The following is a 566486-nucleotide window of genomic DNA, read 5'->3' on the forward strand; positions in this document are numbered from 1 at the left end:
GTGGAATAAAGGACTGCGGGGCGCGGGCGTGGAGATTGAGATATCCCGAAAGTCGAAGAGTCGGGGCCAATAAAACAGCCGGACGACGACTGCCTTTAATTAATGGAAATGCAATGACTCGGAGGTGTCGCCGCACTATCCGTGTTTGGGATCTTCAAGGAGTCATCGAGGATGGCAGCTGGGCGATGGTTGACAAATTTATAACAAATATTCACGCGTGCTTTGGCAGCCAGTCCTTTGTCCAATTATTGCCTTACAATTGCCACCGAAGGATCTGTTTTTGCCGCTTTGATTTCCGAATCTGAAGGAGGGTGCCTCTTTGTGTGATTCCCTGAAAACGAAAAAAATAAACGAAATATAGGATTGGCGGTTTAGCACATTTTGTGCCAAGTCAACAGTCGAACAATGAAATGCTCAATAAGGCAGAAAAATCGTAGACAATAAAGCGAAAACACAAGGACAATTAAATCGAAATTTTCAAATTCAATTGGTTCGGCATTGTCACTTTTCGAGGGTTGTTTCCCCGGATTGTTCTACGGAATTTAAAGCGTCAAATGCACTCAGTCATAACAAGCCAATAGAAAATAAAAAGGGATTTACCCCAGAAGCGAGCAACATTGTTCCAAAAAAATTGATTTGCACGCCTTGGCAAGCGAACATGGAATAATGGAAAAAACGGAGGAATGGCTAAGTAAGTGCTGCTAAAACTGCCGGCCGAAGCGTTAATTTCATTTGGCCAGCTCAACTGGTTTGCACTCCCCGAAGTCCCCCGCCGAATCCCTCGGCAATCTGCTGGAAATTCAGCGAAATCTCGCGATAAAATGCATAACAACTTCATTCACAGCGGGCGATGCCATAAAAGTGTTTTAAATCGTGTTAATAATTTTGTGCAGCATTTGCCTTCAACTGCGAGCCCCGAATTGAGAAAAGTCCTGCTGTGCCTGGCACGTCATCCACATCCATTCAGCTGCAGATACATTTACACGCAGAAAAACCTCGAAATTATTCGAATCTGAACAATTTGCAAAATATTGAAAAAAATCATTGACTATTTTTTCATAGGGTGATGGTTTTTTGGTTTGAAAAAGAGAATTAAGGACTTATGGCAAAAACAGGAAGTTTTTTATGTTTTGCTGTTAATTTGGCTTATAGTGCCTCAGCCAAAAGAATGATGGTTTTAAACAGCCAAGAACACAAACTAATGATTCTTATCACTTTGGGGTATATTTAGAGAAATTCATATTTCGGAAATTTTGTTGAATCTTTCATGAGGGGTTACATTACAATTTTTGGATGGTCGAAAATAAGATTGTTAGGTTTAAATGCTAGTCGATTGGTAATTTCATTACCATCTACATTTGGATTATTATTTCAATTGTTTCGGTCAAAATACTGTATTTCTTTTTAAAGAAAAATAAATATCTGAGGTTTTGGCAAAAATATAAATTTGTATACGGTTTTTTAAAAGGTCTTTTATAACTAAAAAAGTATCTTTGAAAAAAATAGAATTAAACAAATTTTATAAGTAGTTTTTACAGAGTCAACTACGTTTTTAAGCGCCATACAACATTTAAAATTTTTTTTTTACTAAACTAATACAAAATCCAATATTGTTTCAGTGTAGAGCTCCAGCTTCTCTTGATTCCCAATCCCATTCCGCTTTGCATGTCTGGGCATATTGCACTTTGGATTTCCAGAAATTTGTGTGCAAATTTCTTTTAATTTTTTTTTTTTGCTGACTTGAGGGCCTGAGTTGGAACCCAGGACCTTGGCGTGGCCTATTCACACCTGCAGCCCAAAAATAAATTGGGCCTGCTGAAATGTATCTGCAGGCTGCTCGATCTCCATCACGTGAGCGATGCAATTAATTATAATTTGTCGTTAATAAACAGCTAAAAAAAAGTTTGGCCTGAGAAATGTTTTCAATATGCAAAGATTCGAAGACATTGCGTGATATCACCGGCAAATATCGGTAAATATATTTTTGGGGCCTTATAACGATGGGTTTTTTACTCAGGGTGCGGACATCTTGATGGACAATAATTTGACTTGATAAGTGGTTATTTTGCAATTTTGAAAACTGTTTGACTGACTGATTTAAATTTTAAGGGCTAAACTTGAACAGGTAAAAAAAGAATAAGTTCGTTCTAAATTTTGTATACCTACTTAGTTGTGATTGAGCACAGCACCTTCACCGAATTATAAACGAATCTATCCATTGATCTCTCTATTTATTCGCAGTACCCGTGACCCAGCAATAAACCCATCTCTCTGCCAATTTGTGGTCATGCCCACTGATCCATTCTCTCACCCACCCAGTCATTCATCTTGGCTTCTCGCCACCCCAACAATTTGCTTAAATTCGAGCCGAAACTCCCCATCCTTCTGCAATAAAAAGTGCAATAACTCGGCTTCGGGTTTGAGTTCCTCGGCTTTGGCTCTCTGAATTGGGCTGTCCATCGGCCAATGCACACAGCCCGATAAATATATTTCCCCATAATGAATGCCTGGGACTGGGGCCTGACTAGGAATATTTATGAGCACATAATGTGATAATAAGCATGCGCTGATATCCTGCGGAACTCTGCGATCGGACTTCAAGTTCAAAAGTTAAGGCGCTTTTCGTGTTCCAGCTCAATTGCTCAATTATTAGGTGAGGCGAAGTCGAAAATTATATAGCCGGGCATTAGGCGAGTGAAATAAAAGTCCATTACAAATGAAATCAACAACTCATTGCTCATCGGTTCGGGGTGGGGAAAACACAGAGAAAGAGAGTCCCAATGGAGGCAGCACTATTATCAAGACCCCTCCTCCAAAAATGAGAACTCCTCCTAACAATATCTGCCCGATAAGCGGCAACTCTCGGCCCCGATTCCTCGAGTGGAGCCCATTAAAATATGATAAATTGCGTCGATTCTGTGCAGTTGATTCTAACAAGACAATTTAACAAGCGTAATTTAATATTTGACAGAGTGAAGAGTGCCGCTGCCCAAATCGCTCGCTATCTCCCTTCAACCGCAGCGGCAAAATGGAAAAACGACCATGAAAATGATGTAAAGTCGATGGGTTGTTTGGCTGGAAATCTATCTCACCCTGGGGAACACTTAATGCCAACCGAAAAATTGCTCGGGTCGGACTTCAAGTGAGGCGCTGACTTCATCCGTTAATCTCGGTGGTGGATATGGATGTGGATGGGCATGAGGTATATGTATATATTTGTAAAGTGGGCACCCGTACCCGTACCCATACCCAAAACCCAAACCAGAAACAGAAACATCGACTGAACCACAAGAACAAACACACTCTTTCTGGGGGTTGATGTTAAACATTATAAATTAAATGGGTCGCCGGCGATAAGGTAATTGGGGTGAAATGTGAACATGGTACTCAGACAGTTTTTGAGGATGGGGATGGGAATCAAGAACGAGAACGAGAACAAGATCGAGGCAATGTCTCCCAGGCGAATGCTCCCTAATCGAATGATTTATTCGCCTATTGCATGACTTATGTTACCAACAACTCGGCCAGCTCGCTTAGCCAAATTAAGCAATTACCGCGCTCAATCGCCGTCTCAAAAATCAAATGCCCATCAAATTGATTGTTTATTTTTAGAGTTAATTACAGTTCGAACCGGCTAATTAACCTGATCCACATAAAGCCAAATCGGCCGGCGGCATTGAAATGGGGGGAAAAAACGGCCAAAACGAAACCCAAGACTAATTGGCCACAAATCGAGATTGACTTTAATTAATTAAGCCCGTTCGAAGTTAGTCGCAGCATTTGATTGAGTTGAGTAAATAAATCTCGTTGGAAACTTGATCGGAGAGGGAAGGTTAAATCTGAGGAATCTTAGCCAACACATAGAGAAAATAATTTGCAATATTAAAGTATATTTCTTTTAATTTTGAAAATATATAAAATATAAATATAACGGAGATTTAAGTTTGTTTAAAAACATATAATGATAATACAGTAAATAAATATTTATAATTATCCTAGCAACTACAAAATATTGTTCCTAACATATTTGAGAAACTAGAGTGGTAAAAATATTTTGCTTTAAAATACAAGTATAAAATATGATTACTTGTTTCCCTTTAAATATTCAAAAAATAACTTTCGTTTGCTTAGAAATTTTAGATAATATTTAACATTTTATTTTTGTTTTTACTTGCGTTTTCTTTCTGTGCATGCATGTATATATTCCCCTAATTAAATCTAAAAAGCCAATCAACAACTCCGCTGCCAGCCGAAAACAAACAAATCACTTGAAACAATGTCCGCAATTAGCAGAGCATTTCGAGTATTAAGCGAAGGAAACCGCAGCCATTTCTGGGTCTAGACCTTAGACCGAAGACCCCACACCACGAGGGGGTCTTGAAAATGGGGGGAATTTTGGTCTCATTGGACCACTTGGCACAAACGTTGACAGATAAAAGTTCAGCGAACCCCGAACAATTGAGAATGCTTTAGAAATTACCAGCCAATGAGCAGACTCCGCTTAATGGCCGCCGTATCAGGCAATTATTTTCAAATTGTCTCGTTAGTTTCGAGGCAGCGCCGCAATTACTATGGCCCGCAAGATATACACGCAGTATACATATATATATTTTGTATTTTATGCCAGGGAGTTACGCCTCAACTCACACGCACTCGGCGAATATAGAGCGTTTCCACGGAACGCAGAGCACAGGAAGTGCGCACTTAAGTAGACTTTGAATAGTTTCTAATTAACGGCGACAAACGGCGTAACGGGGTTGACGGATCGCTCGGATATGGATGGGATGGATGGGATGGCGGTGATGGTCTCAGCTATTCACCGATGGCCTCAGTGGCCAACTAACTGACTAACTGACAATACGCACAAAGGCAGTTAATGGCTGCGAAAGAGGGGTTGCAGTTTGTCCAGGTCGAGGGATAGGATATGAGATCTGGGAAAAGGAAGAGAAGTGCTTTTGAAAGGGTTCGGGAAATATTTCCGCTATGGTTTCGTTGGTCTAGCTATGTCAACTATTAATGCATTTTGTTATCCACAATCAAAATATGTTTTACAGCAAGTCAACCAATAAAAGTACATGAACATTTTAAGAGTTGATCTTTAAACTGCCGAATTAATTTATTTAGATAATGTATTTAAACAAAATATATAAAGAAATAAAGTGTATATTTATTTAGGTTAATTTATTTCATGTTAATTAATAAGTTTGTAATATTCCAAAAATGGTCAGCAATATTTTTGAAGTGAGTTCGTTAAAAACAAACTGGATTTGCTTTTATTGTTCTAAATTTAGCCACCTAGCGTGACACTAACAAATGACCGTATCAAAGCCACAATAAACAGACCTCCACTCTTCCAATACATACTTCATATCATCCGATTAATAACATTTAATAATACCAAAATATACAAGCCTTATTAGCCGGTGATATGGTTTCATAAAGGGAAGAAAGGCACTCGTGACTTATGCAAATTGCTTCTGGAATTTGTGCGTTTAAAAAACCCTTTGCTAGCTGGGTGGTTTGGTGATTCGGAGATCGTACAATCTTCAAATCTTCGGACCCATAAAAGCACCCCACACGACGACGGTGGCCGTAAGCCAGAGACCCCGGAGGAAATTCTTTAAAAAGCCATTATCGGAGCTTAACTATTTGGGCGACATTTTCCCCCGAACCAAATAATAGGCTACTGTTGGCCAGGGAATCTGCATTCGAATTGAAGTGGAACTGTGGAACTGGCGACCAAGCCCATAAATTTCGACTGCTTAATGAAAGTGTTAGAAATGGGCAGTCTGTCCGGGGTAGGGATATAATAATACGAAGCCGAAAAATCCAATTCAGACACCCAGCAGCAGGTTGCGTTCGCGGCGGCTCGTCATAAGCCGGTCGTGTGATTTATAGCGAAATTATAACGCATTAAAATCAAAATATATATCACGCCAACAGACCGGGACAACTCGGGCGGCGGAGGCTAAGGAAACTAGTTTCTGACATTTTAATAAATCGATTGGCGGACAACGAAGCGGATCGGCGACAATGTCTTAAGCCGATAATATTATTAACTCTGCGAGTTAAATCGAACGTTTTGTATGTTTTGAAGTCGTTTATCAGGCGCTTAAGTCGCTCCGATTTTTTCTTTATTTTCCAGCCCGTCCGGTGTACCGCTTCCGACTTTATTTTCAACCAAAGCTGGATATCTCTTTTAAAGCTATGTTGGTGAACAAGACAATTTTGAAAACAAGTGTGAATATTTATTTTAATATTACTAAATTAATAAGAAACTATTTTTGAATTAGATTTAAAATATTATTTAACAGGGTATTTTCTTTAACTAACATTGAAATTCATATTTAAAATTAAATAAGAATGATTAAAGTTAGCCAACCAAATTTTAAATTTATTTCTATCTTTATTAAGTTGTTTATTTTAAATATGAGTTCCTTGCCTTGAAACCTTCTCGTTTTGTTCCATTTTGAGCTGTGATTTCGGTTAATTACCCACTCATTAAATGTGGACTGGACTTGAGGCTGGTGGGTTGGTGAGTGGGTTGCTGGATCGTCCTTCGTAATGAGACCTCCAGGCCTCGTGCAATTATTAAATGAGCGCCAAAGCGAGCACTTGCCTCACATAAATTAGAAGCTGGCAGTTTTTGTTGTTTTTCAGTGCGGTTGCGACACAATTATCTAAACGCTTGCATAATAAAACAGATAAACAGCTTCCTTCCAGTGCCCCCGAATGTGGAAATGCTCAGATATCCAGATTGGTCGACGCCCACTGGGGCCTGTGGATTGCGAGTTACCCGTATTACTCGTATTTGTATCTAAGCCCACGGACTGGAAGCTCAGATAATCGGTTTACTCTCAGCTTGGGAGACTGCGCAATGGAAGGAAAGAGACAGCAGCAGATAAGCCCCATATACCGACCTTATATACCATTTATGTATGTAGTATGTGGTAACAGCCTTTAAATATGTACTTATTTCAGCTGATAATGGAATAAAACTAAATCGTTTTTGCTGCTAGTCGAAGCGGTTAACTAATGAACTAACTAGTAGGGCAAAAATCACGAGGGGAAAACATTTTAATTGGGTAATTTCGTATAAATAGGGGATTTACCTTTATATTTCCCAAAATATAATAATTTTAAAACCGCTCTCAATATTAAAAAAAAGGTATTTAATAATAACAACGCAAATAACACCTAATCAAGTTTAATTATAAATAAATACATATATAAATATATAATAAATATAATTGACCAGTAATAATTTTATTTTAATAGGCACTTTCCTGTTAGGATGATCAATTAATGTAGAACTTGTTTTTAACTGAAGAATTAATTGGTTAATTAAAAAGTATTAAATTTAGACATCAAAAATTTAATTCCTTTAATCTCTACCACTCCAACCGATTTCAAATGTTTTTTCTCAAACAAATAAAAGAACACATTAAGTAAATTGCTTTATGCTACATCGCAATCCATTTCGTAGCGTAATCTACAAGTACTACTTGAACCTTATCAATAATGCCTATATTTCCTCACTTACCAGCAGTCGTAAAAGGAAAACCCTAAGCAATCCCAATTTGGAACGCTATCGATGCTCGGATTTATGAACCTTGAAATTGTATTTTTAATTGGGCATAAAATTTAAATATCCTTTCAAGTGCTCGAAGGACACACAGGCTGCGTGCCACTTGTGTCGTATTACCATTTCCATTTCCATCTCGGTTTGATTGGCATGACAAAGGATGCATAATTACATAAGAACAGCGACTTGGGATCAGGGAATCCGGAATCTAGATGGTTACATGTGTTTTCGAGCTACTTGTTTTTTCGTTTTCAACAGGAGGATGGGAGTGTGGCACTTGAGGTCCGTGGACCACCCAGTAATCCATGAAGTGATAAACCAAATTGGTCCAGAGCTCGTAAAATAGTCATGTATGTAGAGTGGCAGATCTCGGGGGCCTCGACAATGGCATTTTCTCATGTCAAGTCATTGATTTTAATGGCACATTAAGCATACGCCTCGTTGCCGCTGGCTTGGAATTTGCCCAACTTTTATGATATGTGCCGTGGACATCTAATTTACATAACTTTTGAAGGGGTAAAACAATAAACATTTCCAATATAAAACTCGGGGACCAGAACAATGGAAACACCAGGGTGAGAGCTGTGGAGTAATGAAGTTCGTTTTCGGACAAGTTTTTATATATTTTTGTGGATTTTGGAACGCGTTTCGGAGCTGTCAACTTGGCGGAACCAATTTTGTTAATGACGGGCCATATAAACCGAAATTAACTAAAATTGTTATAAAACTCAGTTTTATTGCCTAGCGATCTTTTTTGTTTGAACTGCGATTTGGAATCGCCTTGGTCCGCATTTTGTGTAACTCTTTCAGTGGATTTTCTGACTTTGATATTTGGGGTTTTTTGTCTTATTGGAAATCCGATCTGCAGTCTGCCGATCACAATGCCCCGCCTAATGACAGGAAATTAATTCCGAAGGCTTCTCCTTTGAGGCGCTCTATTGTGCAGATCTGCCACATAAATCAATATAATAATATTTTCATATAGCATTTAGCTAAACGCTTTTGGGCGTGGGCGCTGGCATTCGGCTGGCATTGTTTCGAGTCGCGGCACTCGTGTGGTTTCCATAAATCATCATAATTATGCTTCAACGGCTTCGGTAGACCGTATAAAATTACCCGAATGGGTGGGGCCGCTGTCGAAATCGCGCTAAAATTAGCACAAAGCAAGAGTTTATTTGGGGTAAGAGAAATGTTCTTACTGAGAAAGATTTTAAAAGATTTTCTCTTTTTTTATGTTAAACATAGCATGTTTAGGGTTCCTCAAATACCACTGGGGAATTATTACCACAATACATTCTTTACTTGTTTTTTTTTTTAATTGGCGAATTTTTTCTTGAATCTAGATTTACATATTTTTAAATTTTTATGGGAAAGTGATCAATAATCGTCCATGTTAAGCAAAATACTGTTAAAGTTGTTATATTAAATATCGACAGAAAGTATGATTTTCTTTAAGATATTGTTTTAATTTTTTGATACCATTTTAAAGAATAATAATTTTTTTTAGTCTATCTTTCGATTTAACACCCATTCTCAAACGTTACTCCCAAAAACCTTACCTTACCAACCCTTCAATTATCTCACCACCCAACTCCCAAAAGTGCTGCAAATGCCCAACGACAGCTAAACAAACATTAGTCACAAAATTGCCTGCCAACAGCGAAATGAACAATATCTATATGCCATAAATATCCTTGGGGTGCCACAGCCACTTCCCCGCTATAAAGCTTAGGCCGTCCTGGATTCTACCCCATCTCGTGGAATATCGGGGACCCATGACGACCCGGCTGTTTACTTTCAAAACCGTTTGCCATGCGTAAATGACAAACGATTTTGTGAAATTATTATTGCCTTTGTCATCATCGCTCGGCAGCCGCATCCACTCAACCCCCAGGACTTGGTCCTCCATTCCCATCATCGTCATCATCCTCGTGGCCCAACCACTCCCAACTCCCAATCCGATTCCGAATCCTGTTAGCCAGCCTCCCCCTCGCACTTTGCGCTGCTCAATTTGGCAAACAGTCAGCCGTTGACATTATCCTTCCGCCGGCATGGCACTGAAAACCAATAAGCCACCAGCAGCCAGAGAAATCCTCATCCACCACCGGCACAGTGGGGCAAATAAAAGAGGATTATTTTAGAAATCTCTAGGAAAGATGATTCATATTTTTTGTTCAATCAAATTTTATGTAATATTTTAACCTGAATATTATAGTTTTAATATTCTATTTTATAAGACTGAACTCATTCCTGAAAAATATTGAATACTTCTTAAGTTTAGATAAGTTTTAATAAATATTTTATTTTGCAAGTGTAATTTTTCCTCTTTTTAACAATAATGAGGAAGATAAAATTAATTTGAATATTATTAAAAATTGTAATTAAATTTCTAAGCATTTTTTTTAAACATATTACCTAAATTCTCCTTAAATCTTCACTAAAACCACTGTGTTTTTGTTCGGGCGACTAAATCCCGCAGCAATTGCTGCTAGCAATGCGCACTAATCCGGGGGCGAACCCACTCGCCCACTTACCCACTGAGCCACCGCACCACCCCAAAAATTTTGCAGAGTTACACGAGTTTCCGGAAAGTGCCCCGCCCACCGCCACCGCCCTCGTAGTGTATTTATTTTATAACATTGCCAATCAAGATGGCTGCGCAAACATAATCGCTGTGGGGCGACGCAGACAGAGACGGGTAGCTGGGCAAAGAGAGAGATGGCGGGAGACAGGGGGAACAGAGACAGGACCTTTATCCCGGCCACATAACGTGCCTTTTTTGCATGGAGCTCCCTGCCAGCTTCCTGGTTAAGGATCAATAACACTTTTGCCTCAATTCCGGCTGCCAGGATGCGCTCACATTTCCCATCCTTGTTGTTTATTTGTTTTGCAAGCAATTTCAGCATTTTGCCTCTCTCTTCTTTTCATCCCGTGTGTGCGAGTGAGCATTATCCTGTGGATATACACATGCATGCTGGTATGTCCTTTTCAATTTGTTCAATGATTCGCAAGCAAATTGATTCCCATTCAATTCCGCGCCGTTTCGTATCCGACAATTTCGATTTTTATTGGTTTTCTTGCTCACTCATCGTTCTTTCCCTCTCTGATTGCATCCCTCCCTCTCCCTCTCGCACTCTGCCATTTTGTCGGTAGGATCCCGACTGGATCCTTGATACGTGTGCGAAAATATAATAAAATTGTAAATTGGTTTTCGTTCGTTTATTGTTGTGTATATTGTTACTGATATTGTTATTGGCTTTGGGGTTTTATAGGCCCCTCAAACTTGCTTTCCCAAATATTTTGGGTTCCATTTGCTGGTCCTTTTTCGTCCGTTTGGCCATTTCGCAATTGGCTTGGGTCGGATGTGAGGTTGACATGAAATAAATTAATTGGAAACTCAATTCGAGTGTTATGTATGTAAATTTATTAAATTGAAATCAATTTGTTTTCTGATTTCAGATGGTTAGGGTAATGTGATGGGGGGAATTGTTTGGAAATTGTATGGAAGTGAAATGAATGAACAATTTTAATAAGAAGATAGCGACCATAGTCGTGAAACCTAAACAAATTAAGCTAAAAAATCTTTTTTATGTTTGTAAAATATTCTTGAATTTGTTGTAAATGTTTTGAATGATAATTTCTCAAAACTAGAGTACTTTAACCCAATATTATAGGATTACAATTATGTACGAGGTATTTTTCTAGAAAGTAAGATGTAATGGTTTAAGATCTATGCTTTCTGCCACAATTTCTCAGCTATCCTCCAAATTGGAACTACCAGTTTAGTATGCTCGTAAACATCCACATAAAACTCTTTACAACTCGACCGCTCGGGTACTATAGTCAGAACCCAATGAGAAATCCACTTCCTTCCAACAGTAGACGGATAAAACGAGGGGCCGGGCCAAGAATGTTTGTCACAATACATCAAATGGCCGCGAAATGACACAAAACATGAACGCGTCACTTTCCATCACTATCACTCCAAAGTGCCAGGCCGACTGGTTGGGATAACAAGCAAAGTCTTAGCCTCGATTTCAGACGATTTCAGCCAGGCCAGACAGCCTGACGCAGCTCGAGATTCAGAAAACTTGGGCCTCTGGCTCTGCTCCGTTTCAGCCTGGAGAATCGGCCTCAGATTAACTGCGCGCATGCGCAACTATTTGCGCACATTTTAAATGGGCCGTCTTTCGCACAATGGTCTCTGGTCTTTGGTCTCCGGGCTGCGGGGACAATGCACCTTTGGAGATCCAGTTAAAGGAATGGTGGATGGGGAGCAGGGGAGGGGCACGCCACTCTGGTGACACTCTGTGGACGATCTGGAGTCGTCGCTGGGTCTGGCCCGACTGCCTTAATCCGCCAAGAAATGCGACAACAGCAACAACAGCCATGGAGATGACGATCATGGCGATTATTTGTACCTCTTCTTGTTGGCTTTTCGAGCTGAAGATGGCAGCGTGACTCACGGTGGAAACTTTATTATTTTAGCTACCCAATTGAAAATTCTTTCGACCTTATAGAATAAATAAATCGACAGGACTAACAGGATTGCGTTGTTCTTCATCCTAAGATTTAACATTTTATAATTTTTCTTAATTCACACTTCAAGTACAAATTTTTAATACCCTGAAAAAATAAGGAGCTAACTAAAAACTGCTTAATTTGTCTATAATAAGTTGTACCTAATTTTGCATTTTTTACTAGCCTACAGAATTTCAAAGAAAATATTTTATTATATTTTTGCATAATTTTTACATTTATATTTTAGATAATTTGAATTCCAAACATTGTGATGTGTAAAATGTTAAATTTCCATTCATTGTTATAGTTTTTCCAATTAAAGACTCAATTATTAGTAACCTCACATTGTCATCTCCAGCTGAAAGTGCTGCGCCCTCAGATACGAAACTTATACAAAGATTGTTTTATTTTTTCTCTCCACCCTTTTTCAGTTTTTGTCGCAGCAATCTCGTTTGACCAAAAACGACTAACGAGCTGGGACTGGAGCTGAATCCGAGTCCCAGTCCGAAGTGGAATGATGAGGGGGGCTTTTGGGGGGCGGGATGTTTTGGAGCTGCCGCTGAGCGACTGCCAGACTTGATATTCAGCGACAACGACATCGGATCGGAGATACAACGATTGGGGAATGGGGATGGGGATTGGGGATGAGGAAGCTGTGGCATCATTAATCCTTTGCATTGGCAACGCCTTGTATTGCAAAGCCGCCGCGTAAGTTGTCATGTTTTTGTCGCTTTATGGACTTCTAATCGTTCAATTCTATCAAAAAGCTTACGCACTAACAAACGTGTCCCAAAAACTTGGGTCCTCGGACCGAAACCCATACCCATACCCATTCCCAAACCGAAACCGAACCGAATCGGGCAGCCAATTTTCAGGCAGTCCCCCAGATTAAGATATTTAGATTGGCCCACGACGACACGAGGGAGACGAGAGTGGTTCCGCGAGCAACTTATTTAGCACCTTTCGGGCCAAGACGTCCAGGCCCACGGGTCCAGGTCCAGATCCACAGTCCACATTGGCCACAATGGCGATGGAGATGGAAATGGCAGCATCGGAATTGCCATCGGAATCGGAATTGGATTTGGAGTTGGAGTTTGGAGTGTGCAGTTTGGCATCGAGTTAAGGCTGGAGGTGACAATAAGCCGGTGGCTGACTGGACCGTGAAATTTGGTTCAATCTGTTGCCTTTTTTGTGCGAACCGTGTGCCACTGATAGAGTCTTTGTGGCATTTGATGGGCGAATTTGTTATTTAGCCAGGGAAACACTCTGCCGATAATCCACTGGGAGAGGAAAGGTGCGAAGATGTGCATAAATTGAGCGAGAGATACCGGGCAGATACTGGATACCGGTGGCATACTAACGATATTAAATGATAGCTTAATGTGTGAGAAGTGATACTATCGTTTGTATTATTTGTATTCTGAATATTTTATAAATAGGTTTTCCAACAAATTAAAATCATCAAGTTTCAAGTTTTCTATAATTTGTACTTTAATGCTTATTGAAAAGTTGAAGAATATTCAAAAAATAATATAACGAATTTAAGATAATTAAAAAGTATAAATGATGATTTATCCCTTGGTAAGTAATTCCAAATTACACAAAAGTGATACAGAGACATCACATGGAATTTTCAGACTGTAAAAGTATGACCTTAAATTATTTAAATCATACCATTGACATTTAGCCACCTCTAATTCGTTCTCATTCGACGGATTCAATTGGAAAGTAGATACGAATTGAATTGAATGCTTTATACAGCTACGTTGAACGGTATTATCCGACTTGTGAAGGGCCTAAAAGGTCGGGCTAATTTGCATCTGAGTGCTGGACTTTCGATCGGGCCCCTTGAGTTATTGTAATTAATGCCAAATTGGCCATAAAACACAACATTTGCATGTCAAACAGCGGAGTCTCCGGATTTTCAGCATAAATTTATCACACATATTATTCATATTTTGACCTTTGCCGGAAGTGTCCATTGTGCGATCGACTGAAATAATTAAATATTAAATATGATTAAATTTTTTGTGTATTTGCTGCTCTAAGCTGGCACACTGAAAGCCCACGCAGAGCCATAAAATATCGACTTATAGAGCCGCTCGAATGCTAAACGCCATTCAAATATAAATAAATGTCAATTTGTGCACGCTTGGCCATAATCTCCAGCGACTTGTATGTCGGTCTTGTGTGTTTATAAAGTCTAGAAGTTTTTGTTCTCAGACTCTCGGCGAACTGAGTCTGCGACTCGAGCTAAATGCAAATTAAAGCTCATTAATCCGCGAAGAGATATTTTGAAAAAGCAGCGGGGCATTAATGGGCTTCGCACTTTGCCGAACATATTGCCAACTCGTTTTGCATAGAAAGTGGCCCGGGGTTTTTGTGGGAGGGGTTTTCGAGCTGCTCCGTTGGCGAGGTGATCGTAAAACATGCCATGATTACTTTATTAAGCCAAATGTTTCATAAACAATCGTCATGTCGTACATAAAACTCGAATCTCGGACCCAATCTGAATGCGATACTTTGAGATCTCAGCGCGGGCGTTTTTTTTCTTCACCCCCTACCATTCTCCTAAAAACCATCTTGTATAATCAAGCGTTTTGCTTAGATAAGTCTCTTGAGATAAATCTCTTTGTGCGTTCAAAATTATGGGTTTCAGATATTGAAACTGAGATACAGATGGGCCAAAACCACTTCTCATTGCCTCAGTTTAGAAATTCAAATTTCCGAACGACCTGCAGAGAGTTTAACTAATTTTATTAAATTGAACATTAGTTAAATTTCGCCAGACTTGAAATATTTTTTTTGAGATGTGGTTTCTACGATAAGGTGGTGCTTGCAATTAAGCTGAAATTTTAACATAATTAATTTGGTGATCGATTAATGAGAAGCGGCGTTCAAAGTGAACAAAGAAATCGGTGGGAACTAGAAAACTTGAAGATACATCCATCGATAAGTAGGATTTATTGCAAGCTACTTCATCGACACTGCACCATATTGGATTACGCTTGGATCTCGCTTGACTTCCTACTAGAGTACATATAAAACTCGGACATTAGCCAGGCATAAATGTCTAACAATGATTCACGATCCATTGGCTTGCTTATTCAATTAGCGCTTTTATGCGTTTTGCCCAACTTGGGAGAGAAGGTCTTAATTTTATGTCTTTTGGCCATAAACATCGCAGACATTTTTGCCAGATTCCGTGGGCCATATATCAGCGCACCCACACTGGTAAGTGGATACTACAGAAAGTGGGAGAAGAAAAAGAGGCTCGAATGTCTTCATTGGCCTGGCCAATTGTCACTTCCTTCCTCAATGGAGAAGCAACTACTACTATATACTACTGGCTGCATGAGCTGCCTCGCCGTCTGCTTAATTTTATTATCCAGTTCCGCCATCAGCTGGCGGGGATTGTCGCCATTGTGGCCAACATGGTCGTGTCTAGCGACAAATTTAATGACTTACTTAACCCCATTTGGGGGGCGAGGGAGAAGGGACAAGAGACCAAGACTTTGTATACCAGTACACTTGGGCGACAAAGTCTCCGCCTCGTTTTCGCCACGACCCAGTCGAAGTTTCCCCCCTCCGAACTCCTCGTAACTTAGCATTTTTTAATGACTTAATTTACGTTCGCAATAGGTTCCACCTTCCACGTTTATTGTTTTGACTAAGTACAGATATATCGGGGTTGCTGCTTTGGCAGCGGGACAGAGTCTCAGAGTCTCCGATCGTCTGGCTGTATATGATGGCTTTATAGCCAGAGTCGCAGAGCGCTAGCGACGCCCTCGAGTTTGCTCCTTATCGCACCGCTCTCATCGTCTCTTCTTGGCCAGGCTTCCTGTTCTGATCCAACGTGGGCTGGCTAAATATAAATTGTGGGCCCAGGCACTTGGTTGGGTCCACATGTGATGGTGATGAGGAGGATGGGGCATGGTATGGGGGTTCCCGAGCGTAGGTGTTGTACAGGGGATGCCGAGTTTATTGTTAATTTAATTGGCCAATTTCGTGAAAGTGTTTGCTTTGCCTTTTGTAGCTGCTCGCCTAAATTAGGTGGACAGTGGGACAGGGACTTTTGGGTTACTATATCAGCACTAAATAAATCAAAAAGAATGATTATTATGAACTATATTAAAATCAAAACGAGAACTCATAACATTTTGAAATATATTAATGCACAGTGTGTTGTAAAATAACGAAAAAAATAAATATATTATTTTATTAATAAATGTAAATATATTTAATAGGTATTTATTATTATTTATTTAAATTAAGTTTAAAGAAAAACACTAATAGCAATATTATTACTGGAGTAAAACACTGAATTCAAGGTATTTGTTTTTCGCAGTCTATTTTCTTTTTTGAAATTATTTATTTGCCATTTGTTAGCTGTTCTGGCAAAACCTCAAGTTTTACTGACACTCAAAGTTTAGCCGCCAGCGCGGCGTATGAGTTATGGCTGCTCACTTGGCGCAATATATACGAGAATTCGGACCGGCGACACTTGCTGACCAGGCGGCTTACTTTGAAATGCATTTCGCCAAAATTAACACACAATGTTGCCCACAAATTGACAGCCAACACGGTGCTAAATTAGATGATCCGAGTCAAACGAAACCAAACAAAATCGGCAATCAGCGAGTGGGAATGCTGCTTTCGCCTGACATTTCAAGTTCAATGTCGCCTAACACGACAAGCGGGAAATTAGCGAAACACGCTTATTAAATTCCAATGGAGATGGGCTCGAGATGCGGCTCCCCACCCAAAAAGCGTGTCCGTGTCCATGTAAACCGATCTAAATAAGAACCTTGGTTGCTTTATTGGGCCAGTCAGACAAACAAAATGCATTTAAAAGCTACAAAACTACATTTCACATACGCCCTAGGGCCAAAAGGGGACACAGAGATACAAACACGAGTTGACAACTCATCGAACATTGAACACGTTGTAATGTGATACTTAAATGCCTGATTGGCTCGTAAATATTTTCACTCTGAGCACAACTCTTTGGCTGAGGCCGTGGCTGTCGTTTCTGTTGTTAACAATAATTTCTACAAAGTATCGCCCGTACCTTTGGCCGCTCTGTTTGAGCAGCGGGCTCTCCACCAATAACCAACCAGATACCAACAAAAAACAAAGCGGCCAGCGAAAAGTGAACAAAAAAGCGCCAAATCTTGCACTAAAAACACACCAAATACGACATCAAAGCTATCGCAGCGATCGATCGGAATCGAAGGGATAAAATTGTAATTGTTTGGCCCCAGTCTGCTCAGCTCAGCTCTTTTCAGCTCTGCTCTGGACTTTATTCTGGCCACACAGAGGGATCCCAAGCCGAAGCACCGATCCACTCCGATCCGGCACTCTCAAGGCCCGTCCTCATCATAATGTTAATGTAAATGCATTTTAAATGGACTTGCGTACAACATTTTTTGCTCTTTGTCTCGCGGCTGTTGTCGCGCTTTGTGTGGACAGTTCGGACAAGAACAAGCTGTTTGCAACACGATGCGGGCCTAGCGAAAAATCATAAAAAATGCAGACCATCTTCTAGGAGGTGAAGAACGAACGGGGGATACTCTTTCGGGTCTACTTAGCAAACCAGATATATTTTTGATAAACTGTTAAATATAAAACACTATTTAAATTAAATATTGTTAGGATGTTATAATAATAATATTTTATTTAAATGTGGGATCAATAATGGAGCCTATTAAAGAGGTACTATCTTAAGTATGATATTATTTTCCCAAAAAAACAAAATTATTAATATTTTTGATTTTTTTTTTTTAATTCTACACTTTTATCTTAATAATATGGTATATATATTGTAAAATATACCCCCCTTATAAAGAGTACAGCCACACATCTACCCATATACATACATTTGTGATCTCTTGTCTGTTTGAGGCTGCAAGAGCAAAACGTTTTTAGTGTCTTACAAATGAAATCTGACAGTTGGCGAGTTAAAAATAACAAAACGCACAAAAACCCAATCCAATAAGCACAATGCACGTAAGAAAAAGAAGAAGAGGTGTAGATGGGTAAAAATTAACATAATTTAATCAACACTAATTCGCGCTTTCAGCCTGACAGATCTTGAGACCAGAAAAAAAAGAGAAGTGAAAGAGTGAGATGTGGGCGCCTCAATTCCCAGTTCCAATTGTCACTTGGCTACGGGTTCGGATGGTTGGATGGTGTTTCCGCCCTGCTAATTGCTTTCTTTTTCAGGCCTCATTAATATGCCAGGCACAGTGATCGTTGGTGATCGGTGATCAGTGATCACGAGGAAACAGGATGCTGCTTATCTATATCAATCAGGGGATGCTGCAGTTGCACTCGATGTATCTCTCGCCATGAATGAATCCAAATCGTTTGGGAGCCGGGGAACGGGAATGTCAACTGGAAACAAGTTCATTAAGAATCGTTCTGCACAGCCTACAAAAAAGAGAGACCAAGCATTGATTGTAATCGACATTTCTCTGTAAAGACAAAAACGAAAATCAGTATGAAGAAAAGTGTGAATTAAGGCAATTACTGGTTGTAAGGAAAAATACTTTCATTGGAAGATGCTAGCTGTTGGTCAGGGGCGGCTAAAAAAGGGGTTCTAAAATACAAAAACTTTAAAATTAATATTAACTTACTGATTAGGTTGGTTATAGGTGTAGAAACCTAAACTTGATGAACATAACCAGAAAAACATAAATATATTAATGTTGAGATTATAAATTTTAATACTTATATTCCGTTGATATAATAAAGTACTAACTTTTGGAAAAAAACTTTGAAAAAATAATTACATTTTTAATTTTTTTGCAGCTTTTTTAAAACTTAAAAAATATATTTAAAAGTAGCAGGTTCGGGACTATTTTCACATCTGTAACCCTCTGGATTAATAACCCCCCTAACCTACACCACTGCATTCAATAACACGATAAACACGTCGTTTTCATTTAAGAGCACAGCACATCACGTACGCACGAGATTCTGTTTAAATATAGCCACATGCCCAACATATTAAGCAGGCACGAGAGCAGCGCCATTCGGGATCGGGGAAAAGGGCCAAGAGAGGGGCCCAGGGTCCAGGCGCTGCACCACATTGGTTTATGACTTCCTTCTAAGTCCAAAACGAAGAACGGGGTTACGGGCTCCTCTAATGGCTGATTTAAGGCCCAAACCAACATAAATTACATGGCGTAATATATATCAGGGGACGATAAGATCGATTATGCTAAGTTGCTTGGCGTTAAAATTATGTTGACGCATGTTTCTAAAATGTTCCAACATAGGAACTGAACTCTGCGGGTATATATCTTGATTTGACCATATATACAAGCCAAACAATCCCCACCAAATTATGCAAATCTCTTGACAATCATTTAAGACCTTTAAAGCGTATTAAGTATGCCAAGACAGAGAGAGGGCGAGTGCGTTGCGGCCAGTGCAAAAGAGATAGACAGATGGATAAGACATTGTGATCGGAACGCACCTCTAACCCAATTTATAACGACTTATCGACAGTAATAAAAACAAAATACAAAATACGTTTCTACACATGTTGCGATCGATAACGCCAACGCCTCATTTGCATGTTAAGGGAGGGTGTTCGGATTCGGGGGATTGGCTTTTGGTAAACTTGTCTTTGCGGATGCACAGAGAAATAAATTTATACTTTATCAATTTAAACAAAGAGTTCTAATTTGTGACTGCAATTCAACTAATTCAGACAAGTATTCCAATCAAAAAACTATAATTTATTCAAGATAGATCAAAAATCTTTTTTATTAGTAAAGGATTAATATATGTATGCCATAAAAATTTAATCATCTCCTTATTGAAGGAATTTCCTTATGAAATTAATAAATATATTTTAATATTTTATTTTTAAGTGCTTATCTCCAGAAAATAATCATTTTAACTGCTGAAAATAGTAAATAGGTTTTTCGCAGTGTGCTCTTGAGAGATCGCCCCCTTGCTGTGGCCGGACACTTGACATTGTCAAATCGCGGCTTAATTAAGCAATCGATCTTCTCCCCCCGAAAGAGCTGGCCAATATCGAAAATGTTGCTAATTTGCAAACAGACAAAGAGTCGGTGGGAAAGTCGAAATGTGTGTGTCTTCCTGGGGACCGTTATAGGGCCTAATGAGTGCCCACTTATCTGATGTGATCCGGGCAAAAAGAAAAAAAAGCGCATTGGAAACGATTTAAAAAGAAATTAAAAATTCATTCAGCACGGCGACTGATTCACCACATTTGTTCAGAGCAGCGAGCCCATAAATCATGCCGACTCTTGTGACACTATCGAGCTAATCAAATCGCCAGGCTTTATAAAGGGATCCAGACCCACAGCACAACAACCGAACAACGAAAAACCAACCAAAGAAAAAAGAAACACCCAAACAACGGACAACTCGAAGAAATGACAGCCAACAAATGATGTTCGACGCTTTTGTGGACATTAATATTTGACATTAATTGAAATTAATATTAATTTCATATTTATTGTAATGCCCGTTAATACCAGACTGGAGTGCGGGGGCGTCTGGGCGTCCCAGTACCCAGTCTCCCCAGTTCCCCCGATGAATTGGCATTTTTTTGGACGACTAGGGAGCCCGCTGTGACCAACTGGTTGGGAATCAGCCCGAGATTCCGATTCCTACGGAGATTCCTCGGCTCAGCACGATAATTCGCGTCACTGTTAGAGGCAACAACTTAATTTTTGTAGTCGCAGGGTATTAGAATTTAAGTAAGGCGTAATTAATGCTGTCTGGCGGGGTGAGATTCTTTTTTCATTTGTTTTTGGAGGCAAGTCATGCCACGTATGCGAGGCTTATTTATGGGGATCTAAGTGATTTCCGATGAGATTGTAAAGACCGTCCAGCGATTGAGGCATCATCTCTCGCCGCAGGGGGCGGTTGGTTAGAAGGGGGAGTGGCAATGGCAAGGGGCACCTCGACTTGTCCGATCTCCTGTTGCGTGTTTTTTTTTCTTCTGAGCACTGAACACTGACCACTGCCCGCAGTGCATCAGGTGAAGGTGAGAGAAGTCGAAATGGGTTTCACTTTCCATCTTGTATCCCCCGATATTTCGGATTTTGGGTGTGATATCATTAGCTCCCCTCGTTTCGAGAAAACCCGTTTCTACCTGGCTCCTCCGGACAATGAATATTATTAGCGTGAATAAAAATTGTTGCTGCCGATATTTGCGCATCATTAAAATCATCAAATGAAGCCAATTAAAAGTAAATAAATAATACATTTTATGAAAGCAATCAAATGGCCCCTTCAACGGGGCTAAGTTATGCACGGCGAAAATTATAAGATTTTGTTAAAACTTAATTAGGCATCGCAGACGAGACAAAAGATCCCCAAAAGCGAAATCGAAAACCTAAACTTCGGAGTCTTAAGCTCAGGGGGCTCATTAATAAATTAAGAAGAGCACACATAAAAAAGTCAGAGTGGAAGAGGGTATAGACAGCGAGATCTGGGAAAAAGGCAGCCATAAAAAAGGGTTAAGGAATTTTGGGGTAAATCTGCTCGGAATGAGATTGGCAAGCGTTTTAAAATCAATAAAATGCGATTAGCGTTCTTTCGACAAGGGAGCCTAATTGAATAGCATTTATCAAAAATTTCAAACCATAAGGAATACAATCTTAGAGGCTTAAAGTTTGGGAAAGACAATGTATTGATGTTCTCTTAGAAATGTACACTTTAAAAACTATATTCTTCAGATTTATAAAATCTTAAACAGACACTTATCATAAGGTGTTTTTTGTTGATAAACTTTTTTATTGTTATTTAGTAAACTTGAATTTAAATATCGTTTAAAAAATAAATAAATATATATAGTTGAAAGAAGCTATAACCCATGTATTGGAATCTTGTACGAATAAAATACTTTATAATTTATCTTTTGTGCTTGATTTAATTTGCTTCTCCGAAATGATATCCCGTTTGGTCATATTTCTTCCTTTTCCTCCACTTTCCCCGTTAAGTTCCCCCACCTCCTTTTAAAGGCCATGCCAAATCGCACCCGCTGCGTTATTTAAGTGCCACATTTCACATAAGCAACTTTTAAAATTATTTACATGCACCACACGGACACGAACACCTTCTGACCGGCTCGTTTGGATAATTAATTGATTAAAATGTTTTCCTTTTTCTTCTCTTTTATTTCCTTTTTTTTGCGTATTATGGCGGGTATCATATTTCACATAAATGAGCGCATTCAACACGCTAAAGTGCCAAAGATGGTCCAGGAGACCAGGCTTCGCAGGGCGGTTGTTCGGGGGGAGGCTGGTGTGGCAGGCAGACACTTGTTGCCACAACTTACCACCTAGGGTAAGGTAAACCCCGGCCACAGCCCGGGCTCACAATCATGATCATGATGAGGCCCAAGTCGAGGCTGCAGATGCCCCCAAAGAGTTTGTCTATCCAAGCGCCGCATGTTGCCACATGAGGCAAGCTAAGAAGAAGAGGGGGCTCAGAAATCAGAAATATTTCCAGGTGAGAGGTGAGGGCCGAATCTCGATGCGACTCCAAACACGGAACAGGGTGTTTATGGTGATTTAGTCAGTTATGTGGATCGTAAACATTTTTGATAGCTAAATTTAAATAAACGACAGATATTTGTGGCTCTCGCTGGCCCGCTTTATGGGATCTCGAGCCCAAGATGGAGGCGCTTACTCATTCGCCGTGGGCTTTGCGGCTGTGGGGAGAAGAGTTTAAATTAATTTTATTACATTCCAGTTTTTGTGTAGTTGGCGCGCGAGTGAAAATATCAAATTACTCTCGGTAATATATTTGGAATTAATGGCGCGTCTCTGGGCCAAGAGATTTTGTTACGTTTTACTTTTATTTAGTTGGTAAATTGGCCATTAAAGCCTGGCCAGCATAAGCACGGGCCTTCGATCTTCCGGCCGATAGGGCTGACTTTTCCCCTACGTCTACGAAGAAAGCGGGAAGAGTAGAGAAATTCCAATGAAACTGTGTTTTTTTCGTTGGGTGCATAAACAAAATAAATATTTAGTTTATATTTAACCGTTGACAAGCGTTTCAAATGTCAGTCCAAAGGCATAATTGGCTCACATTTATCTCTCTCGGTCCTGTCAACATTTTTGTTTATTTATTTTGGAAATTGCTGCCAGCGATTTACCTGAGCCGAGAGAGTCACTGGGATTTTCCCAGCTCCCTTTTCCCCGGGCCCTCGATTTCCCCTTCGGCTGGATTAGTTGCGAGCCGCTAGCTGCAGGCACTTGTGGCTTAACTTTTGTCAAATCCTGTTAGAGATCGTCGATCCTTTTGGCTTCATCCGCAGGATCCTGGCCTGAATGAATGTCGGCGCAATTTAATCCTCGACTCGAGTCGACTCCTTGGACTCGGTTTGCTGACACGCCCCTCTGGAATTTGCATGCCGCATTGACTTATGCCTTTTGTCACAAGTCAGGACGAGGTACGACTGGATTTCGGACTCACAATTCATATTTAATAAGCCCATAATGGCAATAATCATGATTTTACAGCGAACTTGGTCCATTGCGACTGCGTGACAGCGGGATGCCGTTAAAGGGTTCCTTTTGGCAGAAGAAACCCATCCTAACTGACACAATGAGTCGGGAATGGGAACGGGCATGGAAACAGGAATGGGAGGAACTATGTAGCTTGAAATCTGGGAGGCGTTGCGCACATTTAATTAATACGTTTGCTTGTTTTCCAGCTTGGCCTTTGGGCCTTTGGCCACGAAGAAGATCGGTGGTCGGTGGGCGTGCCAACAGATGATTAGATTTTCTTCAAAAATTCCAGCCACCGATGGCTGTATGTCATTTGAGGCTCTCTCGCCATTGTTCCAAATTTGTGCGATGCCTGCAAAGCTTCGTTTAGTCCGGCAATCCTTTCGAGCCCTTCGCTCAGCGGGGCGGGGGGTTATTATTATTCCGATTCGGAGCTCCGACTAACGTTTCAACGGAAGCCCGGGGCTGTTTTGGCAGGCAACTGTTTATAACAATCGCGGCTAAAAAGGGATTGCGAGGGGAACTAAAACAAAAGACTTAGGCAACGAACTTGCTGCCTTGCTGAGTGAAACAAACGAGTATGAAATGTTTATGGGCCGATTATGCAGCGGGGGGTGTAAAAAGATATTATGCCAAAGTTGTGTATTTTCAGGTGCTTCTTGTGTTGGGTTGGTATTAAACATTTAAAAGATATAAGAATGAAAATTCTGTGTAGTTAGGATGATTAACGTTTCATTGTCAGTTTTTATTTAAAGATATTTTTATAAAAAAAGGTTTTGATTAATATGTAGAGTTTAGAGATGTAAAACTTTGAGGACTTAACACTATATAAATTTTTATACCCTTGCAGAGGGTATTATGATTTCAGTCAGAAGTTTGCAACGCAGTGAAGGAGGCGTTTCCGACCCCATAAAGTATATATATTCTTGATCAGCATCACTAGACGAGTCGATCTAGCCATGTCCGTCTGTCCGTCTGTCCGTCTGTCCGTCTGTCCGTCTGTCCGTCTGTCTGTTTCTACGCAAACTAGTCTCTCAGTTTTTGAGCTATCGGGATGAAACTTTCCCAAAAGTCTTCTTTCTATTGCAGGTAGTATATATGTCGGAGCCGACCGGATCGGACAACTATATCTTATAGCTCCCATAGGAACAATCGGAAAAAAAAACTTTAAAAAATTCTAGCTTCGGTGTTTTTTGAAATATTACCTTCTACTTTTGGGGATGTTATTTTTTAAATATTTCTGAATTTCGAATTAATAATTTAAAAAATCGGACTACTATATCATATAGCTGCCATAGGAACGATCGGAAAATTAATGGAAAAGAAATAGGAAATAAATTCTAGCTTCTTTGGTTTTTATTGTATTATCTTCTACTCTAGGATATGACTCTTTTTAAATATTTCCGAATTTCAATTTTAATTTAATCAAAATCGGACGACTATATCATATAGCTGCCATAGGAATGATCGGAAAATTAATGGAAAAGTAATAGGAAATAAATTCTAGCTTCTTTGGTTTTTATTGTATTGTCTTCTACTCTAGGATAAGACTCTTTTTAAATATTTCCGAATTTCAATTTTAATTTAATCAAAATCGGACGACTATATCATATAACTGCCATAGGAACGATCGGAAAATTAATGAGAAATATTAGAAAATTGAACATTTTTGCGATTTGTTAATTAATAGGAATGATCTGCAAGGGTATATAAGCTTCGGCTGGCCGAAGCTAGCTTCCTTTCTTGTTTATTATATTTTCTATAATTTTATGTACGTTTTTTTTTATTTTCTAAAATTTCTATGTAGTTTTATCCTAATAAAAATGTATAATTATGTACTTTAGCTAGTAAATATTGCTATCTTTTCACCATCATTATCCCAAACATTTCTTGGTAATTAGATTGATTTTCTGGCTGATTTTCATTGTTCCCACCGTAAAAAGGACAATACGGACACAGAATCACTAGCCCACAACAATGGCTATCTTTATGTGCTAACGGTTTTCTGCTCGTAAAGAAATCAAGCGAACAATCGGTCCAGGGACCGCAACAATTGCTCGGCTCAAGTGCCCCCCGTCCGGGCCAAAATCACGCAAAACCGTTGGCCGAACAATAAGTCTCGACCCCGGGCATTTGTTTAATTTCCAATTAAAAAGAGCAAACACTAAAAGAAGTCGAGATGCAGCGATACAAACGCCCACGCACAGCAGGTTAAATAGCCTGGCATTATCTTCATTGACATCGCAACAAGGGATTCTTGACAACTGTTTTAGGTTTGGTCAGAGGGAAAAAAACGAAAGGCCAAAAGGATCGGCTGGCCAGTTGTGCGACGACCCCTGTTGAAATGTCCAGGGCAACCGAGTGAGGTTTTCCTTCTCCTCTGCGTTTTGTGTTTAGTGCGTTTCCCGGAAAATGCCACTTGTCAATAAGGACCCTATGCTGCATGTTACCTGTTATCTAAATTACGCCAGGCAAAACAAAAACAGCAGTTGCCGTAACGGGGATAAATAGAAGCCAAGTGGCCAAAACGAAGGGAACCCAAAACCCAATGGTCAGGGGTGGGCCCTGTCTAATGTTTTAATTTGATTTTAAAACGATGTTAATCTAATATCCGTGGAAAATGTCAAAATAAAGCAGCACTCTCTCACCCACTGCGTCTGATTAATTAGAATTGGTAATAGAACCCGGTCCCCGGGCGACACAGGGCTAATTGAAATGCACTTGCCGTTGCCTTCGATTTCAATGAATTTTCCACTTTATTACGAAATACGCTGTCAAAATTGTATTGGGAATCGTTTTGGGTGTGCTCACCATCAGTGGATAATCTACGAGCATTATGCTGCCGATAATATTTTCCAAAGAATTTGAATTTTCAGCCACAACAGCAGCAGTAGATTGAAAGGAATGCCATCGCACATCAACATCGTCATCAACTTTGGGGACGCACTCATTTGTTTTGTTCGATGCTTTTTCTCTTCTTCGGTTTGGGGCGTGAATACCACAAATTTATATTTAATTGTTTGATTGCCTTGGCTGTATAATTTTTCAATATTTTCATCGTCTGTTTGCGTGTGTGTGACAAATGCCAGTTCATTAATATTTGGGCATTCGACAGGCCCGACCTAACCCCAAGTGTGAATAGATGGGACCTCGAGTGTGGGTGTGTGTGGATATTCAGTGCCAGTAGCAAACTGTGTGACGAATTACCAGTTTATACATAAAAGTCTCTTTAGCACAGGTAGGATATTAACTGCAGAAAATAAGAGATAATTATTGGTCAAACAAATTTTTAATTTTTAAATAAAGCTATATATTAACAATGTTGCCCACAATTGTATTTAAGGCGTGTTAATGTTTTTGTTTACCTAAAAAACAGATAATAGGAAAACCTAACCCTGTAATAAGCTTCCCGTGCTCGTAATTGTTTCGCAGGAAGTACCTGATTCAATTATAGAAAACCACCAACTACTAGACAGCAGTGACAGAGCAGCGTAGATTCCCCTTTGGGAGGTTCTCATGGCTGCTTCTCAACTAGATGGAAATCGGTGGAGCGACCTGTAATTTAAACGAATTCACATCGTTTCAATTATGCACATTTGTTGAGCAATTTTCATAATAAATATTCTAATTGGCTTTTAATTATACGAAAAGCGTTTCGTGTTCGAGTCTGGCAAATTGACTAATTGCCGCTTGTAATTGCAATATATTAGATGACGCCTCATTGGCCCGGACCACCGGGCCCGTTCTACTCCGATAAGCTACACTATACTGCAAAGCCATACATTGAGCCACAAAGTGTAGAAGTATAAGTAGATGTATAGCCCATATGCAGGCCCCAAATGGCAAACCCATAATTACCTTGACCAACTCGAGGCTGGCACGCAATCCGAGCATTTGTTGGCCTGTCAGGGCGGGGTTATATTTTGGGGAGGAGCAGGCCAATGGGTCCTATATATACATACATTCATATGTGGGCCCTACGATAGCTTCGCCCCGAGTATAATTCAATAACGGCATCAGCGATTCAGTTGCGGTCGTCACTAATTGATTGTTTAACCAGCTAAATGTCCAAGGCGGGATTTTCTCCAGCGTTTGAATAATGCATTGCACTGCGGGCAGTGTGGAATGGCATTTATTTCGAGAGCCAATCGTTGCACAGTGGGCCAGGATATAAAAATAGGGGTTATGCTTCTTAAAGGAAAACATTTAAGCAAAAATGTTAATGTTTAATTTTTTAAGTAAATCTAAAAACAAATTCAAAAGATTATAGTTTTTCATTTAGTCTAGAAACTATAAAGATTTTATATTATTTAAGGTAAGGGTTTAATATGGTTATATTTGAAATTAAAAATTAATATATAAAGTGAATTTTAGATTCCGTACTTTTAGATCCCATCTAACCACTGTGCTTCGCCAGTGAAATGCTAACAATCATACGCAGCGTGGGCGCTCCAGCTCAGCGAGCATAAAACAGTAACAACAGACATCAGGTTGTCATAAAGAGTGCATATTTATGTGGCTAATTCGAAATAAAACATAAAACTCACCAAATAATATTAAGAGTCTCTCGGCAGACCCAATAACCGAGTGACTGAACGGCAGAGAAACCGAGATGCATATCAACAATTAGGACGCCCCATGGTGTTGGCCACGAAATCGGGAATTGGTAATGGGCAACTGAGAATTGAGAATTGAGAAATTTGACGCTTTTACGAGCCGGAGGATGGAGACTGGCATCAACATCAGCAGCAGCATAATGTCTCTCTTTGATATACCAAATTAAAGCATTCGATATTTGATCGCCGGAGCACTTTGCATATGAAAGAGACGGCGTCTGGCGCCAGAGATTCGTGATGAGGCTGGCGATCTAACAGTCCAACAACAGTCGAAAAAACACCCGGAGAGCCAAACATAATTGAGGCAATTAGAAAACATCAAAATATTGTGGACCCTGGCCGCAGAAAATTGTTAAATAAATAAAAGCCCAAACGAGACGTTGTTGCGGCTCTTAATTAAGCACTTGAGGGCCCAAAGTCGAGTCAAATGTTTATTCTGTTTACCCTGGGACAAGTCGAGCAGTTGGCAATGACACAGCGGATCTGGAGTGTGTGTATATAGTAGGTTATGTGGCTAAGGAGCGGGAGACGCCCACCGTCGGATCATTCAATTAAAACGCTTACCGAGTTATTATTACGACAAACAAATGTCGAGGGCCTGGAAAAGTGATGCCAATCTAGTTGGACCGCAGGAAGTGGCCCAAGAGAACGAGAACAATCGCCAGTAAATTACAAGCAATTGAAGTCGGCTGATCGAAATCTTAACCCCAAAAACGATGACGGAAGTGGGGTTAACAAGCGTGGCGGCGGCCAAAGGAAAAAGTTCGTCGCCTAAGTCTTTCGTTAGACAAACGGAGGGAACATGGACTTTAAAATTAATTACTTAATTTAACACAACAAGCGGCCGGCGACACCTTCGATGAGGTCTGATGTCTCTCGAACGACAACGGAAAGCACTAAACAGTCGTTTCGGGCCAGAAAAAAAATAAGAAAACCTGTTGGCTCGGATGGGCCAACATCTTGCCAACGATCCTGGGCCGGAATGAGCGGGCTTAACAGATTAGTTAGCATATCCCATATCAGGGTAATTATTGTTAAATGCGATAACGATCTTGTACAGCGCTGACATTTATTTATTTTCCTTAATTTCGCCGTATTAATCTTCCAGGAAACACACATTAAACAGAACACCGAGATATGGCACGTCCCGATCTTGAACCCTGCGCTCAGCTATCTGGGATCCCGAGGATGGCCATTAAGGGGTTAGGGGCCTCGATCTTGGCTTGACAATTTGCATTATGCCGGCGATCGATCAGCGATCGGTGAAATTCAACATTCGACAATAATGAGCAAGGGAGGGTAAAGAGAAACCCAAACTCAATTAAAATCCAAAATAACTCGCAGACGAGAGACACAGCTAATTTAACCAAATTGGATTACTTAATAAACTTTATGGGATATATAACAATAACAACGGGCAGCAAGTTGTGCGTGGTGCTGGCCATAAAGTGAATGCGGCGTTATTATATTATTTCTATATCGCTCTTTTTTTGGGGCGCGCCGCATAACAAACCTTTTGAGGCATTCAAAAATCAAAACAGAAAAAACCGAGAAAAAACTCAGTCAGCCACGAGGCAAAACAAGTTGTACAAACATATGTATGCCTGATATATGTATAACATCATCAACAGCAACAACTTACCAAATTGTGTTTTAATTTCCGAGAATTATCAGCAAGGGATTTCATTCCGATTTCGGTTTTCGTTACGTTTTCGTTGTTCGCTCCCTTCGTCAGTTCATTTTCATTTTTTCACTTTTTTCTGCCTCGTTCTACGGAAACATTTGAAGAGTGATATTGAAAAGCAGGCCAGCCGATAAGCCCCCGAATCCAATATGCAAGGGGCGTGCCCCAGCCCCATTATTAATTACAGTTGCCCCTCTGGTTGGGCAAATGTATCTCTGAACTCGAATCGGGAATCTCCATTCTCCATTCTCGAATCTCGAAGTTTCCATCAAATGTGCGTGCCCGCTAAGCAAACAAGACTCGCCATTAGCTTGTGGGGTTTATATAGGTAAAGTCGGCGATTCCAATCGCCGATGGAACATATAATTTGCCCGCTCTGATTTATGACTGTTGCAATTGTAAACTTTGTGATTGCGAAGGCCCCTCCGAAAAACCCCCCTGATTTTACTTAGAGGGACCTTTGACAGAGTGCCACAATTTAGTGCTGTTAACAGCTAGTAATTAGACTCGTTATGTCCGTTAATTAGCCATATCAGCTAGGCCAATCGAGTTTGCAGTTTGCCCATTGCAATTAGCCACTGCATATTCATTAGGCCCCACTCGATAGCCGATAGCTGATAGGTGATCACTGATAGCTGATTTGCCGATAACGATAAACGACCCCCCTCCTAGTCTCTCCGCAATTGTCGCATAAATTTGTGGTCCAATAATCATAAATTTGGCTTTTAAATCATTAGCACACCTCGAGTGGCTCATTAACCAGTTTTCATATGGAGCTCCTGGCCAACCGAACCCCCTTTCCACAGCCACCCCCGCCCCTTTGATCTCGCACGAACTGCGCTCAATTAAATTCTACAATAAAACACGATTTGCATTTTAAATTGTGCAATTAAAATGCTTATGAAATCTATAAGAAGTAACGATCGCTAAATGCATTTTATAGCCGCCTCCTTCGGCTATCCCTCTCTGTGTTTCTTTCAGCCCCCTCTCAATCCCCTTCTCCACCGCACCTGTCACCATTCGAGTGGACAGAAACAGCAACAACAATGTTAAATGTCACACGCTAATTAATTGACGGCGCATAATTTTCAGCTCTGTCACACAGTGGGACGAACTCAATTAAAAGGGGGTGGAGATGCAGAAATTGAAACGCGAAAAAATAAAATATTGTTTTAGGAAAGTTGAACTAGAGAAAAACGAATAAAAGCGACTTACAGAAATGGCAATAGTATTGCTTCTTATGTAAACAAATTATTATTAACCAGAATTATTTAAATACGTGTAATAATGACATCAATTCGAATAAAGTAATCTTTTAATTAAATGTATCTCCATTTAAATGGCAAGTCAATTTGATTTTTGTTGTAATTACAATCAAGTCCGAAAGAAAATGTTCTGAAAATAAATAAGTACCTCAACCCAGTTCCCAAAATAAATCCAACAAACATTTCTTTTTTTTAGATTTCTTTTCATAATGAATATTTTATATTTTATATGATAATATTTTTGTGTATTTCTTACAATGTTGTCTTGGCTTAGAAAGTAGTTACTAGACACTAGGGCTTTATGCTAAGGGGGTTTAAATAATATCCAGCTGCAGTTGAGCGACTCTAGAGGTTCGTGCTTAAGACTAAACATAAATAAATGCTAGATCGTCATACAATAAACAGGAATTATACATTAGGTAGTGGATTGAGTACGATTTCTTCAGGAGGAATTCACTAATTAAAAGTAATGCTTGTCATGAATATTTACACGCTTAAACCATTAAATTTGTACAGTTATAGTTTGTGTCTAGCCTAAGCATCTTTTTTAGGTTTTTCTTTTTTACTTGTTCATTAGATATTTTCGTAAAGAGAGGAAACAACTTGCGTTCATTTGAGCTCTACTCAACCTCGGTTCATCGCAAGGATTTGGCACGGATCTTGAGAGATGGTTGTGGATGAAGGACAGAGGGGGGTCTCTAATACTTTCCTATGTACAGTGGTTAGCCTAACACGCCTTAAGAACGCTCTAAGAATATATCACAACAAAACAAACTATGTTACTTCCGCTGGAGTTCGACTGGGAACCCCCGAAAACTGGAACTGCTGGACTCTGCTGGCCAGGCTAAGGAACTCACGGACCGCCGCAGGAGGATCTCTTCCCCTGGCTTCTGACTTTAGTGACTGGCGTCCAGGTCGTGCTCCTCGTCGCTGGGGCATTCGTCCATCTCCATGTCGATAAGTTCGTCGTCGTCCTCATCGCCACTGCCGTTGTGCATATTCCTCTGCGATCCATCGCCGCCGCCCTTCTCGTCCTCCTGCTGCATCCGCTTGTGCTTGGTGCGGCGGTTCTGGAACCACACCTTCACCTGCGTCTCGGAGAGATTGAGGGTCTGGGCGAGGGCCTTGCGCTCCGCTCCCACCACGTACTGGTTGCTCTCGAAGGCGTGCTCCAGCTTCAGGAGCTGCGATGGCGAAAAGGCGGTGCGAATGCGCTTCGGTTTGCGGAACGGGGGCACCAGAAAGCCTTGAAGAAAAGAAGAGAGGGTTTTGGTTAGTCAACGGATTTTAAAAATATATTTTACTAACTATATATAAATAATTTCAAATGAGTTTATCTATTACAAAGTGTAATATTACATTTATGATATATCTTCAAAATGTTTTAAAACGTTAGGATATCAAACTTATTAGTGAGTTAAGTCCCAAAAAAATTCTTTAAATAATTTAGAAAATATTTTTAATCTTTTTATATCTCAATAATTTTTTTTTATATTTTAAAGACACTTACTTCCAGGGAACCGGTGCGGGAAGATCCTTCCGTGGCGGCTGAGCAGCCAGGGGTACAGCTGGTAGCTATCCCTGGCCATGCCCGGATTGGGCATAAACTGGGCGGCGTGGGGCGGCAGTCCGGCGGCAGCAGCGGCGGCGGCAGCGGGACCCAGGACATGTCCCGCCTGCAGGGCGGCGGCCATTTGGAACTGGGCGGCGGCGATGAGGTGCGGATTGTGCTGGGGCGGCAGTTCCGGCGGAGCGTTGATGTAGGGCGGCAGGGCCTTGATGTCCGGCATGCCCGGCTGTCCCTGCGGCATCGGTGGTCCTCCGGGTCCCATGGGAAAGGGTCGCACTAGACCAGCCGGCGGCATGCCCGGCATCATCATGGGTGCTCCTCCAGCTCCGGGATGCATCATGGCGGGCTTTGGATAGTTGGAAGGCTGCTGCTGGGGGGGCGTGGCATGCGGACTGCTGATGAGCAGCGTGGGCGACGAAGAGGGCTGTGAGGACTGGGGGCTCACGGATTTGGGAGGCGTGTGCGGTGGCTGGATGCGCTGGGCGGGATTCTCCGCCTGCTCGTGGGCAGGTGGTGCAGGTGATCGCTCGCGCTTCAGGGAGACGGGAATCTGGGGCTGCTCCGAGTCCGGCGAGAGGCGTGTCTGCAGCGGACTCAATCCGCTGGCCATGGCGGCATTGTGATGCAGTCGCTGGAGCAGCTCCTGGATGTCCTGGTGGCTCTTGGGAGTGCCAGGATGTTGCTGCTGCTGGTGTTGCTGTTGCATGAGGAGGTGCTGGTGCAGCACATGCTGCTGGGCGGGCGAGAGATGCGGATGCGGATGGGCGGCCATTTGCTGCTGCTGCTGCTGGGCATGGGGATGTGGATAGGGCAGGCCGTGGGCAGGAGGAGCCATCAGATGGTGCGGAGGTGAGCCGGGAATCAGGGTGAGCGTGGCTGGCGGCGTCTGGGGCGGCGAACCGGGCCCGTTCCTCTCGCCGGGCGGCGGACTCTGGCTGCCCGTTAGCTCCGGCGTGGAATTGCCGCCGGCAGTGCTGACATCATTGCCCACAATGGACTCGATGCTGAAACCGATCTTCTGCTTGGGCGTGGGCATCATGACGGCTGCGGCGGCGGTGGGAACCGGCGGAATCATCTTAGTCATAAATACGGCGGTTAGTTCGGCTATGTTGGCGGTTGGCGGTTTTCTCCAGTGGGGGTTAAACACGAGTTTTTTGATTTTTGTAATCCTTGTGTTCTTTTAATAACTCTTTATATATTTTCTGGAATATTTCTCACACTAAGCGACGCATTGGAAACGCTTGTTGTATTTCTCTACCATATAAATCACACACGAATCACAATCGAAACTGGAACTTTAACTCTACAGCGATCGACGCGCTCGTTTCGTTGCGGAAGACGAGGAATATGGACGTGTGCTCTCGACGACGTTCGATGTCTGAATAAATCCGGAGAGCTCTGCTACACCACCAAGTGTGCGCTGCTCGAATGCCGCCGAGAGTTGAGAAACGAGAGCTGAGAAAAGTAATGGGAAATCGCCCTCTCTCGGCGGAGTGGCAGGCCAAACCAGTTTACCGGGCCAGAACGGGAGGCACTGTGCCCTCCGCTCTATAGCCATCTTGTTCACCCCTGCCTTGTGGACTTTATCTACCCCGGAGATATGGTATATCCCCCTGCGAGTGAGTGAAATGGCTGCGTTTCTAGATGGGCGGGTCCTATTTAATGCGCTGCTCTTACCGCTGCCCCAGACTTTTCTGCATATGGCTTCCGTTCGCATTGAAACAGCCACCAAAAACCACCATCGGTTGTTGTTGCTCTTGGCCTTTGTGTAATTTGGCTTAAACTGCCATTCATAGTTTTTGTTTTTGCGGCTGCATTTCTGGGCCGGAACGAGCGCTAAATGAAAATCTAATGCCAGGTGGAAAATGTCTCTGTTTGCGGACTCTGGACAAATTTGCAGGAACTTCGAAAGGGTTTCGGCTGGCTTACTGGGATTCCTTTTTTAAATATTTCCCTTGGTTAGAGGATTTAGTTAAGGATTTTCGTTGTGCAAATTTATAGATGGCAAGGATTTGAAGGAAGTTTTAAAATAACTGTTTGTTAGTAGACATTTTTTAAAGACAATTTCAATTGATTGTAAAACCTTGTCTTCGTGAACAGTCATAGTTTAAATTTAGGTTTTAAAAAAAATGTGATACTTGGTGTTTTGGAATTTTGTTTATTTAATTTAACTAGAAATTTCTATGAAAATTAAAGACTTATGGCAAAGAGAGGAACTTTTCCTTAAGGTTTTTTTTTTGTTAATTTAGATAAATAGCTAATAGTTATAGTTTTTACCAATTAATACACATCAATCGACTGGGAACTATCTATACATAACACTCAATATTGGTACAATTTGTTGAAATTCAATGCATTGTTTCATTAAAAATACGCCACTGCTTGTACTGGTGGAAGTCACCTAATCTTAAAACGCCTGAATAGTTTTTGGTTACCTTACAGGATCTTCAGTTGTTCAATCCAATCCAAACCACATTAGCGATTCCACACCATGGATGCACTTCAAGTGCTGTCCCAATAAATCATCCTTGAATTTCTATGGGGACAGTTTTATGACATGTGCTACCGCGTTATTTTTCGCTACAATTTAAATGTTAATTTTCGGACATTACCTTTATTTTTGGCACACGACAACGTTCGCATAATTTATGTAGTGTCCGAATCGCAATTCCAAAACTAAATCAGAGCAGGTTCATCAATAGTCGCGACGTGCTAAAAGTCTCACTTCGTCCCCTCGGCCAACATTATAATTATTCCTCCTATCGAATTTTCTAAACACATTCGGCGGCGAGCAAATAATATTTGGTAGTGCTACATTCACACTCTGTTATCAGTTTGGGGCCTTCGAAACCGTCGCCGGACTTCGAAGATTTATGGGGCTAGAAATCGCAACAACAACTTGTGTGTTAGATTAAAATCTATCAAATTTTTATGGCCGCTAATTAAGCCACGCATATTTACACAACGCTTTCGTTTCGATTCGATTCGACGCGAGGCATAAACAACTTTCGAGTCCATTAAAGCGTAATTATGTTGACTAATGGATTTTGATTACAAGGCGAAATGTTGTCGAAAGTTCAACGATTTTTGCTGAGTCGGTTTGATTTGCGGTCTAATGTGCAAAACGTGTGTGTAGCTAATTTCGATTTGATTTCGATTTTCGGCCTTTGAGATTTAGTTTTGGTTTTGTGAAAGTCTTACAAAAATAATTGGGAAAAATATATTTATGGTAATTTTTAAAATTATTTTTATTTATTGGATATAAAAAAGTTATTTGTATACAAGATTTTTAGTTAATTTAGTGATAGTGTATCATATTTAAAATGGAAAATAAAATTCCCATAAATATATCATGATTTTAAAATAGTCAATTTTAATTACAAAATTCCTCGTAAGTGAACCTAGGGGAACATTTCGAGGAACTTATCATAATTGAGTTGGCGAAAAACGCAATTTACCTTTTATTTTTGGTAATTTCACACGCCCACTCACTCAAGGACCTCGCCGCAGGAGCCCCAGGTCTTTTAGGACCTGAAGCCAGCACAATCGTGCTGCTAATGAGCGAATAAAGATATCCCGATGCCGCAGGACCAGCGGCAGTCAAGTGGCCAGCCGGAGGATTCGACAGTTGACCCCCCGCCTGGGTTCGCAAAACGAACTGAAAACCATAAAAAATGCAACACAGCCTCGGGGGAAAACAAAAAGGCACAAATGCATTTATTAGATGAAAATAAAGAGGAGTACAATGCAGCAGCCCGAAAGGTGTCAAAATCAACAATTTCCAGCCTGCAAACAATTCCACAGAAACCGAGGCACAGCGTGATGCAATTTCACCTATTCGAAGATCAAACCTCCCTCCATCCAAAATCCACTCTCTACAATCCAATTCCAATCCCGAGCCCAGTTCAGCTGAAAATTGGAGAGAGAAAAAACAGCAGTTTCACTTTTTGTCTTTTCGTTTTTTGTTTCTCGCTGGGAAAACAATGAAAAACGTGGCAAATTTCCCTTTGTTCAATTCGATGGCCAGAAATTGTTGAGTAGCAACAAAACAAGACAACAGAAGACGAGAAAAATTGACTTTAATGATGATGAGTTGGCGTTTAGAGTGTGCGTTTTGGATTCATTTGAATTGAGTGTGTTTCCAGACCCATTTTATCGGTTTTTTCCTCTGTTTTTTTTTTTTTTTGTTTTTGGCACAAACACGGGGAAATCTCTCTGGGGGAGCCAAGCGTTTAAATGTAATTAATTTCTGGCAACTCAAATGAGGGACAAGCGCCATCGCTAACTGCGGTTCCCAGAATACCCAGAGAACCATCGATCGATTTCACAGTTCCTCGTTATTTTCATATATTTCCCAAAACGATCTACCGATAATTTGGGCGCTTGTAAATCCACGCGACCCAGGAATTATGATGGATCGACATCGACTTTTGTGGCTGCATTTTCACGCGTTTGTTTGATGGAAAATTCGACTTGGTAGCCGACTGACAGCCGTTTTTCGGGGGCAGGGGGGCGTGTCAGGCCTAAGAACATCAAACAACTGGACTGTGATGAGCCTGCCGTTTTCCAGGAAACAAATTCAAGAGGAGCCCAAATCCCTTTTGGAGAGAATGCGCCACAAAAGGGGTGCATCGGACCGAAGGATCGGATAATTTGGAATTTCAGGCACGACATATCGGAGCCAATCAAGTTGGGAATATTTCGAGCTACCACAAAGCCGTAAAATCATATTAAAACACAATTTCTGGTCCACAACTGCGGTAGCGGGCCAACATCATAAAACATTTATATCTAATCCTTGACAATCATAAAAATTACACAAACGACACGATACAGCGCAGGGAAAATCAGACAAAGGCCAAGTGCCAGCGGCAAAAGAAATGTTTAAAATGTCGGAAAAGTGCTCGAGAAAAATGGGAAAGGGCGGGCACCGTGGAGAAAGCGAATAAACAGTAGTCAGGGAAAATGTCATAAAAATGTCTGACTCCCTCCTATAACCATTCCACTTACCAAACTATGCAGTGAGAAAAACTTTTTATACAAATTTTAATTTAATCCAAACTGTAGATTCAAACTAAAACTGTCATTAAAATAATGTAACTGTTAAATAAAATTTAAAATGGATTTATGTACCGTTTAAGAAAATTATTATTAACTCTAAATTTAGACAGTATTTTTTTTTTGAGAATCTGCAAAAAATTGTCTTATATGGAAAGTAAGATTTTTATACAATCTACAAATATTTTTCACTCTGCATCACCTCCGCTTAGTACGTGTGTGCAAAACAGTGGAAAATAGTGGAAAACCATCCCAGATTCGAGGCATTTTTATGACACTTTCCGTAACGGGCATTCGAGCGTGGCCAGCAGAAGGACAGAGAGACAATCCTTTGACTCAGCTCGCAGCGGGCATAAAAATATAGTAGTTGCCTTGCCGAAATAAAATCAACGTAATGTTTATGGCTTTTCACCGGTACACCTCCCCTGCTCCCGATTACACTCCTCCTTTGACCTGGCTGGTTGACACTTTCGTTTTGGTAATATTTTGGCTGACAGGCACTTTTGTTCGTGTGTCATTATCGTTTCGCCCAGATCCGGACAGTCGAGGTGGATTTATAATGGTACGATTAGATCGGACCGATATGAGAACCTTTGTACAGTAAGGTCCTTAGATTTAGTTGGAGTTGATAAAAATAGTTGAGAAAATGGAGAAAACTATTTTATAACATGTATTTATTGTAGGTCTTAAAATGATCCACTTCCAAATAATAACAGAAACATAACTAAAGAGAAAATAATTATAATTAACACATAAAATATAAGAATGTTATAGGGAATGTATTATTATAAAATAATCCTTTTGCAAATCAATTCAAAGGTAATTATTTAAATCACAAGTTTGGAATTTTCTAAGTACCCTATATCGTAAATGATTCCACCGCTAAGTACATTCCCAAGCTAAAATTCCTTAGGACCAGCTAAACAAATTCGAAATTACCCAGATCATCTTATAACCGCTTGAGTAACCCCCAGAGACCTTTGGGCAGCCTTCAGCGAGTACCGCCCTCTTGGTATTCCACACCTCGCCATCCATATCACACATATGCCTCCCCTATCAACTTGATGGCCAAACCAATTACTCTTCTCGTCCTTATCGCAGATCTTTCCCCTCTCCACACTGACAAACGAAAATATACATAAATATACTCCCCCGAAATTTTCCCCCTGGCAAACACTTTATAAATTACACGCCCACACTTGTCGACTGCCCCATTCCTCGATCCCCAACCCCTGGCCATATCGAAACTAATGATGACAGCCAATAAAAAATTCCAACAAATGTGTAAATTTGTAAAAATGCATGAAAAACAAAAAACGGAAAATTTCATAAAAATGTAAATTTCCGAAAAGCGCGGAATGGTGAAGGGAATATGGGATACAGGGATATGCGGACATGCTCGAATGACTGGCAAAGTAGGGAAAGGGAAATGGAAAGGGAGGTTTGGGAACAAGAAACGAAATAAATTTGTGCATGTTACTTGAAAATGTCGCTGCCAAGCAGAAAAACAAAAAAACAGAAAGTGGAAATGGTTATGGATCTGGGGAAGGGGAATGGGAATGCGAATGGCAATGGCAATTGACAGGGGGTTGCTGTGAGGAGGGGATGGACGGGTTTCGGGCGGAGGACTTGGCGGGGTGCCCTGGCAGATGACTCAATTTACACGCAACGAGCTCTGTAAATTGCGCCTCATTTCGCTCGCGATTCTTCCTCTGGCAGTTGTGCAAACGTCAAATGTAAAAATGAAATGTATATCCCAGATTTCCTTCCTCCAAAAAGCATCCATCCATTCAGCATCCCTGCCCTCCGAAAAAGTACCCGGCTACAAATTGCCAAACCTAATAAAAGCGAAATTAGCTAGAGAAAGGAAAGGTAAAGAGGGTTGATTTGTGAGTTGTGCTTTGTGGAAAGTGGATTCCGAGGGGTAGCTTAATTTTGCGGATGTGTGCCATAAATTAAAATAAATTAATTGGCCGTGACTCCTGAGAAGATATTGCTTAGAAGTTGTTCAGGTTCCAGAATGTTCTATACTTTTGCTCCTACTCGCTTCAGACAAACGGTTTTTTAAAGAATTCTTTTTACTTAACGTCGGTATCAGGTTTAACTAATATCGAAGTTAGAAATATAATAAATATCATAACGTTAAAATAATTATACTTTTAGGCTTAGTAAGGTCTAAATCATAAATAAATTGTTTAAGAAAAATATCATAAAAATGTCGTATCATAACATCATTCATTGTAAAACATTTTTTACCTTAATTTCTCAGGAGTTTTAATGCAAACCCTGAGATTTTTGAAAATTAGATGCTATACTCTGTGAAATTCTGAATTACCTTGGAGGCCATCCCCCTTCCGACTACCCCTAATTGTGATGAGGTTGTGTCGCCATTTATCCCAGCCCCTTTCTGTTTGCCCGACAACCCAGATAGAAAAAGTCTGGGCCTCGAGCGTTGGTCGGTCGTTAAACAAATGAATTGCCATAAGCGCCGGCTGATTGCGATGTCGTCCAAGTCCTAGATGGGCTGCCATAATAATCTGCGGCTGGGTGGCGCATCCTGATTGGACTGCCAGCTGTCGGCGGGGCAACTGCGATTATTATACAATATAGCGCTTGCCAAAGTTCCCGTTTTCCCGCTCCAGCGGACTTTGCATCATTACGGGCCGCTCTGTCCTGCAGTGCGGAGTCTGCCATTATTATACGCCATTTAAATAATATTCGCCTTCATGCTGCGACGATGTCGCCTGGCACGTTTTCGAGACCCCCACCCCCAGCGCGCAATGGGAAAAACCACCCCGTATTCTCTGGCCTCATTGTTTGCCGTCGTCTATGCCATTTTTCACAGGCATTTGCTGCTCATAATCAAGGCACATCATCAGCATTTGATTGCGACAAATAATGCCGCCACTTTGTGTTTGTCCCGCGAGCGTCTGCCGGCACTTAAGGGGTGCTTCAACCCCCTATTCTCCTCCCCTTTCCACACTCCATAACTCTGTGACTCTGTAACCCCCGGCAGAAAAATGGCGGACAGACTGAAAGGATTATGGCAGGCGCGAATGCAAACGAGCGCGTGTTAAATTAAAAGGATTTGTGTGTTGATTAAGTGCACGCACAGCATTCAAGTGCATCGCGGAATAAAAGAAAAATAGTGGTGGTTACGGGGTTAGTTTTTAATGGACTTCTGAAAGGGGTTCAGAATTAATACAAATAGAAAACCGGAACAGCGAAGCTGGGAAGATAAACAGACACATAGCTAAAATTCACATAAATACATTTAATTATTTTTGAAATTTTCAACTGTAGTCATCGTACAAGATTATGTTTCTAGAAACGTTAAAATAAATAGGAACATAGATTTAATTTAAAAAATGTTAGATTTAAATATTTAATAATCTGAATTGATTTCGTTTGTTTTTATATATGTTAAAGATTTTTTATATTTTTCTTACCTATACCAAAATCACATGTCCTTTAATTAGATTTCTTACGCAAACCTAATCCCAAACAACTGCAAACATTGCAACATAATGGTGTGCAAATGGAACCCAGGAAAGAATCCAAAACTACCTAGATTACTTCAGTGGGCTGTCATACGGTAGCCGTCTATCAGATCAGCGAATCTTAACTGATCCAACAATGCGATAATGGAACATATATGAACTTCGGGGCCCAAACAAGCCGACAAACGGCAACGGGATCAACGAAGGAATCAATCCTAAGGAACCTATGAACCCAGAGCCGAAAAGACAATGCCAGCTGATTTCTGCTACTGGCTTGCCGATTCTGGCCAGATTGCCGATCTCAACATGTTGATCTTGTTACAAAAGTCAGAAGAGGTCCGAAATCTGGAACCCCGCAACGTGCGGGTGTTCTTCGGGAGATTTTCCAGTTTCCAGTTTCTATTCTTCTCGACGCTGCAGAAGCGGAAAGAGCCAAAAAGTTAAGCCACAAACATACAAGAGGATCAGAACGGATTTAAATACAAAGTGGGAAATAATGAAGTGCATGGGGTAGAAGTGGAAAGGTGCAAGATTTCCCAAAAACCAGGGTTGCTTCGGATGGTTCTCTTCTCTTCGCCATCGAGTGCGTGTTGCGTTGGGCTTATTAAAGTTATAATTAAAATATGTCGGCCTTGATGCGTTGATCTTGGGTGAGTTCCAGTTCTTCAACTGCATTATGTTTCTATGAATTTAATTATAAAAATTCCTGATAATTGTTTTTGTATTTAGATTTTAATGGGTTCACACTATTCTCTTCGGTCTGGCTGCTTAACGAGAACTCTTGGGTAAGGGGTTGAATTTACCTAAAAAGTCTACAATTAGTTGTTTGCCTTCAAGTGGGAATTAATGCAGAGGCGGTGTAAAATGTTAGAGTAAAGGGACGTATGTGATTTCTGAAGTCTATGAAATTTTAAAGATATTTTTTTCTTTTATTTTAAATTTATTTATTTTAAAATTAATCAAATTTCCGAGTAAGGATTTTGTATTTTCGAATTTTTTTAATTAAAGTAAATTATACGGTTTATTTTAATTGTAGAATTTGTTTGTAAGATTTATGTTTGATTGACTTTTTAAGAAAATAACCTAATATAAAACTCTGCCAAAACAAACCAACTAGATGATCCCCTTTTCATTTGACACCCCTGTTCAAGTACCCTTTTCAACGGATTCGTGTGAGGAGACCTTCGTGTACACATTGCACGTCATTTAAATTTATTAGGATTACGAAACAAAAAGTCAACAATATGACAAGAATCGAAGTGAACGACTTGAGAACGAACCCCTTGAAGTACCAGAGCTACTGGGTCATTGTTCAGTCGAAAGAATAACCCCAAACAGGCAGGGAAAAATGAGGATAATACAACTCATATGCGTCCATTATTATTAGATGAGATGAAAGGAGCATAGCCATGGAAAATGGAATATAGGGAGGTTTCGGCCTGATGGCCTCACATACTTGACTTAATTTAAGCCAATTTAATGCCCATTGACCGGACGAGGATCACAGACAAGTGATTCTCATCTGTGAGTCCGTGATTCCTGATCCGCAATTGTTTTGGGAAAAATCATTGCACACGCACAGGGACTTTCTCGAATGCACACACTCACATGTGGCATTATCCGGGGCTTAGCTGTGGGAAAATTGGAACACCCGCAAGTCGCTGACTTTTCAGACCCGCCACTTGAACCCATGTACCCATATAGCCATATACCATTCCGTAATCCCGGAGTGCTCCTGTTTTTCGAGTATTTTCGAAAGTGAACAGTAGCTTCGTTACGGACATTCTGCGCATGCCATTATCTAATTTGCCCAGCATGTGCAGGCGGCCTCTTTCTTCCCGGCGGCTTCTTTATGTTGGTTTCTTTTCAAAGTCATTACATTTTTGTTGTTGAGCCACTTGTCCGTGTAATTAGATTTGTGCTACTTTCCACCGCGGTCCCTCAGATCTGACCGATCCCCAGGCTTATCAATGCAAATGCCCTCCACGATTATGATGTCTTCTTCGGCACTGTCAACATTATTTATTGAAATACTTTTTATTAAAGCTAATTGGCCGACAAAAGACGCGGCCCGTGCCGCCGCTCTGTCTTGGAAGTTTGAACTGAGACAATCAAAATGCCTCCGCATAAAATCGAACAATTCCGGGCCATTCAGTTCGGGGCAATTCGAATCAATTCGATGTCACTCGATTGCATGCAATGGGTGTCAATGCACGTTCGGGTATTTTTATGCACTTTGGGAAACTGTCGTGGAGATAAGAAAGCTCTAGCTAAGGGGTTTTGAGGCGATTCTTTGCGACTAATATTTCATATATATTTACTTAAAATATAGTTTCAATTGAAATAAATTTTTAATTAAATCTGTGTGATTTTAGAGAACTAAACAAATGGTTCTTCCTGTGAAGGGCACAGGATCAAATCACATATCGGGCAATATTTTATTTTTCGTTTTAGGTTATTACTCATTAAACTATTATTATTAAATCGCGCAATAAATACTATTAATTACCAAGATTAAAATATAGAATAATAACAACCATGCCCCTGTAAAAATTAAGTAAAAAAATCAGATGATCAAATCATTATTAGTTACATAAAAGGATATTTTTAAATTTTAGTAAATAAAACTAATAATAATTATAATAAATAATAATAATACAAATACTAATTTGAATTAAAAAGTTTTAAAAAAATTGTATTGGCTAATTTTGTTGTTTCTAGATAAGAAAAAATGTTATGCTATCTCTTTCTAATTCTGCATTAATTCTGAATATTTGATTGCAAAATTTTTTCTATCTATCTATCTATTTTATTCTCGCAGTGTACATTAGAGAGCAGAGCTAGTCATGTGTTTAAAGCGATTTAAGCATAGCCAGCGCACAGTTTGTGTTTTTAATCAGCTGCCACTTGCCAGCAGACTCCGGCGGAGAGTTCAGATCGGAACATACCATACAATACGATGCCATAGCAGACCGAATGGGAGATTCAGACCCCACACACGAGACGAGAGACCGACGAGAGTGCCTAATTAAAATTGATTTGATTTCTCTGACACTTTTCAGCCCGAGTTTTGTTTTCGAGCCGAACTTCAGTGGTGCTGGCATCGGATTCCGAATTCCGAATACCGAATGGGAATCAAAGCCGCATTGTTCGTCACGCCACTCGAACTGGGATGACTGACAGTTGGTCGCTCAGTGAGCCAATCATTTGCCCAATCGTTTCAATTTCACATTTTGATTGATATTTCTGCTGAAACCGATACAACCCCTGATTTTTTACCGCTCCGCATGGAGCATAGAGCTAATTAAGGTGATCCGTGCCCGGCGCTAAGCTCATAATTATACGCAAGTCCAGAGATTGGATGCGAAGAATCCGATGCTGCGATACATAACGATGCCCCGATGCCGATGGGTTGTCATCTGGGCCATATATCTTGTTATGGCCACGGCGCATGCGCGTCTCGTCAATTAGTTTGGCTGTCAAAAAGATGATGAACTCGTTGCTTGATGAGGGTTTTTTTCCTTAACTGAACTCTGGAGACCTGGAGAGGATCGCCCCGACTGTCCAGTGACTTATCACAGTTTCGAGCGAATTACGACGCGTCGCAGTTATTTTTTAATAGTTTTGCCAGCTTGGCATTTGTGGTTTTCCATCATCCACCTCCCTCCGGCATTCCAGAAATATGAGTAACTCGACCCGATGTCTTGTGATTTTTGGGTTAGTTCGAGGTCGGCGATAGCATCCGATAGACGTGTTTATAGGCCGGCCTAAGTGGCTTCTTGCCCGGTGGTCCGCCTTCGGCGTCATGTCGTTGACATTTGCGACAAATGGCCAGACGCACGTCAAGTAGCCGAGCCGTGTGTGTGGTCCACTTTAGGGGGTGTACACGTTACAGGGCACCGCGTAATGGAGCCGGAGCTTGTAAGTGACTCAGATGATAAGTGATCAGGCTCGAAGTCACACAAAGTCATCGCTATGTTGGGATGCTGGGATTTAATCAACTCATTAAGGTCAGCACATAATTTTAATTGTTTTTTCATAATTTTTCGTTTTTGTGAGGCGGCCGGCATCAAAGGCTCTCGTCGATTCCGCGGAAATCGGAGGACAGATAAGCCGGGCAAAACACTTTGGCATAATTGGCGGCTAGTTAGCTTTTTAGTTGGTAAATTTCAGCGTTAGTCGGTTTATTTTGTAATCGCTGGGTTTCGTTTGGGAGGTCATCTGCATGCCATTATAAATATATGCTATACTAAACTCCCTCCCCTCTTCTACCCCAATAAAACTGTGGGAAAACTCAGCCATCGCTCGCTGCATGATTAATTTTAGTTTATTTTTAGGCACGAACGCTCCACTTTGTGGCTGCATGATCCCCCCAAAAAATATATATTTATTTGTTTGCTGTGTGTTTTTCATTTCCATTGCAGGCCGCAATTAATTACAATTTTTATTGCGCCGACCTGAGGTTTTCCATTGTGATTTATATGGGAGAATAGCCAGGGCTTCGATCTCCACGCGTTGAAAGTGCCATAAAATGCAAGAGCTATTCGATGAGTTTTGATGAAATGTGAAAGGCAATTACTCAATTGCATTTTATTAACTGAGAACATTTTTAGGCTCCCTTTCTTCGAAAATGATTTGGAGCATTTGTTTTGGGTTTATAATGGGCAGGGATTTTTGGGTTTTGGGGGATTAAGCATGTGAGAAATGCTGAACCTTCCTGAAGTTTTTAATTTGATTTAATGGAAATAAATTCGTGTTGGTTTTCTGTGAAAGGTGGTAATAAATTGTTGAGCAATTTGTGGTTGCTATTGAAGTTATGAAACTTTCTAGGGTTTCGAATATTTAGTTTTTGTTTAATTGTTTATTTACAAATAGGTACAAAATTTTTTTAAACTTTTTAAGCCTTTAAGCTGGGAAAATAATTTGTTAACAAAATTTTGATAATCTAAAAAATTAGCTTTATTGTCTGTTAAAAAGTTCTTCATTCCCCTTGACCTGTGTAAAGTCTTCGTTAATTGTGCGAAGCAAACAGCTCATTGACACCTGGGCTTGAACTCCCGGCCTCGCATGTCAACACCGTCATCACCATCGCCATCACCATCAGCACTTCCACCTGTCCACCGTCTTCATCATGGCAACAAATGCCAGAGTAGCTGGGCAGTTTGTGGCAATTTGGTAAAGATTTTGCCGGCAACTAAAGTGCAAAACACATGCAACGTTTTGGCTAATTAAGCTGGCTGCATTTGAATGCGGCCTCGCCTGTGCATCTGTGGGTTATTTTCTTTATTTTGCTGTATTTTCTTTTTATTTTGTTGTACTTTTGCACCTCGGATGCCACGGTAGCCAAGCTCCACAGTAGCCCCTCGCACTAACGGAAGCCATACCTCAGCTGCGTCGCTGGGGAATCTGACAAGTGAAATCTAAGAGATGTGCGAACGGCGAAAAAAGGTCGGAGGAAGTCCACATCGCTGATACGCCCTGTGGGCTGCAATAAAAATTAATTTTCCCCCCGTTAGCAGCGCAATCAAAGCAAAGTTGACAAGCGTTTACCAGCGCGTCGTCTGCACGAATATTTCATCTGCGGGATAAGCATCATCGCCAGGGCCAAAATGCAGCCCCCGAAAAAATATAAAAATTAAAATGAAAATAAAAATGAGAAAGAAGAGGCAGTCAGCCACTTTGTCATAGCATTTCCGCTGAATAACTTCCCCCCTTTTTCCCCCCAACCCGTCGACATATGGTGGCTAATTAGCTGCCCGAATGGAATTGAAACTCAACGCGGCTCACACCTTGCTGACCATGGAAATGTACCTTTAGGATGTGGATGTGGATGCGAGTGTGGCTGAAGATGCGGATGCGGCTCTTTGTAGTGCGAAATTTTTAATGGTTCGCATTTCCAAGTTGACCAAGCCACGAAGCCAGATGTTAATCAGTTTTTAGGTTTTTTTTCGTCTGTATATTTCTTATGCTTTATGATTGTCCAAGGGATTACCGCGAAGTCCGCTTCTTGTGGCTTTAATTGAAATTCGTTATGTCGCCGGCTGGGACAGGTGAGTAAGTCGGTGAGTAAGTTGTGGAAAGTTGAAGAAATTGGCTTAAGGTGTGCGGAATGCTCTCCACTTTAAGTTCGGCAAGTAGTTAAACCCAATTCGTCACTCTCTTGGGGTGGACAGCTTTCTATAAACTGTGATGAATAATGCAAAATTCACAGTAATATTATTTGGGCTTGCAATAATAAAATTCTGTGCCAAAAGTTCAAGTTTCAAGAATCCGGCATCCACCACATGTGCATATTAATCGTGCTAGCATTCCTTTAGCACCCAATTAAAAATCTATTTAATGGAAACAAGTACCCTCTGAACTCTCCACCGCCTTCGCCGTGACTTCCATCACCTTGGAGACTTAAGGAAAATGCGCTTTTAATTGCAGTTCATCAATCAAGTTTTCCCTCCCCAACGGCCCCCTCCAGTTTTCCATAATGCACAGAGTGTTAATAAATGCGAATGCGATTTGGAATTTTGAACTCGAGTTCCGATGGCCAACGGGATGCATAAATCAATGGATGGCTCTGTTCTCGATTCATTCGGTAGTCAATACTGGAAAAAATACTTATTTTTTCAATAACTTTTTTTTTATTTTGATTTGTATTTCCAAATATTTTTTATTTTATTTTGCATTCAATAAAAAATAATAATGATTTTGTGTACCATGTGAAAAAATTTACAAAATTAAATATTAAAATGTAAACTGTATTTTTTTGAGTATTTAAAAAGCATTTCTCTTCAATTTTGTAATTTGATTTTTTCATATTTCGTTCGCCTCGTAAAGTTGCAACTGGCGGCCATTTTGCAAATCTGCAGCGTTATTAATTGCCGCCGCATGCTTTTTAGCCTTTATTTATGGCCGCCGACTTCGATTCCGATTCCGATATGAGTTTCGAATATGGGCGCAAGTTGCGAGTTTCGAGCGACGCCATTCAATTGACACGCATTCAATTACGTTCGCTGCAGCTGCCCATGGTTAGTGACTCATGACCATGGTCAAAAGGGGTGTGGCAAAAGTGGAGAGGGAGAAGGGGCGGGGGAGCGGAGCGGGTGCGGTCAGTCAACGGACCGCTGGAATGCAATCAGCTTCAATCACTTGGGCTCTGTTATATTTATCGCCTTAAACGAGCATAAATTGTGGCTTAAAAAGTTTCCTAGAATCGAAAGCCAATGCAACAGGGGAAAAATGTGTTCAACAGAGACAAAGATGTGGGTGGGTGGGGTTCGTTGACTGTTAATGGGAATCAAAGGACACTGAAAAAAATATTAGTTTTAAGATTTAATATTATTTCGTTTGATTTAATATTTCCAAAAATGTTTAAAATATTACAATACTTGTTAATAATACTACGAATGGTTTTAATCTGATACCGATGGGATAATCTCACAATAAGTTATCATAGCTTATAAATATTGTGTTCTTCAAGGTGATATTAAATCAATTTCTATTTAAGGTACTTCATCACAATTATTTGCCAGAAGACCACTACTTTTTCCCCAGTGTATGCTTACACAAATCGAATGGAATGGGAGGAGATAAAGTATCAATACCAGTGGCGTTTAATTAAAATTGTACAAGTGCGAGTGTCAATCGGCTGGCATCATGCGTTCAAGTCCCCGCCGATCCCTCCGATCCCTCGGATAGCCTTCCCCGCCCCACCTCATCGATGGGAGTCACAGTACCCCCATCCCGTGGACCCATCGATCGGTCACCGAAACACGTTAACAGCCCAAACGTGACAACAGAAACGCCGAGGGGGAAGCCCCCTGGCCCAACCCACCCGGTGTTGTCTCAATTGTCAATTCATAAACGAACCGAGAGGTTTCTTCGATGGTTTTTGATTTATGCCCATGAATCCCCAGCCAAATGTCACCGAGGGGCAGCAATGGCCGCTTCAAATTGAATGTTAATGTATGCAGTTAATAAGTTTTTTACCCGCCGATACCGATATTATATGGTAGCCAACGGGCTGTCAAAACTCGCATAGTCGACTGTCAGCAGCCCACGCTTTTGGATTGGATCTGGTGTGGCATATTAATGGGTTAACTGGGGATGGTGTGGGGTTAGGCTGTCGTCAGGGGGTGGGTGGGTTGTTTCGTGGATCAGGAGTAAAGAGAGGTGCAGTGGTGTGGAGTGAAGCAGACAAGGTGACGCTGCCGCCATGTTGATCGCTCTGCTCAACTGACAAGCTAATTTGTGCGATAATTATGCGAATTCTGACAGCTCCAATGAGATCGCTATCGGTCGAAAAAGGGTTGCACTTTAACCCATTGGGTACTATAGAAAATATGGTAAAAGTTCAGATTATAATTCGAAGAAATTTTCTTTAAAATAATTCTATAAAAATTGAGTTTAATTTTTAGAAGATTTATTCTGGTTGAAAATTTTGCTTGAATGTAAAGTAGATTTTTTGTTAATTAAGAAGAAGTAGTACTTGTCTTTAAGTCTTGTTTCTTGCACTTCGTTGCCTTTCAATAATTTATGCTTTCAAAGGGTACTGCCAGTCAGTGGGTTAAGGAGGGGAAAAATACTGAAGCTCGGACACGGGGACAGATAGTTGGACAGCTCACTGTAACAGGCACCGGGCGAGACAGATTGACATTAAACAAGTTGTAATTCGATACTTAATTGACGCCCGGCTCGTAAATTTGCAATTGCAGCGGGTTAATGGCAGCGCGAGTCCCGTGATGTTGGGATGTTAAGATGTGGGGATTGGCAAGGGAAGGCTTGGGGTCTTCGGTTCCGAGCGATCCAATTAAAGTTGCCCAAGGGGCCGCCGCCATGTCTGTCGAATTGAGGTAATGTAAAAGACGGAGAGTCGAGATGTGTTGCCCACACAGCTGGACTTTTGAACACCACCAAAGTCATGTACAGATGTCAGTTGGCCGGAACGGAACCCCCCACTGCCCATCCCCATCCCCGTAACCTGAAAATAACCCCCACTCTACCCCCCACCATTTTGACCTTTTGCGTGTGCGAAATCCAAGACGGTCCAGTTTTTATTTACTTTCGTCGCATTTGTTTTAAAATACGATGGCTTGACAGTTTCATTGGGTGGACGCCCCTCCTCCCGCCTTCCACCACCCGGAGACATATTGCACTTTTGGCCATAAATTTTGACCCCGTTTTCGGGTGGATCTGTAACTGTAACTGGGCGCATCATTTGTCGAGGGGTTGAGACTCGAACAAAGTGTGTATTTTTTTAGTTTATGACCCACTGGCAAAAGGCATTAGCACTTGGGCTTTGAGCACTCCCCAGAGAAGGACTTCAACGTCGCTGCTGGCCGGCTTTCTATTGCGAAAGTGTAACTTTTACTCCGCGCCGATTTTAAAGCCATAAAAAATGTTTTATGTGCGGCGCTAAAACGAAAATTGTCTTACACCTCTCGTTTGTAGTTCAAAACTGAGTCTGGGAATTCCTCAGCCAACATTGTAGGTGTCTAAGTTTCTTTCTTCGTTTTTATACCCTTGCAGAGGGTATTATGATTTCAGTCAGAAGTTTGCAACGCAGTGAAGGAGACGTTTCCGACCCCATAAAGTATATATATTCTTGATCAGCATCACTAGACGAGTCGATCTAGCCATGTCCGTCTGTCCGTCTGTCCGTCTGACCGTCTGTCCGTCTGTCCGTCTGTCCGTCTGTCTGTTTCTACGCAAACTAGTCTCTCAGTTTTTGAGCTATCGGGATGAAACTTTCCCAAAAGTCTTCTTTCTATTGCAGGTAGTATATATGTCGGAGCCGACCGGATCGGACAACTATATCTTATAGCTCCCATAGGAACAATCGGAAAAAAAAACTTTAAAAAATTCTAACTTCGGTGTTTTTTTAAATATTACCTTCTACTTTTGGGGATGTTATTTTTTTAATATTTCTGAATTTCGAATTAATTATTTAAAAAATCGGACTACTATATCATATAGCTGCCATAGGAACGATCGGAAAATTAATGGAAAAGTAATAGGAAATAAATTCTAGCTTCTTTGGTTTTTGTTGTATTATCTTCTACTCTAGAATATGACTCTTTTTAAATATTTCCGAATTTCAATTTTAATTTTATCGAAATCGGACGACTATATCATATAGCTGCCATAGGAACGATCGGAAAATTAATGGAAAAGTAATAGGAAATAAATTCTAGCTTCTTTGGTTTTTATTGTATTATCTTCTACTCTAGGATATGACTCTTTTTAAATATTTCCGAATTTCAATTTTAATTTAATCAAAATCGGACGACTATATCATATAGCTGCCATAGGAACGATCGGAAAATTAATGGAAAAGTAATAGGAAATAAATTCTAGCTTCTTTGGTTTTTATTGTATTATCTTCTACTCTAGGATATGACTCTTTTTAAATAATTCCGAATTTCAATTTTAATTTGATCAAAATCGGACGACTATATCATATAGCTGTCATAGGAACCATCGGAAAATTAATGATAAATATTAGAAAATTGAACATTTTTGCGATTTGTTAATTAATAGGAATGATCTGCAAGGGTATATAAGCTTCGGCTGGCCGAAGCTAGCTTCCTTTCTTGTTTTTTTTGTATTTTGTATTTGCTGTTATTGGCGGCAATTTATTTTATTGCAAATTTTATCGACCCTCGCCGGTTTGATTGGACTTTTTCGGCAAATCGTTTTTGGTTTTCCGCTGGCAATCCAGCGAAAATATCGAATTACCAATGAGTTTAGCTGTTTGATTTTTATGGCCGTTCTGATCAAGGGAACTCGGCTTACTACCGTGATTTCAGCTCAGCCATATGGTGCCTTTTGGGGCTTAAAGAGTGTGTAGGCTACTTTATGGGAATTGAGATATCTTGATTCTAAGGTTATCAAGCGATTGGATTGGATTGTTTTATTCTCAAGGCAAGGTTTTTCTTGGTAGTAAAATGATTTGGGATAGAAATTTGAGATAAGAAATATAACAGGGTATAGTAAGATTTTTAGTATATACCTAAATTTAAAATAATACAATTTCATCATAATATAAGTATTTATAATTAAAATGTAGATAATAAATGGAATACTTATACTTTAAAATTCCCTGAAAATTCCACCTTACCCCATCAATTATGTCATTCACCTATCCTCATCGTATAGAATCGATCTTGACTTTTGTCTACCTGATTGCAGTCACGAATCCCAAAAATTCCCCAAGAACCCACTCGACAATTGTCTCGCTTGAAATTGGAAATAATTAAAATATTTCTTATGCCACGCACTGAATTTATAATCAAGAGTTGTTTACAATATTGAACACCTCGGTGAGTTTTTGTGCCCCGGGGGGACAATTACTTTATGAGCGCGTCGAATATGGCGACGATCATAATTACGGATCGAAAGTGACAGCCGAACTTCCGCCGAATATCGATGGACTGGCGGATAGACCCCAAAGGTAATCGATAACTCCGGAGTGACAATTATTGTTGCCGGAGAGGAAGGTGTAATTGCGGCACAAGCCCAAAGTTCAAGTGCCGGGCTTTAATGGCCGGAAAGTGGTCGACAATAAGCGGCAGGCTGGCGACACGTGGGCGCTGATAAGCGGCCAGCACCTCCAATTTGGCCAAGGTGGGCGGATGTCAGCGATTTGGGCCGGGCTTCCATTTTCGAGAGGCTTTTCTTCGCCACTGATCTCTGGCTTGATTGCCGGGAAATCAGTCTGCAGGCATTGGTTAATGTCTTAATTAACTGCCAAGGGCTTTCCGTAGTTCCAGATTCCCCATCCTCATAATTCTCCTCCTTCGACTCGTATTTATCCTCAGCTGTTATCGCTAATTTGTAATCAGCAATTAAGTCACAGCGCACGCGCTCAACGTTTGAGTTTGAGTTTGTCTTTGGCCCTCAGTTCTGGTTTGATGTTGATGATTTTGCTTTGGACTGGCATAGGGTACACAGGAAAAAATATTCTAGTTCCCAAAATAAAGATAATTTTTGTAATATTTATTTTATTCGATACTAAACCATTTCATTTTATCTATGTTAAACAAGAGAATAAATCTTTAAGTTATGAATTTTTTTAGAACTAAATTCTTTTCATTAAAATCTATAGTATTTTTCCCAGTGCAGTTAATCAAGCTGCAGCATCAAGCATTAAGTTATTATGTGTTGATTTACATGCCTACACTTCTCATAAACGGAGAAAAGGGAATATTGTAAGGGCAGCCTTTAACTGATTGAGCCACTGAGATAGCCGATTGCATATGAACGATAAAAAAGAAGTCAAATAGCTGGGGATGAGAATGAAGGGCAGCTGGAGGTGACAGTAGTTCTTATAAAAAGATTTCATAGAAAGCAGAGACAGATATTAATAGTAATAAAATTGGGAAAATGTTACTTTATAATGAACAAGCCTATTAAAATATTTTAATCAAACCCAGACTATATCACTTATTAGGTCAACTCCCTTGGATCCTAAACCAAAGTTATTACTTCATAGATAGCTCAGTCATCAGCATCGGCTCCAAGCCCCCTTAAACAATTACAGAGCTGAAATCATTTTTGCTTTTGAGCGATCTCATTTAAGATTAAACACGCCTCTTCAGCTGTTGCCCAATGCCAAAGCAAATCAAAGCAAAACCTTTCAGCTGTTATCCAACCAACTAACCGCCCGAAAAAAAGGATTGCATAATATCCAAAGCGTTTTATTGCAACTTTTTCGCCAGCCTTTGCCTTTGTGTTCAGCTTAAACAGAAATTTAAATTTTTTACGACTTGAAAATTGCAACATTTAGCCAAGCAGAAAGGGACGGCAGCTAATTTTCGCACTGGCAAAAACCAAGAGCAGCCGACAAAAAAACGAGACTACTAAAAATAAACGCTCACAATTACAAACCGCAGCGACGTAACAAAGGCAGCAGAGGGTTAAGAGTCTAGAGAGAGGGAAAATCAGGCATAAAATTAAAGCGCAAAATGCAAATAAACGAAACCTAATAAAAGCAATTTGGAAAATTAGCCAAAACGCTCGCTCACCTCAGAGTCAGATGCCGAAATTGGACTCGGGGTCGCACTTAAGTCCGGGCTTCGATTGGGCCCGTAAACAAGCAAAAGCTGTGCTAATTTTTTGTAAATAAAACTACCGATCTACCACCTCGGCTCAGTTCAGCTTAGCCCGGCTCGGTCCGGGTAAATCAACTGTGAAAACTCCCCGGCAGCCCCAAAACAAAGTAACAGCAAAACGGTTCCAAATTGCCAAGCTGCAGATCTGCACATTTTCAGATTCCAGATCCTAAGATCGTGAGAGGCGCAAGGCGCAAAACAACAGTTGCAATCCGCAACGGAATGCAAATTACCCAGCACCGAAAAAAGCTGGGCCAGCACTCAGCATTAGAATCTCTGGGCTCCCCTCACTCCTTTCTGATTTCAAATTAAACTACACTAGGAAAAAATTCAAAAGAAGCATAGTTTGCTTGTACAGTTTAAGTTTTAGGTATCGAAAACCAAACCAGACTAAGGATCTTAAATATTTTTGAATCATAATAGCATTTAAAATCTATGGTTATCGATTTTGGGGTTAACTGATTCCCATTAAAAATTGAGTGAATTTTACATCTCTTTTAAATAATAAAATACATCTTAAAAATAGGTGAAAAGTGAAATTTTATTGAAGGTTTTTTATCTTAATTTTTAAGTCTTGCCCAAGTGTATTTTAAATATTTATCAAGCATCTTTTATAAACCAAAAATATCACAAGCAAGACCTAAATGTTATATTGTTAAGCAATTAATTTTTTAGATTTTCTAAAGCTACCAATTAAATTATCTCCCTATTTTTCACAGTATACTTGCCTAATGCTGGCGCTGGCATTTGCATGTGGCTCCAACTTTGGCTGCTTATTTCGGCTAGCAGCATCAAGAACCACACTTGTCTGCAATTTGTGATGTGTCTGCCTGCAAGTCACGCGTTGACCCGCCCCCTCCCCATTGCAGCAGCCCCCCTCCTCGTAGACGCCCCTGTTCTTTTCGACTGGCAAGTTGCACTGATTATTTGCTTAAATTGCTGCTAATAACATGACAAGAAAGAGAGCGAGCGATCCGAGCGAAAGAGAGATCGCCCCCCAGTTTGCATTTGCATGCAGGTTACTCGTCTCGTCTCGACTCGAATGTCTGTCCATCACTCGTTAATTTCTGCATGTGCCACAGAAGGATTCCGGGGGCTTCAGGGGGTTAAGAGCGGCATGCCTGCCACCGTTTATCCATTCCGCATGGATTTCCCAAGCACAAATTGCCGCAAAATTAGTTGGCTTGACTCTATTACACATGCAGATTGCAACTGCAACTGCAATTGCCGCTCCAATTTGGACCAGATGAGATGGATCTGGGATGGGAGATGGAAGATGGGAGATCTGATTTCTGAGATCAGAGATGTTGCATGGCCAAACCAAACCGAACCAATCCCCAACCAGTGGCTATGAAAACGCTACAGTTTAACCTGCGCATAACTGGAGGGTATATGATGTGGCAAACGAATCCACTTGCCGCAATTATGGCAGCAATTACTGCCGTTGCACCTGATCTATAATTTGCATTCGCATTGCTCCAGACCGAGAGATCGAGATACTTTTCACAGCTCGCGGCTCTGCTGTCAGGAGAAATGAGGTCTGCAAGTCGGGTCATATATATATATATGTGGATATATATGCAAATGCAAATTCCCAGTCCGAATTCGAGTGTCGGCCAGTTGCAACAACTCGCAGCCTAATGAAAGAATAATACCAGCCGGTGACGGTGACATTGACACGGCAGCAAAAAGTCGGTAGGAAAACATATCAAATACCCGAGTCAAAGATCAGCCCGAGGCCCATGACAAAGAAACTGTCCAGGTAATGTCGGAAATCTAGGATACAATGATCGCTGGCAAAATGACTTCAAAAAGAATTTAGCTTGCTTTTGCAAAATGCGAAAAGGGAACTCTGAATAGCGATCAGTCATTTGTTTACTCAGGGAATTGCCCTAAAATGTCCATTAAAGAGTATGAGTTTTAAAAAGTATTATTTTTTAAAATTTGAATAAAATTTCAAATTAAAATTAATATTAATCTCCATTATTATTTTCTTACTTAAAATAATTTTAAGCATTGTAGAACTTATTTTATAATCCCTTTTGTGAAAGAGTTGGGTGCTATCAGGAAAACCATTCGATCTAATATAAAAACGGTTACCACACCCACCCAACTGAAACCCTCATCATTTGAGAACCAAAACAGTTCGGCTTGATTGCCTGGTCCGCCCCCAAAGATTTAAGCACCACCATTCAAGACCACTGAACCCAACCACTTGCTCGAACCACACTCATTTTCTGCCAGTGAGTTTCCCCCTGTATAAATTCCCCCCCTCAGTTAAGCCCGACTAATGAGCGACAAGCCCTGAAAACTGTCAAGAAACACCCACAAATCGACCACTTCTCCCCGTCAAACAAACGAACCCCAAAAAACACAAAACAAATTAAGCAAAACATTTTGTAAATGTCGAAGACACGAAAATGAATTAATTGTATCTGTATCTCAGCTTTTTTCTGCTTTTTTTTTTGGGGATGCACGCACAGCCACGAGATACATGTGCGTAAATAAATCATGGGAAAAAGTTAAACTGCGATGGCGCCAAAGAGCTTAACCGTTTTGGATAGCCAGAGATACAATGGGGCCCAGATACAGATACAATTGACTAACCAAATCGGACTGACAGACAGTCTGACACTTTCTTTTGGGGAAAAGCGGCCCCGTTACACGTTCTTCGGTGTCGATAATCGCTGCGAGATCAGCGTGGATCGGAGATCGGTGGATCATTGGCTCACTGGATCGGTGGATCGATGTTCGGTGGATCGATGATCAGCATGGCGCCTCGACGGGATTATGATGCCGGCCTCACGATGTCGTGCCTCTGATTTTCAGCTGAGGCCTGGGATTTGTGGCTGCTTGCTTGTTGCTCGTCGGTTGTTGGTTGTTGGTTGTTCCTCGTTGGTTGTTGCATTCGTGAGCCATTCCAAGTGCAACTAATTGCCGCACGTTCGCACCCAATTAGCCGCGAACGAGTTGAATCCGCCGGCTAAGTGCAGCTATCAACACTTTCAACCGGCAGATGTACACTCAAATGCAGATGCAGATACAGATGCATCAATGTCTGGACACTGAAAAAAACCAAATCTTAAATAGAAATTTGTATATTGAATAAATGATCAAATGTACAAAAGATAAAAACTTATTATTTAAATTATATATTTACTTAATCAATGAAAATCGTATGCTAATTTGGTTTATGATGGAAAAATTATAATATTTAATCCGTAAATCGAATAAAATAGAATCTTTTCAAATATGTAAAATAAATAAATTTTACCTTTTTAGAAAATTTTTTAATTTTTTTTCTCTCTGCACCCACTGACCCACGAGTTATGATTTACATGCCAAGGCAAAAAGAACATTTTCCTTTTTTTTTGAGATTGAACTTCATGCGTCAAAATATTGAACTGGTTGGGAATGCCACCATGTCGGGGGGGAGTTGCCTCCTTAAGTGGGGGGTGTTGACAAATGTCTTTTGTGCAGTGGTCTCGGTTGCTTTCCCTTTCTCCTTTCTCCCCTCTTCTTGACACGCTTGTTTTTCTGAGTGTCCCTTCGCCCTGCGACAGCTGCTTGTAATTTTCACGCAACATTTACCACTCCTCGAAGGCGTTTCCCCGAAGAAAACCAAGCGGGGAGGTGGAAATCCGAGGTTAGGGGCTTGAATCCAGAAAATATTGGGGAGCGCGTTTTGTATCTATCAGCGCCGTCAAAGTGCAATTGCAATTATGACTTGTGCATTTGCGGGCGATGATGAGTGAATATATTAATGAGCAGCGATTTGTCTAAGGATTCGTCTAAGGGGTAATGGAATCGGGTGATACGGGGGAAATATACTCCCCCGCTTTCACATGTGCTGCCCATTTATCTAATGGCAATTCTAAAGTGCCCGGTCTAATGTGGAAAATCTGTTTATCATTTCATTAATTACGAAAAATATTCCCTCAATCAAAATCAATGGAATTTATGACGCCTCCGAAAATAACTCTGAGAATCATGCAACCAAAATTGATCTCGGTTAAATCATTTCAAAAAGTCTATTTTAAAATTCTGTTAAGAACGAAAAAAAATTACAAAAATATCATGAAATATCACATTAATAGCTATTTGAAATTGTACAATAAATGAACTCCTTTATGGATTTAAATTGTTCTTAAGTACCCAACTGTTTATATTATTCCGTATTAGTTCTATATCCTTTCGTTTTGATCCATCTGATGTTTTGGTGCGATTGCCCCCATTAAGTGCAACTAAATATTTTGGATTTGTAAGTTCGGAGATCAGGGAGAAGTTAGTCTACCAGCCGGGATTGCCAACGAAAAGGACTGATCGCTGGGGGATCAGGATCCTGAGCTCTGATCCTGAGATCCTGCTCTTTTCCGGGGAACCAAGGCGACAATAGAACACATATGATCAGCGCGTGTTTAGTCCGGCAAATCCATAAACTTAACTCGGAATTTGTGCGCCTCAAAGCCACATTGGAAATCCAAAGATCAGCGCGGGACTAGCGCGAAATCTTCGTGGCCCGCGGCGATTTAATCCAATTATCGATGCTGCTTAGAGCGCGCGACAGGAACAGGACGAATCCTTTCGCATCCTTTCGGGCCGGCCAACAATTAGGGGCTGGTTCGCGGGGATTAGGGGGCGGAAAGGGTCGAAGGTCGGGCGGTCAAAAACAGATTATCGGCATTACCGCAATTATCGAACTCGGGCAGGTCCATGCGTAATTTCAATGCGGTTTTCCGGCGGCCGGCGTATCTAATTGAGGACAGTCCTACCTGGCCACATATATGTATGTGCCTACTTATGTATATTCCGCTGATCCGTCTTCCGCTCACTTGCCCCCCGCTGATCGCCTCCTCATCGGCGAGAGCCATTCGCATTTGCATAATGAGGCAATAAAATATTTCGCTTGCATCCCACGAACCGCACAAATTTGCGATAATTTGCGGCAGTTGTCGCGCCTCGATCGGCTATATCCCCACCATTCCATATATTGCCACACCCACTTGGCTACACGGAGCGAAAAACTTAAAGCCCATAATAATAAGATAATAATAATTCAAGAAAATAATTCTAAATAAATACCCATAATAATCAGAAAATGCAACACAACGAATATTAAGTTATATTTAAATTAATTTGTATTACGATTTTAATTATATTCCATACAAAATTTTACATTTTAAGTTTTAATGACTCTTTGAAACAAGTTCTTCAAAGCTTATAAAACTAAATATGTTTAACCTTTTTTTCTCCGTGCATATAAACCACATGCCACACCTGACATCTCATAAAAAACTCATTAAATAATGGCCCTCGTTTGCGAGCTGATCAAAATTTTAATTAATCAACGGACCGCTCTGGCTTTCTTCCCTCTCTCTCTTCCTCGCTCCTTCCTTGTCTGTCCCTCTCGCACTTTCTGGGAACGGGAGAATTACCCCGGCTAAGCCACGCCACCCGCCCACAATTCCTCGACTAAATAGCCGTTTCCCAAGGCATTTTCGAGCCATCGATAATTGGATTAAATGCGACGATCCTTCGGCCAAAATGCACAGCCATTTTCACCAACAGATCCCGCGGATTTCCAAAGGCTTTTCCTTGGTTTAAGTTCGGGGATTTGCGTGATCTTCTGCTGCCGATCTTCTGATCGCTATTGATCCCTGATCCACGATTTTAAACTGATCTGCGACTAAGCATTCCAAATAGTTGCAAAATATTTATTGGCATTTAATTAAGTCCAGTGCTTAGCCCGAACGGAAGTCTGTATCTTTTTCGTCTGGATTAAATAAGTTAAAATTATTTAAAAAAAATAAATTAAGAACATTTTATATCCCAAGAAATATCAGACTGATTCATTTTTTTTAATATTTATATGTACACATAAAAATGCCGCCAACTTAATCCGCGTTATTAAAATTCAATTTAAGCTTCCTTTTCGGCCAGACAAACACAAAGTGTCACGAAGGAAACCCTTTCGATTGCCTGTGGAAATTTTTAATTAAATCAGTGCCCATGGCTGGAGCCGAAAATGCTCAATTATTAAAACAAATAAAGCCAATTAGCTGTGTCAACACGAAGCGCTGGTCGTCGGTGGAAACTTCTGGATGGCCAACCCTTGTGGCAATTATGCTTTCGCTAAACATCCATCCATCCAACCCTCAGCTGCCATTTATATTATGTATAAATCCCCCATCCCCTCGATCATCACGAAATCCACGCAGACTAGAAGCTGTTTTAATTGACACTGAAAAGCCGTCACCATCATCGCACTCCAGACTTCCCAGGCAGCGGAATATCGGAATCATCAGCATCCGTGGGCTTCCATTTGCGGGTCTAATAAAAAAGCTAACGAGACGAGGGCCCATTGAGATACACTGCATACAAATATCTCAGATACTGTATCTGTGTCAGTGCTGCCATTTTGTCCTCTTTCCGGACAGATCTGTCCTTTTTTTAACGGGTTTATCCGGAAAAAATTTCAAACATCCCCTATCCGGAAATCTGTCCTTTTTTCAAAAAAAAAAACTTGAGTGTTATTTTTGCCAGTCGAAAGTGTGTAAACCTGTTTTTATATGCTAAAACGCCTTTTTAACCATCAATCTTACAGTTCGGCACTTAAAAAATAATTATTTTTACAAATTATCAAAGAGACGTAAAGCAGTCGATGGATTTTCTATATAGTACGATTTTTTCTATAGCAAAAAAAGAGGAAAACACTTTAAAAATTTCTCAATTTTTACTCTCTGCTTTTTTGTCAGAAAAAAATTTCAGATTTTAACGACTCTTAAGGCCGGTTTCTCGAGTCCCTGTCAAAGTCCCTGATAGCTATCTGTTCGAAAAACTTAAATACCAGATAAACTGTTCGTAAAAGCAAATCCGCTTTCTCGACTGCTTTAATTTATCTGAACGAGAAACAATTACAGAGTGCTGTTAACGCACAGAATTGTGCTGTGAAGCGCAAAAAATGGCATGCTTCGATTATTTTATCAGCTGTTTGGGTATAATTTTAAGGAAAAGTCAGCTGTGATTTCGTTTCTTCTTCTTAGTTGGCTTTGGGAAATCAGCTGTCATTCTATCGAGTCGAAAACGCTTAACAGGGACTCCGAGTCCCTGTCAAAGTTAGCTCTCACATTTATGCTCGAGAAAGCCAAAATGCCTTAGCAGGGACTTTATCTGTTCGAGAAATGTTAGCCGGCACTCGAGAAACCGGCCCTTATTCGGGTTTGACGCAGATATGGCATTTTTTTGTATTACCATTATAGTTACTTGAAATGCTTTTATTATTTTAATAATTTTAGATTATTACGTATACGCACAAAAATTAACCATGGTAAAATGATCAAACAAAGAAGGATGTGAGTCGGGCGCAGTAGGTCATTACATAATTGAATTTAATATAAAATCCATTTAAATTAAGTAATTATATAACCCATTGGTAAAACAGAAAAATGGAGGCGCATTTACTTTTGTCCCTTTTTTTGTCCTTTTTTAAAATTTTTTGTCCTTTTTTTCCCTGTTTTTTTTTGGCTTATCTGTCCTGTTTTTCAAGCTGAGTGATGGCAGCACTGATCTGTGTATCTGGCAGATGGGTAAAAGAAGACAAAGGATATGGGGATAAACAAAATTTTAAAAAAATTATTACTATCACCACACGACGTTAACAGTAAAAAATATTCTACAATATAATAAATCTTTGTATTAAATCTTAAATCTCTGAAACCTCAATATTTTGCTGTATAACATAAAGTATTTGTTTTAAATACGATCTATAATGTTATACTCTCGTTAAAACCCAAGAAACCAGGATACTAAGTATATTCTGAGTCGACTTATTCTACAGGATAATGGAAAGTATTTTTAAAAAATAATTTTCTTCACAAAAATTTTTGTTGATGGTATAAGTAGAGATATACTTCGACTGTGTAAAGAATAAGAGGTGCCAACCATATAGAGTACAGCCTGCCCACAGAGAACCCCCTTGTTAAGACCCCCCCCTCCTGCGAAATCCCCCTAGCTGGAAACTGGCAAAGCCGTGCAAAGTACTCGTGATAATGAGCTCCATCTCGTTGGCAATTATTAAATGAATTGGATTTATACGCTGTGGCACCCTCTCCCCTCCCTCAACACATCCCCTGCCCACCTCTCATCCTGCCTCCCGCTCACTCCAACGGCAAAAGAGTGTGCAACCCCTTGTTAGCAGCTGTCGCCTACTGTTGTCCCGCTCTAGCCCACGCAGATACTGCGGGCAGCCAATCAACGACAGCTGTCGGTTTATCTGGCTCGCCAACTGTGGAACATGGAAACTGCTTGTGGATTGCATTTCCCATATGCAGAGAGACCGGGACGGACTAATGGCAGTATGGAACGGGTGCTTCCACTGGAAGAACCTAATTTTAGGCGACTTTAATTAGTTTGCATTAATGCTAAAGAACTCTTATTTCAAGAATATTATAATAGTTACTGGGGAGTAATTAGAAGATGAACTGATCCGGAATATTAAGGCTAATCCTTTAATTCGTTTGGAAAAGATTAAAGCATTTAGGTATTGTTCATATTATTAAAAAATTATTTATTTAAATAAGTATTAATACAAAGATTAAATTCTTAACTGTCTGATATTTTTATTTCAGTAAAAAAAGTTTGAGTTTTAGAGACTATTTTTGTCTAAAAATTTAGTTAAGGTAGTTAGTTAGTTTTTATAATCTTAAAAAGAAAATTTCAAAATATATTATGATAAACAAAATATTTCGGTGTTAAAAAGGTTTATATTAATTTAAATTCCTAGAAAATGTCATTTATCCAAAGTTTAAATATCGCTTTAAATATATTCCCACTCACCAAAGCCGAAAGTTCCCTCGCGTTTTGTGAGCTGATAAACCAGGTATTTGCAGCATTTTATCTCTTTCGGGCCCACCTTCTGGTCATATATCAAGTGCGGTAAATGCCAAAAAATACGCCCCGAAAATCATTGATTGGCGATCGATAACCTTTCGCAGTGATGGAGCATCCCATAAAGTTCTCGTCCCAGCTCATTGTCTGACTAATTAAATGATTTATCCCGAAACGTGAGGCGGTGGGGCCGAAAGGAGAGGAAAAAGAGTAAAAACCAATTACAATTACCGCACCCAGAGGTGCCACACACTCACGGATACAGAGAATCGTACATATAGATATAGATACTCGGTTGCATCTGCGGCAGCCAAACTGCTGGCCCATCGACAACCAACGGCCTTATCTAGATGCATACAAATCCAGCCAAGCGCACGTCAATTTATTTGCCAACCTCTCGGCCCTCCTGGCTCCTTTGGGCCAGCACACATCCACATCCACAGCCATTCATGGCCAAAAGGAGAAGAACTGAGGAACAGGGGGTCCGAATCGCATGTATTTACCTATGAGAAGGCTGCGAAGTTGGCGCTGCATGTTTTATGCCTCCTCCTGCATCTTTAACGAGGTGTTTATTTTCACAACTCACAGCCAGCGGATGAGAACTGCGGATGGGGGGTACAGATACAGATACAGACACTCGGATGACCAGATACAGATACATTCCCAGCCCATGCCCGCTGTATCTGTGAGATTCGCGCTGCGAGTGTGCGCCGGCAGTTGCAGCTCGCCGAAGGTGTAGAAACCAAGTTACCGCCCATTTTCATGTCCAAATGCTTTCGGCCAACATGATGCAGATGCCAATTCGAGCCAATTCAGAATGGTGGAAAGGCCAGGAGGAGGACGAGGACGAGGGTGAGGGAGTGGGGGATGTGGCAGAGGGCCATAAAGTGGAAGAGGGGGCGGTGGTTATAGGCAGCACTGACGACGGGGCGTCTAAGCTATATAAGCGATGACGTTGATGCCGGTGTACAGTGGAATCGGAGAAAACCTTCTTCGATAAAAACGATTTATTAAAATTAAGTTTTTTAATTCGATTACAATTTCAATCTGCTCAGTTTATCTTGTATTATGTGTTAATTAAGGTTCAGTAACTTAATAATCAGCAAATTAGTAATTTATTAATAACTCAGTAAATCACTTATTTTAAATATTTTGCCGTTATTATAATCAATTTAGCAATTGTAATATGAATTTATTTTTCATTAGGTTAAAACAAGCCTAAAATGAACACTTTCTACATTAGTTTAAATATTTTAAGTTAATATATAGCAAGGCTAAATTTGTTATAATTTATTATAATTTTGAGCTTACTTTAAATATTAAAATCGAAATTTTGTGCTCAATTCCAAAAATATTTCTACATCAATATGCAATGTTTTAAATAAAGTTTAATTAGAAAAGACTTTTCAAAAGACTTTCACTATATATTATATTATTTTGAGACCCCTCTCCAAAATTTGTTTTTTACCACTGTTTAGAGTCCCTCCCCACGCCCCCTCCACCACCATCAAACTTGGCACTAAAACCACAAACGCTTTAATGATGCTGTTTTGTTTAGCGCAAATTGTTTGTTTCGCTGTCATAAACTGGTGCGAAAAATGGCAAAGAGAGCGAAAGAGAGGTGCAGAGAGAGGCCCCCGCTCACTCACACAAACTCAGAGCACGGAGAGCGAGCGAGAGAGGAGGTGGCTCCACTTTGGAGCAGAGCAGGTTTTTTTTTCCAAATCCACTGGACTATTGCTGCACTGCTTTGGCGCAGGCGCAGTGCGCAGGGTGTGCGAGTGAGATGCCAGCTATACACATAGCTCCCACTGGAAGCAGAAGAAGAAGAAGAAGCACGAGTACTGGCCCCACAAACTTTTTGCGGCTTTTTCCTTTCCATCGCGACACTCGAGCCAAAACGCTCAGCGTGAGAGCCACGCAGCGATTCGCCGACGCCCCCGCTAAAAAAGCAAGAAAGAGAGAGAGAGGGAGTGGAGCGAGCGAGAGAGACGGAGGCGGAGAGGAGCGAAGCCAACAATTAGACGCCTTTAGAAGCTCCATAATGCTAATGGCGTTGACAGTGCTCATCATCATCGCAGCGCGGCCACCGCAATCGTTTCGTTACCGGGCACCGATAACCGTTAACCGTACCGCCACCGGAGTCAATCATCAATCGTCCATCGCCGCCGCCGCCGCCGTCAATCGTCCATCGAAGCGGTACGGTCACGCTCCAATCGCCGCGTTGCCGCCGCTCCAGTTTATCAATGTCACGCCGACGGATGCCAACCGCTGGAGCATCGCAGATACAACCTATAGCTACATATAGCCTATAGCTATCTGATCTGAAAAACAGTGCGTGTGTGCTTATCTGATATCTGGAAACCAGTAACAAATAACAAATAACCGACGAACGCGATCGTGTTTCCTAAAAACCCCCACCCGAATATTAGGAATATCGATCAATACACCCCTTTTCCGTTTCCGATTCTGATCAATTTTTACTGTGTTGCCATTGATATTAGGGAAAGCTTACTTACATAAATAAAAAATTAAATAAATTAAAATTTAAAAAAAATTAAATAAAATGAGTTAAAAATTCAAAAAATGTTTGACTTAATGATTTGTTTTGTACATACCCCTATTAACCAACCAGTTTTCAAACAAACTATTTTTTCTTGAATTAAAATATTACGTTGCGATTTAAATAAATATTGGATAAATATGATTTCTAAGTTATTTCAAGTTCCAATATTTCGCAGATAGAAATCTAAAAAAAGGATTAAATTTGTAAGAAACACAATATTACCAATTGGGGCACAGCCAAAATTAATCAGATTAGAAAACGGAAAAAAAGTTTATTCGTGTACTTACAATCTACTTTGACTTGCAGTTCGAGTTTGAGAAGTTGGACAGTGTTTTATTTATTTGTTCAATCAACTAAACCCCAACCAAATGGTCACCTGCGGCCGGCAAACGTTCAACATGCTGCCCATGGCGCCGACGAGTCCTTTTGTGAGCAGCAGCTCCTCGATGGCCGCATCCACGACTTCCGTTTCCGCCAGCACAGCCTCCGTTTCGGCCTCGGCGGGCAGTAAGCCCAAGCTGGCCTTCAGCATCGACTCGATTGTGGGCGAATCCTCGACGAGATCGGCTCCCCTGAGGGTCAGTGTGATATCCTCGCCGCCGCCGCGCAGCGAAAGTCCCGCCTCGCCGACGAACACGAACAACAGTGGCCGGCGGACGCCGAGGGGATATATCTACTGCCGGAGGAGGGATTCCCTCGACCGATCGCGTAGTCCGCCAAGATCACCGGCCAGCCGATCGCCAACGCCTCCGAATGCAGGAGGGAATGGAAATGCGAATACTGCCCCTCAAAAATCAGGAGATCCCCTACCAGCGGGAGCGGGAAATCCAGCCAACCCAACACTCATCCGTCCGATGCCTTTGCCGGCGCCAAATCTAGCTTTAATCCAGAACCGCACCTCCCCGAACGCCATGGCGGTGCGCATGTCGGGTCCGCCCCACCCCCACCCTCCGCCGCCCCCGTTCCTTGCCGCCCAGTTCCAAATGGCTGCCGCACTGGCCCATCATCACCAGCAGCAACAGCAGCAGCAGCAGCAGCAGCAACAACAGCAGCAACTTCCGCCCGTGCCAACTGGACCGCCACATGGTCCGCATCCGCATCTGCCGCCTGGTCAAATTCCAATGGGAATCTTTCCGGGCGGTCCGCATCCAGGACATCCTCCGCCCCACGGACATCACCCCTTCGGGAGCGCTCCTCATCTGATCCGCGATAGCTATCCGCTGTATCCATGGCTGCTCAGTAGACATGGACGCATTTTTCCACGATTTCCAGGCAGTAAGTATTCTTACCTTTGAAGTACTCCCTTTGTATTACAAAAATAATTAATTTTTTTGTATATTAGCTAAATATTTTATTTTAATAATATTTTTATATATTATAATTTTATATAATATTTTATACTCTCTTCATACATTTATTTATTATGATTATATAAATTAAACCCTCTTTAACCACGTGCCTTTCGTTTTATATTTGAAATTTTTTAAAAAACCTAACCGGTTCAAAGATATCAACCGGTTTAGTAGGCAAAACATATATTTAATAGTTTTACATTTTTCAAATTTGGTAAATGTATTTTTATGCATAAATAGCCAATAAGAATAAATTGATATATAAAGGAATAGATTAAAGGCTGTATTTAATACACTTTAATTTGATTATTATGCATATTTATTAATTGAATATGAGCACGATTCCTATTTTAAACTCTATTTTTTGAAAGAGCTTATCATTATCATAACATTTAAGATACTGAAAATAGGTATTTTAATAGCTAAGTTGAAATTTGTTTATTAAATGTAATTTAAATAATAGTTGAGAAATGCCACCACTAACTTTTTGAATATTTATTTTACTTAAACGAGTTTTTCCTAGTCATTATAGCCGTTTCAAATGGCCGTTGAGTGCCATGAACCAAAGAGGGAAAGAAACCACACCTAAAAGTCATATTCGAGCCACACCGCCATTACAGTGGAGAGAACCTCAATCAAGCAATTATTTAGTTATCGCTGTTGTTGCCGCGCAGCTCCATATAATTAAAGTTAAATAAGCAAATGGCAAACATTTATTACAAGTTAATTAGACGTGTATCGGGCTCATCATCATCAGAGGGAGAGGGAGAGAGTGAGAGGGAGATGGAGAAAGGCAGAGAGGGAACCAAACCCATTTTGATAACTATTTCCAAACAAATTACATTTTAATTAAATTGTTTAAACAACATTACACACATCGTTAGGTCAAGCAGCGTACCTAAATGGCCAGCCAAGTGTGTGAGTGTGTGTGCTTTTTATATATGTATTTATTTTCTTTTTTCTCGAAATGAAATTACCATTAATGGCCAACAGACGGCGCCAGTTGCTCGTATGGCGGGCCCATGCGGCGTATGTGTAACGTACGAAAAGTGCAACCAGTGAAATGTTAATGCGTTTTTAATTGAGGTTTTGGGGCAACCAAGCAAAGAACCGAGCCGAAGAACGAAAAAAACTGAGAGATAGAAACGAAGAGCCACCGCAAAGCGCATCTCAAAAAACATTGTCATTTATTACGCTTTAACCGCGTTTTTTTCATTCGCTGCTCTCATAATTACCATTTGAATTTCCAGGCCATGTTGCTTTTCTCGTTTTTTTTTTGGTTTTTCGGGCTGGTTAAATATAAAAATAATTTTCGGCACACTCACACGCCTTTCACCTGCCCAAGTGTATATATATCTTCGTTACGCCTTAATTATGTTGTACGCCGTTTCATTATTTTCTCCCTTTTTCCCATTTCCCGCTCGCCTTCCCCTTCCCCCTCCCTTTTCTCACTTTCCACCGCTCCTACTGTAATTTTCGCTTGATTTATGAACGTGAAATGTCAATGTTTCGCATAACGATTTCATTAATTGTAAATGTTTTTCGTCTTCGTTTGTTTTGTAACCCGTGTGAGTAATACCAGGTTACATGGTGTTGTATTTTTTTGGAGTGGGTTTGGTATACAAGATAATGGGGATCATCGCGATAGCGGCGGTGATGATACGTCAGTAACTCAATTCAGGTTGCACGTGCTGCAATTTCTGGGTGTTGCCCTCTAATGCAGATGATTAAGTTCTAGGAAAAGGGTAACATTAAGCAGGTAAAGATCCCTAACATAACAGATCATTATAATTAAACAAGCTGCATTATGAATCTTACAAATCCTTTAAGACCAAGAAATACTTGATATTACTTTTAATAAGTTATTTTATAAAATATACTTACTAAACCTTACTGACATTGGAAAAAAAAAACAGTAAATAACTTATACAATTTAAATATTTAATTATCCAAGTCCTTAATTGTTCTCCGGGGCTAAATGACATAAAGACTTGCTTAAATTCCTTGAAGTGAAACTTGTTTAACGGCAAAATTACCCTTATTTTGTAAACATTTCATTAGTGGTAAGAAAAAATAAATTCCTTTACTACATGTGATTGCTAAACTGGTTCAATAGCAGGCCTTATACGTCGAGTGGCTATACTTCACAGTCATTAATTTGATAACTGCTACGATTTGATACGTGATTTAGTTTCTAAGCTCATTAAAACAGACTATAAAACTTATATTACTTAAGTTAGTGAAACTATACATTTATTTTTCTTAAAATCCCCTATATATTTACAGTAAGCAATTTATAAACCTATATTTAGTTTTTTCAGAATATAAAAGTAATAACTGAGCGTAAAGGTAAAAAAAGTAATTTCTTATTTGAAAAGCATTTTTTTTTCTTTCAAAATTGAAAAAACTTTAATTTTAAGAGGTGTGAATTTGTTAAAATTATTTTCATCTCATCAAAAAGATGATCGTCCAAAGAGCGGTATACAAAACTTTTATTTTACCCCCATTGAAAACTATTATCCCAAAAAAAAACCCACAAAATCCCATTCATATCCCGAACTGCAAATGGCCATTGCCGTCAAATCGATCATCACAACATCATCCCCGACTGTCATTCGATTTGATTTCAATTATCGATTTCGAGTCAATGTCCTCGGACGCGGGACACCCGAGAAATGCAATAAATTAATGAAAAAATCATGAGAGCATAAAAATTAAGCCCTAACTCGATAAAAAAGAAAGCAAATACAATTGCACATAAGTGATAAATAATAAGGCGAACAAAAAGGCCAGGACAGTCGTACAAACGAAAACGAAACGAACCGAACCCAATCCCCGTCCCATTCCATCATCGGCTAAAAAAGTGAGGTATATATATAAAAAAATGACAGCTGACAAGGGTGTGAGCCACTGCCACTGCAAATCCAACAACATGGCCAGCAGAGCGGACACATCAATTAATTGTCAATTGCGCGTATTTTCGCACGGCGGTTTCCTTTGTGTCCGCGAGCCTACAGAAAAAATCGAAAAAAAAACGCACACACTTCATTGAGAGCTGCTGCAGAGCTAGAAAAAAATGCAGAGAAAAAATAATTAAGTGGCCATTGTGAGCGGCGGCATTATCAATTATACAGCCTCTTCTAAGGCGCTGGGCAGTCGTGTATCTTGTATACTGTATCTTGTAGCTACATTGTTAGCTGTCAAATGTAACAAATGTCAAGCGATCGTGGAGTCTAAAAAAAACGACCAAAACTAGATCACTCGGGAGGCTGCGGATGATGCTACCTCCTGGCAATCGTTTGTCAAGTTCATAGCAAAAACCAAGCACGCAGTCAGTCGGCAGTTCAGTCAGTTGCATCTGTCAGATACACAGATACATGGCCATCAATGGTTCGAGGCTGCATTTATGAAGTGTCGAATTGACAAGTTCCCCTTGTTTATTTCCGAACCCTCCGCTTCCCTTCTTACTCATTGTTAGGTATTGTTTTTCCAGCCAGGCAGCGCTAACAAGATACTTTTCTGGGGTTGCATCTTGTATCTAATGGCTTCGCGCCCTTTCGCCAGCCCTTCTCCATTAGCTGTTTATTTTCCCAATGGCTTAGCTTCTGTTGAACAGACTTCCTGCCTCCGAAACCAATTCGATTCTGCTAGGACAATATTGATTTTGTAATTGGCACACCTTCAGCTTAGGCTTGCTCACTAAATTATATCACAACACGCTGGTTAAGGTAGAATGTTTGCTTTGTGAGATCAGGATCGCAGTTGATCTTAAGATGACAGTTTTTGGGGCTACTAAAATAATAATCAGGATTATTGGTCCAAGAAAGTCATTTCGCAGGCCAAAATATTGGATAACCGCAGAATTTGCTTTAGCTGTTTGGTTCAGGAAATAAATCCCTACAAAAATGATCCCTATTCTCTTAATAATAAATAAATTCATCTGCATGCCGATCGTTAACTAAATCAATCTTCATTAGATTTAAAAACAAGAGAGAACGCTATTGTCGGGTTGTTGTCCCGACTATCTAATACCCGTCACTCAGCTAAAGGGAGTGCGAACGCTGTGTCGGGTTGGTGTCCCGACTAATAATCGTAACTCAGCTAAAGGGAGTGCGAGGGAGATAGATATATAATTTTTGATTGCGTATAACTTTTTAATGAATGGTCCGATTTGAAAAATGTCTTCTACATTTCGATAGGTATAAATATACACAACAAAATTGCATTTATACTTCTCGGAAATCTTTAAAGATGTGGGCGCAGGACCCATTTTAAAATCGTTAGTTGGCGATTGTGGGCGTTAGAGGGGGCGTGGCGCTCGGCTAAAATAAACTTGCGCTGCGTAGGAAGCCAAATAATATGTGTGGGAAATCTCAACCTTCTACCTTTTGTAGTTTCTGAGATCTCAGCGTTCATACAGACGGACAGACGGACAGACAGACAGACGGACAGACGGACAGACGGACAGACGGACATGGCTAGATCGACTCGGCTAGTGACCCTGATCAAGAATATATATACTTTATGGGGTCGGAAACGCTTCCTTCTAGCTGTTACATACTTTTGCACGAATCTAGTATACCCTTTTACTCTACGAGTAACGGGTATAAAAATATTTAACACTGAAATTATTTTTTTTTAAAATTCTGTAGTATTTTTAATTCTGGGACGAAATGTTTAAATGAAAGATTTTCATATTTCAAATTGATTATTTATTTTTCCCCTTATTAAGTCAAATTTCATTTTTCCAAGTTGCACTGTGCTTTATAATTTTTTGCCAAGCAAATTCCTCTGCACCGTCAGAAATCTCAGCTGCATCTCGCACAGTAGCCCCTGCCCCATATCAATATTCAAATTGTGGCTCAATTGAAATTTGTTAACTCGCAGGCGCAAAAGCGGCAGTGAACTTGGCTCGGAGGTGAGGATGGGGATCTGGGCTTCCAGAAATCGTGATAAACGTCAAAATATCACGTTGTGCCGGCTGAAGAAAGAAGAACAATGGGTCCTCCGTCCTCGGTCCTCCAAAGAGGCGTCGTTGGCGGCTTTTAGGCGCGCTAAAGTGTTCGTCTTGGCGTCCAGGCAGAAGAAAGCCAGCTCAGCTCAGCTCAGTTGGCCAGCTTGGCTCGGCCAATTGTTTTGGCCTTATCAGCGATTCTGGGACATGGCAAAAAACACACAGCGCCGACAGCGGCACGAACCAGAAGCCTTTTGTGCCTTTGTGTTTGCTGGCCCATGTCTGGAAATTTGTTTATTGTTTTGTAATGAGCGTGTGCAACATGTGAGTGGCCAGTGTGCGGCATCTTTGCTCGCGGCATTCGCGGAATTCATAATCAACAATTTGAGGCACAACGTCATCTAATTGGCAGAGCCACCGGCGAAGGTTCAAGTCTTCCTCTGGCCAGATGCACTAAATAAATATATTTTTATTGTAAGGATATTAGTTACCTTGTAAATTACTAAAATCTACAAAATAAATGTTTTAATTTATGAGTTATCTGATAAAGAGTTTAATTTTAGCTTAATAAAAATAAATATATTTTCATAAAATTGTAATTCAATCAGTTAGGTATAAATTCCTCCTTAATGAAAATCATGATTTACTTCCAAACATAATATATTTAATTAAGACATTTTAATGGCTCCTAGAGTTCATTAACTTAGTAATTTAATACTTTTTTATGGATAATCCTAATACTAAATTTGATCACAAACATCATTATTAAACTAAAACGAGACGTGAATTTCATGCGTTAACATTAAACATTTTCCTGATGTTAATGAAAGACGCAAAGTTGATAAAAGGATATAAAGACTACTAATAATACTACTACATAATTTATTATATTTATTAATAAGAAATTAGCCGAAACTCGCACTCAGGGAAAAAATTGTTCTGATTGTGTCTAAAAACGTGTCTGTTTGAGTCTCAAAAATAGCTTTATACCGTTTTGTATCATTATAAGAATTTATGGTATTATTTCACCCAGAAAAAAAAATGACCTAAAATGTCAAAAAATGGCCTAGAATTTAGGTAAAATTGGCCTAAAACTGGAGCTAAGTCCTTGAATGGCCTAAAATTTAGGATTGTATGACCTAAAATCTTAGGCCATTAATGGCCTAAAATGGGGTAATTTTTGGCCTAGATTTTAGGTAATTGGCTGCCTTAAAATATGAGAAAACCCTATCCAAAATTTTAGGCTTTCTTTGGCCTAAAAATTTGTACTGAAAAATGTTTCATATTATAAAGTATATACAGAGAAATTTATAGCTAACTCGAGGTCAATGTCGGCTTAGTCTTCAAGAAGTCGTCATTATTCCAACACACAAAAACGAGCGAAGAGGCTTCACTGTTCAGCAGTGAAATCGCTGTTTTATTCAACGATCGAAGTGGGTTACCATGCAAGCCGCGCTATAACTGGTTGGGAATTATAGCGTCGCTAGAACGGTATCAGAGTTCCGTGCAAATTTATTTAGGTAATATGCATTAATTTTAAGGCCCACGATGACCTAAAATATTAGGCTATACGGAACCTAAATAGTAGGGAAAATATACCAAAAATTTAAATTTTTAGGCAATACATGACCTAAAAAGGAACTTTTAGTCCATTTAAAATGTTTTAGGCTATGCATGACCTAAAATGTTGTCCATCATTTTTCTGGGTGTTTAAGAACGGATTTTTAAGACCGCTGTTTTTACTTTAAGAACGAAACGTACTTAAATTTATATTTATTTTTAGTAAGAAAATAAATTTTTTTGAATGCTCCTGTAAGCATTCTGCCATGGAAGGAAATAAGAGGGCCATGGCCTAGGGGCCAAGATACTGGATTCTGGTATTATTTTGTGTTTGGGGGTACGAGGTTCAATTCCCGCTCACAACACAACTTTTTTTTTTTTGCAATTAGTAAATTAACAACTTAACTTTTTTAATACATTTTTGTTCTTAAAGTTATAAAGGAAATGTTAATTGAAATAAGTTTGAAAAACTTTTTACTTACTTTGACTTATTCGGTTTCAGAGGCAGACGCCTTACCAACTGGGCCATCGCACCATGTTACGCGCGCGTGCATAAGTTCAACTTAAATCTAAATTTACTGGTCTTAAATCAATACCCTTTGGTATTAATATAAGAATATGGTCTTAAAAAAGTAAAAGAACAAAACGGTATACATTACTACCGTCTAAGATTTTTTCGGTCTTTTTTTTCTGGGTGCGTTAATTGTTTGGTTGCGGTAATATTATAAAATTTGTCTTATATTTGTTCTCATCAATGAGATTATTAGATTATCCCCATGTGCACCACCACCACCCATTACAACTTTTCCTTTCCCGATCTCTTGCAGATTTCCTGTTCCAGCCATTCCGCAAGCCGAAACGCGTTCGCACCGCCTTCTCGCCGACGCAGCTGCTCAAATTGGAGCACGCCTTCGAGGGGAATCACTACGTGGTGGGGGCGGAGCGCAAGCAGTTGGCCCAAGGACTCAGTCTGACCGAAACCCAGGTGAGATGGAGATGGAGATGGGCCTTGCCGGGTGGCAGCCCTTAATGCGCATCAAATTCAATAAGCACCCCCAGTTCAACCCCTTCGGTTAGGGGCTAAGTGATTGCATGTCGTCTGGTCGTTAGCCCAAGAAGTGCCGGAGTTACTGAGTTATTAGCGCTTCGAGAGGGGGAGGGCGAGAGGCAGGGGAGCAGGTTAAAATTCCCGAAAGGGGGTCGTCTAGCACTTGACTCCGCACCCTCGGGGGCATAGCTGGGAAGCAGGCCGTAAATAGAATTAAAAGACTCGTTAAATTTATTTACGACTTGCCAAAAAAAAGGAGAAAACAAAAGCCAACTGCAAGGGTTAAAGACCCTCCCCCGAAAGGGCTACCCCAAGCTCAATTGCTTCCTGTAAGTGCACTAAAGAAAATATTTGTGCTTAATAGGGGTTAAAATCGAAGGGAATGGCGATAAGGTTGATTTGGTAGCTATTAAAATGAAAGGCTTTATAACAACTTAGTAAATAATTTGAAGTTATAACCAAATCTGGAATTATGTAATAATATTTTACTGAAAAATCAAATTAATATTTATTTTTAATAGACAATAAATAATTTGTGAAAAGTATTTTTAGTACCAAATTAAAGAATTTAAATTTTCCTTACTATTTATGATCGCAGTTCACTTTAAATAGAAATATAAAATCAGAAACTAATTAATTGGCAATTAATGGCAAGAAAAACAGTAGACATATTAAATGTTGATCAACTGGCTAGACATTCGTATATATTATTTGTATTTAAAGACAAAATAAACAGCATTTTAGAATGATGTGTTTTACAAAGAATTTAAGATTTTATCTTTTTAATATCAGACGAAGATGAACAGAAAATTCCGTAAACTATTGATTCACGTTGTATAATATTGCATCTCAATATTTTCCTTGACAGGTGAAAGTGTGGTTCCAGAACCGCCGCACCAAGCACAAGCGGATGCAGCAGGAGGGCGGCGATGGGAGCGACACCAAGAGCAACAAGGGCAGCTCCTCCGGTGGCGGAGGGGGTGGTGATGGGGAGGACGACGGCAAGCACGATGGATCGCAGCACAGCTACGAGGATGCCGAGGATCCCGAGGACGACGAGGAGATCGAGGAGGACGACGAGGACGAGGTGATCGACATGGATGACTATGGCAGCGAAATGGACGCGGAGGAGCACCAGCGACTGCGGGAGCAGTTCCAGCAGCAACTGGCCCAGCACCAGCAGCAGTTCCTCCAGCAGAATCCCGGCGATGCGGCGGCCGCCCTCAGTCCCCAGCAGCAGCATCAGTTGCTGCAGCAGCACCAGCAACACCTGCAGCAGCAACACCAGCAGCAGCAGCAACACTTCATCCAGCAGCAGCAACTCTATCTGCGGGAAAGGGAGAGGGAGCGGGATAGGGAAAAATCCCGGGAGCGGGAAAGGGAGAGGGAGCGGGAAAAGTAGTAACTTACTGCTTTCTCGGCTATTTTGTGTTCCTTTAATTTCTTGTAAATTATTTGTCAACTGTATAGCTTAATTTAAATTGTTTACTACTTAAAGAATAAATAACAAAGCCAATAAATAAAATAGAAACCTGCTTTTGAAAATCGGTTAACAGTGAAATATCAACATAGACATTTATCAAGCGATTATAGCCTGTACAGGAGTCATGCAAATCCACATATGATGGCCATTTATTGGAAACCTTCTGCCATCGCATGATAGACTCATTACAAAGGCACAACAACTATCGATCAGCTGCCAAAATATAACCAATCAAAGGGCCAAAAAAAAATACATACTGCTAACAAGGCCTTTCATTTATTGAGTTGTTGATGGAAACCCTCACTCCCTCCGAAAATTGACAGTAAAAAGTGCAATCAACAATTACGAGTTACGGTCTCATAAGGCGGCCGAAAAATAAATGTCAGTAACTAAAGGCCGAAATTGATGGCCAAAATTGATATTCAAAATGCAAATGATGGCCTATAAAGAATATTTACTATACAGAAATTGCTCCGAGGTTACATATAAATAGGTAGCCCGGGGCTAATGGGCCGGCAATTTGGCTTCATTTAAAGCGAAACGCGAGCTAAACCAAAAATTAAACTGACAAAACGGGAGGAGATCTCAAAGTGGCCCAAAATATATGAGCCCGCTGGCAATCGCGAAAACATAAATATACAGAAAATATAAATATATTCTCTGCGTTATTTTTTGATATGGCAGGTTAAGCCCTGGCGATCCGGCGAAAAGTTCAAGGTAATTGCCGTTGTCAAAGCAGCGCAACGAAAAGTGGGCGGGCACCGTGAAAACTTGGCCAACAATTTATGGCCCACTTGACTACAAGCAAAGGGTGTTGAGGTTGCACGCGAGCAATCACCAGAACCTCGGAACTCGAGAACTCCAGAGCAGCGAGCTTCCTCCACCAGAATGCCTGGAAAATTCTCGTATTTTGCATAAACGATGTGAGAATTACTTAATTGCACGAGGAATGGGCCCATGCCCACATATGCAATTATATATATCGGTTTGGTCTGCGTTTCCTCTGTGGGCGGCGAATTTATGAGTCTTTCGGCTCGACCCACAAAATGAAGTTGTCTACGGCGAAAAGCAGGTGTCTCAGCTGCTCGGGATTCGGGTGGTTACCTCATAGCAATGGAGGGTTGGGGTCACCACCTCACTTTACTTTGTTTGCCCTTCTGATAGCCAAACTATTTTGCAAATATGTGCCTCCATTAAATATACAGCTTTAGTGGATTTTCGTCCACATGTTCTTGGTCATGTTGGCCATCAGTTCTTAAGGTAAGAACAACTAATTAAATCAATTTTAGAAATTAATGTAAACTAAACTATACTTCTACTTACAATATTTGATTATAATTTATTAAGATACTTGCATCTTTAAACGCTTTTAATTGAAAGTGTTAACCTGACAGGTGTATCTGATTAGTTAATAGTAACATTAAATGCAGTTTTACTGTTTTTTGAGTTGCCATATTTAAATAATTAAATAGAATTTATTACCTATAAGCAAATCATATGAGGTCGTAATTTTTAAGTGTTTTCCACTTCCTTCTATTTTTGCAATCAAAGCTTTATGTTTTCACCTAACTTTGATCGACTTTTCCACTGTAGTTTCGTGGGTTTTCCGTTGGCAAACCCTTTCGTTTGATTTTGGCGTGTCTGCCAGCCGCGATGACGAAGACAAAGACGATGGCGATGACTTTGAAAACAAAGCGAAAGGGAAATGGCTTTCAGCCAAGGCACTTGGAGCATATTAAGGGCGTCATTAGTTCCCCAGGCAGTGCAAATTTGACAGGTGAAAGGAGAGAGGGGAGACTGAAGCGATTGAAGGGCCTGACACTTGCTGCAGTGCAGCAACAGCACGGCAGCAGTTGCAACACCAATAGCACAGCAGCAACATTAACCCTTTGAGGTAGCTAAGTTTTGAGTTGGAATATATGCGAATTTACATAAATTTCTTAGAAGCTTTCATTTGAAATGTTATTAAATAAATACTTTAAAAATCCCAAGAATGGAGCTAATCATTATTTTAATAGCTAAATATTAACAAATATACATTTTCTTATTGTACCTAACTCGACATAGGAAAGACTCAACTTGAAAAAATATATTTTTATTCTTTAGCGATCAATTATCTTGTGTGTACAAATTCCAAGCCAAAAGGGTTATTATTCGCCCAACGACTAACTAAGGGTTAAGCGAAAGCGAACGTGCTGGCAACGGCGTAGGCGTCCGGGTTGTTATTGTTGTGTCAGGTTTCAGCTATTTAGCGGCAATTTGTATGGGAAAAGTTTGCCAAATGTAAACGGAATTGCAGTTTAAACCTCATTTGGCGCACATCGTGGGCGGTCGATAGAAAAAAGGAGGGAAAAAATCAAATGCAATACCTGGAACAGCCATAAAAATAGTACGTTTAATAATTGCAAAGTGTTTTCTATTCGCCTTCGTTTCCAGGTCGTAAATCAGCGATTGTTCAGTCAGTCTCGGCTGGCGCCTCCTGCTCGAACATAAATTTAATTGAAAGACTGAAAGCCAGAAAGCCAAAGTCTTCGCCAAAGATGCCCGCTGGAGGTTGAGGCGTCAATTGGCAAATTGGTTTCCATGTCAGCCAGCAGGAAAAGTTAATTTTCTCGCCGCCATAAATAACACCCTGATCGACTGGAACTAAGGCATGGTCCTCCATGGATCTCCATCTCGCGAATGGGAATAGGAATCCGCATCGGCAGGTGAGCATGGGTGCTGTCCGTTTCGATTCCGATTGCAATTCCCTCACAGGCCATAAGCAACGTTTTTTAATGCTTTTTTAATTGGAAATGCACACCGGCAGGCTGATGATGCTCCGACCTGTCGGTTCTGCCATTACGTAATTGCAATTTAATGATCGAGTCGGCTAAAAAGTCAACAAATAATTTTGAACAAACACTAGTGGATAATGGACGGCCTCAGGCCGCCAGCCAATTTAATTATTGTTTACAATAATTTAAATACATATTTACAATAATTTCTTTTTAAGTATTTATTGAAAACAATATATATAAATTTTAACTTTTAAGTCTAGTATAAATAAATAAATAGAGTATCAAACATTCTCTATACCATTTTACGAAGTGCTTTTAATTGACTCTGTTAATTAAACACTTTAATAAATTGCCAATTAGGTAGAAATTGCACGGCACCTATAAGCGAATACGAATACTTTGGGGCCCAGCCATTGTAAAAGTTTTCCTGCACATAAAGGAAGTATAAATTACGGTCGTGGAAAATCTTTGACAGATTGCCGCACAAATGATTTGTTAATTTCGTATAATTTTGGATTTATCGGAGTGGAAAATTTATGTGGCTGCCCTGATGAAAATTAACATTAATTAGGCACGAAAAAGCGGCAACAAATTCAATTTGATGCATTCCGCTTTTTTTGAAATTTCTCTCTCATTTTGTGGAAATTAATGAGCGCCCATTTGGCGCACTCCTCGGCCACGCCCACAAGGAGCACGCAAGCTTTATTTCTCTGGATTTTTTCGTTTTCGTTTCATTCCGTGCTTTTTTATAGAATCTGCCTTAGTTATATTTATAAATTAATGGCCCAAGATAAATGGCAAGTGATTTGTATTATGAAACGCTTTTGGGAACCGAATTGGGCGCCGGGACACGTTGAATGTCTTCGCTCTACTTTCTGGGAGGCCCCGAATTTTTTGAAGCGAGTTCGGAGGGTGTGCTTGCCATGAATCTTTCGTATTTCCATTCCAAATACCCCTTTTTTCGGGGGTGTGGCATTTGGAGCAAGTTTGAGTTTATGTATGTGAAGCAAATTAAGGGAGCGATTTGAAATCGGCTGGGCCATAATGATGATGAGTTCTGATGAGTTGCTCGGGTATGACTCAGAAGTTTGATCACCTGGCGAAAGACTTTCAGTAAGGAAAAAAAAAAAAAACAAAAAAAGTAGTATCTAAAATATTTAGTTTAAATTTAATAATGTGTAGGTACCTACTTATACATATTTTTAAATTAAATTAAGAAACTAATATTCTTTATAAGGAAGAGTAGGAAATATTATAGAAAAATTAAAAAACTAAGTTTAAAGATTTTTATTGATAAATCATATTAATTAACTTCAATAAAAACGCCCCAGAGAATCTGGAAAAAAATCCACTTATTACATTTTGTACTAATATTTCCTAGATATCAATTTTGAAAGCATTTTTCAAGATTTTCCTCCCACCACAACTTGCTCCGCCCACCAACTTTCCTGCTTTTCCACAGCCAAGTACCTTCTGAAGTTCACCTGACCAGCCAATTAACTAATTAACCTTTGACCCAATCTAAGCCAGCCCCCTGTAACAAAATCAATAAGTGCATGTGGGCGCACGACACGCCCCCGAACATAAGTGAAGCTCAATTTAAAAGCCATTTCGCTTTGTCGCCGCCGACAAATTGCCGACATTTGCTATTAAAACCTTTTTGAAGACCCCCTTCAGAAGTCGGGGGATACGATCCGCTGTTTGTTGTAGGTATGCTAAAAGTTTTTGTGGCACAGCCGATAAATCTGCTGCCTCCAACAACTGCAACAACCACTTCGCGTCGGCCAACTACTTTAAAATAATTAATGGGTGCGGCCCAGCAACCGAAGTTAGCCAAGTTTCGACGCTGACAATTGGCTAAATTATGGGGTCGCAATGCAATTCTCATCGCTACGGGAGGGGGACTTAAGGGGAATTACACAAGGAGCGGGGTGCAAGAGCCTAGGATCGCTGACACCTGTCCCCCGGCCACTGTATCGAAGTGGCACTGTGAATGCCGTTCGCTGAGCCCGAATCAAAACAACAACAGCTGCCACATTGAGCCAGTTAATTAACACATTTCTGTGTGCAGCCGCTCATTAGGGGAAATCTGGCAAATTGCCAAAGAAGTGGGGATTAGAAGGGGTCACAAGACACCTGCATCGATTTAGTAGGTTCGCTATGGAGTTATAGTTTTCTAAAGGCATAAATAAACATCAAAATCGCGATATATAAATATCACTTTTTAATTAAATATAACAGCTCCTTAAAGAAGTGGTTACTTTAGCTTAAATTTAAATTAAGATTATTATAATATCTTTATTATGAATGTGATATTATGATATTAGAAAGATACGAATTTTAAAATGTATTCCATTAATACTACAAAGTTTAGAACAAGACCTAGTTGAAATAAATTATTCACATATTTATGTTAGTTTACATGACTTACCTAAACATGTTGCAATATAAACCCTATAATTAAATGCAATTCAGTGTACTTCATGTAATCAATCTTTAATAATGACCCGAAGAAAATGCAATTGTTTTAAGTTATGGAAATGGTTTCTAATCGCTTCCAAGTCCTAATTATTAACCCCACTAAAATGCGAAATAGCTTGGCTGTGCAAATGATGAGTGTGCCCCTAAGCAAAAGCCGTGCAAATAAACTTAAGTTAATTAACTTCTGGTTACACTCAAAATAAAATTAACCCTAAAGTCAAGGAAATCGCCCTACTTTTGTCTTCAAGACAAGCTCGCCCTAAATTTTAGGGTCAAATTTTTCTATATTTTTGATTTTTTTTGACGTCATATTTCTAAATTTTAGGGTAATTTTACTAAATTTAAGGGCAAAAATTTCTAAAAAGTAGGAAATTTTCCTAAAAAATAGAAATTAAAAACAAAACAAAACGAGGACGGAAGCTAACTTCGGCAAGCCGAAGTTTTAATACCCTTGCAGATTTCACTAATGAAAACTTGACTAAAATAGCAAATTGAATTAATAAACAGCAAAATATTCTATAATTGAAAAAAATACAAATTTTATATTTTTCACCCTATTGTTCCTATGGGAGCTATATGATATAGACGTCCGATCGGCACGCGCTTTTACCCTGATCAAGGTACGCACAAAAAAATACGATTTGGAAAGTTTCATGGGAATAGCTTATATTTTGCGCGAAATATCCTGAAAAACGTCAAATTTTGACCGATTTCACCCTATTGTTCCTATGGGAGCTATAAGATATAGACGTCCGATCGGCACGCGCTTTTACCCTGATCAAGGTATGCGTAAAAGAATAAGATTCATGTCAAAAGCTTTTACACTGAGCGAAATATCTTCATTTTGTGAAAGCTATATCCGATTGTTCCTATGGGAGCTATAGGATATAGACGTCCGATCGGGTCGGCTTTCAAACTTGATCTGCGTACACATGTTTTAGGACGACTGTGAAAGTTTCAAGGCGCTAGCTTTTAAACTGAGCTCGCAAACGGTATTGAAACAGACGGACAGACGGACAGACGGTCAGACGGACAGACGGACAGACGGACAGACGGACAGACGGACAGACGGACATGGCTATATCGACTCCCCTATTGATCCTGATCAAGAATATATATACTTTATGGGGTCGGAAACGTCTCCTTCACTGCGTTACAAACTTCTGACCAAAATTATAATACCCTCTGCAAGGGTATAAAAACATGTTCAATCATGATTTTTTTTTTGTATATACGTTTATATTATGTACTCCTCCCTATATACATATGCAGGCGTTGTGTGTCTTGTATATTGTGAATGTTAAAGGTTATGTATTTATTATTATGTATTTGCGCTTGGATTTCTTATCTAACCAAAGCCAAATGTGGTTGTAAATGTGGACTACGGGACTGCGGAAGATTGGGAATGTAGAAATTATGATTAGTTAATATTTTATGTTCATGAAAAAAACGTACAATTTTTTACTTGTCCGTCGTGAGAATCGAACCCGGGTCTCCCGCGCGAGGAGCGAATGGCCTACATACTGGGCCATTGTAGCACTTAAACTTGCTGTGGCAAACCGAGCATTGTATGTAAAGGGTCAAGCGGAGAATACATTTGAAAACTAATTGCATAATTTTGACCATTCGCGTTTTACTTATTTACATACATATATACTTATGTATATATTTATGCTATCGCAATTTATATTTTGTGTAGTATATGGGCACTTCCAAAAAAAAGTCCACCAAGCCAAAAACCTTGAAACTTGAATAAAACATATTTCCACATGATTTTGCCCCGATATTACTTTCTAATTAGTTGGATACTGAGCTTAACTACAAATTTGGAGTATAGTTTGATTATTTTTATGACAAACTCCACCAATATACGCAAAAATCAGTTTTTGGCTATTTTTTTGTTATTTTTTGGACCTGTCTTCTGTTGTTAATTTATCCTATAGGAATGCTAATATGTAACATTTTTCTGTACTGAATGCTTCATTCACATGCTAAACTATTAAGTTAAAAGCAAAACATCCAGCAATTGAGAGATAGAGGTAAAGAAATCCGCTTCACAAAACAGTCGGAAAAAATGTCCCGAGCGACATGTCCCGAGCGAATGTGGTTGAAACTGCATAAAAAAAAAATGGCAAAGAATTTTTGAGTAAAACCAAAAGTATTTCACAGCGACATGTTTGAACAACATTCTAAAAAAAATCGCATTCAAATATTCCATCAGAATTTGCTAATTTCTGGTGTTGTATGAACTTCCTCGAAATCCACTTCTATTTTTGTCCCGAGCGAATACGGCAGTTTTTTACCGATATCTTAAAAACTAAAAGTGGTACAAAAATAAGATTTTTACCAAAAATAGAGCTTGGGAAGAGTGAAAAGAAAAGCCCATAATTAAAATTAAAATCCATTGTTTTACAATTTATTTTCAACTTTAAAGGTGTGCAAATGTCCCGAGCGACATTTTGGAAGTGCCCATATAGTAAATAGCTAAATATAAACCAAATTAATTTCGGTTTACCGCTTGCCATCAATAAAAAAAGGAATAAAAAAAAGTAAAAAAATAAATAAAAATAAAATAAAATAAATTAAAAAAAATAAAATAACATTAAAAAAAAAAGTTAAAAAATTTTGCTCTGGGACTCGAACCCGCGTCGATTCGATTGCTAACCAAGTGCTTTAACGGTCTGCGCCACGAGTACAGCTGGCCGGCAGCTGACAAGTTCTGGCATTGAACATTTTGGTGTGCCAGAGCATGTGAAAACAACTATTTCTATTTTTTAGAAAAACTTTCTACTTTTTAGGAAATGTTTCTATTATTTAGGGTTAGCTTAATTTTAGGGTTAGGACACTCATTTTTAGAAAAGGTGTTGCCAATATATTTTATTATTTTCGTTTGCCTTTCTATTTTTCAGAAAATAATTTCTAATTTTAAGGGCATTTTTTCTAGATTTTAGGGTGATTTTAGTTCATGGAAACCATTTTCTACATTTAAGAAAAACTTCCTGGATTTAAGGAAAACTTTCTTGACTTAAGAAAAATTTCCTTAGATTTAGAAATAACTTTCTTGTATTAAGAAAAAAGAAATTTTAATGGCGATTTTCTAAAATTTAGGGTTAAATTTATTTTGAGTGTACATTAATTTATGCGGCATGATTAATTACCCCGAAAACGAGCTGCCTGCCATGTTGTTCTCGCAGTCTCGCGAGAAGTCTGGCCGAGAAACCCGGCCGAAATGGAGGCCCAGAACTGGCGAGGAGTGAGGGATGCGGGATCGGAATCGAGCAAGTGGCCAATGGTTGATGGTCAGTGGACAGTGGTTGGCACGTCAGCCGGCGGCCTGTCAGCGTTGCCTGCTACCGGGAGGCAAGAGCTGAGACGTCTCGGCTGCCACAACTAAGGCTGCCTGCCACACGGAGAAAAATAAAAGAAAAATTTATAAAAAACTTGTATTTAAATAGCCAGTAATTAGGTCCTTTTCAAAGTACTTCTTAAAGCCAAAAATAGAACTTAAATGACAACTTAACGATTTAATTCCGTAAGTATTTTTAGTACAGTTTTTAAATCTTAACAATTTTTATTTCCCTCCACAATGATTTCTAAAAATGTTTTAAAATTTAATAAATAATTTTCAACTCTTTTAAGCAGAAGTATTAATATTAAATATTTAAGCTTTTAAATGTATATTCTAATAAGTTAGAAATTTCTCTCAGTGCCGGCGATTCGCATCGCTGCTGCAATTTCGCACGCAGTTCCGTTTGGTGTGGGGTGGCGATCGCCGGTGAAGGAGAGAGGGCGCTTTCTTGGGAGGGGGATTGTGTGTACAGCTGCAGCAGCAACCAGTTGAAAACGCCATTGGTCATTTGCAGCAGCAGCAGAAAGAGCCAAACAGCAACAGCAGCGCCGGCCATTAAAATGACATAGAGCCCAAAGACGGGGCACGAAGCTCCAGAAAGGAGTCAGTTGGTCAGCAAGGAGAAGGAGGGATTGCGGGGTAGCAGCCAAGTCGTGGCCACTGCTGGCACACAATTTTTAACCCAAACACATTGCTCCGGGACCTGGGCGCCCCGGCCAGCATGTGTTAATGCCCGCCAATGACTTTGGAACCGGAGACCCGGGACTGGCCAACAATTAAATTCGAATTAGTACCAACACTGACGCAGAAGGACTCAAACTTCTAGCCGAGAGCTAGTCAAATGGATTTATTTGCTTACGAAGAGACAGCAGCTGCCCAATGGTATGAAAATAAATATTTGCTCTAAATTAGCTTAATTTTGCATAATTTTATTAAAGTGCTTGGGGTAGCAGAATTATTAAAAATGTATTTATTAAGAATAGAATTAGGTGTTAAGCTGTCACTATCAACAACTATGAAAACCTACGAAAAGAAATATTTTAGTGATTCCACAGATAATATAGTTTTACTAAAATAATATTCTTATAAAAGTTTTATTATTAAAAAAAAACAATAATAATTAAAAACGTTAGTCAAATAAAAAAAAGCAAAAAAACATGAAGAACAATTTAACCTTTATAAACATATATAAGGAGGTAGCATAAAACATATAATTTGATTCCTTGTTTTATAGTTACTATTCGTTGTGATAGCTAAATTATTAAACCTAACAAATATATTAAAGAAATTAATTACTACCCCCACCGAGGCAATAATACTTGACTTTGTTATGTATACTTTGTTTTCGGCTCAAGGACAAAATTAGGGCTAAATCTGCAGATTCAGTTCTCACTTCGACACGAAGTCCGCATGTCTGGTGCAGCATTTTGCAAATGAGTTTATCTCCAACCGCCGATTTCAACAATTCTGAACTCAGGCAAAAGCCTTTTAACTGCTTGCAAATTTATGTCCCAGCTTAAGAAAACACTAAATGAGTGCCATGCATTTTTTTTATCGCACGCAGCAGCAGCAGAACAACAAAAGCAGCAAGAACACGGCTGACCAACACAACAACTAATTAGACATGTTAAAGAACTTGTTCGGACTCTTCGGACTCCTCTGATTTCTGTGCTGCTCTTCGCCGTTCTGTTGTCGGGCATTAAAATGGTAACAGGCCAAAAAGTCAGCCAGCACACACATTTAAAAATGCTCAACTTAATTAATTGCCCAGCAAATGGCGGATAAGGGACCTCAGCTTGTTGGCTGGCCATGGGTTAAGTGTGACTAAAGCCAATGACTTGATATTTGCCGCCCGATAGGAAGAGCTCAAGGATCCCGAGGGTCTCTTCGGGGGTTTCTTCTCTCGTTTCGCTTTTCATTAAACAAATATCCAAACACTTTTGCCGCTGATCCGGCGACACAGATTGCGACCCGGCTGGAGTTCGAGAAACCGGGACCGGGGCACATTTTCAATTTCAATTTCGTACCTCTGGCTGGCGACAAAAGGTCTGCCAAAGTCTTGGCCAACTTGTTAATGAAGTTTTATACTCTGTCCCTCCTCGCAGTTTTTTTTTTTTTTTGCCGTTGCGCGTGCTGGGCAAACGCATTTTAATCGAATTCGAAGGGCTCGCGATTTGACACCAAGTAATTTGGGACTAACTAAAAAATTCCGGAGCTTATATATAAGTTATTTATTCACTTGGTTTGCAAGCGATTTTAATTAATTATCTGAAAAATTCTGTGATCGATAATAATAATTATTTTTGTTTTTTATCATTCTTTTACAATGAAATAATTTTACTAACCATTTGGTTACAATTTTTTTAACAGTTTAAATAATTCCTAATTGCTTATAATTGTAATATTTTATAAATAAATGTAACACATTTTATAAGTAAATATTCTGTAGGTATCACTTGAAACGGTTTATATTTTTACTTGTGGATTTCTTTTTAAAAGGTTTTTTATTCAATCAGCTTTAGAATCCTCCTTTCGCCAGATTCTCCGACAAGCCAGCTCATCTTTCATCATCGCTCTTCGCATTAGCCAGGTTCATTAAGGCTAACACGCCCCCAACAACCACAAGAACGATCAATGAGCAATGATTAATTGACGACTCGACTGCATAGAAACATTTGACGGCACAATCAAATTAAGGCAGCAAATAAATGTGAGCCAATTATTAAAACCTAATTTTGATGTAGACACCAGACATGAGACGCGTATTCGATAACCGATTTCACAGCTCCCTCCCGCCGCTTCCATCGCCTCTAGATTTCCAGTTGCTCATCAGTGGAGAAGCCTAATGAGCCGACATGCACTTGGGATGCCGGGATGCTGATACTGCGGTTGTACAACTAATCAAGCTGTTCAAGCTGCCAACTTTGATGCATTTCCCAAATTGATGCCCTCGGGATTGATGGCTACGAGCGCCCCGAGTGCCTCTGACATATGCAAAACACTTTGTTTATACACATTTCCAACCTGACAATGGATCGGCGGCAAGGGCAAGGGGGCAAACGGACAGGCACAAATACCAGAGTCTACAAATAAATGAGCTGAAAATGCAGACAAATCACGGCGCAGAAGGTGAAAAAGCTGCCAGCTGAGCTGAGATGAAAAGAGATGAAGGCAGCTGACCAGAAGGTAAATATATGCGAATAATCAGTGAGCTATAAGGAAAATCAAAAATTACAAATATTTGTCTCTTTAAAAAATATTTTTAGAAAGCTATTAAATTTCACTGAAATCTTTAAAAATGTAACAAAATATTAAATTAAATTGTTAGATGTCAAACAAGTATTATTTTCAATTGGTTATTTCTTAAAATAATATAGGTTTAAAAAAATATGTTTAAAATATATACCTACAAAAAATTTCAAGAGATATAGTTTACAAACTGATACCCTAACCGACTCCTCCTACCCGAAAACCCTTAATAATCAAAAGGTAAACAAATCTATTACAATTTCTGTAGCTGCGCCAAATTAACCGCAGGCATTCTGTTTTGTTTTTTTTTTGGGTTTTTTCTTTTTGAAGAATCGAATCGCAGTTTGAAGTCAATCTTGTTTGCTTTGTTTTTGCCTTTGATGAGTATTGATGAGTTTTAATAAATTGCTGATGAGTTGGCCGGCCTGGAAACCAAAAAGAGGAGAATCAACGCCTCGGCTAAAAGAGCCGCAGAATGCAGCCGTGCGGATGAGAAGCAGATGAGCATTTGACTGATGCGTTTTTGAAAGTGGCGTCGAATTTCTCAACCGTGAAGCGCCATGCAGAGCAGCGGTAATTGAGATGCTGCCCGAGATCGGGCTCCATCGCATCACCAATATGTGTAGAGAACGCGGTGTATCCATTTAATTGCCGCCATTATTAAACCCATTTATCGTGTTTTCGTTTCAAAGTGTTCGGTGTTCGGTGTTCAGGTGTCCGTGGGGATCTGGAATGGGATCGGGTTTGGGTTCGCTATAGGCATCGGGATCCCAGATGCAGATGCCTCGGCGCAATTAGCCCGAGCAGCTGCCCATGATGTGATGCTGATGCAGCGCTTTACATGGGAATTAAGTTGTTTTGCTTAATTAATAAAAGTGGTTTTTAATAGAACGCCATTAGGCCGAACCGAACGAAGGAAGCACCCACCCGGAGCTTTATGCTCTTCGGGGCAGAAAAGTTTCCATATTACCCAGACATTAAGCAATCCGCCGGCTTGTCACACTTTCGAGTTCATCAATGTCAGCCGCGACAATCGTTGTGATCATAATGACGATGATGACAGGGCAACCGGAATGGGAATGGGAATGCTTCCCTGTTTTCACCATCACATAAAGTCGTATAATTAACATAATCATAATCAACAAAGTATAAACATTAAATTGAGGCTAATTACTTTATAACCGACACTCAACTGCGAAACATCTGACAGTGTTGTATGCTGAATTACCCAAAAAAAAAACAAAAAAACAAAACCAACATGTTCACTTGTGGCAAACTCGTTTCAATTACGAAGAATCGAGCGGTTGCCGCCAGCAACAACAAGAAATACTTAACCGGATGGAGCACAAAAAATATAAAAAACGCACACAAAACAGCCACAAATTATGCGAGTACGCGACAGTTTCACACATGCCAATGAAATTTGATTTAATTTTCGTCTAAATGGAGGCTATGATCACGTTTCTGATGTCTGCCGGCATAAAGTTGAAGTTTTTCCAATTTTCTTGCAGTGCATGAGCAGTAGCTCACAGCCGTAAACTATTGCAACCGCTAGCAGCTGCCACACGATTGAAATTCGAGCAAGATTAAAAGCCAAAGCTAACTCAAAACTCCGCTTCAGATTTTTATAACAAGCGCATGAATCCGTGTGCAATTGTAAGTGCGCCATATAATTTACAGATAATTATTATAATTACAGGTTATATTCAGTTAACATGTTTGCAGTGGCCGTTGTTCTTGTTGCTGCTCGACTGGCCTCCGCTGCGAATTGTTGTAGCCGGCCAATTAGCCGGCTCTTTTCGAGCTCCAAATATATATTTGTGCAATAATAATTAAGTTGTTTTATGCGATTTAATTCCATTTTGGCTCACTAATTAGTTTGCTTAAGATTAGTTAAATGAGTAAGTACGTCGAATGTAATTCGAGCGAAGCGAAAGACTTAGGCAACGAACTCGACCGAAACGAAAGACTTAGGCAACGAACTTGAGCCTGCCAGCAGTGACATTCGGCTAGTAAAAAATTTTAAAAATCTTATCGCCCGGGATGTTTGGTACCGTTTGTCGGGAACAAGATAGAAATGGGTTTTATGCGATTCGGGAAGTGATAAGAAGAGGATCAAAGATTTTACGACTTCATAAAGTTGACCCGGGGATGCTGTACCCTTGGACGAATTTCATTCAACTTAATTAGGGAAAAGTCTCGAGTACCTGAGTCATCTCCCCCACTCATAACTCTTTGGCCAATTATGCGTTATGGCCGAAACCGAAAACTGAAACTAAAAATACTGTATCTCTCGGCCGTTGGTCATAAATAAATTTGCCAGTTCAGAAAAGCACGAGTGAGCATAAGGAAAACAATCTATGGGCAGGGCCGAACAGGACAGGAAAGAGTCTGGTCGGGTTGGGCTGCTTTTGCTGGTCGGTTGTGGGCTTGGAGCGCGATAAAAATCGCTGGCAATTTGTTAAATTTAACGATTTCGAACCGCCAGCTAACGAAAACTGTGCCGAAAGTTGGCCAGTTCGCCCCCGAACCGGCCCCTCCCTCGACTTCGACTGTTTTATGGCCAAATAAATAATTAAAATGATGCGTGGTGTTAAGTGCTGCCACGTCGAAATGTTCGCTGGAGAGCAACCAGCACAAAAGCCCCCAGGAACACCACCACCACTGCGGCGATATCCGAACCACACACAGTCTCTGAGCAGACCATTTCTTTTGAAAATTTGTCATAAATTTATCGCTTTCGCGACCGGGTTCACTAAACCCCCAGCTTGAACACGTACTTTGTCGCAGTCCGAGCTTAATTGCTTGTCATGTGGCACACATATTCGCCGCAAATTGGTCGCCAGATATGCGACCATCTGAGACGTGACCCTCGGCACGCGGACCACACAGCGCTCAAAGTTCTAGGGCCGCCAAAAAAGGTTACGATTTAACCGTCTGCCCATCATCATCATAAAATGATACTGGTTGGATCACTTAGAAATTCTAAGTTAGAATAGTCAATTCCCTACAATAAAGTCATCATATTTTCACCCTTTAAATTAAATCATATTTAAAATAATTATTTATTAAATTAGCCAAAGTTATTTAGATAACTATATTTATCATTTAGGGTGTTCAATTGCGTTGCAAACTTTGTAAAGTGTAAAAGTGTAAATCAATTCCAACAACAATTTCTATACAAAATAGTTTTAAAGGCCTACTTTTGAAAACTTTTTTGTATAGAAATTGTTGTTGGAATTGATTTACACTTTTACACTTTACAAAGTTTGCAACGCAATTGAACACCCTAATTATGATTTCTAATTTAAAGAATAAAGGAAATATAAATGTAACCCTTTGTTCTTATTATTCAACAACAATAATTTACTAAATTGTGAAAGGTAAAGACACTCATTTCTTATACTGTTTGAAGCCCTTTTCGTTTAGAGTTGGTTTAACCTTCATGGTATAAAAAAAGAACTAAAAACAGGCCTCATTAAAGGCGGCCACAGCACAAACAGAGTTAGAATCAAAATTACACTATGCGTTCAGTTTAATTTCGGTTTCTAATGAAGTAATATGCTTTATGAGTGCTCGACTTCTTGCGCACAAAATGTCACTTGTCGCAGCTTCTTGTCTTTGAAGATCTGCTTTTTTATGGGTGTACGCGATCGTAAAAGACAACGAACGCATAAAATAATAAGGGTAGACCCTTATCTTAACTGATCTTGAACGGTGTTTATCAAAAACGAGGAAAATGGGAAATGGAAAATTAAGTAGCAAGTGCCTCATCCAGGCCTTTCTTAGTAAATGCTGTCAGAGGAAATTTTCAAGTGCTGAGATTATAAGGAAAACTGTTTTAATTGGCAGGCAATACGGAATGGGATGTTTGTGTTTGAGAAAGGCCACTGCACATCCCTCAGTGCCACCAGACGTTATGCACACGCTAAAGAAGAAAACAGCACGTAAGTGATGATCCTAATAAATCTAAAAATCTTTATTTCTAATATTTTATATTCAGTAAGTCGCAGTCAGATAAAATATCTATACATCCGCTTCAATCAGTTTTCGGGAGGAGGCAAAGATCCCCCGAGTCAACTGCACAAATACAATTTTTATTCGGGACTCTTGCAATTAAACCCTCTATTGCCCACCATCTTGAACTCCATGTTCGGGGATAAAGTCACAATCAGCTTTTTGGATTTCGCCCTCTTCCTGAGCACCTTTCAGGCCCACTCGCTAAAAACATCCAAAGGGCTGAAAAACGAAATCAAGGATAAGAAGTTACAGAGTAAGATTTTAAATATAAAATTTTATTTTTAAAGTTATACGATTTTCTAATAAATAAATTATTACTTTTACCATGTATTTTAAATTAAAATTTTTAACGCCTATATCAAATGTTTTTATTTACTTACAGTACTATTCAATATGTACGATCATAACAAAGATGGTCGTATCACCAAGTATGATTTGGTTATAGTCGTGCACAAACTGTTCTCAAATCTACTGGATCATGTGCAAATAATGCGTATAGTCGAGACAATGATGAAGGAAATGGACCAGTCGGACTCAAATCAGATACTATTCGACGATTTCTGCAAGGCGTTGGACGTATTTGACATGACCGAAATGATGGTCACCTGGATACCCGAATTCCATGCACCCAAAAAAAAATCGACTGAAATCGCCCTTGGTTTTAGAAAATCGCCTATGAATTTGCTTTACTGGCGATTTTGTCTAAATTAAAGAAAGTAGGTTTTTAAAATCAAAGACGTTTTTTCTAAAAATCAAAAAAAATATACTGCAATTTAGAAATATTTTGTTAGAAAGTAAAATTATTATTTCTTAGAATTTAGAAATAAAGGTTTTCTAAAAAATAGAAATACGTTTTTTTTTAAATATGGACAAATATTTTTTAAATAACAAAAAAAAATTCTCAAATTTAGAAAATACAAAAATCTATTTTCGGGCTTCGGAATTATACCCGGTTGTTTCTGTGACGCCACGGCCTTTTGTGTTGCTCTTTTTTTTCGTTCTTGTTTGACACCTTATATGAATTTCCTTTAATTGAGCACTTGGGCGGTTTCAAATTGGAACTGTAATAATAACTGAAATGAGTGTTACAAATTAAAACCCAATAACTTACTATTTTGAGAAAAACATCTTGGTCGCCGCACGCGGGATTCGAACCGCTAACCGCTCGCGCCTCACAGTTTGCAGTCAAGCACTCTACTAGCTACGCCACGGAAGCATCACGTGAGGCGCTGTACAAAGTCTATTCACATTTTGTTCTCCTATTTTTACTCAAATTGATCTGGCTTTCTTCTGGTTATTCCTTTTAGTTGATCATTTAATTTTACTTTTAAATATTTATTGATTAATATTAATATTTATATATTTATTATGGTTCAATAGTAACAGTAATTGAATGTTTCAAATTTGAAAAACTTAAACATCATTTTTATCAAAATATAACTATTCATGAGCTAAAAAAATGCAATACATTTTTTTTATTAATATGTAACTATTAGTGTTAAAAAAAACAAAAAGACACCACGAGTTTTTCGTCTCGACGTGGGTTTGAACTCACTCTTGCAGCCGCAAGCTTGAATAACATATGCACGCACGCACGCGTTACACCCCTAGGCTACCAATCCCGGAAATTTTCTTCGATTAATAGCGATTTTTTCTTAGGCTAAAAAAACTTTTCTAAAAAGTGTATAAGAAGGGAAATCGATCAAATACGGTTAAATTTTTTATTTTCTAGAAAAATATTTCTTAATATCACACATTTTTTTCTAAATGTTAGGAAAATTTTCAAAAAAATTTTCTGTTATTAGAAAAACAATATTTCTATTATGTAGAAATATTTATAATTTTGATGGCAATTTTTTTTTAGTTTTAGAAAAGTTCAGTCTTTTTTTTCTAAAATCAATGGCGATTTTAACCCTCAAAAAAAGAAAGGAAGATTAGAAAAATAAACCTTATAATTTAGAAAAAAATTGATTTTTCTGTATTTCAGAAAATGTTTCCTAAAAAAACTCGTTCAATTCAGAATTTTTTTGAAGATTAGAAAATTTTTCTGAAGATTAGAAAATTTTTCCTCTTTATAGAATACTTTTTTTAAGCACAGAAAATTTTTATTTTTCTATATTTAAGAAAAAATAATTTTTTGGGTGTGGACGAACCACCAGTGATTTGCACTGAATAATCGTTTTATAATGCTCAAATTTATTTATTTCTCTTGAGGAAACATTTTACTTCAATGTACAGATTTTAGCCACTTATGGTTGTAAAAATGGGTAAGAAAAGTTGAAGAGCTGCTAGTAGAGTCGGGTATTTAGATTCCAACGAACTAAGGTCTCCGGGGGTTAGACTCGAAAAGGCCTTTGATAATCCTGATAAAAGGGAAGTATTCAAACATGAAACACCCGACGACGAGGTAGCCGAAGTTATAGAATCGAATAGTCCAGCAGCATCAGAAGTTGGCATTAATTGCAGGAAAAGGATCTATAAAGTACCAAAATTTTAAGAAGTGCAACAAAAATATGTTTAAAACCAAGCTCACGGTTATGACAAAGATCCTTGGGATCCAGACTCGATTTAAGGTCACCAACATATTGCAAAACTGACTCTTGCCGTACTATGAAACTTAAGCAAATGCCATACGTTTATATAGAACTATTTTAGAATTTTAACCCATCACGATTGTTTTTCCGAAAGATTGGGTATATCGCGGCAATACAGTTCGTGAGTGGGTTTGATTGGGTTCAGGTCGTTAGTTAGCTAACAGAATCACATCAATTTGCGGCCGTCGAATGGCGAATTTTATGACTCTATTAGGGCGAAATTCATATGGGGCGACGGGGAAATAAGGTAAGCCAACAAAATGCCAACCGAAAGCTCATAAACTTTACTACCTTTGACTCCGGCTGATTGTCCATATACGCGGATATGCCTCTATATAGTCATCGTCGTTATACTCCCTTTGCGCCGATCTTTCGGGCGCGTTGAAGGAATTTTGTGGGTCCGCCTGTTGTATTTTTCGCTTAGCAACATAAATAACATTTTATTGGCAATTTGGTTGGGAAATTAATGTGCATACAGTTGGCAACTTTGGTAATTTATGCAAATAAAACGATCGTAAATTTGGCATTAAAACGCTTATTAAATGATCGTTTATTAACCCACCGTTCGGTTCTGTTCGTTTGGTTCGCTTCGGTTAGGATCGGTTAGTTTCCCGAAATGGATAAGCCCCTCGCTGGTGCAACAAGGTTGCGATTTGTAGCACTTGCATAAATTAAGTGATTAACAGAATTGTTCCTAAATGCTGGCAGCTACTTACAAGATTGATATAATTTACGACTCGACCGCAACGAAATTTCAGTGTGTGTCTATAACTTCTGGGAAAGTGGAGGCATCTTCGACGGCTTAGCAATATCTCCTTTTCCCCCATATTGTTTAATGTATTAGCCGGCGCATTGTGTGTTAATTTGACATTCCTTGGGAATGGGATGCGGATTGGCCTCGGCAATGGGGAATGGGGAATGGGAATGGTCAGATCCAACACTCTGCAGAACGACAAACGAGGCTTGTTGCTGTCAAAAGCAAGAATTATAACCATATAAAATCAGTCGGCATGGCCACTGATTCTGTGGCTGTTGCTGCTGACCTGTCCCGGTCTTTATCTCCCGTCTTCTGTCCTCCTGTCTGCTGTCCTCCCATCATCATCGTCAGCCCCATCATCATCGTCTCGGGCAGGATTAGCAAAATTAATGCGGCAAGCTGGATGCTGAGAATCCCGAGCTGTCAGCGCTTCGAGTCCTCACTTTATCAAAAAAAAACTCCGTGATGGCGGCATCGGGGTAAATCTGAGAAGCGGAAACTTTCAATGAAATCTTCGAATATGTTTGGATATGAATGTATTTTCAAAATCATCATTTTTTATTTAAATATATTTTGGCTATTTTATTTTAGGACCTTTCATTTCAAAAAGTAAGTAAATATAAAAAAAAAATAATTACCAATCCTTACCAAAATAATTATTTAATTCTTAAAAATGTAAATTACATTTATATAACTTTCCAATACCTTCCGAAATTCCGAAAGAACATAAATGTACGTATTACGGGCTTACATATTTTTGGAATAATAATCCCCGAAAATCATCGCATTAATCAATGATCGGTCTGAAACGACAAAGCTCATTTCATTCATCCGAAACCCTTGTCAAAGGTGACACTGTTGCTCATTCCCCTAACCTCAGTATTATTGTTTCCATTTTTATCATCTTTCTCTCTCTTGACAAAAGAAAAAAAGCACAAATATTGATTGATATCCCCAACGGTTTGGAAAATATTTTAAAAGCGCTCAGCGATTGGCAAGTGTCTTTACACAGTGTTATTTTTTGTGTTCTTGTCCCCTATAAATGTTGATTCAGTCATAGGCCCCAAGGAGGAAGTGAAACTCGTATTCATTCATGGACGAGGTAAATAAAGAGGTTCGGATTCATTCAGAGAGCACTCTTTGTCCGATCTGCCCACAGGCCAAGGGCCTAGAGCATGATAATGATGGCTTAATAATTGAAATTTATCAAAATAAATTAGACAAATCGTCTCTAAATCAAAATATCACATTAATTACAGAGGGCATTTGAAATGGTGGGGACTAATGGGTCAAAAGAAGATGTCGAGCACCGTAAAAAATACTTTTTTAATGATATATATTATTTAATAAAAATATTACATTTTTTTATGAGTTTATGCGAATCTAAAAAGTTGTTTTCCTCTTTTATAAGTTATTAAAGGAGAGTTTAATATTAAAGATATATTTCTTTCTGTGCTGTGCACACTCAAAATAAATTTAACCCTAAATTTTAGAAAATCGCCCTAAAAATTTCTTTTTTCTAAATACAAGAAAGTTATTTCTAAATCTAAGGAAATTTTTCTTAAGTCAAGAAAGTTTTTCTGAAATCTAGGAAGTTTTTCTTAAATGTAGAAAATGGTTACCATGAACTAAAATCACCCTAAAATCTAGAAAAAATGTCCTAAACTTTAGAAATTATTTTCTGAAAAATAGAAAGGCAAACGAAAATAATAAAATATTTTGGCAACACCTTTTCTAAAAATTAGTGCCCTAACCCTAAAATGAAACCAACCCTAAATAATAGAAACATTTTCTAAAAAGTAGAAATTTTTTCTAAAAAATAGAAATATTTGTTTTCACATGCTCTGGCACACCAAAATGTTCAATGCCAGAACTTGTCAACTGCCGGCCGGCTGTACCCGTGGCGCAGACGGTTAAAGCACTTGGTTAGCAATCGAATCGACGCGGGTTCGAGTGCCAGAGCAAATTTTTTTTACCTTTTTTTTTAATTCTTTTTTTTAATGTTATTTTATTTTTCTTTTTATTTATTTATTTACTTTTATTTTATTCCTTTTTTTATTGATGGCAAGCAGTAAACTAAAAATAATTAGGTTTATATTCAGCTATTTACTATATACTACACATAATATAAATTGCGTTAGCATAAATATATACATATGTATATACGTATGTAAATAAGTAAAACGCGAATGGTCAAAATTATGCAATTAGTATTCAAATGTGTTGTCCGCTTCACCCTTTACATACAATGCTCGGTTTGCCACAACAAATTTATGTGCTACAATGGCCCAGTATGTAGGCCGTTCGCTCCTCGCGCGGGAGACCCGGGTTCGATTCTCACGACGGACAAGTAAAAATTGTAAGTTTTTTTCATGAACATAAAATATTAACTAATCATAATTTCTACATTTCCAATCTTCCGCAGTCCCGTAGTCCACATTTACAACCACATTTGGCTTTGGTTAGATAAGAAATCCAAGTGCAAATACATAATAATAAATACATAACCTTTAACATTCACAATATACAAGACACACAACGCCTGCATATGTACATAGGGAGGAGTATATAATATAAACGTATATACAAAAAAAATCATGATTGAACATGTTTTTTTGTTTTGTTTTTAATTTCTATTTTTAGGAAAATTTCCTACTTTTTAGAAATTGTTGCCCTTAAATTTAGTAAAATTACCCTAAAATTTAGAAATATGACGTCAAAAAAAATCAAAAATATAGAAAAATGTGACCCTAAAATTTAGGGCTAGCTTGTCTTGAAGACAAAAGTAGGGCGATTTCCTTGACTTTAGGGTTAATTTTATTTTGAGTGCAAGCTCAACTTAGCCAAGACCTGGTTAAATAAACCATTTCAATGACAGAGAACTGAGTCCCATAAATTCGGACGGCAATTTACAACGATCAATTCATAAATTTATTAATGAATTAAGTTATAAGGTAATTTCGCGGCATCCTCCTCTCCAGTTCGCCAGTTCTTCAGGCTCCTCCGTTCCCAGCGAACGAAATGCAATCTGCTCAAAACAAAATGATGATCGCTGATGATCGTTGGCAATATATCAACGGCGGACACGGCCTCCGCCGCCCGGCGACCTAATCGAATATTGTGGGCCCAACGACTGCGAGTCCGCGAATTCTCGGAAACTGGCCGAAAAGGGAAGGCCAACAGCGCAGAAGGAGGGAATTTAAATGAAGCTGTGGCAGAAATGCAAGAGTAGCAATGGGCCAGCGCGGGAAGATCGGGTTGGGGATCGGGATCGGATCGGCTTAGTTCTATGCCTCGGACATGATTAGCAAACACGACTGGGATCCTGCTTTGGGTACTTCCATAATCGTTATCAATGCCGCACCATCATCATCAGCAACAGCAACGGCAACACCATCGAACGAACAACAGGCAACAACTTTTGCATTTCTTGTTTATAAATTGGAATTTAAAATTAATTAAGTTGTCGTTTTGCGCTTTTATCCAATTTATAACTAATATGACACCGATTATACGAAATATGTTCACTAATTAACGAACAAACACCGCAACTCTCCAGACACCCCCTCCATTTTCATTTCCATTTCCATCCGAGCTCCCCCGCTCTCTGTGTCCTCCGATCTCTCTAAATAACCAAAGTCCAGGCAGACAGTCAGGCAACATTCAGTGTCGCCGCTGGTTTTTCTCTACTTGGTTTTAATACCCTTAAGGAAGGTATTATTAACACACGCGGTCGCATTGCAAAAGGTTTTAAAAAATAATTTAATTAATTAAAGTAAATTAATAAAATAAATTAAATAAAAAAAGAATTGTCATAATAATACCTGAAAGAAAGGAAATGTGGTATTCAAAAAAGGTTGTTTTAAATATATAATGGGGTTTTAAAAAACCTACTATAAAATCTTGTATGTCTCCCATGGTTTTGGTATTATTACGTCCGAATGTCTTCATCTATTGTAAGTATTATCATTTCGTTATTACGCTGATCTTAACTTTTCACAAACAGTAATAATAATAAATATGGTTTTTAGTATATTTCATAATTTAAGAACAAATATTTTTTTGCGAGAGTATTTAATACTTCGGCTTCCATAATTTAATTTACCTTCTTGTTAGTAACCCCGCTGATTTTTGTTGCTCTGTCCGCTGCCGTGTTGTTGTTAGTTTCTCAGTCCGCTGCTGATGATGCTGCTTTTGCTTCTTGCTTTCTGCTTTTTGCTTTCTTGCTGGCAGTTGGATCGTGTCCGCGTGCTCGTAATCTGCTCGCTGAAGACGCGTTGTAAATTGTCTGACAAAGCTTATTTTATTAATTTAAGCCATAAACGCTGGCCTCTCTGGATGCCTGCTTGCACCTCCTTTTTAGCTTTGCATACCCATACCCATTCCCCTACCCCCGAAGCCCGAATCCCGATCCTCGATCTCGGATCGCAAAAACCCCCACTCCGCTCCTGAAAAACCGCTTCAGGTTCAGAATCAGTTCCATACCCGGCACCAATTTATTGCCATCGTAAAAAGCCGTTTTGCGTTTTAATAAGCCATGTTTGGCTCTTTCGTTTCGGTTGTTAACAGAAGGCGTCGACCATTTCTCTGTCTTTGGTTATTTTTCAGTCCCCTGCATTCTTCGGGCATAACTGAGAAATTGGACTTGTGTTTTGGTGTCCAGCGAATTGAAAGTGTCAAGAAATTGGCCAATTGAATGGCACTGGTTTATGGAGTACCAAAGAAAAGATCAGTTCTGAAATTATCAGGGAGTTCGGGAATGGTTTTGAATGGATAAGGAACTTTTTTTAATACCAATTTTAATACTATAAATAGTAAAAATAATAAGTTTTGAACAATTATTTACCTTTTGTTTCTTTTCATCTCTTAAACAATTCAATTAAATTTGCACCTGTTCCAACTAATTTTAAAATTTTTAATAGATTTTCCACTTCGGTTGTTTAAATGGCAGAAATAAAGAAAAAGAAAACCCTTTCCTCGCTTGCAAACCCATTATCCAAACTGACCCCAACTTGACCCCCACAATCCCACTTTATCGCGAGTGTGGGTTGCTCAGGACTAAAAAAAAGGAAAGGGGAAACCCACTCCCACCGCCAGTATGCAGCACATAATAAAAATAAATATGTCAAAATTAAGTAAGCAGCAACAATTTCCAAAGAGATAAGAAACGCACACAAGAAGTAATAAAAGTGCGAGGGGCGGTGGAGGCGAACATGGCGAACCCTTTGCTGGCCATAAAACAAGGCGTTGAAATCAGTAAAAAATTGGCAAGAACCAACTGAGATTCTGCTGAGCAAACAACCTGGCCAGCCCATCAAGATGCCAGCCAAAGTCCGACTGCAAGTCCTGGTGCCCATCCTCATGCTCATTCTCATTCTCATCTCGGGCCACATCCACATTCAAGTCCACTTCCACATCCACGTCCATGGGCGATGGGCATGAAAATCGTTTACAAATAAATCAGAAAGCGATAAATAAGGATTTTGTCTCGTAATAACTCAGCGGGAGCCATTTAACATGCAATCATAACGAATCGATGCTGAACGCTTTAGCAGACGGACAGAATCCAGACAGACCCGAATCCAGGCCCAAACTCGGACCCATCTCCAAAGGCATGCGAATTGCAGGCACTTGCAGAAAAACAGAGTTTTTCATTATTTAATATTTATTAAAATAGTATTTATATAAAAATTCAAACTAATATTTTAAAATTATAATTTAGGCATTAAGCCAATAATTGTAGTAATTACCAATTATTGCCGCAGATAAATTAAAAAAATAGGTATATAAAAATAAATAAAAATATGAGATAAATAACAATATTTCTTTAAAATTTTTTTAAGATAGAAATGTATATAATTTCTTAGTTCGAATTTCGTTTTAAGACTACGAAACAGAGTCCCATATATTTACATTTCAATATTGTTGATTAACTTTGTCTTTATAGATAATTGCAAATAAAACTTAATTAATTGTAAAATAGTTTTTAAAATTGTTAAAAACACATGATTAACTAGAATTATTATTTAATCACTGTTACAAAATATTTTCCGATTAGCTAAATATTTTTTGAGCAGTGCTGTGAGTGTCGAATGGAATCGGAATCTGGACCGGAGGATGGCAACACGCTTTAACACCAGGCAGTCGCCAAGTGGCCAAGTGACTGGGACTTTTGGCCAGAATGGCAAGTGGCAAGTGTGTATCGAATTGTTGTTGACTTGCTGCAGCTGTCGCTGTTGGTTGTTGTTGCTTCTCCCAGTTGTTGTTCCTGCACGCCCGGGGCATGGAAATAAAGTTGCAACATGGTCCGCTCGGTTCTCACCTCCTCGCCAAAGGAGTTAGCACAATGACAGGGGCGTTGGTGAGTGACGTTTTTTATGCCTGCCCCTATCGCCGAGTACAGCGAAGAAATAAAAAAATGGAGGACTAAAACAACGCACTACATGCACTTGACTGCACTTCATAATTCGCACCGACGCCAACAACAATGCTGCTTAATTATGTTGTAAAACAATCTGGCGAGCCGTCACTTCGGAGGAGCAGGTCCTTCGGCGACTCACCCACCCACTCCTGGCCAATAACTCAGCCAGCCATCAAGGGGAAGTAATTAAAATTACAAAAGCCCAGCGTTGACGTTGAGGCCTTTTGCCATAAAATGGCTGCCAGACACGCAGGGCGTATACGTGATTCCCATGACTAATTGCCAGAACTGTGTCACAGGAAACGAGTCGGCTCGATGGCTAGGAGGCTCCAGCTCCACTCGGGGATCTCGGCTTATGGGGTCAGGCACGCAGGTCTTATCGCGATGCAGTTGCAGTTAGCTGCGGCTAACAAGAAATTAAATTCCATTAAGCCTGCTCACAAAGGCGCACACTGGTAGAATATCACATATTTCAGCTGTTGATATTGTATAAGGATTGAAATCTATAACGAAATGGGATTTATTTAGTATTTCTTTTTAATAAAATAATACAAAGTTAAGTTTTAAGAATAAAAACAATTTCAATTGCCCATTAAAATTTCCATAAGCATTTGTTTAATCGACTATATTCTAACTATTATATCCTTACTATATTTTTAGTTTATTAGTAAACAGTATTGTATAGTATATATATTTTGCAGGGAACGTAACTGTTATAAGTTTTATTTTAAAAATCACACTTTAACAGTTATTTTCTGATTTGTAAAGTAAAACTCAAAGAATAACTGTTATTTTTTGAGTTTTATAATAAAAGTTGACCAATAACAGTTATTCGTCGTGATCAAAAATAAAACTCAAACTTGATTTATGGCGATTTTGTGGGTAAACAAAATTTTAAAAAAATATTGGTATAAAATATGCGCGGTTGCCTTTTTTAACAAATTTTTAGTAAGTTATAAAAAGCACGGGTATCATGTTTTTTTTAATTATTTCATTTTTTCAAAAATGTCAAGGGAATAACTGTTATTCATAAAAATCAAAAAATAACAGTTATTTTTTGAGTTTTATTATAAAAATCAAAAAATAAAAATCATTACGGATTTGTAAACTACAATGGCTAATAAAAATTGTGGTGTATTTAAAAAATTTTTAGGACCCTTCTAAGTGCGTGATTTTTTTGTATGAAAAATTTACAATAACAGTTATTTTCGTTCCCTGATATTTTGACTTGAGTCTTCAAACAAAGTTTGAGTATTAAATTATTGTCTGGCCTAAGAAACCTGCGTATGATAAACCTTCCGGAAAGTAAACACCTTTATTGACCTTTGCCCCACTGTTCTGAGCTCTCCGTACGCCCGACTAATGAAGAGGTGGTAATTTATGTGAACATCTTCACCTGCTCCTAGACACGTTTTAATATGCCAGCCGAGAGAGTCATGAATGAGGCGAAAGAGTCAAGCCGGGCTCTGAATGAAGATGTGGGCCTGGACTTGGGCAACCTGCTAGTCGCTGTCTAGTTAGCCGGGCCAACTAAGTTTTGAAGCGGAGCTGGAGTGCAGGATTAATTAATTGCCGCTGCCTCGTCAGCGGAGCGGCCGACATGACGTATACGTGACATTTGAGATATGTTCAGCCGCTTAATGTGCGACATTTTGTTTGTTTTGCAGTCCGTGCTGCTGCTCTTCTGCTAACAACTTTCGACAATCATCAGTAGCTGCTTTGCATATTTGTGCATATTTGAGCCTGGCAGTCGGCTGCATAATGATGCAGCAGTTGCAGCGTTGTCAAATGACTTGCGTAAATTTATCGTAAATGCCATCAGCTGAAGTTGAAGCCGAGCTGAGCTGAGCTGAGATGGGCTCCTCCGCGGATGTTCGTCCGTCTGTCATTTAGCCATTCAGTCACTCTGTCAGTCAGTCAGTCATCCAGTCGGTCAGTTCGTCAGCCAGGTCGAGCTGGCCAATTGTGCGCGGTTGCCAAGGCTACTAATCCTCGTTAATCCCTTCAACTGCCTTGCTGCACTGGCAAAAACTGTCCTTTTCACTTTTTAGAAATTTCTATTTAGTATTAAATATGCCTTATTTTTTAATATTTTAAATTAAGACACAACTCGATAAACACTCCATACTTAAAAGGTGTAAGCAGGTATGCTGATATTTTTTTAAGAAGTGTTAGGGCTACAAAAAAATATATTATGTAGTATTTTTGCTAATTAATACGAATAATAAACATTTTGTTAATCTTAAATTTTTAAAACTAACTTAGACTGTTCTTAACAATATTAAAATAATTTTTAAAAAACAGCTTAAAAATTAAAAAAATATGAATACAAATTTTGAAGATTTTTCTATTTTTGGATCTAATTTTTAAAGTGTTCTAGCGAAACTCTGGTAGCTGCACATAAATTTGGCTCTGATTATGGTCTTTGTTGCAGTAGCTCCTTTCAGCCGCTTCGCTTGGATGATATGCTAATGAAATTCAGGCCGAGAACCATCCGATGTTTCTTGCCGGGATCGGCCGAGCTAGTCGACACAACTATGGACTTGGCGTGTTAACGGTCTATGTCGTTTGACACATTTAATTGGAAGTCAATTGGCCGGGCCAAGAGTGATTGCTGAGGTGGCAATTGACGCTGCCACAAAGGTGTCGCCTAATGCTCCGGGTATCTGGGAAATGCAAAACCAGTTAATCACTGAATCGATCAAGGAAGTCGATGCGACTATCACATCAACGCATTTGAATTGCAAATGGAGAAGTAGAGCAAAGAAATCGACCAGCTTTGAATTAATTTAAGATTATCATTTAAGAAAAAGAAAGCTTTACTTGCTCTATTCTTTTATAACAATTTTTTTATTAATTATATTTGTTCTAAAGAAAACATTACATTCCAATAAAATTATATAACCCTTTCTCAACATTTTAAAAAAATATTCAAACACTTCATAATTAAAGTCCTGGGGCAAATACATGTTTAAATGCCGTAGCCAATAAAATAAATTGCAATTTTTGTGCAGATAACTCCGAATACTTTTTACCAAAAAATGCCAATATCGAGGTGCTCGCATAACACCCAAAGGACCTAAAAGGCGGCGACAAACGGCGCTACACTCGCCGAAAGAATCGGAGACAAAGACACACATTTGCGACATTCAATGGAGAGTTGGGAGCCCGAGAAAGAGCCCGGGTCTCTGTCTCATTGTCATGCCCGGCTTATTGATTGGAATACAATGGATCCTTAAAGTGTGCTTACAAGCGCCGTAACTCAAACAAATTGCAGCGCCCAAACGCCTGACTCAAATGGACGGCGGCAACAGCAACAGCAACAACACGGCAGCAACATCAGCAACGGCAACAGAAACAGCTACAACAGCAACATCCAAGACGACAACGACACTGATCAACAGGCGCGGCGACGTGGATGTGGATGCGTCGAATATTCGAACAAGCACAGTGGTGTGGGCGAGGGGGGCCAAGTGAATGCGTTTTACATGATGCCTACACGACAGGACAGGAGCGGCCAGTCCTAACAAGATAAGCCCCAGACCCACAGCACAGTGGTACAAAATTACAGAAATATATTATCCAACAAAATGTATTTAATTTAAACATTTAGTATTGCTTAAACCATATAAAACTAAGGAATTTTTATATAGGAATATCAATTATGATAATAAAAACTACTAACTACTAACTAGAAACTAATATAAAGAAGAGATGAGTTTAAATATTATTTATTGTCATTTATATTAATTAAAGCTCTAAATATGTTTACAAACTTTTTTGCTTAGTTTTATTAATAGTATGTTCGCTTGGCAATATTTCGGAATTTATCTGTTGTTTATTGAAAACCGCCTTTCGTTTTTGAGGTTTCCCGAAGAATTATTCAAATCAACAAAAAATATATATTTATATGTAAATATTTTGTATTTTCCATAACATGGATCCTCCCCCATAAACTGTTCAAATTTCCGCAGTTTGTAAGCCACTGTGCCGTCGACTGATTGTTTGGTTCTGTGGCCGCCTCTTGGCCTCCTTAAATTATTCCAAGCTCGCCGCGGAAAGCCAAAGCCACACGGACAGAGAAAACCAGACACGGACCAGAGGCGCTACTGACGCGCTTATGTTAAATTTACCAAACAACCGATTTGTATGCAATTTTGCGATCGAGATGACTCCGAGGGCGGTGGGGCGCGATCCGGCTGAAATCCAAATCCCAGCGAGACATCATGACGTCGCGGATTTGCAGGGTCGGTGGCCAGGTCCCAGTTCCTCCTGCTCCTCCTGCTCCTCCTCCTCCTCCTGATCCCTCCTCCCAGAGCCCAGAACACAGTCCCCATCCCATTCCCAATCCCAGTTGCATTGCCATTGTCTGAGTCTGCGCCGCCGTCGCGAAGTCTAGTTTATTGGCGCGACTTTTTATTTGCATTCGAAATGTTTGCCTTTTTTCTGCTGCTTTTTTGTTCAGGCTTTGTTTTTGTTCGCTGCTGCTGCTGGCTGCACGTGATGTATGCGACGTGAACTGCCCCGCTGGATAGGCCAGTTTACACTGGGAAAAAATGTTGCACAAATAAGCAATTATTAAAATATTTAATTCTTTTTCTAAAATTTGAATAGAGCAATTAATCATTATCTAAATAAATGTATAAATTTAATTTCAGTGAAGTATTGTTTAGGTAATATTTATCAAATGTGTAGTTCTTGTTTTAAAACTTAATGTGAAAAATTCACTTTTTGAATAAATCAATTAAATTAACAATTTTTTTATGATAAACTCAAATAGTTATCCCCCATTTTAAATAATATTTTGCCAGAAATAAATAATGCTGTATAGATCTGAAGCAATATTTTCTTTGAGTGTACCTTGAATGCCCGGTCGGCCACACAATCGCCATAAGTTTTGGACGCTCTGCAATTATTTGCGGAATTCCTTTTGGAATATATATTGACTCGGACTGGAGTGCCCGGCCCAGACTGACCAGGAAACTCTCCTCGTGGCGTGTCTTCTCCCAGAGCTGGACTCTTTACTTCGACTAGCTGTGACAGGCCATACAAGGAAGCCTAACCAGCAATCTTAAATGTTGCCTGGTTCTGTTGCTCGTGTTGCTGTTGTCGCTCTTTTGAATGCGACTTTGACTGCTCTCTGGATCGGAATCTGAATACGACCCGGCGTTTTTGGTTTCTGGACTGGCATTCCCTTTATTTCCTTGCTAATTTGTCAGGAAATCTCAAGATCAAGAAAATGTATTATAAAGTAAATTTACTCAAATTAAATTAAGTTTGTAATAAACTAAATTGCCAATCTTTACCATTTATTTCCAATTTTAAAGAGCTTTTTATTTCATTATTTATTTTTATTAACCTCCCACCTTTAATATAATGCTGCTCATTAAAAATAATTATCCAGTTGGCATTTAAGCTAACAAGCATTGAAGCCAACAATCTCAATCAAGATTAGAATGCCACTCATAATTCCGGCAACAAGTTGAATCAATCGTACACACAAGATGGCCAATTCGAGACAAAACCCAGCATTAGCACCCATTGCCAGAGCCAATCTTTGAGTACGGAAAGCTAACAAAGCCCCGCACCCACATACTGTATATTTGTGGGTAGATTCGTTCTACCCACCTACTTATAAGGCCAATTGCACAACAGCCCCAAGTGTCAAATTAGGCAAACAGCAGACCAGAGACCCAATGCAAACTCGGAAACCAGCGAACTCGAATCAAATCAAATCAAATCAAATGCTCGTTGCAAATTGCATTGCGCTCACTCGCTGTCGGGCTGCTAATTTTCTGCGAATCGCGCTCTCGTTGAATAAAACCCCCCGGAAAGGGATCGAAGATATATGGTGGTTCTGTTCGGTTGGCGGTGGATTTGCATGTGGGTGGTCAGCAAATTGCCAGAACGTGAGCACAATTTTTAAATTAACGGCCCAAAAGTGGTTAGAACGGCAGCAGCAACGGTTCAGAATGGCTTGGCGATGGGGAACGGAGGAAGTGGAGCCTCCGGGGCGCATTCCTGGCACAAAACTGTTGCAATTAATTGCATAAAAGTTCTAAATTGTCAGCCAGCCCCCGCACCAACCCGCTCCCACCCACTCGGCAGTACTTCCAATGGCGTCTTGGACAAACTTTGCAACTGCAACCACAAAGCGCCGCATTATCGAAGACGCATCGCACAGTGGTAGGAGGTCTTTTAAAATATATAAACCAGGGAACGAAAATAACTGTTATTGTAAATTTTTCATACAAAAAAATCGCGCACTTAGAAGGGTCCTAAAAATTTTTTAAATACACCACAATTTTTATTAGCCATTGTAATTTACAAATCCGTAAAGATTTTTATTTTTTGATTTTTATAATAAAACTCAAAAAATAACTGTTATTTTTTGATTTTTATGAATAACAGTTATTCCCTTGACATTTTTGAAAAAATGAAATAATTAAAAAAAACATGATACCAGTGCTTTTTATAAATTACTAAAAATTTGTTAAAAAAGGCAACCGCGCATATTTTATACCCATATTTTTTTAAAAATGTTGTTTACCCACAAAATCGCCATAAATCAAGTTTGAGTTTTATTTTTGATCACGACGATTAACTGTTATTTGTCAACTTTTATTATAAAACTCAAAAAATAACAGTTATTCTTTGAGTTTTACTTTACAAATCAGAAAATAACTGTTAAAGTGTGATTTTTAAAATAAAACTTATCAAATAAAAACACCTCTTAACGAGGTAAAAAACTAGTGACGACCGCACCTTCAACATACAAAAGTTCTGATATCAACATTTGTGACGAAAAATTATTACACTCGTCATTAAATAGACTTTCTAATCTTTTCTCATTCGGCCCGCCCTAGCAAACTATTCCAGCCTTTTTCCCTTTACAGGCATTTTCTATTGCAGCGTGACGAATGAGAAAAGATTAGAAAGTCTATTTAATGACGAGTGTAATAATTTTTCGTCACAAATGTTGATATCAGAACTTTTGTATGTTGAAGGTGCGGTCGTCACTAGTTTTTTACCTCGTTAAGAGGTGTTTTTATTTGATATCAGAAGTTTTTGTTTGTTTACATTTGCTCTCATAGGAGCTAATATATACATTTAAATTTAAATTGGTCAATCATAATTTTTAAACTATTGTATTTTAACAAATTAAGTTAAAAAGGCGTTGAAGTATTTCAAAATACCTTTTAAACGAGGTATAGCACATGTCTGTACCTTTAGTAGTGTAGAACTTACAAACTAACGAAATTTAGCTATTTTTAGCTTTTTCCCGCTAAAGTAGCGGCTTTTTCCAAAAGTCGTAGAACAAAAGATTCCTATATAGAACTCTTAAGTGCAAATTTACTGATTCCATGACCCTAAAATACAGCTCGGATACCCTCCCACAAAATTCAATACTCAGGGAGCGTTAGTTGTTCTGAGCTGGCAAAAGTGGCTATTTTCGTATAAAAATAACTTTTAAACGTCACTTTTTACAGTAATGTGTTATATACCAAAATTTAAGGAATCTCAAGGGCTATACAGTTTAAGGTTTTAAAGAAAATCGTTAGAGCCGTTTTCGAGAAAAATAAAAAAAAGCTAAAAAAAAAGTTTTAAAAAATTGTCTTTTGTTCATATTTTTTTAACTATTACATTTACACAAATTGCATATAGAAGGCGTTTATAGCATTTCAAAATACCTTTCAAACGAGATGCAGCACAAGTCTGTAGCTTTAGTAGTATAGAAGTTACGGCTTTCCAAATTTTAGCTATTTATAGCTGTTTTCCCGCTAAACTAGCGGGTTTTTCCAAAAGTGGTAGAACAAAAGTTTTTTATATCGATGTGATGAACGTCATATCAAATTTTCAGAACTTAAAAAACATATTTTGGACAAGTGGACAAGTGGACAAGTGGACAAGTGGACAAACAGAATTATATTTTCATTTTGGGAAGAAGAAGAAAATCTTATTTTGGCTATAACTTTTGAACGGAACGTCGGATTTTGACAAATGACACTTCATTCGACGGGTATTTTCAAAAGGAATACAACTAAAACATTGCGAGGGGGCATTTATCCCCACCGGCCCCAACAGCTCCAAATTTCGAAATTTGCACTTTTTCACTTTCACCGCTCTCTCTCCCAAGCCAATTGATTTTCTTAAAGTCTTGGTATGCAATCCCTTAAGTTTTTGCAATACCTTTCGATTGGTGTATTACTCATTACGATCGGACTATCACAGCAGATTTTCATTTCTTCGTGTATATATAGTAGTCGCCTTCGCACACTCTCCTGGTGCGCTTCGTCACTACATGGACTGCCGTCCATAGTGATAACAGTTACGTTCCCTGATATAAACAGATTTAAGAAGGAAAATTTAACAGATTTAAGAAATTTAACAACCTACATTTTTAACTTGGAAACCGTTTGAATATTTGTAATTTAAAGCTTACTTTTGGCTTAGCTTGCAGTTGATAAATCACGTTAACATAAATTACTAAAAATTTTGTATAATCCGTTTTTATTATTTTATAAATATTTATTTTTCATGTGGGTGTTCCTTAGACTATTTATTTCACCCCTTAATTTAAAATTACAATTATTTTTAATTTTAACAGAAATATTTTTAATTTTATTTTAAATTTATTTACTAATTTACCTTAATGAATTGGTATAAAAAGTTTTATTTTTGAAACATGTGATTATTGGATTATACTTAATGATCATATGGTTATTTTTAATCTGAAGAATGAAAAATATATTTATAAAAAAAAACATTTAAAACTTAACCAACTCCATTAGTTTCCCTTCACCACTGTGCAGAGTCGGCGGATTCGTCGTCATGGTCGTGCCTTTCAGTTCGAAACGTGATCGATAGACGGACTACCACTGGCAGTCCGTCGAGAACTGCAAATTGGCCTCTCGCCGTTTGCCGTTTGCTGTTGCCTTTGCTATTGCTGTTGCCAAATGTTTGGTCTTAGTCAAATTATGTTCTTTGGCCCGTTTGATAATGAAACTGCAAATTGAAGCTGGGTTTTCTGGCTTCGGGACTGGCCCTCTGTGGCCCCTCAAATTGTTTGCTCACACCGTCCCCGAGCAACGCTAATGATTACGTGTTATCGTGTTGTAATTTTACACAGGGCCCTAATGATGAGTCTCGGATCGGATCGTATGGGTTTGTAGAGGATAGGATAGCATAGGATAGGATAGGGCGATCTGCTCAGCCGCCACATTCACATCCATCTCCATCTTCGAGCGAACGGATCGAATCGATCTGGCTCCGGGTTAGACACTAACTGGGCTCATCATGGAGCGTTAACAAGCTCATTTTTCTAAACTTGACGTGCTGAGTCCACCAGCCATCCAACTAGAGATCCACTTAGGCAAAAGATCTTTGCAGATTATCGGACGCAGCGAGTTGGCCAATTTACTTGGCCACTTTCGGAGGTTCCCAACGGTGAACGGTGGGATCATAAATTGTTTATAATGGCATTGAGTGCGTTATGTCCTGGCACTTGGCCAAAACCGATATATGATGGGTTTAATATGGGTAATATGCAAAGTATGTAAGCAAAGAAGAATTTCAAATCATCAGATTAAAGATTTATTGCTTGACATGATTAAATGTGGATGGAATTACCTGAACCTATCTAAATTTTGGAGTTTAATATCTAACTATAAACTTAAGTATTCTGTAAGTAAAACCAAGGTAGTATTTTGATTATTTATTTGTATTAAATAAAATATTAATCTTAATATAATGGTTTAATAATAGTTCTAGTCATGACACTAATACAATACCTAATTGGAATTCTGAATTGCAGAATTCTCATTTGAAAAATACTCTTCAATGGGTTTTCCGAAAAGTATGCAATAATAAGTACACCGATTTGAATCGCATTTTATGGCGTGCTCAGATTGGAATCTATATAACCATAATTATGGACAAAACGATCCCACAAACAAACACCCACGACAAATTCAGATGGGCTGACATAACCGGCATTGATTGCATATGGGCCACAATAGTAAACAGAGTTTCATTGAATGCCGGCCAAAGACAAAACGCTTTCCAGCTAAATCCGATGGGTATAAAGATCTTGGGGAGCATATTAAATTGAATTTTTATGTTCTCACAGGCCGGGAAAATCATGTGCCAGGCCATAAAAGTCAAGGATCGCCGCGGTTCAGTGCTGCAGTGAAGTTCGGATCCGTTGAGTGTGTGGGTTAATAAATAGCCCCAGAAGCAGTGGAGTAAAGGGGCAGAAGCGGGTTAAGAGCGGCCCTGGATCTGCGGATGGTGCGCTAAATTATGGTTATTTAAATAAACAGCACACGATTTGATTTGGAGGCCCAAAAGTGTTGCCAGCGCGCCTCCGAAATTGGAAGAGCGACGCGTCGACGTCTGGAAATTATGTTGTAGTTGGGCTCGATCAGGATAGTTGCTGTTGCTCCGCTCCTCCGATGATGATGATGGTGATGTGATGATAATGATGATGATGCTCCGCCGGACGGAAAGGGGGTTGTGCCATCAACTCTTGATTGAGTAACGCCCCAGAACTGGCGTCTAATTACGAGTTCCAGGAGTTGGCGGCCTGGCAGCCCCGATCTCAGCAGCATCATTAGCTGATGTGCGGTATTGACCCGGCCTAATCGGCGATAAGACTCGTGATAAGCAAACACGCATAAAGCCAAATGTGCTTGGATGCTTCGCAGTAATCTTTTGCCAAAAAAAATAATACTAACCATTTGGGAATTTGCTTTTATTCAAAATAGTTTTTTTAAGTATTTCCATATTTTTTATTTAAGAGAGTTTTAGGAACTCTACGATTTAATTTAATAAATATATGTATATATAAATATTTTTTATAAATTTATAACAGATAGTTTAATTTTAAAGCAAGTTTGTTTTATTTAAATTACTTAAAGCGATACAAAATAATTCACATTATATTTCTTAATATTTAAATTTTACCATTTCCACAAGTAAGGATCGCAAGGAAGATATTTATATAAATCAGATCAAAATCTCAGATTCAAAATCTTGGTTGAAAATTTAATATTTTACTATAAATGCAATTGTAATAAATTCATTTTTCTGCGTGTGTCTGTTGGTGTGACCTTTTGCCGACTGCTGAACTGTTCTGTTCTCTTCTTTAAAATAAAGTGAACTGACCATCGCGTCCAGCGATTCTCGTTGGCGTTGCGGTGTTTTGTTTATTTTGAGGCTATAATTTAAGCGGGTAATTGCACGCTGGCGGCCAGAATTTGTAACTAAACTGCAAATTAGCAGCCAATTCCCAGGCCGATTAATAACCATAATTATTGGCTCAAGCGCTGACGAGCGAACGTCTCGAGTCTCGAGGATCGAGTTTCGAGTCTCCCGTCTGGACTGCAACTCTCGATCTCCTCGCGAGGATGGCGATGAGGATGCGGATCTCGATGCGGAGGCTGCTGCCCTACCCGCAAATTGCACTTGGCCAAGGCCCGGGCTTTCGGGCAATTCGGCTGGCCCTCAATTGCCAATTCGTGATACACCCAGGCGCATATGGGGTGCACTCTGAAAAATTTAGTAACTAATCAACTGAATTTTAACATTTAATATTACATTTAACTGGTTTCTTTATAAAAAAAATATTTATTTATAAATTAATAAACGTTAAAACGTTTTGTGGACCTCTAACTTTTGAAAAGATTTTTAAAATAGTTTAAATTTAAACATTCAAGGAACAAGGAAGCTTTAAACTTTGATTTCTCAAAGTTTTTCAAGGTTTAAACCCTACTTTAAATTTAACTAAGGGATGAGAAAATGGCCGTACGTTTACAAAACCACTTAACTTAAATATAATGAACTTATTTTTCTACTTATTTTTTAGAACGAATTAAAATTTAATTAATTATTAAATTAACTTTAAAATACATTTTTTAACTGCCTGAATCCCGAGCTCTTTCTCAGTTTCAGTGTCGCTCCTGGACTTCCCCGCGCCACCCGGCAGCAATTTAAATAGTGAACGCCTGGCTTAATTACATAAAACAGGCAACACGAGAGGCAGCCGAGTTGTGATCGGGATATATACGTATATATATTACCTCGCCGGCGGCTCAGTCGTCAAGTCTGGATCTCGGCTCTGGACCACGACTCGACCCAAACCCAAACCTGGACCTGGGCCACTTTTGATGGACATGTGTCTAATGAACCGGCCTAATTAATGTGCATAGCTGACGCGAGAGTCTCCTTCCCTTTGAGCATGCAAATGAAATGGCCTGAAAAAAAGGGAAACCCAGCGGATGGGGAGTGTTGAAAGCCTTGAGTGGTCAAATTCGGATGAAACAACAAATTACCGGCATTATACTAAAGCAGGCCGGGAAAATTAATAAATGTCGATACCCAATTAAACTGTCCGAATATAATGCACGCTATAAATTTGTGCGGGAAGCCCAGAACGAATAGAGACATCCACTATCCAATTATCGATGCGAATGATTAACTGCGCGAGGTCAACGGCAAAGAAACGAAGAAAAATGCGGCATCGGAAATAATTGCACGGCCATCGAGCAGAAGAGCCGAAAAGCGGGGAGCAACCAGTGGGATTCTGTAATACTTTCATAGGTTTTAGCAAACGGAGCAGAACTCAGGAAAATCATACATCAAAAAGGAGTTTAAGCTGTAACGGTCATTACTCATCGTCAATCGATAACCGCATTCCTATCGATTGGTTCAAAATTTTTTTAAAATGATAAAAATCATAGGGTAATACTTTTTTTTTAAAGGAAATATCGTATAATAAAAATTTTGTTATGTTAAAATGTTAACATGTTTGTCTTATTATTATTGTCTTGTTTGTATTTGCATTATTATTGTCTTGAATGTTAAGCCAAGTTGTTACTTAAATTTCGCGCGCACTTTTCTGATCGATCAGTGGAAACACAATATTTTTCAAAAATACCATTTCTGTTATTTTTTGGAAAATACCGATTTCCCAAGCTGGTCACATAGTTTGGCGGGAAAACCATAAAAATTAATTACACTATGCAGCATCAAAAATTAACCTCGATGAATGCTATATTTTTGGATTCGTTACGAATTCCCAAGTTAAACTGCGTTTTCCAAAGAGTTCCCCGACGCAAGGATTCTTAGCAAAAGGACCTCAAAGTTCGAAAAATGCTGAAATTGACCAACTTTGCGGAGCTCTCAGAGGCAAATGGATGCATGGCTTGGTTCGAAGTTAAAGTTTTTTAAAAGATACACCCTTTATCTTACAAACCCCATACATAAAATAATTTTAGGATTTTTTTTAAGGCAGAAATAAATTCCAAAAAACATAGTCAAAAAACTGAAAAACATACAGCTGCGGTCAAAATAGTAGCAGTGTTGCCGCCTTGTGTTTTTAAAAGTTTGATGTTGTAATTTTTTCTTATCCAATTAGTCCAATAGTAAAATTATAATCAATACAATATCACCAGAAGAAGATGAATTACAACAACAAACTTTTAAAAACACAGGGCGGCAACACTACTACTATTTTGACCGCAGCTGTATGTTTTTAAGTTTTTTGACTATGTTTTCTAGAATTTGTTTCTGCCTTAAAAAAAATCTTAAAAATTTTTTAAGTATGGGGTTTAAAAGATAAAGGGCGTATCTTTAAAAAAACTTTAACATCGAATCAAACCATGCATCCATTTGCCTCTGAGAGCTCCGCAAAGTTGGCCAATTTCAGCGTTTTTCGAACTTTGAGGTCCTTTTGCTAAGAATCCTTGCGTCGGGGAACTTTTTGAAAAACGCAGTTTAACTTGGGAATTCGTAACGAATCCAAAAATATAGCATCCATCGAGGTAAATTTAAAAAGCACTAAAAATGCTGCACAGTGTTATTTTCTACAAATATATTCTATGCATTCCCTAGACGGTTCCCTGTTACGTAATCTTGCTAAAATAATACTTTCTAATTTGATTTGAAAGTATATAATTTGTATTTTGAATTTCAACAATTCAGGGAATTCCCTAATAAATGTAGGGTAATCGATGAATCACCTGTTAACACTTAACAGTTAAGAACAGAACCACTTTCTGTTAAAGCAGCTGATCGTGCGGACGTGAGAAGAAATTGGCAATTTCACTAGGCAAAAGAAAATTAGAAAATTCTACTGAAAAAGTCAATTTTTCAAGTTAAAGCAGAAGAAACACGTTGTCCAATATGGTCGACAGCACCCTTCTTAACCTCGATGAGCGAGTGGAGTTCGTGGGTTCTCTCATTAAGACGATTGGTAATTTCTTTTTCGCCGATGATGTTTGCCCGCAGGAAATTGCAAGTCGAACCGTCAATTTCACAAGGGACGAGCTGCGCCAATTGGTTTTGAGGGAAGTGTATATTGCAGCCAGTCTCCGAAGAGAAGTCACCTGTTCTCCCGACGAGGATCAGCGCATCAAGCAGGTTGATTTTCTGACTGCCCTCCAGGCCATTAAACCACGATTCGGGGTGCAGGAGGAGGCTCTCCAAGAGACCATGTCCCATGGATACATACAAACGGATCAGGATCTCCCCCGGTATGAACATTTCGAGGGATTGTCTTGCCAGTTGATCGAGGGTGATGCCAAGTCGGGATTATCCACCGTTGCCGTTCAAATCGCTCTGGAAGGTGACTTCCCCTATATAAATATCATCAAGCCAGCGGATCTTTTGGGGAAAGACGAAGAAGAAACGTGTCGGCACATAGAAAACATTCTCAAGGATGCCTGTGTTTCCCCACAAAGCTGCGTCATCGTCGACGATTTTGAGCGAGTCCTCCACTTTCGTGCCGTGGGAAAGCGCTACTCTGAAAAGATATTGCAAACGCTGATGGTTCTCCTGAGGAAACAACCGCCCAGGGGTCACGGCCTGCTCATCCTCTGCACCTCCAATCGCCGTGATGTCCTGGAGGAGCTGGGCTTGCTGTCGGTCTTCACTGCCGTTCGCCATGTGCCCAATCTCTCCAGGCCTGACCACATTATGGCCGTGATGGAAGCCTTAAAACGATTTGAGCCCGAGGAGATGCGTCACATTGAGGCCGCCATGGAGGGCCGGAACATCTCCATGGGCATCAAGCGGCTGCTGGAGCTGATTACCTTTGTGAATCCTCTAAGGCCGGATCGCCGGGCCGCCAAGTTCCTGGAGAAAATGGGCGAGGCCATGGGCTGGGAGGATCTTCGAGCCTAATTCCACCGTTTGAAGTACTTTATTTGCTTTAAAACCCACCTTCAATTTCACAAATGCAATCTTGTATCCATAATTTTTAATTTTAACACCTTAATTATGTGTAATGCCATATTGTAAGCTTCACTAAGAGTGATTTTGAAGGTCCACATTGTATTCGAAGGTAGCTTACTACTACTACTACTACTAATACTACTATATCACAATCAGATTTTTATACCATTATATTTTATATATTTGTAATGCCATATTGTAAGCTTCACAAAGAGTGATTTTGAAGGTCCTATGTATCTGATTCTTTGTCATTCCATACATACTTTACAGGAATTTAAACTATTTAAACTTTTATATGAGAAGTCACACCTTATCTCTATGTCCTATGATAAAAGACTCTAGGTTTGGTCGTATAAGCTTCAATTCCATTAAGCTTTTTAAATGTATCTCCAGTCGAACAGCCCACTACTGTGATTAGCAAAGCCAATATGTGTATAAGAGGGTTTTACTAACTCAATGTGTATTTTATGCAAAAATAAAAATTATATAATTTTAAAATGTCGCCCATTGTACAATTATTTTATTTGCAGGTGCAGTAAAATTATGACTCAAAATTGGTACTTCCCCTTTTGTTTTTAGATAAGGGGCTTTCTTATCAAACTTGATGATACCGTAAAGTATGGACAGCCGCTAAATGTATATAATAAAATAATTGATTGGTAAATCTCTTATTAATATTAGTATAATATTGCTGGAATAAATTAAATATTCCATTAAAATTCATTCAAAATATTTGAATATTTACTAAAAAAGCGCGCTCTTGTATTCAAATAACCGTTTTGCAATGTCGTAGCAGGCAGCATTTGCTGGCATGCACAGTGAATACACACACACAGCGCCAGGGCTGCGTTAAAACAGCTGATTGCTTAGTCAATTTTGGGGACTGTTGTTAAATTCTGCTGAAAAATCTTAGTTTTACATTTGGAAAATGTCTGTTGAAATGAGGGTGATGAGGGCGATCAAATGCCCCACGGACGAACTGTCGCTGACGAACAAAGCAATTGTGAATGCATCCGATTTCACGGAGGAGGTCAAGTAAGTGTCCCGGGGTCTTGTTTTTTTCCACTGACTACGTGGGCGTCTCTTTTCTTTCTTTCCACTAATTACCCCGCCAATTCCCCCCAGATATGCGGACATCTCGCCGGGCCCGGGGCTGCACTTCATCTTCGCGCTGGAGAAGATCAGCGGGGCGGAACTGCCGCTCGGCCACGTCGGATTCTCGCTCGTCCAACGGAAGTGGGCCACGCTCTCCATCAACCAGGAAATCGACGTGCGACCCTACCGATTCGACGCCAGCGCCGATATCATCACACTCGTGTCCTTCGAGACGGACTTCCTGCAGAAGAAGACCACCACGCAGGAGCCCTACGACTCGGACGAGATGGCCAAGGAGTTCCTCATGCAGTTCGCCGGGATGCCCCTGACCGTCGGACAAACCCTGGTCTTCCAGGTAGGATTTAGGGATAATTCTTTTTTAATAGGCTTTCAGAAGGATTAAATATGATATAATATTTTTTTGTAATATGATAGGTCCTTTAGTTGGTTAGTCCCTAAATTAGGATGTTATTTAAAGAAAAAAATTTAGATAATATTCCTTACTTGTCCCTTGTCAGCTCCCACACCCCCAAAAAACATTTATCAATAACTTTTATTTGGGGATTACCTAAAATTATATTCGTACGCATAGCTGCACCTTTTTACTATTTCACCAGTTTTTATTGTGATAATAAGTAACTTAGTCATTTTCATGACGAAATTACATTCTGAAAATCAAAAAATATTTTAGTAATTATTACTAGTTATCTGTTATTATTAAGTTATTATACCTACTATATAGTATACATACTATACCCGTTTGTCTAGAATCCAGACTCTCGATAAACTGGATGCTGATTCATATTTTGTATTTTAAACAATGACCTTATTGACACCATGATGCAAACTTCTGCGTTGTACCTTTCACAAATTTGAATGCATATACATTTGATGACCCACGATATATAATGTGTGCGCTGTGTACGCTGAGAAAGCAATTGGCTTTATGCCATAAATGTTTTTTAAGAGTCTTTTAAACCTGCATAATACCATATTATATTAGGTACCTATTATTAGAATGTAAAAGCATTATTAGGTTGTGGTTCCTCCAAATCATTTAAGCTTTTTCCTAGGCAAGTTTTCATATCGGCATCTGCTTACTCCCTTTCAGTTCAAAGACAAGAAATTCCTCGGCCTCGCTGTGAAAACCCTGGAGGCAGTGGATCCCCGAACAGTGGGAGATGCTCTGCCAAAAACCAGGAACGTTCGTTTCGGTCGCATCCTCGGCAACACGGTGGTGCAGTTCGAGAAGGCCGAGAACTCCGTCCTCAATCTGCAGGGTCGCTCCAAGGGTAAGATTGTGCGCCAGTCGATCATCAATCCGGACTGGGACTTTGGTAAGATGGGCATTGGTGGCCTGGACAAGGAGTTCAATGCGATCTTCCGACGCGCCTTCGCCTCTCGCGTTTTCCCGCCCGAATTGGTCGAGCAGCTGGGCATCAAGCACGTGAAGGGTATCCTTTTATATGGACCACCTGGCACGGGCAAAACCCTGATGGCCCGGCAAATTGGAACCATGCTGAATGCCCGCGAGCCCAAGATTGTGAATGGCCCGCAGATCCTGGACAAGTACGTGGGCGAGTCGGAGGCCAATATCCGGCGATTGTTCGCCGAGGCCGAGGAGGAGGAGAAGCGCCTGGGGCCGAACAGTGGTCTGCACATCATCATCTTCGACGAGATCGATGCCATTTGCAAGGCCCGTGGCTCGGTGGCCGGCAACAGCGGGGTCCACGACACGGTCGTCAATCAACTGCTGGCCAAGATCGACGGCGTGGAGCAGCTGAACAATATCCTGGTGATTGGGATGACCAACAGGCGGGACATGATCGATGAGGCGCTGCTGCGACCCGGCCGCTTGGAAGTCCAAATGGAGATCAGCCTGCCCAACGAGCAGGGACGCGTTCAGATCCTCAACATTCACACGAAACGGATGCGGGACTACAACAAGATAGCCAGCGATGTGGACAACAATGAGATTGCGGCCAGGACAAAGAACTTCAGTGGCGCGGAGCTGGAGGGATTGGTTAGAGCGGCTCAGTCCACGGCCATGAACCGCCTAATCAAGGCGGATTCTAAGGTAGGATTTCTTAGGCACAGAAAAAAAAACCGATATGAAATAGGGTTATTTCTACCTTATTTCATATCAATAAAAAATGATTTGTGTCAATTTTAAGATTTAATTATATCAACATGATATTCTATCATATCATAAAAAATACCAAATTTAGTATTTTTTAGCAAATAATATAAAAAAAAGATTAACATAATCTTTAATCATATTAAAATGATATGAAAAACTTGTTCTTTAAAAAATATCAAATTGACCATTACCATTTTTCTGTGTAATTTCGGAGGTTAAGGTTTTAAAAAGTTTGGTGTTTGATATCAATGCGTTATTTTATTTTAAAATTTACTAAACCGGTTATTTATTAGGTTTATATATTCATTTCAGTTCTTTCTCCTTCGAATACGGTTTCGGTTCTCGCGTTTAATTAATTTCGGTTGCGGTAAGACGGTTATTATTCGGTCGGATACGATGTAAAAAAAATTATAATTGTTAAACTAAACGTTTATCTATATATTAGCAATCCATATTCTCCGGATTAATATATTAATACACTTTAAAATACCCCTAGGTTCATGTGGATCCTGAGGCTATGGAGAAGTTGCGAGTAACCCGCGCCGATTTTGTGCACGCCTTGGATAACGACATCAAGCCCGCCTTTGGAGCCGCGCAGGAAATGTTGGAGAATCTACTGGCGCGCGGAATTATAAACTGGGGTCCACCGGTCACTGGTCTCCTGGAGGATGGAATGCTGTCCGTGCAGCAAGCGAAGGCCACCGAGAGCTCCGGTTTGGTGTCCGTTCTTATCGAGGGAGCCCCCAACTCTGGCAAATCAGCGCTGGCCGCTAATCTGGCCAAGATGAGCGACTTCCCGTTTGTCAAGGTCTGCTCCCCAGAGGATATGGTGGGCTTCACGGAGTCCGCCAAGTGCCTGCACATCCGCAAGATCTTCGACGACGCCTATCGCTCCACCTTGAGCTGCATTGTGGTGGACAATGTGGAGAGATTGCTTGACTACGGGCCCATTGGGCCGAGGTACTCCAATCTGACGCTGCAGGCCCTTCTGGTGCTGCTGAAGAAACAGCCGCCCAAGGGCCGAAAACTGCTGATCCTGTGCACTTCCAGCCGGCGAGATGTTCTCGAAGAGATGGAAATGCTACCGGCTTTTACGTCCGTACTGCACGTGTCCAATCTCTCAACCGCCGAGCATGTGCTCGCCGTCCTGGATGACTCGGATTTTTTCAGCCCCGAGGAGCTGCAGAATATTGCCAGGAATATGGCCGGCAAGCGAGTGTGCATCGGCATCAAGAAGCTGCTGGCCCTCAACGACATGATACGGCAATCGGAGCCCCACCAGCGGGTTATCAAGTTCCTCAGCAAAATGGAGGAGGAGGGCGGACTGGATATGGTCGCCAGATCGAACTAGCTAGCGCCCACCGCCGAGCTGCGGCTATCCATTGTGGAGCTGAACGACGCCTTCTAATTAATTTACATTCCATTTACAAATATCCAGGGTGGGTCGATTTGATTTATGGGAAATTAAAGGGCGGATACCTCATTTCCATGAGGAAACTTTGTAATATTATAGCCAATGCAATTTTTAAATCGATGTTATTTTTATTTCGAGGATCTGATAACGCTCTTTGCTCAACGTATTTGATATATTGTGACAAAACGGAATGGAAAAAAAAATCATTAGATGGTTTTCTATGTAATTTTCAGTAATGAGCTTGGATAAAATTCTATACTCCCAGGGAACTTTTAAATTGATTGGTTTCAAACTTATTTTACTGAATCGTGGATTTACTGAAGTTTGGTCTGAAATCAATCAATTGTATTGTTTTTTTGCGAGTGTCTAATTTTATTTCGATTGCTTCTGCATAATTTTTTCATAGGTTTTTGACAAGATTTAAGTGGCTATGATGGAACATCATAATAAAATATCTTGTCCGAACAATTCTTCCAAACAAATCGACCCATCCTAGAGAATCTGTTTTAATAATATGTAAGAAAATGTTTTTCAGCTTTGAAATGAGAATCACAATGGGAGAAGATTTAGCTGGAGTTCCGTCTTTAATGCAGATAGCACTGGTGTATGCATTGCTTTAACGCTTTATTTAACCGTAACAAATGTTTTACTACAACTAAATAAACCGCACAACCTTTTCGTAAGTGAAGACCAATTTGTAATATATAATCAGATAATTTGATAGGTTTTTAACTTTAAATGAACCAACGAACTTATAAAACTCGCATTAGCGATTAAGAATGAATTCAACAATTTCGACATGAAAAGCGCAATATGTACGCACAGATTTATACGAAAAATATGTATTTTATAAGTTTTTTAAACGGTATTGCATTTGCCATGCTAAGAGAATGAAAGATCAACTTCAAAATAGGAACTGAAACATTTTAAATTAAAAGTTCAGAAAAATAAGTACAGCAGGCGTAGACAATTATAAACGCACAATTTATAACCAATGGACCTGTAAAATCGGTCCATAAAGAAGCTCAACAATTAACAGCAAACTAGCAAGAGGAATAATTGTTTATGCCGATTCAAAATGTGTATGTAAATTGTAACAAATCGTTGTATTTCAAGTTGTGTGAGAGTGAACAGCACAGTTCGCCTTTAAAACAAAACAAAGTAAGAATCCCAAACAATTTTAAAACAAATTTTATATGTCATATGTATTTTACATGATAAAATAAGATCACTTTAGGTTTCAAAACTAGCTTAAGAAGGTTTGTGTCTCGACTGAGAAATGTGGAATCTGATCAAAGCTATTTTTGAATAACGATCCACTAAACCCAAAATACGAGAAATTGTGGATTACTTGTAAATGTCATTCTATGAATAAATGTGGTGTATTTCAATAAAATACTAACGAACACAATGATGTATTTAACCCAGAATTTACAAATAAATGGAGTTTACAAAGTATAAGACTTCAGGTTTTTTAATAATCTCGTTTAAGGGGGAATTGTACCAAAAATGTGTATTTATTTATTTATTTTTCTTTTTCAGGAATAAGTTGGGTAATTTAGCTTTTTTTTTTGTGCATGTATTTTATGACATCTAAATACAAATTTTTCCCAAAAATAATTTGAGGGATTTGTTCTAAATAATTTAGAGAATCTCCCTTGCTGCTCCTCACCTCATTATCAATAGTGGTCTTAATTTGCTCACAACTTAAATAAAATTCTTTGAAAATTCCCATTAATTTGAATATTGTTTATGCTAGACATTTTTGTTTTTAAGGAATAAGTTGGGAAATTTTTTTTATCCATGTATTTTATGACATCCTTATAAAAATTTTTACCAAAAATAATTTGAGAAATTTGTTCTAAATAATTTAGAGAATCTGCCTTGCTGCTCCTCACCTTATTATCAATAGTGGTTGTCTTAATTTGCTCACAACTTAAATACAATTCTTTGAAAATTCCCATTAATTTGAATATTGTTTATGCTAGACATTCGCTGCCAGACAGCTGTCCGCTCGGGGAGGCGTCAAGTGGTTATCACTGCCCGCCGTTACCATATGCATATATATATTCCATCGCATCGATCAGCTGTTGAATTGACGCCGGAACCCAATCGGAGTAGCGCCGAGGTGCTGACCACAACCAGTCGCTCTAATATGCAATTTGAATAAATGATTTATAATGAAAACACTTTGGCCGCGCGTCGCCTGCGTATACGTAATGTGGAGTGGAGCACTGCTCGGTAATTGATATATGGCGCTAATTGCGCTCGACGCCCATTTGTGGTCCAGTCCAGCTTTATCAGCGTCGTCTGAGGAATCCTGGGTAGCCATGCCATAGACCATAGCCAATAACCCATAGCCAGTAGCCACGGTAACTACCAAAGCCATGGCCATGTCGCGACGGTGTCAGCTGCGAGCCAGCGCCCCTTATTAACTAATTAAAGCTGCATATTTCTTGAGATCTCAAAATTGATTTGCATTGCCAATTGCCCCTGGAATTGCTAAGCCCGCAATCACGGTTGGTGAGGGAAATTCTGGACATGATGTTTTCAAAAGATTTTCGCAACATGTAAAATTTACAGTGGAAATGTGACTATTATTAAATAATCAACAACATCTAGGTATTTACTATTTAAATACTTAAATATTACACTAGTTTACAACTTAAAATTTTTTTTCGAGATAAACGCAGAGACCAATTTTTTTTGATTAGTTTTGAGTGGCTGATCACGCTGAACAAATTAAAAAAAATTCCCAAAGAACCGTTCTGAAGATATTCGCAAAAATCCAGATTTTCGGCACTTCTTTTATAAAACCTTACAGATCTCAAAAACCCTCAAACCAATAAACTTGTAACTTACACTATTTAAAAAGCAATAGATGCACCTTTCCGAAAAGCTATTACTGGTTGTGATCGGGTTGCTATTAATGTAGGTACAACCTGTGAAAGTTCAAAAAAAGTTTAATTTCTGGCGTTTTTTTGTTATAGATAGTTTTCATTTACTTAAAAAAAATACAAGTAAAAATGTATAAATTATTTTGTATATATACACTTGCATATACGTATAGTATACCCGTTCAGCCCCGATTCTCTGATTCCGATTTCGACTGCGACTCCAGCGACAATCGGCTATGCGCCATGCACTTAATCAAAAAGTACGACAAAATCAAGAGTAAACATAACTGCAGCGCAGAACTCGACTTGAGAACCGGCAGCGATTCACAGCGAACTTCACCCGGGATTCGGCCACAAAACAAAAATTTAAATCTCATTTACTCACTTTATGTGTTACAATGCACTGGAAAAATAGTGACCTCCCGCTTGTAGAATCGAAGAAAAATGTATGAGTAACTCCCTAGTTACAAAACTTCTAGTTTTTTGAATTTAAAAACAATTTATAAAGCAACCTTAGGATTCGTCTGTCAAACCTTTCGAACCCATATACCCCTGTGTTTCCGTTTTTGAATCATTATTATTTGTCCTTTCGGCCTGAACACATCTAAATTTGTTGTGTAGTCTCAAATTATTTCTTTTTGTTTGGTTCAAAGTGAGTGAAAAAGTAAAAAAAAATTATAAGAACAAATTGTATGAAACTTCGGAATGGTTTTTTATTTTCTTTAGAAACTTTACGGATTAATCATGTGTTGCAGACCTTGTGGACCTTGCTGTGGACCCTGCTGTGGGCCCTGCGGACCGTGCTGTGGACCCTGCGGCGGAGGATGTGGTCCCTGCTTTGGACCCAATGTCTGCGGACCATGCTATGCCTGTGGACCCTGTGGCGGCTGCTACTGTGGATATCCTTGCTGTTAGAGTCGGACAATTGGGGATCCCTTAAAAGTCTTGACTCCTACTCCTAGCAACTATCATATATTCCTCACCAAATACCGGCGATGCTGTTCCGAGGAGCAGCTTATGCGCAGGGATGAGCCGCTGAGCCGATGAGCCCACCAGGAATTCACAGTCCGCCCATTTACGCGAGCGGAGCAGCTCCTGCCCGCCGCTCTGGCGCACGGTTAAGTGGCTTTGCCAGTTCATTGTCCTTTTCCGTTTCCGTTTCCGATTTTTTTTTGTGAACCACAAAAAAATAATTTGAGACAAAATACAAAAAAAAATAAAATAATGCATATCTCATAGAGTTTGCTCTCCATTTGCAAATATATGGCCTTAACTTGTTAGCAACAAAAGAGCCTGAAAGCTCAAAATAATTTATACATTTTTACTTGTATTTTTTTTAAGTAAATGAAAACTAGCTATAACAAAAAAACGCCAGAAATTAAACTTTTTTTGAACTTTCACAGGTTGTACCTACATTAATAGCAACCCGATCACAACGAGTAATAGCTTTTCGGAAAGGTGCATCTATTGCCTTTTAAATAGTGTAAGTTACAAGTTTATTGGTTTGAGGGTTTTTGAGATCTGTAAGGTTTTATAAAAGAAGTGCCGAAAATCTGGATTTTTGCGAATATCTTCAGAACGGTTCTTTGGGAATTTTTTTTAATTTGTTCAGCGTGATCAGCCACTCAAAACTAATCAAAAAAAATTGGTCTCTGCGTTTATCTTTTTTTGCTGTAAACTAGTGTTATTTATAAATCAATGAACATTTTTATGATAAATGGGAGCTAAATACTTAGTTAAAATTATTCATTGTATTTTTGAAAATATTATTTTAGAATCATATACGCAATCCGAGATATTTTTGGGGATACAATGAACTTTAATTAAAACAAACGAAATCGAAACCTGGATTATGACCGAGTTAAGACGCTGTCCAAAATTAGCCTGAAATACGTCTGATTCGGAGGAAAAGCCGAAAAGCCCACCCACCCGGCAATTGATGGGTAATTATATTTATTAGGGCCCGGCCAACGCGTCATCGGCGGTCGCTCACGTATGCGCAAATTTTCATGACGAAAGTCCAGTCGGACAAAGTTCAGTGACCGGGCCAAAAACCAAAGCTGCGGTGCCTGCGAGGAGCCAAAATTAACACCGAAACGGATTTTCATTCACCGTATGTAAAAATAAATGCGAAACTTTTACAAATTCGTATTTTTGTTATTATTAATTGAAGCCAACAGCGCCGCTCGCCGCACTCTCTTCACTTGTCCAAAACTGAATCTCCGGCTCACAGTGCTTCATGATTTATTATTATTAAGCAAAATCTGGTTTATTAAGGTACACAAATAATGCTTATAATTATCTTTAAATTTATAGAAATAAATTAGGAAACGATTTATATACATATATAACAATATCAGAAATATAAAGAATACTCTTAAGTATGAGTTTTAACATTATAATAATTAATTAGTCCTGAAAAAAAATAAAATATATTAAAATTAGCATTGTCTCAAACTTAATTTTGTCTGCCAGTATTTATGAGAGTAATGAAAACTTTATGAGTGAAATAAGCGGCTTATGTTGCAACTATCTGCATTGTCATTTAATTTCATAAAAGTTTGATATTTATACCCGTTACTCGTAGAGTAAAAGGGTATATTAGATTCGTGCAAAAGTATGTAACAGGTAGAAGGAAGCGTTTCCGACCCTATAAACTATATATATTCTTGATCAGGATCACTAGCCGAGTCGATCTAGCCATGTCCGTCTGTCTGTCCGTCCGTCTGTCTGTCTGTCTGTCTGTCTGTCCGTATGAACGCTGAGATCTCGGAAACTATAAAAGCTAGAGGATTGACATTTTGCATGCAGATTCTAGGAGTTCCTACGCAGCGCAAGTTTGTTTCAAAAGGGTGCCACGCCCCCTCTAACGCCCACAATCGCTTATATACGATTTTAAAAATTTCAATATATTGGAAAAGTAAAAATGCAGTTTTGTTGTGTATATCAATACCTATCGAAATGTAGAAGAAATTTTTTAAATCGGACCATTCGTTAAAAAGTTACGGCGGATCAAAGTTTCTCCTTCGCATTCCCTTTAGCTGAGTAACGGGTATCTGATAGTCGGGGCACCCGACTATAGCGTTCTCTCTTGTTTTCTTATAAAGTTAATGTGTTGGTTTTAATAAAAACTCTTCTGTTTGCAAGTAGGGCAATAATTTTTTAACAGGGATGTACTTTTTGGTTTTCAGTAACATTTTCTGGACTTTGAAACACTGTGCGCCGCAGTCGCGCCCCTTGTAAACTTTGAAACCGGCCTGGCTTCGTTGTTTTTGTTGCTGCCTAAAAGCGCAAAACGCCGGCAGCGAAGGTTCGATTTCACTTTCGCACGCTGTCCCCTCCCCCTTTCGCCCACCTCCCCCTTTCCCACACCCTCCACCTTCTCCCAAGGAGCGGGCGCATCTGGGGTGTCATGTGTTGAGCTCTTTACGAGCGAACGCCGCTCTCACCTGCTTTCTTCCAAGCGGAGCTTGTGCTTTTGCTCTCGGATCTTCGATCTCCCATCCGTTTGATCGCTCGTTCCAAGAGAAATTAATATAATCGATTTAGCGCCATTTTCCAGCGGTTTCGACCAGTCGATTCTTTCGGATCATCCAGGGTATCCACAATTAATTCGGCGTCATATGCAAATCTCACGGTAAATTGTCAGCTTGCCTTAAATGCACTGAAAAAACAATACAACTAAAAGTCACTGGGTAAAAAAGCCTTAAAATGGCGATAAGGTTGTAATAGTTTCAAATATTACCTTTAGATTTTTCGAGGTGACAATTTCTTGTTTTATTTTTGTGATTAACATTTTGTACCTTTTCAACAATATTTTAAATTTATTTATTTAACTGTAACAAAAAAAAACTAAAGAAAAATTATAGTATTTTTCCAAGTTTTTAATTCTAATTTACAATACAAAAATCTATATGTTGCTAGAAAAAATTCAACAAGTTGTTCAAAAGTGTTTGTTCATGGGTTTCCTTTAATAATTATTATGATAAACCAAATTTTTCGAAGTGAACATCAGTGTGATCAATGTACTAAACTATCATCCATATATGTTGGTATATACATATGTATATATCTGTGGCAGCAGTCCGGGAAAATGTAAAGCGAATACAAAAGCAAACATCATGCAAAATCTTCCTGCATTACACAAACGCGGAAGATTTTCCTCGTATTCGCACATTTCTTGGATTTTCCAGAGCTCTACTGCATTTTCATGGCATTTCCATTGATGTTTTTCAGCCATCGTTTGTGTGTGTGTGTGCTAGCATGCGAAACTAGCAGTTAAATTAGCAGTTTTTGCCGCTGCCTAAGCTACAATTTTACACTGCGACTCTTTTGGGCTTTTTCTTGGCTTTGGTTTCGAATTCGCTTTTCGGTTGCTTCGCCTCTTATTTTTTATTTTCCTCTTTGCAATTTATAATTGAGTTGCAATTTGGCAGGCAACTATTTGTGGAATGCAAAGGGGGCCCGGGGGTGGCCTTTTTCGCGGAACTTGCATGCGTATTAGTCATCAACCGACTGGGGGAAAAAACATGAAAAATAATCACATTGGTAAAAATATTTGGCAACAAAAATGAGGAATAACCCTACAAATCTCAGTAATCTGTGTATTTTTTTTAAGAATTTTACTTCATAATTAGTGATTACTTAATAACTTAATTCTGAAAGGAAAAATAAATAAAATTTAAAGAATAAATTTTAATTTTAATTTCAAAAATTAGGGCAGCTAATTGAATTAACAACAACTAAATGGCAAAAATTACTATACTTTCAAAATATACAAAAAAAATTCTTCATCTTAAACTATTCTTTATAAATAACATTAGGTTGTCCCATAAATGGCAAATATACGATTTTATTTTATCAACCCCTCTAGCAGTCAAGGGTTAAACATAAAAAGTGTATTAATATGCCATTTATAGCCTAAACAGAAGATACAACCCCCGATATTACACACAAACAGGTAACAGAAAAAAGCACCGATCAAAGAAGGCACAAATCAAAACGCAGAATCAGAATCAGAAATCGAGGGCAAAAAGCTCAAAACTCGAAATCTGAAATCTGTGAAAATGTTGCCGCACGCGATCGAGACATTCGGATTCGCATTTAATTTTATTTCATTTCGATTCATTGATACCGAGGTCCAGAAAAACGGGAACAAAAAAGGACGGCCCAGTTCCAAATTAAATAATACGAGCTCTCGGCTGCCTTGCTCCTTATTATTATTATATTGTATTCCACCCTTTTTTTGCGTGCTGCGTTTTTTGTGTGTGTGCCATTTTCTTAGGAATTCCCGGCAGCCTTATCCGCACATCCCGTGTCGCACGATCAATCAGAATCTCAGACCTCCACTCCTCTGATTTTGATCTGAATTTGGATCGCAATCGGGCCACGTAGCGATCACTTTCCTTTTCAGAGACAGCTGAATCCTTTTCGGGGGCGGCACGTGCCTAGAACTCGCGATTTCTTCACTTTCCTCGGTTACTCAGGTTCCGTTCATTCGTTTTTTACCCTTTTAACCCATTGAGATCCTAAATTGGAACGCCTACAAGTCATCATGGCGCACTTAAACGCCACACGGTTATGTATTTCATTGAATCTCATTGATCCATTAGTTTGTTTTTTTAAATTTTCCAACTTGGTTCAAGTTTAATACAAGAATAATCGAATTTTAAGAAAGTTATTCCTTTTAATCCTTGGTTGTATAGTTCGATTCTTGTTATTATGCGCTTTACTTTTCCTTTTCAAGGATTCAGCTGCCCCTTTTAAAGGGGTCTAGGGGGCGGCACATGCTTTCTTCACTTTCGTCGGCTGCTCGGGTTACCTGAATACACCTTTAACCCCTTTTGTTGAGTGCCACGCCCCAAGTCATTAGGGCGCACACTTACGGCAGGCGGATATTGATTTCCTTGGGATATTCGACGGCACTATTCAGCGCTTTCCAGCCGATGATGATGACATCTGTGTGTGCCCATTGTGTTTCACTTTTCATCAAACTTATATTAATAAGTTGCGCGAGGGGCCATAATTAAAGCGAATTCGATATTTCCGGCCGGAGAAAAGACATTTGGTTCACTGAACCCAATAAAAATCCTTGAACTCTCGTCGCCAGACGAAATACAAATATTTGTATACATATGTATTGCCAATAATCTATTTCAAACAAAGACCATCAAAGACCAAATATGAAAAAAACTAAGTTAGAGCAGCGTCTGCTGCCCTTTTGGCGGCACCCTCACAAAATTATTGACCAGAGTTCCATCCATCACGGGCTAAAAAAAAAGCAGAAACCCACACAGTAAGAAATTAAACCAAAGTCGGCATTATTCCGGATTTCTAATCAAATTTTCTAAAATTATATATCAAAATTAATTTGTCTTTTTTCGGTGGTTATTGTAATTTTTGATTGATTTTCATTGATTTTTATTTCAGTATAATATCGTCTACATTTTAAAAAAAAATGTTACTAGAGACTTTACAAAATAGTATACAAATTGTTATTAAGATTTATGTGGGGCTGAAAATAAAAAACGCTTTTTCTCCGTGCTGAAAAAGAACAAGCAGACCGACTTTGAGTTGGACCTGTCCGTCTCATCGGATGCGAGATGCTACCAAAAATATTTCTGCTAGAAGGGAGAGGACTTCTGTGCGGCTTGTCGACGGGGTTTTTGCTGCTGCTCGCTCGACCCTCCACTCTCACACACATATTTCATTCTAATCAACATGCTGCAAAACATATAATTCGAATTTTTGATATTTCGCCCGGACCATTTTGCCGAGAAAATTGCATTTAAACGCCTATTATGCGCTTTTTATTTGCAACCCATACTTTTCTGCCCGAATGCTCCGGTCGAGTCAGTCATGCACAAAGACAAATCATTGTATAAGAGCATATACTTTGGCTAGGAAGGGTACACTGTGTGTGTGAGTGTGGTTTCATTTGGGGACTGGAACTCCGGTAAACTCTGTCAGCTAGTTGGCTTCCTGCTTTTTGGGGAGTAGAGTTAATTAACCGAAATCGTAGTGTCGTAAAATCGTTAGCAAATAAAATAAATTGCACTCAATTACCCCAGTGACATCCAAGGCGCAATCGCGACGCTGGTGATTGACCTCTTTCAATGCGACATTCTTGGCTCGAAAACAACACACGGCTCTTCGGTTCGGTCAGATAATGAACTCTATATACACTTGCATATACGTATAGTATACCCGTTCAGCCCCGATTCTCTGATTCCGATTTCGACTGCGACTCCAGCGACAATCGGCTATGCGCCATGCACTTAATCAAAAAGTACGACAAAATCAAGAGTAAACAAAACTGCAGCGCAGAACTCGACTTGAGAACCGGCAGCGATTCACAGCGAACTTCACCCGGGATTCGGGTGCAATGAACACATGATCCGGCCACAAAACAAAAATTTAAATCTCATTTACTCACTTTATGTGTTACAATGCACTGGAAAAATAGTGACCTCCCGCTTGTAGAATCGAAGAAAAATGTATGAGTAACTCCCTAGTTACAAAACTTCTAGTTTTTTGAATTTAAAAACAATTTATAAAGCAACCTTAGGATTCGTCTGTCAAACCTTTCGAACCCATATACCCCTGTGTTTCCGTTTTTGAATCATTATTATTTGTCCTTTCGGCCTGAACACATCTAAATTTGTTGTGTAGTCTCAAATTATTTCTTTTTGTTTGGTTCAAAGTGAGTGAAAAAGTAAAAAAAAATTATAAGAACAAATTGTATGAAACTTCGGAAACGTTTTTTATTTTCTTTAGAAACTTTACGGATTAATCATGTGTTGCGGACCTTGTGGACCTTGCTGTGGACCCTGCTGTGGGCCCTGCGGACCGTGCTGTGGACCCTGCGGCGGAGGATGTGGTCCCTGCTTTGGACCCAATGTCTGCGGACCATGCTATGCCTGTGGACCCTGTGGCGGCTGCTACTGTGGATATCCTTGCTGTTAGAGTCGGACAATTGGGGATCCCTTAAAAGCTTATGCGCTGGGATGAGCCGCTGAGCCGATCGGCTGAGCGGCTCATCCCTGCGCATAAGCTGCTCCTCGGAACAGCATCGCCGGTATTTGCTGAGGAATATACGATAGTTGCTAGGAGTAGGAGTAGTATTTATGGCTTTATCGTTCTGATCTGCGTCCTGCCGTGAACCACAAAAAAATAATTTGAGACAAAATACAAAAAAAAATAAAATAATGTATTCTTTTATTTTATGACGTGTGGTCAGATTTTAAATTTCGATACATAAAGAAATCTAAATTAATTTAAAATACTTAGAAAATTAATAAAATTTAATTGTAAATTTGAGTTAAAATGAAATGCTTTTTCGCATTGCTGTGATTATTTATGACCGCCCAGTTGAGATGATCAGTTGTCAATTCTTGTGCAATTTGCATACCCAAAACAATCGAGTTGAACCGAATTTAGAATCGAAATACAGATGTCTAAAGCGACCCGAATAAGAATCGATCGCAGTCTTCTAATGCGATGCGGTTGACCTTGACGCTTTGCCGAGAGTTTATTGTCCTTTCAATAGAACACGCTAAATAAAGCTCATTTTAGTAGTACATACATATTTATCTCTCACACAGGCGTGCATATTTTTATACAATTCTTTTTTTTTTTGTATATTTACTGCACTAATTCTGCGACGAACTAGTTTCGAGACGGCGGATTCCGATTCCGATTCCTGAATTCCGAGCAATATTAAACAACAAAGTGCATATAAAAAATGTATTCAAATTTACCCGACTGCCGGCTCCAGTTGCTGCTGATCCCCCTCCCCCGTTGCCACCCCTTTTTGGCCATATTTTTTCCCAATCCAACTCCAGCCAATCCGAACCCATCATCAGCTGACTGGATCTACGCGCGCGCCTTTTTAATTGCATCGTTTTTATTTGTGCGACTTTATGCAAATTAAACGAGTTCCCTGCCAAAATATTGCTGGCCGCGTTGATTTGCTGCTGCTGTATTTGCCTTTAATTATTTATTTGCATTCATGTGTGTTGTGTGGGACTTGGCGGAGTCAGTCGGTGTAAGTAGTTTGGCTAGTCGAGGCGCTTTGTTTTGGCGAACTGACCAAACTAAAGTAGAAAACCTAAATATAAACCCAAACTTAAACCAAACATGTTTCATGTTTTTTGGGCGTTTGCCGCTCGGTATGATTTTTCTATTTGTGTGCGCTCGCTGGCTGTTATTATTGATTAGCTAAATTGCTGATAATTAGTTTGACTTTGAACTTGATTTAGAGCTTGTTTGAAGCCCGACCAGCCAATGTGTCAATAGTCGGCCGTTTTGGGGTTCATATCATCGCCAGGCGATCGGGGCAAAGAACGAAAACGTAGCCCACTGTCACGTGTCGGGCATCGAATGTCGGTTTGGGAACTCAACGCAGTCAATCAAATAAGATTTAGGTTCGTTAGCTTCTGTCAAGTCATTGTCGCGGTAAAACATTCGCATTAAATTAAGTTTAGAGCCATTTGTGTCATCCCTTGTAGTGTTTCTAAAATGATAAAGCCTTATTGGAATTTACGTAATAAATTCAATTAAAAACTTAGAATTTTCTCATAATCTTCTAGTAATATAAATAGCATTTTTAAGCTATTATAATATTTTAGAATTTTGCTTTCAATTGATTCTTCTGCTGAGATACTTTGGGTACAATTGAAATTCATCTCCCACAATCACCCCAATCTCCTGCTCTTGTTATCCAATTTTCAGCCCCTTTTTCCACTGGGTAACTGGCACTGAGTTTCCCCATTCATGCCCTAATTGCAGTGAGCATTTCATGATCATGACTAAGGTCAGATTCATAAAAACCGCATAAACTAGACCCAATTTAGTTGACAAACACACACGAAAAACGCTGCGCGAAGAAATTAAAAGCGAAATGGAATTGTTTGTGCAAAAGCCGCCACAATTCGATGGTGAGGGGATACCAGGTGTTGGGGGTGCCGCATTTGCATAGACATTTGCACGTCGAGGTTTGCGGTTTTGGGTGTCCAGAGGCGTATCGGGTGGATGATGGAGGCCCCCTACACGGTGGGAAATGGGAACAGTTTTGCAAATTGACTACTCTTTAAGAAATTTTAGGATACTATGTACTTTACGTTCAAACAACAGTCTTTTAAATGGAAACTTTAGTAGAAAACCAAGTGAAATTAAATTTAAAAAATATTTGCTTTGTTTTAAAATCTATATTTATTGAATGCCAAAGTTTTAAATTGTATTTTATTTTTAAATACTTTTTTTGTTGATTTATTTAAGTGTTGTCATAAATAAATCACCGTTAAGAAGGAATTAAAATACTTTGTTTAATTTTCCATATACTTATATAAGGTAGCTATAGTTTAAAAGTGTTTTCTCTCTGCATTAGATGGCGATTGAGGCGCTTCCATTTTCAAGGGTTCGCCTTGTCTGGCGGCTCGGATTAGTCGCTTCCACATTGAACTTGAGCTCCTCCATCTGCCGGGGCGGCGGTGGTGCATAATCCAAGACAATCCAATCAGGTTCTGGGCTTCTGGACTGTTGTTGCCGGATCTGGTGCAGTTGCGCATAAATCATGCGCGTCCGATGATATCACGTGTTATAATTAGACCGATGCAATTTCACTTTCCAGACCAAACGAAACCAAACGAAACCATACCAAATGTCCGCATCCGCATCTAAGACAACTCAGGGTGACAGCTGAAAATCGTGATATTTGATGTTTGTATCTGTAGCTGTATCTGCGATTTGATTCCATTTGATTTGACCGGGAACGGAACCCCATTGAGCCATCAATGGAACTACAGCGGATTGCCCGTAAAGTGTCGTTCATTATGACCTCCTGTTGTTGTTGTTGGTTCTTAACTATTGGCTCTTGGCTACAATGTAATCGCTGCGGCTCTTTAAAATATGCAGCGGGGCGATACTCCAGCACTCGGATGGAATCCACTTGGCACTCCAGAGCAGCCAGAGCACCCAGAACAGCAGGTTGACCATGAGAACATGTTATTAAATTACTGTAATAATGTATTAAGTATGTAAGAATGCTACAAATGTTAATATGTAATAATAATTGTAATGGCCAGGCGGCTATATATGCCAATGTGTCAGAGAGACCGATCTACTCGACTTTGGTCAAAAGTCGACAGTCGGCACTCGGCAGTCTATTATTTCTACGCACTCTGTATATCCAGCGCCCATTTGACATTTCCATTTTCAGTTCCATGAAAGCGCTAATAATGCACTTATGTATATGTATTGGCCGGGGGTCGATATCGATCGATATAGGTGATCGGTGATATATATATAATTTATGGTGCCTTCATTTGCGTCAGTTGAAACGCGAATGGGTTGGGTTTTTGATTTTTCGCTTGAACCGCCCATAAGCTGTTTCAAACACATATACAAATCTGGAGGGGCGAAACCAGAACTTTCGGAAAGTGTGCCGAATCTTTTCGCAAAAGATTTAATTTTTTTTTACTGAGTAATTTTAAGGTTTGTGCCAAGTCTTTAAACGTGTTGATACTTATTAAATTTAAAGAGTGAACAAGGTAAGTAAATTGATCAATCTTAATTTTAAGAATTTTAAGCTTCGTTTAATCATTCATTCTATATCCATTAAAATTTATTCGTGTTTATACGTGAAAGTTAACTTAAAAATGTTTTAAAATTATAATAACATTTTAAAACGGAGAAAGAAATCTTTTGATCAAAAAGATATTCAGAGAACAATCTTTTTTATTTTCCCAAATATGTAATAATGTTAAAACTTATACCGTTTCCACAACAATACTTTTGTTTACAAAATCTTTATTAAAACCTTACGTTACCTTAGTTAAACTTTTCTAAGAACCATGACGTTTCTTCCCAATTTATTTCTTTATTTAAATAGACACTGTTATTATCTGCGAATCTTAATGCTGTTGCGTACATAAATCCCTTAATTATATGCAAACGCTTGGATGGCTTTCGTCAAGACAAGTTAATATAAAAATATGTTAATTAATTTTTTCCCCTTTATTATTCCTTTTTTTTCCAAATCGTTCCCGGCTGCGCATTTGTTTTCTTCTTCTTCTGGCTGATGATTTGGGTGTTATGCAATCAATACGATAATTTCAGCATTTCTACAATAATAAAATTGATATTGAAAAAAGTTAAGGATATGCATATCCAGTTTTAATCGCACGGTTTTCTGGATTTGCGAATTTCATGGGTTTTATTTATGTGATTTGGTTTTTGCTTTTTGTTTGTCGGTTGCCAACAAGTTAGACTTGTAAATAAATCTAATTATTGTGTCGGCGTTTGTTCAATTAATAAATATCACCTATTTATAAATTGCCTGATTTTATGTTGAACAATTCTTGCGTCCGGTGCATAAAGTATTATAATTTATGGCAGCAAATGTCACAAGAGCGATTCGTATTATGATATCTGCATTAGCATGTTCTTTTTCGCTTTGTATATTTGTGTATTTGCACAATTGCAAATGGTAAACAATCTGCGTCTGGGCCTGGTCACCCGCCGATCATTAAACATTTATAAACAAATTATGTCAATTTGTATGTAAACACGAAATCGAATCGATTCATCGAATGCAGACGTGTTTAGGAGTCGCCTTTCGGCCAGCCAGCTCGCACATAGCAAATATTGGATGGCAGTTCCCAGTCGATTCGGCTTACAGATAGCAGACGGGAAAAAATAATATGGTGTAAATCGATTTTTGCTAGAGATAAAGTAAATAAAGTCAAAGTGATAATGATAATAACATACATTTATTTTTAAGGAGCATTATATATGCTTTAAAGTAATTTGAGAAAATAATAACATTATTGGGATACAAACGATAAGTACAATAAAGATATTTATCAATAGCATTTTGGTACAAATTAGAGATTGAATTTTTAATAAACGAATACAAAAGGATACATTCATTTAAAAAAATAAGAAATAAGAATTCTAACCGCATATTTCACACCTATTTATATTTTATCTTTGAAGAGTATTCCAACGGAAATCTAGAAGATCTTTAATCTTCATTCTTCTGCAATTCGCTGTCTAACTTCTAGAAAGAAATTGTAAATTTAAAAAATATCCAGTTAATAATTTCAAAAGCATATACATTTTAGTTTTACTGACTTGAAATTTTCGAGAATATAACTATTATGATCTCAGTAATTCCCAAACGAATCGAACTGGACTTTGAACCCATTTTTTCTCTCTGTGCAATTGTCCGATCTCAGCTTAAAGTTTCAGCGTCGTGTCGCGTCACCGTCAACATTTAGTTTGGCTTTGCATTTTGTTACTTGAGCTAAATTACAGCGCATGAAATACGGAAGTTGTTATTGCTGTTGTTGCTATTACGGCATTGATTGCAACCTGCACTTACAGATAGACGGGGATACATTTGGAGGGGGTGGTGAAGGGGGGAATGATCGAGAAGGGGGTTTTGGCCGCGGCCAAAGGGCGTGTGTTTTGGCCCAAAGTTGTATGCTGCTAATTTTGATTTATTGCAAATCGGCTTTTATGGCGTTTTTATCTCCGTAATGCTTCCTGTTCTCCATCAGATCTCGTGTGCGAGTGTGTGTGTTTGTGACTATGACTAGGCGTCTTTTCCCAGTCGATCCCATACGATGCGATACGGTATGATCCGATCATTGAGCTGCCTGATCTCAAGCTCGAGCATAGCGCGTGTTATTTGATATTGAACTTGGCTTTGAGTCGAGTGCGAGTGTGGCACGAGTTCTGTCGCGTAAACTGGCTCATGTGCCCGGTGTTCCTCGTCTTATTCTAATTTATTAATTATTTATTTATGTTGTCAGCGAGCGGCGTTGTTCGCTGTAGGTGGTAATTGGACTGGTGGGGGTGTATTTCGAGTTCGGGGCTGTGGCGCATTTTGTGCATTAAACGCCTTAGAGCCATTTGCATGGTTATTGATCTGATTTATGCAAAAGCCAAACTTTTAATGCGACACATGCCATAAATGGGGTGATTGCCATTCTATATTTTCGTGCAGTCGTCGCGATCGTGACCTTTTGTAATTTAAATTTAGTGACTTCTGTAGAGGAAGTAATAAATATTAATGCTGTAAGTATTAGCTGCTGAATTACGCAGGGAAAAAATATTCCTTAAAATTTAAATTCTAACAGCTAACATGAGCTAAAAGATAATTTCAAATAATTTCTCAATTATGTTCAAAAAAATAACAATATAATAAAAAAAAATTAAACTTTTTGTTTGTAATTGAACAAGAAATAAATTTATTATTTGCATAAGCCGATTTAAAAATTTATGTAATAATTAAAACAAATTATTCTGATATGCTAATTACTGATAAATATTTATTGGTATTTTATTTTAATTTGCTCGCCTTTGATCGCTAACTAGATCATTCAGCTCCAAAATATTCCCATGTAATTGGCTCCAACTCCCCGACTAACGTCATATTCCGGTTTTTGGGGTGTATTTCTTCCCAAAAAAGAATTCAGAGAGAAATAACAATAAACAAAGTGAAATACTTGTTTCGCTTAAAATACGATAAAGTAATTAATTGGTGCTAATCTGTGCAACAAAGAAATATAATAACAATAAGACTAATGTGCCGACGATCGTCTGGCATAGTCCCAAGACTATTGGGATACTGACGGGGTTAAAAAAAGCAAACAATCGAAACAAAAATGTATCTGAAATTGAGTTAATTAAGTGCATTCTGTTTGCCAGCAAGCAGACGAGTTTTGCTCTGTTTAATGTGTGATAGGAATACTTCCAATCGTAATTTTCGCCGGTGTATTGTTCGAGATTTAATTTAAATTTCAATTTATACAGACAGAGGACTTGCTTTTAATGGGCTTCGCTTCTCACCTGTTCAGCCCAAGGTCGCACCCCTTTTTTTACGGCGAATTAAATGTTGCGACTAAAGTGCGGACTGCAAGTAATGGGTTAATCGGGGCTGGGTTTTCGGGCATTCCTGGCTGGACAATGACTGGGCTGAAAATATGCAAAGCAAAAAGGGCCAACTTCCCATGCCGCTTATGATTAATCACAATTGTGCGTTGCTATCAATTTTAATTTCATTATAAAAGTTTACATTACCATCGAACGCCGGCAAACAAAGGCCGAAATCCAAGACCCAAAAGAAGCACATGACACCTCAAACAAAATAAAGTGAAAAAGAAAAAATGGACAAGAAGAAGCAGACGGAAACCTTTCGAAGAAGAAGCTATGTGCTATGATACCATAATCCACGAATAAAACTAAAGAAACACAGATACACACCTTTACAGACGCACACACCGAAAAGCTCACAAATAGTTCAATGAACTTATTTTTGTTGTATGTTGCTATGCTGGCTCTCTCTCTCTAGCCGTCTCTCTCCCCCTCCCAGTTTATTTATGTTTTATTTTTACTTGTTTCGTCTATTTGAATTCATTTTTTATGTGGCCACAAGGTGGGAAATATCTTTGGTCAAAGCCAAGCGAACTGCATTGAAAGCTCACTCGAGTATCTCTCGAGTGGCTCTTAGCTTCGAAATATCTTACAGATATTTATCTGTATCCCAAAATCTATTTATAAAGATCGAACATTTACATTTACAACGACTCTTCTTTCGTCTTCTTTGATCTGCATTTAATTTTCTCCACTGGTGTGTGTCAAAAAATATTGTCACGTAGTCCACCGTCTCTCGTTCTTCTGGATTTTAAATTTTGAATGAATTCTGATAGCTCCGTGCAGGTTGTGGATATACATTTTCACATGCCTCTAATCAAGTGTGAATAATCCCATTTTGGGGCCAGTCAGTATTACTGACTCAGTAAGCAAAAAGTATTTAAGCTTAATTGTTATGCTGATAGAGGAGGCGCTAGATGGATTGGTTTCAGCTTCAGGCCCAAAAAAATTAAAGGGAAAAACAAAGAGCATACAAGAGTCTCACCTGACAGGTGTACAAACACACAGGTAGCCAGCTTTTGGTAAGCGTGTGTGTGTTTTGGCCAGCTCACGTTTCGTTTGCCGTCTGGGGAGCTCCAAACTTGAGAGCTCTTTCTGTCTGTTTTGGCCAAATACTTTGATACTTTTACATATAAAACAAGAGAGAACGCTATAGTCGGGTGCCCCGACTATCAGATACCCGTTACTCAGCTAAAGGGAGTGCGAAAGAGATGGAGAAAAACTTTGATCCGCCGTAACTTTTTAACGAATGGTCCGATTTAAAAAATTGCTTCTACATTTCGATAGGTATTGATAAACACAATAAAACTGCATTTTTACTTTTCCAAAATATTGAAATTTTTAAAATCGTATATAAGCGATTGTGGGCGTTAGAGGGGGCGTGGCACCCTTTTGAAATAAACTTGCGCTGCGTAGGAACTCCTAGAATCTGCATGCAAAATGTCAATCTTCTAGCTTTTATAGTTTCCGAGATCTCAGCGTTCATACAGACAGACAGACAGACAGACAGACAGACAGACAGACAGACAGACAGACGGACAGACAGACGGACAGACAGACGGACAGACGGACATGGCTAGATCGACTCGGCTAGTGATCCCGATCAAGAATATATATAGTTTATAGGGTCGGAAACGCTTCCTTCTACCTGTTACATACTTTTGCACGAATCTAATATACCCTTTTACTCTACGAGTAACGGGTATAACAATTATGAATATTCCAACACCTTCAGCACGTCGAATTGGTATTGCTCTTAGGGCTTGTAACAGTGTTAATTGGGGAAAATTAATACAATTTTTTATAAAAATATTTCTGATGGAAAAGTTTATACAAAGTAATCATATAAGATATAACAATATCTCAAAAATTGTAGCTCTTGGATACAAATAACTTTCTAGTTACAAGGAACACTATTATAATTTCTAAATACTAAACTGATATTAATCATTTATTATACTTTAAATATATGTAAAATATTTTTTGTTAAATACAAATAAATATACAAATATTTTAATAAACTTATGTTAGAAGATATTTTTATTTCAAGTTTAAAAAAGTATTTATACTCCTGAAAAAAATAAAGTTTCCATACTTTTTATTTTACAAACTCATTATATTAAAAATATAATTATATTAAAATTCTACAAAATACATTTTGACTGTAGGTATTTTAAACCTCACACATTAAATTATACTTTTATTTGTGTGTGCCCAGCTGAAATTCGATATACCCCATTCAAGGGCTTTGCGTTGCCAAAAACAATGTGTAATAGGTTTTTAATTGAATTGTCGCAAAAACGGCGAACTTGGCTGCTTTCGAAGTTATTTTCGTTTGATTTGGCGGGCTGTAGGCGCGTGCGTTCGGGTTTGGGTGCTATTAATTAATTGTCATGTGCTTATTACACAATCTAGCTGCTAGTGGGCGGTTCGGTTGGCGTGAGTAGAGATGCTGAAACTGAAAACTAAAACTGAAACTGAGGCTGAGGAACAGGGACTGACTGGCGCGACTTACGCAATACATTTATTAAGTCGCCGAGTTTGCACAGGTGCTGCTGCTGCCTCCCCCTGCTGACGTCACTGATAGTGGCTGCAAACAAGCGAGCGAGCGAAACAAATAGCAACTAAGTACACAAAACGATATTAGATATTAGATATTTTCGCGAAACGGCCAAGTGGCTGCGCAATTGGTTAACTTGGACTTGGCCAACAAGCCTAAAGTCAGTGCCAAGCAATGAAAATTGCAACGTGTTTTGGCATTAGACGTGAAAGTGGCTAAGTGAGTGGGTGAGTTTTGCAGGGGGAATGCGAATGCGAATGGAAATGGGAATGGGTGGGGGAATGGGTAGGGGAATGGGCTTTGAAAAGGAGAGGGTAAAACGGCCCACACCAAACGTCAGTTCGGTTGGCTTTTATGGCACGTAATTTGCAATTGGCAAAACCAAGTCCAAGACACTCAACATTCAACGCGACTGCCTCCTTAGCTGCTGACAAACTTTTCACTTTTCATTCTGCGCTTTTCCACCTTTTCCCATTTTTCATTTTTGCTTTTTTCTAGCCTTTTTATTTTTCTGCCATCCAACGTACGTGCTTCATGGTGCATATTTTGGCCTGTTGGCCTATTAAGTCCTGGGTTCTGGTTGGCCATGGGCCAAAGTCTGCGTTGAGTACTGGGGAAAACCAAAACCCCCCTTCGCACAAATGCTTCATGTTGTTTTCAAAGACATGCGACCCATTTTGCCTGCATATTGCGCATACGCCCTGTGGTGAATCAAAACCAATCCACTGCATGACTAATGCCAGATTAAGCCGAAATGTAAGATTTGACACGTGAATCGTCTTAAAACTATGCGAAAACAAGTTCAAAAGTATTTTAAATATTTTCTTCTCTCTTTTTAGCGTGTGTGCTGGCTTTGCCAAAACAAAAATAGGCAGGGAAAGAAAGAGATATTTGCAAATTAGGAGAAACTCTCATATTTTTTTAAGGTACCCAGAGAGATGAAACTGAAACTGAATATATAACAAAAGGCACTTGTCTGGGTGAAATTTTCACCAGATATTCAAATGAACCAGCAACAACAAATGTGGCTGCTGGCTGAACAAACAAACAACAACCAACACACAAAAAACGGAAACCGTTAAAGGCGAAAAAGACAACAACATCAAACGTTAGTTTTGGAGTCGCTTTCAAATGGTGCACTGAAATAAATTGTAGTCAAAATTGTGTGGATTGAAAATTCCGTTCTCTAAGAGAAGCACCTTGATATAAACATTAATTAGGATAATCATATATTTTTTATTTTTTTAGGAAGAATACCTAATAAGTTAGTAGAATAAATAAAGATGAATAGTAATATGGGAATTTATTTCTTTATTTTTATTTTATTTTGTCATATTAAAGCTAGTATACAACACTAAAATTAATTTAAAGAAACAATGGCCCTGGAAACTGAAGTCCTTCGGCCAGAAAATTTATTTCTTAAGTATTAAGATTTATCAGAAGGAGGCTTCAGAAAAGGTTAGTATGAAAGTATCATTTAAGTCGATGACCCTTATTTCTATTTCTAAAATTAAAATCAAATACAACAGGTTTTTCTTCGGTGTACCTACAGTTGTCGTAGATGTTGCTCCTGTTGATGAGGCGTGCTCCGTTGTTTACCCCACTTGAAAGCGACTGAAGATCAATGGATTGTATGACCAAGACCAAAACCAAAACCAAGACCAAAGTTGCTGGTGTTGGTCTACCACTTTCGTTGTTACTGTTGTTGATATTTTGTGTGTTTTTTTCCAAGACGCCGCTAGAGCTTTGAGCGATTTTTCATTGGAATAGAAAGTGAATTGAATTTGTTTTCGCTGGCGGACTGCGCGATTCATTGCTCTTGACGTTGTCGTCTTCATTGGGGTGCCGTTGTTTACACTGAAAACAACGCACGACCGAACGGAAAGCAGATGCTCTGCCCGCTGAGACGGAGACAATCTTCTGGAAATTGGACCATGTCATTGACCTTTTCGCTTCGACTTGCCCCAAAAGCAGTGAGAGTGCTGTTTGTTGTTTATCTTTCGGTTTCAGTTGTTGTTTGGCCTGGGGAAAAACGCCAGTGAAAGAGTAGCTTTTAACGATCTGTTCGTGGACTTTACTCGAATGCAATTATTGGTGGTGATCTGGAGACTTAAGGAGTTTCCAGATGGTGACATGAAAGCTGCAGTCATAAAACTAATACTAATTCATTCCTAACAAAAACGATTGGTATTTTAATTACAGCTAAATTAAAATGTATTTCTTGTTGAAAATTGAATACTAATTTAAAAACTTTATTACGACAACCACAAAGTATATAGCCATATCCAGATGATTTTAGAAAGATCAATTTCTTTCGAAAAATTTACAGTAATTACATCATACGTATTTTCAGATTTAGCCACAATAAAATATAGATTTTTCAGTAAAGCTTCCAGTATATTCCGGGATCAAGGTGGTATAGATTTTCATGGATTATAAATAGATTTATTGTAGGTATAGAAATTTTATAATTTAAAAATTTAATTAAAGTCATTCAGACTTTTTAAGCTTTGATCTTCATATATAATAGAAATGCCTTTAACCTGAATTTCTTTTGCACTTAATTGACAAATTCTAAAACTACTATAATAAAAAATTTATAATGAAGACCTAGATGCCCAGCCAAAGCAATCAAGTCATCCGGAGAGTTGTTTTTGTCCCAGATTGATTTGACATCCACTGTCGCTTTCTATTTGTGGTGTCTTCTAGCGTTTTCCAATGCGGAACCGCCGAGCCACGGGCTGCAGTCTGCTGACTCGATTTCTTTTACCAAAATACCAAAATGTGTAAATTGAACGCGTAGCAGCGGCATCGAGCCAATGGGTTTATTCACCTTTCGCCTAATTATCAAAATACATAAGCGGAGTGTACCAGAAAGCGATATACATACATATGTAGGAGTATGTATGTGCAAAAGCTTCGACCAAACCAATCCGATGACGAAGACGGGCAACGGCAACGGCGACTCGACAACTTCAATGAAATCAATTTTACGATAATAATATTTTCAAAAAAAGCCCAGAGAGAGGGGGCCTGTGATTCGGAATACGAATCCGATTCCGAAGCCCTGTCGATTCATATATAAACATTGAATCAGACCCGGCCAGCAGCTCATGTACCGTTGGAAATTTCTTGCCTTTTCTTTTTTCTTTTCTCACAGCGCTGTGTATAAATTTTGTTTTGTATGGGTATTTTGTTGCTTTTTTTCGTTGTTATTGTCTTGCACAAATGTAGGTCAAGTTATACGTCCGCCAGTGTGTGAGTGAGCGGGTATCTGTGTGTGGGTCTCGTGGGACGGAGTTGCGTACTGGGGTGGATGTGGGGGATCTGGGGGATCCGGGGGCGGGACTGAAGGGGGCTGTCATCCCGTCGCACTCTGAATGACTGACTAAAAGTCGGGCGAAGAGTCAAAAGCACTGACAGTATTTTCTAGTAGCTCCATCCCCGGCCAACTTTCACTTAGAAAGTTCTGCTTGCGGTTATGCGGAATCGCTTTTCGGCCTCTCGGTTTTGTTTGGATACCCTTTTGGAGTATTTATTCCCGGAATTCGCACCTTACGCGGAAGAAAGTATGAACAAAGGAAAGATCAAACACCAATTTTGCTTTAATATCTTCTTCAAGAATTATTATAGCGAATATTATGACAAATCTAGAGTTGAATAAATTGTTATAAATTACAAAACATTTTTCCCGTTTTTAAATTATTTAAATAATTTTGTATAATTTATGTTTATTTGTAAATGTATGTATATATTTTAATATTAATAGGTTATTTGATTTACCATTTTCTTAGTCATAGATCTAAACTGGATCTTAGTCACTCATGTTACATTACAACCAACAATATTTATGCTTGAACAGCTTTCATCAGCCAGTCTAATACTATTTTATTAGTCATACATAAGTCATGACTTTTTAAAATCAGCAAAAATAGATCAAGTAAAGATGTAATAAGTTTAAAATAAGTATTAACTACTTTGTATTGAAATTAAAATGTAGGTTAATAAAGAAAATCTCCTAAATTCCATTTATTTTATAAACGTTTGAGGCTTTTCTAATTCACATTAAGTTATAAGAACTTTCCCACTATTTTTTTGAAGGGTACGTAGATCTTCGCCTCACTTTCTTTAAAACCGCCTTGGCTTGGCTGTTTTTTCGGGGCGTTATGAGTTGGCTTATAGTCGTCTGTGGCTGAAAGCGATATTCATTCATATCACCGACAGCAAGTTAACTGGGTCAGCGCGTGTGTGGGTTCCTGGGAAGATCTGATTGCACTCGGATCTGAGCGGATCGGATCGAATTGGATCCCTACCCTCCGATATGATCGCTTAATTGCATTTTCAATGCGAATCGCTGATCGGCGATCGCTGAATGTCTGGGAAAGCTTTCCGTTAGGCGACGTCATCAGCGCCGGCGGCGCAGCAACCTTGGCGATCGGCGATCAGCTGTTCGCTCCGAGTGGATTTCCCTGAACTTCATACTGAAAAGCTAATGTGCGCGCGTGTCTATTAATAGACTCTCTTTTTCTCGCAGTTTTCCGCTCTCTGCGCGTGCGAAGCTCTCTGTCTCCGGGGGACTTGACTTCCTGCTGGAAAAACCTGCTGGCGGAGAGAGCGCGTGAAAAGCTCGGTGCGCCTCTCTTAAGTGGAAATGCCCTCTCTCTGAGAATCTCTGAGTTCTCGACTGCAGCTGCTGTTGTTGTTGTTATTGTTGTTGCGGCTGCTGGTGTGCTATTATTGACCTAATCACTTGTGGAGCACAAACGAACATTGAACTTTTACTTCCGCATAAGCAGCGCCTGTTCGAGATTTTCTCTTTTGATTGTCTGGATAATATATTTTTTTCGCATTGGGAAAATGCGTTTTCCCCCTCGCACAAAGGGGGTTTTCAATTTTTATTGATCATTTCCAGGCCGCTTGGCCATCGGCGACCGCCCAGTGACATTAATTGATGCCCACAGATTCATCAAATATGCGCTGGCCGTTTGGAAAATCATATTTTATGCTCCCCCGGCAGCAATTTGTCCGCGGCAGAGCCCCAGAGTTTTCTGCGTGAGTGTGTGTCGGCGGCATCTGTGTATCTGGAAAATCTTGTAATTTAATGCGACAATTTTGTGCTGGTCGCTGGACCCTCCGTTTGCCCATCGATGAGCTAGAAAACCCAGTGGATCCGGCAAAGAGAAGAAAATGCACTCGAATTTTCAGTTTTAAATATGATTTTCTTTTAATATTATATTTTTATGGGTGTGAGGGTGTGTGTATGGGGTGTCTGGATGTCGGTCGAAGGTGTAGACATATAAATAGCTTAATGCGCTTAAGATCTAAACAAAATTTCTCGCTCCGAATGATTTTCCTGGCTCTCAACGAGAGAAAAAAAACATTACAAATCGTTGGCAATAAATAAAATTATAATTTAAACAAACGAAGATTTGCTCGGGAAATATGACACTAAACGTAATACTCTTTGCGTAATCCTTTCCAATTTGAAGAAGCAATTACAAGTGTATATGGATATATATATATATAACATATATGGTGTATGTGTGATACAATATAGGATATAGGATATGTGTGTGTGCGTTTCCGTGTGTTTTGTGAACAGCAATGAACAATATTTAATTTAAATAGTATGATAATAATAAATAATTAATATAATAGGTATTGGTAGGCTACGCAAAAACTACATAAATACAAAAGTTCGCATCGGGGGCTGGGGAATCCCCAGCTTTCTCCTTCGCCGGCAGCTGGAAGTCTCCTCGCGGCCGCGAACGCGCAACCAGCGCGCTCCCCCAATCATGCCCAGAATTTTTGGATAAGGCAAGGGCGTTATGGGGCTGTGGTGATATGGGGTTCCCCGTGTTCAGTACTGCCCGGTGGGATCCAGACAGTCCTGTCGCCTCTTTTGGCGGGTGTCTTGCGAGTCGCGGGGTCGCCGATAGGTTCCAGTGGGATCCAGCATTTTGTAGGCTTGTGTTTGTTTTGGGGGTTTTTGAAGTTGGGATAGCTTCTTTTTCTTGGCGATATTTAGCCCTGCTTGCTTGGCTAAATGGGGTTCTTCGGGCGCGACCTTAGTAGGTGCCAGTGGGGTCCAAATCGAGAGACATTTTGATATTGTTTTCGATAACTTTCAGATGGGAACTCAAGATATATGTACTTCTGCTGGCTGCTCCTTCTTCTTCAGTACTGACCAGTGGGATCCAGATAGGCGGCCATGGTTAAGATATTTGATTTATCGAGAATCTTTTGGTAATCTTTAAATAGCTTTATAATAGCTTATTTAGTACTGGCCAGTGGGGTCCAAGTAGGCTGCCATTTCGTATGCCGTGTATTAACCAAAAATACTTGAATGACAAAACCGAGTTGGCTTTTTGTTGCTGCTGCTGCTGCTGTCGATTCTCCTTTGTTTAATTTGAATCAACGCGATATTGAACTTTATACTGGTTCTCGTCGCTGTTGTTGTAAGTTCTTTTATTATCACCACCAGTTGTTGGGTTTCTTGGCTGATTATACAGTCACGATTGGGTGTGTGTTTGCTTTTTGTTCTTTTTCAGTTTTTTGTGTGTTCAAGAGTCACTGACACTTAAAATTCGTTAAATACTTTTATTGTTTATTAACAAACGTATGTTTTGTTTGGGTTTTTGGAAAACGACACGAAAATCTTGAAGGGTTTGCGTGAAAATCTGCGGACTTTGCGAGTTGGTTCTCTGGGTTTTTCTGATATTTCAGATGCTTGAGCTGTTGAGCTGGTGATCTGCACTCGTCGAATGTTGTCGATCTTTTGATTTGATTTTCGTCAAGTCGTAAGCTTAAATGCTCGGCCGGCTCGACGGCGCTGCCGGCGTCGCAGCCGAGAGCTCCGAGAGCGGGAGCGAGTGCAAAAGAGCGCGATAGACGGCAGGTGCGCCGCTCTTAATGGGCACAGCTCTCTTAGTCGAGTGCGCGAGAGCGAGTGGGGAGATGATCGTATTTTCATTCATTTCCAGGTAGGTCTCGCGCTCTCTCGCTCTCTCCCTCTCTCGCCCGACTCAGCCGCTCTCGCTCTGCTCACACCCACCTGGATTTCATTCACGAAACAGCTGTTTCTGATCGAGTGCCCTCGTTATGCTCACACGTCCCAGGTGAGTGTGTGTCGGTGTGCGAGACTTCCGAGTGTGTGCGTTTCGGAGGAACTCAGGTAGGAACTATCCTGGCATTCCATTGGTCCTTCGGTTCCCAATCTGCGATCCTAAAACAGCAGACTCCACCTTCTTTTAGGGCCTAATTGAGGCCCATCTCCTGGCCAAATTCGTTTAGTCAGAGCCAAGTACACTCGAACGCAAAGGTTTCGAAATATAGTATCACTTCTCTTTGATAAAGTTAGATAATTCCTAAATAGTAAGCTGATTTTCTAAATCATTAGGGATAAATACTCCTCTGATTCCAGTTTCTTTTTATAAAAATTTTCTGAATAAGTATCCAATTGACAAAATTTATTGTACTTCGACGTTGTTGTTTTTACAAATATATTATCAGTTTTTATATTCCTACCTTCTGTTTTAAAGGTTAAAAAACCAGAGGATATATTTTACAAGAATATGCTTAAAATTGACTCAGTGAAGTTGTATTGAAATGCAAATACTCATTCTAGTTTACAAGTATTTTTCGGATAATCTTCATTAAATGTAATGTGTCATTGAAAACATTATTTACCCATTTCTTCTGAAAAACGAGCAAATATAGATGTTAACCAAAGATTAAGGCTGTCGCCGCTTGGTCAAACAGAGACGACTGAGGATCCTTGCCAAAATGCTAATATCCTTATGTGGCATAAGTCCCAAATTAATGGTCTTTGAGCCGGCGGCGCGACGGCCACTGCCCACTTTACGTGACATTTGTGGTAGCCTAAGCCGGTCCCGGACTCAAAGGCTGAAAGGGCTTAATCCGCAAATGCCGACTCATAAAAAGGATAAACGCTCGGCATGAGTCAGCATGAGCAGGCCGACCCACCGACGGGTGCTTCCGCGAAATGCGACACCGGAGGCAGGTCCACTCACAAAGGACCGCAGAGATGCGACAAAAAATGAGACAACTGCAACAGCCGAGGTGTTGCAGAATTTCTCGACTTTTCCCATATTTTTAACCCAAAAATTGCTCCGTGTCCAAGTCAGCTGGTGAGGCCAACAGAAGGCAGATTACAAGGTGTGTCATCTGCCGCACAATAGGAAATATAAATCCTTTCGTTTTATTACAACGACGTAAAAAACTCGAAATAAAGAGAGGCAGCCGGGAGTGCCACTGGGACTTCCGGCAGGGTACAAAATATTCGATTGAAGGACGGCTGCTCGGCACGAGCGGGGGATGCAACCCTTTGGCACGGGCCGCGGAATCGGGGATCGGGACTTGCCTCGAGATTGAGAATCAGATGATGTAAGATGATCGTTTTTGGCACGGGCTTGGTGAAAAAAGGGGGAATGAATGAATGGAGGCCTTGAAAATTATATGAGTCTCAAGTGATCGCCAATTCGGAACCATTTTCCATCAACATTTTTAATTTTTTAGATTAGTTCAATACCTAAATTATTAAGGAACCTTTAACTTTAAATCATGGATTAATTTTCAACTGCAAAATATTTTTTTTCAAAACCATTTTCCATCAACATTTTAAATTTTTCAGATTAGTTCAATACCTAAATTATTAAGGAACCTTTAACTACAAAGCATAGATTCATTTTCTACTGGTAAATATTTTTTTAAAACTACGATATAACACTTATATCTTTTGTAGTTCTTACGTTAATTGACTTATCTATAAACATATATATTTTTTACGGGTTTAGTTAAAGATTTATAGATTTGTTTATAGATATTTATGAATTTATTGGTTTAAAAGGTAAAGCTTAAGAAAATAATCATTGGTTTTATTTCCAAGTGTCTATAAAAAGCGCTATGTTTTTGTGATATTTTGCAAACGATCCCTAAGGATCGAGATTTACAGCTGTAGTTTACTCATAAGCGTAAACTCTTGGGGTCCATTAACCTTTGCTGCTTAGGTCATTCGGTCTGGAGTTTGCCGTTAGTCTATTTGGATTACCTGGCGTGGGATCCGGATCCCCAAAGCGAAATTTACCTTTTTGAGTGCTGCTGCCCCGGATGCGCATCATCCTCGGTGCATTTTGGCGCTTCCGCTTCTGGGTTTTCACTTTCCAAACAGTTTTTGCTTTTTTATTAACGAATTCGTTATGCATCGTTTGGGTTTTCGTTTTCCTTTCCGTTTTGCACCTTTTGTTTTCCCGAACGCGCCACGTGCCACATCCAACATTTGTTGGCACAACTGTCAGTCGGTGAGTTTTCCCCCTCGTTCACTTTCCCCGCCGCCTTTGCTTTGTAATTCGATCAATTTAATATTTTTTAGGGGCCCCAGGACGGCTGCTGCTGCGGTTTTCGGTTAACATACGCTAACGCAGACTTATGCAATGTTTGCCGAGGGCCCAGACGCTGAGAAAAACCTCCAAATGGTCTTGGAGATTTTTAAAAATTTGGGTCAATGCTCGTTGTTGATTTCGGTTTGTGCACATTTAACAGTATTTTCCGCTGAATTTTCTTGCTCTTGGACTTGGCCATGCAATGCTGCAGTTTTTTTGTTCGGTTTGTTTGCTTTTCATAAATTGCCATTGCAATGCCAGAAACTTGTTATAGTTGCTTACTTTTCTTGTGCGCTTTGTTGCTGCCGCGTTGACAGTTTGAACATTCGTGCTTTTGGGCTTAAACTTGCTCTGTTGGTAAATGGTAAATGATAAATGGCAACTGCTTTGGCCCGGCCATTCCACCTAAGTGGCTTAAATTGCTTGACACTTTTAATTAGCCGTGAGATAGACTGCCGAAAGGTAACTGTAAAGTCTTGGTCCATCTGACCTAAATTGGCCAGAAAAATGGATTTGGCAATCTATTCTTGGGAAGCCAAGGTCTACAGAATACCGATATAGATTATATCTTTCATATTGGACTTCTTAAAAATAGTACTGATGGGATAGGACGATTTCAAAATTTGTTATGCCCTATCTTATAAGAAAAGATCTCCTAAAAAATAATAAAATACTTTTATAATTTTTTTGGCAAAGGAAAAAATATGAGGAACCAATACAAATACTATTTTGGAGTTCTATATTATATCTTCATTTTCCTTGCATATGCGTATTTTAAATCAAGATTTACAGTAAAAGCTTGCCCTTGCAGCCATCACATTTCGAAGACTTCTTTCCCAAGAATCCTGACCAGGGCATCGACTGTCCAAGCTTGTTGCGATCCACGTGCCCACCCAGTATATCGGCACCAGTATAAATTACTCCGTGAACTTTTACTCCAGATTCGGTCAACGAATTTAATCAAGCAAACGTGACTGTGATGGAACTTTTCCTCGATTTCCAAACACCTAACGCACAGCCACCGAATTGGGATCCCAGTCCCCGCATTTCGCTTGTAATGACTGGCGAATATGTTAAACTCTCGGCATCGGGGAATTGAATATGCTAAATCGACCAATCGATCGGTTCATAACAGACGCACTGACGCAGTGACGCCGAAATGCAAATCCATCGGATGCTTAGCTTACATTGCTCTTTTGGCCATCGGCAAACGGCAGTTGCCGAAAGTGAATGAAAGAACGGGCCAGGATATTAGATAAGTCGCCGGCTGTTTGTTAGGGTCGTTCTCCGTTAATGGCACCAATATGAGCGGAAAATCCGCGGGCGGTGCATAAGAATCTGCATATGGATGCGGCATATACCATACCATACTCCATACGGCACATATAGACTGTCGATCATTACACAGCGGTCAAACGGTCATTGGCCTGCTTGCGCATCAGCCGCGTATCTTGCAGATACTCCTCCTGAGTATCTCGGCATCTGAGTATCTCGATGTGGATGTGGTGGCCTGGCCAGTGGCCACCACTGAATGCTGCTCGCTGGCACGTAAGCAGTCTTGGCATCTTTCACCATGTGTTGGCGCAGCTTACGCAAAATTATTTATGAAAACAGAGCCCGGCAGCAAGAAAAACAAGCGTATAGAAAGGTGGGGCTATCGGTGGCCATCGAAGTTGGGAATACCCTAGCAGGGTTACTAGATTTGAATAATTTCCAAAAAGAATATTCGAAGAATGTTAGAAATAATTTAGTATCTAAAAAAGAAAGAGAGAAGGTAATCCTTTGAATAATAATAGTTTTTTAATTTGCTATAAATATTTGAATATGAAATTCTAACTATTATGCTAATACCTTTGTTGTATTTTTAAGTTTCATAACTTACGTTTCAGTAAATAGATATTATTTTGATATATTTGATATTCTGAATAATATTATATTTTATTGGTCATAATGAGAATATTCTTTGCATTTCTTAACCATGTTTTTATAGCCAAGTCAACAACATTTTAGTACCTCCAACAATGGGTAGGAAAACAACAATTGCCTTTGATTCTGAGCTATCAATCAACGACAGCGCCTTCGGTATGGAAATGGTCGGGCGGAGTTCTATGGAAATTCCGAATCGATTTGCATATGCGACAATCGGCGACTGCGATTGTAATTGCAATTATCGTGCAGTTTGTGGATGGTCGAGTGTTCGGGTATCCAAGTATTCAAGTATCCAAGTAGCTGGAAAAAATGGAGATGAAGATGGAGAGTGCGTGCCCGTATCTTATGCATGCCAACTATGAACCTTGTCCGCGCTCTTATTACAGCTCTGTTATTGATTTCATAATTTATCAGTTGCGCCTGTCAATGGCCATTAGATCAATGCATCGAATTGCATGCATAACAAAGGCGCCGCCTTGTGAATGGAAAAATCTCTTTGGATTACGAAAGCCGGGAGGGGGGCGGTGGGTGGCCTTCTCGAGGGGGTGGGAAATCTGCGAGGGGGCAACTGCGAGGGGAGAGCGAAAAAAAAATGACAAATCAATCTGTTGGCAATCAAAAATGACTTCCCCATGGCTTCGTCGCGATTTTCACCCAATAAGGAAGCAAAGCAGCCAGCAGCACATGCAACATCAGCAACAGCAACCAGAAACTGCAGTCAAGCAAAACATAAAATGAGTAAAAGCCTCATGCACTGGGAAAAAAACTATCTGCCACCTGCATAAGCGAACAGGTCACAGAAATCAGGAACACGGTGGATTTAATTTTGAATGGTGATTCGGACATGTCTGCAGCGATTTTTCTGGCACAAGCTGATGAATAGATCTTTATTTTAAGCCTGAATTGATCAGGCTTGAAATAAATAAATAATAAATTTTTACCCAGTTGCTGAATTTGACTTATAAAGCATTTACGTGATCTTATAAAATGATGTTACGGCAAACACCTAATACATTTTATTGGCGTTGCACGTTTCGTTTCGTTTATAAATGGATAGATAGATAGATGGTCATTTAATAGAATCATACTAGGATTTTTCGGAAAAAAATAATATTTTTTTTGCGTTTTTATTTGAGAGTATTTCTATGAAAATCTACCATTGGAGAAATAGAAAAAAAAACCGTTTTACAAAATCAGTATTTTGTTCAAAGCAAAGCAAACAATTGTCCAATTGTGGAATGCATAACCATGCTGAGCTCGAAATAAAACTTTCAATCAATTGGCGTTAAAACCCACACACTTTATTTTTTTTACGATTTTTTGCAAAGAGTTTTTTTTTTTTATTCTTTGCTAAAATTACCTAAAAAAACCAGTTGTCCATTTAGCTGCGGCACCTATTGTAACAGAACTATGACTATAAAAACACCCAAAAAAATTAATTTTTTGTAATAAATAAATCATTAAAATTTTCGTAAAATTTTAAACTTTATAGCCATTTTGTTCAGTGCATCGGCCGCGGGCCCTATAAATCTGGTGTGCCTCGGGAGACCGGAGACTTTGGTCTCCAGCCAACCAGCCAAGTTTCGCCCGAGCAACAGACCAGACCAGTTGCTCTGCCTGCAGCCGACCAGTTGGCCTGGCCTAGGTGGCTTTTTTCTGGGGAGAATGGGGAGGAATGGGGAGTGGGGATCCGTAGATGCGGGGAGGGGGAGGTGGAGGAGGAGGCTGTTGCTTGGAAGTAAAAATAACCTCAGCTAAGTTCACTGGGGCGAGGTTGAATGAACTCGCAGAGAAATGTGATTTGCCTCCCCGGCGGCAGCGCTCGCCATCTGCAACTTGGCAACTTGTTTGCCGCTGGCAGTCCGGATATATCAATAAGTGGCCTTTTTCCTATGGCTTGAGCCGCGATTGCAGTCTCAATTTCTCTCAATTAAACCTTGTATTTTGCGAGCAATTCGCGACAGCGGCTGCAGACGACAGATACAATTAACTTATCGCGAAAAAGTTTCCGGAAACTGACTGACTGCCCACACAATCGGTACTGGGGAATCTGGGGGAGCTGAGCTGAGCTGAACGCTGAGCTGAGAGCTCCCGAAAGGGGCTTTCCGCTGGGAAGGGGGGAAAATCGCGAGTGGCGAGTACCGGGAAAGCGAATGCAATAATACACTCGTATCACAGACGCTCGCGGCTCGCGTTTAATATGTTTGTTGACATCCAATTAGAGCGATTTCCTTCCTCATTAACAATCGCAGCAAGTGCGGATGATCTTCGGAGAGGGTTCGAATATTAAATGCTCTTTAAAGGCTTGAATATACTATCCATTACGCAATGGAAAAAATATAAATGATATTAAAAATTATATTTGAATGATTTATATATATTTTAAGATCTGCACATACACCCCACAAACTTATAAACTTTTTAAAAATTTTCTGAGAAACTTTTTGTTTTATTGGTATTAAATCTTATTTTACAATTAATCCCATTTTTATTTTAAGTAGTTTAATGTTTTAATTTGCTTAAAATCTATATTAATTCATATTTTAAATATTAATTTAAACTAAATTATTTTAAGGAAACCACTTTTAAAACAAAGTTTTCCAATTCTTCTTCAAACTCTTTCCAAATCTCATCACACCCACCATACCCTACTCCAAACTTATGGAAACGGAGAGTGCTGTGAGCTGGAACGCAGACGTTGATGTTTTGAAATTTAACTCAAGCGTCAAAAAATTATAGCAAACATGAACGAGATATAGGAGGCACACACACACCAGTTCCGGCCGAGTCACACAGATACACGGGTACTAATGTGAGTACTAGTACTAGTACGAGCACGACAAACAATTAGAACTGCTGTGGACATTGTGGCGATGCACTTTCCTAGACATCACGGGCACATCATCATGCCACCTCACGGCCGAGTATCTGGCAGATACTCAGATGCATATATAGTATCGCCCAGATACTCGTACTAACTCACGCACACAGAGCCGCAATTAGAGCTGCTGGCAACTCTGCACGCTTAAAGTACAATAAACCCAGATATAGCCAACACTCAACACAATGATAGTCGTCGTGTCGTGGGGTTTTTGAACTTGCTCCTCTCCACGAGATACTATACCACCTATATACCACCTCGATTCCCAGTTCCGAGTGCCCACCTCCCATCGCCCGTACTACTTACTATTCCCTCACTTCTATAGTTGGTATCTGCCTGGGTTTTATGACGTTGGCGCCGCTTTATGGCAAACATTTAGCGGAACGTTTAGCAGCCAAATGGCTTTATTATTGATGCCGGCGAGCGAATGAAACGAAAGTGAAAGCCTGCGCATTTGGCTCCAACGATTTGGGCCACTGACGACTGGGTTCCGTTCGAGCGGAGGATCCACGGGAGATCTGCTTAATGGCAGTGCATTTCCGGGCCATTTCGTATATCTAAACTTTATTATTTTAGGATTGATTAGAAACTAGGAAGTCCCTCTTAATTATATTAATTATATTAAAGAAAACTCTTAGGAAACTATAGAAATCATATCATATTATATCCAATAATATTCGTATCATATAGTATTAATCTAAAATGCTGAATTTTCTTCCAAGAGTTTTCTTTAAATTATAGAAATCAAAATCCTATCATATCAAATCATATAATATTAATCTTAAATGTTAAATTTACTTCCGAAAAAGTTCTTGGGACGTCAGAAAGCCCTTTTTTTATAATATATCACAAATTCAATAGTTAGTACCGAAATTCCCAGTCACCTTGAAGTAAATTATGACCTGGTAACGGGGTCACCTTGGCAGGACCTACCTAACTTGGCTGCCCCACTCCATTTGGCCAGCCATCCACTTCAGGAGCCCAGCAGAACAATCAGTGTCTATGGAAGCGCTGCTCCTGGCAAACAGGCAAACACGCAAGTGGTTTACATAGGAGGACATTTGGGTTCAGGTTTAGGTTTAGGTTGCCTCGCTGGCCCGGTTGGGTAATCCAAATACAGAGGCCCATGTACGGAGCACATAATGCCATTTGCCATTTACACACAGGGCGGGGTAGATAGAGAGCTCGGCTGTCTCCATTACATGGCATGAATAACAAATCTAAACATATGTACTACACATAAATATGTGTACCCCGGCCGGGGCACAAAGAAAAAAGCGAGAAGAGAAAAAATCCAAAGTGGGGCCTGTACGGGGCGCACACACTGCGACAGACACGGGCCAAAACAATGTGGAACAGCAGGGGCGGATGTGTCGACAGGGGGTGGCGCTACCCCTCTTCGGACTCTCGCTGCCGGCGACGATGACGATGATGATGATAGCTACCCCTGAACCTCTGCGCCACTGAGCCCCTGAACCCCTGACACCACCCCCCCACCCCTGGCAAACTCCGCAACGGCACTTGTGCTCACATCCTGCGAACCTATTCACATTTCATATACTTACATCAGTGCACTGGTGTTGGTGGCGACCCCTTGCCACGCTGCACGTGTGTGGGTTGCACGGGGGGGTGGTGGCAGGGGGGTGGGAGGGTCCCGCAAAGAATTGCATTTAAATACATTAAATTGTGTAAATAATATGCTACACATGTTGCCAGTTGCCAGTTCATTAAATACATGCCACAGATACAGATACATGGCTAGGCACATGTATCTGCCAGATACAAATACAGGACACTCACACAGTTGGCTCGCAGGATACACAGTCACAGATACAGATACGAGTACAGGATTGACTGTAAGCCACATGCAACATGCCGTGTGTTTTTCTGTGTGTGCTCAACTGACCAGCAATTTATTTATGGCATTTTATCAATTTTATTTTCACTCCTCTCCGGGCTTCGGAATTTTGTTATTTTTCTTTCCCACCCCCTCTGCCATTCGATTTTCCCCCCGTTTGACATCCGCCAACTGGGACTTGCTGCTCGCCTGTTGGCGTATCCTTTAAATGCAACTTGTGCGCCACTCGTCCGCCGGGCATTCCGGCCCCGTCAGCCACTTGGAGCCCGCCTTGATCCTCTTAAACTAATTAGGCCTCGAGAGCGCCGACTTGAGCATGCTCAGCGGTACGACATCAAAGCGTCTCCCGGGCGAGTCCGTAATCTTCAAAGCTCCAGAAATTCATTTTGAACAGGCTGCCAGCGGACAGGAGCAGGCAACCGGAATGCTGCTCCCCCGGCGGAACAGGAGGTGTTTATGTGTGTTTGAATCCCTCTTTTTTCGGTTTTTTTCCTTTTGTTGAATATTATTTACCGTAAACGGTTAAGCGCACTCAAAGGCCAGGCCATGACACCTTCACTGTAAAAAAACATAATATATGTCAGCCCTTAAATTACTTTGAAATAATTTCCCATCATATACAGCTCTATATTACTGAGTCAATAGACAAAGTTAAAAGAGCCTATCACCTTTTCATTATCATTAAACTTATTTTGAAGTTTAACTATTTTGAAAGCAGAAAATGATTGCAAATGCAGATAAAATTCTAAGACAATACCTCCTTTTTTTAAATTTTTATAATATAAATACATTAAAATTAAAATTAGATATATTATTTTTTCAATGAAATTGCTTAATAATTTTAGTTGATAATATTAAATACAACATCACTAAAAATTTTTATAAATAACTAAAATTTTTTTACATGCACGTTGCTCACAAAAACACATTATTTGGTTTTCTAAAAATGTATTTAAAGTTATTATTATTATTCCTGGTTGCCTGTTGGGGCCAGGTAAATTATGCAAGAATTTTGTATTTTACTTTAAGCTCAGGGGTATGAAGAGTTAACATTTCTGAATTGTTTAGAACTTTTTCTGCGACTGCAGCACGTATGTACAGCCCCATATCTTCGCCAGACGGGGAGGTTTGAGAATTTTGAACCTGCTGCCGGGTGGTGGGTGTTGGCATGTTGGTATGTTGGCATGTGGGTGGTGGGTGTTGGGTTTTGGGTGGGTTTTGCGGTGTTATGTGTCATGCGCATAGCTGGCATCCCTGGAACATCTAACTGTGCTAATGCATACCAACGCCTGCTGAAAGTCCTCGGCGCCGGATAGCTTCTAATATTGAAATTCTCGCTTAGAAATTTCTAACGCGAACGCAACCCTAGGCGGAATGCCAGCTCAAAGGTATTAGAATTTGTTACCTTTTTCAATGGCACGCTTTTTTTAATGTTTTTTCCAAAGGTTTTCAGCGACACCTGCGGGTGGAGCGACCGAGAGTGTGCAACTGGGTTTCCTGGTTGCCTGTTGGGGCCAGGTAAATTATGCAATCTTTGGCAGCGACAACGGCGACAGGTGCGCGACAGGAGCCAATCGACTCCTGCCGCAGGAGTTGGCGCTCATAATAATGGATTTTTTCGTATATTCCAACAAGGCGAACAGCAATTGGGGTGGAATCCCGGCTAAATCCCCTATATCGTTAGATAAAACTACACACACAAGCACACGTGTGGCTAATGGGTGTTGGGGGTGGCGATTACTGTTATAACTAAAACTACGAAACTATAGTGTTTCAAAACTAACAGTATTACCATACCAGGTTATCAGGCCACCAGAATTTCCCAGCAGGACGAGCAACTATCTCAGTTGGGGCTTTCCACTTTCACTACCGGAAAATAGTTGGGAAAACCCTGGGCTCTCTTCGTCGCGCTCTCGCTCATGTGTGGAAAGCGAAAGTGTCCTGCGCTCTTGGCATTTGAAAACTACACATGTGAGGCGTCTAAGCAAAGCTAAGAAGCTGGCGCAAAAAAATCTAAGCAGCTTGGAGCTCGAACTCCACCCCCGCACAAAATTGGCTGGCTTTTTTTCGCCGCACATCAGACAATCGGGGCGTGTAAACTACCCCAGAGGCAGAAAAAGTTAAGGGTCGCAAATCGGCAGCTACAGTAAGTGAAAGTAACCCTCGCTGCCGCCGAGAGTCGGGCGCTGAGAACGTTAGAATAGGTGGATTTTCCCCGCATTCCATTGGCAGCCGGGCGAAAGGCGAAAGTCGAAAGAATTTTTGGAGCCGGCGGAGGAATACCGTCATTAGGCCAGCAGATGCCACCAAAAAGTGGCAGCAGCGCATTCCGATCCGATGACGTTTAACCGAAAAATGTGACTTGAAAGCGTTGCCGAAATAATTCGAAATATTTTGTAAGCACATACTACATTTTTTTTGCATTTTTGGGCCCATGGCCATGTTGGCCCCTTGGCAACATTGGCCAGGGCGACAGTTAGAACGCCTGGCTGCCAGGGCATCAGGATGCGAAGGCAGCCGCTTGGAATTGGAATTCCACTGCCATTCGAAGGCGGAAGTGGTCTTAGGAATTCACTTCCGGTTTCGAGGCCCTGATCGCCTGGTAAATGAAAATGCATCAGTTCCGCATGTGTGGCATGTTTTGGCCCCCGATATCCGTCTGTATATCGTATCGCACATTCCACATTCCCCACATTTCGAAGACGGGCGTGGCCGAACGGGCTATTGATCCGTTGCATGTGCGACGCACGGCAACCAGGAATCGTCAAGCAGGCGAAATCCCGCAGGAAACTGGGGAGTCCCGGAAAGTTGCGCATACGCCGCGTGAGCCACGTTTTAAATGCCAGCAAAAGTTTCAAAATGGCGCCGCATCTTAAAGTGCCAACTTGTGGCTCTATGGCACCAGGTGCCCAGCTGTTCGCGACAGGCGGTCCATAAAAATCCCCATTAGCCCGGTGTGCAGTGTGTGGTGTATATTATATAAATATGCCTCGGCATGAAGTGACTTGCCAATAAACTTGAGCCACTTGAACCCTCTAAAGTAGGCAATGGCAAATGAGTGCTATCTGCCACCTTCTTCGGTCTCATGTGAGCGTGTGTGAGTGCCTGAACGCTTTGAGTGGCTTTAAAAAAATATTTTCGAGCCGAAACGAGCAGGCTAGCAGGCCCAAAGACATGTGTTTTCAGATAAAAAATACACATTTGTGCGCCTCTCGATGCGGAAAAAAGAAAAATCGAAGTGCCACCGAGTAACGAAAAAAAACATAGGGCTGCCGTTGACTTTTATGGCCATTTAGCACGTCATTAAAACGTCAAGTCATCAATCTTCTGGCCCATTCGAACAGGCTCGCAGCCCGGCCAAGAACTCCGATTCGATCCGGAAGGCCGGAAGCCAAATTTTCGGCAACAAAAAGGCGTTCGCGTGGGCGGCCATTAGAAAATTTCCATTTTCGTCACACGTTGTCAGGCCAACAGGAGGAGCCAGCGAGCTTTTCAGTTTCAGCCAAAGTCACCGCATTCCAATCTCCATCTAGCCGTTCTCGCCGCCTGCTGGCCAGATATTTCTCATAGAAATGTTAGAAAAAGAAAATGCTTAGAGGCGGCATTAGAAGGGCTCTCGCTCTGGGGCAATAAATCTGGCATTTTAATGCGAAAACAGTCAACTTGTCGGCGTCGATTTTGGCCAGGAAAACAGGATGGCCAGGAGGTGGTTCTAATTCCTGGCAGGACATGCGCAGTGTGGGTACTTGGCTTGAGAACAAGTTATGACTGCCCCCCAGTAATGTCGGAAAATCTCTCTTTCGCTTTCGCTTCTGGTTTTTTTTTCTCTGCTACTTTGCCCACTCCCACCAACGCCCCCGACTTACTGGCCAACTTTGGTTGCCTATTACCCTTACGATAATGATAAGAAATTTTTATGTCCCTGCCACGTGAGGGAGCGTCTGCATATATTATCAATGCACACACGCGGCGTGACAAACTTGGCGCCTAAATTAGCGTTTGCGTGGGCGTCGCATTCCGATGGAGAAAAAGAAATATTGTAGATTCTGGTAGCGGGCAATCAGAGTTGGCCAGTAGGTGTACACATTCCACGGCAGGATTCCCCATCGAAGGACTCGCACTCTGCGCAGACGCCAAGAGAGAGGGGAGAAAGTGCCGGGAGTGCCGAATGGAGCACCATTCTCGCTGCGCATTGAAGAACAGTGGATTGGGATGTTGAAAATAATACATTTATCAAATTAATTTACATTGTGAAAAATTGAATTTTAACTAGAAATTCGTTGAATCATTTTAAATCTTTAGGAAAATAAAAGAATATAAGAAAGTAATCCCATGTTAAACTCAAAAAGTATCTCAGTAATATAAGAAATATAATTCACATGAAAAGTTGTCTTTACACCCAGAAAAAAAAAAACGAAAAAAATCAAGAACATTTTTCATGATTTGCGAACAATCCATTCTCCTTTTTTTCTTCTCACAATTTGAGCGTTTGTTCTCAAATCTTCCTAATTCAACACCAATATGTTCTAAAAGTGACCCCGTTCCTTCAAAGCATGTCAAATATTTCGGTCAAATTTTTTGAACAAGCGTTTATGAACTGACAACAAACGGGCTTACGCACTTTTTGACCCCGTTTGGGCTTGATTTATTAACGTTTCGAACGGATTTTTTTCTGGGTGTAAGTTAACTAAATTTCAGATTTAGTATAAACAATATAAGATTAACCCAAAATCCAGTATTGCCCCACTGTGAGTACCAGCCCCTGAGAGGTTTTTTATCATCACAGTGTTGGTGAGTACTTTGTAATGAAAAATCAGATTGCTACATAGTGTAAGCGAGTGCCACGGGGGTTGTTTGGTGTGGTGCTCGGCACCCCTGCCCCCATTCGCCGAGATTGCTGGGGGTTCTGTAAATCGGCGTACAATGTTGCTGGCCTGCCGATGGCTGCTAGCCTAGTACCTTTTACAGGAATTTGTACTACAAATCTACCAAAAATTTACATGTCACCCCTGGCGGCAACTTAGTCGCTGTGTTTAGCGGCCAACCCTTACAGACATCGCATGTAATGTGTGTGCGGAAAGGCGGAAAAGCGGGAAAGCGACGGGGATCGCAAGACGCCTGCCACGCTCCCAAATCGCTGCGGCCCTGATACAAGTTTGCATATTTCTAAATTCTAAGCGCATCTGCTTGAGGGTCTCGGAATTGGAAGAGGAATCGGAGGCCGACTGTCTCCCCATCTCTGTGCCCTGAACGAAAACGAGAGTGGAAGGCGCTGCAGACGCACCCTCAAGGGAACTTGCTTAGCATACAAAAAACGAGGACCAAAACAACATCATAGGCTGTTGTTTTTTCTGTGAGTGCACTGAAGGAAAAAAGGCACAGTTTGTGGGTTTTAAAATATATTTTTGAGGAATAGTTATAGTTACAGGTATTATAAAGCTGTAGGTACTTATAACCTCTATTTAATAAAAAAAAATATTATCACCTCAGACGAGCTGAAAGCCTTAGCTGCTAGATCTCTTAAATTAGTTAGCTTATATCTTTATCTTTAAGTTAGCTTTAAATAAATAAGTAATTAACAAATATCAGCGTTAAAACGACAATTTCATACCTTTTGTACAAAAATAAACAGAAATATAAAGTTTTATAAAAATAAGGTTAAAATAAATCAATAATAACAAGCTTAAGAGAATTAAACTCAAAATAAAATGTAACCGAAAAACAATTTTAGTAATGTTTAAATTTTATTTATTTTTGAGATATACTTTTTTAATAGTGTACAGGGAAACAAAGACAGGAGCAAATGATTTCCTTGATAGGTAGTCGCATAAAAAAACCTGAGCCTACGCTATAGACAATGTGCACCCCGACCGCAGATCCTTTCGGATCTTTTCACTTTTTTTTGGGCTCTCTTGTTCTCGACCTGAGGTTTTTTTTCGCTGCTGCCACACTTCCTGGCTGCTGCAATTCGAGGGTGCCTCCTACCATCTTTCACTTTCAATAAAAAAGAAAATAACAATGAAATTATAGAAAAAACCCGAGACTCTCAGTTTTTTCTTAGGGTTTTTTTTTCTTTTTTTTATATGCAAAAGACACCGAGGGCGCCATGTGGTGCGTGCCAGTTGCCATGGAGCATTTGGTTTTTTATGCCAAACGGATATGCGATATTCTGGGCGTAGGCCGGGGCAATCTCTCTATTCGATTCTATTCCATTCCCTTTCAACCCAAGTCAATGGCTTTTGTGGTCGCCTAGCACGCGTCCTCCACTTGGCAGCTGTTGTTGGACACCGCCGGAACGAGATTGGATTCAATTCCGGCCCAGATCAGATCCTTTGCATATTGGTTTGTACTTTGCAGCTGCCTGGATGAATCTATCATCACGCCCCCACTGCGGCTCCCTGGTTCCCTCAATCAGTTGTCCACTTGAAGGTGTTCCTACCTGGCGATCACCTTTTCTGGCTCTTAATTGTTGTCAGCGCATTCGTCACACTTTTGCTTTATTCCCGGATAATGGGAGTGGACCGTATCAGTCAACTGGACAATGGTCCTTACTGTCCCTTGGTTCCTGGCCAAGGTCCAATGTGTCAATGGCTGCGTTAATAATGCGATTTGCATTTCTCCCTTTTCTTTTTTCACTTTTCCTCGGCCTTGTGCCGTTTGCTCCTGCTGTTTGATTGAGTCGTCGGGCCCATTATGCCGCTTAATCCGCACCTTTCATCCAGGCCATCCTGACCATCCCGACCATTCCGACCATCTTGCCGTCCATTGTCCCGCTGGCCAGGTCAGCATTGGCTGCGCCGGCTTAGTTTAATTTTGCGAGCACCGCTTGATTGACAGCCACATGCCACTGGACATGAATGACCCTATGAGGTTCATAGACAAGGCCAAATCCCGCATTTTGAGATCATTTAAATGTATTTCAATGATCTTGGCAGCCTGCGATTTTGGTTTAGTTTTAAATATTTATCAAAAATGTATTGGTCATCCAGGTGCAAAGTCCTATGTACCATACTTTTGACTCTGCAGGTGAAGATCTTGACCAAAAGTTTGTATTTTTTATGGAGATTAGATAGGCTCAACAGCAACAGCAGAATCGACCGCTGGGAGAAAAGGGACGGGAGATAGTAGGCCGGTCAGCATGGCACTTGGGGCCTCCATCGTCACAGCGCCGAAATAGCTCAGTTGGGAGAGCGTTAGACTGAAGATCTAAAGGTCCCCGGTTCAATCCCGGGTTTCGGCAATCCTTATTTTTTTTTTATTTTTTTATTTAGTTTTTTATATTATCGCCATAAAATTTAAAAAAAAATGAACAAAATATTATTTATTTTTAAAGAAATAAAATAAGAAGCGGTCGGGAAACGAAATACAAAACGTATTAGAACCAAGAAAAGATTGCTAATGTGACTTATTTTACAAACAATTTTCTCATTGCATCAACTGTTTTAAATTAAAGAACTTTTTATGTGTTTGAGTTATGACTTGTCTCTTCCAGTAAAAAAAAAAAACAAAATAAAAAAAAGTTATCATTGCCGAAACCCGGGATTGAACCGGGGACCTTTAGATCTTCAGTCTAACGCTCTCCCAACTGAGCTATTTCGGCGCTGTGACGATGGGGGCGCCAAATGTCGTGTAGTTCCGCCTGCTATGTTCTGTCCCTTTTCAACTCGTGTTGCTGTTGCCACTGGCATTTGTTGCTGCTGCTGTTGTTGTTGTATTGCTGTTGGGTTTGCTGTTGTGTTGCCGTGGGGCTTATCTAATCGCAGGCATATTAAAAATAGAACCTTTTGCCCGGGGCCGCCGTGCAGAAAGAACTCCCGGAAAATGAGGAATGCTCGGGGGCAAAAGAGCTCCAGCGCCTGCGCCGAAGCCATCAAAGTCAAATGCATTTCAAATGCAAAAAGCCGGCTCTTGGATTTAGTTGAAAGTCTCCCGTGGCTACACAAGAAGAAATCTGAATTTGGCGTTTAAAAAATGCGGAATTTTAAACTATACTTACTTGGATAGGCTTGCTGATATATTTCTTTTCTTTCCAAATATCTTTATGACAGCTAATACAACTTTTAAGCAAAAACTCAGAGGAGAATTAAAACCTGTATGATAAAATACAGCGTGGCATGACTTTACTAATTATACCCGTTACTCGTAGAGTAAAAGGGTATACTAGATTCGTGCAAAAGTATGTAACAGCTAGAAGGAAGCGTTTCCGACCCCATAAAGTATATATATTCTTGATCAGGGTCACTAGCCGAGTCGATCTAGCCATGTCCGTCTGTCCGTCTGTCCGTCTGTATGAACGCTGAGATCTCAGAAACTACAAAAGCTAGAAGGTTGAGATTTTCCACGCATATTCTTGGGCTTCCTACGCAGCGCAAGTTTATTTTAGCCGAGCGCCACGCCCCCTCTAACGCCCACAATCACCCACTAACGATTTTAAAATGGGTCCTGCGCCCACATCTTTAAAGATTTCCGAAAAGTATAAATGCAATTTTGTTGTGTATATTTATACCTATCGAAATGTAGAAGACATTTTTCAAATCGGACGATTCATTAAAAAGTTATACGCAATCAAAAATTATATATCTATCTCCCTCGCACTCCCTTTAGCTGAGTTACGATTATTAGTCGGGACACCAACCCGACACAGCGTTCGCACTCCCTTTAGCTGAGTGACGGGTATTAGATAGTCGGGACAACAACCCGACTATAGCGTTCTCTCTTGTTTTTATGGGTAAATTCTTTGATGAAACAGAAGAAACTTTAAATGATTTTTAGTTTTCAGTTTAGAAGACTGATATATAAAAATATTTTAAAATAATCTAGTGATCCATATTTATTTCTCCCTGTGCCTGTTGGCTGCTGCTCCTTCGTCTGCAGCCAAATCATGTTGGTTCCGCCACGATGGCACATGGCATCTAATGAACTATTGTGGGCGGGGGAGGCGTGGCACCTGGAGGAGATGGGGGGTGTTGGGCTGGTGTCGCGCACACACACACACTCACACACACACAACTCTGCTCGCTGGGCAACAAATCAGCCAGCGGAGAAAACCAGAAATGAAGCTGGGCCCCAAGCCCCAAGTTCCCAAGTTGTCGTTGTAAAAATGTTTGCCTGCACGCTTTCCAATGGTTGCTTGGATTTCTTGTGGTTGTTGCTGTTTGTTGTAGCTAGTTGTTGTTGTAGCTGGTCGTGCTTTGCGGTCGTTGCCCCGCTGTGACGTCACCGGTTCAATGGCAAAATGTGACCCAGATTGTCTGAGCTGCACAACTAAGCTATATGGCTTTCTGCTGAGTGTGTGTGCGTTTTTGTTTGCCGTCTGTGTTGGCCACATTTCACCCGACTCTTTAGAACCAAGAGCGTGGGGCCAAAAGAGTAAGAGCGCTGCTCTCTTAGCCAATTTGTAAGTTGGCTGTAACCTCTTGTGTGTGCTTGCTTGTTCTTATTTTTTGGCCACGGCAACAGTGGCAGCTTTCTATGCCCCAGGTTAAGTTGGCCCTTCCCGATACTCCGATCCCCGATCCCCGATCCGATCCGGATCCCCCTTTCCCTGGCTCTTTCTTCGAAATGGGGACACACGATTCTCAGCCCCAGCGGCTTCTCCTTCTGCCAAGTTTCCAGTGAGTCGGCTCGATTGCCTTTGTTGCCGTGTCTCCGTAATTATCGCTTGCCTGGCCAAGTCCCAAACCTCAAGTCGAACTCAAATTCAAGTCGAAAAGCACTCGGAGAAAGGTGGTATTCAAATTGGGGACTTTGTTATATATACTGTGCCGATTAAAAATAAGTTATCGATGATGAATTACAATTTAACCGATATATCTCGATAAAGAGCGTTTTATCGTTTCAATTCCTTCACTAACTCATATCACATTTCATATCGATATACATTTCAAGTTATTTTTCCCAGTGTAGCCCAGGTTGGCCCCAGTCCCAGTCCCAGAGTCCCAGGCCGATGCAGTGTTGCGTGTAATTTGTTATTTTATTTTATTGTTATTATTACCGCATGCGACGTGCACTTTATTTTCATTACCAGTTGGGATTCTTTTCATGCATATGTAACTTCGTGTATGGGAGAGCATCTAATGTCATGCATCGGAATTGGAAAATGCTTTCATAGTTGCAGCAGTTGTTGCTATTGCTGTTGCTGTTGGTGCCGCTTTTGTTGCACGTGTGAATGTTGCATTTGTGCCCAACTGGGCGGAGTCCCCAGGTTTCTTTTTTGTTTGTGGAGCTGGCCCAGCACCTACTACCAGGCTAATTGGAAATGCATAAATGGTAATTGATGGCTATAAATAAAATGATGATATACCCAATTTGTTGTGAGCGCGCACTCTCCGATGATATGGATTCTGAAGCATGTTAGATAATCGATTGACTTGAATGGTGTAGGAATGGGAACGGGTGAGTCCCCCTGAGAGTGATCATTAAGTTCTGAAAATTAGTTTTTTTTCATCATTGTAATCCAAGTTTCCAAGAAGCTAATCTTGTTACTGAGACTATTTATTGGGAAACTTTGTAATTTTTGTAATATTCAGGTATTTTTAGAGTTTTCTTGTTATTAATTTTAAACTTTGCATGATATCATTGTATTATATTTTAATCATGTGAACTTTGCGTCAGCCATGATTAAGTTTTCCCTTAGGGGTAACGTGATTTTCCAAGAACTTAACCTATTTCCTGGGGCTTTTACTATTTTCCGCTTGTGAATCACTGTGACATTTATGATTTTTTCATTTGAACCTCGACCCATCAACTCAGCTTTTTTTCGCTTCCCCTTTTCCAACGCGCGACAAATCAGCGGCAATCTGTACAAATTTGTGCAATTCATTAAAACGCTTTTGATTTGATATTGGCTGTGCTGAGCAATTAATTGCGCTTTTAACGATTCTCGCTCCCTGTCTCGCCCACCCAGAGCTCCCTCTCTCTCTCGCTCTTTCGCACATTCGTAAGCCGACTTCGATAGCTCTCTATATAAAACCGTGATTTTCATGGGGGGAAAAAAGAGATGTAGAATAGAGAGAGAGAGAGAGAGAAGAGAGCGATGCCGGTTGGGGGCCAGTTTGGGTTTGCAGGCCTCGCACGAAATTAACAATATTTATATAAACAAGTTATAAACAATGTTTGCCTAAACAGTGACAAACACACCAACACAAACAGCCGCAAACCAGTTGATCTCTCAATATCGCCCCCTCTCCCTCTCATCGATATGCCCCGTCCCTTTCGCACATTACATGAACGACGGATGCATGAGTAGCATACACTTCCGCATTTCTGAGGCCAGTTGCATTGCATTCTCTTCTGTTGTTGCCGTCTCTTTCCAATAGCCTCTAGCCCTCTCTTTCTTTCCTCTTTATCACTCTCTTACAAGCCGATAATCACTCGCTGCCTCTCTTACAGGCCAGTAATTACTCTTTGGGTGTCAGCTGATTTTGTTTTGCTTGAACTTTTGCCGGTTTTAAGCCGCGATCTATTCACCCGTCTCTTTCTGATCGCATATCGCGCTCTCTCTCGCACCAGCTCAATTGTTTGGCTTGTTTGTTTTGAAGCGGCAGGCCAGGCTCCTTCGTACATTAGCATGTCAGACTGGACTGATGGCGACCCTGCCCAATGTCAATCATTTCTTGGCCCTGTCGAGAGAAGCAGGCCAAAAAGGCGGAACGAGTTTCCCCAAAAACTCCCTGCCCCACCCATCGCCCCCGAAATCCATTACAACGAGCTTAAATGCTTGTGTGTTGCCCTGTAATCTCCTGTGGGGCACGGTCACACTGACACTGAAAGTCAAAGAAGAACCCACACTGCCAACCAAAAGCCGCCAAAAAAGTACACTGAGGAAAAAGATACAATATTTTAAAATTACGTTTAAACTAGATCTAGAATATGTTCATTATAATTTTACTAGAGATTTGTAATGACTGATTTGAAGTAAGAGTTAGATCATTCTAATGGACTTCAGATCGTAAAAAACTAGGTTTTAAAATAGAACACTTTGTTTGTAGAATAGGAGAGAGATAGGAAATTGTTATGGGTTACTAACGAATATTTAGTATAAAATGCATATATTATCCCTAGTTTCGATTTTATATTTTCCAGTGTAAAAGTTTGGTACCCCAAAACGCACTCGTACTCTGAACGCGTATGTGTTTCGGCCTAGCGAGCTTGGCTTAACTTGGTTACACCGCCGATGGGATGGGATGGCCTGGTCATTTTATTCTTTTTGGGCCCGACTTACACACTTTGTATTTTGTATGCTGCATATGTGTGCCACTCGCTCTCACACACGGTTGGATATATGGTTTTGGTTTTGGTTTTTCGGGAGGTGAATGGCCGCAACTGTCGTTGCCACTTTGGTAACACCGTGGCGCATTAAACGTAGCAGCGGTGGCGGCGGCGGACCGAAGACCAAAAGCCAAAGCCACAACCTCGTCATCATCATCATCATCATCATCATGGAAACCATGGCGGATCCCAGGGCTTTTGGCACACAAAAGGAAATTGGGGTGGTGGGGTGCAGGAAGATAGCCACACGGCAAAAAATATAATTAAAATATGAGAAATATAATTTGATTTCCCATTTAGGTAAAATTGTTTGAAGTGAGTTTTTCGAAGAATTTGAAGAGCTTTCAGGATGTTTTGCCCCCAGATTACAGTTAAAGTTTCTTTTAATATTTAAAAAATGTAAACATTTTTTCCAGTGCACTTTAAAGTTGGAGGGCAGGTCAGGCGAAGTAATGTTTAATTTGCTTTGCATTTTGTTTGGCCAAACTCCAGCAGCGTCGATGGTTGAGGTTCAGTCCCAAAACCTGGGAGACTTAAGGACTGACTGAAAGACTGACGGACTGAGTGACGTCTCCGCTGCTTCTGGCTCTTATTTCTGCTCTTGGCCCGAACGTAACTCACGCATTTTTATGGCCACACAAAAGTCCGGGCCGCCGTTTTAGCGTTTTCACTGGCTCTTCATTTTTGTTTAATTTTGTTCGTGCGCTTTCTTCCCACACTCCGATTCCCACTGATCCTCCAGCGAAGAGTTCGGATCATATGTGGGCAAGGCGGTGATGAGGAAGTTCTATTCGTATCTAAGCAGCTTTTGCTTTTTAAGTGGAACAGAATTGGAACAAACCTTTCGGAGGGGGCGTGGCGGACGCGTGATAAATGGGATTTCAGTGGCAATTAGGCAAAAGCTAGTCTAGATTAAATAGAGTAAAGCTAGATCGATGTTTGGAGAGGATATATATAATCAATGAAATACATATTCTAAAAAAGTGTGTATTTTTGAAATGTTCTAAACAGTATTTAATAATTAAAAAAATTTTTTTTTATTTCTTAGAATGTATAGATTTTTATATTTGAATAATATTTTAATTTTTTTTTGTTAAACTCTTGGTTAAAATAAAATAATCAATTGTATTAATACTATAACTAGTTTAAATGATATTTTTCCTATTTTTCATAGTCATGTCATGTCAGTATAACTCAAACTTTATACCAATTGAAGTAACGTATTAATGTGTCCTTTATTTTAATGATTTGATTAATTTGTTTTACAGTGCATTACTTATATCTCTCTATCGCTGCTCTATTTTCCTCTCTTTCTCCAGCTGGTCAGCGTGTAAAACTAATTTTGTTTTAATTTCTCCTTTCAACACATGTTCGTGTGTAATTTTTAGCCCGCCACGAGGTATTTGACCCTTTGGCTCACAGCTGATTTATGGGAATTTATACGTATTCGTATACCTATCCCTGTCTATGGTCTGCTGCTGCCTTGGATCTGATTCTGCTTCTGATTCTGATTCTACTTCTGATTCTGATTCTTTTTCTATTTCAGCCCGGAGTTGAATGGACGTTTTGCGTGAAAGTTTGTGTGCCGTGTGTGATACCGTGTTGTATTTGTTTGTTGCCTTGTTTCTGGGATAGCCAAGCAGCCAAGAAGCCAAGTGGCAGAAGCCGAAGTCTAAAGTCGGAGCGCAGCTATAGGAAGAAAGCTAATTCATGACATGCTGACCATATTAATTTATCTTCTTTCTGCAAAAGCTCGTGCATGATTTGGCCATTACCACCAATGGAGCTGCCCCTTTCTTCCCTTTTCAGTTCTCTATTTACAGTCGGACTTCTTTAGCTCAAACCACCTCATAACATTAGATAATTTGCAGTTCATAGAGGTTTTGATATTGGTATTGTAATTCTAGAAAATGTTACAGAAGCTAAACAAATAAAGTTTAAATAGAAAACTAAAATGCAAATTTATAATTAGTAATATGAACATAATAAATAAATAAATATTACAAGAATTATGGAAATTCGACTTACAAAAGTAAATTTTTGGTATCTTATTTTCTAGACATGTATTTAAATGAGGTGAGGAAAGTACGAGTTAGGGAATCTAGACTGTATCTATATCTACGAAAGACTTTGCCATATGATGGCCATGTCTCTGCGGCCCTCCGTCCAATTCTGTGGTACAATGAACTCCGGTGCGTGAAATGTTTGAAGCTCTTCGTTCTTTTTCGGTAACGAGATCATTGACACTTTAACGCGGAATGCATTAAGTTTGTTACCATGGCGAACGATCGCGGGCCGTGATTTCTTTCTTTTATTGGCATGATCGTGCACTCCTAATGATAAAGAAGTTCGTAGAAAGATAGCTAGCCCAGGTCGGTTGAAGAAAGTTGATGGATGGTTGGCCATAAAAATGTGTTGGGATGATGGGTCTGTTGGCATCTATAAGAGCATGGAAATATTAGAAAGGTCGCTAGCAATCGATAAACTAGCATGGTCATGGCATAAAACCGATATTAAGTTTATGGGTTCTTTAAAATCAATAATATTATTTCAATTGAAAATAAAACCATAGTTGGAAAACTAAATATATTAAAATAATTGTTGTGTATTAAAATGTTGTTTATTAATAGCTATCCCATTGAAAACACTAAGTTACCTCGATAACAATGATAAAAATCCACCAAAAGTTCTTATAAAGCATGTGCCTAACATTTCAATGCTCCGCAGAGCTTATAAGATTTAAATAATTCTCCCATTCCGATGGGGTTTCGAGAATTCAGCATGAATATTCGAAGATAATGCAAATGATTGGAGAGCGGGTAAACAAAGTCGCGCTCCATGGGGTTCAGTGACACCTTATCAGGGGAACTTGGCGCGAGGAGGAGCGACAGATAAGGCCATATCATGACAAAAGGGAATCGTTTGGCATTGGATGGACTCGGCAGAGAATTCCCGACTCTCGAACACGCCATAATTACTCCATTATAATGGAGCGGCAACAACTGAACTGAACTGAACTGAACTGAACTGGGCTGATTGAGAGCCGCAGAAGGCTGCAGGCAGCAGATAATGATTATGGTTTCAATTACCCGGAGATGGAGCTAACGAACGCCCCGCAACAAAAGAGTAAACAAACATATGTATATGTTATTTTCCTTCTTTTTTTATCTTATTTTTTCCTTATTTTTCCTTCCAATTTGATTTTTTTTCCTCCTTCTTTTTGGACTTTTTAGTGGTGTAAAATATGCGGAAATGCATTTCTATGGACTGACTTACACACAAGTCAAACACCACAAGTCATGCCAGCCAGCCAGCCAACAGCCGGCGAAAACTTGCATGTGAACGGAGCGAATCTCGCCGTCTCAGTCTGGCCGAATCTTGCCTCCCGTTCGCACAGTTGGCCCGAAGATGACGATATTAATGTGGCTGCGGATGGTAATGATGATCATGATAATCATGTGAAAACCAAGCCAAACCAAAGCCAAAGCCAAAGCCCAGGAAAAGAGGAAAAGAGGCGAAGAGCCTAAGCCTCAGCTTTGGCCTCCCATGGACCTGTTTGGGGCATAATAAGAACACCAAGCAATGCAGCTGCCTGGAGAAGAAGCTGGAGCTGCAGCTTCACCTCGTCTTGGCCAATGCAACCAAAATGGCCAGGCCAGCAGGATGCAACTGAGCGGGGGACTGTTGACGATCAACCTATAGCCCAAGTAAATTACGACTGCAAGTCAACCAGTCAAGTCAGTCAAGACGAGAAAGACGAAAGACGAGAGACGAGAGTCATCTCTGGATCGGATCGTATGGCTGTATGGGCTGTGTGAGAAAAGTTAAGAAAGAAAGCAAGTTGCTGGCCGGGCTTTTTCTTTTGTTGTATTTACAAGCGGCCAAAGGTTCGTTGACCGTACAAATAGTGACCCACTAACATCCGCGAGTACGTTCACCCTAGTGACGTATTGTTGCCTCCATGGAGCCGAAGATCCAACCGACCGACGGGGCCGAAGCGAACCTGGCTCAAACCTTTTGGTTTTGGGCCCAGACCCGGGCCCACTCTTAGCCAGCTGAGTAAGCCAGTTTGAAGCGAACCTCGGTTGGGGCTTAAGAGCAAACTTAAGAGCACTCTCTTTTGGCCGAAAATGCGGAAATGTTGCAGCCTGCAGATTTATGGGTGTTCACTGTTTCCCTGGTTTCCCGGCCACATCTTTTGTGGCCTGCTAATCCCATCTCCATCGCTTTGGACATCTTCATCAGGCTAGATTAAAAGCAAATTGGTTGGCAAACTTCGCTCTCGCCTGGCTGAAAAGTGATTTCGGCCCTGACCATAAAAATATTTGTTGCAGCAATCAATTATGATCTGGCTGCAACTGTGTGAGCCTGGTTCAAATGCATTTGTGTGGAAAGCACACTGGAAGAAGTAAGGAAATATAGGATGATAATAATAAGAGATGCATTGCTTTATTCCATCAATCAAATAGTTAAATTTAATTGAATATCTTTACATAATAATATTTTTCATAATTGTATAGCTCTATTATGCTGAAATCGGCTTAATAATGGATTTAATTGAGACTTCATATTAATGTGGAAATATAACCACAATTAAAATTGCATTTTAAGATGTTAAAAATATTATTTTCTTTAATTATCTTTCGAATTTGTATTAAATAGTTTTTTGTTTCATTTAATTTATCGAAAATTAACAAATTAAAATTAAATCTATTTTCAAATATTCCGAATTTGTTATATTTATCTATACTTTTCACCTCCATATAGATAGGGTATCCTAAACATCCCGTGTCTCGTGGTGTTTAAACCCGCTTATCGCCTCGACCACACCTTTCGTTCGACTGGGTCTTGTGACCTTTGGCAGCCTTGACAATTGCCGCCGCCTTTGCCTTTGCCTCTGATGTTGCTGTTGTTGTTGCTGTTGCCTCAAGTTCAAGCCCGCTGGCAAACCTGAAATTGCCACATGCGGTGAAAGTAAAAATTCATAATTTTACCCCCTCCCCCGGCGCAGTTGTGAACATTTTACCCAAAGAGGCCATAAAAATGGCAAGCCAACTGCACTCGGCTCACAGGAGGGAGAGGTAATAGCAACACTGCAACACCAAGCCAAACGGCGTTGGTGGCAACACCAAATGCAACACCAAATGCCACACCAATACTAAATGCAATGGCATGCAGTTTTCCAAGCCCCTTTTTACCACTTCATTAGCCGGCGAGCGGGTCGAATTCGTTGTCGGTTGTTTTTGGTTTTCAGTTTTCAGTTTTCAGTCTTCAGTTTTTGGCTTTGGTTTTCGGGCCTTTCTTTTACTTTCGTTCGCCCGGCGAGGAGTTTTCCGAATAATTTTGCCACCAAGGTGTGGGCCGGCCACACATTTTCCTCGCCTTCCAAGGCTGAGGCCGCGTTGATCATGAACATGACACAATATTATGGATTATGAGGCGCCTTTTCTGCACACAGAGAAATTCTCTAGAGTTTTTAACCCTTTGTGAAGAAATGCTGCATAAGATCATATATTTCTAACGATATTTATACCTTTTATTATTTTTTTCTTTTAAAATAGTTTATAGATTTAAATTTATAATTCAAAAAGTATTTATTTAATTTCAAATTCTTAATTGTAGTTATGGTTTTAGTTTGAATATTTAAAAAGTTAACTGACAACACTCACCTTTTTAAATTAATTCGAGCATGTAAAAGCATATTTAGCATTTAGGTATTTATTGAAATTTTTATTAAGACTCCAATTTTTTTTTTATGCAGGTAAGATGTTTATTGATATCTTTACCAATTATATTTGTTTTCATATTTTTTCCCGTGTACCATTTCTACTGCGGGTTGCCGATTGTTTGTGTTTTCCTGTGCTGCTAACCAAGGAAAATCTGTTGGTGTGGCAAAAACATTTCAATTCCTATTCCAAATTCGACGGGAGTTCATAATTTAGCGTTTATTTATGAGTTGTCAAGTTGTGCGGTACGTGACTTGTCGGCCTTGTTGGATTTTCAAGTTCAGGGCGCCGGCGCCTCGGGGTATCCCGTTTAGATCAACTTGATATTTATGGGTTTATGCAGAAATTTGTCTGTTCCCAGGCAGGATCTGTTTGGCCTGGGCCCACCCAAGCTAAGGGATTCGATTCGAGGCCCATGAATGAACGACTGCAGGCGGGGGAGGACATTCAATATGGATCCTGGCAGCCTTGAACTTCAGCAGTTCGAAAACTGGATGATCTCAGGCAGCTGCTGCTGCTTTTGCTGCTGCTGCATCATCTTCCAACTGGCTGGGCACATGGGAAACTGGCCGAGCTTTTGGCCAGGATCAAATGACTATTGGCAGCTGGAGCTGCCTCCTCAGCTTCCGATTCAGATTCACACGCTCCCAGCTTCTGCTTACTCAAGTGAGGCCAACAGGCAGCTAAGGCTGCCAAAGAGGCTACCAAATTGGCTAACAATTTTCTAGCGGCTGCCGCTGCAATCATTGGATTAATTTTAATATGTCCATGGACTGGGCTGCTTTCGACCTAGCCAGCAGCATCTATGATTATGGGCTCACGGCATCGACTGGCCGACAAACACATGTACATAAATGTAGCAACATAGCTGCCACTGGAATTGCGACCTCTTTGGTGTTGCTGCTGCTGCAGTTGCTGCTGTTGCTGTTGCTGCTGCTGTAGCTGGTTACGAAACCCCAAGAAAAACTTCCGCATTCATTTAAGATCATTTCTGTCGTTTGCTGCTCCAAGTGGTTGCTGCTGCTGTTGTTGCTGTTGCTGCTGCTGCCGGTGCAAGAGTTGCAAGTTGCAACAAGCAGCGAGCAGCAACACAGCCCCCCTCATTTGGTGTTGCTTGTCTGTTGTTTGCTATTATTAATGCCGTCGCCGCCACCACCGACGTCTCGAGTCCCCAGGTCTCCAGGTCCCCAGTGGTATGTTTTCTTCATTTGCCGTTTTCGCGACTTTATGGATCGGGGAGCAACTGCAGCACACACTCGGAGCCAGTTCGTCTGCTTCCAAAAGACAAGCGCCCAATTGACAAGGTGTTTTGGCGATTGTCCATACCGGATTGCTGTTCCTCATTGCTGTTTGGGTTGTTTTTGATGACTGTCTTACTGGGGGGCCGCCGACCAGTCAGCTGATGTGATCTGATCCGGGATTAGGAATGGGAATATCTTGTATCCGTATTTATAAACAGTAAGTATTAAAAAAAATGGTTTTTAATTGAATGTAAATCTGTGGTTACTTAGTATATGTTTTGAAATATGATAAGGATACATTTTATTCTCCTTCAAGATCATCAATGTTTTGGTAAATTAAATATAATGATCCTGATTATATTATTAATAATTTATTACCTTTATTTTAAGTGATTATAATGGCATGTAAATTATTCTTCTAAAATGACTAGCCTTTTGAGAAATCCTTTCCGTATTAAATACTACTAATACTAAAATCCTCTTTGTATTCTTTTCGCCCTCAATATAAACCATAACACTCATCCTTAATCTCTTTACAGACCTTTACAAATTGCTGCCCCCAATCGAATCGATTAATCTTCGGCCATATGAACCAGATTCAACAGTAGGCTCTCGCAGATGACAGCATCCAGGAAACCGTTAACCAGTCCTGCCATAATCAGGTCAACTCTTGGTGCGGTCCGTTAAATGGTAGAGAGATCTTCTTTTTCTTCTCCGGCTTTTTTGTTGGTTCGTGCCGCCTTGCCAATAAATTCACACTAACGGGGCGAAAATGGGAGAGAAGTCAACGCCAGAGACTTTTACGTTCATCAATAATAAGTACCGTTAGCCTGGTCAGAGCCAAAGCCTCCCGACTTGGCCAGATGACCAAAAGTGGCCAGTGTGACTGTCAATAAATTACCCAGAAGCAGAAGAAGCCGAAGAAGCAGCAGAAGTAGAAGCATAAGCGCACCCAGAGGAGAACGAGGAACCAAGTTGGCCCGGGAGAACGGCCAAGAACGGGAAGAATCGGCTGTGGAAGGCAGAAGAAGGCCAACTAGAGGCAACGGTATATTATGCAATCACAGCATGAATGAGACACTCTTGACCGAGTTTCCGAAGCCAGGCAATAACGGTACCACGACACATGCGACAGCTGACAGCAGAGCCAGAGAACCAAGTTGCAGGCCCAAGCTCCCCGGAACGAGGAGGCCCAAAGCGAAGAGCATGGCCAAGAAGCGAGTAACGGGTTCTAGGCTGTGGGCCAAGCTAAAAAGAAGAAGGCTGCAAAAGCTGATCACAAACGAAAAGGCTGTAACGGCGGGAAGAAGAGGATGGGGATGAGCATGAGCCGTACCGTAGATGGCCAGCAAGAGCTCGAAATGCAGGGCACCCGCCAATTATGCAAACAATGCAGCTGGGAAATGCAGTAATAATAAAAAAGAAATAAAAAGCCAAGAACCTTAAGACCTGCATCCCCACATGGAGATTCGCATATGCCAACCGAATGGGGACTATTCCAATGGTTGTAGGTAAAAACAGGGAAACAGGAAAAATGTATACAAAGGTTTTTCAAAGTATTTTTTAGGGTGTTGTGTTAAGACTTCTATTATAATATTTAAAAATTTTGTTTTTAATAAATTAACTTTTTTTAAGGGCTTATTTATGCAAAAGTTGTGCATTTTTGTGGCCACTATTGCTGCTATATAGTTGTATTTTCGGACTCTGTGCACAAAAATTAATCATTTAGCTAGAGAAAAACCTCTTGTTTTTCCCCAAAGTTCTTAAGCTTAACTTTTTAGGGCATTCGTAGTTAAATTTGCAATTGATTAGCATTTAAGCCTGTAAACTTTAATATATGACCACTCCTTTTATTACTTTTTATACCCGTTACTCGTAGAGTAAAAGGGTATATTAGATTCGTGCAAAAGTATGTAACAAGTAGAAGGAAGCGTTTCCGACCCTATAAACTATATATATTCTTGATCAGGATCACTAGCCGAGTCGATCTAGCCATGTCCGTCTGTCCGTCTGTCCGTCTGTCCGTCTGTCCGTCTGTCCGTCTGTCTGTCCGTCTGTCTGTCTGTATGAACGCTGAGATCTCGGAAACTATAAAAGCTAGAAGATTGACATTTTGCATGCAGATTCTAGGAGTTCCTACGCAGCGCAAGTTTGTTTCAAAAGGGTGCCACGCCCCCTCTAACGCCCACAATCGCTTATATACGATTTTAAAAATTTCAATATTTTGGAAAAGTAAAAATGCAGTTTTATTGTATTTATCAATACCTATCGAAATGTAGAAGAAATTTTTTAAATCGGACCATTCGTTAAAAAGTTACGGCGGATCAAAGTTTTTCTCCATCTCCTTCGCACTCCCTTTTGCTGCACAGAGAGAATTCTGACGTTCTCATCTGAGTTGAAAATGTTCTTAAAAATATAAATGCCTTTTTTAAGTTCAAAATGTTCTAAATGTGCTCGAATTAAGTTAAATTGGTTCTTAAAATCTAGTTGAGCTTAGAATGTTCTTGAAATAAGAACGAAATGTTATTATTTTAGCACAGGGTTCTTAAATCAAATCGATTTTGTTCTCAAAAACCACAATCCCTCAAAATGTTCTCAGTTTGAGAACGAAAAGGACTAAAGAATGAACAAAAATTAAGTTGCATTTCAACTTAAAGTGATTCAAAACTCTATTCTCTAATTTTTATGGATTTCCTAGAAAGCGTTAGGATGTTTTCGTTTGACACCTAGCACGCATTAGGCCATTTTCCTTTGCTCCAATACGACCTTACCATTAGATTTGCCCTTTTCGTATTATTTATAATTCCCAACTGGGTCTAGCCCTTCATGAACCAAGGCCAAGTCAGATATTGAGGCTTTAAGACTTTTTTTCTGGCTTAAGTCTTTAATGAACTTCCACACTAGCTGGAAGTCAAGTGCAACGCGCACCTTTATAAGGTGTAATGGACAACTACCTTTTTAATATTACTTATAAATTACTCTTATCCTTAGCTAAAATCAAACTCAAAATGCTATATATTTGAGAGAAAAAAGTGCTGAAAATAGAACAAATGAACTTATATTTGTATCCATTTGATTTAAAAATGTTCTTGAATTAAGAACAAAATCAACTTGAAAATAGAACGAAGTGAACTTAATGTCGGATTTTTAGCTAACACCATTTCGTTCTGATATTGAGAACATTCAACTCGAAATGAGAACATTTGTGCTTACCCGGTTTTTAAGAACGAATGTTCTTGATTTGAGTGCAATGTTCTTGGTTTTTTTTCTCTGTGTGAGTAACGGGTATCTGATAGTCGGTGCACCCGACTATAGCGTTCTCTCTTGTTTTTAATATGTGAACTAAAATATCTAAAGCTTTACTACCAATTCAATATCTGAAATATATATGTTTCAGATGAAATATATATTGCTAAGAACTGAATCTTTTGAATCTTTAAAATTAATAATTAATAGCATTCCTTTACAAATAAAATCGAAACTCGATTTATTTTGCCTTTATTAAAAAAACAGTGATGCAGTTAGTGGACAGAGGGATAATATTGTTGGTTATCTGTGCATATTTGTTGTCTAAGTACGGTTGGTGGTGTTCGGCAGTAAGTCCTCCACGATGAATATAAGCTCGAAGGGATTCACTTCTGCAGATGGGTCTTCACCAGGGAAACCAGAGGAGCTGCTGTGGGCATTGCTGGGTGTTCACCGGCACTGCCGGCAATATCGATATGGGTGTACTTGATCGGCAGCTTCGAGTTCAGCCCGTGTTTGTCCAGGCCAGAAGCCATGATCATGAAGGCAGCGGGCACCTGGTGGCCACGAGGAGTCCTCACCGACGGGGCATTATTGGCCTGCACCAGATCCTCGCCGATGACCTTGCCGGCGTTGAAGGCAAAGTCACTGGGACGGAGTATGGACACCTCGAAGGGTTCGCCAAAGGTCTGGCCAGCAGCCTGCAGTCTCCTGGCGTGATCCTCACGGTGGGCCACGCTGTTGTCGATGGCAATCGACTGACCCTCTCCGGCCGAGATGAAGGCGTGTCCCGTCAGAGTGGCAATGGTGAACAGATGCGGATCCGGGAGATTCTGCTCTACAACCATCTCCTTCATGCGGCACAGAGCATCGGTCATGCACATCCGACCCTCGGCATCGGTGTTTCCAATCCTAACATGAAGACCCGATCGCGAGGTTAGAATCTCATCGGCCACATAGCACTCCTCGCCCACGGAATTGCGGACCATGCACAGGGCAACCACGACATGGACATCCTCCGGCTGCAGCTGACTGACCACCTGCATGAATCCAGCGGCAGCAGCTGCTCCGCACTTGTCGCGCGACATGCCGGCCATCACACCGCCGGCCTTGATGTCAGCACCGCCGGTGTCATAGGTCACTCCCTTGCCCACCAGCATCAGGGTTTTCCTCGCCGGCTTCGGCGGCTTGTACTCCAGGAAAATGATGCGACCGCGGTGACGCTCAACGGCATCGGCAGCCCGATTCACTGCGGCGAACAGGGGATACTCCTTCTGCAGGACTTTCGAGTCACTGATCACATTCACGTTCAGTTTGTCGAACAGCGGCTTGATGTACTTCTCCACCTGGATGGGCGTCATGCGCTCTGGATCCCCAACTCCGATGTCGCGGGCCACAAAACGACCAGCCTCCAAAATGAGAGCTTCCTGGAAGATCGACTCGGCCTTGGGATCGTCGATCTGGACACTGAGCGTGGTCACACGGGAATCCTTGCAGATTCCTGCCTCACGCAGTTGAATGGGCTGGAAAATAAGTTTATTTCAAGAGGGTTTTTTTTTAAATAATAAATAAAATTTACTCACCACATAGAGCTGCTCCAAAGCGCCGAGAACGGTGCAGAGCTCGGCCTCAGGGAAACGCTTGACCTTGGGCACAAAAAGCAACGGAGTTCGGAAACCAGCCTGGCGAAAAAAAATTAAATAAATATATTGGTTAAAAAAATCATAATTGATTTTGATTTGCATGCCCACCTCTTTAAATAGAAAACGGTTGGCAACATAAAAAAAACATTTAGGAAAATAAATACTAAGAATAGTAATTTATAGTAATTCTATTAACATTTAAGTAAATATTCGAATATTTATTTTTATTAAAGGAAATTTAGTTTGAATTCAAAATATCTACTTGGAAATTCATATAAAATCCAGTAATTGTGGTTTCAGAAAACCGCGTCCTATATTTTATTTTTGGAAAAGATATACATATATACAGAAATGTACATATAAATGTACTATGTATTATAAATGTACCATAAAAATGATTCCATTTTTCAAAATTTCTTAAAAATTAAAGCGAAACAAGTTCTAGAGATAGAGAAGAAAAGATACACCTAAAGATCCACCTACCTTGAGCACCTTCTCCATGGACTTCTTGGCCGCCTCCTGGTAGCTCCTCACATCGTCGTAGTCGGTGAGTTCGGTAACGGGAGCGTAGACCACCGGCTGGTCCACATTGGGCGCCTTGAAGCAGGATATGCTGCTGTCGAAGGACTTGTCGAAGCTGCGGTGCTCCTCGAAGGCGGCCTTCAGCTCATTGGGAACCGCCTCGCGGTCGATGATGCACAGGCAGTCGCTGCCCGCCAGGCTCATCAGCTTGTTCAGCCGGAGGGTGCATGGAAGAATTCTGGGGGGCACAAATAAAGTGCGCAACGGAATTGTGTTATTGATATTCATTAAGAAACATTTCTGGGTGTCAACAATATAAGCAATGGCGTTTGATTGCCGTGAATTTTATCACGTCACAGCGGGTCTATTAAGTGATGCAATAACCTTCGCCTTTTATATTTCAATTCATTTTTCCAGCAGAAAAATCCCCTTTAATTGAGGAACAACCATACCCCTGTTTCGGTTTGTTTAGCCTTCCTTTTACCCTCATTCCTGGCGCTGAGATTATCTTAACTTTAAGTGCTACAAAGAATTGTGATAAGCTTTTCGAATGACCATAATCATAATAATAATCTAATTTCCCCAATTTGGAAAGAGGTCTACCTGCGGTTAAGGTATTAGGCACAAAAATTGTATAATAATACTATATCTTAACTAAGAGCCTCTTGAAAAAAGTAAGTGACTTTTATGATTAAAGAAAATAATCTAAGGTTTAAATAAATTTTTTGTAAGTCGCCTTGCTTTAACCTAATAAAATTGTGAAATTCTTTATAGACAATTTGAGTATTGAAAATTTCCTGTCCTCCCCAGTTTTACTTTCTCACAATTTTGTCAAACAATGTTATCATTTTTGGAAAAGATAAAGTATGGAATGTTTAAGATATCCCGATACTTTGAAAGCAATGAGTGAAAGTGTTGATATAGCATTATAGAGGTATTACTGGAATGTTATAATTTAAAGGTGCTATATTAGTAACCTTCACTGTAAAAGATGGCGAATCCCTGGGAGCTTTCCCAATCGGTCGCTAAGCGTGGCCAGATAACTACGGCCCAATAATTTAAACACACCCTCCAATAACTAGTAATACTCACTTCTCGATACCCATGATGGGGGACTTTTTACAGGCAGCTATCGCGACTTGGTCGATCGGCAAGTGGGGCGTCACTGAACTTCAGATGGGGACAGAGCGCTGCAGCTGGAAACTGGAAAATGGGGAGCGGGATCTGGAACGGAACCGAAAGCTGGCGATAAGGAGCGGTTCTGATAACTCTCGACAGCGATTTGCAATGTTCTGGCTGGGTGGCCAAGCTTTTTATACAATCGTCAAGCGGGCCGGGCTTTTGTTTTAATTGCTGTAGAACTACTTTGGCAAAAACAAATCGCACGAGCGATGAATAAGCGCCAGTATGATCGCAATGTAATACTAGAACTCGGATATAACTCGAAAACAATAGAGGCAAAGTCTACTCACGTCGCTCGGTTGGGAATCGTGGGTTTCCTCTTGCCAGTCACGTCCACGGTGGATGCAGTTTCTGGGCCAAGCCAATCGCGAAAACAAAGGAGAGTCGAGTCGAGTCGGCCAGGTTTTCACAGTAGACCAGCCGGCATGCGTAGAGCTTTCAAATGCCGGCCAGCTGTTTGACGTTTGCCCGCGTTGCCAATCGATTCGAATAGGGTGCAAAGCTTTGGGTTCGAATTTTTGATACCCTTCAGGGTATCCTTTGTAGTGGCAAAATAAATTTCTAAATACTACGTATAATCTAGGAACTTTTAGAACACTAAAGGGTTCTAAGCCAATTATATTTTAAAAAATTTTCGGTTCTTGTGAGGTTTTTGAAAATAGCAATCTGAACTTATGTACTTTAAACAGTTTAAGAAATAATGCTTTAGTTAGCTACATAGATTGCTTTAAAGTTTCTTCTTAAATTAATTAATACCATCATAAAAAACCCATTAATATTTAATAACTTTCAAAGATTATCTTCTTATTTCTTATTGGAAAATTGTATTAAATTTTACCTGTGAAATTTCCGTATAATATTACTAATTACATGTTAAAAATTTTTCGGTTCTTGTGTGGTATTTGAAAATAGCAATCTGAACTTACTTTAAACACTTTAAGAAATAATGCTTTAATTATCTAGATTGCTTTAAAGTTTCTTTGTTAAATTAATAGTTTTATATACCATTATAAAGCCATCAATATTTAATAACTTTTAAAGGTTACTACCTTCTTATTTCTTTTCAGAAAATTTCATTAAATTTTACCGGTCAAAATTCACTATTATATTACTCAAGCTAACCCTTCATTAAAAAAACACAACTATTAAAACAGAACATTTATTCACCATTAATGAAGCTCTGTATGTCGTTAATAAGTTTCGGCAACTGCTTGGCCTCCAGGACCAGGAGTTTCCTGTAGGGCGTCATCACGGCATCGCCTTCCAGCCAGTCGCCGGACATGCCCGAGTCCGTCTCGGAGGCCACGGAATACTCGAAGGAGAACTTGGCCCGATCCGACAGCAACTCATCCTCGGCATTGGTGTAATTGTCCTCGGCTGGCTTGCCCTTCTTGGCCTCCTTGCGGTAGAATTTAACCAGGAGCAGCAGAGTGCCAAAGTCAAACTTCATTTTCTTGGCCTTGGCGGCGTCGATCTCCTGCTGCAGACTTTGCAGCAGGGGCACGGAGATCTGGGCTGGGATGTTGATGAACCGCTCGTTGACCAGGAAGCCCACATGGCGCTGCTCGTTGTCCAGGAGCTCCCTCAGCTGCTGCTGCACTTGCTCCGAAGCATGCGACTTGGCGCGATCGAGCAGATAGGTTCTCAACTGGCCAATGCTGGGCTGATCCTTCTTGGCGGTCAGATTCAGCACGGAGGTGATTCCGAAGACAGTGCCATCCTCGACCATGTTTTCGTCGTCAGTTTCGCTCTCGGCGCCCTCGTCGTCGCACTGGCAGATCACACTGCCCACGTAGTTTTGAGCTGGAAATATAGAGGGTTATTTAAAATGAATATTTAAGAAAGATAAGAAATCCTAGTGGTTTTTAAATACCCACATATAATAAGGTCCGCCATTTGGTTGCAATTGATGTGGGCTCGCAGGAACAATCGCTGCAGCAGCTGGGAGATTCCCTGGGCATCGGGATCCACCGGCGAACGTCCTTCGAAGTCAATTTGCACCTCCTAATTGGGAATTAACTTTATAACATTTGTGTTTCTGTATTTTTGTGGGGTTTGCTTACCTCGTTTCCCCTGTAAGCATCTGGATGCGGTTCGTCGTCGTCCTCATCCTCGCTGGAGCTGGAGTCCTCATCGTTAGGGTCCACCTCCATGGTATTCAGTTTCTTTTGCTTATTCGCAGACATTTTAATAATTAAGTAAACGAATTTACTTTTGTTCCGCTTCCAAATAACAATAAAAAGCGGCTTTGCTTAAACAGCTGATTATCGCTCACACGTGTTGCTCCGCGTTGCCAACCACTTGCCACAGCGCTGTTAGGCGTTACAGAGCTCTGTAAACACAACTAACATATGCTGTTACACAGGGAAAAATAATAATTTGTCTAAAATAGTTTTTAGTAAAACAGTAGTACGGTTTATTATTTTCTTTGATAAAATAACTAATGCATACAAAAATTTTCATTGATTTTTTTTAAGTCACAGGCATATTTATTAAAAAATTGAGTGTCATCTTGTGCTTTCCAACTTCCGTCTCACTTATGAACATTTAAAATATGAATCTTCTTGTATAAATACATAGGTTTTTAGGTCAGAATCACGTGTCCAGCTCCTTCTTCAAGATTTCAGGAAAGTCGTTGCTGTTTTCAGTTTTGACTATAACTGCACCCTCCTTCTTAATTTTCAGACGCTCCTCGTACTGTTCCTGCGTTAGCAGACTCGCCTTAATGGCATCGCAGTTCTCGATTTTCGGCAGAAGGATGGCAAAGTAGCCGGCTCCCTCGGGCAGTTGCTCCAGTAGCTTGGGCTCCTCCACCAGGGCGGTGTTGACCTCCACCAGTTTTCCCCTAATGCAGCTGGGCACCTTGTAGGTCTCTCCACTTTCCGTTGTGATCAATACCAGGGTAGACTCCGCCTGGAGGATCATTCCGCCCTTTTTGCCCTTGCCCTTGACCACATTCTGGCTGCGATCTACGTTCCCGATATCGAAGTTCACCGATGAGATGCCCTGACTGAGGGCAGGATGATCGGGAGCCAGACAAATCAGGCAAATGCGATTGGAGTGGTAGAGCACCTGGTAGGGAACATCGCCCTTAAAGTAGTAATATCTGGTGAAGAATCGATCCACAACGGTGGGGTAGTCCTCTTGGAAACCGTCTGTTATGGGCGTTACTAACTTTCCGCAGATCTCCTGTTCCTCGTGCTCGAAGTAGAAGGCTTCTAGCGGATCCTCTGGTAGGACTGACATATTGGTAGTCTATATTTCTAATTACTCTCTCCCTGGAGCAACTTTTCCTTGTATTTCGCCTGACGTTCGAGGGCTTTGGCTCGATTTGCGGCCGATCGGGCAATACGTTCGCCTTTTAGACACTTGACCACCTATTAAATAAGTTTTAAGAATTTAAATAAAATTATAATTTAAGACACTAGAGAACCTACCTTATCGTCAATGGAATTACACACGCCCACAAATTTGGCAAAGGCGTTCTGTAAATAGGTTTCCCCGTTAAGTTAGCAATACAATTCCCGGTAATCCCATGTTAATAACTCACATTTTCGTGACAGGCCTGGAGTTCCTCGATCAACTTGTTGCAAGCGGGCGTGTGCAGGTGGGCGGCTAGATCCGTATGCATTTTCAGCTGATTCCGGCCGGGTTTATTGTCTTTCCAGATTTCCTGATTCGATTCGCGTGTGTTGTCAAATGTTGTTAGGTAATTTTAACATATGGTTTAACATTACAGTAACAGGGTATCTGGTCACATTCAGCGTATTACAGAAGTCAGCTGTTGGCTAAAAATACTAACAGAAATACCAAATGTTAAAGTATAAACCGTTATGGTTTGAAAATGCAACTTCGAAAAAAATGCATAATATAATATTATTTATTTGATTATCAATTTGGAATTACCTGGGACTTGATCTTTGTATATCTTAATAAATAATAATAATAATAATAATAATAAATCTTAAAAAATACACACTTTTTTGGTCACTCCTAGGAATGATTCAAAATTATAAGTCCTTCCGAAAGGTTAAATAAAACAATGGATTGCTTGGGGTTTTCTGTTGTTTTTATTTATTTGTGTATTTCACCCGCTCTCACAGTTCATTTTACATAGGCTTTCAGTGTGTAAAATTGATTATAGTTTTTTATGCGTATGAGCTGCTCAGGCTCGTCAACAAGTTCATTTAATTTATTTAAGTAGGTTAAATTCTTTATTATCGTCTTCACTGTTTGCTTTTATCAAAAAAGTCTTATCAACTACGAAAAATCGTCAGGGACACGAACCAAAAAACGAAAAAAATTAAAACTTTACGAAATTCCATTTGCTCAAAACTCAAATCTCAGATCTCAAAATCAAAACTCTGCGCCGTTGTCCACTACTATTCGAGGAAAGGAAAGAAAAGAAAAAAACTGGGCACTTGGGAATTATAACGGGGTTGCCAGCCAATGAGGGGTCGAATCGGGTGGGTTATGCATGGTAGATGGGTTAGAAATCGTCGATAATTCGTCTATTAGTTATTGCTCTCAGTTAGGTGGGTTAAGTGCTGATCTACTCGCCTAGAAAAGACTCGATGTGTGTTACCTCTCTCTACTCGGTTAAATATGAAATTGTTCAGTGTGTAGTTGTGTGTTTTGCTCTCGATATTGTATTAGTTTCCCTCTCAAAAAGCTCTCAGTTCGGTTAAGTTATGTGAAATAAGTGAAAATAAAGAAAAGATCTCCTGCAAGGCGGTTGAAATCAAAAGTTCTCTAAAGCAACCGTTGCTATTTCAAATCGCTCTTGCCTCTCTCTCTCACCCTTGCTTTCTGTCTCTCTCTATTTATTTAGCTCTGTCTCTCTCCCTCTTCCCTCAAACAATGGCCTTGTTTAATGTCTTGCGCTGTTGTCCTCTACCGATTATTGGGGGTTCTATAATAACATTTCTCCCGTGTCGATATTAATTCCCTATAGACGGTTACCGGTGCCGATGTCACATTCTCTCTATCTCTCGCTAAAACAAACTAAATGGCAGGTTTTCTCCTCTGGAGGAGCCAACACCTCAACTCGTCTTCTTGGGATCGGCCTGGTTCTGCTGGGCCCCATCCCTCTGCTGCGCCTCGATGGCAGCCAACGCCGACTCGGACATCTTCTTGTACTTGCCGGCCAGCTCGGGCAGCTCGTAGGCAATGGCCAGGTCCAGCTTGGTGATCGGACAGCCGCGGAAGTAGGTGCAGGTGTCCCTCAGCTTCTTGAACTCGTACAGCGGGTTCAGGCGGAAGAAGTCGCGGTAGACCTCCGGGTCGGGGAGATCGTAGCGCGAGATGTTCGTCAGCGTGGAGAGGCCCTCGTAGATGTGGTAGTTCTGCGGATGGTCGATGATGTCGTCAGCGATGCGCTTCTTGTTGCCGAACAGCGTCTTGTGGTTGTTGAACGTGTTCAGGTAGCAGTCCACCATCTTGGCGTGGTTGCGCACGCGCACCTTAAATGGAAATTTACGGTTTACTATAGTTCTAAATAAGATTGCCAAATTAATAATTTTAAAAAATAATATTTGTACAAACTGGAATTTAATTGAGCAAGCATTTATTAATTATTTAAACATTTAACATTTTAAAGAAAAAAGTTAAATACTCTTGATTCTAAATTAAATTATTGCAATTTAATTAAAAGCTATTTTTTTTTATAAATTGGAATACAACAAAAGTTTAATAGAATGTAAACAAAAGCTAAAAAAATTAATGGTGATTACAAATTATGATAGTATACACATCAAACCTCAAATCTATTAGATCAGTCTGAATTCTCTATTGGTTTTTTTGTTCTATTTTATTTATTATCAATGCGTTTTTTGAAGTTTGGGATGTTTAACAATAATTTAATTGTTCTATCTTGTTATTTAATAGTTGCTAAAAAAAATTTTTTTTTGTTGAAATATCTTTTGTTTTATGTATGTATACTTTAACCAATTTATCAAAAGCTTTTGAAAATATTACGCATACGCCCGAGTAATCACCGCGAAACTGCGTGATTTTTAGATCATGTTATAATGTAATCTAATTGTTCTGTAAGATATTAAATATTTTTATCAATCAACTAAAACTAATGCAAGTTAACCAATTTATCACCCTTTAAATAAAAGCTATCGCAAATATCACGCATACGCCCGAGTACTCACCAGAAAACGGCTGTGAGTTATTTTATTATATTATCTAATTCTTGTTATCTAGTTGGTGTATTTATATCAATAAACTACTATACAAGTTAATCCATTTATCACCCTTTGAAAAAGACCCATCGCCAATATCACGTATACGCCCGAGTACTCACCGCGAAACGGCTTTGAATTACGTTATAATATCACCTTATTACACAGGTCGACAAAATCAAGACTTTTTCTTGGCCCAAGAATAAACGCTACAAAACCTGAAAGAATGTTAGCTGTAGATTACTACCTCATCCCTGGAAACTTTCCAACACGTCGAAGTTTTTAGAAATCCGTGGTCAAAGTTCCAAATTTTCGATTTTTAGGCACTTTTTGCGGCTTAATAGTAAAAAAACCTTTCGTAGCCCAGAGCCACAATTTAGAGGAACTGGTACCTTGAACCTTTAACTTCAAGAGTGTCTGATCACAAAGCTGGGCGACCTCTATATCTTTAGCTACAATGGAATTTACAGAAGTACTTTTTGTCACTTTTTTTCATCTATAGTAGCCTGATATTTTCCTTGTTGAACTGAGACCCGTACACATACAATACATTAAAAATATCAGGCTACTATAGATGAAAAAAAGTGACAAAAAGTACTTCAGTAAAATCCATTGTAGCTAAAAAAGTAGAGGTCGCCCAACTTTGTGATTGGGCAATCTTGAAGTTAAAGGTTCAAAGTACCTTTTCCGCTAAATTGTGGCTCTGGGCTACGAAGGGTTTTCTTACTATTAAGTAGCAAAAAGTGTCTAAAAATCGAAAATTTGGAACTTTGACCACGGATTTCTCAAAACATCGACGTGATGGAAAGTTTCCAAGTATGAGGTAGTAATCTACAGCTAAAATCCTTTCAGGTTTGGTAGCTTTTATTCTTGGGCTTTTTTTTTGTCGACCAGTGTTATTATCCCCTAGCTGGTATATGTTTAATCCATATTTTTATCAATCAACTATTATACTACCCTATAACTATTATACTATAACTAGTTTGCTACCCTTTGAAAAAGAGTAGAGCCCGGTACTCACCGCGAAACGGCGGGCGCTGGCGATCTTGTGCTCGATGCGCTTGTCGATGGCCGTGCGCAGGTCGCGCAGGAAGGCGCGCTCCTGGGCGAGCAGCAGGCGGGCGGGGGCGCCATCCTGGTAGGGATGCGTCCACAGCGAGGTGGTGTACATCAGCGGGGGCTGGGCGGAGGACATCAGGGGCGAGATGTTCCAGATGAGGGCGCCCTGGACGCGCAGCAGCTCCTCCGGCTTGACAGTGTCCGCCTTGTTGAGGATGATGCGCGTCTGGTACTCGCGCCCCTTCAGCTGGTCGAGAATGGCCTCCGTCTCGGGACCCACATCCAACTTGGCCGGGTCGTAGACCAGAAAGATGATGTCCGCCCGATCGATGAACCACTGGCAGGCGTCGTTGAAGGGGAAGACTCGGGACACTTGCTTGCGCACCTCTAGAATGCCGGGTATCTCGACGATGTTGACCTGAAAAGCGCATAGCCAAGTGCTTAAATATAGTAATTCTCAGCTTTACTGTCTGTATTTTTTGTGCTTTGTGTCGGCCACCACCCAGTCCGCCCCTGTCCCGCATCAATTTATTAATAACGAAATTAATGCAAACAGCCTGTGTGCTAAAAGCTATAAATTCCGTTTGGCAGGTGGCCAGCTGCTCTGCAGTTTCCCAATCGACGGGCAGCTGCCCTGGGCGACAAGTTAATGCCTCTGTCCCTGATCTGCCCTGCTAGATATTATATATGTATCTTACCTTCTCGAGGATCTTGCTCTTCATCTTCAGACCCCGCAGGCGCTCCTCCAATCCCTGGCCGAATTTCTGCAGGCCGGAGAAGGTGTAGTCCGCCGCCAGTTGGGTGCCGTCGAGAACCTCCGTCTCATTGCCCCACATCAGAATATTGAAGTAGGCCGGAGAGGGTTCAGCACCTGTTGGAAAGCAAAGGAAAATAATTAAAAAGGAATTTTAATACATTTTTCGTTTTTTCTGAATCGATATGTTGCATTTCTAGACATTTTCTTTAGTTAAAAAACATTTTATTAAGCTAGAATCTGCTTTGAAAATTTTAAATTAATTTTTAAATAATATAACACTATATTTAAAGTTTGTATTTATTTATTTTCTCTTTTTGAAATTGTCCTGAGACAATAATGTAGAATTGTTAATGTCATAAAACTTGTTATTTCCACACTTATGTTATGTTTCCGGTTATTTGTTTCTTTGTTCTAAATTATGCGTTTTATAACCATTTATTTGGATGATCAACGTCTAAATAAAATTTTATGTTATACTAATAAAATCTTTTTGAAACAATCATTTAATTAATATTTTAAAAATGAACGTTTGCCCTTTTGTTTGACTTAAGAAAAAAGTTATTTAAACTTTGATATACTCACCAGTTCTCAAGGAGTTGGGGGTGTACTCATTGTCGGTCAAATAGTTGAGGATGGAGGACTTGCCACCCGACCAAGGACCCATGAACAGGATCAGTGGCTTGGAGAAGATCTCGGGATCGCTAAAGTGGCGGTTGCTCAGGTCGCGATACTTGTAGAGGGTCTCCAAGGGCTTAACGGCGTTCTCGTAGATGCGCTTAATGTCACGCAAAATGATCTCGGCCACATTGTCGGTGGCCTTTTCGCGGGCATTGAACTCCTCATCCAGCTGAAGCAGTTCCGTGATGTGCTGGCGACTGCGACGGTTCTCGGGGATGTGTCCTTCCTGAAAGGGAAATATTAATTATTATTTTTTAAAGGTTTCTCCAAAAGACACTTACCCAGAGAAGCTCATCCTCTGGCTTGGTGTCATCATCATCATCATCATCGTCAGCAGCGGCATCCTTCGCGGCATCGGCCTGTGGTTCCTCCTGAGCTTCCTCAGATTCCACGGCATCTTCCTGCACGGCTTCGGGTTTCTTGGGAGCGGCTTCCTGCTGAACGGGTTCCTCCTCGGCTTCCTCGACCGGAGCTGGCTTCTCTTCCTCCTTCACTTCCTCAGACTCTAGCTTCTCCTCTTCCTGTTTAATTGGTTCCGGTTCGACTTCCTCTACTACCACTTCCGGTTCTTGTTCCTGGACAGCTTCCTGTTCGGGTTCTTTTACAGCCTCGACTTCGGGTTCCTCTTCGGCAGATTCCTCCTTGACAATTTCCTCCTCCTCTACGGGGAATTCCTCGGCGGGACTTGGTGGAGCCTCAATATCCATAACGGGAGCAGCATCCACCTCACGTTTGCTACGCTTCTTCACCGCATCCTTCTCATCCTCGTCATCACCGTCGTCGCCATCGTGATTCTCGCCGCTGTCCTTGTCGTCGTGCTCGTTGGGAACTCCATCGCCATCGATATCCCCGTCGTGTTCATTCAGGATGCCATCCCCATCGAGATCCTCGTCCTTCTCGTTCGGCACACCATCACCATCCAGATCTTCATCCTCTGCGGGGGTTTTTGTGTTAGATCAATTAATTTTAAAATTAATTACTGTTTAATCAACATACTGGAATTGTTGGTGCCATCGCCATCCAAATCGTCATCCTTTTCGTTCCTCACGCCATCTCCATCGATATCTTCATCCTCTGATTTAACCAAGCAAATTTAATTGTTAGAATGAGTTTGATAAGAACTATAGTATTGGTTTTACCGTGGTTAACTTTGCCATCACCATCCAGATCTTCATCATCTTCATTTATCACTCCATCGCCATCGAGGTCTTCATCCTCTGTGAATTACAAGAAATGAATTAATATATTTTCACTGAAATAGTTGATTTGTTAACTCACCGTGATTGATTTTTCCATCTCCATCCAGATCATCGTCTTCCTCATTTGGCACACCGTCTCCATCAAGATCTTCGTCCTCTGAAATATTTAAAAATGTATAAGAAACTGCGCCAATTCTAAGGTTAAATCATAAAAAAGCTGATATCAAAATAAGATAAATGCGCTAAGTTGCAACCATCTGAAAATCAGAGAAGATTTTAAATTTAGCAAATTATTCGAAATTATAAACCTAAAACAAAATATACAAATTAAAGCTTTAAAATTAAGCAAATCAAGTATCAAAAGCAAAAAGGTACATATAATTTATGTTCATACCATGATTTGGAGTGCCGTCGCCATCTAGATCATCATCCTCTGCGGGATAAAATCAGAAGTTCAAGTTATATCAGTTATAAGCCAGAATCTTAGCAAACCCACCGTGATTCGCCTTGCCATCGCCATCGATGTCTTCGTCCTTGGAGTTGGGCACACCATCCCCGTCGATGTCCTCGTCCTTGGAGTTGGGCACACCATCCCCATCGATATCCTCGTCCTCATCATTCGGGATGCCATCGCCATCAATGTCATCATCCTCGTCGTTTGGTATGCCATCTCCATCGATATCATCGTCCTTGTCGTTCGGTATGCCATCCCCATCGATATCATCGTCCTCGTCATCGGGAATGCCATCGCCATCCAAATCGTTGGCACTTTTCGCGTCCTCTGTGGAATCCAATTCGACAGTTTCAATTTCAATCGTCTCTTTCTCATCAACCGCGGATAGCCCACCATCATCGCCGTCATCGTCGTCGTCCCCACGTGGCTGATCGGATTGCAGTTCTCCAGATCCATCTCTGACACCATCTGCAGTTATATAATCGAATGATTAATCCACTGAGTTGACCACAATTTGGGTGTTAGTCATATTTAAAAGTTCTTCATTTGGATCTGTTTCTGATTAGTAGATATATCTTAATAGTCCATTTAACATAATTTATTATCTTGTATATCAGAGAAATCTTGATAACAGGTTGACTTAATAAAATTGTTTTATGTTCGTTAATTCATTTCTTTTATGCATATTTTTCATATATATTTTTTTTAGTCCTTAAAATATCTAAACTAATCCCTTACCTGTTTTCAATTCATGTATGGCCTTTTCAATGTAGGGTCGACATTCTGATTCGCTTGGTCCGACATCGGCATTGACAAACCCAACTGAAAATCGTCAGAGAGAACATGACAGGTCAATTTGTAATACGAGCATATAGCACATATATCCCAGAGACCAGGAAGGGCTCTGGGAAGGGCCCCAGGCTATTTTCATCTCGTCATCTCCTAAAAGCCAAGAACAATGGCCCCACTTTCTCGGTTTGATGTCAGCGCCAACGGCGAGGTCATTCTATCTGTTCAAACTTGACATTATTTATGGTACTCGAAATATATGCGGCGGATTTATGAATTTTATTTTTAAAAGATGAGAACTCAAACACATTTCGCCAGCTTGTGGATGAGTAAATTTCTGTACCGTTGGCTGCTCGCCCACTTTGGCCTTACTTCTTTATTTTTGTTTCTCTTGGCCACCTTACTGCTCCGAAAATCCGGATGCGGGGGCGTTCCATTTGCAATGGAACATTCTACATCTTCGGCATTTGCTTTTTGGTAATGGAAGGTCGCCTTTTGAGTGACTGGTGGTGAGGTCGTTTGGCTAATTACTTTCGTATGCTCAGATAATTAGGACACGGGCCCGAGATCAGAAAATATATCAGGATCCAATTAATAGCTATCTAAATGAGTTGCCTATCAGTTTTCAGTGTGCAGTTTGCCTGTCGGCGGATAATTCATTTGATTTATTTCAGGGCGTATGTGGGCAGGAAGCTATTTAAGCAATTTCGCATTTCAACGCTAACCGCATTGATAGAATTATTTATACAAATTTCGCCGACCGACCGACCGCCTGCCTGCATATTGTGTTTATGTTGCTGCAATCGAGCCCATCCCAGCCCATAATATATAGTACACGGCATTTGCGCCATTTCTCATTTTTCTTTTTCCCAATTTGTTGGCTGTTTTGCAAACTTGAGCAAACCAAACAAAATATACAGAGACATTTCGCACACACATTTGCGGAAAATATGTAGATGAAAAGCGCTCGCTGAGCGCAAATAAAATAACTTAAAAATGTCTAAATTTAAAAATATTACAAACGATGACAACGAAGAGCAACCAAGCGGCGCAAAAGTCTCAGAGTTCTCCCGAGAAAGAGGAAAAGTAGGCAAAAATTATATCTGTATCCGTATCTGTGTGCTGCCACTAGTGGTTGGCCAAGTCAAGTGTACGGGGCTATACTAATATACCAATGCCCAAAGTGTCGTCCACTGACGTTTGCAGACACCAATACCGAAAGAGAAAAAAAAGAGGAAAATATATAGAACGCACAAACTCAGGCAAATATTTTTAAACGTATATTAATACATATAATTTTTTTTGTCGGACATTTTCCTTCTGTTTTTCTTGGCTTTTTGTTATAAAATTGCATAATGCCTGCCCAGGCTGCGTGAAAAACTGTCAAGATATTCGAAAGTGCCGCCTCTCTCGCCCTTTTTCCTTACATAACCGAAAAGGAAGGGGAATATAGGTATTTAACTATATTCAAGGATACTCACCATTATTGGAGACGGCGATTAACGTTAGTCCCAGCAGGAACCAAATGGTTAGCCGCCCCATAATAATCAAAACAACAAATTATCCTCGAGTTTCCAGCGTGGTTAGCACTTTAGCCACGTCATAAATTCTCCTTGCAAGTTTTCCGTAATTATGAATAATTAGGGAAAATTAGAATTAACACTTTTTCTCGTATTCTGCATATATATGCATCCGCTATATATGCGCTCGTTTAAATGCACTAAATGAAAAGAGTGAAAACCAATGGTTATTTAAGGCCAGAAAGCCGATGGATAAATTTTGCAGATAGGATAGGTATAGAATATATGGTATTTGGTATTGGGAGTCTGGTGTTTATATATAGGAAGAGGTATCGGAATAAATATTTAATTAGGATCGCACAAATTTTGTCACAGTTTCAGTGGGTTTCCAATTTTGCACTTGTTCGTTATTTCATTCACTTTGCAGATCGATTTATTATTTATTATAATCAATATTGATATATTTTTTATTGGTTATTATTCGCGCTGCCTTCAGCAAAATTTAACCAACAATCGTCGGCTGGGTAATCCTTAGTGTCCCTTTCGACGATTGTTAGCTAAATAATTTGCTTATTTCTGGCCGTCGTGGTCGTCGTCGTTTTGGTCGTCTGTGCACGTCGTGTGCGTGTCGTTTTTTGAACAGGGCAGCTCGAATTTTCCCAACACCTATCACATCTATTTTCTATCTGGTATCTGGTATGAAAGGAGGCAAATGAAAATTCGGTGCGCCGTACACGAGTATACGAGACGATCTCTCCCGGTCCAAAACCAATTCGTAACTCAACATGCATATACCATGAATTTACCTTGTGACCGCGAAAATTATTCGATTTTGATATTTTCGTAGCACGAATTTTTGTCAAAAGCACACACAGAGTTGAGTGAGTGAGTGGGTTTTCTTCGCCTAATGCTCTTTCTATGTTTTCCGATTCCATTTTCTTTTTATTTTTATTTCTATTTCATTTTTCCCTCTCGCCGGGTGGCGCTCTCTGCTGGGATTTTGGGAACATCCCGGCGGATTCTTGGGGATAAGCCTATGGGAAATTAATAGCTCTTGAGGGTTGGAAAATATTTTGAAAAATATCTAAATATTTTTTACTCTGACGAAGATCTCTTTTTGATTGATTAGATATTTCCTTTGCACTAGATCACTTTCTCTCTCGGCACTTTCGTTTTGGAAGATGGTTTAATTATAGACAATGCGGTGCTCATTCCGCATATTATTACTCAGAGCATCTTTTGAGCCAAAAACAAATATTTCGAAATCAAGATTTTGGCCTCTTTGCGATTTGTTTCGTGTCACAAATGCTTAGGTTCCATTTCCCTCAGGCTCTCCGCACACGAGTTGAGATTATGAAAATCAAATGTTAAGGATTGAAACGGTACACACACATTTCGCTGTAGCATTTATCATTGCTCGTTCATATGGTTGATTGCACGAACAGCTGTTCGTTGTTCCAAGGCTACCATCCTCGGTGCACCTCACCTCATCTCACCCCATCTCATCTCAGCTCGCCTCGCCGCGGACAAGTGAAAATCTGTCCCAAGTCATTGCGTTTATTAGCTTAATTAGAATTGGCAAATACTCGTCCAAAAATATTGTGCAGGGCAGGGAGCATTACGTATACGTAAGCTTATGTAAGACACGCTCCGCCCCATCACGAATTGTTTTATTCTCGAAAACAAAACGATTGCTCACACCTCCATTGAACGGCTCATTTAGCTCTTGGTTTATTCGACTTTAAAATCATATTTATTTTTATTGTTTTCGTCTCGTCTGGTTATCCTAAGATATACCCCCAAGATGCCATTAAATTAAAATACTTAATCATCTAGTTCTAAGTTTAAATAAAGATTTACCCATCCTATGCTAGGGCTTGAGTTTTTTAAATAATTTAAAAATATATATTTTGGGACAGTTAGTGGGCCTCGTTGCCCTTCTGCTTCTTCTTCATGCGGGTGCAGTAGTACCGATCGCTATTCTCGATCCAATCGCAGACATTCAGAACGGTGTGGAAAGCGGTTCCCTCTTTGCATTCGAATTCCACGGGTTTGCCATGGACACATCGGTAGTACTGGAGGAGAAGGGGAAAATATTAGTACTACATAAATTTATAAATATTTTTTTAAAATTTTGTTATCTATTTAAGAACCCAGATCATCCACATTAGTTTAATTCACAGTATTAGGAACACTCAGTCCCCATAAAGTATGCAATGCTTATCCGATTAGATTGACTAGACCCACATATCTTATAGGGTACTTATTTTAGACTAACCTTTCGGCAGTTGGGATGTGGAACAAAGTCACGGTTGGTACAATCGATTTCGCTGGGATCAAACTGGGGTCCTGCTGGCTGTTCGGGTTCTGCAGGTTCAGGATCAACTATTTCTTCGGGCTCCTCAGTGCTTTTTTCCGGAGCAGGAGTGGTTGTGGTTGTCGTGGTGGTCGTCGTCTTCTTGGGCTTTTTGGGTTTCTGGGAGATAAGTAATAAATATAAAAATTTTAAAAATTCTAATAAATTATTTTTAGTAATAATAGCTTTTACCTTTGTGGTTGGCTTTTGAGTGCTAGTACCAGCAGTTGGCACAGGCACAGCAGTTGGGCTCATCGGACTTGAAGTTGGTTTGGGCTTTGGCTTTGGCCTTTTGGTGGTACTCATTGTTGGTTGCGTTTGCACCAATGTAGCCTCATCCGGATTTGGTGGGGTTGCTGGAGGCTTTGCCCACTCAGGCTGAAAAGGAAATACATCTCAGGATTACATAAGTATTCCAAAATTATAGAAATCCTACTCACCCTTGGTGTAGTTTCCCTTGTTGGTTCCGGAACACGATAGTTCTTCATGTTGTCGTAGAGTATCTGCATTAAACCGTTCTTCTTGCCGCACAGTCCATGGAAGTCATCCATATCGATGGCCCAGGTCATGGCCCCAGCATAGCCACGCTGCTTGATATAGTCCATCTTGATCTGGACCGACGCCTCGTTCTCGTAGCCCACCCACTGGGTGTCCTTGTAGGTGTAGGGCACCATTCCCGCGTCGTCCCATTCCACAGTCCATCCCTTGGACTTGTCCATCACCTCGGTGCAGATCTCGTAGTAGGCCAGGAAGCCGCTGGCATTCGTGTAGGGACCCGGAGCTCCGCCGCCCGCCTCCTTGTTGATGTAGGTGCCCATGTTGTAGTTCTTGTTCGAGCTGCTCAGCGTGAAGGTGCGGCCGTAGAAGGGGATGCCCACCACCAGCTTGTTGGCCGGACAGCCCATCTCCTCCCACAAGGCGAGGCCGTCGTTCTTGAATGGCGACGCTAATTAGTTTGGCACCAGCATCAGCAGCCCATCCTCCCCGGTGCCCCATCACCATTCCCAACCCCAGTCCCAACGGGCTTTTATTAATACATCACTTACCACATTCAGGCGCTCGTAGGCGTATTGGTCGTGCTTTCGCTTGTAGAGCGGACTGTGAACGTCAGCGAATCCGGCCCAATTTCCTCGCAGGTCATAGGTCATGGCATGAATGGCATCTAGCGATCTGCAAAGTTCAAATTGATATTAAAATAAATTCTTGGGTAAATATTACATTTAAATTTTAAATTAAAGTCTCCCAAATTTCAAAACTTTTATTTAAAAAAATAATTTAAATTTTTAATAATACTATTTAAGTCTGGAAACTAGAAGGAAGAATAGTTGTACCTACTTGGTTATATTTTCCTAGTTAGGGCTAGTACTCAACCCAACAAAAAGTCGTCCAAAACAAAAACTTCATATGAAACAAAATTTTTTGACGTTGTTTTTCATATAAAGTTTTTTGTTTTGGACGACTTTTTGTTGGGTTGAGTACTAAGCCTTAATTAAAAAAAGGTTTAGTAATATTTTTAACCTTACTCCCTTTAAAACTATCGTCTAGAATATAGAAAAATTTCTTCAACTTACTCGCACAATTCCGGAACGTGGTATCCCTCCTGTAAGCGGAACTTAGCCACCGGCACCGCCATGGTGATTTCCCATCCTCGACCCTCGCGATCGAAGGCGCGTCGCAGTTCCTGAACGAAGTAGAGGAACTTGTCCTTGTCCGAAAAGGAGCCACCGCGATCCGTGGCCCCAGGATATTCCCAATCCAAGTCGAAACCATCGAAATTGTACTGCTTCATGAAGCTAACCACACTGCGTATGAAACTCTGTCGCCGCTCTCGAACCGCCACCATTTTTGAGTACTTAGAGCCACCTTCCGCCCAGCCACCCACTGCTACCTCCAATTTTACTTTGGGATGGGTCTTTTTCAATTCGGTAAACTTGCTGAAGCCCCCTTGGTCGACATCCAAATCGGGATCGATTACGAGGACATCCCAGTTCTTGTCGCTAACACCGATAAAGGAGTAAATGATATGAGTGCACAGATCGGTGGGCACATCCTCCAAACCATATCGACCGATGCCAGGTCTATAAACAGCCCAGTTGCTGAAGTAGCAGACAATTCGAGAGGGCTGATCTGCGGCCAAAGTGGCAGCTGGCCAAAAAGAGAGCACTCCCAGGAGCAGGAGCGCCAAATGATGCACTTTATAGGATGGGAAATAATAAAGATTAATTAATAGGTATTTAAAATAATACAACTTAATAATGTATTCTAATATTATTTCCCCAAAAGCCTTTAAAATCCTTCAAATTCCACACCTTAAAAGTTAAACATTGTTTATTTTTAAGCACACCATTATATTATTTTTGTAAGACCCGAGACTTCTTAGCCATCTTCCCGATTGTTTGGCTTTTTCTCTGTGTTTTTTTTTATTTTTAAGAATCGTAAAAGCCTCTCCCGTTCCCAGTAAAGACTTGTTTTTCGAGATCGACGTGACATGCATCCATAATTGAATGTAGTGCGAGTCTCTTATCGTTCCACTGTTAGGGTTTCGTATTTATGGAACAGCTAAGGTTGTGTGTCCATAATGCTGCACGCCTCAAGTTCGTTCACCGATTTGCACTTTGTATGCACGGTCAGGCTTACCCATTTCTTAATGCTCCTCCACAAAGCGAACTGAATATATGAATATACCGAAAATCGGGGGGAATCTCGAGAGTTCTGCGTGCGACGCGCGTTTGGCGTCAAATGACAGTCGAGCTCTCGATCAGCTCGACTTTTATAGTGGGAGGCTTGGGTCTCGAAATACTCTTTTTTTGCAGTCCGGTTCTTGGATCGGATTGCGCCTTTGTTCCTGCGTAGAGTGCGTGAGAGGTGCGAATCTCCGAAGAATCGCAACATTTTGGGGGAATGGTTGAGGAAGGTGGGAGTTGGAGGAAGGGGCTTTTGTTTTGCTCTGCCGACTGACTGTGCTCATTTCCAGATCGGTTTAGCTTGTTATCTCGTCTTGCCACTTTCTTTCCGATTGTTTTGCATTCGCATTTCAGTTTACTGTCACCCCCCGCCGTTGTTTATGCTCTAGAATTACCATATATAAGTCGGGCAGGGCCCTAAAAAAGATCCCTGTAAGTGGCCTGGATAATGTTACGCTGTGCGCATCCAGGCTTCGCTGGCCGATTATAATGGTAATGGATAGATAACTTGTGGTTTTCGTTTTGGTTTTGGTAGCAACTTTAATGTCACTTTAAAGACGTAAAATAGAATCGAGGCTTAAGTCTAGGGCGAAGTGCCAATGCGAATGTCGATGGCCAGGGGGGCTTCTTCGGTGCTGGAAGGGATGGGAGCTAAAGTGGTGGAGGTCGAGGTGGAGGTGGTGGAGGTGGTGGAGGTGGTGGGGGTGGTTGAGGATGGAGTAATCGGCGCTGCGGGTGGTGGAGCTACACTGCTTGAGCTGGGCCGTCTCGGTGCCACTTGAGATCCTCCTTTGTCACCTGAAGGAAACGATTGCTTTTATAATTTCTTGAATCTTAATGGATTTATAAATAAAACAGAGTGTCCTATTGTAACTATTCGAAAAATGTTTGCTTTTCTCCCTGATCTAAAGAATTTATAAATAAAATGATTTTTTTTAACGAAATAGAGCATCTTAAAATGGTATTCATATTTAAAGCAATGACATTTTAAATATCACTTTGTGTAAGTTATTCTTAAAATTTCTTAAGAATTCATTTTTGTTTTACTTTAACGTTCCGGAATAATTCTAAAGCGCATTAAAAAAGTTTTCTTTGTGAGTAAGTGTTCGGGTAAATATTAAACAATCGTATTAACCAACAACAGAGAAATGTTTATCCAAAAACAAGAACGAAAAAACTTGGTTATCAAAAAGATAGTGATAAAAATCTGTTGACTAACACGAACAATAAATAGGTAAAAATTATTTATCTCACTTTTGACAAAAAATGTATAATAAATATGTTCTTTCCCTTATTTCCATTTTTAAAAAACAAATGGACTCAAAATTTACAAGCACATAAACTTGTGTGATATTTAACAATCACTTTAAGCCTAAACAAAGATAGTTATTAGACTGCCTAATAAATTTTCCGAGTACGCAAAGCTCACCTTTAAATGGCTCCAATTCCGCTTTAAAGGGTCGCTGGTGCTCCTCGTATTCGGGGGCTCCAAAGGCATTCGGAAAGGGTTCGAAGCCATGCGGCTCGAATCTGTGGTGACCATGGGGTGGAGGCGGACCATGTGGTGGATGCTCGAACCCAAAACCAAATCCGCCGGGGTGATGGCAGTCGGGACCCGGAGAGTGGTGATCCCAGTGCCGCTTGTGGTGGCTGTGCCCGTGGTAATTGCCGTCCCCATGATGGCGACGATGCCGATTGTGCTGGACGTGGACCTGGCTAAAAACGGGCGCCGACTCCTCGGCAAATAAATCTTGGCTGGTGAAGGCACTGAAAACGGGAGCACAGAGAAAAAACAACAAAAAAGAACCAGGTGAAGGAAGCAAAATACGAGCTATACAGATACGGATACTGACGCATTCTCGATTCCTGGGAACGGAGCAGCCTGGAGCTGCAAACTCTGCGAGCTTATCACGGCGAACAGCGCCAGCTGTGTGAAATATATGGGATTGAAATGGGGTTGGATTGGGAGTTGCGTTGGGAATTTACGGGCTCTGGACTTACACGGGCGGGAACTGAGGCTAACATACTGTTTGTTGTTGCTACTCGGAATCCCTTGGAACAGTTTATCTTCCTTGAACGTTTCGCTTGAACCTCGCTCTTTAGCCGCACAAAATCGACTAAATCTTGCGCGGCGACTCACTTTATTCCGCACAATTAATACTTGGACAATGTCGCATGTCGGGGTTTTTATCTGCTGCTCCCTTACTCACTCAGATTTTGAGTTGTTTTTGTGCGCATCATCGGCGCTCAACGCCATAAACCTGATCGGTTTATGATAATTCAGGTTTTTCATACCCAATACCCATTTACATACGAGGCTACATTCATACACATAGGTCGGTTGTCTTTTGAGCGTATTGTAATTAGCCGATGTTGGTCCGGAATAGCCGCAAACGTACTTTAATTGCCAGTTAATGTGACAAAGTGTTGTTAATTTTGCGGTCGCTGAATTGAACCCCATTGAGAGAGGTTGTGCTGCAGTGCGAAAATGTCGCAGATTATCGTATTTGTCGCTAATTGTTAAGCAATACACTCTAAGAAATTATCGTGACGGAACTATGTTTAGTCATCAATCGACTTGGTGAGGGGAAATACAAATAATAATCGGTTTAAAAATGAAGACACCACATTTTAAAAGAAATACCAGTACTCTATTCAAACAATTTTTCTGAAGGTAAAATAAATTGTTTATTAAAAATCGAAAATTAATATATTATTTTTATAAAAAGAATGCGTTTTTGTAATTTACTTGAGTTTTGTATTACCTATTTCGGAATAAATTTGCTCATGATTAAAGATTGTCTTCAAATTCTTCAGTGTACCCTGAATAACCAATCTAATAGTGACAGAAACAACAGTCACGATTATGTTAATGTGATATCGGGGCTGTGATAAGGCTGCTTTTAGAAAGTTATCGAATGCTCCACATTTCACCCAGTATGGCTATCTTAACGCCCACACACTTCCGCCGCGCCAACCTGTACGTCGATTTCTGGGTCTATTTGTGATGCCAGCGGCGTCGGCCCAGAATACAATACAAAATGAAAATATTTTTAATGTTGAGCTGTCAGCGCCTGGACTCATTGTGATTCATGACGACGGGGAATCGGCCCCTTAACATTGATCTTGAATTTAGCCGGCAATTGGGACTGAGATTCGTCATAAGGCTGGGCAGTAAGTGACCAGTCGTCAGTCGTCGAGTTCCTGTTCCGTAAAACCTTCGTATATACTATAGTAAGTAGCTGTTACAATGGAAACAAAGGCGCATTTGAATTTTCAACTATAATCTTTATTGATAACATTTCTCGTTCGCAGTTTATCGTCTTCAACTCTTATCATATTATGACGTACAGTTAATATGTATATGTTTATGTATATCTAATATATATGCAATAAATATTTGTTGAGTGTGTTTTTTTTGTTTTCTTAGATGTTTTCTCCCTCTCTACTTTCGGTATCTGGGGAGTATGCGTGCTTTTATGCCTGGTGCAGTAGCAATTTTAAGCCGACAATCTACATAGCCGACAGTTTGTCTTCTATTTATATACTTTGACTTTGCCTTAACTTTTCTGTGGGTGCGCAAACTTAGGGGAAAACTTGAGAGCAAATAATTTACATATACACATCCATATAGCACCGCGAAATGTACAAACAACTTGTGGAATCATTGGGAACTTAGCGATAATGATAAAAAGAACCTTAAACCATACGTAGCAAATAGATAATAACAACTAAAAACTAAGAACTTAAAATAGATTTTTGTACAATTTTGCAGGGATCGTTTCTCATATAGATTCTCCTCTCTATAAACATTTTCTCGTCGTTGTTCTTGTGGGTTAGTACTATACGATTATTTTTCTGTATGTATAATTGAGAATAGAGCTATGCGATTTCAATAACTTTTAAAGTTTCCATAGACATTAAATTCAACCAGCGATTGCGTATAATTTTATCCATTGACTTGTATTGCAATTTTGTTTAAAAACATTCATCAACATGATCGAATACTTGATTTCAACCGTTTCCCTTTAATTGCCCGGCTAATTGACCTACATTTAAATAATTATGCGTACGTTTGTGTATATTATAGCATTATGCTCGTTTAAATATGTATAGCTTTAAATTAATATATGCATGTCGTAATTCAGCGTTGCCTTTTATATGTTCTCGTTTAAATACAATTGAATTATATTTCCTCAGTTGTGTATTTATCTTAGTCCATTATTAATAATTGCGATAGGTACGTTTGGGAAAAGTTGCAAAGGTTCGAAGTGCTTTGAGTGCGCTGTGATTTCTGATTTCTGATATTTGATTTCTGTGAGTTCTGCCAGAGTTACGATTTCCGTTCTACAGGATTGATGGTATATCGGGTTCGGACTAGAGTCCCTAACTAACGGTTTGATGCCACTGCTGTTGATATTCTGCTGACTGATCTTAAAAACTTGTTCATATCAAATGCATTAATATTGGCTCCAAAAGTGGTTCAATTAATGTAACTGCTTGTTGGTTGGTTGGTTTCTTCTTGGTTTGCTCCTTTGTAGAGAAAATGCGCTACTCTCGAAAAGTCCGTTACAAAAGTCTTTAAAGTTATTGTATTAGTTGTCGTGAATAAGTTTTGACCTGCCCCTCTACGTTGTAAGCCCTTCAGGAACGTATTTGATTCGCCTCAACTCCGATTTAAATCGTACATAATTGCTGATCCTATGCGGATAGCGATTTTCCTACTGTTCAAGAACGCTCGCTAATTGTGTGTAATTGATATCGTTTAAATGACTTGTAACACGCTTACAGTGATATGTTGAATCTTTGATTTCCATATTGTATATGTTGTATATATATAATAATATGCTTAGTATCATTTACGCAATAACAATCGCCTCGCCAAAATTCGTTAATTTCCCCCTCTCTCTCTCGCTGACTTTCGATTATTTCCGTAGTCCTTGTTCAACAGATACATTTATAACTCCCCTAAAACTCAGTCACATTTAAGAATTGATACGATTTTTTGTTTCGGTTAAAATTGTTAGCAAATTTCCTAGTTTGATTCTCAAGATAAATGCAGCGGATATTGTGCCTGAATAGTATATATATATTCGCCAATCGGAGTTAGTTTGATTAGTTGTAGGTCGACGTTGTCGTTTAGCTGTAAAAATTGTCGCGTTGCTGGAATAACGGCAGTGGTTCACTTGGTGACTCCGATCGGTGTTCGTCATCTTGATTCGATCTCTCGGCCGCCTTCGACATGGCTTTCTCTGTGGGTTGACAAAAAGGGCGAAAAGTTAGTTCGGCAAGTTGGAAATGTGGATTTTCTTAGACCAAAAACCTTCCCAAGCGTGCTGTAAAAGTTTGTAGTATAAAAAAAGTACACCGATAACCGTTTGGAAGTATATATCGTGTGTGTTTGGTTTGGGTTCTTCTTTTTTTTAGCTTTTTTGATGGCTTTGTGTGTTTGTTGCTACTCCTGTTTTCTTGAGCTTTGAGCTTATACTTACTCGATTTATCGCTTCTTGACTCTTTTGGACAACTTTCATACGCATGTTAGGCAGTGCAGAAATTTAGTTTGGAAACTAAGCAATTTGCATGAAATTGGTTTTCAAAACTTTCGCAAACATTTCTAGTTAAATTTGATTTTTCTCAAAACTGACATTTCGTTTTTTAAATTTTTAGAAAATACAACAGATTTCTGTGTATTAAAATTAATAAAACGTGATAGCCCTAAATCAAAAATGTTTAATATAAATATTTTAATATGAAGCGAATTTGTTATCTTTAAGGAAATATTTAAATTTATTTATTATATTTCGGCCAGTAGATTAATATTTCTAACCATTTTCTTTCCTAATATTCCAATAGATTTGCACTTTGGTGAAAACATTAAATTCTGTGCTTGTTTTTGGTGAGTAGTGTGTAATTTTTCTGAATTTTGAGTGTTTGGTAAGTTTTGCTTGTGTGTGGTTAGGTGGTTTAGTTTTAAAGTGCATTCATCATTTATAGCATTAAGTCTACAATTATATTTATGGCGTGCAGGTTGATTAATTTGGCCAATATTTTAATTCTAAGCTAAGCAGAGTTTTTGGGCGTGATTAAATATGGAATGCAAATGGCCTGGAAGCTACAATATACTCGTATATTGTTTATTTATGAATATCGGTATAATCGAAATGTGTACAAACCTGGACTTACGCAATCGTATATCTGTTGTTGTTGTTCTTGTGCTTGTTGTTGTTGTTGTACTTGTTCTTGTTGCTATTACGTTGCTGTTTATTCTTGTTGTCGTTTTTGAATATTTTTTGTTGTATTTTTAGTATTTCTTGTTTGTGAATTGTTGCGTTTTTAGTTTGAAGTGAGTTCTTTGGGTGAGTTTAGCATGCTGTAAGACTCAACTTCGCGTGGTTTCTTGTTTGCTGTTATTGCTGTAGTTACTGTATACTTAGGTGTACTGTATACTAGGTATGCATATGTTTGGTATGTTTCGGACAACAAATTCTTTTTATCGCGAATCGTGATGCGAACCCTCTCTCAGCCAATCGATTGGCAAAACACAACGTGAACAAAAATTAAATGCAATGCAAAAGGTAAACACAAAAGGTGAACAGAAACAACTCGACAGGCTACTTGCGGATTAGTTGTGACTAGTGGGATTTCCTAGAAAAATATGCAAAACAAACAAATAAACATGTAAATTGAAACGAATGCAAATGTAAAAATTATACAATTATAATGGGTGTAAATAATAATAAATAGGTTTAAAGTATGTGTTAGTTTTATAGTAAATATTTGTATAATAATCTCTTTTCTTTGGGCCTTAAAACCTATTTTATCTGTAATCTTTTGTAAAGTAAAAAATCAACCATTAAATAAAAATAAAACTTTATGGAATTCAGAACAACACTATTTCGAGATATTTAAATTTAAAGCTGCTCAGAACTCCCAGCTTGATATGTTTTGTGGGTCGGCTAACACGGCGTATGCGCAATATGCGGAATATGCAATCTATCTGAAGTTCATAGAACTCTCATCGATGCTTACTTAATTTATGATTAATTATACATAAACTGGTCGGGTGCAGATGCGAATGCGAATGCATGAGAGGGCAATGTGGGCCACAGGTTTTGAAATGTATGATTGACTGTTGAAAGTGTCTGAATATTGAAATTGAATGTGGTGTGGGTGGGTGGAAGTGGTGAATGTATGTACTTGTGAGAAGGGGTTATGAAGTTGACGAACGACGCCGGTGACTGGCACGCAATGAGGTGGGGTCATGATCTTAGAGTTCTTATTCGAACGGGGGATCTTAACGCTTTAGATTAGATGGTATGCATATGATATGTTTTATCATTAATCATCTAGAAATCAGAAAGAGTTGAAAGAAGATACATATATAGAGATTAGAAGAGCATAGAGTTGACAGTAGTTTGAAATGTGGGGATCTGCTGGCATGGTTAGATTACACTGAATATATACATATAGATAGATAACTCAGGGGTCTATATGTTTGATTTTGAGAGAGCATATTAGTAAGAACATAAACAAGAAACATAAACTCAACTTGCAAGGCATTGCGTATACATTTGAACTGGGATTTGTTTTTCTCTTTTTGGGTTATCGATTGGAACTTAACACAAAGGTAAACTGCTGGTAGGAGACCTAAATGTTATCGAGGTGAACTGTACTTACCGGCCACAATCTTGCTGACCTGCATCACCTGCTGGGCGAGGATTTGATTGAGTTGCAGCAGGTGTTCGCGCTGCTTCTTCTCGGCGTTGATTTTGCTGGGCGGCAAACTTTCGTTTTCCTGTTTAAAATATAAAATAATATTTATTATTATAAATAATATATTCTAAGAAACCAGACTTACATTGCTGCTAAGCGGCGCCTCGGACAACATTTTCTTGATGGACTCGACCTTCTCCTGACGACGCTTCTTCTCCTCCGGCGAAAGTTCGGGCGTCTATGGGGTTTATCATTAGTTAAATGTTAATATATATAAATAATTATTTATTTTCCACTCACTGTTTCTGGTATGTAACGCTCGGGTATGACTATTTTGTTGGGTGCCAGCAGCAAGTTGTCTATGGTATTCTCCGAAATCTTCTCACCCTGTCCCAAGGCAGAACGCACCACATCGGGGGCATTCATGCGAGGTCTTAGGGCCACCTCCATGTCCAGATCATCGCGAGCTCGCCAGTTGGTGTTCTTTAGAAATTAATAAATATAATATAAATATTTTTTATAATTTAATTTTCCTTACATTTCGATTCATATCGTTCTCGGCCTGCACCTTCTCCATGGCCTTCTGGTTGACATTATTCGGCGCCGTGTAGTGCCGCCTCTTCTCCCTGGGAACTGCCCTTCGGTGCTTGTGATGCGGCGGCACCTTCTCCACCACCTTTTCGGTGTCCTCCGAAGCCGAACCGGCGGACATTTCGTTGATAATCTGGCGGGCAGCCACGCTCTGGAACACCGGCTCCGGACTGATGTCCGTGAGGCTCTTATTGAGGCTCTGCAGGGAGTCCGTCTTGGTGCGCAGGGCCACGCGGGCACTGTCCCTCGAGGGATTCACCTGCTGCTGCAGCTGCTTGGCGAAATAGGCATTGGCCAGGGGATTCAGGTGTTCCCTTTGCTCCCTCTGATGATGATGATGGTGGTGTCCATTGCTCTGCGGTGCCGGTGGCGGTGGCGGCTGATGCTCGTAGTTGCTGTTCCTATCGTAATCGTAGCCATTGTTGTAGTGATGACCATTCGCCTGCTGCTTGCCGTTCAGGTGACGACTGTGCCGCTGCTTCGGGGGCTCACTGTAGTTGCGTGGCAGCGACTTGGAGCGACTCTGGTGGCCGTGGCCATTGCTCATTTGCTCCTCCAAGTTCTGGGCGTAGAGCTGCTGCTGCTGGGCATACTGCTCCTCCTCGAGCACCTGATCCAGATTCTGAATGGAGCTGCTCAGACCGCGTTCACTGCGATCCCGATTCCGCCGCTCCGATTCGCGCTTCACAATCCTCACCGTCTTGATCTCGGGCTTCTCCAGGCCAATGGCAAAGGGATTGCTGTCCAGGAACCCGTCGCTGTCCACACCGCTCATCTCGAGGGCATCGCTGCTGCCGCCTCCATTGTACCGATTGTAGTCACTCAACTTGTTGGCCGAGCTATTCGTGTCCACATAGAGGGGCGTGGATAGGTTCAGCGTGGAGTCATTCAACTGCTGTCGGCTGCCGCATCGCAACATATTGGCATCGAGATCGGTTTCCGTCCAACTGGTGGAGTTGCTGCGCTTCTTGAGGCTGCCATTGGTGGAGCCACCACCGTTCATCTCCTTGTTCCCGATCTCCTGATACAACCTGGTCGAGTTCTCCGTCAGTTGGCGCACCGCCGAGCTGAGTTCGTGCCGCTGCCTCTGCATATCGCCCACCAGGGATTGCACCCGCTCCAATTCGGAGGCCAAAACGGCGGCAGTTTGATCCCCGTTGATGTGCTGGCCATCGCCGTTCATTCCACCATGGCTGGCTGCTCCCCGGGTGGCCTGCACCTTTTGGCGGAGGAGCAGGAGCTCCTGCTCCAGCCGAGCATTGCCCGCCACTGTCTGCTCGAGTTTCTGCAAGGTAGGATTAGGGTTTAATTGGTGGGTTCTCTGGGTTGCGGGCAATGGCACATGCAGCAGAGGCCACAAACACGAGAAGTCTTTTGCATTAATCCTATAAGTTGAGCTTTAGTTTTAGAGTTTTCGTACTTCTGGTTATGAAAAAATATTATATTAATTTAATTTTAGTTTTAAGAGCTTTATCTAAAATATTGCTCTACGTTTTTAAACTCTGAATCAACTTAAAATATATATATTTACTTTTAAGTATATACTCAATAACTTATTTTTAGTTTTTACTGCAACTATAGTCAACAGTAAGCAATGACGAAAAATTATAAAAAACTATTAATCGCTCTGGTTTGAAATTAAATATGAACTTTACCCTTTTTACCTATCCTATCCATTTTATTTAATGAGGAAAACCTAGGTTTGCTCAAATCTCGCTGTATCCTGTATCTAGTTAAATCCTTTTAAAATTAGTTTTTGGTTAGTTACATAAGCGACATGCGAAGCTCAAGCAGACAAATAACACGCAGCTGTGGACACGAAATGCAAAAAACTTCTACTAGGCACCTTGGCTACCTTTGAGTTCTCGGCCAGCAGCTGATGGACCCGCGACAACTCGCGCTCCAGGATGTGCTGCTGCTTCTTGGCCGCCTCCATGGCCATGGGCGTGGCATTGTTGTCGTGAATGCGGGCCCTCAATCCTCCCAAGGCTCGCTCGAGGTCCTCCTTGTCGCGCTGCAGACTCTGCAGCGTGCCGGACTCCTCCTGCAACAGCTGATCGAGTTGGTAGAGCTCACGCACCTTGGCCTGAAAGTCATATAATTATTACAAATTAATCAAATTAATTATTAAAATATTTTTAAGTAAACCCACCTGCAACTCCGCCTGATTGGGACTGAGTCGCTCCCACTGCTGCTGCTCCCACTGCTGCTGCTCCTCCTGCAGCATTTGACGCTCCTGCATCCGCTGGTTGAACTCCAGGCGGTCCAGAGTGGCCGGCTGAACCCTGCCATTTGCATCGTTGCGATACAGCGATCCCAGCTTGACCATGTTGTCCACCAGATTGACCAGCGGCTTGCTCTTCTCATAGTGCCGCTCCAGGTCCAAGAGGTGCTGCTTCAAGTAGTCCAATCGCTGGATGCTCTCGGCTCTGGTCAAACCCTCGGCACTGCGCAGGCGATTCTGTGGAGGATTTCGTATATAAATAGTTAGTTTTTTGGATATATAAAGTTATTCTTTTTAATTTAAAAGTTAGATAGACAAAGTATAGAATTAGTCACAGAACCAGCACCAGAAGTTAGCCAAAACCGCCCAACGAGAAACATAGAAGTCTAGAGTCTATCCACCTGCACATCGTGAATATCGCTGCAGCACTGCTCGATGGCCCTGGCAGTCTGGCTGCTCTGCCTCCTCAGCTGGATCAGCAGGAGGACCAGCTCCTCGTGGGTGCGACTCAGCAAATCCCCGGCCGACACATCCAGGTTCTGTGGGTTGCGTAAATATGTTTAGGGTTTGGTTCTAGCCGTCCCTCAAATATCTTTACTATTATCATTCAGATACCTTTTAAAATCTTTTAAGCTAATTTTGGAGAATTTTTCACTTTTACAATCTTTTTACTATATTCCTTTAAATAATTTGTGTTTTGTATTGTATAAATGTTTAATTTTTTATTTCTCAATCAAAAATAAATAGACGCTTGTTATTCTTGTTATTAATTTTTAACGAATTATTTATATTATATCCTTTGGCTTTTTATATTTTTGTTCCCCAGCTTTCATTCAAATTGAAATGCAACTATTTCTCTATTATTACCGTATATTTTGGAACATAGCGACACACAGCTAAAATTAAAGTGTGAAGCTTTTATTTGCCGTCACATTTTAGAAAATAGGTAATAATGTTTGATTTTAATTTACCGAGTTTTTTGTAACCAACGATTGATATATAATATTTCTGTGACCTAAATCAACCAAATAAAACATTTAATATCGTTTAAAATTCGTGATTGCATCCTTTTAAAAGTGAGTTTCAAATGTCAAGTATGGGAAATATTCCAAAAATTCGATTAAGTTGCTACCCTCGAGGGACAGACTACTCACCCTGATCTGGCTGCTTGTCTCGCGTTCGAGCATATCGATTTCCGCCCTACTTCCGGTGCGCCGCATCCGGAACTGTGGGTGATTTTGGGGCGTGGACGTGGCCAGGCCACCGGATCCGTTTCCGGCATAGAGTCCGCGATCCGTGAGCACCGTATTCTTGGCGTACTTGGTCTCTGCCGCTCCGCCGTAGTAGGGAGCAAAGGCGGACTCCTGCTGGATGTCCGAGGGATCCGGCTTCACCGTCAGATTTCCGACGGGCAGATTGTTCACATTGCGCACGGATATGGAGGCTACAAGGTCATAGAGAGGGGGATTAGGAAAAAGTATTTAGTATTTATTTAGTCTAGGATAGGCGGGCTTAGAATATGTAGTTTCAATGCGTGCGCGAAATATTTAGAAAAGCAATCAGTAATCGGTTAGCAAATGGCCGGAATTAATTTAATTTGGCTTATAATTTGTGGCTCTGTTTTTTGATTTATTCTTTTTTTCTACGGGTGGGTATGGTAATATCTCTGCAGATTATATATATTTTATTTCTATCTGCAGCTGCTGGCTCCTACAATTTGCTATTTGCAACTGCCCCGAAAAAGTATCTATCTATGGATTTGTTCAACTTTACAAATGGGTGTGCTTGGGTGAGATTTCTGTGAGTGAATAAGTGAGTGAGTGATTGTGTTTTTGCGTATATATACAAGCGATTCAATGACTTAATGAGATAAGTGGGGAATTGGCTGGGATTGGATGGGATAAATAAATATATATATAAGTTTGCTTACCAGTTGATTAATTAAACAAAACAAGACAACACACAACAACAATGACAACAACAACAACGACAACAGTGACAGTCAACAAAACAAATAGAGCACTATCTAAACTCTAAGCTGGGGGGTTACGGCAAAACATGATGGGCAAACAGAGCAATAATAAAATAACTCTTGGTGTGCAAACCAAAAATGGTCAAATGGCAAAACGGAAGGCTAAATTGAAACTACGGAAAGTGTTGCATATTTTTAGGAGCTGGGGGCCTTGGTTTTTCAGTGGTTGTTGTTCGCTCTCGACTTTTTCCCCGCCATCGCCATGGGATTTCCATTGGCATCGTCCATGGAACTGGTGTTCAGCTGCTGGACAATGGAGCGCACACTGCTGGTGAGGGGCATGTGGGCAGGAGATGCAGCTCCTCCGCCTCCTCCTGTGGTCTTCATTAGCCCACTGGACATGGCATCCCACTGGCGAATGGTCTCGCGATCCAGCTCGTTGGATTTGTGGGACAAGTTCGAGGCCGTCTCCTCGCGCAGCACCTCGTAGACATCGGAATCCGTTTGGTCCTGGCCCAAAAGCGAGGAGGAGGCTGCCATGGAGTTGTCCAAAAGCTGGACATACACATCATGCTCATTGGAGATGGGATGTGGATGCGATTGTCGCGGCTTCTGGCTGTCATTCACATAGGTCACCTCGCGACTTAGCTTCGCCTTGGGCGTACTCGAAATAAGAGGAGGAGCTGCCGTTGTCGCCGTAATCCTGTCCAGATCGTCCAGGGATCTCGCATGCCGCTGGGAAACGCGACGCAAACTCTCGCGCCACAGGGCATCCTCCTCCCAGAGCAGCTCGCCACCTAGAACTGAGAGGTTGGTTGGGACATTATTCGATGGCGGATCCTCCTGCTCATCCATCTTCTCCTCCTCCTCCTCCTTCTCCTCCTCCGAATCTTCACCAGCACCAACATCTCGGTTAGGGTTGCCTTCATCCGACGGGTTACGGCTACCACCAATCGCCTTTCGAGCGAGATTTGTGTTTTTAGTAGTTGTTGTGATATGATATGAATGGACCAGTGCACCACTACCTTCTCCTCCTCCTCCTCCACTGCTGCTGCTCTCCATCTCCACCAGCTTGAGATTCTTGTTGCTCAGCTTCTCGTTGTTGTCCTTCTGCCCGCTGTAGATGTTCTTGCTGTCGATGGCCTGATCCTTGTCCACCAGTGCGTCCACATTGAACCGATCGATGGGGTTGTGAATGTGGGCTATATTGAGACCATGGGCATGGATATCCCGCTGATTGTTCAGCGGCGGTGGAGCCGGCAACTCCGAGTAGTAGTAAGGAGCCGATTGGGTGGATATATTGCTGTTATTGCGACTGTGGATTATCCTTAGGGCAGCTGCCTCGCCGCCCAACTGCTGAATGGAGTCGGTGGAGGAGAGAAAGTGTATGTTGCCGTAGAAATGTTGCTCCTCGTCCTCCGTATTCCGGAATGTTTTCGGTGGCTTGATGAGATTGGTGAGGATGTCAGCTCCTGCCGCCGCATTGGCATCGTTCAGAAGGTGACTTGTTGGAGTAACCTGACCGGTCGACAAGTGCAGGTGACTCAGGTAGGTGTCCAGCTCGTGACTACTCAGTGTTTCCTCAAACTGCTCACTAAGCGACTCAATCTCACTGATGGACTCCTGGGACAGAGGTCTCCTCGATCGCTGGCGATCCAATTCCGAGTCCGATCTCTGTCGGAATTCCACAGACTCATTTTCACTGCTCAGGGGCAGGCTATTATTGCTGGTGACCCTCCTGCGATATAAATCGAGATCCGAGGAGGTACGCGAACCACTATTATCCGTCAGCTGGCAACTGTAGTTGGAATCGGAGAGGGTCCTGGCATGGTGCTGCTCCTGGGCCACCAGCAATCGCTGCGGGGTCATCCGCATCTTGGCAAAGTGATCGGGCAGCGAGAGACGACTGCTCTTTAGGGTGGGACTCGGAACCGCCTTGGGTAAATTCAGGGACGTATTGCTGGCATGCATCTTGGGCAGCTGCTCGAAGGAGAGATTCACCTTTCGCTTCACCGTATCGTAGTGCTCCGAGGAGAAGATCTCCTCCGTTTTTAGCTCCTCCATGGGCGGTGGTGAATCCGGAATGGGTGGTGGTGGCAATATCTCACTATCTGAACTCTCTGCATAGTTATTCATTGGCGTGGAGGCTCCCAGGTAATAAGAAGCTGGTCGGAAAGTATCCGACAGACTGAAACGAGATCTGGAGCGCAGCTTCTTGGCCTCCAGCTGCTGCCGGCTGCTCTCGTCATCCGCATCCGAACTATCGCTGGCCAAAGCCAACGCACTTTTGGCCGGCTTCAGGATATCCGGCATGTCCTTGCCCTGCCGCTTCTTGGTCTTCTTCTTCAGGGTTTCGCTGCCCGACTTCTTGCCCTTCTTCAGGGTGGAGCGACCCGAGGAGCAGTGGGCCTCCTCATTGGTGGCCGGTGGCGTGGGCTTAACTCCCGCCAGTTCCATGTAAACTGGCTCCTTGAAGGCACTCGAACTGCTGCTGGCCAGGCACATGATCTCATAGTTGCTCCGGCTGTCCTCGTCCTGAATGCCCTTGGTCATCTCCACATAGTGATTCTCCTCCTCCTCCGCCTCCACCATTCCACCTGCATAGGATTCATGGCTGCAGACGAGTGTGAGGACACCTGGCTGACCCAGTTCCACTTTCTTGGGCGTCATGGGCAGATAGTGACTCTCGTCGAACTGCTGGTCGGTGGGTGTGATGGGCTCGTTCATATATATCTGCTGCAGTTCCTTTTCCTCTGTGGGATCCTGGGACTCATCCTCATCTTGAGCCAGGGCCTCGTCTATATCATCATCTGTGTACTCCTCGCAGGCCGTGCTCTCATCTTCCTCATCGTCTGGCTCCTCTGATTCCTCCTTTTCAACTTTGCTTTCCTCAAATGAAACCTCCTCCTCTCCTGGCATGGATTTACTTTCCGCTGTGGGTGTCAGGTCCTCCTCCTCCTTTTCCTGCTGCTGCTGCTCCTGCTGCTGCTGCTCCTGCTGCTCCTTGAACAACTTGAGCTGCATCAGCATGGGCGTCTCCTCGGGATCGGTAATCGTTGCCCTGCTGTCAAGGGCTTTGCTTTCTGGCATGGGAATTGGTGGCTTGCCAAATTCCATGTTCTCGTAGTTGCTGACCAGCTTATTGTTGTACACAGGCACATAATTGGCATTCTGCGGCGACTTGGGGGCCGTTTTCTTTGGCAGAATGGGAACAGGGTCCTCCTGCTCCTCATGCTCCTGCTCCTTCTCCTCCTCCTCCTTGGGCAATTGCAATCTGAGCTTGGGACGCTCTTCCAGTTTTTTGGGTTGCACCTGAATAATGCGCGTTTTACTCGCCTCATGCACTTTCAAAATGGGCTTTAGTTGGAATTTTGCATTGCCAGGTGTTTTGGGTGTTGATGGTGTTTCGCTTGGTTTGGGACTCGGACTCAGACTCTCTAGACTTTGGATATTGCTAAGATTTGTTGTTGCTAACGCCGTTGTTGTTGTTGCCACTATTGTTTTTGCCTTTGTTTCTGCTTTTATCGCTGACCTTCCTGCCGTCGCACTTTTGTACATGTTATCATCCACAGTTACAGCTGCGATTCGTGCGTTTTGTTAATGTTTTTTGCGAGTTTTCGGTTTTCGTTATCGAGTTTTACAGCATTTACAAATTTTTTCGATTTTTTTTTAATCAAAGAGTTACCAAATTCAACGTATACACAACGAATTTATTATATGTAGGTATGGAAAAAGAAGAAATATAAAACATATTTGTATATCTTGCTGGTTTTTGGTATGTGTAATTAAAATCAATCAAATGGGTGGTCGATTGCGCTATGAGCCCAGATTGAGTTTGAGTTTTATTTGGTTTTTGGTTTTGGTTTATTTGTTGTTTTTGGGTTTTAGTGCGAAGTTTACAGCGGCATTTAGTAGTGGAAATACCAAGCACCCGGTTGTCATGATGGGAAAACGAGTATATGTATTGTATGTAATGGAATGAAAACGAAACGAAACAAATCCGAAACGAAACTAAATACGCCAAAAATGTTTACTGAACCCATGAAAGATAGAGATTTCCAAAAAATAAAGAAAGAGAGAGATAGAGAGACAGAGAGAGATTTATGGACTACAGAAATATTGGTCTTTCGGTTTACCCTCCTTTTTCCATCCAAAGTTTAAAAGGCAAACAATAAATTTGTTTCGGCCAAAATGTTCTTAAAACTGGCCAGAATTTGGTTTTATGCCTTGCCTACTTTTTGGCAGCAGCTCTAAATTAATTACTCGATACTTTTCAATTTGTTTTCTGCATCTATATTTGCATGTGTATTGTGTGCGCACGGCAGGAAGGTTTCGATACTCGATGCTCGACATAAATTGCCTTCTCTTGTGTACTTGCAAATTAACCATATTTATTAAAACACAAAACAAGGCCACAAAAAAGGTGTAAAACACACAAATATTAACTACATGAAGCTTTTAATTGTTTAGTCTGGCGCCTGGCAACATGATAAATTAGCATTGAAACGGTTAGGGCTTATAAATATGGTTAATGGTCAGAGTTTTGAGAAGTGTGTCACAGCAAAAACGGGCCTGTCAAAGGCAGCTGAGGTCCTTTATTTATAGATCCCTAACATTCTCAAGCGGAAGGGCAACGCAGTCTGCATTTGCCGTTGCAAGTGGGTAAACTAAAGCAAAAAGCAGGCAGCTCAAGGCCCGCCACAAAAACATGCAACTAAAATTGAAAGCAATGCCAAGAGCAACTAAGAGTAAAAATAAAATAATAAAAGTAAAAGTAAAAGTAAGGAACGCAGAACAGAGCATCACGGTTAGCAACAGCTACAGATACAGATAAATATAAAGATACAGCTACGCTACGATACGATACTGATGCAGATAGAGATACTCACTACGTTTATGCGCAATTTGCTAAACAAACATAATCAATTTAAACTACCCTATCAAGATATTCGAATAAATAATTTTTAATCACTTAATTTTCAGAAGTGATGGTAGAATTAACTTTTTTTTGTCATGAATGAAATGCTATATTGATACAGTTTTCATCGTGATTTGTAATGAAATTTAAACTATCATATATCTGCAAATATTAGTTTGTGTATTGATTGAAATTAGGTTATTAGCATTAAATTGTGCTTATATAATCTTTCTTTATTTTAGCACTTTAATGAAATTGTAATTTTTTTATATTTCTTTCAAATAGTTAACTTTTGTATTTAATCTTGGTTAATTAGTTTAAGTTGTGCTTCTGTAAAATAAGTAAAATTTTCAGCTATATTTTTGTATATTTTCTGATTATTATAACTATATTGATCCTTGACTAAATCTAATTGAATCAAAACCATTACTTGTTTGTTCTTGAATTTAGTAGCGCATAAACGTAGCCATATAGATACGGAGTAGAGACAGTTACAGATAGAGAAGGAGACGTATTACATAGGGACAGAGTTGAAGCCAAGCAGAATGGGGAATACTTATGGGATGTGTCATCGCTGACCAGGACTCACCCTCATCATCCGAGGAGTAGTTGTTGTACACCACTCCGCCGGGTCCGATGTTGGCTTGGCTCTCGGAACGCGATCGCTGAATCCCAGAGGCTGAAGCTGCCTGCTGATTCCCGGCACTGCCACTGCCACTCCCGTTGCCCACCACCAGTCCCGTTTTGCCCGCCTGGGGGCCATAGCGTGCTCCACTGGCCACCGCCGTGGAGGCCAGCAGGATGTTCGGATTGCTGCCCAGCTTGGACATGGCGGACATGTTGCTGCCGCCCTGCTGGATGCCCTTGCGGGTCAACGGTGACTGCAGCATGCGCTGCTTCCACTCGAGCAGTCGCTTCATGGACTCCTCCCGCTTCCGCTCGCCATCCTGGTGATGCTGCGGCGAATTGGAGGCACCACCTGTTCCGCTGGTGGGCGAGGTGGTCGTCGAATTGCCAGCCGAATAGTCATCATCCATGCCGCCCGATCTCTTGGGCAGCCGAGCGCTGGCGGAGCGCAGGAACTGCTCGTTCTTGCTGATGATCTCCTGCGTGGACATCGAGGGCGGGAAAATGGAACCCGGATGTACGTTTAGGGGCGGTAGATTCTCCTCCTGCTGCTGCGAAGGCGGCGACTGCAACTGGGAGGCCACCGAGCGTCCCTGACTGGCGGATCTACTCATGCGCGGCATGCTGCTGCTGGAAACTCCACGCTGAGCCTGAGCCTCGGCCAGCATCTCCTGCCGCTTGTAGGCCCTCTCATAGGGATTCTCATATCCAATCGTGTTCACCCCGGAGTTGAAATCCCCCGCTGCTGTGCGATAACTGCCCGCCTGCTGGGGCTGAGCCGCTCCAGCTCCGCCACTCTGCAGATACAGGGCACTCTTCCGCATCTTCTCGGCATAGCTGGCCTCCGAGTAGTAGAAGCTATCGGGCGTGCGATTGATGTCCAAACTGGACTTGGGCCTCGGCGCCCGTCCGCTCTCCAGCTGACTCTGGGCCACCGCCGCGGCGGCAGCGGCTGCGGCGGCTTCGGCACGCGCCTCGTACTCCAGGAAGTCCGCCGAATGGGGACGCACTATGGCCGCCGCTGAGCGGGCACGCAAGTCCATTGTATTGATTAGTTGATCAGCGGCACTGGCCTAAAAAATGGCGAAAAAGAGGGGGAGGGGTTAGAAGTTAGAAGCTATAAAGGGTTATATAATGGTAATGAGGGTAATTGGCTTTTTCCATTTTTAACTAGAGCTGCAGTCAAAAAAATTCTAGGAGAAATAGAACTGAACTCGGATATTTTATCAGACATTTATAAATAATTTTTTACAACTAAACAAACATATATTAAATAAAGTAAAGATAAAATTAATTATAATTTAAAAATATTTTAAAATATTCTAAGATTTTAAACGAAGTCTTTAGTCGTTATTAACAGAATTTTTTGTACATAAATTGATTAAATTCCTTGTTTTTAATTACTGAAAGTTGATGAATTTTAAAAGCCTATTGATTTAAAACATTAAATCACTTATAAATATTTGTATTAAATGTTAAAAAGTATATATCTTGGCACTCAAAAACTGTAAATAAACCGCAGTTTAATTTTAAAGTGAAATACCAAATTTCATTTATTTTCGTATCACTTTCAAAGTTTTAAGAAAACCCTTTGCTTAAGTGTTGAAGATTGGCGTGGCCCATAACTTGTTCGACACTTGGCAGGCGGCACAGCTGGTCTTTTGGCCAGGAACCCCTGGTAGCCATAAATCATGCACGCGACTCATTTCCCGTCTAACTTGCTGGGCCTGACCTGACCCACTAAACAGCTGCCCCACAGCCGAACACCACCCGCCGACCACCACCCACTGCCCCCTGACCAAAAGGAGGAGGAGAGCGCATAAAGTTGCATTCGAAGGAAATTGCTGCACTGGCGGCCAAGAAAGAGGAATGGGAGCTTCTTCCTTCTAACGAAACGAAACGTCTGCAATTCAGCAACCCACTGACACACTAAAGTCCAATTAAATTTTGAGCTGCGGACTCGAGACGGCAGCTGCTTGAAACCGAAAGTTTCCGACTCTGAAAAGACTCTCCATTCCCGTCTATCAATGTGGGCAAACAGCAGCAGCTTTTGTGAGTGCGGCTTTATGGAGTCGTCGGAGCTTGAGGAAGGAGCTATCTCAGCAGGAGCAGAAACACCACCACCTGGCCACCAGGCAAGGGCAAATAAAAGTGAAAAGCTGATACGTGCAGAGGTGCAGTACGTCTCAGCCAGCAAAACTTTGCAACTAGGTCAGGGAAAGAGGTGAGGAAATATAAAACCCCTACTTGATTTCCCCCCTGGGTTTTTGTGAGCATTCGCAGCAATCAGACAACATCAAGTGGCATCGCAGATGATTTGGTGGGCTGACCTTTGCCCGATGCCACGCCCCCAAGCTCCCAGCTTCCAACTCCCAGTTCCCAGCTCTCGAAGCACCCATAAAGCCAAGGCTGCAACGCCAAGTGGCAGGTCATCAGCAATCGCAATCGCAATTGCAATCGGAATCGCAGCTCGTTGCTGCCTGGAGGGCTGTGGTTTGCCATTTTGACTGCCTTTGAGAATTGCACTCACTGTTGGTGCCATTAAATCCTCAGTGATGGAAATTTTTAACCACTTACTTCTCGGATAAAATATGAATAAAAAGGAAAGTTAATTTGAATAAAATGATGTGAAATTGTTCTTAGCGGCCAACGAATTTTGCACGTATTTTTAAAAAATTCCTTTCAAATTATCGTTTATGATAAGATAAGTTTTTTAAATAGTTTAAAAACACAACCAGAAATTTTAAATACATTTTTGGGCTATCAGACTTTATATTGAGTTTTTTTATATTAATAAATTCTCAATTTGTAAGCCTTTCTGTTAAATAAATAACTTTTCTGTTCGAAATTGTCAAAGGAATACTGTTTTTGGGTTATAATACTTCATATTGACTTCCTTGGAAAATAAGAAAAAAATTTCTAAATAATATGGAAAATATTAAAGAAAAATAGGTATATTAAATATTTAGTATGTTTAATTTTTGTTGATCAAAAATAATTATTATTGTGCGATACTTAAAATAACACTCATAATAATTACGGTCCCTGATATTTACTTGTACTAAATTTTAAAGACTTTTTTTGAAAACAAAACTATCAAATTGTTTAAAATGGCTTTTTTTTATCAAAATTGTGAAATAAATTCCAAAATATCTAGTAGCCAGCTCTATTTTTCCCCTTTTTCCTATAACTTACCTCCATATGATTGGGTGTGTACCGCTGCGGCATCGCTGGCACGTGCTTGCTGCCATCATAGCTGGGCGGGCTGAGGGGTCGCCGGTAGCTGGCTGCCTCCTGGAGAAGTGCCTCCTGGGCGGACATGGCCCCTCCTCCACCACCAACCGCCAGCTGCGACATGTTGTAGATGTCCTCGTAATCCGCGGCAGCTGCGGCGGCGGCAAAGAGTCGCTGCTGCTTCGATCGCCCATAGGCATCGGGAGTCCTCCGCTCCGCTTGCAACAACTGCTGCTGCGTGGGATACGATCCATTGGGACCCTGCCGCTGTTGCATCAACTTGGCCATGTACATCTCCCGCTCGCCGTAGATCTCCTCGGCGGCCCGCTGTTGCTGCAACCTGGCGATCTGCTCCTCCATGTCCAGCTGCTGCTGCTGGAACTGCGCCTCCAGGTGATCCAGCGAGTACTGCTGCTGCGCCTGCTGCAACTGCAGGGCGGTGGACACATGGCCCGTTCGCGTGTCGTAGATGGCATGGTGTTGCTGCGGTTGCTGCTGCTGCTGTTGCTGTTGCTGCTGCTGAGATCGTTGGTGTTGCTGCTGCTGCTGGTAGATTTGCTGCGTGGGCGACATGAGGCGGCGACTAGGATGTTGCTGCTGCTGTTCGTTGTGCTCGGGCGATGGCGAGGAGTAGCCACCATCGTTGATGCGCCTCGGTTTCGGTGGGGCATTGGCATACAGGGGCTGTCCACTGCCGCTGCCTCCGCCACTGCTGCCCGTATTTTCCGACGAGGGCGTGGGCTGTTGGCCACCCTTTCCCAGATTTCCCGACTGCAATGTGTGTATGCCCGAATCGGAATTCTCGCCACTGTGATTCAGCGAGGAGTTCACACTTGGCTCCGATTCCCCGCTGCTGGGTGCCTGCATCAAACTCGCGGCCGCCAAGGCCCTCACCCACTGCATCATTGAATCCGAGTTATCGGCTGCCAGCCAATAGGTTCGCATATTCTGATGCTCACACTTGAAGGCAAACTTGCGATAGATCTTGTCCTCGGGCAAACAGGCGGATACGCGATATGAGGGCAGCAGCACTGAACCCAGCAGCTTCTCCTCCTCCGGTCCCTTGTAGTAGTACAGGCAGTACTCGGCCAGGACGAACCAACGTTTGCGCCACACCTTCAGACCATCGGAGCCCTGTTTGTGCAGCCAACCGGATAAGGTAACCGGTGTGGATGGTGGCCTCTTGGTAATGGGTGACTTCAGGGCCTGAATGGAACCGGCACTCTTTTTTCTATCCAATGGTGCATGAGTGGGACTCTTGGCCGAATTGGAGGAGGACTCCTCCGAACTGGGCGTGGCCTTGGGCTTGACCGCCGATATTTGGGTCTGGCAGGCCTGATTGACCACATGACCAGGGTGATTCTGCTGAATGTACACGGTGCCATGCTCACTGCCCGGGGTTTGCAGGTCGCTCTTGTGACGATGTTGCTGCTGCTGTTGTTGCAACTGTTGCTGCTGCAATTGCTGCTGCAACTGTTGCTGCTGGGCGTACAATTGCTCCTGGTAGTGTTTGGGCATTGCAGGTTGCTGCTGCTGTTGCTGTTGCTGCTGCTGTTGTTGTTGCAACTTTAGAGGACCCTGAGCAGGTTGATATTGGTTTTGCAAGTTAAGCGAAGAGGGAGGAGCCCTCTGCTGCTGCTGCTGCTGCTGTTGTTGCTGCTGCTGGGTGAGAGTGGTCATATTGGAGACCATGCTGGGCGACTGACTCATGTGGTAGTGATTCGTGGGCGGGTTCATGGCCTGTCGCAGGGCAAAGGTCCGCTGCTGCTGCTGAGCGGCCTCGCTTTGGGTGGCCATTTGGGCCTGCATCTTGGCCGCCTGCAGCTGCTGGTACTGCGATTGCAGGGCCGAGATGGGATGATGTCCGGCCATGGCATTGCTGGCCTGCAATCTTCCGGCGGCAGCCAGATAGGTTCGCTCCGTGGGCGATTGATAAAGCTGCTCACCGGCCGCCGTTCCCCCGCTGCTCGAGTAGGACTGATGGTAGGGCGATGAGTGTGAGCTGCTCGAGGTGCCTCCTCCTCCGTGTTTCATCAGGTTGAGGTGCTGCTTGGACTGCGGCTGCATCTCAATCGGGGACAATGGTCCTCCTCCGCTGGAACTGGTGGCCGTGGGCGATTGCTGGTACAACGCCTGACTGTAGGCCGCCGTTCGGTAGTCCACGAGATTCGTCTGGTAGGCCAGCGGCAGCTTCTTCTGCTGCTGCGCCAGGATCGCTGCCTCCTGCAGCTGCTGCAGCTTCTTGGCGTCCATGGTGCCGGCGGTGAAGAGCGGCGGCGCCTCCAACCTGGAAAGGGTAAGGAAGCGGAAAAGCGATCAGTGGAAGTTCGCAAGGCAGGCGGAACTGTGATTCAATCAGACGAGGTCACCCGGCATGATTTGCTCGCGTGGACAGGGTAATTAACCCTAGAAGTACAGTGGATTTTATTGGTTCAAAAGCTATGGGGCACAAAAAGTTGAATGTTACTAAATCCCGGTTTTAAAAAAATATATATTATTTTTAGTCACAAAAGATTTTTAGCGATATTTTTAATTTTTTTTTTAAGATTATCTTTGTTGCTAATTCCATTAAAGGTCTTATAAATATCAATTAAAATTTTTTGGAAAATACAAGAGTTTTTTATTGTTTTTTTCTTTTAATTCCCTATAATAATTTATTTGTAATTCTGTCAACAAATATGACTCTCCTAAAAATCCGATGATTTTGTACAGCTAATAACCCTAGCTAATTATATTTATTTTTGTATCGACCTTAAAATATATTTAAAGAATTATTTTCTTTCCAATGACATCATCTCGTAAACTCAGCTTAATGGCTATTTCTAAGCGTAGCTAAATATTTCAAAAATGTCACAAATATGTCAGCAAGGGGTTAATTCCTTCGCGAGCTGCGGAAGACACGGAGGCCGCGGAAAATGCAACTGGCTTCGCGCGTAATTGACCGTAATTGATTAACTGCAGTCGCCGCTCCGGCCACAAACACACGGCTGACCTTGCCGGCCTCATTTTCTCTGCGCGGAAATGGGAAATCGGAAGGGGCGAGGGGGATGGGGATGGTGTGGGGAAAATGGGGAAAGAGGGTACTCTGCCGAGAGAGATCTACGAGATTTACGCTACTCACCAGTCCCAAAGCTGATAGATGCAGCCAAACATTTTTGCACTTTTTTTCTGCTTTGGTTTGTCGTGTATTTCGTTAAATCGCGTTAATAACTTAATTGGCCTTATTGCCTTAATTGAATTGCACTAATTTTTCTTTCTCGCACCCGCCTTTTCGCTTTTATTGTAATGAGTTTTGATTTGATTATTCGATTGGCTGCAAAAACTCAATTAAAACTTTTCGATTGAAATGCGGCGGCCTCTTTTTTCGCGTTGCCTTTTCGCGTGTGTGCCTCAGACTTTTTGGGGGGCACCGAAAACCAAAAAAAAAAGGAACGAAAATTGCAGTCGCCGCCGTCTAGTTGCAATTGAAACTGCGAATGTGTCTATTTTTATTGGAGGCGGACCGCAGATTTATTTGTCGACGCTCGGCGGCAATTGTCAAGAACAAAAAATTGAACAAAAGAACAGAAAAACTAAAACCGAAAAGTCAAAGAGAAAGGAAAGCTTAATTTTCATATTGATTTTCTCGAGTAGAGTGGGTAAACTCAATTTAATTAAATTCTGTTTTGATCCTGCTTGAAATTTGTTTATGTTTTGCATATTCAATGCGAATTTGAAACCTCCCCAAAACTGTGTACAAAAAAAATAAATCATCTCCAAGGAAACAATAATTCCCTTGTCGAATATTGAACACGAATTCGGTTTTAATGCGAGCAAACGAATCGAGTGGACAAATCCCAGATACGACACACACGGCAAACATTTGGGAGGCCAAACACTCGATAACCGCTCTATCGAATGACAATTTTAATGCAATTTAACGTCGAGAACTATGAGATGCAGATGCAGGCCGGAATGCACGGCTAGATGCATCTGCAATGAGCCCGTTGTCGAATGCATTTAACCAAATGAATTATGGATTGCCTTTATTGAAGCTCCGGCACATGCAAGTGCATGTCCAACGGAAGGGCAAAAATGTTGATTTTTTCGTCCCCGCCCGGGTTATTCCATTCTGTTCTCTTCGATCCTGTCTGTCTGGGCATTAAATGAATCCCTTACCATAAAAATCGAAGCAGGTAGAGAAAAATGACTGGTTTTCACATCACTTTAAATTAAAATAATAAAAAAACTAAATAAAGTTAATAATAGCTGGTATTACGAAATCACTTTTAAACTTCAACATATGTGTCTAAAAGTATGCAACAATATATTTTTAACACAAAAGTGGCATGAATTCATACTGAAAAACAATTATTTTTTTCACTGCATACTTTTAGACAGATATTTTTAACATTTTAAGGCGATTTTAAAAACATGGCTTTTTTTATTTATTTAAAATCGTTTAAAAATTCAAGAAAAATAAAAAAATAATAGTATCCATTTCAATAAATTATTTTGTAGTTTTTCTTAGTGCCTGAAACTTGACTCGTGGCATTAAAAGCAAAGTCCTGTTGAAAATGTTGCGCAATAAATAAGCAATTGATCCGGTGTTAACGGCCATTGATGGCCAGACTTTTTCTATTCCTTGGCCCAGTGTGTAGTTCGTATCCCCGTGACCATTTTACGCTACAATCAACTTTGGCCAAACAATTTTATAATTGCCTGCTAGCCGAGCCGCAATTTGTATGGCTTTCAATTACCGCCTGGCGTTTGCCAAAAGCGCAATGGCTGAGAACTGAGCTGAAAACTCGAAGGAAGACGTGGCCCAGAGCAAAACGCACAATAAAATATTGGCGGCGGAACAACAATACAAAATCAATACCGATTAAACGGCAGGACTCGTCGCTCTTTCTTTCTCGTTCTCTGGGCTCCCTTGAGCTGGGTTTTATTTATTTATGCGGGTTGACTGGCGAGGGAGGCAAAGGGAAATGGCTGCCTTGCAGCTTCTTGATGTTGCAACATTTTCCCGCTTTTCGGTTGACAGACGCCGCTAATGTGAGCATGAAAAATTACCACAGAAATATTTTATGCACACAACGGGGAGGGCACAAGAATGTGCCAAAAAAATATGTGCATATAAATGGCCCACATATTCTATACCTACATATAATGTATGCCATGGTGAATATTATGCTGAAAGTTGATATAAATTTGGCATCCGGCCAGCACGGCCCCAAAAACTACGGGGCCGATGGTTATGATACACAGCATATTATGCTTATTTATATAACAAATTACAATAGGACCGATTAGAGGTCATCTGGCCAATGTGTGTGTTTATTCCGAAACTGGAGTTCCCCAGGAAATTTCCCTTTTGTTCCGCCTTTTATTTGCTCTCACTCATATGCATATGTTCAAATATTTAAAAGCTGACCGAAAATGATGATGATGAACGGCTAAACTATGTCGATAATCGAGCTTCCATTAACTTTGTTTGGCATTTGATTGGCATGCGAGTTTTCCCAATTTCGATCGGGAATTTCAATAAAATCGCGCATACGACCTGTGGTATGCGCAGTGGAATTCCATTATCTCTGATAGCTTTTTGTGATACGTATAATTATAATTTCAGGTCGTGACCGCCTGTCAGGTCATAAGTATATCTTGATGGGGGTTTTGATAGGATAGGACTTTTGCCTACTTTTCGGGGACCTGTTTATTTTTAGCTGGAATTTAATTGCTGTGACATATGCAACAGCCTGTCTGTCAACCACACACACCTCTAAAGACCGGAGACACACCTGCTTGGGGAGTTGACCCGCAATCCAGCCACCAACTGTCCGCAATGACGTCATTACCACCAACGACAAGTGCCACTCAGGCCGAGGGGAGAAGGGAAAAGGGAGAGAAGGTAGCCAACAGCCAAAAACTTCCACCAGGCCACTTCACATTGAATTGGCCATAGTCAGAGTCGGAAAAGGCGGCCCACTGAAACTGGCCAACTTAATTAGTATTGAGACCTGCCCCCTTTTTTCTCCTCGTTTTTCCTCCCGCGACTCTTGTAATACGCTAAGTGCAATTATAAATAGTCATCAAGCAAAAGATTCGAAAGTAGTTAAAGCTCTAGAAAACCCAAGTGGAGCAATAAATAATGTGAGAAAAGTACAACAAAACTTGGGTGGGTCGGTCTGGTATGGGTAGGAAAAATCAATAAACAAGAAAAGCGAAAAGTTGAGATACAGAAAGAAGACGGCAAATATCTGAGCGCCCGGCTGAAAGTGTGACAAACTTCGGGAACATTGGGGAGAAGTGGCCCACCTATTGAGATACACATAGATCGAACAACACGGAAAAAAACTTAGGTTCCAGGAACACTACTTATATGTGGAAAGAAAACATTGTCAATGAAAGTGGTTGGTATTTTGTAAGTCTTTTCCTTGAAATTCACTCTTATTTATAAGAAAAAGGGGTTACAAAATACTAGACCAACTTTAAAGACATTCTATCTTATTTCTCTCTCTGCAAAAACCTTCTTGTGTACTTTTGGTTTTTATTTTTCGCCATTTTCTTGAAAGCCCTCTGGGTATTTGGCACATCATGACCTTGCCAGTTGATGAGTTGCCTTGCCTTTGATGAGTTGTCAATGGGCGGAGATACAAACACAAGGAGATATGTTAAGGGTATGCGAATTTGGGCCAAAAGTGTTGCATAATATTTGCCCGAGGCTAGAATGGCCGGTACTTTAACAAATCGCCTCGGCTCACACGTCATTTTAAGAGGGGCGCAAAAATGTTTGCTTATTGCTTATTGATCTTCCTGGGCAGTCAACCGATTGTAAAATTTGCATTTGCATTCCGCAAAACAATTGAAAGCAATTAAACTCAAATCAATCATTAAATTGAGTGTGTGAGTGTGTGTGCTGTGTGTTTGTGTGCATGTATGAGTAGCGGATAATGCTTAATGGCATTCGACGGCAATCTGTTTTTGCAGGCGATGCATTAAGCTGAAATCATAACGATTCTGTGGCCGATGGCTAGCATAAATCAGAAATGGATCGATCCCTGGTTTTGGGTTATTAATTGAAGCCGGCATTGTTGGTGGATTGTTTCCAAGAGCTCGGGGCTTCGCAGTTACCTGACCTGCCATCGGAAATTGGATTTTGGTCCAAAGTTCAAGTTTCGAAAGATGCAATATGCAAATGGTATGGGTATGGGTATGAGGCTTTGGTTTACTGAATACTTTGCCAAGTATGATGGAATCAAAGTTTTGTTTAAACAACATTTAAGCCCGGCAGCAGCAACATCAGCCGCCCCAATTCAAACTTGCACACTTGATTTGCCAGACAGTGTGTGCTCTTGAAGAAGAACAACGGCTGTTGGGTTAGGTTAGAGCACCGCACCCCCTTCCCCGTCACCTCTCTCAACCCAAAACAACATCCCAAACATTCCGACGAGGAGGTCCTCGCAACAAGGCATAAATATTCATGGGTATAGTTGTACGAGGAGGGCGAACGAGAGGGACACATTGAGATGGATAGAGATGCACACGGACAGATGCCTCAATATAGCCGGATTATACAGGGAAAAATCAAGGAGTGCTATATAAAATTAACTAATTAATATTGGTTATTAAAATATAATTTTTTTTTAAAATTATTAAATAAATATGCAAAATAAGACTGATTTGATCTATTCAATATATTTGTTTAAGGAACAGTATAATATCTCAAAAAATTATTTATATTTTATTGTTTGTTAAACAAAAAATGGTATATATAAAAACAACATTTGTAAACATTTTGCAAATTAAAAATATCAATTTTTTAAAATTACAATATTCCTTATCAAAAATCTACCGGAAGATGTATTCTTTATTTATTTAGTACCCCCTATTAGGAAATAATAACTGTAGCAAAAAGCCAGTTCTAATGAATCCATTTGAAATCTCAATTTATAGGGCTATTCTAGGCAGCTTTCTAGTTTGGCTCAGTGTGTTTATGTATGCGTCAACTTCTGCCCAGAATGACACTTGATGATGGAGATTTTGTTGCTTTCACTTTTGTCGTCCTAGTAGTGGGTTGTTGTCCTTAGAGCCTCTGACTTGATTGGCATAGAAGCCAAACGAGCGGAGAGCAACAGACGTGCATGCATCGTCATCATCACCATCATCATCCTCCTCCTGGTGGGTGCAATACCATTCTATCTCGCTGTAACCCACAATCAGGAGCCCGGGCACGTCCTTCTCGAGGAGCAGCGAAGGCGTCAATGCAGCCCAGGCGGCAAAAAGGACAGCAACGCGGCGCGTTCTCTGTCTCCAAGGTGATTATCAATGGCACGGATGCCTATATCCTGGCGCCGAAAGGAAGCCAAAGTTCAGCATTAGGGGAAAATCGCTAAGTGAGCGTGGGAAGCTGAATAAGTCATTGAAGGAAAATTTCATCAGGCCATCACGGGAGCTCGCTGGCATTTCGCTAATGCTCGCTTTCATTTGCGACTCGCACAAGTTAAAAATTCAAATCAAGGCAAGGACGCAAAGAGTTTATCAGGGAAACATGAGCGATGGCAATGGCGGCTGTCATTCATGTTGCATACTAATTTAAATACGTGGCACGCACAGGGGAAGGAAAAGCGGGGTGGGGGGGAGAGAACGCAGGAGGAAAACCTGGAAAATCCTTCCCACTCACTCACTCACTCGCATCCAGAATGCGGTGCTGTTACCCATTTCCGCTTCTGGCAGCAGCACAAAAGCCACTCGAGTCCTTGCCTCCAGGATGTGTGCCATGTTTATGGCTGCCTCTCACTCACTCCCTCTCTCTGTCTCCCTTTCCCCATTTCCCTCGCGCTCGGAAAAAACCCTCCTGGAAACAAAGACAAGCAAAAATATTTTGCCGTTTTTAGTTGTCGCAAAAAGTTTGCTTTTTTGTGTGTCGGTACTATGTGTTTGGGTTCGAGCGCTTTTGTTTATTGTGTATTTGTTTGGCATTTTCTTGCACAGCTTGTCGGGAATAGGAATAGGGCAAAAAAAATGTAACACGAGTTGACCAAAAATAGGGACAAAAGCATATCGAAGGCCATAAAGGAGTACGGACACCACTAAAGCTGGATTTTCGGTATTGTTTGCTGCTTTTGTAATGGGAATTACGTTGAGTTTGGCGAGTTCTGCGGGGCTATAAATATCTCTATAAGAGGATAATATCTGGGAAAATTAAAAAAGAAAATAACAGTTAAGTTCCCTAAAATAATTCCTTTAAGGGAAACCCGTAACATTAAAGTTATTAAATATTTGTTAAAAAGTAATATAAAATGTGTAATTTGTTTACTTTTGCTTTCATCTACTGTAGTAAAACACTTCAAAGAATCTTCTTAAGGAATCTTTAATTCTTCGACCCACCCACATTTCGCATAATATATTTTATCCCACGCTGCATTGTGGAATTTCCTTTTTTATTTACAGCCAGTTTCTTTTACTTATATAGTATGTATGCTCCCCCATTTCGTTGCGATATTTGTTGTTTTCCTTTTCGGCTGTTCAGTTCTTGTGTACAATATATATATATTTGGGTCTCGTTTCGAGTATGGGTATTTGTCTGAAGGGAAACCGATGTCCCACCCGTCCATTCAGTCCATTGTATATAAATGCAAATTGTTATTGATTATGCTCCACATAAAACTATAAAAGACATAAGAACACTCTGTCACAAACACGAGCACTGAGATATCCTGCGCCATGTGCAGGGTTCCTACGATTCGTGAGCCATAATAAATTTGAACATTTGCAACTTTTGACCCACAGCAAGAACCTTTGTTTGGTTCCTTTTGAATTTTTCCTGGAATTTATTCAGAGTAAATTCAATGAGGAGACCTGGCAATACAGACAATTTTCATTTGCACGCCAGTTTAGGCCATAAACCGAAATATCACCCATACGCCCCGATGGCCGACCATAAATCCATTTCGAAAATGCATTTTGACTGCTTGACTTTCCGCTTAGAAGGAGTCGAAGGAGCCCAAAGTTCGGGCTGTCTCATGCATTATACACAGTAAGAAAATTCTTGGAAATTCTAGATTGACCCCGAAAAGTAATTAACTTAATATTTTCACAAATATTTGGTCGGCAGAAGGTTATGTTCGATCATGACCTACTTCATAACGAAAGTTCCAATGTTAAAGTCAAAAAGTTATGGTTATTTTCTCAATGTATGAGGCCGCCGCCTGGCTGTCATGCAGAGTTTGGCAAACAGTTTGCTTGCGGCTGCACAACTCAAACAGTTTAGCAAAAACTTTTGCCACTGACATTTGCCCCGACAGCAGAAGTTGTTGCCCCTCGCCGCGCAGGTGGAAAAAGTGGCGGTTAAATCGGTGACGCAGGGACATAATGACTTCTGTAATTACGACCCCGCCCCCCTTTCTACCCCTTGGAAGATATATCTTCCTGCCTCTCAGCCCGCCGGCTTGCAATTACCTGCTGAATCGGCTGTCCAACTTTTAATTGCTGAGGCATGCAAAACTCAAAATCAGCAGCAATCCGCGGAACACGCACCAAATTAAGTGGATTTAAGGAGGTTGAGGAGACACATCCAGCTGATTGCAGTTGCAATTGCAAGTGGAATCCCAATTGCAATTGCAGTTTCGTGTGCAAATCTAATTTTACACTGCACTGCGAGGGGCCTGAGAAAATTGCCAAATGAAATGCACAACATCTCGAATCTGGGTGCCGCAGCCGCGGAATTAGGCAAGGCCATTATAAAATTATGAAAAATTATGAAATTGCGAAAATTGAAAAGCGGAGGATGGCAAGTCATGTGAGAAATCGGGCATACAGACCCCCATTCTCACTCTCTCTCTTTCGAAAGCGATGTGGAAATGGGAAAATGGGCGAGAGTTGTAATTTTCATTTCACCTGGAAATGTGGGATGTGCCTGTACTGAACTCATCTATTATTTAATTTAAGTCAAACACAATTATCTGGGAATAATTTTGCGGACAACACCCAACATACAGAAAGTAGAAAATTCTTTGATGGGGGCCAACCGCAGAGAACTTTCGCTTTCTGAAAAAGTTGTGCAGCTCTTTGGGACTCCTTTTCTAAAATCAATATTAAAACCCACATTAAAGTTGGTACCTACTGCATTTAATGTGCTTACAAAATTATTTATCTTTTATTATAATAAAAGCCAATTTAAGGGAAGATTGCTTGAGACCTTAATAAAAGCCAAAAACTACATAGAATTTATATGACTTTTACTATTATCATAGTTTATAAAGAACTCTGAACCTATTGTTAAGGAATTACAGAAAGAGATTAAGTTCCGAGTTAATTAGTGAACGCACGCACACAATACCTTTTTACAACAAATATTATTCCAAATATTCTGCAAAGTTTGCGTGAGACTTGAATAAAAGCCAGAGCAAGCGATTAAAATGTGGAATACATTGATATTTGTATTCTTACAATGTTTTATGGAAATTTCCCAACATTTGAGAGATTAGCTTGTGAGAGACTTTAAAAGTTGGCTGGAACAGTAAGCCCCAACTGGAAATCCAATTTCAATGGACAGTGTCCACACTCAGGGCTCTATGGTCACCATTTGAATACATGGCTGGCCACAGATGGGGTTCGAAAAGGGGTAGTTTAATTGAATAAACCGTAGTAAACCGCCTGACGGGCTTTTCATTCAATTTACCATCGAACACGGGCTGGGCGCTCCCCTCTTTTACAAGCGCCAATTAGTCGAATTAATGCTCGAAATTTGATTTGTATTAAGCGCTCGGCGGTGTGGCAACCATGTGGCAGGATACGTGTGGCCAGGAGTGGCACATCCTTGCCAGCCATGTTTCTGCCTTCTGCATAATAATATCGCCGGCAAAATATGTAGATACATTTTTCAAATAACTTATTCATTACAGAGGAGCCAGAGCCAGCAGAGGTGTGTGTGCTTGTAAATTATTCGCTTTCAGGCATAATAAATTGCTTTAAAAAGGAGCCGCCAAGCGAGCTGCCAAAGATAGCAGAGAACTTGGCAACAATTTAGTTGCCTTTTGTCCTCGTTGTTGCCACATTCTGCAGGTGCCGCACCGCTTTGTGTGTATTTCCGCCTGCCGCCCACACAAAAACAGTCCCACTCATGTGTCGCCGAAAAAAAAGGATTTTCGAAAGGCAAGAAGGATGCCGAAAGAGGGGCATACACTCGGAAAAATAAAGGTTCTTATAGTTATACTAGAAATAATAACTATATCCGTAGTTGAATTAAAACAATATTAATAAATAATAATAAAAAATCATCATAAATGATTAAAAATCCGTCTTGTTAATGCTTTGCATACTTCTGAAAATCTCTTTCCATTTCAACCTCTTTTTCCTGATTTTATAGCAACTTTGGCTAGGATTGGGGTCGCAAAACGAGTACTTTCTGGTCAAAGTAAGCCGCACAGGTCCTAAAGTTTCAGACGGAGGTGAGGTCCTGATGGAAACGTAGGCTTTCACTGGCCAAAACTTTAGTGCTTGCGGTGTCCAAGTGGACGGAGTAAGCCCCAAACAAGAAGGTAAAGGTGGACAGCGCTCGAAAGTCCGCCCACTTTAGGACTGAGCAGGAGGGCGGAATAAGAACTCAGCTTTCAGAATTCAGGACTCAGGACTAAGGACCATAGACTATGGACTATGAACACTGGACTCGGCTCCACATCTCGGCTAAAACATTCACGAAACGACTGAAATGACGACGACGACGAAGGTTTTCTGGTCTGGTCTGGTCTTCGTGAGTCGCAGCGCTCCGTTTCTGGCACATAATCATTTACATAATATACGTGAGCACCATCAGCACGACCACAGCGAACTCGAAGGAGCAAAACAACAACGACAGCAGAAGGATAATTTCACTCTCGCAGGACGCGAAACGATTTTTGGCCAAACTTCATGTGAGTGCGTCGGTTTGTGGGTGAAAATAATGCCACGTTTATGTAACGCTACGAAGCGCGCACAATTTCTAATTCATTTTTACTTTTTCCGCTATTTTTTTCGTTTTGTTGGGATTGCGCGTGGCACCGAGCCAGCCCCGCCCACCGCCTCCTGCGCCTGCCGCCTCCCGACGCGCTGCCGTTTAATGCGTTTCTGGCCAACTTTCGACGAGGAGCGCGCGTTCTGGGCCACAAAAGGTTCGTTGGGAGACTGACTTGGGAAGCGCGAGTTTGCGTCGCTCGGCTGCAAGCTCGGCAAAAAGGACACACAGCTGACGAGAGGAGTTGCGAGTGAAAGCTGCGGGTCGGAAAGCTCAGGCGAAAGCTTCGAGGGTGGATCAAAAAGATATCTTTAGGAAATAAAATTACAGAGAAAAAAAGGACTAACTTGATGTCACTAAGCAATGCTAAAAAAAATGAGGAAATTTATTTGAAAATAAAAACGGGAAATCAAGAAAACATAGTACAAATCTTTAGGTTTCGATAATTCAGCTCTTTTTAGCTTTTATGAAAAATGAAGTATACGACTAGTGGTCTAGTCTAAATTCCAATTTGGATCCCATCTTTTAATAATATATTTTTAAAAACTTTCACAAAAATGTTATCTTTTAGGCTGAGCTTTCCTTTTGATTATTTATCCCAGGTTACCTTTTTTATTACTATTTGCCACGAATGCAACGTGTTCGTATCAAAAGTAGTAAAATCACTCAAAGTGATTCCGAGTGAAAGCTCTCAGGGCAGCTCACATGGCCCCCACATGCCACAAAACCTGAAGCCACCCCTACCACCCTTGGTTTTCTTGTGTTTATGCAAAAAGCATCAGCAAAGGTGAAGCTTTTATTTCTAATTTAGCCCCAAAATACAGTGAAGAAACTCCGACAGCATGAAAATGAGTTATGGACAGATACAAAGTATATCCGTCGGCTGATGAAGCCTCGGAAGCCTCTGAAGCCAATGATGCCGAGAGGGAAGAGCTAGAGTCACGGGACCATTTTTCAGCTGGGAGCGCGTGCGAGGTCATAAAATCGGTGCTAATGCCAATAATCCAAGACGTCTGGGGCTGTCGGCTTTAATTATTATCGAAGCGCATGCGAGGCCAATTAAGTGAACCTAGTCTAACTAATAACTCACCTCTGGGTTTGGGTTCAGGTTCAGTTTCAGTCGATGTGTTTTTGGCCAATAGACTCAATAGTCGGTCGTTTCCGTCATCATCATCGTGGGGAATTGCTGCAAAGAGAATTCGAAAGCAGAAGGTAGACATTAGTATGCAGTCGATGTGGTTTGGGTTGGTTTTAAGGTCCTACTGGCAAACTACTGGGAAATCGTGTAAAAAAACGCATATGTCAATTAAAATCCTATAACAAAAGGCAAGCGACAAACAAGAGACAACAGAAGTCAGCTTCGATTCCGACTAACCAACACACGGCACACAAATCGCAGCACGCAAATGCAAAGTGATGCGTGAGGGTGAAAGAGTGGAAAGTGCTGGGTGGATGGTATTGGTATTCCCCCCGAGGAAAGGTAATGGCACTCTGTTACCACTCTTGCTCACACAGGTCACGTGCGGGCAAAACGACAAAACACGCGCTTCCCAGTGAGCCGCATTTCGAGTTCAGTTCGAATCGGTTCGACATGTTTTACATGCACCCAAAAAAAAGATAACTAACTTTGTACCATTACTATGTTAATTAATAGGGAAAATAATCCCATATTTAGCCAACAAATAATCGCTTATGCTTAACATTAAAAAATGTGGAATACATAATGGTAAATAATAAGCTTACCACTTAAAGTATACAGGGAAAAAATTGACAAAAGATCAGATTGATATGTGCAGATAAATTTTATTTTTCAATGGATAAGTTTGATAGGAATAAATAAAATGTTTATCTTACTTTACATTAGTTGTTCAAAAAATACTAAAGTTTGTATTTTAAAATATTTTTTAATTTTTTTTAAATAACTTAATCAAAATTTCAAATTGATATGTTTAAATCATAAACTTTACATTGATCATATCGGCTCATATCATACTTTTATCAAATCTAAGAATTATAAAAATTATTAGAACATTTTATTTAACCTTTTTTAGATCCATTAAATTTAGAACAAAAATTAATTAACTTTAATTTTGAATAGTGTAAAAAATTCAAATTGGCTTAGCCAACAAAAACTGGTGAATGAAAACGGAGAGTCGATTGCTATAAAAATGCATTTACCTTTCAGAAGTTCGGACACTGCGCTGAATGGCCAAATTGAATGGAAAATTGTAGTCCAAAACGAATGTAAATCAAATGTGTGTTAGGAAATGAGTTTGGCAATTGAATTAGCATTTAATCAAAGAAATTGGGTCAAAGTCAAATTAATAAAAGGCTGGCATTAAGGGCTTGGCATATGCCATTTAACAATTATAATTGAAGCTTTTCCCTCTGAACTTTCACAGCCAATTTGCCGGAGGTCAGACTTCAGTTGCAATTACTTGTCCGGCTGTCTGTGGGTGCAATGTGGATCTGTATGAGTGTGTTTGTGGAATTGGAAACAATTAGCAAAGTGTGCAGGAGATTTAGAGCGGAATGTCATAGCCCTAATTGCCCAGGAGCACACACTCCCACACACTAACACACGCGAGAGGGTAGCAAGGACATAGAGGCGAATTTAATGCCGGAGACATGCAAAAATTACATCCTCAATTGCAGGAGCAGACGCCCGTCGTTGTCACTCTCACACAAAAGCGCCCAAATTCAATAAACAAGGCGCTCGTGCGGCCAGGATACACTGTCTTCCGTCTCACTCCTCTCCCTCTCTGTCTCTTTTTAGCTGGCCAACAGGCCGTGAGAATACTTTACACTATACAAAATTATGACTAGTTACACATTTTTGATTCTTTAACATTTAAATTTTCTTAAAATCTCCATCTCTCATTCTTAAAAAAAAGTAATTTACTATTAAAGCACTAAAATATCAGGACATTACTTAGAATAAATATCATTTAAAGCCTTTTTGAAAAAAATTACTTTATTGTTGATAGGGGTCGTAAGTGGTATGAGTTTTACTTTAAAAATCGGTTTTTATCATTTAGTTTTAAGTTAAACTCGGTAAGTAATCTTTAATCTGGGGGTTTTATTTATTTAATGATTTTACAACTTGTAAAAAAAATCAAGTTACATTGTAATTTATACATTAAAATAGGTTTTGATCTTATCAAGTAATTATAATTTTCCAAATCAGCTAAGATAAATCCATAATGATTAAACCAACCATATTAAATACTTAGAAAATAAAGCCATACTCAAGTAGAACCAAGTATAATATTTTTCGTGAGTGCTGTGAAGCTGTTTGGATTCCATAGTTGGAGACAATGTTGGTCATGAGCGGGTGGCTCGAAAGCAAAACGAAATCAATTGCACTTGCGAAGCACTTGCTCCCCCGAAAAGTAGGCAATATAAATTTGAGCACAGCTGCCATGCGTCACCCACGCACACAGACAAGGAAAGCACTCACACACACACAGAGAGAGATCCTGGTACAGATACAGAGGCACACACACATTAAGCCATTAGTCAGTGGTCAGAAAACGACAGCAACATGGAGGCAACATCGATTTGGTCGCGTTTCTGCGTGCAGCAGAATTCAATTGAAATCTACACAATGGCCACACATGCGTGGGTTAAGCCATGAAAATGGCTATATTCCCTTGGAACCCCCATTTTCCGCACCCTTACCCTCCGCACCTTTCCCCCACCGAACTCAACTGAAACCCATTGAAGTGAGTGTGCAGCCAGGCAGCGGAGTAAACTGCACGCTCCATTGAACGGCTAGCGGGCAACGTATTTCGCCAATTACGGCAACCACCTTTGACAGTTGGCCAGGAGGAAAGCCGGCCCAAACGAGGCCAGAACCCAAACCAGAAACCAAAACCAGAAACGGCCACATCGGGGCATCTTAAGGTGGCAATTGATTGTCGTAAACAATGGAGTCTGATTTACTGGAGAGTGCCGCTCGGACAGGCGGTAAGCTGATTTAAATTATCGCACTTGTGGGCTATTTCGGTCTAGGTACCTTGCCTATTCACTATACATTGAGTTCAATTGGGCCCAAAACACCTGGCCAACAAATGGTTTGGCTTTGAGTAAATTATAACTATCTCTCATGCTTATAATTCCCCAGGCAAATTATCGAAAATGTCTTGGATTACCCATTGATGCATTAAAGCTTTCAGAGCTGCATGATTAAGAAAGTTATCATTGGAAACTTTTTAGCCAATGCAAATTTATACCACTTAAGGGATAATTGAAATAATTTTGTAGCGCAATTGGGCCCATTATTGAGAAATGTTCATAGTACCTAATATCAATCAAAATTGATTGCAATTCATTATAGAGATATGATAATATCAATAGAATGTTTGTAGAATGTCATCTGCAATTTAGTTACTATATTAGTAGAGATTATTAAAGGTTTTCAAGAAATAGTAAAAGGTAAAATCACAGAAAACGTATTTAAGTTAGAAACTTGTTCTCTTGGGGCAGCCATTAAATATTCAATAGTATTCCCTGCCGTCATAATCCCGTTTAACCCGGAGGAATTCATTAACCCTTGTCAGCGGCCAGGGGTTCGTTGAACCCTTCCTCACTTTTTTCCCGGCAAAGTGTTGCTGTCAATGCAGCAGCCTAATGCATAATTAAGTGCGCCTGTGTGAGTTCGTATCTGTGTTTGCTGAGTGTGCAATGTGCAAGTGTGCGTAAATCGCTGCACCTCGTTGGCGATTTTATTTTTTTTATTTCTGTATTTTCCAGGCAATGGCTGACACACTTAAAAGACTGCAACTTAAAGTTGCAATCTCAGAGCCTCGATTTAAAGCCCGTTAATACAAAAGTCACGTTCATGCTGTTAAAGTGGCCGCAGAAAAACAGAGAAATAGCATCTGCTTTTCGCATTTGACATTTTGCCCAGCCATCGGCATCGGCAGGCAACTTTGTATGGTAACAACATGATTTGCGTTCACAAATTGCCGGCAACTTCCGTTCATTCCGTTGAATTTCACCCCAAGGCAGCCGCCGGGCTTTAGTTTTTAGATCTCTGCAGATTGTATCTGCAACTACATCCTCATTACCCGTTGCCTTTGGATTGATTTGCCCATCAATTTGCCTCATTGATGGCTCTTTAAAGTGGGTCAAAAGGTGATTTTACCCCGCCAACCCCTTTCCCCTGCCATTTGGCTAATTTCCAAGGCTTTTGCGGTTGGTGTTCGGTGTTTGGTGTTCGCTGTTCGGTGTTGTGAAAATGCCAATTGCCAGTTTCCCATCAAATTGCTGGATCGCTACCGGAAAATATGTACACTTCAACGAGGCAATGATAATCGCTCCAAACTTGAACTTGATCTTGAATGCAAAACGGTTCCATATGCCCGGCCATGCATGCATACGCCCATCTGTATCTGTTCACTCCGCCCGATTATATCATATTTTCCTACGCATTTCCACTCCACTTAATGCCAAATTATCTGCAGTGGCAGTCGCGTGTTTTGTCTGTACATTTTGATTGTTTTTTCTGTATTTTTTTCTTTATTTTTGTTTGGCTTTTCAGCGCAGCTAAATGTTCCCCGGCTGTGCAGTGTTGCATGTCGCAGTGTGTGCTGTATTTTTTGTTATATTTCTTGTTTTTTGTTTTAGCTGCTACTTTTGCTGTGTACTTTACCTAGCCGTTTTTTGTATGCCTACCGCTGTGTGTGTTTTTGGCCGAACGGACGAACAAACAAGCGCACAATTAGAGCGCTCAAAGTCGCGTAACACTCGCCAAATGCCGGCAACTTGGCAAGTACGTAGAATGCCAAATGAGCAGCCGTTTAGTACGGATCTGCTAAAAATATGTATCGTTCAGATTCATATGGGGTATCAGGGGGTGTATTCCAGAAACTATAATTACTTATAATCAAGGGCAATACTAATTGAACTAGCCTTATCAAATTTCATTATGGTTTTATCTTATCTTATTATAGCTCTAATTTTTTCACAGATTAAAATTAATTCAGATTGTTTAAAAATATATTTAGGTAGACTTCTTTTTAATTTTATAATAAAACAAATTGAATTTAAAATTTAATTTATATTCACGTTATTTGGAATTTGATTTGGGTATGAAAACTATTGTTTAAATATATATTTAGGTAGACTTCATTTAAATTTACATACAAATAATAAAAATTGAATTTAAATTTTATTTATATATACTTTATTTTGAATTTTGTTTGAGTATAATTTACCAGATTTTCAGATTAAAGGGTGCCAAACTCGCCTTAACAATTTAGTTTGACTTCCTCTCTGCTTCAGTTGTTTTCGTTTTTTCCCCGTTTTCCAGTGTCCGTTTGCAATGTTAATTTTTCAGCTTTCCATTTCAATGAGCTGAATGACATTTTGTGCAAGGCAATGGCAAAACTAAACCAGACCAGATTGAACCAAGCCGTTGACAGCATGGCCACGATCTATCTATCTATAATATCATGGCTAAAGACTGGAGTGGGTAGAAAAAACAGAGTTGCGCAATTTATTGGCTCTGCACCTGCGCAACTTTGAGGGGATCGATATCGAAGTATTAAAGAACCGAGCTCAGCGAATCGAGGTGATCGTGCCGGTATTTTTGTGCTGAGCAATTTTGCTGTCGCAGCATTTGGCCGTGGTTCGATCTTCGGTTTTGCTAAGCTCACCTGACCACTAATGCCCCGGCAGTTCCGTTACCTTATATACACAATATGCCACGCTTCATCAGTTAATTTCCCGCTCGATCAGCACATTTTGTCCGCGCTTTGTATTACATTGGCTGCTCGACGAGAGAGCACCCAATAATGGTAAAGTAATACCCGCAATCAGCACTTTCTGCACTTTTTATCTCGGTCTCTCTTGCAGTCTAAGTTTCAGTTTCGTAGCCCAGTCAGTCAGTCGGAAATTGGCGGACAAGTAGCTCGCTTATCAGCTGCTTTCAAGTCACCAAAATCACGTTGCAAAATGCCAGCGACAAATTTGTTGAGGGGCCAAGTTGGAGAAGCCAATTCAACGGCCTTTGCAGCTGGCCGACGAAAATTGCATTGCCAAATCGTCTCAGTTTTTCCCAGGGATGCGACAGCTAGGCACTCGACAAAAAGTATACCTCTTTGGTATTTAATTACTATTAAATTTTATTATTTATTAATATATTAATTGGAACTAAAATTGACAATTGAGAGTTTCGAGATTAACCATTTAAATACTTTTTATAATGACCGCCACATTTTAAATATTTTTTTTAAATAAATAAATTTTTAATGTTCTCAAATTTAAATTATTTTTCAAAACTGTGAGATTGGCATAAAACCTATAAAAAATATTTAAATTCAATATTTTTATCTTTGAACTCTATCCTTAACTTTACTTTTTATTTCCGTTATTTTACTTTTCTTAACTCTTAAGAAAATATAATTGATTGAATTCTTAATATTTTATACTAGAACCTTGTTATGGCTTATAAAGAAGTTTATGTATTATTTATTTAATATTTTTAAGTTTTAAAATAATTTAATTCCATTGCGAGACCAATTTCTGGGAGTGCATCTTCAAGAGGCACTTGTCTGGAGTTCGTCGCTGCCATTTGTCATGCGATGCCGTTTTCGCTCCGTCTCGCATTTTCCACGGCTGCGGGAAATTGGCGCTGGCATTTGGGTAATTTTAATGAGCGGCGCTTGTAAGAATTTGCGACAATTTGACAGCAAATTGCCAGGGCAGCCCGCTACAAACTACTAAACTGCAACTGCAACTGCAACATCTGCGGGAGTGTCTGCTTAGAGTGACTGAACAAGGCATTTGTGTCAAAGTTTCCAGGCCTCTAAGTTGCAACATCGCGATGCGCTTATCAGCGGCAGGCAGTCGATTTGAAATGTGGGTCACGACGAGTGGTGATAACCGAAGCCAAATATTTGAAATGCGCTAGTAAATTGATTCCATTTAGCAGAATAAATCAACCAAATGATGTCGGTCCGGGGGCAAACTTAATAATGAGCTGCACTAGTTGCCCCATAAATAGACCTCAGTTCCACTGACAGTCGACGACCGCAGAGTGTTCCAAACATTTAGCCAAGCCACGCAATCCAAATCAAAATCCAGTGCGACGGAAAACGCGCCCTTTGCCACTTTATGTGCGGTCGGTCAGTCCCGAGGCCAGCCACAAATGTTACAGTTTGCTCAGAGTGCCACGCCCCCTAAAAGCCACACTTAGTGCCGCCGGGAGAGGTGTGGTAGTACACTGGGAAAAACAACTTAGGACCAACCAAATTTAAAATTTATAGCAATACGTCATTCACTTCTGCGACACCAATGACTAAAATTTAAATATCAGTAAAATTAAAATACGTATTGGACTTTTCTTGGGTTTCTTCTAAAAGCTTTTTTAAAACTTCCAATAAATATTACGATATTTTCTAAACAATTTTAAAGGCTTTCGGTTTTGATTTTACATTTATTAATAAAATGGTCAAATCTAAAATATTTTAACTGTAATTTCTGTAAGAAAACAAAGTGCTTAAAAAAAATACACTTTAAATACAATTTAATTATGCACTCATGATATTGCAGGTGAAAATTGTAGTTAGTAATAGAAACTAAAAAGATAATAGTATTTGTCCGAGTGTAACATTAACTGGGAGCGAAATCGATCAAACTTCTGAGCCGCGTTCGTGCAACTGCATAGATTTTGTGCAATGTTTGGCCAACGCAACGGCAACTGATTTACCACGGCTCGCGGCTGGAATTTCAGAGTGGTGAAGGGGAGGTGGGTGGTCTCCACCTCCCACCTAAAACTTTCCGCCACCCCCCTACTCATAAATGAAATCCCATTTGGACTTTCGCCCCCTGCAAACGCAAACGACCGTCGAATCGAAACGAAACGAGACGAATTTTATTCATGGCGCATTTGGTATAAACGGCGTTTACATATTGAAATCTCAAATCCGAAAATGTGAAATGTGGAAATCTCTGCAAATGGAAAGTCGCGGAGCAAACACACGCACATTCCCATGTGTGCCGAAGGGTTCGGGCTTATAAACTTGTTGTAAAATCTCATAAAATATGAACAGGAAAAAAAGATGGAAAATTTATTGACCATGCCAACGAAGATCAAATGCGCTTTCGAGCATCGAAATGATTTCTTTGGTTGCATTGCAAGTAGATTAAATTTTGTAATACTTTTCGTTACATATTCTGGAAAAGTAATTAGGCTATTACACTAGTTTACAGCCGAAATGCTCCCCAGCAATTGATGGCAAATTCTGTTAGTTTTAGACCCCTAGATCACGAAAATAGCACTAATTTTTTTTTCGATGGCACAGTTTTTTTTTAAAGATTTTTTACAGTTTGAAATGTTAAATTTCGGACTTTTTTCGAATTTCTTCTTATATCTCGGCAGATATCCACTTGGTTGAGCCAGTTTTAGTTTTATTTTAAAGTCAATAGATCAGAGCTTAACTTTGCCATACAGATTAATATGATTGGATGAGTAATGGCAGCGCAGAGGCTTGACAAAGATGAAAAATGTGTTTTTTGGTCGTCTGTAAGTCGGCTGTATATATCGTAAAAACTCGAAATAAATCCGTTGAAAAATCATAATGGGTACAAACTTAAAGTTTACATCCTACCGAATAGAACAAGCTGGATATGGCCCAAATCCATGGAAAACTGGATTTATGGTGGATTTTTAAAGTTCGGATTTTTCCACTTTTTTCGGTTGACAGAGTCCAAATTTAAGATTTATCATAGGCGGCGACATGTAAACAAAAATAATTGGTGTTGGCAGCCGGGTCACTAAATAGCTAAATCAGATATTTAAAAGCTAGAAAATTATTAAAGTGAATTTAATTTTTGAAATTAAGGTTACTTTTTTCATAAGAATGAACTATCCAAATGGATAGTACTTAATTAAAAATACTCACAGTCATAACGCAAGCAATTTTATATTTTTAAAGGAATTTTCAGAAATTAAATTTATTTTATAATTTTCTAGCTTTTAAATTTAGCTATTTTTTGATCCGGCTGCCGTCACCACTCATTTTTGTTTACATGACGCCGCCTATGATAAATCTTAAATTTGGACTCTGTCAACCGAAAAAAGTGGAAAAATCCGAACTTTAAAAATCCACCATAAATCCAGTTTTCCATGGATTTGGGCCATATCCAGCTTGTTCTATTCGGTAGGATGTACACTTTAAGTTTGTACCCATTATGATTTTTCAACGGATTTATTTCGAGATTTTACGATATATACAGCCGACTTACAGACGACCAAAAAACACATTTTTCATCTTTGTCAAGCTTCTGCGCTGCCATTACTCATCCAATCATATTGATCTGTATGGCAAAGTTAAGCTCTGATCTATTGACTTTAAAATAAAACTAAAACTGGCTCAACCAAGTGGATATCTGCCGAGATATAAGAAGAAATTCGAAAAAAGTCCGAAATTTAACATTTCGAACTTTAAAAAATCTTAAAAAAAAAACTGTGCCATCGAAAAAAAAATAATTGCTATTTTTGTGATCTAGGGGTCCAACACTAACAGAATTTGCCATCAATTGCTGGGGAGCACACCAAGAATATTATTTTGTAAACTAGTGTTATCAATAAAAGCCAAGCTGTCAAAATGTTATATTTCATGTAATATTTTTAACAAAATTTTAAAAACTAAATAATCTAATTTTTTAAACAGAAACATTATCGTTTCAAGAATAAAAATACTTTTTTAATATTCAGATTAATATTAGATTATATAAATATTTATTTATAAATTAAAATACACCCTGGATCTCTGTCACTTATTTATCAACTGAAAAGGCAACTGGGGATAGCTTTATGACTTTTATCTATCCGATTCATAATGGCTTCTGCAGATATAGCTATCTATTTTGTTCTGCTTCCCCTTCGAGTGCGTGACAAATTCTGTAAAATAAACTTTGCTCATAAAGTGTATAAAACGAGACCGCATTGTGGAAGTGAGCCAGCCAAATCATGCTTGCATCAACTTTGAAAACGAGTTTTGCGTGAGCCCAAAATCAGGCTGGTTGGCCGAAACCTCAACAGAAAAAAAACCTCTGTTCGTTCGTTCCCTAAAGACTGCATTTCACTCGAATAATTGAACATTTTCGGTGACCCAATTTAAGGCGACGCCTGAATATAACAAATTGCTGCATTGGGCCACGCCCCCCATTTTCCACTCCATACCCGCATTTCCCACCCTGCCCTTTTCCTACAAAGTTTTCCTATTGATTTTGTCGCAACTTAACTGCAAGAGCCGGTCCAAAAGTTTTTCAGCAGCCAAGCAGCCTCGAAACCCCAGGCCGACTTGCTGACACGTTCAGTTTACTTGGAGTTTCTTCAAGTTAAGAGTATAAGTATATATATATATGAATATATGTAGTGTGTATGCAATGGGCGCCATGTGTGTGCGCACTTGTGGCCAATAACTTTCAAATGGCCAAGTTTGAAAGTTGGTAGGACGGAGCCACGGAGCCATTGAATGCTACCAATCATTGTTCGCCGTCAGCAGAGCAGCAGCTGCAGATTCAATTAAACTTTGGCTTCACGCTTTCGATCAGTGAAAGTGAGTGAGTCGCCATTGAATGTCATCCATCCAGCTATTCAGCCATCCAGCCATCCATCCCCTTCGATTGGCCAGCAGCCACAATCAATTGCATTGCCAATTGCGATTGCAGTTGCAGTTGCAATTTCAATTGCCATTCCAGTTGCAGTTTTAGCCGCATTGACAGTGGCCATAAGTCAAGTGCAACGGCAGCCAAAGGCCAATGAACTGGGGAGAAAAGTGAGATGGTTTTCCATCTTATAATTTTCTTTACCAATCTTTCTAGTTTTAGAGGTCAGGAATGGAGAGGAAAATTATTCGAAAGAGGTTGGAAGTACCAGAATATTTTACAGGAATTAAGTGACTTTGATACACCTTGAAATAACTATTGAAAAAATAAATATGTATTTCTTAATCTGATTTATTTGTTTAATTACCCCGATGATGTAACCCTATGTCTTTTTGATTAACAACGGTCACATAACTGTCAAAAAATCCTTAAAAAATGGCAAAATATAATAAAATAAATTTCCATAAAGCGATTTCTAAATTGTCCCGTCAGTATTTCGATTCCCGGATTAGTATGGATTACACCCACTTGATCGGCAAGTTCAGTGCCACCCAGGAGATTATTCAGCTGCAACCCGAAACGTCCCAGTGCACTTATGAATTATAATTCGCCGGGCCTGCAATTAAAGCGAACATCCGCTTTAAATTGAAATCGAAACTGTCCGGGGAATGGAGAACAGAGAATGGGGATCCAGTAAAGTGCATAAATCTAGCACAAGCACGAGCGGCCAGAACAATAGAAGCTGCGAACTGCCGAAGGGCAGAGGCGTTGTAAGGCGTAAGTGAAGGGGGTTTAACGGAGGGAGGTTCTATATGGAGGGGGTCTGCAGATGAGGCCGCCGGCTGGTGGCGGCGACGCTCAGTTGCATTTGGCCGGAGGAGCAACAACAGCACGCTTGGCCAACGCTGCGTGATGAAGTGGCCATGTATGGACGAGCCTGTGGCTCCCACTCTCCCATTCTTGCATTACAAGCACATAAAGATATGGTATATAGTATATATATAGAAAATTGGCACATTTTACTCGCTTTCAACAAGTTCAGAGGAGCGAAATGGAACGCACAACAGGCAACAATGCCAAGTAAACCAAGAAGACAAGACCACACATGGAAAAAATCTTCCGAGAATAGGGAATCAAGTTTCTGGTTTTCCCTTATAAGATGGGATAACCCCCAGCACTCTAATAAATAACTAGAACCAAAACATAAATGTTCCTTTTATTTTTTCAAAGGAGAAATTATTTATATTTGAGTTATTCAACAAAATGTTTAAAAACAAAAGTAAAATATTTTAAATACTCTTGTTTTTTTCCAGTGATCGACAGGAAATGCAGGTTACTATGATAAGATCTGTTAGATTTCCTTTATATTAATTAGCGCAAGTGTAGTTGGACAACCTAGATCCTACATAAAATCCCCTCGAGCATATCAATTTGCTATTGAAAAGGTCTTTTATCCCCCTCGAAGATCTCACTCCAGAATAGAAAACACTTGCGAGTGCCTTGACAATGAACCGTGTGCCCAATCCGCAACTTAACTGCCACCAAGAATTCCAAATACTAACTGTAGACTAATGATACCCACATATTACCTGCGTTGTGCAACGTCATTCGAGGGGCTATTTAGACCACCGACATAATCCCCTCTTGGTTTGCTTCACCTGTCCATCTGGGTATCTCGAATCTCGTATCTCGAATCACCCATCTACATCTCAATCGGAAGGTAATGCCATCACATAGAGACCCGATTGTTGTTTGTTTGGCCCGAACCAAGCTGGAGGGCTCTTGGAAGTCGGCCTTTGGAGTATCTGTGTTAATTTCCGCTCAACTGTTAGTTTTATGACTTCTTCGAGACGTTCCCACAGGGCCGAAAGACAACTGTTGCTGCGTCACATGGAAAACAAATGGAGAAAAACAAAACGAAACCCAAAGAGACAAAATGAAATGAAAGCCGCGGGTCAGTTTTGAATTATTTATATAGGAGACACAAAGCTTTGAATTGAACGAAAAATGCAAATTCAAAGGGGTTTTGTCAGAAGAAAGCTAATTAGATGGTCCCCAGGTCAGTGGGCGAACTTCGAAGAGTCTAGACTCTAGACCAAAGTCAAGGGTTTGTCTTTTAATTGTTAGCGAGTGAAGCGTCGCTCCTGCGCAAGAAAATCAGTCGAGCGTGACAGGTAAAACTGAACAGGTGAATGGCGGAGGAAGCGAATGCAAATTCGCCGGCTGTAATTGTGTGAATAAAAGTCAACAGTTGTGGCCAACGCCTCAACACGCAACCGAAATTCGCCCTTCCGCCATTTGGAAGTTTGCGATTGTTTTGCAAAAGAAAATTAATTCATTTCATAAGTCCTTACAAAGAAATTAACATAGTTTTTTTAGGGGAACTGTGCTAATGTTACAAAGTTGCTTCCTGCTTCCAGATTTTTGCTTAGTTCATTTAACTTGGCGCCCAACGTGGGGCGAGCGAGCATATGAAAATTTCACTTTTTTCGCGCACAATTTGAAGTTCAACGAGCAGGTATGAACATACCAAGAAACCAGTTGAATAATAAGCCATGTCTTTTTCGCGGGGAAATTGCAAATTACCGCCTCATAACCCGCAGGTCTAAAGCGCTCATTGAAGTTCCCCCTCCTTTGGGGCATTTAATTAAAATACTTTCACTGCCCGTTAACTGCAAATGCCAAAGCGACTGTCAGTCATAAATTTATGCCAGTTTGTCGTTCATAATTGTGAGAAATCTTAGGCGACAGCTGGCTAAGGGGGTCGGCGGAAATCACGACAGGATCGGATAAAATTGTGGCAAGTCGGAAAGGAGTGGTGAAACAGCAGTTAAGATTGCGGAGAAACTTATAGCTTATAAAAATTAGGATTGAATGGAACTTTAAATTGATATAATATATATGATAAAAAATAACTTAACAATCAGAGATCACTCTTGCATTAAATAGTGAACACAATATTATACATACTTTTTAAGAAAAGTTAAATAACCATTATGAAGTCATACTGTAGTATACAATAACTGTCGGTATACAAGTTTTTACTGTAATAAACAATTTAATGACAAAACTGGTTGGAAAAATAAAGCGATTACAGAATTTCAAAAAAAATGTAATACCTTAAAACTTATATTTTTAAGTTTCTAATACTCTCTTTTATTTTAATTTAATAAATGTTTAACACTTGATTTTTAAATTAAACCGGAAATGATGAATTAATCAAAGATAACTTTTGTTTTCCCCACTTGGCCTCACAAACAATGAAATTTGTTACCATTTCAATTGAAAACTGTATAACTATTATGTCCATTACGACCCCTTTTATGAAGACCGGGGCAAGAAGCCCTGCCACATAATTAAACTTAAAGACTGTGCTGTTATGGCCCCAGTGCTCTCAATGAGCCACAGCCCCCAATAAACCAAATAGGTATAAAAAAACTGCTCAAAAAAGCAATATAACCAAAAGGTTGGAAAAAAGCTTTAAAAAAATAAACAAAAAACCAAAAACGTCGAATCGCTTTTCAGAAGCAAACGTGCTGTCATTAAATTTAATAAGCACATTTTCAGGCCAAGCTTGGATTTTTTTTGTTCAAGCCCTAGTCTTCAGACCCCCGCTCTTCACCCGGAACAACAGAACAGCCAGCTAGCGAAGCTTTTAAAAACGAAATGGTCTAGCAAAAAGAGATGGGTAAATCAAAAAAATAAAAGAAATAAAAACTACAAATAACGTTGCTCGACGTTTTTTTGTCGAATTTTTTTCCGCCTGCCTTTTCTTTCCATTGAATTTTCTTTGGTGCCGCAGCGGAGTAAATGAACTCTGGGGGCGCCATCGGCACTGTCTAACGGTTCATCTGGCAGAAGGGGTTCCCTAGACCCCCGATTTCAGGCCCCAGTAGCACACTTTTGCTCATTTGTTTGCCGCTCTTATGAGTGAGTTATGAAACCGTCGTACGAATAACGCATAACGCTTTACACTTCACACTTTGCTGGGCCTACAAGTTGGTGTAGAAAAAATATATAGGAAAGGGCATTAACGTTTATGGTCGGACAAATTAAGAGTTTCTGGACTTCCTGGGTGATCTTTCATTGGGTCCGACAAATTACTAACCGAATGCAAAGGAAAGCCCGTTAATGAAGCAAGAAATTGAGCAATTATGTAGTGTCGATCCAGCTTAAAGTCGGTCGTGTGGTGATGGAAAGAAAATGCCCTTTTAAATGCGGCACGTTAGTGCTAGAGCACTCAAAAAAAATTAAATTTAAAAATAAAACTCACCTTAAAATCGGGACAAGTCTGAAAGGAAAATACAAAGAAATTATTATAATTTGACTATAATGGAAATATTTTATAATATGATATGATATGGGTATAAGAGAAATCTAGAAAAATTATAAAACTGTTTCCCAAATTAAGATTTATTTTCCATCTTTTTTAGGCGCAATTTTCGCCAGGTGTGCGAACGAGAAAATGGCTTTGACGGAAACGCTCATTACGGAACCCACCGCAAGGATGGTGGTTTTTGTTTGGCAGCAGTGCACCAGATCCCCGAGCGTTTGAGTTTGCGCCTCCATTTCAATGCAGCGCACAAAGGTAAGTCCGCACTGGGCTGAGGGTATTATAAAAATAATAATAATAATAAAAATATGAGAGAATATGTACATAAAATAATATCGCGTTTCAGACGAAAAGTGTGCAGAAGTTTTTCGCATTCAGTGCACACGAACGAGCAGCAACGTGGCCGAATCCCGATGGCAACTCCCACTTCCGTGGGGGAAAACCAGTGAAAAACAGGGAGAAAGGGAGCATGGATGGGTTTTGGGGAGCGATGAGTGCACGGCTGCAACTCCAACTTTAGCTGCAACTGCCAACTCAATTATAAAACGAGGAACAACGCACAAAACACATTAAAACTGCAAGTGGAAAGCGTGTTTTTCTTTTCTTTTTTATTATTTTTTTTTTGCAGTTTCGTTCTTGTTTATTTTTCATTCTTTCCACTTTTCGCTTTTCTGCAATTTATTGAGTTCTCTCTTTAGCATTGTTTTGCTCCCACTATGCGGAACGATATAATGGCCAGTTTTCCGAGCAGAGCAATTCCTTCTCATATTTCTGCATGCAATTGGAAATTGTGTGCCGGGGGCAACAAAAATGGGAGTGCATAACTCAGAGCGCCAATAAAGCACTAAAATCCAGTTGGTCACTCACTTAAGTTGAATTTATGAGAAGTGCAGAGAAAGGTGGTGTTTTTGCTGCCCGAAGACAAGTTTTTATCGCATATATTTAAAAGTAGATTGCTGTGTAAATCAGAGACTTAAGCTTCAAAAAGTTTGAAAATTAATTATAAAACGTTCTTACTTATAAAAGGTGACCAAGGAATAATTCTGCAATAGCTTCTAAAATTTAGAAAACAAGTTTATGTTATACCAAAAGTAAAAAGCCACAAAAAAAAAAATTTTATTTTGATAGCATAGATCAAATTTAAATCCCTATAAACTGAGATCATAAAACTTTCTTTCTGGCTGTCTCTGATTTTTACAACATTGTGTTACATGCCTACCTACAGAAGCTATTAATATACTTTACGATCAACTTGAAAGACAATTCATCAGCAGGTTGCCCAGTCATTAGATCCAGGAAGTCATCATTTCAGCGATGAGAACGAACCGCAGCAACTCGGTGGCGATGCAACATTCTAGGGCGATGGAAAAAGGAAAGAAAAAGACCATTTCAATTGATCGACGCCGTCAGCTGTTTGATGGACGCAACATGAGCCAGCAATTTGAGGCACGCAGCCAGGAGAGCAGGTGCTACTGCTACGTTTGGTTTGGGAAACAGAGGCCGAACCCAAAAAAAAAGCTAGAACTTTTTGAGCGAAGGGAGAGAATGTTGGATGGCCACAGGCAATATTGAGGAGTGGAGCATGCTGGTATTGCCGGAAATGCAATTGTCGCATGCAACCACCACGCCCACCAAAAAAAGAGAAAAGAGGAAGGGGGTTGAGGGAAAGTCGACGAGCAGATGAACATCAAAAGACACCCCCATTTTAATGGACACCCCTCCCCGCTCTCCAATCAAATGCCATGGCAACGAACCCGCGGCAAAATCTCTGTATTTGCGTGTGGGCGTCTTAATGAATATTGAAAATCAATTCCACAAAGTGAGCCGAAATCGGTTGAAAGGCCGCCGAAGCAATGTCACTTTATCACTTTGCCAATGAGCACGAGCACGAGCGCGACACTTTTCCTACACAGAAAGAAAATCAAAGGCAGCTCAAAAATGAAACTATATCTTAAAACTCAGCATAAGCAACAATTTTGGATATCTTCTGGATCACAATCAAAATTTAAAATATTTAAAATTTGATTTTCATTTTATTAGTAATTATAAAATGTTATAATATTTTTTGTAAATCTCTTGGGTTGCAAAAAAATTTAAAACATCCCATTTAAAAACTAATTTTAATTTTTTGGTGTTCAAAAAGTTATTATAAATTTTGTATGTCTCGTGGATTTCAATAATGATTAATTTAAATAAATTTTAAAATATCCATAAAATTGATAGTTTCAAAACGTTTAATATCCCAACATCATCTATAACCTACATTCATCTCCACAAAATGTTAAGCGCAAACAACATAATTTAAATACAATTTGATTGCTGAATAAATAAACAATAAATAAAAGAAGAATTTGAATATCAATAATAACGTTGTGACACTGATGAAACGAAAATTACGAGTCATAATTTAAACCCTATTATGAAAATGACTAATTTAATTATCTGATGAAATGTTTAGCTCTCAATTTCCCTGACGATCTCTTATCTGTTGTTAACTGTGGTGGGCGTTTTTCCCGCGAGTGTAGGAAATGGAAATTTGAGTTTTACTCGGAGGTGCGCTGTGGCACGTGTGAGTTTCCCGGCTCTCGCTGTCATATCGCTTTCCCTGCGGGATCTGGAGGAACGTCTCCGACATGTGGCACTTAAATGGGCAGAGTCGGCTGGATATGGATGCAGAGATATAAGTAGAAGTTGGAATGGCTGGAGGAACCGGCCGAGCGGCAGCTGTCGGTCTTATGTGCGCTCTGCTGGCCAAACATGTTTTATACCCTCCACCTCCTCCTCCCCCGCCCCCTTTTGGCATGTGCTGGATAATTTAGCAAATTTCGAATCCGACTTGGTTCTTGGTTAGCAGAAGAAGAACTCCACATGTTGTTGCAGGTAGCTAAATATTATCACAACAATAATAAGCCAGGGAATTTTTGAGTTTCTTTTATGTTTTTTTTGTGAAAACTTGCAGCATGGAAAACTTGAAAAACCGGCAGTGCCGAAAGAGCAAGCGCTATGTTCCCCAGCTGGCAACGAGACATTAACGATTCACACATTTGCGGCAACATAATTTCAGTTAGCGATACTCAGATAGCCAGCTAAAGTTGCGGATTTCCAACTGCCAGCCAAATGCAATTTTTGCAAAAAGGAAAAAAAAATAGAAGGAAAAACCTCAGAGCTACGGAACAGTCGATGGGGCAGCAGCCACATGTCGTGGTCGAAGTTGCAGGCCAGCACAAGAAACTCTGGGCCAACATTTGTGCGCAATTACGAAAGGCCAAAACCAACGGCAACATTGTGGCGGCCATCATAATTTCCATTCAGCCAGCCATTCGGGCAAAAAGGAAAGAGTGGCACCAGTAGCATTAGCAACGGCCAAGTAATTGCTGGAAATGGAGGGAAATGAAAGGAAAGAGGGACTTTCCTTGGACCCATTCCGCAGGCCAAGAGCAAAAGAGCTTATAATGGCAACTTTCAAGTCGCTTTCAAGAGGATTGCCATGGAGATAGTTTCTTTACAACGGCATACAAAGGGCTACAATTGTAAAGAGATTCTTATAGCCAGACATTCCTTTAGCACACAAACGGAATTGATCTTTTAGTTTCTTTGAGTAGGCTTTACTTACATATGTAATTAAAGAATTTAAAATCATGTTATGCCATTTCTTGAATGATTACTCTTCTAATTCTGGCACAAATGAATACCAATACCAAAAAACGAAAATATTTGTCAACGAGCTAGAAATTTTATTCCATGAACATAATAGAGTCTTTAAAAATTCCTATACCTATTGCTATAACTACAAACTGACGAAAGTCCAAACAAAAATATACATTCTTGTCTTAAAGGTCGCACCTGTACTTCTTGGTAATATAGAACCGATAAGAAGATTATAGTGATTGAAACATTGTGATAAACAAGAAGGGAAGCTACCTTCGGCCAGCCGAAGCTTATATACCCTTGTAGATTAAAGAATGCTTACTCGGTGCAGTTCCAGGGATTCCAGATTCAGCGTTTCTATTTATTTAAATTTTGTTTTTAAGTAGTCAAGAATCAAAACGCCTACTTCCTACAAAGTTACAATGAATTTTCTTATATTTGTTTGAATATTCCTATGGGAGCCTTAAGATATAGTGGTCCGATCCGGCTCGCTCCGACATATGTACTACCTGCAATAGAAAGAAGACTTTCGGGAAAGTTTCATCGCGATAGCTTTAAAACTGAGAGACTAGTTCGCATAGAAACGGACGGACGGACATGGCTAGATGGACTCGGCTATTGGTGCTGATCAAGAATATATATACTTTATGTGGTCGGAAACGTCTCCTTCACTGCGTTGCAAACATCTGACTGAAATTATAATACCCTCTACAAGGGTATAAAAAGAGGTACCGGTTATGATTTTCAGTATGTGAGTGATTATAATCGTATTATATCAATAAAATATGCTCCCATTTTATGTTCTAGATTTTTCTAATCCCAGATCACTTTGAAAACAGAGTAGTCGCCGCCTGATTGCTCTCGGCTGCCTGACAAGTCGCATTGAGCGTAGTTCAGCAGCCGTAGAAGTAAACCAGAAAGTGACTCGAAATAATTGAACAAAATTCCAGTGAGTATACCTAGGGATTTATCCGACTCTTAGTGATACCGATACCATTCGATACCAACCACCAGTCCAGTGACATGTCCGAACTGCAAGCATCGCTCCTGCTCAATCGCCAGCTCTCCGAGCTGCAGCGCAATCCCGTCGAGGGCTTCTCCGCCGGCCTGGTCAGCGACTCGGACGTCTTCAAGTGGGAGGTGGTGATCATTGGCCCACCGGACACCCTCTACGAGGGCGGCTGCTTCCGGGCGCACCTCGTTTTTCCCAAGGAGTACCCACTCCGTCCGCCGCGCATGAAGTTCATCACGGAGATTTGGCATCCGAATATCGACAAGGCCGGCGACGTTTGCATCTCGATCCTCCACGAGCCGGGCGACGACAAGTGGGGCTACGAGAAGGCCGAGGAGCGCTGGCTACCCGTGCACACCGTGGAGACGATCCTCCTCTCGGTGATCTCCATGCTCACCGATCCCAATGACGAGTCGGCCGCCAATGTGGATGCGGCCAAGGAGTATCGTGAGAATTATGCGGAATTCAAGCGCAAGGTAACCCGCTGCGTTCGCCGGAGTCAAGAGGAGGTGTAGTAGGTGCAGCCCTCCGGAAAAGTAAGAAAATTGGGCAGTAGTGAATATGATCCCCAAGCAGTCCACATGCTAATCACGTGAATAAAGAGAGCAGCTAGTAGAAATCTCTGCCTCCTTTGAAGTGGGCGAAAGTGCGGACATATCTCCTAATTGGTGCCACCAATTAGGGCGTTGCAATCTCTTTGAGCTTGCGCCAATTCAGTGACACCTGTCGGCATTAATTACACTTAATCGGCTGGGAGCTATGGGTATTACCTCCGGCCGATCTTAAGCCGTTGTGCTTAATAGGCTTAGACCTCTTCTAGTCTTCTAGTTGCACACTGACACAGTTATGGCCATTCTCTGGTCTGCGGTCGCCAGAGGAAAGCTGAGGCAGCTGGCCACTAGCCACTTGGCCGCTTTTTATGGTCTCTTCACATGGGGACACAAATTTACACATGCACTGGGAGAAATTTAGTATTGATTGTCTTTGATATCATAATCCATATATCATGATAATCCATATTTATTTCATGACTATTTTAAAAGTCCTAATAAGGTTTTTTATGATTACTCGCATTTACTATAAATCCTCTTTTTCGTATTTTAATTTTGAAATCTTCAAATAAATTATATACTTACCTTAAAGAAAAAAAGGTTCTATTTATTATATGTTAATAAAGCAATTAAATTTAATTGCAATTTTAATGCCATTCTCCAAAAATTTCTCTAAAAAAATAAAAAATCAAAACCAAAACCTTTAAAAGTGGTATTTGTGAGGTGAACTCTATTGAACTAAGCGATTTTAAAGACATTTTTCCTAAACACCAAAGATTCTGCGACTCCTACACATTTTTCAAGGGAATCGAAAAGCAAATCTCTCTTGACATTTCTGTGGCACCTCAATACATAAAATCATGCAGTTTTTCAATACACATGTAAATTTTCGTAACGAATAGGTTGTGGATGATGAAGAAACGTTTCTTGATCGCAGATAAAAGTATATTTGTTATGGAAATGTAAAACCGTTTTGGGTGTGATTTTTTCCTCCGTGCAGCAACAACAAATTGCTGATGTTGCTGTTGCTGTTGGCGCTGCTGTTGCTGTTGCTGTCACACTGGCCACCAGCAACATCAGCAACCAATGCCTCGGAACTGCGACTTGTTTTGGTGTGCAGAGCAGAGCAGAGCTCCTGGGCAACGAACGACTCTAGAGTTTTAGCTGCCAGCATTTTTGTGGTTAGCTGAACTTGTTTTTGTTGTTGTAATTGTTGTTTATTAGCAACAAGTTTTGCATTTTGATTTTTTCTCTTTTTTTTTCCCTCATGCCAGTGGCCCCACAGCAATTCGCCGCATGTCGCATTGTTTGGCCGTGAGTCAATTCCGGAGCGGGATACTTATTCGCCATGGGTGTGACTTCAAAATAACAAAAAAAACCAAATCAAATAAAGGAAAAGAAAAAATAAAAACCCGATTCCAGCGACTGTCTGGCTAAAACATTCAAATGATCCCCGTGTGATTCAGCAAATAACTCAAAACAAACCCCAAAACAGAATAAGCAGAAATCGGTGAGCGATTTGGAAACTGGGTAAATAAGGCCATGCACCTTCAATCGGCAAAAAGCGAAAAAAAAAAAGAATACCAAATCTTGGCGGCAATAAGCCACAGCATCATGATCAACACAACGATCGGCAAATAGTAAAAAACGAAAACGAAACGAAAGAAAACAAAGCGAGGGAAGACGAGAAAAGTAAAGAAAAGAAAACGTCTTGAAGAAACCAGCTCTCCAGAGATCACAGCGAAGATGCTCGACGCTCGATGCTCGATGCTCGACCTGGAGATGGAGATTCTTCGGTCGAGAGTTAAAAACTCACTCAGCCAGTAGAAATTGAATTGATGTTGGCCCCGCCGCCGCCAGCAGCAGACATCACGGGCTGGGCTGGGATATGAGGTCTGAAAACCGGATTGGCGACGAGCCTGGGCCCCAAAACGCAGGGTACCTATATTTATAAATAGCCATAGCTTTCCGATACCACACAACCATATAGCATATAGTATGTGCAGTGAAATCTTCTAGCGGCTAAAGGGAAAACCAGAGGGTCAATCCGAGACAGGTAGTCCGAATTCATTAGGTTTTTATGGTTGAGGGTGGAAAAACGCAGCTGGACAAGTGTGAGTATTTCGTATTTCGTTTTCCTTTTCCCAAGAAGCGACCCCGATTAGTTTCGATTTTACCTACCCTGTAGTTTTTGGTTCCAAAATCCAATGGGTCCCGCTCGTTGTTGCTTCGGTTGTATGGGTGCGTTGTTGCATACGTGTTAAGTAAATTCCAATATGTGGTCTGGACTGCCTCACGTATCTTGCAGATACTTGGGTTCAGATACTGGTTTTTGGGATTTCGTAAAGTTGCGAGAAGTGGTGTTGTTGGTAATGATGATGATGCGCCGATACGATGATGAGTAATCCCGGCAAAAGGGTAAACACTAGCACTTTTCACGCAGAATGTACACCACTTCTTCTCCTTTTTTTTTAGAGATTTTCATACGGGGTAGTACAACCTTTTACACGCTCGATGGTTTTGTCAGCCATAAAACATTTGCCGCGAGAGGAATCACAAAAACATTATATACACTACATATATATCTCGGAAAAAACTACCTGACGCGAAGCGTGCGCCATAAAACTAAAGACAAACACTGAAACTGCTGTTGCTGTTGCTGCTGTTGTTGTTGTTTTTATAACGCGGTCCGCTTACGTTCCGCTCGCGTTTATCCCTCTCTTTAACTCGCACTCGGACACGTCCACCTGCGTCGCCGTCTCAAAGTAAACTAAACTGAACTACGTTGAAAACAAGTTTTTGAAATGCTGCTCATGTTGCTGAACGGCGAACACACACGAATGCAGTGAATGTTGCTGGTACGGCAGCAACATGTTGCATGTTGCCAGCAATGCGCGGGAGTTTTGCTTTGCTTTGCCGGCTTTTTGGCTGTGCCGGTCGTTGTTCTTGCTGTTGTTGTCGCTGATTCTCGTTGTTGGTCGTTGGCACTGCCCACACCCACCCAACCCCAATTTACTGCAGGGTAGTTCGCCTGCTCTCTATAAAGCATCTGCTGCAGGGGTATATTGAGTTTGCTATGTTCGAGGTGTGGGAGGATTATTAAATTTACGTATAAACAAGGACTAAAATCGATTCCCTCAAAGTTTGTTTTATTCATTAGTTCGGAGCGCAGTGCTTTGACGGTTCCCAGACTTTTATATATACCCATTCGAAGCTATTAAAACCAGTGATTGCTGAAGGAAAAATACTAATAGTAACTATGGTCCACTGGAAACAGATAAAACGGGAAATCAATAAAGTAACAAAGAAAATACTTAGGAAATGACTCAGTGTTTCTTTGTTAAACTCAGAATAAATCTCTGAATTAAGACAAAGCGCGAGGATTTATTTATACATTAGTTGAAGAATGTAATATCATTGAAATATTGAGATCTTAAAAGAAATTTTAATTTTTTTTAAATATTCCACATTGATCACAGGATATCCATCTTCAAAATGCGTTTTAATGTTCGAGACCTTTCTACAGTATTAACTTAGTCGAGTTGGTCTCTTAACTTATCAAAGTTGTTATTTTCCAAGCAGTGCTACATCCGTTTCGTATTTACACTGAACGAACACAATGAATGCGCTTATTTGTCCCTCTTCTCCAGCCCCTCGAGATGAAGCCGCCTGCCTGGCGCTAAATATTTGATGAAGCTGCAAAAGGCAGACAGAGAGGAAAAGATACGGATGCCAGATACCAGATACCAGATACCAGCTAACAGCTACCAACTACGACCAGATACAGGCCCAGATGGATAGAGATGGCTTGATGCATAGACAAGCTGTCTGCCAGTTGTAGCTTTCCCGCTTTTCATTTGCCAAATGCAAAATGGTTGTTCATCTCGGACATGTTTGCTCTCGACTGTCAACTGCTCGACGAAGTGGGAGTTTTTGGGTGGCAGGTCAGAGGTTATGATGGTTTCGTACCTCTCTTGTCATTTACCTCATTTGCACTTGAGAATTTATTTCGGCCTGCGGTGGGGTACAAATTCCGTTTGCATTTATTTACACTGACCTTTCCCTCGAGCACTTAGAAAAACAATTTCGATTTGAAAAAAAAGTATTTTGATCATCGTTAAAAATAAAATATCGCTTAAGAAATATTAAATATTTAACAATTTTTTACTCTGTATATTTGGAGACCTTTTTCAATTAATTCATTTTTTGTTATGAGTATTCAAAACTAATTAATTATTTAAAATTAATAAATTTCCCAAAGAAACTTTAAGAAGAAACTATCAGAACAATTTTATATTGTATTCTTTTTGAATATCAAAATTCCTTTCATTTTTAGCCCGAGTGGGAGGGAATATATCACCCATATCAACCGTGGATTTGCGCATGTTTGTAATAAAAAGTCGATTTTACTAAAATCATTGGAATAAGTAACACAAATGCTTATCAAAATGACTTATATCTAAAACTACAATTATAATCAATAGTTAAGAGCTATCCAACAAGTTACCTCTTGATTACGAATAACCCTTAACAATTCTTTTCTATTTCGGAATATTGAAATTCCGAAAATTCTCATTTTATTTTTGCGAGTGCATGCATTTCCATACTAGTTGTTGCTGTTGACTCTGCCATCGTTTATCTTATCTGAGGGGATGTCGTCGCCGGATGATGATAGTAGAGACAACGCCTTGCATTTGTCTTTACCTCTTTACCTCGACGGCCTCCTAGACCACCTCCTCCGCCCCCGAGATACCTCCATTATCCATGGCATATGTATGAATTGCTGGTGTGGCTGTTGGGCACATGTCTTGGCATTTCCATTTCCATTTGCATTTTCAACAATTGTCAATTGCGGAGGACGCACTGCAGCAATGCGCCGGGCAAAGGGACATTTGCATATGTAAGAGTGTGACGAGAGTACGTAACATTTGTCTGCACAACGACAAGCTCACTTTGATGCCATCAAAGCCGCCCCCGACTACCAGGAAAAGCAACATCAACAACATCTACTACCAGCAACTGGGCAAAGTTTGTGCACATCCATTTCGTCTGGCTTTTGTTTGCCCCCGATGGTTGTGTGTGTGTTTACAATTTGCATAAAACTCTAAGCGAATTTATTTAAAAACCAAGTTTATTTCTCTGCCTAGAGAGACCTGGTCATCGGCTTTAAGTTCACGCCCGAGAACCCAAGAACTCATCTCCTTGACAGTCATTACACAGTTTAGGTCCAGCCTGCTCTTTGAGCAGGTGCAGGTGCAGCTTGCATATTCATGGGGCCACCCAAACTAGATCCTAGGAGAAGAAGAAGGCCAGAGCTCATCACCTCTTCATTCCGCTGGGAAAAAGTTTTTCCGGCAAACAGAGTGGGTGAAGGTAGTGACCTCGTCGTCTGACGCCCGGCAAATGAACTTTAATTAAATGCTAATAGTTAAAGTTGCTTTGAGCGCAGTTTTTAGCCAGAGTTTCGGAGTAAATACGCAGGGTGGGTAAACAGGATGCGGTGCAGTACCAGGCATCAGGAAGCCGGAAGTGCCAGAGGTGTGATCTCCAGCCAGGCACCACTTGACAAAATGTAACGGCCAAACTCTGCTCCTAAACTAAATGCTGACTATGTAGTGCAGGCTAATCCCAAGGTTGTTTATATCTCAGAGGTGTTTACTGGATTCCGGTAATGGTTCTTATCTCTCACACAGAGTCATTAGGACTTTATATCTCTTTGAAAAATGTTTAAACTAGTTTTTAACAAGAGAGAACGCTATAGTAGGGTTGGTGTCCCGACTATCTAATACCCTTTACTCAGCTAAAGGGAGTGCGAACGCTGTACTCGGGTTGGTGTCCCGACTATCTAATATTTGAACCTCAGCTAAAGGGAGTGCGAGGGAGATAGATATATAAAGTTTTGATTGCGTATGACTTTTTAATGAATGGTCCGATTTGTAAAATGTCTTCTACATTTCAATTTTAAAATCGTTAGCGGGCGATTGTGGGTGTTAAAGGGGGCGTGGCGCTCGACTGAAATAAACTTGCGCTGCGTAGGAAGCCCAAAAATATGTGTGGAAAATCTTAACCTTCTAGCTCTTGTAGTTTCCGAGATCTCAGCGTTCATACGGACGGACAGACAGAAAGACGGACATGGCTAGATCGACTCGGCTAGTGACCCTGATCTAGAATATATATAGTTTATGGGGGTCGGAAACGCTTTCATCTAGCTGTTACATACACACAAAAAAAAGCACGTCGCCGTAAAATCGATAAGTCCAGGTAATTTTCTGGTTATTTTTACTCATATCATTTTTACCTGAAATATTCATAAAATTTACATTAAATAATATCATTTTGCCGAATTTTCTCTCTCGGAGATTCTCTAACTTCGAAAAAGAGCGCAAGAATCAATATGGCGAGCAAAATGACATGAGTGGAAGCAAGAAATACGTATTCGAAATTCGAACTGACGTACTTCAAGCATGTTTTCTCGCTCGCACTAGAATAAGTTTTGGTCAGGAATAATGAAAATTTTCGTTCTTACATTTTCGACCATATCACATTTACCTGGCCCCATATCAAGCTAAAAATGATCTTAAAAAAGGTCAAATTGACCTACGATTCATATCGATTTTTTTTGGGTGTACTTTTGCACGAATACAATATACCCTTTTACTCTACGAGTAACGGGTAAAAAAATAACTGAAAGCAAATCAATCTTTAATAATAATTTCAATTTTATTAACATTTATCTGCATTTTAAAGAAAACTACACTTTTAGAAACCTTTGAAAAAAGAACTCAAAAATATAAATATAAGATAAATATTTATGATTCATATTCATAAATTGTGAATACACATTTTAAAAATTGAAAAGAAATCACATCCACTTTGCTTTATGTTTCTCATGTCAACTTTGTTTGGATATTAATGTAATCACTTTTAATTCACACGTTTTTTGAACACTTTTATACTAAGCCCCACCTAAATACTCTTGAGATACCAAGTCCTCTCAAATTTCTGAGTGAATTGAGTTCGTGAATCAAAGGGCCAATCCCAAAATATCCAACTGTGAGCCATGGGAAAGAGATCGCAGAGAACCAGCGTGCTGATGGTCTGCGTGGGTGCGTAACACCCTTATATTTTTTTAATCCTTGGATTTTTCGTTAATTAATATGCAAATGGACTGCACACGCAGGCAACCATTGCCGCTCCCCAATTGCCGAGGCTGTGATGCGTGACGTAATCGAGGGGGCGGGACTGCAGGGGGAGTGGCACGTGGAGAGCGCAGGGATCGAAGGATGGCACTGCGGCTGCAGACCGGATGAGCGGGTCCTGAATGTCCTGGCCAGGCACAACATCGAGTATTATAGCATTGCGAGAGTTCTGACTCCCGAGGATTTCCTCAAGTTTGACTATATCTTCGGTATGGACCGCAGCAATCTGGCCGCCCTCAAGCGAATGGCTCCAGATTATGCCAAGGCAAAGGTGCTACTTTTGGGGGACTTCGGACTGAAGCCAGATGAACGCATCATTGAAGATCCCTATTATGTAAGGCTTGAAAAACTGGGGTATTTAATTTAAATTTACATGAGATGCGATTAGCTATAATTTCTGTAAAAAAAAGTTGTTAAAAATGTTAAAATATTAAAAAAATTGATTTAATTGAAAGGCTTTGGGGGCTGTCCATGTATTACGTAATCCTTGTAGCTTTATATAATTTTAAGTTGGAAAGAATTAGCAATTCCGTGCTCCAATTTTAAGGAACAAATTTTTTTTCTTTAAAATAGTTAATATACATAGTAACTAATTTGCAAAATAATTCTTAACTTTAGGAATAATATTTTAAAAATGTAAACTGCCAAGGAAAATGTTTTTAAATTTAGATCACAAGAGAATATATTAATTTTTTTTTTTAATTTATACAAGTTTACAATAATTTTATAAAATTTTTTCTATGGCAGAATATTGGCGAAGCACCGTTCGAGACAATTTACCAGCAATGCAAAATTGCATGCCAGAATTTCCTGAAGCAAGCTCGCCTGAAGCAGATTATTTAAAACAGCTCCCAGCGACCGCCTAAGGGTTAAGCCATCCGGCTAACAACAGCTGATTGCCCGCGTTGCCAACTGGAAATTCCCAGGGTTGGGTTGGAAAATTCGGAACCGAACAAAAAAATTGGAACTCGCCAGCCGGAATAATCAACACACCAAAATTGTTTGTAAAACTCGTGTAAATTGTTTTAAAGATGGTAAAGAAAGTGCTAATGATTTGTTTGGGTAATAAAGAAAACTTAACTGAAATGGTGAACAAACATTTACAGTTTAACCTTTGGCTTTTAGGCAACATCTGCCGATCTCCCATAGCAGAGGTCGTGATGGTGGACACTCTGGAAAAGGCCAAGGTCAAGGACGTGGAGGTTGATAGTGCAGCCATTGGAGGCTGGCACGTGGGCAACCGGGCCGATCCAAGGGCCATTAGCACCCTGCAAAAACACGGTCTAAAGTGCACCCACATCGTCCGCCAGATCCGCAAGCAGGACTTCTCGGAATTCGACTACATCTTTGGCATGGACGAGGACAACATGAGCGAGCTAAAGCGCCTGGCGCCCAAGGACTCCAAGGCCGAGCTCCTAATGCTCGGCGATTTTGGGCTGGACAAGAAGAACCGCATCATCGAGGATCCGTACTATGTAAGGCACTTTTAAGGAATCAAATTATATCTTTTACCAGACTGGTTCGATATTGTCTTTTTAAGATTCTTGATGTCCTTTAAGTCTAGGATAATATCATTATAATGAAGGAATAGTATTTGCCATAAGGATCAGACTTCAAAGCTTACGCAGGTCATACTAGGGTCTTTAAAAATATGGAGATGGAGGAGAGATAAATAGAAACAAAATATTAGTAGAGATGGAGAGATTTATTCCCAGCAAATAGATTTTAGCTTTATACCCCTAGGTAAATACATTAAGAAGATAGTAATACTACAAATATTCCTAGTATTACAAAATATATGATAAACATATAAAGATTAAACGATGATAGGAGTCAGAAAAATTCTGCAAACCATAGTAAATATAAGAACATATTTAAAATATCAAAGTAATAAGTTCTGTAAAAATAGATAGTAAATTAAAGTATCAACTAGTATAATCTGAATGTGATTCTCTACGTTTCTTTCAGGAGCGTGGAGCAGAGGGCTTTGAGACCGCCTATCAGCAGTGTGTTGTGGCTTGTGCCGCCTTCATGAAAGAGCGCCTGCAAAAGTAAATGATTTATAAAAATGTTGTGATATAGATTAACCAATAAATGCTGATACGAAACGTGAACCGGTTTATATATTATTAAATGAATCAGCTGCATTAGTCATCGGAACTTGCAGTTCCCAGCATTTCCGCAAGCATGAAGGTTCTGTTTGTGTGCATTGGTAAGTGTCAACAATTAAAAACTGCAAGTACTAAATGAAATATTTACTTATTATTAAGGCAACACCTGTCGCTCGCCAATGGCCGAGGCCATACTGAAGCATTTAGTTTTGAAACGAAATCTTGGGGATTGGTATGTGGACAGCGCTGGCCTAAGGGATTGGAATGTGGGCGTGGAGCCCCAGGCACGAGGGCAACAATTGCTAAAACAACATGGCCTTAAAACTAATCACTTGGGTCGTATGGTAATAAACTTACCATTCTTCTTCTTCTATATCTTCTTCTAATATTACACCTATTTTATTCAGATTACTGCCCAAGACTTTTACGACTTTGATTACGTATTCGCCATGGACAACAGCAACCTGATGGAGCTTCAGCAAATGGCAGGTAGACTTAATCCCACTCCATATTGCAAGATTGAACTGCTGGGTAGCTATATTGGACGCAAGGAGGATGAGATCATCCAGGATCCATATTTTGTAATTTCAATGACCTTGATTTTGTAGTGCATAACTAAAATAGTCTTTGCCTTCACAGAGCCAAGGAATGGGAGGTTTTAATACCGCATATCTGCAAATTTCGGAAAGCTGCGAGCGTTTCGTAGAATTTGTGGTATCAGATGGAAAAGCAGTTTCCAAAAATACTCTGTAACGTGCCTAGCTAAAAAAAATTATTTTGTAATTTTAGGCGATTCTAGCCCAACTTTTAGAAAAATAATTTATTTTATACTTTTAAAAATAACTTAACTTGTGTTGTTTATTTTTAAAACAAAGTTATGTTAGAATACGCTGCCCTGCAGAACCTTATCAATGAATCGCGTCCAACTAAGCTCCAGGATCTTAAAGGCCCGAGTCTGTTCCTCCTCCGTCAGCGTGGAGTACTTCACCGAGTTCCAGACCAGAGTCTTTAGAATCCTTAGACCCGCGTTGTTTGGCGCGAGACTCATAATGGCATAGTAGAAGTCATAGCTCAGGCCCTTGGCATTCCAGAACCCGGGATCATCATTACATATAACAACAGGAACATCGAGGGCCAGATATTGAGCACCCGGATGATTACGCAGATCCCAGACCAAATGCAGCACCTGATTCGAAATGGGGCTAACTTCCACGGCGATTTGGCGCGACTTGACGGCGTTTAGGAGGATCGGATGCTTGGCCAGAGCATAACCATGGCCAATGCGAGTGGTGTTGAGCAGCAGGGCATCCAGCAGATTGATATCGGTGGAGGCACCAAACCAATCTAAAAGGAATATGCCATTAAGTTACAGGGAAGCTTTTATAGAGATACCACTTACTGGTCTCTCCGCCATGCAGAAAAAGGCGAGATGTTGGCGGCAAGTTCCTCAAGGCAGGAAGTAGACTATAAAGTGGTTTTCCCTTGTCCTCCTGACCCACCAAATCGAATCCAACCAAGAAGTGGGGCAAAGATTGACTGTAAAAAAACTTTGAAATTACATTTTCTATTTATTTATATCCTTACTCACTGCAACTGCCTAAACTCCTCTACGGTTTCCTTCAGCTGGTCCATTTCATATCCACGATAGACAGCCATAATGACTTTGAAGCCCAGAAAGTCGGGATGCAGCTTCACGAACTTCTCATTTATATTGTACAACTCGCGAATAGTACGCTCTCGGGGAAAAGTACGTCCACTGGCGTCGTAAAGCTAATAAAAGCAAAATAGTAAATAAATTCTAAAAAAAATATCTGAATGATTTATAAAAATTTTGTCTTGTTTTTCCTTATTTGCTAGAATTAATCTTTAATGAGAATCTTTATATCTCGCTGTTATGGGAAATTACCAATCCATAACAAATAAAATCCATAAAAAGTTAAGTCCATAAAAATAATCAGGAAACGGGAAAAGAATAAAGAAATATGTGTGGAAATATGGACCAATCTTTCCTAATAAGGCTGTGTATAATGTTCGGATTATATCATGGTATATTAATTCTATTTCATAAAAATAAGCCCCTACTTACCGTTTTGCAACTAGTTCGTATCTCGGCGTACATCACATTATCGTTGTATAGTTCCTCGAGCATCTGCCAGTGATAAGATCGAAAGGCTGGCAAATAAGTTAAGGCATCGCCGAGAACGTCAAACATGTCCTGGAATCGATCCCAAACCTGGGTAATGGTAGGGTACTCCACTGTAAGATAATAAAATAAAATATTATATAGTCACAAAAGGATATTCCCGACTCACGCTCTGGAACTGGAGTATACAAGTTGATCAGACGTTCGAAATTCTGATCGTAGACCAGGCGATCCAAGGAGTTGCGCCGCTCATCGGCAACTCGGACGTACTGCGACTGGCACTTGTGGTCCTTCGGTGTCCTCCGAAATGTCAGGACACTCCGTCCCGTGGCTGTGGTGCACCGCAGCAAACCGGGCATGTACGACAGATCGTCTACCACCCACTTGGAACTCACCGAGGCGGTGTTGTGCAGATGGAGCACAGATCCCTTGGGCATCTTCTGAAGGAACCGGAAGATAGCACTCCGGTCGATCAGCGGCTTGGCCTTAAAGAAATGCAAAGCAGCTGCATTTTGTTCCGCATTTCGGAATCCTTGGGCCAACTCCCCGAGCTTGTACTCCATGAATATATCGTCCACCTTGGCCTCCTGGCTATTCAGATATGTGTGTCCACCGGTCATGAGTTCCTCCTCCGCCGTGAGAACAGCCTGACGAGCTTGTTCATAGCCTAGGGATATGAATTAGATTTTTTAACATTTTAAACAACTAATTTTTTATTTCAGTTAATATCTTGGAAATGAAATGAATTAGATAAAATTAATTAGAATCCTTTTTTTATGTATTAAAAGATACCTAAACTTAAAATGGAACTAAATATATCATACTTAAAGCAGTTTGTGCCTGGATCTCAAGTTGGGAAATCAGGAGCACTAGCAAAACCAGTAATCCCTTCATCACGTTGAAGTTCTTTTACTACTTCTCCGATTTCTTTGTTAGTCCTGTCCCTCTGGTAATGAGTTTACTATCCAAATATTGACTCGACTCCGGCGGTTTGACTTATTATTATTTATTATTGACTCGCGAATTCGGGTGGGGAATTATTTTCTCTTTTTTTGCGACCGCTCGCCCGAAGTGTCCGATTAGAACTGTGGATACCATCGTCGAAAGCGGGTGTTCAAACTATGGCTGTGCGAACCAAGAAAAGCAAAAACAAACTATAATTTTGACAAAATCATTCCGCGAAGCCTGCTCATTAAAAGATTAGACCAGAGGTGGAGCCCGGGGGCCACCACCCTCCGCGACTCTTAACGGTTGACAACGCTCCCGAACTCGGGGAATTGCCGAAACAATTTCATTCTAGTAGCTGGATTGTTTGGGTATCTTTTTTATATATCTGTCTGATTGAATGCCTGCCGCACATATTAAGTGATTTAAAATGACGAAGGCGCGCGCGCTCCCGGTGCTCGCTGATTTTTAACTATCTGAATTTTTTCTATTTTGGCAAATTTTCACTGACGTTGGCGGACGCGGTTGTTGGTTTCTAACAGCACACGACTACGGAATTACAAGTTCCTCGAGTCCCCCGACCCTATAAAGTGGGCGGGATGCTTATGGCAATTACGGTAATTACCGATGTGTCAATTATCCCAGCTTACACACCAAAAAGTTTGTTGACAAGCCGTTGTAATGTAATGTTTATTTTTTGTTCACTGATTTGTTTAGTACTAAATTGTAGATAGCGGTTCGAAAAAAAATTTATTGTCATGAAGCTCACTTTATTTGTTTGTAAAAAAAATTATATTATATTTATACAAATATTTTGATAAGGAAATAAACAAAATTAAAGTTGTCATATTCGGATTACCTATTTTTTGAGTAATATAAAATTAATTTTTTGTGATCGATGGCCTGATGACCCATTTCGAAAATCTGCTAGTAAACTAAAAGGAAAAATATAGAGGCACACCTTTTACACATATTTACATAACATATGCAAATATTGTAGTTTTTAAAAAATTCCCATGAAAGAGATTATATTTCCAGGAGATTTCCCTTTTATGATCGATGGCCTGATGCCCCCATTTCACGTTCAATGTCAAGTATAATTTCGGCGGGCAAACAGAGCAAATTGGGTTAGTCAACAATATGCAAAAATATACCCACCGAACCCAATGTATTTACATTATATGTGTACAAATATAGCTGATAGCAGCATAAATGTCCGGCCTTAGCGTTCCTAGTGATGCTCTATAATTATTTTGTATTTCTGGAAAATATGTATAATATTTGTGATGAAGAGTTACTTATATATGGGATCACTTTGGCGTAGGGCATTTTGGCACTGACCATGCTACGTCACGAAATTTATTTGCAAATTGGCCGAGGGGCCAGTGTCAACGAAAGTGCCAACCCGGGGGCATTCAAACATTTCGCGCCCCATTCCAGAGCGGACTAATCTCCGTCATTGAACTACTGCACCAGATGAGATGCCACTGCTCCCTCAGCGACCAAGATCATGATCAGAGTGGAAATTGCACAATCCGTATACGGGTCAGATTTTTCAACGGGAGGCACTATCAGTTGGTTTACGATCGCCAAGAGACGTGGATCGAAAAAGTGCGGCGTATATTCTGAAAACGGAACTGAGATTACTGGAAGGCAATGCTGCTGCTGGGTGTTTTGGTCGCCTTTGTAGTCCATTTACTAGGCGGGCTGAACGCCGCGGACCTACGTAAGTCCAGGAGGATTCTCGATTCTACAATTCCTAATTTTCATCGAAGGACTAGCTAAGCATTTGGAATAATGTGTTAAAATAACATTTTATATAAGTGTTTCTAACTTTCTAAAGTTTTTTGAAAGTTTTTTTTTCTCTTTTAAAGTGTTTATGCGCAATGTTATGTGTAACAATTGAAAACAAATTGTTCTGTGATTTCCAACCTTTTATATAAAACACACATAATACATTTAATTCAGAAAAGTATCCCAAGTTAATTGATAACGAGTCTAAAAAGCAGTGCGGTCGTAAATCAACTTTAAATTTAATTCAACTAATTGCAACCTATTGTATTTATTTAATAAAGTTATAAGAATTATATGAACACATTCTAGCTTCTTATCAAAGTACATAAATGTATTAGAATTCACTCTAGGTCCATGGAAATAAACGTGTCTTAACTTATATGTAAGAGTAATGTATACGATATAGTAATCTCAGATTTGATTTTATTATTTCCTAAATGTTACTTATCAGAAAAGAACTAAGCATATACATGGAAAAAGGTTTTAATTTTCCATAAAGATAAATCTGAAGATCGTAATAGCAGGAAAAACCTAACCAGGATGATAAATTATACTTTCTATTCTTTTATATTATTTATATTATTATAAAAGTAGCATTTACATAAACTAAGTTTTAATATTTAAATTAAAAAAATGTATTATTAAAAAGGATTAATTTTTAGTAGTAGAAACCACATTATATTTTTAAAATACACTTAGAACGAAGATCCTTTTTTACATCCGACAGCCTATGAAACTTTGCGGGAGCAGATTATGGAAGCGGAGAGGGTGGCCTCGCTGGGAGGAAATATATGGCTGTCATCCGACGAGGAGAAGGCCAACAGCATCCTGATGAACGCTAAGCGGGCGGAGATCGCCGAAGGCCTCAAGACCCCAGAGAAGTACGCCCCGGCAATGCACTTCTTTCAGGGCAGGCAATACGTCCGCCAGAGCGAAGTCTTCCGGATGATCCAGAAGATGCCGAAGGGCGCCTTCCTACACGGACACAACACAGGAATGGTGACCTCCCGGTGGATCATCCAGAACCTGACCACCACCAACAATCTGTACACCTGCCGCAATGTGGATGGACTCCTAGTATTCACCTACGATCAGTCTGGATGCCACAGCGAGGTGCAGAATGTGTGCACCGAGCGGATTAATGCCGAGGATCGGGGCAAATACGAGCGGCAGCTGGAGAAGCACATCAATATGCACGGTCCCAGGCCGGAAGGTAAATTTACTATCTGTTATCTCACCTATTTTAGTTCTAACTGGAATTTTATTACCCAGCCCTCTTGCCGAACCGCAAAAAGATCTGGGAGCGCTTTGAAAATATATTTACCACCGTTGATCGACTCTACAAATACCGACCTACCTATTGCGCCTATCACAAACGCCTTTTGGAGGAACTATGTGAGGATAATATTATCTATGCTGAGATCAGAGCCTCACTATCGCCTGTGAGTAATAATTCTTTAAAACCGTCTTATACAACATGTAATATGGTTATAATCTTCCAGCTCTACGACGACAACAATCGCACTCTGAGCACTTTGGAGGTGGCCAACGAACTGGAAAGGATTGTGGAGGAGTTCAAGGCCAAGCACCATGACTTTGTGGGCGTCAAAGTGATTTATGCCAAGCGCAATCGAGCCACCGAGGATGAGATGTTGAGGCGCATAACCACCTTCAAGCAATTACAGTGAGTTTATTCACACATTGCAAATTAATCTAATTTAATTTTTAATTTTACGCCAACTGATTTATATTATATTCTTTACCCGCAGTCATGCTAAGCCCAACTTTGTGATAGGATTCGATCTGATTGGACAGGAGGACACGGGAGATCCGCTAAACAAGTACATGAACCAACTTTCAGATTTACCCAGCACGGCCAACTACTTCTTCCACGCAGGCGAGACAAGTAAGTAATCTAGATAATATTTTCCTCGGATATTCCTTTTGCTTAACCTTAACTTAACTGACAGATTGGAATGGGCGCACGGATTGGAACATGATGGACGCCATTCTGCTGAATACAAAGCGCATCGGACACGCCTTCGCATTGCCCAAGCACCCACAATTATGGTCCACCATCAAGAAGCGCAACATCGCCATCGAAGTTAATCCCATTTCCAATCAAGTTCTGGGCTTCGTTTGGGATCTGCGTAATCATCCGGCCAGTTTCCTGATAGCAGAGAACTTTCCCATCGTGATATCCTCCGATGATCCGGGTGTGTGGGGTGCCAAGGGTCTCAGCTACGACTTTTACTACGCCTTCATGGCCTTGGCTCCGGCGGAAGCGGATCTGCGATTCCTCAAGCAACTGGCCCTGAATTCCCTAAAGTACGCAGTGCTCACCTCGGATGAACGGCGAAAGATTAATCGGGTGTTCCAGCGCAAGTGGCAGGAGTTTATTGCGAATGTATTGAATCCAAAGTTTTAAGTTGATACAAACGTAACTAGTCTAGTTCTACATGTAATACTGGCAGGGGGTCTACCCCCTGAAAAACAACAGTAATCTAGGAATCTAAATGGCATTGGGGGCAAACCATCCATGGAGGCACTTGGGCACGGGTCCGTTGGTATGGAAATCACAACGACCCAGTTCGGTCATGGTCTTGGCACACAGCACAATCAGGCCCACATAGCGATCGTTGAGACCACCGCCCACCACCATGGAGGCCAGAATGACACCATCGTCCTCGGATTGGGGATCTGGTGAGGGCACAAAGATGGGCTCACTGGGATACACATTCTCCTCGCACCAGGTCAGGCAGGTCTTGTTCCACACATCCACTTTGATGAGCTGTAAAATGATATGAATATAATATGGTTAAGAAATCCCAAAAAGTACTTACGGTTCCCGGGTTCTCTGCGTCCACATCGGAGCTGATGGCGTAAAAGTATCGATACTTCTTGCCCATATACCGTTCGTAATAGATCCTGGGCGTCTCGCAGCCCCAATCGCAGAGCATTTCGGGACGCAGGCGGATTACGCCAGTAGCCTGAAAGGCCTCCGCCTGGCTGCCCTCCAAGGTCACCAGATTAATCAGGTTCTCCTCGTCATAGCGACCCCGTTTGGCATCCCTCCTGGGACTCTCCTCGCCGGCGTTATCCTGTTTGCCATTGGTGGGCATGTAGGTAATGTCCGCGTACTGTGAAACCGAGTGCTTCATGGTTCGGTTAACCGGCGGAGAACTCAAACCAGCCAGGGAGAAGGACTTGACCAGTCTTCGCTTTCCTGAGGAACCCTGACTCTGGGGAATTGTACCCAAGGGCAGGACAAACCTCAAGGGACGTCCACGAAAAAGAGTGGCATAATTGGGATTCGTTTGCATATTCGAAATGGCCTCCAGGTACATGCAGTTGATCATCTCGGGATTCCTGTAGCTGCAAATATCCACCACCACGTGGCCATCCTGTTCGAAGCAGTTGATGATGTGCAGGTAGAAGAAGGCCTCCGATTCGTAGGTCTGCACCAGCTTTCCGGAAACCCTGTCGATAAGGTGAAAGAGCGTCGGACGATCCTCAAACCACTTGAGGCATGCCGACAGATTCTGCCCATTTAGCTGGGCTTTTATGTACTCCGGCAGGGAGACGGACAGCGGCTGTTCAACAATCACAAAGTAGTGATCCGTCAGGCCGAAGGTGTGCATATAACCGGGATGGAGCTTCCATCGACAGGGCAGAGTGGCCACCACATGAGCATCCTCGAACATTTGCTGGCCATGCGGAAAACAGAGGATGGTGTAGGCTGGTCCAGATCTTGTCATTGTGGTGCCCAAATTGTAGACGGTGCCGCTGGGCATGATGTGCGGATGCGAGGTGTGGTTCACCACGCCCACAAAGTCCGTCGTGCAGATTCGCGCCTCGGTGGCCAGGGTACAGGGATTTATTCTAAAATATCACAATTAAAAAAATAATTTTTAATAAGATAAAGTTTGAACATTTCGTCGGAGATGTCTTTTATAACTTTTTTGACCAGAGTTAAGTTTCGCCCCAAGCATTTTTTAAAAACAGATTCTTATTCCTGTTACTCGTGGAGTAAAAGATTACATTGTATTCCTATACTAAACATAAATTCCATTTTGTTGTGTTTGTTATTACTTATCGAAATGTAGGAGAAATTTTTCAAATCGGATTATTAGTTAAAAAGTTATGCCCGATCAAAGTTTTATATCTCCATCCATCGCTGAGTAACGGGTATCTAATAGTCGGGACTATAGGGTTCTCTCTTGTTTTAAATCGGGCCACTCCGATAGATGGAGCCACTTTATCCGACTGACTGTTTTGCTACTTTCATATCTCCATTTCTCTCACACTTATTTAGCTGAATAACGGGTATATGATAGTCGAGGCACTCGACTATAGCATTCTCCATTGTTACATTCAAATTAGAATAAAAAGAACTTACCGATGCATAAAGGGAGTCTCGGTAAATGTGTAATACTGATCCCCAAAGGGGTAGATTGATATCATCGAGTTGTCCGTTCCACTGTCCGGTCGAAAAATGGCCGCGAACCTATCGAAGATCGAGTGACAAGGATCCGGGACAGCTGCCGTTCCAAACTCGGTGACCACAATCCGTTGGGCAGAACGATTCTTTCTCAGCGTTTCCGTGTCCACGAATCGATTCTGGTAGGTGACCCGTCCGTTCTTAATGGCAAATCGATGCAGCAGAGCCGAGCAGTCGAAGAGATGGCCAAAGGTCATGTCGCCCACCTTCCAACTGCCGGGTCCATTGCGCAGCAGACTGCCGCTAATCCAACGCGGGATGTGTCCACTGTGATGACCCTCGATGGGATCCACTATCTCCCGCTCGCAGGATCGCAACCACACATCCGAGGAGCAATTGGGATAGTGCCGTCCATTGCCATCCAGACGCTCCGATTGGGGATCATTTAGCTTTTCATCGTATTTCACCTGCAAGAAAGGTAGTGGCTTGGTTGGTCTTAACGCTTTTGGCCGCCTTGATTGAGAGCCCTAAGCCAGCTGCACTTTTGCCGTGGATTAGCAGGGATTATCCAGTCGGCGGGTAGCCCGATTTCCCACATTCCAAACATTTCATCAGCTGGAACTGTTCTCAAGAACCTCGATGGGGTCTCGACTACAGTATTTACCGAGTAAAAGGTACTCAAAAGTAGGGCCCTTTTGTTCTATATTTTTTGTGAGCTACTTTAAAATTGCAAGAAAAGATTTGGAATAGGACAAAAGACTTATTCAAATAAGTGATTTACTCTAAATTAAAATTGTTAGAAAAAAGTTGATATATTTTGAGGAGTCGAAATTTTAATCGCCAATGTTCAAAGTATTCCGCTTTATAGGTATTGAAAAATCACTTCCTTGTCAGCATAATAAACCCTACGTTTCATTTGAAATTCTGTCAGCAAGCTTTGGATAATTTTTGGAAACCTTGGTAAAATTTTGAAAAATTCTTTAGTTTTTTTAGTTTAGTCCCCTCGTGGATGATTTGTCCATCAACCGACCGCAAAGAAGTCTCGCATAAAGCTCTTGAAAACGCCGGCTGCCATTGCTTTCGGGTATTCCAAGTGTAAGTCAGGGATCTCCGAGGGTAATCCAAACTGTGAATGATGCAATAGTAGTAGTCCAAATCCAAAACCTAAACCGAAACCGAGTTCACGAGGCCGATGCGCTTGCAATGAGAACCGAATGACAACTGGCAAGTGCTCCATGGGGCTGGCACCTCGTCACTTTGGTTAGGGGATGGATGTGGATGGGCCATGTGGATGGCGAAGGCGGCCAATTGGAGGCAACCGACCCAGCGTTATTCATAATTTTGATTGACAGTCGACGTGGCCAGGCCGGTGGAATATGTCTGTCCATTGACGACAGACTGAGACCCATTGCAATGGGCAATAGGCGCAAAGACAAATGGCTCAGCATTTTTGCCGCTTCGGTAAACCACCAAGTTTTAAGGGGAGCGGAGGGCTTGAGTGTATTCTAGAGGGTGTAATATATATGTAGAGCTAAGCAACATTTTGTGGTGGACTGGTGGGCACCCATTTCGTACAGGGAAATCTAATACACCCCACTGACTGACTTTTGCGACTGACCTTGCTCTAAAGTAACTGGGTATCTTGTATCTCCCACAGAAGCAGAAGCCAAACAGAGAGGGAAAACGGTTCCCCAACAAGATGATGAAGTAAGTAGCGACTTAACCTAAGCTCTTAATCAGCTTGTGAACTGCGGATTGCACACACTCAGCACAGACTTAAGTTCACGATCAAATCAATTACGGTTCTGAAGGACATATTGGTCTATTTCCATTTATTCCAATGCATAATACATATAAAGCTGAGCAGGTGCACTATTCTCAAACGTTGCCGCTTCTTGAGGTAATAAATTGATTTTAATTTTGAATCTTATGCAGCTGTAGTTAGAAATTTAATTTAAGTCTTTATAAAATTGTAATTTATTGTAAGTCGAGTATATAAAAACTTACTTATTATAGAAAATATACCATTAACAATTTAAATGTCCGCATCCCACAGTTCAATTTTTAATTTAATTTGGCTTTTATAATTGTTTTAAAGTTGTATTGAATTTTAACTTAAATTAAATTTAATAGTGTTGTTAGGGAATTTTATAATATGGAGTTAACAATAACTAATTTCTTACAAATTAAGAATATGTATTCTAAATATGTAATTTTTTTTATAAAATTTTAATTTATAGAATTTAGAAACCTTTTTTTATGTTTTTGTTGTCTTTTTTTTATTTTATAATTCGACTAAGCTGATGATTTATTTAAAAAACAAATGGTTATTGAAACTAAAACAATTTAAGTTTTACATAAAAAGTAACGGTCGTTTGTTATTTAAAAATAATTACCGTTGAGAACACAACTTTCAAGTGTTGGAAAACGCATAGGGAACAGCTGACGGCTGACAGTGAACCAAAATAGAACGACGCAAAAACTGGACAAAACCGAATTCACCTGTGATTCGGTGGCTATTTAGCGTCCCACTGACCCCATTTCACCTGTGATCCCCGCCAGCTTCAGCGCACAGGAGGACGCGGAGTTCAGCTCGTTCCGCGGAGCCCAGGAATGTGACCAGGCATCCGCATTCGGCGGCGACTTCGACTTTGGCCACTCCTGCTTCACCCACTACGGCTGCCCCAGCGACATGAGCAACGGAATCGGACCCCGTGGTCGGGGTCACCCGTCCGCCAGGGTCACCGCCTCCGCCAGCAGGATTCCCCGATGCGCCCCGAGTCCTCGCCAAACGCCCCCAGTGGCGCACTCGCCCAGGCCAAGCTACTCCTTTCGCCCGATTTTCCACGAGAGGAGCAACCACGAGGACGACCAGGTGCTCACCCAGCAACTGTGGAAGCTGGCCCGCAAGTCGGGCACCCTGAATCTCTCCAACAAGGCATTGGCCAGAGGTGAGTCCACAGGGCGGAATAATTGCTGTAGTCGAAACTCTGTAACTCGAACTTTAAAAATCCGTTAAATTAGTTATTCAAATGTTATTTTTAGAAATCGTCTTAAGTATTCCGTTTCTGTTTTGAACATTTTGAAATTTAAACGGAATAATTAAAAAAGAGGGTTTTTATATATTTTAGGTTTATAAATTAAAATTTGATTTTCTTCGACACTATTTTGTTTTGAGAAAATTTTATTTACCTAGGTTTAATGTTAAATTAATTTATTTATTAAATGCATTAAATGTATACATTTAAAATCAATTTATTATATAAAAAATAAATACTTTTTTGACCAACCTCTTAAAATCTATAAAGTATAAAATATTATTATATTATTTTATAAAATTGTATATATCAAATTATTATATAAATACTTTTTTGTTAAAGTTCTTAGAATCTATAAAATGCTGGAATTTATTTATGGAATTTATTTATTTCAACCTTTTTGAAAAAGTATATTGAATTAAACAAAACAAATTATGACAAATTCTTAATTCCGTAATCCCTTAAATAATTCGAGTCACAGACTTTCGACTATATTTATCCACTTAAAAGTATGTAGCTGCATACTTACATTGGGGGGCTTGTAAGCAGTGGTGACCCAGGAGCAACTGCGTCGCTGGAAGTCCAATGTCAGACCCCGAACCACTCAGGAGAGGTGTCATCATCAATGGAGCCCCGGCCTCGTTGACAGCAGCGCCTTGTGGTTCCAGTTCATGTGAGGTAATAGCGATAGCGATCGCGAACTTGACCTTGGAGGCGGCCGAAAAAGGCATGGAACATATTTGCCGCTTCACTGGACAGCATCGGCGCTTCGAGACGATCGACATAAAGGTGCTCCAGGGGTGCGTCCACCGACCAGTCATCGCTCGGTTCAATCAGCCCAGTGAGCTGAACGACATCGGTTGTGTGACTCGACATCTCAACCAGCTCCCAAGATTGCGTCCTCCAGGAAACAGCTCACCTCGTTCTGTATGTGCGGTCCCTATCCGCGAAGGCGACGCTACTACCAGATCCGCGAATTCCAGATGGCCTCCTCGGCGGACGAGCTGGAGAGCGAGGATCCGGATGATGAGCTGGAACTGGATGACCCCGATCCTGAGCCTCCTTCCCGCGCTGAAGCCTGTAGTGTAGTGCTTTTCCCGGATAAGCGTTCTCTAATTGACTTCAAAAACTTATCATTTCAGTGCCCGAAAGACTCTACGACATCAACGAGGCGGATACGGAGAGCAAGGCCGTGAATCTGGAACAGCTGACGATCAAGGAGGAGGACGCCTGGTGGAACCAAGTGCCATTGAACAACCTGGACCTGAGCTCCAATACCCTAACGCACATATCCCCCAAGATCGAGAATCTGCAATCGCTGACCGTGCTCACAGTATGGAATTATAATTATAATTTAATTGGAGTACTGACAATATAATTATATTTTTTTTCAGTTGCACGATAATGCGTTGGTGGAGCTACCGTCGGAAATCGGGAAGCTGGAGAAGCTCATGCGTCTCAATGTGAGCCACAACAAGCTCAGCCAGCTGCCCCGTTCGATCTACAGTTTACCTGAGCTGCGACACCTCAACATCTCGTACAATGAATTCAACGAAGTCGATCCGGATATTAGTGACCTTCACATGCTCGAGTTTCTGGTGAGTTAAGTTCTAAAAAATATTTAAATAGTTGTATAGGCTAGGAATAATATAATTGATAATGAAGTACCTACATTACAAATTTATTTTAATCCCAACATAGTTATTTTAAACGGATATGGAAATATTAATAATTATAAACTTTACTTATTATTAGACATCAAATTTTAGGTGACATCGTTTTTTTTAAATATGATTTAAAGCCACATTTGATTGGTTAACATTTTTTTACAAAAACCTCAATTAAGTTTAACCTAAATCTTATTATAACTTAATAAATAAACTTTGTATCCAATCAAATGTGGCATTAAATCGTATTTTAAAAAAAACGATTCCACCTAAAATCCGATGTCTAATTATTATAGTAAAATCGTCTAATAGGACAGATAAATTTAGCATCTAATCTAATTTATTTAATTGAATTAATAATCTATTGATCTTGAACAATTTTGAAAAATTAATAAACAAAAAAAGACATTTAATTAATTTACATAAATCTGGTTGTGGCGTCTTATCTGACTAATTCCATATGATATATTCTCCCCTAACCAACTGCTTGCTAACCCAATTGTAACGAAAGGACGGCGGGCATAACAACATTCAATCCCTGCCCGGCGGCATTGGTTTCCTGGTGCGTCTAACTGCGCTCCTGTTGCCCTATAATCACATCAAGGAACTCCCGCCCGATCTAGTTAACATGCGCTGTAAGTGCTTGTCCGTCCTTTAGTATTTACTAATCCAAATACAACAATTTCGTGTATAGCCTTGCAAAAGATTGATCTGATGCAAAACGACCTGACATGCTTGCCGGAGGATATGGGTCTACTGAGGAAGCTGGAATGCCTTTATCTGCAGCACAACGACATTTTGGAGCTGCCCGAGTTCGAGGGAAATGAGACCCTGAGCGAACTCCATGCTAGCAATAATTTTATTAAGGTATTTTATTATAATATCTAATTAGGGGAAAATATTAAAGACAAATATTTATACACAATATTAGACCATACCAACAGCTATGTGCGGCAACTTGCCACACTTGAAGATACTCGATCTTAGGGACAACAAGATCACCGAGCTGCCCGACGAGCTGTGCCTGCTGCGCAATCTGAACCGCCTGGATGTGTCCAATAACACGATCAGTGTGTTGCCCACCACTTTGTCCTCTTTGGCCCACTTGATCAGCCTGCAGGTGGAGGGAAATCCCATTAAGACAATCCGACGAGACATCCTGCAGTGTGGAACGGCGCGTATATTAAAAACGCTGCATGAGAGAGCTCTGGCCAAGTCGAAGGAGGAGGGAGGTGGCTCGGATTTGGCCTCCACATCAGCGGGCATTAGTGTTACCCGTTTGCGAGGTGGAGCTGGCCAGTCGGACTCTGGGGAAATACCCGGAAATTTTCCGGATAGGTATGCATATAGAGCTCTTCTTTCAGACAGGATCACCACATTGATCTCCGCCGCTGTAGCTATAATCAACAACAGCAGCAGCTTGGGTTTCAATATCAGTGTCCATATTCATGCCAGCAGCACTATTGTGTCTACGAACCGCTGAGGAATTGCCAGGAATATGATCGTCGGACCCAGGGACACATTTATGAGCCTGAGAGCTACCAGCAGCAGCGACATGAATATTCCCATGCAAATTGCTTTATGTACCAGCAGCAGCAGCATCGGCAGTTTTCCTATGGGCAGATGGAATCCTCTCGCTTGGCTGTGCATCCACGTTGGGTGTAGTGTATCGCCAAGTTCCAAGACTTACACATATGCCATTTATTACATCGTATAAATTCTGGCAGCCTTAATACTAACTGCTATCTTTCTTTTATCCTGTAGATACAAATTACGTCATTCACGCACATTAGCTGTCAATCTGGAGGAGCTCACTGAAGTGCCCGATCAGGTGTTTCAGATAGCCAGAGATGAAGGAGTGCATGTGGTGGACTTTGCGCGCAACCAGCTGAGCACCTTGCCCAATGGGTAGGTTCTGTAAAATATCAAGGATCCCAGGTTTATGGATGTAATATTCATTTATTTTCAGACTGCAGCACATGAAAGATCTGGTCACGGAGCTAGTTCTATCCAATAATGTCATCGGCTATGTGCCGCAGTTCATCTCCCAGTTTACACGTATTTCTTTCCTGAATTTGTCCAACAATCTGTTGAATGACCTGCCCAAGGAGTTTGGTGTTTTGAACACACTGCGTGAACTGAACATTGCGAACAATCGGTGAGTTTAGATTGATCATATAAAGATATGGAGTTCCATATAATTTCATTCTATTTAATTTCCAGCTTTTCCTTCATCCCCAACTGCGTGTACGAGTTGCAAGGTCTGGAGATACTTATTGCCAGTGAGAACCACATAAAAACGTTAAATGTATCGGGTCTGCAGAGCATGCCACGTCTGAGTACATTGGACTTGCGCAATAATGATATCGATGCAGTGCCGCCCACTTTGGGGAATCTGACCAATATAACGTAAGGATCCTCATTGACAACTCATAATCCTATTGCCAAACTAATTTCACTTTTACATGCCAGGCACTTGGAACTGGTTGGCAATCCTTTTCGTCAGCCCCGCCATCAGATCCTGATGAAGGGCACCGATGCCATCATGTCCTACTTGCGGGATCGCATACCAACATAGAAGAGCAATCAAGGCAACACTTCACTAGCAATATGTTTATTTTGACGAAAACCTTAATGGAAATTATTAGATCCCCTCGACCATGCCCACACACAATCCCCCGTTTCGAATCTGGGTTGGCTGTGTGTGGACATGGACGAGAGGAGACGAGAGACAAGTACAACATAAGACACACACCCTGTGCAACCAGCAACTGAACTAGTCTGCATGTCGCAATACCTTTTGCACGTTGTTAATTCTGGCCGAGCATCTGAAATAAATGGGAATAGTAGAGCATAGTAGTGTGTCCTGCATTTCACTTTTGTTCCACCACTTCGCTACGCAAGCGCTTGGCAAGATTGCGTCTGAGCTGGAGGGCAGCGTTCTCCTCGGCCTCCAGAGGTGCCGGCATCGAGAGCTCCTTGGTTTGGCCGCCATTCTCCAGCAGCTGCTGGGCCACCAATGCGGAGCTGGGACGAGCTCCCTCCGGAGCATGCGGAGTACCGCGGGACATGGTCTCCTGCAGCTGCTTGGCCCGCGTCTGCTTCTTAATCTCTACGATCTTGTCGCGTTGCTGGCGCAGGTACTCCTGTCGCGACACCACATCGCTGGGGTCCACATGATCCTCCTGCTCGAAGAACAGATTCAAGCGCTGAAACTTGTCATTAACCAGTTCCAGATTGGACTCCTGCTCTGGAGTGAGAGCCGCTTCCGGACTCTCCAGCTCGTCGGCCACCGTCTTGGCTATCATTTGTTCCACCTCGGAGGCGGTATCACTGTTAAAGGAACTACATATTAGTTTTTGGCCATAATAAATGAACAAAAATATTATGATTTAAGTTCGTTAAATTATACTTTTAATCACGGTCAGATATTGAACTTGCCACTCTTATATAATCAAAACCGGAAAATTAGTAAATAAAATATAAAAAAATGTTAAATAATAATACAAAATATAAACGAAAAAAATAATGTAATTAAATTCATATTAGAGCCCTGCATGAATGGATTTAATGAATTATTTTGAATTTTTGTTTCATATGAATGAATTAATTAGAATTTTGAGTTTAATAGAATTGAAAGAATTTGAATTTTGAGTTTAATAGAATTTAATGAATGAATGGCATGAATTCCGAAATAATTCAAACGACAATTTCTTTTGAAAAAGAAAGGGAAATAATTTTGTGATTAAATCTACATGAATTTTATTTACTAAGCAGTTAACATTGATTTGTTACAATTTTTACCTTTTTGTTCTCAAAAGAAAGCACAAAAAAATCTGGCAAATTCAAAAAATTATTCATTTATTCATTCAATTTGAAATGAATTAGAAAAACATTCAATTTATTTCACATAGAAATGAATTAAACAAATCAAAAATTTCATGGCATACTATGATTAAAAAAAATTGAATGATTCACGCAGGGCTCTAATTCATATGTGCAAAACCAATTTGGCATTACGCGAAAACCAAGTACAATTTTCTCAGCAATTGCATAAGACGGGTATATTTACGACGAAATACAACCCATAACCCACCCTGGATCCGAGGACGCGTCCGCACTGCGGTCATCCCCCTCATCGGCGGTACTTTGGGCTAATTGATTTTTCTCGATGAGATCTAGGGCCTGTAGCTGAAGCTCCACATTGCGTTGCGTCATCATGCGTATGAATATCTTGAGGTCATTGGCGGCCCAGATCTAAAAAGATGGCATCTCGAGGACACTAATGCTAGGAAATCGGCAAATGCACTTACCTGCTGAAACAGCACCTGATGAAACTGGAAGGGATTTTCGCCCTGACCCTGCTGACGACCCTCGAGACAGGCCATTTCGAACTGCTCCGGCGATATCTGCATCTCCTCCATGAAGCTGCCCAGCATGTAATCCACCAGATTCTTGTATTCCTCGTGGATCTGAAGTATATCCGGATTGGTCTCATCCATCGGTAGGTTGGGATCGAAGACTGCACCAAATCCTTGACTTATTGACGCTTCCATATTCGGATAGGATTCTCACCTAGGGACTTTTGCTCTATAAAAGTCTGGAGCGGAGCATTCCAAATGGGTCCGTGCAGAAAGCACACCAGCGAATCAAAAACCCAGGAGTCTTCCACCGACATTTTGGTAACAATTGAAAGAAGTGACTAAACACTACACCGAAAAGTTTAGTCAACATTTGCTGGAAACATATTTGTTTGGTCCTTGAATCGGTTGCCATGACAATGAAAAAACCACCCGACCTCCTGACAATCAGGTGTTTGATATATAGTAAATAAAAGAACACTTTGAGAGCTTAGCCATTTGTTTCTGTTTAAAAACTATTAAAAACTATTATTTAATTTACTCATAATAATAATATAGAGTTATATATATCGCATTTTACGCACGGATGTTTAAACAACTAAATAAAGTATTCAAATTATAGACGTAATGGGTATGTGTGTTAGGATTAGGGATTAGACAGCATATCATATACAATACACGATTCATATAAATACTATGTATAAACTATAGTGTTGTCGCTTTACGTTTACGTTTAGTTTTCATTATCATTTTCTTTTGTGTTCGTTTCAGTTTCGGTTTCGGTTTCTCTTAATCTTCTTCAATCTTGTTCATGCACTTTGCGAATGCGTCTTGTTAATGTTGGTTGCTCAATCAATCAGAATCAGACAAACAAAAACATCAACTTGGAAGGATAAATGTATGGATACGTTCTCCACGGCTATATTGGACTTCTGGGCGGGGGAACGATCGGTTGCTCGAGGAAACCGTTTGCAGTGACAAGTTCTTTTAAACACTAAAATAAATAAATGTAGTACAGTACGCAACGCACATGGCAAATACGATTATTAACAAATAACTTTATTACTTTGTCATTGTGGTTGTGGGATGTCGATTGGTTTAAGTGTGAGCGAGCGTATGTATGCGTTGGGTGGAGAGTGGAGTAGAGTGGTTCCAAGTGAGCCCTACTACATTCGTTTAATACAAATTAATATTATCGTTAAATACGAAAAAAAAAACTTACACGAAAACTCAAGAAGACTATTTTACTTTACTTTATTGTTATTGGTTTGCTGATGTTCGTTTTTTACCCCACTTTAGTTTAACTTTACGTTCTATTTGTTATCATTATAATTATTTATTTATTGATGTGTGTGTGGTGAGTGTGTTTCAATAATGCAAGGGTAGCGCAACAATTGTTTTTAATTACACAGTCAGACAACGCTTCTCAAGTTTTACCAACAAGAGTTTCAATTTCAATCTGCTCGATAATGTGCAAAGCTTTCGATATATCCAAGATAAATTGTTTGGGTTTAATGTCGGCGTCAGTGGTGCAAGGGCAGTTATCAACTCTAATCGCGTATTGAGACTGACTAAATTATATACAAGGTTCATTGGGTTCAAGTGTTATCTGCGTCTAACTCAAGGGGGTTAACAAAATTTGTCAAGTTGGCGGCCATTGTGGGTATTTAGAAAACAATTTAAAAAAAGGAAATAAAAAACACTCAATCTTAGGGAAATACATATTTCACTGCTTTGGGAGTAGTTGAAAAATATAAATTTAAAAGTAACACCATATATTTACGTTGCTTACAATTTTACAGCGCTGTTTACAATAGAAACTTTTATAAAGGTTTCTGCGATTAGAAGTGTTTACTCAAATTGTCAGTTGAAAACAGCGCTATGTATGATAGTGCAATTGGCAGGGAATCGTTCTCATAGGTAAAGATAGTAGAAATGATTAATTCTAAGCATTAGAACTAAGCTAGACAAGACACATTTTGCAATTGTTCTTTAAATACCGACACTTTAAGCCAGCGCGCCAACTCCACAGGATCTGTTAACTGCTGTGATACAAGGGACTTTGCGAATGGATGCTGTCTGCATACAAATGACCTTCACCACCTGACGGCACCTCCCCACTGCTGTGTTTCTTGTTTCTCTTGTGTGGGATTTAACTACTAAATACATTTTATTTTGGTTTGTTTCGTTAATGCTTTTCCAAGTCTCGAACAACACCAACTGTGGATGCTGATCAGTTTATAGTTATCTGTGTTTTCATATGCATATATATTTGAATATATATATTTATATGTAGTTATTTAATTTAGTAAAGTAAGATTTATAATTTCTCGTTTACTTTAGGTGTTTTTTGCTTTCTCCTTTAAAATAAATTTTATGCTAAAATTTAATTGTATGTTTTCTTGTTCGATCTTACATCGTACGGCTGTCTGCTGTGCTGTCCTGTCGTTGCCGCCAATGCAATCCTAACATTCGTTGGTGTGTGTTGTGTTGGGGGTCTGTGTGTTGTTTGTTGTATGCCGTGGTTGGTTGTGTTCTGTTATGTGTGTACTAATTTATAATTGATGCCGCTGAATTCATCATCTGCCAACTATGCCAGACGCGCGCGCTTTTGTGCTTGTGGCCCCTCGGAGTCCTCGTCCTCCTCGTAGTCATCCTCTCCAGAATCACTCTCGTAGTCGACCAGACCCTGTGGATGGTAAGGGAAACCGCATAAGTAATGGATCTACATCTTTCTAATAATAATATGTAGTTTTGAAAATCTTTAATGCCTAAATATATTTTTACTACTTCACAATTGATCAGAAAATAATTTTATATGAATATATCGTCATATTGCACGATAATGGGTTGTCAATAAATTAATTAAATTAAAACATCAGATGAAACTTGAAGATTTACATATCCTTAAACATTACATGAGGTCTAGGCCAATATATAAATTGCTTTTTGTTTTTAAATGGATTACTCGATTAAATGTGCACTGATTTATCAACATACCTTTTTGCCCGTCGTCTTATCCGCCTCGCTGCTGGCAGCTTCCGTGCTGTTCGCATCCTGCTCTCCACTGACCGGGCTGCTGGCGTCATCGCTGGGAGGCAACTGGGCATCGGCGCTCTCGATGTCCGGACTGGAGACAGCCGGAGCTGGCGACAGGTTGGGCGAGCTGCTGGTGGCCGCCGCCGCCGTCACAGACGCCGCCATGGCCGTGGCGATCGTTGAGAGAAACTGAGAAGCTGCCACGGCGGCCACTGTCGCCGAATCGCAAAGAGATGCGGCCGCTGACGAGCCGGGCGGCGAGGACGAGGACGAAGAAGATGAAGACGATGACGCCGATGAAGAGGACGTGGATGCCTCCAAAGACGAGGATGACGAAGAGGGCGATGCGCTGGCTGCAGCTGATTGCGACAGCTCCAGCTCCTGGCTTTGTGGTCCATCCACGCTGCTCAGCTGCTGTTGCAGCTCCGCAATTTCGGGCTGTGTCTGTTGCTGGAATGGGTTCTGCTGCTGCTGCTGCTGTTGTTGCTGCTGATGGTGCTGAAGTGCAATGTTGGCAGCGGCGGCTAAATGCACTGCCGCCTGCGTCTGCTCGTCGGCTGAGATCGCCTCGGGGCTACTGCTGCCACTGGCCACCGGAGCGCCCGACGAGGCGGATGTGGCAGTGGACGACGCGGTGGAGCTCAGGTTACCCAGCAATCCACTGTGCGGCGACGTACTGTGCGGCGGAGATGATTTCTGCTGGTTTTGCGTTTGCGGGCCATTCTTTTCGCTGACGGCTAAAGGGCGACAGCAATGAAAACATTTTAATAAAGGGGGAAAAACTTTTGCGGAAGAGTTAACCTTGAACTATTCCTCAAGATATACATACATTTCATGACGTTGTTGTAAGTGTCGATCTCCTCAGTGAAATCGTCCTCCTCATTGAACCACATCTCCTCCTCTTCCTCCATTTGGCGCTGATCTCGACGAAACCGCCCACCGCTACGGATGATGGGCAGGCCACTTTAAGATAATACACCCAAATATTTTCACATTGTGTTGGAGCACAAGGCGCTTGATCAAGACTTACCCGTCCGTTCGGTTCTCCATCTTGTCGCGGTCCTTGAGCCTATCCTGATACTGATCGTAGCGATTCTTCAAGTACTTGAATGTCTGCACATATTCGATGCAATCAAATATCTTGCTAAAGTTCTCCACGAAGTAAACGCACAAAGTGCGGATGTCCTCGAGTTTTATAAACTCAAACAGCTCCAGGATGGCGGACTCCAGCAGATTGTAGCGGCCGTTGTTGCGAATGAAGGCATCCACCACCGGCTCAAACAGATTGCACTTGACAATGTGTCTGTAGATAAGAATTAAACAATTAGCTTATTATTAATCAACAACATAAAAAGACGCGACTCTTACCTATTATAAAACTCATCTTTTAGCGCAATTATCTTGCGCAGCAGTCGCAGAGCGCCGAGGACAAGGAACGTATGTGTGCTCTTCATCAGCACCAGAATTCGCTTGAGGAGATCCTTTTGCAGCAAAAAGTTTTTGATGTGATAACTGTGGTGTTCCACGCAGAAGGACAGAATGTCCAGGACGATGCCCAGCAGCTGCGCCGTCTGATAGTCCTCGTTCTGCGGACGGTCGCCCATGGTGTTTAGCATCAATGGAGCTGCAATTATCAACCAGTTAGTCGCTGAAACTTTAATTGTAGAAGAGTCGCACTTACCCACTAACGTCTGGACACTGTATTTGTAAAAGAAGTTGAGAAAATCGCCCTTCTCAGTAAGCATGTTCTCCGGTTCCAAAAGGATCTTAACGATACCCATCAGCTGCACCGCAATACCAAGCTCCGGCTCCGAGTCGTTCAGCATTTGTTCGATGGCAATGTTTAGTAGCATACGCTCCTGTGCAAATTTAGATACCCATATATTAGAAGTGCTTTGGGTTATATCCCTATTAACTTACCCCCTCTGGCCTATTGGCCTGGTTGAGCGTGTAGTTGCGCACCACCAGCGGCGAGAACTCAACGATGGCCGTGAGGATATCAATAGAAGCCGATTTGGTCTTCTTGTCGTTCATCACGAGAGTGAGTTCCAGCGCCTGCAGGATGCCCAGGCAGGTGAGAGTTTTGTAGAACGAGTCCTTGCCCTGCGGCTGCAGGTTTTGGGCAAAGTTGCAGAACTCCTTGAGAAAGAGTACTGTGTCGCGTCGTTTCGAATCTATGGTGGCGGGATCCGTAAGCACTGCAAACACATCGAGCAGGAAGCGCTCATCGTCCTGGATCATTGTAACGATCTCCACTTTGTTGAAGAAGATAAAGCTGGACAGAGTGTTCAGCATATTGTCCTCGACAAAGACCGACGGTGTGGGCAGGATAATGTCCTGGATGTACTGCACCCGGAACGTCTGGTGGATCTTGGCCAGCAGGTCCTGGTTCTTAATCGGCACCGCCTCGCGGAACTTGGCCCACTGCTTCAGATACTGGCGATGCTTCTTGGGCTGAGCGACACTCGGATCGTACTCAAGGCAACCGACCACGTCAAAGATGGTGTCATCCGCAAACATGATCTCGAAGAGCGCGTTCTTGTTCAGCAAAAAGATGTTCTTGAAGATCTCGAACAGGTGGTGCAGACCCTCGGTGTTGTCCAGGTCCTCGCACACATGGAACAAGTTCAGCAGCTTCTTGATATAGCTCTCCGACTCGAGGGCCATCGATAGCTTCTCCTTGCGCAGCGGGGTGGAGAGACAGCTCTGTATCGTCTCCGAAATGTCCTCCAGCCGGGAAAGCTCGCAGGGTGGCAGCTCAATGGGCGGCGCAGTGTCCGACATGTCCTCAAAGCGCTCGTCCTCCGACTCCTCGACAATGTCCTGCGTGATCTCTACAGAGGGATCCTTGCCTTGCACCTATGCATTACATTTCAAAAAGATAGTTAGTTTTATTATATGCCAGAGCTATTCCTGTTTAAAAATTGCATAGTTCTTATGACTCATTTTAGGTGAAATCGGTTTTTTTAAATATGATTTAAAGCCCCATTTAATTGGTTAACATTGTTTTACAAAAACCTGAATTAAGTTTTCCATAAATCTAATTATAACTAAATAAATAAAATTTGTAAGCAATCAAATGTGGCTTTAAATCGTATTTAAAAAAAAACTATTTCACCTTAGATCCGATGTCTACTTATGAGCTATAAACTGGTATCTTAATATTCAAGTTATAAAAAGATATTTTAGTAACACTTACCTGACAAATCTTTTCCCATATTTCGTCACAACCCGCCTTTTCCTGGAAACTCAGGGCCAAATCGAAGTTGTCGCCCTCGGACCAAACAATCAGCGTGTCCTGTTGCTTCTGGTAAGCAGTATCCGGTTGTATCTTGCTCTCCAAAAGCAGCGATCCATCGGATTCGGCGCGCACCAGAAGCGAGATGCCTGGAAGTAGTTAAGGTATGCAAAAACTTAGACCACATTCGATGTGTTGGTTGACTGGCAGACCCACCTTTTAACCTGTCCACATAGGTGGAGGACACATGACCCGTGCCACGATCGTCCCATTGGCGTTCCGCATTCAGCGCGTACAACTTGACGCGTCGGCGGGTGTCGGTCGTCATGATGATGTTGCTCCTTGGAGTGCTCCTGTGGGTTCTTGCTCGCTTGTGTCCTTGGGATTCGGTTAAGTTTCGATCTGGACTATGAACGCGAGATGCTTGCGGATTGGAACCGTTCCTCTGTCTCTAGGGGCTATATGCTAGGCTATGCTACTTGGCTAATTTAAATTAGGATCTTGAATTTAAAATTCAAAGGATTCGGCTAATCTCTATGCTTGTCTTCTATATCCATGTTAGGCTACCACTCCAACGCCGGGTGGGGACTAATGGGTTTGGGATGGGCCCACGACGATACTGCACTGCAAGAATAAAACACAGATAATGTTAAAATATATTTAACTATTAGAGAATATTTATAAAGATAGCACAACTTTTTTAAAACGTTGAAGATCAAAGTTGTTTATTTTATTTCCAACTACGAAGCTTATTTTTCCGCAATTAAATAAATGACAGTAAACCCCGAGTGTACCTAAATTGCTCAACAAATATCTGACGATATAATATAATAATTTTTAAGCTGTCTTTTTGTTATTTTAACCCAGATATTTATACATTGATTATAAATAAATTTTACTGGTTACTTGACTTCACTATAATTATTTCCTACTGCAGTAGTCGTATAAAAGTACTTCATTATTTTGCACTAAACACAGCAATTATTCCCGGTTCAAATTAACACTAAGTGTTATTTGTTTCACAGTGTTATGAAATGGTTAGCTACACAAAATCATACAAAAAACCTTCGAGTTTTAGATAAGTAATAGTTATGATATTACTATTGAGGTTAGGGTCTTGTAAATGCATCTTGTATCTTATCTATAAGGTTTTTGCAACCTTCCATGGGAAGTTTTGCGATGAATGAAAATGTGAAAGCTACGTTCGTAGTGTGTGTTTGGGGGAGAATGATGTGTAGAGAGAAGCCGAGAGAAGACAAAACGGACTGAGATGCAAAATGCCAAAAATAAAAAAAGGAAAATAAAAGAAATGTGCTTTTGCCCGGTCTGTTTACAAACATTAAGCGTTTTCCATTAGATCTAGGCCTTTCGCAGTGTGCGTATGTATCTGTGCGATGAGTGGGGTTAGTATATAGTATATACTATATCTGAGCAACTATTATCGCTGCGCTTTCGCCTCACGGCGAGTGCAAACACGCGCGCGAAGAAAACAAACAGCGGCGAGAGCGGAAGAGAGAGGGAGGTCGGGGTGCCAGCAGTAAACTATCCATTCTCTTACACAGAAAAAAATAGCAGCACTGTTTAAAAATTCGTTGCTTCCACATATATGGTTTTTCCATATAGTGACTCATCATAACTTCGAAAAAACGAAACCCAAAACGTGGAAATTCAAAAAATTAAATTCTCCAAAATGGTAGAATTTTTGTATTTATTATAACAAATATTTCTTTTCGTGCAAGGTGAAAATCAATGGGCCAAGTGTAAAATAATGTGCGAGTAAACAAAAGAAGCAATAGCTACGTCATCGTTGAAGAGCGCCACCTCAAAGTTGTCTATCCACCGCAAACTTTTACGTCACCCCAGATCGACAGCGAAAAACCCGCTACACACACCACCCCCACCACCCACCGTACTACCCATCCAAGGTTGCAAGACGTTGGGAAAATGCGTGCTTCGCAATTTCAACACGATTTGCAAAGCGATTAAGAAGATCCCAGATACGAGCCGAAATACTATACTATACCTATGTATACTACCCCATACCAGTTCCAATAAAGCGCCATAGGCCAATTCCGCACTGATAACACCCGGAGAATCAAGCGAGAGAGCCGGAGATTTCACACTCGTAGGCCCTCGAGAATCTGAATAGGAATCGAAATCGGTACCAAAACAAAGCAGCAATTCAAAACAAACGTCGCGAGCGGTTTACGCAATCAGCTGCGAAAAAACACGAGAATGCTTATGTCCAAGTGCCACAGCGCCAGAGATTTTGGTTATTATTAATTTTTATTAATAACCAAGCAGAAGGTTGCCAAAGTGTCGAGAGAAAATCTGTGTGCGAAAAAGTGCCCTGGAGTCGAGTCATCGATAAAGTCTGACAAATATGACAAGTTGGCAAAATTTTTTGGCCCTGGCAACAATTAGATTTTATTGGAGAGTAAAAGAAAGAGATACTGTTACGATCCAGATTATTTCCGCTTAGATTCTGTTTCCTTTTTTTATAAAATGTCACGTGTGCCTTGTACTTAGTAATGATAAAATATCTTTTTTGTTCTTGTAGCTTGAATTTGAATTGTGATTTCAGATTGAAAAGGGTTTTTATAAACAATTCAAATATCTTAAACCTTCTTTGCTAAGTTATAATCATAATCATTAATCATGGCTTATTTTTAATTGCCATCTGCTGTCCGTATAGCAAAGTTGCTATATAATCTAAAATTTGTTAAAATGGTAGTTCTTTTTAAAAAATTAGAAAATATTTTTTAAAAATTGGATTGAGAACCCCGTTTTTCGAGAGTTAAAAAATTTTAACGACCTACAATCTGAAGACCTTTGGTACCAGGTCACTAAAATTACCGTAATCCTTTTCGGGTTAATAAAACTACAGCTATGCAACATTTGAACCGCAACTGTAAATGTTAAATTGGAGTCTCGCTTCTCTCTTCCTGTTCCTTACACACACAAGCACACGCGCTCGAAAGCTGCAAGTGTCCGCGAAGGCGTGAAAAAGGAGAGAGCGTAAAAGGTGGGAGGACAAGAGCAAAGGATGCGATGCAGGACTCTATAGGAAAAAAAGCGGTCCAAATTGGACTCGCGCCTGGTTCCCTTTCGTTAACTTTTAGCTTTCTTCCTCTAGCAGTGAATAATGCAGGGCCAGAAAGAGAAGGACAACGAAGGGGGGGATAAGGAGTCTGACGATTACGAACGCGTCGTATCTTGTTTTTGCATGCATGACAATGTGTGCAGAATACGCGCGCGCTCGCACTAACACATTCGCAAAACCGAAGGCGTGTGCATGTATGCAATTTTTTGGGGTGGTATTGGGAGGCAAGGGAAGGAAGGTGGGGAAAGAGACGGGTGGAGAACTCGAAAATTTCACAATTATAAACACTCTCCGGTGCGATTGCAATGTCAGCCAATTTCCTATGTATATTTTTTTTTTACTTTTTTTTTGTGCTAAACAGTTGATGTATTTTCATACGCGATACACACTCAACGCGATACAGACACACACACCGCACCAACACAGACTCAACGTCTGGCAAGTACATCGCTTTTTCGGCCGTCTCTTTTGCGGTTCATTCAATAAAATTATTGCGAATGGCAGGCGCAAAACAGAATCGCACAAATTGCAGCGTATTGTGGGGAAGAAGAGGCGTGTGGTAAAGAAAAATGCCGTCTCCCCACCACACACACTCACACAGGCACACTACACGCGCACACCCACGCACGTTTTTGTTGTTGTTGCAAACAGATTTTGTTTTGATTCGATACCTTATTTATGTATCTATGTGTATATAGCAACAGCGATTCCGCATTTCCGCGATATTCGCCACCGATTTTGCATTTAATTGAAACGCACACAAGACGCAGGGAAAAGAAAAACAGACGACGGCAAACTCACCATGCTGCGCGAAACCCAACACACTACACACAGCGGAGAGCGGAGAAACTCAACACACGACGGTTTGCGTTGTTGCATAAAGTGCGATAAAAAGGGGGGTCGCTCGGCAGGGGCAAAACCCCTCGCCCGCATCCAGATCGGGATCCAATATGGGCTATAGCCGGGATATATAGTCCGATTCCTGTGCAAGGCCGTAAATCATCCACGGAGTACGTGAGAACACAGTCACAGTAAAAATCAAACACACACACACACTCGCACGCAGACAACACAGAAGCCGCAAGAGGGCAAAAGAGAGCGGGAGTGAGAGCAGAAAGAGCAGCAGAGAGAGAGAGCGCGGGGGCAAAAACCAAAAAGTTATACACTCACGCTGGCTGCAATTCCTATTCCTTCTTGTTTCTGGCGATTTTTGCTTTCAGTGCTTCGCACGCTGGCTGCATTCGTTCAGTTTATGTACAATTTACGCTTGCGCATATTTACTGGGGACCACGAATTAGTTTTCGACTAATCTACCTTCCCGGATAATTGTGATTTTGCTATTTTCCGCGGACCGACGCTAGAGCGTTGGTCTGACCTCGATGAAGAAAACGATGATAATCGATGACAACCGACGGTGAATTGAGCACGCTGGAGGTGGAGAAACATCGATAGCCGGCGGGGACTAGCGATGTTTCCTTATAACAGAAACGAAAGTATGAGCAGTCCAGATTTCATCGATAGCGATTCCTAGCACCCTGCGACGCCATGATAATTGCGGTTCTCTTCATTTCATTTACCGGCGAATCTACGACACTACGACATGAGATCAACTACTTTATTCAAATCTAAGTAAATGCTAATTTACCGACTGCGTAGTATAAAGTTGTTTATTTATTTCAGTTTGTTTCTTATATTATTAGTAATATTACATTACGTACAAGCCGAATATAGCAACTGTCGGATAAAAAGTTGTTCCATATTCAAGAAATACTCTGCCATCGTTTCCTGTCTCAAGCCATTTTGTTATACTCCTCCTCTCCATACCCGTTTTCCACTTGAATCCTGCTATCTCCAAAGTGCCAGTACCGGCACTGAATAAGAGGACGAGGTGGTTAAATTTGACACTGCAAAGGACCGTCTAACCACTGGATATGTCCAACTCATTTGCATTCATATGGTGCCACACCAAATATTCCACGTCGTTTTTCCTGAAGATGGCATTGAATTCTTCATTCAATCCTTGCGCCGTAAATGTTTTAGAGTACGCCCTTTTGACTTTCTGGACTTTTCTTAAATGGTTGAGGTCCCAAAGCCGTGGGATGTCCTCTAATTCTAAAAGCTTCATGGCGTTGCAATCACTAATGATAGCCAATAACTTTGGCCACAAATTTATGTCCTTCAGTTGACTTAAAATTTCATTGAGCAGGTTGGACAACCTTTCGCCACCAGGAGTAAAAACCTATAGTTTAATGCTCACTGTATCGGTCCAGTTCCAGGGATCCCAGATTCTGCGTGCCTGTTTAAAAATTTGTTTTTAAGTTGTCAAAAATCAAAATGCTTACTTCCTATTTTCTAATATTTGTTTGATTATTCCTATGGGAGCCTTAAAATATAGTAGTCCGATCCGGCCCGCTCCGGATAGAAAAAAATTTGTATACTTTATGTGGTCGGAAACGCCTCCCTGCACTGCGTTACAAACTTCTAACTGAAATTATAAAAATATATCAGTAGGAATCTCAATTGCCATAAAGTTTGAAAATTAAAAAAAAAATCGTTGGAGCCAATTTTAAGAAAATAGTAAAAAGTAATTCAAGAAAAAAACTTTTTCCTATAACTGCCAAATAAGCATATTTTTTATCATAGTTTTCTATCTGTATCTATTTATGTACCAATAAAGACCCAAAGACCCTAAAATCAGACAGGGAATCATATTAAAATATAACTTTTAGTACATAGCAAATTATAAGCTATAGCAATTTCGGACCTTACCACTGGCATAAATATCTCATCGTAAACGGTTTATTCCATCCGACCAACAAGTCCAAGTCAAAGTCGAAGCGTTGCTAGAAATCAAGAACAACATGATCACTGATCACTGATGGATTTCTTACGATAGTTCTGCTGAACGCACATGATCACTGATCATGATTCAAGAATTTTGCATCAGTGATCACTGATCAGGTAGCGTAAAAAAGTACGCTACCTTTTCTTGATACATGATACATGACTTCTGGCATGCATCGATAGTCGAAATATCGAAACTTATTAACAAAATAATTTAAAATTCTTGAAATTCTTTATAATTGTTCAGCCATTTTTGATTTTTATGTATCCACGATAGCTGTGAGCAGTGCTGCAGTTGCGGGGTCGGGAAAAATATATATTTTCAAATTTCGCGCGCAATATTTGTTATATATCGTCGTCGAAATGTATCATGAGCGTTCAGCAGAACAAACTTGATTACTGATTACTTATCCATCAGTGATCAGTGATCATGTTGTTCTGCTGAACGCAGCCATTGCAAATCCAACGGCTCTAACCACCCAGACGGTACATCACAGAGACACCGACTTTTGGTTGACGGAGTTTCTTTCGATGGTAAGAGAGAGGAGAAGGCTGAGGAGGGCATTGCAGGACTGCAGAAGCCTGATCGGCAAGACAGAGCACAACCTTTGGAATGCCAGCAAATACCTCAAGAGGCCCACTCAAATTAGCTACCGGAGTATGGTGTCGATCTAGCCAGGAAAGAGCCAACGCTTTTGCAGAACACCTAAGTGGTAGTTTTCAGCCCCTCGACCTGTGTGACCCGGAAGATTTAGAGGAGACGATACAGTTCCTGGATATAGCCTGTCCCATGGATCTGCCCACACCTCAAATAGTCAGCGAGGAAGTTGAGGAGGAAATAAAAAACTTAAAGCCTTTGAAGTCTCCGGGGTACGACCGAATAGATGCCACCGCATTAAAGCACCTCCCTATAAATTGCATTGAAAACCTAAAAACGATTGTGGCGGGAAATTATCAGAAACGAGTAGCTATTAAAATGCCAAAAAATACCCGAAGTTACCTATGTCTGTCCCGCTCGCACTTATGTACCGCAGAGGTGGCGGACAAACCAAACCCGTAAAAGTTGTAATTTTAATACATTGCACTATGGGGAAAAAGTCCGTTTTTTTGGCATAAACGCAAAAAATAAAAGTTACTAATTTAAAAAACAAATATTTTATTTTAATAGTAAAACGGTTAAACTTATTAGAACAATTTAAAAAAAAATTTTACGTGCCACCGATAATTTGTTGTAGCCTATCAAAGTCTATCGATTAACGTGCTCATCTCTAAGAAAAAAGCGCGCTAATTTTACTCCAAAGTTTCCCATCGTCGTGCAAAGTGTTCAGAGGGCGAAAAAATAAACAAAAATATGGAAAATTTACGTCAAGGTATGCTTAAATACTTCTCAAAACAAATTGTGTTGTAACTGTTTGCATTGTCCTGTTGTTTAATGTCTTGTGTATGTCTCTTTTAGCCGAAAACTAACAAAAGTTATTGTGTTCTGTTAAGCTTTAGTTAAGAATCTACGCCGATCGACGCAAGGTTGTAATATAAATGTATTAACAAAATGATAAAGAAACAGGTGTTATCATTGCTTTTTGCCCGTTTTTGCCCCTTTTTCAATAAATCACTGTTTAGCTGCATATGAATTCCGATGTTACAAACGATATTGAAAGTACGGAGGAAGACGAAGATGGTGAAATCAATTTCTTTGATTTGGATAGTGTTTATTTGGAAGCAGAACCTGAAGAAGAATGATTGAAGTTGGTGTCTAGGTATGGCAAACCCAATTTTTTTACTTTCTTGCTTGTTTCAGAGAGTTTCGATGGAGAATAATTAAATTTTATTTTATTAATATTATATCTTACATAAGTTATCTATATAAAAATGTTTTTTATTAATAAAAAAAATATTCTTACAAATTTTTAGGGGGTTGACCATAATGGGGAGGTGGTGGGTGGGTGGCTGTGGGTGGTGTTTTTACAACCGTAAGGTTTTTTCAAAAAATGGAAAAAACCGAAATTCTATTTGTGCATAAGGAGTATATATTATAATTTTCAAGGCCCTATCTTTAAAACTAGAGTTTATGCCAAAAAAACGGAATTTTTCCCCATAGTGCATTGGATAAAACAATGTACACCTTACAGAAAAATGGAATGTTATTAAAAGTCCATTCAAATGAAAACAACGAGTTTGGCCAAATGCTCCTCCTCTTTGGTGAATTTAAATTGTAGATGTAAATTGAAAATGGAATGGATTTTTTAGTTTAACACCCGAGCAGAAGAGGAAACTTCGGAGAAACTCTACAGAGACCAGCTGAAAAAGACGGCAGCGCGGGAGCTCCACGCTGGGACACCGGCGACAGTGGTATCCCAGAAGTACGGGCTGAGTTCCAGCTGCCTATACCGGCTCAAAAACAAAAAATATGAGGCGCTAAGGAAGTGCTACCTGTGCAGTTGTACCACAGAAAGCATCCGACCCGAACCCCCAAAAAATAAGAAGCTCTCGCTGAGGAGAAGCAGCTGAGGAAGTAACGGTATCGAACTTAATATTTATCGATTTTTATAAGCAGTGTTTTGTATCGATTCCGATCCTATCGGTTTAGTATATCGATGATTATGGCGGTACTTTTATTATTTACAATACGCATTTGCTTTATTAATTAGACAATGGGAGAAATGGAAGTATAGTTTGTTTCCAAATTTAAACAGAGAAGCAGGTAAACCGTATTGCTTTAATGGCTTCTCGGAGTTTACTTCCATTCTGGACGAGGGCCGCCGTTATATTTGTTGTCAATTGGAATAAATTCTTCTCGATAATAGCAGCCAGCGGCTTGGAGGCTTTGACGGTAGAGATTATGGTGGGAAAAGCCTTACCGAAAAAATAATGGAAGATTAAATCGATTAATTGATAGTTATAAAACCAATACTCGGATTATTATTATACGGAAATCATTACATACGGAATTTATGATGCAGCGCGAGGAGTCTATGAGATTTTGTTCTGTAGTGCAGATCTTGACGGCAGCCTTAATTTCCTCAACTTCGTCTGTGATTGTCAACAGAATCTCTGGATCTTGCGCTTCGATCTGAATCACCAATTCTTGAATGTCGTCTTTAAAAGTTGCCAAAACATTTTCTATGACGGGGGTTAAATAATTATTAATGCACTGGGTTTCAGATGCCAATGAGAATGCAGAAGTCTGGCACAGGCCGATGGCCAAAAGGACAATGCAAATCTTTGTTTGCATTCTGGGAGCTTCTAACACAACACAACACTCTAGTAATTGCGAAGACGACTTTAACTTTCTCACTGTTGACCTCACCTGACAGCATCAGCATTTATAGGCGACGTGCTTTCCATAAAAACATACAGTAGTAAAACATATGTAGTAAAAAAAGCATCGCTAAGTCTTATCTCATCACCTGAGATATCTCAAAAGCCCGTCATATCAGTCTTATCGGTTTTATAACGTCTAAGCCTAATGTTAAAAAAATTGTTTATCTTTATGCTTTTTTATTTATGGTTTAACATTTTTCGTTTAATGCGATACATTTTATAAAGCTAACATTTTTTTTCATATTCAAATTATGTTTAGTCTTACTATTTAAAACCCGTTTTGGAAAGTTAAAAAAGTTAAAAAATGTGAGTAGGGTGACTAGTTAAAATTTTTTTGGGTTAGTGGTGCTATTATTTTTTTCACAGCTGTAGTTAAACTTAAAGTTTCAGCACTTAGGGGAACGACTTAAGTAGTTTGGCTTTTCATTCCACATTTAGTCTCATATATTCTAACATTTTTATTATTTTTTAAATTAAATTCTTTTAAAGCAGTTTTTTTAATGAAAAATTTAAAAAATAATTCAATTTTTTCGTCATTGACATGTGTTTTATAAAAAATGCTTTATATTCAGAAATCTAAATATTCCAATGGGGATTTTATTATAGACCCCGCATCTGTATTTATATTGACATAAAAATACAAATTTTGGAAGTCTACGCCATGTAATTTCTGAAATTTATAATTTTTAGAATCCTACTGTGTTAGAATTTCTAAAAACAAAATACAAAGAATTTTGTAATAAATAATACTATTACTTTATTACTATTTTCGACGTTTTCTTTTGTATTAATTTAAATGTAACTGAGCTGATTTACAACAACTAGGGGTTTTTACAAGTAAAGCTAGCGCTCACATCTGGTTTGTTCACAAGCAATTGGCGCCAATTTAAACATATTACAAAATGTTAAACAAAATTTGTGAGTACTAGGCTTTGATAGGAATGATAAGCTTGGGTTGCAATTTTCCATAGTGCATTGACGAATTCAAAAGTCCGTTAAACGTCTGATTTCAAAGAGCAGTAGAGACTCGAACATGGTTCGGAAATAAATAACAAGCAACGAGTGGCCGGACGGCGTTGCCATCCTGATTTCACGACGCATCCTGCCAACTTAATTTTTACAAAATATACCGAAAAATGTTCTACAAACGTTCACGCTGAGTGGGCAGGCCACTGTTAAGACCAACAGCATAAGATTTGTTGGCCAATCCCGACTCTACTTTCCCGATGAATAAAACGACAAGATGCTGCGCCAGAACCTGTTGGATCAGCTCAAGCACTTCATAGAGACGGTGAGCAATGGCCACAGTTGTCCCCAGCTGCTGACCAGCCCCAATCTCATCAAGCTGGCGTGAGTAGTTTAGTTTAGTTTAGTTTCCCCGTAATAAACAAGGCAATCTCCCAATCCTCCGCAGCCTGGGCTTCCTGGAGGAGCTGCCCGCCACGCGGGACATTGTGTTCGAGTACTTTGCCCTGCTGGCCGAGATCAGTGTGCAGCTGTATGTGTCGCCGGAGATGGCCGATGCGAAGACCGGACTGCCGGTGTCCCAGGTGAAGCAGGCGGGGAATCGGCAGCAGCAGCTGCGCGCCCCGGAATACGAGGCCTTCAACATGGTCAAGACGGCGCTGCAGAGTCTGGTGTGGAAGGGCCCAGCCGCCTGGTCGCCGCTCATTGCCAACTGGAGTTTGGAGCTGGTGGCCAAGCTCTCGGATAAATACACCCAGCGGCGGATGACCATCACGGCCAGCTGCAACTATTGGCTGGAATGCAGCGCCATGCATGGTTTGATGACCTTGATCAACAGTTGCTTCCGCAAGTTGACGCAACCGGAAGAGGAGGCCTGCGTGGAGATCATGCTGAATGCCTTCCATCGGTTTCCCATGACCTTCGATTGGATTGTGGCCCGGCTGGGCGGCTGCTTCCCCTACAAGATCATCATGCAGATCCTGCAGTGCGGCATCAAGCGTTTCGTCGACGACTATCGCTGCCATCTGGACTCGGAGGCCGGCATCCTGGACTACATGACCTCGTGCCACGAACAGCAGCTGCGGGCCGCCTTCCGCGAGATGCTGCGCGAGGGATTCGCGCCCAAGAAGCCGCTGGACGTGGCCGTGGTGCCCTTCCTGCTGATCACCACCAACTACTCGGACACGATCCTGCAGAGCCTGGTCAATGTGCTGGTGGAAATATGTGAGTTTCTAGCTGGTTAGAGGGATACTATCAGTGCTGCCATTTTGTACTTTTTCCGGACAGATCTGTCCTTTTTTTAACGGCTTTATCCGGAACAAATTTCAATCATCTCTCATTTTTTCAAAAGCAAGGTTTTTAATGTTAGTTTTGCTAGTCGTTGGTTTTGGTTCGATTTTTATCATAAAAAAACAAGAAAGAAAGCTACCTTCGGCCAGCCGAAGCTTATATACCCTTGCAGATAAAGTAATGCTCACTCGGTGCAGTTCCAGAGATTCCAGATTCAGCGTTTCTATTTTAATTTTGTTAATACATAAGTAGTCAAGAATCAAAACGCCTACTTCCTACAAAGTTACAATTAATTTTCTTATATTTGTTTGAATATTCCTTAAGAAGCCTTAAGGTATAGTGGTCCGATCCGGCTCGCTCAGACCACCAAAAATTAGGTTTTTTGCTAAAAAACAAATTTGATTTTTCGTTTTAAGAAAACGTTTTGAATGTTACAAAAAAAAAAATCTTTTCAGGGGGCCGGTTTTTTTATACAGAAAAATGTGCGATAAGTTTTAAAACGAAGAAATATGAATTAGTAAAAAATGGTACCTATTAAGTAGAAGAAGTAACTTTTGTCATTTTTTTGTCCTTTTTCAATTTTTTTTTTGTTTTTTAAGCTGAGTGATGGCAGCACTGGATACTATACTAATTGTTACTTCATTCTTAGCTTTGTGCATTCAATTTTTGTAACTTATTGCATCGTAATCTTCGATTTAGTTTTTAGAGTTCGTTTTTAAAACGAATTTATTCCTATTCATTCAATTGTTGTAACTTATTGCTTTGTAACCTTCGATTTAGTTCTTAGAGTTCGTTTTTAATACGACTTTATTGCTATTCATTCAATTTTTGTAACTTATTGCATTGTAACCTTAGATTTAGTACTTTTTTCGTTTTTCGTTTTTAATACGACTTTGTTCCTATTAATTTAATTTTTTTAACTTATTATTACAATTAACCTTAGATTTAATACTTAAAGTTAGTTTTTCATACGACTTTATTCCTGTTCATTCCATTTTTTGTAACTTATTGCATTGTAACCTTCGATTTAGTTTTTAGAGTTCGTTTTTAATACGACTTTATTCCTATTCATTCAATTTTTGTAACTTATTGCATTTTAACCTTAGATTTAGTTCTTAGAGTTCCTTTTTATTACGACTTTATTCCTATTCATTAAATTTTTTAACTTGTTGCATTGTAATGAATGCATAATGCATTGTATTGAAAATATTACAGACAACGAGGACATGTGCGAGGTGATTGTGCAGAAGTCGCCGCTCTGGCTGAGCAACAAGATGTTCGCCGGCATGCAGCCCACGCTGAATAACGCGGTGCTCCGGCTAAACGAGCACGGAGCCACGCTGCTGCTGACGGCAGCCAGGATGGCCGAGAAGTACGTTTGGTGCCAGGACTTTCTGGACAACTCGATGCAGGAGCTGGAACAGTGGGTGCTCAATCAGCGCAACTTTCCGCTGCTGGCCGATCTGGCCTACGAGGAAACAAAGTACAAGCTGTGGAAGAGCTGCCTGAGCACCAATCTCTTCGAGCAGCAGACGGCGGTGCGACTGCTCCTAGTGGTCTGTAAGTAGAAAGTGTACTTACTAAAATTGTTATTTAGTTAACTTAATTTATATTACCCTTTTTAGCCTCTCAGCATCCGCACATTTATTACCAGACGATATCGCAGCTCCTGAAGAAGTCATACGCACAGAATCCCAATGGCATTGGCGCCCTCATCCGTTTGCTGGGTGGCCAAAGTGGCATGGTAAACTTTCCCGGATTCACGCCGGGCTTTAAAATGGTTTTGGAGGACATAACGCTGCATGTTCAGGTCAACAATCGGCTGCCAGTGCCGCCGGGCACGCCCACAGAAGCGTTCAACACGTTTTCCAACCTTAATATACTGGCTAGGTATAATCTATGATTTTCTCTATGATTTTGCATCATTAATCTATTAATAATCTCTTTCAGAATGCACAAGAGCAAGAATGTGGCTCCTTACATTAAAGCACAACATTTAAACGCGGCCCTCAACGAATGTCTTCCAAAAATCATCCAAATCTTTGACTGCACCGTCAACAAATTGGTTCTGAAAATGGACAAGGATGCCGCTGAGCGCAGTGCGGAGAAATTTAGGGCGCAGCAAAGTAGCTATAACAACAATAACCATGATCTGTGCAATGGAAAGGACTACGGAAAGCGGTTAAAGTTGGAGGAGGGACCAGAAAAGGCGGAGGAGGAGGATGAGGACGTAACCCGCATGCGTTTGGCCCACCTTATTGTGGATCTGCTGAACAATATAGATGCCGGCAGTCGTACGAATGTCCTGCGCACTCCGCTTGTTCTCAAGTTGGCCGTGCTAAGCGTGAAGTACTTCTTTGTGGGACTGACTGAGCAGAGTAGGTTTCTATATACTTTAAACTAGAGCCCTGCATGAATTGATTCAATGAATCATTTTGAATTTTTTGTTTTATATGAATGAATTAATTTGAATTTTGAGTTTAGTAGAATTGAATGAATGAATGGCATAAATTCCGAAATAATTCAAACGACAATTTCTTTTGAAGAAGAAAGGCCCATACGGCCCTGTTCTAGTTTTCACTTCCGAAAGATTCACACGGAATCGAATTTCTCAGACCTGTTCTAGGACTCATTTCCGAAAGAATTGCAAGGATTTAAATATCCCTCGTTGTTACTCTGTTAACTTCCGAAAAATTCACATGGAAACTTTCCGCCAAGCATTTGACAGGCGGACTTAAATCCGCTAGCATGAAATCAGATTCACTTCCGAGTGAAAACTGGAACAGGCCGGATAATTTTGTGATTAAATCTGCCTGAATTTTATTTACTAAGCAGTTAATATTGATTTGTTAAAAATTTTCACCAGTTTGTTCTCAAAAGAAAGCACAAAAAAAATATGACAAATTCCAAAAATTCATAAAAGTTATTCATTCATTCATTCAATTCGAAATGAATTAGGAAAACATTCAACTTATTTCACAAAGAATTGAATTAAACAATTCAGAAATTTCATGGCATACTATAATAAATCAAAAATTGAATGATTCACGCAGGGCTCTACTTTAAACTTTGCCTAAGAATAATTTTCATACCTTTTTGCAGCTGTGATTCGTCGAGCGGCGGCCTCGCATCGCTCATACGCCCTGTTGCAGCGTCAGTGCTCCGCCCGGAAGATTGCGCGAACCGTCTGCCTGCGCGAACTGGTGGAGGGCGCCCTCTTCTACCATGGCCATTTGCTTGGCCAACTGGAAGAGTACGAACTGGATGAGCTGCAGATCCCCGAGCACGAGCTGCTCATCCTGCAGAACCTGCACACCAGCTCGGGCGCCAACTCGAATCGTTCCGTGCTGCATTCCGGGATCATTGGCCGCGGTCTGCGACCCGTGCTGCCCACCAACGAGAGAAACTGCGATGCCGAGAAGCAGGCTCTGTATCTCAAGGCTTTGAACGCTTGCTGTGCCGATCTGGAGAAACCGAATAACGTGGAGGGCTACTCGCTGGTCTCGCTGCTGCTGGTCGAGCTGGTCTCCACGGATGTCATGTACAATGGGCTGCCCTTTCCGGACGAGGAGTTCACCAGGGTCACCATGGAGCGGGACATGCAGATCAGGCGGGCCTTCATCACCTCCCCGGTGCTCTGGGCGGTTTTGGGACTGATCGCCGGTCATCGGCCGGCCCTCTGCTATTCCTCTGTGCTGTTGCGGGCACTCTGCGCCACCTGCCTGCATCATTGGCGGGGAAAGAACGTCAATAGATTCCAGCCCACGGCTGCCAACGATGAGCTGATGCTGTGCACCAAGAAGATGCTGCAGCTGCTGGCTATGAGCCAACTGATTCCGCCGCCACTTACCAACTTGCATCTCATTATCGAGCACTTTGAATCGGCAGAGGTGGGAGTTCTCTTTAATATTTATACCCATGCAAGGGGTATTATGATTTCAGTCAGTGAAGGAGACGTTTCCGACCCCATAAAGTTTATATCTAGCCATGTCCGTCTGTCCGTTCGCCTGTCCGTCCGTTTCTACGCAAACTAGTCTCTCAGTTTTGAAGCTATCGGCTTGAAACTTTTCCAAAAGTCTTCTTTCTATTGCAGGTAGTATATAAGTCGGAACCGACCGGATCGGACAACTATATCTTATAGCTTCCATAGGAAGGATCAAAAAAAAAAACGTTTAAAAAATTCTAGCTTCGGTGTTTTTTTAAATATTACCTTCTACTCTTTGGAATATTATTTTTTAAATATTTCTGATTTTCAAATTAAATATTTAAAAAATCGGACGACTATATCATATAGTTGCCATAGGAACGATCGGAAAATTAATGGGAAAGTGATAGGAAATAAATTTAAGCTTCTTTGGTTTTTATTGTATTTTGTTCAAATTTAGGACATGACTCTTTTTAAATATTTCCGAATTTCATTTGTAATTTTATCAAAATCGGACGACTTTATTTCGGAACTTCAAATTAAATTTAACAAAAATCGGAATTATATAGCTGCCATAGGAAAGGATAGAAAAACTAATGTCAAAATAATACGAAACTATACATTTTTGCGATTTGTAAGGATTAATAGAAATGATCTGCAAGGGTATATAAGCTCGGCTCGCCGAAGCTAACTTCCTTTCTTGTTTTAAATATTTTTACATTAACCACTGTATTTCCCTTCTTTCCAGATTGCTCTCCTGCTGCGCGAGTGCATCTGGAACTACCTGAAGGACCACGTGCCCTCGCCGGCGCTCTTCCACGTGGACAACAACGGACTGCACTGGCGGAACACGAATGCGCCGCTGGCCAAGGTGCCGCCGCAGTATGTGGACACCCTGCGCCACCTGATGCAGCGCAAGCTGTCCACTTTGGGGCCGCACTACCATCAGATGTTCATCATGGGCGAGCTGATGGAGGGGAGGAACACGGAGCCGGATCCCACGGCCCGGCTGCAGATCGTGGAACTAGATTAAGCGACCGTAGTTAGCTAGCTAGCCTAATGTTGTGTGAATGGTAGAGTCTGGATTAATGAGTGTTGTGGAGTGGATTGTGCGAACTAAATGCAGTGTTTTGTATTTTGATCTTCAATGGGTTCTTTTATTTTCGTTTCATTGGTTTGTAAAAATTAAAATCTCAACCTAGGCCTTGCAAATACTGTCCAGCAGTTATTGTACCGACGGCGCCTGACAAATCGCATTTGTTTGGGGGTAAAGTGTTTAGAATATAACGAAGCCAACAACAATTTCACTTGCAACATGTTTCTTTATGTGTGCACCGTCTCCTCCAGCAATTCTCCGCTGCCTTTCAGTACATCATCATCTTTATCATCATCATATAATATTAACGACTAATTTACGCTTTCATTTGTTTCATATAATACACAGTATTGTCACATGGATATTTAGCTTTCTTGCAGGCCGATCGCTCCCAGAAGCGGCTAGGCCAACTGGTGGAGCTCCTGGTTCAATGTTTACAAATACTTGGCGAATGTAGGACAACAAAAAACGGGAAAACAAAACCAAAAAGTTCCTCACAATTTGTTAACAAAGTTATTCCTCTCGTTTACGCTTAGCATCTAAGTTTAGTGGCCTACGAAGTCCGGCAGTGGCTCAGTTTGCGTACAGAGATGCAGGACGTCAGCTTCTTGGCGCGTCGCTTCAGGGCCGATCCCTTTTTCTTCACCGGCGGCGCCGCCCCCTCCTCCCTACTGCCGTTGCCCAGGGAATTTCCGGAGGCGGCGGCGGCAGCACTCGTGGAAGGCGGCTCATACGGGTGACAGGCGGCCTGGGCTGCCGCCGATTTGTTGGCCCGGATCTCGGAGGCAGCAGCTGCCGCTTGGCGGGCGAGCTCCTCTGTAGGGAAAGCATTTAGAGGTTGGTAAATAAATCTTAATGGTGATAAGTAGACCTCGGATTTTGCATATTTGCATATTTTTATAGGATAAAGATACAATCAACTCCGAAAACACCAAAGTTCGTTTCAATAAAAATATAGTTTAAAATTAATGGCATATTTTATTTTTTTTGCATAAAATGCATTTGCATAAAATATGCAAAATATAAAATAAACTCAATTATTCAAGATTGTCCATTTCATAGCCAATATAATTTACCCGAAGAAAATTGTTTGTTTCTTTTCTTCATTTCTGAGATATCTAATTGTTTCCAAAATTTAAAAAAAACCCTATTTATATTTCCAACAAAAAGGCGAGAAGGGGGCAAAAATAGTAAAAGGGGCAGAATAGTTTTTGGCCCTATCGGCCAAACTGCTTGTTTAAATTGCTCGCCGTGTTTACTGAAGGTTCCTTAGAACACCAGAGGGCTACATTAGAAATTTGAGCCTCCAGTTGTTCGCATATATTTTGCATATTTTATGCATATATTTTTTGCATATTTCCGATATGCATCCGAATTTATTACATTTGAACAAAATGACACCTACCTAGAAATTTTGGTAAAAATTGGGCCAAAAATGGACAAATATGCAAAATCAGAGGTCTATTAATAATATGATCTTGGAACTCACGATTGACGTCGTGCTCGGTGAAGTAGACGTCCTCCTGGTCCTGATCGCCGTAATGGTAAGCTTCCAGGTAGGGTATCACCGTGGAGCTGCGGTATTTGTCGCCCTTCAGCGGGGGAATGGGTATCGGTGGGCCGGTCTTCAGCGGTTTGGATCTGAACCAACTGAAAAGGAGAAATTTTAGTGGGAAAGTCAAAAAAGAAATCCAGTTTCCAACTCACGTGTCGTGGCGTATTTCCTGCAGGCAGAGGCGTTTGCTGGGATCCGCCTGCAGCATGCCCAGGATCAGATTGGCAAAGTCTGCGTCCATCTCGTAGAGCCAATCGGGCGCCTCCCACTGACCTCGCCCGATGTTCTCCAGCAGTCGATAGATATTGTCACCCTCGAAGGGATACTGTCCAGTGGCCAAATTGTAGCTGCAATAAGTCAAATTAAGTAAAAGGAAATTAATTGTGAGTTAAATATGGTAAAATATGAAGAAATAAAATATTTATCCATTTTTTTATTGCTCAGAAACCTAGGAAAAACTATAATTGAATTCGAAAACTGCTCAAAAATAAAAACAAGGAAATCCTTGATTATGATTAGACGTTTACAAATTTTACAATAGCTTTCAGTGGTTACACTGATGTAATTGATAAAATTTATAATATTTATAAAATATTTATCCATTTTTGTATTGCTGAAAATCCTGGGAAAACTTGAAAATTGCTCAAAAATGAAAACAAGAAAATCCTTGATTATGATTAGATGTTTACAAATTTTACAATAGCTTTCAGTGGTTACACTGATGTAATTAATTATTTATAGAAACCAATAAACACTTGATTCTCTAATTTTAATTGTTGATGGGTCTTTTTTGGTTCAGATTTATAGGTATGTAATTTTGCACTTTTTGTTTTCAAATTTAATTCTGGCAAATTCATAAAAATTCAATTCAATTAGAAAATCATTTAATTTTTTTCACATGAATTGCATTAAATAAATCAGAAATTTCATGGCATACTACGATAAAACAAAAATTAAATGATTTACGCAGAGCTCTAGATTGCAAATAAAATGACTGCTTATTACAGGTAGGAAATAAATAAAATAAGTATTGATAACTATCTCTTTTGGTTCAGATTTTAAGGTACATATTCTGAAAAATATTCATAACATGACTGCTTATTAAAGGTATTAAATAAATAAAATAACCATTAAATGAAGTATACTATGAAATTCTTACAGTGTCACTCCGCTGCTCCAGATGTCCACCTTGAAGCCGGCGAAGGTCTCGTGTCCGTTGGCGATCTCCGGCGGCTGGAAGGCCGGCGATCCCTGGCCCGTCGTGCACGTGTCGTCCGGGGCGAACAGATCCAGTTGCTCGGCCACGCCGAAGTCGGATATTTTGAGCGTCTGATCGAGGGAGAGCAGCAGGTTGCCCGGCTTGATGTCCTTGTGGATCACCCGGCAGCTGTGCAGATACTCCAGCCCATCAACCAGCTGCTGAAAGTAGCCGTGGGCCTGAAACAGCGGCATCCGCTTGTCCGGCTGGTAGTCCACCATCTCCTGCAGCCCGCCGACGCAGTACTCCATCACCAGGTACATCTTTTGCTTCTCATCGTTGTACAAAACGTCCACCAGCTGGACGACATTCGTGTGCTTCAGCTGCTTCAGCAGGGCAATCTCCCGCGTCACGTTCTGCTCGCCATTGGGGATGCGGCGCAGCTTGCGCTTGGTCAGGATCTTGACGGCCAGCCGGCAGAGGTTCTCCGAGTTCATGGCCTCCTTCACCTTGCCGTACGAACCCTCGCCGAGGACATCGCCCATGATGTACTTGCCCACCATCTTGATGTTCTTCTTTTTCTGCTGATAGATGATGTCCTGGCTGTCGACGCGATTGAAGAACATGTTGCCCATGTCCAGGGTGACGCGATCCAGCGTCTCGATCTCATCGTCGTCCAGCCAGGTGACCTGTGGATGCGGCTGCCCAGCCTGTTCGAGGAGCAGCTCGTCGGGATTGTAGAAGCTGGCTGCTGCGCCGGCCACATCCGCTGGCTTGAGCTCCACAAAGGCCTCGTCGTCCAGGTCGGAGGCGACGTCATAGTGATAGTTCTTGTTGGCCAGCAGCAGGGTCATCTCGTCCTCATCTCGAACGTGACCCGGATCCTCCGCCGCCTCCTCCTCCTCCTTGTGCTGGGCTCCCCCGCCGCCGTGTAGATGATGATGATGGTGTGCTGCCTTGACCTGTGCCTCCATCGTGGTCACAGTCATCTGGCCAGGCTGCTCCTTCTGCTCCTCCTCCTGCTTCTCCTCCTGCTTCTCCTCCGCCTCGCCGAGAGCTAGAACATTGCATAAACCTCCGCGGAGCCCCACTGATCACATATCGCAGGTGGGGTTCTGGCCCCACTCCGGCGGATTCGGAACTCCTAATCCTCGCCAGGCGCACACGCGGTTCGCTGTCTTTTTTTTTTTATCGTTTTCTATCGCTCACCTCTCGAAATACCTTTATTTTTGTAATCAATTCGCACAAACACTCGAATTGATATTGCCCTGCTGATTTTCTCGAGGTCTCTCGTCGTCCGTAGTTTTTCGTCGCTTTCCCCCTGGACTTCCGTTACCCCCTTTTCCGCTCCGCTGCGCAACTTCTCGTTCTATTTTTCATATAAATTTGTTAATTCCCGTGTTTACTCTCTGCCGTTCAATTTGTTCTTTTCCTTTCCCGAAAATTGTTTAACAATTATTTTTTGGTCAAATTTCGGTTCGGGCCATACGGTCACACTGGCCACGAGCAACCAGGGCTGCACAACCAATTGTTGTTGTTGTTTTTGTTGTTGCTGGCAAGGCGGAGCTAAAAATCAGAATAACAAATTTTTACATTTGTTTGAATAAAAAACTGGTATTACTCGAATCGAACGGGGAAGTCATGGCCACAGGGACCACCACCAAGGAGCGCCTGGAGCGGCTGATAAACGCCAAGAAGCAGCTGGAGGCGCAGATCAGCAAAAACGGACAGATCCTGGCCGCCGTAAGTAAAGTCGCGCACTCATCGCGGTACCCTAACTTTTGGATGAGGTATATTCGCTTATGGGATACCCTTCTGGGATCATATGATGTCGGTGACTACAGTACCCTTTACTTTGTATAGAGTCCATTGACTTTGGTGGGCCCATTGGTAGTAAATGCCCTTGATCAGCTGTTCTTATAGGACCAAAGGGAAATACCCTTTACTTTGATTTGGGTATATCCACTTTATCAATAGGGTACTAAAAATACAACATTGGAGAATTTTATTGATAACTTCTTAATACGAATTAGAAAATTAAAGACTACTGATTCCACCTCACCTTTGAAAACATCGTTCCAGTAATTAAAAAAAATTTAATTATTATTTTAAAGGAATGCCAAACATTAGAAACAAACATTTATTATTAAGTAACGTTAAAAAGTTGCAAAAACTTGCTGTCTTTGCGTTCGATTGCATTGGAATTGTGCTATAAATTGCAATGATCCTATAGACCTATTCAACCTATAGGCCTATAGGGAAACTAAAAAGATAGAAATCACTTTTAAGGACGGTTTCTCGTCCGTTTGTTAAATTTAAAGTAGGATTAAAACCTTTAAATCGTATGGGATCGTATGACGAGAAAACGGCCCTAAGACTTTCAAATCTTCCGGATCAAGTAAATATAATAAATATTTATATTACTCAATTATATAGTTAACACAAAATAAATAAATCGTTTCTCATTCCAGAACGATAATGTCGGCATGAGCGGACCACTGGTGGATTCCGAGGGCTTTCCCCGCAACGACATCGACATTTACCAGGTGCGCCAGGCGCGCCAAACGATCATCTGCCTGCAGAACGACCACAAGGAGCTGATGAACCAGATCCAGACTCTGCTAAACCAATACCACAGTGAGATCGCCACCACAGATCCGGAGTTGGTAAACCGCGCTTCCGCTTTGGATTTGGACAGTGACCGATCGCCAGGAGGAGCGAATATTGCGGACCTTGCACCAGCTCGCGCCATTGTGGTGGTCAATCTAGTCAGTCCCGATTCACCCGCCGAGAAAGCTGTGAGTGGCAATAGAAATAGTCATTATTATATTATTTATTAAAACTATTTTTTATTCCGATTTCAGGGGCTTTGTGTGGGCGATGCCATCCTCCGTTTTGGCTCGATTAATAGCAACAACTTCAAGGGAGATCTCGCCCAGATTGGCGAGGTTGTGCGCAACATGCAGAACCAGAATGTCCAGCTGAAGGTGAAGCGCGCCGAGCAGCAGCTGGACTTAATCCTGGTGCCAAAAACATGGAGTGGACGCGGTCTCCTTGGCTGCAACATCGTATTGCCGCCCGAGGCCATGGAGCACTGATGTGTAGCTTAGCCATTTAAGTTTTTTTTACGGAATTGTCAGTGTACATTTACTCTGCATTTTAATTATTAGCTCATGGCCAGGCCAGCACTGAACATGTTTGCTCTGAATTGTGAAAATTGATTTTTGGATTGGTAACCTGGTTGCAGAGGCGGTCAGTCAGGCCAATTTAGCCGGAGTCATCTTGATGACTGACAGCCGGGTCACTGTGCCAAGAAGATAGATAAAGGATACAAAGTAGTGATTCAGGACTTGATGAGTAATTTCTGCTGAACGTTTTCGAACTACAATCTAGAATAACTATTTTTAGCTTAAAAGACTAAATATTTTTTAAATTTCCCCTCTGAGATTTTTTGAGCTAGCCGAGTTTTCAACCAATTCTGAAGTCTGCACAGTGCTTTTCAAACTGTGCTCGTCTAAGGCCCAAGAATAGAATGGTTTATGTAAAACATAAATCATTTTTTTTTTAGAAAAAAGTTTGATTTGATAAAATATTTGTAAAATTTAGAAGTGTTAATATTTTTTTTAATTGGTTTTTTTTTCGAAGTAAGGCTAATAAAAATCGACATGACCTAAGCGAAGACTCAAACCAAGGACTCCGAGGGAAATGTAATATTCAAAGAGAGCCCTAACAGTGAGAGAGAATTTCCGCGAAGAGGGAAAATTTAGCAGGACAAGCTTTCGTTCGAAAATCTATTTAAGCAACACAGCTCGCAGCGTAAAAGTCGTAAAATGTTTTCACTTGTGCCGCAGCATCCGATTGCCATTAAAGGAAATATAAATTAAAACCCTTAAAAAAAAAGTGAAAATGTTCTGTCTTTCGAAGAACATTTATAATTTTTAACCAGAATAATATCCTTCACAACCCTGCCAGCAACCGATGGTTTTGTGCGCCGGAGCAAAGCTTCCGCAGCCGTCGAGTCGAGAGCATTACGGATGCGACAGGACGAAAGTGCGGTCCAAATTACGGTAGTGAAAAAATTGTGGGGCGCCGCTGAAATTTGTGCAATTATAGCTAACGAAACGCAAAGGATCTGTGTGCTGTGTGCTCTGCGGTGACTGATGATTAATAACCGACCGTTCGAGATTCTCGTCCTGTTTTCAGCGGAAAGGATGTGTATGTGTGCGGGCTTTACATAATGGAACAATTCAAATGTGAGGACTCTTCTTCTGCTCGTCCTTTTTTTCGCGAAGTGGGGGGTGTGGGGGGAGGGCCAGTCTCTTGATAGTGTCACTGTCATTGCCAGTGCATGGGAATTGTGAAGGAATCTGCGAGAGATTTTTCGGGGGGAAGGGGGTGGATAGAAAGCTGCGCGAAATAGCACAACAAACAAGAAGCAAGGAAACTAACAAAAAAGTTAACTAAGGGCGGGCATCACTTGTATCTGTGTGTGTGTGTGTGTCTGTGGGGATGTGGATAAGGGGAGAAGGAAAACCAACCCCCACAATCCGCACCGAAGGACCAACATTTCGGCTACTACACTCGATGAATTAAAAAAAGCCTGTGCCTCTGTCTGTCTGTGTATGTGTGTATGTGTGTGTGGGTACACTTCAACGCGCTTTGGACCTCTGACACATACTTACGCATATACACACTTACGCACACACACACTTGAATAATTCAGAGACACTGCAATGCTGCCTCATTGTTCATCAATAAATTGCCGTTAGATGGCCAAAACACACACACACACACTTGGACTCTCAAGGAAGAGCTTTCATTTTCGGCGTCTCATTATCCCGCGTGCTAACTGAATTATTCAACAATTACAGCTGAGATTTCGCAGCTTCACACGTTGCCAAAATGCCAGTTTTGCCAGTGTGTCCACAAATCCTTACGCTCATTGGGCGAAGGACACATGCAAATGAATTTTTCATTTGCATGTTTGTGTGGTGTGGTGTAGTGGGCGAGTGTGTGTGAGTAAGGTGAGATGAAGTGTACACACAGCGGCGGTCAAAGGAATAGCACAAAAATTAAGTTAGGATCCTGAGATCTTTAATAGGAAGTTTACAAAGGTTAAAAATCGCCTGTTAGGTGGTCATATATCCCTAAATCCTTTGGTTAAATGCTTTATTTTTTTTTATTATACGCTATAATTTAAAACACCATTTAAAGCAGCGGTCGGCAGCGTCCTATTAAGTGAGCATAGGAAATTGTTCTGCTCATTCTCTGCCTATCACGTATACTGTAGAACAGCGGTCTTTACACACACACTGATGAGCTGCCCCGTGCAATTTACTCACACAAATATAAAACAAAACAAGAAAGGAAGCTACCTTCGGTCAGCCGAAGCTTATATACCCTTGTAGATAAAAGAATACTCACTCGGTGCAGTTCCAGGGATTCCAGATTCAGCGTTTTGATTTATTTCAATTTTGTTTTTAAGTAGTCAAGAATCAAAACGCCTACTTCCTACAAAGTTACAATGAATTTTCTTATATTTGATTGGGAGCCTTAAGATATAGTGGTCCGATCCGGCTGGCTCCGACATATGTACTACCTGCAATAGAAAGAAGACCTTCGGGAAAGTTTCATCGCGATAGCTTTAAAACTGAGAGACTAGTTCGCATAGAAACGGACAGACGGACAGACGGACAGACGGACATGGCTAGATAGACTCGGCTATTGGTGCTGATCAAGAATATATATACTTTATGTGGTCGGAAACGTCTCCTTCACTGCGTTGCAAACATCTGACTGAAATTATAATACCCTCTACAAGGGTATAATGAAATTGTATGAGTGTGCCGACCGCTGATTTAAAGTGATTTAAATGCTGTAAATAATAAAATTAAAAAATTTAAAGTGATTTACAGCATTTAAATCACTTTAAATGATGTTTTAAAGTAGGATTGGAATGATTAGAAAAATCTATTCTGACTCTCTTATTTTAGTCCTTTAAAGAGTTATCTAAAATTCAGAGATTGAAAAACCTGAACCAAACTTTGCCCATAGTACAATCAAAATTATACAAAAATTGTATTGCCTATTGATACTTAATAATTCATTTCGAGTGCTATAAACTTGACCACAACTGTTTTGGGAAACTTCATATAGTGGGGTCCCGATATTGATGATGAGAGATTAGTTGCAGGCGCTATTTTTAGCCCAGCCATAAAACCTAATTCGAGCCATTCCACGCAGGAAGGACACGAAAGTACGAGCGCAGCGCGATGGCGCCCGTCACCCGCAGCAGCAGTGGCACCATAATCCTTGAGAGCAGCGCCGCCCGATGAAGGATTGCAGCATGGAACGCACGGGCACATGCACATGCACACCTACTACGTTCACTGGCAGCATAAATAACGCAAGGACATGGACGGCGCAACGAACGCGACGAGGACAAAGGCCCACGGCCTGTGACAGAAATAAACGCCACCACCTCCTCGCCGAAAGCTAACCGACTCGAACGAACACCCAGCACTTCCCCCCTCCCCGAGTGATATTATTTTTAATGCAATCAAAGTGCTAAGTGAGTTTGCCAAAAAGAAAAAGAAAATCAGAAGAGACCAAAAACTAGAACCGAGTGAAAGTCGCGTCCTAACCCAATTTGGGAAGTTCGTCCTTTGCGAGCGACTCGACGGGATTCATATGGACGACGGCAGGTGCAGGCCGGTTAGCCAGGTGAGCAGCCAGGATAACTGCAAACTCTGCAAACTGTACCGCAAACGGAGGCGACGCCACTGAACCAACGATCAACCACCCAATACTCGCCTAAATGAAGAATGAAGAAACAAAATGTGCGCACGATATCCTTGATCGTGTGTACATTTACCTATTTGCTTGTCGGCGCCGCCGTCTTTGACGCCCTCGAATCGGAAACGGAAAAGCGTCGTTGGGAGGCGCTGCAAGGTGAGTGCGAAAGCAAGTGGAAGTGCAACCACAACCGTACACTGAAAAAAATGTTCCACTTCAAAAGGATTTAGGGTTTTTGAAATACAAAAATTGGTAGTATAATTTTAATATTCTTATTAAATCATAAATTTACTACTATATACTAAATAAATATACTACTATATTCTAAATGGATTTAGGGTTTTTAAAATACAAAAATGGGTCAATATAATTTAAAGATCCTTAATTTATAAATATTTTGCCAGTGGGATATAAAAAATACTACATTTCTTGCAACACTTAAGAAAGTTCTTCAAAGAAGATATGTATAATTAGCTTTAATATTTATTTTTGTGAATTAGATTTATGATTTATTTATGAGGTTCCGAGTTCGAGTCTAGTCTAAAACTTTCATTCTAAAAAAAGTTTTAATAAAACTAATTATACTAATCTAGTAATTCCCAACTTTTTTCAATGACAAATTTTAAATCCATTCATAGGACCAATCATTAAAATCCTGTTATACCTCTTAGATTAGAAATAAGCTTATTGATTATTCAAAAGACCCCTTATTTGTTTGAGTGCATAATTGCTTTTCACTGACGAACATAACGACCATTACCTGCCGTCGAGACTCGTGTGAGTTGCGTCATAAACACTCTTGCCTTCCTTGCGACTAATTGCAGATGCCGAGGACATGATAATACGCAAATACAATATCTCAATGGAGGACTTCAAAGTCATGGAGACTGTGGTGCTCAAATCGGAATCGCACAAGGCCGGCCAGCAGTGGAAATTCACCGGTGCATTTTATTATGCAACCACGGTGCTAACCACCATAGGTGAGTTATCTAACCTATATATAGATGCGATGATATATATGTATATACTACTAATGATGACCCACCATTTCAGGCTACGGACACTCAACGCCCAGTACGGTGGGCGGGAAGCTCTTCACGATGTGCTATGCCATTGTGGGGATTCCCCTGGGTCTCGTTATGTTCCAGAGCATCGGAGAAAGAGTGAATAGACTGAGCAGGTGTGTTTGCTTGTATAAATTTTCACTCTTCAATGTCTAGTTCATACACACAATATAAGCGTGTTCCCGTAAAAGCGATATGGCCATGTAAATTTCAGGTCATGCAAAACCCATATCGTTTTTACATGAAATACTCTTTGAACAGGTAAAATTTACCTGGCCGCATATCAAATTGAAATTGATCTTAAATAATGTAAAATTGATCTTAAATACTGTAAAATTGATCTTAAATACTGTAAAATCTATCTACGTTTCATATCGCTTTTATTGGGTGTATTAAAACTATAACTTGTCTTCAGTATTTCAATTTCGAAGCACAATTTCACATATCCCTAAGCTTTTTCGCTATAAAGAAATTAGCTTAACTTTCATTATTAGTATTTCAGACCTGAAACTTTCAAGTAGTTGATCTAAATTTCATTTTCTATTATCTTGGAACTCACATATCATGTTATTTCCGAACCACAGCTATGTTATCAAAGCGGTCCGCTCCTCGCTGCGCTGCAAAAGGACCGTCGCCTCGGAGGTGGACCTCATATGTGTTGTGACCACACTCAGTTCGCTGACGATAGCAGGCGGTGCTGCGGCCTTTTCGAAATTCGAGGGCTGGAGCTACTTCGATTCAGTATATTACTGTTTTATTACTTTAACCACAATAGGTAAGGGATCAGGTTCCGGTATCCTATCAAATGATATATATTATTTAATACCCTTACAGGATTTGGCGACATGGTAGCCCTGCAGCGGGACAATGCACTGAACAGGAAGCCCGAATACGTGATGTTCGCACTGATATTTATACTATTTGGCCTGGCCATCGTGGCCGCCTCGCTGAACTTGTTAGTACTTAGGTTTGTTACAATGAATACCGAGGATGAGCGACGCGACGAGGCCCAGGCCATGCAGGTGAGATGAGGGTCCTCCGTTCGGGAGTAAGTCGAGCAACTCATGCCATTTATTACCGTAGACTTGAGGACTGTTTTTCTGGATTTTATATTACTATCGTATTAATACACTCGTACCAGCGCGAGTGTTTCCAAACTCGAGGCTTTTCCCCCCTCCGTTTTTGGTAGTCAACCGCTTTTGATCTACAGCTTTTTAACCTTATACCAACGCTTCACTGTACCCTAGATTCCATAATATTCCAAATTTTGTCAACTTTTTTCTTCGTACAACTTCCATCTGTCTCATACTCTCGTACCTTTTGACCAAAAACTTGTTAAATTAACTATAGTCCTTTTTTATATATATCATATCATATCTGCTTGCCACTTTGCTGCACACTTGGCTAACTCTTGATCTTGCACCTTCCGGTTTCTTTTTCAATTTACTTATATTATAACAAATGTGTTTGAACAAATTAATTTATAAAATCTATTCAATGCAGGCCCAAATGCGAGAGCTACCCAATAAAAATCGAATAAATATTTTCTTTTTTCGCATATTTTCGGTTGCTTTTGACTTAACGAAACGAAACGATAATGAAACGAACCAAATGCAAAACGCGAGCTTAGTTTATGTCCAAGTCCAGTTTATGGACCAACGAGGTGATTGCGGTTTTTCAGATTCCAATACTTTTGACTAAAACTAAACTAACACGCCCCCTAAAACAAACTACTTAACCACCTGGCTTTCTGTACGACACTGAACAAGAAGCACCACCACCCCGATGATAATAATCCCATCACCACAACCACACGAATACCGTTCCTCAGTCTTCAACGCTATACTCCACCCACTCGGCATTCCAACACCCCACTGGATCTGTTCAAGATATATATCTAATACACCTGTAATAACCCCTTGCAGGCGCTGCAAGTGGCTGTGAAGCTGGAGGGCGATGTGATAACATCCAACGGATCCATTCTGAGCGGCTACGAGGGACACGACGGCCAGTCTCTGAACGGAAGCAACACCTCGTCCATGTGCTCGTGCCATTGCATGTGCCTCAAAGGCAACCGACATAAAAAGTACGTAATCGCACGATTAGCAAGAGGCTCAGGGGTGCAGGCCAATTCACTGGGCACTCGACAGGATTTTCCTGCTCTATTATCTAGAGATGGGACTCGGGGGGCTCACAAGTGTCTGAGGGCCGTCGAAAGCTCTTTGACCTTTAGTATTTCCCCTTTTTTGTCCAGCCAGTTGGTACAATACAAATTCTTTATACTGGAAGTGACTTCGCCTATGCCGACTTTAGAGTGACTCAAGATAGGATTTAAATTAGGTATTCAAGTTTCAGGATTTCCATTGTCAAAGATTATGAGCAGATTACCTTAAAGTTTGATTAGATAACGTTATTTTATACCTACTCTTAAGGGGTTTTCTAATCTAAATTGAATGTGAAAGTGAAACAATTCCAATATTTTAAAATCTTTTTAAACTGAAGGATTAGGATTAGGATTAGAATTATTAAGATCAAAACGATACAAAATTTCAAAAATTTTTAATTTTTTTTAAACTGAAGGATTTTCTACACACAGAATCTCCGAATCAAATTGGTATTCAAAGATCATTTTAAATCATTTTTACCATTGAATAATGTAAAATAGACACTTCGATCTTTCTTTCTTTTAATTAAGATTTTATTAAGATCAAAATTATACGAAATTTACAAAATTTGTAATTGTCTTTAAACACAGAATTTCCAAATCAAATTGGTATTCAAAGATCATTTTAAATAATTTTTACCATTGAATAATGTAAAAAAGACATTTCGATCTTTCTTTCTTTTAATTAAGATTTTATTAAGATCAAAATGATACGAAATTTCATTAAAACAAGTATCATAAATTACTACGTTTTGGCTAAAGGGTATATAAACTGTAGGGTTTTCATAAATATATTATTGATTTCTTAAACGAGATCTTCCAATTAAGGATAATATTTTGGGCAGAAAATTTCTTTGTGCGAATTGTCTTACTCCTCGGCCTCTTTCATTGAGTATTGTAATGTTATATGAATGTGGTGTACTCATTTTTATTTTTATTACACTTTATGTTTTGCACATCTGCAGAAGTAACCACTTGGAAAAGAACAACGATGCAGAGTAAGCTTTCCATTTCATCCGATTAGATTGATAACCTGATTCAACTGATATATGTCTCTAAATAAAAGATTACATAATTAAAACCCAATCAAAATTATCGCTATGAAGGATATATATTTGAGTGAAGTCAGGTTATTCCACCCATCATGCATGCCTATTGTACCGACCCCCTATAAAATCGAATGCTTATCTAAAATCTTGAAATCTTAACCCACAGAAATCAATACAAATTGAGGCGATCGCCCACACACATCCGACACCTTCTGCCCGAGGTGGTGCCCATGCAGGATTTGAACTACGACTACGACACCCAGAGCCTGCACACTCTGGCCGACCGCGGGACCATGGACAGCAGCTACATGGGCGTGGACATGGTGGACATGGGGGATACGGCGAGCTTGGAGCTGCGACCGCACACACTGCTGAAGCGCAATGTCTCACTTTTATCCATTCGCATCTAGGAGGATCTAGGAGTTGGGCAGGAGGCGCTATTTAGATATATTTGGTGGAGGATCTGCGGGTTGCTGGAACAACGAAGTGGCGGCCCCAGCCCTCGCCAAAAACGACTTACAAATCGAAAGTGATAACAAGGCTCTAATAGTACTTAAAAACTTATATAGATTCGCAACTGAATGTAGGACACGACGATTGAGCGTTTGGATAACGATAATGATAATGAGCATTTTATGTAGGCTCCCCCGCGATATGATATGATATGATATGCCATGTGTGTGCATTTACAATGTGAACTAGTGCATAAAAATCTATACAACATGTAGTCAGTCGGCAGGATAGAGACTAAACCTATATATACAACACTTACAACTAGGGCACTATACAATTGATTGTAAACCACTGCCATTTCCGAGCGATAGAACCTAGAAGCGATGCGAAAGATTATGAAACGGCAACCAACCACTCACTTGTAGTCTTTCTATTTTAACACTAACATCCAATCATCCGTAGCCTTAAATAGACCGATTCCGATGATAACCTCGAGCCAAAATCAACCAGGGTATTACTACGTTTATAGGCCCAGCTATTTGTAAAATAATTTATTTCACTCTAGATCTATATTATATCATAGACAGGGTCATGAAAATCGTAATAGCCAGTTTCGAGAAGGACTTTGAAATGTATTTCCAAACTGATACCATCAAAGCCTTAACAATTTAAGGACTATTAAACTGCCTTTAGTCCCTTGAAATACTTAAAATTCAAAACCGAAACGGTTTCAAAAAAAAATTCAAGCATAACAGAAACGTTTTGCTTTTTTTCCCCAACTATCTTAATCATTTAATTTGCAACTGATCGTGCATATAAACGTAGAATATATTCCAGGAGCCAAAATAACGCAATGAAAGTGTCAAATTAATGCTGTAAATACTATTTAGCCGATTAATGTTAGCTAACGTTTAAAAAATCCATTTTATTCAGACTTATTATGATTACGTAATGTTTGAAGACAAACTCGATATTAGTTTACAATTACGGTGCGCAAGTAGTTAGTAGCCGCAACTAAGGCCACGTCCTCTATCTAACCAAGTGTCAAAAATACTTAGCTAGAAGCCCAAACATTTCAGGCAACTCCAGTGCTCAAGTGACTCCACGATGTGCCAAATAACTCACTCGTACGTTCATGATGTCATGGATTCATGGCATCCGAATGCTTGGATCGTACGTGTGTTAGACAGACATATACCGTCTCAGACCCCAAGACCTCCCCCTATCGCATTTATGCAAAGAATGCATTTAGTTATAGTTGTAGATAATGTCGAACCGAATTCCCCACACTTAATTTAAGCATTCCCATGAATATTGTTTTAAGGCATTCGCATTTAAAATAGGATTTTCGATAATCTGTTCTAGTTAGTCGATACATTTTTCAAGGCCCATTGCTCACTCGAGACGTCAAACGCTTCAAAAACAAAAACTCTTTTATCCTTGTGTGCTTTGTATATAATAGTATACTTAATTAATTAAAGTAATTACTTTAAAAAGGAAAAACGATATATTGTTGAAACCAAAACTTTGTCAGTTTAAAAAACTTAGTTATGTACTTGATTTAACTGGACGATTTTTAGAATGCTAATTAATTTCCAAATTTTAAATATTTAACTATAGTATATTTCAGCCGATGAGGTTAAAAAATTACCAGTGGAATTCTTTAAATTCAAGCTATTTAAAATCAAATGAAATTGTAATTTTAATTCAGGCAAATAATGCGAAATAGTGAACCTAAGACTTTGTAATATACTTATATTCCGAAATTACAACAAAAACAATAAACTAAATTTATATATGAATAAAATCGAAATCGTATTTTTATTGTTTGCCCAAAGAGCTATCCATTTTATAAGTAGAACCATCCAAGCAAGTTTAATTTAAATGTATCCGTATTTATTGAAATTACTCATCGTATAGACAATTTTAAGTGTTATGGTGCGGTGTACATGGCCTATGTGCACTCCTTGAATCCAATTAAGCAACGCTGTTGCTCTACCAACATATCCCCGTCATTTTTCAGCTTACAAGTGGGCTTCTCCGCGTGCCAACCATTCGTTACATACTAAAAAATGACGAGGCCTGATTGTTTGTGGATTTGTATATGATTTCATTTTCATTAGTTTTTAGTTTTGGTTGTAGTGGCGCAGGGTAAGTTGGGGTGTCTGAGTGTTGATGTTCGTAGAATAGTTATAGTAGAAGTCTAAAATCAAGTGTTTTAAAATTAATGGGACAGCTAACTAATCTAATCGTCCATGCTCTCGTTGTTGCGGTCCGGAGAGGCGTTTCCATTTTTGGGCGAGGCCGAACGGGAGCGGGAGCGCGAACGCGACTTGTTGTCAGCCGATGGGGATCGATCGCTGCAATAGAAAGGCATTGTAATACATTATAGTACGAGCTTTTGAACGACCACAGTTGGAGGTCTACAAACAACAGGTGCATCCAAACAAAACCAAAGAAAGCACGAAAGAAAGAATCGTGAACTGTCTATAAAGAGCCGAGTGGTCAGCAAGACTAGCAAAACTTACCGTGAGCGGGAGTCGCGGCGTTGGTTGGACTTGGAACGTGAGCGGGAGCGGGACTCGCGCTTCGAGGCGGAACGGGAGCGGGAACGGGAGTCGCGCTCGCGCTTGGGAGAACGGGAGCGGGTGCGGGAGTGGGACTTCGATTTGGACTTGGACACGTCACGCGATTTGCTAAAGCAGAAGAGGAGAAATAAATTAGGTGGGTAAGCATAAGAAACTAATATAAATATTTAAAGGGATCGTATGTAATATTTTTATAGTAATCTATTTTCTAGATTTTACAAATATAAAGATCTCCATTTTAATTAGGCGTTTAAAGATAGTATTTCTTCTTTAATATATTTTAAATGCAGATTGCTTTGAAAAATATTAAAAATAATCAATATAATTTGATATCAAGTACGATCCCTACAAAAAGTATTTAATTATAAACTTACTTGGAACGCGAGCGGGAACGAGAACGAGACTTGACCGGCGACTTGGACTTGGAGCGTCCGCCACGGGACTTGGAGCGGCTGCGCGACTTGGAGCGCGAGTGCGACGAGCGGCGGGAGCGGGAACGCCTGCGGGAGCGAGATCGCGAACGAGAGCTGGACGAACGGGAGCGTCCACGTCCGCCGCCACCTCCGCCGCCACCACCGCTGCGTCCTCCGCGGCGATCCTCGACCAGGTGGATGCGCCTGCCGTTCAGCTCGGTGTCATCCAGCTTTTCAATGGCCGTCTTCATGTCCGACAACGAGGCAAACTCAACCACGCTGCAGGGAAAGAACAATTTTTTATAAGAATTGATTTATTATTGATTGTTTTCAACTCACCCCTCATTGCGGCGCTGCTTGTGGGCATCGGCATACGTCACCTCGCCAGCTTGGCGCATGTAATCCTTGAGATCCTGCAGGGGACGCACAAAGTCGGAAGAGAAGAGATACGAATTAGTAAAATTTAGCTTTGGCAGGAAACTCGCACATTTCGCAACCGACGGCAGTGGGTGCGCAACTCAAAGGACAAGGCCCGTGCAGCAGATGGAGCGTTTTGAATGATTCCGCTGGTATTTGTGGCTCCTAACCAAGTCCGATTTTAGAGTCCCTCTCTCTCTCACTGAGTGTCTGCCCTGTGTATTCGTCTATCCTGTGCTCTTGTCGCGCCTGCCTACGGGGTGGACCGAGAACCAACCGAGAATCTCACGATCGGGAAGGGAGGAGCAGAGCGAGCGTCCCGGTCGGAACATTCAAACACTCCACGCTGCACGCGGCACAGAACTTAAGCGTAAACAATATATAGTTAACAGTGGTTGGTTTATATATATAGAGTTGATTTGGTTTTGAAATAAATTAAAGTTAACAAAATATTTGTAATTGAATTCTTACTTAATGCGCTTTCAGAGAGAGGAGGACACACACATCGTTTCTACACCGAGAGTTTAGATTGTCTGCCTAGTAACTGTGGGCCAATGACACCAAGGACACCTCATGACCTCATCGAAAGTCCGATCGAACATCGTTAAGGCAGGCGGATGAGCGGATGGATGGATGGCCAGCCAGACCTCGTTACGTTTCGTTACTTTGGTATTCGTGTTTTGGTTTGCTACTTGGTTTTTGTTTGGTTTATGTTTTTCATCTTTCATGCACAACAGAATCATATTATAAATGGCAAAAAAGTATTCAAGTGTTGCGGTAGAAGTAGCGAGATAGCGGTAGCTGTATTCGTTTAGTTTCAGAGGGAGCCACACCGGATACAGTCAGATACAGGAGGTCAGATCAGATCAGAGCAGACATCGCTGGCCAGAACCACCGCACCAGAGAGAGCCAGAGAGTGGAGCAGTTTGCCGGGGCAGCGGCGGACGCACAAACGAACTGTAAAAATAAGAAATACGTTTCGGGACGCTGCTCTCTCGCTGCTCCAACGGATGGGTTGTCTAGTCTCGGTAGTCTCAGCCAGAAGAACCGGGAATTGGGGGAAGGACTAAGTTCGGAGGCGATAGCCCAAGTTGGTAACTCTGAACGCGCATCGTATAGTCATCGTGTCTTCGATCGATCATCGTCAAGTATGCTCATCATCTCTCATCACCATCACATCATCTCATCTCAGAATTAGCGAACGCAAGGCAAGCTTCTCATCTAACCACACAGTCGATCGACTCGATTCACGCCCTCTCACACTCACAATGGCTATAAGGAATTTGACAATTCTTTATATAATATTGTTTGTAGTTAAAATTGTGAATAGTTTTAGCAGAGAGTTAAATACCTAACACACGCAAGAGGCCAGCCTACGTCTTTAAATCGGTTTACGTGGGCTGGCCTTTTGACCCGGGCAGCTCATCATCGTCCATCGTCATCGTCTGCTTTCTGATTTTGGTTTTGGTTTCGATTCTGATCGACTCGTTTATATATGTTTTTATTTTTTGGTTTAGTTTGGAATGGACGGATGGATGAGGCGGCGGCGATGGCGCATCGTCGAGGTCGTAGGTCGCAGATCATCGTGGATCGCAGATCGGAGATTGGAACCAATCTGGGGCTGCTCTGGGGACTGTCTCTCTGTCTTCCACCACTCATCATGGTTTTTGGGAAACACTCTGAATCGGTCACTAGTTTGTCATTCTCGATTCGATTCTCATTCGATTTTTAGCCCAGGCCGAGGAGGGAATCTCTCAGTCAAAAGCACCTCAAACTCTTTTTTTTTCGGTTTCGGTTGGTGTGTGCGAGAGAAAGTAATGGTGGGTAGATTACACCGATCAGTACCAGGGTTTTAGCAGTATTTTCTTGTTTTTTTTTCGATTCACTTAAGCCTAGGTCAGCTTATGGCTAATTTACAGATTAAAGATGGCTGGAGTCAGAGTGGAGGAGTTAAACGAAAAACGGGAAAGAGAGGGACACCGGGGATATAAAGTCGAAATCAAAAAGGGGTTTGAAACGGGGGGAATGGGCTGGGTAAGTTGATTAGTGGGTTGGTTTTGCAATAGAGATCCATTTCAATCGGTTAGCCGTTAATAATACTACTACACTCCTCGAATCTAAGCTACAGTGAATATATCGATCGATATATCGATCCATGCATGCTCTCACTTACCTGCCAGCTAACGCGGCTGGACAAATTCTCCACAATCAGGCGGTACTCAGTGCGCAAGGGTGGCCCGTAACGAGAGGATGATCTGGAATTTTTGTTTCTGGTGAATAATTGAATGGATTCGCTAATTAGTATTGACACTGCGCTGCTGCCTTCCGCTGCTCCATCACAAAAAATCAACGGTGATGGTGAATATTCGAACATATGCATATTTACACTCGGGGTTATGCGCAAACAAAACAAACATTTTACATACTATGCGGATAGGAGGCGTGCAAACATAGGAAAAACATAATATATGCATAGGAAAACGGAGCGTTTTGGAAATAATAAGATTAACAGCAAGTCAGTGTCGTTTGGGTCCCTTCCACACAGAGGATATTGGTTTAAATTTAAATACTGGTTAATTAAAAAAAAATTCTATAAAATTTTAATTATTAAAAATCTAGGCATTAAAAAAAATGGGTTTTTAGTCGTACCAAAAATTGATTAAAATTTTTCAAAAAATATTACATTTTTGGGGTTTTTAAGAATACGAATTATAAAGAATTTTTAAAACTATTATTGCGAACACATTTTTACTTTCATACCATAATGATGTGGCAAACAATTTAAACTGGTCGCATCTGTGTGGATGGGGTTTTCAAATGAAAATAATTTGGCAATGCTAATTTTGGGGCAAACTTCAACGCAAACGAAGTTAGAGGACGGAATCGTCGGTACTTTGGTCCGGTTTTGAGGCCAGTACTTACTTGTCGTTGTAGCGACCGCCGCCGCCGCCCCGCCGACCACCATATCGATCGTCGTAGCGGTCGCGGTTGCTGCCTCGAGCGGTACCTCTGGCGGGTTCAACAACCACGCTGCAAAAATAGAACAGACAAGCGTGAATCACTCAGTTTCGCGGTTTTTTTTCTATTAACTTACCGCTCGCCCAACAGCTCTTTGCCGTTCAGTTCATAAACAGCATCGTCGGCATCGCGGTAGTCTTCGAACTCCTGAAAATTCAATTAGTGTTTAGTATTAATTATGGAAATGGTACAAGGTTGGCACTTATATAACTTTTTAGAGGCAATACTAATAAGTAAACAAAGAAACAACTTTACAGTGATGAATAAAAGTGTTGAAAACAAAAATTTTAATTTTTTACATTTCTATAGTAACAGGAAATTGTAATTTAATTTTATTTAGGACTAACTTTCAGTTTTCTGGGTGTAATTAAGGATTAAAAATCAATTTACTGTTATTTTAACAACTAATTTTAAATTTTACCAAATGGGTTTAAGAATATTTATAAGTAGGCATAGAAAAAAACCTTTTAAAATAGATCAATTTTTTTAAATATTTTTTCTAGGTACGCTTTTAGAAGGACAAACAAAAATCATGCCATACGAAGGTCAAAACTACCCTCTTTCTTTCCTTTCTTTTAACAGTTGGAAGTAAATGGATATGGAAATTAAAATGCTTTTAAAATGGACTTTGTAATTTAATGATTGTGGAAAGATGTTTTTTTTAATAGCGAATGTAGTATTATTTCGCATTACAGGCTGCTACAGAAAACAGAGTTCAAAGAGCGTTGTGCATTATTTTTATGGTTGTATAAGTCTAATTTTTTTATTTTAAATATTTAAAATATCTATTTCTTTACTCACCACAAAGCCGTAGCCATTCTTGATGAGAATGTCGCGAGTGCGGCCGTAGCCTTTGAAGAAGCGCTCCAAATCGCGCTCGCGCACTCCGTACGGCAGACCGCCCACGTACACTCGAGATCCCACCATGATAACGGTTCTTTACGTATCTCAAGCAGGTGCTGCAAATTAATAATAGTGTATATTTTAAGAGAAACGCTTTTATTTTGCAGCTTCTATTTTGCTCAACTGTCCTTTCCGAACGAAAAAAAAAAGATAATACACATGCGTGTGTGTGAATTTTGCCAAGATGGCCGCCACCACATACAGACGTCACACACACACGCACGCATTGTACCGGGTGTACAGAACATTGGCGAAAAGAATCAATTTGTCTAGGGCCGCAAATCGGCGTTGTTCTTAGCCTAATCGTATTCACCAGCACGTACCGTTTACTAAAGATTATTTAAGGTAAATTCACAATTTACTCGTCTCCACACTCTTTTATCTGGCTTCTTTTTTTCCACGAAAAAACGCAAGCGACTCGACAGGAAGTGAAAGTGACAGCAGAAAACGATAACGATGTTTGACAACCTTTTCGTAGGTGGAATGGAACGATAGTTTTACGCCTATCGATGTTTTGGGCGGGCAATGCGCTTTGCCGCGCTGTGGGTATTCTTTTTATGTTTTTCATGTTGCACGCTCTCATTAAAAAAAATCATTGAAATTCTAAATTTTTTAAGTAATAATACATTTTTTATTTTTTTTTTAATTATCTGACCCATTTAAAAAAACTGAATAAAATAGATAATTTGTTTTTTTAATATAATCCGTCATCCGGCAACCTGGATTGAAAAGCAGTATACGAACTTTGTGTATTTTTGTACAAACTTCAGAATAAATCAGTTATCAATTCATCATATAATTTTGTATTTTGTATTTTTGAAAATTTAACATAAAAATTTCAGTTATTAACTAAATATTCAAAAATATTTCTTGTTATACCCTTGCATTATATTGTTGCATTGTATTATAATTTTTGCATTGTATTATAATTTCAGTCAGATGTTTGCAAAGCAGCGAAGGAGGCGTTTCCGACCACATAAAGTATATATATTCTTGATCAGAATCAAAAGCCGAGTCCATCTAGCCATGTCCGTCTGTCCGTTTCCATGCGAACTAGTCCCTCAGTTTTAAAGCTATCGCGATGAAACTTTCCCCAAAAGTCTTCTTTCTATTGCAGGTAGTACATATGCCGGATCGGACCACTATATCTTATGGCTCCCATAGGAATAATCAAAAAAAAATAATAGAAAAACCACTGCAACTTTGTAGAAAGTAGGCGTTTTAATTTTTGACATTGTAAAAACAACATTTTAAGTAGGCATACCTGCAAGGGTATATAAACTTCGGCTGGCCGAAGTTAGCTTCCTTTCTTGTTTAATTTTCAAACGGCTATGATAAGTTAAGAAATTAAAATAAATAATGCGTACTGGTAACATGTTACACAGTTTCCTTTTATAAAGAAAGGTGTCAACTCTGGTTTTCACCGCTTCAGCCTCGCTGAATTGTTGAAATTTCTGAATTTGTGTGAGTAGCTGATAAACATCTAACCGGATTAAGAAATCCATTACTTCAGGTACAATAAACGTTGATATGTTGTTTTAGGTAAGCGCATCAATTAATGGTGCATATATTTTGAAGAAGTCCCCAAATATACAGTTTCTTTATTTATACTATCGTTTCAGTTTCATGTTTCGCGGAACACCCTAATAGCGCGTGATCCCAGGCGTTTCGGCGCATCTGACAAATGGTCACTCTGCTGCCTAATTCCTTTGTGCGTGCTGTACACTTTTCGGGCGTCTGCTGGAAAAAGTGAAAAGTTTTAAAGTTGCTTGAGTTTTATACACAAACAATACAATAATGGCGGATCTGAACGACTCCAATGGAAACTACGACGATGGTGACGAGGTGAGTAGTTGTTTAGTAATTGTTTTTCCTATGCCAACGCGTGGGAAAGTGCAAAATGTCGACGCCGACAAAATTTGCAACGCATTCAGCACGCGGCTTTTTTCGCTGGGGTGTAAAGTACTTTAAGCAGGTCTTTGATCTTTGTCCGAATTCAACCGGTTATTGACACTGCGAAAAGTTAAATGGACCCCATTTTGGGGCAACAATATATACATAATTGTTAAAGAAAATACGATACCGGCTGTCTAACGAGAAAAAATGAAGAGTCAACGAAAACACATACACACAAACACGAGAGAGCTGTCATGGCGGTGCAAATAGTAAAAAGAAAATGGCGGGCGGCGTTTTTCTCGCCCGAGTACCGTAATTACTATCATAAACAATTGCGATCGAATATTACTTTCTATCAATAACCGTGTTGATCTTGGAATTACTCATTGCTGGATTTTACTTTAATCTTTGTATGCCTTATCAGTGATAAGTTATCATATATGCATATTTCCTCAGAATAACTTTTGATGATTAGATGTGTTGTCTATAAAACATAAAAAAAAACTATTTAAAAATTCGTGATCTACTATATTAATACATATTTTTTTAATAATGTATCACAATTCCGTTTATACTTTAACTTTTTTAATTACTCTTATTTTAATAAAATTTTTAAATAGATCTTTGAATTTTCAAAAGCTGTACAATTCAAGATTATATATTTATTAAGCCAACCAGCATCTCAAAAAGCTGTTTCTTGTATTTAAATAAAGTTCTAGAAATATGCCGGTAATCGATATGTATTTTGTACTTTTAAAATCGAATTTATACCAAACAACGACTTTTCAAAAGTTGTACAATTCAAGATCATATATTTATTAAGCCAACAAGCATCTCAAAAAGTTGTTACTTGTTATTAAATAAAGTTCTAGAAATATGCCGGTAATCCATATATATTTTTAAAATCGAATTTATACCAAACAACGCAATATTTTCTGGAATTTTATTTACACAAAAACCGGCAGCTTTTACTTGAGCATTCCATTCTATGCAAATGCATTACTGACCCCTGAAATTCACCCGCAGATCACCGAGCCAGAGCAGCTGCGCAAACTGTTCATCGGCGGTCTGGACTACCGCACCACGGACGATGGCCTTAAATCGCACTTCGAGAAGTGGGGCAACATCGTGGACGTGGTGGTGATGAAGGACCCCAAGACGAAGCGCTCGCGCGGCTTCGGTTTCATTACCTACTCGCAGTCGTACATGATCGACAATGCCCAGAATGCGCGCCCGCACAAGATCGATGGACGCACCGTGGAGCCCAAGAGGGCTGTGCCGCGCCAGGAGATCGATGCCCCGAATGCCGGGGCCACGGTGAAGAAGCTCTTTGTGGGCGGCCTTCGCGACGATCACGACGAGGAGTGCCTGCGCGAGTACTTCAAGGACTTTGGCCAGATCGTTGGCGTGAATATCGTTTCCGACAAGGATACGGGCAAGAAGCGCGGCTTCGCCTTCATCGAGTTCGATGACTACGATCCCGTGGACAAGATCATCCTCCAGAAGAACCACACCATCAAGAACAAGAGCCTCGATGTGAAGAAGGCGATTGCCAAGCAGGATATGGACCGCCAGGGCGGCGGTGGTGGTGGTGGTGGCGGTGGAGGAGGCGGCGGTGGACAGGGAGGACGAGGCGGTCCTCGGCCTGGCGGACGCGGTGGTCAGGGTGATCGCGGCCAGTGCGGCGGCGGTGGCGGCTGGGGAGGCCAGGGCAGGCAGAACGGTGGTGGCAACTGGGGCGGAGCCGGCGGCGGCGGTGGCTTCGGCAACAGCAGCGGCAACTTTGGCGGCGGCGGTCAGGGCGGCGCCTCGGGCGGTTGGAACCAGCAGGGCGGAAGCGGCGGCGGCGGTCCGTGGAACAACCAGGGCGGCGGCAACGGCGGCTGGAACAATGGTGGCGCCAGCGGAGGCGGCTACGGCGGCGGCAGCAGCAACGGCAGCTGGGGCGGCAACGGCGGGGGCGGTGGCTTCGGCAACGATTACCAGCAGAGCTACGGCGGCGGTCCGCAGCGCAACAACAACTTTGGCAACAGCCGCCCGGCTCCGTACAGCCAAGGAGGCAGTGGAGGAGGCGGCGGAGGTTTCAACAAGGGTAAGTTCGATTAGGACCCGGGAAAAATATCAATATTTATTTAGTTAAATTCCCGGCACTACAAGTTAAACTTATATATTAATGTGCTAGTCACGTGTATTACAATACTTTTTGATCAGAATAATTTAGAAAATAATCTTAAAAAAACAGTTAAAAGCACATAAGAAATAAAAAGACTATATATAACATACAAAAAACAAAAAAAAAAAGAAAATGAACAAAATGGGATACAAATTTAGATTGAAACATATAGTTTTTTACAAATTTAAACTGATGTGGGTATTTAAACTAAATTCTCTCATTAAATGAACGGTTCTGAAGGTGTATAATTAATTTTGATTTAAAATTCTGTACGCTCTTAATTATTTTTAATCCATTGAGAAGTTCATTCCAATACCGAATAGCAAAAATAAAGAATTGTTTTTCTGTAAATTTTCTTTTGTTGATGATGAGCATATTTCATTCGTCAGTTGAAATAAAACCATACCTGTTTTAACCCTGCTCTTCAACCTTCATCTTTTGCAGGTAACCAGGGTGGAGGACAAGGCTTTGGCGGCAACAACTACAACACCGGAGGCGGCGGCGGCCAGGGTGGAAACATGGGCGGCGGCAATAGACGTTACTAGACAAGGTAAATATGAATGAATTGGTAAAGCATGTCCTACATCCCATCGTATGCTTGAAAAACGCTCGGATCTTTGGTCGTTATTGGCAGCTAGCTATTGGAAGCCAAACCAAACAATCAATATTAATTGGAACGAATCGAAGCTAATGCAAAATTTTCTCCTTTTTCGCAACTAGGTAAACACACATAGACAGAGAGAGAGAGGGAGTCAGTTCAAGCTAGACGACTATCAGGCAGAGTCTAGGCAGGCAGATGCAGAGGCACAAGCACAATCACTATCACAGTCTCAGGCAGGCAATCAGTAGGCAGACAAGATCAGGACCAAGAAATCCAGATCCAGAACCAGAAACCAGGCCGAGTGCAAGTGAAAGCTATCGGCTTTCTGCTGGCCAAAACCAAAATCTACTTGCCAGAAACAGCAACAAGCTAATAAACAGTGAAACAGCCAAAAGCGAAACGAACCGACGCTGCTATCTCTCTTTTGTAACCATTAATTCGCTGATCAATTCATGTTTAGGTTGTTAAGAACCCTGAACGCTTAGTTTTAACTATATTAACAAAACAAACAAACTAAAAGAAACGAAACGAAAAGAAAGAAACCAACAAACAAAATATAAATTAAACAATAATTTTATTTTATAAAATTGACTACCAACAGAAAATCAATTGATCGACGGATTCTCTTTGAAGAACCCAGTTGTTATAAGGGCGTTTATAAGGTAGAGGTACCTTGAACTTTATTCATGTCGGGATGTAGATGTATTTTATTGATTGATTTTATTTTTTAGCGATCCAGCGAAATGTAAGAAATCAAATAGAACCATATTTTGTAATGACTTTTTTGTACATCTAAGAACTTTTACACATACTATGATTTATTGCAAAGAAGAAGATCCTAATTCCTGAAAGGCGAACGCCACGCAGAAATGTGTACACGCTGTGTCCTAGCAATCGAAATCCATATATACGAAACATACCACTCTGTTAGCCCCTAAGAAGTAGATGCTACGCTAAGTCAGAAAAACAAAAACCACTGAAAACATACTTACAAATGTTCTGTAATTAGAGTTCGTTTCGAGAGAAACGCCAGCGACGAGATACAAACAAGCAAAATAAAGTCCTAACCAATGTTACCCACCCGAATCGATCACAGGAGCAATATCCTTGCGAAAAAAAAGGAGCAGGAGCAGCAGCACAATCCGGGGTTCCGATCCATCCCAGATCGGCAGGGTAGCGAGCAGGGCTAGTTACCGTCATTAGAGACCCCCACTTAACCCCCGGGCAAAACGCGTACTAATGCACTGCCTATTTCTTTGCAAGACTGGCCGGGCCACGGACGGAACGCTCCCGAGCCGGATACGATTCGTTTCCCAAAAAGGAGAGCTCTCCCCCAAATATAAGTCATAAGTTGTAGCCGGCAGAGCGGAGGCTCGGACTCACTTTGGACTTTGGTTGGTGGCTCTTCTGGCTGACTTGGTTGGTACTCGGAGGTAAGTGCAGGTAACTAGCCGGTATTTTACTAACAGCTTATATATATTTCTGAATTTTCCAATAAAGAACTAATTACTTAATTAAAAAATCAATCTGTTTTTCCATTGATGGGACGGTATTCGTAGTTTCCGGGAAATAATATATGTTCTTTAGATCCCATGTATAGGAAATTAAGTTGAGATAATAAGATACTCGAAAAAACTATACTTAAACGGGGACATAAACGAGGTATCATAATGTTATTTATACCCGTCACTCGTAGAGTAAAAGGGTAACGCCCACACAAGTATAAATGCAATTTTTTGCGTTTATTTAAACCTATCAAAATCTAAAGGAAATTTTTCAAATCGGAACATTTGTTAAAAAGTTATGCCCGATAAAAGTTGTATATCTCCATCTCCCTCGCACTCCCTTTAGCTGAGGAACGGGTATCTGATAGTCTCTCTTGTTTTACCATCGATAATATAATTTATAGGTGTTACTGGTGACAATCCTGATTATAAAGTCACCTGGTTGTTACTTTATAGTCCTCATGACTACATTCTTTAGCCAAATATTACTTTTATCGTATGAGGGCGATTGCATAACTTGAGTCATTTAAAAAGTTGGGGCTTGGAGGCTTCAAGGGTTTATTTGGAGAAAAATTACTTGAGATAAATACCAAATGAAAGAAAGGGTTTTAGGGTTTCAGCCTAATGTCCAGTTATTTATGACGAATCATCCTTTTTCCTTAAGTGGAACCTACCCGATAGTCCATACCTAAGTATTTGACATTTGATTTTTTCGGCTGTCATTTAAACTCTCGTCGTCTTCATTTCTGCCCTTTCTTAATTGGATTTTATTCAACATGGATTTGGATAATTGTGCCACGCCAACTTGCCAGCAAGAGGTAGGATCTTCAAGGGTTTCGCAGGTCTGAGTTTGAGATTTTATCTTTATGCAGTGCAAAATTCCCCGGAACAAGAGTATCCCTGATCCGGTGGCTCCTGCGAGTAATTGTCCCTTGCCGAGCGCAGCCAGTGGCGGTGAAAGCGACGAGCACTTGCGCAAAATCTTCATTGGCGGCTTATCCACCCAGACTACAGTGGATGGCTTGCGCGAATTCTTCAGGCAATTTGGAGCCGTGGCCGATGCGGTGGTCATGCGCGATCCGGTGAGCAACCACTCAAGGGGCTTTGGGTTCGTTACCTATGTGGATCCCAAATCCGTCGAAAATGTCCAAAAGAGCCGACCACATACCCTTGATAACAAGTAAGTTTATTGGCCAAATAGTGCCACAGCTTATTCGTACATAAGTAGTACTTATTAAGTAACTAGACTATTTTATATTTTAAATTTTTTTTGTTTTTGGCGGATTACATAATTAGAAGGGAATGTTTCCAGATTAAATTTTAGGGGATTAAAGGCTGATTGTTAAAGTCTAATATTAACCTTCCTCTAATGCAGGGATAATTCAGAATTTTTAAAAAAATTATAAAATATTTATTTTTTGATTTTTATCCAAAGTCTTTTTAATTTTTATTTTATACTGTAGAGTCTGTTTTTAAAATTAAGATAATATTGTAACATGTGATATCATTTGTATTATTTAACGGATTTAAATACATAATTTTACAATCTTTATATTTTATTGATTATTATAATAATTTGTCTTAATTGTAGGCTATTGTATAAAATCTTTAACTATTTAAAATTTAAATTTTTTTTATTTATTTAGGGCTGTAGAGACCAAGCCCGCTCTGCCGCGTCACGAGTTTAACAAACCGGGAGGAGGTCGTGGTGCAAGTGTAGCAAATGGTGGACTTGGACTCGGTGGCGGCAAGTCGAACAAGATCTTTTTAGGCGGTCTAAAGGACTGTCACGATGAGAAAACCATTCGCGAATACTTTTCGCAGTTTGGCGGAGTCGCCAGCGTGAAATTGCTAATGGACAAGGACACTGGGCGTAAACGAGGATTTGGATTCCTTGAGTTCGAGGACCCATTGAGTGCCGAGCGGGCTTTGGGTGAGTTTTCCTAAATTACTGGTGATCTGAAAAATAATTCGAAATAACTTACAATATTTCTAAGGCTTATAAACTAAGATTACCTCTTCTAAACCATCAAAATAGGCAAAGTTTTAGGCGATAGTTAATATTTTATGCTTTAAATTTCAGCTCAGGGCATGCACTCGATCAATCTGACCACGGTGGAGGTGAAGAAGTCCACCCAGAAGCCCGATCCCGGCAAGCGCCTGCGGTTCCCCATTTCCGGCTCCATCCGTGCCGGCTACATTCCGCCGCAACCGGCCACAATGGATGGCTATAGCTTGAACAACAACTACAATCCATACCTGGTGCAGTCCGTCCTGCCCCCGTCGGCCTTCATCAATGGCTGGGCTTCCTATGTGACTCCAGTGGTTCCAGCAACTCCACCCGGCCACTATGCCGCCCATGCCCTTTCGCAGCATCCGCAGCCGGTGCACGCATTCACCGGATATGGTCCAGATGGCTGGTCCTCCTACCCGAAACCTGGGAAATATGCTGCCCAGGAATGGTCACCCAGCAAGGTGGGCGAATGGCCGCCAAAGGCTGGGCACAAACATGCCCAAACATCGACCAGCGATCGTCCCAAGAACGATTTCAAGCCGGCCGTTCAGGTTACTCCTTCGGTCGCCAAGTTGGATCTTGGTGCCAGGGGCGATGCAGATGGCGGATCGAATGGAATGGGGCTGGGTTTGGGACTGACAGCGGGAGCAGCTGTTGGAATTGGAGCTATTAAGAAGTGGCCAACCGATGACTACAAGCCCGCTCAAGGTCTAACCGATGGCCTGAACCCAAAAATTGGCAACGGGGGTTCGCCACCAGCTTATGGTATGTTACTTCAAAAAATATGCTATATCAGATCGAAATTTTACAATTATAATTGTAGTTATTTTTTCAGATTTATATAGGACCGTTTTCTCGTTCGCTTGTTAAACTCCTTTTAACATACGATTTCATGGCTTAAACCGTACTTTAAATTTAACAAACGTTGGAGAAAACGGGCCTAATATTTAGGTTTTAAAATTTTTGAAATAATTTACCTATTTTGTAATATCCTCTTTATTCTTACAGGAGTCTAAATTGCGGAAAGTGGATCGACTTTATCCCACAAATACATAGCTAATGGTACTTTCCGTATTTTTACGATTTATATATGCCATTCCTTCAAGGAGATAAATAATAAACATCACACCGAATTTTTTGAGACTTAAAATCGTAAACTCTTGTTCTTTATTTATACTATTTCTGTTGGTTTTTTTGTTTTCATTTAAAGTATTGCATGAGTGAATTGATTTTGCGTAAATGTTTTATATCTGAAACGCTATAAAACGCACCACTGAATTATGTTGGGACTTGGGGGCTTTGGAGAGTGGAAATTTTTCGACTGGCTGGTGATTGATTTAAGTTATGCAAATTGCTTTCAATTGCTTAGCTTTGTGCGCATCAATTTCATTTAAATGCTGAATGCTCAGTTGTCTTAACACAAAGGCAATGGAAATCGGATTCAGTCGCAGGAATCGCCTTGATAAGTAGAAATAAACATTATATGTATCTGTATCCTCGAGTGGTGTTTTCATTTCCAGATATCTAATCTACAAGTTATTGGTGTTTTTCGCAAGTTATCGCATTTACCAGAAACGAAAAGCGATCGACCCGATCAAACATACATATTGTGTATATCATTTTTGACAAGTACAGAAGTGGAAATAAAACAAATCATAAGTTTTCTGGTAAACACGCTGAATCTTTGTGGTTGTTTTTATTATTATAATTATTTTGTAGTTGTATACATATAAATTAAATTATAATTAAGTGTTTCCTTTTCTGTTTTCTTTACTCTTTACAAACTGCAGTATTGTGATTTCATCGGTTCACTTCGAAATGAGCATGAACTCTAATTGTTTGTTTTTCCTTACTCTTACATAGATTTAGTTAGTACCTCTGATTTGTATTTTATTGTTTTGATGCTGTTTTTTTTTGTGGTTTTCTGTTTACGAAGCACTTCCAGCACTGATCGTTGAGCTAAGATTTGAACACTAACATTTTCGATTTACAAAAAATGTACTAAAATTGCTTTAGACCCTGTTCACAGTGCTAAAAATGTGTGGCTGGCAAACGTGAGTGGTGTATGTGTGGGTGTGTCTGTACTAGAAATAGTTGTAGAAAGTAATTGATTTAGCAATTAATTCCCTAGAGCAGGCGTCGACCAACAAAAACAAATGATATGTTTCCAACGAATCAAAAGTTTTTAAGTTCTAACAAAACAAGAATAACTTAGGCAAATATATTTGGACGCCTGCGAAAAAAACTCAAAAAAGATTCTCACACGATTTTAAATGTTTTTAGTTCCCCTCTCTGCTTTTCTGCCTTCTTTCTTCTTTCCCCTTTTCTGCAGCAGTTATATAAATATATATATATGTATATTTAGATTTCTGGTAAGTCTAAAAGTTAACATTAAATTATATGAGTTTTTGTTTTTATTTATATATATATTTGTATATATTTTTTGTTACATGTTTTGCTTGTTTTTACCTTGAGAAAAATGTTAGTAGCTTGTGTTTCGTCCTCCGACTATTATAATAGGTTTTTGTGTGTGTTTTATATGGTTCTCATCTTTTTTTTTGGGCTTTTCTTGATTTTATTTAAAAAATATGTACTAAATTTTAGTTCACAACTGCGTTGGAAACACCAAATCGTTTAAGTTGCATGACTTAGTTTGGTTTACGACCTTGAACTCATTAAACAGAACGAAAAAAAAGCGAAAAACACAGTCCGTCCGTTCGTCGCCCTCTCATCATCGATTGCATCGACCACGCCCCCCGCTGCGGCGCCGGCACCGCTTTTGCCCTCACACACGCTCTCATTTCAACAATCATTCGATCCGATTCCCTATATAGACTAGCTAGTTAGATGTGTCATCAGTGTCTGCAAATTAGATTTAAGTAGCAAAAGGTTTACAGGCTCTAAAATGCGGCGGACTTTCTGGGGCGCGAAAACGTCGACGACGACGACGTTGATGGGTTTGTTTTTCCTCACTTTTCCTTCTCGCGGCGGCTTGGTGCTGAATCAGTTTTCGTTTCATTTTCAATGTTTTTTAAGAGGTTTGTGTTCTTGTGTGTTTTAGCTTGATCTTACTCTTGCTTGTTTATAACCGCGCCTTACATTTTTCTCGTGTTTACATTCCTTTTTTTTAGTTTTTAGATTAATTTTTTTTTCAAGTCTTTCTTTTGCTCTTTTTTATTGCATTTTACAAAGGTTTTTCATTTTTTTGTTTGTTTTTTTTCGTGTTTATATCCTTTAGCTAAGTTTTTTAAGTTTTCCCTTTTAATTTCTTCTTTTATTTAGCTTAAGTAATGGGTTATTCAATGAAAAAACAAACGAAAATGTGTTGCATTGCTCCTTTCCTTCCTTTTAAAAACCAATTTCTCTCATCTTGCGAACTTAAGTTAGATTTTTGTTGAAAGTGATTTGCCAAACGATAGCTGAAATTAAAGTTTACATTTATGCTAAGATGGGTGAGTGTGTCTGTTTGTTTGTGTGATTTCGATGAGTGTTTATGGGTGTGTGTTGATTGAGACTTAAACTTAATACACGTGTTTCAGGGTGAAGGTGATTCCGTGAGTTGCAGGTGGTGGGGTGGAGGATGGTAGAGAGTAGCAGTTGACGAGCTGAAGCTTTCATTTCTTTTGGGTTCACAACAAAGATTTGCACAGAATTTCGGTATATTTTGGCACGAACTGGCTGGAAAAAGCGAGCCTAACGCAATTAAACTAAGGAGAGACTCAAGATCTTGACGTTATTCATTTCTTTGTTATTTCTTTTCTTTCTTTGTAGCTCGACGCCCCGAGTTGCGCTGAGGAACATTTTTAAGGGACAGTTGACAGTTTTGGTTGCTCCAACTACTTTATGGTTGTGTGATTTGCGTGTCTTTGTGTGTTTAATTGCATGAGATGTTCTTGAATGTAATTGATTGATTGCATTGTGGAAGAAGTCGATGTTTTTAACGTTGGGTTCTTGCTGCTGCTGCTGTTATTGTTGTGGCGGCTACTGCTGCTGCTGCGGCTGCTCTTGCTGATGCTTTTGAATTGGCTGATGTGCTGAGGATGTCGTCCTTTAGCGACGTCCGTAGTTGCCACCACCGCTCTGTCCGTTTCCGGCACCGCGCAGCGGTCCGTTGGACTGGTTGTTGCCGCCGCCGCCGGTGCGGGTATCCTGGCGCTGTCCGAATCCACCTCCGCCGCCCAGGCGAGGAGCACCGTTTCCGCCTCCTCCGCCGCCGCCGCCTCCCTGACGCAGATTGTTGCCCCCGGCATTGTTACGCATCATGCCACCGCCGCTGCCATTGTTGTTTCCCATCGGACGCGACTGCGGACCGTTGTTGCCGCCCAAACGACCCATGTTGTTGTTCAGGTTGTTGCCACCGATCGGCTGACGGGGCAGCATGTCGTTGCGAACGCGCGGCTTCTTTTCCTCCACATTCAACTTCTGGCCATCGGGTGAGTTCTCCGGGAAGTACAGGGGCTATGGGATGGAAAAGGATGCGTTTTAATAATCATGATTAAGTTGTAAGCATAGAAAAATAATAATTGCTTTCTTCTGAAAGTTCATTGCAGCCATTTTCCCTTCTTTTATATACTTACGCAGTTGGCTAGGCACTTTTGCACCGCCTCGGGATCGTCGTACGTTATGAACCCGTAGTTCAGCGGACTGCGCATGCCCGGCATCACTTTGTTGCCAGCCTTGGACAGGATGCGCAGTTCCAGGACATTTCCGAAGCGCGAGAAGATGTCGCGCAGATCATCCTCGCTGGCGTGGTGCGGTATGTTGCCCAAGAACAGCTGCTGATTATCACCGAACTGCTGAGTGTTGCTCGACCGACGCTGCTCAAAGTCTATAAAAAAGAATAAGTTGTTTAAAAATATCAAATAAATACAGAAAACTATATCAGGGTTTCTTTTCAAATGAATTATGGTTTGATAACTAAGGATCGTAATAATTCATGGTAAATCGACTTTGTAGTATATCAACAATATTATTTTAGGCTCAAAAACTATATTTCATTTAATAAACAATTTTTGCATTAAAGAATTTTCGCTCATATAGCTAATAAGAAAGAATAAATTGTTAAAAAATATAAAATGAATACAGAAAAGTATATAAAGGCGTTTTTACACATGAACAATCATAATAATATGGTTTAATAACTAACGATCGTAATGATTCATGGTAAATCGACTTTGTAGTATAATCAACAATATTACTTTCCGCTGACAAACTGCATTTCATTTAATAAAAAATATTTGCATTAAAGAGTTTTAGCTTATACATTTTTCAAATGTTTGATTAACATGCTAATAAGAAAAAAGTCCCAATTCTCTAGTAATATTTTCCTTTCAGCAATCCTAACGTGTTTGATATCAAAGGCTCAACAACAAACCTTCTACACTACTTTCCCTCAAGAAACAAGGGGAATGACCTCACTTAACTTAAGGGATGATTGACGACTTACCACCCTTGGTGTTGCGGATCGAGTTGTTGCGCTGAGGAAGCGGACCTCCGTTGTCCAGTCGCGAGTTGCCGTTGCTGTTGTTGTAGGACGAAGCGGTGGTGGAGTAGCTAACCTGACCGCCATTGCCGCCGGCCGCGGATTGCGAAGACGAGCTGTAGGTGTTGCTGCTGATCGACTGCTGCTGTTGCTGCTGCTGCTGAAGTTGCTGCTGCTGCTGCAGGGCGGCGTTCACAAAGCCGCTGGGCGAGGAGGAAGTGGACTTGAACAGATTCGCATAGGTCTTTGGCTCGTTCTGCTGCTGCTTGGCGGCCTCGTACTTCTCCTGCTGCTGCTGCTCGTGAATGGTCTTGAAGTCGTCGACGGGCGTGGAAGGCTTCTGCAGCTGTCGCGGTGCCACCTCGACTTCCTCGGGCTCCGACAGCGGCTGTTGCTGCTGCTGCTGCAAAGCCTGCTGCTGGATGGGTTGCTGCTGCTGCTGCTGTTGCTGCGGGGGCAGCTGCTGAGGTTGCTGCTGCTGCTGCTGGATAAGCTGTGGTGCCACCAGTGGCGATTGCTGGAAGCCCGCACTTGGCACTGGAACAATAGGCAGCACAGGAGTGCCGCTAGGCTGCTGCTGCTGCTGCACCAAAGGCGAAACGCTGGGTGGAACCAGCACCTGCTGTTGCTGCTGCTGCAGCTCCTCGTGCGACACCACGCCATTCTGGATGGGCTGTGGCGGCGGAACGGTGAACTGCGCGGGCAGTGGAACCGCCGCGGCTTGGGGAGCTGGCGGCAAAACGGCCACCGGGCGTCCGGCAGCAGCGCCCGCAGGCAATGGATAGAAGATGGGCTGCGGGGCAGCACCACCGGCCGCCACGGGAGCCACCTGCTGGGGCACCACGACCTGAGCCTGCGGCTGCGGAGGAGCCTGCTGCTGCTGCTGCTGTTGCGGCTGCTGCTGGGCCACCACATCGCCTGCCACCTGCACAGCCTGATCCACAGTGCCGCCAACAACCTGAACGTCGTGCTCCTCATCGTTCTCCGAACGCGACTCGCCGTCCTGCTCGTCCTCAATGTACAGATCCTGGTAGCGGAAGATGTCGTTGTGCACATAGTACTTCTTCGGCGACTGGGCGGCCAGGACGAACGTCTGGGTGAAGCGACGCATGGGCTGGCCATCGTTCGAGAGCTCCCCGGTCACCTGGACGACCACACCGTTGCCCAAAGTGGCCTGCGCGTCCACCTGGCTGATCTTCGCATGGCAATCGTTGAAGTTCAGCTGCTGGATCCGGTTGTGGATCTCCCGCTGGCCGACCACCAGCTTGGACTCGCCATGGATGTACGACGAGTTGTTGTTGTAGAAGCGGTGCAGATGATTGGGCGCCTTGTTCAGCAGCGTGTAGTACTGGCGGACAAACTCGCGTCCCACCGACTGCGGCGAAGGCTGCTGCGATTGGGTCGCATCCATGACCATAGCTGGCGATTGATTCTTCCTTCTCTGAACTAAGGGCTCCGCAACGAGGGGTTTTTAGTCTCCTGTTCCAATTGCGCTTTTCCTTTTTCTGTCTTGGACTTCTCGACACGTTGGATGATCGGTGTCGATAGTTTTGGACTCGAGAGTGTGGAATTCGAACGTCTGCAAAACGGTGCAAAAAATATACGGGCGTTTTAGTATATATAAAGTAATAATATGCAGGAGATTGTCTGGTTTTTGGATTATAAAAACTTGAAAAAGTCCTAAAAGACTAGGGACCCGGTGTCGATTTCTCAATCTGATACGTTGAAATCAAAGGAAGAGGTTACTTCGTTAGCCACAATCCCAAAAAGCTGTCTTAAACGGGGCGTAATCTTTAGCTACAACGGTCGAATTACCAGCACTTAAGCTTGAGTCACTAAATCATCTTGATCTCGAGTGGGTTCGGAAATAGAGATTAAAGAATTCGAATTCTATAAATGATTCACTGTGGTCCCATCACGTGTTATAATTTTTGAATATTTATATTTGATAAGGAGATTATAAGCTAAGTTTGGTGAGTCGCAAGTTTTATACCCTAGTTTTTTAAAAGCAAATTGATTTAACTGCTTCATTTGATTTCTTCAAAACCAAGGAAGTTAATATCCTAATAATTAAAAGCTATACAATACGATAATATCCTACTAAATTGTTAGAAACAAAAATTCTAATATTTCGAAGATTTTTGAAATATATTAAATCGTCTTTAAAAACTAAATCGAATTCTTTAGGGCCTTCTAGAATCGATAGTATCAAAGTTTTCTGAGGATTATTACTTTGACCGCTGCTGTGGTCTCCCAGGAGGATCTAGAGTTTCTCTGGGTGAAAGGATAAGGATAAAGAAACGAAAATTCAACGATTTCTACGATTTTTTTAATACTTAAATCGTTTTTTAAATCTAAAACGTATTCTTTAGTGTTTTCTACTATCGATAGTATTGAAGTTCTCTGAGGACTATTATTTTGACCGCTGCTGTGGCTTCCAAGGAGGATTAAGAGTTTCACTGGACGAAAGAATAAGGATAATGAAACGAAAAGTCTAAAATTTCTACGATTTTTTTTAATACTTAAATCGTTTTTAAAAAATTAAAACGTATTTTTTAAGGCTTTCTAGTATTCGATTGTATTGAAGTTCACTGAGGACTATTACTTTGACCGCTGTTGTGGCTTCGCAGGAGGATCTAGAGTTTCACTGGGCGAAAGGATAGGGGGTCCACCCAAAAGGGAGCTCAGTTTACCGCAGTGCATATAAAAAAAGACGCAGCGCGATGCAGTTTGACCCACTTTTCGCCCCACACACATTGGCACATGCGAAAGGGGGGAGGGGAAAATTTAGTGTAGTGCAGCTGTCACCCAAAGTTTCCATTTGCTTTGTTCTTGCAGGATATTTAACCCTGCACGTGCTCTTCGTTTTCATACCTGCGATCCTGACTCAAAGGACTTTGCACATGTGTGTGTAAGTAAATGACCTCATACACATATGGGCAAAAAAAAAAAAAAGAAGCCGCCAAGCGGGGAGCATGAATTAAATTGAGGTTATGTTCGGGCTTCAAGGTTGTGGCGCCGCTTTCATTGAACTCCAGCTCGGCCAAGAGGTTAATTGGCTGATAAATCAATCTAATTCAAAGTTAAACATAAAAAGTTTAAAATAAACTAGTTTGAGTGCGCTCTTTACCCCCTTTTAGCCATAAATATTTGCCGATAAAACAAATAATGCACAAAGAGTTGCGGCACACATACACACTTATGCGGTTATGAACGCGCCACTCTCTCTCTCTCCCTTCCTCTCTCTTTCTGCCAGCGAACCGCGTGTGTAGGAAGAACAAAGAAAGCGATAGTTAAAGAGCAGCATTTAAACAAAAATTTACAAAAACAATTTTCTTTTTCGTACATTTTTAGGTTATGCGCAAGCGATAATAAAAAAAGCCGCTAAAACGGAAAAAATGTTAGGAGTCCCGCAAAAAGAAAAACACGCCCATTGGACTTTTCCTTTTTTGTTTGCTATTTTTTAGTATGCGCCACCCCAATGAAAATGGAAAATGCCAGTTTTTCTAGACCGCGCACACGAGGCCGCCGCCGGCTCACCTTTTTTCTGCGATTTGTCTCCTCCTTTTTTTAGTTGTAATGCACAATGTGTATTGCTTTTGGGTTGAAATTTGCCGAAAAATCGGCACTTTTTGTAGCACTTTTCTTTGTTATCTTCCTGCGGGGCGGGGGGTGGTGGACTTTTCAATGGAGCGCTGAAATTATGCGGGATTTTCGGTTTAATAATCGGTGGGCAAAACTTGTAAAATACAATACAAAATTGCAAACTGCACACAAAACACACACTGGCGCACTCGCTCACACAAACACACGCACACTACTCTACTTTGTTGCAATTTTTTATTCTTTTTTTTAGGAATAACTAACTTGGCAATTCTAGACGTGCTTTTTTGTTATTTTCCGATGTTTGGCGATCACAGTTGTTGTTGAATTAAGTTACGATGCATAGGTTGTGGCTTTTGAGTAGAAAATAATCGCAAACGCAATGAAATTGGACAAGTGTGTTGAGTCGAGAATCGAGAACCGATTTCCTCTTTTTTGCCTCTGCAGCGTTTTATTCTCGGTTTCTTTTCGCGTGTGTTGGTGTGCGTTGGTGTGTGAAGTGAATGATGGCGGCTTTTGCGGCGGGTGTGTGCACACTGTTTCTGGGGGTGGCGCAGTTGGTATTTTTTGACGAATAAGTTTTTCTTGTTATAAAGGGTTGTAAAGAAATAAAATTTTAGTTTGGTGTAGTTTTTTTGTTGAAGTATCATGCGGTAATATCATTCCATTTAAACTTAAAAAAAACTGAAAAGCTTGTTTTTAATAAATTATTATTTTTTTTTTTAGTTAAATTATTAAGAAACATTTTAGCATCTTGCTTTATATTTGTTACAGTATAAAAATGATTTGTTTATAATATATTTCCCATCGTATAATTTTTTTGGATATATTTATGTGTTTACAGGACAGGTCTTGTTTTAATTTAATTTTATAATGATTTCTTAATTTTAAAATACAATTTTTATTACAAGCCCAATTTTAAATTGAATTCTATACAGTTTAAATTAATTCTATACTGTTCAGTATCTTTCATAGCTAAATTTTCTAGCTAGTTTTTGTATTTTGCTGTTTTTTCCCATTTCAAGTGTGTGCACACCGCTTGAAACAGGGCTGCCATACCAAAAACTGACAGGTCACGCGCCCATAAAACCCTTGTAAAGGCTATTTAGGGGTTGAAAAATACCGAAAATACCAATGTAAAACCTTGTAAATGTAAAGATAACAAACCGCAGGTAGAGCAGGCCGGTCAGCCAAGCACTTGGCTAAATAATACCGAATCGCCCCGACTGGCAGCGCGACGAGGTGGCAACGCCGCACCCATATACACACGCTGTCGCTTGCATTTGTCATTTTCCGGTCGTCATTTCATTCGTACGCGCGACTTTTTGGCGAGTGTGTAGAAAATCTCCGGCTCTGCGTGAATCAACCGAAAATTAGCCCCCGAAATTAGTAGAAATCGAACCGCAAAACACACACAACATGGCCGACAAGCAGCAAGTGGATAGCGAGATGAACGGCGAGGATTTCACCAAGGACGTGACCGCCGACGGTCCTGGATCCGAAAACGGGGATGGGGCCGCCGCCGGCTCGACCAACGGCAGTTCGGACAACCAATCTGGAGCATCCGGCCAGCGGGACGACGACAGGTATGTCCATTATCTGGCGGATGGATATATCTGCCGTTTTTTTTTCTTTCTTTTGCAACGGGGGCAGCTGATGATCATGTGCCCCGCTTAGATTTTCTCCTTCTATATAAAAGTATATATTGCCTACTCTGTTACGTAAATGCGAAGCTAACGTCGTTGGTCGAGTTGAATGGGGTTTACGGGGTTTTGCGGGGGAAGTCTGACCCCTTTTGTGTTCTCTCTCGCTTGCGCTCGTGTATCTGTGTGTGTGTGCGGTGTCGGTGCGACTGTACTTCAGTCATATTAATAGAATCTTCGGGAAAATGCATCATCATAGCCGTCTCGGGAGAAATGGAAAATTTTCACCGTTTTCGTCTACCTACACACGCACACTTTCTGCAACGAAACCCAGAGTTTTCCTCAGCTTGGAGCACATTTCCCCCCTTTGTGAGGTTATGTTCGATACCCACGTTGCCCCACACTCACACGCACACAGAAACATACGGTTGCCTTTCACTTGCAAAATAAAAAACGAGAAAAAAGTTGGAAAAAAAGTTATGTTTGTAGTGTAGTCTTTTTATTCGCATTACTCTTTGGTTCGGCTATTCGTTGTTATTTTGTGCTCTTCCAGTTCTGTACCCAAAATGGCGGCCGCACACATGCATACATACTAACGCCCGCGGTTCTGTATGTGTGTGCGTGTTTTGCAGTTTTCACTCATTCTCTTTTGCTTGCCGGCTTCGTTCGCTCTCCTCTCGCCCATCTATTTTCTCTCTCGGAGAACGACAGCCGGCGTCGTTATAGAGTTGCCAAGGCGCCAAAACTAAGTAATTTTAATCGAAAATGTACTTTGCTATATATTTCAAATTGTGATAGGCTAAATCAAGAGGATGATAAAGTAGAATGGTCCTTTGTTTTTTGCCCCCATGGTTTTGTTTTTAGGTCTAGCATACACTTCATTTGCCCATCCTACTGATCATTTAATATCTAAGTTTAATCTTAAGTCACACGATGCTGTACATTAAAACGTAAATACGAATCCAGCGCTGAAGAAGATGTGGATAATCCCCCAAAAATAGAAGGACGGAATGGAGAAATTAAATCCAAAATCATAGCTTATCCTGTTGTCTTGTGAGCGAACTAACCTTGTTCCTCTCCGGCAGGTTTTGAGAGAAGTGAAATGCCCAGGGTCAGGGTTATAAGCTATGCTCAAGTCGGATCGGATATGGATTTGGATTCGTATTCCTGCCCCCGGCAAACGGTTGCGGATTCGGATTCGGCGGATTCGGACTTTGTGGATACCATCCAACCCTCTCCACTTTCCAGTCTCCAAAAGTCTCCGCTCCGCCGATACTGATGCTGATGGTATTTATCTATCCAAAACTAAAACAATCAATCAGTCAGTCAGCCAATATATAGAACTATCGACACACAAAATTATCAACAAATTATCTCGATTTAAATTGGATCCATATGTAAACTGTATACGAGTATATATTGTATTGTATCTTAACGTATAACTTGTAAATTACCCAAAAAAAAAAGAACAAAACAAAAAGTACCAAGTAATCGGAGACAGAGAGAGACCGAGTGAAAAAAGAGACTCGCAGTTTTTTCGTTTGTTTTTATGAAGCTCAGAAAATATATATTATATATCGCCCGATGAAAGAAACACAAAGAACGAATGTAACGTAATGAATTGCCGCAAAAATGACGCACAATCACTAAATTGCAATCGAAATTCCGCCGCCGTGTGATGAGACTGTTCCAAATTTGCCGGGAATCCGCCGAGAACGCTGAGATATCTTTCCAAAAATCCCTAAGTCTATGAGAGTAACGTACATCAATCACAGTAAACTATAAGTGTCTATGCATATTTTTTTCAACATTCTTTTTTATAAAAATAAAATAAAAACAGCCAAATAAAGCAAGTTAAACCAACCACAATCCAGCATAAAAACCTTTGCATTTTTCTCATCCTATTGAATAAAGACTAATTGTTAATTGTTAATTGTACAAACAGAAACTATAAGTATACCCAAAAACAAAAACTAAATAATTCACTATTGCATATCTTATATATATTATATATCTATATATCTTTCGCTCGTTTTGTGTCTCGATCGATCGCTCGCTCGCTCCTCGAACTCTTTCGCTCATTTCCGAGTTTGCAAGTTTTTTGACACTATCCGATCAATTCTTTGATTGCAATACAGTAACTAAAGCTAATTTTCACTTCAAATTTGGTGAGTTTTTTTTATTCGTTTTGTATTCTTGTTCTGTCATCAATTCTTTTGCAGCCAATACGAAAAACAGTAAGAGAAGAGAAATTTAAAGTAAATTAAGAAAGTATTTGCCTCGCGCATTAAACACAACCTATTTTCGTGCCTGATTTCCCAGATCTACCTTTTTCCCCAACCAACCACTCCCCAAAAAGTTTCCTCCGTAGACCTTAAAATGTTTGTAAAATCCATAAAACTAACCAATTAATCTTTGACCTTTCGCAGAAAACTGTTTGTTGGCGGTCTGAGCTGGGAAACTACTGAGAGTAAGTAAAGAAATTATGCAGTATATTACTATATTATTTACTTACACTCTGCTTTTATTTGTTTGCAGAGGAACTGCGCGATCACTTTGGCAAATATGGCGAGATCGAGAGCATCAATGTCAAGACAGATCCCCAGACCGGACGGTCCCGAGGATTCGCCTTCATTGTGTTCACAAACACCGAGGCCATTGACAAGGTCAGCGCCGCCGAGGAGCACATAATCAACAGCAAGAAAGTCGATCCCAAGAAGGCCAAGGCCCGCCATGGCAAGATCTTTGTCGGCGGTCTGACCACAGAGATCAGCGATGAGGAGATTAAGACCTACTTTGGACAGTTTGGCAACGTAAGTAACTCTTTAAACTACCTAGAACCATGAGATATGATCTAATACTCACCTGTACTATTCTTATTTACAGATCGTTGAGGTTGAGATGCCATTCGACAAGCAAAAGTCGCAGCGCAAGGGCTTCTGCTTCATTACCTTCGATTCAGAGCAGGTGGTCACGGATCTGTTGAAGACGCCCAAGCAGAAGATCGCCGGCAAGGAGGTCGATGTTAAGCGGGCAACGCCCAAGCCAGAGAACCAGATGATGGGTGGTATGCGAGGAGGACCACGCGGCGGTATGCGCGGCGGACGCGGTGGCTACGGAGGACGTGGTGGTTAGTAAAGCTTTCAGATCAAGGAGTGAATTATCCTATCTACTTTAGAGAATCGCCTTTAAATTCCACTTTAACACTCAATCTTCTCCTTAGGCTACAACAACCAGTGGGACGGACAGGGATCCTACTCGGGATATGGCGGCTACGGCGGATATGGTGCCGGTGGCTATGGCGACTACTATACCGGCGGCTACTATAATGGATATGACTACGGTTATGGTAAATACAACAAACAACAAAGTAGTGCTCAAAACAATTATTACAATAACAACACGTCGAGTAATTACCATCAAAACAAGAACAATAGCAACAACTATCAGCAGTTCTAAGTAGAGCCTAGCCGCAATCAGCAGGCCAGCAAAAAAATCAGAAACAAAAAATCAAGCAAACAAAGCAACAACAACCGCAGAACACCATATAAACTCTTTAATTTTTTGCCATAGACCTGATCTGATCCAAATTTCCACGTTGTTGTGTTTCCCATTCAAACAAAAACTGAGAGAAAAACAAAAACAAAAAAGTTTTGCTGCATTTCGATATATATTGACAATATATATTTATGCTTATATACCACATGTATTATCTGTATGCAATTTTGCATATAAGATCATGTTGGTATATGACATACAGATGTCAAAGAATAACATCATCAACAACAACAACAAGAACAACAACTACGAAAGCAACGTCGCTAAAAACAAGAAAACTTTTAAATATTGTAGACAAAAAAAAGCAAAAACAAGAAAACCAATTCTTTAAATCTAACATATATAAATTTTAAACATTTTATATTGAAAACAAAATGTGTATGTTGACAGACAATTTTCTTCATTTAATATAACAAGCAAATTCGCAATTTTTATATACACATTTATATCTATCTTATATATATAACTACGTATAATTTTAAAGGCATATATTTGATGTTTTAAATTTTAAAGCGTACTTTTTAAACGAGAATTCATTTAAACGAAACATTTAATTACCAATTATTAGTTGAGTAGCATTTAAACATAAAACTGACGAAGCGTGTGTAAAAAAGATTGTGTTGTTTAAAGAGTGAGAAGGAGCGAAGAGAAAAGTAGACGTGACGTTCAAGTTGAGGCATATATTGAGGGTAGAATCCTGCCCATTATATGCGACCACCAGACCGGACAAACCAACAACAACAAAAACTAGACTCACAACAGCAGCGATGTTGTCGCGAGGTTGCCTTCAACAGACTTTCCAAAGATGACAAATACCTCAAACGCAAGGGCAGCAAAAAAAAATAACAACAACAACAACAACAACAGCAAACAGCAACCCCAGACATAACAACAAAACAAAGAAACACAAAACACACGAGGAGCATGTGCCAATTATGTGAAAACTGTGTGAAATGCCAGCGTTTTTGGCCTTTTGCGCAATTGCAACTTGTGCCTTTTTTAATTGTTAACTAAACTGTTATTGTTTGAACCAACTGAAACCAAAATCTGTTGAAACACACACACACACACAACCCACTACCCCCTCAGCACCCCCTCAGCACTCCCATAAAATAGTTATTTAAATAGTTTCTCCTTTTGTTTTGTTAAACAAAACACTAAACAACAAACCAGAACAGAAACGACAACAACAAACAAAAAACAAAACAAACGAAACGCGTAATCAAAGCTTTGATTCAATGTCTATTTAAATATATATACCTTATATATAGCATATAAATATATTTTTAGATACATATTATTATTCCGGCAACGGGATAATATTCACGTTCTTTGCAATGCATATGTTTTCGTATGCACCATACGTCAATATACCTACCATATATATTTATATCAAATATATACAAATGTTATATATTTATACATAAAACGTAACATTTAACTATGGTACTATTTTTGATAGTATTATTTTAAGGCAAATCCTTGTAAAAAACAACTACAATACGAAAAAAAGAGTACAACAACCATGAGCTCTTAAGATCTGAAGGCCGGGGCTCAAAAAGTCAGCGCAGCGGATCCGGGATTTTATCATTTCGGTTGAACTCTGCAGCACCCCCGGCCTCATTCGTTAGAATGTTCTTTTATTTGCTTTATTTGCATTTCCGCTGCACTTTCTTGACAAAATCGTAACGTAATGTCGAAACAATCCATTTTTGAGGCTTGTTTTAGTTGCACCGCGAGCGCATTGCGGCATTCTGCATGTTCATACGTTGATTCCAGGATGAAGAACCACAAAAAAAAAAGAAAACGAAAACAAACAACTAACTAACTTACTGAACAACGACAAATAATACAAACAATTACTACAATAGCAACACCAACAACATCTTAATTGTAGCCACAAAAATGAAACTTTTCCAACAAAACAAATAAAAACACACTTCGTCAATTTTAGTAATTTTAATTCAAGCATATATGCATATATAATTTTTCTTATGGTTTTTAAATGTTAAGTCGAGCAACACCAGCAAATCACACATACACAAGCATTGCTATTTGCAAATGTATATATATATAATAATACCTTTTATAATTCGTATATTTTTTGAAATTGACCAGAACCTGAAATTAACTTTTGCTAACAATTATTTCAAATGTTGTCAATGTGCGTCGACAATTCGATTGTAGTATACCAATTATATATACATTTGTACATTTACAAACATCTTTTTATCATAAACTTTGAGTAAATTATTTTACGAAGAAATTGCATGTTTCTCAATGTTTTTAGCAAGTTGTCTGTATACAAAACAAACTAAAAAAAAAACTAAGCAAAATAAGAAAAAAATTGACATTTACCTTAAAATTATGCAAGCAAGAAAAGTTTTTATACATTTTATGCTATATTTTTTATTAATTATTATACCGATTATTATGATGTTTAAATGTGTAAACAAATTTTTTTGATATAAACAAAATTTTTGTATACCTTTACATATACTTACAATACAATTATATAGCAATAATTTTGTGCCCCCACTTTATATTAAACCTTAACAACAATATATTTTTAGTTTCTTTATAATTTTCTATTCCGTTACTCTACAACTTGAAATTTTAAAACTAACCACCAACCAAAAAGTGCGGGGAGCGGGAGCTTTAACACCGAGTTAGATCTGATCATCAATATAATATGCCCAGTTGCTGGTAAACAAACAGAACGGGTGTTTCGGTTCCCCCTCCCCACACTCCTACCAGTTTATTATGTAATATTACTTTCGTAATTATGATTTTTGAACATATTTATATACGATATATGATTGTAATACCGAATTTTCCGATGTTTCGCCTCACAAAAACGAAAAAAAAAGCAAACTAAACGAACCCAAAACATAAGAAAAGAAACCCCAATGAGAGTTCAACTCAAAACACAGCCACCAACCACCCAAAAGCGAATATCCAAAAACGATCGCAAGCTGCGCCTTTGTCTTGTTCAAGCTTCTCGCAAGCGGTTAACCGATTGCACGGCTAACCCGGAAACCGATTCCACCGGTGTCCGAGGGTCTTTGGTGAGAACAACACCAGTAGAGCCACTAAATATCCATCTACTATCCACCGACATCTAAACCAAGCAAGCAATCAAGCAACCAAGCGACCAGAAATCGAGCAATCAAGCGATCCGAACCGCCAAGCAAAACCGCACCAACAGTGTTAACTTTTCACTTAACTGTAACGTTTTTCATTTTTTACTTAAATCTTCCTTTTTCTATTACATTTAAAACGTATATATTTACAAGTAATTTAGCGTAATTAATATTTGTTTTTAGTAAAATGCATTGAAAAACTCTACAAAAAAAAATGATAATGATAATGATAATGAAACCACTAAAGTAATTTTACAATGAATCAATTAATATATATTGTCAAACCATTTCTGAGACAATTCTTAAGCTACAAAACCAGTTTTCTTGTTTTTAACAACAGCTACAACAACAACAACAATGAACACGAAGAGTAATGATTACAATGATTATATTAACTCGAGTATAAAGTAAAATTTGTTGACTATTTGCATTTGTTTTTGTTTTTCGCAAAACGTTTTCTATGACACACAAGAATATAATATTCGCGACAAACTCCGCATCCTCATCCTCCCCTTTCCCCCAGACCCTAGTAATTCCCGAATATCCTTCGAAAGGAATTTGAAAAAAAAAACAAAATACGAAAAAAACAAACAATTTTATTACTTTTTGCTGAGGTGAGACATTCAAAATACACACACACAAGAGCAGCAAATGAATTCACAAATTTTTTGGCAATCCTAACAAAATTTTATTCCGAAAATTTTCAATCAAAACATTTTTAAGAAACTAATTTGAAATTGAAATGCTGAAATTGTTGTGTGGAAAATGAGGTAAAAATTAAAAAACATAAATGCATAACGAGTGCTGTAAAAATGAGAAATCGAATGAATTGAATTGAGAAATCCATTGCAATACATTGTGAAACATGTTAATAAGTCGAGTCGCGTCAAGTCGACAACTAACCAAAATCTGAGACAACAACCAGAGTTATATTAATTATATATAACCGAGCAAAACAACAACAACAACAACCAATCGAACCGCATGTATGTGTGAGCGCCGCCTTGCGCCGGTTTCCTCGCCAATTTGCAAGAGGAGAGCGAGCGAAAATTGTTTTTTAAATTTTTATTGTGTACCAGCAACCAACAACTATAACAACCAAATGTTAGAGCAACATAAAACCTATTGTACTTTTGAGCTACAGCAAATAACGGAGAAACATTTTAACCATCAATCTTATAATCAAAATCCACAAACGAGAAATGAGCAAATAAAAGAAAAACGAAAAAAAAAACAAAAAAAACCAGACAACAATTTTGTGTGTATTTCAGTTTCCGCCCACAACACCTCCCCCTGATCTCTCTTCCCACACCAACCACAATCTCCTCCGGATCCGGAGAAGGTGATTCCTTTCCAGCTCTCTCGGTATGTGCCATTTGAATTGTCTCCCCTCGGCCGACGCGGCGTCGTCCCAGTTAAGCAGTACAAATTTTGACCAAATCAAACGTAAAATAATGAAAAAGCCCTCGATCCAAAAGAGTAAACCCCATAGTCAGTTCCAATCCGCCAAAAGTGTTGCCAACTAGCCAATATTTGTGTGTCATTTAGGGTTCCTTAGATGTTACATTACAAATCCGATATAATAAATATTTTAAAGGACTTGAAAGAGCTATTAATCCTTAATCATAAATTCTAAAAAATAGTAGTATTATTTCCCTTTAAAATATATTAAATAAATGCAAAGCAGTTTAAAATATAATTGGAATGTAATAATTTAAAAACTGAAACTTAAAAACTTAAAACTAAATAATACGTGTTGTTCCTTAAAAAATCTCAAATTATTTAGAGTAAGATAGTTGGCAATACCCTGTAGCATTCCCCACCTTATTTTTGTTCGTGTCGTTTTACACCATTTTTTATAAGATAAGCTTTGTTTGTGTTTTCATCAATTTTCTATACGACCCAATCCACGAAATCAACTCCACTTTGTGTGTGATTGAACCACGAAATGAAATGCCATTACATTGCAACCAATAGACGGCTATGGCTACGGCGGCGGCTTTGAGGGTAACGGCTACGGCGGCGGCGGTGGTGGCAATATGGGCGGTGGTCGCGGTGGACCCCGCGGCGGCGGCGGCCCCAAAGGTATTAACACAGTAAAAAAAAGCGCCTAGCAAATCAAAAACTATCTCTAACCAACGAATTGTTGGGCCCTCATCCCTCCTTTACTATATATAGTCTATTCGAAATAATTTTGATTTTTCTGTAAAGCACAGTTTCATCGTTTTTGGTTATCCCTAAATTGGCTTTTTTCATGACTTGTGTTCATTTCATTTTGCTATGCCCCCTTAGAATTGGTCAAAATTTTCTAAAAGAAATCTGAAGTCGTTTGGCGTAGTTAAAGAAATCTTTAGATTGCCCCCTCCTTCCCTTCCCGCAGATTTTGAGCATGTGTTTCTTTATTGCCTGATATACGAATTTAATTGACTAATGCCTTGCAAATTTTTGTAAACGTTTCTAAAACAGGCGGCGGCGGCGGTGGTGGCGGCGGAGGCGGTTTCAACGGTGGCAAACAGCGCGGAGGCGGCGGACGCCAGCAGCGGCATCAGCCCTACTAAAAAGGGGCAGGGGGCGTGGGCATTGGGTATCTCGCATTCTCCAGATAACTGCAAACTATTTGAATTTTACCTAGTTTAGTTTGTTATGGTGAGTTCAACACATTTTCCCCTTAAAGCCAGTTAATAAAAGTTGATTATATTGCAGCATTACTACAAAAACAACACACCTCTAAAAAGAAAAAAAAGAAAACCATTTGAGTAACCGCATATATACGCAGTTGTATATATATTATAGAAGAAAGAAAAGGAAAATGAATAGACTGGCTGGCTGGGAGCAATAATATCAACATCAGCTACCTTTACTCACCTTTACACACTTGTTGTGTAGCACCATTCCAACAAAAACAGCAGAAGCAGCAGCAACTACCCCGCAGCAACATCAGGAGGAACAACAAAAACACAAAAAAACATCATTTATACCATACAAAGCAAACCACACGAAACACAAATGCATACACACATATAGTTAGGCATAGAGACACATGTAATTTTTCAGCAAGTGGCTAATTTTTCATAGCCACACGCTCATTAAGCCGACAAACCAACCAACCAACCGCCCACCAAACAACCCTTCAACCCTTGGAAAACCACAAGACAACCTTGCAGAGAACGTGGCACACAACATTTGCCAAACTAAATGCCGTGCAACGCTCACGTTGTCTGTGTGTCGAAACTAATTTGTTTTTCTAATGTAGTCCCATACATTATGCGAGGTAATTGTTTAACGCGTCAGTAGCACAGGGAATCGGAGACATGAGAAAGAAAACAAAACAAAACAAACATACTTACGAAAGAAAACAAAACAAAGCTAAAATGTTTCATACATTACACAATACAATAGAGTATAAGTATTTGTTTAACTTTAATTATGAATTAACTGTAATATGTAATAATAATTATAAAACCAACAAACAAACAAACCAAGCAAGCAAGCGTTGACTGGCCGGCACATCGGGTTGCCTTCTTCCCGTTCGATTGAAAAAAAACTATATACGACAAGACAAGAAAGCAGAAACAACCTACAACAAACAAATCCACCATAATACAGAGCAGAAAGCGGAAACAAGATTAGTTTTTGTTTTCGGATATGTATTACGCTCATAGACTACATTTATACATACATAATACATATATCTATATTTATGTACACTTCTGAAAGGGAAGAGATTTATATTTTAATAAAAATCTAAAGCCACACAGCGAGAGAAATTATCTACTTACCCCCACAATTGTATAGACCACAGCAAAAATTGTTAAATCAAATCAATCTATGTATACATTACTATAGCTATATGAAAATTAATATGAAATCGTCCGAGAAAAGCTAAATGGAGATTATAGATGCCAATGTGGATGCTGGATGGGCAGTTTAGGTAGCATTTCAAGAAAATCAACATATTTAAAACGATGCATGTGGAAGCGTAGTTTCTCCCCCCAAAAAAATTAAACATTCTCAAACAAAATTACAATCTAACTTAACTGAACGATAAGAGATCAGGCAGTTTTAAAGCGAATTACATTAAAGAAAACCTAAAGTAAAAGTCCATAAATTGTTGTTTATTTGCCCAGTAATATTCTAAATTTTCGTAGACCGAACAATGGGGAACACATAGAATTTTGAGAGGGTTTGATTGCACTTCACTCGCTTAATAATTACGCTTCATCTGGCCGGTGGTAAAGAGCACATCGAGAATTTTGAGGAACTCTCGGTAGTTGAACTCCATGCACATGCCCTTCTTGACGCCGAAGCACTTGCAAATGGCCTGGAACTCGCGGCTGCTCAGCATTACGTGCATGTCGCGCACTGTGATGCCGCGCAGGAACTGGTTCTGCGTAATGGAGCCGCACTGTTCGCGATCAAAGTCCTTGAACACCTGGCTCAGATTGGAGATCTCGTCCGGTTTGCGGGCCAGTTTCATTAGGGCCTGCGAGCAGATTGTTCGCTCATCGAAGCTCAGGAAGCAGTCGACACAGTCCAGATTGGGCAGGTGGAGCAGCGGTACGGCAGTCACCACCTGGTCGCCCATGTTCGTGTCCAGCTGGATGAAGATCTCGTCGAGGGCCTTGCAGAAGTCGCGATAGCGGACGCAGGAAACGCGTTGGGGTGAACGGAAGCTGGAGAAATTAATAGTAAAAGCGGTTAAGAAGAATTGATTCTATATCTCAAAAATATCTATTTTAGAAATACATACATATTTCAGATTTTGGAACTTAGTTTTGATTTTAAATTTAACGAGAACAAACATCCAGTAAAATTCATAAAATAGTTATTTTTTAAAATTTTTTAAGTTTAATTTAAGTTGTTTTTTCTTAGAGTTTGAAAGGAATAATTATTTTTTAAAATTTTTTAAGTTTAATTGAAGTTGTTTTTTTTTTAAGAGTTTAAAATAATACTCACATGTTGCACAAGATGGTGGCCTCTTCCTCCTTGATAATCACACTGGAGTTGTCCAGGGCACGCTTAAAGTCCGATTCAAGGATCTCTCCTTCGCGATGACGGTCGTAGTCCTTCATGAATTCTAGAACGGCCACGCTCTTGATCACAGCCTGTCGCTTGCAGTTCGTCAGGATGCGCACAATGACCTCCTCGCTGATGTCCTCCGGCTCCAAATTGTCCCTCGCGAAGGGCGGACACTCAACCAGTTCCTGCTTGGTGACCATCGATGGCATGGCATATTCGGCCGGATCGACGTCGTCCAAGAACTTGGTATAGCAGAAGCCCAGCTCGTTGCCATAGCGACTCAGCACAGAGTCCTGTTCAGGATCGGATAATAGGATTCCATTGGTGCGGAATATCTGCTTGGCTATATTGCAGCGCACATGACCGCTGTTGAGTCTGGAGAGGATTTGCTATTAGAGCTTGAACAAATATCGACAGTTTGCTTCTTCTCGATATTTAATTTGTATTTTTCCTTCAAAATATCGGTATTGTCAAAATATCGAAAATATCGATACTCTTCAAGTTATATTTGTTATCAAAAAGAAATACCAAAAGTATACTCTTAATGTTAGATAAGTATTTTAATGTTTGTGGATTACGAAGAAATAAATAATTATTTTTATATTTTAATTTTGTTTTGTGCATTCTGTGTATATAATATATTAGCGAACTCACTTGTCGTAGCTCCTGAAGAAAGGATGCAGATAAAGTCGACGATTACGGATGCGTATACGTATCTTGGCCATGGCATCCTCGCACAGATCACGGATATTCGACGACACAGTCTCCCATGGCACGGCACCTGGTCTGGGCAGCTCCTGAATGTGACGAAGTGGCGATTCCACAACACACTGCGGCATCTTCTCCAGGTTCTTGATGGTGAAAACTAAATGGAATACCAAGGATTTAATAATTTAAACAAATCAATAAAATATGCTGACCCACCTGTATCGATCTCATCGGCGAAATTGCGCCAACGCACCCGATTTGTGTCCACGGGATCCGTGTAGCGTTCCAGCAGGATGGACATCTCCCTTTGGGTCAGATACTTGCCCACTCCCATATTCGATAGGCCCCGCTCGAACTGATTTTTGGTGATGCTGCCCACGTTCAGGGAGTCATAGCTCTCCAGGAACTCGGAGGTGCGCACTTGGTTCTTGTAGATGTAGTTCTGTATGCAAAAGAGAATGTCACACTGGTTTCGATTCTTTTTGGGCGTATGGCAGGCATCCGGAAAGATCGGGTGCACTGCCTTGCAGCCATCGATTGCGGGTAATTGGGATAGCTCTAGGTCCACAAGGCGTCCGGGAAAATCCTTGATTATATCCTAAAAATATTTTAAAATATTTTGTTAAAATATGTTCAAAAATAGCAACCGCGAATTCTTCAGGACATTGGTTTAAGTGCTCCACTCACATGCGAGTTATCCAGCAGATGATGCTCGCCCAGGTAGGCTATAATATTATCAATGTGCTTGAGAAAAGCGACATAATTGACCAGGTAACCGTCTTTCATATAGCGTCTTAGCAGGAGCAGAAAATCAGCTTCAGATAGCGGAATCTTCATGAAATGAAGAACGCGTGAAAAGTGCGCCACGGTGACGACTCCTACATTTTGGGCAATCTAAATGGGAATAAAGGATTTAGGAGATGAATCAAAAATGTTAAAAGGTTTTAATTATTAATTAATTATTATTTTAATTAATTAAAAGCATCTCTTATAATTTTGTCATAGACATTTTTTTTTTTTTTTTTTTTTTTATTTATTTATTTAAAGTTAGCAAATATATGCTAAAAGAGCGTTTTTAAATTTAAAAATTGGTATTTTTACTGGCATTTTTTCATCTAAAACACTTACCAGTTCGTAGTCTTGAAAATATGGCATCAGCGGAATGTTAATTAGCTGCGCAATCTTGACGAGGATCAAGCAGAGCCGTCGACGATCTTCCGGCTGGGGCACAACATTCACATGCCAGGGATCGTTCCACTCCAGACCCGTGGCCAGATCCGTTTTGGCAGTCTTATGGAGCGCTAAATTAACAACAAGAAAAATATAAGTTAATTAAAGTTAATAATAATATCTTATAGCGGTTGACCAAACTTACTTTCGCTGCAGACGACCTTGCAAAACTGACGATACGCCACCCGTCCATCTCGGATTTGGAAATAGTCGGTGACATCCCGGAGTTCGGACTCAGACATGCCAGCCACCTTGCGATACTTGCCCAATACGGCCGTGAAAATGGGTTCTGAAAAAGGTGGTTGGGTAATAAAAATGTCATAAAATGCCAGGGAAATGTTCTCACCGGACACGAAGCCGCTGCAACAAGGATCGTGCTGCTTTAGCTCGGCACAGATGTCGAAGTTATAACGGAAAATGGCTCCCTGAATTTTACGACATCCTCGCCAGATTTGGTTCAGCTCCATGTCCTCCTAATCAAGGCATTCAAATTAGTTGACCACGTTTAATGGCCAGCACACATGTGTTGCCACTGCTACTCCAATTGAATTCGAAGAACTCACCCTGTCATCGCCCTCTTTAATCTTGGTCGAATGCATCTTGGTTTGGTTAAACTTTTTTCAAATTTTTCTTTTGCACAATATTTATACTTGTGTAAAAGGTGTGTGTGTTGTGTGTACAAAAGTCTTTTATATGGTGAGTGGGTGAGTGAACCTGGTGAAACAATGAAATCAAAGGCAACTTGGCCAGCTAGCCATTACAAATTGGATTTCTCCACTGCGCCTTGTTTGCTTTGTTCCTGTCGCCGCCGCTCTCGGGATCCCGACTCACGCAAGGAAGCCGTCGAGGAGCCCTACACTAATCACTTCCTTCGCCGGCTCGCCAGCTAGCCAGCTCGCAGGACCCGCAGGTCCTGGCGGTTAGGAGCTATGCTTTCACCTCTCTACAAATCGCCTCCAATCACGCGCTCATTCGTCGACCAGTTTGTCGCAATGCCACCAACACTTTTATTCAATTTTCTATAAATGGCACGGGGAAAAGGAAAACAGCATGGGAAAACAAAACAGGTAAGGGCGAAAAATATCAGAATGATTGGAAAAAAAACATATCCTGGCATCATCAAATGCAATTTCACTTTATTGGAAAATCGCTGGCCAACCAACCAAGCAAACCGCATCCAAAGCCACCCAACAGTAACAAATCACTGGCAAAAAAAAGGAAACTATTGAATTAAATTTTTGAAAAAAGTGAGTTTTTGAAATCACTTTAAAATGTCAAAATGTGTGCAGCGAATATTGGATAGTTTTCTTCCTGAATGTAAAATATATTGTTGCATGCTCTTTGACACTTTTGACATTTAAAGTGGTTTCAAAAATACGGCTGTTTAAGTGGCACATCCCTATGCTTCGATTATGAATTAAGCAGATACATAACTTCGTTATTTGTTAATTATTTTTTTTTTTCCCTCAGTGTGGCTGCAGCAAAAGGCAACCTTGTGCAGAGCTGACTCCTATGGTAGTGGCAGTGACCCTCCCGCCTTGCAACGACCAGTTCTAGTCAAGGTTGATTGGCGACGACAGGTGCCCGTGCCCCCGTATACCTGCCCACTTCAACCTGCCCACTTCAACCTGGCCACTCTGGTTACTCTGGCCACTTCTGGCCACGCGACTAAAAATAAGCTAAAGGGCGGTCCGCGCTGGCATTTCTAGTGTTTGTATAGATGCCCTTTTCGCTCCCGGAGTCACGAATGTCGCACTCGGTTATAGAGTCAATGCGGAAAATGCCTAGATAAACACCATTGTTGGTGCAGTGATATTAATGCAGAATGATTGCTTTAAAGAAAGGCAACGAATCGGTAAAATACCAGTTCTAATTCTATAAAACCCTTGATATTTAAAGGAATTTTTTTTTAAAATAAAATTAAAGGGCTAATACAAAATATATTCGGGTAAATATGTATAATGTATATTATAAATACCAAACACTCCCTAACTAGTAATGACTACAATTAATATATATAAAATAGGTACTTATATTTATACTTAGCTACAAATTTCCCTATATTTTATCTACTTCTATTTTTCCAAATTCAACAAAAAATGTTAGATTATTTAAATTTAATTGAATAATTTGAATACAAGTTAAAAACGTTACCTAATTTGCTGAAGTAAAGTTAAGTTAATTTTTCTCTGCAGTTTATTAAAAAAATAAATTTCTAGTAACAAAAACCGTATGCCAAGCTAGAAAATTGCTCTACCAATTAAATGCGAATTTCATAAATCTAAACGGGACATTAGTTCTGATTTAAAATGACCCGTTTAGCATAAAAAGCGTTCATTACGCACCCGTCCGCTGTAAATCTCTGCCCTTAATTGAATTCCGTTATATGCGTGCCGGCAAATTGGGTTGGAGAATCGTAATACCCGGAAACGGTTAGTTGGGGGTCATAAAAATGAATTGCAATCATTATCGTTGCTTAGATGAGGTTTGCAGCCATCCAATTCCCCGTTACCCCTTGCAATCCGCCCCATCATCCCCATCCACCATGGCAGCTACCTTTGAAGCGTGCTTTATTGCAATTTTTATTGCACATTTTTGATTTACTCAGCCATCCAGCCACGGTCTTTTGAGCTGGCTGGCTGAGCGATTCAGGTTGGGGCATTTGGCATTTGGCTTTTGGCCCGGGAAAATGTGCGTGTGAGATGGCCTGGACATCGATTTGCTGGTGTTTTGTTCTTATTGCCTAGCCCGTTTGATTTGATGCGGTGTTAAATTATAATTACAGGTCTGAGCCGTTGAAATGGGGTCGTAGGAAAGTGGATTCGGCGGACGGAATGGAGGGTCGTGCAGCTTATCGCGCACAAACATATGGCATTTTGTCAGTTAGTTTTGTGTGCCTTCCTTTTTTTCGCACAATAGTGAATGCATAGTGCTCTACGCACTGAGGAAAATAAGTGAATTTAAAACTATGAATTAAATTTAAATTATTTTCTTAAAACTAAAATTAAAGAAAATCAATTTTAGCTCATTGAGAAATAATGCTTAAGTTTCATTGATCTTCCGAATTTAAAATATATTCTTGCATACTTTTAGACACCTTTAAAAATGATTTCATAGTCCTTAAGATTTTTGCAACGCTCTCAGTAATTATAAAAAATTAAAGGCGAAAAAGACAAATTTTAACTTTTTATGCTTAAATGTCATAAATATTTTAAAATATATTCTAGCATACTTTTAAACACCTTTAAAAATGCTTCCAAAATCCTTGAGATATTCATGGTGTAAAAGTATTTCTAAAATGCTTGAATGATTTAACTTAGGCTTTAGCCAGACTATTTATTCATCTAAGTGGTTTTTAACATAACATGAGAAAATTTAAAAATATTTAACTGAATATAAGTTTAAATTTAAATAAATTATTTTGTCTGCAAGTGTAGGTAGACAAAGTACTCGCATATATATTCATGAACCTGGTGTACATCTGCATAATGCATGGCAGCAGCGGCAACAGCAGAAGAAGAAGAATCGGTGGCAGTTGCAGGATACGCCAGTTGGCGGACTTTGCCTTTTATTTTAGCGGCTGCTTGGGCTGTCTGCTGCTGCTGCTTTTGGCGGCCAACTAGTGCGGCTAACACACACACACTTACACATACATATAACCAAAGAGAAATATGGGGAAAAGGCAAACAATGGCAGGCAACCTAGTTATCGCCCCGCCATCTTTATTGCATGCAAATGCGCGAAAGGCGGCGCAAAAAGGAGGCGCGTCTGTTGAAATGGCTAGCACACACACACACACACACACTCATCTTATAAACCAACCGCATGCATATTTATCTTTTGCCACCTCCTGCTCCTTTGTGGCATACAAACACATCCACAGACATGCGAAACCAAGAAATACGATATCTTAAGTGTTAAACAGGCGCTTTGCCAAACAAGCCTGCACTCTGCAAACCTTATCTGCAATGTATGTGAGTGTGGGCCACGCCCACCGCCCTCCTTATGCAGCTGCTGTTGCAGTTTACACGGAGAACAAACGTCATTCGGATATTTATATAATATTAAAATCTCTTAATTTTTTAAACCATTTATAAAAACGCCTAATGGTATGCAATAATTTTCCCAATCCTTTTAAAACGATTTGAGACCAACCATGTTCAATTAAAAATTTGATTTTCTAAGCATTTATTATGTGTAAAACAGACTCACTGAAAAATCAGGATTTTTCCTACTCCTATTGACTTTTTAACCTAAATCTGTAAATGTTGTATACCAAAGAACCATTTTATTTTATTGCATAATAACAGACACCTTAAATTATTCATTTCGCATTACTGGAACCTCCTGAAGGTAATTTTTTTTCCTGTACTAGAATTCGAGACCCACAAATTTGGCAGCAAAACAAAAATGTGGGGAAGGGGCAAAGAAAAATAAAAACTACACCGCGGCAAATAAATAAAAATGCTGCTCACTTCTGCTGCGGCGCGTTTTATGCGCACTTGCACTCACTCACACACAAGGACCAACTCTCACACACACACGCACATGTGCAAACAGGTGCGAGCACACACATACAGGCACGCGAGCCTTGCTTCATTTTTGTAGTGCATACTTTCGGGCGCTGCTTATAATTCCGCGCCAGAGTTGTAAATATTTGTTCAAGTATTTATTTATGTACTGCCTCCGCGCGTGTTTCACCAGCATATTTGTATGTGTATGTTTGTTTGGGTGTGTACTTCCCTTTGGTTTTGTGTGAGTTGCGGGATAAATTAAAATGCATTGCACTATATCTGGCTTTTTGATTTGCCAGCCCTCGCCAACTATATATTTAGAGTAGTAGTTTCATCCAGTTGGATGGTGTACTTTCAATTTCTTTAATGGTAAGCCAGACTCCCGTCAGTGATAGGGAATTATTTGCCGCCATTAATTCCTGACGGCTAACAATCGGTGTGCGGTAAAAACTTTACATACAAGCACTATAAAAAGGTCAACATTTATATGAACTACGAACACAATTGATTAACATTGATTAACTTTTTTTTGTAAATGACTATAAAGGTGTCAAAAAGTATGCAACAATTTATTTTGAGTCCGAATTGTCCAATTGATTTATTCCAAAGAACGAATAATTTTGTACTGCATACTTTAAGAGACCTTTTTAAGTGATTTTCGAAACCTATCATTTTCTGTGCTACTTCGATTTTGTATATTTATTGCGAGGGTAACCTAAAAAATATTATTTTACTTCTCCATTTACGTAAGGCTTTGAAAGATAAATTTTGCTTATTTTATTAATTAAATTTAATTAATTAATTTAATTGATATTAATAAATTTTTGGCGTCACGCCTTTCACTAAAGAAAGTAACAAATTTAATATAACTGTCTGACAAATCAAAACATTGAAGTTGGACCCCAAAGCCATTTTTCGAATGAAAACGGAATGCAAAAATAATCTTGAAATGCATCTGGCAAAATGCATTCGATTTCATTTTGATAAAAGTTCGGGCTCGGCACTGTGACCCGTTGCAAATACTAATCATGGAATTACCAGAATATTTCTGAGTGGATCAAGCTGGCAGTCATTTCATGCTTTGGAATTTTCGCAAAGACTTCGGATCTCATTTTCGTTCCCATTCTCGTACCCGTCCTTGTCCATGACAAGCCAAAGTTATCAATTTTTTCAGCTGCTCTCTTTGGCCACGGTTCATCAAACATCTCTGCAGACACTTCTTGGCATTTGGAAATTGATTTAAAAAACTTTTTTAATTAATTATGATAATGTCGTAGTGAGCGAGTTCGGTGCGGTGCCCCAGGGTGCCACGCCCCTTATTCCGCCAACGCCCCTTATTCCGATATTCATTTGACGCATTGCCATTGCCCCGCTGCGTCTGTCGAGTATTTCTGACTTATTTTATTGCTGCAAATGATGTTCGAGTTGAGTATTTCTTTTCCCCGTACCGCCCTTTCTTTTTTTTTTCCTTGTATCATCGGAATGTTTGAGTTTTCACATTTCAATTTCTGGAATTTTCCCCATCAACTTTGGATGAATCTGCCTGTGCCCTGGGTACGTCTACGTGTGTGGGTGGGCGAGTGCTCAAGTTAAAATTAACAGAAAATTGTGGAAACTGGGGGGAGACAGGATTGGGCCTGCAAATAAGTTTTGTATTAATGAAATTGCAAATATGTAAAACTTTTATACATGTTTCTTTATAAACTGACAAACTAATAGACTGAGTTTTGGCATGTTGTGTCACTGGGTCGGAGTCGTTGTCCTGCCACCATGGCTCTCCCTTTGGTCCTTTTTCGGAGACCTGGTCTCCTATAGTAGTAGTAGGTCTTCATGTGTGTGTGTGTGTGTGTGCAAATATCCTGGCAACTTTCTGCTGCAAAGTTTGAAAATGTATTTCAATGCATAGAAATGAATCTAATTTGTAAAATTTCATACAACAGTTGAAAAGTTATAAACGCGCAGGCACTTGCACTCGGCACACGGCTAGGATTCAGGATCCCAAAAGCCCCCTCCCCTCCCTCCATCCTTTTAGCAATCCCGGTTGCACTGCCTTTTCCTTTTCCTTATCCCTGCCCTGCCCAGTTTCCCATTTTCCCGGCCTGTTTGTGTGAAAACGTCGACAACTTGGCATGCAGATTGCAAACTTTCGAATAGCATCAGCGGCTGAGGCAGCAGCGCAAACCAAGAAAGGAAAAAAGTAAAATGCTGAGCAGATTTAAGTGGTGCTTTGTTATGCATAAATAAAATGCTTGGCAAGAAATAAGCAGGCTGGCTGACTGGCAGGGAAAAAAAATATTAAGAAAAACAACTAGTACAAGCCAAAACATATTTTCAGTTTATTTAAAATAAATTTTACATTACTTAGCTCCCAACTAAAAAGCTGCAAACATGGGTCATGCCGAGGCACACGCCTACAATCGCCCCTTATGCACAGCGAGAAATATTATAGGAATATTCGTTGTTGTCATGGGAAATAATTGGCAGGCCAATTTATAACTTTTAAAAGTTCAAATTTAATGATAGCTGCAGGCTTGAAGAAAGTCATTTTTCAGGAGCTTTTATTAAACAAATTAAATAAAAGGCTGAAGGCTACGACAAATATTTCAATTGAATTTTTTTTTCACATTTAAAAATGATTAAAACGGCTTAGTGATTTTTTACAGTTTTACTTTAGAACTTAAGCGTAGATTTATATAAAATCTTGTGTTTGGTTTTGAAATTGTTGATGCTTTTTTTTTTTCTTTGCCTGAAATTGTTTGCCAACAGTAAGCATAGACATTTGGACAGTGCTAAAACTTACTTTGAAGTTTTACGAAACGGTCAAATAAATTGTTGTCATAATTTATTAAATAAATGATAAATGCTATTTTCGTGGCTTGAAATCATCAACCATTTGCAGTTTTGAAAAATGTTTTATGGCCTATTTTGGAATACTAAAAATATATTTATTTGTAAAGAGAACGAGAGCGTGTGAAGGCCACAACTTTTTGGCCGTGTGTGTTTCTGAGTCTTTCTGAGAGACTGGCCTGTGAAACTGGCTCTGGTTCTCTGGTTCTGGCACTAGGCGCAGTCTACGGCAAGCAGCCAAAGACAATTTTGTTGGCACTAATTGAATGTAAATACAATTTTGCTTTGCTGTCAAGTCTTGTGTCTAGGCGACGTCGCAACGCTGACGATGAAGACGATGAGGATGGGGATGGGAATGGGGACGAGATGTTGTTGGCGTTGCTCTATGACGACGTTGGCAATAAAACGAAACGAGCTGATTGTATGCTACAAACAACTGGTGCAGCTGCTGCCAGGACAGCCGAGACTGCCAGGACTGGCAGGACTCCTCCGATCCACCCAGCCAGTCCAGCCTCAGCCTCCATCTTCAGTCCGCACTCCTGCTGAAGTGTCGTTGTAACGTTTGGCACACAGATCAAGTGCAATGCAACGTGCAAAGTTGCAAAAAGCGCAAAAATCAACAGTATAAAATCTTTTATTTAGTGTCATCATCATCAACGCTCCTGCTCCCATCCTTTTCTCCACTCCGCTCCTTTCGCCTTCATTCTTTTGCTCTGCTCAATTTTCAGAACATCCCGACGACCCGCATCTCCAAGTTTTGGTGCACAAAATGTCATTTGCCGTTTTGAATTGATATTTACTTAAAATTTAATTACGAAATTTGTAAACATAAGCTGGCAGTTGTACGTATATATTTTACATGCTTGGCTTTCCCGAAAAAGGGAAGGATGAAAATCCCGGGGGGGTTTTTGGCACAACTCACGAGTTTATGCGGCCAATCAGGGCCAAAAACTCCATTAATAACATTAAGCCCGACTCTCAATTCAATTAAAATACATTTGTTTTAAATTGCTTACAAATTGTTTGCATTCAGGCGGTATTTTTTGTTACACGGTAATTGAATTACTTTTTGCCAGGACAATGTCCAGCCGCAGTTCGGATCAAGGATCAAAGTCAGCGCAGCACAGCTGGCTGAAAAATCGATTTAGTTTGTTGACCTTTTACGCTTTATAGAAGTATAACAAGGTGTTTGTGTTGTGGCAATATTGTGTATCTTATCGGATTTATGTAAATGGTTTAATATGTAATATTTATCGTTCTAAAGGTTGTATGTAAAATGAGAATTTATTTCGTTGTCAAAGGGCATTTATTTTTAAAGTTATTCGCATATTATTAACAGGGGCAATTAATAAAATTAGCCCTTTAAATACCAATCGTTGGCCAGAAATTTGTTATTAAAAGTTGGCTTATTTGCATTAACTGCATGGTAAGGTTAATAAGCATTTACTTCATTTTAAATTATTAAATCTATAAGTCATAATTTATTATTTTCATTTAGTTTCTTTTCTTATTCTCCTTTAGTAAATTTTGTAGCTCCTTTTTTAACAACATTAACAATAACACATTATTAATAACAACAAGTAAAATTAACAGTCCTTTTAATTGCTTATTTATGCATTATGTAAATCTCTAATGTTGTGTTAAAACATTTTGAAATATAATTGCCTATGAAAGCCACATTTTAAATGACATGTCTATCAATATTCTAATTAAATAACCAAAATGCAATGGAATAGCTTAACATGCGACTGACGTTTGAAATAAATATCGTAATTAACTTTTTCTGTTTGTTTTTATTCCGAAAATTAGTTTGCATCCCAGAAATACTGTAATTGATTTAAATAAACACATGTTTGTTAATTAAATATAAAGCCACCAGCTGGGTAAGGGTAATGGTAATGTGACTTTTATTTGTTTGAGTTACATTAATTAAACGAATAGTTTTTATGACTTTCAGTTTGCTGTGCTGCTGTTTTGCCGCGAGACTTAAAGCTCATCTCCGCATTTTGCCTGTCTGCAAAGTCTTCTGCATGCTGGCGACAGGTTGTTGGTTAATTAATTCATTTATGCACATTAAGCGGTCGTGCTGGTTGTAAGTGTTCATTAGCATTTTCGCTATTTGCATCTATTCGAATGCAATTTTCGCGTTTGTGGTAATGACATTCGCAGACGCGCTCTGGTTTTTCCTATTATCGGCGCCCAAATGTATGCTACATTTTCATCCGGAGATTCTCAAGCAAATTGTCCGGTATTTTGCGCGTGTGAGTATTAGTGCACAGAGAAAAAATATTAATTGTGTAATCTATTAAATTATTCATGTTGCGATACGTCGATACGTCGACTTCAAAAATTTCATTGCATTCCTGAACTTTTAAATGTCAAATTATTGTCTTAAAGTATGCAAAAATATATTTTTAACCCAAAAGTCATATCAATTTATTAATGAAGACGAATATTCTTTATTCACTGCATACTTTTCGACACCTATTTTGACACTTAAAATGTATTGCAAAAACTCCGCTATTTTTGAACGATTACTGGGATTATTTGATTTTTAAAACTGGTTTCTTAGTTCTTCATTAAATAAATTTTTTTTCTTATTCTGCGAGTTCTACTCTTTGAATTACATATTTGTCTTAGTCCCATTTAATATTGGCTTATCATCCAATCAGATAAATTAATCCTGCTAGTTTTTTTTAACTGAGAAAAAATATTGTATTTAATGTGAATTTTTTGTTTTTTTTTTTCTCAGTGCATGAGTGTGTGTTTGATGTTTCTGTGAGTACGCGATTATGCGATTGTGTTGGTGGTCCACTGGCCCGTGCCGCCTGTCTCGGAACAAATCAAATCATCATCAAATCATGCCAAAATCGAGTTAATTCATCTCCACAGTTCATTGCGCACTAACAAATGAGAGGGAGACGGCTAGCTACGCGTGCGAAAGAGACGGAACGAGAACCAATGGAAAGAGACGAGGCGAGAGAGCTTATGCACTCGAAATACGCATTTCAATGCGGTTTTTCGGCATTTTGTCTAACGCAAAATATAAATGCATTTTGTCACTGAATGGTCCCAAAATGGGACTGGGAATGGGAGGCTTTCTGAATGCCGCTGCACTATGGGGAATTTGACCACTTTTTTTGGCCAAAACCCATTTTTTTAAAGTCGTTAAACTAAAATTGTGTTTTCTAGAATACTTTAACAGAAGACCAATCTTCAATGTTACGTTTCAGGAATTTCAATAGAGGCCGCCTCTGCTAACTTACAGCTGTTAGATCAGCTGCTGTATGTTGCATTTTCACGCCTCAGAAATTTGACGCAATGCTGAGACTATTTAATTGCTAAAAATAAGAGTCTTAAAGCAATTTAAGTGGAGTTTTTTGAATTAATTCAAGGGATGGTAGTGTGCACTAAGTATTTGTGCGATTAAACAATCTAAATTAATCGTGGTTTTCTTTTAATCGATTGTTTTTGTGACCGGTCTAACATGAATATTTTTAAAGAAAACCAATTTTTAAATAGAGATACAAAGCGAGTCCAGCGGAGTCCATCCATCAAACCTTTGGGAATTAAAGATTAAGGAATTCTCTTTAAAATGAATGTAGTCAGAAAATCCACTTTTTTCGATTCTTGGAGAAATTTAGTTTTTTAGATCATAACCTCAAATTTTGCAAATGCCCCTTTGTTTGCACTGTGGAAGAAAGATATCAATAGACATACATTTGAAATGTCTTCTAAAGTAATGCAAAAACAATTATCGCTACCATTTGACAATAAAAACGGACTTAAGAGGTTGTAAAAAGAAAAATAAAGCTATAACTGTATCAAAAAATGAAAGAAATTGCATGTAAACTCAGAGAATTTTCGGTTCTATGAAACTAAAAGAAATATTCTTCCGATTTTAACAAAAATTTTTATGTGGTTTTAATATTGTATTAAAACGGTACTTATCAAGTTTTATGCATTTATCTCTAAAAATAGCAAAGTTGATCTGATCATTCCTATGGCAGCTATATGATATAGTTGTCTGATCCGAAAGATATTCATGCAGAATATGCGTTGTGATTAATAATAACGATTGCTAAAGTTTTACTTTAATATCTTTAAAATTGAGGGAGTTATTAATATTGGCCAAAAAAAGTGGTCAAATTCCCCATAGTGCGCTGGTGGTTAGTGGTGGGTGGTGATGGGTGGTGGTGTATAAAAATGCTCGACCGGCAAACAACGCTGCGTATAAGCGATGCTTGATTGCGTTTCCGGTTTATGAAATTTGTGGTGCGCTATGCAATAATTTCTCGTGGCTTATGTGACGTCAGCCACTGATGGAATGCCTAAGTGCGTGTGTTTGAGTGAGTGTTAATATTTTGTCGATTGGCGATGGCAATATTTTGTCATTTGCGAAAGCCATTATGAATTTATTTATTATTTTGCCGAATGCTCTGTGAGCTGTTGATTGCGTTTATTTCCCGCACCGTTTACCCCCCTTTTTTCGCTCTGTGTTTGTGTCGGTGTGTGTGTGTTCCGTGTGATTTTCAATTCGTTTTCGGCGTACGTGTGTTTTTAGCATTTTGCGTTAGCATCTGGCAAATTAAAGTGCAGGCAAGCAGAAATTCAATCTCTCGTTTGATTCTCCCTATCCCTCTCCCTCTGCCAGTCGCTTTTAAACTCGCCGTCTCGCTCTTTGTGCCAACTTTAAATGCGGCAAAAGTCCCTTTTTTAGCCGTCTCTCTGTCTGATTTAAATTACGAAAAGCGCACGTTTTATTGTTTGTTTCAATTGCCTGCTGACGAGCCATGGATTCAGAAATATAGCCAAAGAACCACTTGGCAAAAAAAGGTTATTCAATATGTTTTTCTTTTCAATATACTTTTAAAATTAATTACAATCAACTAATTAAACTTTTTACTTTTATCTCACATAAAAAGTAGTTGTGGATAATAATTTCTTAAATTCCGATGCTCTTTGATTTTTGAAAGATTATATTATGGCCATTAAATTATAAACTAAAGATTATATTAATGGAATTGGTAATATTTGGATGAAAATTGTTGTAATATTTACTCACAACTTTCGTAAAGCTGTTAAAAAGTATTTAATGCATTGGACATAGCGATTTGAAATATATATTAGCATATTTTCAAAATCTCTACGGATTTTTTTTTTTTTATGTTCATTTATTTATTTATTTATTTATAATTACTTCTCAGCCAAATTCTAAATATATAAATGCATAATTTCCGATTTAAAAACCATTTTGTAACTAAAACTATTAAAATTTTCTTCTGTGTAGATTGAGCAGGACGAGCGTAATCAGCAAATGTGCCAAACGTCCTCCAGCTTCGCCAAACCAAAAAAGGTAGGGAAAACCAAATTAGTTTAATTTGTACGAAATCAAGCAAACGTATGAGAAGAAAAGGCAAAGGCAAAGGCAAAGGAAAGCTGAAGCCAAATGACAAGGAGAATGGAGGAACGGCTAAAACTGTCTTCAGACAAAATTCTATTTAGCATTTGCAAGGACTCTGGGCAGCGAAATGAACTTGGGCTAATTACTCAATGCAAATTAAAATTCATGTCAAGCAGATTGGATTATCCTCACGCAACATTTAATGTCGCACTTAGCAAATGGCCAACACAGCGAAAAGGTGAACGGATAGCGAAGTCAAGGGCGTGAAAATGCTACACGAGGGGCGGGGAAAATGGGGGAAACGGCAGAATGAGGATGTGATGAGGAAAGGCCCAAGGAGCCACGGACCGCTTCAGAGAGCAACAAAGAAAAATCTCTTTTGAAATGCTAATGTAAAAATTCTTTAAAGAAAATTACGCAATACATTATTTTGGTTTATTTTGCATTAAAAGTCAATTTAGTGTTAAGGTCCAGGGCAGGGAAAAAATACAGAACACAAAAAAAGGGCATCCCGAAAAAACAAATGCCGGGGAGATAACAAAAAAAAGAGGGAAAAAGGAGCTGCAGAGCGTAAAGCGCGCAACAGGATTGGGTCCTGCCAATCGGATGGACAACGGAGCATCCAGCAGCCAGGACATTCGTCGCCGTTGGGATGACAACGCAACTTGGAGCCGTCGAACCCTCGGCTTTTTACTTTGCATTTTAAGTTGGACCCGCACCCGCGCAAAAGGACACGGACCAAATCCTTCACACATTCCTCGCCGGACGGCCAGGTGGCAAAGTGGGCGTCTTCGGTTGCTACCTTACTTTTTACCTTCATCGGAAAATATTACAATTTTCCATTGATAAAACTTCGGTATTTTTCCTTCCAGCAATTTTAGTTTGAGCGATGCAGTAAACGGTGCATATAAATACTTAAGTGTTTTAAAGTGACAAAGGAAAGTTTTTTAAAAAATATAATCTATAACGGCATGATTGTTTTTGGAAGAATAAAAACTTAAAAAACTTTTTTATTATATTTACGTCGATTTTTAAGGACTCCCATTTCTGAGCTCAAAATATTACAATAAATTATTACACGGTTTTTACATTATTAAATGTAAATTGTTTTCAAACCATTTACGTTTACATCTACGGTAGGTAGTGTTTATGCAACAGTAAACCATTTTTTTATATTATAAGTAACTTCACTAACTTCTCAAATTGATCAAAATATAACAGAATATTGTCCTATCTAAAGTACATTATTAAAATTAATAAATTTAATTTGTTATTTTCTTGCAATATTGATTAACAAATATTTTCCATTTGCACTTGATACTTTTTAGAAGCCCCCTAAATGATTCAAAAATCCTCCAGTTCCCTTTAGTGAAATGAGATTATAAGCTTTCCGCATTTAACTTAACAATATGCAACAAAAGCCATTATTATGGCTGCCTTCCACTTAGCCGCGCGCTTTTTTTCCAGCATTTTCGCCGCGGCTTTCCCCCATTGTGAGATTGCGAGCCGGGCGGTCGGTCCTTTTTCGTCGAGTGTCCTGCGTGGGACTTTCACCATCGCCATTGCCGCGGCACGCTGCCTCTGCTCTTTATCTATTAAAACGCCTTCCAATTTGCATATTTCTGCAGCTGTAACAGCTGTCAACGCTGGACGCGACGCAGGACTTATTGTCGAAGGGATCGGGGATTGGGGAAGTTGTGCTGGCTCCTCTTAAGATAATGTTCGCCGGCCAGCGGACCCGCCGCCGCCTGATGTCTGGGGCAATGGAGTGAGCAAATTAAAGCCCCGGTCTGGAAACGCAAATCGGAAAGGGCTCCGGCTCCCAATTCGAGGGATACATTCTGAAACGGGCACACAGCAATGTGTTGATGTCCCCGTAATCACACACTGAACTCTCAGCATTTTCGTTCGCCGGGAAACTTTGAATAGAAATGGGATTACAAAAGAAAATGTCCTTAAGTTAGACATAAATAAATCAATAAATAAAATTTACTGCTTATTTCAATTGGGTTTATAATATTGTAATATATTTTGTTCATATTGTAATATATATACACAATAAAACCTTAATAACAACATATTTATTTTCACTGCAATATTTACAAATCAGTTTAATTCACTTACTAAACAATTTAAAAGTTCATAAAATTTCTCGGATAAATTTGTAAAATATTTAATTCAATGTTTCACGTTTAAGAATTTGTTAATTTCATAAATTTATTATTTCTTTCAGCTTAAAAATAATTTTAATTAAAAAAATAAATGTTTTAAATTTCAATTGTTTTTTCCAAAATAGAGAATTGATCACAGGGTATTATAAGGTCCACTCCTTAAAATGTTTGTTGTCCAGCGTACTTTGTATCGTTTTATTCGGTTTTATGCCATTTTATTTCGTTTCTTTTGCTCGCTTGTAACGCTGTCACATTACCTACATCAAGTGTCACTTTAAAACGCATTTTTCTTTCACTTTCACCCCGCTCGGGTCTCATTTTGAAGTGTTGCTCAAAGCTGTCGCCACTTTGCTTTATCTAAAGACCGTTTCGCCCCCCAATTTCCTTTCAGTTCCAGCCTGTCCGATTTCGTCCCTCTGGTGGTCCCTGCTCGTGTTTGTAAACAATTCGAGGCACATTAAGTTCCAATTAAGTAACATTCCAGGCAAATCAGAGGCCCGGCCTCTGGCATTTGTTTATGCTGTTGTTGGCTCTGTTGTGCGGGGACAGCAGCAGCAGCAACAGCAGATTGCTTTGTTAATATTAATTTGTCATTAGTTTGGCTTACGAGCCGTCTCGTTTAAAATGCATTGATAGGCCAAGTGGCTTTTATCACAGCTACGGCTGCGAGCTGTGTACATAGCCACTGGTTTTGTCCTTCGGTCGGTCCGTTGGTCGTCTTGCCTTCAGATAGCTGATAAGTTTAATGCGCTTTAAACTGTTTGGCTAGAAGCTTGCGGCCAGCTTCGAGATGGGGCCCAAATCCCCCCTTTAGGCCATGGGCAGCAGGGTCCTTTTGAAAACTAGGCACAACTGTTGCTCCGGCCACTTTGCTGATGAAAGAGTGCGAAGGATTTCGGTTGCGGCCCAACCGCAGCCTCACCTGCACCCGACTCAGGTTCCCATCCCTTTCCATTGACTTCCACACTCAAAAAAAGAATAAACAAATCTCTTGACCCTAATTTAAAATTTTATATTTTTTTTTAAATATTTGATGTTTTTATTATTTGTTATTAGTAAAAACTTTTTACAAAATATACTGTGTTATAAGAGTATTTAATTTGAGTTGAAGCGCGTTTACTTTAAACATACATACATAATATCAAAAAACCTTCTCCTCTTTGTCATTATTTAGGTCACATTTTCATACCCCAGGCAATATGTACAATCTGAAAATGTTTTAAAATCAATATAATATTCTAAACAAATATTCTATGTGTAGTACAAAATCGTCTACAAAATATATATTTAGTAGCTAGACCAATATTAACTATAATAATGTATATATAAAATGTATATTTATTGAAATTAGAAAATTAAACATTTTTTTTTGTTATAAAATGATTTTCTATAAATATTTTCACTTTTGTGTCTATTTAGGTTTCATCAGTTATATTTGCTTCAAAATTTCTCAGTGCAGCCTTTGCCTTATCTGGTCATCGGTTGAGGACCTTAGTGTCCTTTTCTTAGGTTGCCACTTTGATGGACAGATCTTGAAGCACAAGCCATAGAGATTTCATTTTCCGCACCAAGTCCTTTTCGCTGGACTAGATCTCTCTTTCTGTGGCTGTGGCTGTGCTTTTGGCCGGCCATCATCTTCTTTTATTTTTATTTTCATCTGCTTTTTTTTACGCTTCAACACGGACTATATATGTATTTTTATATAAACACTGGCACACACAGCACTCAAAGGCTTCGGCCTCAAGTGTCGACGTTTTTTATTTCACGCTACTTTGAGCTGATACACATGCAAATACACACACATTGCGGGGGCCACAAAGCGTAAAAATGTATAAAGCTTATGCCAACTGGCAACCCGTTCGGCCCACTGCCTTTAGTCAGTCAGTCAGTTTAGTTTAGCATACATACTACATACCATTCCCCCTACCTCCCCCCACACCGACCAAACTACGCATAAAAACCAAAATATATATACATAGATATGTTTTCAATTCAAACAGCCACGGCAACCGCACCATCTGGCTCTCTGAATAGAGCTAAAGAGTGGAATATGGCTAAAAAGGAAGGTGTTATCTGATTGCCATTTTAAACACAGCGCCCGCTGCAGCGATTTCGAGTGCAATTGGTAAAGCACTGGCCAAATCAAAAGCGAAGCCCACTGAAAGGCGAGTCGAGCGCATAAAAAGCAGCAGGAGATTCAGGATTCAATGAATGGCTCGGCGGTTCCAGTGTTTTCATAGTTTCCAGAGGCGCCACATAACACCCACCCCCGCCCCCCGGCGAGTGCCCACAGAGACATTAAAAGATAATCGGCACCAAGTAGAAGCGCAATCAGAGTCCCCGAAGAGGATGAAAGACCAGCGGACACATTTCGTATTTGTCAACGGATTGTCAAAGCCAAGTTGTCAAACGATGAGATTTCTTTAAGACCTGGGTACATAAGCTAGATCATCCGATTTGGAATATTAGGAGTATGCTAAGGTTTAAATTCAGTATTGTAGGTATAATACTACTAATATCCTTATCTTATGAAAGCTTAAGCTCCTATTTATTTTGATTTTATGAACTTTACTCTATTCGTATTAAATTTATTGGATTTTTCGGTTTCGGGTAAGTAACTAAATTCTCTAAATTAAATATATATTTTCCACAATTTATTGATTTATAATAAAAAAAGATTAACTTCCTAAGTTTAAAACTGTTCTTATATCTTACTATTATTATTTTACTTTCAATTTATTGATTTATAATAAAAATTATTTAATTTTCTAAGTTTCTAACTGTTTTACTGTTTATTTTTTTTTTTTACTTTATTAACATAAAAAATATAAATTTTTTGTTTATTATTTTATATTTAAAAATGTTGTAATATTATCAAATTAAAAGTTTGTGTACTGCCATTAGCAGCACGATAATATTTGCCAGTCAAGAAGTCATTAGGAGAAATTGATTAATAATTTACATTCAATTACAACAATTATGAAGTCAACCAAGAAGACTAAACGGCACAATTAGTTGACGACAGGTCGCTGTGAATTATTAAAGATTCCCACCACACAGGACATGCAAATACTGATGACTTTATTGGCCGACTGCAGCTCGTGTCGCTTTTCGTTCCCGTTTAATTGAAATAATAATTCATGCTCACGTAGCTCGTTAGGGCATCGGACATTTCCCCCTTTTTCTTGGTCTGTGTTGCTCTGTCTGTCTGTTGCTTGTTTTTCTGTTTGCGTACGCTTTTCCGACCGAACTCGTGTGTGTGTGTTTGCCTACACTGAACGAAACGGACTGCGTTGGAAGGGCAACGGGGCGTATGTGCAACGCAAGTCGTTTAAAAGTCACACACTAATTAAACGGCACTCGGACACTTCGCTCGACCGACTTGTGAGTGTATGGTGGGTGTGTGGTATCCCATGGCATAGTGCTTACACTATCGGCAATTAAAATCTAAAAAGAAGCCAGCTCTTCCTGTCTGCGGAGGCGAAAACCCCTATCCGATGATGTCCACAAAGCTGTCAGCTATTTGCTTAAGCTTCTCCCCTTTATAAAAGTAAATGATTGAGCTCCGGTTAGCGCCGAGCAGAGCTGTTCAAATAATGCTGCGGTACACCACGCTAGATTTTAATGAATGAAAGCGATAATCGCTTTCAATTGCACAGCATTGGGACGCTTCAAACGAGCGCTGGACACTGGGCAAATAAACACCGATATCGTGGGGCCATCAAAGTGAGACATTTGTTTTGACTACAACGATTTATATGACATTTTACAGAGAGTTTTTATCTTTAACCAAAGTCTGGGATCCAAAACGAGGCAAGCCCTAAAAAATTATATTTAACTTTAAAAAATACTAATAAATAAATACTTTTATATCAGTTATAAAAACTTATTATTTCTGTTAAATAAATATTAAAAATATTCTGAATATGTGAAGATAATTACTATTGTTAGGAGCATAAAATTCGTTTTAAATTTTAATGCAAACCCTAAAAATTATATATAACGTCTAAAACTAACAATCAAAATAAATGTCACCCCTATTAACCTATTTTTCCTGTTGATTATATAATAAATATATTCGGAATATGTCAAGATAATTAAAATTGCTCCGCTTTAGGTTTTTATCTGATATTTTATTTATTTCAATCTGTAAAACAAATTTTGGGCTGAAAAGATGGTATTTTTTATTCACATTTTTCAGCCTGCTTAACCACAATCACATTACTATGTCAAATAGCCGGCCGAGGGATCATTAGGTAATTCCAGCTTAGTTTACCACACAGCTAAACCTCCCAACAAATTTGAATAAATTTTTTAAGTCAAGTTTTGTCCAAGGGTTTTTCGTTTATCGTATTGGTTTTTTATTTCGTATAGCCACTTAAGCGAATGGGGAAAATGGACTAACGCCATAGATGCCGCCGGCGGTGGCACCAAAGCCGCCAATGGCCGGATATCCAATATTATAGCCACCGCCATAACCATAAGGACGACCATAATATCCGCCCGCCAGTCCCAAGCCGCTGGAGCCGTACAGATTGCCGTAAGGATAAACCGAAGAGCGTATGCCGGCGTAGCTTCCATAGCCCCCGTATCCTCCTCCGTAGCCCCCGTACCCTCCATAGCCTGTTCCATAGCCTCCGCCGTAGACTCCTCCTCCATAGCCTCCGCCCAATCCCAATCCCAAATAGGGATTGAGAATTTGGCGACTCAGTCGCTCGCCCCTTTCGCTATCCTCCTCCGCTTTTCCGGACTCATTTTGCTGCAGCGGTTGGCCAACTGTTGCGGCGATTAGCAGCGCATATAATCCAAATAAAAACCAGCTACGCATTATCCTTATGGCTCCTTGAACTCCTGGTCGCTTGACTTTATCGGTGTGGCTTTATGATTGCTCCGCGTACTCCCTTTGCCGTTTGCTCTGGCTAACTGTGACCTGGCCAACTCGCGTCCGGTGTCTTTATAGGCTAGAACTTTGGGCATAAAATGGAAACTTTTGTTTCGCGATTTCCCTTGCTTGAACTTCATCTGTTTGTTTTGCGGCCGCCGCTTGTTAGCAAAAATTAGATGCTAATGTAAATGCCATAAAACAAACTATTAAAATATGCCAGTACGATGCCCCCAGCTCCCAGAAAATGCCAGTCCGCTAAAATGGAACAAAAAGCCAATTCATATGGTTGGCCCGGGTACTTTTGGTGGCACGCTAAGTGGCGCTCATGAAATCGAATGGCGGCCAGTTTGGCAGTTTAAAGAGCAAAACATTTCACTTTGCGGCGGAACCAACTTCTGAGCAGTGTTGGCCACTTCAGATTACAGCAAGTAGCCAGATTGAAATGCGTTTTGGAAATGGGGATTTATTAAAAAATATGCATTAGTTGTTAAATGTAAAAACTGGTAGTTTTTTACGTGACAAACGAAATATAAAAAGAGATATTTGACGGTTGACGAATGTAGGGGTACCACAATTTTTAAAATTGTTATTTCAGAAAAAAAAGAGAAAAAATAAAGCAATAGAGAAAAAAGCTTAAAATAGTCCTTATTTTATTACCCAACAAAAGATGTTCATAGAATACTAGATCGGAAAAATAGTTTTTATTTTATTTTTAATTTATTTATTCTATTTTTATCTTAATTTATTTGTTTTTAACTTTTTTAAGTAAAATATAACCTTAATAAATATTCTTAATGCTTTTGAAATCATTTACGAAGGTGACTAAAAATATGCAATGCATTTTTACTTTCCGTATTCATCTATTTCGTTTCTGGACTATGCATTTTTTGTGGGATACTTTTAGACAACTTTAAGTGATTTCCCAAACTCCAGTGGTTTCTGCGGCTCCCGCGATAATTATGCTTTTTGCAAAGTCAAACTTTGGCTATGAAATCGCCAGGTTGGCCACTCTGGTTCTGCGGTCAGGTAAGCTGTGTAAATGTGCTAATTTCATTTGAAGGTTAGTTATGCTATTGACCAGGCTCAGACCCATTCCCATACCCCATACCACATCCCATGCCATACCATTCCCATTCCCAGACTTTCGGTAGACGCCTCCAACTTTGGGGTGCGTAAGTGTGAATTGCTGTTAGCTGTTGCTCTTGTTGTTTGCCGAGTTTCGGCCAGTTTGCCAGTTTGCCAGTTTGCCAGTTTGCCGGCCAGCTTGTTTGCCTGTTTGCTGCTGTTTGGCTTCGCTGTTTGTTTTATGAACGCGGGCCGGCCATTAACAATGCTCGATGGCTCTATAGACGGCGTGAATAGCTCTCAATTGGTTTATTGCGGTTTTCGGCGCATGTGTTTTTGTCCGGCCAAAATCCGCTGTCTAATCCAAAGGCAAAGCTGCGGCATTTTAATTCATTTATGCAAAACGCGAAATCTCTCTACCCATCTCCATTTCGCTGCCCAAATTTGCTTATTCAAATTTAAACGCTTTTAGCCAGTCCAGAAAACTGGGTCAATTAACGATGTCAACGTCAAAATGATGCACATTTTGCGACCCACTCCTCCTCTTACAAAACCTCCCAGCCTCCCAAGCCCCCCGAGCTATCCCCTCAGCTCCACGAACTTCACTGGATGGCGTAAACTTCCGCATAAATTTCCCAACGAGAGACTGCAACGGGAAACTCAATGAGAGAAAAAGAATCTCAGACGCGGCATAAATTAAAAATACACTTTTTACCCGACCTGGCGAAAAAGTATTTTGACTATGATTGTCATAATCAGTGGAGAAAAAGTGGAGAAGCAAAAAAAAAGAACATTCAACTTAAAAAAGGCCACGCAAACATTTACCCTAAAGTATTTCACCGCCCCCCAAAAACGGACCGAATGGCGATTAGTAAAATTACTAATTTACATTGGCCAGGTGTTCAGGTGCTGGGTAACTAATTCATGCTTTTTGGGGTAGGGTTCTAGACTATTTATGTGCCGGTATATTATTTTGCAGAATGTAAATTCATATTTTATTAGACCCTACAACCTTTAAACTGGAATTTTAATTTTATTCTTTACAAAACCTAATTGCTACAGGTTTTAATGAAAATGAAATGACCATGAATTAAATCTAAAAACGTGTAGAAATAAATTAAATAATGGATCTTATAATAAAAACCTATAGATTTTTAGTGTTTTTATAATTAGTTTAGATTGTAAATTTGTAGCGAACGAAAAATTTCTAAAATATATGATTTTACGTTCAATATTAAAATGTTTTTACCTTTTTAAGCCGGTAAAATGTTTTCTTTTTTTAATGCGAGTCCCCCTTAAAAAGTTTTTAATATTTTCTTGCTTGCATTTTGTTTGTTACTTCTTTAGAAGTTCAACACAAAGTTTCGCTTCTACTCAGAAGGATGACTATAATGTTGTGAGAAACGTAGGCAGTCTTGTCATTTTCTTTACCCCCGTTGAACTTAACTGCCGTTGACGATGGTCGGCAATTGACGGATGACAGGTCAGACGGCAAATCAGTTTAATACATAAGTTTCAGCCGTAGCAGATTTATTTTACCGGCCACTTGGAGTGAATAATTGAATTAAAAGTTTTGTGATCCTTACTTGTACCCTGTGAAAATTAGACACGCTATTGGATTGACCCTGATTACATTTATTAAATAATTGCTTAAAATTATTAAGTTAAATGAAAATAACTCAACATGATATCTTCAAAATAAAAACAACTTTATTCAAATATAAGTGGTTTGGTTATAACGATAAAATATATTTTAAAGAGCATCGGAAAACTTGTTTTCTACTTTTTATATAAATTTCTTTTTGAATTTTAATTTTGAAAGTTAAGTGCTGGGGATGCAAAATCCAGTTATAAAATAATATAAGAACGAAACGAGTTGATCTGAAATTGTGCTAACCACTGAGTAAGCTAATAACCGAGATGAGTCAGTGCGTCAGTCAGTCAAAATGAAAACGACAACATTGATGACATTTAAATAACAACCAGTTGCGTCGACTGTTTACCCTTAGATTTTAATTAAGTCAAACAAACAAAACAAAATACCTCAATACCCGGCTGGAGAGCCTTACGAAATCTGAAAGATGAATGGATACGCAGGGGCAGAGGCCCACTTGAAATGGTGCTTCCCATGAACACTTGGCCACTTGTCTATCGATCTGTTTTGTTGTTCGAGCCAAGAAACTTGAATGTTTTGCGCATTTGAATAGTCGTCGAGTCGAGACTGAGACTCTGGAGAAAGCCCATCATGAACCGGCTGGCCACTTCAGACCTCCTCTTTCTTGGGGTGTTTGCCAAAAACTTTGGCTCTTCTTCAGCTTCTGCTCTGTTTTTGTTGCCTAATAGGTTTTGCGTTATTATTATGGGTTGTTGTTGTTGTTCTTGCTTAGCGCTTAGCCAGACAGTTAATACGATTCGCCTCTGCCCGCATATTCATTTCGGTTTCTGGCGTAACACTCGCAACTTTGATGTTCCGCCCCCCGGTCGAACCACTTCTACTTTTATACGCTTCCTCCGCCAACGAAGCCAACAGTCGATAAATTCCAAATCATATAAATTGCCCGGCCGCAGAGCAGAGTCTTCATAGAATCCATCGAAACTTTGTCGGTGATTAGTGGCAGAAGTTTCATCGAAATGCGCACATTTGTTTGCCTCGCCCTGGCGACCATCCTTCTGGTCGCCGGCTCTTCAGCGGCCACATATGATCCTGCGGCCCAACTCCTAGCCGTGGATGCAGGTGTCCAGGCTCCAGTGGCCGCACGGCAAGTTCGTCAGTTTGGAGGCGGATTCGGAGGAGGTCCTGGAGGAGGAGGCTTTGGAGGAGGTCCAGGAGGAGGCTTTGGAGGAGGACCAGGAGGCGGCTTCGGCGGTGGTGGCTTTGGAGGTCCAGGAGGCGGCTTTGGAGGAGGCCCAGGAGGTGGCTTCGGAGGCGGTGGCTTCGGAGGACGTCCAGGAGGCGGCTTCGGAGGCGGTGGCTTTGGAGGACCAGGAGGCGGTGGTTTTGGAGGAGGTCCAGGAGGCTTTGGAGGCTTCCGAGGCTAAAAACCAAACCAGCAATCATCATCTGTGACTGACTTAGCTTAACCCACTAGAAATAGAATGTGTAATTAAAGTGCAATCAAGCATGTTCTAATTAAGTTCGAAATACATTGGCCTCGATTCTTTGATTCACTTAATTTCCTTGTCATTTGCATGGCTTTAAGTGATTGGGCCAGCTATTCAGAGTTAAATGTTGTTTGCAAATGCACTAAAAGAAAAAAATAAATCTAAGAATGATTTTAGAAATCTAATAAAACTAAAAAAATTTAAAAATTAAATTTCATAATCATCAAATAATATTGTGTTAACAATTCTACAGAAGAAGGATCAGAGACTTAAAATAATTTAAAAAGGAGCTTAAAAGTATACTACGACATAGTTTCAAACCGCTCGTTATTTTTTAGCAGCATACTTTAAGACACCTTTAAAAAATGCTATCAAACCTCTAGATCTTTAATCCAGTTTATCCTTGCACTCTATGAGTGCAAAAGAGTGAAGATTAATTTGATCGCTTTTTTTTCGTTGCCTGTAAATCAGCATTTAATTCTTTCGCTCGCCGTTTGTTTGCTTTTCCCTATTTATAACAAAGCAATCCATTGAAACTTTGCCTCGGCTGCTGCCACTGGCGTCTGCTATCTAACTTGCCAATCGCGCTGGCTCGCCAAAGTCGTTTAAGATTAAACGTTTGCTGTAAAAATTCCCTTTTGACAAGCGCCCTTTTATTGTTAAAAAATTAACTTGGCTTTAAATTTACGCCTTTTGTTATCCCTTGACCTTAGCGCAGAGGACGTCCGCCCACACGACCGCCCACCCACTCATACAAGGGTCATACGCCAACATTGATAAAAGTTTTCGTTTTTCTCGTTGCCCCATCGCCCCTTTTCATTTTTTTCTGGCTCGTGAAAAATTTCTTGTTACTAGAACGCAGTCTTGTAAAAGGCTTTGTTAGTCTACACTTTCACGGTATACTTTGCGAACTTTGTTAAAAGAGGACTTTCCATTCTTTTTATTTCGCTCTTTAATGACTTTGCATAGTTGGGGTTAAAAGAATTCAACAGTTTTGGAGTCAAAAAAATAAACTAAATTCGTATCTTTTAGCTTTTAGATAACTCATTAATTAAACAATTTATAAGTGATAAAAGTTTACACTTGTAAATTAAACATAGACAATTATTATAATAATATTTGGTTTGTCATTAATTTCCATGGAAAATTTATATATATTAATGTTTTAAACATTTTACATATCTATAAATCAAAGTCCTTAATAGAATGTTATATCAAGAAAATGAAAGTTTAAAAAATAATTATTATATTTATTGAATTACAAATTAAAATAATTTTTAAAGATAATTAGGACTTTTCTAAGTGATTTTCAAATCTTAAAAAATCTTTATCAGAGTATAACCGATTCGATTACCTCTTGTTTCCATCTGCTTCTTCTCCTTTTTAGCCATTTTAGCGGAGCTGTTCTTATCGAAATCGTGTCTCAATAAATCTACGGCACCTTCGAATACACACCCGCCCACTTTTCGATGACCGCCCACCCGAGGGCAACGCCCAAGCAGCTGGCAGCCGATGCTGTGGGAAAAGCGGGAAAAAAATATATCGGAAGAAGCCAAGAAAAGCCGTTCGAACTGATTATCCATGTTGACCGTCGCGGCAGCAGCCGCAGCTGATTGATTTGTTATTGAAAATATTAGGCCTGGCCCAGAAGGGAAAATCGGGGATCCCAGAAGATGGGGATCTGTGGGGAAATGTGAGTAGGGGAGTGACGTGGAACGTGCTGTGCGTTTGGATACGCTTGAAACTTTTATAACTTTATGAGGGCGTTGTAATTTGATATCGCAAAGTTTTTTTTATTGCCTTTTATAGCCTTATAATTTGGCCGCGATGTTGTTACCATTGTTGTTGTTGCAGTTGTTGTTCTTGCTGGTGTCGCCACAAGAGAGATTCTGAGCCCGGTTTCTTGGCCCATCGGGCGTATACTTGTTGTTTGTGGCGGCTTTTTGTTTACACGTTATTTATGGCTTATAAATACGTATAGCTTTTTTGGTGGGGCGACGGCGCTTGGGGCGGATTTTCTGAATTGTAAACAACTCACATGTGGCCTGTACTTAAGAAATCTCTTAATGAGCATTAGATGTCGGCAAATGAAATTACCCATATGTGCAGGTTTGTGAGCTTGTGCTTTTGTAATTGGATTTCAGACGCTTTACCTTTTCTAGTCCCGTCATCCAAATGACGGCACACATTGATTTCAACATTATTTAATTTTGCATTCTCAAACATACATATGTATGTGATTAGTTCTAATTAAATTCGCAGATGGGATTTCCACCTACTTCAAATGATACAAAAAGTACCGAAAAAATCACGAGAAATAGATATTAACAGTTTCTTTGCTTTTTTAATTCGAAATAAGTTTAATCTTATAAGACTTCGTTAGAAGTACCGCCAATTGACGTAATGGCATGATATTCCGATTCGCTTTGTATTCTAATAATTTAGATTTATACATTTTTTTAAAACTCAAATCTAACAAAAGTGCGTTGTATCTTTAAATAGTTAATTAGTAGGTATATAATTATAATTTATTTAAATAAGTTTATCTATCTTAAATAACAAATAAATGTATCATTAGTTTGGTAAGATAGATTTTGGGGAATTAATGTCGCATAGCAGCTAACAGGGATTTTTGAATGATTTTGATTATAATATTTGAGTTTCTTTATATCATTTAAATGTAATTAAGTTAATTCCTTAATAATTTCTATTTTCTAATCGTCTTTTAGTAAATCATTTGATTTAATTTCACTGGCACCCTTTTCGCCTTATTGGTGTTTTTTATTAATTGACCTATCAGAAAGGAGTGGGTAAAACCTAGAACAGGTTGTTTGCGCTGCGCAGAAATGATTTTGTTATTTTCTCTTTTTTCCCGCCCCATCCGAGTTGTTTACAATTTCAGCTCGAGGCTCTTGAGAGTCGGGGGTTTTCTTCGCCATTTGATTATGCTCAGGAAATTTAATTGTTTAAGGTCGTCGGCACACGCAGAACTCGTTTAGAACCCCACAGTCATCTTGAGTCGCCTCGAAAGCTATATAAACCGATATAAAGTCTAGGCGGGGGATCGGCCCGACTGTAGTGAACTTTTAGGTGATCCAGACAACGGAGCGATGCGCGTTTACCACTTGAATCTATTAGTGCTAAGTGCCGGCCTTTTGGTCCTGCTGGCAAATTCAAGGACCACGGCGGCGGCCCCCCAGGCGGATGTGGATGTACAGCAACTGACTCTGGCGGATGTAAATCAGGCAGCGGAGCAGCAGGAGCAGCCGGCTGTTCGCCTGGCCAGGCAATTTGGATTCGGAGGCGGCCGAGGAGGATTCGGCAGAGGCCGCGGAGGATTCGGCGGAGGACGAAGGGGCGGCGGAGGATTCTGCTGCGGCGGCGGTGGGTTCCGGAGACCCGGATTCGGAGGAGGATTCTACCCACCACCGCCTCCGCCGCCGCCCTTCTTCGGCGGCCCCTTCTTCGGCTAGGTGTTATTAATTTAATGTGCATACATGTGATACGATCAGACCAGGATTAGCTGCTAATAAATCAACACGAGCTGCTGCTCTAATTACCCGACCAAGTGCTGAGCCAGTTTTTTATGTGTACGGTTACGAGTAACCCCTCTTTTTTAATTCCCATCCCAGGTGCTTAGCCGACTTATATATGGGCTTTAATTTTATCTTTAGTATTAATGGTATATACATACTTGAAAGGATGAACTTTTAACGGTAAAATATAGAAATAATAAAAAAGTATCAAATTATGATTATAAAATTATTAACCCTGCATAATTATTAAGGTTAATTTCAGTTTTTCTAAATTGATTTTTATTAACATAAATTAATAGTAATTATTTGAAATATCCAGGAATTTATTTAATTTGTGAATTTCTATATAAATTTAATTAATTTTGTTTGGTGTAATATCGGACATCTATTACTTTTTTTTAATGCGAAAACAGATTATTAAAGATAGGTTTCAACCTGGCAGAGGTTTTTAATAAATCAAAAGAAGTAGCTACTCTAATTGCGAAAGCAAGTACTTAACTTGTTTTCGCTGCTAAAGCTCTCTGTATAAATCCCATAAATAGCTCCGACCAAAATATGATTGTAATAAACAGAATTAAGATGAGTTTGCTACGCTGCCTCATATTTTTAATTTTTGGAGCACTGCTCGTTAGAAATGCAGTGTCTGATGATTATAAATCAGAGGACCACAACGAACAACAATATCATCTGCCCGATGAAGTAAAAAATATGGACGAATCTGTAGAACGGATACGACGTCAGATTGGAGCTTTTGGAGTTGGCGCTGGAGTTTTTGGAGCAAGGCACTATGCACCTATTGGTAATCCCTATTTTGGAGGTCCACTTGGCAATCCCTACTTTGTTCAGCAGCCCTATGGTCATTATTTCCATGATCGGAGATTTGGAGGAAATTATGGAGGAGGCTTTGGTGGAAATTTCTACGGTCGTTGAGACCACTAGACTCATTTTCTACTCAATGGCATTCAATGTCGACTTAATAAAGTTAAACATTAAAAAGTATAAACCCAGTGGATAAAAGGGTTGGCTGGGAAATGGGATGGGGATTTTACCCAAGGGCGATGCTGGAATTATAAAAATTTCATTTCAAATCACGTTGAGTGACATGCAGACTGAGCACAGGACAAGAAAACTTAATCAGCGATGTTAACGATGTCAGGCTGCGGGAAACAGGATGTCATTCTGTACCATCAAATGGCTCCATTCCGGGTCGCGTACTCGTATTTTATTTCGCTCTCTACTTTCTTTTTGGCGCTTACTTTTTTTCTTTTCTTTTTGTATTTTCTAATTCATATGCGTTTCAAGTTTTAATTACGTGGGAAAAAAGCGAATGAACAAACGAGCGGGTGCCATCCAGGGACCCAAAGCCAGGACCACGGGCAGGACTTCTCCGCTGACTCCGTTTGGCTTGACTGACTGACAGACAGACGGAAAGACAGCGGAGGACAGCAGCAGAGCAGCAGAACATGAAAATAACAAAATACGCCCAATCAGCCCAGCCAGGACGGAAGCGAGACGATACACAGAGGGGCAGACGGACCTCGAGACCTAGAGACAGACAGCCGCAGACCCGCAAAAAAAGGGCAAAAAAATTAAGTAGCAAAATCAGCGGGTCGAAAAAAAAAAATATATAAAACAGAAGGAACTGGAGCCCCCAGAACAACACAAATACAACAGGATAAAGGCGTTGCATGCCAAGGATAATCCGTGCTGCGCTCGTACAAAGACGAAACTCGCGGCTGACAGACGCGGAAGAAAAATGGTAGCACGCAAAAATTGTGAACTCACTTGACGTGGCTCATTCTGGCTGAGCTGGTACTCCACACAATGAGAAAATTATAAGAAGTTAATCAAAACTAGGAAATAACCGCAGGGGAAATTCTCTATGGGAAAATTTAGGGTCTAACAGTTGTTTATAAAAATGTTATCTTACTTAAAAAAACAATTTCAAAATAGTATTTGTGTTTTTATGTCTTTATTACCTATTATACCTTTTATAATAAAAGGCAAAAAATACTTTTAAAAACTTGAATTTTATACTAATCCAAAAACTTCTAGAAATGAATGATTATTAGCTTTTTATAAATTTAAACTTATTGCGAAAAACTTGTTTGAAGGACAGAGATCCAAAAAATTAAATTATTATGCTCTATTAAAGTTGCTTTCTAAGACATTTTCTTTTTCTCAGGACTAACAATTTTAAAGATAGTAAAGATTTTTTCAGTGCACTCCCCCTTGCCGCATCCATTTTCCACCCACTGCCAAATGGCATGACGACGTTGTTTGGTGTTGACGTGTTTGTGTGGGTAGAATGGGGATGGAGTGGGTGGCATGGGTGGTCATCCCTTGTTAGCTGCGTGTGGCGGCCAAATCAGCGCTCCTTTCGTGGCTTGGCCAGAAGATGTGGCCATAAGCATAAATATGCACGAGCCCCTGGCAACAACAGCTGGCCAAATTGCTCTGTGCGTGCGTGCGTATTAAAAGGGGGAAGATTCTGGGGCAGCAACCAGAAGGAGAAAAAACGAGAATAAATATCTGGGTAATTAACAATTACAATGATGCGAGAAAATTCTGTTGGCCAGCTAGCCCGGCCAGCTAGACCAGGTCCTAACGCTTGGCTGCCTGGTTAACGGACTGCTTGAGTGACTGACAGTTGCTATCAGAATGTGTAAGCCTGTCCGTCCATCTGTCCTTCCGGCTATCTGTCCGTCTGCGGTTGTGGCCCATCAGTGCTGTTACTCCATCATGCTGACATTCCCACAGATGCTCCGGTTATTTTGACCAGTGTGAAATAACAATGCGAATAGAATGGGGTAATAACATTATCGTCAGCAGTTTGCAGCTTTCGCCAAAAATCACCCATTAAATAAAAATGAAGCAAATGTAATGGCATTAGGGGGATTTATGTATACGAAATTATATATATTGAAATTAGAATACGATAATTTTTTTCAATAACAAATAAATCTTACGTTACTATATATTAATAATATATTTTAATTTTCCAATAACGATTTTTTATGTGTGTACTTTCTCCTTTTTAAAATATTAAATATTTTTACATAAGTCTTTCAATATTTTTAAAGCTATACAGTGCACTTTACATCATAAATAAACCAGCGCATTAATCCTTCGGTTTGAAAATTTTCATTGCATTCTTGTACTTTTGATAAGTTTATGGTCGGATAAATCCGAAAATTGTCTTTATTTGAGGTGTATTTATTTTTCAGTAAATGGTAGACTGTTACCTATTGATTGGCTTGCTAGGTAATTGAAGTAGTTTATTGTTTCATTGCGTTTTCTGTATGAGTACTTTTGGGTCTAGGTGAAAAACAATTATAATAACCTTAGGAAAGCAGTTCAAATGATTTAAGTTAGAACAATAATAATTTATTTAATCTGCATTCCCTTAAAGCATTAGCCGGGTAATCAAATTAGCGCGGAAAGGATTATATTAAATCGTATATATTTCAGTCGAAAAATAGATAAACTTTTTAACGAAAAACCCATTAAACGAAAGCGTGTTTTAATAAACTTTAATTCGCAGCCTGACAGGAATATCATATAAATTAGCCAACGTAGGGGAAAAGCACTCTGAATCCCCAACCTCCCAACCTCCAATCTCCCAACCTCAACACACTTTGGCCAGATTAAGGATGATTTTATTTTGGTTTCGTTGTGTGCACTCCCGCCTACCATGTTTAATTGTATTTGTGGCGATGGCGAACACACACACTCTGAAACGCAAACACAAATACTCGTGCACAGATGGGCATGTAGGCACATCCTGCCGCAAAGTTTCGCTGTTGAAAAATCTAAGAAAAAATCCCTAATTAAACAGTTTGTCAGTAATGCAAATAAACTTTGCTAAACTTTCTGCCCACAGTCAACGAGCGCGTTTCGTCTCGTTTCGTTTCGTTTCCTTCTTCCTCTGCTTGTTGCTTATTATTCTTTGGTTTCTTTCTTATTTCGAATTTCCCCCTCTAAGAAACAATTTTTTTTTGGTCAAGCACACAAAAATGTAATTATTAAAAAATTATGCTAAACACGCAATAAAAAGTTGGTAAGAGAAAAAAATATAAAATTAACGAAGAAAACCGACGACAGGACAGTGCACAAGGAAAAAATGTATTTTTAAAAGGCAAACGGTCAAATTTATATATTTGTAATATTTTTTTGCGTTTTGTTCAACTTTGTGTTGTGTTCATTTTACGTTTTGTTTTGTTACCCGCCCGCATGATGGGCAGAAGGAAAGCATAAAAGAAAAGCGAGGCTAGCAACAAGAGCAAAATTAACAATTGTTAATTTGAAAATTGCACACAAATGCGTAATGCGAAAGTTTTTGCGCTCCGCCGACGGACAGCAACCCGTATTCTCTCCCGGTCCCAGAAACCCCGGACCCGGACCTCAATTCCGGATCCCGCCAGACTCGGCTTGGCCACTTGTTAAGTGTTAATGAAATAATTATGCCAACTTTGCCCGGTCCAGCCACTGGCCTTACATGGCCCATTCCGCCCCCACTATGTATACAAACACTGTGAAAAAAATGGAATTACTTTGTTATTAATTAGCATCAACCTAGTTGATAGAATCTTGGAAAAATATGGTCCAACAACTATTGTATAAATACTTTCTATAAAAAAAAGAAAATATTGTGGTCTTCTTTGTGATATAACTTCTTAGATTTTAAAGTTTAAAATTGCGATTGACATTTTTTTAAGTGTAATCACTTTTATATTGTATTCTTTAGAAATTCTTTAATAAATTTAACATGCCTCGTTCTAAACACTTGGCGATCACGTTTAGAAGATCTCTCTAATTATCAACAAAATATTTTCGCTTATTTATAAATCTGTACTGTTCTTTAAACAATATCTTTAAAAATAATTTTAAGGTTTTTAAACAATTTTTAAATAAGGTTGAGCATAAACTAATTTTTAAACAGTTAATTATAAGTTTAAGGAGCTAAAATAATGTATAGTCCTGAATTTTTATAAAATCAACTATAGATTTACTAAATATGTAAGGTTGTGTAGTTGTTATGAACTTAGGGTATGCATATTGTATTAATATTCTTTATATCACAAAGCTTTCTTTTTTTTTTGATCAGTGCTATAAGCAAGGACACTCCCCTCTGGAGAGCCTGTGGGTCAGAGGCATGCCATCCCTGCAGCCACTTCAGTTTTATTGTTCCCCTCAGCGCCAAGTTGGGAACAATGAAGTGTGAGCTGGACTGTGCCATCCAGTGCCCCCTGGCCCCGTTGGCCCCTTGCTTATTGCTTTTTTTAATTCGATAAACTGCCCTCTGAAGACTCTGAGGAGCACTGGCAGCGACCTTGGTTTTGTGGCGCCCGAAAGCCTAAAAGCAGGCAGCGCTTTTGTGCCGCAGAGGCTTTCAAACGCCTAAGCCGCTTAATTACAACGAGTCGGGGGCACCAGAGTTTGCCAGCTATTTGCTTAAGACGCGAAAATGTGATTAACAAGTGTGAAAAGCCGCCCGGTTCTCCCTTCATTTTTTCTTCTTTCCGTTTCTGCATGTCTTGTTTCCAAGTTTCTTGCCGAGTTTGGGTGGAGTTTAATTTTGCTTGAATAACTTTAATTGATTTAGTTTGGCAGTGTGTGTGTTTGCTGGGGTGAAAAGGTGGGCTTTCAATTAATTAAAAATTACAATGATTTTGTTTTATTCATTTTTAAAAAGACTGCAAAACATTTTCGAATATATAAAAACCAAGCTGTCAAAAAGTATGCAACAATAAGTTTTGGAAGCAAAATTCATTCTGATAAATTCAATTTGTAAGAGAGTCAAAATCTGCCAAGTGGGCCACCCCTGTTCCGAAGGTCCGATTTTCATCGAACTTTTTTACTTTTCCGGTTCACAACGAAAATATAAGAACTTCATTTGAACGGTTTTGCGAAATTTTGAGTTTTACCGGAGTTATAGGGGTCAAAACATGGCATTTTTGACACTTTTTCGAAAAAGTTGCACTCAGTCATTAATTCATAACTTCGGAACGGTAAGAGATATCTTTATGATGTTTTCACTAATCGCTCAAGAATTATTATGGCTTTCCATAAAAAAATGTAAAAAAAAATTAAAATTTATTTTTCTTAAAAATAAATCAACATTTTTTTTTAGTTTTTATTTTTTTCAGTGTTCTTCACCAGCTATAGAGTTTAAAACCATTTGAAAATGAAGTTTGATTCATTACGAAAAAGATCAAAAAAAAAAAAAGAGTGGCCCGGACAAAGGTTTTTCGCAATATCGATTTGAAGAAGGGCGCACAGCGGTTTTCCATACAAAACGACAAGAAGTGCCTCATTGACAGCTGCAGTCGGCTGACGCTACGCGCGCAACGGCATGTGTTGACCAGCCAATTTTCATGAGCAAGCCGTTTTTGTATGGAAAACCGCTGTGCGCCCTTCTTCAAATCGATATTGCGAAATACCTTTGGCCGGGCCACTCTTTTTTTTTTTTTGATCTTTTTCGTAATGAATCAAACTTCATTTTCAAATGGTTTTAAACTCTATAGCTGGTGAAGAACACTGAAAAAAATAAAAACTAAAAAAAAATGTTGATTTATTTTTAAGAAAAATAAATTTTAATTTTTTTTTACATTTTTTTATGGAAAGCCATAATAATTCTTGAGCGATTAGTGAAAACATCATAAAGATATCTCTTACCGTTCCGAAGTTATGAATTAATGACTGAGTGCAACTTTTTCGAAAAAGTGTCAAAAATGCCATGTTTTGACCCCTATAACTCCGGTAAAACTCAAAATTTCGCAAAAACGTTCAAATGAAGTTCTTATATTTTCGTTGTGAACCGGAAAAGTAAAAAAGTTAGATGAAAATCGGACCTTCGGAACAAGGGTGGCCCACTTGGCAGATTTTGACTCAAGAGAAAGTTAGTTTTTTACTGCCTAATTTAGAGATTCCACAAAATGGTGACATTAATGATATGAACATCTACAACCTTGATTTATGTTTCCCACCAATTTACCTCAAAGTCTTACCGTATATAAGAGTACAAAATTGATTGAATTTGGCTTTTTAAATGGGTTAAACTTCTTGCTGACAGAGGACAAAGTTGCCAAAGGATTGGCGTAGTTTTTGTTGGCCGCACCAGATGCATCATTATCAAGCCGAATGACAGGTGCGCGCATGCCAATTTGGGCCAGCTCTAATTGAATTTAGTCAACTCCGGGGCTCCGTGTCTTCACGTTTGTCTGTTTCCCTGGCTTTTCACCGTCACCGGGGATCGAGGGGCGGGATGTGCCGAAAAACTTTCCTGCCCTGTCATTGTAATACACACCTCGCCGAGCCTCGAATGTTTGGTAGCAAGTAGCAAGTAGCACACACACAGCTCCTTTTCCTTTTCGCTTTCCATTGTTAAGTTGTAGTTGCTGCCGTGTCGAGCAAATCCCAAGCAAGTTGTCTCGACTTCTGCGCCGACTTCGCCATCGACGCCACCACCGCCGCCAAACAATTAACGTTAATGGATCATGGTAACTTTTTCGCCTCTTTGCCACTGTGAAATCCCAGCGGTGCGTGTAAACTGGCAAAAGTAGGGAAAGCAAACTACGAGCACCGAGCTCAGGGCGAGCCATCAAAGATGTCTGTGGCTTCCAGCCCACTCCTTTCCATTTGGCCCACCTACTTTCAGCTAGCTGCTTATGGCTGCAGCTCAAGATTCTGCTTCATTTGCACGGGAAAAAATGATAGTTTTCGCATTAAAAAATATCACTGAAATTGACGAAAAATCGAGGCAAATATCTGTACCTCTTTCATAGTTGCCGAAATAAACTAAGACGTTTTTTTTATTAATTTTTTTTTATATCAAAGATTTATTATTTTAAACTTTGTCTATTGTCTATTTATAATCAAATAAAAACACCTCTTAACGAGGTAAAAAACTAGTGACGATCGCACCTTCAACATACAAAAGTTCTGATATCAACATTTGTGACGAAAAATTATTACACTCGTCATTAAATAGACTTTCTAATATTTTCTCATTCGGCCCGCCCTAGCAGACTATTCCAGCCTTTTTCCCTTCACAGGCATTTTCTATTGCAGCGTGCCGAATGAGAAAATATTAGAAAGTCTATTTAATGACGAGTGTAATAATTTTTCGTCACAAATGTTGATATCAGAACTTTTGTATGTTGAAGGTGCGATCGTCACTAGTTTTTTACCTCGTTAAGAGGTGTTTTTATTTGATATCAGAAGTTTTTGTTTGTTTACATTTGCTCTCATAGGAGCTAATATATACATTTAAATTTAAATTGGTCAATCATAATTTGTAAGCCATTGTATTTAAACAAATTAAGTTAAAAAGTATTTCAAAATACCTTTTAAACGAGGTATGGCACATGTCTGTACCTTTAGTAGTGTAGAACTTACAAACTAACGAAATTTAGCAATTTTTAGCTTTTTTCCCGCTAAAGTAGCGGCTTTTTCCAAAAGTCGTAGAACAAAAGATTCCTATATGGAACTCTTAAGTGCAAATTTACTGATTCCATGACCCTAAAATACAGTTCGGATACCCTCCCACAAAATTCAATACTCAGGGAGCGTTAATTGTTCGAGCTGGCAAAAGTGGCTATTTTCGTATAAAAATAACTTTTAAACGTGACTTTTTACAGTAATGTGTTATATACCAAAATTTAAGGAATCTCAAGGGCTATACAGTTTAAAGTTTTCAAGAAAATCGTTAGAGCCGTTTTTGAGAAAAATAAAAAAAAGCTAAAAAAAAAGTTTTAAAAAATTGTCTTTTGTTCATATCTTTTTAATTATTACATTTACACAAATTGCATATAGAAGGCGTTTATAGCATTTAAAAATACCTTTCAAACGAGATGCAGCACAAGTCTGTAGCTTTAGTAGTATGGAAGTTACGGCTTTCCGAATTTTAGCTATTTATAGCTGTTTTCCCGCTAAACTAGCGGGTTTTTCCAAAAGTGGTAGAACAAAAGATTTTTATATCGATGTGATGAACGTCATATCAAATTTTCAGAACTTAAAAAACATATTTTGGACAAGTGGACAAGTGGACAAGCGGACAAGCGGACAAACAGAATTAAATTTTCATTTTGGGAAGAAGAAGAAAATCTTATTTTGGCTATAACTTTTGAACGGAGAGTCGGATTTTGACAAATGACCCCTCATTCGACGGGTATTTTCAAAAGGAATACAACTAAAACATTGCGAGGGGGCATTTATCCCCACCGGCCCCAACAGCTCCAAATTTCGAAATTTTCACTTTTTCACTTTCACCGCTCTCTCTCCCAAGCCAATTGATTTTCTTAAAGTCTTGGTATGCAATCCTTTAAGTTTTTGCAATACCTTTCGATTGGTGTATTACTCATTACGATCGGACTATCACAGCAGATTTTCAATTTTGCGGCTATATAATAGTAGTCGCCTTCGCACACTCTCCTGGTGCGCTTCGTCACTACATGGACTGCCGTCCATAGTGATTATACTTACATATAATTAAATGACTTTTATTTTGACAAGAGTTTATAAAATGTAATAAAATAGTAGATCTATTTTAAATTGCCGTTAAACATTTTTGTAAAGAAAAAAATGTGAATTAAATAAAGTTATATTTCAGAAAATAAATTTAATTTTAAATAAATCAAAAAAATGATTATCTTTAAATCTAATTCGATATACCTAATACCTAAAGAGCTTCACAAATTCTTTAAAGTTTTTACCATTATTTTTTTATTAAACCAACAAAAAAATTTAGCATTATCTTATTTGGCATAGTTATTCTAATTTTAGTTTTTTCCTCAGTGGATCCTCCAGTGTCCTTCCAGCAGCCTCAGCTGGATGCTATCTGTGATAGACAAGGCTGGCAGGGCTCCTTTCGACACCGTCGCCAGCCGGTTTTGGCCAAGTTTTCTGCTGTCTTTTGCTGTTTTGCGTGCTCTCGCTGCGGCTCCGTTCGCAAACTTTTCCTGCTACTTTTCACTTTTTTCTTTTCCCCATCTTTACTTTTCTCTTACTTTTCGATTTGTGTGCGAGCGAAAGGGAAGCTCTGAAGGATGAGAAAGAGATGAAGCAGCGAGCAGCGCGCGCAACTTTTAACACACTCAAGTGTCGTAATTTTGGCTGATTTTTCGCACACAAAACAATATTAATGCTGGTAGTTCAGCTCCACGGGGCGGGATCGCAGGAAAACCATTTCCCCATTTTCACCGCCTTCTGCCACCGAAAAAAAGTTAAATGAAAAGTTTTGCTTGCGCTGCAAACACGTCGCTTTTCCTCAGCCGCTTTTCGCAATGCGTCTGACTTTCGGGCTGTGAGTCAAGTTTTCCGTGTGTATACACATGTAGGCTCCGCTGGGCAAATACGAGACTTTAGGTGTGTGTGTGTGCGTGGCAGTGCAAGTGTGTGGGTGCACGTAGCACCCAACTATCGAGCAAGTTTTCAACAAGCCTGGCCTGCCGGAAATAGGCAGCGTTTTTGCTCTGGCCCAAACAAGCATTGTTGCACAGTGGTTTTGTTAAGACAGAGTTAAAAGCACTTATAAAATAAAACCTAAAAAATTGAATAACAAATAAATTTAAAATTACAAAATTTTTTAAATTCTTTTCAAATGCTAATTTTAAATACACTTTTATATTCTGAATAATTAAAAATTCAATTGAATTAATATTAAATTTAATTGATTTAGGGCCGTTTTCTGGTCCGCTTGGTAAATTTAAATTAGCTTGTAAACTCAGAAATGTTCAAGGTTTAGTCTTAAGAAGTGCTTCTGTAACTATTCACAAAATATTAAGTATACGCAGCGTGCACTTGCAAAAGTTTGTCTCTTGGAAAAAATAGATGTCTAAAATGAGAGCATTTCAGAAATTATTGTATTTCTGAGTTTTATAATTTTTCATATTCATATTTGACATATTCGATATTTTGGTGCCTTGTAAAGCCTCTTAAATAATAAAATATTATTAACTAAACACATTTATTCCTAATCATAGTCATTATTTTTTGGTTTCGTTTTCACAAAGCAAAGTTTATTAAAATTTAACAAGTCGTAATTTAGACCACTGTTCTAAGCAGCTAAACTCAATGGGGTAAAAGCGGAAGTCGCATCGTCAGGCACGAGAGAGCCGCTCAAGAGGGGCAGGAAATATGTGAATGGGTGGCGGAGGGAGGGACGAGGAATAGGAGGTGGTGCGTTGAGGTGACTGGGCGGATGTTGGCAGAAAAAAGTTTGGGCGCAGCTTAAAAGTTATTAGCGTTTTTGGGGGCGCGGCAGGGGCAGAAGAAGAAGAGCTGAATGAGAATCAGAAGCCGGCGCATCTACGCAGGCAACCAGAAAGCACTTTCAGTTTGGTATGTGGTGCGTATGCACGGCGGGAAAAATTATTCTAAACAAAAATATTATAATTTTCTAACGTAATTATAAACGATATTTATTTTACGCTATAAATTCCATACATTTTTAAAGCATTAAAATATGGACAAGTCTTCTTTCAGTTATATTTCCATTAAAAAAATTCCTAAAATTATTTTGAGTATGGGTCTTAAAAGATAACGGGTTGCACTTTTAAAATTTTTTGACTGAACAACAAAACAAGTATCCGTTCGCCTGTAGAATAGGTTCAAAAAACAGCATTTTTCCCACTTTCATTTATGTTAATTTTGTTACACAGTGTAATTTACCATTCAAGATCACATCTAAGATTTATTTTTACCATACATATTTTGATAATTTAAAATTTTATTCTCTGTGTGGGTGTACGTGTGTTCCCCTTTTCGTTAGTGGTAGTTGAGGTGAGCAGCCGAAAAATGCCACCAGGCTATAAGGACTGTGGGGGCGGTTGGGGGCGTGGCAGCGAAGCCAGCTTGGCCCTGGTATTCATATTTGTGTTTGAGGCTTAGTACGTTATTAAGTTGTTACGTTTGGCCTGCTACAAGCAAAAACAGCAACATTAGCACCACCAACTCAACTCAGCGGGTGGGTGAAATGGGTGGTTGGGGTGCCTTTGGGTGGTGCGGGTGGTTTGGGTAGTCGCGTGGGTCTCGCGCTCAACTCTCAAAGGTATTGCGTGATATTTCAATTTGTTTTTAGTTGTAAGTGGCTTAAAATGATTTAATAACTCATCAAGGGATTTGCTTGTTGTTAGGTATTTACTTTAGTTTTCGTTACCGCTGCCATTTCCCATTTTCCTTCTGCTGCTGCTTCTACTATTTGCGCGGGCTTACCTCAGTCTAGAGTCTTGAGTCTAGAGGTTTTGGGTTTTGGGTTTTGGGTCTGGGATTGGGATTTGGTTTCGGTTTTTTGGGTTTTGTGCCTGCGTCGGATCGACTTATGGCATGTGAAAGTTTTTAAGTAGTTTTGTCGTTTCATATTAACGAAGTTTCGTATTAGTTTTTGCGCTTTTTGCGCTTTTTCGCTTCTTTGCCATCATTAATACAAATAACAAACTAAACTCTGAATATTTGTGTATGGTTTGGTTTGGGTACGTTTTCGGGGCTGTTTTCTTTTTCGGCTGCCAGCAACTATGTGTTTTTAACGCCCCCCAAAAACCCCAAATGCGAGTGTTTGCCGTTATAATGAGCAAAATGTATTATGCATGTTAGTATTTGTGCGTACGAGTGTGTGTGCACATAGTTTTGCGGCAACTGTGTAAATATTTTAAATGCCGCTTTAGACCTAAATGCACCCCAGGGAAGCCGCCAAGCTTTTCCCCCCACCTTTTTCTCAAACCCCCCTTTCATCACGACTTCAAATTATGTGTACACATACGTGGGTGCCGCTGTATCTGTGGATTGTTTGTCTATGGCTTTGTTTTTCTTCGCGAACGTTGGGTATATTTAATTTATAAAAGAAAAATACTAAAACACAGTTTCAGAACGAATTTATTGAAAACTATTTTTGGAATTGATGTCTACAATGCATTTTATGTATTATCGATGCAATTTAAGGAGTAATATTTAATTCACAATGGCTTATTGCCTGTGCATTACGTTAATAAATATTAAAATCAACTTTAAACTCTGTGAATGACGAGGAAAATATTATAAACATTTTTATAAAGAGCTAAAAATATGAATTCATTTTTGGCTTCTAAACTATTTAAAATAGTTTGCATATTTTTTCTGACAATCAAATCTCCTGTTATATATTGTGAACACATAAATACATAAATAAGTATATTTTTCCAAACTTTTCAAAAGAATTTATCTTATCTAATTATAGCGGCTAATCTGTATAAAAGAGCAAGCGACTCCATTAAAAGCAAAGGAGAATGGGTTACTTAACTTTTAACCACTGTCATTAAGTAGCCCAGACCGGCATACAAATTAAATTAAAAACTTTCTCTCCACTAATAAAACTGTTAGAGAAGCAACAAAGTTGAACAGAAGGTATTTCGCAGTCGAAAAAGTGTTAGATCCAGCATTTTTCGCATGAACACAATATTCGTTTTTCGGGGTGTGAGTTTTGGGTCGGTTTGCCAAAATTTAAAATGTGCACGAATTAAGCCAAATCAATTTCAGACCAACAAATTGTATAGGTTGTTTTGCGGGTAGGGGCACTCGAGTCCCTGGCCCTCAACCGTAGTTTTCCGCCCTTTCCCCTAACGCATTGTAACCAGTCACGTAGCACAAATGTATCGAGGGGGCTGGACACGGACAGTAAACTACTGACCAAGAGGCTGGGCCAACAAAAGCAAAAGCAACAGAACTGGACCGATGGTCAGATGGACGGACAAACGGACATACGGACAAATGGACAAACGGACAGAGTTACGGACACAAGGACCGACGGACAGTTGGGCACTTGGGAAAGCATTCCGTCCGACTTGCGAGAACCCTAGCCGAAAAACCCAAAAGTAGTTTGTATGTGTGTCTGAAGGAGCAACGTAAAATTTGACAAGTTGTGAAATTCTCTGGCAGCCACAGAGCGCACAAAACAAAGTTTTGGTATTCTTTGTATATTTCTATGCCAAAAATTCAATACGGCTAATTACCCAGCATCTCAAACGGCCATTGCACAGTGGGCGGTTAAGTCGATGAATGTCGGTCCATTCATGTATCTTTAATTGGCGATTGGGAATTCGTCGGGGGAGATTTTGTCGCTGGCCTATGTATGTGAAATATTCAATTAGGCTGATAACTTTTATTGATCGATATTGCTATTGTTTTTCAATCGTTTCCCCCAAAACTCGAACCGTTATCGATTCCGATTCCAATTCAAATATCAAATATCAATTACAAGCAGCTTTTTGAAATGCCAATTTCAATGGCGCTTGGTGACCCAATTTTCATACAAACTGCTCCACTTATTGACCATTGTGCGATCCCCTGACTTTAGGGTCTGTATTCTATATGACTGCGTGGCTATTTTTGTACACTAAAAAAAAAAAAGAAGTATCAAATTTAAGTTTAAAAAATCTATAAAACTTTAAGATTAGGAATAACTTTATCGGAATTAAAAACAAATTGAAACAAATAACATTTACTAATCGCCCTAATAATGAGGGGTATACCTTATAGATCACACGGCTGATTTAAGATTTTTTATACAAAAGCGAATATTTTTGTTTTTTATCTTGTTTTATGAACAGTTTTATAACTTATGAATAATGAATTTTCTGACACTTGTCATTCAATAAAAATGTCATAACCAAATCACTTGTATAAAAAAGTGCATGTGTTTTCAAATATGAAATTGCAATGATGTGGTATAAGCCAAAGGTATTAATTTAAATTTATTTAATTGCCAAAACTTTTTATTGATTTTCTTGTGGAGATTAAATATACATATATTTTCAAGTAACCAATACCTCTTGTGTGTCGCTCTTTTGCAACTTCCCCATCTTGATTTTGAGGTAAAATCTGATCCTGGAAAGGTATTTTCTTGCCGTGCACGTGTGTGTGTGGGTTGCGAGTGCAAGTTTTGGTCGTCGTCTTCATTGTTGGCTGTCCCCGTCCTCGGCGTCCTCGTCACAAAAGTTTCTCCTCCATGTGCCTGCTGGCGGCATGTGTTCAAGAGTTAAGTTGTGTCGAGTGTGACTGAAGGGGGCGAAGGGGGACTGAAGCACTGAGGGTCTGAGAATCTGAGGGCTGAGGGTCTGCGGTGTTCTTTGTGTGCTGACTGCACGAATTTAAAGCTGCCACACACTCTGCCAAACTGCTTTTTGACTTCTTGCAAGGGGGCAGGCAGCAGTCAGCTAACCAGCTGATTACTTTGGCATTTGTTTGGGCCCACCACAGCGGTAAGTGGAGAGGGAAAATCCAAACGGGTATCCTTCGAATCCTTGGAACCTGCAGAGACGACGGCTGCTGGGCGTCATGCTTTATTTATTGGCCGGCTACGATGTCATAAAAGTCAAACCGAAACAACAACGAAAAAAACAACACGGTAACCTTTTTGGGGGAAGCCCCAATAACGGGCGACACATTAGCCGACACTCTGGCTGTGAGACAGCGACAATGACATCGCAAAGTGCCCTGTCATAATAATAATAGCAACAACAACGCAACAACAACAACAGCGCAGGGCAACAACCATAACAATTAAGCTATATCAAATTGAAAAAGTTACTTTTTGTCTCGCAACCTGTCATTACCACGGGGATATAAAAAAGATTGCCGTCGGTGGTGGGGTAGCCAAATGATGATTAAGCAAAATGCGCCTCAATGTGAGCATTATAGATCAAAGATATGCACACGGGAAAAAATTCTGAATATATATTAAAACTCCAGTTTATGGGATTTCAAATCACAACAGTAGATGAGTAAAAGTATGCTACATATTTCGCATTAAATTATTATGCATTATGTAACACTCAAAAGCGAATTTATTGGCTTATTTTTAAGAGATTTTTAGAGACATGTCAATTTATTATTGCATTAAATATAAATAAAATCATATTATTTAACCTTAACCTTAAGTTAATTGTATTCATAAATTTTCTTGTAAGTCATTATTTTTTTTCTCTGCACAATCGTTTACACATAAACATATTCACGTTTATGCCTTCACGATGGATATGCCCTTAGCCCTGTTTTATGGCCTAGCAAACCGTAAATCAACGCTAATTAAATAAAAAATTGCTGAGCTATGCGAAGGGAAAGGGATAATTGACTCGCCCTTTAGTTCGTTTACCAATATTAATACAAAACTTTCTCATTAAGTGTCATAATACGGTCGAGCAAATGTCAAAACCAACTTTTTGTCGAGCCCGAGTGACTTTCAGTCCGAGTTATTTTGCCCCTGGAGTCCCTGGGTGTTTCGTTCGAGAAGTCTCGCCAGAAGTCCTGAAACAAATACGTTTTTAATAAAGCGCATGAGTTGCATACAACGATTGCGATTGCACTAATGAAAGAGTTAATTGAATTTTGTGCGCGTGTGTCCACAAAGTATTGGTTGCAAGGCAGCGACTGCAAATATGATTATAATTATTAATTAAATCTGTATTGTGTTGCACTCCGCGGTGGTTTTTCCTTTTAACTCTCTCACTCTCTCTTTTGCTCTCTTTGCCTGGCGACTTATCGCCGATTCCGGGAAAAGTGTGAAAAATGCAAAGGAATGCGGGTGGTTAAGGATTAATGGCAGTTCAATTGTTTCAATCGAGAGGTTTTAAATATCGTTATGTGGTAAAGGAAATTCGAAATTCCATTAAAATGTTACCATGGCTTAAAAGCCGTAAAAAAATAAGAATTTTTTCCAGCAAATATTTAATAATAAAATATTATTCAATAAAAAAATAAATAATATTTCATAAACACTTTTTACTTTTCGTTGATAAGCTTTAGGATCCCCGAAATAATTTCCCGAATATATGTTTGTAATTGAATTTCTTAATGGTGTTTAGATAAAAATTGGGAGAAAGGCTTTGTTTCTTAAACAATGGCTTAATTCACTATTTCCCTTGGAAATATCTAAGCTTTAATCCTTTCGACCGTATGGCTTCAGATAGTTCTCAGAATTTTGCTGGATTCAATGAACACAATAGGTTTACTGCTTTGGGGGTTCAAGTGGCCAACGTTTGCACTTGTTCCGGCCAAGTTGAAGCCCGGCACATCAGCCTTTTCAGAGCGTATTCAAGGATTTGGGCTTATTATTCACTAGATGGAAGCTTGACCATTTCCTGGGCCGGTCTATTGGCCAGTTACCGTTATCGCCGGTCTCCTTGGGCTTCTCCGGTTTCCAAGAATCTCTTTAGCTGCCAAGCTTCTTCTTGACCAGTGCCTTTTATCATTAGTTTCTATTTGAGTTAAGCTCTCCTCCGATGGCCGGGCATTTAATTAACTCAACTCAAAGTTTGAATTTGACTTGCGTAAATTAATACATTGGCCATGTTATTGGCCTCCTGTTGAACTTGGGGGACTTGGGGTAGTGGGGACCACAACTATGCCTCATTCTCATCCCTTTCCTCATCGACCCAGTTCCCTTTACTTGGTATCTTCGGATGAGCTGGCTCTTTGGCTTTTTGGAGAAAACTTCACTTACCACCAAACCCTTATCAACTTTCGCCACTGCCACTGCTGCGTTCAGCTAACTTTGCTTATAAATTTCATTCGAGTCATTTGTTGACACATCCACACACAGACAGAGACGGAGCCTCATCGAACACAGATACGCACGCAGACAAGTGCACACAATACAAAAGTCGCAAGTCGCGGAAATCGCGAAAAGTTGTTGAAGTTATCTGGGCAACGCAATTTCTTGTTCTCGTTCCGCTGCCATTGTTTATAGTTCGCCTTTTGTATTTGTAAGTTTCGCCCGAATGTGCAAATAGAATTAAAATGCGACGGAGACGGAACTAACCCAATTCTGATTTTTCATTGCAGGGGGTTTTTGTTCGAGGCGATTGCTCAAGGTTTTCGATTGGGGGATATTGGTGATGTGATAAAGTACATAATCCTTATTTTAGTTCTCATTACCCATTTCTAATATTTGTTACAAAGGTTCAAAATTCACCATTTTAATTCCTAAAAAGGCTTGCTAAAAATGTGAATAGGTTTTTTTTTAATTTTACGAAATCCCCTGGCCTGTGGTAATTTTTTTCCCACACACAAAAAAAAAACTTGGTAAAATCAACTGTAATAATTGTCAAACAGGCCCCAACCAGCAAAATTGTCAATTCTACTAAGTAAATTTTCATTTCCCAACAACAAAATACACACAATTAGCAAAGACACAAACCCAAAGCAAAAACAAAATACACGTAACTATTTTAATAGTTACGTAACTATCTTTGTTGGTCAATTTTACCAAGCAAATTTTTTTGTGTGCAATTAAACAGGCTGATAGAAGAATTTTGTGAGTTTTTTGCAACATAAGCAGCTTACTGGGTAGCAATTAGTTGTTCAACCCCTTTTCAGCACTTCACTTTCTACCCTTTACCCTTTGCCCTTGTTAATCGGGGATAAAGAACTCGACGACACCCACAAACAGCGGGCCATGACTTTCCTTTATGACAAATATATTCATTTCATACTCGTTCAAAGGCAACAAATCGCGTGACACGCTGACAGCGGTACTTGGCTTCGTTTTTCTTGTTTTTGCTGTTTTTCACGTTTTTCTTGTTGCGCTCGTTGAGTGGAGAGTGTAAAACTCAACTATTGTCTTCATTTTTCTTGCAAATCATGCAAGGCAATCTAAAATGTTGACACATTGGCAAACACATACACGCCGACACTGGCACATCGACACATCCTGTAGAATATATTTATGAGAAAGGGGAGTGAGTTTACTCGGGCAAACAAAAAAAAATATATATATTTATATATATATACAAAGGAAAAAAATAAAAGCATCCGGCGCCTTTTTTGCCCCCTGTCACTCAAGTTCAAGGTTCACACGCTGTCGGTTAAGGTTACGCTTTTATGTATTATCGCTGAATTGTCACAAGTCTACGCTTTGTCTCGCAACGAGCGCTTTGAAAAATTACAATAATTGTTATTTACGCATATCTGAACATGAAATGTGTCAATTGGCAACCAACGAGCTAGCAAAGCGAACAGAACCAGACCGAACGAAAGCAGCAACAACGTGTCGTATGCGTAATGTGTGAAAAGGGACACAAGGTCTGGCAGTTTGGCTGCGCAAATGAGTGGGTGGGTGGGGCGAATGGGGGGTGTTTCAGGGTGTCTGAGGGTATTTGCGACGAATATCAGACAAGTGCTGTCAAGCCTTCATAATTCGGTTCATAAAGCGATTTAGGAATAAGCATCAGGAGAGTGTTTTAAGCCCCCTGGTCAAGCCACAAAGCCAGATTAAACGACTTTTTTTGAACTTGTACTCGACTTGAGTAGGTTCAAAGGTTATATGAAAAGCGTTTTGCTTTGCCTACATTGCTTGATTCATTCAATTTTTTCCATCTTGTTCTTTTGTGCTTTTTTCGATACCATTTTTTGAGTTCCATTGGTTTTACTCGGAGTTTTTTATTAAAAAAATTAGCATTGGCTTCAATTATCGAGTATCGAAAAGAAATGAATGACTCTTTTGCCTGAAAAACTTTAAATAAAAATGGGTAAATATACGAAAAGTGTGCAGGTAAGTTTAATGGGTTAAATTTATTATCAGTATCAAAAATCAAAGAGGAGTCAAAATATGACCAAAAAAGAGTATTTCATCTTCGTGAGATTTATTTTTACACATTAGCTTCTATACCATATTGATTGCCCCTTCTAATACGTCACATTTGTTAGAATATTTTTTGCCTTTACCAATATTTTTTTGAATTTTTTTATGAATCCATTTGCATTAACTCCAGTTAGCGAGCTTTAAAACAAACGTATGTGGTGTTCCATCCACACTTCAACCTACATATAAATAGGAAGCATCGACGACTCTTTGACTGGCAGTTGTGTGCGAGGCATTGACGCGGTTTGTCGATTGAATTAAATATAAATATCATATTTTCAACGTTGAATTAAATATTTAAATATGCTGCTGTTGCTGCTGCAGACAATTTTGCTGCTGGGCACGCACTTGAGTGGCGCGTCGGCTGTTGACAAGGATGTGGCACCAGTTGGCGATGTAAAAACGGATTTGCTGTCATTGGAGCAGGAAATTGGCGGCTCTGCGGTGCGGGATGAATCTGCAACTGCTTCCGTGTGGAATCTGCATCCGGGGCGGCATCGTCGCAGGCGTGGCATCTTCTTTAGCGGCAGCATCACCGGGTTTCCCTTCTTTAACTGGGCCAGTGGTTATTCTGGCTATTCCTGGGGATATCCTGGCTATCCTGGCTACAACGGCTACTACGGCTCACAATCGCCTGGATATTACGGCTATGGCAGTGGCTATTATCCCGGTTACCTGGGCTATCAGAAAATTATTATCGGTTAATGTGGACGTTTTTAAGAGCAGAAGATTAGAGAACCTTTCAATGTGAGATTATAAATAATGCCCAGGAAGAGCGACCCACGACCCTTGCGCAGTTTGTTATTTTACTTATTGTTGCTGCTTTTAAATTAATTTGCCGGACACAAAAAGTTGACCTAAGTTGGAGGAGTAAAAGAACATCATGAAATTGCACAATTTATATTCATTTTTAAGGGGCACACAGATTTTGCATAAATCATTTCCCAGCGACCAAAATGAAACGCGTTACATAATTTTTAACCCTTGATAATTTTTTATGACAAGCATTTTCGTTATTTTCCCTCCAACGGTTGGGCCGCAGCGAAATGCAAATAAAGCGGATCAAAAGTTTGCTGTTAAAAGAAGATTAATTGCAATTTGGTGGCAAGACCTGAAACATTTCGACCCAACTCCCAGCGAGCCATCGAAATCCCCCAGTCCATTCGTTTTGGGTGGTTGGTAATTAAATATTTTTAAGCTGTAAATGGTTTCCATTTGCCTGATGCTGTGTTCTTATTTTGTATTTGCAATCAATAAAATTCATTAAACGCCCAACAATAACAACCAATAAGAACAATAAGACCAGACGAAAAAAAAAGTAAAGGGAGCAGCAAGTAAAATCAAATAAAATACATTCCTCCATGGTCTTAGTTTCAATTGCCACTCGGCAGTTGTAAATTGTTGTTCTGTTCTATGAGTGCTGTCCTGCAGTTGTTGCAGTTTTGCAAGTGGCTATTGTTTATTCATTCTGTTCTATAATCATTTTATTGCCGAGGTATGCTGATTTTTTAATCAATTTACATAATTTATGTATTTTTTATGAACTTCACTCCCGTTGGGGTGCAGAATGGCGAATCGCATTCGGTTTGTGAATTGTTAAAGTGAGGCAATGTTTCTGTTTTGATAGTTGATCTGCTATTTTATTTTATCCCCATGCAAGCAGTTGTCACGTTGTAAATCATTAAAAATTAATTATTGATTCAACAGGGCTTTATTTACAGCGATGGCGAGATTTTCATCTCAAAAGTTGCCAATATTTCCATAAATTAAAGTAAATGGAATTTCCATTCGGAAGGCTTAATTAATTAGTAGTCGGGTTTTAGTATTAATTAAAAATATAATATAAAAATATAAAAGTTTAAAGAATTTAAAGATCAAAATATTCCTAAAAATCTGTAATAACTATAATTAATAACTATAATATTTTTTGATGTAATAATTTAATTTAATAATGTATGTTTTAACAGTTTAGCTAAAACCTTAGCTTTAAATAGCTTTTAATTCCTGGTAAATTAGATTATTTCTGGAACTCTACGTGAAGGCAACCTAATTTCAGTTAATGAGTATTTTAAAACATTTCCAAGGTATAATTAAGTATTTCAGCAATCACACGTGTTTTAGAGTTTCGGCCCCATACTCGAAAGTCCCTTCCTTACCCTTTTCATTTTTTTTGTTAACCACCTGTAATTAATAGTTTTCAACTGACCATTTTTTTATTGTACGCCGAAGGAAGCTCCAGTGAAACTGAGAGGGCGGTCCAAATTGAGGGTATTCAAAATTTTAATAGAGCTGTCAGTGCTGTGTGCCACTGCCACTTGCCACTTTTCCAATTTTCCACTTTTCCGGATGGGCGGAACGACGACCTCCAGCTGGCCATCCCGTCCATCCGTCCAATCAGTCATCCGGGAGCTGCCTACTCCGGGCACTTGTGCCCATTGTGCTTGCTTTTCATAATTGAAACGAGGTCAAAACCAGCGAACCTCATTAAAAATTGAATTGTTTAATTTTCATTTGATTTAATTAAGTTATTTGTTGGTCAATTAACCTTTTTTCCGCTGGTCGCTGTTCCGTTTGCCATTGTTGTTGTCTGACATATCAATACAATGTACTATGTAGTATATATGTATTTGTATATATATGTTTCCCTCGGATATGCAGTTGTTTGTGCTGACATTATATTGTTATTGTTGTGATGATTGCCCTTTGCGCGGAAAGAGTGGGCACTTTTTAATGCCTACTTGCAATTATGTGTGCTGTTCTGTTCTGTGCCGCTGCCAACGTGTTGAAATTTATTAATTAAAAATACTTTTCAATTAAAGTTAATGCGCTCAGCATTTATGTAATTCTATGTGTAAATACGCTGTAAACTCTTGAAACAACATATTATGAAAATACCGTTGCGAGCCAATTAAAGAGTTTTTTTTCCCGCAGTTAAATGCAATGCGGGGCTTTAAGCCCCATATCCATTCACCATCCGTTGCGATGTCAAGTGTCTAAAGACCTTTTTTCATGGCCTTTTTGTTATGGCCTCGGTTATTTTTTACTTAGCACTTAGCGAGCGGCTTAAACTGCAACTCAACTGCGGCTCAGGCCAACTCAACTTCGCCGGGAGTCCTGTAGTCCTGGAGTCTGGAATCCGGAGTCCATAGTCTATCTCATTATGCTCAAATGCACTTGCAAAGGCTGGGAGCTGAGAGCTGGGAGCTCTGAGCTGCTCACAGGGCGATAAACAATATTCATGATTATGAAAACTTGTGCGGCGTTCGCTTTCGCACTTGAAATCTGTGAAAAGCGAGGGTGGATTGCACAGATCAAGGGCTAGAGTAAAGTACTTTTAATTTAAATCCTTCGCCCTTTGTTCTTGGTCAAGTGGCGATGGGAGTCCTCTATTGTGGCATACTTTTTTAAAAGGAGTTATGGTTGCCTCAGTAGGTTGATTGTTCATATTTTAGACTATAAAAATTAAGCTGGGCATAAACAGCTCGTTATTACAAGGATTTTAAAAGTCTTAGGGCCGGTTTCTCGAGTCCCTGTCAAAGTCCCTGATAGCTATCTGTTCGAAAAACTTAAATACCAGATAAACTGTTCGTAAAAGCAAATCCGCTTTCTCGACTGCTTTAATTTATCTGAACGAGAAACAATTACAGAGTGCTGTTAACGCACAGAATTGTGCTGTGAAGGGCAAAAAATGGCATGCTTCGATTTTTTCATCAGCTGTTTGGGTATAATTCAAAGGAAAAGTCAGCTGTGATTTCGTTTCATCTTCATAGTTGGCTTTGGGAAATCAGCTGTCATTCTATCGAGCCGAAAACGCTTAACAGGGACTCCGAGTCCCTGTCAAAGTTAGCTCTCACATTGGTGCTCGAGAAAGCCAAAATGCCTTAGCAGGGACTTTATCTGTTCGAGAAATTTTAGCCGGCACTCGAGAAACCGGCCCTAAGTAACAAGATCAGAAAAAATTGTTTAGTTAGCAAGTTGAAATATTGACAAAATAAGTTATTTGGAGAAAAAATTCCGCCTTTCGAGTGAAAAGTGAAAGAAAATATGGCATTAAAAAAGTTCAAAATAAATGAAATAAATATTAGAACCATACAAATTTATATAAAAAACTTTTAAATCTTCACTTCAAGTTTATGTTTAAGCTCCGCTTTCACCAGACTCTCCCACTCCTTAAGAACCTTTGACCTTTGATACTGGATGCCATGGCTCTTTGAATTGTACTTGATTGCCGAAATCTAAGAATCCTGGAGACCAACAATCCGAGAATCCGTTTACGTTGCCAATACGCTTGGAGCTGCCCTCCTCCGGCCTCCTACATCTGACTTGGCCCTTGGAGAAACTCCATTAAGCGAACGCACTACGTCGGCTTCAAATAATCCAGAGCTGGCTATTTTCTCATCCAAAGGCTCCCGGCAATGACCACATTTACAGATACAGATGCGGATGCGGAGATACGAGGCATGTAGATGTGTACATATATTTTTGGGCAAAGCATCGAGGACTGACTCCTTGCCGCAGAGGCCAACTGAAATGAAGTGTCATTGTGATAGAGCAACGGCACTGCAGCTGCATCAGTTCGGTGGAACTAGCTGTGCAGCTTTGCCAAAGGATGCAAAAGGATCCACGGGACAGGGCGAAACGGGACAGGAGAGGAGAGAAGAGGACGGGACGGCAGGGGCCAAACGGACGACCCGAAGGACTCGCGCTCTGCCCGGACGACACATTTACACGCACCGCTGCAGCTGCAGCGCAGCCTCACGTACTCGGCATTGTGACAAATGGATTTTCGCATGAAATCCCCAGGATTTCTTCAAGTGTAATTGCGCACGCTAAAAGCGAATGCGAATGCGGATGCATTTGGCGGCATTCCCCTACCCAAAAAATGTTGGAAAGCTGTAGTCGACTAAATGATACTTGGCAGTTAAATAAATTTGGGAATTAAGACTTAATGCTATGAAAAAAAAAATACAAATTTAATTTATCTTGGTTAAAATAATAATTTAAGTTATCATGTTCTAATTATCATTTTTAAGGTGAAAAAACCCTTTTTTTATAACATAAAATTAGAAAATAATTTATTACACCTTTTAGAAAGAAGTTTTGAAGGGAGCAGCAATAGTGATAGACCCTAGAGAATCCTTAAAATTTTAAATCATACTTCTCCATTTAATATTCAATGGTAATTTTATGCTTTAGAGAACATAAACTTTAAAATGTATATCCAATTTTCCTTTTTTCCAATATACCCCTCTGTTCATCCAGTACCTCGCTAAAGAATGCGGATTTGAGTCCACAAATTGAGCATTAAATTTCATGCACTTGCGAACGTTTATTGCTCTCGCAGGATAATTTTTCAGCTCTGAGAGTTTTTTGGTGATTTCCAGCGCTTTTCAGCTCGGCTGCAGCATGATCGCCCAGGTGCGTCTCTGGGCGCAGAGGTGGAAAACTCGGCTGAGTCGTCTCAGAATGACGCACGGGAACTTCAAGTAGTGGATGAGCCGGTTGAGCAGCAGACCCCAAGTGCTCATATAGAAATGGACGATACGCAGGACGATCACTTGAAGTGGTGAACCCGCAATCGGCCATCGATTGCACATGTACATGATGCCCAAAACGAGCACCTCCACATTCAGGCTCAAAATCTCCTGGATCAACTGCAAGAGGGCCATCAGATTATCCAGGTAAAGAAATGCTGCATATAGCACCACTCGCAAAGGTAAGCTCAGAAGTAGACCGTAGGTCACAAGTCCATTGCCCGGATGGTTGACCATTTCCGCAAACTCGAACTTATATGTAGTTCCACACAAAAAACTCAACTCGGCAGCAGGGAACTTGAGATTTGAAATGCAAACTTTGCCTTTGGTGCGTGCTATTGCCACCGATTGGAGTTTTTACTTCGCTTCACGTTTTTACGTTTTTGTTTTCGATTTGCCCGGGCTTTGACAAATTTGTAGTAAGCTACTTCGACAAAGGTGTCGTTGTCGTTTTATACCTTTTTTTGTTTTGTTTTTTTTTTTTAGAGTGACAGAGAGAGAGATGCCTCCTATATCGTAAAAGTACAAAAAAAGTTTTTATATTGCCAAACATTACCAACCAGGGGGCGACATTACGGGCCACCAAGGAACCGAGGAGCCACCCCAACAAATCACGCCCAGGCTATTTGCAGTGAATTGAAATTGATCAATTTGGGTAGTTAGGGGAATTGTTTGGCTTTATGTACGCTGCTGGCAGCTTTAATGGATGAATTCGCTTATGCCGTCGGGACTGGCGAGATGGGTAAATTGAGGTTGCCACTCGGGGAACAGGATCTGCAGGAATACACAAAGTACATATATAGAAACATTCGTCTATATAACGAGTGGAGAGATGCCCTCAAATCGAATTAACGTTTGCCCTGCGGGACACGTGTGTTTTTGGTCGGGGGAAAATCAGCCAAATAATTTAGACAAGTTGCCGGCGATTTGAGAGGTGAAATTATGGAAAAATCAATTGCAGGCATAACGGATCCTAATCTATTTGTTTAGTTTAATAAATTAATGTATAATCATGTTTTGAAATAATATTTGTATTGTTTATTTATACAATTTTATAATATTATGTCAGTATTCTATTTTTTTTTATATTTTATTATTTATACCGTTTTTTATTACTGTTTTTTATAAAGTTTAAGCTCGTTAGAATTAGAATTTAAATATTCGGTTTACTCGGCCGTCAAAATATTTGCGTATTTGCAAGTCAATTCATTTTAATATAATACCATTTTGTTTTGTTTCATTTATATCAGGGACCGTAAATAATGATTATCGATGTATTTTTCAAGCAAAAAAATCATCCACTTGGAAAAGTCGTATAATCAAACGAATTATACCAATCGGCTACTATTTGTGTGCTCTATCCATATCCGCAATGATTTCGCACTTCTTGATTTTTATACATTTTACTCCATTTTAATAATTATTTGTTGAGTTTTTTTCAATCGCTCAAAAAATAATTATTATTATTGTGAGCGAAAAAAATATCGATCAAAAAATAATCATTTGAGCGTTATTTTTTCGCTCAAAATATCGCTCAAAGTGCGATATCTTCTTTCTCAGAGGTTTCCTTGGACAAAATTTCTCGCAGCATTATACAGTAAGACTCGACGAACCCAAAAAAAATATTTTTAGATTTAAAAAAAAAAGTTTAAAAAAATTAATTTTATAAATAAATTTTATATATAAATATTTATAAAATTTATTTTTTAAAATTATTTAATCATTAAATATTGATTTTTATTATATCACTTATAATGATTACGGTCCCTGATTTATATAGAATATATTTGTATTAAATTAAATACCCCAAACATTTTCTTATTTCCTTGTTTTTTGGGAGATATTCAATTAGTATGCAATAGATAGTTAGGAGGACGAAACTGCGTGTCCATGCATTTTTTCAGATCACAATTTCAACTGTTGATATACCTCAAGCTTTTATTTGTGCCTGCGATGTGAAATCACCGAAATAAAACCTGTCGATATCGTCGGTTAACATACCTGATACTCATTCTGAACCCGACAGCTGATGGCATTTGAGTTTGCAGTTGGCTGCATTTAAGCCCCGAACTGCAGTCTCCCGGCAAGCAGCTTACGGCTCAGTCCAAACTTTCGGCCCCTTTCCTTTTTCCCCGTCGGGTCTTGGCCAGTTTTAAGCCCTGCATCTCAATTTCCCACTGCCCCAGTGCCTTGTCTTTGTCCTCATCTGTCCTCACTGCATTATTTCCAATTGCTCCTCTCTGCTGGCCGAAAACGAGGGAAATAAAGAAAGATATGGTGTTGAAAGAAAGAGAAAAAAACAACAAAAACGGGAAATACGAAAGGAGAAAATCTGCCTAATTCACAGTAAAGACTGGATTGGGGGCGGGATCAAAGGGGGCGGGGCAGTGCTTACAACGCAAATCTGCGAACGAACGGAAATAAAGTGGAAAGTGTAATGACAAAAACCCGGATTAAGAATGTGCCGCATACAAGTTGCACACTTGTGCCTTTCTTGGTGTCCGGTTCCTTTCCGTCTCTATAAAGAAATTGCACTAGAGTGGACATATATTTGGTTTCTTTCGTATTTTGTGATTTCATAAGTATACATTTTTAACTATTAAATTAAATAAAAATAATTAATGTAATAGGAATGTTTGTACTTAAGCTTAAAATGTCTTGAGTGAAAAAATACTGTTCATTTTAATTTCAACTAAAATTCTGTGTAAATATTTAGTTGAATTCATAAAATTATTGAATAGAAATTTATGTATTCCAAAGGTTAAACATTTTATTTTTTACCAATTTAAATTAAAGACTCGGTCATTTTTTGCATTAGAAATTAAATTATAAACACCTCCCATTTATTTAATTTTTTCTGCCAACTCAAAGAGTGTAAACAAATAAAAGATGGGAATGGTTTTGTATATATTTATGGGACTGACTTCTATGTTCTAGTGACTATATATTTTACAAAATTGTGTTCAACTTAATTCTATAAAAAATACTGTTGACAATATAATACCTTGGTCCACCCAGTTGGCACAGTATCCTTTTCCACACTCATCTTACTCCATCTCCACTCCATACATACATATAAATACATAGCGACGAATATATATTTTAAGCGAGGCTTATCTTATCAAGCGACATAAAAGACGCCTTTCAGCGAGCGTCTAGCGACAATTGTAGTGGCACCGATTCGGTCCGGTTTCAGATTCAGATTCAGATTCCGGATTCCGGACTCCGATTCAGCTTCAGTTTCAGTTTTGGCCAGCGCTTCGTTGGCCGGACTCGTTTGCTTTGGCTTTAGCTTTGCATTGGCCAGATCTAGAGCCCGATTCGGATTTGGATTCGGATCCAGAGGAGGACGGGGAGGAGGCAGCTCCTTGTCCGCAGGGCAATGCACACAGCTGGACATTCATTACAAAAACGGAAACACTCGCACAATGACAGAAGATAAATGGACCTGCACTTGTACGTGTGTCTCCTGCTCTCAATCCATCCACAGGACCTTTCCCTAGGACCCTACAAACCCCCCCGTCCCTTGAGAATTTCGGTGTGTGAGTGTGTGTGCGGTTTTTATTTAGTCGCTTGTTTTATATCAACATCTAACAAACGAAAAAAGAAGAAAAAACCAAAATGGGAAGCGAAATCTTTGATGGTGGAAAATGGAAAGAGCTTATACTTTTCCTTTTTTCCATACACACCAGCAGCAGTACGGTGCTGCTTTTAGTTTAGATTTTTAATCTGTGCATTGCTTTTTGTTGCCTTTTGTTTTATCAGCTAGCAAAATCGGCAAATGGCAAACAGCGCTTCATATTCATTTCGTTTTGTTCCATTTGCCGTCATATTTGTATTCCGATGCTGTTGCCGTTGCTGATGCTACTTTTTGCCCGCTTGTCTTTTTTGATTGAGATATTTATTATGGACATTTTTTAGCTGCTGCTATTTCGTGTAGGTAGTAGGTACCTACACCTAGCGCTCTCCTACCAATTTCGCTTGCCTTTTGGCCCAATTTCAATTTAAAACTTTAACCATTTGTTTTGCGGAGAGCGCAAATTTATCAGCTATTTTTGCGCCATTTTTTGGCCAAGCTCGTTGCCGAGCGTTGCATTCATCAAAAAATTTTATTCCGGCGCGTTTCTAACTTGGCGGTTTTTTATAAGCGCACTTTATGTCAAAACCACAGCGACACCAACACCAACACAAACCCCGACGAGAAATGCTGGGCTGCACCACTAAAAGGAATGCGAAAAAATATTTATTTCCTACCCGAAAAACCATCCCTTTTATAAAGTTTCCACTCCCTCTGTCCAGCGACAAAAGACAAAAGCAAACCAAACCAAACCAGAACTCAACCTAACCGAGCGAAAAAAAAAGAATACGAAAATACAAAAAAATTTAAAACAAACTGTCAAGCAAGTGAAATAAATTAACAAAATGGCGCCATAAAGCTAACATATGAGCGAATACTTGATTTTTGCAGCAGCTCCTCCATATAAATTTTCGAGATGAGCTCAGTGCATCGTGGAGCTTTTTCCTTTCTTCGCCACTAACTTTTCTATTATTTAGACATATATGCCACTGACAGCGTTAGAAGACAAAGCCGAAGATGGCGAAAGTTTGCTATAATAGTAAAGCCTCGACGCGGATGATACCGTGTGCGCCTTGAAAAGATCCCGAAATAAACTTTCAATCCCACAGCGAATTGCTCCAATTGAAAGATAATCTCTGGTTAATTGAGTTCAAGGAAAATTGTCACATCACAGACAGATGCAAAATTTAAATTTGCTTTACCGTCTCAATGGCACTCGAAAAGTTTTCGTCTAAGTGAATTAATTAATTAAAACAGTGCATCAAATGAAAAAGCAAGCAATAAAAGAAGCCAGACATTTGTTGCTTTCTTATCCATTGTTTTGTATGAAAACGACTAAATGTTTATATTAATTTTAAACTTAATTGGGTTATTAGTAATGGTTATTTATCGCTTTTTGTTATTTTAGAAGAGGAAATAATTGAAATCTTACAGAAGGATGAAGTAATTTAGCTTTGTCATTGCTTTTGAAAAAAAATCCCTTTATTCTCTGAAGACTTACAAAATATATATATTATTTTGTGAGAGTCTAAAAGTAGACAGTGAAAAGCGTTTCTTGAAATAAATCCATCAAAAAAAGTTGTTGCCTACTTTTAGACACCTTCATAAATAATTCTCCCTAATTTAATTCTTTGTTTAGTTTATCTTGTATTCCTCTTTAATGGCCTTTTAAAACTAGAACTTAAGATTCTGATTGCGATCTACTGAGACTCAGAAAATCGTATCTTTCCGTTGAAAGTTCTTCTGCGATTTGGCATACCCTCATGCCCGCTGAATGCCCAAGTGCAAGCCCGGCAATAGTGATTTTTTGCTTAACTTTATCGCTCGCGCAAAACAAAAGTAACTACTTCACTTTTGACTTTTTGCTTTTGGGGCGTTACACGCGACATATGAGCCGCAACTGGCAGGATGTCACTGCCCCACTACAACAATAACCAATGGCTTCAATTTTGTTGATTGGAGTCGCACGAGGTTGTCTGGGCCGAAAAGCACTGAAATGCGGGGAACTTGGAGTTTTTTGGACTGGGAAGGGGAGTGGGAAGGCAGGCCCAACCCAACCAGGCTTATGGCATGTGAATGCAATTGCCAATGTGCCGGCGTGCAAAGTATGCCCAAATGCATTTTAAAACATTGTTTTGGCTACGCTTTTTGCCGCATGGCATCAGCTGGCGACCATGTTGGCCTGGCCTGGCCAGCACACAGCACACAAAAGCCAATGCCAAACAGATAAGAGCGCGTATTTTATTTGCATACTTTTAGGCTGACTTTGCGAGCTGCGGCACTGGCGTTTGGAAAGCCATTTGCCAGCAGAAATGCGAGTTGGTTGACAAAAAAAAAGAAATGAAAAATAGGGAAAAAGCTGGCTAAAAAATCGTCAGAAATTGGCAAAAAAAAAGAAAGCAGAAAAACCAACACACACTCACAAAGGAAAAGCTGAAAGGGGGCCGAGAAAATATGTGAAATGCGAACTTTTACAAAGATTGACAAGTGGCGACTGGCCCGTTTAAAATGTCAAATACGTATACAGTTGCCGAGACTTTTCATGAAAAACCAAAGAAGGATGGGGGGAAAAGTGCTGCGGGGGGTTACGTGCCGCGGGTTTTCGCCAGCGATTTTTGTTTTGTTGATGTTTTGATTTGTGCGTGCGTGCAAATGTTTGCACTCCCGCGTTTTGTTTTTGTTTGCTCTTGTTTTCTTTTTCGGTTTTGCACTTTGGACAAGCCACCAACTAGCCATGCCCCATACCCCATCCTCCCACTGCCCGTTTTACCCAGGATTTTCCCATTTTTCCACCCATCGAGGCACTCGAAAAGCCCTTTGGGCATGTCGCTTTTTTTCTGGCCGGGCATAAACTATAGTTTCCCTACATACATACATATATTCCCACATATATATTTATTTTTTGCCTGTTAAAATTTCCTTGCGCGTTGCCGGTTACATTGCGTTGATACACTGAAAAATGTAAGATAATTACAACGATGTTTTTAGGTCTCTTTAATTTTGTCGAACACAAATTTTTTTTTCATTTATTTTTTTTTTAAATTGTTTTTATAAACTTGTTACGTAACTTTATTCCTCTTATTATACTATACTAATTTTATAATGTAATGTAAGTATTAATATTTAATTGATCTGTGAAATGAATAAATTGTTTCCATTGGAAATTAATATAATAAAGTCAACAAATTAAACGAAAATTACTTGGAATCTCCCCTATATTTTTGCTGTGTACTGATGTAGTTGTTGCTTTGTTTCGCTTCCGTTCGCCAAGTTGTGTGTGTGTGCTCATCAAAATGGAAACTGTGCAACGTGCACTAAGTGTGACTGATAGTGTGGTGAGTTAGTTGATTCTTTTTTATGCCTCGCAGCCCAAAAATTTCACCGGGCCGCGACTGACAGTTGCAAATCATCAGAAATTTAAATTGACTTAAATTGTTTATTTTTTGTCGGCCTGTGTTTTTTTTTGGGTTGGCTGCGCTCTGGTTTTTGCCGTGATTCGCCGGCAGGAAGCGAACTTCGCTGTTATTTATGAAAATAATAGATATGCAAATTAATCTGCTGGCTCTTTCCGATAGCAAAAACCATTGATAAAACTAGCAATTACAGGAGGGTTGTCTGGGTGTCTGTATATGGATTGCGAGCCTTTAAAGATAACTCACGTACACGTACAACCGAGTAATTTAAGGTCCCCAATTAGCCGCCCCGAAATGTATGCTGCACATATAACATGAAAGCGACTTCATTAGTCCATTGTATACGGCTTTATCTACGGTTAAGGCCTGCGGACCGTCCCACGCTCGATTGAGTAGTAAAGCCCACAAACCATAGATATATATCTATCTATCTATATATATCTATCTTTATTCCATGTGTAATGCTGCTCCTTCCCCTGTTGGTCCTTTTTTCTATTTGGTTTTTCTTTGATTTCGGGGCAAATAATAAAATATACAATTGTAGTAGAAATATGTCAGTAAAATTCACAAAATTCACGTTTCACATCTCCTGCTGTGGTCGTTTTTTCCTCCATTTTCCCAATTTTCCTCACTTCTCTTGTCTGTTGTCTGTCTTTTCCATTGTCTCTGGTTGTGCGAGTGTTTGTGTGTGTGATTTTTATTTTTGTGGCTTTTGCGCGCATTGCTCTTTGTTTTTATGTATAAATCATTTATTGTTTTTATGTACGACGCTGCGAGCAGCCTCGATGGCTGGCTGAATGCCAAATATGAGTGCCTGTGTCTGACATTAATTGGCAGTGATTGAGGGATTTTTGTATGCTGCCTTCTCCCTCTTCCTTTCGCCCTATACATATATATATTGATGTGTGTGTGTGTGTATGTATGTATTGTCTTGGCTACGTGCGCCTTTATGAAATATTAATTGGCCTTTCATAGGGCCTTTCCTCTTTGCTCCCAAACGTGCTATGGCCCATAACCTGCTCAATGTCAGCAAAACGGAAGGCCAATACCAATACCAATACGAATATGAATTCGAATACCATTGCCATTGCTACGGAGCTCCGGAGGTTGGCATCACGATTCGCACAATAAGGTGAAACAATAAAATCGACAGATATGTATGAGCCCCCTGAACACGATTTGATGCTGCAAATTGAATCTACTTTCCACGGAGAGCAGAGGAATAACTGAAAAAGTCATGTAATGAAGCAGGAAATTATTATTCAGCTTTATTTAAATTTAACAGTTTGAAATCATACTCAATTAGGGCATTTTCATCGCATTATAATTCAAGGCTTTTTGGGCACAGAGAATTTAAAGGAAATTCAAGCTAAAGATTCCTTAAAAATTAAGTCATTTTAAGAAGTAATATTTTAATGTGCCTTTAAGTATTTAACTATTAATTAGGACGCTAAAATTTAAGGAATTACCATATTGGGTTTTTAAAATCACTTTTAAATGTCAAAATAGGTGTCTAAAAGTATGCAACAATATATTTTTTCCCAAAATTGGTATAAATTTATATTGAAAGTCGTCTATCCTTTATTCACTGCATATTGACTTGTTTCATTAAAGAAACTTTCACTTATTTCCAATCAGTTTTTAGTAATCACTTTAATTATTAATCCTTAAGCAAGCTTTAATTGCTGAAAATTAAATACTTCTTTAAGTACTACATCTGAATTAAGTCATTTTTCTTTTCAATACTATTTCAATACCCATTTCATCGCGACCTTAAACTAATGAGAAATATGAGTGAACCACTTCATTAGCAATTCAATTTGCAAGATGTCACATCTTTCGCCGGCTCGAAATAGTTTCTAAGCTAAATTAAAACAACATTTTAATACACTTAACGGCTTCAGCCTTGCATTTCCACTTAGTTTGCAGGCAAGTCAGTAACCTCGATGGGGAAAATCCTCCTTTGCCTCGTTTCCCAGCTTTCCAGTTTCGCGGCAAACAAAGCTGACGACTTAACCTTGAAGTTGTCGTCGCGATTGCTCTGCATTCGCTCGAGCACATTTTCCCCAGTACGCCAGCAGTACCATTTTCCTCGCCCATTTTCCATGGCTGCTGTAGGAAAGGCATGGGCGCTCGGGCTTCTGCCTCAGCAGCTGCGCTTTGCGTGTTGCCAAAAGGGCTTTTTGCGTTTAATTAAAAATATAGAAATGCACGAGTGCGAGTATGTTTTGCGGCTGGCGTCTTTGGCCCTGGCCATGCAATAGAAATGTTGCTTGCTTATTGCTTTTGCCCGCCTGCGCTGCGAAAAAAATCATCGATTTAAAGGATGAAATTAAACAGTGTTCTCTAGAAATGCGAGTCTTACAAAATACAATTTTTTAAAACAATAAATAAACAAAATTAAATAGATTTTAAATTATTTTCAAAATTTGGATTGATACCCAATATTATTGAGAATATTTTTGGTAAATTTAGATATTGGGAATGCCATAGAAATATCAAGTCCTTTTTAATCTTTTTCACATTTCAAAAGGTGCGCCTAAAAGTATGCAGTGTATAAAGGATAGTAGTTTTTAAATTAAATATATATTGTTGCATACTTTTAAACACCTTTATATCCAGGATTTTTCATACATACATTTCTAAGTATATGATTATGTGCGTATTATGAGTCATAATTTATGACATAATGCAAATGCCAATCATATTTTTCTGCCAGTGCAGTGGTAGTTGTTGCCGAGTGCTCTACAGTGCGTATTCGTGATTTTCCACGCCTTCAGTGTGTGGTGCACACGAACGCGAAATTTAGCTGTTCCCGTTCCCGTTCTCCGTTCCGATCCTTTTGTGTTGAATTGAATCTTATATTAAAGATGGTGCAAGGCGGCACCAAGGATCCGTGCGAAGCTGTGTGTGTGTGTGTGCCAGAGTCGAAATAATAACAGCGATGCCAACAAAAGCGCGCACAATAACCAAGGCAACAGCTGCTGCAGCTCGGCCAACAACAATATCAGGCTCCGGCAACTCCAGTGCCGTTGTTGTTGCCGCTTGAAGCGGAAACTCAAAGCGCGTAAACCGGAAACGGCTGTTTAATGGCGTCGCTGCGCATGCAAAGCCAAAAGCCCATGGCCCAAACCCTCGAAAACAAACCAAACCAAACCAGACCATACCTAAAACCGGGCCCAATAGAAACGGCTAGCAATAGCAATAGAAGTCAGGCAGCCAGGCAGCCGGGGAAATGAAATTTAATTCATCGCAAACAACACTGAAACGAGCCTGCAATGTTGTAGCACTGCAGAAAATGTAATTAAAATTTTCTATTTCTATTTCCATTCGGAGTGTAACCTTTTCAGCGACCCTTGGCCAGGTTACATAGCCGTGGCCATTAAATTATTTTTCATCCGCCATCGGACGCCATTGTTTTGTTAGTCTAATTAAAGTGATAGATAAGCCGAAGGAAGAAGTGATGGATTTTAGGGATTTGCATTTCATTCCATTTGCTTGGCTAATGCCCCCCGGCTGAAAGTCATTCTTCATTGTTCAGTTTTGCTTTAAAGCCAAACAAAATGCTGAAGGGCTTAGCGAGCTGCTCATCTGTGCTTTTTGGATGGCAATGCCATAATTTGTGTGTCGTTTTTGTTATTCTGGCTTCAGTTTTCCAGGGAATCCCCTTCCCCTTCTTACCCCATTGGCCCTGTCAATCAGCATTGGGCTTAGACTAGTCGAAAATGCACGCGTTGGCATATTAGATTGCCATTACTGCTTGTCAAGGATTATGTGTCTTAATTTCGTGTTAAAGGATTTGCGCTGCCCTTCGCCATTCGCCGTTGGGAATTCTCTGTGCTGGCAAAACATTCTCTCTCTCATTCCCTCGCTCGTTACACTTTTTGTCAGCTTAATGCTCGTCCGCTTATCAAAGCAGCCAATCATCAGCGTTGTATCGCATTGCCATTTCAGTAGCTGCTTGCCAAACGTAGCTAATAAACTTGACAGCGGACTCTGTCTTCCTGTTTCCCTGCACTGAAAAACTTCAAGGTTTACTAATATTTTACATTATTACGAAGGTGTCTAAAGGTATGCAACGAAATATTTTTCAAAGGGATGTTATAATTCCTAAAGCATATCTTTGGGCACGAATTCAAATGGTTTCAAACCACATTTTAAACTTAAAAAAGATATTTAATAAAATATGTCTAAGAGCATGCTAAGACATATTTTTACATTTGGGCACTCATTCAAGTGGTTTTATAATAACTTTAATAATATTTTAAATTTTAAAAAGAAATTACTTAAAAGGTGTCTAAAACCACACTACGTTATATTTTTCATCAGGAAGTTAAATTTTTTAAAGCATAGTTTTAGGCACTCATTTGAATAATTTTAAGCGTCTAGAGATTTACGCTAAAGACACTTAAAATCCCACACAAGACTTTTTTCTGTGGAAAATGAATTTTTTGGTCCTAGCGATAAAAGTAAATATAAAAACAATGCTATATTATTTTTGAGCCGTGTGACTCTGAGTTGCTCGTTTGTCGCTTGGATTTGGTCTATTGGGAGAGAGCGGGTCAATAAACATTCGGATTCGGCTCTTGGCCATGTTCCGTTTAATGCACATTTAAGGATGGAAAACTTTCTGCTTTCCCGAACCGACATCCTGTCCGTGCCGATTCGCACATTAATATTTCAAATTGTGGCATCGCCGGAGCAGTTGCATACAGCCATCCAGCTATCCATTTGATTCCTATTCTAGGATTCATCAGGGCCGGCAAAAATGTATTTCTGCTGTTGTCATGTCCGAAAGCTGATGAGCAAACTGTGTTTTGGCCAACTCTTGAAACGCACCACCATTACCCACTTGGCCACTTGGCCGCTTGGCCACTTGGCCACTCCCCCTACTTGGCCACAAACTGAACACCGATTCGGGAGCGGAACTTCAAAAATCTTGTTTCAAGTTAAAAGCAAAGTAATAAAAACAGCAAATGGCTAACAGCTAACAGCAAGCTGCAAAAGTTTTGACAATTTCGAGTGTTTTACTTTTTTCTGTTTCTGTTTTTCGTTTTCGGCTTTTTGTTGTTTTGTTTCTCCTAATTTTGGGTTTGGTTTCGGTTTTTGCGAATCCGACTTGTGTGAGCTTTTACGGTTTTGTTGGCTGACACTTTAATTGAGGCGGTGGAAAATATTGTGAACAGCAGTTGACAGTAATATTTGCGTCGGTTGTTATTTTAAATAAAAGTTGAAAAGTGCAAAAGCGTTCAGGATTTCAAGTGGTGGCGTTTGGGGGTGTTACAAAATCGAAATGGAAACCAATAATTTGCTACATTGTGTGTAGCTGTCCCTTTCTTTCGTGGGGCGTGGCCGGGGGGTTAAGGGGGCGGGAATAGATGAAACTAATTTCACATGCTGTGTTGTCTTTTGTGGCTTCAGTTCATCGCTCATTGTCACATTGTCACTGGCGGAATGAGAGGACATGGACAGACAGGACAGGACAGAACAGAACAGGACATTGCTGACTGTGGTTTCATTTCCATTCATTTGCCAACTGACATTTTGTGTATTTGAGCAGAAATTTTGATTTGTCTGCAACCGGAAATCCGCAAAATAAACTGCAAATATATTTGCATTGTGTGTGTGCTGTGCTGTTCTGGTTGCGTGTATTCGTGTGCGAGTGTGGCTGGCTTAGCCGAAAATGATTTCCATATGGCTCAGCAAAAGTCCTGCCCAGATGGGCTTAAAGTTCACTGCAGCCGCAGCAAATTATCAAAGGCATTCCATAATCCTTCAATCTGTCAATAAATGAACACACACACTAATGCATTTGTAGAGAAGACAATGGCATCGAGTGCGGAATCAGCAAATCTTCTACGAACCTTCCACCCACCCATTTAACCCCTTTTTCCTAATACGCCCGCATCTGTATTTGACTTTGTTCTTAGAAGCAACGCCTAATTTAAATTGTAATATGCATGAATTATTTGCACTGCACAGCAAATTTGATTTAAAATCTTGCACCATTTTGCTTCCAGACAAATATGACTTTTCAAGTGTACTTACTTATACTCAACGTAAATTTTAGTCTCGGTCTTAGATTTTGTTTGCCCGGAATTTGTGAAATTTTGCGGTAAATATTTGCCTTGGCAAAACTTTGCGTTTTCTGTGTGTAATTGTCGAAAATGTGCGCATTTTCACATCGGAATTCACATGGCTAACGGTGAAATGAGCAGTGAAAATGCTTTTCCAGCTGCAAGTACCTACCTACCTACCGAATGTGGAGGCTTAACTCGAGGGTCTCGTCGAACAAAAGCCCCTGAGTCTATCAACATTTTCCAGCTGGGGGAAAAGGAGGATTAAAGACAACGGAGAGAGTACTTAATGGTGAATGGATAGTTTGGCATTGAGAACTCTTACTTAAAGCGAAAGCAATTGCCTAACTGCCGGGCATTGTGTTTAAATTCCTGACATACTTCATCATAACTGGGATTCATTTTCACCCTCTCTCTGTCGCTCTCTCTTCAGAAAGGTCCTTGTCCGTTTTCCCCAAGCACTCTCGACAGGACATTGGCGAAAGGACAAAAAACGAATAAAAGAAGGAAGAGAAAATATGTTGCATACTTTTATGCTAATGCAAAATATGTCAATGTCAAATGTAACGTATACGCACCGTCGGCCGAGCAATTCATCATTAAAATCCCCCTAACTTGACCCATTTTGTCCCCCCGGGGTCGAGTCGAGTCCCAGGACCTTCAAGAGATAACAGCCTAGGAAGATGGCCCAGTTGGACATCGAAAATTGTCTTAAAGTCAAGGTGCGGTCCATACCCAAAGTCACGCCATGCAAAAGCGTCCCGGCATTTCCTTTCGCTTCCTTGTGCCTTCCATCTCGACAAAATCGCCTGTAAAACTAGTTAAACATGCCCCTACGGCAATTTTCGAGACGTTCGAGGCTTCGGCTCGGACTTCAAAGGTGACCCACACTCAACTTGGGCTGGGCCACCTAAAAATTGAGTGAAAGCCACTCGGCGCATTAGGGAAATGCGGAAACTTTGCTTTTTTCGCCCTCAACTTTCCTTCCTTTCCCTTGAGTGTGTGCGAGTGTGCGTGTGCGCACGTGTGTATTAGTGCACGGAGAATAAAAATCCGGAAACTAGTTAGAACTGAATATTTAAATATTTTTACTTTTCTTTATCAAAGTTTAATAATAAATTAAATATTTTTAATATTTTAAATTGTTATTACTTAAAATAAATTTTTGTCTTTGTTTGTTAATTACGTTGTTTAAAATCAAATTGACTGGAATCTAATTTTCTTAATTTTTTTAAATATATCATTTTTTTTTTTAAATTTTTACCTAACAAAACAGGATGATTTGAAATACTTGTTACACTTTAAACATATTTTTATTAAACCAACTAATTTGTTTGTTGTGCATGTATTGTAATGGCTTTTGTATTAGTGTCAAAACACGTAAATTGTTGCGTGGCGCTTTGTTGCTTTTGCCCCTCGTTTTCCCCCCAAATTGAGTGCGTGTGCGATTATGAAAGCGGTCGAAAGAGGGGCGGTTGGGTGGCTGGGCGGTTGGTGGGGGGAGTGGCAGTAGGTGCGGCCGTGCGAATATGTTGTTCATTATAATCTGCTCATGTTGCTATTTTAGCTGTTTGTTGTTATTGCTTATGTCCTTGTTTGGCAGTCGTTCGTCGTCCCTTCAGTTGCCCCTCAGTTCGAAATTCAGTTCCTCTGTCCGTTCTCGATGTTGTTCACATTGCCGCTGGTATTGTTGTTATATGTAGTTGTTGCTGTTGTTGCTCTATCTGCCATTGTGGTTATTTTCATTGCTTTGCATTATTGTTGTTTTGTCGTGCTTCGGTTGCTTTTGTTGTTGCTGTCGCTTGTGTGTGTTTTCAACAAATACATAATTTTGTGGACATAAAATTGTCACATGTCGTTGAATTTTGATTTGATTTTATGCGTGCAAATTTATGCATGCGTTTACGGCTGCTTCGATCGCTTCGGGGGATTTTCGGTAGGTGTAAGGGGGTCCCAGGGGGAATTCTCTGGGTCCTCAGTGTGTGTTTAGCTGCACGCACATGCCGCAAACATACACGGACAAACGGACAACGGGACATACGGACAAACAGACAAACAGCCTGTATGCTTGTTGGTATTTGCACACGCTTTTTATGACTTTTTATCGCAAAAAATAGCCATGCAAACAAATAAATGTATACGCAAATTGCCACATATCTATAGTATTGGGCCAGTAATAACTCCTGTTGTGCATTTGCATGCAGTTTTGTTCTGGGCCGTTTGGCATTTTGGTATTTGGCTTTCATGGGGCAATTGTGCTGTAAATTTACACAATGATTTATATTTGATATTTTAATTGCTATTGTTTATTGTGTCATTATTCTAACACTTCCGATTGCGGTTGATTAAATTTATTTGGGCTTAGATAAAACTCCGTCGGACTGCGAGGTCTGGGGCAAACCGCATTGGTTTTTGCGGACAGAGACTGTCGGGCTTTGCGCATAATTTATGCAGCTCAACAAAGAGCATAATAGATATGGCTTATAATTGTCGGCCAGATTAACACTGCCGCCAAAAAGTTGGCGGACACCCAAATGTTATTCAATGCACCAGCCGCAACAATTGCACAATCAATTGACATTCTGTCGGAGTTTTTATTGATTATTTTTCGTAGTTTCCAATGAAGTCTAAAAGAAGGAGATGTTTCCCAAACATAAATTAAATTTAATAGATTAAAAAAAATATTTTGGTAATTTTATTCTTTATCTAACATTTATTTGCATATATAAAGACAACACTTTTTATTATTATTTTAAAAGTATCGCTTTTTTCATTCAGATGCATTTGCATTTTTCACTTTACCCATTGTTTGAGATACATAAATTTCCGTCCACTATTTATGAAGATTTAAAGCCGGAAACAAAGGAAAAGCTTAAGAACCAGCTTAGCCATACAATTCATTTAATTTTCCCAGAGTCTGTTTCACAGTTATACTTTATTAATTTAGGTTCTTTGCTTAATCCTTGGAAAATCTCACAGTGAACCTAAGTAAAATGAAGTAGTGGGTAAACAAATAGCTTAGGTTTTGCATACAATTATTAAAATTGAATAAGTCTCCTTGAGGCAGTCGGCTTTTAGTGGGCAGTGTATGTGGATGTCCTGGGCGCTAACGCATTTAATTCCATATTTGACTTTGGCAATCAGCAAAGCGTCGATTGGCTTAAGCTGTCGTCGTGGCTGAGAATGGATGTCTGCTTTGATTTTGGCTTATAGGTATCTACACAACAAGATGTTGAGGTCGTAAGTAATGTTGCGTATACGCCAGCGAGGCCGAATTCGAAAAAAGGAAGGGCGATCGACCGCATAAGCACTTCGCTTTCGCTGGAAATCGTTTTATTGGCTCGTTTCGAGGAAGGCGCAAAAATTAAATCATACAAATTATTCAAAACGCCGGGCCGGGGCTAACAAATTGAATTCACATTTCGGTCTCTCCACTTGGCAAAAAAGGGTTGCCGGCGCAACAAGACAATTTTACAGTTGCCTGGCAAAAAGGTAAGTCCGAGTCCACTGCCTGCCGACTTATGTAAGCCTTTTTACGAGCCAAACTCGTGCCATTGGCCATATGGTGGAGCACTGGAGTTCTGGCCAGAGCAGAGGAGCTCCGGTCGCCAGTTCTCTCTGTGGGATATACGTTCGATTGTTGGATGAACGGGCCAGGACTCCGGCCACCGGCTACCGGCTGTTTTTTGTTTTTTTTTCGTTCGTTCTCGTCCATAATAAATTCAGCCCATATAAAGGTGGCACCAGCTGGCCAGCGGGCCAACAAATAAAATGACTACAAAGAAAACTCAACTAGAACAATATGGGTAAGTAAATGTTAGGCACATAAATATACCCAACATTATTTTAAGTCTAGACATTAAATATATTTCTTCAGATATATTATTATAGTTATTTGTACTCTTCGGAAATTAGCTCATCATTAAAAATTAATAATACCATTTAATGTAATAAATTAATATTGGACAGAAAAGAAGTCTCTAACTAAAAAATATGATTAAACATTTTTAACACATTTATCTATATTAAAACTTAATGGGATTGTTATTAATAAATCGTCAACTTTAATATTAGTCTCTAATAAATATATTGATTGCATTGTAATTAAATACAATTAACACTTTCAAATTCATAATGAAAATTGTAGAGAAAAAACATTAAAAATTTATTCGATAATAAATACAAATTATGCAGAAGCAGAAGCAATTCATGAAAAACTGTTTAATTGACTGAATGAAGAATAAAACGGAGTCACCAAACAACCATTGCCTTGTTATCCTAAAAGTTTGGCCAAAAACCGAGACACATGTTTTTATTTTAGCCTTACAGTAACCAGCAACCAGCAAGTCAATATGCCCTTGTGCCCAATGAGTAAGAAATGGTATAAAAACCTATAGAAACTGAATTGGCAAAGGCAAGAAAAGCAAAATTCACAAAATTCAATTAAAGTTAAACTAAACAAGCTTCGAACAAATGCGTTTAGTCCTGTCCATTTCGAGGAGCGGCAGGGAAACAGGAAGCTTTGCCGCTTGTCAAAGGAGCGGTAACTGGACGTTTGCTCCATCGGTTGCATGTGGATGTTTCCATGAGGATGTGGATGTGGATGGGATACGATGGGATGGATGGTTGGACGGATGGATAGTTGGATGGATGGATGGATGGCTGGTTCGATGGGCGGACAGACCGGGAGACGATATAGATGGATGGCCGTGCGTATGGGCTAGTCTTTTGGTTAGTTGACCCAATAGATGGATGGACGGATGGATGGATGACTGCGTCGCCGATGCTCCGCTGCTCTTTTACTACTCCACTGCTGCTCCTCTGGCTGCTAACAGGAAACGGAAGCTGCTAAAACAAACGCTGTGTTTAGTTTGTCCGTCCATCCGGCGCGTCGTGCTTTTGTATTTGTATTTATTTGCCGCTCTTTTTATGTTTTTTTGCTTTTTTTATGCTGGCCGCTCTGCCAGAAGTTGCTGTCCCCGTTGTTGTTGTTGTTTTAGGCAAGAAATTCGATTTACTAGCTGATTGCTGTTAGCGCCCAGAAAACAAAAAGGGAAATGACATCCAGAAGGATACGACTGCTAAATGCCTCATATATTAAGTATAAAAAATAATCCCCATAGCTACAAAATATTTTTAAATATTTTAAACATCTAAATCTACTCCCAAAAGATAAAGATTATTTATAAATTAAATAAAGTTTTATAAGAAAAATGTTAACCAAATAGTTTTTATTGCTTTTACTTTTTTTTTGATTTTAATTTTTTTGATTTTGATCTAGGCATTTTTATGCACTTTATTACCAAATGTGAAAGGTTATTTAATACTACCCATCATTAAATCACTAAAAGTACCCACAGAGCCCAGCAAACTTTTATTTTTCAAGGATTCCGAGGCTTGCTCGCAAAGTTGTGCGTAAATTTAAGCGACAAGGCTAGGCGTATGGTTCATTGATTTAAAGGGCGCATCGTAAATAAATAAAACGCCATAAAAGGTTCTTTACCCTCCAGCCCCCCCGGAAAAGCGGACACTGGACATTCTGGCATTGGCAGGCGTTAACCGAAAAAATGAACGAGGCAAAAAAAAGGAAAGAGGCTGGACAAATAAATAAATAGAAGCAAGACGACGACGACGACGAGGGCGGCAGACAATTAAATTTGTACAAATTGAGTGTAGAAATGTGGCAGGCAAGGGCACAAAACACAAAACAGCCAGTAATAACAACAGTCGGCCAAAGATGCCAGTCGATAGCGCATTTTTATGGCAATTTAAAGCACTTCAACCAGGAAATGGGCCACAGAGAATCGAGGACGAGGACGATGTGCAGACAGCCAGAGGAGGACAGAGGCAGACAGCCCATGGCAAATGATGCGCCCATTACGTGCACGTTGGCAAAATAGTTAATTTTATCGGCCGTCGGAGTAGAAATATACGAGTACACAAGTATATTCCTGGCCAAAATGTACTCGATGCCACCCCTCAATTGCTGAGCGCTTGACTTCATAACCAACCACATCAAATAATATGGCCTGGCCGAAAAACTTACGCTCAATAAAGTAGCCGACTTGGAGAAACTAACTTCCATTGTGCTCAGAGAAAAGTTGAGTGGGTAAAAGGGGGGTCTTCGGTCCAAGTTCAATAGATAAACGGCCGAGGAGCTGAGCGAGTCTGAACGAGTTTGCGAATGCAGCCAACTGAAGAGGTGCGCTCATCCGTTCATTTATTCATTCATTCAGTCATTCATTTTGAACCGTTCATTGGTTAGTCAGTCAGTTCGGCAGGCAAGGCAATCATTCAGCCAGCTTCCAGCGCCCAGCCTCGCGATTCGCATTTCCCCCTTCTACCCATACCAATTTTCATTTCCATTTCCAATGCCAATGCCAGGCCACGTCCACGTCCACGTCGACGTCCACGGACACCAAGTCCGGCGCTATCTGATGTCGGCCAGGAGAAGCAGCATTTTCTATAGACGATTCTATATACGCGTGCACACTTGAAAAAAATTAATAATGGAAATTTAGAAAAAAATTGGATTTTATTAAGGCTAAGCAGTTTTAATGAAAATGTTTCAATCCTTATAATAACATGGTTATAAAATTTCTAGAGGGAAAGAGTTTTTCTCAAAACATTAATGGATTCCTATGAAAATACTTGGAATATGTTCAGTTTAAATTGTATTATTTACTTATAAAATATCATTTTCCTAAAATATTGAACTTTTGATATGAAAGTAATTATATTGTAATACGATATATTCCATCGTATAGAAAGGGAAGGAATATTGTTTCAAAACACTTGGGGAAACATTAAACTATAAAACCTTCTTAAAAATTATTTAATTATTATATAAGAATAATATACGCAACAAAAATCTTTTAAGCTCATTAAATTATACGGGTACAAGAAAAAAACACATATTTGGATTTAATGCAGATTTAATATTGCTTCACCTCTGCATATAGAAATATTTTCCAAGAATGTTGGCTAAAATGTTAGAATCTATTTTTATATCATTTTTATTTAATTCTTAATTACATTACTTTAATAATATTTATTTTTTCTTTTTTGATCCTACAAAAAATTTCTCGAGTGCATAGACGTACCTACATGCGAGCATAAGCAGTCCCCAGTTAGCAATAGCGTTCGTCACTCGTTAACTGAATCGTGTTTGCCTTTCATTTCCATCTGGCAGTGCTCAGGATCCGGCATCCAGCTTCTGCTCCTCTTTGCTTTTTATTGTATATTGTTTCTTATGCGCTGTTTTATTTGCAACTTTGTGCGGTGAGGGGGGAGGGGGGCGTGGGAGGAGGAGGTCCTGGTTCTCAATGCCGGCCAAGGGATTGGCATTCAGCACCCAAACCATCGTCTTCTTTTCTTCTGCTGTGATGCTCGGTCGTGCACGCGCTCTTTTGGTCGCTCCAACCGTTACAGTTTCAATTCATTTCTAGCATATTTTCATTTGGAATTCATATTTTCTTAACAAAAGTTTTGTGGGTATATATATAAAAAATATATATATATACACAGTTTTTGCCTCCGCTTTACGGTTCCGCATTGGGACGGATGGGGTGCATGGAAACTTTTCATTCTCTGCATCAAATGAGGCAGAAAAAATTTATACAAAGGCAAACGTCAAGTTTGAATCACTCAAACGTAACGGACGAGAAATGAAAAAGGAAGCTGCAACAAATGTTTAAATAAATATTAAAAAATAAAATGCTCACCAACGACGACGACGAAGGACGGAGGACTGGCGCAAAAAAAAAAAGGTAAAACGAAAAAGTTGAAGGTAGTATCCGTTTTCAAGGGGACGGCGAAGGGTGGGAAAACCCGAATGATGCTAATGAAATAAATCATATGGAAATATGCATAAATCAAATTTCCCAGGCGACAGCCGGAGCTATAGGGCTTTACAGCTACAAATATATATATACGACTGGCATTGTGTAATGGCTGCGGCGAAGGAAATGATCGGTTAAAATAACAACGCATATCGATTTCCGCACAATTGCAGCGTCGACGACAATTGCGAATAAATTGCTTGATTTGCCCAAATAACCAAATAACCGAGCGCATCATCGCGCACCAAAATGGCCATAATAACGGCTCACACAATGACTCCACTCACGTTTTGTATTCCGCCCCGTACAATCATATAGCCATGCAATCGTATATCCATACAACCGTACACCCGTACTCATTGTCGCATCCTGTACGGCCATGTCGTGCGGCCTGACATGCCGTACTTTTAGCCCGGACTCGAACGGGGACCCGCAGCTACCAATCCCCCTGAAAATTCATAAGAATTGCCACAAATATTCATATATGGACTGGCGACACGCACACGGGCCAATAAACGACATGGCATACACCCAATAAACGTCGCCCCATCCTCCATCGAAAATGGAAGCCGGGGATCCGGAGCCAGCCATCGCCGGAACCCAGAAGCGGCGTACAATTGCACGGAAGTGTCATCGCCAAGTGTCGTCGAGGCAATAGGCATGTTGTCAGGCCAACTTCAGTCGGTCCTTCAGTCAGTCAGACAGTCAGTCCGTCAGTCAGTCCGTCAGTCAGTCCGTCATCTCGTCATTCTGGCATTCCGTCATTCAGTCTTTCAGAAGGCGACTCATCGACGTTGTCGTCGGGCTGCACAATGGTAATAATAATCAAATTGGAAATATTTCCATCACCTTCAATTTGGCTCACAACCCTGCGGTGTTTGCAAATTACATGACAGGACATATAATTTGAAGACTGCATATTTTTACGGCTCTCCTTTAATGGATTGCATAAATTAAATTTTATTGAAGGCAATTTGGTAACACGTATATTTAATTGATAAATGATGACAAGATTTATATAGAACAATTTAGCTCAAGAAAAACTTGTTAGTATTTGAATGGCATTTATTGAAAAATTGTAAGAAATGAGATAGGACGATAAAGGAAAATAACCTCAATAAAAGAAATGGCCAAATGAAGAAATTTATATTCCAACTTTTTTTTTACCACTTTCTTAAAATAAAAAACAAACAAATGGTAAACATTTTTTTTAACACATAAATCATTATATTTCCATTGCAATTCATTTCATTGAAAGAAAATGCTTTTTATTGTTTTTTTTTTATGATTTTTATTAAATTTTTTTTTTTTTTTTTGAGGGCTTTAACATATGTACTTAATATATGCACTTAACTATTAAATTGAATTGTTTATAAAGCGAAACAAAAGGGAGTGATATAAAAACTTCTAAATGTGTATTATGGTTATTGCACAAACATTCTGGAAATTTAAATCGTATCGTCAAAGGCATTCCATTCCATTTGTACAGCACTGATTGTTCAATTCACCGATTGAATACTTGTTCGACTCTCTTTTGAATGATCATTTTGTTAAGAATGTCAAGAATTAAGTAGACCTGTTTAGTAAATATTTAATTACTGTGAATGACTATGTGGTATTGTATTGTATTGTATTGTGTTAGCATAATTTAAATGGAAAATTAAATTCATTTACAAAGTTGGAAAAACATAAAGGTATGGACAGCTAGCAACTGGAATTGACATTACTCTGGAATTTTGTCAATGTTTGTTTGCCCATTATGGCATCAAAAGGATTCCATTCCCATTGTACAGCCTGTGGCATATTTAATTTTAATATTCTTCTACACATTTAGCCCGACACCCTTGGCCAATTTGCGCAAACACGGCCAAGAACAAGTACGCCATGATATGTGTGCACAGACGAAAATATTCCCATACATGGCGTATGGGTAATATATTGGTTTCGCACACAGCCATGTGTGTTTGTGTGTGCACATTTTTTGCGGTAAATTGACATTTTCGGGCGGAACACCCAAAAAAAAGTGAAATAAGCAAAAAAGCCAGCCAATGTAAAATAAAAATAAAAAAATGCCGAACCAAAACGAAACGCCAAACACTCTCACACCAAATTCGAGACGCGTCACACATTGTAAAATCCTGCGGCATCGGTGTCCTTGAACGTGTCGCTGCCATGGGCGTGCCCACCGCCCCCTGACCCCTCACCGCCTCCTCCCCCTTTTTCCATCCTGCATCGACTCCGTCCGTGGTTGCGACTCCGGCTTTTTTGGCAGCCAGCTTAGCGGCCGCAGCAAAGCCGCAAAACGTCGACGTTCCTCTGGCAGCGTCACGCTTTTCTGCCTGCCACACGCTGTCGCCCGGCTGGGGAAACTTTCTGCGGCAGGCATGCTTTTAATATTGCAATTGGGTTAGCTCTGCCCCGAGAACACAAAAATATGAAACGAGCCAGGGCTCCGAAACCCCAACCCACAAAAAACCCCCCATCTGCCCGTCGTTTATTTTTCAGCCCAACCCAACCGTCTACCACCAGCAGCATCAAGCTCTGCTCTCAAAAGCCGATCCCGAAAGGGGAGCCAAACAATTGGAATTTCATACGTTGGCATTGAAACCCACTTGCTGCTGCAGAGAGAAAAACCCAATATCAGGAAATTTAAGAGCAAGTCTCTGCTGTTTTGGAACTATTTTCTTCACACGAGACAGTGAGAATTATATTTAACGACCTTCAAAATTTTAATGTAATAAAAACTTCAAAAATTTTAAGTTTAATATTCTCTTTAAAATTTTATTTCTATTTTATAATTAATTTATAACTAATTTGTTTTATTTTAGAAATTTATTGGTAGAGATCGCTGTTGTTTTCTTATAAATAATATTAGCAATTATGTTTTTAAATTTGTAGAAAAATAGGTGCACCTTTTGAAATGTTTAAAAATATTAAAAATAAGTATAAATATATTACTTCTAAAATCAACCCACATAAATATTTTCTCTGCATTCGCTTGATCTAAGCTCACTTAGCCTTTTGGGCCCTCGCTTTGCTCTCGTGTTGGCTTTTGAAGTCGCAGCCAAAATGTCTGACATATAATGACGCGTTGTCAACCTTTTGCTGGCAGCGGCGGCGAATTTATGTATTTATCGTCACCATCAATGGATGTTGTTGCTGTGGCTGCGGCTTTTGTTGCAAGCGTGGCGCCGCCAAGGACACCGAAAGGACGCTAAGAACGCTAGGGACGAGGTCCTGGCTAAAAGGTTCATATCACCTTGAGTGTTTCGTATCTTGAGACTTTGACTGACTGTCACACGGTTAGCTGGCGTGCTTAAATATGGATATGACATAGCCCGCCCGGCTCGATTTGGCCAGACAAACCCGAAAATGCCCTTTCCGCCGATTTTAGCCAAAATCCCTAGCCTCACACCCCGACAAAAATCTATGTATGCGGCTATGTAAATATACGTATGTGTTACAAAACAATAATGACATGTTTGTGCTTAATTTGTTTTAAAAAAACAAACAACATTGAATTTAATTGATATTTTTTTACAAAAAATAGTAAGGTGAACAACAAATTTAAAATTCAGAAATAGTACTATCTATATATTTTCAATATATGACACTCCTTGAAAAATATATCATTAGTTGAATTTCTATTTAAGCCTTATAAAACTGAAAAAAAAATGAAAATATTTTAAAATACCTTACCGTCATATGGTACCTTATTTTACACATGAATTATCATATTAAAGTAATGGTATTACTACTCCTATTATTTTGAACGCTGCTGTTTGGGTGTGAGTGTGCGATTTTAATGTGGGACCGAAAAACGTTCGTTGATTTATTATGGCATGTGGCGTAGATTTCGTTTGTGATAAATATGCTTTCAAATTAATAACGCTCGGCTCATGAATAATTGGAGGCAAGTCCACGCGTGACATTTGTTGTTTAGGCGGGATGCAACAAAGCCAAGAACAACATAGCGAAACAGGCCAGAACGGCAACAGTCAAATATTGAAAGCTCAGCCATGCCATCATGTATTAAATTGGTCTGGGTGGCATGTGTGTTTGGGTGTTTGTTTGGGTGTGTGAGTGTGTGTGTTGTGACCAGGTGTATGCGGCTTACTTAGCCTAAATCCAACTAGACACACACACGGATAACACCGCACACACAGACACACATACAGGACACACCGAGCATAACAAACATTTTTGCGCTGACTGTAAATAAACAAAAGCCAAAAAGTACAATGGCGGGAAATCCTGATGCGAATGTTCGAATATGGCAAACAGAGAGTCGTCGCAGGACCTGCATTCCCATAGTCCTGCCGTCCTGCAGTCCCGGCTAGTGACTCCTGGCTAACGGTTGTAGGCCATATCCTCTCCCCACCCGCTGTGGCGCATTATTTATGCATTTCCATGGTCAACATATGTAGTATGTATAGCGGAGGGCAGTAGTTTGGTAGTAGGTACTGTGTGCGAGTCGTTAGGTAGCTACCAAGTAGTTAGACCTCTCCTCCCCATTTACCATTTTCCCATTCGAATGGGCTGCGGTTGTTGGCTGCGCCTAACATTTGTTGTAACTACCAGTGCATGGCATTGTTAGCGGTAAATTGCACTCATCTATATGTACTATTGGCCCCAAAACTCCACTCTCGATGGTCTGGCCAGCACTGAAAAGAAAATCTCATGGAAATTGGTAAGCTCTTTTGGTAGTTTTTCCATGCAGAAAAACCCTCTTTGTGGCTAATGAATAGGGAGCTTAAAAAGCGAATTTAATCGGCCTTAGTTTAAAGTTGAAGTTGAATATTAGGTCCAAGTTTTGTACCGATTATTTTGTATCTTTATAATAATTTTCCGCCTTTTCAAATTATTATTTTTTTTTTAATTTTACAATAACAAAAACATTTCCTAAGAACAACATTTTGTTTAATTTTTGGGTTTGTTTATAATAAATTATTTTTATTTATTAAATGAAATTTATTGAAAGGAATTACACAAAAATTTAAATTTAAGTTTTTGTTAAAACAATCTAACCTATTATTTAAAATTTTTTTGATTTTTTTTCCCACAACCATTAAAGAAAGTAATTATGGAAACTTGAAATTGAAGGAATCAATGATTGTATTAATGAAGATGTATTCAGAAAATATTATTGTCTTTGAAATACCAAGAAGTACATTCAGTAATTTATACTGAATTTCAACTGACGTTAGATTTTAGTGGTTGGAAAATTAAAAAAAAAAATATAAAGGCCAAGCTATTTAAAATAAGGTATTAAAAACCATTTAAAGTTTTCTTTCGATATAAATTTCCATAACTTGCTTGATCAGAGTTTGTATAACAACGGCCTTTTTTACCAGGTTCCTAAAAGCTCTAGAGACAAGGGAATTTGAGTCAGCTTTGGCTGATTGTTTTCTTTTTTTTGCTGTGTGGCCGGTGGCACTCTCAAAATATCAGTGGAATAACAGCAAATAGTCCGCTTTGAGCATGCGACACTGTCAGCCGCAGCAGCAATACCGGCGGCAGTTGCAGCGGCAAAAGCAGACGTTGCCAGCCAGCCAGCTAGTGAGCCAACGAGCCAGCCAGCCTGCAAGCCATCCAACCAGCCGGCAGGCAATTCATTTTGTTACCTGGGAAAAATTGCATGGCATGGCCATGGCATACCGTCCGACTGCAGGACCTCTGGATTGCTAGTGCAATTCGGGACTCGGACTAGGATTCGGGGTGTAGTGAAGTGCAGTGGAACTGGAAATAGAGGGGGCCTCTAAGCTGGTGTACGTGTGCACAATATGTGATTTTTGTTTCCAACGATTTGCACACGGGGCCATGGGACTCGACCTCCATCCACACATATACCCATGTATATACCCATCGGATTCTCCGATTCCTATACCGATTCCGATTCAGATGCGAGTCAGGCCAAGTCAAGCCCGGTTCGGGCAATCACAGCAGTTTTAAGGCTCCTTGCAATCATTGCGCACAATAAACAAACGAATGACGAGCCTTTAACTGACTGCCCAAAATGGACGGCAGGACGACAGGCAGAACTTGCTTAGCCGCACGGACTGCAACTGACAGACGACTCGACTCTTCTTGGTCCTGTAAACACACATGGACCACATGGCAAAAAGAACAGAGAGGGAGAGGAAAAATCGAATAACCCCCCTGAGTGGTTGGGGAAATTAAGCGCAGAATTTTTAATTAGTAACTGCTTTTCAGGGCATTTTCTCCGGCAAATTGAGGGCGTCTATTAACGAGCATCAGGGAAATATCTTGCGCCAATTTACGGAAACGAAAAAAGTCATCGAGAGACAGCTGTCTGGTCTGTCTGCTATCTGCTATCTGGTATGATATGCAGCAAATTGCAAGAACCGAATAACTCGGAAAACTCAGAAAAGTCAGAGGGAAAGCTTTGGCTTTGGCTTTGGGGTCGCCTGCAGTCGCATGTGAATTGCTTGTCTGGCTTGTCCTACGCCGGCCTACCTTTTTGGCTGAGTACGAGTACATTTCGCAAACAACTGCGACTTTCCTGGCCTCCATGGCTCTCCATCTATAGGTAGCCGCCTTGCCCACCTGTGGGCGGGAAAACTTGGCCAACCAACGTTGCGTATGAGCAATGCACTGGATGTTCATTGTGTGCATACGTGTGGCATGTCGGAGTTTGCCGCTCCGGCTGCTCACTTTGCTGGCGTCCACGTTTTCAGCTGGCGGCCCTAACAACCAGTTTGGCACTGCAGCAACCTGACCGCCGTGCCACGCCCCCTGCTGGGCGTCCCACTGCCAACGCCCACTTTGCCCAAAAAATCACACAGCACAAAGCCAAAAGTACAAACACACAAACAAACAGGCGCACGGGGGCCACATGGAGCAAAATGAAGGGCTAGCCAAATTGAGACTTCGTCATTGGCATCAGAGATGGAACTTGGATTGGGCCGAAAGATACAGAACTGGTGACCTGTATAAAGTTATTAAGGCAGGGAAAGAAATGTCCGATATTTCCACGTATTTTACACTGGAAAGGAAAAGGTGCTGGGTAATATAATTAATAGGATTTAAATCAAAATAAAATTCAAAATAAATTATTATTTATTTTTAAGGTAATTTAATTATGTCATTAATTTTTTACCAATTGGCTATTTTTTTTTATTTATTACTTTTAATATTTAATTACTTTGCAATTCGAAATAGAGCTTAAAGTTACATGACATAATATCAAATTTCATATTAATTTTTTTTTGGGTGTAATAATTTTGATAAAGGTCTGATTAAATTATACGGAGTAACTTTTTCAAAGCAGATAAAGTTTTTAAGTAACTATCACTCGAATAATTGCAATAAACTAGTTGAAAAACGTTTAAGTTCCAAATGAGTGAAGCATCTTAAAATTGGTAATTTGCACAACTTTGGTAATTTATAAATTAGTTGATTTTTAAGTAGATAACTCCTGGATTCCGTGCTCTGTAAACTTTTCGCCTCGTATGAAGTGTCAAAAGTGCGCAGGCCAGGGGACTTTAAAAATGACTTTTGCGTACGTCGAATTCAAATTAAACTTTGGCCTTTTTATGGCTGGCAATCATAAAGGAGGGACTCGCATCAAGTTGCCAAGTTGGCGGAATTCGAAAGTTCCTAAGGCACGATTCGGCGTGACTGAATGGCATCTCTATATAGGATAGATATAGATGGACGTCGAGGAGCAACTTGAAGGCATGTTGTTATGTCTATTGTTGTTCCACTTGTTGTTGCTGTCCAGCTGATGTTGCTGTTGCTATTGTTGTTGCCATTGCCATTGCTGCTGCTGTCGTTCAGCCTCGACTGTCTCATCTCTCGTCTCAGGCGTGCGCTCAAACTGCATTTTACGAAATTTCACCATTCAATTGCCATTCCCAGAACAAAAACGGGGGAAAAAAACAAAAAAATTTGGACAGGACGAAGGATTGGAAGGTTGCAGGGGCAAACAAGCAAAAAACTAGGAAAAGGACAAGCAGAGCACTGAGAGTGCAATCGCATGCATGGGCTCGACAATTCAACGCCCCCGACCACGCCCCCTGTGCACGCCCCCCGGCCACGCCTGCCATTTTCAAATGCAATAACAAAAATTCTGCTCGTTTTTTGATTTTTCAATGTTTTTTTTCTGTTTTTCTGGGGGCAAGCGAGGGGAACGAGCAGTCAGTGTGTTGTGCTGACTCTTTTAGTTTTATGCACGTCGACTGCACGAATTGGCAGCTTGTCTCTTTGGATGTCTGTCAGCCTGCTGTTTCTGCTGAGCCTTTTGAGAAAAGTGCCATTTAAACTTAAATATAGACATTGGCAAATCGGGGCAGAGCACAGACAGCCAGGGGACGCATTCCGATTTATAACCATTTGCCAGTTGTTGATTGAGTGTTTCAATGAAATTATCAATTGTGCCAATTTACCTGGCTTACCTTCGATTTCGATCAGCATGAGCAAACGATTGATGGCCCAAAAAAAAAGAGAGAAGAGCACTGGTGTTGGCCAACTAATTAAATGCCCCCAGATAATTAGCCAAATGGTTTTGTCGCATTTTTGTGTCATAATATCGCCACACTCGCCATCCGCTTAGAGTTGCTAATGGCAAATGAAAAACTAAAATTGTTTTCATATTAACACACCGCGCTGTGCATAGCCTATTCGCATAATTAGTTGGCTGGGGATATTGCATAATGAAACTGCCATTGCAATGCAATTAAAAGCATATCAATTTTGTGATCCTCGCATACCCGAAAATTATCATTATGCAATCCGCATTGCAGGCTACACACAAGTGCTCGGCACATGGTTTCATGTGTGGAAATTAAAGAAATATGAAATTTAATTTGCATAAAATACACATAAATGCACTTAATAATAAATCTGATAAAAGGCATGGGAATGGGAAAAAGAGATGCAGATGTGGCTCATTAACGTGAATAAATTAAACATTTTTCGTCGGCAAATTACAGACTTCACACGGCCGGACGAGCCGACTGATGACCGTCTGAGCCAATTTATTGGACAACTTTTACCCTTTTTCCAGGAAAGTATTTATCAGGCATTTTGGCCCCGCACACATTCAAGCACTTCTTTGTGGGCCTGTTTGTGCAGGGGTGGGAAATTAAGCTTGGTTCTTGATTACGTGCACATTTTACCAATTTTTCTGATCCAGCCTTAAATATTAATTTACAATTTGTATATTGAGTGTATGTTTCAAAGTAGAGAAAACAAATAAAAATTAAAATGCAAAAAAATCGAATTATAAAATGTCAAAAAGAATCTCTGAATCACTACAGGTGATAATTTAACACATGCTACCGATTTTAATCGTCAAAATCAAAGAAGTGATTTGTAAAAAACGAAGCTGGATTCGAATTTCAAAGTCGCTTGTCAACTTATTTTCCCTAACTTAATATCGCATTATAAAATGTCAATGCAAATCATTTTCACCACTCAATTATTGGCTGGCCATCGGTGCGTATGATTAATAAATTATATTAAAATCAAAAATGGTTGTCATGGCTGTCAAATGAATTCATTTTAATTTCACAAATAATAAAATTGGATTAAAAACTTTAACAAGTGGTGAAAATTAATAATAAATGATAATGATTATTTACAGCAATAGAAAACTGATCGGAAACGACATTATCAAAAACATTAAAATATTCGCTCAATTCTGAAGCAAATGTTCATTTAAGTGGCAAACGGCAAGGAAGCAAAAGAAGGATAACACAGATGCAGAGACCAAACAATCAATCGTTGTCCTGCCAGATAAGGAATAAAAGGACATCGGATAAAAAGAGGAAAACGAGCATTGGAGTGACAAAGAACAGTTGCGATAATTGTTCGTAGATGTTAACGAGACATTGAAAAAAGATCGTTGCAAATATAAATGTTCTGGTAAGTACAGAAGAGGCAAGGGAAAGGATAAATATATTTTTCTATATTTAAAATGAATTATCAACAATAACTTAGATGTCCAGCTACTTAAGCTTATTTGTCGATACCCCAATACCTTTTTAACATGAATTATTTTTGAGTAACTAACCCGTGAATGTTTATAACTGAATCAAGTACGCCTTGGTGAGTCCGTAATCTTCCGAAAGAATAAAACGGAACTGCAGAGTCACAGGCCACACATCATTCGTTTCAGCAATCTCAATCTCAAGTACTTTCAATTCATTTCAAATGCTGCTATTGATACACTCGAAAAACGAAAGCTTTTCCACTCCTACGGATGAAATTCACAAGTCGCATAATATTTAGAGAGGCGACGGCAAGGGCGCGCAGCAAAAAGAAACAAACCCAAAAGGGTGGCTTTGTTTTTCCGGCAATAAATCAAGTCGGGCTGCTCGTAGGTCTGGCCCCAAACCGAATGACAGCTTATTGGCTTTGGAATCATCCAATCCAATCCGATCCAATTGACGTTGACGTATATCACATTATCATGGCAGCGGTAAAGTCATGACAATAAATGCTGCCATTGTACACGGTTCCAGGTATTTGGAGCACTTTAAACTGAATTTCAATAAGGGGCGTGGTCCTGGATTTCATTGCAATCGATGGTGGGTAAAAATTATGACCAAGTAAGATTTATAACTTTTGCCTAGGCTGGCTTAAGTAAAACCAAGGAAGCCTCTGAGGAAGTACTTTAGTTATAGTCATTGGAAGAGAGGTGTTCTTACTTTTAATTTGATATAGAAATAGAAAAAAGTATTTTATTGAAAGTATAAGACAAATGGTTATATACTCTAATGGGTTTGTTTAAGAATTTATTTCATTACAAAGATGAGAGAAATTTGTATTATCTTAATTAAACTTTTTTTAATCATTAAATTACAAATTTATTTCTTGTTCAAATTGTTTTATTAGGCAAAGCTTCCCATTTAAAAGCCTCTTACCTTGCCTTAAATTAAGGCCTAATAACATTAGTATTTTATCATTTAATCACCCAATTACCAATCTAATATTAAGAATGTTAATTATGGAAATGTCTGATGAAAATTATTAATGAGGCCACACCAAACGGACTCCCAATCTTGCAGCTCCGGTGGCTCTGTCTTGCCTTGGGATTTATGGACACCCCACCCTGATATCTTATTTGCCATTCACTATTTACCATTGACCAATCAGTGCCTAATTAACTGGCCAACTGGCCGTGAAGATGCCATTCAAATGGATCCCGAACGGTCTAAAATATGCAATGCGCAATGTGTCAGGGTCAGGACCTGTCTTCGTCTTCATCTCTCAAGCTCCTTTTGCATCCTGCTGTCTGAATGCCTGAATGCCAAATTGGTCATGCCCGAGTGCTTATCAAATATTGTCAATATGACACACAGCTGTGACATGTCGGTATATATTTGTCTATCCCCAGGCTTTGGTAATCGTCGTGTGCCGTTCCTGTTCCTGCCCCCTGAATGCATGTATGTACATATGTGCATTCATTTGAATTTGCCGTCACTTGGGCCTGATGGGCTTAATTATTGAATCACCTGTTAATGGAAAAATCAGCCTGCTAATTATGCACGCATGCTGCTGCTGCCCAGTCGTTTGCTTTTACTACTCCGCATCGCATCCAACACCATGGACACTTAATTGACGGTTGAGTGCTACGGAAAGAGCCGAAACAAAAGTTAATTCAATCATAAAAGCGGGCTATAAACTATAAAATAAAGAAAGCAAAAAAAAAAAATAAAAAACACCAACCCTTACCCATAATTCTGCATAAAGTAAATTGGGAAATGTATGATAAATGACAGGGCCGCAGATCTCGACAACAGCAAGAGCAACAACAATGGATGAGTGGAAGGAAAGAAAAATTGGTCGGTAGGAAAAACCTTGTGAAATATTAATGCGCCGGCATATAAATAAAATAAGTAGTAATTGTGGCTAGTGGAGGTTCCACTCAGCCGTTTCTGAAGTTCCGTACTTTCCCGAATTGTGGAGGATGAGGGATGGTCGGGGTTTCGGACGGTGGTTATCCGCTGGCCGTTGGCCATGTCTTTGCACAAAAAGTTATGAAAATTGCATTTTAATCTGAAAACGAATTGTTTATTATTTCGCTGAGGTTTAAATTTGTTGAAATAATTGCATTGAGCGGGTGGCTGTGGGATGGTGAAGTGGTGGGTGGATGGGTGGTTGTTGGTGGCGAATTGAGAGGAAACGGCAATGGAAACGGCAACAATTGGAGGCAGCCAGGACGAACGAGAACGATGGCCACAGGAATACATAACAATGCCATACACACATACACACATGCAGAGCAGTTCACAATTGCCGGACATGGAAGGGGGCAGGGGACACGGGCAAGGGGGCGTGGCAGGCGCAGGACCAGGAGCTGGGGGACAAGGACAGGAGACGGTATCCTGGTTCAGTCCCAGGGCCTTGCTCCGGCATCGGCGAACAAAGAACGGGGCAAAATTGTGCATGTAATCAGTTTCAAGTGTGTGCTGCAAGAGGGTTATTCGAGAAAGCCATTCCGTTGCCCCAGTCCCCCATTTTCCACCCCCCCCCCCACCACCCCCTCCACTGTCATCTGAAAAGTATGCAATGCAACGTTGTCGTCGTGGACGCGACTTTGTTGCTGTTGTTTTATTTCGCCTTTGCCGTGCTTGCCATCACATACCGCACACCGAAATTTGGGAAGCGGTCGCTTCGGGCAGGTAAAATCCAGGTGAATTGACTGGCAAATCCAGCCAACTGGCCTAAGTAAAATAATTAACCATAGAACCTACACAGAGATCAAAAAGTGTTATGTCTGGCACTCATTTGGCAATTAAAACACAAAATTAAAATCTATAGCAAGAAGACTATTATTATAATATTTATAAATTGCTTTTTGGATTCCATTGTAATCGGTCGTTTATTAGTAAATGATTAAATTTAATTTAGAAACTATAAGGATAAAAAAAAGGAGAACGTTTAAAAAAAAATACTTTTAAATAATAAAGTAAATAAATCGAGTGAAGTTGGTAAGTCCGTAAATGATTAAAATCTATGAAATAATACTAGTTTTGGTTTAAAATAAAACAATAATTACAATAAATTGTAAGCTTGTTTTCGAATTTGATAAGAACATTTAGTTATCTTCAGAAAAGTTATCTTTATGGTACCACCTAGTCGAATCCTTATAAATGTACCCGTACTTTCTTGCTTGTTGTGTTGCCGTTTTATGCGCCAAAATTGATTTTTATGCACTTTTCACTCACACCGGGGCACCGGCTCACACGGACACACACACTCGCACCCGTGCCGTTACAAACACGTATGAATTATTGTTCATAAAGTATATTTTATGAAAGCAACGACTCACAGCAAATTATAAGGTATTAAGTGAGCATGGATGGCGCTCTCACGTATCCGTCGTTTCCTGCAAGTGTGTGTTGTGTGTGCGAGTGGGCGGGCCAGTTTGCGAGTGTGTGAGTGCCGGCCCAACACTTTCTAGAACTCCACTCCACTCCACTTCACGGTTCGACAAAAGCAAAAAACAAGAGGCGGTGGAAAAAATGTCATAAAATATGAGTGCATGCTCTCCATGCGCCCGTATTACAATAATTGCAAAATTGTGTAGGTGAAAGATTCTGAAAAAATGATTTTCCTTTAAGTTGCCTGGCAAATTGAGTAGTTACTCGCACACAAAGGCGCACTCACACATACGTACTGCTAATGAAGGCGTTAAGAAAGTCCTGGAGACCAGACTAGACCTCCCCCTAGAATTCCCAAGCACGGCCAGCCAATTACGGGTACGCGGTTCTCGGGCTCGTTACGCAACGTGCTAAAAATCAAAACTCCATGAAATAAACCAATTTAAAAAGTTCAAAAACTAATTTTGCGCTTAGTTTGTCTGATAAAAGAAGACGACGATGTTGGCGTCGCATGCTCATACAAGAAGAAAAAATCCACCTACCGACGAGAACTCATCCTCGAGTGTGTCAATGTGGTGCGCTGTCGACAGGGACGGGGATCCGAAATCGTTTCTCTCGCCATTAAAGAACTAAGAGCTTAATTCAACTTGGATTAACTTGTAGAGGTTCCATTAAAAAATTTCCATACGAGTACATTTGATTGACCATTGAATACTTTAATTTATTTTAATATAATAATTACGTTATAAGGGATCTAAAAAAAATAATATAAACTACTTACTAAGCTCCTTAAAGGATAAGTTTGATCTAATTTTAATTTTATTTTTATTTGCAAGCATGTAATGTATTTGCCTCCTACAATTAAAAAAACTTGCCCTTTAAAAAAATATTTCAAGGGACTTAAAAAATAAAACAAATTACTTACTCCTTAAAGAAATAAGTTCGATCTAATTAATGTTACATATTTGCAAGCATGCAATGTAATTGCTTTTAAAAATTAAAAAATTCACTTCCTTCTTAAAAAAATATGTTTTGAAGTTTTATTAAGAAAAATATTGTATTGGACTCTTTTTTACTTTTCCAGTTCATTTAAATTTTAAGATAAGTAGTTTAATATCTGACTGCGGCCTTAAATAAACATTTTTCTTTACAGCCAGAGTACTTAAATACCGAACTTTTGCCCCTGGATACGCCCATGTCCGAAAGTGAGTTTCAGTGTGAGAATGAGATGTAGCTGCAGCAGTTTGCTTTCGGGTTTAACACACAGCAAAACATGTAAAACTTCTGGCGTTGTCAACGCCGCTGCTGCCAGGAGCGCATTTAAATATTTAAACGACAACACGTGTGAAAACATTGCCGATGCCATTGGGCTTCAACTCCCGCTCGGCGGATATATATGTATATATGGTGGGTATACTATATATAGGGGTATACAGGTATACCCACACCACACACCCACCTTAAATCGCAGAGGTCGATCGGAGGAGAGAACTGCTCACTGCTCACTTTTCACTTTATTAATTGCACAAGTTTGCAATTGTTTTTGCTGTCACTTTATTTTTATCGCAAGCGCACTCTATAAGTGAGTGTTTGTATGTGCGCGAGTGTGCGTCAGCTCAAAGTTGCCAACTGCAATAATTTTTGCGACTTCAGCGATTTTTTTTGCCACTTGAACGCGTAGAGACAACCCTCCAGCACTTGCAGCCAGCAGCCACTCAAGGTAGCGCAGACCCCCTGTATTTTTATCCCCACACCGCCCTTTGTAATATTGTAGCATTTGTCTTTTAGTGGAAATCTCTTTTTGAGCGTGTCTCGCTGTGGGATGGAGGAAAAGGAACCGGCGAGAAGGAAAGTCGTGGGAAAAAGAAGCCAGCGCGTACAGGTACAGCTGCATTCAAAATAATAGTAAAATTTAAAGGACTTGACTCGTAAAAATAATACGAAACATAGTCAATACACTTTAAAAGTTATTTATTCACACAAAAAATATAGTTGAACTCGTTGTATTAAAGAATATTTTTATTAAAAGTATACTAGGTCGGTTAAAAATATATAGAATAATATAAAATTTGAACCCTGTAAATTTTATAAAGTTTATATTTTTTTGCTTAAATTCTATACCGAAAGTTTAATGAGGTTTAAAATGCGATTAAGTTGCGGAAAATGTCCCTTTAAATGTTTTTTGTTCTATCTTTTTACTGGAATATATTTATTATACTTGGTCCTTTTATACAAGTTAAGAAAAACATTTTATAATTGCTTTCGAACTTACTTTTTTTTAAACGCCTGTGAAAGTGGTGCTATTTTTTCGCACATATGTGTACATATATTTGCATATAAATGCTTGGCGGCATGGGGCAAAAAGCATTTGCATGTGAAAACAATTGTAGCAGCACCATACCACACCTCCTGCCTCGCCATGAGCCATAAAATAAATAGCCAAAATGATAATAAGTTTAGACATAGACAAAAAACTTGAAGCCAAATGAAAAAGTGCAGCGGATTTGGCTGCAAAGCTTAAGCTGTTGTGAAAAATGTGTAGCATGCTTTTAGGCTGCATTGCCGAAGAGAGAAAGCCGGAGAAAGGCGGAGAAATGTGGAAAGGGGAGCGAAACAGAATAAGAGAAACAAACAAGCTGGCAAGAGAAATGAAGCACGCACAAAGCCAAACAAATTTGATTTGATTGCTTTGTCAGAGCGACAGAAAGGCGGGAAAGCAGGGAAAATGCAGGAAAATCGGGGGGAAATGCGGAAAATGGGCGAAATGGGGATCCCAGCGTGATGGCCATGGCTTGCGGTGTTTTATGGCGCCTCTTTTTTAATGGCTTAATGCTGCCGCCAAACAAATATAAAACAATTCGCATGCGACGCCGCCATCTCGAATTGGCAGCTAATTTCAGTTTATGTGTGTCATATTTCTTTTTACATCCACACAAGCGCATTAAAAGCCAAACCAGCATGACCCCAGATGAAGTATCCACACCCACCTCGAACTCCACCTCCAACTCCAACTTGTCCATCTGCAGCTCTACTTTCCACCGCTAAACTTAAACTTTAGTCGCAGCATTAACATTAACCTCTTACCCTTCTCGCTACTCCCCTCTCCCTCAAAAACACCTGACACGCCCTGGGCTGCCATTAACATTTAAGTAAATTGATCAGCACATTTAAATGCGATCACGATGATGATGGCGAACCACTGGGTCCAATTAGTGGCGTGCTGTGCGCCTTGAGCTTTGAGCTGCTGCTGGTAGCTACACGGCGAGAAAATCAAGGGGTAAAAGTCACTTTGGTTATACTAAAATCTTTTGAGTTATGCATAGGAATTGATCTCGAAAGCTTCGATAAAATCGTACTGATCTTATAGAAAAATTCCTAATACTTTGTTAAATATTTTCAAGTTTTACAATTATTGTTAGTTTTATTAAAAGTTCTGCATATTAATAATTTCATAAGTCTCAAAAAATAAGACTGAAATCTGAGTACTATAATCTTTAAGTTAGAATAAACTTACATCGAAAATAAAAATATTCGTTTTTTATTTAGATTTTTTGAGAGCATCTTAGATAATATTTCAAAATGAGGTATCTTATCAGCCTTAAATTGCCAATTAAAATTGGGTTTAATAACATTAAGCAAACAGTCTAAATTTCCGCTGAATACAATTATTTATAAGATGAATGATTCTAGTTTATTTATTTATGTATCATAAATTATAAAGTTTATGCTTTATTCTATTAAATTACCTGTATTTTTTGTGCACCTCTGAATTTATGGCCCAATAAGGATTTAATAAATCCTAGACATCCTAGCCTAAATGAGTATTTTTCGGCGGTGTAGAGCTTGGCTGCTGGGTGGAATGCAATGCGCACGACAACCAACGTGCATTGAATATTTGCATATAAATTTCCTATACAAACACATAGTTTTGGTCTCGGGGACCGGAGCAAGATATGTGCGGCTTTGGAGAATATGGCTATATTGGTGTATACATCGCGAGTCCCAAATCTGGTGGCATAAATTTCGATGGGCGGCCAGGGACCTGGGCGTATAAATTGGGATGTGTCCGTGAATGCGCCGCTGATAGTCAACATATTGGATATAAATTTAGACGGACGTGACACAACTTAAGTCATAACCTAAATAAATATCACGCAATAATGAGGGACATTTGCGACAAAATAACGAAATATCAAAAATACAAAACAGAACATGCCTGGCACAACCGAAAACGGCGTTGAAAAACAAGCAAAACGTCGCCGATGCCTGGCCTAATGTTTGATCATTTTGTTTGGCAATTTATTTTATTGGTTATTGCATTTTAAACCAAAAACGAGAGGAAAAACCAAAAACTCCACGGACCACGCACAGCGGCCGTTGCTACGTGCGTCTCGCCATTTGTTTGTTTTTAATGGAAATCATTTTTGCATTTAACAACATAAACAGCCCGTCGCCAGCACTCCGTCATCTCCTTCTAAATTCCCAAAGTGAGATGCTCAGTCAGTCAGTCAGTCAGTTAGACCAGCCAGACCAGCTAAAAAGTTCAGATTCGGTAAACAAACAAAGGCGGAGGGGCGATGGCGATGCCCATCTTATTCTCGTAGAATGTCGATGGCAGCTGCACCTGTCATTGCTGAAATAAACGATAAACAGACATGGAGCTGCGACTATGGTGGAGTTTTGGAATACCCATTCCCCAATCCCCCGACAACACACCATTCACAATGGCCACGAAATTTATGTTTGGGATCAAAAAGTTCCCTAACCTCTGAACTGTGCAGGTGCTCGGAAACGAAATACCACAGATGGGGGTGCTACGAGATTTATTAGTTCGACCAAAATATTGATGAATAAATTATCGAGTGGTTATCGAAGCCACTGACAGATGAATGGGAGCCTAAAAAGGGAAAATAGATAAGTTCGAGATGAGATTACCCCTGCAGATAACCTCATTTTAAGCCCAGGCCACAGATATTATATGTTTAGTTAGCACTGTGAAATCCTGCTAATGGTCTTTAAATTTTCCCCACAATTCTGGCTTTCCATTATTTGGTGCCTTAAATCCATTAATAAATAAAATATGCATATTTGCTGAAAATTTATGATTGTGCATTGAAAGGCAAATTGATGACCCTAAAACAGGAATTATTAACGTTTATTTAAGCAATTTGCTTTGATGACCTTACTGATGTGTTTGTTTTGGAAAATGAATATGGGAAAGGTAAAATAGAAGCAAGAATGATTACAAGATGGTTGATAGCAAGTGATATTTAATACTTTTTCTAAATTCTGTCTATTGTATAGAGAACGGTATTTACAGTATCTCAGTATTTTTCTGCTTTTCTTCTCGTTTCACAATTTTACAAAGAATCCCCTTGGATGTCACAGCTTAGCACCTCACTTGTCATTCATCAATATATGTGATTTATGTGCGGATTTCAACCAGCAACCCAGCATCACCTCCGTTTAGCCTCAATTAATTCCTCAATAATTTATATGAGAGCAATAAATATTTTTTATGCCTATTCGTGCTCGTTCCCATCCATGGTGCATCCATGGTGCGTCTGCTGTCAAATGAAACGAATGTGTGTGGAAAAAAGTGATTTTATTTCGTTTGTCGCTTCCATGGCTGGGCCACACATAATTCCATAAAATGACAGAAACATGTGTACAAATTTGTTGCCACAGACAGACGGAGATATCTACGCAATGTAACTACATTTGTTGCAGCCAACGAGAGCCAGTTGGCCATAAACAAATTCGAGGCGAATCTTTGGGCCATTCTTGTCTGCAGATTCAGATACAAATGTACATGTGCATTTGCAGATGCAGAATGGAGATGCCGAGATGCACAAATGCAGAGCTCCGGCTTCAGCTAAGCTGTTTACTTAAAGCCGGGGGCTAAAAGTGGGTCGTTTGCCGGTCGACTGAAGGCGGCTGGGAAAACTGGGGAAAACTAAGACGACGACGAAGACGACGACGTCGGGTCTTAAATGTAGCGCAACTAAGCTCAATTTACAGTTCAGCAAGCTTTTGATTGCCGGCTGATGTGTTTATTTGATTTTAAATATGCCGCTTAAATATTTTGACTCTTTATCAGAGGGCATTAGTTAAGTCTGCTGCTGCTTCTGATATTTCCTCAAGTGGCTGCCGTTGCTCCGGCTTTGTTTTCCTTTGTCGAATCCGAATCCGGCCGTTTCCTCAAGTGGTTGGCCTGGTAAGCGGCTTAAACGCCTTCTTCTCGCTACGGGCTTTTTGAATGAGCTGGCAGTTAACAAATGATTACAAGCAGTGCAACAAATTGTTCACAAAAAATAAATTATCATTTTATTATTATTTAAATGCCGAGCGGAAACCGAAACCAGCTGCCTGGTGTGGCACCCATTTAAAGCGGAACGTCAGGGCCATAATTTAGACCCGAAAAGAGTCGAGAGCCGAGGAAAAGTGTGAAAAAAGAGTGGAAAAAATCGAGCTAAACGCTGCGCACTTTTTCCACTGCAGTTTTCCGTCTCCGTGTGTGTGTGTGTCGCCTGGAACTACAAAAGACCGCATTGTGTGTGATTTATACACCTTAAGCTTCGATGAACGCTATTACACAAACAGCCAGCAGAGTTAGAGGTGTTCCAATCCCACTCGCCGTAGTCTCAGCTGCCCTTTTTTTCTACCTTTTATTTGGCAAGTTGGCGCATAGCCACCAGACAAAGCGGCAGACGCCGACGTTTGGCGGCAATGAAGCCATAGCCATGAAATGGAAATGCATTCAAGTGTGTTTAAGCCGGTGCCGGCATCCCCCCTGCACACCTCCGCCACTGCCCCCCTTTGAGGGCAACTCCCACTCCCTTCTGGCCAGGGCCAAATACGTATGCGACTTCAGATAAGACGTGCTCGATAGAGTCCACAGAAAAAATGAACTCATTTTACGCCTGCATCTTTGTGACTGTCGAGATCCCCTTTCCCTCTTCCCAATCCCCACTCCACCATCACTGATTTCAAGGCACTGAGAGAAATAAATTAGCTGTACCAATCACAGATTAGTAAAGGCTCTTGAAGAAATGTATGTATTATGTGTTTATTATATTTTTCTTCACGATTTATATATAGTTTATAATTGTTATTTTTTTAATCTTTTAAACAAACGCAAAAGAAAAACTTATTGTCTTGATAGGCACAGCTTAAACATCGATTACGGTTTAAAGTTATGGTTGGCAAATATAAAACATGTCTGGATTTAAATATTAATCTTAAAAATATTACGTAATATTCTTTTAGTTAAATGATAAAGTTACATTTTCAAACAATTTTAAGAAAGAAAGAATTAAGCTTTAAACTTTATTTTTTTGAAGCATTACATTTTATAGATTTTCTTTTATGGTCTTGTAACATCTAGTTAATGTCTCTTGAAATATTAAGCAAAATAATAAAAAAAGTTATGAATATTTATGGTTAAATTAAATGGTTTAAAAGCAAAATTTTAGATATTGGTCGAAAATGAGTTGAATTTTACCCCTTGCTTTTCTTGCAGTGTGTCTGTGTGTGTAGCCGGTTGACGTTAACAAGCTCAAGCGTACGACGGAATTGAAAAAAAACCGTAGGAAGGAGTTTATCAAGTCAATTGAGACCTGCGACAAAAGACCAAGCAGCAGCAGCGGCAAAAGCAACAACAGTCGCCGCTCGTAAGCGGCAGCAGCAGCATCATCAGACTGCTTTTGGTCGCAATGTCTGAATCATCAGCGTTTGGCAGCATTGTCGTGTGCATGTCGTCGGTATCTTTATCACAAGAAGGCCCGCAGAAGCTTCAGCTCCAGGAAAAAGATATAACACAAAAAAAATGAAAGAAGGAATGAAGAAAAAATCCAGGGCGACAATACCATCAAGCGAAGGGGCGGCTGCAGTTCTCTAGATTGGCGGACAAAGGCGAGACACAGTAATATCGGAGAGGAATCTAATTTGCATGCAATACGATTTTTGATAAAAGCTTTTACCCCAACATCAAATAAAACGACAAAGCAACAGCACACTTCGGAGTGCAGCCTGCAGTCTGTAGTCTGCAGATGTGTCCGTGATGCTCCACTCGCACTCGCACTCGACTATTCATAAGAATAACAGCCAAAGCCAGATAAGAAAAGCCAAAGACAGATATAGATTGGTTGGGGTGGGGGTGGAAATGGTGGGGATTTTCTTCGGCTGGGTGGTATGCTTTTCCAAGGCTTTGCCCCACCCCCGATGGCAATCAAAAAGTGCATTTGCGTGTGCCGTTTGCCGTCGCCTCGAGCTGAGCATTCGACTATTTGGGCATCTGCATGCGAAAAGTGCTCGACTGCAGGTAACTACACTCAGAAAATGAATCGCCCTGAATTTTAGAAAATCGCCTATGGATTTGCTTCACTGGCGATTTTTTTCTTTAAAATAAAAAAATTTTCTACTGGTAAAGAAAATTTTCTTCCAATTAATCAAAATTCATTAAATTCAAGAAATATTCCAGAAATATAGAAAAAAATCGCCAGTAAAGCAAATCCATAGGCGATTTTCTAAAATTTTTTTTTGAGTGTAGTTGCGACTCCCGGAGAGTGCCATGAACTGCAAGTCACAATTTGACACATGATCCATGGCATTGTCGTGTCTGACACGCGTTTTATCTCCGCTCTGGGAATCTTTCAGTGGCTGCGGGGGCGAAGGGGCGGAGCCGGGGGCGGGAAACACGAAAAGGGGGGACAAGGAAGGGGGCGTGGGCGTTGGCGTTGGCGTGCACATGATGTGCATGCATGCGTTTTCCTAAATGATTTCCAAAGAATTTTTATTGGTGAAAAAGGCGAAAGCGAAAACACATGCAGCAGCGGCACATAGACGAAAATGCTTAAATTTAATTTAAAGAAATAATAAAAAAAAAAATAATAAAAATAGTATATGTTACTTTTAATAATAAAAATGGTAAAAAAAAATATTTTAAAATAATACTGCAGTAAATATAGAAAACATGGAGATGATGAGATGAGATTTTTTAATAATTATGTAAAAACTACCTTGGAGAATTAAGTTTTAAAAAATAATTACCAAAAGTTTTGAAACAAATTTTTTTAATATTATTTTAAGAAAGTTTAATAATAGTAAACATAATAAAAATAAATTTGATATTTTAATTCACTTACAAAACTTTAGTTCTGATTTTTATTGCATCAACATTTTTCTTATAAACAAAGGTTATGAATTTAAACATTTTTCAACTTTTTCCTGACTTTGCAAATGTTTACTCAATTGTTAAATAAAATCTTTTTTAAAGTTTGTTCATTTTAAAAATATTATGATTTCTTTCGGTGCAACATCAGCGTGCAATGACAAAAACAAAAATCGATGGAAAGGAATGGGGAGCGTAGGAAACTTTATTGGCGTCTTCAAATTGTCAACTCGAAGTTCCGAAGTGTTTTATTTTATGCTTTGTTTCTCATATTTTCCGATGCCTTTTGTTGCCCAGCCCGTTGTTTTATCGCACATCTGTAAAAGGGCTACGCCGGCTCTCGGTTTCAGATTCGAATACAGCATACATATATGCATGCGCATATATGGACTCTATATGTCGGATGGGCAATGGTTATGGGGCCATTCAGCCGGAGTTGAAGTTGAAGTCTATGACGATGGCTTTTTATTATGCGCATTTCGGGTTTTTATGCTTCGGTTCCGGCATGTTTGTGTTTTCGTACACATATCTAAATATCGTACTTAAACGTTTACACATGTGATCGATGCGAGGGTGAGTGCAGAGCAGCAAATTGAAATGGTTGAAATGGGGGACCCCCTAACATTTAGCCAGCAGCGGACTCCAAGTGTCAATATTTTCTCTCGGGAAAGGGTTTTTAATGATGTGGCTGGTTTTATGAGCCATCAAATGGCTCTGTCAACACTTTGCCCTCAGTCAACGTTTTGCAATGCATTCGATAATGTTTCGATGTCCATTAAATCAATCATTATTTGTCTAACTTTATGCACTAAGCATGCATGTGTAATAAAAAAAAAATTAATCGTCTTGTTTAGAAATTATAAAACGGAAAGCTTTTGGTTATTGCAAAATATCCAAAATTCCTTAGAGTATTTTTTCTTTACTAAGAATTAATTGCATTTGAGAAAGTTATGGTTAATCAATTCAAAATTATTCATTGCATTTAACGAGATATAATAAACTAACAATAAAATATGTCAAAGAATATTTACGACTGGCGAGCACTAAAAAAATGTCAATAGGTGTGAGCAACTATTTTTAATGGCTAAATTAAATGATTTCTCCTTTATGACATAACTTTGGAAGCGCTGTGACCAGATTCTTGGAATCTCAAACAAAAAAACAAGATATTCAAAACGAAATTGCACCGCTGCTCTTGTCTCAGTGTTTTTTTGGAGTAGGGATGCAAAAACCAACTCCGAGAATTGGGAATACTTAAAATTCAAACGAAATAAAAACTTTTCTTTATGGCCGCAATTATAATTCGATAAAGCCGCAATCTTCCAGAACGCACGCGATGGGAGACCGAAGGCCAATTGGCATGACATTCAGATTCAGGTTCAGATTCGGAGGCGGCGGCCAAAAACTTTAACCTGGCCAAATGATACTTTTGAATGGGAGTTGCGTGCACCGCCTGTGTGTTGCGATTGCGTTGGGGATGCTGCGGGTATCAGCTACAAAAACTGCCGCCAAGTTCATAACGAGCAATACTTTTTTATTGGCTTTTTCCAGCGCCAAGAACCCCTAAGGCAACTAAAAAAATTTACATTTTTATTAAAATCTCCTCTTTTGGCAGGCGAACTATATACACACATGTGTGTGTGTATGTGTGCGGGACCATGGGCTGAATAAAATTGAATTCGACTGTGATTTTGGCCAGAATGGCAGAAGGGCAAGAGCCGGGCCAAGGCAAGCTCAACCTATAAGCCGGGCCAAAACAGCAAGTGAAGGCATAAATTGGTATTTATTGAACAATAGCAGCGCCCCGAGGATACTTAATTAGGAGTTTGTGCATTGTGCTTTCCAGCAGGGGTGAAATGCTCCCAGGTAAGCGGCTTACAAGCCGGTGGCTTACCTGTCTTGCCTGCCATCAATCACTGCTGAATATGGCTATTTTGACATATCTAGACAATCATAAGGAAAATACTTACACTGCCTAGAAAAATATTAATATGCTTGTTCCACAAATATTGCTAAACTGGAAAAAAATCAGACAATTTATAAGTTGACCTAGGTTTTAAAACTGATCGTAATTTGGATATAAGAAGACCAAAATCTATTCCATTTTTGTTAATAAATCTATTTTTATTTTTTTATAAATAAAAAGTATTAAGTATTTATTTCCTATTTTATTATTATTTTTATCTAATGCTAATTTATAATTAAAACTATAAGATAACAATTGGTTAAGTAAGTTATCAGCAAAAGGCTATAATCTCGATCAAGATAGTTTAGTTGGTGACTATTATTATTGTATTATATTTAATGGTTTTTATCTTTTATTTGGTATTTGGGATATATTTGGAATTTATTACTTTTATTAATTTTATTATCCCATATTTATTTCATTTCTTTCTGTGCAAATATTGGTGGTTTTCCAGCTGCAAAGATGAATAAAGACGGTGACTCTGGGGTTTTCGCTGCGAGCCCACAGCTGCTAGAATTCATTTCGAACTTTGCAATATAAATACATGTATATGTATAATAAATTTCCATTTGCCTTTGCTTTTGTTAGCGTTAACGTTTAACCCCACGCAACCCGGCAGGCGCCCGGCATAAGTTCAAACTGGTACGCGCCGCCTCAAACATGTGTTTATGGATTCTACGATGCTCTACTCCACAGAGCTGCCCCTTTTTCGGGGCGTGGGTGCGGAGTATCTGTGTGCTTTGTTTACATATTATGTACATATTTTTTGGCCTCTTGTTTTGCACGCCGTCGATAAGAGAGCGACCTCCTAACCCCCCTTTCCCCCGACATAGCCATCATCCACCCATTTTTTTCACTCGCTTATCAAAAGTTGCCCAAGCCCAAGCTGTTTACTTGAGCAACAATCTGCTGCCAGAACAGAGCCCCCCAGACCAGACTCGATTCCAGTTCGAGACCCAGTCCAAGACTCAGTCTGGATTCCACTCTCCAGCGCTTAAAGCTCTTAAGACTTTAACGCGACTTTAATATATAGCAGAGCATACAGATATATAGTACTGCCGCGCATCGTCATCTTTCCATCTTTCCCGGAAGAGTCTGCGGCGTAACAACTGCTTCCGAAATTGTAAATTCACAATGCGGCGCACATCTCGATTGATTCCGTTCAGTTTCGTCATCCTGCTCCTGGGGCTCCTCCTCCTCATCCTTCAGGTGCCATCAACATTCGGCCACACACGTAAGCCATTGATTATGGATATATGTATATCCATCCACACATGAAAAAACAGAATGTCTCTGTGATATTGTGATATCCCCCCATTGTTGCAAACAATACTTCTGTAAAATGATTTGCCGTTTTGATTGGCATTCGAGGAGAGCAATTTAGGACACAAATTTACAATCTTGACTTCGTAAATTGAGATGTTATAGCGAAATTAAAAAGTATTTATAATTACTCGGACTAAAAATTAAAGTAGAGCTGTTTAAAATTGGTTTAATTAAAATATCTTACATTTTTACTATTATAAATATTTTATTATTATTGTCAGAATAATCTGTATTTAAAATAAGTATTTCATATTTTCTATCCTTAACTCTAATTTATATTCCAACCCCGGTATACCTAAGTCTTAAAAACCGAATAAGCGAGTCCTTACTAATCGAAGGTATTATTCAAAAGCTCACACTTAACAATCCTGAAAAATTTACAAATATATATTTTTAGATAATTGACACATATTTATTGGCACGATTTATAATTTTATGATAAGAGATTTTAATTAACAAGAAATAATATTCTTTAGTTTCAAAAAGTATCCTATAAATATGACAAATTTAAAAAATTATAATACAAAGTAATACATTTATTTAAACAAATGTTAATGAACAAATGAATTAAATTCTCATTCCTAACTCCATTAATTTCATTAAACTCTTATCATCTTTTGATATTTTCTCACTGTGCCTGCCTGACCTTCTTCTGAAGTGGGGTCCAGCTGCCAGACGCCCGAGAAGAGCGAGGGCCGCTGTGTGCACTTCAGCTCCTGCCGCCTCGTCCTGCGGCACTATGCGATGTACAAGGAGCACATGCCGCCGGTGATAATGCGATTCCTGCAGAGGGCTCGCTGCAAGCCCAAAAACGAAGGCGTAAGTTGCGAATGCCCCATAAAAGTGTCTGGCAAAAACAATAACCCGTCGAACGGCTCTGATTCTAATGAAATTTCTCTTGTTCTTTTCGCTTCTTTTATTCTCATGTGGAATGCGTTGTATATATACATGATTCTCCCGTGGCAACATCAACGTCAACAAAGTATCATTTGTGCTGCGAACTCAAAGATGTGATTCCGGCGAACGCCAACTCCAAGCTGAAGTAAATCAACTTCAAAGTGCGTCGTCATGTGTTTGGTGCGTGTGGGCTTTGATCTGCTAAGTCTAAAATCAGTTGGTAGCTTTTTGTTTGGGCCCATAACCGAAATGTTATGGCCGGGGCCACATCGCATCGCCTGTAATTATAATGTGTACACGAATTATGTATTAAGTGCGCCTGCTTCTCCGTCTCGCCAGGCAACAGATGCTGAGACATAATAAAAATAAAAAGTTTAGCCTCAATCCTGACAGCTTTCCTCGCCCGAGAGTTGTGCCTTGCCTTGAGTTTGTTTTTGTGTGTTTGTTTTATTTAAAGCCGAGAACTCAGAACTGCCAAAAGCTAAAGCGCCTCTGAGTTGCGAAAATTCCTCTGGGACAACTGACGAAAATCAAAAGGGAATTTCAGCTCCATATTTACCAAGGGCCCTATTAAAAGCATAAATAAATTTAAACTTGCAATGCCCACACCTGCAGTCAGGTGTACACACAAAAAAAAGAGACGGGATCAAATTGATATGGGCATAGTAAATTTCTGGTATTAATACGCATGTCGTTTTTACCATGCAATACTGGTAAAATGGCGCTACATAGTGGGTGGAAAAAGACACACATTGCGAGCATATCAAATTGAGATGCCGCATAGTAACTCAAAATAGATACCAAATTGATTATCGTTTCATATTAATAATTTTGTTGGGTGTATAAATTCTTGAAATACATGGAGAGTTTATTCCAATTCGTTCGTTTTGATTCTGTCAAAAAGAAATATTCTTTGGACACCTAAAACTCTTTATTTAACCTGCCTAAACAGACGCCATTCCTTATTCATTTTAATATTGTTGCCCGAGTTTTATGTTGTCGCTTTGCTTGTTCAATGTTTAAATTTTCCCCTTTTGGCCAAAACAAGGGTTTCCATTACACAAAGCCGTCCAGTGCGGAGTGGAGTTCATTCCCTGTTATTTAATTTTGATTTATGCTCGTATCTGGTGTTGAAACATCCCTCGGCTTCTCTTCTCTTCTGCCTCCTGCCTTTTTGTGTGCTGACTTTAATGTGCCAGATTTTAAGTGACATTCGGGAGACGCTAAAAGGCCGTCTAAAAATCACGCAACATTAAGATGATTTATGCGGAATAATTTCAGTGTAAATGAGCCAGTCTCCGGGGCTGACCAGCAGTGGCTGCAAAGGAGTTGCTAGTGGGCTGGGTTTTTGGTCTGGCGATATGGAGTATGTAGCATGGAGCTCTGTAGTCTGGAGTTCTCTCTGGCTGGGGCGTTGAAAAGTAGACACCTTGTGCGCGCACGCTGCTCGAATTTCAAGCCGAGGCTCGAGGCTGCAGCTTAGTTTTTAGCTGATGTTGCTGTTGCTTTTGCTGTTGCTGCCTTCGTTGTTGCTGTTGCTGCAACATGAACGCCGCTGAAATTGCAGACAGCGGGCAGCAGATGATAAATGGCCTGGAAACACATTTGAGCTGCTGCAGCTCGCCTTCTGTAGCCGCTGATGCTGATCTATTAGACAAACGCACGCCCAAGGCGTCTGCACATCTCCTCTCCCGACCCCGCCCCCATTTTTCCTATTTATGGAAAGTTTACCCCGAGATAAAGCCAGAAAAACGGCAATTTCCATGATTATTTTTGTCGCTTTTAAACTAAAAATTTCTAGCTGTCAGAAATTAAATGGATATATACATAGCATCGCATCGCATCAGCAAACATGTTTAGGCCAAAGCAGCTGCACCACTCGCCGGCTTTAGTCTTTAGTCTTTAGTGTTTGGTCTTCAGACTTGGCTCTCTGCTGTGTGTTGTGTTTTGCTGTGTATTTGCATTGTTGTTGCTGTGGCTGCGGTGCAACAAATGTTGTTAACAAGCATATTTTGACAGCTCAACAAGATGTTGCAGATGCGCGAACAGCAACTATGGCTGCTGCTGCTGCTGCTGCAACAACGAGGCCATCTGCATATGCTGCCTGCGTTTTAGCTGCCATAAAGGGCAAAAAAAAAAAAAACAAAAGTAAGACAAACCATGGACTGTATGAGGGGGTGACTATGGGAAAGTTGTGGCTTTCTACTCTACATATGCCTTCTGCCACAGCAATTGAAGTTAGTGAGGCGCAGAGTCCATTGCATGCATATGTGCTGCTGCTGTTGCTGCTGTTCTCTGCTTCAAACTACTACTTCATGGCATAAAATGTGGAACATATTGTTTCTACTGCATGGCAGACTTGTTTTTAAAAACTATTTTGTGTGCATTTTATTAAACATTGCAGTGGATTTAATGAAACACACACAGATAGAAGAGAAGAGACAGCAATATAGAGATACAGAGAGGCTTCCACACACGGCCACATCTATTTGCTAATTGCATTTCGTTGTTTGTTGTTCTGCTCTGCGGCCACATACCTTTCACGCACACTGTTCCGGTTTCTACCCGCTTTCCACCTGTCACCTTGGTTAAATATCGCTTTGTTCCAACTGTCGCAACTGACACATCCGAATGTCTTGTCCTTGTCCTCACCGCATCGCATTGCCTGGCATCGCATTGCACATCGTGCGGCACATCACATCACATCAGTTCAGTTCGCATTGGAAAACTCGGGGAAATCCCGGGGAACATCGGGAGACTCGGGCCGACGGAGTTGCAGTCACTTCGCTTCGCGGCTTGTCTATCACCTGGCCAAGGAAAATGCAATTAACGAGCGCCATCAAAACGGCAAAAGCCTGCGAAATGAAAGGCAGCCAAACAAATGGCTGGCAGAGTGGCAAATTGCTTTACATATTTACATGCATGCCAAATGAGAGCGGTGAATGTGAGCTAGATGCGGCGAAATTTGCAATCTAACTGATTTCTTTAAGGTTAATGTCTTGTTTGTTTAAAAACCTAATTTTATACTTTCCTGGAAAGAGAAAAAATGTGGAAATATAAAATTGATATCAAAAATCACTTGCAATATAATAAACAAGGTAATAAATATCAAAAATCACAGCAAGAATCCCCGGAATTTAAAGAAAATATAAAACTATTTTATTGTTTATCAATTTCAATAACTGTAAGTTTTAATTATATTTAAAAATTTTAAAATCCCTGAAAATTTTTTTTAGAAATTTTAAGAAAATATTAAAATATTTTATTGGTTTACAATTTTAAAAAGTTTAAATTTTATATAAATTCTTAATTAGAAATGTTATTTTTTTAAGACAGTTGGTTTTACTGGTAAGTTATGTTTTCTTTGTTAGGTAAAATATAGGAAAATATACCTCAATTTCCCATCAATTTATTCTGAATAAAAAAACTCCTTTTGGGCTTTTCAATTCCGATTAGAATAGAATGTTCAATTATGTTGTCCCATACACTCAAACAATTATGTTCCCAATATCTCTTCACTTTGTGCATTTAGATACTTGAATTGGCTTGTGGGCCATTCCTTTTCCATTTGCTTTGTTGCAAATGCCTTCAATACTAAATGCGTAGAATGCCATCGAATTGACTCGGTTTGGTTGCAAATTGCTGAAAAATGCAGCTTAATGAACCGAACCTTGGGCTGACATGCACAAAATCCAGCAAGCAGGACAAAAAACACAAAAAAAAAGAAATATAAAAACGATGCCAGCATTTTCTGCCAATCACGAGAGGGCCACAAAAACGATGGAGAAGAAAGCAAAGCCAAATTGCAAGCAACCGCAAATTCAATAAATTTGAAAAGCAATTAATAACTGATTGACAAGTATTTATCTAGGAGGAAATGGAGGGTGGATGGGGCGGAGGAGAGAAGGATGCCGGACAAAAAAGCCGGAAACGGAAGTTGCAACAGCAAGGATGCAAAGAGCGGCGGCGGCAGCCATGTTGTCCGGGGGAAACCGAAACCGAAACCGGGCAAATAAGCGTAATACGTTGGCCAAACACCGAGCCAGAAAACAGAATCAGAAACAGCAACAATAGTCGAAACAGAAGCTGAAAATCGGGGCAGATAGAGCTGGAAAAAGCTGGCGGGAAATGAACCCGTGGGATCTGGCGGAAATTCAAAACCCAAAGTCAAATGGAACACAGCAATATAACGCAACGAATTGACGGAGACGAGATAAAAGAACAATCAACAATACGCCAGCCAGCAGCAACAGCAACAACAGCAGCAGCAGCAACATCAGGAGCAACATCAGCAACACCAGAAAGACAAAAAGCAGGCGAGAGTCCAACGGGCCAGAAGATGTAGCATAAAATGTAGCAAAACTTTGGAAAAATCATTAATAATGCTGGGGCAGGGCAATGGCATTGGTTTTCCTTTTCCGAAAGGACAAGCGCAAGGGCATGCAGCGCGAGGAGCTCTCGGCTTTCAGCTCACCAGCTCACAGCTCTCCGTCAATCAAAGCGCAAACAGAAACAAAATGAATGGCAAACAGTGGCGACTCGGACGCCGAACGTTGGCCAAGTGGCGATAGTGCACTGAGAGAAAAGTGTACAAGCTACATATGTCACTAAGAGCCAGTCAGAAAAAGATCCTAAAAGAAAGGATTTCATTTTAAACAAATATATCTTAAACATTGTAAGGCTAGTAAAATACAATTTTATCTTAATCAAATAGTTATCAAAAATAAAAAAATATATATAAATGTATATAAATTTAAGAAAATATAATGCCAATAAATATATTTTTTAAATGAATACAAATAACTTTAGATATTGACTAATGAAAATGTTTGACCACAAATATATGGATTTAGAATAACTTATGGTAGCAATTGAGGATTTTTCTAATCAATAACAAAAAAGCTATGTTTAAAAGCTTATAAATTAAATGGTAAGCCAAAATCGTTTTTTGTCGGCTTTTCTCGCATTTACCTCTTCTTTTTTCCGAGTGCCGACGTGGAGACAGGGCTAAATCCAACGGATGTCCATTGAAAAGGGGTCAGTAGTCAGGCTGGCTGGGCTAAGCGACTGTTTAGCTGCTTGTTTTGTTGCGGTCGGACGGCGATGGCCGAGCAGGCTGGCTAGAACAGGACATTCTGGCCCTCTGATGATGGTGATGAACAGGACGATGATGATGGCCAATGGCCCACCCGGCGAATGAGCAACGTGCTTTTCGCCAACCGAGGCGACAATGAACGCGATGATGACCCCGAACGTGGATGATAATAATGATAATCATGATGAGGAGACATTGAGCGAGCGATGTGGAACGGATGTGCAGTTGTTGTGGTCGCCAGCAAAGCAAAGAAAAGCACAATTATTCATTTGCACAATGTCACAAAAGTGTCAGGCGGCAAAAGGAGCAAAGGATTCTTTGGCCATTGCCTCGGGATCCGGTTCCCCGAGTTTCCCGAAGACAAAAGCGTTTGCGATAATGACGAACTGGGTGCATGATATATATTCTATCTATATATATATATGCAGTGGCATTATCCCATTCATTTAAGGGATAAGGCGAATCGGAAGCAAGATGGATAACCCCTGACTTGGTGAGTTTGCGGTGCATTCAAGTAATTAAGTGAGCAGAGAGAGGGAGCTAGTTTCTAGTCGAATCGAGCCGTTCCGAGCCGAAAGTGCATTAAAATTAATGCATTAGCAAGTGCAACATTGTTATCGGCCTGCACACATGAGCACACTCACTGGCGAATAACGCCTCACGTGGCCACACACGAGCGAGTCCTACCAATGTACGTATATTCGCAGCCCTAGGGCCCACATCCCCACCCTTAAACGCCACCCCCCTTGCATGCCCATATAACACTCACATATTACTTGTAGTAATTTCTCACGGAAATTCATAACCTTCCGCAACTATTCAGCATTTGTGTGGCATACTATGCCGCGCTCTTGTGTTGCTCGTGTATTTGTCGTCGCTGTCGTTCCACCGACGTCGTCGTCTACCCATTGGCCTACATCCGCGATTTTCGCACATGCCGACACATACTCGATATGCACACCCACACACCTACATATTGTATCTCAGTATCTCAGGAGCAGCCTTTATTTTCCCTTGAAATCAGCGCCAAAATCGCTTCGTGCTTTTTCGAACTCGAAAAGAGCGCATGCTCTTAAACTTGGCACTCTCTTAAATGTGGGCTCTCGCCACTTACGATATTCGCCGCTGTTACGCGAGAGAGAGAGCCAAGTTCGAAAATAGGTAGAAAATTCAAATGCTAAGGGAATAATGAGACGATCCATAATATTTTCAAAACATTTTCAACTGACTAGGCCATCTTACCCCCTTGAGTCGTAGGCTTATGTAAGCTTTTAGCTAAAAATTGGGCTGCTGTCATAAAGTTTCCTCTTACATTACATTTTATTTAATTTACATACCCAAAATATCTTCAATATTTTCCTTAAATATATGTAGCTATTTGGATATTTCCACCAAAAACCCACAACTAAACAGCTCTTAATTATGCACTCTTGAGAACCGCAACTTGAGTCGAGTTGAGTAATTTGCTGGCACAAAGTTTTGCCTTTGAAAAGCGGCTGTGGGGTGGGTAAATTAATTTTTGATTTTTTCCAGCCCCCCGTTTGAATATCAATTTCAGCATTATTTGTCGGACCAGTCGAGCACTTTTCCAACCTGATTTATGCCCCGATCCTGCCCACGTTTTAGCAGGCATTGGGCATCGAGCAATCGACATGTGGAATATGTAAATATTTGATGGACTTACTTTTTCTTGCCCACTCGCAGTAAATCGAAAATGGAAACCTTTCGCTGCGCTTATCTGACACAAATATATCATGAATTTCTTAATCAATGGCCAAGACGGGCTACCGGCGTTTCCCAAATGACCGACGACCGCCACGGGGGAAAACCAGATCCAGATATCAATCCCCACTATTGGTGCTAACCAGTTCGATTGGTTTAAGAGCTAAAGCCGCCGTCGTCGCACATTGACAATTTCAATTTCAATATTTCGAATAGCTATTGGTTTGTCGGATTTTGGATTTGTGTTTTCGGCTTGGGAAAAGGTAGTAGTCCCCCAGTGCACACGCCCACTAAATTAAGTGGCACTTAATAATCAAAATTACGCGTCGCCCAGATAAGCGGCAGTAGGTCAAACGGCGGCCGCCTTGGATTTGTGGCCATAGAGGGGGATTGGAAACGGAATCAGGGATTGGAATTGGAATTGGAATTGGTCTGGGTATTCGAATCGAGGAAAAACGCAGCTCGATGGATTCCCATTAATAAATTAAAACACGCCCGAGTGCCTAAGCGGCTTTCGCTGCGGCTTTTAGCCCCAGTTTCACCGCCCTTTTTCCCCCCTTCATTTTTTCCTACCCAATCCATTCCCTTTAGTTTTAAACGTTGCCCATTGAGCTTTGATTGCAATTAATATGCAGCTTCGGCTGTGGGATCGTTGTCAGCTCGAAATAAACGCCCGACTGAGTGCGATGTCTGCCATTCTTCAAGCGCCAGTCGCATGTGCAATTCATGAATTTCAATTAATTAATTAGGCCACACAAATCTGGCGGGGGATGCGGAATGGCGAACGGCAAACGGCGAATGCCGATGCCAGCTGACTGCAATCGAAGCTTCCAATCGAAATGTAGTCGCAGTCCTCTGCTGCTGCTGCTGCTGCTGCAATTTCTGTTGCAGCTGCTGCTTGACAAAGTAGCTGTTAGATTGCATCGCAATTTTGCCTGGAGAACCCCCAACCCCTAACCCTCCTCCTTGATGTCGCATGTACTTTGCATGCAACAGTTCGCTGCTTTTTCGCATACAAGTGACCCAATTACCGAGAGTGAGGGGAGAATTGGGTAGTGTGGAAATGGGAAATGCCAACTACCGACGAAGGACATTCGAGGGCTCCTCTCCATTCCACTCCACCCACAGCAGCAGGCTTCGTTACGGCTTGTTGATTTATGTAATTTAGATTGGATTTTGCGGCGGAGAAATTAATGCGTTGTAGATTAATGAGTGGCCGGGAGGAGGACATGGAGTCTGTGCCGAAGGTGGCCGGAGGATAAGGTCGCCGCCCATCAGGACCACATGACCGAAAGCGTCAAATCTCTTAAACCTTTTAGGCAACTCTTTAAAATTCGACTTGTGGGGGGCAAGGAGGCGGGACTCATTGTGAAGGCCAAAAGGAAAAAATCCTGTACAAGTCCCCAAATTGCCATAAAGTACGCACACACACCTTCGCATCCCACGAGTGACTGCGTGTGTTTGTGCGAAAGTTGCTTGTTGTTTCCGTGTTGTTGGCACTGTGTGAGCCTATTTTAATCTCATTAAAAATGTAGCAGAAGGGAAATGGGCTGCTGCTGCTGAGGCTGCTGCTTCTACTGATGGTGTTGGTTGGTTATGCGGCTTCAAGTTGTCTTTAAAATTGACTGAAAGCGAAAATCAGTGTAAACGCTTCGCTGGGCAGGCCAAAGACACAGTTGCCAGTTTCCAGTTGCCAAAGGACCTCCAGTCTCCAGTCGCCATCTTGGCTCCACGTGTATCCTTGGCTTAGTAAGTCGTACACATATATACACCGAGACAAAATGAGCATTTTGAAATAATAAAAAATATATAGAACATGTAAAGTACTGAAATATTTAAAAAAATTTTTAAAATAAATAAATATAAAAATATATTATATCAGACTGAATAATAAATGGTATGAAATTGAGATATCATATTAGGTAAAAGGCTTATCCATTTTTCGTATAAATTTTAAACGTATTTTAAGATAAACTGTTTAATAAATACTGTAAAAATGATAAATACGATACGGTTTTAAGTTTTTAAATTCCTTCTCTACGGATTAAAAACAAAAAGTTGTTGTTCAGTTATTATTGAAAAGTGTACTAGATTATGATGTCATAATTTTCTGGTTTAGTTTATGATATTAACTGTTTTTATTTTTTATCAAAGGCTTCTTAAATAATTTTCTTGTATTTTTACGTTGATTTGACATTTATAATTTGTAGTAATATTCCATTCTTCTCAGAAGACACATTTTACTTATAGTTATTTCTTCCACTTTTTTGTGCTCTGTAAATAGGTATTTATTTTATAAAATATGTTTTCCCCAGTGTATGCTCACCACATGTGGGTGGGTATGCGTGGGTGTGAGTGTGTGCGTGTTCCTGTTTGTGGGCTTCCACTTTATTTCGCGTTTATTATTTTACGCCTGCTTGGCAGCCGCCAAAAATGTAGGGAAACCGTCGGCAGACAGACAATGCGTCCTTGCCCCGCCCCTTTTACCTTTTACCTTTGGCCGCCCACTACCGCTGCGTGGCACCCCGGGAAATACCACCCCCTAATACCGCCCTAACCTTAGTTAACCTCACTCGGCGACCGCAGTGGTGTTGTGCTATTATGATTATTGCTCGTGGTTGTTGGGAGGCACGCGCATGCTTTGTTTTTATTTGGGCTCAATTCTCCTTGTTGATTCTTATTTTTTTTTACTCCACATTCATTCGCTTTATTTTTGTGTTCCTCTTTTTTTTTTTTTGCATACGGCCTGCTTGGGGTTTGTTATAAAATTTATGAAAAGAAAGCAAAATCAAAATTATAATAAAATCAGATTACAGCCTCTCAAAGAAGGTTGGGGAGTGGGGATTTTTGCTTAGCAGCCGTCCCCTTTTCCCCATCCCCGTTGTTGTTGTATTTTTGTTTTTATTATGCTTTTCAGTCAAAAAATTGTTTGCGCTTCATTTTATGAAAACATAAGCAATTTTTGATGCCGCCGCTGCTGCTGATGTGAAGTTGCTGATGTTTTTTTGCCTTTTTTTTTAGACACTGACACCAGCAACTTGGGCCGCGACATTTGCGCCACCGTTTTCTTCCGGTTTCCGGGGGCGTCTTCTTCCGCTTTTCGCGTTTTCCCAGCGGTGCGTTTAACAACGCTCCATTTTTATGCGCCAGACATGTGAAAGCTCTTCATTTCGGGGGCCCGAAAATAACAGAGGGGGCGAAAGTCGCTTTGACTCTTCAGCCAGAAAGTCCTGGCTGACTTACCTCGTCGTCATCCTGTCGCTGCCTTGGCGTTGATTTTATGGCATCTTTTTTTTCGCATCTCCATCTCTGTTATATTTTTTTTTTGGGTGCAGGTCGCCCAGGATTCGCGCCTCTGCCATCAAAAAAAAAAGAAGAAGGGACTTTATAAAATATATGTACTCGAGGGGTAGTCTGTTTTATTGCAATTACTTAAGATTTTACTGTCTGCGTTAATTGAGCATTGGATTACTTTATTTCGCGGCGACGGCAGCGGTGGCAGCCATGAAGATTGATTGCATTGTTCTCTCGGCTCTAGGAGTTGGCAGCATTAATCTAGCATTAATTATTATGTAATTGGTCACCGCAGCAAGGGCAAACAAAGGGATTTTAATTAAATTTTAACCATAAACCGACGCTGACGGGGGAAGTTGCTTTGATGTATGCAGCTTTAAATGCAAATCAAATATTTATTCCGCCCACATACTCGCACATCCTGGCATCCATTGTTTGAGCACGTCTATGTGTGCGTATGTGTGTGCCGTGTGTGTGTGTGTGTGCTTTGGCAAACAAAACAAAAATAATTGTAAATTCAATTTCATTATTAAATGTTCTTGTCCGCAGTTTTGTGTGTTTGTCTATTATCTCAACGCAACCAAATAGCCGCAGTCCCCTAGTTAAGCCTTTGGACCCATAGCCCATTTCCCATTTCCCACTTTCCCGTATTTTCCCCCATTTTCTATATAGAAAATGGTGTGAGTGTTTGCACGCAGTGTGTGCGGTTTCGATGTATATTTAAACAAATGCGGTTAATGTTCATATTTCATTTTAATCAGACCCACGGATATTGATATTGGCATCGTCTGTCCTGTATTTCTATTTGTGTGAATGCCAGTGTGCCTGCAACGCCTGTTAATGCGCATTTACGTGCCGCATTATGTATTTTTACGCACACACAGACACATTTGCTTTAGTTTGTCAAAAACAAACTTTCCCTAGTTCAACCACAAAACGGGCAACGCAACGCAACGCAACTCCACACAACGCACTGAAAACGCTGGAAAATGATTGTAAAATTTTACAACCGACAGCCAATTACCATAGCTTTTTATTTGATTTTGCACGGTTTAGCTTTTTGGTAACGAGTTGGATGTTGCCGCCAGCACTGCGGGCGATCCCATACCATACAAAACACCAGAACACCAAAAACACCAGAATACCAAAAAACACGGCCGAAAGCGCTCCACGTGCTCGATTTTTAAAGGGGAAGGAATGACGGATATTAAATTGGTTGAACAGCCAAAGGTTGAGCTTAATGCCGGGGAGGAAAACCACAAATTCATTGCAATCGATTGGGATGGCCTCGTTGAAAGATAGAAGTACTCATCCAAAATGATTGCAATCGGCGAATTTTCAAGGGGATATTTTGGATGTGTGAAAGCTTATATCAATCTTTATTATTTGCGATTTGATAATTATCCTGTCTATAATTCCGAAAATCTAAAATGGAAATTAAAATCTGAGAGAAAACCCCTTAGAGAAGGATTACTCAAAATTCATTATAAATATGTTGTAAATCGAAGTTTTAATATTATAAATTGAAATTGCAATATATAAACTTAATAGTACTTAGAATTAAAAAAAAAAATTATGATTTTTAACTAACCAATAAAATGTCCATTTTGAACTGTTGATGTTCGAATTAAACTGTTGAGTTCGTAATTAAATTCCCGATCGATTGACGTTAAAATCTGATACCTTTAATTTTTGCACGAGTTTTTTCAAAAAAAAAATGTAGACCTTTCTATTTGAAAGTGATGTGGATTGTTGATTGTGCTATTAGCTGGATACAACAATTGGATTTTTAGTTAAAACAACTAATTTAGGAGAAACTCAACGAAAAACATCGTCAAAACTTGTATTTCGTTTGAAAATAATATCTTTTAGATATTTGTTACCCTAATATACAGTAAGTATTTTGTTTTTTATATTACATTTTTTGAGTCAATCCCACAATAATTGAACCAACAATTTGGCTAAATCCAGATATTGGCATTACGGTCCCAAGCACCAGTAACTAGAACAACAGACACAATTGCACGCAAATTTCATTTGATTTCATTTCAATTGAACACAATTAAATTTTTGTGCACCACAATCAAGTGGCCTTTTGTAGTTGTAGTTGTCGTTTTTGCTGGTCAGACGAATAATGTTTTGTTGTTATTGATTTTCCGCCACGCCCTTGCCGGAGTCCATTCGTCCATGAGTCCACGATTCCAGGAGTCCGGGTTTTACGGGATTCCGGAGACGCACGTTTGTAGGTATTATTTATTTATGCATCGTTTGTCGGCGGCGGCTTTATTCCTTATTATTAATTTCCTTTTATTTCCATTTCCATTTCGGTCTGCATTTAAGCATATAGATAATGTATGGCTAGCCGGCTGAAACAAAATCCATTAATATCCTTTATCCCGCTGGCTATTTATGGCCGCAAATGAAAAGGCAGAAAGCAAATGTGAAAGCGATTGCATTAAGTTTTAAATACGCGAATTCATCTATTGGTCTGCTAATAAAATCATGAAATGTATTTGAGGTCAGCCAAGCGAACAATTTTGATTTTAATTGAAAAGAGTTTTTTTCTGTGTTCTATTTTTTTTAGCATGGTTTGGCTTATTGCTGCTGTCAACTTCCCCCCATGGAATAAAATGGAATGGAGTGGAATTCATCCCCTTTTGATTTCGGTGCACCCAGTGTTGCTTATATCCGGCTTGCGGCACGTTTCCGGTTGCCATTTGGCCCGGCTGCTAATTTCACAGTTTGGCATTTCGGATGCGAGAAAAGGGGGCCAAAAAGGGGGCCAAAACGGTTGGCCCGCAAACAATTAACTCCCACACCCACTCGATCCGAAAAGCGAAAGCTCTGCAATTCTGTGGTTAAGTATCATTTCTAATATTTTGTGTGACACCCGTGCGACACTTTGGCATTTTTAGACGGGGCGGGGTTGGAGCATGAGGTCTGAAATGGGTGCGTTTGTCGGGTTTTTAGCCAGGCTGCCAGCCGCATTGTTTATGGCTCACTCAAGAGTTTCAGAGCCAACCAGCAGCCAACCCCAGCAACATTTGAACAAAACCTGGCGCCACCGCCAAACACACAAAAACAAAAATATAAAGCCAAAAACAAAAACAAAACGAAGGAGCAGAAGCAAAACCCAACCATTGGGGCAAAAAGTTTTTAAGTGAAAATAGTCATTCAAATTTAATTAGTCCAAAACAAAGCCAAAACGTAATGAGCTTACGCTTAGGCTAGCAGAGGAATCAGGAGGGTATCTAATGGGATGGGTGTGGGCTTGAGGATGGGCTCCATCTCAATCTGAAATTGTGGTTATTGCACTCAGACCCACTCATTGTCCTTCTGCGATCTCCGAAAAGGGTGCCATCCTCCGACCAAAGGGGTCATGTGCGACACAATTACGGCAAAGGTGGAGCCGGAGTCAGCAGCGTTTTGCTGTCACATGCCACATGGCCGCAGAAACTCCCTGTTTGGCCACGCCCCCCCACCTACCCTCTTGCCATTCTACGCCCCCGTATCACCCACACATACTGCTACCGTCCTACCAGAAAACAGCGAAGCTGAGAGAGCAGGTCGACAACGGCAGCAGTTTCAAAATATTTTACGTAATATCATTGTTCGCACTCGTAACTAACTTTTGCCAACCCGCTCCATGCTGGCACAAAGGATACATCTCCACCTACGGCTTCAACCGAACCCTCTCTACAGAGTTCGTCCCCAAAACCCCGAATCGCCACCCCACCCAAAACCTTATAATACTTGCCAACTGTTTAGCGTGTGACGAAACTTGCACATTGCGAGGGGAATTTCACCAGTTTTAGGAACGGATTAATAATTTAAATCTTCTATGTCTTAGAAAAGCTGGATAATTAGATAATGAAATATTTGTAGGGAAATATAAAATTTGAGTACAAACCTTTTTTAAATATGTCAATTTTACCAAACGATATACGTATAAATACCAGAAACTTACCCTGCGCATATCGATTTGATCGTAGCGTGCTTTTTTTATGTGTACAAATATTAGTCCTTAAACACATTTGTATAAACAATGTGTATAATGTATAATCAATGTTCACAAATGTTTCTGTTAAATACAAGATAAAACGATTATTTTTCTTGATATAATTTGTAAAATGCAAATGCAATCTTGTAACACATAAATTGAAAGTGGAATAAAGGCAAATCAATTGTGCATTAGTATTGCTTTAGAGCTTGTTAATTTAAATATTATTTACCACAAATAATATGTATATTTAATTCAAAATAAAAGTAAAACATAAATACAAATTGGACAGAACGATTAGCACACATTTATTGGATTCAACTATTTAATATGTTAATAACACATAACACGAATCATGCCACAAGCTGCTTAAATTTCAAAGACTTGAACAAACAATGGTATAAAACAGCAGCACATGAGCCTGCATATTTGCATCTATATTTATGGAAAAATTCACTGAAATGAATTGCATTTCAATTTTTGTTTATTAGGAACAAATGAAAATACTGTATTGTGTAATGCGGCATAGAATGAATCTGCGAATGTATCTATAATTATGGAATATTTTCTGAAAGGCATATGATTTTTATTTCTATTTTCAGGCTTTCTATTTGATATCCCTATCCGCATATCTGGATTTTCATTTTCTATTTGGACAGCCCCCGCAAATGGTGGATGCCACATGCCTGTGTGCGACCAAGTCGCATCGCCGGATCGGATGGCTATATGGGGGATAAATGAGGTGTATCCTGGGTGGGTGGTTAAACGAAGGGGAGGGGGAGGAGCGAAAGGACCTGGTCTGGTCTAGGTCTGCGTTTTTGGCGCTGCCGCATATGATTCGTATCGCTGATACTATTTCTGGTCCAATGGCACAGTTAGTTTGCATCCTACGTGCCTGCTAATGTATGCTGGCTACCTTTCTACGTGTCCTCGTGCTCCAGGACTTTACTATACTATATAGTGGGTGTCAGGATGTCGGGGTGTATCAGTGTGTGTGTGCGGGCACATCCGTGTTAATATAAACGCATAACAGCATTTTTAGCTGTGAAATAGTTTTGCTGTTGCTCCACCCAGACCCTCAGACCGCCAGATCCTGGATCCCAGGGAACCAAAAATCCCGCCCCTCGAAAATCCCGGGGTCCATTGCCATTGTCCTGTACTCTCTGCCTTCCTGTAGGTGTAATTGTGGCCGTTGCCGGTTGCCGGTTGCCATTGTCGACCATGTGGTAGTTGTTTTTGCCACGGCGGTTGAGTGGGTGGGCGGGGGTTTTCTCTAAATTAATACATCACATGCACGCAAAAAGGACGAACAGGACGACCAGGACGACAACGAGGACGAGGACATGCATACAAGCTTAATTATGGGATTTAGCCGGGTTGTCTTCTTGGTGCGGTTTTAGTTTGGCTTTGGTTTTTGGTCTGGCCATCTAACTATCATATTTTGGGTCGCGTATAATTGGGATACATGCTGCAGATCTACCCGTAAATATTTTAATTTAGTTGGCTAAAAGAAGGATTCGGATGTGAGCTAGCATACCAGGAACTCCGATGGCTTTTGAAAACATTTCACGTGGCAATTTTTAATGGCATTTGTTGGCCTTTGGGTGCACTGACGAACACTGATGTACACTGATGGAAATTGTAATAGACACAGAGGGCTCACCCGAATTCGAATCCGGGGATCTGAACTACAGAAACAGATACCCATACGTGCCCGTGCTTCGTTAACGAATTCTCGGAGCTGTCATTACCATTAACATTTTGGCTTGGGCAAACATTTTAGCGTCGCACTCTCGAACTCATTTGCACTTTTGTTTGCATTGGATTTGGACACTGTCAGCGCCGGCGGCCAAAAACCATTGACATGACCACATTTGGGTATTTTCGTGTCGCTTCAGTTATTTGATTAGTTAACAGGTGGACGAAGTGGAAATGGAAATGGGAATGGAAGGGTTCAGGTGTTTGGACGGCGACACTGTGTTCACTTTCCACGCTTCAACGGCTAACTAAATGGGGAAAGTTTAATGCTGTAATTGATTGACATTATTTGCTTACTTTTACCCATGTCCATATTGAGGTGGGAAAATGTATCAAAGTCTCAGAAGGGGTCACCTTTTAGTATGGTAACTTGGTAACAATGTAGCAGTTGCTAGTGTTCCAGTAGATGTGATATTTTTCTTAAGTGCAAACCTTAACTGCCTTTAAATTTTACTTGATTACACATTTTCTTTTTGTGTCAAAATCTGTGTATCAACATTTTGATTATTAAATAGAATGTGCAAGAAGTTTCACATTTTAAAAAAATTGAATATTTGCACTAAATACAGGGCTTGCATTTTCTGGGCATGTATCAACATAGTCGTTGGAATCGCTTTTATTCGTGAGTAGACATTAAAAAATTGTGAAAGCCCGACTGGAATTTGATAATTTTAAATAAGTTTCGATAATAAGTTAAATCGTGAAACATTGAAATCATCAAATTCTAAGAAGGGTTATGGGAATTGTTGTTGTCAAAATTATTATTAAATCCAAAAAAATCGAACTTAGCTCTTATCATGGAGTTCGTAAAGCAGCAGAAGCTGCCACTTTCAGTGCTTGTGATTGGATGTATTTGTGGAGCAACATTTATTATATCTGGTTTCATGCTATTAATTGGTGTCTTAAAGGTTCACTTGATCCGTTAATTTTTATTTTAGAATATTATTACCTCCCTTCTTTTTATGCAGGGCTTTCGATGTTTGGTCTGCTCATCCTTAGTTTTCTGTGGCATAGGTATTTTCTTTACTCACTGGTTGATAATTCCTTTAGGTGAGTTCTATATTTCCAAATATATTTAAAATGTATATTTTTATTTTTCTATATTGCAGTCCTTTATTTTATTTTCTCTTTTGTTGTGTACAACTACTACCAAGTAGATATGTCGCCTGATGATCGCTATAGAGTGCCAAGACGCTTTTCATAAACTAAATAAAATCGAGTTTTATTGTTATATAGTTTTATTACAAGTAAATATAATCCTAGAGGAAATAAAAAATATTTTTCCACGTTTCCCATATTATTTTCCGAGCTCCTACACTCATAAAAAAAAATCGAAGAATTTCCTTAAAATCTAGAAAATTCTTTCTTGAATTTTTGCCAAAGGCGACCTCACCTTTGTTTCAAGAAATGGTTTTTTTGAAAGGCACCATTAAAACAAGAAAAAATATTTCTTGTTTTAAGAAATTAAATTTCTTAAAACAAGAAAGGGTTTTTTAGAAAGCCACCATAAAAACAAGAAAAAATATTTCTTAAAACAAGAAAGGCTATTCTTGTTTCAAAGGTGGTTTGTTTCTTGTTTCAAGAAATTAAATTTCTTAAAACAAGAAAGGGTTTTTTAGAAAGGCACCTTTTAAACAAGAAAAATTCTTTCTTGTTTAAATTTCCTTTCAAGAAATTTTATTTCTTGATTTAAGAAATAATATTTCTTAAAAGGAAGTTTTATATTAACACTGAAACCCTAAAAATAAAATGTAACTTGGTTTTTTCTTTTGCATATTATATTTATTTACATTTAAAACATTTAACACTTAACATTTAAACATTTTTAAATAACACATTTTTGACTCAAGAAAACATTATTATTACCCGGTCTGTTGAACTTCATATGACCTAAGGTGATCCATTTTCTTCGCCTTTCCTCATCTATAAAAAAAGAGTTATTGGGATATCAATGATTTGTTTTTAGATAAATAACTTTTTTGAAATAATGTAATGTTAATAATAGCCAAAATACAAACACGTTGGACAGACGACCGAGAGAGAGGAGCAAGACAGGTAGAAAATGAAGGGTTGAAAATCGAATTTCAGACAGAGAGAGAGGCACGGGAGAGACACGTACATACATACATATATATTTACATACAGTCCTTTGCGCGAAGGGAGACCGAATGTAAGCAGGGCAGATCGTGTCAGTTTTAAGAAGGTGAAGAGAGAAACGTCGCGACGCGTAGGTCAAGCGAGCGAGAGAGAGGAGCAGAATATGAAAGGGTTGAAAATCGGGTGTCAGATCGGGTGAGCCGCGTACATGCATAGATATTTACATGCATACATAAGTATGTCAAACAAATACAACATATTTTTCTTACCTTAGAAGGTTTTAAAACAAAATTACAGCTTCGACAAACAAATTATTTGGCTGATGCAACTGCAGGTATTTTCACTCTGAAAAATAAATAAAATGCGAGTAATAAGATAAAATTATTATAGAACTGTACACCCACAAATTTATGTACAAATGTATGTATGTACGTAGCTCTTAGCTAAAAAACAATTCACCTAAATTGGTATACGCTTGGTAAAGAGATTTGAAATGTATCCTTTAATTACATACATACAATTGTACGCCCGCTATACAAAAAATTATATACATATTTACATACCTTTGAATATTCGGAAAAAGGCTTCAGCTCTTATCCGCTTGAAAATCACGTCCATCACTCACGAATTTTTTTCACAACTGACGCTCGGGGGATCAGAGAAGTCGGTAGCCGGGTAGGCCCTTCGTCCCACTTCGTTTTTCTCATGGTACAATTATAGAAGGTAGTCTCGTCGGCTGCCTAACCGTTCGGCTTTTAGTCCGTTAACGTGCTTGAGCGATATCGCTGTCCCTTTTACTCGCACGACTGTCAGTATCGTTAACGGACTACATTTTGCCGACGAGACTACCTTGTATAGTTGTACCATGGTTTTTCTTGTCGTTAACATTCGGCAGCCGAAGGAAGTCAATGGCTACTTTCCTATATTCTAGGGTCATTTCATTCATATATTCAAAAGTGATTTTGTCCTTAAATACGTACAAAAATGTTTTGGCTGCGATGGCAAAACAAACATATGAGATTTTCATTTTTCTATTTTTAAGAAAAATTCTTTCTTGAATTTTTTCCATCAAGAAAGGTTTTCTGTATTCAAAGGAAAATTTTCTAATAACAAGAAATTTTTTTTCTATTTTCAAAGGTAGGCCGATTCAATGGCGAGATTTCCAAAATTTAGAAATTAATTTTTATGAGTGTAAGTTCCGAAGCCGGAAAATTGCCATCTCACAAACTCGTATTTATGATAGGAACTGGATAAGTTGGCATTAGCGGAGCTTTGGCCTGAATTGCAATCGCCTTTTTGGCCGCTTACAAAAATATTTATTCCGTTTGGGGGCCACCTTATCCCATAAGTATCTCTGTATCGCCGCCCGTGCAATCTACTCCAAATAACTGCAATAGTTTTATGGCTCATCATGTATTTTCTTTTTTTTTTTTGGGGAAGTCCCTTGGCGAGGGCGAGTTCAATGCTCCAATTTCTTTTTTTTTTCGTGGGGCCGCAAAACGGCTCAGTTGGCTTGCTATTTTGTTGTTTTATGCCGACTGCTCAATTTGCTGTGCTATATGCACTACCGGCCGGACCAACACCAGTTCATCACTTACACGCCAGGGTAATTTAAAACAAATGCCCCACCAAATCGCATTTGGCGTTGGCTCTACAAGTTTTTATTGCCGCTCTCGCATATGAAGCGGCAAATTTGTTCATCCACTACAATTTGGCATGCCATTTATATTGGTTCCATGTTAATGCCGGCGCCAAATCCCCGATTCGATCCATTCGTTCGTCCCAGAAGCCCACCAAACACCTACCGCATAGTCCTACTTTTGATCTAGTTGTTGCAGCAGTTGTTGATGCAGCTGTTGTATTTTTTAATAGACACATTAAAAAATAATTTAACAGACAGACACCGAGAGACACAGAAAGTCACACAGGCCGCTTCGTTTGCATCGTTTTGGCCGCTGCATTGAATAAATCATAAATCATTCCACTTTCGGCCAGAGAGCTGTGAAATAAAAATGCCCCGAAAACATGTGACGTGTATATATATATCGGTGGGTCGTTTCGGCCGTTTCTATTAAACGATACACGATGAGCAGCCAGGCAATTTGTCCAATTTTTCCACCTTCATCATCGCACTCCACTCACCGCCACTTTCTCCCACTTTCCGCAAAGTTTTTTTTCGCCGCGTGTGTGTTTACTTTTTACACATCATATTTTTTTATGCTAGTTGACTTCTGGACACTGCCGCGTCCTGTTTTTTATCCCCTTTGCTCCTTTTTTCGCACGGAGCCGAAAAGTTGTTGCCATGTACAAATTAATAAACGAGTAACTGACAAAAAGGTAATTTATTATTTTATACATATTTGACAAATTAATTTAATGACACTGCGCCGTCTCACACTCGCACATTAACGCACATGTCCCACCGGGCAGGATACCCCGAATCCTCTCGCTTGCTCCTCCCTTCCTCTGCTGCCACACATAATAATTTCTCATTTAATTTTTCAATTTTAAGCGTCATTTACACATGCCATGCCATGGCAGTGAAGCTCTGTCCAGATCCCCGATGCCGCGATTCCCCTTCGGGCCGCCGCTCTGTTTCGCTTGTTTTATTTTTTCCTTGATTCTTTTTTTTTTTTTTTTGTCAGCTTGTCGGACGGCTGCCTTTGTTTTTGCTCCTGCCATCGCGTTTGATTATACCCTGCCCATCGAGGGGCGTGTCCGACTCAAGCAGGCGGCTTGCACTTGTCAATCAAGGCGAACAGGACGAGTCAAAACAATTATTGAATCATTCATGCTCGAAGTACTAGTGCTTCGATTGGATCGGCATGTTCTGGGGCAGGCTTTCATGTCGGTAACGTATAAGCTATAGAAACATTTCTAATTACGGTAAGGTTATCATCTTCAAAGGTAGTATCTCAATATTTTTTTTAAATTTTTAATGTCACAGATTTTCAATTGAATTTTTTTAATTTTTTAAAAATATTTGAAGTGAGTTACGGTTTTTATAGTAATTTTAGCATACACCATTTCTACATTTTTACAATTTAACAATAATGGAAAAAAATTATAATTAAATACAATAAAATATAAAATAAAAATAACTTAAAGACAATACATTTTTTTTAATTCAACAGTTTCCCATAAAGTTTTAAATAATATAATTAATTATAATTAATTAAAATAAAATATTAAATAAAAATAACTTAAAGACAATAAGTTGTTTTTAATTCAACAGTTTCCCATAAAGTTTTAAATAATATTTAAATTACTCTTTTAAAGTTTTTCATACAGTCTTTAATATAATTGGAATATAATTAAATACCCCAAGTTCCATCCTGCTTGTATAAACTCCATTACACCTTTAAGACAAACAGAAGGGAACCTAAAAGGCTTACTAATTTCCACCGGTTTCATCGAGAGCATTTTTGTCTCGACTCCTTGACTTCCAATCGCTTTATATTGTTCTTTCATTTTTTATATTTGCATTAAAAGGTAATCATCGGGAGCAGCGTTGCAGCGTTGATGGCAAGCCTTGCAATTTTCGCACCGTTGTCGTATTTTGTATGACTGTCATTAAGTCGTCAGCGGGTTCAGTAACGAGGAGGACAATGCGGAGGGGGGTTGGGGTTGGGAGATGGAGATGGGAATGGGGATCGGAAAAGGACAGTGGACTGTGGACTGCAGACTGTGGAGTGGCAGGACGCAATCAGTTGCTCACTCAGTTGGCGACGCATCGGTTTAAATGACTCGTCATGCCCGCTGGCAATGGTGAGAAGGAGGAGGAGGAGGAGGAGGGGGCTGGTGTCGGGGTGTCCTGGCGTCCTGCTGTCGAGGTGGCGGCGGTGCCCCAAGGACACTGAGAGATACTGCTCGCGTTGCACTCGAATTGGTCTGAAGAGAGCTCGCACGTTAATGACACTAGAATCAGTTTTCATTAACGATATAACGACTGGCGACTGTCGACTGGCCACTCGAAATGGTTGGGTAAAAAAGCGAGGAAAAATCCAGGAGGGGAAAAAGCTGAGGGAACCGCATGCGTGCATTGCTCGCATATTTCTCTTGGCCGCGGCTGCTGCGGCGACTGCGGCATTGGCGCTGGCAATTAATAAAACACACACCTTCTGTGCGGCCCAAACTGCACTGCTCTTCAGTTCTACCACCCTTTTCCCCCTCCCGCTTTTGCACAGTGGTCTAAAGCGCTTATTTATGCAACGGCTGGCCTCGACATCACATCGACATCGACATTGCCATCGGCATCTGCAACTGAATCCGAATCCGAGTCTGCAACTGCTATTCTGCGACTCTGCGAGTGAAACTCTCACTCCGACTGGAAATTGAATTTAAAAAGCTCAAACGCTGCAAAATATTTCACACGCACACACACACACCGTGTGTTGGTTGTTGCTGAGATTTTTCGTATAAATCACATTTGCCAGCGAAAAAATATAAATAATATATATGTGTGCCTCCGTGTATGTGTGTCGCCTGCATAAATCTTTCAGTTTGGATTTTCACTTTGGCGGCATAAATTGACACTGGCTGACGACATCGCAGCCACATTTGAAAACCGCGCTTAAAAGCATGCTCGCTCGATCGCTTGTCCCCCTCGAAACGCGAAACGCGAAACTCGAAAAACTCTTGCATTGCAAATTGCGTTTTTTGTCAGCTTAAATAAAGCAACGCGCGCTGACAGTAAAAACTCATTTACGCGAAATTAAATTAAAAGTTAATTAACGCTGTCAATGTGCAAAGCACTCCAGTCCATGGGAGAAAAAACCTTGTTGGGTAGGAAAAGGGGGGAGAAATGGGGAAATATTCAGGAAAACAGGTAACTACCTGCAACTGCAACTCTGCGGGCCAAGTTGAAAAATCACCGCAAGTAAAGTTAAGCATATGTCCGCTTAAATTGATGCGAACTGGTTTTAAACGCCAGCCTGACAATTCGCGAGCTGCTTTTTTTCGCAGTCTGCAGTTGCTGTTCAGTCTGGCAAGTTGTTTGCCGGACTCTGGAATTGGTTTGTCGGCTGCCTGGGAGGGATTTTGTGGAGGATGCGGGGCTTTAGTGGCAGTTCGCTTGATTGCTTGGCTTGCCGGCAGTTATGCGCTGCGCACACAGTGCGTATGCTTAATGTGACATGACCGCCGCTGTCCGACCGTCCGCTTGTCCGTCTGGCAAAATCAACAAGCCGATCCCAGGTTGCTGATAATTAATTTTTAAGTAAAACTGAAATTTACACCGGCCAATCAGCGATAAACCGACAAAGAAAAGGCACTATTTAATTGGGCTGGTGATGGTGATGAATGATGATGATGACGATGCTGCCGCCTTGTTTGTCATTCCGTATTCATGGTATGAACATTTCCATTTGGCCGGCACTTTCCAGCTAAGCGAACACTTACCGCAGCGGTCTAATTGGCGGTACTCGGGGCAAACTGACCACGAAATGCATTGCCCGCCTGATTAATTGGCCAAGACATCAATTGTGACCGCTCTTCCGTGAGCCCTGGGTGCCCATCAAATGGGCGATGGCCAAACATTGGTTCACAGCCAAGCCAACACTAATGTGGCATTGATTTTGGGCATCTGATTGGCATAAGTTAAATTTACCAACAACGGTGGTATTTCGGCAGCATGAAGTTTCAATATTGGCCAACACGATTGTAGAGTTTCTTTGAAGTCAAATATTTGCTAACATATTTGAACAGACATTAATGAATAGTCTTTTCTTTAATCTCAGTCTTTTTCCATACTTTGAAATTTCTTTCCATTTCTGTTTTTGGATAACCTAAATGGATTTGTTCCAAAAAAAACAAGTTCTAGGTCCGAAAAAATTTAAAAAAAAATGTCTAAATAAATAATGTAATACCTCGTTTAGCTCGCAATTGAATTCCCAATCGATTGGCATTCAAATCTGCACATTTTTAACTTTGGTAATTTTTTTGCAAAAAATCGTTAACCCCTTATAAAAAATGTGAAAATCTGTAAAAATATTATTTTTTGAAATCAGTCGAAATCGATACATTGGCTTATTAGCTGTACTGCACTGCGTTTATAGTTTTAATATACTTTTTAAACAAGTTACAGCTAAAAAACCGTCCAAAAAACTATATTTTTAGAAAAAGTGTACATCGTTTTTTAGGCTTTTTTGCTCGAAATAATGGTTCAAATGTCATTCCTCGTTAAGCTCTTTCCCGATCGATTGGCATTCAAATCTAAAAATATTTATTTTTTTGGCATTTTTTGCAAAAAAATTGTAAGGTAACTTATTAAATTTAAAAAAATTGCAAAAGAAATACATTTTTTAAAGCGTTTTGAAACTGATATCGATTGATACCTTGGCCAAAACAATTGGGCTTTTAGTTGGGTCTCCAATTTTTCTTGTTTTTCCCACAAGTCGTGAGTCTTAATATACGAACTTTCCGTGAAATAATCTTATCGTTTCTTCTAAATGGCCAACACTCTCATTTTAGAAAATCTCATTAAATTGACAGCGTGTTTCTGCAACTCCCTGAATGTTTCAACTTGATAATTTGCCAGCGCCATTTCTCCCATTTCATGGCAACTGAAGTGCTTCATCTTGCCAGTAACTTCATGACAGTTCGCATTGGGGTCGAGCGGCGTGGCAATATAAATAAATATGCTTGTTGTCTGGCAATTCGAACTGCACTCCCACGGCCAATTTGGTTGTGAAAAATTAAAGATAACATAAATGCGGCTCGCCGGGCACGCCATTCCATTCCATATAGTCGATTTCGTACCCGATTCCATAGCAAAAGCGAACCGATTCCGGACGGAGCTAGGCCCGAAAAGCGGAAAAGCGGCGGAATGCCGTGCCAGGACATCAATGTCGGGGCTCTGGCGTGCTATTTGAATTGAACAAGTGTCAGCGTCGAGGGGAAACAGCTGAAACAGCTCTATGGTGCGACCCCAGTGACCCCTCATCCACCCACTACCCCCTGCCCTCTGAACGTATATATATTCTCAGACGTTGTTGTACAGCATTTGCATGTCCTGCCAGTGCCGCTCTCAAAACTCAAAATATTAACACTTTAACGCCAAGTTTTTTATCCGGCTGCCGGAAACAGACAACACAACGCACACAAACACAGAGCTGAAACACAAATACTACCATAGTGTAGCGCTCTCGGCGGCGGCGACGGCGGCGGCACAAAACGCCATGTTGGATTATTCAACTCGACGCCATTTCGCGTCACAATGCGCGCTATGCGCCGCCATCATTGCAACCGACAGCGAACGGCACACGGTAATAGCAACAACAAAAAACAGAAACAGGAATAGCAGCAACAACAGGCGGCAGGACCTAAGGACTAAGGACTACAGCGGCCCACACGGCGGATGAAGTTGCAATTCAAAGTCATAAACACGTGGAGCGTGGGCGCAAAGTCTCAGCTAAGCCGGTGTAGGGAAAGTGGGGGGAAAGCCGGAGAGTGGAGAGCGGAAAGCGAGGGAAAAGCCGGGGAAAAGCGGGAAAATCCTAGAAGCCCGAGGAGCAGGGAAAAGCGCGGCAACGGCAGCGGTAGCGCCACTTCCTGCCCCGAGATTCCTAGTTTTAGCCCAGTTGAAGTTCGCCTTTTTATTTCCAGACCATTTTGTTGTCTATGCAACAAGACAGACAGACAGAGGGTATCAAAGGCATATTAAATCCACTCCATTTGGCCGCAAAACTGCAATTGAGCATGGTGGCATTCACTTTTATAGCCGCACGTTAAAGTTAAAATTTCAAATGGATCAAGTATTTGATATTTTTTCCATAAAAAATAAAGCCCAATAACAAATATCGCTTTTATGGTTTAAAACTAGAAGTAAATTAAATAATCGCTTATTTTTCAATGTTAAATCTTTAAATATTTGTTTATATTTCTGATTTATATTAAAACTTCCTAAAAAAAGGTTAGCCTTTGTATAAAAATTGTAAAATTTATGTGACTAAATATGGTTGGTTATGATTATGGTTTTTTTGCAAAGAGAATTGGGTTAGCTTAGGTCAGACGACCTTTATTTTAAAAATGAAACATAATATAATACAAATCAAAATGTATTCCGAATATGTTTTAGATTTACTAGTCATATTATTTATTTTATTTTTTCTGTCAAAATTGCATAATTATTTCCATTCGCGATAGCCACATCCTGACTGACACATCTGACAACTCTAAAAATGCGATACCTTTGACGTTATGATTGCGATGAAAACATAGCGATAAGCATATTGATAGTGTTTTATCAATTCCCCTGCCAGCTTTTGATATCCAACGAATTAGATAGTGTTGATAGTCCGAGTCGGATATCGGGTAACCCAATGGTCGAGCCTTCCGTTGGCCAAACTCACGAATCGCGAGTGTTATTTTTCGGTTGGCACTGTTCGTTTTTCATTTGCATGGGAAATTCAAACATCAGCATAAAAATGCAATTTTTATTGCGCAACATTTCTCAATGCCCGCTGCAAATATTTTCGCGGGCTTTATTATATTTTTTGCATCGCCTTTTGTATTGTTTTGTTTTTTTGTTTTTGTTTATGTTTTTTTGGCTTTTTTTGTTTTGGCCTTCCTGCTCGACAGTCGACGGTTCTTGCCATTGTTGTTTGTTTTGGTTCGGCTTGTTGCTGCTGCTGCTGCTGTGGATGCTGCTGCTCATATTTATTTGTGCCTTTTATTTGGACCCCGCGGGGTTTAAGAGGGGCGTAGGAACCACCAACACATCCACCCGCGGCTTTATTATGAGCTGCACTTTATGAAAATGCAGTTGCCAGCCCGCTGTCGCTGTTGGTGGCGTTTTGCCACTGCAGCCGCCGCCGCACTTCGAGTACATTGCAAATATTTTATTATTGCACAATTTCGCCAACTTATCCCTGCCGGCATATGAATGTAGAGAAGGTAGGTGGGTATACCATCCTAGTATAGGTGTGTATGGAGGAGCAGGAATCTCCTGGTGGCCGCAAGGCTGCAGGAAGGATGCAAGCCAGCTAAAATAATATTTCGTTGCTGTTCGTCCGTTTGTTTGTTTGTTTTTGTTTGTCGGTTCGTTTAGTTGAAATTACGTTCTGTATGCCACTGAATTTCATAGCAGAACAGAACAGAGCAGAACAGAAAAAACAACAACTTGAGCCGAAAAACTTGCTTTCGGTTGTTATTATTCTTGCGTTTACTCCCGGCAAATTTGCCGTGTGCCGCCTTTTCTCTCCACGAACTCCGTTGGTCTTGTTGCTGTTGTTATGGACACCGCCGCTCCACCCCTCTTTCCCCACCCCCCACTTAACTGGCACTGTATTCCGTTACACCGCCCACCCATTGAACCACCCATTAAGCCATGCCACCCATTGAACCACCCACCGACCAGCTCACCGTGTTTTTGGTTTTGCTTTTTTCGTGCTGTTTTTCCAACATTTTAACTTCCGCTCAATTTACCTTTAGGCCAAGTAATTTAAAAGCTGACGTGTTTGTACAACTACAATTTCGACTCATGTTGCCGTTGTTGTATTTGTTGTTCCTGTTGTTCGTGTTGTTCTTGTTGCCATTGCTGTTGCTGTTGGCATTGCCTGTGTATAGCACTTCCTGGTGTGGATTTTTGCTAGGTTCAGGTTCTCTTGTTCTGGCTCTTGGTTCTTAGTTTTCGGCTCTTGGATTTCAATCTCCTCCTCTGCTCGGCGCAAGTTGTTTTCTTTTCTTTGCGTTGGTCAAAATATTAAAAATGAAATAATATTTGGCGAGCGATGAAATTTTGCTACCGCTTTGGCATATATTTTGTTTATTTGCCCTCCGTTTGACTTGCGCTTCAAGTTTTTGATGTGGCCCGATGGACTAAAAGTCAAAACATCCGTAAAGGCAAACGAAAAAGCTGTTAAAACTGTTTGCCCCGGCTAATAGTGGCTGCTGAAAGCTATGCAGCTCCAGTTCGGGAGGTAAATATTAATTAAAGTCGATAGTAAATGGCCGAAAAGCGTTTCGCCCACTTTACTGTTTGGTTTGGTTTGCTGTTGCTGTTATTCTTTCCTACCCATTTGTCCTGTTTTGGCACCCCTCATCCGACCCGTTTAACATGTGAGCACGCAATTTCCTTGATTGGCAACGCAGCCCCAAGTCGGAGGAGCAGTTGGAGGAGGAACAGTTTCAGCAGGAGGAGCAGAAGCCAAGGCTGAAGTTGAATGATTGAAAGCGCGCTGCTAAGCTGTCGGCGGCGCTCTGCCAAGGATCTGCATAACGTATCAAAAGGCGTAGCATACTTTTTGGGGTCCCACTGCATTAAAGCTGACGAGTGAGTGTGTAGCGAATGTGTGTGTGTGTGCACCGAGAAAAATAAATTCTATTTTTTGTATCCCACCAATTTTATTAAATGTACTATCAGCAATTTGGCTTTGTAAATTACATTAAGCGATAGAAAAATATAATTTTAATATAAACATATTTTTTAAAACACAAAAAACATGCCAATTCGATTGTAAGGTATGGTTATCACAGTTTTTAAACGGTTTTACTTCGTGTTGTATTTTTAAGATATTTTATATTATCATATTCTAAAGAGGCATACAAATTTTATAATATTTTTTTAAGAACATTAATTTAATTATCAAAACATTATTTAGTCAATTTCATAACTTGCGGTGCACAGTTAATAAAACGTTTGTCCCTTGGTTTATTCTGTTTCGTATTCTTTTGAAGTTCGAATATTAAATAATATACATGCTAGCCACTCTAAGAAGTGCAATGCAAACAGGAAGCATTCCTTAAATATTAAATATGATCCTCGTTTTTGGGGCTCCTCCTGTTTTTCCCCCAGTGTGAGTGTGAGTGAGCGAGGCTGAGCATGAGCAGTTAACGCCATTGTTTGTGTTAAGCTCGGACGAATCTGGCAGCCAGGTCAGCCCCTCCACCTCCCCCTCCCCATTCTCACAACTACCTGCATCCCCTGCTCCCCCTCCTCTGCCATAACCCGCCTCCGGTTCCGACGGCTTTCCTACAGTTTTCCCCCAATCCGGCTGCCAGGCAAGCCAACGAGTCTGTTAGCCAAGCCGCAGGCTGGAGCTGAAGCCGAAACTGGAAATGGAGCTAAGGCTGGAGTCCGTGGACCACAGGCAGTGCAGCTTCTGCTCCTGCTGCTGCATTTAGTGAAGTATTGTTTCTGCTAGATTAATCCTGTTTTAATTAAATATACACGCTGCCAGCATAAAACCAACAAGAGCTCCGTCGCCCCGTCGCCGGCGAGCAGCAAAAAAATGGGAATGAAGAACTCTGGCGGCGGCAAAAAGTGCAGATCCACCAGTTCCAGTACCAGTACCAGTAGTACATCCTGCAGTCCGCCTCCTTCGACTCCTGACGTCATGCAAATGTGAGTGTGGATGCGGAGGCAGGCTCCTGGATTCAGAATTCAAGCTGCAGGATATGGGATGCAGGATGCTGTTGATGCTGCCGCTCCACTCGGAATGACAAAGTGACTTGACTGACTGGGCTGGGCGAACTGTTTGCGAACAGGACGAACGAGAGTGCTGCTGCTGCATTCGACCTCGCTTTATTTATTTATATTTTCATCTCTCCCCTCACCTCCCTCCCCCCTCAAACGATGTTTTTCTCCTTCGGCTTTTAAGAAAAATACTTTTTCTCACGCAGCAGCTCTCGCAGTTCGCTTGTAATTTCTGTAGTAAATTAAAAATGCTGCGGTACGTTTTTTTTTTGGAGTGCTCGGTTCATCTCGGGCCGGCTTTGTCATGCATGTTCTGCATTCAGGCAAATCCTAAGATCCAGCTCGAGAGCCCGCAAGTTTTTAAGTTAATGAGCTGAAAGTTCCTTTGCACCAAGCGGCGTCTTCAGGCAGCCAGGAGTGCCAGAATGCTCGAAATGCCAGAATGCCAAAATGCCGGAATGCCAGAATGACGGAATGACGTAGTTAACACTCGGTGCATTTTGGGGGAATTATTTTTTGCACTACATCTACATCTGGTGATGGTAATGAGACCCGGCCTGAAAGCCTTCGGTGCAATTAAGAGGTTGCACATAAAAAAACTATATAATTTATTTTTTCCTCTCTTAAAAATTGCTATTATTTTTATGAAATTAGAATAATTAACGTGTTTAATTATTTTATATATTTAGTTATATATATTTAAGAGATAGTACTGAATAATTATTGCTCTACAATTGAACGTATGAGAACTTGTTTTACAAACCGAACACATTTTTTATAAAACAATAGAGCTTTGACCAGCCGAAGCTTATACACCCTTGCAGATCATTCCTATTATCTTACAAAAACCTTAAATTAAGATTTACTTGCTTACTACCTGCAATAGAAAGAAGACTTTTGGGAAAGTTTCATCCCGATAGCTTTAAAACTGACAGACTAGTTTGCGTAGAAACAGACGGACAGACGGACTAGCTCTACAATAATAAATTACAACTTCAAAAAAATGTCAAGTTTCATTATTATTTTAATATTTTCGTAAATGAATGTTTTTTATAGAATTATTAATTTTTTCTTTATTTTTTTTTATTTTCTTTATATTTTATTTCTGTTCATAAATGTTGAATGTGCTAAAAACTCTCAATTTAAATTCTCTCCGTGTATACCGTGAATAGTTGCAGCTCGAAATATTCCATCATGCAAAACCCTGGGCCTCTTCAACTGTGCCAACATCTCCTTCGCCGTCGAGTTGTCAGCGGGATCTTCGGGATGTGGGATAGGGAAATAAGGGGGCAGGGGTATGTATCACAACTTATTTGCCGGGATAACCGGCAGCTAATCAGCGCACCACTCGAGCCGCAACTTCAGCTTCAACTTCAACTTCAGCTGAAACCTCGAGACATTATTGGGTTCGTCGGGCTGCCAAAGTGCAGAAGTGCAGCAGGGTGCTTCATAAGCGGCTGACGTCAAACAATCTTAACGTTTGTTGTTTGTTTTTGGCCAGACCAACTGTTGTTGTTGTTGTTGCGTTGCTCCAGCTGCGCTGGCATGCAATTTCACTCCATTAAATACGACGCGTACTTAAATGTATAAGTAAACTTCATTGCCGGAGAGTGTAGCACTGCATAAGTGTGTGTAAACATATCCACGCACTCTCAGCGGGGAAAAGGGAGCGTTCACGGATGGGTGGGATTTTCGGTGAGGGGGCGTGGCCCCCGGTACAAGTGTCCATTAAATTTTGTCATTAATTTTCGTTTGTCCCTCCTGCGTTGCGAACTCGTGGCTTCTGCTGTTTTACTTTTTCATCATTTCTTTTATTTACCCAACCATATATAAATTAAGCAATAAATGAAAAGATGCGTCCTATACACATAAGCTCACCAGATCGAATTTCATCCTTTGGCCAGAGAACACAGGGAAAGGCATTAAAATAAATTCTTACCTTATACATCATTAAAAATAAAGTAAATATACATATATAACGTTTATATATCTTTCAATATATTTTTGGTATTTTATTTTTATAGATATTTTTTCTTTAGAAATGTTGGCCCAAATACAAACACGTTCAAATGATCATATGATGTTACCCTTTTTTCTTCGTCTTTAATCCATTTTCCTGCTTAGTTTGTTTTTGTCATTAAAGTAAATATTTATATTATACTTAATTAAAAATAAAATACAGATTTTATTTTATTTGTAAATGTTGAATTACAAATTCTTTCCATTTGAAATGCAAACAAGTTTTCTTGTTTGCCTAGTCGCATTTCTGTTTATGGCAGGTAAAAAAAATGTATATATTAATTCCAGTGCAGAGAGCATATTTGGCAAAAATACAAACATGTTCAAATGCGCATCTGATGTTGTGTTTCTTATTGGTTTTAAATCCATTTGCCGGCTTAGTTTGGTTTTTGTGGGCTTGGCGATATACGAAAAATAAATATCTACATGCGGCAAGCATTTATTTATAAATCTCGTTTATTAGTTCAATTTGCTGTTAGTATAATCGATGCACTCGGCTTCAATAAAAATCAAAAACATAAATCTCTCGATGCACGTACATATTTAGCTGGTGCCACAAAAATATAACCGAAAAATATAACAGGCAATGGAAAAATTGGTAAATAAATGGAAACAAGTACGAAATTCCATGCCGGAATCGAAATGAAAAACATTTTGCAGCTGAGGAGGGTAATGGACCGTGGGATACCCTGCAAACAATTGCCAAAACAATTGAGAGCAATCAAAAATGCATAGAGAAACTTTGCCCGGTAATGTTTTATTTGGCTTCTACTTCTTCTTCATCCACTTGCTCCCAATCCTCATTTGGGACCAGTTGAGAAACTGAAACGGAAACTAAACCGAAACAGACACAGAAACTGGTGTCAAAACTTCTGCTTGGGGTCTGAATTTCCCTTTTGGCCAGGACATGTTTCTTCTAACCCAATAAACACCAAGCGATCGTTTTATTGTCGGTCCCTGGCTTTCAAGTGGCTTTAATATTTGCCAAATTATATACTCTTTTGGGGGCATTAGTATAATTTTGTACAATCGATTTTCGAACGGTGTACGATAGGGTTGTTAAAACCTCGATAGTGAATACTATTAATATTTTCGGAAATTAAAAATACAAAAAAAATTAAATTACAAAAAACTAATGAAAATTGAAGCTTGTATCATAAAACGTATAATAAAACAAGAGAGAACGCTATAGTCGGGATCGTGTCCCGACTATCTAATACCCGTCACTCAGCTAAAGGGAGTGCAAACGCTGTACTCGGGTTGGTGTCCCGACTAATAATCGTAACTTAGCTAAATGGAGTGCGAGGGAGATAGATATAGAAATTTTGATTGCGTATAACTTTTTAATGAATGGTCCGATTTGAAAAATTGAAATCTTTAAAGGTGTGGGCGCCAGACACATTTTAAAATCGTTAGTGGGCGATTGTGGGCGTTAGAGGGGGCGTGGCACTCGGCTGAAATAAACTTGCGCTGCGTAGGAAGCCCAAGAATATGCGTGGAAAATCTCAACCTTCTAGCTTTTGTAGTTTCCGAGATCTCAGCGTTCATACAGACAGACAGACGGACAGACGGACAGACAGACGGACAGACGGACAGACGGACATGGCTAGTTCGACTCGGCTAGTGATCCTGATCGAGAATATATATACTTTATAGGGTCGGAAATGCTTCCTTCTACCTGTTACATACTTTTGCACGAATCTAATATACCCTTTTACTCTACGAGTAACGGGTATAAAAAAGGTCAAAAATATGTATTTTAAAATACTTATTTTTTCAAAATATACAAAAAATTACATATAAAATAAAATTATGTTTCTGAGCGATTCTTTAGATATTGGTTCCAAGCCATCGATGTCTTCTAAATTTCAAAACCATCGATAGTGCTATGGAATTTTTCATCAACCCTAGTGCACCGAATACATTTACCTTTTGTGCCCCAACAATTTATTCGTAGCAACAGCAGTTGGAAAAACTGAACAAGTGAAAAATCGCCATGAAAATGGCAAGCGCTTGGCCATGTAATAACCGAAAATTGATAACAATCAATATGGCCATGTGTGACGATGGCGGCAGCGGTGTTGTTAGGCTAGGCCCACCCATATAATACTAGCACCTCGATTTGCGACCATGTTGTGTTGGCCATGTTGCTGGCATTTAACCCGTAACCTGTCGTTGACAGGACCACTGCCACGCCCCTTCGCCTCTTTGCCCACCTCGGACTTATGCGAATATCACAGGAGCGTGAACACAAAGTGCACGCATTGAGTTTTGATTGCCCCGCCATCGTCCATACCTCTCCTCCCTGCTCTCTTCCTTTGCCAGCAACTTAGTTTATTTGAAAATGCACTTAAAATTTAATTTAAATGTAAATTTGTGCAGCGAAATGTTTTTGTGTCGACGAAAAAAAAGAGAGAAATGTTTATGTAAACAGTGTAAGCGTACGGGAGGCGACAATAGCGGGTGAAAAAAATATACGAAAAAAACAGAAATGTGGAATAGAATGCAAATGCAAATATTGGCAACAGCGGCAGAGTGGCGGAGTGTGGCCAAAACAGCGTGTGTAAGCTGCCTGCCTGCCGCCTGTCGGAGTGCGAACAAAAATGAGAGGAATTTATATGCAGATGTGAAAACATTTTGCACCCCATTCGCCGGCAACAGTCACCAGCAGCCCAGCCAGCAGCATCGCAAAAATCGCTGGATCGCTTGGCGGTGGAGTGGTGCTAGTTTTCCAGCATGTGCATTTATTTTCAGGTTCGCCAGCAAGCGTGGCGTGCGTGAAATTTAATAAAGCTTTAGCTGTTCCACAGCCCCTTCAACCTTTAACCTCGCCGTCGCACAGTCTCACAGTTTGCAGCATTCAACAGCCAACAGTCGACATCCAACATTCGACTCCTGACCCTGGCTCAAGTTTTTCGCACAAAGGACGCACAGTTGGTGTTGATGTTTATTAAATTTCGTTAAATTATGTAATCTTTGAGCGGCGGGGCTCACACAGCAGCGACACTGGCAAATGCAATTCGGAACAACTTAAAAAGCAAACGCACCGCAATAAAAATGTCTTCGTCCCCAGTTCCTCGGGCCCTGTCATCCGTTTCCTCGCCAAATGCAGCTGTCTGCGGCTGTGCACTGTGGAAAATGTGGCCAATTTTAGGGGAAAACTCATAGTTAACCATGGCGTACGCGTAATTAAATGGATAGGTTGCATAATCCACTAATATGGTTTATAAAAATATCTAAATCTATTCATTTATAAGAACAAAATGAAATAAACTCCAAAAAAATAGCCAAATATCCGAAGCATTTTTCTGTATTTTTGATTCTTTAAAAAAAAAAATGTAATTTTTGTAATCTTTTCTAAAATATATATTTTACATTTTTTTATCTGTACCCGAAAATTATTAATTCTAATTTAATAAACATACTCTCCAAAATAATATCAAAAATAATGCAAAATATCCAAAGCCTTTTCCATAATTTCTGATTCATTATCAACAAATTTATTTTTAATTACAATCATTTCTACAAGATATATTTTACACTTTTTTATCTTTACCCAAAACCAAAATAAACATTTTTTTTAATCTATACAATTGTTAAATTTAATTTATATTTTGCTGTATCAAAATCCGACTGCAAAAATCACAAAGATATTTGGAAATCTGTAAAATTAAATACAACATGAATTTTATTTATGTATGTATTTAATAAATATGTCATCATTATTTTTCTCAGTGTGTCAGTATGTGTTGCACCCTTGCAGCGCTGTTTTCACATTGTTGCTTCACACTAATCTTCTGTCAATGCAATGCCAGGATGAGGATGAAAGCGACAACAGCTTGCCGAGGACTTGGCCACTACGGCACGTCACCCACGGCCCCCATTAGCCAGCCCACCGCCCACAGCTACCCCCTGCCACCCACCGCCACCCACAGAGCTGCATAGCTTCAAAGACCAAAAAGTACAAACCGCAGCCGCAAACGTTTCAATGTTGGGAGTGGAGTCCAAACGGAAAACTGAAAAGCTGGGCGGGAGATTTTCGCGCCCAACCTCTGACAAGCTGGAAGCTGAGAGCTGTGTGTTCGGTTCGGGGCGAATCTCTGGTTTTGTCTTTAAGTGTAAAAACATTTTGCTTTCGGGCACGGCAGGGTTGGCAATCCCAATTCGGATGCTGTTGCTCTGCTCCTGCTTTTCCAGCTTTTCCCGCTTTTCCCGCTCTTCCCGCTTTCCCGTTTCTGTGGCAGCATGTTGTCGCCGATGTAGAAGCGTGTCACCAGCTTTGGACCGCCGATGCAGTCAAGTGCAAGTGTGTGTGGGTGTGGGATCCTGGGTGTCCTTCGTCCTGTTTGGATTCGTGTGTGTTACCAGCTTGTCGGTTGTTGGGCTGTCAGTGCGGTTAATGCTTTTAGCCGCTGCCCAGGAACAGAAACAGACGCCCCATCTTGTGGAACTCTCAAGCTCCGAGCTCTCGAACCCAAGGACTCCCGAACTCCAGGACTCTCGAACTGAAACTAGCCCCCAGGCATTCACTAAAACTAATGCAATATTCTTATTATTTGGTTTGCCTTGTTTGCTTTATTTTATTTTATTTAATTTGGTTTTGATTCCCCCCTTTGCTGTTGTGCTTTTGGCTTTGTTTATTGGCACAACATGCAGCTGCTGCAACAATTTGTCTTGCCGCTCTCTGCCTTTCGGCCAGGCCAGCATGTGTGTGTTGTGTTTGTTTGTGGGTTTGCCTTTTGTTTGTCTGCCTGTTTGTTTGTTTGCTTGTCCGCTTTACACTCACTCTTTGTTATTGTTTTATTTAATGTAATTGCTTCTCGGCCAAAACACGAAAAGAATTTTATTTCTCGTTCTTCGTCCTCTTTTTTAATATTTCAACAACAGACGCCATTTGTCTTGGCCGCAAACTGGACAAGTAGCTTGGCAGCGCGTCCCGCTTAGCCAGGGCAAATTAATTTCGTATTAGCGCACTCTGACAAATTAAAACCGCAGAGTCAACAGCCCGACAGGTTCCACATTCAAATGGCAAGCAAGTGGCAGACGGCAAATCAATGGCAGTTCAGAAAACTGGGCCTGGCCCACAAATTATATGCAAAGTAACAACTAATAAATATTCAATGGCTGTCGCATTAATCTTTGAGCACCAGCTCCACTTCGCAGTCAGCAGCCTGTCGGTGGTATAAAAATACAACAACAAATATAAGTGAAAACGGGGAAAGAGGAAACGCATTACTAATGCCAATCTTTTAGCCGGACCCCGGCACACTGTGTTTATGGCCCATTACTCTGGGGCCCCGTCTTCGGGATTCAGGACTCGGAGTACAGAATGCGGAATCCGGGATCCGGGGTGGACTCGGATTGATTGTTTTAGTGCGCTCGCTGATTTAATTAGTGTTTGGAGAGAGCTTGATGCAGTGATATATTTAGTTTTAAACAAAAAATGTAGTTAGATTTTCGTATCGAATTTTTTAACAGTTGTAGAGTTGTTTAGGTAACGTTGATATGGCGAAAATAAATCTATAATATTGGAAGATAAGTTATGCAACATTCTTCTTTATTTGATTTTTTATTTTACATTTTGTTTCACTAATGCTTCAACTTATATTTAACATTAGGTGTAAATATTTAATGCTAACATAAGCCCGAAAGAAAGGTCATCTCTGCCCTTCCTGAAACCCCAGATTTTTTCCCAAGTTTAACAATATTTTTCGGTGCCATCTTTGAGGAATTAACACCCCTTGTCCTTTGCTGATCCTTTGAGAGGGTATCCCCCAATCGAACCGTCTGCCCTGTCCGTTTTGTAAATTTAACAAATAGTCACTGAGGTGAAAGGGGCGCGTGCTAAGGTCGTAAACAAGCAGGGCCAGTTGAACGTTGGCTGTGGCTGTTGGCAGGGCCTCGTAGAAGAACGACAATACCTGACCGGCCTGACCTGCTTTACCTTTAGACCTTTACACACACACTCGCACTCGCACACATACAAAGTGACCACAGTGACGCTCTGGCCACTCAACAAAACCCTCAGGCACTTTTTAATCTAACAAAATCCAAAGAAACCGCACGTCGCATAAATAATGAGACTGATGAGGGTCCATTATGGGCACGTAAAATGGGGAGCGCTGCACGCTAGCCCCCCCACATCATCGTCATCGGGAAATGGGGAGCGGTAAGCGGGAAAGCGGGAAGCCCTGGCTTTTCCGGGCGACCAAGAGAGTTGGGGGCGTCAACAGTCAATGTTTGAGCAACGTGTTTTTAAACAGCGCTAGGTGTGATAACAGTTGAGGTTCGACCTTCCGAGGGGGTGGAGGGATTTGGGTGGCTGGGGTGGGGAGGTGAGGGGCCAGGATCAGGATGGCATGGGGTCAAAAGCATGACAATGACAGCATAATTGATTTTCGAACAAAGCAAAGCAAGAACAAGGAGGCAGAGAAGCAGCCGCATTTTCTGCAAGACAATTTATGAAATGGGTAGCCCTAATATATATATAGTTATGGCCCAGCTCTATATATACACACTGTATATAGGGGCATGTATCTGCTGACCGACAAAGTTTGCCGGCAACCAACAAAGTAACACACGAAACTACTCTGATTTGGCTCACCTCAGGAGCAACTTTATAAAATGTATATAAGCCGCAGCTTATATTCGTGTGGAAATAGATTTTGGCCTTCACTTCAGAGGAGGTTCTCCCTCCATAGACTAAATATCTTTTAGTTCATTTTTGAATAAATAAAAATCAGAGCTCATCGCTGGGGAATCACTGGTAAATATTTGCCGCATTTTTTTGCTCATGTGGATTTATTGAAATTATTATTTATGGATATTGGTTAAATTGTTTGAACATAATGTTTTTTATCCGTCAAGTAAACAAGTGTGTGAGGTTTAAATGAAAATTATGAACTCTAAATATTGTACAAAAAAATCATTATGATTCAAAGGTGGGTATTTCCAAGGAAAGGGCAAATTTCAAAGCTCTATAATAACTTCTCAGCCTTCTTAATTGATTTTACCCCTTTGCTGTCTCTTAAACTGTAGAAACACCGCAGTGGCCAATGGCCATCCTTTAACGTTCTCCACTTGGCTGTGCTTTATTTAAAATTTATTTAAATGAAGCCGAACGTATAAATAGCGCCACTTTAGATGCAATCAATGGCTTAAGCATTTCAACGCTGGCCCAGAGTCAAGATAGCAGCTTACAAGCGAGACGGAGACGCAGACGTAGCACTCGAACATGCTTCAACAAATTCAAACAGATAAAATATGCAAAAATTAATTAAATACTTGCGCTTTGCATGTTCCTTGAAAACAATTTGCCAGACACCAAGGCTCATGTCGAAGGTGTCTGTGTGTGTGTGTGTGTGTGTTTGTTAGCCAGTCCGGAAGTAGCTGAGGGTAAGGACCATGGCCAGAAGGGGCGTGGCAGCCGGGTCGGCGTTGAGTTGTTGCCGTGGCCAGCGATGTCGACGTCGGCCTGTCCAGGTGTGGAAAGTGTGCTATATAATTTGCAGCCAGCTGAAAAACAACAAATGCAAAAAAAGAAGACCGGCAGAGACGAAGAAATGCAAAGAGCGTGCAGCACAGGAGGGCCAAAAGGAAAATACCAACAACAGCAGCATGCCGGGGCAACAACAACATCGATTGCAATTTACTGCCTGATGCACTTAAGAAAATTTATGCAAATACCCAAAAATACTTACTTTACTTTGGGAGAAGGTGCCGCTGTAGGGAAACGGGAAGCTCGGGAAACTCTGGGCGGGAAACTCTGGCCTCAGCAAGGACAAACAGTATTATAGCATAAATTTTATACTGCCCAGGTCTACGAACTACGAGCCAACGAAAGAGACGGCTAGCTGGAAGGCAGAGAGAGAGGGGGCTATATAGCCTGGCATACTAAATGAAGCAGCACCCACAAAACTGCCAGCGCTTGCTTCATTACTTAAGGAGAGCCCCCCTTTCACCTTTCTTTTTCTTCTTTTTTTTTGAAAAATAGTTAAGAACGGTAGAGGCACAGGCACAGGCACAAAATGAAGAGCAAGGCGCCCCGTGTTATATATGGCAAATTGAGCAAGTCGACCGCCGAGAATCTGAGAATGCCCCCAGGTCGTCAGCGGGCGAGTGAGTTATAGTTATGTAACCTGGCCCGAACGACGGTGGACACTGGCCAAAACAGCGAGCACAATTGGAGGCTGACTGTCCATGTCCACCAGGCCACTTCACTCCCTCCTCCCTCCACCATCCTTCTTTTTTTGTTGTTTGCTACGTGCCGGCCACTCCGCAAAGTGGGGCATAAATCAGAGGGCCAGCTCAGGCTGCAAAACTGACAGCGGACAAATTTCCACCGCCGCTTGACGCTGCACTAATTTGCCCAGGCATTCGCTCATCTTGAGATCCTGAGCCAAATTGATGTGCCCGGAGCTGCAGTTGCGTTGCAGTTGAGCCAAGAGATGAGAACTGGGCGAACTGAGGAGCTGGGAGATGAAAGCCAAGATGGAGATGGAGCGCTGCAGAAATCAGGGGCGGCAAGAAATATCGTGTTAACCAAATGTTGAAGCCAAGTGTTTGGGTGTTGCCTCAAGGGCCATGGCTCTCAAGTCCCAGGTTCCAGCTCTTTTTACACGAAAAACATTTTTTCCCCTGAATTTACAATTTAAGATAATAATCTAGGTTAAAAATGTATTATTGCACTGAGAAATTTTAGCATTATGTTGTAATATTTAATTTTCATATTCTTCTTACTATTTTCATTTAATGAAATTGGACAATTTGGAAATCAGTCACTGCACGTAGATTTAATATTTAAATAAATTAAATAACACGTTTGATATTCAAGAAAATTGTCTGTAGCCAATATACTTTTGTTACTAAATAGTATTTACGCAAAAGAAAACCTATGGCCGAAAATATTAAATCTTTTTAAAAATATTTTTAAATTGTTTAACATCAATCCAGAAACTTCTTATTTTACTTACTTATTATTATTTTCTTAGTTCTAATTTTCCTTGTGAGGAAATATGTTTTTAAGTATTTTTGAATTATTGTAAAAATATTCTTTTGTAATTGTCACTGCTAAAACTTAAGTTAGTAATTCCGAAAACCAATTTGTATATCACAGTGCAGGTCCAGCTTATTTCATGTGCTTGTAGGCACTTGTTGGCGACTTGTGTGATGAAGTGCAGGCAGCTAGGCAGCCAGGCAGGCATCCGCAGCTTTCAGCTTTCAGCTCTCTGCTCTCAGCCACCGGCATCTTGGCCAAAAGGAGGAGCTGCAGAGCAACCAGCTACCAGACTGGTTCCAGGGCTCCACGGCCACTACTGCCTGGTTAAATAACTTGCAGCAGGTGCTTTTTACACATTTGCCAGCTAGAGTCGCGACATGAGAGAAGACAGCTGCAGCCTTCGCTCAGCTAAACGCACTGCCACCTGCGAGGAAGGAGGGTGTAGGTGGAGTGTGTGTGTGTTTGGGTACATAACTTAAGATCTATGAGGATTTGAGGTTGTTTAGTGCCATGTACAGTGCAGCCCCTCGGCCTTACCACCCTTCCTCCCTTTTGGCCCACCCATTTCAGCTTTCTTTTTGCGGGTGATGTGTTGTGTGGCCCGCACTTAAGGTAATTTGCATTGCAGAATTTCGCAGAGCTCGGCCAGAGCTTCGCTGCAGCGAGCCAAGGAGCGAAGGAGCGAGAGCCAGCAACGTGCCGGGCATGAATGAAGCAAAGTGCTACAAAGGATTATGCAAATTAATTATTTTTCGCAAGGCGCCCGCTGGTTAAAAAATAGTGAAAAAAAAATGGGAGAAAAAAAGGAAAAAGCAGGGAGGAAGGCACCTAGAAAGTGTAACGACAAAATTGTGGGCGCTACACGCCCCCCGGCGGCTGCCAACAATGGCCAAATAGCTGCAGTCACTCCTCCATCTCAATCTCTGCGCCTCTGCCTCACTTTTCCCTGCAAAAGTTGTTTAGTTTTTAGCAGCAGCAGCAGGAGCTCCGACGACGTGGTCGTTTTTTAGTTTTGTAGTTTTTAGATTTTGGTTGAATGCATTTTAATAACCAAGTGCTCAAGGTTGGCACTTTTGATGGCATTTTATTTAGTTTTTTTTCGGTTTTTGTTGCTTTCTGCTCAGCTCAGAGCTCTGAGCTCAGTGCTCGGTGCTCTGTGTTTTATGCAGGCGACAACCACCCCCTGTTTCGAAACAGGGGTCGTGGCACAGGTTGTAACTAACTGGGGTGCAGCTATTAAATTCTACAACTAGCTCGTCTCCAGTTCTCGGCTGCTGTTGCTGCTTTTGCTGCGGGCAAAGTTTTATTTAATGAAATGCGGCAAAAATAAAAACAAAAAATGCAACATATATAGCAGCAAAAATTCGAAAAAGAAAGGGAGAAAGCTGCAAACCCGCAGCAACAACAACAAACAAGCCCAATAAACATTAAAGGGAAAACTTTACCTATTAAAATGCTACGTAAATTTTCATTTTTTCCCTTTTTTTCTGTTTTTTTTATGCCATGTTTGTCGTTTTTTGTTTGTTTGCCTGCTTGTTTATCTCGTGTATTGGCAAATGTGTTTAAGCCGATTGGCTGGCTGCCTCGCATGTGTGATGTGCATGCTAAAGCGAAAATTAAACCTACCCCCGAGCTCATGTGCTCGTGTGTGCATTGATTAGTTTGGCCCAAACACACATATAAGGGCCAAAAGGATACCAGAGTGCATATGTAGTAGTAAGGATGCAGGTGTGTGGGCTGCATTTTGTGTTTTGATTAGTTAATTACCTTTTATCTGTGTTTTTGTTTCCGCATTTATTTACATACGCTTTCGGCTAGTTTTAATTAATTAAATAATTGCCGTGTAATAGCCATGGCCAGTCGCTGTGCTCGTTGCACTTTGCCAATTCAATTCACAAGGCACGCACATCCGCGTGCACACTAAATGCAACTGCATTTGTTGACTCGGAATACAAATTGAGTGAGTGGCCATGGGTGGGGGAATCAAAAGTCCACAAATTCCGTGACAAACTACGGCCTATATGATTTTTTCCACGCTTTTGGCTGTCAAATAATTAGCTAATTGATATAGAATAATTCTTTTCACGCAAAAAATGGCAAAGTTAAAATAAATATCTGCAAATTAAATTTAAAATTCCTATTACATATTTAAAGTCATTAAAAAAATAATTGAATTGCCTGTTTTATCTTGAAAATTTTTGAATCAAAGTAGAAATATTATTTCCAAATATATTTAAACTTCATATAAGTTCTAACCTTCGTTTTCTGATTTTAGGAATATAGCAACGCATTAAAGGCAATAATAAAATTTTAGGTAACAAGATTTCTTTTTGGAATCCTAATAAAATAAAATCACAAGTTGAATTGTACATTTTTAAAGTCTTATAAAACATTTTTTAACCGTTTTTTCATACATTTTAATCTTTTTGCAGCTTAATTTTCGTAAATTACAATACAGAAATTGCTTTTGCACTTCGAGTATTCAATCATTTCAAGAACCTAAGCGCCCGGCTTAATACTTCCTGCATGTTTTTGTGGAAATTAATCGGCTTAACTTTATTGATGTTTCGTCATTAGGCCATTTCTTCACAAACACGCCCACAAATACAAATACTTGTATGAACAGTCGAATGCAATTATATTTGATGCGCCATTAGGAGCGGTCTTTCGGTGGAACGAGTGAATTGGAATCGATTCGATGCCGGCCGCCCATTTGAGGCAATGAGATATTATGCTCTGCACTAAATGGAAACTACATCGGGCTGCTCTAAGCCTTTAAAATCGAATTGCCCAATCGTCCGCGCTCGAATGCCTTGCTGCCGCCACACAAAAGCCAACAAAATTTAATACTTTGCCAAAGTAAATAACGAACTTGCCGTGGCCCAACCCCAAATCGTTGGCTGGAAATGCGATTCCCCACGCATAATGCCGAATGACTTCATGAATCCAATAAATTAATAAACTTTTGGAAATTCGCTGAGGTCACTGAGCGTCGTCGTTGTTTTTTGGTTTTTGTTTTTGTTTTTGGGAGCGGGAAAAGAACAGGAGCCCACCTTTCGCCATCCGCAACGTGGGACCAACCCATTCACAGCACGCCCACTTCAACAGCTCCACCAACGCACATTAATCATTGAATTTCTGGCGGCCAACTCCCTAGTGGGTGGGAAGTGAGACGCCAATCCGCTCCGCAAGCCCCCTCCCCCCGGAAAATCACCCGAAAATCGCCCCAAAAACCACCATACACTGCCACCCACAAGAACTCCCCGCGCGTGAATAAAATGTACACAAAATTGACTTATTGCCGGTCAAACACCTTTCAAAAAGTGCGTCTGAGCCGCTGTGTGTTTTCCGCTGTGTACGGCCGCGTGGAAAACTCTAAGGGGGGTGCGGTGGGTGGCCCTCAAATTAAATATGAAAAACTTTTACCACCGCCAAGCCGCCAACGAAACCGCCGAGGCCCAAACACATTTAAAAAGCGACGCAAACGCAAAAACGCATGCAGGCGGCGGTGAAACTTTGGCATTAAGTCTCCCAGCCAGGACAAGTCAATAAATTTGTTCGCATTACTTAATGGGTATTGAAAGTTCGTTCGCGGTATGAATTTCAGTACAGTCTGAGTGGATTTTTTGTGAATTGTCCAAAGTATTCGACGGGGTTGTGGTTAAATGTTTACTCAAGTTTTTTCGCGTTTTGCATTTAATTAATATTTTATTAGCAAACACATTAAAATCATAAAAATTTAGATTAATAAATGCGTTTTTTTTCCTCGTCCCAGAAATAGATGCGCTAAATAAATAAGTTTAAATTGAATTTCTATTCTTACGAATCTATGTAGAAATTTAAACTACAATTATGCTTCTAAACTAAATTACTAATAGGTAAAACATAACCTTGATAAAGTAAGTAAAATAAATGATAATGACTAAACTTCAACAAGATGACATAATTTCTAAACATTAGATTACATGCAAAAATATATAATTATAATAATTTTATTATTATCTATTATATTGTCATTAATAATTATATTATAATAAAATTAATAATCAGATTTGAGTTTAAACAAATGAACGTTTTTCAAAACGAAATCAAATTAAAAGTATGAACTTATTATATTATTTTCCATTTTTATTTTTAGTTTCTTATATTCTTTTACCTATTTCCTTAAGAATTTTATATTAAATCTTTTTTTAGTTCACAGATAAATATTTCACACTTTATTGTATAGTAGCCGTTTCGTATCTACTGCGATTATAGATTCCTTTGAGAAGCCCATTCGTTTCGACCGCACGTACAAGTTTAATGGGAGTTCCTTCAACTGTGGCGCAACTTAAATTAGAATTTTTGTTTTCCTCATTTCCATTGGATGTTGTATCTTGAATGCGGGGCTCCACGGGCAGTTGTTTACCTTATCACAAAATTAATAAATTTCAACTTGCTTTAACGCGCCTTGAAGTCCACTTGTTTGTCTTTGGGCCCCCTGCCTTGACAATATTTCTCCAGTTTGCGCCATAAATTTGTGTATTTGTATGCCGGAGCTGTTTTTGGTGTTGCTGCTGCTGCTGTTGCTGCTGTGACCGTTATTGGTCCCCCTTTGTTTTTGGGTTTTTTTCGGCCAGGACTAAACATATTTTCAGGCTGCCAGGACAGAGGGAGCCTGTGTCCTGCGCTGTCCTGCGGTTGTTGCGCCTAAAAGTAGTCAAATTGTGCGGACTAATAAATTTTGTTGGCCGTTGTTGTGGCGCTTGTTTCGCTTTTTGTCTGCCCGACGACCGCCCCACCCACTCGATCCGCACCATTCCCGAAATCCCCCCAAAAATTCTGGGGGAATGCCACTCCATTTGCCCCGAGCTGCCCGCCGGCAATTGCCGTTGCTGTTGTTGTTGCTGTTGCTGCTGCCGTGAGTGCTATTCAAACGGGAAAGCATCGCACATCCTCGCCGGGCGCACCTTGTTGCTCCTTCGACCCGGAGAGCTGGAGAGCTAGAGTGCCGGATCCTGGCGGTAAGCTTTTACCTTTTTGAAATGACATTCATTGGCTTTTACGTGTTTATTTGGAATTTCATTAAAAATTATTAGAAGCTGTTTTGTTTTCGTTATTTTGGATTTTTTTTTTTTGTCGGTTTGGTTTTGCTGCTTTCTGTGGGTTTTGTGCTTTTGTGCTTTAGCCTGTGTTTTCGCTGCCTGTGTGTAATGGCGCTTTCATGCTTGTGAATTTTATTTGAAATTTTCTTGCGTTTCGGTTTTTGCCTGTTGTCGTATCGCCGTTCGTTGGTCGTTGTTTCTGCTGTTGTTGCCATGTATTTCCTTTTTTCGGCGACAGGACAGCATTTTAAATTTGTGCATACTTGTTGGCTTTTGTTTGGCTTCGGCTTCGACTACGGATTTTTGGCTGCAGGCAGGCGCCGACATTTCGGCGGCGTTTCTGTTGTCTGGCTATAAATTTTTAATAGATAATGTGCGGAGGGCATGTGAAGTGGAAAGTGGGATGTGGCAAGTGGGCTGTCCTGAAGCCGTAAAGCTTTTAATCGTCGCTTATTGTTATGTAGATTGTCCTGGCTAATGCCAAAGTCTCTGTCTCTGTCTCCCTGCTCTCCACCACCCTACAAGGACCTCTCCGCCGCCATTGTCCTGAAAATGGCGCCACGTGTTATAGTATGTGTGTGGCTTAAAAATTTCTGGCTTGCCCTTATAACTGTAATGCATAAATTAGCCTTTTACAAAGTCATAGATGATAACGAGAAAGCTGAGCTCGGGCGCTTTTAATTTGCCTGCGTTTGTGCGGTTGCCCAGTGTCCTTCAGCTGCCTTCCAACCCCTCATCCTTTTCTCTGTCCATTGCCCCCTTTTTTGACCCTCGGTTTGCCGTTTGACAAACTCTTTTTAACCCATTTTTAAGCAGTAGTTTAGTTTGGGAATTTTTATGGGGTCATTTAAAGTGTATATAGTGTTTTTAAAAATATAAAAAATTAAAGTTAGCATTTATATTGGGGATTTTTTTTTGGCAGCCTGTTCTCAATGGGTTAAAGCCAGCTGACGCTGTGCCTCATTAAGCCAACTGGCAATGGCACTGCATAAACTTGGCTGGAAAGTATGCTACAGTTTGGCTCCCACTTAGCGAGTCTGTTGCGCAAATTTTCGATTGTTGAGTCGGCACTTCATATGCAAAACCGAACCGACTAAGCTGCAATGGCAACTGTTCTTATATATGTGAGTGAGTGCGATGCTGAAAATCTGGCATTTGCTGCTTTTGACTTTTTAGCCAGCATACGTATATAGACATACATACAGTACGTTATACTTTGGCATACGTCTACTGGCGCAAACTTCTGAAGCGCACTTGGCAAGACATGAATGCGTAATAACCAAAAGCGGAAGCAAACAACTATAAAGTCAAGGCGGGGGGCACGCACTGGAGGTGGGGGGAGGAGGCGTGGCAGGACAGCAGGGGCACACACACACACACATATGCATCAAAAGAGCTAGAAAAACAACGGGCAAACAATGCAAATGTATTTAGCATAATGAGACAGGAGAAATGTGCAAAAATGCAAACATTTGCGGGCAAAGAGTGGTGGTAAAGAGGGAAAGAGAGAGAAAAGGGGGAGGATCCTGGACAAGGATATGGACTCAGCAGCAGGCTCACACTTTATGTGTGAACGCTGTTCCGCTCCGACTTTGACTTTGGTCCCTGCTCTCGCAAATGGCAACAACGTTTCCATCTCATCCGTTTCCGCTTTTGTGTGTTGAGTGTGTGTGTGTGCGTTGGTTTTCAAAATGAAAGTCATATCCCAACTCATAACTCAGCTTGTTGTTGCAGCATGCCTCTGCCGCTGCCGCTGCTGCTGTTGCTGCTTCTTCAGCTACCCAGCACAAGTTATTTCATTTGGCATTTCAAGTTGGTTGGCATTTGAATGAAGTCATTACGAAGGTGGCAGCCAGAAAGAGTAAGAGTCAGCCACTATATACTCACACAATGATGTTCAAAATAATAGAACCAGAGAACAGAAAAAAAAGAATTAAAAATATAGCATCGAAAAGTCACTGGAGATTTCAAATCACTCATAAAGGTGTCTAAAAGTATGCAACAATATATATTTTCAGCCTAAAATCAAAGTTATTAATTTTCACTGCATAATTTTAGACACCTTTCATAACTTTTTATATTTCTTCTGTTGGTTTTTTAATATTAAAATATATTAGTTAAAGTTTAGAATTTCAGAAGCTTTCCAGTAAAACTACTACTATTTCATTGAACACATCTGTGTATAATGTAACCTTATAAAAGCGAGTGTGAGTTGGACTGCTGACTGCTTACATTTTTTCGGTGCTTATTTGTTCGTCGGCTCGCCTGCTTCACGTACTTTATTGCCAGGGCAGTAACAATGAAAGCGTCTAAATAAGCATTGACTTGAAAATACAGAGCCACAGAGGAACACACACACACACTCACACAAAAAACCCATACACTCGCACACCGCAGAGCAGAATGTAATTAAAGTTGAGTTGGGAACTTTTGCTTTTATTCTTATTTATTTATTCATTTTAATTCCCAAAGAGTTTAACAGGGTGTATTAGACAGGCACTTGAAAATGGGTCGTCAACTTGTTTATGCATTTTCTAACAACAATGTGAAAGTCGTGTTGCTTATTTATTTTACTTTAATCAACAAAATGCAATGAGTATATGAAGGATGAAACCCTACAAACCTACTCAAAAGCTCAGTTACTTACGGAATTTTATTTTATACACAACAAAAGTAATTGTAGATTCCTTAACAAAATATTCAAAATAAATAAAGATAAATTAAATTCTAGGAAATGGAAATAGCCAAAAGCTTCGATAACTACAAATATTTGTTTGGCCTATTATAGTATATAGTTAACTATAGTAGTTTAGTATTTTTATTAGTCTTTACAGGGAATTTCTCAGTCGATTCGGGCCTCTTTCTTTGTTTATGTAAATTGCGACTTTAAAAGCACTTTCAACGGCTTGAACTTGGCTAAGGTGGCTCACGCTCGCACTGCCAACCACAATCACCTACCCCTTTCCCCATTGCTCACCCCCTCCCCCCTTCCGGACGCCCCTGCACCTTCGACGTACGCACCAAACGCATTAAAGCAGCTTAAAAGTTCGTTTTTCTTCTTTTTTCACGCACGCAACCTGAAAAGTATGCAATGCAAAAAGTACAGAGTTTGTTGTGGGTGAGTTGGAGTGTGTGTGTGTGGATAAAAAGGGGCGGCCCACCCCCTCCTCCTGTGGCCCTTGTATTTGCATGTAAGAAAAGTTTTACCACAGACCCAGACAAACAGACAACGTGAGACTTCCATGTGCGAAAAACTGGGGGGGTTGAGAAGGGTGGCGCCTGGGAAGCTGCGACATTAATGCTGCGTGCGTGTAAATACCATGAATCTGTTGGCATGTAAAACACTTTTGTTACGCCCAAAGCCAGAGCGAAAAACCAAGGGGAAAAAAGTAAAATATATTGTTGCAGCAATTTGTCAAAAAAATTTGCTCGACTTATTGTTGCTCCTGCAGCAGCAGCAAAAGCAGCAACAGTAGCAGCAGCAACACAAAAAAGCAGTAGCAAGTTGCAGACTTAAGTCGCATTTGAAAGTTGGCAAAAAGTTTCGCAGAGGGTGCTTGCTTATTTGTGGTGCAATTATCAAAATTAAAAAATTCAAACACGTGGGCTGCCGGCCCCCAGAGGTGTTTATACATATATACGCTTAATGCGAAAGTGTGCTTAACGCAAATATTGAAACGTGAAAATGGAGAATGTCGACTGGCGACTGCCGACTGGGAGTTCCAATCAAAAGTTGAGAGACCAAATGCCTCCGCATTTCCAGGGTCCATTTAATTTATGCCCCGCATTGAAATTTATCACTGGGCGAGCATCTTAATGGTTCATTAAATTCATTATTCGTACGCTGGCTACAAACCAAAAAAAAAAGTAATAATCAAATTGGAAAAAAGCGTAACGGAACGGAGAGAAAACAAACAAACAAACGAATGAAATAAAATAATGCACATATTTGTGTGAGTACATATATGCAGGGAAAACTCAGTTGGGAGTTTCGGTTTTTTGTTTCTTTTTTTTCGTTTTTGTTCCTTACGTCTGGGCTCATTTTAATGAGTTTTTCCTTTACGTAAATTTATTTTCATTTGAATTCTTTTGCAATAATTTCAGTCGGCCGCGGGCCCAAATGGCTTCGAGGCGTGCACAAAAATGCGATTATGCATTCATTAACGAAATTAATTGCAGACAAATGCAGACAAAGAGCAATTACACACGCATGTGTACGTGTTCGTTGCGCAGTATTGAAAAATCGCCCAGATTCAAAGGGAGTATGGGTGTGTTTTTCCTCTGCTTTTCCCCCAACCCAAAATGGTAACCTGTAGCTGGGAGCGAAGCTCGAAACTCGGCTAACAAGCAGAGCCAAATCGGACCGGCTTAGGGACTTTGTCTGCAGTGTGTGTGTTTGTCAGTGCCTCGGTAAGGAGAACATTACCAGGGCTTTTATCGTAAATGCCAACATCTTTTGCTTGTAATTTTCTGTTACGCTCCCAACACACTGGCACTCGCACTCGCACTCGCTTTCGCAGTCGCATTCACATTCTCATTCAAATAATAATGGCTGCCTTTTAGTTGTGCAATGATTACGTGATGCCTGCAGAGCCACACGCACACATGAGCGAGCACATCCATTAGATATGAGATTTTTGTTTCTGCTGGCTGTCCATGGCCTTGTCTTGTCTTTTGGCCACCCGAACCCCAAAAACGCCCCTAGTCCAGTGGCGGAATGCCAAAATGGGGGGTTAAATAACCAGAAACTGATCGAGCTAAAAGCAAAGCGTTATTTGGAGTATAAAAAATCCTGACTTTTTGAAAAAAATTATTTCAAAGCATACTTTTAGACACCTTTTCTCGTGACTTTAATCCTCTGGAGATTTTAATTGAATAAAAGTGTTTTTTAAAAGATAAACGTCAACCGTGCTTTAGGCACCTTAGGAGATTTTAATTGGAACCCTGTGCAAGTAAATTGGTACATGTTTTTTCGAAATCATCTAAAACTTAAAACTCCGTCCCTGTCCAAATCCTCCACGTCTGTTGTTGTTGCCCGGTTTATGCGTGCATTTGGCTTCAACTTGTATGTCATACAATTTTGACTCTAATAACGACACGCACATGCACACAAGCCCCCTTCCTCCAATGGATATACAATTTTTGTGTGCCATATAACAATGCACATTGTGATTTCTGTCCGCCATCTTATTTGTCTTGGCAAAAAGCATAACAATGCGTATACGTAATATTTTCTACTTAACTTGCCGACCCTAAAAAAAGGGACAAGCTGGAAAGATGACTGAACAGCAAGAGCAGTTTTTCCCCCTGCGGAAAAAGTCCTCATCTCTCGGTTGCTTGTTAGGGATAGATTACAGCCATATTTTAGCTGCAACTAACTGCAGGAAGCTCTGGGATTTGAAAGCTTTGATTTTTAAGTTGCAGGGAAAATACAAAAATTGTAATTAAAAATTTTAAATTGATTCAATGATTAAAGAGAAGGCAAAATTTGAAATATTATATCTAGTTTGTAGTTATACTAGTCTAAAAAATAGAAATTTTACCTGGGAAAAATGCCTCTGACTGTGAAAACATTATTACGTATACGCAGCGTTGTGCGTCAAATGGGCATTAATCAGGCTTGATGGCATGCAGTCGTCTGAATTCCAGAAATCCCAGTGGGCAAAAAGGGGATTGGGATTGGGGCTGGGACGGAAAACAATACGAAGTGCCAGTGCCAGTGCCAGAAATGCAAAAAAATGCAGTTGAGAACTCAGACTGATGACGCTGTTGCATTGTCGCTGTTGAGTTTTGAATGCGTAACTGCAGATGAAGCCTGGCCTAGACGTCCTCGGATACTTTCTTGTCATTGGGGCGGAATTAAGCAGCAAGATATGGTTTAGGACCCCCCTTCCCCCTGTCATTTTCCCCCTGAATTTTCCACATATTCCACACCCATACCATGCCTGTGTTGTTCTGTGCTTAGCCGCTTTGCTGGTTCGTTGAACGTATTTCTCATTTTCATGTCCATTTCAGCAAATCCATGCTAGTCATATGAATGTATTTGTCAACTACAAAGCAACAGCAGCAGCAGCGTGCAGCAAAAGCAAAAACAATAAACAAAACGGGGAATGACAAACAAAACAACCAAATTAAAAAAGTACAAGCTGAAAAAATATCTTGAGGGTATACTTAGGGCATGATTTTTGTAGTGCTCTGACTTTTTGTCTTGCCCACGTGTGTGTCTGTGTGTGTGTTCCCCTTCGGCTTAAGCGGACAGTTGAAGCCTGGCCAAAACAGCCACCACCCACCCACCTGACTTGTCCCCCATATCCTTCCATATCCTTTGGCTGCAGTCGCGCTGGTATTTTGCATTTGCAGTTTCTCATTGCATTTGTAAGCTGATATGGGAGTCCTCCTCCGCCTTCTTCGGCCGTTATGGCCATGTTTCTGGGGCGGGATTGTTGTTTCTGCTGTTATTAGTACAGTTGTTGTGGCCGCCTTTGTTGTTGCACTGCACTGGTTCTGCTGGTTCTGGTTGTTGTTTCGGTTTGGCACTGCTGCGCGAGAGCATAATAGTTTTGTAAGCTCCCTCTGGGGCATTCAACTATATGCGACTTGCGCCGAGACTGCAACTGCAACTGCGATTCGCACAAGGAGAAGGAGAAGGAGAAAGAGAATAAGACAGAGACAGAGACAGCAGCGATGTCTGTATTTCCCAGGACAATCTTTCGCCACGAGTGTTTGTACACTTGTGTTTGCACCCATCAACCCAATCCACCAAACGAAAGAGCCACCCATTTGCCCATCAACCCGGGAACCCAGCAACCCAGCTATCCCATTGACATCCACCCACCGTCACCATCCTGCCCACATTGTGTACACAGTCTTATTTGGGCAACTGAGGACAAAAGTTTCCTTGGCTTTACAGCATCAACAAGCAAATACAAGCCGAGTGCAGAAACACTGGGAAATACTACATGCACAGAGGGGTTCAACTTAATAGGTATCCTGTATTTGCATACTTGAAAAAGAACTAAAGTTAATTGAAGCAAAAAATGTTAGCTCCCTTTTTTTGGCATATTTTAGGGGGAAATTATGGCAGCTAGAGAAATCTCTTTCAACCAAAAGCCAACCAGAAGTCTATAAAAATTCGTTAGGAATTTGGTTAAAAAACATTTTTTGTGGTCACTAATAAAAAACATAAAAACATCTTAAAATAAACAGATAAATAAATAGAAAATAAATAAGCAACCGACTTAAAAAAGAAGTGATTTATTTTGTTAGGAAATTAAAATTAGGAAGTTTGAGAATTTTTTTTATAATTCTATTTAATTTGGTACTCCAACTTATATTTTTCTGCAGATAGCTGTTAAGGTATAGTACTTATAGATAGTATGCAACGGGAGCGAGGGCTAACAACAAAACTAGTTGTTGATTTTGATATTCGAATGCAAAAAGTTCCCCATGCAAAGGAATGTGCCGCTTCGCTTGGATGTTCCTGCTCAGCTCACCTGGGGAGCGGAAAAGTGGGCTGGCGGGAAATCGAGAAGCAGGAAAGCGGGAAAAGCGGCAGCGATGTTGCATGCCATTGCAGCGTTAGCACAAGACATTTCTCCTTAGTTGCTGTTTAATCTGAAAATGGCATGCCCTATCGACGTAAAGCCAACAGCCAGAAGACAAGACAGGGCGAACAAGGGAACGGCGGGGGATTCGGCAATGGGTATTGGAATAATTAAGAATCGCCTGGCGCGCCGGATAAAGGCAGCGCTGCCATGTGACAAAGGGCAATTACATCAAGTGTTATTGGCCTGTCTTGCCAATCGTAGCAACGCATTCATGAATTTTAATTTAAAATCGCACACTTCCTTTTTTAAATGATTATTTCGAATGCTATTTTTCAAATTTTAGTTTAAAGTAATTTTTTGTACAGTTATAAAATTGTTAAATTTTATAGATCGCAGAAACACAATCATGAATTTTAATTTAATTTTTGTTAAAACATATCATCATTGACCCAAAATATTTATATTATGTGTAACTTTCCATCTTTTTTTATGTTTTAGCTCATTGGTGTGAATATTCCCCATTGAACCAAGTTTTAATAATTCTATATAATTTTCTGTGGCTTTTTATCTCTGTTTTATGCCTGCTTTTACTCAGTACTTTTAGCCTTTGAATGTTCCAACAAACTCTGCCAACTATTTAAGCTGAAATTATCCCATTGTCTTTAAGCGCGACTTTAAGATTATCCGCTTTGGGCCGCTCGCTCAGCCAGACGAAGCCCTGTGCATCGTTGTTTATCTTCAAACTCGTTTGGCTCTCAAGACTTTTAGCGCCCATGCTCGCTCCCCTGTGGGCGACTTGGAGTTAAACTTAAACTTTCATCGCTCAGCGCACAGGGCTTTGAGCCGTGGGTCAGACTCTGACTCCGACTCTGACTCCGCCGTAAAGCGTCCTACTTCACAGCGACTTTTATGGTCATCCAAAAAGTATGACAACCCGGGCTATTGCTCCTGTTGTTCAGTGCGACCCGCACAGCCCACAACCCAGAACCCATAACCCACAGCAAACACAATGCCAGACCGAAGCGCACTCATATATATTATACTCGTATACTATATAGGATGGGAAAGGCGAGTGCTCTATATGAACTGCTTGTGGCACTCGTGGAGCCGTACTTATTTATATACTTATAGTTTACGGCGCTGCGGGACATATTGTGCTCGAATATATATTTTTGTTCTAATGAAAAAGTTATGACCATCAAATAAAGTATGCTGCTTGCCGTTGCTGCTGGCAAAGGCAGCCGTAACGTAACGTAACGAAAGCAGCTCAAAAGTGAAGCACAACTGTTAAGTGACCGACCGAAAGACCTGCAATCGTTGTTGTTTTTCTTTTTGAATGTCGGTTGTTGGTCGTTGGTGACCCCGACGACAGTTGAGAGTTGACTCCATTGTGTGCTTCCTGTTTACGCTGCGAATTCATATTGTTGCTGCTTTCGCTTGATGCTGCTGCTTTTGCTTTTGCTGACCCTTCTTGGTCGACATTTTTTTTTGCTTTTTTGCTGCTGCCATTATCTTTTGTCTTGTGCCGCTATTGCTTTTCTTGTTCTTCATGCTGCTGCTGTTATTATTTCCCATTCGTAGTTCGTTTAATTCAGTTTTCATATACACATGTCCCCATGTTCATCTCTGTATGTGTGTGCCCACTGGGCGTATACTTTATCATACAATATTGTTTCGTTTTTATTACATGTCACTCAGACGTGGACGTCATCGCTTCTCCCTTTGTGGTTATTTGTATCTATGTTATGAGAAGGGTCTGCTGCTCTGCGGAAGAGCGTGTAAAGTGCGTTCTTCGGTTTTATATGAATTTTTTACAGTTTTTATGCACTCAACATGAAAATTTGTTTCGTCAAGAGTTTTCGCCACAGCAACAACAACAAGAGTATACCATATTTTCCCACGTGCTGCTCCCAGAGTTCTAATTTGGATTTTTGTGGGGGGGGGAGGAGCTTGGGAACCTGGGAATCTAAGACGCAAGCCGAGTAAGTATGCTGAGCTTTATGCCCCCAAAATTCAGTATACTATGCCAACAACTAACTGGGCTAAGCCCACGTACTTGGCCCTGCTTTTGTTGTTTACACATTCAGAAACGGGGCATACGCAGATATATGCATATATTTTTAACGAGTATTACCATCAAATTACATATGCAAATATACATATTTCGAGCTGGGAGCTGGCTTGAGCCGAGCTGAAAAAGGCAGGCAAATAGGCTGCTTTGGACTGCTCCAAAGATTTAGCTATTTGTCAGCTCTGCATATACGCAATCTTCAGGCTGAGCACGTAATACGTGACAATTACTACATTTTGGGTAAAACATGCTCATTAAATCATTTCAGCTTAATACGGTAAAGTAAAGGCGAATGCGAGATGTGTGCCAAGGCATTGTTCTGCCGCTGCTGCCGTGCAAAAGCTACTACCTGTGCGCATATAAACCGCACAGAGCTATACAATGCACAGTGGAAAATATATTAACGAATTGTTCATCTAAATATATTTCCCTTTTATGTGGGAACAAAACAAGGTAAAAGTATCAAATTTTATAAAATAAGAATATTGATATGCAAGTATTTTAGTATTTATTTATTAAGTATTTATTTATTTTTATAGCCTTTTTTATTATTTTTAATTAGTTAACATATCAATATTAACATCAAACTCTAAAGATAAATATTTTTGAGATAAAGGGAGCTCAAAAACCATTTGTTATTTCACCAAAACCCTTTATTTTATATGCCTATTGTTTGACGTGTAGAAGGCTAAGCTATTAGGAGACAGTGTAGGCCACGCCGGGCCAGGCCAACTTGTCTATATGAACAATGGCTCGGCTGGCAGGCAAAAGTGAGCAACAATGCGGAGCCTGGTAAAGGATTTAACAAGGGACCGCGCCACGATGACAGGCTTCAGGATGAGGATGAGGTCGACGACGGCGAGGATGGGATGGGGATGAGAACCTGGCCAGAAGCTGAAGCCGAGGCCGAGGCTGAGGAACAACAGCGCTGATGAGTGGAGACACTACACACACAACGGCGACAACAGCTACATGCAACTATAAGGTATTTTCGCAGCAACAAAGCCGGCTGGCAAATGAACAGGCAGGACCTGCCTGCCAGTCTGACTGGCTGCCAGCCAGCAGGAAGTGTAACATCAGCGCTGGCATCCTGTAGTGTCCTTTTACCGCACTTTGCATGACGTTTAGCTGGCCCGAGTGCCGTTCGTCCAGCAGTCACCCTCTCCCTCTACCTCACCCCCTCCCCCAAATGCACTCCACTTTGCTGCAGGCCGAGAACGTTGTCTCCCCACATTACTTATTATGATTATTATTTAATGCAGCAACAGCAACAGTTTCTCCATTGTCCCGGATTGCCTCCGATCGGAGATGACGGCGGACGGAAGGACACGAATGGAGATCGAAGTGGGATACATTGATGGGAATTGATGGGAAGACACTCGGTTTTTAAGTCAAGAATAAATTTTAAAAAAAAAATCTTCCAAAAAAGATTTATAGTAACAAAATCTAATTTGTAACATGTACATTTTTTTAAATTTTTAAATAGTATGATTAACATTTAACTATAAAATATTTTGCACTGTGAATAACAATAAGAATGTGCTAAAAAATATAAAGTAAAGATTTTTTAGTTTTAGACAATTTGTTTATTAAACCCATCTAAGCTGTAAAAAATTTTTTTAAATTGCCAAAACAAACTAAAATAATATTCATTCAAAGTAAATAGCTTTGGAAAACACATAATGTGTTAAAAAAAAATGTAAGTAATTAATTCGTAAAATATATCTTAAAGTTTTAGAAAATGGCACAAAAATTAATGAATTATTTAGCTGAAATACTTAAGAATTGTTTCAAATTAATAACTTAAGTCTGTCCATCTGCAGTAACTTAGTGAACAACAAGTTTCGGTGTGGTATTTAATTTAAAGATTCCCAGGCATTTAATGTATATAATTTTGGTATCCCAGGGTTTATTCACGAGCAATGAACTCACGGCAGCATCTCTGGACTTCGGGCCCTCAAAAGTCTATTGTGGCCTCTTGTCCACTGCGTGTCGTTTGCATTGTTTTGCTCTTTTTGTCTAGCTCACCTAGGCGGCTGTTGCTGATGCTGCTGTTGCTGTTGCTACTGCTGATGCTGCTGCTGCTGTGCATCTCTTTACCCACAACCATGTCGCCCGTCTACGATTCTTTGGCCTGCCCTGTTATTCTTTTGTTGCGTGCACTTTTCTCCGTAGTATTTCGTAATATTTGTTAAGTATGCTTTTGAAATTGTGGTCTTCCACCATTATGTCATTCATTCATGTCGGCAGAGGAGTTCCACCGAGGGGCGGCAAACAAAAGGCAACGAGATGGGGATAGTGGCAGAGGCACTGGCACCGCATAGTTCTAGTTGTAGTTGCTGCTGATGTTGTCGTTGGACTTGTTATTGAAAGAGATAAAGAGTGGTTACTTAACCGCACGACGCCGTTGCTTTGTTACTGCTCCTTTCGCCCCTCTTCACTCCTATTTGTGGCCGCCTTCAGTGCAATAATGTAACATAAATATTACTAATTTCAGGGAATTTATTTAACTGTAGTTAAATTTAGTAGCCTGCAGTTGCAGTTTAGCCGTTGCATTTTAGGAGGGGGCACACATTGCGCATACGCCGCATTGGTCTTTGCCCGAGGCGTGCTGACAGCAGCATCTGGCAGCCAAGAGAGGAGATACACACGAACATATATAGAGGAAATCTGGGCGGGATGGCGGTATGGCGGACAGACAAGGGTCTACAATTTGGCCTGGCGGCAAATTTGCTCTCGGTTTGTCTTGAATTTAACGTAGGCTCCATTGCATGTCCGCAACCGTCGGCAGTGGCTGTTATTTAAACGCACAGCATTTAGGCTTAAATTGCGGTTTCTGCCGCTCGCTGCCGTCTCGGCCATGAATTTCCCCGAAGCCGCCCCTCCTACCGCCCCCTCGCCCTCCCCACAGTGGGCGTGTCATTAGACAAGGAGACAAGCTAAAAGAGATAAATGGCGACAGTCGTTGAACTTTTTGCTTTGTAAGTTGTTTATGCATTTCAAATGAGGCGTGAGGCGGGGATAGGGGATTCGAGGGGTTTCGGGGGATCGGAGCTGGGTAATACATTTTATTTGCAATCTTAACCTTAATTTAGTTGCGAGACTCAAGAGCCCGCCATGGAATCTGTCGTCTGAAATAAATGAAAATGCAGAAGCACCACCAGCAGCAGCAGTTTGCAAAAGCAGCAGCAGCAGCAGCAGCAAAAAGCGCAGCAATAAACATACAAATACAACGATGGCAAACACAGATACGCACACATACACGCAATGAGGCGCCTTCTTCACTCTTTCAAACGAATTGCAAGGACCCTTCCCCCACTACAACCAATGGCGAAAAAAGGGATGCCAAGGAGGAAGCGGAAGGGCACTTTTACTTTGTGCCAAAAGGCAATGAAAATGACTAATTTAGAGTTTAATTAAAATGCGCTAACGATTTGGCGCTCAACAGCAGCAGCAGCAACAGCAGCAACATCTACATCAGCAATGCCAACTCAAAGTCCTCAGCTACAACTTAAGCCCGGCTGTCGCTCAAGAAATTTTCTGGCGAAATAAATAATCAGCCACAATGGGAACGAAACGAAGAACGCACAGAAAGTTTGGGGCACTGTTGATGGAGATGTAATCCCCTGAAATATCTATTAAAATAATTGCCATTGAAATTACGTCGATGGCTTTGAGTTGCTGGCCGTTGCGATGGCGACTTTATCGCAAGCTGGCCGAAAATTGGCTGCTCGGCCAAAAACATTTTACAACAAGACTCTCTGGACACTCCACTTTGGAGCGATTATAAATCAATTCAACATTAAAGCTGTTGAAAATACTGGAAATTAGATCTCCACCCTGAAAAATTACTGATGAATGGAAAACAGTTTAAATTGCAATTAATTGAACTTTTTCACAACTCGCCATCAATCAAACTTTTTGCTGTGCAATGAAAGGATTTGTATATTAGGAGAGATTTATATATAAGTATTATAATACTTTACACATTTTTATTCAACCTTAAATGAATTTCCTGATGTGAGTCTAAGCTTTTAATTTAATGCGCTTTAATGCACAGCAATTTGGTAATTAATATATCCTAAATAAATAATTTGTTTATTAGCTTAAAATATCATAAAAAAAAGTTTACAACATTTTTATAGGTTGACTACAGTTTTTGTGATCTTATAACTAAATTTTTTATATTGAAAAATCACAATAATTGTTTATCAGGCGGCCAAAAACCAAAAAAAAATCGTGTCTATCGAAGAGTTTAGAAGAGCTTAACTCAAATCCCAGAAGTGATAAGCTGTAGGCCATCTTTCATCCCATTTGCGTCACCCGAAATGCGAAATAAAGCAAGGTAAAATTGACAGAAGATTGAGCTCTATTTCCACACCTCCCACAGAGGAACTTCACCTCCCCCACCTCCTCAAAGTCAAACGGGGACAACAATTTTAATACACTCGAAAATATTTTCTCCAGGCGCCAGAAGCCATAAATTGACGGCGCTTTGTGCTCGTTACTTAGCGCAGTTGAGATGCCGGCAGCTAAGTTAGCGAGGAGGAATCGGGAGTCGAGTTCCCGGCGTTATTAATCGACTGGCATCCATAATTGCGGTTGCCATTATAATTGTCATTATGTACAATACGGGGATGGATAGTAGTGGTGCCTGTCAAAACGTCACTCGCTGTCTTACCGGCGGCCACGCGATTGCTGCGGTTCCTTCTCGATGTCTCCGGATTCTCTCCCCTTTGTCCTTGCTGCTTGGTCCTTAGTCCCTTTGGCTCCCAGTACGTTTGTGTTTGTGTGGCAATGTAATTGACTGTGAATAATAACCGCTATAATAATTTTCAGCCACAACGCCAAAGCCTGGCAACAGCAGGCCCCCCGAAAATCGGGCTGCGATGGGATGGGGATGGGGACAACAATGCTGACAATGTTCTTGATGATGATGACGCCGACGATGGAGACGACGATTCAAACCGGGGGCAAAGGACCTGGTATCCAGCCGACTCCCGGGCCTCCTGGGCCATGTATATAGAGGGAATCTGGCTCAGAGACAGAGCCACAATTTGCGATTGACAATCCTATTAATAACGAGAGCAAGCCAGAAACTCCGGGGCAGCATTCATAGTTCAACTTGCCGGCATAAATAAACAGGACGGTATATCAGGGAGTAGAGCCGGCAGACCGAAGACTCAAGACCGAAGTGTGTATGATCTCGTTAAGCAGAATTATTCGCCGGCTCACCTGAGTGTCGGCCAAAGTCAACAAGGTGCGGCTTAAAACGAAGCAATTAACAGATGGGACTTTTCCAGAAATTTATAAATTCGCACTTCTGTTGATTTACTTTTAACAATTAATTAATGCGAAACGCCTGGGGTCTTTAATGATTTTAAGGGCTAGAATTTAAGGCAGATTCCATTTATTGTAGATTTAATAATTTTTGGAAAATCAAAGGGCATAGAAACAGCAATAAAAAAGGTATTGAAAATCCCAAATAAATAAATATTTATTTGTTAAACAGTCTATAAAAAAATATCTTAAGTATGACCTATGTAAACATATTTTAAACATTTGCTGAAATTTAATACAAATTAATTTAACCGTTTTATTTCCACATATATGTTGTCTTCTTTTTCTATTTCTTCATTAATGTAATGTATGAAAATAAATATTTATTTTGTAAAAAATCTATAAAGAATATCTTATGTAAGACCAAAATTAAAATGTATTATAAACTTATCTATCCGCTTTATTCCCCATTTATGTGATTTTCTTCATTAATGTTAGGAATACAAGGCAGCGCCACAAACTGAGTGGCTAAGTACATATATCCTGCGTCAGGATATGGGGACAATGGGAAGAAAGGGATCGCTCCCCGGCGAGGCCAAGTGGCAGAACAATCATAAATGACATTGCTCAATTGCATTTGATTAACTTAATTGTTTTCGGGCTTATGGCCGGGCGATTAACAATGAGCGGCGCACAAATTTGACACGACTACGGCTGCTTCTGTCGTTAAGGAAAAGCGAGGGGTGGTGGGTGGCTTGGGTGGCCGATGGGTGGCTGACAAATGTCAGCAGTGCTGGCATATCTGTATTGAATTATTGACATAATTTACAAAATCTGTGGCTAATGGGCCGTATGACTGTGTATAAATACCCATGGCTATCTCTGCGGGCCGAAGTATGTGGTCGTACTGGATATTTACCCGACTATCAATGTGTGTGTTTGTATCTGTGAGCCTGTACACATGTGTAGGTGGTCTGCAATGCATGTCAAAATGAAATTTGTGTATTTTACCACGGGGAAAACTGCCGGCCGGACTGAATGGGCCAAACAACAGCGCACAGCACAGCAACAGGTTAATTTATATTGCCTTCAGTTTATTGAATTATTATAGCTCATTAATGGGACTGCTGAAATGCGATTTCGGTTTAAGGGCAACTGACCCCTCCCCCAAAACTCCTGGACCCCCGGGAATCGTATTTGTATTTGTATTTGTCCTGCGGAACTTTATCAGTGACATTTGCAGCTTGTTAGCCAAATGGAGCATTAGTTTTAGGCACACATCAATTAGTCGTTTATTAAAGCCATTTTTATTGAAATTCAACAACCGAAGCGAACGGAACTCAACCAAAATCCCAGCTACCCGAGGACCCCAAATAACCCCATATAACCCAATGTCTGACCGAAATACCCCAAAAACCAGAGACCACAAAGCCAGCAACCAAATACGGCAACAGTATTGCTATTTCCATGTGAGCCCGTGTGTACAATGTAAACCATAAAACTAATCTTATTTGACAGATGAATTAATTAAAATCAGTGGAAAGCATCTAACTGACATCAGGGCCTGCCAGTCCGCCTGCCAGTCCGCCTGCCAGTTAGTCTGGCCCACAACGCTGCGGATTCTCATCTACCTATATCCACATATATGCAAGTGGAAATGGAAGTGGAACTAGAAGTGGAAGTGGAAGCCCAGAAATTGAGCAGGCAGTTGAAATACAGCGGGCCATCAGGCACTTGCATGTATTTTCAAATTAATTTAACACTGTCAATTTGTTGTCCGGCTTACAGTGGCGACATGCAGCCGGGAGGACTCATCTGCACTCGCAAAAATCTGGCCAGTCATCTCTATTGTTAATTGGCCTAAAAGCCATTCCAGATATTACTTATTACTATATTTTGCAATAATTATTTATTTAGAAGCTCTAAACTTCGCATAAAAGTCGCTTATTAAAACCCTTTGATGGCTCAACTTTTATGCTTCCGCGTGACATTCAAGAAGATAAAAGCTTTTCTTGGAATGTGGAGCACAGAAACGGGCTTTATGTTACAGTTCTAAGAAGTAAACAAAAATATTTTTAAGAAAAATGAAAATTCTTAGAAATCTATTTTGGCTTGTGCGGATTTAAAATCAGCCATTGACCTTAAAACAAAATTTTTGTGAGATCTTTAAACTCAAATGAATTGCGTTAGTCAAAACAAAGTTATCTGAGTTTAATAAAATAAACTAAAAGATCTAATAAACAACATCTCATTAACAACTTTCCCTTTTCTACTACTTCTTATTAGTAACTGGCAATAAAATATTTAAATAATATAAAAAATATATATTAAATTATATTTAAAAGATATGATACATTTTTCTCAGAATTGGATAGATGTTTGTTTTCTAACCTTTACCTTTTATACTTGTGTTTAATTTATTACTATAAATATAAAAATAGTATTTAAAAAATTGCGACTTACAAATGGGAGCATCTTTTTAGTTCAGAAAATTCACTGCTGCCATTTATCTTTTATCAAAATATCTTTAAAGAGTTTGCTCGATGTTTTGGGGCAGCTTTAACCTTTTCTGGCAAATCAATTCTCTACGTGTGCTTAGTTGTTATTGTTGCTGGCAGCAACAGCAGCATTGCGATGGTAAACGTTAACTAATTCCATGGAAATGCTGTTGCGCGGCTGCTATTTGCATTTGAAACCGCAGCAGAGTCAGAGAAGCCAGGGGGTTTGCGGAGGTTAGTGGGGGGTTAGCGGGGGTTACCGGGTGTTGGTGCATGCAACGCCAGGGGCAATTGGCGCAACGCGACTCAGAGTGACGGCAACAGTCACTGACATTTAGCATGATTTAATGACACCGCTGCGGGGACAGAGATATAGCGTCCGAATCTGAATCCGGATCCGAATCCGAATCTAATGAAATGGGGTCCTGTTGTAAGATGCAAATGGCTGAAATCTGCGGAGGAGAGCGAAGGGCAGCGGAAGGGCGGGGGGTGAAATGTAATTTGGCTTGTATGCAAAGTTGGGCAAAGAAACAGCAAGTGGCAAAGCATTGAAAGCATTGTCGTGTAGTGGCCAACTCCCACCCACACCCACACCCACTACCTTTTCCATTACCAGTCCCCAGTTCATCACTCCCACCAAATGAAGAAGAAGAAGAACTACCAAAAGTGACTGTGACTAACTATGGCTGTAAATGCTAATGACTTTACGTTGTTATCGATGTCAAAGTTTGCGCTAATAATAAACTTCAACTGAAACTAATTAAGCGACTTTGCGCTGGCCAAAGCGATTCTCACACACGAACAAACAAGCCGAGGAAAAAGGAGAAAAACGAGCTGGGGAAATGCGACTAGCTGAGCAGTGACAACCCGCTGGTCTTTCGGCCAAATAATTAATGAACTGCATCAGCAGGAGGTGGAGCAGTAGAAAAGCTCACACATGTCGCAAGCGGGAGTTCCGTACAAATAAACCCACACTGGCAGCTAGTAGCTAACCATTCCCACGATTCCCCGGAATGCGATGACCACTCCGAGTGGCTTTTCCTGTGAGTCCATCCCATGTCCATCCAAATTGGCAGAGGGTCGCCCCATTAACTTGCCAGGTGCTCTAATATCGGGTTACACGGCTCCGAGGATGTAACGTAATGTAAAACGGGAATGCAAAATTGCAATTAGTGAATTTCGCATGTTTCATGGAAAGCTATGCAGATGAAGTTTATATCCTGAAATTTTAACGGCCATTTATCAGTTGGATATATTTCAAATATAACTTTAGTGATGTGTAATTATTTGATTAATTTATTTTAATAAGTTGGAAATACATCTATTATATTAAAATAAATATATAATATCAATAAATATCAATTGTTTCTGACAAAAGAACTAAGTGTAATACAAATAATAAGGCCGATATGAGCTGGTCAATTTAATATTTTTTTACGATCATTTTGAATTGAATATTTATTTATATATTTATCTTATTTTAGATCATTTGTTCAAAGAAATACCACATTGGGTATTTTAAAAAAGTATATTCATAATTCTTATGAAATAACTGATACGATAAGATATCAAAATGGTAGGTTAAAATCACAAAAATGTTATAATTCATATCGACTTTTTATTTATTTGAAATTTTGGATTTCAAAATGCTTAATAATAACAGTATTATTTTAATAAATAAAAGGACCTTATATTAATGGACCGTGGGTTATACAGCTGTACTTTAATTTAATTTTTAGGCCCTCCTAATTGGCGGATCGACCCTCGCCCTGCGGTTACATATTAGTGACGGAAGGCGTCAGTTAGACAAGCGTTTGAAAACTATTAAACAGCGTCCAAAGTTCACAGGACCGGGGAGTAAAATGGAAAATGGAAAACGGAAGGCGGAAGGCGCGTGCTGTTGCCTGTCAGAGTTGACTGCTGGTGGGGTCCCTGTCCCCGTCCCCATCCTTTATCCTTCATTCTGTCGCTGTTGTTCCTGGGTGGTGCTAGTGGCGCTAGTGGCCCTAGTGGTGCTGTCGTGTCGGCGGTCTAGGGCAAACAAACTACAGCTTTTAAGCATTTGTGTAACATTAATTAAATTTATATTCAAACAGCGCGCGACTTAATTTCTAATTTCCGCCCTGCCAGTGGTGCTCCCTGCCACGCCGACCGTGGGGTTTTCTGTGGGTGGTTCAGTGGTTGGCTGTCTGTCCTGCCCGCCGGTTGTGGGTTAAGTGTGTGTATATTTCTATATATATATTTTATATACATACATATACGTACATATTTATGCGGTGGCTGGCCGCGGGTGGTTGGCACTTTAAGCAACCTGCCCGGGCGTCATTAACTTTAATGCCTCGCTTTATTTAGCAGCAAACAAATGTCATAACAACATCCTCGAGTGGGTGGAGCTGGTGCAGAAGTGGGTGGTGGGTGCTTTGGTGGTTGGGTGCTGGAGTGGTTTTTGGGTGGCTCGGCGCAAGGCCATCACCATCAGCATCAACACCAACACTAACAAGTGCGAAACGAGGTTGTTAGGAAATTTATGCCAGGCATACTTTTGTCATAATTGCGCCTCCTTTTGACTTGTGCGCTTTCCTTCTCCACATTTTGTGCCTCTTTTTTTTGGTATTGTACTTTTTCATGTTGGAGAGTGTCGACAGTTTTGAAATATGGGCCAAAGTAAGTTGGCTGCTGGGGGAAAAGATGGGAAGGAGGAGCTGGGGCGCATGCAAATGTAATAACCCTGGCATTGGCTCCAGTTTTCTCCAGTTGTCTGCACCCTGATCTCCTGGCTCCTGTCACCGGGTCGCCCGTCAACGATATCTGCCGCTCCTGTCGGCTTATTTGCCAGCTCAGCCGCCACCCGAGGCAGCGACCTTTGCCACCAGCTATCCAGCTATCCTACCATCCAGCCGGGAGCCCAGTTATCACCTCACCCAACCCAACCCTACAAAAAAGCCACCGCAATCAGACCTGGGCATCCTCTTCTTCGACTGGGACTGCTTCATTTTATGCTTGTTGAGTTAATAGTTGCTTGCCAACTACCGCTTTCAATGCGTTCTATCACACGGCAAAAAAACTAGGCGTAAATATGAGAAAAATATAGTTGGACTTTTAATTACCCACTCTGGAACTGAAAGAAAATGGATGCATGTGCAATACTCCTGCTGTGAATTTTTACTGTGTTCCTAAACTTTTTTTAGAGTCAATATTAATATGGGAAGTTTTATCATTATAGTTTGACAGGATATATGGATGTACAAGTCAAAGGCCCCAACTTTAGAACACACAAATGGCTTATACTCCCTCTTTTTTCTGAATATTTAATATATTTATTTTATTTATTTAAAAATTAAAGTGATATACTTAAAAGTATTTTTAAATTTTTAAAACACTTTTTTCTTAGTTTTCTAAATAATTTTAATTTTTAACATGAAGCTTTCGTATTAATCAATTCAATAAATATATCAGAATTATTAGAAAAATGTATTTTTTGGGTAAACTTTACTTTTAAAATTGTCTGTTACTTCCAAAAATGTTAGAATTTATACATAACTTCTTTCTTGACTAATTAACTAGCAAAAATAAAATAAATAAATAATGTAAAGCACATATTTCGAAAGGGATATTTATTTTAGGTATTTTGCACAACATTTAGTAAGCCCAATTGTGGGTGTAAATTTTCTCCCTGTGCCCGTTCATCGTCGGTGTCTGAGCCATGGCCCGGCGATAGTGGCAGTGACTGCAAGTGCCGTAATTTGTAATTTCGGGCAAATGAATTTTTGGCTTTTGGGGCCAAGAGGAGTAGGAGTAGGAGGAAGCTGTCTGACAAGCGTTCGGCAGGTTTGCTACTGGCTGCTCTTCCTGCCTGGAATTGCAGGTCAACCGACGGCTCCGAGTGTTCAATTGTCAAACTGAGTGGAGTCCAGTAGTAGAAGTCGAGTTGGCCTGGGAGTGAGTTGCTTGTTTATCGCTCTGCTGGCCACCCGGCGGCTGACTTTTAAATAAACCATAAAACAAGACTATTTACTTCAGTTGCGTTGTGGCCATAACTACAGTATCGGATGTACCAGATAGAGGGGATAGTCCAGGTTCTCTATCTCTCACTCCCTTGGTTGTTTTATTTTTGGGCGTTTTATCTCCTTTTTATCGCTTCTTTAGCTGGGGTTCTGGCTTGATGTTCTCGACCTGGTCGAAAGCCTGGTTACTCGGTTAGTTGGATGCTCGGTTGGTTGGTTATTTTTAGTGTCAGTCGTGTTCAATTACGTAGGTTTCGTTTCTGCACTTGTCCAGGTTTTTGTTTTCTTTGGCGTGGCCGCCCGTAAAACGGGCACTAAAGTGAAATTGTCAGCCCCGAGAATGGCCTAAAAATAGCTGGGCTCTTAGCCGCTCGGGTGCTGCCAATAATTAGCATTCAGTTAATAGTTTTGGTTTGGGATTAGCCTTTCAATGCTCTGACGTGTACACTCACTCTCTGGGCCAACTGTTTTATTCTCGAAAGTAGCCTCGTTTACATTAAAATAGAAAAACTGGGTGAAAGGTGTTCGGACCAGCGAATAATAAGCGCACTATGGAATAGGATCTGGATTCTCGATCCAACCTTAAATGGATGATTTAGTTAGGGTAATTGATTTAGTATCGCAGCATGAGCCGGATATATTTTACCTCCTTAATTAGGGAAACTAATTTGTATAAATCCCTTTCCCTGTACGCCATTCGCTTTTGTTAACTGCTAATGTTCGGCGGCTGTTACCCATTTTCCCACTTAATTGATTTCCCTCATGACGCCTCTTGGTCGCCAATCAATTGTCATTGAATCGAATCGACGGTCCAATGGATTAGTTTTCACATTTCACAGCCCATTGACCGCGGCCCATATAAATGCACCTGCAACTCATTATGTTAGGCAATCAATCAACATCAGTCAAAGTGTCGTTTAAATGGATACAACCAGATTTTCATATCGGAATCCCATTTGAGCCATCTACGCTGCATATAAAGATAAGTATGGGTATATAAATGTTAAACTGTTTATGTGTATTTCTGGAATGGGTGTCTAAACTATAAAACCGATTTTTATGGGATTTTCACAGCAGATTGTTTCTTGATTATGAATTGGTTGCCTTTGAAAATCTTTCTTTAATTTTTAATTTCTTCATAAAATGTGCAATCAAAAAATCAGTTAAGCTTTGGCTTTCACTTGCATGTTTTGAGTAGGTTTAACGATTTAACTACAGAATTTAACCATATCTGGGTGATGTTAGAATAATTTAAAGAAATATAAAACAAACACGGTACAAATTGCGGGGCACATAAACATTTTTAGGAATATTTTTATTGATCCGACCTGAGAACTGTTCTAAGGTTGCCTCATTTGGCCCACTGTGCGGCCCGCGTTGACTGCATCTCATCGTAAAAGTTTAAGTGTTTGCCAGACATTTTCTCGTTAACTGCGAGCACCCAAGTGATTTTGATGCTGTCCAGGCCTTCGGACGTCCTCGAAATGAGGGCGTGGCTGATGCTTAAAAATTCTTCGTTAAAATCGGAAATTAGCTAAAAAGTTTTGGAAAGGCGACACTTGTTCAAGTCGTTCGCCCCCTGTCTGTTATTGCTGTCAGTATTGCTGCACGGAAAATAACCACCCTGAAAATTTGTATCTAAAATATAAAGATTTAAATGTACTATAGGGATTTTAATTGGTATTGAAAAAAATCTGGTCTTCTAATAATATTTTATTATCATATTTACTATATTTTGTCATACCTTTAATACTTTTATTATTTTCCGTGTATCTTTAATTTTGTGGCTTGTATTTTGTTTTGGTCGTACTCCTGCACTGAACTGCACTTTTCCTAATTCAATTTAAAGCCCGGCTCTATATGCCGCCCCCAATCAAGTAATTGCCGTGGGGGAGGGGGGCGTGGCATCGTGGCATCACCAGGATAATGCAGCTAAGCAGCCGGCCTTTTCTTGATGCGGTAGTAAAATGAAATAAGCCAAGTCGGATGAAAAGGATGAAGAGGGGAAATGGGAGGGAAAAGGCACAGCTAAAGCCAAAGCCATTTAATAAATGCCACAATTTTCTATCCATCCTACTTGTACTTGTACTCGAGATATTGCCACACGCTGCCATTGTAATGCACATAAAATATTTTCATTTTATTTTCAATATACTTTATCCATTCCCAGCCAGGATTTCCAAGTGGGTGTGCCAGTGAGTGTGCGAGTGTGTGTGTGGTGGGTAGATGTTTTTTTACATTTTACGACTACGACAAATAAAATGTGCATGATTTTATGATCTGTTGATATTCCATTACAATTTTGTAAATATTTTGTTGCTGCTGGTGCTGCTGCTCCTGCTGTAGACTTGGAGCTCTTAGTCGCCCCCACATCCTCGCACTTATATTGCTGTTACAATAGACTTACAAACACATTCCAAACTCGGCACATCCTTCCTCTCCCTGGGTATTCGTACTTCTGAGCTCTCTGGCTTCTGTATGGGAAAAGGATGTTTGAGGCCCTGCACAGCATTTCCCACAATGGTGAACTTCTGATAGAAGAAAAATGGTCGGGGAAGGCAAAATGGCTTGCTAGGCGTCTGATTGCTTTTACTTGCCTGCTGCCTTCTGCCTGCAAGGGAATATTTTTGTATTTTAAGCTTATTTTTTATCCAATATGCACAATGATGCTTATAAAATATATTGCTCATGAATATACATATAGACATATGTATCCTGCCGGATAGCAGGCTCCCCCCAATTCCGCAGGGGATCCCTGTGTGTGAGATGTGAGATTATTGCATATTATAGCCCTCAAATGCAACAATTCAAAGTTCGAACAAAAGGCCAGCTGAAGCTCAAGCCGAAGCGGCAGACGAAGCCAATGGGTTCTAAATTTTTAACCAGCAAAATTGCTAAACAAATTTCGTTTAAATTTTTATTTCCCCGCAAACAGCCAGAGCAACTTGCATAAATGATTTATAGCCGCAAACAAAATGCCGTCGTCGCTTTTCGTCTTTGGCTGTTTCTGATTCTGCTGCTGCTGCTGCTGCTGCCACTTCAGCTTCGGCTTCAACTTCAGCTGCCACTGCTAGTCAAGCGTCAAAATTTGTGCCGTGACCAAAAACAGGCGGCCATTTGCAGGACAAATTTGCCCCTGAGTGTGAGTGAGTGTTTCGTATCTGTATCAGTGTGTGTGTAGGGCCCACGCAGGACGAGAGAGCCAACAGAGCACTCGAGACTAGAGATTCAAGACTCGGAACTCGGGGATTCGAGACGAGGCCCAGCCACACGCTCGTAAAATTTTATATCCAATTTTACGATTTCTGACGCAAAAAGTGAAACTAACCATTTCGACATTAGACATGAACACATCTCGGCCAGAGTCCACACTCAGAAAAGAAATGAATATGATAATCAAGATAAATATCTCTGGAACAAGAGTTAACTAGTTGGAAGTTACTTTATGCCAATAACAATTATTAAAATATTTGATTTTATTTTATTAAATATTATTATTTTTTGGAGATTACAATAAACAAGAATCTGATTAATTTGTAGAATGAGTTGAGACTTAGAATCAATATAACTTATAAAAGTCACTAAATAATTTTTTGTTGTCTCTAATCCATATATTTTTTAAAAATATTTTTCCTAGTAATTTTTTCTATTTTATTAAATTATTTCCCTATTTTTCTGAGTGCCTAGTTGAGGACAAGCAACAGCCTATGCCTGAGCCACAGCGACAGTGACAGCTCTGGGGACCGGACCGCTGCTGCTGGTGGTTGTGGCAACGGGAAAAGCGGCGGAAAAGCGGGGAAAAAGCTGGGGAAAAGGGGGAAATGCGGGAGCGGGACAACATCAGCTGCCCCATGCTGCAGCAGCCTGGGCGTCAACGAGCGAACAAACGTCAAGGATGCTGTGCATATTTTTTCGTCAGGCACTCGCTTTCGTTTTGCCTGCCACTCCGGCCATTTCCACTACTTGGCCTTTTTTCTGTTTTTTTTTTTTTTTGGTTTTTTTGTTTTTTGCCTGCTCCTTTTTGCCTTTTCTGTTTTTGGTTATTCGATTTTGGCGATGACAGCCAGAGCGACATTAAATGCCCCGCTTCAGTTGTTTGTGCTTTGTGGTCTAGGCCTGAGAAATGAAAATGAAAATGGAGATGGAGATGGAGGAGCAGGGTCTGTCAGCTGGCCAGATGGCCATCTGCCGTTCATCCGCCCCTCACCTCGCATTCCGCTCATATTGATGGTCATGGCGCCGCCCAACAATGCCAGTTGGTCTACAGTTTTACGGCCCAGCGAGGGCAGCTCTCTGAGTTGATTAAAAGCAAACACAAAATATAATTAAAGAACATTCGCAGGAAATGAAAGAGCTAGGATCAACAAGCAAGGTAATTAATTAAGTGAAATATACCTAGAATCTAGAACAAAAAACCAAATATGCAAGTCAAAACAAGAAAACAAAATTTTAGGCAAATAAAAACAATTCCAAAATATTTTAAAATAATTTCAAAGAATCTAGACATAGATTCAAATTTTAGGTAAATATTTATGTTTAAGTGATTTAACACCACTGGAACTTCAGCTTAGCTTTAAAATATAGGGAGTATATAAAAAACTTAGTTGTTAATGACCTATTACAAAATTGACCTTTCCGAAATAAAATGGCCTTTAAACTTTCGAAGGGTACTAAAATAACTAAAAAATATAAATTACATTTCTGTACTTCCTAGGCCCTAAAACTAAAACTAAACTTAAAGCGAAGCTTCCCTCGCTGGTGAACTATGTGCCATGCCTGACCGGCTTTTTGGTATTGACAATCCCTGCGGCTGTGTTGACTCAAACGGAGTCCAAGTCATCACCAATGCTGCCCCCCTAGCTCCTCATCCTCCTCATCCCTTGAAGAACTTAGGGGGGGATGAGAGCCCGAGTCCTGTTCGTACTTCGTCCATGTATTTGACAAATCAATGGCTGACCGGGTGTCATTAAATGCCTGATCGTTTAATGCCCCTTCAGCACATTCCCGGCTGAACCGTCCACAGCCCATTATTGCCCACTCCCCACCAAGCTGCACCAGCTGCTCCTCCTGCCCCTCTTCCTCCTCCTCCTCCTTGGGCCCCGCTGAAGGATGTCACCCGTTTCACGAGGGGGGTCAGGGGTCGACTTCCTTTTCGTCGCCGTCGTCGTCGGTCGTTGCTGTTTATCGTTTCGCACTTCCGCTGGTCAACTTCCTGCAGCGATTGGCCCCGGCGACAGGGGCCAAAATCAATTGGAAATTAATTTCATGCTTTGATTACCGGCCATGACGCACGTTTTATGACCTTGAATACGACACTTTTGTGTCGTCGTCGGTGTTCTGGTGCTCTGGTGTCCTGCGAAGTCCTTTGCTCCCGCTGCCCTCGTGTCCATTTCCTCACTAAATTAGCCAGGCAATGGCATGAATTGAAACGAGCTAGCTGGCTGATTTCTGATTTTCTGGGGATGGCTCACTAACTGCCGATGGCCGGCATAGTCTGGCATTGCCTTCAATTTATCAAAGCCACGGCTCATTCGTCGATGCCTGTCAGGTAGCTGGGATATGTAGGTCCGTAAGGTTACGGCTGGGATATGGTGGATGGTGGATGGGGACCGAAACGTGGGCGGCTCGTTAATTGAAATGTTTATATGACTTTTTATGGCCTGCCAAAAAGGCCCATTACGTTAACGGGATTTCAATGGAGCGCCAGCGCACTGATTAAACTAATTCGCACCAATAAGTCTTCGCAAAAAGGAAAGTGCGAAAAATTCCCTTATTGCCAACTTCAAGCGACTCTATGTATAGGTATGTAAAAATATTGCATTAAATTTACTTTGTCCAAGTTTCCCTGGGGGAAACTGTGCTGCGTCTTTCACCTTTTTGCATCCTTTGTGTCAGCAAAAGTTTTTCTGCACGTTTGTGCAAATCCATTCAATATGGCTGCCGTTGCCGCTGCCACTGCACTGGGAAAAAAATATTTCGATTATATTTTAAGTTGGATTACTTGGAAGCATACATACTTCAACTTTATAACATTTAAAAATTTGTATGAATTTTGTTTGGTTTTCCCCAATTATTGTATCGCAAGAAATCAGCTGCCACATGAATTACTAAAGATAATATTCAAGAAACCATGACTAAAATGCAAACATAATACAAGCTTGATCTAATAAAAAGTATAAATAAATATAATTATACATTCCCTATATGATGGCACATTTATATTTTTGTTCTATTGCGTTAACTTAATAAAATACAATAAATATAAAAGCATAATTAGCAAATGTTGTATATTTCATTTTGGTTTCATTTAAATAGAAACTAGGATTGTCGATACTATTTTTAATAGAGAAAATAATAAATATATTAAAACAACTAACAAAAAACTAACAACTAAAGTGTGTTAAAAATTTATGATTAAGCCATAACACTTATTTAAAAATAATCTATCTTAATTTTCTGTGTGTGGCTTTGCTCCGGCTAACAGCTTCCACTGGGGAAGGATCTCCGGCGGAGACGGAGGTGAGATGTAGAATGTGGGGGTTCAGGGCATGGGGCACGGAGCACGGAGAATCGGGGTGCACCTCCTGCGGACAATCTTAGGCTGCCTGCTGCCGCTTGTCGCATGCCAGCTCACTCGTTTATTCAATGCTTTTCTTCGATTCTGCAGCAAAGTTGGATTTCGCCTTTTGTCGGCTGGGGTGAGGATAAAAGAGGGGGGGAGGGGGAGGACGAACGCATTTGAGGATAACCAAAAGGTGCTTTTATATGCTTAATGGAAAATCTAATTTATGACCTATGGCTTTCTGTTCGTTGCGTTTTCCCAGCTCCCCGGCTCGTCCTTCTTCGACCATGTCGTCGTCCATCGATTCCGCAGACATTTCTGCTTTAGATTTGTATTTGTCCTTTTTGCAGCAAGGAGCTGCTTGCCAGGAGGATGACTGAGGGGGGGAATGGCAGGCGGAGGGGCAGGGGGCAGCATAGCCGACCAGCAGCGCCAGTCTATTCTAAAACAAATGAAGATTAATGCGAATCGAATGTGCTGCCTTTGTAAGTAGGAAAAGGAGTGCAGGTCCCCGGTCCCAGCAGCATAGCTCCTCCGTTCCTCCTCCGGCCACACACCATTCAAAAATTAAACATTCCGAATGCATTTATAATTTAAATGAATAACCCAGCCATTTCTTACCTCTCTGGCTCTATTCTTCTTCGACTGCACTGGGGGAAAATGTGCTCAAATCCGAAGAGTGTCAGGCATTCAGAGTTGACCCGATGGCTCGTGTAATTTCTACAGAACTTTGTTAACTTAATATAGATTTATTTCCGATGGGATATTGTTTAAAGTATTTATTAAATATTTGAAAAATATGAAATTGAGTTTTTTATCTCTGTATCATTTATAATAATTCATTTTGTATCCAAACTGGTTTTTTGGCTCTCTCAAAACTTTTATAGTTTTATTTTTGGCAACATATGTTTTTCCTTAATTTAGAATTATTATCTGCAGAGAGTAAAATTTCATTTCTTGTTATCCTGAAATAGAATTAGAATGGAAAGTAATTGGCTTATGCTTTATGTGAACTTTATTAAAAGTTATAAGAGAGGATTCAAGATGGACTTTGAGCTGAAAAATATAAGTTAGTACCTTTATTTCTCTGTTAATTATTTAATTTATTAATCTCCAAAGAATTTTCCTCATTGAACTTTAGAAAATATGCATTAAAAAATACATAAGTATAAAATAATAATTTTTCTTGACAAATTTTCTCCGCTCCTTGGCAAAGCTACATTATTTGAAGGGATTTTTCCCTGATGTAAAACTATCTTTCATTTCTTTTATTTCCTCAGCCATTTCTTTTGACTCGATTCAAGGGCCAAATGAACGGAAGTTTTAGCGCATAAATTTGAATGAAATGATGGTCCCAGTTCCCAGTTCCCAGTGCCATTCCCCAGACCCAATCGTGAATCCCCAATTCCAGTGTGTGGATGGCCAGATGATGAGTGATGGGCGGGCCACGCCCACGGCCCTTTTGGCCCACCCACGGGCACGCCCATTTTACCCACAATCTGTGCCCGCCCATCCAAACACGCAATAAATTGCCCAAAAATTATGTTTTACACAACTTGCCGCAAATTGCGCAATTCGAGGGAAGTTGTTGGGTGCGGAAAAAAGAGGGGAAATGGTGGAAAATGGGGCAGTTGCAACTGCTGCATTGCAATTGACGGCGATTATCGCGGCGAAAATAGTTTTGTTTGTTCTGCTGGCTGCGCAGTGTTTGTTCAAAGGTTTCTCTCGCTGGGTCTATTGGCATTTTAAACGTTATCGGAAACTAACCGAAAACTCCCAAAAACCCGTCTATATGTGTGCTCCAAAAATTTATAAGCCCTCGGTATTGGGAGTGTTTGTGTGTGGTGTGTGTGTTGCATGTTGCATGTGAGAGTTGCTGCTGCCTGCCAAAAAGTTGTTGCAGTTGCAGTTGCGCTTTTTGTGCTCGGGTCGAGCTTTGGCTTGTCCTGCCACGCCCCCCGCCCCTTCTTTCGTATATTCCTGGGCAGTTCAATTTGGAGCAAAGCGGAGCAATTAAGTGTAAAAATGCGAAACACATACGCGCAAAGTGCACACAAGACCACGACCACCAAAAGCGCACTTTCGCGATGCCACGCCCACTGCCCCCCGCCCCTATACTCCCCCAGTAAAAACCACGCATGGGAGGGGGGAGGGTTCCCATGTCACCTTCTAAACGAAATGAGCAGCAAATTGGCAGTAAATTTGTTTGCTATTTTTCTTCTGCTTTTCGGGGTCCGTTCTGCAATTTGCTGTTTTGCTCGTTTTCAGTTTTTCAGCTTTTCTTTTTCCGAAATGTGCAACAGTTTTTGTTGCTGCCGCTGGTTGTTGTTTGGTTGTTTTTATTTTTTGTTTTGTTACCGGGCAAACTAGTTTTGCAAAATAGCCCAAAGGGGCAAGAAGGAGCAAAAACCATTGGCCCTTCGCCCCCGCCACCGCACCCCGTTTGCCACTTAAACTTGTTCTGTGTGCAAATTTAATTTTTTCGCCGTTTTTTGACCAACTGAGATTCGGATTACAAGCCATAAATGCAGCTGGTTGTTGCTGCTGCTGTTCCGCCGACTGCAATAACTCGAAATCAAAACGCAGCATGGAGTCGTCGGTCGCCGGTCGCCCAGTCGAAGCACTCTGTCATGGAGTCGCCAGCCAACGCCCTCCGACCCACCCACAGATATATCCCGATACCCAGGATACCCAGTCTCAGACCCCAGACCCCTGCAAAAACGTACATATATCGTGGCATATATGCCATGCTGCTATGCCCAACTGGACATCATTTACGGCTGCCGCTGACACGCGCCTGAAACTCGCCCGCTGGGCAAACGGTCGATGACGACGACGGCCGGCGGACATTTTGTCGGCGGACACCGGACACTCGGTGAGAGGATTGGGGGAGGAATGGGAGGGGGGAGACACTGAACCTAAGGCCAACACTTGAAAAATTCAAAGTCCTAAAAAGGGGCTCTGGGGTATTTAAATTTCGTCACCTAAAACGGGGTGGCTAATTAATATTTTTATGCTTAAAGTAACGGGAGAAAAATCACTTAAATATTTACGATTAAGCAAACACTTGTAGGTGTAGTTTTAACTATTTACCTAAGCTTAATGACTTAGAAAAAAGTATACCAAACTGTTGTAATGGTTTTATGATTTTACACCCAATTGGTATGAAAGATTACATTCAGAATTAACTAGTTTTTAACTTAATACGTTGACTTTTATTAAAGTAAATTAAATTCCAATATATATCTGATATATTAATAGTTTATAATTTTTAATACATATAGCGGATTAATATTAATTAATTAAATATTTTGCAAATAATTGTTATTTAAATATATTTCATTTTAATGGTTATTATGTTTATCAATACTGCAAGCTAGAAACAATACATTTTTTATATTTATTTATTTACTTTCCTTATTTCTTTCTCTGATTGCATTCAACTTTCCTAAAGCTTAGTCAATTTATTGCCCCTTTATGCATTTTAAATGAAATTTTTTGAGTGCAGGCCTAGAGAGTCTGGCATTGGCAACAAATGCCGTAAGTGCTCGACGCACAGAGACAACGGACAGGAGGCGGACATGCCCCTGGTTTTGGAAGGAGGGCTGGGAAAGGGGCTAGGACATGGGTGCAGAGCCAGCAGCAACCGCTGGCAGTAATCGACGTCGAGTTGGGGCAATTGATTAGAAGAACTAGCTGAAAAATGTGCCCATGCAGAAACATCGAAACAGGAACCAGTCAACCGGGCCGCTGCAATCCGCTGCCACTTTTCGATCCCCATCGCCGTCGTCTACCGGTGTCCCAGGTCTTTTGGCACAGAACCGGCTAACTGGCTGAAGACCTAGACCCTGGCGCTGGACCCGCAAATTGGCGAGAAATATTGGCGCACAAATCGATTGGCCAATGAATATGTATTGGCCAGCCCCAGCCCCGGCATAAGTATGTCCGCATGTCCGATGGTAACCCGAGGTGTTGTGCGGAAAATTGCAAAATATATTGCCACGAGAGTTGGCAAGGCATGAGAAATATGATATTAAATATTATGAAAGCTAGATGCGATGAAAATGCACTGCACGTTGCCAATCTTGTTAGCAGCCAATCAGGGATGTAACAAAATAATTGTCTGTGATTTAGCCGCCATTATTCACACTTTGTTAAACGAGCTGCTTCAATTAATTCAGCCGCCTCGAATAAGTGCTCAGTGTTAGGCCATAATTCATTTTTAATAATTCACCCATTCGGGTTCTTTTTAGCCACGTAGATAGTGCATGCTGTAAAATTGATTTGTGGGTACAAGAATTATAAAAATATAACAAAAAAAAGTTTAAGAAATAATGTAAGTATACTTAAACCATTAAAGAAATTTTAAATATTTGCTTTTTTTAATATTTAAATGACACAACCTTAAGCCCCAGATCCATTTTTTTCAGCTTTTCAATCGTAATTTAAAATAGTATCTAAAATAAATAAACTGAATACAAATAATTAAATTAAAATTACATAACAAATTTCAAACTCACTGGATAAATTAATTTATCTTTAAATACATTTTAATTTATTTAATAGAAACCGTTGATTAGGGTTGCCGTATAATTTGAAAAGCCAGGTGGCGTGGCAAGAGGCGCCCTCTATCTCATGTAGATGTGAGATAATTCTACACAAAAGAAAGGCAAACGTAAAATATACTTAACGAGAAACAATAACAAGATATGTAGCTATAAGGAAGATATCCTTTAGATCGGAAGAGTTCCAAAAATCAAAACTTTTTAAAGTTGGCCTTGTGCAGAACTCAAAGCCTGCTTAAAAATATATTTTTACCTTCAATCACGTGTGTTCCTTGTTCCTACACAGATTGTGTTTCAAGAGGCCTAATTAAGGGTTCGTTGGGTAATTATTTTAGCATTTGTTGGATGGTTGCCAATCCGAATTAATCAGCTATTCCAGAGCTCTCGGATTTAGCCCAGCGATTTAACTACATATCTGGTTTCAAAAGGCAGGCCTTTAACTATTTTGCATCGAATTGCATTGATTATTTTGCAGACTATTGAAGAGGATTTTATGAAAGTCCTGCCCTTTTTCTACTTATCTATTTTCCCTTAGAAGTGTTCCAGCAAAGGAGGTCAGTTGAGTGTGTGGATGATCAACAAGTGTGCTTGAAAAGTGCTTTGCTTGTGGGAGTAATTCGATGCACTGATCCAGTGGCTAATATAATTACCAGGTAGCCTGAGCCAAAGGTTCCTCAACTCGTCTTGGCATTCCTAATCATTTGTTACACCGAGAAAAAAAACCGTTCTCAACGTTCTTGATTTCAGTATTTCCGTGCTCAAAACTGAGCCAAGAACGGTTTTACTAAAATCAAGAACGAGTGTTCTTGATTTGAGACTACTTTTTTGAAAATAAGTATTCTTGATTTCAGTATAAGTCTTCTTGGATTCAAGAAGAAAAATTCTTGGATTCAAGCATAGGCGTTCTTGATTTCAAGAATAGGCGTTCTCGATTTCAAGAATGTTCCACTCTTGATCCCAAAAGGAATTTTTTTAGAAAAATAAAAAATGTATATATCCACTTTCGTTGTATTTTATTCATTTTTTATTTATTATTATAGATATTACATAATTATAAATTACTTATAGTCTTATCTTCTCTTCCTGCGTACGTCCAAACTGCAAAGATTTATATATAAATTAAATAACAATAAATAATACAAGTTTAATTATAAATGTACATACTTGCGTAATTCGCCAAGCGAACAGCTTCTCTCCTTGTCAATGAACTCCAGGCATTCATAACTCACTCCAGCGCCTAAAAATATAGTTAAAGTAATTTTTCATATTATTTTTTAAAACAGAACCTTTTAAAATTCAATAAAAGAAAATGCACACACACATATACATAAAAACTTAGCACGTGCACATCTGCACACATATGTATACATACATAGATGCATTTAGCGTGGCGTCACTTTTTTTCATAACCGTGTAAGTACATATTCTAAGAAATTCACTTCCACAAGCATCGACATAAGCACACATATATTAGCTAATTATCACTATTATTGTTATTATTTTACCACTAATTTTATTATTTAATACTTACGTTCGAGGAATGGCAGCGCATTCAAAAGATCTAGTTCTTCTAGAAGGTTTTTTAAACTTGTGTCGTCAGCGTCTATCATACTGGCTTCACTTCTTCAATTACTCCGCTTCACTGGCCGAAAAAAAACGAGCATTTGACGAGAGCCGAAGTGAACTTCGGTTGCTTGCCGAAAAATTCCAAAGAAAATGTCTCTCTCATTTTTAATCTCTCTCATTTTTTTTCATCTCTGAGAGGAAGTTGAGAACAATTTCAAGAATGCTTGGGGACGATTTCAATAGTGTTCATGCTTGATAAACGAAATCGAGAATGATGTATTCTCAAAAAGCCAGATCAAGAATGCTTTTATTCTTGATTTCAAGAACGTTTGTGCTAAAAAAAGTGAGAAGACAAAATACTGAAATCAAGAAGATTCGTTCTTGGTTTTTTCGTTCTCAAGTTTTCTCAGTGTAGTCATGTTTTTCAGAACCCATCCCCACTTTGGCTCTAGGATTCGGATTCAATGTTCGTTAACGAGCTTTTGATACACTTTTTCCCCTCACACACACACTGACCCCTGACATGATTTCAGTTTGATATGGGTGCGGGAAACTGCTGACTAAAGGCCAAGGCAAGGGCTCCAATAAAGGCGTAAATTAATTAACAATATCGTATTTCCGAGCGCCACAAGTGAGCTCGGCAAACCGCTCATAACAAGTCAAAATCCAGGGGGTTTCTCCAGCCTTCCGGCGGCAGGGAAATATATCCTCGGCATATGCGAGCTGCCTTATGTTTATTTGCATAAGTAGCTCAACTCGCTGGTGGTGGTGGAAAGGCGGGAAAAGCGGGAAAATGGGGAAAGGAAAGCGGGGAGGCGTCGCCTTTCCACATACATATGCGTGTACAAATTACGGGCAAAAAGAATGGGCTGACAGATGCCCAAAAAAGGGGGCAAAAGGCAAAGGGGCGATTCAACTAGTTGAATGATGTCCTTAATAATGAAGGAGCAAACCAGAACCTTAAATAAACATGACCGCTGCTCCTCGAATCGCTCCGCCAGTCCATCTCCATCTCTACGCCCATCTCGCATTACGGATGGACTCTAAGCGGAAATATTTGTTTTCAGACAGTTTTATCTTTCGGGTCAAATCATATGTCATCTTTTGCGTATTTATTTTGCTGGCAATAAATTTTGAAACAGCAACAGCCTCGAGGGGAGAACGGGATACGTATTCGTATATTTTGGGTTCAGTTCAGTTCAGTTCGGACAGGTGGATACGGGGATATGGAGATATATAGGATGTGCGTGTGCTGGGGTTGGCCGGGCAACATTATTAAGAAAGTTTCCAGCCCGTTGTCGTCTCGCCCTGTCGGCAATGAAAATTGCGGTTTATGTTAATCACGGGACAGTCGCAAAAAACCGAGCACCGAAAAATTGACAAATTGCTCCGAATGCGAATATATATGCGACGTTTTGGTAAGTCGACGTTCTCGAGGATTGATTTATGTGTGGGCGTGTGTGTGAGATGGTGTTTTGTCGGTTGTGTGGGTGTGGGCGTTGGGCGGTTGTTGTTGTTTTTATTTTCTCTCTTGGGGCGGACACGGCTCTGTCCTTGGGTCGCCTTCTTCTGTCCCGGTTGCAGACAATTAGGCAGACGGTTTGTCAATCCAGCCGATTCGCTTTCCCTTTCCCTTTCTCCCGTTACCGCCTTCATTCGAATTATAGCACGTAGCAACGTGTTACAACCTAATTAAAATTAAAAAGGACTTCGAGTCCTTGACACGACCACCCAGCGGGGGGTAAAAGAGATGAGGTGGGGTAGTAAAGGGGGCCTGGCATTCAGGAGAGCCAGCGATACGTCACACAAAGTCAAAATTCGTGGCAGGCCTCCAGCCAAACGCCACTCAGACATGGACGTATCCGTAGCACACTTAAAAATAAAGGGGACTTTACATTTTTTACGGATTTAAGTTTTAAATAATCTCTATTTAGTATTCTTCAAAGGATAATAATGTTATTAGTTGGCTGAATAATGTATAATAAACTATATATTTATTTAATAAAGGCCGGAATATTATCCTAAAATAAACAAAACATATTACCCTAACCACTTTTGATCAGCATATTCTTGGCAGATTTTTTTTAAGTGCATTTTGGAACACCTATGACCAGATGAGGGCATCTCTAATGTGCACACAAAACGTGCTAATGCCAATGGAAAATGAGAGGGGTGGGGGATTTGCAACGGCGTGTGGCATGGGGGTTGAGGGGTCAGAGGTCAGGGGTGTTTTGCTACCCGCACACGCTGCTTCTGCCGCTGCCGCTGCTGCTGCCGTTGTCTTGATGTCAAATGTAAGTGGCACTGCAGCCAAGGCTGCTGGCGGTTGACGGCTGACGGTGGGATTCGTGGAGAGTGCGCCTGCATCTCTATATGCATCTGCATCGAATCAGCATAGCCAGAAATGCACTCTGGATAAATATAAAATTTATCAATCCAAATCATCGTTTGGGGTATTTTTGTAACAGCTATTAAGTATTAATTATTTACTATTTTTAAAGAAATATATTAATTCGTTAAATCCAACTACCATACCACATATCTCATATATTTCATTGGAATACATTTTAATAAATAATAAATATTAAAATAAAAAAAAATATTTTACAAGGTTATAGAAACTGCATTATTTAAGTCATATTTCCTAATGCAAACTTGCTTCAAGTGTACCTAAGCTGTACTGGTGGCAGGGCATAACTACAGCTGTAGAATAGATTGTGTGTACAAATTGAGAGGATATGTATTTTTTCTCATTTCTGCAAACTGAATCGCTGTTTGTCGGATGCTCACTGATATTGTAGTTAGGATGGAAGCGTTTCTTCCTCGCCTGCCTGCCTTCCTTCCTTCCTATCCAACCTTCGGCCCCGTTCGCCACTCCCGCGATTACAATCAATATAAATCACATTTACCCAGAGCGAAAATGCTTTCTACTTCAGTGAAGAAGCCAAAAATTCATACGCAACAGGGGAATTTGCTACTTTTTTACGATATGCGAATGCGTATGCGTATGTGCATGTGCCTGTGTGTAAATGTTTATATATTGTACAACAGCAGACACAGACAGCGAAAAAGAGAATGGGGATGGGGGATATTTACAGATGGCGCCGGCTCCTTTACTTCTACTATTTCCACTTTCGACTTACCACGTCTATTTTTTTCCATTTGCCCAGGATACGAAAATACAAAAACCCCAAAAAGCCAACAGGCAGGCAAATATGCAACAAATTCTCATTCAAAACACGCACGCAAATTTCTCCAATTCGCTGCGAAAAAAAAGGGAAAAGCTGGAAAAGTCAGGGGGGTTGGAAGGAACCTGGACCTGGCGATGCGAAACCGATGCAAAGTGTAATAGAATGAGGATCGAAAACGTACAACAAAGGATGGCATAATAATAAAAAATTTAAGATGTGTAAAAAACATAAAAAGAAAATTCATTTGCGCCAAATTTGTGGATTTCACCTTAATCTCTTCATGGCTCTCTCCCCCTCAACATGGCCAACAAAGTGTGCGAAAATCGATGTACCTATTGAGTGGGTTACCATTTGGCCGTAACCGTATTTTCCGGGAGAAAGGGTTACGTTCCTTTTTATTGGTTTGTGGCCAGGAAAAGTGGGCGGGGCGGGGCCTTAGTACTCCTAGATCCCAACGGATCCCAGCCGTAAGAGCTATTTAAGTTGACTTGTCCTGCCCTCGAGTTTTACAATCGCTTATTCGGAATTACGTGCTCCACAGCGTAAGTATGTATGTGGCCTATTTGATGATGTATGCGCCGTAATAAGGAAGCTGTGCACACACATATGGATATGGGGCTATGCCAGATACGAAAAGAATCTTGAATTCACACTAGATATGGAAATGGACGACGGTCCGCGGTTGACAGTGCCCGTGCCCACTACCTACTTGGCGAGCCGCTTCAATTGAATTAATTGAAATTCTTCACTCAACTAAGTGAGCTCACAGCAGCAGAATCTGTGTGTTCGTGAGAACTTGTAAATACGAACAGCAATCACAAGTTTAGTTCCTTCATCCAGATCTTAATTTTTAGGGCAGCTCCACAGTAAGAGCCATATATTTAGATCCATAGAATAAATCTAAAAACAATTATTATAAATTTAGCCTGCTATAAAAAAATTCATTCCAAGAAAATAATATTTACTTAATTTATATTTATATTTTATGAATACTTTTCATTAAATCTCTTTTTATATATTAAATCTCAACAAACATGTATTTAATATTACACTTTGAGGGAAAACGATTGAATTTCTTGGTTCACAAATTCAATTGTAATTAAGACGTCAAGGCGAGTAAAAGCCCAATAATTGATGCGCTAAATTGCATTTGAAACTTTCGATGAGTAATTGGAATTAATTACTTACATTCGAGCTCAGAAGGTCAAATTATATTTGTAGATACTTGAAATAAGAGCTGTTTTAGTTTTAAGGATTATATTGTGTAATTTTGTGCAAATGAAAGAATATCTTTAGTATATTGTTTCAGTCATTGTGATTAATTTAATGATGTGTAATTTATATTTGGGTAACTAAAAAAGGATTTATTTACAATCAAGTAATATATCTTTTTTATTTTGATTATAATATTATATACTAATGTATTTATAGTTGCTGTTCAACTGTCTTTGAAAATTGTATGAAACATGTAAGGAAATAGATATTTATTTTGAGATTAAATAGACCACAGCGTTCCACCCAAAAGATGAGTGTGAGAATATAAGAATCTCAGCAATTTATTTGCCACCTCCCAAGCACCCACATCATCATCTTAAGCGCTAAAAGTGCATAATGCCGGATTCTGAAGTGGACAAAAATTGAATCTCCCCAGCATATGGTTATAATCCCGCCAAGCGTATTAGGAACTTGGTTGGGCGCTGAGAACTGGGGAGGAACTCAAGGGAACACAGGGGACCAGCCTAATCTATTATGCGCCTGGACAATCTGTTTGTGTGAAAAGCCGTCGGCGATGGTGATTTAAGATCTGAGATGGAAAACAAGCAGAACTGTAACGAGCCGGCGAGAGAGAGAGTGCGATTAAATAATCTCAAATGAATGGGAGGCGGCTATTTCGAGGCGAGTGCTTCTATTTCAATTTCAATTTCAGTTTCAATTCGACTATATGCGGGATAGTTCAGATGACCGGCTTAGTCGGTAATCAACTGCAGTTCGGGGTGGAAAGTGCCGAGTGGCGAGTGGGAAAGTGGAAAGTGGGCGGGGAAATTGCCTGCTCTCCTTGTTGTTGCGGAATTGAGTCGCACCAATACCACTACGCATATGAGGGCGATCTCTCACACACACACACGCATCGGAACACACACACGGAGAGTAATGAATTGATGGTTATTTTCAAAAATCCAACGACTGTCCGCGCGATCACTGCACAAATCAGTTGTGGAATCGCCCTCGAGCGGCAATGTTCTCCGCGTTCTCGAACTCGGACCCCAGATCACAGATCACACATCACAGTTCGCAGTTCTTGGACTCCCGAAACCTCTGTGAAATCTATATCTATATAAAGCATCCATTCAATGAATAGTTAAAATCGGTGCTTCACACAATCTTGCTTTTGCCTCTTGAGCCGCTCATTAATTATAAATTCCATAAGTAAGCACACGAAATATATACGTTTGAGATCGACGACTACTGGTCAATTCTCCGATCGGGGTTAAGACCCTTCCAAGGCGCGATAATCGCAATCAAAGTTCTCGTCGTCGTCGAACAGCAACAGGCACACCAGCAACAGCAACAGCTACAGCAGCAACATCTCTACAGCAGCAACACCAGCGATGAGTCTTACCCTCGTGCGTATCTCTATCACACACCCACTCTCTTTTTTCCGATTCTCCGGAATTTATAAGTATGTATGCGATAAATGAAAACGCTCTACATAATTCACTTTATTTCAGCCAGAAAAATAACAGTACTTAAAAAAACAAAGCTTAAAATGTGGTTAAAAATCATTGGTCCTAAAATATAAAAAGGAAACTTTAAAAATGTAAATGGTGAATATTAAAATATAAAATGTAAAATATAATGCCCTATAAAAAAATGCAGAAAATTTATTATTGATAAATATTAATAGTCAAGACCACTTAAATCTCTTTAAGATGAAAACCTAATAAACCTAATGAAAATTGACTGCGATGACAAAAGCCATAGTTAATGTCAATCAGGAAATGCAACAGATTTCCAGCGACGGCAAATGGCTGTTGCTGCTGCCTCTAAACTGGACTCACTTAACTAAGTGTTATTGTACTCTGATTAATCTATGTATATTCTAATTTAGCTGATGAATGCATTCAGCCAGCTATTTATTGTACTCTGTTTGTGCATCTTGCGCTGACAAATTGCTGAATGCGAATCTGAATCCCAATCCGAATACGAGTACGACTGCGAGCTCTTCTGCTACTTTTTGACAAGTACTTGACGCTTCTGCCCCGGCAGCAACAGCAATCATAATCGGGCGATGCGATGCGGCAACAATAAGACTGTGTAGCAGCATCGCATTGTATGTAGTTTTATTCGTTTAAATTCAATTGACTTTGAATGCTCCAGCAATGAAGGCAGCAAAATACAGACAAACAGAAAGGCAGACATACAAACACACAGCGATGTTTGTCGTTGTCGTCTGTCATGGAGCAATTTTGAACGCTGCCGGCGAGTACGGGCAACGGACAACGGACAACGGACAGCGGACAACGGACAGCGGGCATCGGGCAACGGAAAACGAATGAGGGTCAATTAAGCCAATTTAAATTTAATAAACTTATGTATTATGTGCAAGAGGTTACTAGCCGTACACGACTTGCAATGATACACATCTACATGGTGATTGAGAGGGCAGGCAAGGGGCGGGCAGGGGAAATTGAACGAAATATTTATATTTTTCGGGGGAGGAAAACATTTCAAAGAGACAGCTGCCACAGAAGGTTAAGTATCTCGTACAGATATGTATTAATAACTCAAAAACTAAACGATGAAGTGCATAGTTCAGAATACATTAACCTTATACACATTGTAGAACGGATGGAGGCATCGGCATCTTCAAGCTGTCAATTGTGACAGAGAACCACAGAAAGTACTACTTCCACACTAATTGATTTATTATTGCAGAACACGGAGCAGTGGGGATCGGAGATCAAGGGTAAATATGGGATATATTAGATTATATTTAAGAGTGCCTACTTACCGAGCTCACTTTCCTAAGTACTAGTGCCGCAGGAGTTAGGTTCGTGTCCGCAATACCTCCTGCTGCCCAAGTGCTTATTAAAGCGGCGAGTTGTCCATCAGTATCAGTGAAAAAGAGAGAAGTGATTTCAATTCGATTCCATTTAGTTATAATTTAATTGTATTTAATATTTCTCCTAATAGTTACAAAAACTAGGCTTGACAAATTATACTAATCTTTGCGCTTGCTGTTCGTATCGCACGAGTATCGCCTGCCCCCCGCGTTTACATTTTGAGATTAAGTGGCAGCAATTCTCTAAAAGATACATACATTTTTTATTCAGATATATATACTATCCTCAAGCTGTAAAGGTGTCCGCTCCAGGGAAGAAACGCCGCTGCCGCTTGACTTAATTCGGAATTCAAAATTCAGAATTCAGAGTTCTGAAATCAGAACTGGGAATTTCGAATGGCTCTGGAAGGGACACACTTCCTCCGGATCGCTCCGAAGATTTTGTACATATGTTGCGGCGTAGCAATTGTTCTATAAATGCTTAATTTACTCCTAGATGGGGGCAACACAACGTACATCGAAGCGAACGGCATTTCGTCCTCACAATAAATTATGAACTATATACAGTTTGTCGGTTCGGAGCGGTTAGACAATTTCAAATTACAGGGAGAATCTCGGAAGGGAGAACGGGAATACAGTACTAAGAGTACCAAGGACTCCTGCTTTCGCCTGCTGTATAATCATGTATGTACACTTCGCTTAGACCGCTAATTAGGACTACTTAGGCTCTAGTTAAATACACGTATGTGGTAGTAGCTACACTTAAACACTCGGGACTCGAGTTAATCGAAACGAAAATCAATAGGTAATACTTTCATAGAGGATATGGACATGATATTCTCACAAATGCGACTCCCGCAGTACTCTGCCGGGAACTCTGGAAGAGTGCAGGTCCTGTTCAGATTAAATGGATATATATACGTTTATTGGTATACTAAATATGGCGTAAATTAGTTGCAATCGGCCTGCTCAGTTTGCATGTTTTGCTTTTACTTTTGGCGCACAACAATGACCTCGGGTTAGCTTAGCGAGCGTTAGGATGTCGGCGATATGTTAAGTTGACAGCGTTTGTTTATCGGAACCCTCGCGGGAATCTTGGGAAATAGGAATTATTGGATATAGGATGTAGGATACGGGATACAGGATATCGGATATAGTGTGTGGGTGAAACGTTAAACGATATGTTCTTTAGAAGTAGTTTCGTTCGCTCCTCTCTCGTCGAGAATACATTTATATGTATATTCCTTATCGGGCTTAATTACAACAACAGATGACAACGATTATTTACAAAACGAGTGTATTGCAGTTACACTTTTGGCATTGCATTAAGTACACAAGATGCTTACGAGCTAGGAGAAGTCTTTCCTCAAACCATGCGAATAAATACGTCTAGCTGCTAGGATATTATTCGATACGATGCGGTACGATACTCATGTATTAATACATTTGCCACTCTATATCATTTGGTTTTTTGTACACTCAGAAGTAAGTATTGGGTGTGAGAGCATTTTATATACAACTTTCCTGTATGCGATTCGAGGTGGTGACGATCTCCGGACCGGTGCGAAATCGGTACTCGCTAAGCGATGACGTCACCGACGGATTGTTTGGACTCAGCAAGCTGACCTCCATGGGCTGGGGCGTCAGGTGGTACGAGGACGAGGGCGTCGAGGTGCTCACATTGTAGTTCAGCGAACCCAACGGTGGACTGCAGGTGGTGATGCCCTTTTTGTTCAGTGTGGCATAGCTCTGGATAGTTTGTCATTTTTTTTTTTGTTTTTGGGAGGAAGAAGAAAGCGGGTATGGAAAGCCCCGAGATGAACACCATGAAGTATAGGGCATGATATATGTAACCAACACCAAAAGCTTTAAGCCTAAGCTGGCAAAATATTTCGATGTGTAAATAATTTAAAGTTATCGATAAAATTGAAAGTTTATCATAAATTTAATTTGAAATAATAAAAAATCGGTGGGTAATTCTGTCTCTGATGGATAAACTATCGATTATTTCGATAACCCTATCGATACATTGCCAGCTCTATTTCTAGGTCTCAAAACTCACGATCTGCTTGCTGGGCCGGAAGGTGTAGTGGAGCACCTCGTTCCCGGAGCTGCTCATCAGTCCAATGCTGGACAGCCCCTCCGCTGCCCCCATTCCCACGTCGCCGCCGCCCTTCGTGAGCTCCGTTTCCCGGAGATAATCGCGCTGCATCAGGCGATTCGAGGGGCTGGCGAAGCCGGGCGGGGAAACCAGGCTTTTCAGCGGACGTTTCTCTGCAAATACATTAATTAGTGAAACTAAATGAGTAAGGCAAGGTGAGCGGTAAAGAAGTTGCTAGTACCCTATTAAAATATATTCGGCATATTTTTTGATAGGGTATCCTACGAAGTTAAATAACGGCTTAAAAAACGTTTATCCACTTGCAAGCCAATTTTGAAAAATTTTAAAACTGAAAATATAAATATTTCAAAAAAAAGTATATCCACATTTATGATTATTGCTATTATAAACTCGAGTTTCGAAACATTTTTTGTTTTCTTGGCTTACAATTTAATTATTTATGTTTAAAAATATTGTAATAACTCTTTTTACATTGTATACTATCTCTTCAAGTTTTTAGCCACCTCCAAGGGAGTTCCTATCCAATTCATTCGACACTTACCATACTGATTTGGTATAACATCGGGATCGGTGTCGTCTATATCGGCCTGATCGGCCATGGGACTGTGCCGAGTGCGGGCGTTCGAGCGAAGTGTGTCGCCGGGCATGGCCACCAGGCCGATGGGCGAGCTGCCCTTCATCCCGCCGTCGAGGCCCACGCCCCCACCGCCCACCCCCACATCACCGAGGGCGGCGCAATCGACCGCGTTGCGACCATCGCAATTGAGGGGCAGGAGGCTGTGGTGCGGCTGGTGGTTGCCGGATCCGTCCGTCTGGACGCCCGGATGCAGCGGGTCCAGCTGGCAGTCCGCCGGAATCGTGAGCTGCGTGTGCTTTGCCACCTTCAGATTGCTGTCGCTGCGCCTGCAATTTAAATGGGGCCATTAGGGCAAAGCCGCAGCCATTAGCCATTAGCCGTGGGTGTCCGTACCGATTGGAGAACCTCCGGTAGATGGCCGCCAGCATGATGCAGAAGATGGCGAACAGCAGGCCGCAGAAAAGGGTCAGGCCCGCCAGAAATGGGGAGAGGGGCATCGAGAGGCCGGTCGAGGCGCCTGCGAGTGAGGTGGCCGCAATTAAATTATTGCCACATAATTCCCAATTACTGGGCTTCGCAGCTCCAGCACTCACCTGTGAACTTGGCCACGCCCTTGAAGTTGATGTCGTCGATTATGGTGGGCTCCGAACGACCTTTGGCATTAACGGCGAATATCACCATGCGATAGGTGGCCGCCTGGTCCAAGTTGTCTATCACAAAGGTCACTGGCGTGTGCTAAATTATTTAGAGGAGAAAACATAAGAAAACAATAAAATTGTGAATTTCTTTCTAAAAAAATTTAATGTAAAAATTTAATGTAAACGCTTTTAACAAAATTCTTAGAATTGGGTACCCAATTAAAACCCATTTTCCTGCAGCGGTTCTAAGAAAATAAATTAAGGAGATTTCCGGGAAAATTAATATTATCTGCCCTAAAAAATGTTAAGATTTCAATTAAAACAAGAGAGAACGCTATAGTCGGGTGCCCAGACTATCAGATACCCGTTACTCAGCTAAAGGGAAGCGAAGGAGATGGAGATACTTTGATCCGCTGTAACTTTTTAACGAATGGTCCGATTAAAAAAATTTCTTCTACATTTCGATAGGTATTGAGAAACACAATAAAACTGCATTTTTACTTTTCCAAAATATTGAAATTTTTAAAAGCGTATATAAGCGATTGTGGGCGTTAAAGGGGGCGTGGCACCCTTTTGAAACAAACTTGCGCTGCGTAGGAACTCCTAGAATCTGCATGCAAAATGTCAGTCTTCTAGCTTTTAAAGTTTCCAAGATCTCAGCGTTCATACAGACAGACAGACGGACAGACAGACGGACAGACGGACAGACGGACAGACGGACATGGCTAGATCGACTCGGCTAGTGATCCTGATCAAGAATATATATACTTTATAGGGTCGAAAACGCTTCCTTCTACCTGTTACATACTTTTGCACGAATCTAATATACCCTTTTACTCTACGAGTAACGGGTATAACAACAAGAAACCTTTCTAATATATATTACAAAATGTATAGTTTAATATTATTCTTAAGAAAAATATTATAATTGTACTTTAAAGTTTAACAAGTTTCGCAAGCACTATATCTTTCTAAAAGTACGTCATAAACTTTTTCTAATTGCATGCTTTTGGGAACACAGGCTTTCAGTCCCAGAGTATTGTTTGTTAAAAAAAAATATTCAACGAATCTAAAGTTACAATTAATAATATTTCGTTGAACCTAAAAATGTAAATAAAGCGCCCTAAAGTATGCAATATCTCCTTGCGCTTATCTCCCGTTTCCCCGAACACTCCAAGGCAATTAATTATTTTAAACCCCCATTGATTAGCGGAAGATCCCGATAAAGTGGTCTAATGGGTTCGCTTGGTAATTAAGATTCCCGTGCTTATTAACCCAACCCCGAGTGGCTTACCGAAACCGTGATGTTCCTGGCCAGACGCAGCGTGTTCAGCTCGACCAGCTCCAGCATGAATCCCTGCGGAAGACCTCCGTCGAATCCCTCCAGGCAGTCGACTTGCAGCGAGTCCACCGACTGATTGGTCACCGAGCAGTTTTGCAGGGGAAACGGCCGACCTGCGGATAGAGTTACGTTCGTTACGTTCGCCCCGATTAACTGGGATAATGCAGATGATGATGATGGGTGCTTACCGGCTGCCACAATTTGAAACACGCAGGGACTCTTCTGCGTGCCAATGGAGTTCTTCGCCCAGCAGGAAATCGTTCCGTAGTCGAGGTCCGTGCTGGGTGTGTAGTTTAATCGCGACATGCCGGTCTTAAAGGGATATACATATAGATACACCGTTAGTTAGCACTTCTAAAGTGGCTGTCCACAGACAATCCTACCTCGCTGGAGTGCAGACGGGCTGGCAATTCCGTTTGCTCGCCGGACGAGTTGAAGGTCCAGTGGAAGGAGTCCGCCGGCGGCGAGGAGTCCACCTCACATTTCAGGGGCAGGGTCTCGTGCTTGAGAGCGCCCAACAGCTCCTCGTGGTCGGTGGCACAAATCGGGGCATCTATCGAAGTCAAGTGAGTAATTAGAACGCTTATTGAAATATTTAACGCCCTATCAAGCCGGTCGAACGAGGCGATTGACGATATGCAGGCGCTCGCTTTAACAATGCACTCGAAACAATGGGGTCAATAACGAAAGCGCAAAGAAAAAAGATATAAAAATCTTATTCTTAAATTTAATATTATTTAAATATTTACAGAATTTTGAATGGCATTTTCTAAATATTTCTAAGCCCCAAAATAAATAACTTCGTTATTAAAAACTGAAGTAAAAAATATGAGCTATTAACAGATTTCCTGTATGAATTTAAATTAAAATTAATAAATATCTCAGAAATTTAATTAAATATTTTATTCTCCTGACTGATTGTTTTATCATTATTAAATCTAAATTTCCTGCAGTGATAGACCTTAAACGCCCTGAATTAATACCGAATTTCGAATTTGGCTGCCGCATTTTGGGCATGACGAAGACTAAGCCAGGGAGGCGGAATCCGACCCCGTCTTTTGGTCATTTGGAATATCATTCGGTGCCAGAGTCAGGGAATTCCGAGAAGGAGGCAGGGCAAGTGCCAAGGCAATGCATTCATTGCGCCATAATCTTGGTCATTAACGTGAGTCGAGGGCCTGCGGGTTGGGGGGAGGTTGGTGGGTCGGTTGGGTATGTATATGGACTATATATGTTTGTACAGGGAACTTGGGCCGACACACCTACTCGGCCTTTGTTCTTGGCTCTCGGCCAGAATATAACACTGAGCCCCGTACTCTAAATACATTAAGAGCCATTCAAACTCCAGGATTAAATTGGAAATTACAGAGACGTTAGTTCAAAGCCAAACTTGGCTGACTTCGCTGGTGGCGGGGGGTCGGCTGGGCATTTTGGGCGGCGACTGAGACGGTTGGCTATGGGATTTGGCTGCGATTTACTTACAGCGTATGCGCAATGTGACCGGATTACTGGGGCCCTTGCCCTCCGAGTTGACAGCCAGGCAGGTGTAGTCGCCGGCCGAGGCACGTGAGACGCTCTGCAGCACCAGCGACTGATCCGACAGGATGACGCCCGCGGAGATGTTGTGCTGCAGCTCCTTGCCCTGCAGAGGGAGAAAAAAGAAGCAGAAAAAGTATATAAATTAGTTACCATACGAAAAAAAACTGGCCAACGGTGCGTATGAATTTAAGCTGGTATACAGGGCGTATGATGGATATCAGAAGCTAACTTTTAGCAAGTCAATAAAATCTTGGCTTTAATAAAGTGTTAAATGTTTAAATTATAATTATGATTTTTATAAGCCTAATAAACGTTTCTTAATATTCTAAGAAACAATCTTATATTTTTAAAATTTTTGTAACATTACCCTAGAATTTATCAATTATTTTATAAGGAAGGTGTTTCTATACACATAGTAGATATTTAGTTTTTTCCTTTTAATCCAAATACAAATTATTACATTTTATTAATAATACTTAAACTTTCGCTTATAATATTGCAAATATTTAGTACCAAGATTTAAGTAAAAAGGTCTCTTAAAGGTTCACATTTTTTCCCAGTGACTCGAGTGTTTGGCACCCATTATTCAGGGACATGCTTACGTTATGGAACCAGGACATCTTGTAGGGCTTCGGGTTCGCCAGCACAATGCACTCGAAGTACGCATCATCGCCCTCCTTGATGTCGTCGGGATTCAGCGAGGAGCCAATCTTGAGCGTGGTGGTCGGCTGGTCTGTGGACACATGGGAGAAACGATTTTTTTGCAATTAGGCTTCACCCTCTCTCTCTCTATCTTAAAGTGTTGCCGCAGCTTTCAGCTTACAATGGACAATGAGTCGCCATTTGTCCTCGATGGCGCTGCCGTCGATGAATTGATTTTCTGCCCGACATGTTAAATATTTGCCATCGTCCTCGCGTCCGGGCGTAAACGTCAGTATACTTAGAGATTGATTATCGGGTTCATTAAACTAAAAAAGAAACGCAAACAGAGTCCATTAGGAAATGAATAATGAAACGGAAACGCGGGACCGAAAGTAACCGAAAGGAAAGTTAGGGAAAGCCCAGCCCAAGGCCAAGGCGAAAACCGGGCGAAAATGGAAAGGAAATTTGTGGCAATTATAAGCGACGCACACAGTACACAATATTAATTTGTGTTTAATTAATGAGTTTGGGACTTGGAGTTGGCGCATTCATTACGCGTTCTTTGGCTTACGTTCTTGGTGAGCTTCTTCAGCTGCTTGCTGCCCTTCCACCAGGTAATGAGTGCCGGTGGCTTCGATCCAGAGCTCTTGCACTCCACGTCGTATGTGCGATCTGCGGACACGAACCGATCCTTGGTGAGTATGTGCACAGCAATGGGTTTCACTAGAACGAGAATCATTAGTTGGCAGCTTCTTAGGGATCCCTGAGCACTTTCACTTACGATTCACGTCCAGGATGACGACCTTGTTGTTGGGCGGCGTCAGATTTGTATTGCTGGCCACGCACATTAGCCGCGAATTCAGGTGCTGCCTACCCACATTTGGGTACGACAGGTGGTTAATGGTCTTGCCATCGGGCCGCAGCTCAAAGGACTCGTCAATCGCCGTGTTGTCCAAGTACCAGGTGACATTGGGTCGCGGCCGTCCTGGAATTCGGGGGTTAAATTAATAATAAATGCAGGTTAATGATTTATTCAACCTTAAAATGTTGGATTTATGAAATTTAAATATTGAGACATATCAGAACTTGTCTTTAAGTGTGCTAAATAACTTATTTATATACAATTAATTTTCCAACGCTTTTTGCACCTCTTTATAAAAGCAAACGATTTTTTTTATATAAAACCAAGACTTATAAAAATAAATATAAATGGTATTTAGTCTGATAAACAATTAATTTAAAATTTGTATGTGAGGTATAAAAGTCATCACATATTTCGGCAAAAATAAAAAAGTTTAAAGTACAATTGTAATAAAAATTAAATTAAATTTTGTTATACTTTTTAAGTACATTCAAAATCTCTTACCTCCTGATACTTCGCAGGACAGGACAATGTCATTGCCCTCGTTAAAGGACTCCACATTTCCAGCCTTCTCGTGCCTGTTTTGGCCATAGATGATGGGTCTGTCAGGCGGAACGATGACGGTCAGGTTGATCTTCAGATTCCGGGTGGGCGAGTTTCGGAAGTCGACGCGACACCGGTAGACGCCCTCGTCCTCGATCCGGATATTATCGATCTTCAACTGGGCGGGATGGGTGGTGCTGCTGAAGTGGGCGCGGGTGCCGAAGGCCGAGGGCGAGGACCACAAACGCGCCTGCCCAAACTGCCGGCCTCGCACATCGAAGCTGTAATCAAAGGGATTTCGAGGTTAGTAAATGTGTTTAATTTATTTAGTAAACTTAAAAAATAAAAATATTGCATAAAAAAAAAAATAATAAAAACCAAAATGTCTTTCTTAGGTCACAAATATTTTTCTTATAATACACACATAAAATCAACTGTAATAATGGTCAAACAGGCCCCAACCAGCAAAATTGTCAATTCTACTAAGTAAATAGTCATTTCACAACAACAAAATGCACACAATTAGCAAAGACACAAACCCAAAGCAAAAACAAAATACACGTAACTATTTTAATAGTTGTTGGTCAATTTTACCAAGCAAATTTTTTTGTGTGTAGGTAAATAATATGTGACTTTTATGGATATTTAGGCAATTAAGCGATTACTGATTATATTATTGTAGCTCAATTTAAATCAATTCAAAAAATGGTTTACATAATATTTAATTATACCCCCGGGCCTGTTCATTGTTTATTGTTGATAAACAATATTGTGATTAATTGCATGATTTAAAATGTTAGTAATGTGCACAAAAAATATCTATTAAATTAATAACTTTTTTCAACTCTTAGTTTTTAAAATAAAATTTTAATCAATGTTTTACTTACTTATAGATGGGCTCGCCGTCGCCCTCGCGGAACCAAAGGACCATGTAGACCGCATCGTCGCGCTCCTGCGGCGATATGTCGCATGGCAGCATCGCCTGCCGCCCAAGGACTCCTTGCACGGTGGTGAGCGGAACCGGTCGGTCCAGATTCTGCATGAGTTCATCCTGTTCTATGTATGTGCCGAACACCTGGCTGATCCCAGACAGCATGAGCAGGGGAAGGAGCAGCTGCCTCCAGGCATTCGAGCTGGGATGGAAGGAATGAGGTGGCTGAGTGGCCTTTTTCCGGCAGTCCTGCTCCCGATCGTCCAGGTCGTCCTCCCCTTCAATCAGTCGGCAAACTACTTGGTACGTTTCCTCGTGATGCATGATTTTCGGTTTCTCTTTTACTCAAACTTATCGCTGGCTAAGACTTTTCCTTTGACCTTTCTCATTGCCATTGATAGATTATCGCATTTTCATCCATGATGCGGAATTTGTGGGCGAACGGAGGTGTTTGGCTGTCCTTTGGCTGCACAAGGCAATAATTCAAGTCATTAGTAAGTGCTAAGATTTATAGAATTTAAGTGCTGATTTATTCTATCACTAGCTTGAAATAAGACAATAATTGAACATTTTTTATGAAAATTCAACGCATAGCCCTCGCTTTAAAGAAGTTATTTAAATATTAGTCTAATTTAGTTGATAAAAATAATAAAAACAAAATATTCATCGTAAACGTAAAGTATTTTGAGAATGCACAATTACTTCTTTCTTAAGTAACATTCCCTTTACAGATTTATTTTTGTCTGACATCAAATATTTGGCTATGGAAATTATTTCGTAAATTCCTGCCTGTCACTAATGAAACTAATAAACTGCACAAAAGTATATCAGCTTGAATTTATACATTTGGGTAAAATACGAATAAATTTAAATGTATGAAATGAAGAGAATATTTAATATATTCCGTACTCGGCTAGTTGAAAATAAATGTATATGCTCCAATTTTCTGGACTCTGACTGGCCAATGGGCCTTTAAAACGGACCAATTTAAACGAACTCTTAAATTTATGTGGCCGTTGTGAATAATTGGAACGCATTATAGTTGCGGACCAGATAGCATTAAGGCTTATACCTTCAACTCCATTTACCTTCAATGGCAGAGAGATATTTGGAATATTCCTGGAAGGAAAAGCAATTAAGATATGAATCGTAGCATTAATAAGCCCCAATTCAAGCGCTCAATTTGCAATGAAAGTGTTTTACGATGCATTCAAAGCATAGAACTACACGATCGAAATGATTTTAAAACTTTATTTGGTCAGCTTCAAGGGCGTAAATTTAAATTTAAATAATTTTTCTTATGTTAAACGTGGCCATTGTCTGCCGCAGCTCAATTAATAACCGCTGTCAATTCCATTCATCTCGCCAATAAATCAAAACGTATTTAAGCGAACAATGCGTTCTGGGCTCAACACGTCCCACTCATTTTGGCGCATTTATAAGGTCTCTTAGAAAGTCGGTTAAGTGTAACTAACAGTTTTACTGAGGTAATCAGGATGCCCGCAGTATTCATAGCTCATCTAACGAATGAGGTTCTTAACTCACAGCCAGGTGTTGGAATTCATGACGCACTTGCGGTCGACTCACTCAATTTGCGGCGCTGTGTGTCAACGTAATATCTTTAAAAATGTGAAGTCATTTGTTTGGCACATGGCTGACATTGCCAAAAACCGAAAATCAAAACTGACAGGGCGAGAAAAGTGAAGTGAGCTGTGCTGTGGATTGTGGCCAAGAAAGTATGGTCAGTTGGAGTCGTAAAATGTGATGATGGTGATGATAGCCGGAATGCCAGGCATATGGCCAAGATGCCCCCATCTACGGACAGAGATCCCCCTTTTGCGATAACAAAGGGTAAAGAGTTATGGGTCTTTCGCTAACGAATATCTGAGATTCCAGCCAAGTGGCATAGCTCATGCTCATATGTCCACTCAAAGTTATGGGCCTAATGCCCCTTTATGGCCGTTTAATGTTATAACTTAATTAATTATTACGATATTCCATTTCCCCCGGGTCGAAAAAAAAGAGCTGCTCATAAATATGTGCCTGCCGTCCGCAATTTGCCTATGAATGTGATGGACAAACACTTGGCGCAGACTCGAGATACCCTGAACAGAGGTCTTACGACTTCTTTAAAAAACACCTAAAAGTATAATAAGTATAATAAGAACCATGGCAAATAATAAAATATTCAAAATAAAATTCAAATACAATCATATCAATCAACCCATGCCCATTTAATTACATATGTATCTTTTAAATCACCCAACTACCTTTATTTTGATGGATTTCCAAGGGTATTCGTGGAGCCCTTTTGTGGCCCTTTTAGTTCTGCCTTTGTTGGCCACATTTGGTCAATTCCAATCGAAATACTTTGAATGCTGATGCTGAGCTGACAAACTGACCCCACCAAATCAAACCGGTTATTTTGAACGAACTTGAATTCTTCGCTATTTAAAATTCATTAGCTTTTATCTGTTTTTATTGCCACATAGAATAAACAATGGATGCGTTGATTTATTAATTATTTATTTCGTTTTTACTTAACAAATAATGAAGTAATATTTTCAACGCACAAAAAGCGTTTGTAAGGCAAACAAAGAGCTTTTCCATTTGTTTGTTTGATCGAAGGTGTCGCTTTGAATGTGGAAAATGCTGGCAAACAAATCTCAGCAGCCCAGAGCATAAACAGGATTTTGAGATTTACACCTGTAATTTCAATTTCCCGTCCGCTGCTGGCTGCCACTTAAAGTCACTAAGCGATTTCTAATGGAAGCAATTAAACCGCCAGCCCCCGCCAAATATATTACCCTTTCTCCTCGGCCAGCGGAGAAACACGACCCATCCGCAGAAGTCGTAAACTTGATTTCCTACACTCAGAAAATGAATCGCCCTGAATTTTAGAAAATCGCCTATGGATTTGCTTCACTGGCGATTTTTTTCTTTAAAATAAAAAAATTTTCTACTGGTAAAGAAAATTTTCTTCCAATTAATCAAAATTCATTAAATTCAAGAAATATTCCAGAAATATAGAAAAAAATCGCCAGTAAAGCAAATCCATAGGCGATTTTCTAAAATTTTTTTTTGAGTGTATGCACTCAAATCGGTGGCCCCATGGGCGCTTTGTTCGCACATGGAGGTGCGAATTTTTCAGCCTGAAAGCAGATCAAAGATATTTGCATACTCCGAACGAACTATAACTAGGGATGTCGTACGACTATCTGGGGAATGGGGATGGGGAATATGAGGGGCTATGCTTCCTCAACGGACTCATCGTCGGCATTAATAAGTATAAATAACTCTTTGATGGGCAGCCGGTTGCGAGCTGGCCGGCGACTTAAGTTTGTTTAGTTTGCTGGCCATTTGTACAAAACACCTTTGGCTTCTACACGAAATATGACAAGAAATCAACCGAAACCGGTTTCGGCATTCGGTGTAATGTGATTTTTGTGAGAAATAGCCAGAAAAAAGCCCCCAACACTCACAAAAATATAGTGAAAAATATTTTTAAAACTAATTAAATAAAATATGAAAAAAAAGGTTTTATTTTGAAGGTTAAATAATGATAATAAACAATATTTATTAATTTAATTTTAATACAAAGATGATATCGTGAGGAAAACAATTGTGATTTAATGAGGATGAGTAAGCTCAATTTGAAAACCCATCATAAAATGTATTCTTTTTAACAATATTTGACAACTTAATAGGAGTGTTTTTTAGAAAGACAAAAAACTGGTTGCTTTTTATTATGAAGCCATATAGAAAGGAACCAGTTTTATATTAATGATTTTCTATGTCGATTCTTAAGACACACTGACCTTTATTAATTTCAGTAAATATTATGTTTAGCATTTATTAAATCCCTATTTTTTTCAGTGCTTAGAAAAACTGAGGAAAAGACAGCGGTGTATGAAACGCCATGCTTGAAATGCTAAAAGATGTTTGTGGGCCCTGTTGGCTGGCCGATGTTGTCTCTGTTGCCGGTTGCTGTGGTGTTGCTAATTAAGATTACAGACATCGATACTTTTCGGAAAGCAGTGGCACGTACACATATAGCATATAGGTACGTATACATATAACCGATTTGTGAGTGAAAATGAAAAGCTGGCCAGCAGCTAAAAGGCTGGCAGAAGGCAGAAGGCAGAAGGCAGTTGATAGCTCACCAAAGTGCTACATCAACGCCAAGTGACAGCGATGAGGCTGGCTCCTGGCTTATTAATTATGTAGCTTAATTTGCGATTATGCAGATATGCATGAGCATAAATTTTCAGGGAAATAAGCAGCCAGATAACTCACCTGCTAATGTATGTGCATATATGCCGAGCCGATTTCATTCAATATTCCATGTTGTTTTTATTGCCCTGCTTTAGTTTGCTTCGCTTTGTTTGATTTCGATTTTGGTTTGGTAGTTTGTTTTTGTATTTTTTGGCCAGTTTATTCTGGCTAGTTTCTTCTAATGAGCCAGAGACACGCCGTCTGTATCTGCGATGAGACCGAAAGATAGATGGTTAAGAAACTCGAAGCTCTTAACGAACTCGAAACTCGCACAAAACCGACTCCGACTGCACTCCTAATTGGCCAAGATTTACGTTCGCACCTCCTTGCAGCAATTTACTTTTGATTTCGTTAAGCTCACACTACTATCCACACCACCATATATATATATGCACTATGGCCAAGTGTAATCAAGTGCCGCCGAGGATCTCTCGAATCTGCTCTCGTTTTGACAACTATTACCATAACAAATCAGCGCGCCTGCCACTGACAGGGCCAATTGAACTGAACCGCACGGGGAGCGAGGACAAAAAAATATTTACACGGCACCCGACTATCGCAGGGAGGCTAAGGGTTAAGGGGCATTCGATTCGGGATGGGTAGGGGATCAGGGAGTGGGAGTGGGATTGGGAATGGCAATGGGTTCGAGCACGAGTCACCAAACAACAACGACGACGAGCCCGTGCCGTGGCTATATCCTGGCAGCCTTGTCGTCCTGTAGTATTCTGCTGGTTTCTTTCTTTCTTTCTGCTACTTTTTTCTTTTTTTTTTTATGCCACAGTCGTAAATTCCAATTATCGACGAACTCGAGGCACGGCACCGCAAACCGAGCAGCCAGCCCTTCCGTCGAGTGGAGAGCCGCTGAAGTGGTGGCAACTGGAGCCAAAGCCAAAGCCCAGCGCTCCAGTGGAGTGGAGCGATTTTCAAAGTCAGCCGCGGCAACGTTTGTTGCTATTTTAGTCTGCCGGGATTTTCATAAGATTTTTTTAAATATTTTTTTTGTTTTTTGTTGCGGCTAATCCTTGAGTTTTCAGGCGGACAAGTCGGGCTGTTACGGTTTGGGGGTTTTATCAAACAAAATTTAAATTCTTCTTAAACAATTCTTTATGTTTCAGGGCAATTCTTTCCGTTTTTAAAGAAATTAAATAATAGAAATAATTTATATAAATTTTCTATTGATAAAATGTAATTCATTGAGTTATTAGCTAACAGTTTTTAAAGAGATTTTTCTAAAGTTAAATACATTTTTATTGGGCAATTTGTTGAGTAAGTCATTAGGTTCTTTAAATATTCCACTTAGCTAATTTAAATAGTTTTTTAACACCGGTTTTATGGGTAAGTCAGCGATTTGCATTGAACATATTTTCAGTGATTGTGTTTCTGGTAAATTACAAGGCCTATTCGAATTTCGAGTGCTGGAAACCGGCAAGGTTAAACCGTCTGCGTTGCATTACCACTTGGCCATTTGCTGGGATTATCGTTAACTCCTTGCGGCAATGGCCACACACTTTTGCGATTGGTTATATTTCATTAGAGATAATTTGCATTTATCACTTTCGACGGTTTTCGGGCTTTCGGTTCTCGGTTTTTGGGGTTTATGATGGTTTTATTAAGCACTTGGCCACTAAATCCTGTATCCTGAGCACAATGCCAAACACCTCTTCTACTCACACCGATGCGGATACACTGGTAGTGGTGCGAACTTCGCCGAGAACACTTGTGTGGGTGCGAGTGCGCGTTGGTGTGCGTTGCGTTGCGAGTGTGTGAGTTAGTTAGTGTGTGTGTGAGTGCGAGGGAGCTCTTTAAATGGAAACCCTGAAGCGAACGGATTGGGCTACATTTCCACTTGGACCGCTCGCGTTTTCCGACAGCAACATGTGTACCGTTATAGCTTCGCGTATCTACTGGATACCCATCGTCGGCGTTCCACTCGTCGATGCGTTTTCCTCGCGACGTCTGCTTTGATTTGAGTTCGAATTTCGAAATTCGGCAAAAGAGCCGAAGAGAAGTTAGAGCCGAAAGAGAGCCGAGACCCATCGAAACTTGGCATACGATATTCGGTTGGCTTAACAGCCGCGTATATCGTATTTACCATCGGGTCTTTAAAGTCCACTACCAAAAACATAGATTGACAAATTTCCCCTATTCCCGCTCGCCTTCCTTACCCCCCTGACTTTGTGCTTATTTATGCGTAAAGATTGCCCCTCAATCCGGAGATATCCGCTACGATGGGCGATAAAAGTTGTCGCTGTAAAAGTAATTAGAGCTAGACACGATTACACCATGTTCCATATCGGCAGCAGATACTCCCTACTTAACAGATGAATAATTGTTTTGGCAAACATTCGAGCAGCTCGCCGGGGATTAGCGAAAATTGAGATTGGGAAAGCAGTAAAAGTTAAGACTGAGTCCTGATTATAGACTATAGGGTTTCGTATTTAATATACTCTTTAATTTTAAGGAAAATATTAAAGTAACCTAAAATGTATATTTAATTGTAATACCAAAAGCATCGTATTTAATTTGTTAGGTACGAAAATATTGATTACTTTGTATATTTGATGTACATTTCCTTCTTTTAGTTATCATTTACATTTATTTTTAATTTAATTTATTTTTTTTAACTTTTTATAGCAAACTGTAAAGTAGCATGCTAGAAGATATTTATTTTTCGATTTATCTAATTAGTGTGTTTAACCCAAATACCTATGGAGAGAGGAAGCCAAAGTGTATTCCCAACAGTTTAACACTATAAATTCCAAATAAAATAAAACAATTTCCCAGACTTGACTTTATTGCTGCTTTTCGAAATAATACAAGTAGTAAAAGGATTATTTTGGTTTAAAACTGAATTGTTTGCTTACATTCGCAACGAGTTAAGATCTATCACACCTTCATGTGCAGCATATTAAAGCCAAACCAAATATTTTTACGCCCTGGGAAAATGGGGTCTGTCGGAAATGGTCTTTGCGATGAATAATAATCCCCCAGACGGCCAATTGGAAATTAATTAAATCGAACAATATTTGCTCGCCTGAATTATTCACTTATCAATCAATGTGTTTATTCTTTGACGAAACAAGTCCATAAGTCGCTGCGGCTTTTCAAGTGGATTTCCATAAACTTCCCGTACATGCATGAGGGATCTATATGCGGACATACAATATATATGGTATATTTGCGGCAAAACATTGCGCCTTAATTCAGATTCGGGCCGAGCAGATGTTATTCATCATGCGAGTGCGCCATTGTTGTTCTTTATCAAGTGATTGATGCGCAATATCCACACAATTTGATGCGGAAAGGAAGTAGTAAGAAGCGCCCGAGCAATTTGCGCCCGGCCAAAACCAAAAAGCCAGGGAAAATTCCCCGCCGAGTGCAGTCACCTGGGAATGGAGATGGAAAATGGGGAACGGAGAAATGGGGGATCGAACTCCGTTGGGTGCCCTGTGCCCCGTTGCCCCCCGAATCTCACACCCGATTTCAGGGAATCTGCGTCGGGTCGGTGCCGTGCTGGGCATTAAATCGTTAAAGTAACATATACAAATTAATGCAAACAAATACACGAGTGCTGCATGAAATGCATTCGACTGCCAGCCATTTCTCTCCAATGACCTGGGCGTTCCTTCGCTCGTACGTTCGGTGGTGCTCCAGATCTTGTCAATAGTTACGACTTTCCGATGTGCCACGGAATGCTAAACAGATCAAAAGCCTGGCACGTGAATGCGCCGCGCCGCTTCGCATCCCCATCTCCACATAAAAATACTCAAAAAGTCCCGAAACTCTCTAAACTCCCGAAAAACCTGGACTGACAGCCACGAGGTGTGAGAATTCTCAAGTGAGATGGCAGTGCACTCAGCCCCAGAACGCAGCACACCCACCGCCCACCGCCGCCCACTCGCAGACTCCCTCTTCTAATACACTGGGGGAAAAAAGGGTCTCCAAAATTAGATTGACAAGGATTAATTCCCAAAACGAAACACTGGAAAATTAT

At 40.2% G+C, this 566486-nt stretch overlaps 44 protein-coding genes, 9 long non-coding RNA genes and 2 other non-coding genes across 96 annotated transcripts; 29 read left to right on the plus strand and 26 right to left on the minus strand.

The window, feature by feature from the left end:
• Positions 1–31395: 31395 nt before the first annotated feature.
• ems (empty spiracles) lies at positions 31396–34670 on the minus strand. The gene is made up of 2 exons (XM_017145733.3): positions 32686–34670; positions 31396–32421 (listed from the first exon to the last, which is right to left on the minus strand). The coding sequence occupies exons 1-2, from the start codon at positions 33827–33829 to the stop codon at positions 32072–32074; spliced, it is 1494 nt and encodes a 497-aa protein (XP_017001222.2). The 5' UTR covers positions 33830–34670; the 3' UTR covers positions 31396–32071.
• Positions 34671–65489: 30819 nt separating this feature from the next.
• On the plus strand, positions 65490–76174 carry E5 (empty spiracles homeobox protein E5). Its single transcript, XM_017145915.3, has 4 exons — positions 65490–65626; positions 66165–67133; positions 74552–74709; positions 75641–76174. Exons 2-4 carry the CDS (start codon positions 66227–66229, stop codon positions 76172–76174), a joined length of 1599 nt encoding a protein of 532 aa, XP_017001404.2. The 5' UTR covers positions 65490–65626; positions 66165–66226.
• Positions 76175–91912: 15738 nt separating this feature from the next.
• LOC108060180 (calcineurin subunit B) lies at positions 91913–92860 on the plus strand. Its single transcript, XM_017145758.3, has 3 exons — positions 91913–92061; positions 92118–92387; positions 92517–92860. The coding sequence occupies exons 1-3, from the start codon at positions 91977–91979 to the stop codon at positions 92843–92845; spliced, it is 684 nt and encodes a 227-aa protein (XP_017001247.3). The 5' UTR covers positions 91913–91976; the 3' UTR covers positions 92846–92860.
• Positions 92861–94309: 1449 nt separating this feature from the next.
• Positions 94310–94868, minus strand: LOC138913459 (uncharacterized). Its single transcript, XR_011419221.1, has 2 exons — positions 94668–94868; positions 94310–94609 (listed from the first exon to the last, which is right to left on the minus strand). It is a non-coding gene; the product is annotated as an uncharacterized lncRNA (long non-coding RNA).
• A 21108-nt stretch (positions 94869–115976) lies between these two features.
• On the plus strand, positions 115977–117613 carry LOC108060165 (vesicle-fusing ATPase 2). The gene has a single exon (XM_017145744.3). It carries the CDS (start codon positions 116091–116093, stop codon positions 117087–117089), a length of 999 nt encoding a protein of 332 aa, XP_017001233.2. The 5' UTR covers positions 115977–116090; the 3' UTR covers positions 117090–117613.
• A 372-nt stretch (positions 117614–117985) lies between these two features.
• Positions 117986–123252, plus strand: Nsf2 (N-ethylmaleimide-sensitive factor 2). Its single transcript, XM_017145873.3, has 4 exons — positions 117986–118175; positions 118266–118590; positions 119347–120312; positions 120872–123252. The coding sequence occupies exons 1-4, from the start codon at positions 118069–118071 to the stop codon at positions 121724–121726; spliced, it is 2253 nt and encodes a 750-aa protein (XP_017001362.2). The 5' UTR covers positions 117986–118068; the 3' UTR covers positions 121727–123252.
• A 1928-nt stretch (positions 123253–125180) lies between these two features.
• On the plus strand, positions 125181–126874 carry LOC138913520 (uncharacterized). Of its 2 annotated transcripts, none has more exons than XR_011419290.1 (3): positions 125181–125338; positions 125413–126799; positions 126860–126874. It is a non-coding gene; the product is annotated as an uncharacterized lncRNA (long non-coding RNA). The 2 variants fall into 2 exon arrangements; XR_011419291.1 differs by lacking the exon at positions 126860–126874 and having other exon boundaries at positions 125183–125338; positions 125413–126169; positions 126462–126476.
• Positions 126875–131206: 4332 nt separating this feature from the next.
• LOC138913640 (uncharacterized) lies at positions 131207–132202 on the minus strand. Its single transcript, XR_011419448.1, has 3 exons — positions 132122–132202; positions 131752–131962; positions 131207–131667 (listed from the first exon to the last, which is right to left on the minus strand). It is a non-coding gene; the product is annotated as an uncharacterized lncRNA (long non-coding RNA).
• A 31-nt stretch (positions 132203–132233) lies between these two features.
• LOC108060188 (uncharacterized) lies at positions 132234–132679 on the plus strand. The gene is made up of 2 exons (XR_001770075.3): positions 132234–132388; positions 132463–132679. It is a non-coding gene; the product is annotated as an uncharacterized lncRNA (long non-coding RNA).
• Positions 132680–134924: 2245 nt separating this feature from the next.
• On the plus strand, positions 134925–135787 carry LOC138913521 (uncharacterized). Its single transcript, XR_011419292.1, has 2 exons — positions 134925–135240; positions 135317–135787. It is a non-coding gene; the product is annotated as an uncharacterized lncRNA (long non-coding RNA).
• Positions 135788–147384: 11597 nt separating this feature from the next.
• tal-AA (tarsal-less AA) lies at positions 147385–148985 on the minus strand. The gene has a single exon (XM_070217599.1). The coding sequence runs from the start codon at positions 148143–148145 to the stop codon at positions 148047–148049; it is 99 nt and encodes a 32-aa protein (XP_070073700.1). The 5' UTR covers positions 148146–148985; the 3' UTR covers positions 147385–148046.
• Positions 148986–152341: 3356 nt separating this feature from the next.
• On the minus strand, positions 152342–154493 carry LOC138913395 (uncharacterized). 2 transcript variants are annotated; one of them, XR_011419116.1, is made up of 5 exons: positions 154458–154493; positions 154294–154388; positions 153881–154228; positions 153470–153816; positions 152342–153341 (listed from the first exon to the last, which is right to left on the minus strand). It is a non-coding gene; the product is annotated as an uncharacterized lncRNA (long non-coding RNA). The 2 variants fall into 2 exon arrangements; XR_011419115.1 differs by having other exon boundaries at positions 154294–154485.
• A 10929-nt stretch (positions 154494–165422) lies between these two features.
• Positions 165423–165495, plus strand: TRNAF-GAA (transfer RNA phenylalanine (anticodon GAA)). The gene has a single exon. It is a non-coding gene; the product is annotated as a tRNA-Phe (tRNA).
• A 287-nt stretch (positions 165496–165782) lies between these two features.
• On the minus strand, positions 165783–165855 carry TRNAF-GAA (transfer RNA phenylalanine (anticodon GAA)). Its single transcript has one exon. It is a non-coding gene; the product is annotated as a tRNA-Phe (tRNA).
• A 15095-nt stretch (positions 165856–180950) lies between these two features.
• On the minus strand, positions 180951–184534 carry Dip-B (Dipeptidase B). Of its 2 annotated transcripts, XM_017145894.3 has the most exons (5): positions 184376–184534; positions 183996–184127; positions 182865–183141; positions 182322–182420; positions 180951–182261 (listed from the first exon to the last, which is right to left on the minus strand). In XM_017145894.3, the coding sequence occupies exons 2-5, from the start codon at positions 184007–184009 to the stop codon at positions 181125–181127; spliced, it is 1527 nt and encodes a 508-aa protein (XP_017001383.2). In that variant the 5' UTR covers positions 184010–184127; positions 184376–184534; the 3' UTR covers positions 180951–181124. The 2 variants fall into 2 exon arrangements, with proteins under 2 accessions (XP_017001383.2, XP_070073086.1); XM_070216985.1 differs by lacking the exon at positions 184376–184534 and having other exon boundaries at positions 183996–184211.
• Positions 184535–185228: 694 nt separating this feature from the next.
• LOC108060167 (protein BCCIP homolog) lies at positions 185229–186345 on the minus strand. The gene is made up of 3 exons (XM_017145747.3): positions 186149–186345; positions 185963–186089; positions 185229–185888 (listed from the first exon to the last, which is right to left on the minus strand). Exons 1-3 carry the CDS (start codon positions 186269–186271, stop codon positions 185245–185247), a joined length of 894 nt encoding a protein of 297 aa, XP_017001236.2. The 5' UTR covers positions 186272–186345; the 3' UTR covers positions 185229–185244.
• A 208-nt stretch (positions 186346–186553) lies between these two features.
• Positions 186554–187331, minus strand: LOC108060161 (protein Abitram). The gene has a single exon (XM_017145741.3). It carries the CDS (start codon positions 187329–187331, stop codon positions 186681–186683), a length of 651 nt encoding a protein of 216 aa, XP_017001230.2. The 3' UTR covers positions 186554–186680.
• On the minus strand, positions 187323–187805 carry LOC108060163 (COX assembly mitochondrial protein 2 homolog). The gene is made up of 3 exons (XM_017145742.3): positions 187636–187805; positions 187523–187570; positions 187323–187462 (listed from the first exon to the last, which is right to left on the minus strand). Exons 1-3 carry the CDS (start codon positions 187714–187716, stop codon positions 187349–187351), a joined length of 243 nt encoding a protein of 80 aa, XP_017001231.1. The 5' UTR covers positions 187717–187805; the 3' UTR covers positions 187323–187348.
• A 331-nt stretch (positions 187806–188136) lies between these two features.
• Positions 188137–197519, minus strand: LOC108060238 (uncharacterized). Of its 3 annotated transcripts, XM_070217102.1 has the most exons (14): positions 197464–197519; positions 196691–196929; positions 195159–195242; positions 194814–194888; positions 194463–194747; positions 194361–194399; positions 194046–194123; positions 193907–193984; positions 193764–193841; positions 193049–193701; positions 192672–192993; positions 192031–192203; positions 191295–191750; positions 188137–189547 (listed from the first exon to the last, which is right to left on the minus strand). In XM_070217102.1, exons 2-14 carry the CDS (start codon positions 196749–196751, stop codon positions 189128–189130), a joined length of 2802 nt encoding a protein of 933 aa, XP_070073203.1. In that variant the 5' UTR covers positions 196752–196929; positions 197464–197519; the 3' UTR covers positions 188137–189127. The 3 variants fall into 3 exon arrangements, with proteins under 3 accessions (XP_070073203.1, XP_070073201.1, XP_070073202.1); XM_070217100.1 differs by having other exon boundaries at positions 194463–194888; XM_070217101.1 differs by lacking the exon at positions 197464–197519 and adding an exon at positions 197091–197379 and having other exon boundaries at positions 194463–194888.
• Positions 197520–198458: 939 nt separating this feature from the next.
• Cht5 (Chitinase 5) lies at positions 198459–201820 on the minus strand. Its single transcript, XM_017145895.3, has 7 exons — positions 201723–201820; positions 200657–201278; positions 200132–200255; positions 199526–200017; positions 199278–199463; positions 199008–199205; positions 198459–198804 (listed from the first exon to the last, which is right to left on the minus strand). The coding sequence occupies exons 1-7, from the start codon at positions 201724–201726 to the stop codon at positions 198649–198651; spliced, it is 1782 nt and encodes a 593-aa protein (XP_017001384.2). The 5' UTR covers positions 201727–201820; the 3' UTR covers positions 198459–198648.
• Positions 201821–202295: 475 nt separating this feature from the next.
• LOC108060171 (transcription factor Sox-1) lies at positions 202296–204177 on the minus strand. Its single transcript, XM_017145751.3, has 4 exons — positions 203771–204177; positions 203623–203696; positions 203199–203536; positions 202296–202567 (listed from the first exon to the last, which is right to left on the minus strand). Exons 1-4 carry the CDS (start codon positions 203792–203794, stop codon positions 202353–202355), a joined length of 651 nt encoding a protein of 216 aa, XP_017001240.2. The 5' UTR covers positions 203795–204177; the 3' UTR covers positions 202296–202352.
• An 859-nt stretch (positions 204178–205036) lies between these two features.
• On the minus strand, positions 205037–259939 carry kmr (kramer). 15 transcript variants are annotated; one of them, XM_017145792.3, is made up of 13 exons: positions 226170–226352; positions 223010–225335; positions 219777–220887; positions 214529–217847; positions 213452–213746; positions 212226–212534; positions 211929–212159; positions 210021–211358; positions 209783–209965; positions 209628–209720; positions 209447–209564; positions 207943–208414; positions 205037–207021 (listed from the first exon to the last, which is right to left on the minus strand). In XM_017145792.3, exons 1-12 carry the CDS (start codon positions 226199–226201, stop codon positions 208392–208394), a joined length of 9378 nt encoding a protein of 3125 aa, XP_017001281.2. In that variant the 5' UTR covers positions 226202–226352; the 3' UTR covers positions 205037–207021; positions 207943–208391. The 15 variants fall into 15 exon arrangements, with proteins under 15 accessions (XP_017001281.2, XP_017001275.2, XP_070073861.1 ...); XM_017145786.3 differs by lacking the exon at positions 214529–217847 and adding an exon at positions 212699–212836 and having other exon boundaries at positions 213452–213741; positions 226170–226340; XM_070217760.1 differs by lacking the exon at positions 214529–217847 and adding an exon at positions 212699–212836 and having other exon boundaries at positions 211920–212159; positions 213452–213741; positions 226170–226340.
• LOC138913643 (uncharacterized) lies at positions 242699–244410 on the plus strand. Its single transcript, XR_011419454.1, has 3 exons — positions 242699–242824; positions 242883–243887; positions 243961–244410. It is a non-coding gene; the product is annotated as an uncharacterized lncRNA (long non-coding RNA).
• Positions 256438–257255, plus strand: Ubc87F (Ubiquitin conjugating enzyme 87F). Its single transcript, XM_017145793.3, has 2 exons — positions 256438–256573; positions 256639–257255. The coding sequence occupies exon 2, from the start codon at positions 256648–256650 to the stop codon at positions 257149–257151; it is 504 nt and encodes a 167-aa protein (XP_017001282.1). The 5' UTR covers positions 256438–256573; positions 256639–256647; the 3' UTR covers positions 257152–257255.
• A 4138-nt stretch (positions 259940–264077) lies between the features above and the next one.
• Positions 264078–265275, plus strand: primo-2. Its single transcript, XM_017145907.3, has 3 exons — positions 264078–264293; positions 264368–264720; positions 265134–265275. The coding sequence occupies exons 1-3, from the start codon at positions 264248–264250 to the stop codon at positions 265227–265229; spliced, it is 495 nt and encodes a 164-aa protein (XP_017001396.2). The 5' UTR covers positions 264078–264247; the 3' UTR covers positions 265230–265275.
• Positions 265276–265307: 32 nt separating this feature from the next.
• On the plus strand, positions 265308–266500 carry primo-1. Its single transcript, XM_017145908.3, has 3 exons — positions 265308–265448; positions 265512–265861; positions 266355–266500. The coding sequence occupies exons 1-3, from the start codon at positions 265418–265420 to the stop codon at positions 266439–266441; spliced, it is 468 nt and encodes a 155-aa protein (XP_017001397.2). The 5' UTR covers positions 265308–265417; the 3' UTR covers positions 266442–266500.
• On the plus strand, positions 266444–267290 carry Argp (Arginine phosphatase). The gene is made up of 4 exons (XM_017145906.3): positions 266444–266598; positions 266657–266841; positions 266905–267078; positions 267137–267290. The coding sequence occupies exons 1-4, from the start codon at positions 266574–266576 to the stop codon at positions 267248–267250; spliced, it is 498 nt and encodes a 165-aa protein (XP_017001395.2). The 5' UTR covers positions 266444–266573; the 3' UTR covers positions 267251–267290.
• An 87-nt stretch (positions 267291–267377) lies between these two features.
• Adgf-C (Adenosine deaminase-related growth factor C) lies at positions 267378–269807 on the minus strand. Its single transcript, XM_017145905.3, has 6 exons — positions 269465–269807; positions 268810–269307; positions 268584–268753; positions 268086–268267; positions 267897–268033; positions 267378–267841 (listed from the first exon to the last, which is right to left on the minus strand). Exons 1-6 carry the CDS (start codon positions 269532–269534, stop codon positions 267378–267380), a joined length of 1521 nt encoding a protein of 506 aa, XP_017001394.2. The 5' UTR covers positions 269535–269807.
• Positions 269808–271149: 1342 nt separating this feature from the next.
• Adgf-D (Adenosine deaminase-related growth factor D) lies at positions 271150–273848 on the plus strand. The gene is made up of 6 exons (XM_017145740.3): positions 271150–271311; positions 272107–272592; positions 272652–272821; positions 272882–273063; positions 273149–273285; positions 273350–273848. Exons 1-6 carry the CDS (start codon positions 271242–271244, stop codon positions 273805–273807), a joined length of 1503 nt encoding a protein of 500 aa, XP_017001229.1. The 5' UTR covers positions 271150–271241; the 3' UTR covers positions 273808–273848.
• ninaB (neither inactivation nor afterpotential B) lies at positions 273743–276895 on the minus strand. Its single transcript, XM_070216566.1, has 4 exons — positions 276851–276895; positions 275779–276347; positions 274223–275261; positions 273743–274170 (listed from the first exon to the last, which is right to left on the minus strand). Exons 1-4 carry the CDS (start codon positions 276893–276895, stop codon positions 273892–273894), a joined length of 1932 nt encoding a protein of 643 aa, XP_070072667.1. The 3' UTR covers positions 273743–273891.
• f-cup (leucine rich repeat containing flyers-cup) lies at positions 276739–283381 on the plus strand. Of its 7 annotated transcripts, XM_070217766.1 has the most exons (13): positions 276741–276915; positions 277478–277527; positions 278383–278771; positions 280001–280191; positions 280253–280456; positions 281037–281160; positions 281220–281392; positions 281457–281863; positions 281923–282186; positions 282290–282433; positions 282495–282683; positions 282749–282934; positions 282998–283381. In XM_070217766.1, exons 2-13 carry the CDS (start codon positions 277520–277522, stop codon positions 283101–283103), a joined length of 2385 nt encoding a protein of 794 aa, XP_070073867.1. In that variant the 5' UTR covers positions 276741–276915; positions 277478–277519; the 3' UTR covers positions 283104–283381. The 7 variants fall into 7 exon arrangements, 6 of the variants coding, with proteins under 6 accessions (XP_070073870.1, XP_070073867.1, XP_070073869.1 ...); XM_070217768.1 differs by lacking the exon at positions 281923–282186 and having other exon boundaries at positions 276742–276915; XR_011419453.1 differs by lacking the exons at positions 282749–282934; positions 282998–283381 and having other exon boundaries at positions 276739–276915; positions 281923–282184; positions 282495–282635.
• Positions 283037–285245, minus strand: LOC108060234 (cilia- and flagella-associated protein 36). The gene is made up of 4 exons (XM_017145861.3): positions 285101–285245; positions 284839–285047; positions 284622–284782; positions 283037–283858 (listed from the first exon to the last, which is right to left on the minus strand). The coding sequence occupies exons 1-4, from the start codon at positions 285201–285203 to the stop codon at positions 283399–283401; spliced, it is 933 nt and encodes a 310-aa protein (XP_017001350.1). The 5' UTR covers positions 285204–285245; the 3' UTR covers positions 283037–283398.
• A 138-nt stretch (positions 285246–285383) lies between these two features.
• On the minus strand, positions 285384–291514 carry flfl (serine/threonine-protein phosphatase 4 regulatory subunit 3 flfl). Of its 2 annotated transcripts, none has more exons than XM_017145840.3 (9): positions 291380–291514; positions 291125–291312; positions 289846–290784; positions 289607–289784; positions 289294–289549; positions 288956–289228; positions 288755–288867; positions 287887–288662; positions 285384–287575 (listed from the first exon to the last, which is right to left on the minus strand). In XM_017145840.3, the coding sequence occupies exons 1-9, from the start codon at positions 291489–291491 to the stop codon at positions 287477–287479; spliced, it is 2934 nt and encodes a 977-aa protein (XP_017001329.2). In that variant the 5' UTR covers positions 291492–291514; the 3' UTR covers positions 285384–287476. The 2 variants fall into 2 exon arrangements, with proteins under 2 accessions (XP_017001329.2, XP_017001328.2); XM_017145839.3 differs by having other exon boundaries at positions 288755–288888.
• Positions 291515–301587: 10073 nt separating this feature from the next.
• omd (integrator complex subunit 5 omd) lies at positions 301588–307760 on the plus strand. The gene is made up of 7 exons (XM_017145809.3): positions 301588–301781; positions 301846–302621; positions 303903–304247; positions 304313–304577; positions 304638–305065; positions 305790–306577; positions 307361–307760. Exons 1-7 carry the CDS (start codon positions 301675–301677, stop codon positions 307643–307645), a joined length of 2994 nt encoding a protein of 997 aa, XP_017001298.2. The 5' UTR covers positions 301588–301674; the 3' UTR covers positions 307646–307760.
• A 263-nt stretch (positions 307761–308023) lies between these two features.
• Lkb1 (Lkb1 kinase) lies at positions 308024–311532 on the minus strand. The gene is given in 5 exon segments (XM_017145810.3): positions 308024–308524; positions 309198–309358; positions 309416–309610; positions 310423–311456; positions 311458–311532. Coding segments are annotated over 5 exon segments (1728 nt in total). The 3' UTR covers positions 308024–308261.
• Positions 311533–312069: 537 nt separating this feature from the next.
• Positions 312070–313678, plus strand: LOC108060211 (26S proteasome non-ATPase regulatory subunit 9). The gene is made up of 3 exons (XM_017145811.3): positions 312070–312204; positions 312933–313259; positions 313326–313678. The coding sequence occupies exons 1-3, from the start codon at positions 312103–312105 to the stop codon at positions 313557–313559; spliced, it is 663 nt and encodes a 220-aa protein (XP_017001300.1). The 5' UTR covers positions 312070–312102; the 3' UTR covers positions 313560–313678.
• A 150-nt stretch (positions 313679–313828) lies between these two features.
• On the plus strand, positions 313829–322600 carry Task6 (TWIK-related acid-sensitive K[+] channel 6). Of its 6 annotated transcripts, none has more exons than XM_017145800.3 (9): positions 313829–314714; positions 316705–317412; positions 318081–318236; positions 318310–318436; positions 318905–319095; positions 319155–319342; positions 320246–320406; positions 321450–321482; positions 321700–322600. In XM_017145800.3, the coding sequence occupies exons 2-9, from the start codon at positions 317286–317288 to the stop codon at positions 321941–321943; spliced, it is 1227 nt and encodes a 408-aa protein (XP_017001289.1). In that variant the 5' UTR covers positions 313829–314714; positions 316705–317285; the 3' UTR covers positions 321944–322600. The 6 variants fall into 6 exon arrangements, with proteins under 6 accessions (XP_017001289.1, XP_017001288.1, XP_017001290.1 ...); XM_017145799.3 differs by having other exon boundaries at positions 313829–314676; XM_017145801.3 differs by having other exon boundaries at positions 313829–314528.
• A 1260-nt stretch (positions 322601–323860) lies between these two features.
• B52 (serine and arginine rich splicing factor B52) lies at positions 323861–329808 on the minus strand. Of its 5 annotated transcripts, none has more exons than XM_017145804.3 (9): positions 329649–329807; positions 329224–329381; positions 328499–328569; positions 328327–328434; positions 327578–327659; positions 325327–325400; positions 324949–325266; positions 324515–324682; positions 323861–324346 (listed from the first exon to the last, which is right to left on the minus strand). In XM_017145804.3, the coding sequence occupies exons 2-9, from the start codon at positions 329347–329349 to the stop codon at positions 324232–324234; spliced, it is 1062 nt and encodes a 353-aa protein (XP_017001293.1). In that variant the 5' UTR covers positions 329350–329381; positions 329649–329807; the 3' UTR covers positions 323861–324231. The 5 variants fall into 5 exon arrangements, with proteins under 5 accessions (XP_017001293.1, XP_070073068.1, XP_070073069.1 ...); XM_070216967.1 differs by having other exon boundaries at positions 327578–327674; XM_070216968.1 differs by lacking the exons at positions 327578–327659; positions 328327–328434; positions 328499–328569; positions 329224–329381; positions 329649–329807 and adding exons at positions 325876–326676; positions 326756–327137.
• Positions 324613–325822, plus strand: LOC138913384 (uncharacterized). The gene is made up of 2 exons (XR_011419090.1): positions 324613–324710; positions 324787–325822. It is a non-coding gene; the product is annotated as an uncharacterized lncRNA (long non-coding RNA).
• A 1201-nt stretch (positions 329809–331009) lies between the features above and the next one.
• On the plus strand, positions 331010–335398 carry Hrb87F (Heterogeneous nuclear ribonucleoprotein at 87F). 2 transcript variants are annotated; one of them, XM_070216644.1, is made up of 4 exons: positions 331010–331170; positions 332248–333313; positions 333839–333944; positions 335259–335398. In XM_070216644.1, exons 1-3 carry the CDS (start codon positions 331123–331125, stop codon positions 333937–333939), a joined length of 1215 nt encoding a protein of 404 aa, XP_070072745.1. In that variant the 5' UTR covers positions 331010–331122; the 3' UTR covers positions 333940–333944; positions 335259–335398. The 2 variants fall into 2 exon arrangements, with proteins under 2 accessions (XP_070072745.1, XP_017001373.2); XM_017145884.3 differs by lacking the exon at positions 335259–335398 and adding an exon at positions 334115–335081.
• A 767-nt stretch (positions 335399–336165) lies between these two features.
• Rbp4 (RNA-binding protein 4) lies at positions 336166–338664 on the plus strand. The gene is made up of 5 exons (XM_017145844.3): positions 336166–336318; positions 336373–336680; positions 337147–337433; positions 337584–338279; positions 338523–338664. Exons 1-5 carry the CDS (start codon positions 336277–336279, stop codon positions 338528–338530), a joined length of 1341 nt encoding a protein of 446 aa, XP_017001333.2. The 5' UTR covers positions 336166–336276; the 3' UTR covers positions 338531–338664.
• Positions 338665–339195: 531 nt separating this feature from the next.
• rin (ras GTPase-activating protein-binding protein 2) lies at positions 339196–347093 on the minus strand. Its single transcript, XM_044394031.2, has 5 exons — positions 346864–347093; positions 346537–346691; positions 342961–344575; positions 342092–342342; positions 339196–341972 (listed from the first exon to the last, which is right to left on the minus strand). Exons 3-5 carry the CDS (start codon positions 344411–344413, stop codon positions 341565–341567), a joined length of 2112 nt encoding a protein of 703 aa, XP_044249966.1. The 5' UTR covers positions 344414–344575; positions 346537–346691; positions 346864–347093; the 3' UTR covers positions 339196–341564.
• Positions 347094–347866: 773 nt separating this feature from the next.
• sqd (RNA-binding protein squid) lies at positions 347867–358698 on the plus strand. Of its 2 annotated transcripts, XM_017145817.3 has the most exons (8): positions 347867–348185; positions 350672–350712; positions 350781–351055; positions 351129–351372; positions 351466–351591; positions 356921–357028; positions 357410–357589; positions 357647–358698. In XM_017145817.3, exons 1-7 carry the CDS (start codon positions 348019–348021, stop codon positions 357499–357501), a joined length of 1053 nt encoding a protein of 350 aa, XP_017001306.2. In that variant the 5' UTR covers positions 347867–348018; the 3' UTR covers positions 357502–357589; positions 357647–358698. The 2 variants fall into 2 exon arrangements, with proteins under 2 accessions (XP_017001306.2, XP_017001305.2); XM_017145816.3 differs by lacking the exon at positions 356921–357028 and having other exon boundaries at positions 347868–348185.
• Positions 358699–359037: 339 nt separating this feature from the next.
• LOC108060214 (uncharacterized) lies at positions 359038–362622 on the minus strand. The gene is made up of 9 exons (XM_017145814.3): positions 362464–362622; positions 362247–362373; positions 362046–362189; positions 361799–361971; positions 361358–361564; positions 360887–361268; positions 360617–360827; positions 359900–360337; positions 359038–359616 (listed from the first exon to the last, which is right to left on the minus strand). The coding sequence occupies exons 1-9, from the start codon at positions 362497–362499 to the stop codon at positions 359148–359150; spliced, it is 2187 nt and encodes a 728-aa protein (XP_017001303.2). The 5' UTR covers positions 362500–362622; the 3' UTR covers positions 359038–359147.
• Positions 362623–381085: 18463 nt separating this feature from the next.
• On the minus strand, positions 381086–381746 carry LOC108060182 (keratin-associated protein 19-2). The gene has a single exon (XM_017145760.2). The coding sequence runs from the start codon at positions 381662–381664 to the stop codon at positions 381215–381217; it is 450 nt and encodes a 149-aa protein (XP_017001249.2). The 5' UTR covers positions 381665–381746; the 3' UTR covers positions 381086–381214.
• Positions 381747–385299: 3553 nt separating this feature from the next.
• On the plus strand, positions 385300–386100 carry LOC108060175 (keratin, type II cytoskeletal 2 epidermal). Its single transcript, XM_017145753.3, has one exon. It carries the CDS (start codon positions 385418–385420, stop codon positions 385823–385825), a length of 408 nt encoding a protein of 135 aa, XP_017001242.1. The 5' UTR covers positions 385300–385417; the 3' UTR covers positions 385826–386100.
• Positions 386101–388933: 2833 nt separating this feature from the next.
• Positions 388934–389456, plus strand: LOC108060178 (neuropeptide-like protein 32). The gene has a single exon (XM_017145756.3). The coding sequence runs from the start codon at positions 388999–389001 to the stop codon at positions 389359–389361; it is 363 nt and encodes a 120-aa protein (XP_017001245.2). The 5' UTR covers positions 388934–388998; the 3' UTR covers positions 389362–389456.
• Positions 389457–390003: 547 nt separating this feature from the next.
• On the plus strand, positions 390004–390354 carry LOC108060199 (uncharacterized). The gene has a single exon (XM_017145778.2). It carries the CDS (start codon positions 390004–390006, stop codon positions 390352–390354), a length of 351 nt encoding a protein of 116 aa, XP_017001267.2.
• An 18985-nt stretch (positions 390355–409339) lies between these two features.
• Positions 409340–410285, plus strand: LOC108060139 (uncharacterized). The gene has a single exon (XM_017145717.2). The coding sequence runs from the start codon at positions 409340–409342 to the stop codon at positions 409739–409741; it is 402 nt and encodes a 133-aa protein (XP_017001206.2). The 3' UTR covers positions 409742–410285.
• Positions 410286–414139: 3854 nt separating this feature from the next.
• On the minus strand, positions 414140–415031 carry LOC108060137 (uncharacterized). Its single transcript, XM_017145716.3, has one exon. The coding sequence runs from the start codon at positions 414805–414807 to the stop codon at positions 414427–414429; it is 381 nt and encodes a 126-aa protein (XP_017001205.2). The 5' UTR covers positions 414808–415031; the 3' UTR covers positions 414140–414426.
• Positions 415032–460900: 45869 nt separating this feature from the next.
• LOC108060185 (uncharacterized) lies at positions 460901–462575 on the plus strand. The gene is made up of 3 exons (XM_017145762.2): positions 460901–461202; positions 461953–462113; positions 462278–462575. Exons 1-3 carry the CDS (start codon positions 461103–461105, stop codon positions 462338–462340), a joined length of 324 nt encoding a protein of 107 aa, XP_017001251.2. The 5' UTR covers positions 460901–461102; the 3' UTR covers positions 462341–462575.
• Positions 462576–478524: 15949 nt separating this feature from the next.
• On the plus strand, positions 478525–479331 carry LOC108060189 (uncharacterized). The gene is made up of 4 exons (XM_017145766.3): positions 478525–478682; positions 478850–478968; positions 479029–479110; positions 479170–479331. Exons 1-4 carry the CDS (start codon positions 478577–478579, stop codon positions 479262–479264), a joined length of 402 nt encoding a protein of 133 aa, XP_017001255.2. The 5' UTR covers positions 478525–478576; the 3' UTR covers positions 479265–479331.
• Positions 479332–479813: 482 nt separating this feature from the next.
• On the minus strand, positions 479814–481777 carry LOC138913632 (uncharacterized). The gene is made up of 3 exons (XR_011419439.1): positions 480721–481777; positions 480427–480502; positions 479814–479983 (listed from the first exon to the last, which is right to left on the minus strand). It is a non-coding gene; the product is annotated as an uncharacterized lncRNA (long non-coding RNA).
• A 4728-nt stretch (positions 481778–486505) lies between these two features.
• LOC108060136 (uncharacterized) lies at positions 486506–490552 on the plus strand. The gene is given in 7 exon segments (XM_070217820.1): positions 486506–486554; positions 486629–487005; positions 487008–487063; positions 487066–487178; positions 487180–487266; positions 487268–487328; positions 487331–490552. Coding segments are annotated over 6 exon segments (591 nt in total). The 5' UTR covers positions 486506–486554; positions 486629–486983; the 3' UTR covers positions 487583–490552.
• A 59000-nt stretch (positions 490553–549552) lies between these two features.
• On the minus strand, positions 549553–564388 carry side-IV (sidestep IV). 5 transcript variants are annotated; one of them, XM_070217254.1, is made up of 17 exons: positions 564331–564388; positions 562514–562699; positions 558174–558683; positions 557248–557567; positions 556663–556866; positions 556453–556604; positions 556063–556207; positions 555842–555972; positions 555183–555342; positions 554084–554253; positions 553889–554012; positions 553653–553813; positions 552314–552455; positions 552114–552237; positions 551685–552046; positions 551084–551295; positions 549553–550770 (listed from the first exon to the last, which is right to left on the minus strand). In XM_070217254.1, the coding sequence occupies exons 3-17, from the start codon at positions 558539–558541 to the stop codon at positions 550531–550533; spliced, it is 3015 nt and encodes a 1004-aa protein (XP_070073355.1). In that variant the 5' UTR covers positions 558542–558683; positions 562514–562699; positions 564331–564388; the 3' UTR covers positions 549553–550530. The 5 variants fall into 5 exon arrangements, with proteins under 5 accessions (XP_070073355.1, XP_017001341.2, XP_070073358.1 ...); XM_017145852.3 differs by having other exon boundaries at positions 564164–564384; XM_070217257.1 differs by lacking the exon at positions 564331–564388 and having other exon boundaries at positions 549553–549915; positions 562514–562650.
• Between the last annotated feature and the right edge of the window lie 2098 nt (positions 564389–566486).

The sequence above is a fragment of the Drosophila takahashii genome, chromosome 3R (assembly GCF_030179915.1).
Source record: "Drosophila takahashii strain IR98-3 E-12201 chromosome 3R, DtakHiC1v2, whole genome shotgun sequence".
In the NCBI taxonomy this organism is placed as follows: domain Eukaryota; kingdom Metazoa; phylum Arthropoda; class Insecta; order Diptera; family Drosophilidae; genus Drosophila; species Drosophila takahashii.

What these genes read in the sequence shown, in the direction of transcription:
- ems (XM_017145733.3), bottom strand. Translation starts at nt 33,829, where the DNA reads ATGACTAAGATGATTCCGCCGGTTCCCACCGCCGCCGCAGCCGTCATG. An exon ending in CCCGCACCGGTTCCCTGGAA is followed by an intron (nt 32,422 to 32,685) that starts GTAAGTGTCTTT and finishes CTTTTCTTCAAG; the next exon opens with GCTTTCTGGTGCCCCCGTTC.
- E5 (XM_017145915.3), top strand. Translation starts at nt 66,227, where the DNA reads ATGGTCACCTGCGGCCGGCAAACGTTCAACATGCTGCCCATGGCGCCG. An exon ending in TTTTCCACGATTTCCAGGCA is followed by an intron (nt 67,134 to 74,551) that starts GTAAGTATTCTT and finishes GATCTCTTGCAG; the next exon opens with ATTTCCTGTTCCAGCCATTC. An exon ending in TCAGTCTGACCGAAACCCAG is followed by an intron (nt 74,710 to 75,640) that starts GTGAGATGGAGA and finishes TTTCCTTGACAG; the next exon opens with GTGAAAGTGTGGTTCCAGAA.
- LOC108060180 (XM_017145758.3), top strand. Translation starts at nt 91,977, where the DNA reads ATGGGATGTTTGTGTTTGAGAAAGGCCACTGCACATCCCTCAGTGCCA. An exon ending in GCTAAAGAAGAAAACAGCAC is followed by an intron (nt 92,062 to 92,117) that starts GTAAGTGATGAT and finishes TTTTATATTCAG; the next exon opens with TAAGTCGCAGTCAGATAAAA. An exon ending in CAAGGATAAGAAGTTACAGA is followed by an intron (nt 92,388 to 92,516) that starts GTAAGATTTTAA and finishes ATTTACTTACAG; the next exon opens with TACTATTCAATATGTACGAT.
- LOC108060165 (XM_017145744.3), top strand. Translation starts at nt 116,091, where the DNA reads ATGGTCGACAGCACCCTTCTTAACCTCGATGAGCGAGTGGAGTTCGTG.
- Nsf2 (XM_017145873.3), top strand. Translation starts at nt 118,069, where the DNA reads ATGTCTGTTGAAATGAGGGTGATGAGGGCGATCAAATGCCCCACGGAC. An exon ending in GATTTCACGGAGGAGGTCAA is followed by an intron (nt 118,176 to 118,265) that starts GTAAGTGTCCCG and finishes AATTCCCCCCAG; the next exon opens with ATATGCGGACATCTCGCCGG. An exon ending in TAATCAAGGCGGATTCTAAG is followed by an intron (nt 120,313 to 120,871) that starts GTAGGATTTCTT and finishes AAATACCCCTAG; the next exon opens with GTTCATGTGGATCCTGAGGC.
- tal-AA (XM_070217599.1), bottom strand. Translation starts at nt 148,145, where the DNA reads ATGCTGGATCCCACTGGAACCTATCGGCGACCCCGCGACTCGCAAGAC.
- Dip-B (XM_017145894.3), bottom strand. An exon ending in CCATGGAGAAGGTGCTCAAG is followed by an intron (nt 182,421 to 182,864) that starts GTAGGTGGATCT and finishes TTTTTTCGCCAG; the next exon opens with GCTGGTTTCCGAACTCCGTT. An exon ending in CTTTGGAGCAGCTCTATGTG is followed by an intron (nt 182,262 to 182,321) that starts GTGAGTAAATTT and finishes CTTATTTTCCAG; the next exon opens with CCCATTCAACTGCGTGAGGC.
- LOC108060167 (XM_017145747.3), bottom strand. Translation starts at nt 186,271, where the DNA reads ATGTCTGCGAATAAGCAAAAGAAACTGAATACCATGGAGGTGGACCCT. An exon ending in ATGCTTACAGGGGAAACGAG is followed by an intron (nt 186,090 to 186,148) that starts GTAAGCAAACCC and finishes ATTCCCAATTAG; the next exon opens with GAGGTGCAAATTGACTTCGA. An exon ending in AATGGCGGACCTTATTATAT is followed by an intron (nt 185,889 to 185,962) that starts GTGGGTATTTAA and finishes CTATATTTCCAG; the next exon opens with CTCAAAACTACGTGGGCAGT.
- LOC108060161 (XM_017145741.3), bottom strand. Translation starts at nt 187,331, where the DNA reads ATGTCAGTCCTACCAGAGGATCCGCTAGAAGCCTTCTACTTCGAGCAC.
- LOC108060163 (XM_017145742.3), bottom strand. Translation starts at nt 187,716, where the DNA reads ATGCATACGGATCTAGCCGCCCACCTGCACACGCCCGCTTGCAACAAG. An exon ending in TCCAGGCCTGTCACGAAAAT is followed by an intron (nt 187,571 to 187,635) that starts GTGAGTTATTAA and finishes ACCTATTTACAG; the next exon opens with AACGCCTTTGCCAAATTTGT. An exon ending in GTAATTCCATTGACGATAAG is followed by an intron (nt 187,463 to 187,522) that starts GTAGGTTCTCTA and finishes CTTATTTAATAG; the next exon opens with GTGGTCAAGTGTCTAAAAGG.
- LOC108060238 (XM_070217100.1), bottom strand. Translation starts at nt 196,751, where the DNA reads ATGGGGCGGCTAACCATTTGGTTCCTGCTGGGACTAACGTTAATCGCC. An exon ending in AGATGGAAAAATCAATCACG is followed by an intron (nt 193,985 to 194,045) that starts GTGAGTTAACAA and finishes TGTAATTCACAG; the next exon opens with AGGATGAAGACCTCGATGGC. An exon ending in CAGAGGATGAGCTTCTCTGG is followed by an intron (nt 192,994 to 193,048) that starts GTAAGTGTCTTT and finishes TTTCCCTTTCAG; the next exon opens with GAAGGACACATCCCCGAGAA.
- Cht5 (XM_017145895.3), bottom strand. An exon ending in CACGTTCCGGAATTGTGCGA is followed by an intron (nt 200,256 to 200,656) that starts GTAAGTTGAAGA and finishes TGAACTTTGCAG; the next exon opens with ATCGCTAGATGCCATTCATG. An exon ending in CACATCCCAACTGCCGAAAG is followed by an intron (nt 198,805 to 199,007) that starts GTTAGTCTAAAA and finishes CTTCTCCTCCAG; the next exon opens with TACTACCGATGTGTCCATGG.
- LOC108060171 (XM_017145751.3), bottom strand. Translation starts at nt 203,794, where the DNA reads ATGTTAGCCTCAGTTCCCGCCCGT. An exon ending in TAGCCTCAGTTCCCGCCCGT is followed by an intron (nt 203,697 to 203,770) that starts GTAAGTCCAGAG and finishes TATTTCACACAG; the next exon opens with CTGGCGCTGTTCGCCGTGAT. An exon ending in GGAATTGGAGCCATTTAAAG is followed by an intron (nt 202,568 to 203,198) that starts GTGAGCTTTGCG and finishes CGTTTCCTTCAG; the next exon opens with GTGACAAAGGAGGATCTCAA.
- kmr (XM_017145792.3), bottom strand. Translation starts at nt 226,201, where the DNA reads ATGTTTGGCTGCATCTATCAGCTTTGGGACTG. An exon ending in CTACTCCTCGGATGATGAGG is followed by an intron (nt 217,848 to 219,776) that starts GTGAGTCCTGGT and finishes CACGAATCGCAG; the next exon opens with CTGTAACTGTGGATGATAAC. An exon ending in AGCGTTACATACCAGAAACA is followed by an intron (nt 209,721 to 209,782) that starts GTGAGTGGAAAA and finishes TAAACCCCATAG; the next exon opens with ACGCCCGAACTTTCGCCGGA.
- Ubc87F (XM_017145793.3), top strand. Translation starts at nt 256,648, where the DNA reads ATGTCCGAACTGCAAGCATCGCTCCTGCTCAATCGCCAGCTCTCCGAG.
- primo-2 (XM_017145907.3), top strand. Translation starts at nt 264,248, where the DNA reads ATGGGAAAGAGATCGCAGAGAACCAGCGTGCTGATGGTCTGCGTGG. An exon ending in CGTGCTGATGGTCTGCGTGG is followed by an intron (nt 264,294 to 264,367) that starts GTGCGTAACACC and finishes CTGCACACGCAG; the next exon opens with GCAACCATTGCCGCTCCCCA. An exon ending in TCATTGAAGATCCCTATTAT is followed by an intron (nt 264,721 to 265,133) that starts GTAAGGCTTGAA and finishes TTTCTATGGCAG; the next exon opens with AATATTGGCGAAGCACCGTT.
- primo-1 (XM_017145908.3), top strand. Translation starts at nt 265,418, where the DNA reads ATGGTAAAGAAAGTGCTAATGATTTGTTTGG. An exon ending in AGTGCTAATGATTTGTTTGG is followed by an intron (nt 265,449 to 265,511) that starts GTAATAAAGAAA and finishes TTTGGCTTTTAG; the next exon opens with GCAACATCTGCCGATCTCCC. An exon ending in TCATCGAGGATCCGTACTAT is followed by an intron (nt 265,862 to 266,354) that starts GTAAGGCACTTT and finishes CGTTTCTTTCAG; the next exon opens with GAGCGTGGAGCAGAGGGCTT.
- Argp (XM_017145906.3), top strand. Translation starts at nt 266,574, where the DNA reads ATGAAGGTTCTGTTTGTGTGCATTG. An exon ending in CTAATCACTTGGGTCGTATG is followed by an intron (nt 266,842 to 266,904) that starts GTAATAAACTTA and finishes TATTTTATTCAG; the next exon opens with ATTACTGCCCAAGACTTTTA. An exon ending in TCATCCAGGATCCATATTTT is followed by an intron (nt 267,079 to 267,136) that starts GTAATTTCAATG and finishes TTGCCTTCACAG; the next exon opens with AGCCAAGGAATGGGAGGTTT.
- Adgf-C (XM_017145905.3), bottom strand. Translation starts at nt 269,534, where the DNA reads ATGAAGGGATTACTGGTTTTGCTAGTGCTCCTGATTTCCCAACTTGAG. An exon ending in GTATACTCCAGTTCCAGAGC is followed by an intron (nt 268,754 to 268,809) that starts GTGAGTCGGGAA and finishes ATTATCTTACAG; the next exon opens with TGGAGTACCCTACCATTACC. An exon ending in GAGGAGTTTAGGCAGTTGCA is followed by an intron (nt 268,034 to 268,085) that starts GTGAGTAAGGAT and finishes GTTTTTTTACAG; the next exon opens with TCAATCTTTGCCCCACTTCT.
- Adgf-D (XM_017145740.3), top strand. Translation starts at nt 271,242, where the DNA reads ATGCTGCTGCTGGGTGTTTTGGTCGCCTTTGTAGTCCATTTACTAGGC. An exon ending in GCTGAACGCCGCGGACCTAC is followed by an intron (nt 271,312 to 272,106) that starts GTAAGTCCAGGA and finishes TACATCCGACAG; the next exon opens with CCTATGAAACTTTGCGGGAG. An exon ending in ACCACCTTCAAGCAATTACA is followed by an intron (nt 273,064 to 273,148) that starts GTGAGTTTATTC and finishes CTTTACCCGCAG; the next exon opens with TCATGCTAAGCCCAACTTTG.
- ninaB (XM_070216566.1), bottom strand. Translation starts at nt 276,895, where the DNA reads ATGGCAGCCGGCGTTTTCAAGAGCTTTATGCGAGACTTCTTTGCG. An exon ending in TTATGCGAGACTTCTTTGCG is followed by an intron (nt 276,348 to 276,850) that starts GTCGGTTGATGG and finishes CAGCTGGCTTAG; the next exon opens with GGCTCTCAATCAAGGCGGCC. An exon ending in GAGACTCCCTTTATGCATCG is followed by an intron (nt 275,262 to 275,778) that starts GTAAGTTCTTTT and finishes GTGATATTTTAG; the next exon opens with AATAAATCCCTGTACCCTGG.
- f-cup (XM_070217766.1), top strand. An exon ending in CAACAAGGCATTGGCCAGAG is followed by an intron (nt 278,772 to 280,000) that starts GTGAGTCCACAG and finishes TTATCATTTCAG; the next exon opens with TGCCCGAAAGACTCTACGAC. An exon ending in CTAGCAATAATTTTATTAAG is followed by an intron (nt 281,393 to 281,456) that starts GTATTTTATTAT and finishes ACACAATATTAG; the next exon opens with ACCATACCAACAGCTATGTG.
- LOC108060234 (XM_017145861.3), bottom strand. Translation starts at nt 285,203, where the DNA reads ATGTCGGTGGAAGACTCCTGGGTTTTTGATTCGCTGGTGTGCTTTCTG. An exon ending in TATAGAGCAAAAGTCCCTAG is followed by an intron (nt 285,048 to 285,100) that starts GTGAGAATCCTA and finishes GATTTGGTGCAG; the next exon opens with TCTTCGATCCCAACCTACCG. An exon ending in GACGCGTCCTCGGATCCAGG is followed by an intron (nt 283,859 to 284,621) that starts GTGGGTTATGGG and finishes TTCCTTTAACAG; the next exon opens with TGATACCGCCTCCGAGGTGG.
- flfl (XM_017145839.3), bottom strand. Translation starts at nt 291,491, where the DNA reads ATGACGACCGACACCCGCCGACGCGTCAAGTTGTACGCGCTGAATGCG. An exon ending in TTACAACAACGTCATGAAAT is followed by an intron (nt 288,663 to 288,754) that starts GTATGTATATCT and finishes GTCGCCCTTTAG; the next exon opens with CCGTCAGCGAAAAGAATGGC. An exon ending in ATAAGACGACGGGCAAAAAG is followed by an intron (nt 287,576 to 287,886) that starts GTATGTTGATAA and finishes TACCATCCACAG; the next exon opens with GGTCTGGTCGACTACGAGAG.
- omd (XM_017145809.3), top strand. Translation starts at nt 301,675, where the DNA reads ATGCTGCGCCAGAACCTGTTGGATCAGCTCAAGCACTTCATAGAGACG. An exon ending in CAATGTGCTGGTGGAAATAT is followed by an intron (nt 302,622 to 303,902) that starts GTGAGTTTCTAG and finishes AAAATATTACAG; the next exon opens with ACAACGAGGACATGTGCGAG. An exon ending in AGCACTTTGAATCGGCAGAG is followed by an intron (nt 306,578 to 307,360) that starts GTGGGAGTTCTC and finishes CCTTCTTTCCAG; the next exon opens with ATTGCTCTCCTGCTGCGCGA.
- LOC108060211 (XM_017145811.3), top strand. Translation starts at nt 312,103, where the DNA reads ATGGCCACAGGGACCACCACCAAGGAGCGCCTGGAGCGGCTGATAAAC. An exon ending in ACGGACAGATCCTGGCCGCC is followed by an intron (nt 312,205 to 312,932) that starts GTAAGTAAAGTC and finishes TTCTCATTCCAG; the next exon opens with AACGATAATGTCGGCATGAG. An exon ending in ATTCACCCGCCGAGAAAGCT is followed by an intron (nt 313,260 to 313,325) that starts GTGAGTGGCAAT and finishes TTCCGATTTCAG; the next exon opens with GGGCTTTGTGTGGGCGATGC.
- Task6 (XM_017145800.3), top strand. Translation starts at nt 317,286, where the DNA reads ATGAAGAAACAAAATGTGCGCACGATATCCTTGATCGTGTGTACATTT. An exon ending in CACGGTGCTAACCACCATAG is followed by an intron (nt 318,237 to 318,309) that starts GTGAGTTATCTA and finishes CCACCATTTCAG; the next exon opens with GCTACGGACACTCAACGCCC. An exon ending in GAAAAGAACAACGATGCAGA is followed by an intron (nt 321,483 to 321,699) that starts GTAAGCTTTCCA and finishes CTTAACCCACAG; the next exon opens with AAATCAATACAAATTGAGGC.
- B52 (XM_070216967.1), bottom strand. Translation starts at nt 329,349, where the DNA reads ATGGTGGGATCTCGAGTGTACGTGGGCGGTCTGCCGTACGGAGTGCGC. An exon ending in CCAGCCGCGTTAGCTGGCAG is followed by an intron (nt 325,401 to 327,577) that starts GTAAGTGAGAGC and finishes CGTCCCCTGCAG; the next exon opens with GATCTCAAGGATTACATGCG. An exon ending in CGCCGCGACTCCCGCTCACG is followed by an intron (nt 324,347 to 324,514) that starts GTAAGTTTTGCT and finishes TTTCTATTGCAG; the next exon opens with CGATCGATCCCCATCGGCTG.
- Hrb87F (XM_070216644.1), top strand. Translation starts at nt 331,123, where the DNA reads ATGGCGGATCTGAACGACTCCAATGGAAACTACGACGATGGTGACGAG. An exon ending in ACTACGACGATGGTGACGAG is followed by an intron (nt 331,171 to 332,247) that starts GTGAGTAGTTGT and finishes ATTCACCCGCAG; the next exon opens with ATCACCGAGCCAGAGCAGCT. An exon ending in CGGCGGAGGTTTCAACAAGG is followed by an intron (nt 333,314 to 333,838) that starts GTAAGTTCGATT and finishes CATCTTTTGCAG; the next exon opens with GTAACCAGGGTGGAGGACAA.
- Rbp4 (XM_017145844.3), top strand. Translation starts at nt 336,277, where the DNA reads ATGGATTTGGATAATTGTGCCACGCCAACTTGCCAGCAAGAG. An exon ending in CGCCAACTTGCCAGCAAGAG is followed by an intron (nt 336,319 to 336,372) that starts GTAGGATCTTCA and finishes ATCTTTATGCAG; the next exon opens with TGCAAAATTCCCCGGAACAA. An exon ending in GAGTGCCGAGCGGGCTTTGG is followed by an intron (nt 337,434 to 337,583) that starts GTGAGTTTTCCT and finishes TTTAAATTTCAG; the next exon opens with CTCAGGGCATGCACTCGATC.
- rin (XM_044394031.2), bottom strand. Translation starts at nt 344,413, where the DNA reads ATGGTCATGGATGCGACCCAATCGCAGCAGCCTTCGCCGCAGTCGGTG. An exon ending in GATCCGCAACACCAAGGGTG is followed by an intron (nt 342,343 to 342,960) that starts GTAAGTCGTCAA and finishes TCTTTTTTATAG; the next exon opens with ACTTTGAGCAGCGTCGGTCG. An exon ending in AAAAGTGCCTAGCCAACTGC is followed by an intron (nt 341,973 to 342,091) that starts GTAAGTATATAA and finishes TCCATCCCATAG; the next exon opens with CCCCTGTACTTCCCGGAGAA.
- sqd (XM_017145817.3), top strand. Translation starts at nt 348,019, where the DNA reads ATGGCCGACAAGCAGCAAGTGGATAGCGAGATGAACGGCGAGGATTTC. An exon ending in GGCCAGCGGGACGACGACAG is followed by an intron (nt 348,186 to 350,671) that starts GTATGTCCATTA and finishes GACCTTTCGCAG; the next exon opens with AAAACTGTTTGTTGGCGGTC. An exon ending in TGGATATGACTACGGTTATG is followed by an intron (nt 351,592 to 356,920) that starts GTAAATACAACA and finishes TGCAACCAATAG; the next exon opens with ACGGCTATGGCTACGGCGGC.
- LOC108060214 (XM_017145814.3), bottom strand. Translation starts at nt 362,499, where the DNA reads ATGCATTCGACCAAGATTAAAGAGGGCGATGACAGG. An exon ending in TTAAAGAGGGCGATGACAGG is followed by an intron (nt 362,374 to 362,463) that starts GTGAGTTCTTCG and finishes TGCCTTGATTAG; the next exon opens with GAGGACATGGAGCTGAACCA. An exon ending in TTGCAGCGGCTTCGTGTCCG is followed by an intron (nt 362,190 to 362,246) that starts GTGAGAACATTT and finishes CACCTTTTTCAG; the next exon opens with AACCCATTTTCACGGCCGTA.
- LOC108060182 (XM_017145760.2), bottom strand. Translation starts at nt 381,664, where the DNA reads ATGCGTAGCTGGTTTTTATTTGGATTATATGCGCTGCTAATCGCCGCA.
- LOC108060175 (XM_017145753.3), top strand. Translation starts at nt 385,418, where the DNA reads ATGCGCACATTTGTTTGCCTCGCCCTGGCGACCATCCTTCTGGTCGCC.
- LOC108060178 (XM_017145756.3), top strand. Translation starts at nt 388,999, where the DNA reads ATGCGCGTTTACCACTTGAATCTATTAGTGCTAAGTGCCGGCCTTTTG.
- LOC108060199 (XM_017145778.2), top strand. Translation starts at nt 390,004, where the DNA reads ATGAGTTTGCTACGCTGCCTCATATTTTTAATTTTTGGAGCACTGCTC.
- LOC108060139 (XM_017145717.2), top strand. Translation starts at nt 409,340, where the DNA reads ATGCTGCTGTTGCTGCTGCAGACAATTTTGCTGCTGGGCACGCACTTG.
- LOC108060137 (XM_017145716.3), bottom strand. Translation starts at nt 414,807, where the DNA reads ATGGTCAACCATCCGGGCAATGGACTTGTGACCTACGGTCTACTTCTG.
- LOC108060185 (XM_017145762.2), top strand. Translation starts at nt 461,103, where the DNA reads ATGCGGCGCACATCTCGATTGATTCCGTTCAGTTTCGTCATCCTGCTC. An exon ending in ATCAACATTCGGCCACACAC is followed by an intron (nt 461,203 to 461,952) that starts GTAAGCCATTGA and finishes CTTCTTCTGAAG; the next exon opens with TGGGGTCCAGCTGCCAGACG. An exon ending in GCAAGCCCAAAAACGAAGGC is followed by an intron (nt 462,114 to 462,277) that starts GTAAGTTGCGAA and finishes ACGTCAACAAAG; the next exon opens with TATCATTTGTGCTGCGAACT.
- LOC108060189 (XM_017145766.3), top strand. Translation starts at nt 478,577, where the DNA reads ATGTGCAAGAAGTTTCACATTTTAAAAAAATTGAATATTTGCACTAAA. An exon ending in TATTAATTGGTGTCTTAAAG is followed by an intron (nt 478,969 to 479,028) that starts GTTCACTTGATC and finishes CTTTTTATGCAG; the next exon opens with GGCTTTCGATGTTTGGTCTG. An exon ending in CTGGTTGATAATTCCTTTAG is followed by an intron (nt 479,111 to 479,169) that starts GTGAGTTCTATA and finishes TCTATATTGCAG; the next exon opens with TCCTTTATTTTATTTTCTCT.
- side-IV (XM_070217254.1), bottom strand. Translation starts at nt 558,541, where the DNA reads ATGCATCACGAGGAAACGTACCAAGTAGTTTGCCGACTGATTGAAGGG. An exon ending in GACGGCGAGCCCATCTATAA is followed by an intron (nt 557,568 to 558,173) that starts GTAAGTAAAACA and finishes CTTTGATTACAG; the next exon opens with CTTCGATGTGCGAGGCCGGC. An exon ending in TCCGGCCCAGCAAGCAGATC is followed by an intron (nt 550,771 to 551,083) that starts GTGAGTTTTGAG and finishes CAAACTATCCAG; the next exon opens with AGCTATGCCACACTGAACAA.